Source organism: Artibeus jamaicensis, unplaced genomic scaffold (genome assembly GCF_021234435.1).
Source record: "Artibeus jamaicensis isolate MK-2021 breed Jamaican fruit bat unplaced genomic scaffold, CSHL_Jam_final contig_354, whole genome shotgun sequence".
Lineage (NCBI taxonomy): Eukaryota > Metazoa > Chordata > Mammalia > Chiroptera > Phyllostomidae > Artibeus > Artibeus jamaicensis.
Genome location: NW_026521803.1, coordinates 4,542,871 through 5,119,586, shown reverse-complemented (window position 1 = coordinate 5,119,586; position 576,716 = coordinate 4,542,871). Strand labels below are relative to the sequence as shown.

At 37.0% G+C, this 576,716-nt stretch overlaps 2 protein-coding genes, 1 non-coding gene and 4 pseudogenes across 10 annotated transcripts; 3 read left to right on the top strand and 4 right to left on the bottom strand.

Moving 5' to 3' along the window:
- Nucleotides 1–157,476: 157,476 nt before the first annotated feature.
- LOC128627284 (U6 spliceosomal RNA) lies at nucleotides 157,477–157,583 on the bottom strand. The gene has a single exon (XR_008391445.1). It is a non-coding gene; the product is annotated as a U6 spliceosomal RNA (small nuclear RNA).
- A 728-nt stretch (nucleotides 157,584–158,311) lies between these two features.
- LOC119035905 (peptidyl-prolyl cis-trans isomerase FKBP1A-like) lies at nucleotides 158,312–158,615 on the top strand (annotated as a pseudogene).
- An 80,829-nt stretch (nucleotides 158,616–239,444) lies between these two features.
- Nucleotides 239,445–494,543, bottom strand: METTL4 (methyltransferase 4, N6-adenosine). 6 transcript variants are annotated; one of them, XM_053664381.1, is made up of 10 exons: nucleotides 494,268–494,530; nucleotides 492,227–492,626; nucleotides 490,677–490,739; nucleotides 464,755–465,124; nucleotides 463,932–464,001; nucleotides 460,407–460,517; nucleotides 453,518–453,692; nucleotides 450,758–450,864; nucleotides 448,932–449,011; nucleotides 239,445–240,142 (listed from the first exon to the last, which is right to left on the bottom strand). In XM_053664381.1, the coding sequence occupies exons 2-10, from the start codon at nucleotides 492,617–492,619 to the stop codon at nucleotides 240,126–240,128; spliced, it is 1,386 nt and encodes a 461-aa protein (XP_053520356.1). In that variant the 5' UTR covers nucleotides 492,620–492,626; nucleotides 494,268–494,530; the 3' UTR covers nucleotides 239,445–240,125. The 6 variants fall into 6 exon arrangements, with proteins under 6 accessions (XP_053520356.1, XP_053520354.1, XP_053520352.1 ...); XM_053664379.1 differs by lacking the exon at nucleotides 239,445–240,142 and adding an exon at nucleotides 408,310–408,387 and having other exon boundaries at nucleotides 494,268–494,531; XM_053664377.1 differs by lacking the exon at nucleotides 239,445–240,142 and adding an exon at nucleotides 437,278–437,517 and having other exon boundaries at nucleotides 494,496–494,543.
- Nucleotides 270,578–271,012, top strand: LOC119035921 (ubiquitin-conjugating enzyme E2 L3-like; annotated as a pseudogene).
- Nucleotides 308,600–308,862, bottom strand: LOC119035922 (dynein light chain 1, cytoplasmic-like; annotated as a pseudogene).
- A 60-nt stretch (nucleotides 494,544–494,603) lies between the features above and the next one.
- NDC80 (NDC80 kinetochore complex component) lies at nucleotides 494,604–540,033 on the top strand. Of its 3 annotated transcripts, none has more exons than XM_037168138.2 (17): nucleotides 494,604–494,709; nucleotides 495,395–495,504; nucleotides 497,211–497,288; nucleotides 500,019–500,142; nucleotides 500,242–500,414; nucleotides 501,092–501,194; nucleotides 503,491–503,580; nucleotides 505,795–505,888; nucleotides 507,010–507,116; nucleotides 507,849–507,993; nucleotides 510,669–510,874; nucleotides 515,371–515,523; nucleotides 517,947–518,036; nucleotides 528,494–528,586; nucleotides 529,793–529,923; nucleotides 536,002–536,104; nucleotides 538,459–540,032. In XM_037168138.2, exons 2-17 carry the CDS (start codon nucleotides 495,404–495,406, stop codon nucleotides 538,594–538,596), a joined length of 1,929 nt encoding a protein of 642 aa, XP_037024033.2. In that variant the 5' UTR covers nucleotides 494,604–494,709; nucleotides 495,395–495,403; the 3' UTR covers nucleotides 538,597–540,032. The 3 variants fall into 3 exon arrangements, with proteins under 3 accessions (XP_037024033.2, XP_037024032.2, XP_053520109.1); XM_037168137.2 differs by having other exon boundaries at nucleotides 494,614–494,709; nucleotides 495,325–495,504; nucleotides 538,459–540,033; XM_053664134.1 differs by lacking the exon at nucleotides 494,604–494,709 and adding an exon at nucleotides 494,742–494,853 and having other exon boundaries at nucleotides 538,459–540,033.
- Nucleotides 540,034–556,900: 16,867 nt separating this feature from the next.
- LOC119065942 (actin-3-like) lies at nucleotides 556,901–559,144 on the bottom strand (annotated as a pseudogene).
- Nucleotides 559,145–576,716: the final 17,572 nt, after the last annotated feature.

The following is a 576,716-nucleotide window of genomic DNA, read 5'->3' as shown; positions in this document are numbered from 1 at the left end:
GAAGACAGTGTATGGAATCAATCAATGCTGATTAAATTACACTTAATGTCTGCTGAAGATTCAGAAATGTAACAATTTGAGGGAAATTTTGTTATCTTCATTCTCATCTCAATCTGAAGGCAGGATACCATCCCCACATTATACTATCTGTCAGATATTCAGGATTAGTCAGCACAAGAGGATAGATAAAGCTTCCTTTTGTGGGAGGTATTTATGTATTTGTCAGATTGTCATGAATTAGAGGTAGTTTAAGTAGGCATTTCCCCAAAGCAAAGGAATGAACCACAATATCTTAGAGGGTGGCTTATAACCATATGCTTTTTCATCTATTCAAGTTCATCTATTCAATACTATTTATAATTAGTTGGAGAGCAAAAGAATTGTAGAGGATCCTAAAAATTATGTAAATCAGTATTTACATTATGTACTTCTTTGTAATAAACCGTCCCAAAATTTAGTGGCTTACAACAATGTTGTATTCTTTTTTGTGATTCTGAGCTTACTTAGGTAGTTTTCCTGCTCTCTGTAATATGACAGAAATCACTCATGCGGCTACATTCAACTGGGAGTTTAGCCTCCTTCCAGTAATCTCTCTCATAGTTGAGTAGTCTAGCCCAAGCTTCTTTATAACACAACACCTTACATCCAAGAGGGAGTGTTCCGCTCCAGTGTACAAGCACTTAACAAGCCTTTGCGTGGACCATACTTGCCAATGGACCATTGGCCAAAGCAAATCACATGGCCAAGCTCAGCGTGAATAAGTGACAGAATTTCATAGGGCATAAAAACTGGGAGGTGTGATCACTGGGGAGTACCATGCAGCACTGTACCCCATCCAGTTCCCCATCCAAGGGAAAGTGACCCTCCAGTACATACTTTGATTACCCTCGAATATTGTAATCAGATGAAATTTATTACCTAGCAAGACACACTACTTCAATTTGAGACAATATTTATTAGAAAGTGCTTCCTCTGCCTCTAATTTTCACTCATTAATTCTCTTCCTGCTCTCCTGAGAAATATAAGGAAACAACTGGCTTTCTTTCTCTTTTAAAATCTAACATCTAAAAAAGTAAAGAGGATATTATGTTCTTCCATAATCTTCCAAGTTCCTGGGTCTTCGGCTTTCTAAGCATAGCATCCTCAGTGTCTTTTTACCAGCCTGGTCACACTAGTAATGGAAATGAACAATCAGGTCTGTTTAGAACAAGCTGAACTATTATCTTAAATTTCTCACAACAGAAATGCTGACCCATTCATAACAGTTATACCAATTTTTAAAAAACCTAATAGGAGGCTTTTAAGACAATTATAAAAGGCAAATTGAAACACAGAAAATAAAGAAAAAGAGAGGGAGCTCAAAATGAAAGTTTGGCTCTGACAGGCGCACTTTCACACAGAATGATGGCATTGAGAACAAAACTAGCTTTGAACCACTCACTTCCTTTACATCATGTGGAAGTCATTCCGATAAATGCACAGGACATTAAAACACTTTTAGTGGTCCGGTTGGTTTGATACCATTTTAAAGCAAACCACAAATGCAAGCCCAGAGAATTGGAACTTTCCAATGATGGACCTAGAGGACTCCACACTGAATGAAATGGTCCAAGTATGATTCTGATCCAATCAGAGATTCCTTCATGAATACTCTAGAATAACTGGCATTTCAACTTTTCACAATTAACTTTGAAGGACAGAGCAAACTACAACCACTCCTGTATAACAGAATATGTCAGGATATCTTCAAACTCAAATTTGGGCATTGCCTCTGAAGAATTTTCTGAATATGAGTAATCACTCAATTGAACTGATTTGCTTGAGCAATCAAATCAGATATATAGGTAACCTTACATTGGAACCAACTAAATAGGAACACAAATGAGATGCAGAACCTCTAATCCAACCTGCAGCCAAAACTATAGGCCCTGTGAAGTTAAGTGTTGTAGTCCGCTCTGCCTAGTTTTAGGAATTGTATCTGTACCCCTTGTGGCTAAGGGCTAGAGATGACCTTTGGAATGCCAGCCACAGGAGACAAAGCCTGTCTCTGGTAGCAAACGCTGCCTCAGTTCCTCTCCCTGCCCCCAGAGCTTGGTCGGAAGTCAGTGAGGGGTAAGACCCCTCACAGCGGGGGGCAACCTAAGCCAGACTCGATCACCTGGGAGGCCTTCATGGAAGGACTCGGAGGCTGCAACAAAGAGCAATAGACTCTTGCCCCCCGCCCCAGCTTTGACATAGCCAGAGTCCCCATGTTCTCTGGGAGAAGCGCTTCCTGGCTTTAATCCCCTTAAGCTTGAATATCCGATGGGGAGAGGTACAGCTCCTTGCCTGGCTAGAGCGTGCCCTGGGGGAAAATCTGGCACCACAAAGACTTGCTGATAAACCTGTGAAATCTGCTCTGCTAAGAGTGCTTTCATTCATATGATAAAGGGTCTGAAAGGAAATGAGTATGTCTCCCAAAGTTTCTGCAACTCTCTTCCTGACAGACACTGACTCAGACTGAAACCCTCAGACCTCTTTGAAATCTTATCTACTGTTTGATCCTCGCCGCCCTGTATTCCTGTGTATTACAACCCAATAAAAGGCTATGGAAGAGGGTGCTCGGGGCCTTTTTCTCCTCGGAGAAACTGGCCAATGCTGGCCTCTTTCTCCCCAGAGAAACTGGCCACAGCCCACGCCTCCATCCCCAAACAGATCTCATCGCTTCTCAGCCATATTTATTCACTCATGCATGTCCGTGGCACTGGGGGGACCTCGCAAAAGTAGTCACCCCCACAGTTAAGTCCCTGCTGAGGTTTTGGGAAACATGGGCAATGGGCTGACACCAATATCTAAGGACTGGCAATTTGGTAACTTTCCTTAGCCTCAAATCTTGTTCAAATTTCTATCAATTCAGAAAAATCTCTCCTCTCTCCAACTGTGATATTGTCATAAAGTGAGCTCCACAAAAATAGACTATGAGACAGAGATGAGCATACAAGAAATTTATTAAGAAAATTCTAAGCCCTGGCTGGTGTAGCTCAGTGGATTGATCTCGGGCCTGTGAACCAAAAGATCATGGTTCGATTCTCCGTCAGGGCAAATGCCTGGGTTGCAGGCCACTTCCCAGCAGGGATCAGTTCCCAGCAGGGGGTGCACCAGAAGCAACCATACATTGATATTTCTCTTCTTCTCTCCTTTCCTTCCCTTCTAAAGATAAATAAATAAAAATTTAAAAAATTCTTTAAAAAGAAAATTCTTAGGATTAATTATTGTATTGTAAGGAAAGCGGAGAGAACAAATCAGGATTGAGCAAAATCAGTTGCTTCAAAAAAGCTGAAGTCAACTCAACTGATCCTGCAGAAAACTCTGAAGCTGGGATGTCCATAGGAGTCGGGCTTCTCTAGGAAGGAACATGGCCTTGCAGATCTTCTCTGCAAAAACACTTTCCAAAGAGGGATGAGAGCTGAGGGTCATTGCTGGTACCACCTCCAGCAGCTGGGGAATAAGACCTTCATTACTAAGGGAAAATTTGGGCAGCAAATATCCAGAGCCCACTCTTAATACTTAATATAATATTCTTTCCATGGACACATGAGGTGATGTATAGCTGCCCAAGACCAAGTACAAACTCACACATTTGACTTGTGTTCTGTTTAGCCACATTTGAAGACCAAGGTCTGACTGAGAATTCAGGATCTTGAATTTCAAACCAACTAGATTTTTTCCTATCAAAAATTCGTGCCGGATACATTAAACCCATAAGATGCTCCTCTTTTTGAATTCCTAATGTTATTGTCTTTAGCACATATATGTAACAGAAATGCCATTGTCATAATCCAGTTGCATCTGCTGAACAGGTATACACAAAAAAGTTAATAAATTCAAAGAATAGTTTATTGATTTTGCAACTGCCTGGCTTCTTATTATGATTTCATTAAATATCAATATAAAAACAGAATATCAAGGCAACATATAGTTCCTCCATTATATCTTTATCACACATAAACAAATAAACAAACAAAATTTTCTTGTCACTTAGTCTGCCAAATCAACCAAACCTAGGGTGTTCCAGGAAGACTATGTCTTACTCTCAGTTTATTAAAGATAACCCAAATTAGATCTACTAAATAAAAAAAATTAGAAATAGCACATGCATATACACCTTACTCATTAGCAATACAGTAGCTTCTCTGCTTATAACTAACATTATCTACAATTTGTAATTCATTACTTCAAATTCCCTTGACACCCTCTTCTTAAATTAACATATCAGAGCACCAAGTTGAAGTCTACAAGTTTTTGAAATTCAAAACCTGAAGTCTGTGATTTATATGATTTAATTTCCCCAAATGCATTCCATTTTAATCTCATTGAGTTCAATTCAATAAACCCTTATTACAAATATACTATGACTAAGAGAGATTCAAAAGTTAACTTCATAATCTACCTCAGCTATATGTAAGTATGTGTGTATTCAGAATTATATAAATTAATCACAATAGGTTGATGCACATAAAGTGAATATTTTTTATCTATAGAAAGACACCAACATAATTATGGTCATGAGGATATAAAGTACAGCATAAGAAATATAGTCAACAATATTATAATAACTCTATATGGCATTATATGAAACATACTAGACTTATGGTATTATACTGGACAACAGGATGATCACTTTATAACATATATAAGTGTCTAATTACTATGTTTATGCCTGAAACTAATATAATACTGTATGTCAACTTACTTAAAAAGTTGACAAGTTTTAAAAAACCAATCACATTTGGTTCAATTTAACAGCATAGAAGACAATGTAATTATTTTTTTATAAAAACTTACAAAGTATTATGGGAATCTAGAATTAAAAGTGTTTATTCTAATTAGGGAAAAGAGAAGATTTCTTGAAAGATCAGAAACTCCAATACCTGATAGGTCAGTTTTTCAGGTGACGACAGTTGGTTGGAGACAGCACTAGGAGCTGGGCTGCGGAAACACTGAGAGATAGTAATATTCAGTGCTTAGCCTGGTGGGTTTGAAAAACACTGGCCTCTTATTTTATCTGAAAGTTCTAAATGCTCTATCTCTGGAGGTTTTATTCAATGAAAAGTGTCTGGGTTTTGTTTGCTTTATTTTGGTTTTGATTTTTGATGGGAAAGAATGAAGCCTCCTAGGATCAAGTCTGTGTGTGTGTATTATATATTATAATATACATTATATTATTTATATTACATTACATTATATTATATTATATTATATTATATTATATTATATTATATTATATTATTATGTTATATTATATATAATTGCTATTACAGAGAGAAGATTTTCAGACCTTTGAACCACTGTGGAAATAAAATGTTGCAGCAGCCATCCAGGGAGGCTGAGATTTTTCCTGTGAGCTACCTGGAAAATGTTGAGTTGCTATTTCAGGAACATAGATGATGAATCTCCTGAAAGTATACTTTCATTTAGTCAACAAAAATGTCCACCCACCTATTCTACCCACACTAATCAATGGGAATGAAATTTTGGCCTACACAGACTGAAAATAATGAGCCAAAGCAAAGAAAGATACTGAAGAAGGATTATGTGTAAACTCAATTTCATTTCTTTATGCAAAAACATTTGTATAAGCATTTTCACACAAAATCAAGATTATTGGGTATGTCCCATCCTTCCTATTATATAAAACTGAACTTACTCTTTACTACCTGGCTACTTAAGGAGTGTTGGTTAGAGCTCTCTGTTCATTATTTTAGGATTTATGTTCAGTCCCTCTCTTAAGGGAGTGCTACTCCAGGGCTCACAGAATATATCTGTGGGAATAATGAAGTAATGCAGAGATATATACATTGTTTTTAGGGAAAAAAAGAAAAGTATGTTTATAAAGTTGTTTATATCTACCCCACTCCATAACCCAAACTAATGGTGGGTCAGTATAATGTACAGCATAAAAGGCGGCAATGCAGTTTTTACTTGAATCTATACTGTCCAGTACAGCAGTCGCTGGCCACATGTCACTATTAGGCACCTGAAATGTGGCTAATCTGAGTTGAAATATACTATAAGTGTAAATTCCACACTGGATTTTGAAGGTTTAATAAGAAAAATAGAATGTAAAATATCTCATTAACAATTTTTAAATTGATGACATGCAGCAATGATAATATTTGAAACCTAATGGGTTAAATAAAATGTTACCAAAATTAATTTTACTATCTCCTTTCACTTTGTTTAATGTGACAATTAGAATAGTTAAAATTGCATATGCAGTTCACATTTTATTTCTATCTGACAGCACTGGTCACCTAGGAGCACAACTTAACTTCTCTAAGACTCAGTTTCCACTTTTGCAAAAAGAAGAAAATAACTATCACCTCACCTCATTGATTTGTTGTCAATACAAATGAACTAATGCATAGGAAAGTATTTTGTAAACTATCACTGTACAAATATAAATGACTAATGAAAAGAAAAATTCCTTATGAAAAAGCCTACATAATAAGTCAAGATGGTAAGTATAACTTTCAGCTGTTCTGGCACAGGGTTTTATTGTGCCAAAGAAAACTAAGAAATGTGCAATTACCCTCCAAACCTTGTAATACTTTCAGTTCACATAAATTTGAAATAACAGACAGGCCAAATCATCCGACAGGCTCCATGATGGATAAAGCCCTCCAAGAGCAAGATAATACTCTATAAGCTTTCTTAAGGGACAAAAGTGAGCAATCACCCTACTCTCAGAGGTCAGCCTGGCTGGGAATCCAAAAGGCTGTGGTGTTAGCATCCACCTAGAGAGTGGACTTAACCAATGCAGCATCAGCAGTAAACAGCCAGCCATCTGGACCCAGGTTTTGTGATCACCAGTGAATGTCAAAACAAGGCAATTTTTAAACCTACCATAAAAATGTAAATACTGACTTAAATTAGAAAAAAACTAATATTCCTAGTGTAGGAATTGCCTCCTATTTTCAACAGTTTTTTTAAAACTGTATTTGACTTTCCTGGAAGTTTGAGGTCAGGGTACAAATACAGGAAATCTCAAGGACCATGAGGCTGCAATGAATAAAGAAAGAAAGAATAAATTCCAGCAACACTTAAAGCAAGGTGCCTTGAAATTCTCTCACAGTGTTAAGCCAATGGGCTGAGTTTCGGGGAGCAAGTTTAAAGTTTCTAAACACAGCCAAGCTCAGAAGCAGGAGACAGGGAGTCACCAACTTTGTCTACCCACCATCCCCATACTCTGACACATTATCTCACCTTTGTCAATGTACATTCTGATAATATGGAAAGAGTAGTAGTAGTAATTCTCCAAACATGCAAAGCCTCAAAAGCCGTATGGGCACTATTCCTCTGCAGAAAAGTGCTCTCACTGTCTCTGTTGCTGTTTCCCTGGCAACCTCCCTCTCTTTCCTCAAGAACCAGCTAGTGTCACATCCTCTGGGAATTTTTCCCTGACACATTCTACAACACTCAGGTCTGTGTTATAAAACTAATCTTCTAGAATGTAAACTAGTTATGGCCACTATGGAAAATAGTGTAGAGGGTCTTTAAGAAGTAAAAAATTGAACTACCATGTGACCCAGCAATCCCACTTCTGGGTATACATCCAAAGGAAACAAAATCATTATTGCCAAGAGACATGTGCACCCCCATGTTCACTGCAGCTTTATTCACAACTGCCAAGGCATGAAAACAACACAAGTGTCTATCAACAGATGAATGGACAGAGAAAACACACAATGGAGTACTGTTCATCCTTTAAAAAGAAGGAAATCCTGCTATTTGTGACAACATGGATGAACCTAGAGGGTGTTATGCTGAGTGAAATAAGGCAGACAGAGAGAAACAAGTACCACATGGTTTCACTTACATGGGGAATAAAGAAAATCAAAAACAAACAGAAGTCAAATTCACAGAAACAAAATAGAAAAGTGCTTACCAGAGTTTGGGGGTAGGGTTAGAGACATGAGAGTTTGCTAAAAGGGTACAAACTTTCTGTTATAAAATGATTAAGGCCCTGGCAGGTGTGACTCAGTGGATTGAATACCAGCCTGTGAACCAAAGGGTCACTGGTTTGATTGCCAGTCTAGGGCACATGCAGGCCCAGGGGGGCAGGGGGCATGTGAGAGGCAACCACACACTGATGTTTCTCTCCCTCCCTTCTACCCTCCCTTACCCTCTCTAAAAATAAATACATAAAATCATTTACAAAAAAAGATGATTAAAGTCTGCAAATGTATATCATGGTGATTACAATTGGTAACACTGTATGATATACTTGAAATTTACTAAGAGAGTTAGAACCTAAATGTTCTCACAAAAAGAAAAAACAGGTAAAAATGTGAGGTGATAAATATGTTAATTAATTGAATGGTGGGAATCCTTTCATAAGGTATCCATAAGTCAAGTCATCATATTGTACACTTTAAATCTCTTACAATTTCATTTGTCAATTATACCTCAATCAGTTTGAAAATGGAGAAGAAAAAAAGCAACCTAAGCTCCCTATATTAATTGCTTGTTTCTGTATGTGGATTTTTGCTTGAGATCTTTTAACCACATCTTTTTATCTACTCTAATGTGTTGGAGGGAACCTTTGTTTCTTGTTCCTTATGTGTGCAGGAGGCCTCCACTAGAGTGAGAGTCAGCTTTTCTGCACCACTTCTCACTGGACTCTTCCCAACTGGTAGGCAAGTTAGAATAAACCAGTCAGGGTGAGCTCTGCTCCTATCTCATTCCCTTTTCTTCAGGATCTGCATATGAGATGGGGTCATGTGTATGGCCCTCACTCTACTATACAGTAGCAGAAATCTGGGTACATCGCTATGGTTTCCTAGGATTTCCTGTTGCATGGGGATGGGGGGATTAGCAACTGATTTAGCTGATCTCAACCACAATCTTCAAATAACCATAGTTATTATGAACTAGTATTTTATATCCAGCTATCAGACCCTCATGTCTGTATCATTCATATAACATAGGAACTATTGGATTCCTTGTAGGAACTATAAAGGACAATAGCAGCAGTAGCTTAATTTGAATATTCACATGTAGAAGAACATAGGTATAGACTAAAAAGTACATAATTGAGAAGGAAGGCAAAGGCAGAGATACTTAATGTGATAGAAGTAAATGAGAAATTAGTAATTTTTACCCTGCCACAGAGTTAATAAAGCTTATTTGGTATATTTTTGACATTTCTATCATAATCCTGACCATTTAATTTTTCCTCCTACCAGAAACACTTGGACATAAAGTTAGGACGTACGGAGGGCCACCATCTTCCATAGTGCACCTTTTCCTCCAGGTGCTAACCTCGGGTCAGGAATGTGCACGTCTGTTATCACTCATTCCCATCATCTATTTATTTTAAAAAACTGATGTTTTTCCCCAATTTTCTCTTCTTTTCCCCATTCCACACATAATTTCTAACTGTCAGGTTCCCCATGAAAGAAATTTCACATACAGAGTTCTGTTATTCTTAAACTTAAAATGGACAATGCTCAGTTATTTAATCTCTCCCATACTAAATGTACCTAAACATTTTAGGTTCCCTGTGGGGAAATCACAGTTCCCTTTCCTCAAACCAAGATTTGAGTTGGTAGCCTGTACCTTGCAAAGCAGTCACCCACATTAAAATTTCTGCCCGCTGCTACCTGTAAGATGCCTCCTTAGACTGTAAACACCTGTATTCTTACCCTCCCACCTCATATTCCCTAGGAAACCTGTAAAGAAAAAGTATAACAGATGAACTAAAATAAAGACTTGCTTCCAAATGTATATTATATCTTCCCATATATCTAAGAAAACTGTAATAAATTTTTCATATTCAATGAGCTAAAACTGGCATTTTAACCAAATAATTTCCCATCTACTTTCTAAAAAGGAGGAAAAAATGCCAAAATTTCAAGTCCTACATTAAAGATTTTAACTATTTTGAAAGATCAATCAATGTATGCAATATGTCTACATTAACATAAATTTATTAAAACTACTAAAAAAGAGATAGTAGAAACTACTTCACCTAAGGATTGCTTTCCTCAATTTGCCACGTTTAGAATGACTTCTGCTATCCTGATCAGTTTCCTACTGCCATTTGCCAATGCACACTACAATCACAAATTTTAAGGACACTTCTCTATAAATGAGCAATAATATCTGTGCTTGGTGTAGCAAACTACTGTTGCAATTTCAGTCTAGTTTCTTATCACAAGTGCCATTAAGATTCCATTAGATCAACTGACAGCTACTGATTGAAATTTCTTACCACATACTGAAAATCGAAAACCATAACCAACTTTACCAAATAAATCCCCTAAAGACCTAAAAACTTAAAGATCAAGTTATTTTTTCCTCTAATTTGGCCTCCTAAAAATAAATGCCCCCCATCTGCCATTTACTTACCCTCTGGAGAGCAGCTGATTCTAGTTGGAGGGTGTCACTTAGCCACCTTTGGGGAGCTGGAACCTCTGACAGTGGCACTGTTTCTTTGTAACAAGAATTCAGACTGCCTTTCCCCTCAGAAAAAGGTCACAGTGTATCATTAGAAGCTTGAATGAAAACAAATGGTAGCATGGATATTTTTATGGTAACATTAGGGGTTTCGGGAACAAATAACATTGACATTTAAAGTATTCACTCTTAAAATAGAGGGCACTGTGGTGTGTCATTAGCACCTTTCTCATTATTGGGTTTTCATCTGTACAGAACCTCTGGGTTATCAGGGGCAACGAAGGAAGGTCATTCTGTCCAACTAGCACCTGGTGCCTGGACAATATTCTCTCCTCTGTGCTACAGTCTGATCCATACTCTAACAAGTGAATTTTATAGTCAGTGAAGAGCCGAGTGTTTACAATTTATGTTGAATCTTCAATTATACGTTGATTTTATCACTTTATTTGAACCCTAGAAAACAGTATTTTTAAAATGTCATAATATTTTCTTTCAATTCTTTCAAATCCTTCCTCCATTGAATACTAATTTCTAGTTATTTTAAGTGTGTTTAACCTGATATTTTGAAATGTAATTAAATTAAATAAACATATTTTACTTCCTTGTTTACTAGAAAACTGATTTAAATATGCACTATTCAGATCTTTCATTAACATATTTTTAAGAACAAATATGTTTTTATCGTACCCACAAAAAATACTGCAATGATATTTATATAAAATGTTAGTGATGTTTCATGGCAAATAATTATCGTGAAGTTCACTGCGATGATGATTGCAGATTCAGTGCATATAAAGTGTTACCCTGAGTTCACCTTTCTTTCTCCTTCTCTTATCTCTGATCATGCATCTGCCTCTCTTCATGGTTCTCCATTTACCACCAGATATAAACAATTGATCAGTGTCGAGTGAATTTAAACAGAAACTTTTTGCCAGGGGGAGCAATGTTAATAATCATAGTTTTAGCAAGGTTGTCCTGCACACAAAATTCACCTTATTAACTGGAACCTGACACACACTGACCATTTACGTATAAGTGCTAGCCCATCATCACCAGCATCCTCAGAAGCTAAAAACTAAGTCTTTCAATGATTTGAAAAGTATTTGTTTTTTATCATTTTAATTAAATTTATTAGGGTAACATTGGTTAATAAAATTATATAGGCTTCAAGTATACAATTCTGTGATACATCATCTCTATATTGTACTGTCAAATTTTCGGTCATACGTTTGACCTCATTTATCCTTTACCACCTCCCCCTCTCCACCTCCCTTCCCCTCTGGTGACCATCACACTGTTGTCTGTGTCTATGAGTTTTTGTTTATTTCTTTGTCTTGTTTTTCCATTTGTCACTTTCAGTTTGATATCCCACATATGAGTGAAATCATATGGTTTTTCACTTTTTCCATCTGACTTATTTCATATACTAAAACGAATATTTGTTTCGATCCTACTTAGTTCCAGGTGATGTGCTGGGCACTTACAAAGGTAAATTAAACATAGTATCCAACATCACAGACCTCATTCAAATGGAGGAAAACTGACACTCATAGTAAGGAAAAGGCGAGGTGCATGCTGGCACACTAGTGCATCGGTGACTTGGGCATGGAGCAGTTGCACCCCACCCCCCCAACTGGGACAGCAAGAAGAAGCTGACTCTACTGTGCTGAGTTTGAGAGGATAGAAACTTAAGTCAGCAAAAATGAAGAAGAGGAGTTTTCATCTCCTCCCGTAACTGTGGATATCTTTTAGAGCTGGAAATAATGTTCACTATCACCTGATTCAACCAATCTTTTCATTTTGCAGATGATAAATTCAGAGTTTTTATTCATTTTTCCAGTTATGTTTATGTTTATTAGAGACTCTTAGAAGGCAAAGATTATGTTGATTTTTACAAACCAAGACATTAAGTCATGTGTATAGGAAATAATTTACCAAAAGCCTCCATGAAAATATTGGATAAATGTGAATACATATTCAAGTCAGGTGTCCCTTATCCAACTCTTATGGTAGAACAAAAGATATAACTTCTATGTAAAAGCTAAAAAGAAAGAAAGAAACACTGAGTTGAAAACATGAAGCCCTGACAATGATGGCTCTATAACTTTTAAGGGCTCTTAACATTTGAAAAGACAATGACACAAGACATCCTAAAATTCTAGGACCATATTGTAAAAATTGTGCCAGTTCACAATACCGTGTACTAAAATGTCACTGACTTAAATATAGTAAAAATTCTAGAGTCAATCCAAAATCGTTTGTATTAAATGTCCCCTTTCATTAGGTTTTTAGTGCCTAAAATTTTAATTCCATGCTTCTTCTTTGTTCAGATTTATCTGTACAAGTTTTTAAAATGCCCTCTTGCCTGAGTTCTAAGGTTTGGAAGATTCCCACCAAATATATCCTGTAATAAAAAAGCACTCTGAACATACTTATAGCTGTAGAACTTAAAAGCACTAAACCTATAATACTAACAATATTTCAAATTTGAAGTCAAAACATTTCACATTTAGAATGAAGTAAAAGCAACCAAAATATGAAGAAAATGGTTAAATATTATTACGATGAGTTTCTAAATTATAGGTCTGAATTTTTTTCTAAATTTGTAGGAAAGTCATATTTAAGACCATGTTAAGACAGATTCTCACCATGAAACCCTAATTTTATATATTATTTCCTCACTATATTTAAACCACTCCCTCCTTTTCATTTATTCACTAAAGAATATTTAAGTTTTCATGTTCAATAGTAAAGCAAAACAAAATTCAACAGGACTGTTTTGTTGTTTATATATTAGATTGCTTGGTGAATAGGAAGTTTTGGGTTTGTTTGTTCCTATACAGAAATTTTTTCTCTCCTATATTGTAATAGAGGACTCAAGATATTTTATTTTAAAAAGCTATCATTTGGCCCTGGCTGGTGTAGCTCAGTGGATTGAGCACAGGCCTGTAAAGTAAAGGGTTGCCGGCCTGATTCCTAGTCAGGGCACATGCCTGGGTTGCAGGCCAGGTCCCCAGTAAGGGACAAATGAGAGGCAACCACACATTGATGTTTCTCTCCCACTATTTCTCCTTTTCTTCCCCTCTCTCTAAAAAAAATAAACAAATAAAATATTAAAAAGCTATCATTTGGTGAGAGGTTTAATATATCTTTAAATTCCAGCACTTGATTAATGTCCATTTCTTTCATACATATTCTCAACAATTTCAGTTTGCACTGCAGTGATCGATTTTGATTTAAAGTACTAGACTTTTCTCTATTTCTTCACTTATTGCATAAGACCTCATTTTCCTTGGAAAATCTTTGAAATTGTGTCCCACAAAAAAAACAATACTTATAAACTCTAATAAATTTCCTACAAATATATTGAGTCACTGGTATAATAAGTATAATATATTATAACTAATATTATAATGCTGTATATTGATTGGATTTATTTTATTTAGTTCCATTTATATAATTTCCACCATTCATCAATGTGAAAATGAATGTCTGTTTTCAACTTTGCTTTTAATTCTTTCTGTTTCAAAATTTCTACTGTCTCCCCCTGGCTGGTGTAGCTCAATTGTTGGAGCATAGTCCTATAAACCAAAAGGTCATGGGTTAAATTCCCAGTCAGAGCACATATCTAGATTGGATTCTGTCCTGGTTGGGGCACATGTGAGAGGCAAGCAATCGATGTTTCTCTCTTACATTGATATTTCTCTCCCTATCTCCCTCCCTTCCCCTCTCCCTAAAATAAGTATGTTCTTGGGTGAGGATAAAAAAAAATTCTCCTCTCTCCACTATTTCTCAGTTTTCCAAGTAGGTATCTATTTTAAAAAAAACACATTTGCACACCCATTTCACTATTTGTATTTACAAACATTTATCTCCAATATATTTCAAGACAATTCAAGCTCCATTGTCCTTCAAGAATATACAACATACTTGAAAATTGCAGGGCATACTTTAATGAGATAGTCATTTGATTTAAAAATTAGTAAATGTTTACATTGATTTTCATATAAAATTTGTGTCTTCTTCTTCTTCTTCTTTGTATTTTTGACACAATATATTTCCTGACTTGAAACACTGAGATACTCACAAATATTTGCTAAATGAATGAATCACTGAGTCTTGCACCACTATCTTCCCATTCTCATCGCAGGTAACAGGATTCAGGACAAGCTACCCCAAAATATGGCAGTTTGGCATATTGAATATTTCAAGCTGAGATAGAACCTGAGAAGTGCAGGAAGGGTTTCCTGACCTTCTCCTGAAGCAGGTCATAGGACCTTCAAGTAAGAGGTGCCCTTATTATGCCCAGAGGACAGAAGTATCCTTACCTCCAAAGACAAATGCATACCAAGAGAATGTGAATGCACAGGCTTTGCTCTTTCCCCCAGCTTACTGCATTTAGCTTATACCCTTCTTTGTCCTCTCACATTTTCCCATGACTCTTCATTAAACCTAGCACAAAAAGACTCAGGTTTAACCTTTTTTTTTAGTTCTTTATTTTCTTATGAAGTCTTCCAGGTTACATGAAACATACAATAAACAAATCTGTATGCTTTCCTCTTGTTTATTAGGAGTCTCAGCTGAGAACATAGAATGTAAAAAAAAAGTATTCTTCTACCCTCTCTACAGGCAGTTCTCTAACTTCCCTTCTTCCTCCTTACTGCTCCTGAAAATCAATCCTTATTCCATCTATTACCTCATCACTTTCCCTTTACAATACATCATCTTTTCTGACCTGGACTTATTCAATCCTCTCTTAATTTCCTCCACTATTTCCCTTCTTCTGCAAAGTACCTAAATCAATGCTGTAAACATAAGAGGCACTGAAGTACAAATTCTAACAAGCAAATTGTCATCAAAACTTCTAAGGCTGACCTATTCTGCAGCATACCTCAATTAATCATCTCTGCTGTCATAGATGCAAGTCTTCTAACCACCAAGAACTTTCTCATTGAATATCTATTTTCTTTCTTCTCTCTTCCTCTGTCCCTTTTCCCAGGGTTTTCCAGAGACTAAGTAAAGCAGCCAAGTCTTACTGTGGCTAGAAATAGCACTGATGCAGTTTTAAACTTGATGGCTCCATTTTCTTTGTGTCTTAAAAAAGTTTAACAGTCACTACATGTACTAAATTACTTTATTTACTCAATCTCTATCCCTTTATATCCCTATCATGGTTCACTGTGAGGTGAACTATAGCAGATACTTCAATGCCCCAATGAAGCTGGGGTCCGCCATGTGACTTACTTTTACAACAGAATGGTAGTGACTCAATTCCCAGCTATAAGTATTGCATACAAGAATATTGCATATTATTTTCTTTATTGTTGACACCATTACAGATGTTCCCCATTTACCTTCCTTTCACCCCTCTACACCAAGCCCCCAAACCCTCTCAGTATTGCATGTTTCTCTTTGTCCCTTTGAGTTTATGACATCCTCCATGAGAAGAAAGGCTCAAGTAGCCACTGAACTTAGAACAAAAGGACTTTGGAGCAGACCTAAACTCAGCCCACAGCTTGAGACAGACCCATACTAGCTGATCAGCAGAACAATAAGCAAGGAAGAAATCATTGTTATTTCAAACCAATGAGATAAAGATGTGTTTGTTACATTGCATTACTGCTATAGGAATCTGATTGATATACCACAATTAATGGATGCTCTTTAGATGTCTGATTTATAAATCATTGGGCTTTAAAGTCAGTGAAATACAGTATAAGGAAGGACAAAATCCTGTTTATAACATACATGTTCAATTATGTTCAATCTAGATCTATCTCAAAAAGGAGTGGTGCATATTTTACAATTCATGGGGTTTACAATGATGTGGATTGGTTGGTTATTGTTACTGCTACTTACTAGGGTTGGATTGATCATTCTCTTCAATTAAATGAGGTGGCTGAGGTCCTGTCTGCCATCTTTTTCTTTCTGAATACATTTAGTCTAACCATTATGATACCCTTTTCTATGAGGGTGTTCAGCTCAAACGCACCCATAAACTTCAGCTACATTATATCTTCACTGTTCAAGTCAGGCTTTTTTAAGATTTGTGAAGAGCCATGAAGAATACAATTAGCATTCAAAATATATGATGTATAGTGATAAACTAAATACACAAAAATATCCACATTTTCAAGCAAAGAAGGTAAAAAATCAACTCAAAGCACTTTGAGGTTAAAAAAAGTTTAAGGTTCTAACCCTAACATGATTAAAACTGTTTTTTTTTCTTTCTTATTTTTATTCCAAGACCAAATATAGTTTCAGATTCTACATTAATTTAGGACTCAGGTAGCTTGGGGATTGAAGAGCAGATGGGAAACTCAGAGCCCAAAGTTGGAAACTTTATTCGGCCTCTGATTTATTGTATGATACTTAAAATACTGCTCTTTTATCTCTACAGCAAATTGATTTTGCAAAACAATTCAGTCAGCAATGTTTAAGCTATTTTGAAGACAAACCTGTTCACGGTTTCTTAGATATCTTAGAAGTACTTTTAAAAAGCTCTCAAAATATTGAAATAAACTGCCTTTACTTCAGCTTAATTTATGATGCAAACACAAAAACAAAATTTCAGTGGTTGGCTTTAGGTGATATAGTAAGTCATAGTAGGAACAACCCAAACTTCAGAAACAGTCATGGATTTCTCTCCTACTTCAAGGCTGAAAGACATTTGGCAAGCTACAGAACCTTTTCAAGCCTCGGTTTCTTCAAGCAGGGAGCACAATAACAGAAGTACCTGAGGGCTTTTGTAAAGATGGAAGTATAGAAAGTACATGAACAGCATATAAAAGCAGTAGCAGCACAATTTACAATAGCCAAGTGCTGGAAGCAACCTAAGTGCCCATCAGTAAATGAATGGATCAAAAAAACATGGTACATTTACACAATGGAATTCTATGCAGCAGAAAGAAAGAAGGAGCTTCTACCCTTAGCAACAGCATGGATGGAACTGGAAAGCATTATGCTGAGTGAGATAAGCCAGGCAGTGAAAGACAAATGCCATATGATCTCACCTTTAACAGGAACCTAGTCAACAAAACAAATAAGCAAGCAAAATATAACCAAAGACACTGAGATTGAGAACAGGCAGACAGTGACCAGAAGAGGGAGGGGGCAGAATTTCAGGGGAAAAGGGTGAAGGGTTTGCAGGAACAATTATAACGGACACATGGATAATTAACAACGAGGAGTGGAAACAGGAGAGGGAGGTGGGGAGCATCGGGGTGTTGGGCTGGGGTGGGGGGAAAAGGCAGAAAACTGTACTTGAACAACTTTAAAAAATATGAGAAAAATAAATAAAAATTAACTAATCAAAAACTATTATAAATAAATAAATAAACAAATAAATAAATAAAGGCACCAGGTCTGGCATAGAGTCCAACATTTATTAATAGTGGAGTAAAATCAGAACAAAAATGAGGCGTCCAAAATTTGAAGCTTAAGTGTTATAAAAAATGGAGCAGCCCTGGCTGGTTTAGCTCAGTGGACTGAGCACAGGCCTGCAAACCAAAGCATCGCTGGTTTGATTCCCAGTCAGGGCACATGCCTGGGTTGCAGGCCATATTCCCAGGATGGGGTGTGCTAGAGGCAACCATACGTTGATGTTTCACTCCCTCTCTTTCTCCCTCCCTTCCCCATCTCTCTAAAATAAATAAATAAAATATTTTAAAAAAAGAAATGGAGCTACTTAAAGATGTAAATAAATAGGATTTGCATGGCTTTTGGGACTGGTTGCTCTCATACAGTTCTTATTATTGTTACCATTGGGGAAGAGGAGAGAAGACAGACAGGAGGGCCTTGTTTGAAACACCTTCTTAAGGAATCGAGGAGAACAAAATAAATAAAGCAAACAGGGTCTCCAATTCCAAATGTTCCACAAATATTAGGGCCATCACAAAGTTACCAGGATCATTGGCCTATGCAAACAACCAACTCCTTTTTTAACCACAAGCTTGCTCCAAGTTCAGTTCCACTTGATTCTCGTTGCCACACTGAAAAAATAACAATTTTTCTCATAATACCAATTATTATAACCATTGATTGTGAACATCTACTCTGTACCAGTTACTGAGCTGCCTATCTAACATATGTTTTGATCTCCCACCCATGCAGAAGGGATGATAGAATTTTTATATTCAAGGTGGAAAAATGGGCCCTCAGAAGTTTTCCTGAGTGTTACATAGCAAATAAGAAACTGAACAGGATTAAACCCCAAGTGTATCTGATTCTCAAGTTCAGGTTTGTTCCAACAGGTAGAGTCACAGCATGCTAGAATTTGGGGGTGGAAGAAAGCTGAGATCTCATCTAAATCAAGCTTGCTTTTTATGGATGAGGAAACTGAATTTCTGAACAAATATCCAAGTGACTCATTCAAGTTCACAAAATATGAAGGGACAAAGCCAAGAGTCAAGGTCAGAATTATTTTCACATTATCCTTCAGCATCCTTCAGTAAAATTATACTATAAAGGAACACATTAGCAAGCCAAACCATGCTATATTTCCATGACACCCAGGTATCAGTCTCTTCTCTCTCTTTCCTTCTCTCTCACCCTTTCTCTTTCTCTTTCTTTCCCTGTCTCACTCACACACATACATACACACTGAACTAAATTCTGTTACTTCAATGGAAGCAAGGTGGAAGTAAAGAAGGAAGTAAGTTCAGTGTTACTCAACTGAAGTAACAGAGTTTCCATATTATATATCACTGAAAAACTTGTACATAAAGTCAAAACTTGGCTATAGAATTTCTGATATGGTACTGCTAAGAATATCTTTTGAAACCTGCATTTCCTTATTCTCTGGACTGCGACAAAATTTCAAGCCATCACCATAGTATAAACTCCCACTTGGCAGACAGGAGAACTAGCTTAATGAGGTACAAAGAGCCAGTCTACACTTCTCATCTTGAATACATTGTTATTATAAGGAAGCAGAGATCCACATGGGTGGCAGGCACACTGTTGAAGGGAAAAACACTAGCTTTCACCAGTTTTTCTTTATCACACAGGAAGTCAGCTCCAATGGGCTTCACCCAGTGTAATGATCCAGCCGGCTGTTCCTATTCACATTCAGTCTTGCACTCTGAAGCATGTTTTCTGACGTCATGCTGACTGCTTCAGTTTGCCAACATAACTATGAGGTTGTGCTGTAAAGCAACGGGCCAATATGGAAGGTATTTTTTCTTGGTTATTGTACTGTTCTGAATGCATCATTTTGCAAAGTAACAGCCAAGGTCAAAAGCATTGCCTCCATTCCATTTCTTTTTGTTCCATTTTAGTTGTTAGTTGCTATGGGTTAAATGTTTGAGCCTCTCCCCAACCCCAAATTCATATATTGGAGCCATAATACCTAATGGGATGGTATTTGGAGGTGGGGCCTTTGGAAAGTGATCACAGTTAGATTTGGTCATGAAGGTGGGGCCCTCATGACCAGATTACTGTCCTTTCAAAAAGAGGAACAAGACACAGAACTCACTCTCTCTCTCTCCAGGAGCACCCACTGAGGACAGGCCATGTAAGGACACAGAGAAGGCGGCCAACTGCAACAAGAAGAGAGCTCTCACCAGTCCCTGCCAGTACCTTGATCTTGGATTTTCAGCCTTTGAAACTGTGAGAAATAAATGTCTATTGTGTAAGCCAGCCAGTCTGAGGTGTTTTGTTATAGGAGCCTGAGCAGACTAAGATACTAGTCAAATTTGCAAAAGAAAAACTAAAGAAGATTCTAAATTCTACATTGTCACGGAGTATAATTTGTATAGATTAGAAAATAATTTTCAAGCATAAATAGTTTCATGAAATATTTTAACCTTTCTGGGATACGCATGCCCCTATTCGGTGAATAGAGAAAGTTGTGGGATCCAGAAGATCTCTTTGCCCTGGCTTTTGCAATGGTTAAATGATGCAGAGTGAACAGAGGGTGAGGTATAGATTTTGACACAGTTTCAAGGAAACTAAATTAACTAGGTTCTTTAAATGAAAGCTACAAAGATAGGACAGCAAGCCTTCTGATTTTCTGAATGATGTATTAAAAGGCATTTTTACCCAAAAGGATGAGCACATAGCCATGAATTCTAGACTCTAAGACCCAGATGCTGAGTGAACTGAAACAAAGGAAACATGAAACGAGTGGATCTGAGAGTAGGTTTTGATGCACCTTTAAATGAATTTACACTGAATAAATACATCAAGTATCTAAGAACTCACATTTAAGCTATTAGATACATTGTAAAGTGCAAAGCATCAAGAAAAGCAGTGATATTCCCTGACATTTGAAGAGGCTGACTGTTAAAAAAAAGTTTCAAATTTCTTTGGATGACTGAAGAGGAGAATTCTGAGCTATTGGTTGAGCATCACAAGAACTTTCTTGCTTTCAGATCTCTGAAGTTCAAAGACATAACCTGTGCCTGGGTTACAGTGGCTGAGATAGTTGCCACAGTAGAATTAACTGAGAAGTAAGTATGTGAAGTAAGGGACAAAGACAGAGTCAACTGGTACCCACAAGCCCCGAAATACATACAAAAGACAATGTTAAATGCAGGGCCTGTAATATAACTGTGGATATTTGGAAAGAGTTGTTTGTTGCTTAAAGGAAGATATTCACTAGTCCAAAAACAGCTCTGAATAAGAATCAAAATAATTTACAGATTCTATATTGGAAATTGGTAGCTCAGACTACAAAAAGCTGAATGGACTTTCACCTATGATGTGAGAGAGATTTACAAAGCTCCCTAAAAAGGTCTGGTTTATAAGGATATGTATCCCTAAAGAAACACGCAATATCAAATAACATTATTTTAACATTTTAAGAAGAAGATTTAGCATCCAGTAAATATGCAGTCATGAGCTAGAGACTCTGAGATCCCTTGTAATGTGCATCTTACAAAAGTTTTTCTTAAGAGTTCCTTTGCTCTTTCAGTACACCCTCACTTTATGAAGTGCTCCTTATATGTTCCTGGTCTATTTTTATTATCGTTTCCAAAGGGTTAAACTAGACTATGAACTCCTTGAGTGAAGAAAAAGTGTCTTAGACATCTTTCTTTCCCCAGTGCTAAGTAATGCTCCTGACATATAATATATGGTCAATTAACATTTGCTAAGCTTTAAAAATGTCTACTACAGAGTAAGATCTGTGAAAAACAACAGATTCTTTGATTTTTTTCTCAACCTAGCAAATGGAGTGAATAGTCCCATAAATGGGGACAAAATTTCTTTCTAAATACCTATAATTTCTTCCTGAGAATGGTTGAATGCTACAACATGTCTCTGTGTTATTGACTTCAAGTGACTAATAGAAGCAATTGTACATGAGGTCATCTGTGTAGAGTGATCTAGAAACACAATTCCAATCCCACTCTGTCCGCGTGGTGCTGAGTGCCTGAATAGAGCTAGCACAATGAGTCAGAGGTACCATCAAAACAAATCCCTGCAATAAAAGTAATTTACCAGAGCCTCTATCCAATCACAGCTCATAGATACCCAAGTTGGCTTCCTACATCCTCAGGAAAGTATTCTTTCAATTGTCAATGTTTGCAGTACAGTGAAAAATGAAACACAATCAAAATAATGGAAACAGGTGTAAAGATTATATTTCTGATCTATGAATTGGCAACACTTTCTCTTATTTCTTCTGAGCCTCAGGGCTGGATATAATAACTTACTAATATCCCTTTAGTGCTGGAAATGTAGCAAGTGTTCCAATATATACCCTTTTATTTGACCTTGATAAATAAAAGTCTTGGGAGGTTAGTAGGCAGCATTATTTCCATTTTCAAATGAAGGGTGGATATCAGGGGAAGGAGAGGAATTAGCCCAACTGCAGAGTATGAGTGCAGAGCCAGTGTCCCTTCCACTCCCCCACTGTTGTCACTGTGGCTCATCTGCAGGGACTTCATCTGCTTCAGCCAAGCTGCCTGGCCAAGCCATTTGTTATTAAGGGGATGAAGCTGGCACCCGTGTATGGTCTCTGGAGTGGGAAAACACAATTAGTAGGAAATGTATTAAAGAGTTAAGAAAACCACAGCTAAATAAAAATAAAATAACTCTATGAAAGAACAGCAAATTTTTCACTAGCAGTCACCAAATCAACATCGACAAAAATGTACAATACTCAGGTCCTCAGCCACCACCATAACCAGGTCAGAGACAGAAAAGGACATCTTCCAAGGACACCTTTTCTCCTTTTTGAAAGCTATCCCATGTCCTCTTTAACCTAGCCATCCCCAAGACAATCGATTCCAGGTCCTCTTAGACATGCTCCATCTTCCCCATGTTATCCACCCCTCAGACAGATAGCCCAGTCTACAAATTCTCCAAATACACAACCCACTTGAAGAAATGAAGTCTCTGAGACTTTGTCTAAGAAAGTGGGTCCAAGATGGAAATACGGCTACCATTCATTATCATGACTGAGGTGAGCGTCCTTTCAACTTCCTAGTGACTAACAGGAGTGCATTCAATACATTTATTTCACTCAAGAGAAGGAGGCTGTGTTTAGCAAACACAGTCTTAAGGACTAGGTTTATTTTATTTCTAACAGTTAGCTGAACTTTGGATAATTAAAAGATAGTATAGATAGGAGTGACCCACCAACAGAATCTTTCTCATAAGCTGACAGGTATAACTGCTAATAATGCAACATTTCATATCTCTGGTTTCACTGGAGTCAAAAAAGGTAGCATTAAGTAAATGTGTGACTTTTTCTTTCCTATCACATGATATGTGCACAGGATTTTTAAAATCAAGTAAGAAAGGATTATAGCAAAGTTACTTTTGCACCACCTCCATGCTGCCTTTTAGTTTTTCTCTTCAAACACAATGTCTTTTAACTATTTATGAATGTAAAAAAAACACTGTGTAAGACACGCCCCCTCTGTTTCTTCCAAGTTTACTTTTTTCTTTCAGAATTTTCTGACTTTGGTGTCTGTTCTCACACTGTGTCCAGACCTCCTCCTCCTCAGAGTTAGCTATAGTTTTCCTTTTCTCTCTATCTCAACTGTGGCCCAAAGTGCCTCCTGTCTTTCTCCTCACCTCAGTCATGACAGGTCAGTATTACCTAATAGATCTTTGGTAAAAGTGAAGAGAAATTAAAGAAGCAAGCAAGGAATAACCTAACAGCACAAAAGAGACAAGTTCACTGTGTGTAGATGTCTGAAACTAAGAATCTCAGTAACAACAGAGGACAAACTTACAATGCTTTAAAACCTTTCAAGTCTGACATAAATATCTTCCGCCCAAGACTGGGGTACAACCTGGTAGGCAACTTGATTACATTCCTTCCTTTTCAGTTTCCAATCTGTAGTGATGGAAATCACTAAAGAGCCACTTCACTAAACATCTGTTTCTTTCAGTATCCAACACACTTACTCCCTGGTTCAAATTGCTTATCCAAACTAAGTTGTTTTGACTAATTTTTTTTTTTATTTCAGGCTGAAAGAGCTGCCTGCTTCACAACCCTTTTCAGAATAGTCTTCGTCGATCTTGAATGCAATCGATGATTGAATTATGCATGGCCCAAAGTTACTAGTTTTTTCACTCCTCAAAATTCTCAGTTAGATGGCTTACTTCCTCCCTGAAGAAGCAGCCTAGCAAAATAGTATCATTCTCCAAGGTCAGCATATAAGAATAAAATGACAAGAAAACACATAGAATCCTCTCACATCTCTACAAAGCAACAGTAACGATGATGATGGCGATGGTAGTGGTTGTGCTGGGGTGGTGGTGTTACTCCTATAATCCTAAAAACAAAAAGCACTGAAGGAAATTAGACATGCCTTCAAGATTTCATCATCATACTGGTTATTACACTTGTTCTTTTCATAACTCCCCTTTAGCAAGTCACTGCATGAGGTTATAGTCGCTCCATGAGGTACAGATGGAGCCACTGCAAATGCCACGAGGAGGAAAACACAGCTATTCCCCTTGTGGTGAGAAATCTCCTCCTTGGGCACCTACCTGGGTTTCAACTCAGTCAACTTTTTTGATGGTAAATCAATGTACTGCATTGTTATCCCCAGACTTTTGAGAGATATTCCCATGAGAACTGATTTTTACGAAAGAAGTTCCTTCTGAAGCATCCTCTAGGATCAGGAGAGTTCCCTGCTGCAGGGATACAGTTTGCAAACACCAAAAAGAAAGAAAACAACTTGAAGATTTGCTTCAGGAAACATAATTTGAACTATGGTTTTTCCACTTCTCAAAATGTTTTTTACTTTTTCTTTCCAGTTCTGTGACTGTAATTTACCTCTTTCTATGATGTTTCTGTATTGCCTTAGGATGAAGATTTAAATCTTTCTCACAGTCATTTTTCACACATGGGCAGCTTAAACTAACAGAGAAGACAGATAACTTTAGAAACTGACTGTTAGTAAACGTTGAGTAATTAGAACTACCAGAGAGTATTTAGTTTATTCATCTTACAATGAAATATTGCTATGTGTATATTATGAGCTATTTTTCCAGATATTATTTATTTAAAGAAATAGTTATTGAACATTCAATAGCTCTAATTAAACATTCATATATAAAGTATGTAAATCAAATATCCTGGAATTAACTTTCACAAAGTAATTGGAAAAAAAACTCATCTTTCTGAGAATTTATATTCACTGCAGTATAATTTATAAAACTGAAATATAGAAAATATCTAAATATTCAACAATAAAGAAATGGCTAAATAACTACCGGTCTTTCCATTGGAAGTGGAAGAAAATTCTTTTGGTATAATGATTAGTGAAAAAGTAGACTATATAATTACATCTATGCTTAGATAGCAACTTTATGTATATGAGTATAGATTTGAAGGAAATATGAAAAATAAAATATTTAAATTGTGAGCATAATGGAACTGTAAAGAGAGTGCTATTTCCATTATTGTTATCATTTTAATTTTACATTTAAAAAGTAATTAAAAAGAAATAATATAACATATTCATTGACTATCTATTTGTGCAAGAAAAAATAAGGCATTAGACCTGCCCTCAGGAAATTTATGGATACAAGAAGGATTTAAAAATAGAATGCAAAAGCTACAATACATAAGATAACATGTCATAAAACAAACTCAAATGAAGTGCTATGGAGGAAAACAAAAGAGTGTCTCCTTATCTGTTGAGCAGGAAAAACGTACAATTTCTCAATTTATAATATTAGAAGGTACAGATATTCTAGTAGAGTCATCAATTGCTTCTACATAAATGAGAAAAGAATGATTGCTTCACTTTATTTTTATTTTATTTTTAAGGATTTTTAATTTATTTTTAGAGAGAGGGGAAAGGAGAGAAAGAGAGGGAAAGAAACATCAGTGTGTGGTTGCTTCTAGCATGTTCCCCACCAGAGACCTGGCTGGCAATCCAAGCATGTGCCCTGACTAGGAATCAGACCAGCAACCTTTTGATTCACAGGCCAGCACTCAGTCTACTGAGCCACACCAACCAGGGCAGAAAACTTTTTTTAAATGGCTACCACAATAGTAATAGTACAGGCATTATTTAATCTTAGGTGTGATAAACCAGCTGTAAGTCTGAAACATGAGTTGTTCTTTTGAGATTTCTCTGAATCCTCAGAAGCAGCCTACATAAAACCTAAAAATAGAAAATACAAAGTCCATTCTATTGAGAATGTCCTCAGGATTGATTTCAGCCAATTCAGATTTTAGGTATTCTTAATGACCAAAGAATCATTATTAAATACCTAAAAGACAAGATGAAGATTTCATTCATTGCTTTATAGTGCATCTGTACTGTGCCTTCTGCAGCTGTTACTCTGTAAGGAAAAAATTGAGTATGATGAAAACGAAAGAAGGAAAAGCAGCCAGAGAAAGAGGGAAAGTGCAGAAAAATAAAAAAGAAAAGGGAAAGGAGAGGGGAAAGGGGGAAATAAAACAGGAACAAAGAAAATAAAAGATTGTTTTGGTGGAATATAAATTTTCCTAGAACTTTAGTTTTTCAGAGCTTGCATTTCTGCTTTCACCTAGTCAAAGAGCCTCGCAGTCTGAGCACCGAACTCCCCAGCAGAGCGCCAGCAGGAACTGTCCTGCCTCTGCGTCCGCCCAGCCCCAAGGCCACGCGCACAGGAATGGTGCTGATCACTCATGGTAAATCAGAACTGAGTGCCTAGGTAGATTTCTGTTGGGCTTCTTCTTATATTTTATTTATAAAATATCTTAAATGTTTGGTTTGTCATTATTGGAGTATTTTGGTGTGTTTCAAATAGTCATGACCGTTTTTTGAAAACAGTAATAAGATACTACACGAGGCAGAGAACATTTGAAGAAAGGAGAGAAGAAGTGGAGGAAGGAGTTCTGAACTGCAGGCGGACGGAGTGAAGGTGAAGGAATCGGCTGTCACAGGCAACATCCATGTCTTACTTATGAAAAGTATTAAGTATAAGCTGAAATGAGACAAAAAAAATGAAAAGTGTTTGGGAAAATAAGTAAGTTGAAGAAAGATAAGGGAAGTAATATTAAGTAACACGGATATTAGAATAATGTTTTTAATCTAAGAATCCTCAGGCCGACTGCCTCACTCCATCTATCTAAGAACAGAGATGGACCACGCGCTGCCCCGGCCCGGGTGCCGTCCCACACTGTGCAGCTGCGGGACCCTGGCCCTGGCAGTGAAGAACTGTGGAGCATCTAATCAGAGCTTCCCTAACCTTACTGTGCTACAAATCACTAGGGATATTTTTTAGATGCAGATCCTGGTTCTGAAGGTCTGAAATGGAGCCTGAGGTTCTGCATTTCTAACTAGTTGTGGCTGCTGGTCCATGGTCCACACTTTAAGTAGCAAAATCTAGGACATGTTTCTCAAGAGTGTGGTCCAAGGACTTAAGAGTTAGAATTATTGTGGTGCTTGTTAAAAATCCATATTCCTGAGCTCCACCACAATCCCAGAGAAAAGTTGAGACAATTAAAAATTATACTCCAAACTTTAAGTATCATGTATTATATTAATAGTATATAAAACACATAACCTGAAACTTAAGTCTATGTTTATTTCTTTTTTAGTCTGTTACTTATTTCTTTTTTGTATCATTTTTCTTTGAATCATCACTTTGAGAAGTTTAAAGCTAAAAAAATAATGATAATGTAAAAATACATTGTCCCCTTGTTGACTGATGACAAGTCCTTACGACGCTTCCCCAAGTCCTGCCTGGTACTCACACGGTTTCAGTTTTTCAGAGACAAGTCATCATGTCTTCTGTTTTAGAACGAATGACCCCAGGGATGGAGACAAACAGGGAAATTCCATGTTCTGAGACATCCCATCCCAAATTCCCCACGCCAGATTTTATTTCCCTGAATCATGAATATGCATCTTACTTATCTTGCTATCTTGGAATGTTATAAATTTTGTTGCCTCCTAAAACCAGAGTGCTCCTTTCAATGCTTAATGCTCCTTACTTCTACCAATATTTTAATTATTGTTATTGATATTATTTTTACCTAACATCAAATCCTTGCTATATGCCAAGCAAAGAGCTGAAAATGTATATGCAGTGTCTTAATTCTTGCCCTATAATGGAAAGAAAAAGAAAACTTAATCTATTCCTGTTATATGGATGAAGAAATGTTAAGGTTCACATAGTTAGTTGGATAAGATCAGATTTGAAGTCAGATTTGTTCAACCCAAAAGCATCAATTAATCACTGTGGTTATACCTGCCATCCTTACTTACCCCAACACTGAATTAAACTACTCAAATATTTATTTTTTAAATCTTTTATATTTAAAATAATTACTTGCTTTCAGAAGCCTACCACCCTAGTCTCAGCAGTACTCTAAATGTTATCTATTATTTCTACCTATATCAGTTACTCTGTTACATTTCAATGAAAACGTTTCTAAAAACAAGAGCCCTCATCTTTTTTCACACTGATGCAGATCTGAGAAGGGCATGTTCATACTAATTTGTTCAAACTGGGATGCAATAGCCACTCTAATGCATGTTAGTCTTTAAGTATTTCCAAAGATATGAAAAAAGGTGATACAATTTTGTCAAAATCTCAAGGAGAAAAAAATAAAGACACAGCGAATGGGTGTGAATGTATATATGTAATGTTCAGCCTTAATCTGTCACCTGATAAAGTTGGTCTTGAATAGTCCTCTATATGGACTCACATACTGAATGGATGGTTGGAATGTCTTGGTGGTTGTTAATAGTACTCACCCAGCAAATTTTTTCAGACTGTCAGCTCTGATTACAGGATGAAAAGTACACAGCTTCTTTGACCAAATTGCATCTTGGCAGATATAGTTGTGATCCACTTTCCAATAACTATTTCAAACACATTAAAATGAAGAAAAAAGCAAGAGGGCAATGTTTAGCTGAGATTGTGGACACAAAATCATTTCTTCTTCTTAGATATACTGACTCTGTGTTTACAAAGACAAATATACAGTAATAAGACTCATGCTCTGAACAAAAGATGTTTCTGAAATAAATGATATTTTCTTCGTGACTCACATGGAATCATAGTTTATCTGTATTTTCTTATTTTCAGTTGAAAATGTCACCAGTAGCTGGCAAAGGGTTTGTCAAGCTTTTAGTTTCTCTTGGGTGGTAAACCAGATTTATCAATTCCTGTGTTATATAATTTACCTTTGAAATATTTTTCATCTTTAAAAGTATATTCTGCATAGCTACCTCAAAAAAATGTCTTTCTCACTCTTTCAAGAACAGATAAAAAGCCTGTGGTTAGCTCACTAATGAAACGGCATTCTTTTAAAAACTATTATTTGCCTTCTGTCTTAAAATTTGAAAAAGAAAACTTAGAAATTAAAGGTTTATAGTTGGTATTTGATGTTCATAATAGCAATAAAAAAGACAAAAAAATCCACACACAATTTGATCACTAGTTTGTACTTAAATTTATTTTTATTATTTTCACCTGAATCAAATAAATTCATGGCTTTGTATTTATTCATTAATACAAGACATACACTTTTCTATATTTTCATTTAAATTGCAATGAATTACTATTTGGGGTCCATAAATATCGTAGTTATAAAACAAAATGAAATCTGATGCTTAAAAAGTACTCAAAGACACTATCTTAGGCCACAGTATCCCCCAAACAGTATGTAGTGAGTGAGAGAGAATAAAAAGTGCCTTTTGGCAACTTTTAAAATTCTCTTGCACATGAAAACCTAACTGTGATATTCTTCAATATGAAAACAATTACTTTATTTTTAAGTTTAAAGAAAACTAGAAGTTACAAAAAAGCATAAACAATTTTTTTCAAATATTTTATTTATTTATTTTTAGAATCAGGGGAAGGCAGGGAGAAAGCGAGGGAAACATCAGTGTGAGAGAGAAACATCAATTGGTTGCCTCTCCCACATGTCCCAATAGGGGACTGGGCCACAGCCCAGGCGTGTGCCCCGACTGGGAATCAAACCAGCGACTTGTCATTTTGTGGAATGATGCCCAACCAACTGAGCCACGTCAGTCAGGGTTTATCCATATGTGTTTTATGTGGACTTTGCTATCTATAAAGCTTCGTGCAGACATTTTTCCCTATTTTTTCCAATCCTTTACTTTTCATTTCTGTTTCTGGCTTTACTGTATAAAACTACTCAGTACAATATAGAAAAGATAGATGGAAACAGGAAAACTTTTAAACAATTTTTATTGTTGACACTATTACAGATGTCTCCATTTCCCCACCTTTGCCCACCTCTACCCAGCTCCTCTCCCTTCCTTCTGGCCATCACCACAGTTGTCTGTGTCTATGGGTTACGCATACAAGTTCTGTGGTTAGTCCCTTCACCTTCTTTCATCCAATCTTCCTCTCCCCTCTCTCTCTTCTGACACCTGTCAGTCTGTTCCATGTGACCATGCCTTAGTTTCTATTTTGTTTCTCAGTTTATTTTGTTCATTAGATTCCACCTATAAGTAAAAGATATGGTATTTGTCTTTCTCTGTCTTACTTATTTCACTAAGCATGATAATTCCCAGGCCCATGGATGCTGTTTCAAAAGGTAAGATTCCTTATTTTTTATGGTCGTGTAGTATTCCATGTGTAAATATACCACAGCTTTTTGTATCCACTGATGGGCACTTGGACTGTTTTCAGATCTTGGTTATTGTAAATAACATTGCTGTGAACACAGATGTGCATATATTCTTTCAAATTGGTGTTTGGAGATTCTTAGGATATATTTCCAGAAGTGGGATAGCTGGGTCAAAAGGTAGTTCCATTTTTAATTTTTTGAGGAAACTTTATACTGTTTTCCACCATGGCTGCACCAGTCTTGGATGCATACATTTTAAGATAATAAAAATTGATAAAAAACAACCTAAAAAGCAATAACTTCTTAGGCAGATTCCTAGGACAGTTTATATTAGAGATACAAAAATTTACAATGACAGGGTTGTTAGAATTTAGTCCAATGTTCTTTTACTATATCTCTATGACATAAAATTTTTGGGTAATAGATGCCAAATTCAACCAAAATAGATTAATGTTTAGCCACCCAATGTCTAATATCTGAATGGTTCCAAACCCATCTTATTAATATTTGTTTCATTCATTACATGAGCCCAATACATTGTTCCACTTTACTATTAATATTTCCTAAATAATTTTTAGTAAATGTCATTTCAAATAAAAAGAGTAGTCATGTCTACCTTACTGACATGAGGATGCTATCAAGGGCAACTGGGAGGTGATATACTGTTAAAAAAGAAAAAAAATCTAGGTGTAGGCAGTAGATTGAGTTAGGAAATCAAACCAGAAGACCAGGGCTCAGCAAAGTTAAATTCTAAGTTTGAGGTCTCATCCTTTGAAATACAGAGCACTCCTCTTTTTCTTGCACAAGTTCTAAAGTTATTGAAAGGTAAACAGAATGTAAATCAAAATATCACTCTTGCTACTGACACAAATATTTGGAAACTATTTCTTAGCACTAAGGACAAAAAGGACTTGGCGACACTCTGTGAAAGTCTAAAAGTTTGGGGGAACAGACCATGAAAGCCTAGTCTCAGGTAGAAAGAGAAGAAAACAGAATTCCCTGTAACACGTTAGCTTGGCCCAATCGGTAAACATCAGTGATGATCAATTACTTGTAGGGAACATCCCTTCTATGGGGTACAACAAAAAGTCAGGGGAAGGAACTACTTTAGAGAAGCCCCTCCACATAGACATCCAAAAAGTTGAGAAGCACTATTTACTCCTAATGATCCATTTGAGTTTAAATATCAAGTCTATGTATTATCCTCTCCAACAGGAGATCAAAAATTCATCATGGCAGTTCTGGACCAATTTCATGAGTCCTCTACCTAGGGTTGCTTTGTGAATTCTCCTAATCATGCTGGTAAATATCAGTAAATTTGCTTCTGGAATGAACTAAAAACTGGTCATCAATTAAATTAACCATAAGGTCATACAATGTCTATATTTTTCATTTCAAGTTGTGTCTGGCCATATTCAACATAGGTCATCAAACATTTCAAAAAGAGATTGAATAACAACATCAAGCTATGCCATTTAAAAAATGCCAGCATAGGAGCTATAAATTTGAATACAAATTTCCTAAAGAGACATTAATGCTCCAGATTAAATTCTGTTACAAGTTAAAGTCCAGAGGAATTAAAGTCCAAAGTATTCAATTCAAAATTAAATTGCCTTCCTGCTATGAGTTTAATGTCCAAAGTCATTAGAGTACAAAATAAAATTTTCTTGTCCCTGTAAGTAAAAGTTCAAAGAAATTTAACCCAAAGTTCTCAAGTCAAAGTCTTATGATCATTATTTTAAAAATTTCAGTCTTCTTGGTCATGGGTAGAGGTGTCTTATTCTGAACCTAGCATGCTTGGGTTTCTTTAGCAGCTGAAGAATGTTATTATCTTCCCAAGAATTTGTTTGGTTCTTCAGGACCTCAAAATTAAAATTAGTTTCTCATGCATCCCATTTTTTAAAAAATCAAAAATATGGTAGACATACAAGACTATATGTTCCATACCTAATGTCCACCAAATTTAAGAATACAACTGTGTTTGCCCCATAGAGCAGTTTAAAAGGCAGAATTATGTTCCAGAACCCTATCTTTGATATTGCAAAACCCACTACAGACACTCATGGTACCTGAGGACAGGAAGGTAAACATAGAACATTTTCTCATTTTGGCCATGCCTGGATGCCAGACTTTTATAAAATCCACAAGTCGAGAACATACTCACTTAGAAAATAGTGCCACCAGGACGTTATGATGGCACTGTGCTGTCTTTATTTGGGAGGAACATGCACCTATGAGCGCCAGTTCCTCTCAGGCCATTGCACTGAGGTACCACTGTCTTTTTTTTTTTGCAAATAATACAAATCTGAAATATTAGCAGCTCAACTCACCAAATCATATTTTTGATGCATCTTTCCATTTGCCATCTTTGAAACCTTTTAATATACAGTTCCCCTTTGATTCTGGTGTTTCCAGTAGCTGAGTGTTGTATTTAGGAGGGACTCTGTCAAGGACACAAACTTCAATCTCTTTTGAAAGGTTATTTTCAGTTCCGCAACACTCTGGCTACTTCCATAGTTTCTCATGGTAGAAATGCTCAGGCCTACAAAATCTGGTCTACTGTTATGCCCCTACTGTGTCACCAGTACCTATACACACAGTAAGTGCTCAATTCTATCGTACCAATGAACTAGGAATAAATTCAAATAGCCACATGTGAAAGAGAAAAGGCATCCATTATGGTGCCATAAGTTAAAACAAAAACACACACCTACGTGGCAAACCAGACAAGTATATGCAAAAAAAAATAGCCTAAACTGACTCATTTAGAATCCAGGTAGATTATAAAAATCTAGAGAAACACAAATAGCATAAAACAAGTGAGATACATAAAGCCAATAAAATCAGGAAATAGTTATTTAGATGACTGAAAGGGAAGAACAAATACATAATCATGAAAATATGCAGTTCCTTAACTGTGCCTTGTATTTTTACCTCAAGGATTTGCCTATTCTATTCCTTTTATCTGTACCATTACCTCCTGTTCCAACCTTACTTTTGCCTGAATTACTCCGTTACTAAACATGTCTCCTCCAGGAAGCCTATTATCCCCCAAGACAAATCATGTGCCTATTCCTGCCATACCAACTCTCACATTGTGAGTTCTCCACTTATGAGCACACCTCCACCTGTTGGATTATAAGCTACCTAAGAGAAAGATGATCTTGTTTAATAGATACATTCTCTGGTAGCGTGGTGTGAGAATAGGTACTGAGTAAATATTTGTTGAATGAGTAAGATAGGCAAGATCTGAAGAGTAAAACAAACAAATAAAAAATAGAAGAGCTTTAAGGAAACATAACAAAAAGTATTTCAATGGGTGACTATGTTCTATTTCACACACCTCTGCAGGAACAAGTCCCACCATGGTTATTATGGAAGTACAGAGCAGTGGCACTCAAACTTGGCTGCACTTTGGGATTATTACCTGGAGAGCTTTAAAAAATACTGATGCTGAGGTTCTACTTTAAGAGATTCTAATTTAACTGGTCTTGGGAGTAACCTAAGAATAGGTGATTTTAAAAGTTGTCCATTTTAATTCAAACGTGCACTTAAGGTTTAAAGCAGGTTACTGTGAACACCTGGCAAAGGTGTTTCCAACTGTGAGGGGAAAAAGAAGTGGCTTCTAACAAGCAAATCTCTTCTATAATGTTCCACTCGATCGTCAGTCTTTTTGTGGAATTCAATGTTACCTAAAAGGCCTTTAAGAAATACACCAAATATTATATCGAGTCTAGTGGGCTAAATCCTACAGTGAGGGCAAATCAGACATAGACAGAGCCTTAAAAATAATACTAACAACAACAAAAATCTAGCACCACACTTTCTACTCACTAGATGATAACGACATTCCTCACAGGAGAAAGATAACACGTATCATACACAATGTATCACATGCAAGGTCCAACATTCAACAGAAAGTACCAGGTGCACCAGGAAACAAGATCCAAAGAAAAATTAAGCAATAAGCAATAAAACAGATTCAATGCTGACATAATTACTGAAATGGTCAGAGGCAAAATTTTATAAATCTGTAATTTAAATTTTAAGATAACAAATAACAAGATGGAGACTTGTTCTAGATAACAAGAAAATAATCCAGTGAGTTCTAGACTTGAAAAAAATCAACTAATCACAACTAATAAACTTAAAACTCCATGGATATGATCATCACCAGATAAGAGGTATAAAAGAAAAATTATTGAAACTTGAAGATAGTTCAGTCTAAACTGTAATAAGCAAAAATAAAGAGAACAAAGGCAATGAAAGACACAGGAAAAGAGCATAAATGACATATGGGGCATGGTAAAAAATTCCAATATGTCTACACATACACATGCACATACCCAAAGGCCTATCAGTGGAAGAAAATAAGGCAGAAATGATATTTCAAACAATAATAACCACGAATTGTCCAAGGAAAGATTTTGATAGGGTTAGAGCTGTAGGATTTCAAAGAAGGTTGAAGACAGTCAGAAAGGTACATCTCAGGGTAAATGGCACATCTCTGGGAATAGAGGAAAAATAAAATTTTCTGGAAGCTCTTAGGAGCTGATACTGAGATTGCAAGATCAAATCTATCAGGAGTCCCCCAAACAGAGCCATGGTAAAATATTTACACATGTGGCCTTAATATCATATATGTAAGTCTTGGTATTTGGGTGTCTTTTTGTGCACTATTGGCTTAGAGTGGACAGCTCACTTTCAGTCATTATGCCAAGCTTGTGAGCAAAGATTTCCCATCCCCATAAGATTCTATCCCAACATCTGAGACATGTGCTATGCAGATTCAACTCCCTTCCTATCTTGCTTTTAAATTTCACTATGTCCTTTACTTTTATTTTAATGGTCATAAAACACATTTTTAAATATTTTACCCAGTATTTTTATGTTTTTAGTGTGAGCAGTTAGAGTCAAGTGACATCAGTCTGCTATATTGATTAAAATTCTAATTAATATCTCAGCCATCTGATTTATATAGCAATGATGTACTGTTTAATGACAGGGATATGTTCTGAGAAATGCATTGTCAGGCAATTTTTTAGTTGTGCAAACAGTGTATTTATACAAACTTAGATGGCACAGCCTACTGTACACCGAGGCTATATGGTATAGCCTATTGCTCCTGGGCTATTGCTCCTGTACAACATGTTACTGTGTAAAACAGCACAAGATTACATCAGATACAAGCAACAGTGGTGCACTCAAGAAGCATAGCAAACACAAGATATATGAGGCTGCTGCTGGCATAATACAGCATACTGTTCTATAGCAAACTATTTTTATAACTAAAAAGAGTACACACTAGAATACCAATAAAAACTATAGTATAGTAAATACATCAACCAGTTAAGTGATTCATTGTCATTATCAAATATTATTATAGGCCTACCTGGGAGATACTGAGGGCTTGGATCCAGACCACCACCATATAGTATCTCAGTAAAGCAAGTCACACAACTTTTTTGTTTCCCATGCAGTGCTTACAAGTCATGCTTATACTACAGTGTAGGTCTATTATGAATTATGTCTAAAATAATGTACATGCCTCAATTAATAAATATTTATAAAAAATGCAAACTATCATCTGAGCCTTCAGTCATAATTTTCTCGCTGGTGGAGGGATTTTCCTCAATGTCAGTTGCTGCCGACGGAGCAGGGTGGTTATTGCTGAAAATTAGGGTGGCTGTGGCAAGTCCTTAAAATAACAATGAAGTCTGCCACGTCGATTGACTCTTCCTTTCACAAATGATTTCTCTGTAGTATGTAGTATTGTTTCATAGCATTTTACCCACAGTAGAACTTCTTTTGAAATCAGTCCTCTCAAAACCTGCTGCCTTGTCAGCTGAGATTATGTAATGGTCTAAATCCTTGTTTTCAATTCAACAATCTTCACAGTATCTTCACCAGGGGTAGATGTGTGACTCCTCCTTTTTCTTCAACACTTGCAGGCCATTGCAGGGTTATTAATAGGCCTAATTTCAATGTTGTTGTGTCTCAGGATATAAGGAGCCCCAAGGGAAGGGAGAGAGGAGGAACAGCCCGGCTCACTGGGGGAGCAGTCAGAACACATACATTTATCTATTAATCTCACCATGACCTAATATAGGCACAGTTCATGGTTCCCCCAAATCATTACAATGATAATATCAAAGATCACTGGTCACGGATCACCACAATAAATACAATAGTAATAACTTTAAAAGTTTGAGATATTATGAGAATTACCCAAATGTGACACAGAGACAACAAAGGAATAAATGCTGTTGGAAAAAGGCATCAATAGACTTGTTCAACACAGGGTTGCCACAAACCTTCAGTTTGTAAAAACACACAATAAAATGAATCTCAATAAAATGAGGCATGCCTGTACTGTACACAGTTGTATGTGCTATACTTTTATAAAGCTGGCAGCATAGTAGGTGTGTTTACACCTGCCAGCAATAAATATGGGTAATGCATTGTGCTGACATTATGAAGACCATAATGTCATTAGGCAATAGCAATTCTTCGGCTCAATATAATCTTATGGGACCACCATGTCTATGCTATTCATCACTGACTGCAATGTTGGTAAGCAGAGCATGACCATATTGTTCTAAATGACTGGAAACAATAAAGGGTTGTGAAATAAGATAGGAACATTACCAATGAGGCAGACATCATTTTGTGGCAGAAGAAAGAGAAGTAGGAAACCTGAAAAAATGATACAGTAATGTAGTATTTCTTTTCCCAAGATGGAACATTTAGATAAGGGGTAAATCTTTGTGAAGAATTTATGTGGATGTAACAAGATAAGGCTGGGTTTCGTTCCACTTCATTTCAGGAGGGACTGCAAACCTTTCACATCTTCGCCCCTCCACCCTGAAACTGTAAGTTGTGCTGATTCTGAATTTGGCAGGCCCCTATAAGGGGAATATCCTATTTGGAAAGATGGAATCCGGCTTTTTATTCTTCTATTCCATCCCTTCCAGACTAGGAGGGATGCCTAGTAGCTAATGCATTTTAAAGGGTTTGTCACTTCTCAGCCCATCGCTGACAGGTACATTTTGTGATTAAAATACTTAGTTATTAGCTGCTGTCCTCTTTCCATTATTACCAGTACCCATTGCCTCTTCTCCAGTCTTAAGTGGAAAATGTTGCTTTTTGCTCGCCAGGTGCTATGATATATATCACGCCATTCTTTTGTGAGAGGTTTTTACTTTCAAAGGCTGAATATTAGCTACAATGTTTTCTACAAGCTAGGTCTTATTTCCAGGAAGAGGAGTAGAATTAATTGTTCTAAGAGCATTTTAAATGCAACCTCTAATTCTAGATGAAGCAAAAGTGTGAAAATGTTACATTCATTGATTAAAGTCTCAGGTCCTCACAGAAGTGGAGCTACCGACTTCTGATCTTTCTATACTACAAAGCTAATTTCAGGGGCTCTAAAACATTACGTTTAACTTTGTAAGACATTCTTTTCTTTACTGGTATCTTTATTTTATTTTTATTTTTGAATGATATTTTTAAAACTTTATAAGCTCTTATAAAATAGTAAAAGTATATAATAGCATGAAGATTGAATATACATATAGCCTTGGTGCAAATAATTTATTATAATGGACATCAATAATATTAGATCAATGCTAATTATTCCTGCCAAGTTCCCTGAAACTGAAATAACATCAGAACAGCATGCACACTGAATTTATAAGAGCAGCATTCTGCTGTGTTTGCATTGGAGTGAATACACAGTGACATTTTTGCAATTAGCACTACTTTTGTACAAAAAATATATTGGAAGTGTCTTGGTGTCTCATCTTACTAAGTGCTGTTCAGGATCATCCATTGGATGTTTCATTAAATGTTTACTAACTTTGGTCATGTTGAAATGGTCTCTCATCTCCATGTTCTCCTTTCATTTCCCACCAAGAACCACCTAGTTCAGGAGAATACTGTTGTTTCCTCCTGCCAGCATTTTCCAGACTTCTAAATTATGAACACTTTCACATTTTTAAGTAATTTTTGTCTAGCCCTACAGGAATTTTAAGTTATCACCTGTGGATGAAAAGAAGGTTCTACAGAAAGTAAACTCACTTAGTGATTTAATCACAAATTCCTAACTAGGCAGTCATGGTGGGTAGTCATACTCCAGGCATACAACATTTTTACTAGAGGGTTGTTCTTTGTGTTAAGCAAGCCCTGTACATGATTTCTGTGCATGTAGGTTCACACATCTTTGGAATAAGCATAATCACCTCAAAAGAGCACATAATCTTGCTAACTACCCTGTAAACCAGTTTTGACCTTGCTTTCTCCCACCCTCATGGAATCTTCCGTAGATTCCTTCCTTAATTTCAAATAAATAAAAGAAACTGAAAAATTGTCATTCTCTGATGCATTAAAATCTTGCCTTCTGGCAATTGTCTTCTCTACAGGTTTGGATGTTTCTTACATCAGGACACTGTTGTTTGGCATATAAGCAATTTTAAGTAAAGATGCATATTTTTATTTTAAATGAATATATTATAAATTTTGTTCTTAAAATTTCAAAATATAAAGACAAACCTTTATCTCTTACCAGTGAACAAATGACACATGTCACTCAATTTATTTTAATTATTTAAGAGAGAGCATTATTCAGCCCCCAAATTTTTAAATGACATAATAATGCTCAACTGCTCTATTGCCCATGTACATAGTAGACTAAGACCGGTGGAAAGGCTAGACGCAGCTACCACACGTACTAATCGAGCATGGTGTCCATGGCAAAGGGTATTGAAAGGGGTGCCAGGGCCTTCAATACACAGAGCAGAGTAATCAACGACATTCTCTAGGGCAGGTCCCACCAGACGCCCAAGCTTGCTAATAATATTTGACTGACAGTCATATCAGAGCTTCTGAAAGATCACTGTCCTCCTCCAGGAAGTTCAAAGCTGGAGGCACAGTACTGCTCAGGTAGGCTAACTGCCTGTTAACTGACCCACAGCTACCCCAGCTCCCTCAGGATCATCATCGTACTACACATGACCACGGAGTCCAGAACATAAAGTACACTTGAACATAAACATAGGCAATGGTAAGCTGTCCCAAGGGTATTTCTAACCATAGTTCAGGGGAACTAGATCAAAAGTGAGTTCCTTATTCATTTAGTCCAAGAGCATATATTAAAATGTGCATTCATTGAAATTTGACCATGTGTTTCAATATTAAAAAATAAATTGCCTTTATAATATTAAACTAGATTATTTAACATTTTGAGTATTGACTATAAATAACAAAATGAAAGATGAAATTCACAGGATGCAATGTCAAGTAGCACACTGAGGCTCCAATAGGCTTTATTCCCAATCAATGAAATTATAAGAGGAGTATGGTCATTACTGTACTTTTTTTGGAAAGATTTTGCTATGCCATATAAGAATTTTTATTAGATGGTTGCCAAACTACAACGTGGTCACAGCTTATTTTAAATTAAATTTGTAGGTTTATTGAAATTTTACACACTTCATTATATTCTCAAATATCAATGTTCACATTTCTAATGCTCTGTCACTGTGAACAGTGGGTCTGTTATGTGTATAGATTAAACAACATATGATTAAATATATACCAATTTAAAATTAAATTACTAATTCCCACCCAATTTATAATTTCTACATATGTATATAGGATACATACTAGGAGGCTTTCAAACTGATGTACTTCAAAAGAGAAAACTTCAAATAACTAGTTTATTCAGTGGGATTGAAAACACATTATGTTAAGATCTTTTAGGATGAGCTTTTGGCTATTCTCTAGCCAGTAGTGATAAACACTAACTCAAACTATCCCAACAGGATGCTAACCAATCAACTCTCCTTATAATCCCTTCCCCACATAGCACATTAAGCCAGCAACTCTAACCAGGTCATTCCCTTTCCAAAAAATGTCAGTACTTCCCCTTTATCCTGCCAACTCCCCTCATTCTTCTAATCCCTTCATGTAGAAACTAGGCCCTATCTAGTTAATGGGTGTTTTCTTACAGACGTAGTTTAAAATGCACAGTTCTTTGATTCTTTGTTTTTTTTACTCCACAAGAATTCTGTCCTAAACATCCCTTGCTTCTGCTCTTTTGCTAGATTCCCTATTTGGAATCTCTTTCCCTGATCATCTTTGCTTTTGAACACCATGTGCTATGTCACAGAAGCAAGAAATAAAAGGTGCACATGGGGGACTGCCAAGGAGCTCTAGGTACAGGCCAAGTGGGTGCTGTTGAGAAGATTATAGTGATGTCAGAATTGCAGACAGAGGTCAGAACATGAGGAGGCTTAACATCATTCTAAGAACTTTCATTAGAAAACTGAGAGCCATGAAAAGAATTTTAAACAGAGGAATGATCTGATTAGAATGTGTTTTTTTTTAAGTCATTTTGGCCACATTTGGAAAATAATATTACTGTTTGGAAGATCACTTAGGGAGATAAGTTACAATAAAGCAGAATATAAATAACAAATGTCTGAACCAAAGAGTGGTAGTATGGATGGAGGGAAGAGTGGAATCCAAAGGTACCTGGAGGGCAGGATCACTGACAACCAATGGAGTTCTGATAGCAAGATCACATTTGAGTGCACTGAATAGAATACATGCATATTTAAAGATATATGAGGGGTAGGAAGTGTAATAAGGGAAATCAAGGAAGACAGAAAAAATACAAAGTCAAGGAACATGTATAAAGGACCCATGGACAAGAACAATGGGAAGGGGGAGGACTGAATGTTGAAGAGGGGAGTGGGCAGGGCAGGAGAAAGTAATGGGAAGAAAAATGGGGACAATGGCAACTGAACAACAATAAAAAAATTAAAAAATAAAAAAGCATTGTATGAAAGGTAAAATAAAATGAAATAAGACATTTGCATACTGATGACAATGATAATAAATGTGAAACGTGATTAACACTTACCTCTTTAATTTCTGAAATCAAAAGAGAAATAAAAACTAAAATAAAAGGGCAAGTTGTTTTGCAGCTGTTGAGTAAACATCAAGCCAGGTGCTCCTGAGAAGTAAGAATTGTTCCTACAAAACATGTTAGAAACACTTTGAAAAAGCAAAACATATCAAACTTTCTCATGAAGTTATTTACGGGAACCCAGATATTGTTACCAAACAAGAGGTTCAGGGCAGGGGGTGCAATATTTGGCCCACCTAGGGATGCCCAAAACTGCTACACAACAGGGGCCCCTCCCAAGGATGGAATACTAATATCTACTGGGCTCTTCTGTCCGCCGCCAATTGGAAAGACATCTCTCAATGCCAGAGATTTGTGAAAAGGAAACAAAATGTTTATTTAATGCTATTCAGGCCTAATGCCTCCACTAAAACATCAAAGTCCTTTAGGGTGTACACCACCTACACCCACACAGCGCTCCCTTCTCCCACTGTCCCAACTCTGGGTACCGTAAATCAGGAAAAGAGCACATGTCTGTGTTTCAGGCCGCTGGCACCGTCAGCCGTGTTACTGTACAGGATCTCGAGTTAATGCAAAGTACTGTGGTACCCTCTCACGGTCCACTGGCAAGAGTCCTTTGTACCCAGTTCTAGTCAAAGTCTCTCCTGCTTTTCAGGCCATTTGGCCAAAGGGGTACCCCAAAGCCGCATGGGCCTCTTCTACCAAAGCTGCAGGGGTTTGCGCTCCACCAAAAGCATGTGGCTTTCTTCTTCACCTGGCTGCAGGGATCTCCATTCTGGCAAAGCTGCGTGGTCTTCCCTTTCAACTGGGAAAGAGGGGGTCCGCACTCTGCCAAAACCACATGGCTCCCTCTTTCACCTCACCAAGAGGGGGTCCTCACTCTGCTGAAACCACGTGGCTCTCCCCTACATGACTGCAGGGGTCCTCACTGTGCCCCAAACCACGTGGCTCTCTCCTCTCCTGGGCAGTTCTCCCCTCATGTCCCGGAGCCAATCTTTTCCAAGCTCTCACACAGGCCCTCTCACTCAGGGGTGCAGCCCTTAGTTCCATCCTGGGTAGAAGCCACTCCTTTCTCCCTGGCTCAAAGCATGGCCACAGCTATTTAACATATCTATGAAACCAGTTAATGGGTATAGATATGTTAAATAATCATTCCAGAGGTTAGCTGCAAAACTGTTGCTATTCAAAACAGCTCTCAATGGCCCTGCTCCATTCGTCCCCTCCCCCTGGGGGGGAGAGTGGGGGTGAGGATATCCCATATGTCTCTCCAATATTCCTATACACTTTGAATTCTGGACACCATTCCAAATCTTTTTTTTTGGGGCCCCCCTGGCTGCACCCTGTATCTATATCACTGTAAAGATATTTACACCTCAGCACATTTTTGCTTGTATCCTTCAGTACTAAGAACAGTGTCTAGTACATAGTAGGTATTCCATAAAGAGTTGTAGAATGAATGCATAAAATAAAGAAAGAGTAAATGAAGAAATTAACAATTTAAACTAGCCTTTGGCTAAGTAGTACCTTTCATTCACTAACAGAAAATATAGACATGAGCTCCAGTTTTGATTACTTGCTGAGACCCATGAGAGAATACCAGCTATCTGCAATGGCAAAGCGAGAACATCGAATAATTCTTTAAATTTAAAATATATTTACTTGTCATGCTTTTGATACAGGGTGCAGCCAGGGGGCCCCCCCAAAAAAGATTTGGAATAGTGTCCAGAATTCAAAGTGTATAGGAATATTGGAGAGACTTATAAGATGTCCTCACACCTCCCCCCAGGGGGAAGAAACGAATGGAGCCAGGCCATTGAGAGCTGTTTTGCATAGCAACAGTTTTGGAGCTAACCTTTAGAATGGTTATTGAACATATGTATAACCTTTAACTGGTTTCATAGATATGTTAAATAGCAGTGGCCAAGTTTGGAGCCAGGGAGAAAGGAGTAGCTAGGACTGAGGATGGAAACCAGGGGCTGCGCCCCTGAGTCAGAAGGGTTTGAACTCAGAATGTAACTAGCGTCTGCGCTCGCTCGGAGTGAAGGCCTGTGAGAGCTTGGAAAAGACTGGCTCCAGGACATGAGGGGAGAACTGCCCAGGTGAGGAGAGGGCCACGCAGCTTTGCCAGAATGGAGATCCCTGCAGCCAGGTGAAGAAGAAAGCCACATGGTTTTGGTGGAATGCAAACCCCTGCAGCTTTGGTAGAAGAGGCCCATGCGGCTTTGGGGTACCCCTTTGGCCACGGGGCCTGGAAAGCAGGAGAGACTTTGACTGGAACTGGGTACAAAGGACTCTTGCCAGTGGACCATGAGAAGGTGCCACATGACTTTGGATTAACTCGAGATCCTGCACGGCGACACAGCTGACGGTGCCAGCGGCCTGAAACACAGACTTGTGCTCTTTTCCTGATTTACAGTATCCGGAGTTGGGACAGTGGGAGAAGGGAGCGCTGTGTGGGTATAGGTGGTGTATACCCTAAAGGACTTTGCTATTTTAGTGGAGGCGTTAGGCCTGAATAGCATTAAATAAACATTTTGTTTCCTTTTCACAAATCTCTGGCATTGAGAGATGTCTTTCCAATTGGCGGCGGACAGAAGAGCCCAGTAGATATTAGTATTCTGTTTTGGGGAAGGGGCCCCTGTTGTATAGCAGTTTTGGGCATCCCTAGGTGGGCCAAATATTGTATTGCCCCTCCCTCAGACCTCTTGTTGTTCGGTAACACTTTCACAGATTTTCTGTTCCCTAAAGGTCTTCATTTGGAGATTTTCATAAAGAAAAGTGAAGAAATGGATGTACTAGAATAATGAGTGGCACAGACGCATTCTGACATTTGTCAGGTTGTAGCAGGAGCTTGAGGAAAGTATACGAGAGGGTGATCAATCTATAAATTACACTGAAATCAAGTTGGAAAGAGCCTTGGAGGACAAGAACATGCTAGTGGGAAGAGGGAGAGGATGCTGAAGATATTTAATAGAAAATTTACACCAATTATAGCTACACTTTAGAAAGGTGATTCTGGGAGCCAAATAAAAATATCTAAGAATCACAGGGAAGAAAAATTTGTTAGGAAATTACTGATATAGTTCATATCTAAAGCAAGTAGGGCCTGAAAGAAGGTACTGGCCAAAACAAAGATAGAGAAATAAGTTTTATTGTTCTTCTGGATGCTGGAGTCATTCATTCTGAATGAGTCCTGAATGTTCTCCTGAATGAATGCTGGAGTCATTCATTCACTGCGATGCTAATTTAGGAGACAGCAGAGGTTAAGAGAGCTGGATGATGAACAGTCTCATTACTAAATGTCTGAGTCATCTGTTTGAAAGATGTCTAGCAAACAGCTAGAAATGACAGCAAGAGTCCTAAAGAGAATTTGACCAGGAGGTGAAGGTTGAAGGGTTGTGGATGTGGATAAGATGGTCAAAGAAGGTGGCACACAAAGCAAGAAAAATTAAATTAAGGAGAGAATGAAGAAATTGTACATTGAGAAGAGGAAGAACAGAAAAATATATTATTGTTGTCAAAGTAATAGTAATAATGATACGGAAGCCAGAGGTAACTGGTGCTTCAAGATAGAATGCCACATAGCATTTTAATTTGAAATAAGTCAGAAATAAAGATTGTATCCTTCATGTGGGAGTATACTTAATTTTAGCAAATAATTCTCAAAGTGAATTCTAAGAATCACAGTATAAATCTGACCCTTTGAACTTCATTTTCCACATGAGCTTGCTCACTCTGAAGCCAACTATAATTAAATGTACTTATATGGTTTTAAAAATCTAACAATGATGACAGCACAAAGAAAAGAACTGATATAAATTCATATGAAAACTAATTGTTACCATGTGTATTGTCTAGATGCACTTCAGTATTCTTAACTGACCTATGACTCTCGTAGTAATTATCTGCAAATCTTCAAAACTGGCAAAAAATTAATCAAATCAAATAAAAAGGCATCTTTTGTGTCAGAAATAAAATAGGGTCCAATGCCTATAACAAAACAACAGGAATTATGATGAGTTATCATGGAAAAAAGCATATGGGAAGGGACTAGAACTCCTCCTTGCCAAGTTAATATAATTTTCCCATTCTCACCATTAGAAATATATCCTATTTAAATTCCTTTTATTAAAAAAGTGATCTCATCTCTTTAAATTCTTGACTACTTAGAATCCTTGGTCCTAAACACAATAGGAAGGAAGGGAATTTTTAAATGATCCATATGATCTTTTCAGACAATTTTTGATGCTAAAGCAGTGATTTTCCACATGGTCCCAGGTTTCCATGGACAGGCCTTAGGAGCCACCACAGAAGGTAAAGGAAGACCCACTAGGTTCTCTCAGGACTTCTAGCTCCACTGTCCAAGGGAATACGGTTCATCACTACCCAATTATTTATATCACCGCATGAATAGGAGTTTTCTAAAAAGTCCGTAAGTATCCACTTGAGGAGCCCAGATATGGAGGATGCCAAAATGCAGATGAAGAGGGAAGAGGTCTTGGCTCTTTCATACGCCTCAAAATCTGGTCCACCTAGGATCTGGCCCTGCAGAAGACTTTTAACTCTAGGGTTGCCAGATTAGCAAATAAAAGTATAGAATGCTCAGTTAAATAAATATTTTTATTGTTATAGTTTGCTCCATTTTCCCCTCACCATTCCCCACCCCACCCCAACCACCCAACAAATAAATTGTTAATGAAACTATATTTAATACAGTATACCCAATGTAATATTTGGCCCATATGGATACTAAGAGACCCTTTTTATTATTTATCTAGCATTCATATTTATCTTGGCATCCTGTACCTTATCTGGCAACCCTACTCATGTAAGACTTGAGCATGTGGATCTGCCATGGAGGTAATTACACAATCCATGAATATCAAAATTCACCTTAAATATGTCAGTATTTAACTATCCAGAAAGTTCTATCTGGGGGCAAAGCCAACAGATCAGCCTGGATGACAATTCAAAAGCTCAGCACAGGAAAAGCCATGCCCCCATCCTAGTTACTGACTGAAATTTTACTGATCTGCCTAGCATTGCCTTTTTCCAGGTCCCTCAGTTCTTAGGGATATCAGTATCCAACTTGGCCAGATACAGAGTCTCAGATGGACTCCTAAGTGCTTTTACTAGTTATTGCTTAGATATAAATAGGACTCCTCAAAATCACGAACCAGAGTTTCTAATCTGTAAAGCTGGGGCCAGTTGAGAAACCCAAAATTTATTACTACTCCAATCCTGATATTGATCCTATCTATATTCAGGTAACTGTTAAAAACCTGAAAAGAAGCTCTACATGATCCGCCTCGAGGCTGATCGCTCTCTAACGTTGTACCCTTCTCAAGTACTACCTTCTCAGTGAAGACTCCCTGCCCACACTATTTAAAATTGCAAACATATCGCTCCCATTATGTTCTATCCCCTTCTCTATTTTTCTCTATAGAACTTATCACCATGTAAAATGCCAAACATCTCACAAATGTGTCTTGTTTAATTTCTGCCTCTCCTTACTACAAGGGAAGCTCCACAGAAGCAGTCTAATTTCACCTATTTTGTTCAGTAACTAAAGCAGTACCTGGTAGAGGATAGAGCACTCAAAAATACGTTTTCAGAATGTCATACCCATCTTCTAGTAGTTGAATTACTAGAAGTTGTTACTATCTTACTATTCTGTGTTAGGTCTGTGGCTTCATTTTTGGCCCAATACCTCTATAAACTCAACACTTGGGTCCTAACTTCCTTCCTTGGCCAAAGACTTCACAAAAATGTGCACCCTGCCCTAGCCCACAAAACCACACAGACAGCTTGCTGATACTTGCCACCAATGTTTCTTGACCTGAACTTCCTGACTACTTGAACCACCTTCTATCGTCAAAGTCAAATTCACTTGCTCATTTTTTTCCTTCTCTTGTACCCACTATAAAAATCAAGCTTGTCATTAAGGGCTTATCTTATGGAAAAGATCTTCAATCCTACATGGTATAATATTGATAACATGTCTAACTTCTATTCTCTCAGGGTTCTTCTCTGTGTTATACAGATCAGCAGGTTCTCTGTCCTTCTATGTCAGGGACTAGTGACGGGCAAATGTCTAGAATGTCACATGACTCGCTTTCATACTAGAAAAAATAAATTGGCTTTAAACATAGACATTTTCACAGAACAATATATTGCACTTACATTTTTAAGGATTGTTGATGTCTGAACAGCCTATAGACAATTACCATTAGATGGTATGATTGTGTGATTCATTATAAGAAATGTATGTTTGGTCTTTGTTCTTGTTTCAAGCACAGAGTTTTTAAATCCTCAAATTTCCTAAGTGTTGAGAGTGATAAAGGTGTAATTTTATTATGTCATTGAGGTAATTTTTGAAATTCCCCTAAGTTACCTAAAGATAGGAGCTTGTTTTCAGGGAAACTAACCCTGTGATCAGGGGGTTAGAACTTTCAGCCCTATCCTTCGACCTCTGGGGAAAGGAGAGGAGTTGGAGGCCAAATCAAAGACCGGTGATTTAACCCATCACACCTATGTAATGAAGCCTCCATAGAAAACCAAAAGGATGAGTTTCAGAGAGCTTTGGGACAGGTGAACATGTGGAGATTCAGGGAGAGTGAAGCACTCCAAGCATTAAGATCTTTGCCTTTTCGCCATACCTGGCCCTATGCATTTCTTCTGTCTGGATGTTCCTGAGTTATATCCTTTTATAAATTGATGATCTAATAAGTAAAATGTTTGTGTGAGTTTTGAGCCATTCTAGCAAATTAATTGAATCCGAGGAGGTGGTGGTTAGAACCTGTCATTTATAACAAGTCAGTCAGAAGTATAGGTGACAGCCTAGTCTTGCAACTGGCATTTGAAATGTGTATGTATGTTGGAGGGTGATACTGAGCCCTTAACCTGTGGGATCTGATGCTATCCACGAGTAGATATGATGCTGATGGCACCTCAGGAGGCCGAAAGAGGTCCCAACCTGACACTGGGGTCCAGTTCCTTGTCACTACACAACACAAGAAAGAATAAGAGAGCAAGATGGAAAGATTTAGCAATGCACAGTAAATTTATTAAAGCAAAAGAACGTGCTCAAGAATTGAAAGCAGAACCTTGAAGAACAAGACACCCTGGTGGGGTCTGGGTGGAAGGTTTTTATTAAACATAGGCAAAGGGGAAGAGAAAGAGTGGTCTTCTGACACTCGTGGGGTGACTGCCAACCCAGCTGGTCTTTGTCCCTCCTCTCCGGATAGTGATTTCTTTCATGGTCCTACAACTGTCATGGCATTTCAGAGAGGGTGGAATCATCCTAAAACTGCAGTGCAAATTTATTGTGAAGATATGATAATGGCCTTGTTGGTCAGTATGGTTGGCAAATCTGGTTGAGAGCAGGTATTGTCTCAACTACTGGAATTTGGAGAAGGGGAATCAGGGAACAGGTGGTCAATAAAAGTCACATCTGTGATATTCTAGTCAGGATGGAAAAGGGGAGGGGTAGAGCTTGAGACCTTTGTTCCCTAGTCTAATGCTTGTACCTCAGATAGTGTCAGAAGTGAGTTGAATTATAGGACACCCAGCTAGTGTCCAGAAAATTGGTGTATGTGTGGTGAAACACCCCCACACTCCCCACATTGAAAATTGGGGTCAGAATCTCCCTAAAGATGGATAAAAGTAAAATGATCATCGTATCATATCTGACTTTCTCATCCTTTTGGATCTTTTATTTCTCAAGACCATTTTATTGAGAATTTCATATTGAATAATAGGATCTCTCTTATTCTGTATCTATATATTTGTATGCATACTACTTGTGTAGTATTAGGCAAAAAAATCTTATTATGAGTTTTCATGAGGTCCTTCAGTATTAGAAAGATCTTTGACTATGAGAGACTAAAAGAAACATATTGGGTCATTTTGTAAATTGAAATGTATTAAAATTAAATCAAATATATTCTAGAAAATCTATATTGAGACATGCTGGACATTTAGTAAAAAACATGTGCTTAATTCCAAAAGTTGTAATATACAAATGTCCATACAGTTTTTCCTGAATTATTAGTAATTTTGGAACTCAGTCCACTCAGTTTCAACAATCAATCTCAAAATCCCTAACGGCATAAATTTCAGAGAAACTAGAGTGTGCGATTCATGAAAACAAACTTTTGTCATGCTTTGTTTACTTCAATATTAGCAGTGTCTATAAGAAAGTAGTCACTCAAAAAAAAAGACAAATACTTGTGGAACAGAAAAATATTGCTTTTGGTAGATGGACATATTTTTGTTACAGGTGATTTTAGGTTTCCAAAGCTACAAACTTTAGAAACTCCTTTGAACACTCCTAGAAAATATTTGAGTGTGACTTTTGTTGCACAACATAACCTTTGCCTCAATGCAAAGATTGCCTCAAACCTAAGTGCATTACTTAGGTTTCCATAATTGCCAAGGCAACTTTCATAACTACAAAATAAATTTTGACAAATGGAGAATGACTGGGAAACCACACTTCTAAAGGTGCTTTATTACTTCTATCAAACTCTCTACACAAAATTAAGTTAGACAAATGAAAGGAAATGTAAGGATATGTTTCCCATATTAAAATGAAAACAATGAATAACTAAGAGATAACTTCTCCTCTTCCTAGATTTACCTAAAACATTAACAGTGTAACTTGATATTTAAAAAGCATTCACTTTAAATATATATTTTATTCCAGTTAGATAACAGAAAAATAAATACAACACTAGGAAATGTCTACGATTAAATAGTATGTAATTGTAAGTGTAATATTAGAACTGTCCAAGGATGCTTAGAACTATAGCTTGAATTCAGCATAGTTGAATTTACTGCCGATTCCCAAGTGGGTTCAACTACTGGAAGTATGTAACATTCACTACAGAAAAACTATCCTTCAGTCTTAATCTTTAGCATTACATTGTAGCAAGTCTCCAACACATAAAATTGGGGGAAAAAACATTTAAGAAGCATTCTATAAATAAAGATGAATTTCACTATCTATTATGGTTTCTGGTCACCTTTTCAGTTTGCTAAGAAAAGGAATAATGATTTTAGTAGTTTAGGAGCCAGAATTGTGCCAGCACCTGCATTTGAATACCAACTCTCTTTGTATGTAAAGTTTCTATGTGAAATGAAGCTGAGGTTCAAAATCAGGGAACATAAAAACTCATTGCTTATTTTATTTTATACCTGGAGATTTGTGCTACAAAGGAAACTACTAAAATCCCATCTATTACAATATTGAAAGGTTTCTGCTGCTCAGTTACATCAAAATCTAGTCATTTAGATGATTGCCTTATTAGCAGACTAGTGAACATTATTCTCTGATGATACATTGAATGCTTCGAACTTTTCTGTTTATAGTTTATATACTTGAGTTTAAAATAGCAGAGATTTTAATAGCTGTAGTTATAAACATAATACTATGAAAAATATGGAGTTCAGGCCTGGCTGGTGTGGCTCAGTGGACTGAACACTGCACTCGACTGCAAAGCAAAGGGTCACCTGCTCAATTCCCAGTCAGGGCACATGCCTGGGTTGCAGGCCAGGTCTCCTGTAGGAGGTGAGCAAGAGGCAAACACACACTGATGTTTCTTTCCCCTCTGCCTCTCTCAAAATAAGTAAATAAAATATTTTAAAAGTATGGAGTTTGTTTTATGGTTTTAGATCTTCCATGTTTTATAAAGAATTTTCATGGTCTTCTGGCAGAATTTGATTAATAGTTTGACCGCTAGGCATATTCTACCCTCCCAGAGAACTCAAATGATAAAGTCTAATAAACTTGGAAAGTCAACAATTGCCTTTATATCAATCATTCTAAAACCATGCCATCTAATATGGCATCCACTGGCTGCAGTAGCTATTTAAATTTAAATTAAAGTAAATAAATTATAAATTTAGATCATGGTGGTGGTTCCAGGTGATAAAGAATAAGCACACTTCACCCTTTATTTCACACTGAATATAAACTTATAAAACTCAAAAAGCATTTGAAGGCTGGAAAAAGTAAGTAGTAGCAGGAACATCAAGGAAGGACACCAGAATCTGAAATCATAAAATTGCTGGTAAATTTACCATTCTTCTCCTCCACTAGCCTATGACTTGAATTCAAGGGAGCCCAAAATCCAGAAGTAAGCCCTGTGGCATAGACTGGGCTTCAAGAGTAGCATTCTAAACCTGGCTCAAGACTAAGAAAGGGAACTCTCAATGCTCAGGGTGAGGCGAAGTTTACTTTCCCCTTTCTGCCATGTGTCCCAGCCACAAGGGACTCCATGGCAGAATTGATGGTGATAGCTATTAGACCCTGTAAAGGCAAAAATTCTGATGGAAGGGAACTTACTTCCCTGTTTTACAAAGTTATAGTTGAAAGAAGGTAAGACAAAAAACCCTGTCACTCATTTCTCTTCCATCTCTCTTATTGGACCAGAATGTAAGCCCAGCTCACAAAAGTGCCAAGATAGAGAGGGGACACTAAAGCCCCAAGTTTCTAGACAGAAGACCAAAAGGGGACACAGGAGATTTTTTTTAAAGCACCTAGGAAATGATGAAGAAGGAGGAGCTGGGGGAAGCAACCCCACAAAGTTGTTTATGAACTCCTGGCTCTGTGTGATTCTGATTCTAATTAGCATCCCAAAGACTTTGAGAACTAAAGTAACTACAGACTACTGTCTAGGTCCAGCAGTCTGGACCTAGCAAGGTACACACTAGGACATATCCAAAATCACCACAAAGACTTTGCAAACTAAACTGATATTTAAACCACAGCCCATACAAGGTAACAAGGAATTGAATCTAACTAGAACAATTGCCTGTTAAACCAAAAGTAGCTACATTCTCCATAGAATTTAACCAAGACTCAGAGTCTCTCATAATGTAATATTCAAAATATCCATTATATAATGCAAAGTTACTTGACATAGATGAACCAAGAGAATCTGAGCTCCCATGAGAAATGAAATCAATACACATTAATGCTAAGATTACACAGTTGTTAGATTACATGACTAAAATAAAGTAGCAAATGTGAACATACCTGCAACAAATAGTAAAATTTAAAAACAACTTGAATATAAGATACAAAGAAGAGCAAATTTAAAAACAAAAATAATTAATATAAAATTACACTGGATGGATTCAATAGCAGATGGAGATGATAGAGCAAAAAAAATCAACTTAACGTAATGGAAATCATCCATTTTAACTATGAAAAAAAGAAATAAAATGAACAGAGCCTCAAGAACTAGTGGGCCAGTAGCAAAAAGTCTTGTGTCATGCCATTAGATGGCTAGAGAAAGGAGAGAATATGTGGTGATGAAAAAATATTTGAGGAGATAAGAACTGAAAAATTTCCAAATTGGTCTAAAGACATATATCTACAGATACAAGAGCAAACCACAATCAGGATAAGAAAAAAATTCATGCCCACACACAGCAAAATAAAACTTGTAAAAACTAAAGACAAAACAAAAATAAAATTTTCAAAAGCAGCCAAAGGGGGAAAAAAACACATTAACTTTATAGAACATTGATTCAAATGCCTGGATATTTCTCATCAAAAATCAAAGAGGCCGGAAAGAAGCAGCACAATATTTTTATATCACTGAATGTCTGTAAAGACTGGTTTCTATGTTTAGTAAAAATATTCTTCAGGAATGAAAGTGAAATAAAAACATTCTTAGATGAGGAAATACTAAGACCTGGTATTAATACTAATACTAATACTTAGCTTGCAGGCCTTTAAAATAAATGCTAAAGGAAGCTCTCAGAGGGAAAATGATACTAATAGAATGTTATCTGAAACAAAAACAACAAAAAGAATAGTGAGGAAATATAATGGATACCTTGATAAACATAACATGATTCCCATTGAATTTTTTAACAGTGTTTTACAATTGAAAACAAAAATTGTAACATTGATGTATGGAGTTTACAGTATAGATATAACACATAAGTCAATTATAGCATAAGGTGGTAGGCAAAGGAAACTAAAAGGTGGTAAGCTTTTTACATTTCAGTTGAAGTGACAAAATACTGTGACAATTGAATTATACTGTGAAAAGTTAATCATGTATTTTGGAATCCCTAGAACTACCACTAAAAAATATATACAAAAAGACATAGTAAAAATTCACGATAGATCAATTAAAACAGAATACTAAATATATACACAGCCAAGGTCTGTCCAGAAGGCATCTAGCCATGTAACATGAAAAGTAGAGATATTCAAGATTGAGGATACAAGAAACATTGAACTTAGGACAATGATGCCTCAGCCTCCTTCAAAGTAGGCACCTTAGGACCTCACATAGTTCTCTCAATTGCCATCAGCAGCCCCATTGTATTTTCCTGAATTTGATCAATAGCCTGAAATCTCTTCCCTTTCAAAGGTGATTTTAGTTTTGGGAAAAGCCAGAAGCCACAGGATGCCAAATCTGGACTCTAGGGGCCTGAATCACCTGGGTGGTTTGATGTTTCACAAAAAACTCTGCACAAGATATGATGTAGAGTGGGTGGGGCACTGTCATGATGAAACTGCCAATCACCAGATGCCCATAGGTGCTACCTTCTGAATGATCCAATAGATTCTGCAGAGGAATGTTCAAGCTTGATGCAAAATCTGGTGCAGATTCGTTGCAATATTCACTCAGTCATTTTGAATTTGACAGCCACACAGTACACATGCTCACTCAACAGTGTCTACTGCCCCCACTGACTAGTACAGTGAAGTCATCATTGTTCACACATGACATTCCAGTCCATTCTCCTTGGCTGCCAGTTTACATCAATGTTGCACAAACCATTCCCATTATATTAATAATGGCTGGACACTTTCCAGACAGACCTTTGATTATATGGTTTATATATATACTTTTGTGTATGTTTTATATGCATTATATGTATGTTTTATACATGTATATGATTTTTTGCTTAATCCCTTCACCTTCTTTCATCTAGCCCCCCCCCCAAACTTTCCCTTCTGACAGCTGTCAGTCTGTTCCTTGTATCCATGCCTCTGTTTCTATTTTGGTTGTCAGTTTATTTTGTTCACCAGATTTTATATGCAAATGAGATCATATGGTATTTGTCTTTTCTCTGACTGGCTTATTTCACATAGCATAATAATCTCCAGGTCCATAATTACTGTCTCAAAAGGTAAGTTTTCTATTTTTTATGGCTGAGTAGTATTCCATTGTGTAAATGTACCATAACTTTTCTTTTCACTCATCTACCAATTGACTTTTGGGCTGTTTCCAGATCTTAGAAATAAGACTACAATGAACATAAGAGTGCATGTGTTCTTTCAAATGGGATATATTTTCAGAAGCATGATCCTTGGGTCAAAAGGCAGTTCAGTTTTTAATTTTTTTAGGAAACTTCATACTGTTTTTTACAGTGACTGTACCAATCTGCATTTCCACCTACAATGCCCAAGAGTCCCCTTTTGTCCACATCCTCTCTAGCAATTACTGATTGTTGATTTATTGATGTCCATTCTCATAGACATGAATGATATATCATTGTGGTTTTAATGTGCATCTCTCTGATGATTAGTGACACTGAGCATTTTTTTCATGTCTATAGACTATCGGTATGTCCTCTTAGGAAGAGTATCTATTAATCTGTATTATTTAATGTTCTTATTTCCTTGTTGATTTTTTTGAGGGGTACTCTGGAAGGTCTATCTGTTGATGTCAGTGAGGTGTTAAAATCCCCTAATATGACTGTATTAGAGTACATTTTTTATCCCTTCACTTCCAGTGTGTGTATATCTTTCATTATGAGGTGGAACTCTTGTAGACAGCATACATATGAATCACATTTTCTTATCCATCTACTTTATATATATTGACTGGAGTATTTAATCTATTTACATTTATGATAGGTACTTGTTTACTGCCATTTTATTATTTATAACTATGTTCCTCTTTCTTTATTTTTCTTCTACTTAAAGCAGACCCTTTAGGATTTCTTACAATACTGATTTGGTGGTAATGAACTTTTTTAGCATTTTGTGTGTGTGTGTGTGTGTCTGGGAAACACTTTATTTTGCCTTCAACTTTAAAAGATAGCTCTACTGAATAAAGAAGTCTTGGTTTTATTTCCTTGCATTTCATCTCTTTGAATATTTCATGGTAATTCCTTCTGGCCCAAAATGTTTCCATTGAGAAGTTAGTTGACAGACTTATAAGGGCTCCTTTATAGGTAACTAACTGCTTTTCTCTTGCTGCTTTTAAGATTCTCTGTCTTTAACTTCTGTCATTTTAATTATTATGTGTCTTGGTGCGGGTCTCTTAAGTTTATCTTTATTGGGACTCTCTGTGCTTCCTGAAATTTTATGATGTTTTCCTATACCAAGTTAGGGAAGTTTTCAGCCATTATTTCTTCAAACATATTCTATATTCCTTGCTCCTTCTCTTCTCCTTCTGGTACCCCTATGATAAGGATGTTTTTTAACTTGATGTTGTCCCAGAGATCCTTTAGACTTTCCTCTTTGTTTTAACTTCCCTTTTCATTTTTATGTTCTCTTTGGGTACTTACTGTTATCTTGTCTTCTAAATTTTTTATTCAATCTTTTGTCTCATCTAACTTCCCATGAATTCCTTCTAATGTATTCTTCATTTCACATACTGGTTCTGACTGGTTCTCTTTTTTATGGTTTCTATTCCTTTTTAACATTTACTACCTCTTTGTTTAAGTTGTCAGTGAAATCATCCATTCTTCCCCTAATGTCCTTGAGCATCTTTATTATTATTGTTTTAAATTCTGAATCTCATATTTTGGTTGCTTCCATTTCATTTAATTCTTCTTCTCAGGATTTCTCTCTCTTTTTTTATTAGAGGCATATTTCTTTGTCTCCCCATTTTTCTCTCTGTAGTAGGTAGATCTGCTATGACTCCCAAATTTGTTATGATGGCTTTATGATATAGATGTCTTGTTGATCTTAGTGGTACAATATTACAGATCAACTGAGCTCAGTGCTCCAAGAGTGTTTCTTGTGGATTACATGCACTGTCCTGTTGTAGTTGTGTCTTGAATTCTGTTGGCCCTTTTGTGGATGGATTTAACCCTTCAGGCAGGCTGCCTATAAAGATAAACCTTGATCATCATGTATAAGTTGCTATGCATGGACTGTCACCAAGATAGAGTTTTTCCCTTCAGGTCTGGTGCCTGCTGGAAAAACCTATTGGGTGTGCCATTTCTGTGGCTAGTTAGAACTAGCTCTGGTGTGGTCTGAAGCTCACCATTAGTTATGCTGGATCTAGTTCCTTCTGGGTGGGGTCCAGGTACAGGTGGATGTCAGACATTGTGTGTAACTACCTATCTGAAACTACCAAGCTATTCACTGTTTGTGGCTGCATCTACTGGGCCTAGATGGGTGTGTGAAGGGCCAATCTGTGTACATTGTTTGGCTTCCTCCTGCTTAGAGCTGGGGGAAGAAGTATAAAAGGTCCAAGGTTCTCTGAGGTTTGCCTCTACCAGTAAGCTACTCTGCCTCCCCCAGAGGTTGTCTGGTCTTCTCCAGAGCCTTCTAAAGAAAGACTGTAGAGTGAGCCTAGGCTGTCCATGATGCAAAGATGCTTTCACAAGTAACAAGCTCAGGAGCGTGAGGTGACTGGGGTAGGGAATATGGGGCTAATGGGTAACCCCTACTTTGCAGCCATTCAGTCAAGCACTCAGTGAGAGGAAAGTGGCTCCTATTCCAGAGCCAAATAACTCAGTCTCTGTCAGAATCTCCAACTCTAGTTTTCCCAGGATGAGCGCACCATAGGTTCAGGTTAGGTACAACCAGCCGGGCCCTCTGTGGAAGCAAGCTCAACAGGGAAGAGCCTCTGAGGCTTAAAAGTACAGATCAAAAGAGTATCCCATTGGGAATGGTGCCAGCTGAGTCTGCAGGACGGGCCCAAGCACTTCATCCTGGTCCCAGACAATAGCTCCCAAGGGAGACACACTCTGAATGTCCCAGCTCCAAGCAGCATGTATTTCCCCCTGAGGAACTGAGCTCAATCAAGTGAGTCCACCAGGACTTGGGAGGACCCATCCAAACAGTCTCCCATGGGGGTATTGCCAGCAAGTCTGTAGGAATTGGGTGAGTACTTCTCTTTTCTGGAATAATGTGAGCTGAGCTCACAGGGAAGATAGGTATAGATTCTTACTATGTAGCCACACAACCTAGCATCTGCCCATCTGATTCCCAGACAAAAGCCTCCCTGAAAGATGCTCTGAACATCCCAGCTCTATGCAATACTGTGATCCCCCTGCACAACTGAACTCAGCAGGGTGGGCCCACAGAGTGGCAGGGCAAGCCAGTGATTAAACAGGTAGAGAAGGGCACACCAGCTTGAACTTGAGGTGGAAAAGAATGCTCCCCTTTCCAAAGCTACACAGTTCAATCACTGTCTGAGACTCTGACAAGAGTTTCTCCAAAATGAGCACCCCCCACAGGGTGCAAGGGGCAGACTCCTCTGCAGGACCCATGCACAGCAGACTGGTGTTGCCAGTAGCTAAAGGACTGGGTACTGCACTCCCCAGGTTGGTGCTGTAACAATAGAAGCACTCCATCCTGGGAAGCCTACATCAGAGTCTCTAACAGACTCCCTTTTCTCCCAGGCAGACTGAATCCCCACTGATTTTTACCACTGGATGCTATGCAGGTCTCCCTTTCCATTTCTGTTGTTTTGCATTGGGGAACCCTCAGTGGAGTTGATATCCCTAATGCCTAGGACAAGGAAGTTTTGAAGCTGAGACATGGCTTAGATGAATAGCCATCTGGCTTTTCATCTGCCACACATGGCTGCAGGGAGCAGCTCTTTCTGTATCTCCATTTTTCTTACTACTCTCTATGTGGCTTCTTCTATAAATCCTTGGTTATCATATTTCAGTTCGGCTAGGCTTCTGGTGATTATTTATGTTGATTGCGCCATAGTTTAGCTGTAAATTCCCTATGATGTCAAAAGCAGGAGAGTGTAGCTTATACCTACCATGCAGCCACTTAAAATCTCCAGAAAGATTGATTTCATGATATATGTTTAGGGTACTGAATGAAATTAACTTGTATTGATATTTTTCATGTCATAAACATTTCCCAGCATTTTGGCTGAAATTTTAAATAGAATGTTAGCCAAAGTTCCCTTATTTAACTGGAATTATTCATGTTGGCTTTTAGAACCAACAGCAACAGTGTACATATTCTTCTCTATTGCATATGAAACATTTTCCAGAATAGATAACATCTTAGCCCATAAAATAAGATTTAATAAACTTAAAAGATTAAAATCATATTAAGCATCATTTCTAACCACAATGCTACAAAATTATAAACAATTGCAGAGCACTAAAAATTTATAAATATATGGGACTAAACAACATGCTGGTGAACAACCAATGGATTAAAGAAAAAATAAAAAGATAAATAAAAAATATTTTGAAATAAACAAAATGAAAATATGACATGCCCAGATTTATGAGATACAGCTAAATCTAAGAGGGAATTTCATAGCAATAAATGACTATATTAAGAAACAAGAAAGACCTTAAATAAATAAGCTAACTTTACACCTCAAGGAACTAAAAAAAGAACAGAATAAGCTCAAATCTAGTAGAAAGAAAAATATAATAAAGAGCAGAAAGGAAATAATGAAATAGAGACTAAAAAGGCAATAAAAGAGATCGAGGAAACAAAGTATTGGTTCTTGGGAAAAAAGTAAACAAAACTTTAGCTAGGCTTATCAAGGAAAAAAGTGACAGGACTCAAAAAAAATAAAATTATAAAGGAAAGGGGAAACATTTCAACTGATAGCACAAATTAAAAGGATTATAAGACACTACTCTGAACATTTGCATGCCAACAAACCGGATTACCTAGAAGAAAAAAAATAAATTCTTAGTAACCTACAATTTATCAAGAGTGAACCATGCAGAAATAGAAAATCTGAACAGACCAATTATTGGTAAAAACAAAACAAGAGACCAGGACTAGACAGCTTCACTGGTGAATTTTACCAAACATTCGAAAAAGAATTAATATCAATTCTTCTTAAATTCTTTCAAAAAATAGAAGAGCTGAGAACACTTTCAAACTCTACAAGTCCAGTATTACCCTGATACCAATATCAGACAAGGATACCAAAGAAAAACAAAAATAAAGGTCAATATCCCTGATAAACATAGACATAAAATTTCTTAATAAAATATTAGCAAACCAATTCAATGGTACATTGAAAGGGTCATCCACCATGATCAAGTGGGATTTATTCCAGAGAAGCAAGTATGGTTTCATATCTACAAATCAATGTGAAAAATGAAAGATAAAAATTATATAATCAGTTTAATAGATGCAGAAAAGAGCATTTGACAAAATTCCACATTCATTTAAAATAAAATCTGTCAACAAATGGGTACAGAGGAAACATAACAGCCATATTTGACAAGCCAACAGCTAATATTTTTCTTCTAAGATCAAGAAACTGATAAGGATGCCACTCATCACTTTAATTCAATATAGTAGTGAAAGTCCTAGTCAGAGTAATTAAGCAAGAAAAAGAAATAAAAGGCATCCAAACTGAAAGGAAGAAGTAAAACTGTTTACTATTTGTAGATGACATAATATATACAGAGGAAAACCAAAAAACTTCACCAAAAAATCTGGTAGAATTAATAAATAAAATCAGTAAAGCTGCAGGATAGAAAATGAATACAGGAAAATCCTAAAATAATTCTAAAAATTAGTTGTATTTCTATACACTAAGAACAAATTTTCACAAACAGGAAATAAGAAAACAATCCCATTTGCATTTGCATTTAAAACAATAACATTCCTAGGAATAAGTTTAATCAAGAAGGTAGAAATCTGTAATATTAAAACTATATGACATTGAGAAATAAGCATATTCTCAGATAAGGATTCAGAAAAATCTATTAGTCCAACTCTAAAATAATGTCTGAGACAACTGAGAAGATTTAAGTATGTGTTGGGTAGAATTAGAAGAGTTTAGGAATCACTGTCCATTTCATTGTTTGTCATAAGGCATGGCAGTCATATAAGGAAAAAAAACTAGCAGTGTATATGCATACTGAAGCTTTTGTGGAAGAAATGACATGTCTGGGACTTGCTTTTAAATACTAAAAACAGTGAATAAATAGGTGAAATAAGAGTGGCAAAATGTTCATAATGGATGCATGAGAACTTGTTACATTCTCTCTACTTTTGTGCTTGTTTGAAAATTCCCATAATAAAAAATGTTCTTTAAAATGTATAGTCTTTTTAGAAAAATTAATATATTCAAAAAGAAATAATATTTTCACTGTGTCATATAACTGTGAAGACCATTCCACATTAAGAAATCTTGATTTAGGGAAAGGAAGAAACATTTTAGTGTAATTTCAAGAAAGAATGCTGATAGCAGGAAAAGGAAAAGTTGCCTGGAGGTTAGAGAAGTGTTAGCCCTCCACAACCACAAAAGCAGGATCCAGGTATGTACAGAAATAGAGAAATGGAGAGCAAAGAGAATTATCCTGTGACCTTTGCAGAAATAAATGGTTTAAATCTGCAAAGGTCACAGATTTTTAAAGGGTTTAAAGGAATGAATGACACAGGATATAAAGTGTGAAGAGCTTACAATTAAAAAGAGAAAGGAAAGAAGTCATATGGCCAGGCTATGAGAGGAAATTATAATTAGCCAACTGTATTTTTCCAACAGGCATAGCATCAAGAACCTCCCAGCTCAAACACAGGTTGGTTATAAAAGTATAATTACAAATGCTATTTCTGAATGGTCCTACGGTGTGTGTGTGTGTAGTATAGCCACTTAACAATTCTAAAACATTGTGCTTATAAAGAAATTATATTATGAATCATTGTAAAGGTAAGTGCTATTATAAAATCAATGTTTACTACATATTTTAACATGTAGTCGCATATTTATTTTCATGATATGATTTATTTAAGGTCACCATGTAGCAGTGCAGGAACTTTAAAGATTAGCATGGAAATGCTTAATTTTCTGAGCCCTCAACTGGACTACAAAACTCACCTGCAGGAGGAAGTGCATCTGTCTTATCCTCCTTGTATGCCAAGCTAGAAGCACAGTACCTGGCCTCTAGACACTCGATAAATATTTGTTGAATTGAAAATAAATGAAGCTCCATTTCCAGAAATATTGGGCAAGTAATATAAACTGACCCCTCTACTAAAGACAACTAGAAAACCTGAACACTTTCAAAAAGTATCTCCTTAGAGGCATTTGACAGGAACAAACTTTTGAAGGACAAGGATCTCTGGGAGGGCATGCTTAGGAAAAAGCTAGGAAGAAACAGTGAAGTGATTGCTATGATAGGGCACAGATTACACTTAGGGAAGAAGGACTTAGTGATTTGGAAGAACCACGGGGGAACTTTCATGATACAGATAATGCTCTTTTTTATTACCCTGGGTGTTAAACCATTATACTGCCTTTTTACTGTGTTTATTTGCATGCTTGTTATATATCAAAACAAAAAAATCTTTCTCTTAAAGTATTAACAAATCATTTGAAGTTAGACGTACTTCACAAAGTATACAGGAATTGGAGTAAAAGACAGCATTTTATTTCAGTAAATGGCTTTCTCCTTTCCATTTCAAAGAGAAAATTAGTGGACACCTAATGAGTATTAGTTCTGGTCAATGTGAGCCATCATATAAGGCATTGCGAGAAGGGAATATACGGACGAAGAGACACCTGAAGGCCTATTTTTTTTTTTTGCCTCATGCCTAAGATGCTGAACCCAGCAATTCCACTGCTAGGATTATACCCCAAGAATCCTAAAACATCAATTTCAAAGAACCTATGCACCACAATGTTCATAGCAGCACAATTTACAATAGCCAAGAGTTGGAAGCAACCTAGGTGCCCATCAGTAAATGAATGGATCCAAAAATTGTGGTACATATACACCATGGAATTTTATGCAGCAGAGAGAAAGAAGGAGCTACTACCTTTTGCAACAACATGGATGGAACTGGAAAGCATTATGCTGAGTGAAATAGGCCAGGCATTGAAGGACAAATACCATATGATCTCACCTTTGACAGGAAGCTAAAGAATAAAACAAACAAGCAAACAGAATAAAAACAAAGACGCTGAAATAGAGAACAAGTGGGCAGCGACCAGAGGGGGAGAGGGAAGGGAACTTAAGGGGAAAAAGGGGGAGGGATTTTGAGGAACAAGTATGAATGACACAGAGATGAGGACTGGGGGGGGGGGAATGGGAGGGAGGGGGGAGACCGGGCGGGGGGGGAAGAGAAAAAAAAATGTACTTGAAAAGTAACCAAATAAAATTTAAAAAAAAAAAAAGAAGGGAGACAAAGACAAGCACGTGTGCAGAGAGCTGTGTGTTTCTAATAAGTAAGTCATGCCTAAAAATCCATTAGCTGTTCTTAAGACAGATCTTTAGAAAGACTTCATTTATCTGTTTTACTTCATTAAGAAAGAGGCTTGGGAAAGCTTACTGGAGAGTTTTATAAACTTATCTTTTGACAAGCAGCTGTTTTACTGGACTGTGGAAAAACTGACAGAAGTTTGATTTTTCATTTTGATCCCCTTTTAGCTTTGTTCATAAGCAAGCTGCCATTTCAGAGCCGGTAAAGTCATCATCAGCGTCTCTCTGCAGCCCCTCTCTAAGCACAGTAGGGCATTTTTCACTTAACCTTACTTGGCATGCAGTTTAATCTGGAAGTGATAAAAATATGCTAAAATTGTGGCGGTAGTTACAGAACTCAGAGTATATACTAAAAACTATTAAATTGTACAATTTAAATATTTAAGTTGTTTGGTGTGGGAATGTATTTCAATAAAACTCAGGAAAAAATATAAATATATGTTCCACGGCAGCAACAATAAAAAACGTACTTTCCCCCATGTAAGTATCTAGACCCACTATGAAACCAAAAGGAATGCATTGCCCCCATCAGGTCAAATTACCCTGCAAAATAAAATTCTTTGGAAGAAGGAAAATAAACTGAGTGCAGCAAGTATGCCTAGAAAAGTAGATATACTCCAAACCTCTGCATCCCATTTAAGGTATTTCCATTAAATGGAACTCACCATTTAATGAAACCTGGCTTTAAAGAAGCTTATTTTAAATGAATCACTCTTTAAATAAACAGTTTTTTAAATATTCAATTGTCAGCAATGATTCTCTAATTCTAACACCATGAAACTGGTTGGTCCTAGATCCTTTCTTCCAGCCAAGGAACGTAACCTGAGGTGGGGGATGGGGAAAAGGGGAGGCACTATCTGTTCTCATTCCATGCCTACAGATTCAATTATTTAAAGGTTATTAAAATAAATTCAGAATCATTAATAGCTTCCATATACAGACCTATCTTATTACATGATGTTAATAATGCTCCTCTGCTATTTTAAAACGAGCTATGTGCTTTATTACTTCTATTCCTTAAACTGTCTTTGAGAAAATCTGGATTTTATTAAGTCATTGCAAGTGAAGTAACATTGTGATGAAGCTGATGATAAAACATACTCCTTAGGAATACGTGAGATGCTTCTGTAGAGAAAGCTAATGACAGTAAATGCTATTTTAATACTCAAAAATGCCTCTTTATGTGTGGAAACATGCCAGGCACTGTGGGAATTCACACATGATATGAGCTAAACTGGCCATGCCTTGTGTGGTATGATTTTAAAGAGATTTTTGTCCAAAAAAAGTTCCCCATTTGCCTGATTAGATATAAGAAATTTCCACATCAATTTCTTTTCAGTTTAAGATATTAAGTCTACGACCCAAGCTAGGAGTGCCAACTTACTAAACTTACTAAATGATCCAGTGTTAGGTAGTCTCTGAAGAGCAAATGTGTAAGATATGTAAGTTCTAATGGGAGAAACGATAACAGAAAGGGGGAGAGAGAGGAGCAGTGTGATATGCAGCACCGCAGCCGTGTGTGCTTTTGCTGGGAGGGTGGTACCTGGAGAGCTTAAAACTATTCTTCATATTGCAACTCAAATGTCAAATCTTTGTTGAAACTTTTCTTTTTGTTAAAGAGAACTTATTTACAATATATTTTTAAATATTTTTCTTCAGGTAAAGTATGCATAACGAAAGTACATAATTTTAAAGTGAGGACATATAGCTAACCTCCTCAAACCTTCCACCTCCACAAATAAAATGTTAAAGTAGTAAATGGCCATTATTCCCAATAAATGACAAATGAAAAACAATTATCTTTTAATGACATCATTTACTGCAGTGTTGGTAAGATTTTGCTGTCCTATGTAAGAACATTGGTCAGATGCAGACTTGTGAAATCACATGTTTGTGAAAAATATCTTGCAGTGAATGTGAATATTATTATCCATCTTTTATAAAATTTATATTTCTTTTTTCTTTATTTAAATCATTACTTTTCGATTATAGCCAATATGCAATATTTTATTAGTTTCAGGTGTACACTCAAGTGATTAGACATTCTATAAGTCACTTAATATCCTGATAAATTGCATACCAATCTGACAATACAAGGTCTGTCCAAAAAAAGTCCAGCCATTGTTAATATAATGAGAATGGTTTGCATGACATCAATGTAACTTGGCAACCAAGGAAAGTGGACTGGAATGCACGTACATGAACAATTATGACTTCACTGTATCAGTTGGAGGAGGGGGGAAGGCAGTAGATGCCTTTGAGTGAGCATGTGAACTGTGTGACTATCAAATTCAAAATGACTGAATGAGTAAAGCAACAAATCGGCATCAAATTTTACGTTAAGCTTGAAAATTCCTCCATGGGAACTATTTGGATGATTCAGAAAGCCATACCTATGGCCTACCAGTGATAGGCAGCTTCATCAGACAGCATGCCCACTCATGCTTCTGCCTCATGCAGTTTTTTGGCAAAACATCAAATCACCCAGGTGACTCAACACCACTACCGTTCAGATGTTCCACCCAGTGACTTCTGATTTTTCCCACAACTAAAATCACCTTTGAGATGGAAGAGATTTTAGATCATAAATGAGATTCAGGAAAATAAGTGGGGCAGCTAATGGCAATTGGGAAGAACTGTGTGAGGTACCAAGGTACCTGCTTTGAAGGGGACTAAGGCATCATTGTCCCATGTACAATGTTTTTTGTATCCTGTATCTTCCTCAGTAAATGTCTCTATTTTTCATATTACATGGCTAGATACCTTCTGGACTGACCTTGTATATAGTTATTAAAATATTGTTGACTATGTTCCTCTATACTATGCTTTACATCCCTGTAACTAGTGTATAACAATCAGTTTGTACCTCTTAATCCCTTCACCTTTTTCACCCATCTCCTCCATTCCCCTCCCATCTGGCAACCATCAAAATATTCTCTGTTTGTTCATTTATTTTGTTTTTTAGATTCAGTCATTGATACATATTTATGTCCATATTATTGTTCGTATTTTTGTTGTTTTTCTTTTTCTGTTTCTTCTCCTTTTTCTCTTTCTTATTCTTATTCTTATTCTTATTCTTCAAGAACTCCCCTTAGCATTTATTGTAATATGAGTTTGGTGGTGGTAATAAATTCCTTTAGCTTTTTCTTCTTTGGGAAGCTCTTTATCTGTCTTTTAATCCTAAATGATAACCTTGCTTAATAGAGTAATCTTGGTTGAAGGTTTATCATTTTCAACACCTTAAATATTTATTTCCAATCCCTGCTGGCCTGCAAAGTTTCTGGTGGAAAAAAAAAAAAAAGACCAGCTTGACAGTCTTATAAGAGCTCCTTGTAGGTAACTAACTGTTTTTGTCTTGCTGCTTTCAGGATTCCCTCTGTCTTTAACTTTTGGCATTTTAAATATAATATGTCTTTAAATATAGTCTGGGCCTCTTGGTTTCATCTTTTTGGAAATGGTCTGTGCTTTCTGGATTTCTACATCTATTTCCTTCACCCAGTTAGGAAAATCTTCTGTCATTATTTTTTCAAGTAAATTTTCAATTTCTTGATCTTTCTTTCTTCTGGCACCACCATGATATGAATGTTGGTATGCTTGAAGCTGTCCCAGAGAATCCTTAGACTATATACACATTTTAATCTTTTGTCTTTTTGCTTTTTGATTGGTTAGTTTTACTTCCTTATATCGCAAATTTCTGATTTCTCAGCCTCATCTACTCTACTATCGATTCCTTGTAAATTCTTCTTCATTTCAGTTAGTGTATCCTTCATTTCTTACTGCTTCTTTTTTATGGTTTCCCCGTCCCTTGTTATGCTGATGAAGTTCTCACTAAGTTCATTGAGTATCCTCATAACCACTGTTTTGAACTCTGTATCTAGTATACAGATCGCTTTTCTCCATTTTGTTTAGCTCTTTTTCTGGAGTTTTGTTCTGTTCTTTCATGAGAAGACATATTTCTTTGTCTACTCATTTGGTAGCCTCCCTGTGTTTGTTTCTATGAAATAAGTAGAGCTGCTATGTCTCTCATGCTTCATAGAGTGGCCATTTGTGGTAGGTGTTCGGTAGAGTCAGGTGGCATAGCCTCCCTCATCGTGCAAGCTGGGTATTCATGTGCCCCTGTGTGGGCTGTGTATACCCTTCTCTTGTAGTTGAGCCTTGACTGCTTTGAAACATGAATGGGAAGGACTCACCCCATGACAATTAGCTGTAAGGACTGGCTGCCACCATTGTAGAGGATCAGCTGTGTAGGGGCCTTCCCCACAGGGAAAGACTTCCTTTAGCAGGGCTCTGGTACCTGCCATGTCTTCTCTTTGCACTGCTTGTGGAGGTGGTTGAATATGCTGGCTCTGGGGTTCTCTGGGAGATACAAGACAAGGTCAGCCACCACCTGTGTTCTGTCCAGAGCCAGCCAGCATGAGCTATAAAGTGATCTGTAAATGGCTGTTACTTTAGCTGGGCTTGGAAATGCTCCAGTGAATCCCTGTTGAGAATCAAGACCAGCATTTAATATTATTCAGCTTAGGACCACTTAGCTCAATGTACTGGGTGCTGAGGCCAGATGCTATTTGTTTAATTGATTTTAAGAAAGTTTGAAGCATGATCGAAAACAGGCAATTCTTATGGAAAAGCTCCTGGAAACAGTTTGTCTGGACCCACATGCTAGATGGCGTAGGGTCTCAGAGAATCACCGAGGTGAGGCAAAAGTGTGACCCAGGTTGATGGACACTCATATATGGTGGCCACCTGCCAGTGCTGTGGGGGAGGTCTCAGAAAAGGAATAATGGCCTCTGCCAACACTTGTGTGTGGCAGAAAACTGCTCCCTGCCAAGTTCTTGCCCTGAATTGCCAGACAATTCAGTTTCCCTCATATGTCCCTGGTGCCTTCTGAGCTGCTGTCCCAGTACTGATGTTCTGAGAGAATGAGTTGAGTAAGGGCACAGGCCCTTAAGTAGAAACTGCCTGGGACTCTAGAGACCTCTGTCTCCCCCATCCTCAATCCCCACTGGTTTTTACAGCCAGAAATTATGGGGACCTCTCTTCCTGGTACTGGAACCCTGGGCCGAAGGGCTTGGTGTGGGGCTAAGACCCCTCACTCCTCAGGGAAGATCGCTGCAGCTGAGAAACCCCTCCCAATCATTACCCGCTGCATGTTCATGTGGAACCAGTCCATTGAAGTCTCTGCCCCTCCTACCAGTCTAGATGTGGCTTCTTCTTTAAATCCCTATAGGACATCCATTCAGCTGGGTTTCAGGCATTTATAAATGATGATTATTCTGTAGTTTAGTTGTAATTTTGATGTGGCCGTGGGAGGATGCATGTACCACATTTACCCTATGCCGCCATCTTGACCAGAAATCCTAAATCGCTATATTTCAAAGTCAACATTATGTTTCCTGGTTTAAACTAATGGACAAGTATGGTTACAAATTAAGCAACATAAGATTAAGGATGACACAAAATGATAAATCTGAGTAACTGAGTTATAAGTATGTTCCTCTGATCTCTAATGTCCTCACATGTTCAGTGGCTAGAAACTACGAGGTTTTCAAACTGACCCATAAAAAAGTAAAAAATTTAAACAATTAGCTTCTTTACTGATATATTTAAGTAGACTTCAATATCCCCTTTAGAATGACTCCCTCATAATTATCAGCCATTGTGAGGAAATACTGACTTGAACTACTACAACAGGCTGCAATATTATGCTCGCCCTGCTTCCATTTCTCTTCTATGAAATCCACTCTGCACGATACAACTAGCCATGCTAAGATTCTTAAAGCTCAGCTCTGCCCATATCACCCCTTTTACCAAAAATATTTAATAACTTTTTTATTCTCCCAAACTTTTCCTCCACATTTCACTTTTGTAAGGCCTACACAACCATCTAGGTGAACTACTTGTTTTGTCTTACAGAGAAATCTTTTAAGAGTATAATTGCCTACAGACAAAAGTCTTGATTGATTGGTAAAATTATAAATTATGTCCTCTTATTGTATCTTCAATTTATTAAAACAAAAGGGATAGAATTAAAAGGAAAAACAGACAAATTTGCAATCATTGTAGGGTATTTTAACTCACCACTAACAGGAACCAATAGAAAAAGCAGACAAGACTTAGTAAGTATATCAAGGATTTTAATATGATTTAAAAAGCAAGTTTACCAACATTGGCATACACAGAGTATTGTTTCCGACCAATGTCGAATATACAGTCTTTGCAAGTACACACGGTATTTGCCAAAATTGACCATATTCTGTTCCTAAAGTAATTGCAAAAAATTTCAGATATTTGTAATCACATAAATTGTTTTCACTGATCAAAATAGATTTAAACAAAAATCACCAACAAATATTAGCCAGAAAATTTCTAAACATTTGGAAATTAAGCACTTCTGAATAACCCATGTGTCAAAGATGAAATTGCTATAAATTCTAATATTGTGGAATTAATGATATTGAAAATACTATATATCAATATAAAATTTTGAGAAATTCTGCCAAAGCTTGCATAATAGTAAATTTATAACCCTTACCACATATATAAGAAAAAAAGATGAAGAATTAATTATCTAATATCTATCTCAAAAAAATGGATAAATGGCAACAAGTGTATGCCTAAAGAAAATTGAAGGAAAGAAATAAACAAAAGCAGTAAGCAACTAAATAAGAAGGAAACAGAAAGCAGAGAATATTAACTAAGTAAACACTTGATTTTTTGAAGAGTAAATAAAATTTATATGTTCCTAACAACATTAGTTAAATGTGAAAACTAGAAAACATAAATAACCAATAACAGAGAACCTAAATACACTGAAAAGATATGGGAAAAGTTATGCCAATATTTTGCTGTGGTCTGAATATTTTTGCCCCCCTTGAAATTTATATGTTAAATTCCAGCCTCCAAAGATGAGGGCATTAGGAGGTGGGAACTTTGGGAGACCGAGTCCTCATGAAAGGGATTGTGCCTCGCAAAAGAGATCCCACAGAAACCCATCCCCTTCTCTGCCATATGAGGATAAAAAAAGTCTTCAGCACAGCAGATGGCCATCACCCAACCATGCTGGCACCCTGATCTAAGACTTCCAGCCTCTAGATCTGTGGGAAATAAATTTGTATATAAGCTACCCAGTCTGTGGTATTTTTTATAGTAGTCTATAAACAAACTAAGATAATATGAACTAAGATAATATGTAAAATTGTAGATATAATAGACAAATTTCCAGAAACATACAACTTGCTGTAATGATACAAGTCAAGGCAGAAAATGTGAATAATTTTATACCTAATAAAGAAATTATATCTGTGATTAAAACCTTCCCATAATGAAAAATCCAGGCTCAGTTAGCTTTGCCAGAAAATTCTTTCATACATTTAAGGCATAAAAAATATAAATTTCACATAAAGTCTACCAGAAAAAATTTAAAAAATAAAACATTTTCACTTATGAGGTCAACATAAACTTGATATAAAATCTGTCAAGAAAATTTAGAGGCCAATCTGTCTTATGAAAAAAATCTCAATCTTAAAGAAAATACTGGCAAATAAAATTCAATGATCACAACCAAGTTGGATTTTTTGTTAATTATACTTTTAAATAATGATGATAAATCATATGAAGGTTCATCAATAATTAAAGAAAACATCAGATAAAAATTAACATCTAATGATAGTTTTAAAAGAAAAAATGCTGACCAAATAAAGAATTGGAGTGAACTTCTTAAACTGGATGAACTTTAAGTACAAAAAAAGGACAAATATTATACTTAGTGTTAAACCATTGAAAGCTTTTTGCTGATATCAGAAACAATTCGAGTAAGTATAGGTATCATGACTTACATTTATTATTTTGGAAATGCCTGCCAGTGCAAAAAGACAAAAATTAATTTGTTATTATTCATGAGTAATATTACTGTGTATGTTGAAAGCTAAAATAATCCACAAGCTATTATACCATTATAAGATATTATTATATTAGAACTAAAAAGGAAGTTTACCAAAATTCCTTGCTCAAAGTATATACCAAACTAAACTGTATTTCTGTATATCTGCAATGAACAATCAGAAAATGAAATTTTTTTAAAATGCCCTTTTATAGCTTCAAAAATTTCACATACCTAAGAATAATTCAAGTATAAGACATGCAAAATTTCTACATAGAAACTTTAACTGCTATTGAGAGAAACAGAATGCACTATGATTATGGATTAGAAGATAATATTATAAAGATGTCATTTTTTTCCTGCCAAATTGATCCATACATTCAATTCAATACATTCAATTCAATACCAATTTTTGTAGAAATCGACAAGTTGATTCTAAACTTATATGAAAACATAAAATCTCCCAAATACTCACCACAATCTTGAAGAATAAGAATATATCTTGAGCACTTATACTATCAGACATCAAAAGCTACAGTAAATAAGACAATATGGTATTGGCATAAAACCTGGTAAATAAACCAATGGAATAAGGAAGGCTCCATATACAGACCTAGAAATGCTCAGTGATTTCTGACAAAAATGCCAGGGCAGTGTATTGAGCAAAATATGACTAATAAATGATATTGGTTTAATCAGACAAACATACATTAAAAATAATATATGTTGACCCCTACCTCCACCATACATAAAAATCAATATCAGAAGGATTGCATATATAAATTTTATAGGTTTAAATATAAAGGTGGCTATAACTGCCACAGTAAAATGCCTTCACAACCTTGGAGCGGGCAAAGAATTTTTAATCAGGATGTAAATAAGACTGAGACATTGTACTTTATAAATTTGAAATTCCTGGTTATAAAAAAGGCATCTTTAAGAAACTGAAAAGGCAAGCCATAGAGTAAGAGAAGTTATTTTCAATACCTACAGTAGACAAAAGTTCTATATATAAAATATACAGAGAATTTTCACAAATCAATAAGAAAAAGGCAGAACACCCAAAGTATATCTAATGGCCACTAAGCATATAAAAAGATGCACAATATCATTTGTTTTCAGGTGAATGCAAATTCAAACCATAGTTAGATGCCAATCCCTACTCATCAGAATAACTAAAATGAAAAAATAGGCAATAATAAATGTTGGTGAGGATGTGGATTAGATGCATCATACTAATATGACTGGGGAAGTTGGTATGAAAACACTGGAAATTTTTGACAATTATCAAACTATGATCCTGCAGTTTTTTCCTCTGATTGTACAACAGAAATATGTGTGATTTTCACCAAAAGAATGTACAAGAATGTTCATTGTAGCACTATTCATAAAAACCTCAAACTGAAAACAATTCCAAAGTCTATCAACAGTAGAATGGATACCATACAGCAAAGAAAGGGAAACCACTACTACCACACAAACAATATGGATAGATTTCATAGTTGTTGAATGAAAGAAGCAGACACACAAAAAAGCACATGTTGTATTGTTTCACTTGTATAAAGTTCAAAAAGAGTTGAATCTCTACCATAATAAAAGTCAATACAATGGTTCACTTTGTGGAGAGGCCAGGGAGTGGTCATGAGGAAGAACAATAAAGGCTTCTGCTGTGCTGGTAATATTCTATTTCCTGACCTGGATGTGGTTATGCAGTATGAAATCACTCTGTGAAAATTTATTCAGTTTTTTCTTATCATTGGTACTTTTCTACATATATGCTATGCTCTAAGTGTAAATAAAAGGCAAACGTGAAGATATGCTGTGAGCCAACACTAAGATAAATATAAATAGATAATAGCTGGTAGATAGATGGACAGTAGATGTATATCCAGATACTCAAATTACCTATATATTATGCTTAGTTTTTTGCTAAACAGAAAAAGAAACATTGTTGGTTAAAGTATTTACATTGTGCATATGATAAAAGTTTACCAAATATTTAGAAGTACAACTGTTGTTGGAATTAAAAGCAGATGGGAATATCTTCTAGGGAACCTCATAAACAGTACAATGAGAAAGGGAATTAGCAGCATCTCCAACAATTATTTTTTGTCTCATTTTGTTAGACTATGTTTCTGTCAGTTGTCAGTAGAGGTAAATGGAATTACATGAAAATACAGATGAAAACCAATTTTGTGAGAATCATAGGCAAGTTAGTTTCTTCCTCCTTCATGCTTTCCTGTACTTGTTGTATATATCTATTATAGCATTTATTTACCTTATTCAATCTGCATCTTCCTTAACAATCAAGCATCTTGCATATAGCAATAATTAGTAAGTTTTATGACAATAAGTAAATAAATGAATGAGGCACTTGGCACCCAAAAGAAGGTGAAGAATAAATGGCATTAACAAAAACTGTGTCTGCTTCACAGTTTGGCAGTAGGCAAAAATCTCTGACATGTAGTTTTCAATCTAAAAGAGATATTATTGATAAAGACAAATATAAATGACCTACAGTGACAATGTACTAGCATAGAGATTAAATGTTATATATTAATCCTGTGAAGAAGTAATATAACTTTGCAACACTTTCCTATATGTTCATCTTTTTTTAAATTCATATTCTACCATGAAATTGCTATTTAACAAGTCAGTATAAAATGCAAGATGCTATTACATGCTGTGCCAAAGTTAGAAGCAATTAAGGGAGAAACCAAGAGTCTGAAATGCTATTACTTGATTTACCTTCAGATTTTGTTCTGTATTGCATTTCATTTTGTGCTAGAGGTTTCATTTCAATTCTTTACCCTTTTCCAAATTTTAGCCAAGTCATTGGCTCAGTTAGTTGGCAGATGACAGAGCTCTCTTGTAATTGAAATTGCATTTGTCACTTTGGTATCAATGTCACCTGTCTCTTAGGACGGTGTGGTCTTGTCTCTAAGTGAAACTATCTGTCTTGTATTTCCTTTCTGAGTGAGATTTATGAGAGACTGTGTTTGAATTGCTCATCTCTAATTCTGTCATCATTCTGACACTAAAATGTTTCTGAATTTTCTCTTTATTGCAAAAGAAGTGTTCTTTCCTTTTTGTTCTTCAACTAGCCACTTCTGCCTGTTGCTTATGAAATAGGCAGCACAAGATGAGGCAGAGGGCAGTACTGAAGCATCCAGGCCTTCCTGGGGCAAGCCTCTTCACAACTGTAGTCAGGTATATCGAGAACACTTTCTTCTTAGCTGATTCATAAGCTTTCTCTCTCTTCTTAGTTTTCAAAGTTTATTTAGGCATCTGACTAAAGTCTGAACACTGTTAAGAATAGTGTATCTGGTTTACTATCTTGCAAATAGTAATTAGTAATCAAATATTTGGCTAGTTCATTGTATAGAGAGGAATGGTTCAAATACATAAGTTTCATGAGACAGGCTCAATACAGTTGTGACTACGAACGTATAGTTAACAAATAAGAAATGTCATACATTCTTATTTCCTTTTTCCTCATTTCCAACCCCAGGAATTGTCCTTTGAGGATAGAAAGAACTACCTTAGAAGTAATAACTAAAAACAAGTATTCCTAAATTATAAAAAAAAGGAAAAACATACACCTTCCTACTGTCTTATTACACCATTTCCTAATATCTAAAACACTACTTGCTTTCCAGGCTTTCCAATAGAATGGCTTATTAGAAGATAACTCAGTATGTGGAGAGAAAAACATATTCACAAAAAATTCATAATTGAAAAACCATTACATCCTACACCAAGATCTAGATATCAGGAAACCCAGGTCATGATCTTAGTAATGCTAACTATACTCAATGAGGCCTGCACTAATCTGAATCCAGATAAGATGAATTATATGATTCCTAAGATTTTTTTATTGAGTTCTGAAATGTAGTTATTCACTAAACTGTGTGAGTTACCTAACCATAAAGAACTAACACAAGTTGCCATATCAGAGACTAACTTTCTCCTTGACATTTCCACACAGAGGCCTCATAGGCATATCAAAATTAACATAACCAAAATAGAATTCCTGATTCTTACCATGTTCTCAAAACCCTACTCCTCCCCCATCTTAATGCACCATCCGCATCTATCCAACCGTTCAAGCCAGAAACCTAGGAATTATCTTGCTTCCTTTGTTTTCCTCATCTACTACATCTAATCCACATCAAATTTAATGTTGAGCAATATTAACAGTCCCATTTGTCTGCATATATAAGCCACTTTCTCTAACCCAGGTGTTGTCAGTAATAAATCTGATGCTTTGATCTACAAGTACTTGATTCCTGTATCTTGGTCCAAACTTGGGTTGGGAAGATGGGGGCTAAGGAAGCTATTGATTTATTCCCCACCACCACCACCCATATTAACAGTCCCATTTGTCTGCATATATAAGCCACTTTCTCTAACCCAGGTGTTGTCAGTAATAAATCTGATGCTTTGATCTACAAGTACTCGATTCCTGTATCTTGGTCCAAACGTGGGTTGGGAAGATGGGGGCTATAGAAGCTATTGATTTATTCCCCACCACCACCACCATTCCAAATCCCAAGTATCACCACCAGCCTATTTTCCTGCCTTGTGTTTCTTCAATCTCCATGGCAGGAGCTATCTAATTCAACCCATGGCCTGGAACTGGTCCAGATTTGGAAGGACATTTACCTGCAAAGAAGGGAAAATATAAAGCACTGTGACATAAACTATCATTAATTGTCTACGATCTGATCAAACATTGTAGTTCCAAAGTCCTATCTCTTCTTACACAGTCCCTCAAATAAACCCTTGCCCTGAACCTGTTTGGGTCAGAGGACAACAAAGGGTTCATAGACGGAACTTGGAAAGCTAAAACATTGTACAACTTATGTTTGTGTGATACATACAGATGGCCTAGCCCTTTTGAATGTTTTAACTTATTTTTGTGACAATTCAATGCTGTTCATCTCCAGGTGATGATTAAAATATCTTCTTTGTTCAAATGTATTAAGGATCCAAGGATTTGTTATTTGACAAGCTTTATCTAAAACAGGAAATCCAGGTCATAATACATATTACATTATACTTGATGAGCCAATACTTGGAAAAAGTTCTGAGATTTTATCTCTATAAATCGTAGGGAATAAAGATTTCTATTTCCTATGAATATGTTCAGTGAGCTCAAATAATTTTGGGGCAGCTGCTACAACAAGAAACTGTACAATTCAAATCTGGGACACTGTTGTGGAAATCCCTCCCTGCATAATAAAGAAGGAAATCATAGAGAAAAAACAAAACTCAATGCATTATTCATATTTCTCATTCTGGATCATATACAACCATCATAAAAGCCAAAGATGCTTTCATTTTATGTTGAAAGTAATTTAGACAGTATGTGCCTATTTATAAAACACCATATTAGCTCTCAGATGTAGTATATGGAGTTCCATAGTTTAATCTTTGGTCAAGATGCTTTAAAATATTTATTGTGCTAAACTTTGAAAGACACAGATAATAAAATCACTATCATAATCCTCACATGAAATAACAACTTGGACTACTTCCCTTAAAGCTGATCACCCCTTTGGTTCATTAACTTTGGTTCCAAATAGAACTCCCCAAAAGAAATAAGGCATCTTGAATTCACTCACCAAAGTACAGCTCTTCAAAGAACCAAAAGGACAAAATACACAATATCCATATGAAAATATTTTTAATCCCCAAATAAAAGTTCTATTTCTTAAAAAGGAGTGGGAATCAGAGATTCTGAGATGTGTTTATGCTGACAAGCATCCTAGAACTTGAGATTGTTATGTAAAACCATAGAGTGAACTGAAAATAAGAAAGTGAGATCACAAAAGGATTTATCTTGAGGAAAACTTAAATATAAAGACATTTTAAAGAAAGAGAAAACTGATCCTTGCATTACAAAAATTTGAATGAGATATACTATCAACGACAGCTTATAAAACCACTTACCCTTGTATCCCTGTTTAGATTTCTCCATCAATATTCTTCAAGTGTATGTGCAAATATCTGGATTTTACCTCCCCTGGAGAGTCACTTTAGAAAGAAAATACACAGATGGAGTGACCTAGAGTCCATGCTATTATTTCGGAATAGATATCACTTCTACATGTATGTTTTTCTTGAAGGGGGAAGGCATGTTAAAGAGAACAAAAACACATTGGCTTCTTTTTATTGTATATATTATTTCCCAGGAGCTGCAAAATCACTCTATTTATCTACAAAACAGTTAGAAAAGAAGTTCCAACTATGAATTTTCCACTGCAGCTAAAGTAGACAGATTTACCTATGGCAACGAAAGGACAGAGAAACCCTTTCCCCTTTGTTTTATTTAAATTCTGAGCCTAATTACCTTTTAAAAAGAAAACAAAATAAAAAGTAGAAATAAGACAGCTGATGTATTTTCCACATCCATCAGTGCATACACCCCGTTTCCAGACAAACAAAATCCAGTATATTATACCAATAATCCTCCAAATGTCTCTCAATTTCAAAGCTTTTCTGATCTTTCAATGGAATTGATTTTCAAAATAACCACACTCCAGTTGATGCTTAGTAGCACTGGATGCATTACATTGCCTATAGTTCATCCACCCTGATCCTTTAAAGATACTTGAAAAAATAAAAATATGCTCTTTGTCAATACCATAAGTTGCTGCTGCTGCAAAAAGTCTGTAAACAGAAAGAAAAATAAACAGGAGCTATTTGATTTTTATCAGAACCTAATAATACATACACACCAGTCTTTTCGCTTAAGCCCCGGAAACAAAGACAAACACTGTGGTGGAAAGAAAAGGAATGCATGCAATCACACCGATGCCCTCATCTGGACATACACTCTACCTAGTGTTCCTGCCAAAACACATCTGACCAGTGGCTCATACTCCAGGCTTCCTGTGTGGATTTTCCCATCCCTTCCTCTCCTTTCCCCAGTGTTACTTGAGGAGAGGTTCTGCCAGCTCACCATTAGAATTGAATTTACCTTCCTAGAAAACTCATTTTCAGCTAATTTATTATCATCATGCCCTAATTTTAGCCCTCTTCCTCTATAGTTGATTTCTGTTTCTAAAACAAAAATGTTTCTGGAGCTTTGAGAAAAGCATTTGAGGAATAAAATCTGTTCTTCTGTTTAAAGAGCAATCATGTTCTGTGATTCCATTAAACTGCACATAAGAAAAAGAAAAAAGGGAGAGAAAGCCAGGCCTGAATTAGTAGTGGTTTTAATAATCTAGAAGTTTATTTCTTTTTCTGGATTAGTACGGTGCTTGATTGAGACAGTCAAAAATCCACATTGCTTCTATATCTCCATGCCATTATCTCCAAATGTGACGTTGCCTTAACAGCTAAATGTGAAAAACATCACACATGTTTTTCAAATCAATACAAGAAAGAAAATGAAAGACACTCTTCTACCTCCTTTAATCAAAAGAGACTCTCTTGTGTGCAAAGGAGATTAGAAAATTTTTAATAGCAATGTGCCAGCTAAAAACCAGGGCTTATTTTCCTAAAAGGGAATAAAAGATATTGGGATTGATGTAGCACTTCCTGCTATACACTACACTCTTCTTTCATTATTTAGTATAATTGAGCATCATGTATGCAATCATCATGGATCATCATAGATGGCATGCACTTTTTTCCTCTGTGCTAAGTGTTTCAAATCCTCCCAACAAAACCATAAAGCTGCTACTATTGTAAATCTTATTTTACAACTTTTAAGAAAAATAGGCTCAGAAAAGTAAAGAAAGTTTCCCAGTGTCACATCGCTTATTAATGGCAATGTAGGATTTAAAGCGAGGTCTGTGATTCCAGGGCCTAAGCCCTTAACATGCAATGCCACTAGTTCACAAAAAGGTACCTTCCACTAATCACAATCAAGCTCAGATCAAGTGAGATGGATTCAGTAACCAATCTCCTACAGTACATCCACTGTATTGATAAATAAATATTAACCTATCATAGTAACCGTGATGCTTTTAAATTATGACCAGATAACCACATTACACGCACAACAGTGAGGACTGAAAACACAGTCATAATGAAATAAAACTTACGATAAAGTTAACATTTCAAATGGCCATGATTGTGTCACACAAAAATGATTTTATGTATTTGTCTAATCTTAAATACTAAGTCATTTACATAATTTGTAAAAATAGCTTTAAGATTTATCAAGGTCTCAACATTCCTAAGTTTTTATATAGTCACAACATCAAAATAAACCAGTCTATGATGTTTTTCATTGAGGTAAAATTGACATATATTAGTTCCATGTATTATTCTTTCTTTTTGTTAAATCTATATATTAAGCATGGTAGACACAATAAAAATAGTTGCATTAAGTTCCTTTGGTGGATGCCCTCTAGTATATTTAACATTTAGCTTATTTCTAATGTTTCCCTATTCTAAATTGCTTTATAAAAACTAAGCATGAATGAGAAAATAATGCCAAACCAATTTCTGACAGCATTTTACCTTTCTTTAAGTTGTTTAATTTCTATAATCATTCTTGATTACCAGCAGCTTTCCTGATGCCATGTAGCCATTTCAATAATCCAATTCACTAACATTTAGGGAAACATGGGCCAGTTACTAGTTATACACACAGATGAAGAGAACACAGACTCTGTAGTCAAAGAGCTCAGAGTTAAATGGTGTGTATAGACCTGTGCAATGTAAACTGTTGGTTGAAATATGTACAGAGTATACAAAAGAAGGCATTTGATCCAGTCTGGTCATCCAGAAAAACTGCCTGTAAAAGATCTTCATCACATACACATACTCATGTACATGAAAAAACAAATATCTGGAACTCAGCTCCCCAGTAATATGCCTGTGGTAGCTCTATTGTTTCAAATCAAGGCTTCTTGTGCTCTTCCATGTCCCCATCATATTCCCTACTCCAGTCTCACAGCCTAAGAGTAGGGACATGGAATTAGAGAACATCTTGCACTGAATACCAAAAAGTCACAGAAATTCTGGGCCACAAGTCTATTGTTGGTCAATAGGAGGAAAAACAGCATACTTCTACCATACCCTGGCATATTGGATAGAAATCAATACCCTCAGAAAGGGATTCTGGTGTCTCGTATCCTATTCTAGAATGGAGACGAAGGATGTGGAACCAAGGAAAAGAAGTCTGATCTAGGTCAACCACGGTAAAATAAGCATTTCTCAACCTGCATCAGTGAGAATCAAGTAATCAAATCCAACCAGAATGACTTCACGGGTTTAACTGTTGGGAAGGACCACCAACAAATGAAAGAGATCAATATACCATATTTTTTTTACCATAAGATGCACCTAGGTTTTATAGAAAAAAATTTAAAGCAAAAAATGTGGTAAAATATTCAATAATTCAATGTTATTTCCCATGCTATAAAATCTAAGACAAATTCAGTTCAAACTTAGGCTATTCCAAATACTTTCTGGGAGCAATTCAAGTATTCTTGGAAACTCCAGAGATTTATTAGCTATGAATGCACAGGAAGCTCAGTAGAAACACCCATAATCAGAATTTTTGTGCCCCAAACTTTGGTTTGGGACAATAACCAAATGCTATGTCTTTTTCTAAAACACAATATTTTGTATATAGAGCAACTTTTCAAACCATCTTCTCTCAGATAACCCTCACAACTCCTTGATGTAAGTAAGTGGAGAACCTCCATATTTGACCAAACTCATAACAATCTGTATTACTTAGGATAGGCTATAGTAATAAATGCTCCCAAAATCTCAATGGTTTAACCCAACAAAAGTTTATTAGTTCTCACATATTCAAAATCTCTGGCATGACTGAACAAGTTAACAAGTGTAATAGATTAAAAATCACCACAAAACTTTCAAAGTTCCCCCCACTAGGAAGTAAAATTTATTTTCCCATCCTTGAATCTTAAATTTAGGATGTCCTTGTGATTTGCTTGAACCAGTAGAAGGCTATGGAAGTAAATCTGCATACGCCCTACACCGGGCATCTAGAAGCCATATGGCTCCTGTTCTGTCCTCTTTGCTGCCACATGTTAACAAACCACATTATCCCCCTTGAGAAGGAGAGATGACAGAGGCCACAGGCATTCTAGCTAAGGCCAGAGTAGAGGGTATAGTCCCCAATGTGCTGACATAGACTAGAAGAACCACCCAGCCAGCATATAGTTATGAAAAGTAATAAATACTTTGTTTTAAGCCACTAAAATGTGGGTCATTTTGTTACTCAGCAACAGCCAGCTGTAGCTTCACTCCAAAGACAAGCTCAGAAATCCAGGCTAACTCAGTCTTTGGGCTCCTCCACATCTACACAAGTTTTTGTGGTCACCATAGCAGAGGACAGAACCACTAGGAAGTCATGCCTTAGCAATTCAATACTTCTCCCCAGAAAGGATACATGTCACCTATTCTCACAGCCCATTAGCCTTACCAGGACACTTGACTGCCTAACTGTAAGACATGTAAGGTGTGTGGGGGTGGCAAGGGAGGAGGTAGAAGGAGGATAAGTGATAATGGAAAAGTAAATAAACAAACAAATAAATAATAAAGAGTCACGATAAGAAATTGTCATCTTTCCGTAGGTCCAGAAAAAGAAGAGAACCAAATATGAATAAAGATGTAGAATATTTACTATACCAGCAGTCCTTTAAAATGGAATATTACTTTAGTATTTAACTGTCTCTCAGAATAGATAGGTTGGGATTATCACTTCTTTAGTATTAATCTTATTGTTATAATTTCTTTAATTGGCTTATAAATTAAGCTAACAATATCCATCATATTATACCAGGCTGAACTCAGTACTTAATTTAGATTATCCCGGAAGCTTTCTAGTAGTAGCTAACCAAACCATTTATGAGCCTGTGTTAACTTCCTTAGGCAATCCCTTTTAGTAAATCACTGCCTTATAAACAATGGTATAAGGTTTCAGGCCACCAGGATTCAATTTCTAAATTCCCAATACATACTTGGTGTATGTACAAATCCAGAAATTCTTACCTTCTTATCCTCCTCCAATGGAGAAAAGTATGAATAAATATTTTTCTTTTAAATGCTTTATAACAGAATACATTTCATCTGATTACAATCTAGTGGGACAAACAATAATTGCAAGAATTTACTCCACCCTCACAAAATCTAATGTCAGGGGTCTAAATTGAGTCTAAATCATTCAAGTAAGCCTTAACAACTTGTCTAGAACAATAAGGAAAAATAGATATGACCTTGAGTAGCACAAAGGATATTTTCTTTCTCTTCAAATGCCTTCATTAACTATGTTTATAGCTTAAACTTGGGGAAGTCAAGGCTGGCCCAGAAGTCTTGAATGGAACCTGTAAGGAAGGTCATCATCTTCCTTTAAGAGAACACAATCAAAAAGATCTATAGCAGATCAGTCTCAATGAAAAATATCTGACACAATATTCATTTCCAGTTGCTGTTGTTACCAATTCAGGGTATTAAAACAACATGAATGTATTGTGTTACTATTTGGAAGGTGGGAAGTCAGAAATGGGTGTTACTGGACTAAAATTAAGGTGCTGGCAGGATTGAGCTCCTTGCTGGAGTCTCCAGGAAAGAATCTGTTTTCTTGGCTCTTCCATTTTTGAGAGGTTGCTTACATTCCTTTGCCTGTGGCTTCTTCATCCATTTTTAAAACCAGAAATTGCCAGTTGAATCCTTCTCACAATGCATCACTATGGCATTGGTCTTCGTGCCTTCATGTTCCATATTTAAGGACTCACCATTACACTGGGTTTAGCTGGATAATCTATAATAATCTCACCATCTTAAAATCCTTAATTTAATCACATCTGCATTATACCTTTGCCATGTGTATCTCTTAGTCCATTCAGGCTGGCATAAGAAGAATATCATAGACTCTGTGGCCTAAGCAACAAACACTGATTTATTATTCTGTAGGCTGAAAAGTCCAAGATTGAGGTGCCAACAGATCTGGTCTCTGGCGATAGCCTGCTTCCTCATTCACAGACAACCATACTCTTGTTGTGTGCTTCCTCACATGACAGAAAAACAAGAGAACTCTGAGGTCTCTTCTGCAAGAGCACCAATCCTATTCATGAGAGCTCTACCCTCACAACCTAGAGGCTTCTTAAAATCCCCACTTCCTAACATAATAATTTGGAAGTTAGGATTTTAATGTGTGAGTTTTGAGGGGGAACAGTCAGTCTACAGAACAAGAATTAGGATGTCAGCATCTTTGGGAGACTATTATTCTGTCTACCGTAGGCACTACTCCCAGCAACTCAGGGTGGCTTACATAACTGAGGTTCTCTTCCACTGCAAATAGGAAAAATGAAAGCTTTGTCAGAGGCTTATGGTCAGCCAACAAGCAGATTGCCACGGCGGTGCCCACAGCCATCAAGGTCAACCCAGTGCTCAGCCCCTTCAGTCACCGTATCTTTGTCACTCAGTGGGTCTGAATGGTCATCCTTCCATCAGTAACGTGCTCCTACTCTGCTACACAAGGAAAATAGCAAGAACCTGCCAGCCATCTTGGCCTGAATCAGTCGTTATAGAGAGTAATTTAAACTGTACTTCGATGAAGCAATCTGCAGGAGGGAAACTACAACAATGCTAAAAAGTAAAAATAAAGTTATGTCTCTGATTTCAAGTTTATTACATTTTCCATTCTTGCTACTGCACTTTGTAAAAGAGATTTTTAATCAACCTGAGTCTATTGGCTTCCTTGCAAACCAAACAAAACTGTTTTCCCTTGTAAAATCAAATCTAATAAAATTTCTTCATGAATCTGCTCTATGGGGAAAAAGAAATCCAGAGCCTTAAGAGAGTAAATGAATGTAACAGTCTAAGTAGAAGCTCACAGTAGAAAATTATGTATTATCTTTTGAGCACTAATCAATCAAGATGCAGTGTAGTAGTAACCTAGGGAGATTTCCAGCAATGGGGCAGTAGATGACAAAAAAGCAAAGAAAATGTGTTAGGGGTCTTAGAAAGGAAATAGATTAGAGTTACAACCATAATGACCCAATGTAAATGGCCAATACTAAGGGTCATATTTCATTCATTTCATCCAGTTAATGTGTTACTTACTATGTTCCAGCCTTGATACTAGCCGTAGTGGATATGATGGCATTCATCACTGGTTTTATGGAGCTCACAATTTACTTATAGAGAGAAGCGCACATCAAATAATTGAAGTAATGTATATTATAAATGTGATTAAGATTGACGAAAGAGCCCTGGCTGGTGTATCTCAGCAGATTGAGTGCCAGCCTGTGAACCAAAGGATCGCTGGTTAGATTCCTAGTCAGAGCACATACCTCGGTTTCAGGCCAGGCCCCCAGTTGGGGGTGTACAAGAGGTAACTACACATTGATGTTTCTCTCCCTTCTTTCTCCCTACCTTTTCCTCTCTCTAAAAATGAATTAAAAATCTTTTTTAAAAAAGATCTACAAAGGAAAGGTGCAGGCTACTGTGATACTATAAGAAAGGAGAACAAGTTTCATCTGGGACATAGAATATCCAGGCAAGAGAAATTTGAGCTTAGCTCCAAAAGAAGAGTTGACGTTAATGGGAAAGGTGGCCTGGCTGAACAAGCATCATAGCAGAGGAATCAGGGTGTGCAAAGGCTTTTCATCTAAAGACATATGTTGACACAGGTCTGTTGACAGTGGGATGAGACAGAATGGAAAAACTTGCAATTTAGAAAGAGATACATACATAGGACTAAAGCAAGACCTGGGGAAGTGGGCCCAAATGCAGGAAACAGCAGATTGTCCTCTGTGGCAGACTCTGGCTGGCAGAGTCTGCCTGTTGTGCCTGTCGACAAGCATAAATGCACAGGCGACAGCAATCCTGTGGAGCAAAAGGGAACAGCACAGCTACTCTCTCAAGGGGACAGCGCCTCAACCCTTGCCTAGACAGGTTTTTATTGTTTTCCTCCAGTCTTACATCAGAGAAAGATTTATTATCTATTACATAAAATATTATTGTCTACATTTTAAGTATAATCAAGGAAATGAAAATAACATGCGGAGGGGAATGGCAGCAAGCTGATTAGCTCTGTCCTTGGGAAAACCCATGCAGGCTTTGGATATTACCTTGAAGATAGACAATACATATTTGTTGTTTTAGACCAGGGTGATGGAGTTTTAGCAAGAGCAAGCCATAACAGTCTGTATGCATTTTCTAGGCCTGATTCCCACAGGAAAACTCGGTTTGAAGGTCTGGCTCCTGCCCACCACTTCACTTCTGTAGGTTTTCCATACAGAGCTGAGTCACATTTGCCAGACTAAAACAAATTGGTCCCCTACGGTCCTCTCTGATGACCAGAATATGATAATCAGGAAGTAGAAACAAGGTTACAAGTAGGTGGAGCTCAAAACCAGGGGTTAGAAGGTATTCAACACTCAGAGAGGCAGCAGCATCAGGAAAATATCAGATATTTTCAGGAACCTCCACTGCCAGGCTTCAAGAAAAACTTCATGCTTACTCCTTGAGTACATACTTGTTAAGCCATATCACCTCTGGATGTTCCAAGAGACGAAAACAATGCTGGCTGACTATAGCCATAGGGAGAGTAGGACAGGAGAGGAGCATTAGGGTGCAGGTGAGTCTTCGGGAAATGAAGCATGGTGACTGTTGCCCTAGAAATCATCATCAGATTATCACTGTTTTAGTCTGCTCAGGCTCTCATAACAAAATATAAGAGACTGGGTGGCTTAAACAACAGAAATTTATTTTTTCACAGTTCTGGAGCCTTGAAGTCTGAGATCAAGTAGTTGGCAATTTGACCTCTTCTGAGGCCTCTCTCCTTGGCTTCCAGATGACACCTCACATGGTCTTTCTTCTGTGCTCAATAATATCTTGTGTCTCTCTGTGCATCCTAATCTCTCTTTATAAGGACACTATTTGGAATGGATCAGGGATCACCCTAATGGCATCATTTTAACCACCTCTTCAAAGGCCCTATCTCCAAATGGTCACATTCTGAGGTGAAAGTTTTGGGGCTTCAACATGTGAATTTGAGTGAGCACAATTCAGCCCATAATAGTCATCATCAAAAGGCAATGTGCTTGAGCTTTTATATGGTATGGAATTCTTCAAATATGTGAAGTACATAGCACAAAGTAAATTCTCATTAAGATGTAGGTACTAAGTGTTTTCGAACCACCTACTTTATTACTCAAACGAAAACGATGTGCCCAAATCAGAGCTTAGGTAATCTGATTCCCACTTCATTCTTCCAACAAATGACATGCACACACACTCGGTGAAGAAAAATGACTAGCACACTGCAATATTGCTAGTAGACAACTGCAAAAGATGAACCAGAAAGGCACGTTTGCTCTAAAGTACAATAAACCAGTCCATTCCTCCTTTATGGCTTCTGAGTTTTCCAGGTAGTTTTTAAGAGCCTGTGCCACTATAAGATGTTTTAAACATATTTCTCTATTTTTAATACTTTAATAGTTTTGTTCTTTACACTAAGATCTTAAAAGATGTGTGAGGAGTTTTAGGCAGGGAAGTGACATAAACACATAGGTATAGTGGAGCACCTTCCTGGCAAGGCAGAAGTAAAAGAAGATTGACTGGAAAGTTGCAGCAGTGTTCTGGGCACAAAAGTGTGATGGTACCAACTACCCTGGGGGCAGTCAAATGGAGAGAAATAATTATAGTTCAGAGTCAATAACAATTAGAATCACTTGTACTTAGTGATTGACAGGTAAAAGCATGAATGAGAGAAAAGTAAGATTTAATGATGACGCCTAGGTTGGTTTTTTCTTTGTTTGTTGTGTTTAAGCAACAAAAGGCCATTATCATTAACTAAAAAAAATACAGGGTAGAAGTGATTCAGGGAGATTATATTATGGTTCAGGTTTAGACAAATTTTGAAAAAAAAAGGAAAATAAAAGAGCACATTAGCCAGTTAGTTATGGAGTTTTAGAGTTAATATTAAGAGTAGGAGAGAGGGAGAGAGAGATTAAATGATCCTGGAAGAGAATGTAGGGTGAAAAACAAAATCTCCTAGGACAGAACCCTAAAGAATCCCAACATAGGTGGTAAAAGGAAGCAATAGAAGTGGCAATGTCCCTTGGGGAGTGTGCATCAAAGAAAACAAGGGGCCACAAAAATAATGTGAAAGTCAGCAGTGTAATAATGGCATGTGATTCTAAACATAAGACTTTACAATCGTGACTTAAATATAAGTCACAAATGTAAAGGTCTTATGTTTAGCTAGGATTGAGGTAGGAGGTGGTGGTGGGTGGCGTGAGGGAAAGCAGTGACAGGAAAATGGAGACAACTGTACTTGAACTACCATAAAAATATAAATAAATCTTTTAAAGAAAGATCTTTGCATTCAACCTGCCATTATTTGAGTCAAGTTTTTAAAGTCAATACTGCCTCCATCACTGACAGTTTGTTAATCTCATTTAAGTCTACTAAGCTATCAGAGTTATGAATCAGGAAAATAATCCTTCTAATCAAGTATAATGCAAAACACAAAATTCTATCAATTTTCTGAAAATATTTTAATACCAAAAATTCTGTCAGTTTGGATGTCAGGCTAAGAAAAATAGAAAGTTCAGAATACTGCTTTTCTGTACAGACTATAATAGTTGTAATAACTGGGTAATATCATTCTTATTTTTTATTTGCTTTTTAGCCTTGATGTCTTTTTGGCACACATCCCAAATTAAACATTTTAGGTATTATTCAGTAATTTGATTTAATATAAATCATATATAAATTGGGTTAAATATATCTAAAAATGTTGAAGAACTGATTTGTTCATCTGAAAATTCAGCTATTGAAAAAAAGTTTTGAAGCAACTGGCATTATTTTTCTCATTAGAAAAAATGTCAATCCAGCATTATAGCCCCCGTACCCATTTCTAAGACATTGTTCTTAGACAATTTTCTGTTTTAATTTACCTATATTCGTAGGTAATTTTTTGTTTTAATTATGTCTCTGTACAATGTGATTATACATCTCGGAAATTGCAAGAGCATTTGAAAAATTGTAAAAGAATATATCATAAGATCTCTGGTGAATTTGTTTTGGCCCAGGAAGTTTGGTAGATCTCTAAAATCTTTCAGAATGCTCTGGATTTACCCAAGTCTCATTGTTTTACAGGTCTTTTCATGTTTTCTCACCCCTAAGTTTAGTCAACATTAGAAATCTGCTCTTCTTTCATCTGTGTTTGCCATTTTATCTATTACTTTTTCTTTCAGAGAAAACTGGTTTAAAATCCTTTTCTATTCCCCTCCCTGTCTGAAGTTTGACAAGAAACAATAACTATGCTGTCTTTTGCTAGAGGGTTCAATATAAAACAAATAAAAGGTAGACATCATATTACTTTTATAAAATGCTAGCAATAAAAGTTTTTCTTATACTTAATATGGAATAAAAGGAATGATGATTTTGACACATCTCTATATAGAAGGAAAAAAAGCTTCCTTGTACATAAAATATATATTTGAATGTTTTTATTATCCAATTTTATATATTTAAGATACTAATAAGTATTTGTGGAAGAATGATTTCTGTTTTATTACCCGTGTTTAATTTGCTTTTTTTTTTTACATACTTGGGAATTTATGAACTTGCTGAGGGATAGAGTTTGCAGAGATTCTAAAACAGGAGGTCATACACAGGTTCGTCTCATTTTCATTCATCTTCTCAATATTGGAGTTCCCTGTTACACTACTCTTCATTTTCCATTCTACATGCTATCATCTGGCACCATAGTTTCAATAAAACCTATAAATATCAGGTCTTTGGCAAGATTGAATCTAAAAATTCCCATTTCAAACCTCTAGAAACACTAAGTGAAATGTACAAAAATTATTTTAAATGTATGAACCAAGGTTCTAATAGATAAAGAGAGAAAAGAAGAGGAAGTGGAACAGCAGAGGTAAGCAAGTTAATGCTGCAGCTGCCTTGAAGAAAAAATTTTGTAATCTCCAGTAGGACACCTAAAAGAAGCCTGAAACATACAAATAAAAACATTGTGGAATAATAATAAGATATTAACACATCCACAATCATATAGGGAATTATTAATACATTTCTCTATGCATCTCTAATGCAGCCAATAGAGTAAGCAGACAAAAATTAGTACAGATATAAAAATATAAGTACATGATTAACAAGCTTTATATGTATATAATTCTATGCCTATTAGAAAATACATATTTTAATTATTTTTATAAAAATTGACAGACTACTAACTTTACGTGGACACAATGCAATAAAAATGGAGTGCAACAAAAAACAGGGAGAAATCCTCACATGCTGAAAATGCAGTCCCACTGAAAAATAAACTTTAAAAATCATAATGGAGTGTAAAATATATAGAACTGAAAGCAGTATATATTAACAATAGTGGTACAGATTGACATTTCTTGATGTGCAGCAGATGAGAATTATTGAAACCTTCCTGCTACATAACACTTTTACATGTTCAGAAGAAAATACTGAAAATAAAAGAATGCTTTAAATGGATGAGACAGCAAAAAATAAAAAAAAAAATATAGATATAGTGTGTGTAGGTGTGTCCAGGTACAACACCGGGACATCAGTCCGGGGAACTAAATAAACACTGAAACACCAAAATCCGCCCATCTATCCTAAGAGTACACAGGATTATGTCCGAATGTTCCCCAATGATCTACAGTTAACACGTGGGAGGCCCCAGACAGCCACAGCTGATAGAAACCACACCAGATAAAACTGGGATTCAGATGGACTATTTTCTCAGAGAAAACATAAGAAGGAAAATTGATAAAGTCCAGAGGAAGACAAAAAGGAAAATTCACTACGTAGGCCCAACTCTCCATGGAGGCTTAAATAAACAAGCAAATAAAAAATATTAGAGGCTCCCCTTAGAGTCTGTGGCAAATGACAGGCTCACACACAAATGCTCTAGGCCTACATTTTTGGTATCCAGTGAGTCTAAAATTCACAAGCTAAATAATTGTCATGAAAGTATTGAAGACTATGAATATTCATTCCACAAAGTGTCCATATAACCACATCGTACAAATGCTGACATGTAGTAGTACTCATTCCTGTTCTTTCTAAGTATTTTCTTATTTCCACCCAAATTTTTATAAGCATTTCTTAATCTTCAAACAGAGTTTTTTTACTACATTTTATTTCAAATTCAATTGCACTGTCATCATAAATGTATAGTAGCAGTTCTTTAAAATTATGATCTAAAACAAGGTCAGTTTTCATAAACGAGTTCTGCTGTGTATCCTCCAATTATTTGTACAGCATGTTATTATACATCATGACCAACAGGGTTTATCATGGAATGCAGTATTGGTTCATTATCACATAATTGTTCCAGTTAGCACAAAATTAGTCCAAAGAATAGAAGTAAAATAATCTCTTCAGGAAGTCGTAAGAAACATTTCATAAACTTAACACCCACTTATGATTTTAAAAATATAACTCAGAAAAATTAAATGAAAAAAATTTCTGTAATTTGGGAAAGATCATGTTATAGAAACCTACTGCAAACATATTTAATAGAGGAACATTTCATGAATTTCTCTTATTTTTAGCCATAATGCCTGCTATCACCTAAAATATACCTCTCCCATCTTCCCCATTCAGTTAATAACTACTATTCACCCAATTCCTCAAGCTAAAACTGTAACCATGCAAAAACCTACTTTTCTAAATCTGGCTTTTCATTTTGTTTTTGTTTTTTTCCCTTTGACTCAAAATGGCCTCACTTCCTGCACTGACTCACTCACCCCACTCTTCCTCACTTAATCACTAAGCCCTTAGGACAGCTTCCAGTAGCCTTACAAACAAGGTCCTGGGTCTGTTGATTATCGAAACTGAGTTTTCAATCAAACTAAACAAAATATCATGGCCTCAGCTGTGTTTCAGCTCCAGACCCAGGGAAGCTGATGATCCCATAGAACGAATCCTCGTGAAATTGGACTGAACAACTCCATGACTGACAACAGGGACAGATGCAGCGATCAAGTTACCCCCCTACCCTAGTACCTACCAATCAGTAGAGACTATGACCCTAACCCTATTAGTCACTATGATAAATGATTTTTGTCCTATAAAATCCACCCCCAGGAAGCCTGGTTTTTGAGCATGAGCTACTGCGATTCCGAGCATTGGCGCCACGTCCTTAATAAATCCTACCTTGTTGGCTGCAAACTCCTGTTCTTGTCTTTTTGGGCTTTGATGTGCCCAGGCAAATGGACTCCTTCTGTCCAGTAACAATTTTGGCTCCCAACATGGGCCTCCCTTTTGCCTGTGGATTCAGAGACCCCCAGCTTAGGGCTTGTCACCAGGCCCCCACCTTGTAGCTGAACAAACCTGTTGTCTTGGAGGCCGAGGCTGGACGGCAGCCCCTGAGGGGGCGCTCTTAACCTGCCACATTTTTGTTTTCAGCATTAAAAAAAGGAATTGAAAAGGCCTAACTTCAGAATTTGCTGTCGTTTTAGAAATTGAAAACACCTTTTGGTTAGGTTTCACAGGTGATGAGCCCTGCTAACCCACTCTCTTCTAGAGCTCAGGGAAACCCTATGGGAACAGGGAGGAAAATGGTTCCTGAGAAATCTTAGTTCGTCTGGCCTTCTCCCAGACTCGGAGAAACTCAGCAGGAAAGGGGAAGGAATCTCATTTGTCAACTCTCCTTGAGGCTATGTTTGTTACCCATTAAGTCTGTGTTGCATCTTAGGGGAAGGGGGACAATTCTGCTCACATTTGAGCTGGGCTTGGAGGAGTAGGCAGTGGAAGCTCACCCCAGCCTAGGCCTAACTCAAGGCAGCTGCTCACCTCATCTCCACTGCACTGGGTGGTCTGAAGCATATCAGGGAATGGAAGGGATTTGAGCCACCCAGTCTCCTCTATTATCTTACCTGATGTGTCTGACTCATTGCCAGCCACACTTTACAAAAAGATAGGGTTATTGAATTGTTAGATCTTACAACTCTTCCCAGGTAATTTGGTTATACAAACTGTCTAATCCTACGTATCTACTACATGAGTAATTCCATTTCTGTGCCCCAATGCAGCCCTTTGGGCTCTATCTTACAGAACTGGAGTATATTTAGCTAGGAACCTATGAAAGAAAAACTGGGCTAAATAAAGCAGACATTAACAAGGTTAAAACAAATGCTTTAGTACAGCACTACAAAAGGCCATACTAAAGGGTGTCGTACAGCACTCTAAAATCAAATCAGCAATTTGGGATTCAAGCCCAGCTGTCTTTATCATTCTCAATTTTAAGACTGAAAAACACAAAAAATGGGAGGCTGGGTTGTTTTTTGAAAGCACAAACCACTTCTATGGCCCTAAGACATCCTTACCAAGGACAAATACAGATCTTAAGTGCTTTCTCCATAAATATTAGTAAAATAAACAACAACAAAACCTTAGCCATCTATGTAGATCAATTTAAATTATTTCAGCTGTTCCTATCTAAATGAGTTTTGCTTTATGGTGCCTGTTTCATAGCTAAAAAAAATCTCTGTGTCTGTCTGTCTGTATGTTCATGTGCATTGTGGTATTTTCTACCACCAAATAGCACTGTTAATTTTTTAAAAAGCTATTTTAAATTGGCTTATACAAACAAGAGGTTATATGGGATTTCTCAAAAATGTAACAGAAACTAACCCAAGTGCTTTTCAGAATGAAATGGTACGGGAAAGTATTTGATATTAAAGCTGTTTTTAGTTTGGTTTTAATTGATTATATATGCATGCCTTTAAAATAACCAGCATTAAATAATACTTTTATTCTGCCTTGGTTTATTAATTAAGTTTTTCGGTTTGGTTAAACATGCTACCTTTATAATCATCAGCATTAAATAACACTTTTACTCTACCTTGGTTTAATTAATCAAATAATTTTATGTTATCTCTGTTGCAAAAATGTCAGCAAGAAAAAAATTTAATGTAATAAAATCTTTATAAGCAATCTAAACTTAATTGTTAGGAGCAAATAAAAGTAAATACAATAAAAATTTTCTATTAGGTAAACTCTTTAGTAACAATCATATTGTACTTAAGTGCTTTTATAAATTTCTTTTGTAACTTGAAACTTTAAAGTTTTTAAATAGTGGATAGTCATTAAATGTTTAGACCATTATTGAACATAGGTTTATCTACTGTCTATTTATTATAGATAACTAAAAGTATTTGGGCCTATTAGTAAGCCCGTCTTATGCCACATTAAAAATATGCTATGAGAAAATATACTTTTCAAAATTATTAAATGTGCTCATAAATGTATTAATCTAAAGATACTAAGTGCTTACTTTTCAATTGTCACTAGAAATTGAGGTTCCTAAGAGTTAAGATTTCTAATTAAGATGGAAAGAAACAATATGTTTTAGCCATAAAAATATCTATAAAATATAGAGATACATTTCTAAGGAATTGGAAGAATGAGATTTGTCATAAAATAACATTGGTTGTTTCAGAATGAATAAGAAGGGACATACTAAGAGGGCTAAGGAAGCTGTAGAAGGTCTATAACGAAGAATCTTAGGGGGACTTTATATATAGTAAAACTGAACAAGATTGTAATTTACTTAAGTACATAAATTTAAATATCAAAATAGGCTAGGAAAAATAAGAGTTTGGTTCTTTTTCACTCTTTGAAAATTTTTTAAATTTATTCTACTCCAGATAAGATATTAGAATAGAAAATTTTCTGTCCAAAAACAAAGATTCAGTTTTATTAAAATAGTTTTCTATTGTCTTGATGAGGTACTTGATTAGTTAGGAAAATACTTTTCTTAATCCTAAGAACTAAAGTTTTTCTAACCTGCATTTTTATTTGATACCTCTTTATTGTCAGTTTGAACAAATAATGTATTTTGCTTCATAATGATATGTAATCTTTTGGGTCAGGTATGTTTGACAAACTCCCAGGTTCAAATTTTAGCAGAAGACCTTTTTCTTGACCCAGAAATGGCTTTGGTTAGTTTCAATGGGCCCCTAGAACACCTCAAAAGATTTTTTCCTCCTTGCAAGGGAGAGGTTTGGAATTGATTTGGTCCATTAGATATGTCTGAATTGAACGGGAAGCTTTGTCAACTAAGGAAACAGTTATGTTTTACTTGTATGTATATATTCTTATTATTAAATTGATATCATATATTATAGATTATAATAAAATCTCCAGGAGTCTACAAATGCCTAATACAATATTCATCTGTAATTCTTGCTATCTTAAAATGTTATGTTAGAAAAAAGCAAAGTTCTTTGTCAATTGAATTGTAGTCAGATCTATAACCATGACATTTTAACTTTTTTCATGTACAGTTACTGTTTTACTCTCAGGGGAACGGGTGAGAAAGAATCCTGAGCAGCATGGGCAGAAATCAAGTCTAATGCTCTTGGGAATCTAATGTCTTTGCAAGTCTAATGCTTTTGCAAGTCTAATGCTTTTGCAAGTATGTTTCATCTACACGAAGGTCCATAAAAGGACTTCAACTTATTCTAAAAGAGAATTTCCTAAAAATTAAATTTAAGACCATACCTTTAAACTGGATGAAGATTTATGAAGCTCTAAGGAATAACTGGATAATGAACTGCTGGCAAATGACCAAGATAGACAAGAATTACTTGTGTAATTCTTGGGACCAAATGAACTGAAGATAATAACTTTTATATATTTTTGTTAAATATATTGCTAACTTTTAACCTTTTTGTTATCCAGATATAAGGATTTGTTTTCTCTTAAACTACTTGTGACTTGGAGCAATTTGGTAAATTATAACTTTGTGAGCAATATTAAAACATTTATATTTTTCTTCCTACCTGATCTCTCTACAAGTTTGAAGACCTTGACTGAGAACTATTATTTTTCATGGCAACATGGTTGTTTGCATAGATTTGCATAGGTTATTTTTATAACAGGACAATATTGAACATTGGCTTATTACCAAGAGTTTGACTGGAATGTCATGTTTCAGGGAGACATGCATAAATTCTGGATGTCACCAGAAAGCTTAAAGGAATTAAAATTGACTTTGAAAGCAAATAAAAGCCCCTTGGAGAAATGGCCTGGGATTGTACATGGTTTATAACAGTCTTTCCAGGTAGGGAACAATGGTTGCTTCCCTGGATATGGCAAAGGGGAACCTGAGAAATTCACCCCAATCAATATGAATTACAAGCAAATACTGACGTAAGTGTAAGTCTTCTCTTCTTAGCCCTGAAAGGTTAACTAAAGTTCAATCTGGAGATTTCCTATAAAAATCCAGCAAAGCAGATTTAAAAGAGCCTATGTGATCAATTACTTTTCTTATGGCACTTATGCAAATAAGAGGCCAAATTTACTGAAATTAATTTATATAATAAATTCACCTTAATGTGTCTATCTTTGATAAAATGAAGGTAATTTTAGACAGGAAAACTATTTCAATAGAAAAAATAATGCCCAATTGTAGATGTTATATTCTAGATCAATTAATTGTCCTTAAAATCTTATATTTCACCTGTGGACTAAATTGGATCCTGAATTTTTGTAATGAAAGTGTTTGGCTGCAACCCTCTGAACTAGTGTTTTATTTTTCTCCCATCCTTTGCCTTGGAGTTATTGAGAACTAAAACTGATTTTTTATGAACCTTGTGATTGTAGACTCAGCTTGATGACGTAAGTGAAACTTCAGAGAAGTCATCACACTAGTGTGTGCCTAGGTGGCTCTGGAATCTGTGTAAACCAGATTGAGCTGGTGTCAGGATGTTTGTTAGGGACGGCTGGACTGTGTACCAGGGAAACTGTCAGATTGTCAGTCCCTGCTTCTATTCCAGAAAATAACGAGTCTCCGAGCTTTCCATCTAGAGGTATTCTCCACTAGCAGTCTTAAAGACCCAGGGACTAACATGGTTTGCTCAGATTATTACTTAGGGTACAGGTAACCTGGCCTACTGCTTCTTCTACCACAGCTACTGTTCCTCCTTATAAATTGAACACAGAATGCCCCCTTTAGAGGCTCAGGGACCATCACAGAGGAGGTGGGTGTGTAAGATTGTAAGAGCCGGATAAAAGGATCACAATGGACAGACAAATCTGACTCCATCTTACAAGCTAATTCTCCCTCTTGATTGAACCTGAATTGAATTGCCTATACTCCTCAAGACTAAGGAATTATCAAAAAAAAAAAAAATAGGAATTATAACCATGCAGAAACCTTGCTTTCTTTAATCTCAGGTTTTGATTCTTTTTCACTTCTACTCAGACTGGCCTCCCCTAGTACCCTGACTAATTGACCTCCCTCTCCCTTGCTTAATAATGAGGTTCTGGTTGGCATCCAGTAGTCTTAGACACAAGGTCCTGGGTCTATTGACTATCGAGACTGAGTTTTCAATCCAACTAAACAGCATAGTTTAGCCTTAATTGTGTTTTAACTCCAGACCCAGGAAAGCAGAATAATCACACAGAACAAATCCTTACAAAATTATTCAGAACAACTCCATGGCTGACATCAAGAGCAGATGCAAATACTATATGAGCTCACCTATAAGTGGAACCTATTAACAAACCAAACAAATGAGAAAAAATATAACCAGAGACATTGAAATTGACAACAAACTGGCAGTAACCAGAGGGGAGAGGAGAGGGAAATAACATGAGAAAGCAGGAAAAGTGTCGTAAATGAACGTGTATAAAGGGCCCATAGACAAAGCCAACGGGGTGTAGGATTGAGGGTGGGAAGTGAGGGAGAGTAGGGAGGGGAGGAAGTGGTGGTGAGAAAATGGAGACAACTGCATTCACACATCAATTTAAAACTTTTTTTAAAAAGACCAGATGTAATCATCAATTACATCCTACTCTAGCACTAACCAATCAGTAGAGACCACAACCCTAACTCTATTAATCACCATGATTAATGATTTTTCTCTATGGAATCCACCCCCTGGAAGCCATCGGGAAGCCAAGTCTTTGAGCATGAGCTTTCTATGACTACGGGCATGGTGCCTTGTCCTTAATAAAGCCTGACCTTCTTGGCTGCAAACTCCTATTTGTGTCTTACTGGGTTTTGGTGCTTGAAGGAAAACTAACCCCTTAAGTCTGATAACAAAACTCTAGAAATATTTTTTATTTTTATTTCAATTATGCTTTGCATAAAATATTATGTTAGTTTCAGGTGATAATATAATGATTACTTATAAACACTAGTAGACTTATTCAGCAAGTCTAGTAGTGTTATTACAATATTATTGACTATGTTCTCCATGCTATACCTTACATCCTCTTGAATATTTTTATAACTGGTAATTTGTACTTCTTAATCCCTTTCATCTTTATCACACATTCCCCTCAAATTCCCTCTCATCGGTCCACCACCAATTTGTTCTCTGTATCTGAGTATGTTTCTGTTTTGTTTATTCATTTAGTATGTTCTTTAGGTTCCACATGTAAGTGAAATCATATGGTATTTGTCTTTCACTGTCTATGTGTTCATTTCTATTTTTCTTCATACCCAGTATCTAATCCATCAGTGGGTCTCATTCTCTTTCTCTCCAAAATACACCCTGAATCTGTCAACTCTATCCACCTTCACACCTGCTGCCCAAGATGAGCCTTCTCCATCCTTCATGGGAACTCCTTACACCTAATCTGTTCTCCCTACAACCCATTTGCCTCATAGATCCAGGGAAATTTGCATTGTTTTCTCTAGCTTTATAGAGGTATAAATGACAAATAAAATTGTAAGATATTTAAAGTATACATCATGATGTTTTAACATACATATACATTGTGAAAGAATTTCTCCCATCTAATTAACTTATCCATCACCTCAGATATTTATTTTATTTATTTTATTATTTTCCTGTGTGAGAACTTTTAAATTCTACTATCTTAGCAGATTTCAAGTACGTAATATAGTGGTATCAACCTTAGCTACACATTAGATTCTAAGATCTTATTCAGATTACAGCTGAAAACTTGTATCCTTTTGCCAAACTTATTTACCCCTACCCCCAACACCTGGCAACTACTTGTGTACTCTCTGTTTCTATGAGTATGACTTTGTTTTTAAGATTCCACATATAACTGATACCATGTATTGTAGTATTGTAGTATGTTGCATAATACCCTCAAGGTCCATTTCATCCAAGTTGTCACAAATGTCAGAATTTTCTTCTTTCTCGTGGCTGACTAATATTCCATTATAGATCACAGCTTTATCCATTTATCTATTGATGGACACTTAGGATGATCCACATCTTGGCTATCGCAAATAGTGCTGTAGTGAACCTGGGAGCACAGATATCAAGATTCTGTTTTTATTTCATTTGGATAAATATCCAGGAGTGAAATTGCTGAATCATGTGGTAGTTGTATTTTTAATTTTTTGAGGAACTGCTGTTACTGTTCTCCATAGCGGCTGCACCAAACCCCGTTCCACCACCAGCAGTGCACAAGGGCTCACTTTTCTTCACATCTTTACCAACACTTGTTTTCTCTTACTGTTTTTGATGATAGCCATTTTAACAGATGTAAGGCGATATCTTACTGTGCTTTTGACTTGCATTTTCCTGATGAATAATGATGTTAAGCAGAGTAATTTGCTTGAAATATAAACCAGACCATGATGCATCTCCACTCAAAGTTCTTCAATGGCTTCCATATTACTTTTAATAAAATCAGAACAACTGATTATTGCCTACAAAGTTCTGCATAATCTGGCCTTGGCCTGATTCTCAGACTCTCTCTGACATAATCTTCCAGATTATTAAGCATCAGTCATACTGGTCTTCTATTATTTTCTTGGCTTTTCTAAGCTTGCTCCTCCTTGAAGACTTGAACATATTTTTGCTCTCTCTGCCCAGAATGCTTCTCTGATCACTCTGAAAAATACGCTTCTGTCCAATCACTGCATCATTACCTTCTTTTACTTCCCTCATAGCATTAATCGTTATTCAAAATCACATAACTTATCAAATCATCTGCTTGTCTGCCCCCCACTTCTCCCACTAGCAAGAAGGCATTTTGGGAACAGGACGTTGATCTGTCTTGTTCATTGCTGAAGCCCTTGCACTTTAAACATTGCCTGTAACACAAGGAAACTCAGTAAATATCTTCGAATAAGTAAATGAATCTCCCACAATGCTATTCAGGCACAATCTGCTAACCACAAAGTATTTGTTACTAGTCTGTTTTATGAGATAAAAACAAAAATCAAGGGTATTTAGAAACATTGATAGCAATCTAGCATGTTCGTGATCATTATTCTAGTACTTTGTTTTTATTGTTTTATGAAATCATTAATTTGCACCAAATATCACAGGTAGTTTGAGAGTACTAATCTAAACAAGCACTAGGTTAGAAAATCATTTTCTCTGTCTGTTTTTACATTGCTGCGTTTATTTAATACTCAATAAAATGTTGAGTGCATAATGCATGGCAAGCTCTGAGTTAGGTGCTGGGGATCAGAGAAAAACAAGACATGTGCCCTCTCCTAAAAAATCTCATAGTCTCTTGAGAAAAAGAGACCCATTACTGTTACAAAGCAGTAGGGCAGAATTTTTTACCAAGGCCCATGCATGACTGAGAGAGGAAAGAGTGCTTCTTACTCCTTGAGAGGATTAGGAGGGACCTCCAGGAGAGATGACACTTGAAGAAGAAAGCAGCCACCAGATGAATAAGGGAAAAAGGATTCTGAGCTGTGTAATAGTAAATGAAACTCCATAAAAACACGGTGCACTCGAAAAGTGCAAATAGCTACAAAGGACTAGAATCACTGATGTATGAAAGTGAGGTGGGAAATAAGGCTAGAAAATTCCTATTTGTTTGTTTCATTGTGCAAATATTTGTTGCCCTATCAGGTCTTCTCAATGGGAGGATTATAATTCCACATTGACCAATTCAGTTTTGGCCTTTGAAATGACAGGAAATAACATGAGCCACTTCTGAGCAGATGCTTTAAAAGCTTTTATGGATTCACCCCAACCTCATTCCCTCTGCCAAGACCCTGCTGTGTCCCAGAGTGGCACTGTCTGTCATCCAGGTCCTGGAATAGGGACTTGGGCAGCAAAGCTGTGGCCAATCCTCAATAAACATAAAATGAAAGTGGAAAATAAACCTTGAGTGTTGTAAGCCACTGACATTTATCACCACAGGGCAAGTTATCCTCAGATGATTGGCCCCAGACCCTAGTGCATAGGTCATCCTGGCAGATGGAGGTAAAATCGCAGAACAGGAATGGGATATTCATGCAAACACATTAACCCCCAAGTACTAGTTGCTGACCACCCCCCACCCCACATCCCCCCAGTTCCTCAACTGACAACCCTATTTTGAGAAGATAATTGGGAAAGCATTATACTCTAGGTTTTTATACAGTACCCTGCTGGTCATGTGAAGTCAAACTAGTAGAATGCCATGCATGGCCTATGGCATTCTGAATGAACCTCGAAACACACCATTCAGGGATAATGTTATAACTGAAAAAATGAAAGGCACCATATTGTAAAAAGGCAAAGACACCCTGTTTGTAGTTCCAAAGCTTTCATCTGATAAAATTCAAGCCAATATGCTGGCTTAAAATTCAAGCCAAAATCAATGAAGCAAAAGTCTGTTCTGAAAGATAAGTGGTGTACCAAAAGGCAGTCTCAGTATACCCAAATCTTAGAATTTCTAAATGGCATGCAAAATTTCATGCAATTTCTCTACATCTCTGGAAATGTGGTTAGTTTTTGGTTTCCTCATTGACCATTTACATTGCCATTTTCCATATTGAATCTATGGTGGAAAAAACCCACACTTCAATTTGCAAATTCAAAATTCATGGTTTTGTGATTTATTGAGCACCATCCCTGTCCTCTAGTGGGCAGCCACCCCGTGATGCTGCTCCCACATCTTAATCCCAATGCTGGTGTCAAATCTACCTCTGCCCATTGTTCTTCTCTATATTGGAGGGATGCTGGTACTGCCAGAAGAGCAAGGATGCTCCCAAACCTTCAGTCCTTCAGAATGAAAGGAAATATTTGAGGTATCAGTACCCAGACCCACAGGTGGCACCAGTTACCATATCTTGCTGAATACAAAACCTTTGGATCTCAGTGTCCCTGCAGATAGCTCTGAAAGGAACAGTGATGTGCATGGAAAAGAAAACCTGGCCGAGTGAACAGCAGTGGCTCAGAGACTCTCCAGACCCTGTAAGAATCCCTGGGAATGGCCTGCCTGCAGTTTGTTCTGATGTCACATATATACTGCAAGAAAATGTTTATGATTACTCCAATGATGAGATTCTCTTCGATGCAAAATTAATTTTTATAACTTAATATTGTATGCCATGTTATGCTACATCAATTTTATTATAACAAATATACATAAATAACACAGCTGTATAATATATACAGCTACATTACTTGTATATCTATATAAGTATACTTTTATAGATTCTTTCAGAGAATAATGAGAATAACAATTTTAAACAGGACCCTAATGCTGTTTTATAAAACTATGATTGGTAGTATTAGCACTGTAATAAAACCCATTCGCAGCTCTCCATTCTGCTAAAACTTTGACTTTTCCAGCAATTTAATTGTTATTCAGGGGTTGCAGCATCTTAATACCTAAAGATTGAATGTTTCTAGGCTTTCCTATTTCTTTTATTCTTTCCCTGAACTAACTCCTGCATTTGTTATTGTCAGAAGGTAAACTATCTTTCTCCGAGCCAATAAATAACAAGAAACTTCTCACAAGTTTAAAGTTGAAGGCAGAAAGATAACATCATAAATATATGGAGAGGAAATCAATTAATATAAGGTAATGAGTCAGACCAGGTTGCACCAACATTTCATGTTTATCAATTTCTCTATTAAATTAATTGTTATATAAACTGTTATTTGTAAACAGGAGACAAGGCCATTATCTTTAACAGGATCAAGAATCACAATTATGCCTAGAATCTTGAACCATGTAACTGGAAATACTTAGAACCAAGGCCCAGACACCTGTAATACACAAAAAATTAAGTTCTTAGGAATTATTTCACTAGCATCAGTAGTGTTCACTGCCCAGTGGGAGAGTAAGTTTGTTGATAACAATGACCATCCCTGTTCCAGGGAAACATGTTTGCATCAATAAATATGCATTTCTATCCATTTTAGGATTTTGAAATTAATTAGTTTTTTACCATCACTTTCAAATATTTTTAAAAATTTCTAAGTTAAAATTCATAATACAGTAGCCAGGGAAAATAATTTTTTCCTCTCTCCTTTTAGTTTTTTTTATAAAAAGAGAGGGGAAAGATGTGAGGGTGATCTGCCTGTGACATCTGTCACCCCATGGATCACCAGGGTTGATCCAGCTGATCTGGCTGGCGAGGCGGGTGTCCCCTTCCTCCCTCACTGATCCATGTGTGTCCTTCCCAAAGCTGCATGCTCGGTGGAAGAGGATGACCACACACAAAAAAAAAAAAGAGAGGAAGAGGCAGAAGAAAACATAAGAAAAAAGAACACAGGGGACAGGGAAGTGGGGAAAGGAGAAGGGGGAGAGATGAGAGGGGAGAAGAAAGAGGGGCAAAGAGGGGAAGAAGGGAGAAGAGAGAGAGAGAAGGGAGGGGAGAGGAGGAAAGTTATATAGACATTTTCATTGATAAGGTCCATACTCATGTCTCTCTGTATATATCTAAATAGCTCAAGTGACACTATGGTGTCATTGCACATTCACTGAGTTTAGGGCAGCTATCTGGTGGGAAGGGAACATAGGGGACTTGTCTTAAAGCTGTGTTTACATTGTAAACACACTCTTTCTCCTTAGATCTTATGAACACTTGGGGCAGCTGGGACCACTGTGGGACTTTAACACCCATCCCCCACCTAGCCTTGACACTACTATGCCTGCATTCAGATACCCTGCATGCCTGCCACAGGCCGCACACTATCCTGGTGTCTGAGACTAGAACAGTGAACAAGGACATCATTCCTCCTCCAACCACCTTGCCAGGAATGTGGAAAAATTAGCAAATGCAGTCATACCTTGGTACTCATCAGCCTCAGAACTCCTCAAACCCTGTACTCATTGCATTATGACAAGAAAAAATGTTTCAGCACTTGGTACTTTCTCAGAACTCATTGTATTTGCTGGAATTTATATGAGTCACAATGCTGCCCTGCAAGAGAAAATACTTCATTATTCAGTAGTCAGTGGTTTCAGCACTCATCACAAGTTCCAGAATGAATTAACGGTGAGTACCAAGGTACCACTATAATTATAATAAACTGTGACGATGGCTTGCAACAACAGTAGACCAATAGAAAAGGAACCTAAACTAACCTTGGCAGTACACAGGACCTAGGAAGTTATATCTAAACTGAGATCTGAAGAAGTGACAGTTAATCTGTGATAGAGGGGAATATTTTAAAAAGTGTCATCCCAAGGCTAACAGGACAAAGCCAGGAGGAAAAGCCAGAAGATGGCATGACAAGTTTGTAGCAATCATGGCAATTCGATCCTCAAGTACCACACCAAAGAAGCCTCCTCTATTATAAAGGGAGACCGTGTTTGGTGACAATGCCTTGATAATATCTAGAACTAGGACACCCATTTCTCTGCCTAAGAGGAGATCCAGTTCTTATCTTTGAACCTGAAAAATATCACAGGGTTAGATAAAGGCAGTTCCTGAAGGTCTCTGTGGTAGCATCACAGAAAGACCAGGACTTGAGAGTCACAATCCAAATCGCGGTAGCCAAGTGACCCTGAGCAAGTTACTCAACCATTCTGGGCTTCAGCTCCCTCAACAGCAAATATCACCTCCCAGAGTTATATTAAGGATTAAATAAAATTGTGCACATAAAACAAATGCCCTCCTCTCAGTAGGTGCTGAACAATTGTTTGTGCCTTCCCCATCTCATCTCTTCCATCTTCAGTGCCAGTGACCTCTGAGAGCAAATGCTTAGCTTCTCACCCACTTCACACACACACACACACACACACACACACACACACACACAGAGACATACAGATGTGCATGTACACACACACTAACACTCATACTCATCCCCAGCTCAGGTTCTATCCAAGAAGAATTCCTCAGTAGTCCTCCATAGCACCACTCTCAGTCATTTCTGCTGAGGTCACAAGTCAGGGATGTGAGAAGCCCTTAGCTGTTTCTGTACCACATTTTCCTGTTGAGAGTCCTGATGAAGGAAGGGGTAGATGCAGGGTTTGGCACAGATGGTGCCAGAGGATGCAATCTGTCCTGTCCACACTGCAGCTACCTCTCTGATCTTCACCAAAACAGAAAAAGTCAAAACAACATGCTCCCACTTTCTATTTTGTTTTGTGGTTTTTAAATGAAAGACATTTATAAAGTTCCCCTAGCTAAAAATATGTAAGCAAACTTATCAAGCTTACAAATCTGAAAGAACATTTCTGCAGTTTTGTTCTAAAACTCTGAGCTTTTCAAACACATGAAATCTATTGGTCCCAGGGGTGGTTTCACTAACCCACCCTCAACATAAATTATATATGCTCTGCTGCTTCAAAATCTCTTTAGATTTAGCACAACACGTCTTTCCTTTAAAAATGCAACAGCTCAAAACAGAGTTGGAAATATTATCTGAGGCTATATAAGACAAAAGAGATGCTGCTAAAGAAATAAAAATGCATTCAACCAAAAGAGGGAATATAAACCTGCAGGGAATGAGCTAGGACAACCCTAGGAATTTCATCAGGAAACCATATAATAAGCAAGATAAGTTAATAATGAATGAAAAAAATAGATCCAACTTGGATACTCTAAACCCTACAAAAGAAAAGCCCTCCTCCTATCTGCTCTGACTTTGGCTCTATTTCTCATGTAAAAAAAAAAAAAAAAATGAAGGCTATTGTATATCCCAGGCTGACCCTAGAAAATTCATGATCTTCAGAAATTTGACTCTGTGAAAAGTTAAGAGGCATGATTCAGTATATAGCAGTTAGATTTTTTAAAATTTATTTAACTATTGTTCAAGTACAGTTTGTTTTTACTCCCATCCCAGCCCACCCCCCCCACTGCTCCCCACCTCCCTCCCATTTCCACCCCCCTTAGTTGTTGTCCATGTGTCCTTTATGTTAGATTTTAATAAATTAACAGTTTATCAAGCTGTTAACAGTTTAACAGTTAATTAAAATTAACAGTACACTTCAGTTTACAGCTCGGGTTTTCTTGCAGCAGGATGACACGCCAGGGACAGAGCAGAACAGAGCATGCTCTCAGCCAGACACAGCTGAGTTGACCACCTGCTCTTGATGCCTAAGCCTGCAATTATTGCAGTTGCTGCTGCTGAAGGCCCTACACACTCTGGCAACTGATCACCGACCTATGTTTGAGGAAGTTTTGACAGAACATCATTTTTCCAGTCATGGGTGTATAACATCCATGGTAATAAGTCCTAAGCAAATCCATACTTGGAAAAGCCTGTCAACCATCCTTCAAAGTACATAAAGCATTTACAATTATCCTTATTTTCAGATGAAAGAAATTGGACCTCAGAGGTTAAAATTTTTGCTTAAGGCCACACTTGTTAATCTAGTTAGTGACAGAATTAGAACCTGAACCATAATCTTTGACCTCAAACGTTTGGACCTGTCCTTATACTTGGCAACCTCCCTTACACTGTACATTTTTCCTTCATTCACACCTGACTAAGCAATTAGACATAGCTTGAATAAAAATGTATATCAAATTAATTAAGCCTCTGTTCACTAAAATCCAGAGTGTGGGCACTGTTACCATTTATATCTTATTAGTATAAATCATCTCAGCCTACAGTACTTAACAATATATTATGTGAGTATAATATATTAATATGCTCCTTTTGTGAATTGGACAATTGAGACTCTGAGAGTCTATCTTATCCGAGTCACGCAGCTAGTATGTGGCAGGTACAGCACTAAAGCCAGACTTTCTAAATGAAACAGGAGCTTGTCTTCCTGCCGTTCTTCCTTTTTCGAGTGCCCCTTCTGCATTCTGTGTCACAGCACGAAGTTTGTAAAATAATTCCTCTATTTACAATGGCCACCTCATAATGCTCAAATTATATTCAGATGCTGGCCAGGTGACTCAGTTGGTGGGAGCATCGTCCTGTACACAAAAGTTTGCAGGTTTAATTCCCCATCAAGGCACATACCTAGGTTTCAGGCTTGATACCTTGTCGGGGCTTGTATAGGAGGCAAACATTTGATGTTTCTCTCATATGTCAATGTTTCTCTCTCTCTCCCTCTCCTGCCCCTTCCTCTCTCTCTCAAATCAATAAAAACATATCCTTGGATAAAGATTAAAAAAATTAGATCCTGAACGAAGGAAGGTACTTGCGCTCCCCCTCTAATCAACACAAAGTGTGTAGAATCATCTGGCTGTCATAAGCTTGACTCAGGATCAGGATGTTCTGTGACAAATGAACCACCTATTGCTTGCTGAAACTCTCTTGCCTGCCCTGAATTTGTGATCTGTCTGTTCTGAAAGATGATACTTGTCATCTCTTTTATCTCTGCCCTGCAGATTGGCAGTAGCCCTCACTCGTACTTCCTCCCAAGTATGTGCCTTTCCAGCTCGGATTCCTAACTTGCTTCTCAAGTTTAAGTGCCCACATCAATAGTTCATTCTCTAAGTCTCAGCACCTCTACCAGGTCTGCAGAGACACTTGCACCCAGCTCTTAGCAACTCCTGCTCTTTCTTCTGTGACAGAAGACCAAAAAGAAAGAACCAAGTCAGCAGACATCTTGGTTCAGGCAGCTGAAACTTCTTCAGGCTTCTTCCCCATTTAAACAGAGTTAATTTTCCATTTGACTCTTAGGAAACTGAAACAACCTTCCTTCAATATCTGAAGTTGTTACGTATGCCATCAAACAACAAAACATTTACCAACAGAAGGTCAGCGAAATTGCCTTAATAAATTTTTGGCGATATAAAACTTTTGCAAACTGCATGAGTAACAGTATTTTTCCCTGGATTGCTAATATATTCATTAGGATACAGACCAGAACATTTCAGTCAACATTTCCACAAGATTTGGAATAGCATTTTGATGTGACCATTCTGTGATACTTCCCATTCATTCTTTTCTCACATTTATCTCGAACACATATGAGGGACAACTGTCGGCCGGCTTTCTTTCTTTCTTTCTGGGGGGTAGGATGGGGCCTCTGGTTCAGTTTCTATGACAATGACCCATTAAACTACTTTTACCTTCCAAACAAATATTCACTTTTAAATGATTGCATGTCTTTTCTCTATTTACCAATGTCCAAAAGAGCCTTTTTAAAAATCTTCTACATTCTTCCCTGTATCTGTCTGCGGGCGCTGTGGTATCCTATTAGTCCAGATTATTCCTAAATAGCTATCAAATCTCATGCCTAAACACTGTGATTCTATACTGCCCCATGAAATCTTTGGTTTTAAAATCTCAGGTTAGAAAAAAAACTAGACAAAACATGCTACTACAATACCTGCACAAATTCATGGGAAAAGTTAAGGGCAGAGAAAAAAGTAAAAAAATTACTTTCACTTGTTCATTTTTTTTTTAGTTTTTTCTTCTAAATTATCGTGATTTCTTCCTTCAATAAAAAAAGACTAATTAGAGGCTTCCAAGATGGTGACAGAGTAGGACAGAGCTGATTCCATTTCCCCATACACATGGGAGAAAATCCTGGCCGATCTTCGGAGGAACAGCGCAAACAGCCAAGTTCCCCAGCATATACAAAAATAATAGACCAGAAATCATAACAGACATGGAGGAGCCAGAGGGTAAGGACACAGCTGCAGTACAGTGGAGTCTCAGGGACCAGAGCAGAGACAGGAGCAGCAGGGCCCTCAGCCCTCGCACAGTGCTCAGTGCCTGGCTCCGGAGCTCCCTCCCCTGCCAAGCAAGGTTGGGTGCAGGGAAAGGATTGTTTGCTAGAGTTCACAGAGAAGGTACTAAGGGCAAAGGGCCAAGATGGACCTCGGACTCTTTGGTCGCCAGCTCAGGAGAATTGAGAGGCCCAGTGTGGGGCTCTGACTCTGATAGTCACAGGTCCGGCTGGGGAATTAAGCTGTGCTGAGAGGCAGGCTTTCTAAAGAAGAAAGTTTTTGTAAAGTAAACTGAAGGATTCCTCTGCTATTGGACTGCTCCCCACCCAGCCTGGCAGCAAACCTGAGGTTGGGCAGAGGGCCTGGAGTTCCCCTCCAGAACTGGGATGGGTCTGCACTCAAACCCGCGGGACCCAGGCAGCCTGCTCACCCCACAAACCAGCCCACAGTGATAACTCCAGGGGAAAGAGTGCTATGAGGAACACCTAGATCCGCTTCGTGGGGCGCTGAGGAGAGGCGCCAGGTTGGCTCTTGGGAGAGTGCCCAGAGAAAGACCACACCAATTGCCCCTCAGCCTGGTGCAGCCAAAAAACTCATTTGGCCAGGTTGAAACCAACAAACCATACACCAAAATAAATTTAAGGTGGATAAACGACTTAAATATAAGCTGTGACACCATTAAAGTCCTAGAGGAGAACATAGGCAGGAAAATCTCAGATATTTCAGACAGTAACATTTTTACTGATATGTCCCCTAGAGCAAGGAATATAAAGGAAAGAATAAACAAATGGGATCTCATCAAAATAAAAAGCTTCTGCCTGGCTAAAGAAAACAGCATTAAATTAAAAAGACAACCACCTGTATGGGAAAACATATTTGCCAATGATACTTCAGACAAGGGTTTAATCTCCAAAATATACAAAGAACTGACAGAACTCTACTCTAAGACAACCAACCCAATTAAAAAATGGGAAAAAGACTTGAACAGACATTTCTCCAAGGAGGACATACAGAATATCCAGAGACACATGAAGAGATGCCCAATATTGCTAGCTATCAGAGAGATGCAAATTAAAACCACAATGAGATACCACTTTACACTGGTCAGGATGGCTATCATAAACAAAGCAACAAACAACAAATGTTGGAGTGGTTGTGGGGAAAAGGGGTTCTTAGTTCACTGTTGGTGGGATTGCAGACTGGTACAACCATGCTGGAAAGCAGTATGGAATTTTCTTAGAAAAATAAAAATGGACCTGCCTTTTGACCCAGCAATTCCACTGCTAGGATTATATCCTGAGAACCCCCAAACATCAATTCCAAAGAAACTATGCACCACAATGTTCATAGCAGCACAATTTACAATAGCCAAGAGTTGGAAGCAACCTAGGTGCCCGTCAGTAAATGAATGGATCAAAAAATTGTGGTACATATACACAATGGAATTCTATGCAGCAGAGAGAAAGAAGGAGCTACTACCCTTTGCAACAACATGGATGGAACTGGAAAGCATTATGCTGAGTGAAATAGGCCAGGTGTGGAAAGACAAATACCATATGATCTCACCTTTAACAGGAAGCTAAACAACAAAACAAACAAGCAAGCAGAAAAAAAAGAAAAAGAAAAACAAAGACACTGAAATAGAGAACAAGGGGACAGTGACCAGAGGGGAGAGGGAAGGGAATTTAAGGGCAAAAAAGGGGAGGGCTTTGGAGGAACAAATAGGAAGGACAGAGGGACAAGAACTAAGGGGGGTGGAAATGGGAGGGAGGTGGGGAGCATGGGGTGGGGGGGTTGGGATGGGAGAAATAGACAAAAAAACTGTGCTTGAAAAATAACTAAATAAAATTAAGAAATATATATATATGAAACATTAAAAAAAGAAAGCAACAAGAGATGTTTTTTCTTGTTTTTTTACTTTTAATTTTATTTTTACTTTTTAAGTAATCATTATCTTTTTAATTTTACTATTGTTTCATTTTTCAATACTTTTTTCCTCTTTTCTTCTTTTCTGTTTTATTTCTTCTTCCTTTCTTTCCAAACTTATTCCTTTTTCCACCCTTCTCCTCCCTTTTTTTCCTTTTACCCAGAAGTGAAACAAACAACTTGAAACTACCAAGTTGTTTCTGAAAAGACCAGAGTTGGACACCAAGAGGGGGCATCCCAACAGTAGAGACAGAGAGACAAATTTCACTTTGCTATAGCAGAGAAGCCACAAGTTGCTTCATTTTGTATTATTATTTTTTTCATTATTCTCGCTTCCTTTATATTTTAATAGTATCTCTGTATTCCTCCTCTTTCTGTATAGGCTTCTTTACCTTGACTAGTTATATTGTGTCATTTGACAGGATTCCCCTGTTCTCTCCTCCACAGTGTATTGCCAGTTTTCTATACTTCATGCCACTTGATTTTGTTTAGCACACTACCCAAAGTCCTATACCCCCTATTCATGTTATCCAGATCACACAGAGTCTGTCATATGATTGTTGCTCTAATATTAATATAAATAATAGCTGTTCTATACAATCATAAATACTTCACAACACATCTCCTGGATCTTAGTCCACTTCACAGTTTCCTGAATTCGATTACTGGAGTAATTAACTCCATTTCTTCACACACTACACCTATTTACTATTCTTTTCTCTCACCTTACCTCAAAATCTGATCATCTGCAACCTCACTTATGTCTAGTTCCAATTCACAAGTCTTCCCTCCCCAACAAGAGACTTATCTTTTGTCCATCCTCTCTTAAAAGTGGCAAGTTGGGTTGAAGATTACCATTAACACTATATATAACCTAAAGATCTTCTATCTCTTCTCTACCGCTGTGACTATAAATATCATAAAATACTCTCCCACTGTTATAAGCCATTTTTCCTCCCTCTCCAACTGATCACACACACACAAAAAAAGGAGTAGGTGAAAGTGAAGAACACCAGGATACCCAAAGACTGCACCACTGAATTTCACAGGCATTCCACCACAGAAGTTCACACCATAAACCCAGGGAGTCAGAACAGATCAATTTAAGAAGCTGAGGCTAACAAGAGGAGTCTCACAAATTACTGGAAGACAAAGAAACAATCCCCAAATGAAAGAAAAGGAGAAAGCCTCAGAAAGAATATTAGATAAAATAGAGGCAAGTCAACTATCAGATATTGAATTCAAAGCATTGGTTATAAGGAAATTCAAAGAGCTCACAATGAGCTACCAGAAACTAAAGAGGAGCTACAATGGACTCATGGAAAACTATATCAACATGAAATAGGAAATAGAAACTATCAGCAAAGGCCAAGAAAAAATGAAGAATACAATTTCTGAACTGAAGAACACAGTAGAAGGTATCAAAAGCAGGATCAATAAAGTAGAAGATCAGATCAGTGAACTGGAGGACAAAGTAGAAAAAAACTCCCAGAAAGAGCAAGAAAATTCAAAGAGGCTCAGAAATAATGAAGAGGGATTAAGAGAAATGCAAGACAATATGAAATGTAATAATATCTGAATAATAGGGACACCAGAAGGAGAAGAAGAAGAACAAGGTATAGAAAACCTAGTTGAAAAGTAAGGAGGGAAAACTTCCCTAATTTGATGAGAGAAAAAGTCACACAAATCCAGGAATCACAGACAGTCCCAATCAAGAGAAACCCAAAGAGCCCCACTTCAAGACATATCATCATTAAAAGGGCAAAATTCCAAGACAAAGTGAGAATCTTAAAGGCAGCAAGGGAGAAACAGGAAGTAACATACAAGGGAGCCCCAATAGGGGCAGCTACTGACTTCTCAATGGAAACACTCCAAGCAAGAAGAGAATGGCAAGAAATATTCCAAGTGATGAGAACCAGAGGCCTACAAGCAAGGCTATGTTACCCAGAAAGGCTCTCAACCAAGATAGAAGGCCAAATAAAGAGCTTCCAAGAAAAATAAGTCTAAAAGAATACGCCTCCACCAAACCAGCTTTGCAAGAGATGCTGAAAGGACCGCTTTAAGGAAAGGAAGGAAAAGAGAGAGACAGAGAGGGACATAGGTACAAAAATGGCAATGAATAAGTACCTATCAATAATAACCTTAAATGTAAATTAATTAAATGATCCAATTAAAAGACATAGAATAGCTGAATGGATAAGAAAGTATGACCCACACATACACTGTCTACCAGAGACCCACCTCAGGACAAAAGACCTACACAAACTAAAAGTGAAGGGATGGAAACAGTTTTTCCAAAAAAACAAACAAGGAAAAAAAGCTGGGGTAGCAATACTCATATCAGACAAAGTAGACTTCAAAAAAAGGACCATTAAGAGAGACCCAGAAGGTCACTTCATAATACTCAAGGGAAGAATCCACCAAGAAGACATTAACATCGTAAATATATATGCACCCAACATAGGAACACCCAAATATATCAAGAAAATCTTACAGGACTTCAAGAAAGATATTGACAGCAACACAATTATAGTAGGGGATTTTAACACCCCACTATCAAAAATGGACAGATCTTCCAAACAAAATATCAACAAAGATATTGTGGCATTGAACAACATCCTAGATGAAATAAATTTAACTGATATATAGAGAGCCCACATCCCTAAGAAGCTAAATACACATTCTTTTCAAATGTACATGGAATATTTTCCAAATAGACCACATAATAGGAAACAAAATGAGCCTCAACAAATTCAAGAAAATTGAAATCATACCAAGCATTTTCTCTGACCACAAGGGACTTAAACTGGAAACAAACCCCAAAGGAAAAAACCCAACACTCGAAATCATGGAGATTCAATGGCATGCTACTAACAATGAATGGGTCAAGAATGAAATTAGGGAAGAAATCAAAAAGTTTCTGGAAATAAATGAACTCATGAAAACCCAAAACTTATGGGACACAAAGAAGGCAGTCCTGAGAGGGAAGTTCATAGCAATACAGGCTTACCTATAAAAAATATAAACATTTCAAACAAACAACCTTACCCTACACCTACAAGAACTCAAGGAACAACAACAAACACAGCCCAGAGCAAGTAGAATAAAGGAAATAACCAAGATCAGAGGAGAATTAAATGACATAGAGACTAAAAGCACAATTCTAAGAAACAATGAATTCAGGAGATGTTTTTTGAAAAGAGAAACAAAATAGAGAAGACTTTAAGTAGGCTCATCAGGAAAAGGAGAGAACTCAAATAAACACAATCAGAAATGAAAAAGGAGAGATTACAACTGACACCACAGATATAGAAGAGATTGTAAGAAATTCCTATGAAGAACTGTATGCCAAGAAATTTGAAAACCTAGGTGAAATACACAAATTTTTAGAAAAATATAAACTTCCAAAACTCAATGAAGAATAAGCAGAAAGCCTGAATAGACCAATAACAGCAGATGAAATTGAAGCAGTAATCAAAAAACTCCCAACACACAAAAGCCCTGGACCAGATGGGTTCACAGGAGAATTCTACAAAGCATTTAAGGAACAGCTAACCCCTATTCTCCACAGACTATTCCAAAAATTCCAAAATGATGGAAGACTCCCAAACTCTTTTTATAAAGCCAGCATCATCCTAATCCCAAAACCAGATAAAGACATAACAAAGAAAGAAAACTATAGGCCAATATTGCTGATGAACATAAATACTAAAATCCTCAACCAAATATTGGCAAATTGCATCCAACAATACATTAAAAAGATCATACACAATGACCAAGTGGGATTCATCCCAGGGATGCAAGGGTGGTTCAACATTCACAAATCCGTAAATGTAATACATCACATAAACAAAAGCAAAGACAAAAATTACATGATCATATCAATAGATGGAGAAAAAGCTTTTGATAAGGTACAAAACACATTTATGAGAAAAGAAACACTCAGCAAAGTGGGAATAAAGGGAGCATTCCTCAATATAATAAAGGCCATATATGAGAGACCTACAGCCAACATCATACTCAATGGGCAAAAACTAAAAGCTTTTCCACTAATATCAGGAACAATACAAAGTTGTCCACTTTCCCACTTCAATTCAATACAGTATTGGAAGTTTTAGCCACAGCGATCAGGCAAGAAAAGGAAATAAAAGGCATCCAAATAGGAAAGGAGGAAACAAAACTGTCACTGTTTGCAGATGACATGATAGTATACATGGAAAATTCTGTAGGCTCTACCCAAAGACTGCTAAACCTAATAAATGAATTTGGCAAAACAGCAGGATACAAAGTCAATATCCAGAAATCAAAGGCATTTTTGTATATTAACAATGAAACAGCAGAAGCAGAAATCAAGAAAAAATCCCATTTGATATAGCAAAAAGAAAAATAAAATATCTGGGAATGAACCTAACCAAGGAGGTAAACGACCTGTATGCAGAAAACTACACAGCTCTGAAGAAATAAATCAAGGAAGACACAAACAAATGGAAACATATACCTTGTTCATGGATTAGAAGAATTAACATCATCAAAATGTCCATACTACCCGAAGCAATATACAGATTCAATGCAATACCTATTAAAGTACCAATGGCATATTTTACAGAGATAGAACAAACACTTCAAAAATTTATATGGAACCATAAATGACCCCAAATAGCAGCTGCTATTTTGAGAAAGAAGAACAAAGTAGGAGGGATCACAATGCCTGATATCAAACTGTATTACAAGGACACTGTAATCAAAACAGCCTGGTACTGGCATAAAAACAGGCACATAGACCAATGGAACAGAATGGAGAGCCCAGAAATAAACCCAACTCTCTACAGTCAATTAATATTCGACAAAGGGGGCAATAACATAAAATGGAATAAAGATAGCCTCTTCAACAAATGGTGTTGGGAGAACTGGATAGCTATGTGCAAAAAAGTGAAATTTGAGCACCAACTTATACCATACACCAAAAGAAAATTTAAGGTGAATAAAAGACTTAAATATAAGCTGTGACACCATTAAAGTCCTAGAGGAGAAGAACATAGGCAGGAAAATCTCAGATATTTCAGACAGCAACATTTTTACAGATATGTCCCCTAAAGCAAGGGACATAAAGGAAAGAATAAACAAATGGGATCTCATCAAAATAAAAAGCTTCTGCCTGGCTAAAGAAAACAGCATTAAAATAAAAGAGAACCAACTGTATGGGAAAACATATTTGCCAATGATACCTCAGACAAGGGTTTAATCTCCAAAATATACAAAGAACTTACATGACTCCACTCTAAGAAGACAACCAACCCAATTAAAAAATGGGAAAAAGACTTGAACAGACATTTCTCCAAGGAGGACATACAGAATATCCAGAGACACATGAAGAGATGCCCAATATTGCTAGCTATCAGAGAGATGCAAATTAAAACCACAATGAGATACCACTTTACACTGGTCAGGATGGCTATCATAAACAAAGCAACAAACAAATGTTGGAGAGGTTGTGGGGAAAAGGGGTTCTTAGTTCACTGTTGGTGGGATTGCAGACTGGTACAACCATTATGGAAAACAGTATGGAATTTTCTCAAAAAACTAAAAATGGATATGCCTTTCGACCCAGCAATTCTACTGCTAGGATTATATCCTAAGATCCCTGAAACACCAATCCAAAAGAACCTATGCACCTCAATGTTTATAGCAGCACAATTTACAATAGCCAAGTGCAGGAAACAACCTAGGTGCCACACACTAAATGAATGGATCCAAAAAGTATGGATCCATTCCATACATATATACAATGGAATTCTATGCAGCAGAAAGAAAGAAGGAGCTACTACCCTTTGCAATAGCATGGATGGAACTGGAAAGCATTATGCTGAGTGAAATAAGCCAGGTGGTGAAAGACAAATACCATATGATCTCATTTTTAACAGGAAGCTAAACAACAAAACAAACAAGCAAGCAAAATATAACCAAAGACACTGAAATACAGAACAGGAAGAGAGGGAGAGGAGAGGGGAGGGAATTTCGGGGAAAAGGGGGAACGATTCACAGGAACAAGTATAAAGGACACATGGACAAAAACTAACAGGGTTGGAAATGGGAGGGAGGTGGGGAGCACTGGGGGGGGCTGGGATGGGAGTAAAAGGCAGAAAACTATTTGAACAACAATTAAATTTTTTTAATGTTTTTTAAAAAATAACCCTTAAGAAAAGACTTATTAAAGTGCAATCTTCCAAAAGTTCCCACAACATTTTTTCACAAATATTGGGTAAAAAGATACGTTTTGTTTCAACTTACTTGCAAATAAGATTTCAAGAATTTCTTTGTACTTTATAGTCCCTTGCACTGCATACCGCCTCCTGAGAAACTGAATTCAAAAGCCCCCAAAGGGTTTCATTAGGAAAGTGACAAGGTGAAACTCAGAAATGTTACAGACATCAAGGACCTAAGCATTTTCAGTTCTTCCCAAGTGTAATATTTTTAAAAACCTCTTAATGGGAAAAATAATTTTGAAAAATGTAGATTGAAAAATATATCATTTTTCATTAATTTTAAAAATGGGTTTTTTTAAGTATAATCCAGTTTGGTAGAAATACGATGAATGTTATTCATATCCTCACACATTACTGGTAACAGGCTAAAAAATTTCTAAGCACTTACCATATTCTAACCCACTTCATCCTCAGAAACTTATAAATCATACAGATGGGGAAGCTGAAATAGGTTAATTAACTTGCTTAAGTTCACACAGCTAGAAAACTGGTGAAATAGTATTTAAATCTAGCCTGTCTGCTTCCAAGATCTGGGCTCTTTAATGATGATGATGATGCTAACTTCTTCTAGGAAAGTTGTTTGACAAAACAAGTCAAGAGGAATAAAAATATCCATGCATTTTGAACTGAGAGTTTCACTTTTAGGAAAAGCTAATGAGACAAGAATACAAAATTGTTAACATCTATATTCATGAATTATGAATATATTTGATGTATGATGTATGTGTTATGTATATAATGTGTATTAAGTATGATGAAGATGTTTATCTCAGTATCATACATAACAGTAAAAAATAGAAACAATCTAAACATTTAGCAATAGGATAACAAATTGTGATATTTTTACTTTGACAATATTAAGTAGCCTTTGAAAATTATATTTTTGGATGCAGATAGCAACATGAAAAAAGTTCAGAAAACAGTATAGAATTCTATTTTTATACTGATAAGAATAAATTATGTGAAAGTTTTGCTGGATAGAGCAATCTTGGTTGTAGGTCTTTAGATTTCATGATTTGGAATACCTCTTTCCAGCCCCTTCTTGCCTGTAAGGTCTCTTTTGAGAAATCCGCTGACAGTCTGATGGGGACTCCTTTGTAGGTGACTGTCCCCTTAGCTCTTGCTGCTTCTAGGATTCTCTCCTTCATTTTAATCTTGGCTAATATAATTACGATGTGCCTTGGTGTGTTCCTTCTTGGGTCCAACTTCTTTGGTACTCTCTGAGCTTCCTGGATTTCCTGGAAGTCTATTTCCTTTGGACAGATAAGGTGCTTCTCAGATAAGATCAAATTCAAGGAGTTCATCATCACCAAGCCCTTATTATATGAAACGTTAAAGGGACTTATCTAAGAAAAAGAAGGTAAAGAAACATGAACAGTGAAAGGACAACAAACTCACAGTTATTAACAACCACACCTAAAATGAAAGCAAACTAAAAGGACAGCTAGATCAGGAGTGGAAACATAGAAATGAAGATCTCAAGGAGGGTTAGCAACAGGGGAGTGGGAGGAGTAGAAAGGGGGAGAAGGTACAGAAAATAAGTAGCATAGACAGTAGATAGAAAATAGATGGGGGGGCAAGAATAGCATGGGAAATATAGAATCTAAAGGACTTGAGACACATGGTCATAAACTAAAGGGGGGGTGATGGTGGGGATGGGGGGTAGGGTGGAGGGGAATAAAGGGGGAATAGAACAACTGTAACAGCATAATCAATAAAAAAAACTATAAAAAAAAGAATAAATTATGTTCATGAAAAATGACTTGAAACATTTTTTACTGACATAATGTGTGTTAAATGAAAATCTATTCTTTGCTTCGAGTTCTTGTATGGATAACTATAGCTCACTTCACAGCAAACTGCATTTCTGAAAACATTATAAAACACATATATGTACATTAAATTTTTCATATGTGTTAAAATGGAGTGAGAAGTGGATTCAATATTAAAACAGAGACAGATGATCTAAGAAAATTTTTGGCCCAAGTGTATTTTTTTTATTCTCCTAAGAATTTGGCATTTTTGATGAGAGTATAACTATCAACTTTTTAGAGGGTATTTGAAATGGTTCATCATGAGTTCATAAAAATTTAAACCCTTAAATCAAGCAAATCCCCATTCTAGTAATTCATATTTTAAAAAGCTTAGAAAATAATTCTATGGCTTCTGGCCAAAATAGCGAAGTAGGTAAATGGTGTCCTCACCTCCTCCCACAACCACATCAAAATTACAACTAAACTACAGAACAACCATCATTGAGAAATGCCTGAAGTTTAGCTGAACAGAAGTCCTATAACTAAAGAGATACAGAAGAAGAGACATGGAGATTGGTAGAAGTGGAGGTGAGGAACAGGCTAGTCACACAGCGATGTGTGGTGAGAAATTTCAGTTGCGGAGGTCACTCCTGATGATCAAAGGGTCGCACTAAAATCTTCAGCCCAGTGTTCCAGTGCCAGGAAGGGAATTCCCCATTATCTGGCTATTAAAAAAAAAAAAAAAAACCAGCATGGATTTTAGCTGAGTGAAATGGTGGCTGAAAAGTCCCCAGCATTTCTCCTAAAGATCCCACATGTGAACTTACTCACTATCAGGTTCATTTGCTCCATGCTCTATCTCTGGGGCTCAAAAAACACCAGGAACATATGAGGAGGAACTGAATTGTTTGGCCTCAGGGTGATAGCTGGAGGCTCAAATTTCTTCCAGACAGAGAAGGAGAAGATAGAGAACAAGGAATTGAAAACCTATTTGAAGAAAAATAATGACAGAGGCCATTGTTCCTTTGTTGAGCTATCCCCCCAGCCTGCACACACAGGTGGCGCCACATCTGAGTCTTCATCAACCTAGCTAACACCATTCAGCCCACCCTGGTGATTCCCTGAGACTCCACCCCACCCAAATTTGAGTCCACACAAGCTGCTGCCAGTGTTTTTTCCATACAAACAGTTTAACTTGACTCATGCTGGGAATTTTCCTGAAATCTCTCAAAGGTTGACAAACCCCAAACAAGCAGTACCATGCCTTATGGTGCTCTGTACCTCTTGCTAACCAGCCCCAAGCCCAGTACTAGCAGCAATTAGCTTCAGTTCACTGCTTAGCTGCTCCCAGGCACCTCAAAGCCCAGCACGAGTGGCCATCATTTTCATATCACTTGGTAGCTCATAACAAGTAGCCTTAGATAGGGCACAGTCAGCAGCTGACCTTGGCCTGCACCAGAGCCCCTCTCAAGAGGCCCCGGAACCAGCATACTCAGTGACAAGATTCAATACACACAAGATCACCATCCAACTATGAAGGACAAAGCCAAAATGTAGATTCAGAATCCACCAGAGCCCTGCTAAGATGAATCCTTCTTCCTAAGGTTACCTACTGCACAGCAGGTCCTCTGCTGTCCCATGATCAGTTCTCACAGCTAATTAGCCTGAGGGTCAATACCTCCCACTGACTGCTCTGGTTGAGCAGTCAAGGCTCAACCAGAATAAAACTGCAAAAAAAAATTCCACACCAGGGACACACATGGAGCACCCTGCTCATATGACCATGGAGACTGTGCCACTGGGCCCAAAGAGCACCTATTACATAAATCCATTCTACTAATACCAGACAGCAGCTCTTCCTAACACATAGAAACAAACACAGAGGGGTAGCAAAAATGAGGAGACAATGAAATGTGCCCCAAATAAAAAAACAGAACTCCAAAAAAAGAACTAAACAAAGAAAAGACAAGCAATCTACCAGATGAAAACTTTGAAACACTGGTTATAAATATTCTCAATGAACTTAGGGAAAGAATAGATGATCTCAGTGAGAATTTAGGACATATAAGAATGAAATTATAAAACATAATAAAGACTCTGTCAGAAATTAAGAATTCAATAACTGAAATGAAGAAAACATTACAGGAAACCAACAGTAGATTAGATTAAAAAAGAGAATTGAATGAGTCATCAGAGACAAAGTATCAGAAAACACCCAATCAAAATGGCAAAAAGAAAAAAGTAAGGATAGTACTCTAAGGAGCACATGGGACAATACATAGCATACAAACAATTGTATCCTAGGGGTACCAAAAGGAGAAGAGAGAGAGTAAGAATCAAAAACTTATTTAAGAAATAATATTGGAAAACTTCACTAACCTGGTGAAGAAATAGACATACCAGTTCAGTAAGCACAGATAGTCCCAAAGAAGTTGAACTCAACAAGGCCCATATTAACAAACATCAAAATTAAAATACCAAAGTTTAAAGACAAAGAAAGAATCTTAAAGGCAGCAAAAGAAAATCAGTTAGTTACCTTACAATGGACCTCCCACATGACTGTCAGCTGATTTCTCAACAGAAACTTTGCAGGCCAGAGAGATTGACTGGAAATAGTCAAAGTAATAAAGAGCAAGGGCATACAACCAAGATTACTCTACCAAGCAAAGCTATCATTTAGAATCGAAAGACAGATAAAAAGCTTTCTAGAAAAATAAAATAAAAATAACTAGAGGGGTTCATCATCACCAAACAAGTATAATGTGAAATGTTAGACTTCTTTAAGGAAAGAAAAATATTAAATATGAATAATGAAATGGCAATAACTACACACCTATCAATGATTACTTTAGATGTAAGTGGGTGGAATGTTCTAATCAAAAGATATAGGGTTGCTGAATAGATAAGAAAATCAGACCCATCCATATGTTGCTTATAAGAGACCCACTTCAAATTGAAAGACACAAACCTACAGACAAACTGAAAGTAAAGGGATGGAAAAAGATGCTTCATGCAAATGGAAATTTTTTAAAAGATGGGGTAGCTATACTTATAATTACATTAAACAAAATAGATTTTAAAACAAAAGGTAAAATAAAAAACAAAGAAGGAACCTAAAATTCCACTTCTGGGTATTTAACCAAATAACCCAAAACACTATTTTGAAAGATATATGTATCCATATGTTCACTGCAGCATTATTTACAATAGTCGAGATATGAAAAAAACATAAATGGCCATCAATATACAAATGGATAGAGAAGAATGATACATATATACAATAAAATATTACTCAGCCATAAAAAAGAATGAAATTTTACCTTTGGCAATAACATTGATGGACCAGAAGGAAATTATGCTAAATAAAATGTTACACAGATAAATACCAATACCATATGATTTCACCTATATACAGAATCTAAAAAACAAAATAAACAAGCAAGCAGAACAGAAACAGACTAATAGATATAGGAAACATTTTGATGGCTGAATATGGGAGTGGGTGAAAAAGGTGAAGGGATTTAGAAGTACAAATGAGTAGTTACAGAATAGTCATGGGAGTGTAAGGTACAGCATAGGGAGTATAGTCAATAGCATTGTAATGGCTATGTATGATGTCTGACAGGCACTAGGTTTATCAGGGAAATTACTTCATAGTTAATACATGTAAAATCGCCATATTGAACACTTAACACTAATATAACAAATGTAATTGAAAAAATTAAAAAATTATTTTAAAAGAAACTTCACATGTAAAATCTGATTTTATTCATCATAGATTACATGGTTCAAGAAAATATTATTCGATGTTGTAGAAACATGTGATATAAAATGTATTTCAATATACAAGAGGTACAAAAATTGTCATTATATATAAAAATTAATATGTATAAGAAAATAAATAGAAAGGAATTTCTAAGGAAATAATTAGGCAAGAACCCAAAGATAGAACATTTATTGTAGTGTTGCTAAATAATATATGTAATTTGTGAGTTCAATGGTTAGTTGTGTCTTGGAGGAGAGTTCAATAAAGAGGATTGATTGGTGCAATAACTTCCAAAGAAGAAAGAGAGACTCACTCAAAGTCACAGGGCAGCATATAATTTCCTGACTCTGCCCTAGCAATTTTTCCACCAATGCAAATTTTACAGTAAAGATATAAAAGCATATTTATCAAATACTTTATTGGCATGCAATGAGAAGAATTACAAAGCATGAGATAGAATAGAGCTTTTAAATGGCTTAGATGAGCTGACATAATGAAAATAAACTAGATAAAAGATATTTAATAGGGATTAATATATAGTCCTAGATATAGGTTTTATAAATAGATTTTAGGATGTTCACAGAAGTTTTATTCATAGTAGCCCCAAACCAGAAACAACTGAAATTTCCATGAACAAGTGTATAGATAGACAAATGGTCATATATTCATACAAATGGAATACTATCCAACATTAGAAAGAAATATACCCCTAAAACATGCAACAACAAATTAATCTCGAGAAGATTATACTGCACCAAAAAAGCTAGGAGTAAATTGTGCATTATAGATAATTCCATTTATGTAAAATTCTAAGAAAGACAAATATCTATAGTAACAGAAAGGAAGGAAGTGTTTGCCTCAGTCCAGAGCTGGTAGAAGGACTGGCTGCGAAATGACACAAAGTTATTCTGCATGATGATTGAAATACTCTATATATTGACTAAAATGGTGGTTTCCATGTGTATGCATTAATCAAATTTTGTGGAACTTTATACTTAAATGAGTATATTTTACTGAATGTAAATTAAAATCCAATAAAGTTGATTAAAAATACAAAAAAGAATGTAATTGTATAAAATGAAAAGCATAAACATTTAAAGTACATAGGAGAGAGATGTAGCCCTGACTCAAAAACTTCCCTGAGGAAGTCAAGTTTATGTTGAGACTTGAGTCAGCCAGATAATATTCAGTGGAAGAAAGTTCAAATCAACAGTACCCAGTATGAAGACAGTATGGCAGATTCAAAGTTTATGGCATTGAAAAATACTCAGTTTATTTACAGTAAGATAAGCATAAAAAAAATCTTTGAGTCTAGCAAAGTGGTCAAGGGCAGATCCTAGAGCACCTTAAGAATCATTTAAACAATTTTGCTTATTGATCCTAAGTCAAGTAGAAACCCACCGAAGAGATTCAAGGTAGGTTTGTATTTTTAAAAGGTTGTCCTCACAACCTAGAGGGCATTATGCTAAGTGAAATAATTGAATCAGAGAAAGACAAATACTATATGACTTCACTTATATGCAAAATTTAAAGAACAAGATCAATGAACAGACAAAACAGAAACAGACTCATAGATACAGAGAAAAGACTGATGGTTGCCAGAAGGGACAGAAGGTTGAGGAATTGGGTGAAAAGATTGAGAAGTACAGATTAGTAGTTATAAAATAATCATGGGGATGTAAGTACAGCATAGGGAATATAGTCAATAATATTGTAACAACTATGCACGGTGCCAGAGGCTACTGGTAATATACAGGGTAGCACTTTGTAAAGTATGTGATTGTCTAAACACTATGCTGTACATCTGAAACTAATACAAAATAATACTGAATGTAAGCTGTATTTGAAGAAAAATGTTTAATTATTAGCAAAAAAAAAGGTCTATGCAGCAGTAAAGGCAAGGGAAAGAGGAGAAAATAAGGGAAAAGATGTGAAGGAGAGCAAGAGGAGAAGCATGGGTCCACCTAGAAGGCTTCTTACCATAGACTTCCAACAAGGGATGGTGACTGAGAGAAGAATAATGGTAATAAGGCTAAAACCAAGAGGGGACTGATGCAGGCATCACAAAGTGAAGGCTGTGTGTCTCTTTAATAATTTTCTCCTCAAGCTTAGCATAGTACCTGACTATGAATGAATACGTATAAAATAAAGAAACGTTAAATTCTATTGTATGAGAAAGCAAGAAATTAGAGTTTTCTTGGACACCTTGTTGGGCAATGTTTCAGGGTCTGGGGACAGTGACAATAACAGAGGTATGAATGGGGGCTTAAAGAGAAAGCTTATCAATGGGAAATTTCCTATGGTAGGCAATATTTAATTTTACATGTTTAATGTGCTGTAAAATCTGCTACACATAATCATGGTCTTGTAGAGTAGTGTCATGTAGAAAGAGAGAGAAGGAGGTGAATTAAGTAAGGGATGTGGAAAGCAGCATAGAAGATGAGAAAAAGGATCAGAAACCAACAACACAATTAAATTGATTTAGGAGAGATATAGGCACCATCTTCACCTACCAACCCATCAAAAATAAATCTTAGGGAGAGTCTGAATTCTGCATAGTAACTCACATGGGCACTTAGACATATTCCATTATATCGCAAAGCTAAGACAGGAAACATTGACTAAGGAATGATTTAGGTAGAAGTGGCAATAATTTCAGGTTAGAGCTGTTAAGGTTTCTGTTATATATCCAGATGTGCAAAATTTTACATATACAACAAAATTTGGAAAAATTAGATTGCTTAATAATAATACATGAGATACTTAAGAAAATCATAATAACTTGATAGAATAGGGGTCCGGAAAAAATATTTATGAAGAAATTGTAGTAACATGAGATATTCTTATATGAAAGTAAATGAAAAAAGGTTATAAAGTATTTATATCATTTTATCTATGGTGGCACTGAAAACAGGATTCTGAAGGACCATGTATAGTCCCTTGTATATTTTACTTGGTCAGTGTCTTAGGTTGAATTCAAATGTCTTAGATAGAGTATGCAGTCAAAATCATGTTTTAATCCACCCCACTCACTATTGTTGTAAGTCTATTGCACTGAGTTTGCAAACTGTGAAAAGTTTCTTCTAAACTTGTTAGTACCAGTCCAGGAGTATCATGGTTATCACAGGGAACCATAGAAAATTTTCACTTTCTGTGTGTTTTATTTATGTAGTTAATTGTTCTAATAACTATACATTATTAATTTTGTTTTCAAAAAACCCAAATATTTTAAAAGAAAAATTATCAGAAGAAAATGTGCCAAAATGTTAAATTGTACAGGTTTAGTTGTATTTATATTTTCCTTATGATTATCAACATTTTATAGTTTATCCCTAATGAGCACAAATCACTTTTATAATCACATAAAAATATGCTATAAAGCATGAAACAAATATTTTTAAATATTAAGAAAATATATGATTCTCTAAGAAAATAATGCCAAAATTTCATCATAAAATGTAAATAAAAGAATTAGGATATATTTATGCTGGTAACAGAAGCATATCCTAGTCTATTGAAAAAACACCAGTTAAATCTAAGAATCTCCCTATCTCCTCTCAATTACCTGAAGCCCACTCATACTTCAAGACAATTAGAATATTTCCTCTTCAAGAAGACCTCTCAGGGTAAGCCTCACTCCACATACCTCTTTTTTTCATCATACATTTGGCAACTTACAATATTTATCCAATTTTTGTAACACTATTTTTTAATTTTATATCTCCTCAGGAAAACATAGCACTATGGAATGTTTATTACATCTTATGAAGAACTTCAACCTTAAGTCTCAGCATTAAGAGTTTCTGGTTTGGGTTCCATAAGTCTTATATAAAATCTTATAAAACATTTCTTGTATTTTATTACTACATACTGTCAAATTACTTTTAGTAAATTAATATCTTGTTTCTCTAACTACATCAAAAGTCTATGAGGATAGCAAATGTGTTCTACTTTCTCTTAGTACTTTAGTATCCAACAGAATGAATTGCACGTAGTAGGCCCTCAGTTGATATTTGTAATCTGATTTGTTAGCTAACAATTCAATTACTTTATGTTAAACTAGTGGTGTATTACAATATACAATCCCTTTAATTTGTTTAGGCACTCATTTTTTTGGGCAGACTTTTCCAGCCATTTTGATAATAATTGTGAATTAAAGAAGAGATGAAGAAGTCTAATAGTACATTTCAAACTGTAACATTTCAATTACTGTATGTGAGTAAACATTTCCTGAAACTCAGTCAGCAAAAACCTAAAAACTATAAACATATTTTCTGAAAAAAAGGAATTAATGAAGGATTAAAATTTGTATAAAGCGAGTCTTTGGTTTATACATGTAAACCCATTTTGGGGGCATACTATTGGAATAATATTTATTTTTAAGTATATTTTCTTGACTATGCTATTACAGTTATCCTACTTTTTCTTCCCATCTTCACTCTGTACTTCCCACCCACCAGCATTCCCCCACTTAAGTTCATGTCCATGGGTCATACATATAAGTTCTTTGGCTTCTTCATTTCCCATACTATTCTTAACCTTCCCCTATTTTCTACCTACCATTTATGCTTCTTATTCTATGTACCTCTTCCCCCATTCTTACCCCCTTACACACACTACCCATCGATAACCCTTCATCAGTGATCTCCATTTCTGTAATTTTCTTCCTACTCTACTTATTGGCTTAATTTGCTTTTGTTTTTGTTTTGTTTTGTTCTGTTTTTACATTCAGTTGTTGAGAGTTGTGAGTCTGTTGTCATTTTACTGTTCATAATTTTGGTCTTCTTTTTCTTAGTAAGTCCCTTTCACATTTCATAAAATCAGGGCTTGGATCAGGACTCCTTTCACTTGACCTTTTCTGGGAAGTAATTTCTCTGCCCTTTCATTCTAAATGATAGCTTTGCTGGGTAGAGTATTCTTAGATGTAGGTCCCTGCCTTTCATGACTTCAAATACTTCTCTCCATTCCCTCCTTGCCTGTATGGTTTCTTTTGAGAAATCAGCTGATAGTCTCATGGGAATTCCTTTGTAGGTAACTGTCTCCTTTCCTCTTGCTGCTTTTAAGATTCTCTCCCTCTCTTTAATCTTGGCTAATGTATTTATGATGAGTCTTGGTGTGTGCTCCCTTGGGTCCAACTTCTTTGGGACTCTCTGAGCTTCCTGGATTTCCTAAAGTCTGTTTCCTTCACTAGATTGAGGAAGTTCTTCCTTCATTATTTTTTCAAATAAGTTCTCCATTTATTGCTCTCCTCTTCTCCTGGCATCCCTATGTTTTAGATGTTGGAATGTTTAAAGTTGTCCTGGAGGTTGCTAAGCCTCTCCTTATTTTTTTAATTCTTACTTTTTCATTTTGTTTGGTTGAAGGTTTATCTCTTCCTTCTGGTCCAACTTGTTGATTTGAGTCTCAGTTTCCTTCCCTCCACTGTTGGTTTCCTGTACATTTCCCTTTATTTCATGTTGCATAGCCTTCACTTTTTCCTCTATTTTGTGACCATACTCAACCATTTCTGTGACCATCCTGGTTACCAGTGTTTTGAACTCTGTATCTGATAGGTTGGCTATCTCTTCCTCACTTAGTTCTATTTTTGGAGTTTTGATCTGTTCTTTCATTTGGGCCACATTTCTTTGTCTTGGCATGCCTGTATGAGTTAAGGGGTGGAGCCTTAGGTATTCACCAAGACAGGGAAACCTACAGGGCTGGGTTGTGGCACTGTATATATGGAAAGGATTCAGACAGGGAACAATGCTGCTTGCTTGTCTATCTGGTGGCTTCATTTGCTTCTTCATTACCCACAAGCAATTTGTACCTTCTGGTGCTGATTCCTGGGTGGGTGTATTTGTGTACATTTTAGGACCCTGTGGGTCTCTCCAACAAACTCCTGTAAGGCTGGGAGTTTTTTGTGATGCCACAACCCCCACAGATTTTTAAAGGCAGAGGTGTTTAGGCTTTCCTTTTCTGGGCTGGAATCCTGGGTTTCATGGTCAGTCTCACAGCATTTGTTCCTTCCTGTTTATCTGCAGACAAATATGGGACTGCCTAGTCTTCCAGTCACCACCTTGACTGCCTAGTACCACCAACTGCAGCCATGCAGCGTATCCTTTCCACCCTCAGCTGCCTGCCCCATCCCCTCCTACCCATCTGGATGAGAGTTTCTTATTTAACTCCTGGGTTGTCAGACTTTCATACAGTTCAATTTTCTGGCAGTTCTGATTGTTTTTGTTTTTAAATTTGTTATTGTCCTTCTTTTGTTTGCACAAGGAGGCAAACTGTATCTACCTATGCCTTCATCTTGGCCAGAATTTTCATTTCATGACTTATGAATTTTATAATAAAGAATCACTTCTTATTGGTTTTCTGTATGATGATTGTTTTATATGATGATGTAAATCTCTAATAATCTAATTGTCTGAACACTGGAGTCTTTATTGTTTCATGCAGTTTTAAAGACCTACCTCACAAGTTGTGAAGTGAAAATTTCAGTCAGCCAGGAGTCCATTAGATATTTATTAACTTTTCTTTGAGAAATAATTACATTGGTAGCTGTTGCAGCTACAAAATCTGTTTTGTATCCCAGTGAGTATTGATATATAATCCTCATAATGGTATCTTTTCCTAAATATGTATATTTAAGATACAAAAAATTATGTCTCAAATTAGGATATTTAGGGGCTTTTCTATTCAATAAGCCCTAGGTTCTCTATGGAAATGCCAATTAAATTCTGAGCTCAGACGCAGACTATAGGCAGTTGACAGAAAGTTAACTTCTTAATGTTTCTGTTAGAAAATAATGAGCTAATTGACCACTATGTGCAGAAAATGGAACTAAGTGTTTTAAAAGATGATTAAGAAACAGAGCACCACAACACAGAGAGTTGTTTCCGTCTATAATATCCTCTAAGATAAACAACACTTGAATAAAAATATGATTTCTTCAAAGCATTTTGTTTCAGTAGAACCCTATGAATTAAATCCAAGTGCTCTATTAAGAAATGATTGTATCTCTAAGAATGAAGCGTGAATTTCTTTCCACTTTGGAGCTGGGTAAATCTGGGTTTGAATGTCAGATCTTAAATGTTCAAAGAAAATTTAATCTGTGGTATGAGTAAAAGTAGCCACAGATGAATTTTCTCTTCAGTTTGAATGGGAACATGGGAAACAGTAGGTGGACGGACATCTGCCAAGTCCATGGCTTGTGAGTTAAAGGAGCTGGTACTTAGAATAGGACAGGGCAGGAGAGAAGGTCAGGAGCTTCTCCCCAGATAGAACAGAGCAGACACTGGGTGAATGAACACCAGCAATTTGGCCAGCAGTGGAGGCTCAGATGTTATCCAGAGCTCCAAGACCAGTGGTTTGGACTTTTCAGTCAGGAGCAGGGCAAAGGGAGTGAAAAAGTGAGTCTTTTCCTAAACAAAGTATTTGTCCCTAAATTGAATCCTTCTAGCAAAAATGTTAATCCAAAGGAGCAATGTAAATGACACTGTGGAAACACATGGAGAGAATGAGAAGGAAAAAAAAAAGACAACAGTGAGATTTCAGTGGCCCAGCAGCATTTGTTCCTCTCCAGGATTATTTCCCTGAACATTCATGTGCTACCAACTCCAGCCCAAGTGCCACACTAGGTACCATGGATATATGTGAGAGTGGGTGACATGGTTCTGCCCTCTCAGGAGCTGTCTTGCTGCTTCGGTTTGGCCTTAGATCAATGAATATTGCAAGGGACAGGGATACTCTAACTGGTCATAGCTGGTCATGTATCCTTCCTGTGGTTGGAATGAGAGATAAGAGTGGTAATTATTATGCATAAAGGCAAAGTTGCTTGTTTTAAGTTACCAAAAGAAGCATATTGCATGGGTGGAAGGTGATTTGTCAAAAGAATACATGTTGAGAAGACAAAGAATATGTTCACTATATTCTCAGCAATTCTGCTATATGTTTAACTCTATAAGATACAGTTTTGCCCTCAGTAAGCTCTCATCTTAAAAGGAAGACAAAATACTTATTAAAAAAATTAAATCAAAGACCAAAAATCTCTTTAATAACTACAAGTACAAGCCACACTTTCATTGTTAAGAACACAGGATAATAAAGAGTTCATTGTAGCATTTAAACTCTTCTGGCAAATGCTTTTTCAGTTTTTAATTGTTCCAGAATTATCATCTTTATGTCAAATAGAGCTGACTCTTTTTAATTGTATGTGGGAACACACATTTCTTACATCAATGTCTGCTTACAAGGAAATTATGGAAGAGAAGAGGAAAGGGCTTATGTAAACAGGGCCTAGAGGTGAGGTAAGAAAAGGGGAGAAATGAAAAAGTAGAATCATGTAAGGAAGATAAAGATACCTAAGAACTAGAGAAGCCCATATTATAACCCACAAAAATAGACATTTAAGAGCCAGTTAATGGGACATATTTTAGGTAAAGTGAGCTTTAAGTACCTATTGTTTGGTAAGGAGGTATTTGTTGTTCTAAGAATAGTTTGCGGTAAGCCATTAAAATAGAACAAAACTATACATATACACATGAAACTTTTAACTAACTCTTATTTTTTATATTTTAATGTTTATTTTTAGAGAGAGAAGAAAGGAGAAAGGGAGAGAGAGAGAGAAATATCCATGTCAGAGAGAAATATTGATTGTACTCTCACTAGGAATCAAGCCTCCAACCTTTCAGTATATGTGATGATGCCCTGACCAACCAAGCCACACCAGTCAGGGCTTAACCAACTTTTTTTTAACTTTCTTTTTTATTATTGTTCAAATACAGTTGTCTCCATTTTCCCCCACCACCACTTCCCCTGATCCCGGCCATCTCCACTTCCCACCCTTGATCCTACCCCACTTTGGTTTTGTCCTGTGCCCTTTATACATGTTCCTGAAAACCCTTCCCCCTTTACCCTCATTCTATTCTCCCACCTCCCCTCTAATTACTGTCAGTTTGTTCTTAATTTCAATGTCTCTGGTTATATTTTTCTTGTTGTTGATTAGAAGATGTTTTCATGCACTGAATCATTAAGCGGTCTGAAATTTTAAGCTATTTTAATATGGTAGACTAGCTAAAAACTAGCATCAGTTTGCTAAAAATAAAAGAGCTGTCTTTTTTATTGATTATGCCATTACAGTTGTTCTATTCCCCCCTTCATTTCCCTCTACCCTAACCCCCGTCCCCACCATTATCTCCCCTTTAGTTTATGACCATGTGTCTCAAATTCTTTAGATTCTATATTTCCCATACTATTCTTGCCCCCCCCATCTATTTTCTATCTACCATCTATGCTACTTATTTTCTGTACCTTCTCCCCCCTTCTCTTCCTCCCACTCCCCTGTTGCTAACCCTCCTTGAGATCTTCATTTCTATGTTTCCACTCCTGATCTAGCTGTCCTTTTAGTTTGCTTTTGTTTTAGGTGTGGTTGTTAATAACTGTGAGTTTGCTGTCCTTACACTGTTCATGTTTTTTTAACTTCTTTTTCTTATGGGTGAAACATATTCAAAAGTCACTTTGTAACTCCAGAAGGAACCAATAGGATTTTTCTTCAGTTGCAGCACCCTCATTCTAGACCCCTTCTTGCCTTCATATTCCCAGTGAAAATACAGCAAACACCTACTGATTGGGCCAATTTTCAAAGAATATTAAGTTACAGTTTTATAAAACCTTCTCAGAAAAAATAAAGGAGAGTCTATTCATTGAACTCGACTGTATCCAGGGTTATTGGGTTAACATTTACATCCATTCAAGGTTATTGACTAAACATTTACATCCATTCTCATTAACATCTAGAATGGGAAAAACATTAAAGCGTCCATCAAACTTCTTTCCTGAAACTATTGAAAGGGAACTATGGACACTTACTCTATATTCTAACCTAACATCTGTGGATCCTAAGGCAAGGCTACAAATTGAGACCTATTTCCATATTTCTGAATGTCTCAGAGTTATAATTATAACTATCATGTTTAAATAAAGTACTTTTGATCAACCTACCCTTAAAAACAAACTTGCATAACAAAATGGCAGGCTATGTTGGAATTCATAATTCTTAGTCCCGTGGTAGAACATAGTGTTTTCAGAAGAGCAGAGCTTTATCTGCTACCCTATTCCTCCCTCCTCCAATTTCACCAAGTACTGTGAGCTTCTCCTTAACATACATATGCTAGGCCTCAAATTCAAGCTCTGTCTATATGCTACAGGACTTTCCTCTGGCCTACAGTGTGCACATCAGAGCTATGCTCTAATCTTGGGAGTTCAGTGGAGATAGGAAGCCTACAGAGGTCCTGGAAACAATTTCAGATCCATTAGATTAGGGAAGTTAGAGTTCTGGTTATCTATTGCATGATTTGGCTTAGGAGATAGGAGAGGCTACAGGTTTTCGGACCCCACAACTCCTTCCCTTTAGAAAGAAAGATATCAGAGAGAGGCCCTCGGAACCACGTGGATCAGAATAGGCCTCTCATCCTCAGTTTTACATTTCCTTATTTTAAAATGAATGTTTTCCTCTTCTAAATACCATAAGATATGTAAAGATGCCCTAAGTTTTAACACCAACAGATCATTCTAAACATTCCCCTACTACATTTTAAAAAATAAGATTATAAGAAAGATAAGAGGTATAAATTATTGTTTTACCTCAAAACTCTTATTGGTATTTTCTTAAATTATTCTAAGGAGTTTTTTGGAAAAATGTCTAAGATTTAATCTTCCAGTAAAAAGCAGCAGTATCCATTAATATTAATTACCAAGAATCTGAAATCCTTAAATTAGCAAATTTACATAGTCAACCCTGTAAGATCCAACATTTAATTAATTTTCATTTACAAATAAGCAAGTAAGACTCTCATGCCCAACAAAAAATAGGGTAGCAAGGGTCAGATTTACTTACTTGAAACAAGAAAACTTTTTTTAAAATGGAGTTCCTGTCAAGTTGGCAGATAGGTAAACACGATACTCATGTCTTCCCACAACCACATCAAAATTACAACTAAATTACAGAAAAACCATCACTGAGAACCACCTGAAATCTAGCTGAACAGAAGTATTACAACTAAGGATATAAAGAAGCCACATCCAGACTGACTGGGAGGTATATCTCAGCAGCAGAGGTCCTCTCTGGAGGAGCAAGGAGTCCCAGCCCCATACCATGGCCCTGAGTCCAAGGTTCCAGTGTCAGGAAGAGAAGACCTCATAACTTTGGATGTGAAAACCAGTGGAATTGTGGCTGAATGACACAGAGGGTTCCTGGAGTCCCAGGCATTCCTCTTGAAAAATCCACATGAACTAACTAGAACTATTCACTCTGAGTTCCAGCACTTGGACATTAGCTCAAAAGGTGCCATGGACATATGGGGAAGAGCTAAATTGTCTAGCTTCAGGGAAAAGACTGAAGGGCCAGCTTTTTCCCACAGGAACACTGGTAGAGGCCATTGTTTTTTGCTGAGCCTTCCCACAGGAGAGATGGCAGGCAAGGCATCATATCTGATTCTCCATCAACCTGTCTAACAGTGATCTCCTCCTGTTCTGGTGATTCCCTGCCACCCTGTCCCACAAAAATATCAGGTCCATCTCAAGTGATTTCCAAGTACTTCCCCATACAAAGATCCTGTCTTGGATCATGCTGCAGATTTTCCTAAAAACTCTCAAAGATTTGCAAACCCCAGAGAGGCAGCATCTGGCCTCAGCATGCCTTATATCTCTTGCAAAGTGGTCCTAAGCCTGGCACTAGTAGCAGCCAGTCTCAATTTGCATGTTCGACTCTCCTTGGAACCTTCCAGCACAGCACAAGTAGCAGCCATCTACAGATGACTCTGTAGCTTGTGTGGCCCTAGGGAGAACACAGATAGTAGCTGGTCTTGGCCTGCACCTACAAAAAGTCCTCAGAGTCAGGGCACTTGGTGACCAGCTTCAGATCATCCTGCAGCATGACATAATTACTTCCACCAGAAACACACTCAAGGAGCAAACTCATTGAGCATCAGAGCCCTGCTGAAGTGAGTCCTGTTCTGTGGGTTAGCCCTGATACAGCAGCTCCTCCACTATAATCCAAGCTAGTCCAATTGCCTGGACTAGCCAATTTCTGGAATAGATAATATCTCTCCAATTGATGTGCCAACAGCAATCAAGGCTCAACTACAACAGAAGGGTACACACAGCCCACATGGTAAGCACACCTGGAATGTCTAGATAAGGAGACCAGGAAAGCTATGCCATGGGGTCATACAGGACATCTACTATATAAGGTCACTTTATCAAGACTGGGAGGTGTAGCAGCTCAAACAGAGGGAGGAAGACAAAATGAAGAGACAAAAAAACATGTCCCAAATGAAAGAACAGAACAAAACTCCAGAAAAAGAACTATACAAAATGAATACAAGTGACCTACCAGATGCAGAGTTCAAAATATTGGATATAAGGATGGTCAACAATCTTAGTGAGAAGTTCAACAAAGAGAAAGCAAACATAAAAATGGAGCTAGAGAACATAAAAAATAACTAGTCAGAAATGAAGAATACACTAACTGAAATGAAGAATATATTATAAGAAATTAACAGTAAAATAGATGAAGCATAGGATCAAATTAGTGATTTGAAAGATAAAAAAGGAGATAATAAGAGACTACCAGTTGAGATGGAGGACACGCCTCACTTCCTCATGCAAACACAGAAGGAATTACAACTAGATCTCAAAATAAATATCACCTAGAACGTCAGAAAATCAAACTGTATGAAAGTCTGACAACCAAGGATTTAAAGAAGCCACATTCATCCAGACTGGTAGGAGGCTGGCGTGGTGGAGACAGGAAGAGAGGCACAGAGATGCAACACTGCATGGACAGGTGGTGGTGGCAGTGGAAGAGATGGTCCCACATTCATGTATGGATAAAAACAGGACAGATTCCTTGGAAGTGACTGATCCCAGCCCCAGCTCAAACCACACAGCCCAGGGTTCCAGCACTGGGAAGATAAACCCCCATAACTTCTGGCTATAAAAACCAGTGGGGGTTAAGGCAGCACAAGAAACTGCTGGATTTTCAGACACCATTTAAAGGGCCCACACACATGTAGAATGTACACAACCCCACCCACTCTGAGATTTATCAACAGTACCATAGCTGGAAGGGTACCAGTCATATATGGGAAGTGGGTGAAGTGAATGGAAACACAGTAAGTACCAGGCAAACCTGCAGACACTAGGGAAAGGCAATGTCTCCCCTCAGAGCACTCTTTTCACACAGAACCACAAAGCAGTGAAGCAGGTTGCTCTGCACTGGTGATTACATAAGGTTCTACCCACACAATTTACAGAGGTCTTTTCTACAATAGCCCATTTTTCTAAGATAGTCAGTCAAAGCAGTTCTACCTCATACACAGAAATAAACACAAGGATGCAGTCAAATTTAAGAGACAAAGAAACATGGCCCAAATGAAAGAACAGAACAAAACTCCAGAAAAAGAACTAAACAAAATGGAGATAACCAACCTATCAAGTGCAGAGTTCAACACAATGGTGATCAGGATGCTCAAAGAACTCACTAAGTATGGCAATAACATAAAGAAAGAATTGAAGGTTACACCAAGTGAAATAAAGAAAAACCTACAGGGAACCATCAGTGGAGGGGAGAAAACAAGAATTCAAATTTGGAACATAAGGAAGTAATAAGCATTAACCAGAAGAGCAGGGAGAAAAAAAACACAAAAAAAATGAGTATAGTATAAGGACCCTTTGTAACATCTTCAAATGTACCAAATTCAAATAATAGGAATGCCAGAGGAAGAAAAAAGCAAGAAATCAAAAACTTATTTGAAAAAATAATGTTAACAAACTCCCAGCCAAGATGGAGGCATGGGCAGATACACTTTGTATCCTCACAGAAACAAAAGAAGGAAAACAACAAGTTTAAAAAAAAAAAAAAAAAAACAAGAACTGCCAGAAAATTGAATTGTATGGAAGTTTGAAGACCAAGGAGTTAAAGAAGAAATATTCACCCACACAGATAGGAGGGACACAGACAGTCAGCCCAGGTGGAGATGACCCACTGCAAGGCTGTGGCTGGTGGTGGTAGGCTGGTGAGGTGGCAACCGGCAGAATGGGCAGTCCCATATTTGTGTGTGGATAAACAGGGAAGAACAACTACTGAGCGAAAATGACTACACAACCCAGAATTCCAGCACAGGAAAGGAAAGCCTAAACACCTCTGGCTTTAAAAACATGTGGGGTTGCATCAGTGGGAGAAACTCCTGGCCTTACAGGAAAGTTCATTGCAGAGACCCACAGGGTCCTAAAATGTACACAAATACACCCACCCAGGAATCAGCACCAGAAGGTACAAATTGCTTGTGGGTAATGAAGAAGTGAATGAAGCCACCAGATAGACAAGCAAGCAGCACTGTTCCCTGTCTGAATCCTTTCCATATATACAGTGCCACAATCCAGCCATGTAGGTTTCCTTGCCTTGGTGAATACCTAAGGCTCCACCCCTTAACTCATACAGGCATGCGAAGACAAAGAAATGTGGCCCAAATGAAAGAACAGATCAAAACTCCAAAAATAGAACTAAGTGAGGAAGAGATAGCCAACCTATCAGATACAGAGTTCAAAACACTGGTAACCAGGATGGTCACAGAAATGGTTGAGTGTGGCCACAAAATAAAGGAAAAAGTGAAGGCTATGCAACATGAAATAAAGGGAAATGTACAGGAAACCAACAGTGGAGGGAAGGAAACTGGGACTCAAATCAACAATTTGGACCAGAAGGAAGAGATAAACCTTCAACCAAACAAAATGAAAAAGTAAGAATTAAAAAAAATAAGGAGAGGCTTAGCAACCTCCAGGACAACTTTAAACATTCCAACATCCAAAACATAGGGATGCCAGGAGAAGAGGAGAGCAAGAAATGGAGAACTTATTTGAAAAAATAATGAAGGAAGAACTTCCTCAATCTAGTGAAGGAAATAGACTTTAGGAAATCCAGGAAGCTCAGAGAGTCCCAAAGAAGTTGGACCCAAGGAAGCACACACCAAGACTCATCATAAATACATTAGCCAAGATTAAAGAGAGGGAGAGAATCTTAAAAGCAGCAAGAGGAAAGGAGACAGTTACCTACAAAGGAATTCCCATGAGACTATCAGCTGATTTCTCAAAAGAAACCATACAGGCAAGGAGGGAATGGAGAGAAGTATTTGAAGTCATGAAAGGCAGGGACCTACATCTAAGAATACTCTACCCAGCAAAGCTATCATTTAGAATGAAAGGGCAGAGAAATTGCTTCCCAGGAAAGGTCAAGTGAAAGGAGTTCTTATCCAAGCCCTGATTTTATGAAATGTTAAAGGGACTTATCTAAGAAAAAGAAGATCAAAATTATGAACAGTAAAATGACGACAGACTCACAACTCTCAACAACTGAATGTAAAAAATAAGCAAAAACAAAAACAAAAGCAAATTAAGCCAATAAGTAGAGCAGGAAGAGAATCACAGAACTGGAGATCATATGGAGGGTTATCAGTAAGGGCTGGGGGCAGAGGATGGTGGAAAAGGTACAGGAAATAAGAAGAGTAATTAGCATGTACAAAATAGGCATGGGGAGGTTAAGAATAGAGTGGGAAATAAAGAAGCCAAAGATCTTATATGTATGACCCATGGACATGAACTAAGGGGTGGGGAATACTGATAGGAGGCGGGGTTCAGGGTGGAGGGGAATAAAGGGAAGAAAAAGTGGGACAACTGTAATTGTATAATCAATAAAGTACACTTAAAAATAATGAAAGAAAACTTGCCTAATTTGGTGAAGGAAATAGACATACAATATCAGGAAGCCTAGAGAGTCCCAAACAAGTTGGACACAAAGAGGACCACACCAAGACACATCATAATTAAATGCCAAAGGTTAAATATAAAGAGAGAATCTTAACAGCAGCAAAAGTAAAGCAGAGTTACTTACCTTTTGTATCAAAAGGATATATACATCCATATGTTCACTGCAGCATTATCCACAATAGCTAAGATATGCAAGCAAACTAAGTGTACATAAAGAGATGAATGGATAAAGAAGTATAGTGAACATATAGGATGAAATATGACTCACCTATACAAAGAATGAAATCTTGTATCTGTGACAACATTCATGGACATATTCTGCTGAGTGAAATAAGTCAGACAAGAAAAGACAAATGCCAGATGACTTCACTTATATGTGGAATCTATAAAACAAAATACATGAACAAGCAGAACACAAATAGACTCATACATACAGAGAATGTTTTGATGGCTGCCAGATGGGAGGGGAGATGGAGGAATGGGAGAAAAGGGTAAAAGGATTTAGAAGTTGGAATTGGTAGTTACAGAATAGTCATGGGGATATTAAGATACAGCCTAATAATGTAGGCAATAATATTGTAATGGCTATGTGTGGTGTTAGATGGATACTGGATTTATCAGGTGATTATTTCACAGTTGTATAGATGTCTAATCACTATGCTGTATACCTCAATCTAAGATAATATTGTATGGTAATTGTAATTAAAATATTTTAAAATATATTTTAAATAAATTTTTAAATGTCAGTCAATGAAAGACAGAAGACAGAGATCTCTAAGGTGAGAAAGAAATAAAGTGACCCTTACATCTACTTCAGCTAAATACCTTGAAAGATCTTCTAGGCCACAATCCAGCAAAGGAGAACCCAGGTGGAGTTTGACAGATTCCTTAAGTAGAGGAAACAAAGTTGATATTACAGAAAGATCTGGGCTACTAGAGTTTGTAGAACACAGTACTAGAGAGCTGAGAACCACAAAAATAAAGAATTCCAGAAATCTACAGAAAATTTCTCTTAAGAACTCATCTAAGTGTTAATCAGTGCATGCATGTTCAGAAACTACGTAGGGTGAAGAAAAACAAACAACCCAGAGGAATAAAAGAAACAGGGCCCAGTACTCACACAGTGCCCACAATAGTGCCTTTTGCCATCAGTCAGACTGGCAAACTTCATGATTCATGAGGTATTTCATAAAGTGCTCAGAAAATTATTGTCTCACCATTAGAAAATAATTATCCTTAAACTAAGTACTAACATGGGTCTATAATATAACTCTCAAAATCAAGACCTGAAAGGATCGAACTGCTTCCAAGTAAATTAATCCCATCCAAAAATTAAGCTCAATAGAATTTATAAGTAAAAATACCCAGGCCTTAACAAAAGAAAAATTATAATGTCTGGCAACCCATGGACAACATTGTGGTGATTGCAAGTGGTAGGCGGGTAGGTGGGTGGAGATGGACGACAGCATAAAGGGGATAAGTGGTAATAAAAATATATAATATAAAATATAAAGAAGAATTTTTAAAAAGAAACAGGAAAATACATCCCATTACATGGGATAAAATTTGTATGTAGAAACTGACCCAGAACAGACACAGATGTTAGAATTAGCAAAGAAGGACATTACAACAATTACTATAACTGTGTTCAGTATGTCCACAAAGTTAAATAGAGAAATAGAGGATATAAAAAACAGCAAAATCAACTTCTAGGGATAAACATTGGAATTAACAGTAGATTAACATATCACAAAAGACTTACTGAAATTGAAGACATAGCAATACAAGTTATCCAAAATCAAACACACACACAAAAAAATAAAGGGAACATCACTAAACTATGTGATAATTTTAAGGATCCTCATACATGTAGTTGGAGTTTTGAAAAAAAAGGAGAAGGAGAAACAGAAAAAAAGTTTGAAAAATAATGTCAAAACAATTTTTGACTCCTCATGTAAGGAGTTTTGAAGTCACCGCTCTGCCCTGACAACAAATACAAAGTTGTATAGACTGAAAAGTCAATGACTTTTCTTGGATCTATGAAGGAAAGGAGGATACAGTGCCAAACACTTTCCTCAAAATTGGGGAAACCAGCAAATACAAGGGACTGCATGTTATGGCAGAAATTCACAGTTGGAAACCACCACAGGAACTAGTGCCCGGGTAGAAAAACCTGAACTGTAAGTGATGAATTTCTGGAGACTGAGTGTGGACAACTCTGAGAATTAAAAAATCCAGGACCCAGTCTTGGGGGGTAGAGGGTTGGCAAAAAATACTGTAATGTTTATCTCCAGGCACATAACCAGATTCTCATAGTTAATACAGAAGAAAAAAAACCTTATGATTACATCAGGGGGTAGGGGTAAGAAACCTTTTTGAAATATGACAGTGAGTTCTTTTCCTCAATAAGACCTGTCCCCAAAACAAATTAAAATCAATAAACCTAGTTAATCAGAGCCTAACCTGAACCAGGGGAATAGAAATATCCAGCTGTAGCCAACTTTAACCATCCTACGTACAGGGGGAGAAAAAAAACATTGAAAAACCCAAGTGAAGTTTACAATCCAGAGACATAAACTCATGAAAAGACTAAATTGTAACTGCGGCACTACAGAGTGCTTTCTCTTCCCCACCCCTCACCACCACATTTGAAGGCCTATTACAGAAATTCTTTATATTTGATACATTATTTCAGCCTATAAAGAAAAAATTGCAAAGCATACCAAAAGGACAAAAAAAAAACCCTACAATTTGAATGAACATGACAGAAATGTTGGATTATCAAACCAATAATTTAGAACTGTGAATACTGTGCTGAGGGCTCTACTGGCTAAAGTAGACAATATGCAAGCACAGATGGGCAATGTAAGCAGACACATGGAAAGCCTAAGAAATGCTGAGATCGAAAGTATTCAAAGAATACTGCAGATCGAAAACACTGTAGCAATAATGAAGAATGTCTTTAATGGAATTATTGGTAGACTGGCTGAGGAAAGAATCTAGAAGGTATATCGAGAGTATCCTCAAAAACTAAAAAGCAAAGAGAACAAAGAATGAAAACATAAAATAAAAACAGCCAAAGACTGCAAGATAACTACGAAAGGTATAACTTATGCATAGTGAAAATAGTAGAAAGAGAAGAAAGATAAGCATGGAAGAAATATTTTAAACATTAATGAATTTCCCAAAATTAATGTCAAACATCAAACCACAGATGCAGAAAGCTCTGAAACGCCGACAGGAGACATACCTAAAAAACTACACCTGGACATATCATTTCCAAACTACAGAAAATCAAAGATAAAAGATAAAATTCTAATAGAAGCCAGAGGAATAAAAGTATGATTTTTATATGGGAAGAAATGAAGATAAGAATTATAGTTCTGAACTGACTTCAGAAACAATGCCAGTGAGAAGAGAATACACTGAAATATGTAAAGTACTGAGAACAAAACACATACCACCAAGAATATTTTACCCTATAAAACGATCCCTCAAAGGTAAAGGAGAAACAAAAGCTTTCTGAGAAAAAAAATAAAATTTAGAGAATTTGTTTTCAAATACCAGCCTTGCAAGGAATGTTAAAAGAAGTCCTTTAGAGAGACAAAATATAATAGATTAGAAATTCAAATCTACATAAAGGAAGAACAATGAAGAAGGAATAAGTGAAGACAAAATAAATGTTCTATTTTTTCTTAATTTATCTAACAGATAATAGTTTCCTCAAAAAATAATTATAACAACATATTTGATTATGCATGCTTATATACAAATAACCCTATTTAAAAAATGGGTCAAATACCAAAGCAAATCCCTCATTAAAGATAAACAGATGGGAAATAAGGATACAAAAAGAAGCCCTTCAACATATGTCATCAGAGATATGCGAATTAAAATAACAATGAACTACTACTTCATCATTATTCGAATGGCAAACATCTGGAAGACTGGCAGCACAGATGCTGGTGAGATGTGAAACAATAGGAATTCTCATACATTGCTGGTGGGATGATACACAGCCACCTTGGAAGACAGTTTAGCAGTTTCTTACATAACTGAATGTACTCTTACCATATAATCCAACAATAACATCCTTGATACAATATTTACCCATAGGAGTCAAAATCTTATGTCCACACAAAATCTGCACACAAATATTTATAGCAGCTTTATTCATAATTGCCAAAACCTGTAAGCAACTAAAATATGCTTCTGTGGGCAGATAAATATGTCAATAATTGTAGTACATCCAGGCCATGAAATACTATTCAGGGTAAAAGAGCTTCAACCTATGAGTAGACATGGAGAAATCTTACATGTACACCACTTAAGAGAAAGAAATCAATCTGAAAAGGCTACAAACCATACGATTCCAACTATCTAACCTTCTGGTAAAGGTAAAACTATGGAGACAGGGAACACTGTACATCAGTGGTTATCAGGGTTTGGGTAGGGAAAAGGATGGATAGGTAAGGTGCAGAACACTTTTAGGGCATTAAAATACTCTGTATGATACCATAATGGTGAATGAATACTTGTCATTATACATTGCCTAAAGCCATAGAATGTACAATACCAAGACTGAGCCATAAACTATGAACTTCAGTTATTATGGTGCGTCAATCAATGGAGGTTCATCAATGGTAACAAAGTGATTCATCACTCCACTGTACTGAAAATGTTAATCATGGGGGAATCACTGAAGGACAGCAAGTGCAGGAGAAATGTGTACCTTCCCCTCAATTTCACTATGAATCTGCAACTCATTTTTTTTTTAAATCCCTGAATTTTTTAAATGGTCAAAATTCTTCTAAATTTGAGGAAAACTCTAAAGCAACAAAGTTATAGCTAATCAATCAGTGAAAGAAGAAAAATGAATCATAAAAGTAATTAATCTAAAACAAAGCAAAAACTAGGAAAAGAAGAACAAAAATTAAAGTTTGGACAAACCGAAAATAGCAAGATAAATTTAAACCTAATGATATAACGTTTTATATAAATGGCCTAAACAGCCCAACTAAAAGACAGAATTTATCAGATTAGATTTTTTTAAAGCAGCACCTATTTTCTGTTTATAAAAATCACATTCAAATATATAAATATAAACAAGATAAAAGTGAAAGGATGGAAAATGATATATATTATGTTAACTTTAATGAAAATAAAGCTGAGTGGCTATATTGGTATCACAGATAAGCAGATAAGTGAACAGGTAAGAACAGATTAGAAACAAAAAGATACTAGTTTGCAGAAATCAATTTTGATGGCACATATCTTTTAACACAGCAAGTATATAATCCAAAATGTCTACATTTATGTGCTTGTATACTTGGTTTGAAATATTTCCTAGTCCATCCCATCTTTTCTGCATGAACAGATATGATGAAGGCCTGTTCACTGCTGTGCATGGAAGGTCTTCTCGGCACCTTCATGTGGAAAGTTTCAACCCTGAATCTCCACCTTGGATCTATTCCTGAGGGACTGCAAGATTCCCAGCTACAAGGCTCTTCAAAAGCTGTCTTGCTGCTATTTCCTGTTGAAAATGGAACAGGAAAGGAAGCAAGGTCAGAAGCAGAATGAGATTGAAGTCACTTCTTTGGTGACTGACTCATTTATCAGCTAGAGACTCTAACCAGCATTGAATCAATTTGGATTGTTTGTTCAAAAGCAAAGCAAAGTCAATTCTAGCTAAAGTAAACAAAATGAGCAAATTTGTTGGAAGGATAAAATGTAGTTTTACAGAATCTGAAAAGAATTCTGAAAACCAGTCCTCAGTGTAGAGGACAAAACAATGCCCCCTCAAAATGTCCATATTCTATTCTCTAAAACCTGTGAATATGTCTCCTTTTGTGGTATAGGAGTATTAAAGTTGCAAGTGGAATGAAAATTGCTCATTAGCTGACCTTAACATAAGGAGATGATGCCAGATTATTCAGGTGAGCCCAAGGTAGTCATAAGAGTCCTTAGAAGTGGTAAAGGGAGGCAGGCAGTCAAACAGAGTCAGATATATAATAGTGGAAACAGTCAGGGAGATGCAATGTGAGGACATGCCTTTTATTTTCAAGATGGAGGAAGGGGGCCATGAGTCAAGAAATGCTGGCTTGTAGAAGCTGGAAAAAGCAAGAAAGCAAATTCTTATCTACAGTCTCCAGAAAGGAGTACAGCCCTGTGATTATCTTAATTTTATCCCAATGAAACCTGTGTCAAATGTCTGACCTCCAAACCATGTAAGACAATAAATTTGTTTTGTTTTAAAACACTAAGTTTGGGTAATTCATTATAATAGCAATCAAAAACTAACAGTCAGGATGAATCCCTCCAGTTAAATCCTCTGGGTTACTCAGTACAAAGTCTCAACTCCAGGGACATTATCTGAGTGTCATGGACATTCAGTAGCTTGAGTGTGTGAGTCATCTTAATTGACAGGCTGATACAATAATATACAATAAACAAGTGACTCCTCAAAGCAAAAGCAGAATTAGAGTATACTAGTAGAAGGAGAAATGGATGTGTACAGGCAAAAACAACAGGCTTTTCTACAGTGGACAGACTTCCATCTTACCTAACACCTACCCTAGCAGCCAACATGGAAATAACTGAAGTTTCTCCTGACTCCCCTAATAATTTTTCTCAGCAGGAACAAATAAAACTACAGTTATCATTAAAATATCAAATCTGAATGGCTTATAAAGAACTTAGGTCAATGTAATTATCAAACATTTATTGAGTGCTTACTGTGTCAGTCTAAGTACTGGAGATGAAATGGACAGCAAGAAGCCTTAGTCTCTTCTCTGGAGAAGAGACAAAGTAAGCTTTGAGTGTGCAGTTAAATTTGTATGTGTGATTCCACTTCTAGGAGTATATCCTAAGAACCCTGAAACACCAATCCAAAAGAACCTATGCACACCAATGTTCATAGCAGCACAATTTACAATAGCCAAGAGCTGGAAGCAACCTAGGTGCCCAGCAGTAAATGAATGGATCCAAAAACTATGGTACATTTACACAATGGAATTCTATGCAGCAGAAAGAAAGAAGGAGCTACTACCCTTTGCAACATCATGGATGGAACTGGAAAGCATTATTCTGAGTGAAATAAGCCAGGCGGTGAAAGACAAATACCATATGTCTTCCCAAAGACATATGTCTTAACCAAAGACACTTAAATACAGAACAGGCAGACAGGGACCAGAGGGGAGAGGGGAGGAAATTTCATGGGAAAAGGGGAAGGATTCACAAGAACAAGTATAAAGGACACATGGACAAAAACTAACAGGGGTCGAAATGGGAGGGAGGTGGGGAGCAATGGGGGGGGTGGGCTGGGATGGGAGTAAAAGACAGAAAACTGTACTTGAACAATAATTAAATTTTTAAAAAATTTAAAAAGAAAAAATAAATAAATTTGTGTGTGTGAGTGTGTCAAGTACTATGAAAGGAGAAGTATAGATTTTGGGAGATATTGCAAGGAATTTTAATAATTAGTCACTATGCTTTATACTCACTTAAATAAGCATTTGATTCTTCCTTTTGATTGCATGCTTCTTAAAATCAGAAAACAGCCTCACCCTGCCTAGTATGGCTCAGTGGACTGAATACCAATCTGGGAACCAGAGGGTCACCAGTTCAATTCCCAGTCAGGGCACAGGCCCAAGTTGTGGGCCAGGTCCCCAGTAGGGGGCACAGGAGAGGCAACCACACATTTATGTTTCTCTCTCTCTCTTTCTCATTCCTTTCCCCTCTCTAAAAATAAATAAATAAATCTTAAAAAAAAAACAAAGAAGGCAGCTTCTTCTACTTTGTATCCACCATGATGTACTTTGCACAGTAGATACTCAGTAGATGTTTAAAAATTGGATTGAATTTCCAACTAGTGCCTCTGGGGATAAAGCAGGGAAATATTATAAAGAGAAAAATTATTTATGATACTAAATATTCAGATATAACACTCTTTTTAATGGGCTCCCACCCTTTGGATGTACCAAGTGCCCTCACATATATTATTCCCCCGCCTGCGACAATTCATTTCATAAAAACATAAACATTTCATTCCATTTGGCAGCCCACTGCCTAACTACTCCTCAGGAATGGCCCAAGAGAAGCGGAACCTGCAGCTCCCAGCAAAATGCTCCTCTAGGTACTTCAGCAAACAGATCTCCAGTCAACTTTAAAAGGAACATGAAAAAACAATTAGATTTGGAGAGCTTGTCCCAGGGCTTATCAAGCAATTAGAAAAGCATTTTAGACCCATACAGAAAAATATATGAAACAAGTTTTAAGATGCACTTCTCAAGTCCAGCTAGCTAGTTTGCAGTAATTTCCTCCTAGTATTTTAGTCTGGGTTTCTGATTGGTTAGATTTAACTAGAAGGGACAAACTAAAAAAGTAACAAAGGTGCACAATTTCCTCTGGGAACCCTGTCTATATTACTGTTTAATAATTCAATTTGTAGATTGTTAAAAGATTTAAATCCCAGTAAGTGCAGAAGCTTCTGAAATTTTTCCACTAGGCATTTTAACCCAAAGAATCAAATGAGAAGCTTGTGAGACAAATGGCAGTAACTTTGTGAGTTTGTCTGGCTTTTCAGCAAAGCTGTTAGGAGAACAGGCATTCCCACAGTGTGCAGAGATCAAATATTAATAATAAGGCCCATGTTCCTCTGATGAGAAAATGGATAGAAAGCCTACAAATCTTTCTAGCCCTTGTTCATTTCTATTTTTGGACAAGCTGACTGGAAAGTAGTCTTCTCAGAGCAGCTATACTGACAAAATTTTAAAGTAGTTGCCTTCATTTATTTACTAATTTTGCCATGGGAATTTCCTGTGAGCATGTATAATAATAACTTGATAAGCACATTATTCTCTACATTTTATTTCAATTTCTTCTAAATAAATTCCACAGAGGAGTCTTTTTCCTGTTATCCACTCTCCTTAAACTATAAAAGGGTAAAACATTCACGAATTTCTGGTGGACTTCTTGTTTTATTTTTTGCAAGACAAAGGCTCTTTGTTCTGACAGAAGTGATTTAGAAATTGTTGGCACAATTGCAAATAAGATTCAGACCAAATGGCTGTAAACTAAATAGCCAGATGATAGAATGTGTTATTAAGTATTTATGAAGTAATCTAGGAGAATATGCAGCTGGTCCCCAGTTCCTTAATAGATGTAAGAGTTCCCAGTATATTTCACTGATTGATTGCATGAATATCCTTATTACAGTGGTATATTAGAAAACAAGTCTTTAATCATCTGATGCCTTTCCTCAGTAAGACTATCTTTCTGGAATAAAAGGGGCATTTGTTTTCATACCAACAGCAGAAACAGCATTTACTCAAGAGATATTCTAGATACAAATATATTCAAATATAGGTCATATTCTAGGATTACTTCACTGGAGTTGTCTCATTAAGTTCTTTGTTTGAAATGAATAATGTCAATAAGTTACTATATGTAAGTTAAACATCCAGTTAGCCCTTAATAGGTGTGGAATATATCTTTGTGTTTTTCCCAAAAAATATCAGTTTGTTTTCCCTGACATACTGTATAAGCTCAAAGGAATGAATAGAAGTACATAATGCTCTTAGATAAATTTGATTTGAAGTGCAGAATATGTCCAAAACGTGTAAGTCCAAAACTAAACAGTCTTGGAAAGTTTCAGTGACTATGAATAAAATTTCTAAATTGGAAATGTCATTTCAACCTTTTCTGCTACCCCTCTGCGGTGACTCATAATTGACTGCCTTTGTTGCCTTAATTTCCTTTAGTACAGTGTGACCATTTCCTAAGATTATTGGGTACTGTGTAATCTTCTTCAGTTACATTCAGCAGTGTCACATGAGGATTATCTGATATTCAAAGAAGCATATTCATAATATAAGTAACTTTGCACAGCTGACCTTCAAAACCACTGATTGCATTTATAAGACACCAAAACTTCCAGTAGCAATGTTATTCTCGAAGCCACTTCAGGGTGCATTTCAGTGGTCATTTTCCACTGAGCTCTCTGTTATAATCTACACAGTAATGTCATGGTGGGCAATCAGCAACCAAATTTAAATATAGGTAAGAAATTCAGGACTTTGAATGATACCATAAAAACAATCAAGTTGAATCATTTTATTAAGCAAAGCCACAAAAGAAGAAAAATAACTTTCCAAAACCACACAGCTACTTTGTGGCAGACCTGAGAATAGTATAGGAGTTTCCTATTTCCAAGGTCAGTGTCAGATGGGCCATAGTTCATGGTTTTGGCCAACTCAAAGAAGAAATTGTACTGGAACCATTTTGCTACCATGACTACAGAATCAGCCTGAATATATAGCAAAAACAAACAGAGATTTCTAAGTCACACAGACACAAGAGTGGAAAATACTCAGCATTTATTTCTTATCAGTCAATATTTTTATTATATACATATTGTAAATATTCCATTAGGAACTTTCTATACATCAACTGTTGCAAACAAACAAAGATTAAAGGGCTGATATTTAAGTCTATTGTTATGTAGCTCTGAATAAGGAATTAGGATAATTCAGTTGAATACTATAATATCTTTGAAAAGTCTGAGCCTTATTATAATACCTAGAGATAAGAGGTCAGAGTGTCATACATCTATGGAGGAAATAAAAAGTTATACAGAAATAAGATACATTCATCTCTCCTTCCTCAAAACCAAACCAATCAACAAAAAACTTCTTCAGGTAAATTTTAGAGTATTTTTAAAATCTACAGTGTGAGAACAGGAGACTAAATAAGTTCAAATAATTTATTTAAATAAAATCTATGTAGCAACAAATTATCAGCAATATCTATAGAATCATTGGTATATCCAAGTACTCTAAGTTCAGGTGAAGTACCACTTTATGACAGCTTCATCTCCTTTTTAATTATCTAGCCCTCTACCTTAAAGAATAATGCCAACTTTCAATTACTATTTGAAATTAACTTCTCTTTTTCCTATTAGTTAGAAATGACTTTACTTTTAGCTTATTGCAAACATAAACACCAGCCAGAGCTCGCATCACCATCTCCCCAACCATGCAACTTTAAGTACATTTGTTTCCATCTGAAAACATGCCTGCTGATTCCCAAGGCTAAATCCCACTGTCCTATAGCCTGGCTCTCCCTGCCTTATTCCATTTCTATCTTCGGTTCATTTATTTAATAAATATTTCTGTTCAGTCAACTTATGGGTCCATTTCTCTCAGTCCTTAGCCCATAAATGTTTTGGTTACTGTTAAAATGAACAAAAACATTATTTGATCCTAATGCCTTTTTTAGGTTCTTTTCCTGCATTTTTCAGGCAAGCTGAATTTACTCATTAAAAAGTATACTATAACAGAATGCTTAGTGTGATGGAAGAAACACCCAAAATATATTTTAAAGGTAAATACAAAACAGTATAGGCAAAATAATTGCAATTTTGTGAAAAAATGTACATTCGCACAGGGAAGAGTATAAAAAACTACACATGCAAAAAGACAGAGAGGATAAAAATACAGAAATAGGAAGACAGCAACAACAACATTTCTCTGCTAGTAAAATTATGTGATTTTTATTTTCTTCATGCTGTTCTATACTTTCAAACTTTTCTTTTAACTTATTTTAATTATTAAAAATTTTTAGCAGTTTTAGGTTCACAGCAAAATTGAACAGAAAGTGCAAAGAATTCCATTATATACCTTGTCTTTGCACACAGGGCCATTACCATAATCAGCATCCCACACCAGAAGATTGTATGTTTATTACAATCGCTGAATCTACATTAACACATCACTATCATTCAAAGTTTCTAGTTTACATTACCATCAGTCTTCATGTTGTACATTCTGTGGGTTTAGACAAATTATACTGTTATTATACTATCATATAGAGTACTTACACTAGCCTAAAAATCCTCTGTGCTCTGCTTTTTCATCACCATTTACACCCTTAATCTGATCCTTTTTTAAAATTCTTGTTCAAGTACAGTTGTTCTCCATTTTCCTCCTACCACTTTCCCCTCCCCCACCCAACCCCCAACTCCCACCCTCGATCCTACCCCCTTTGGCTTTGTTCATGGGTCCTTTGTACATGTTTCTTGACAGCCCTTCCCTTTCTTCCCCCAGTATTCCTTCCCCCCTTTCCTCTGGTTACTGTCAGTTTTTAACCAGATCTTTTGTTTGCTCACATAGTTTTGTCTTTTCCAAAATGTCATATAGTTGGAATCACAGAGTAGATAGCCTTTCAGATTGGCTTGCTTCACTGTGTCATTTAAAGTTCCACTGTGTTATTCAATGTCTTGATAGCTCATTTCATTTTTAGCTCTGAATAATATTTCATTATTTAGATGTACCACAGTTCACTTATCCATGTACTTCCTGAAAGACATCTTGATTGCTTCCAAGTTGTGGCAATTATAAATAAAGCTTCTATAAACATCTGTGTGTAGATTTTGTGTAGACATAAGATTTTGATTTCTGTGGGTAAAAAACAAGGAGTGTGATTGCTGGATAGTGTGGAAAGAGTATATCTAGATTTGTAAGAAACTGAAACTATCAAACTGTTTTCCAAAGTAGCTGTATTGCATTGCCACCAGCAATGCATGAGAGGTGCTGTTCCACATCTTACCAGCATTTGGTGTGTTGCAGATTTGGGCCATTTTAATAGATACAGAGGAGCATTTCATTAGTGTTTTTTTTTTTTTATTGTTGTTCAAGTATACCCTTTTCCCCCCACCCTAGCCATCCCCACCTCCCTCCCCTGATCCCACCCCCCTTGGTTTTATCTATGTGCCCTTCATAGTTGTTCCCATGAACCTTTCACCCTTTCCCCCCATTGTCCCCTCCCACCTCCCCTCTTTGCATGTCCTTAATGACATAACATGAAGAGCTTCTTTTTTACATGTTTATTTGCCATGTGTACATCCTCTCTGGTGAGGGGATTATTTAGCTTTATGGCTCATTTTTTAAATACAACTGTTTGTTTTCTTATTGTCAAGTTTGAACTTTTTTTGTATACTTTGAATAACAGTTCTTCATCAGATGTGTCTTTTGTCTTCCAGTCTGTGACTTATTTCTTCTTTTTTTTTTACCGTGGTTCAAGCACAAGTGTCTCCATTTTCCCACCACCACTCCCCCACCCCACCCACCCCCATATCCCACCCTTGATTTTACCCCCCTTTGGCTCTGTCCATGTGTCCTTTATACATGTTCCTTGACTATACTTCCCCTATTTTCCCCTATTATCTCCCCCACCTCTGGTTACTGTCAGTTTGTTCTTTATTTCAGTATCTCTCATTATATTTTGCTTGCTTATTTGTTTCTTGATTAGGTTCCACTTATAGGTGAGATCACACAGTATTTGTCTTTCACCACCTGGCTTATTTTTTTGACATTCACTTTGCAAAGCCTAAGTTTTTTATCTTACTATGGTTCAGCTTGTCCATTACTTCTTTCAAAAATTATGCCTTTGGTATCGTATCTACAATGTCACCATCCTGCCCAAGATCATCTAGATTTTGTCCCATGTTATCTTCTAGAAGTTCATAGTTTTGCATTTTACATTCAAGTATGTTATCTACTTGGAATTAATTTTTGATGGATGTAAGGTCTATCTGGATTCATTCTTCCTGTTTTTGTTTATTTGCATTTGGCTGTGCAGTTGTTCCAACATCATTTGTTGAAAAAACTATCTTCTCCATTACATTGTCTTCACTTTTTTTGTTAAAGTTCAGTAGACTATATTTGTGTGGGTCTATTTTGGGGCTCTCTATTCTTTCCTTGATCTCTTTATCTCTTCTTCCACCACACTGTCTTGATTATCATAGCTTTATAGTAAATCTTGAAGTCAGGTAGTATCAGTCCTCCAACTTTGTTCTCCTATTTAAGTATTCAACTGGCTATTCTGTGTCTTTTGCCTCTCCATAGAAATTTGAGAATTGGGTTTTTTATTTTAATCCATATAATAAAGACTTAGGATGGAATTGTGCTTAAACTATAAATTGAGTTGAGAAGAACTGACATCTTGATAATATTGAGCATTCTTATCCATAAACTGGAACATCTCCATTATTTAGTTCTTTGATTTTTTTATGATCTCCTTTGATTCATAAAAATTTTGTAGTATTAAAAACAAACTGATAGTAACCAGTGGGGAGGTGGGAAGGGCTAGTGGGAGTAAAGGGGGAAGTGTTGTCAAGAAATACGTATAAAGGACACACAGACACGTGGCTTGTTAAGCAATGCCAGAGCGGGGTAGGATCAATGATGGGAGGTGAGGATGTCTGGGCTGGGGGGAGTGGTGGGAGGAAAATGGAGACAACTGTACTTGAACAACAATAAAAAAATTTAAAGAATTTTGTAGTATTTGTCCTACAGATGTTGTGCATATTTTATTATTTATACCTATTTCCTCTTAGTGATGTTAATATAAAAGGGATTATGTTTTCTATTTCAAATTCTACATGTTTATTGATGATATAAAGAAATTGACTTCTATATATTAATTTTCTATTTGACCACCTTCATATAATTCTTTATTAGTACCAAAGATTTGTTGTGGTGATGGTGGTTGATGATTATTTTTTATTTGCTACATAGACAATCATGTTATCTGTGAACATGACAGCTTTTTTTCTTCCTTCAGAATCTGTATATCTTTTTTAAATCTTATTTAATTGCATTAGCTAGAAGAGCAGGAATGTTGTTGAAAGGAGTGATGAGACAGGAAATCCTTGCCTTGCTCCTGTTCTTAGTTGGAAGGTTTTATGTTTATCATCATTAAGTATGATGTTTGCTGTAGGATTTTTGTAGATATTCTTTATCAAGTTCAGGAAGTTCCCATCTATTACTAGTTTACTGAAAGTTCTTATCATAAATAAGTATTGGTTTTTATCAGAAATTTTTTTACCTATTGATATGACAATATGATGATTTTTTCTCCCTTGATGTGGTAAACCACATTAATTTATTTTAAGATGTTTAACTGGTCTAGCATACCTGTGATAAGTCCCACTTGCTGTGGTGTCTAATTCCTTTTATACATTTTTAGATTCAATTTACTAATATTGTATTGAGGATTTTTTGCATTTATGTTTATAAAAATATTGGTCTGAAGTTTTCTTTTCTTGTAGTGTGTTTGCCCACTTTTTGTATTATGGTAACACTGGCCTCGGAATTAATTAGGAAGTAATCCTTTTGCTTTTGTCTTCTGAAGGAGATTGTACAGAATTTGTCTTTAAATATTTAATAGAATTCACCAGTGAACCATTCCAGGCCTAGTGATTTCTATTTTGAGTGAATATTAATCATTTATTCATTTTTTAAGATTATAGGCCTAGTCATATTGTTTATGTCTTCATGTGAGAGTTTTGGCGGATGTGTCTTTGAAGAAATTGCTCCATTTTATCTAGTTTATAATTTTTTTCATTTTTAATACAGTTTTATTCATTCACTGATCTAATATTTACAGGGAGTCAAGGGGCCAGGCTGTGCTGAGTGCAGAGGCAATTGCCATGCCTACCAGCTGTCCCCTTCCCCTCTCCACTCTCCCAGGTCACTATGTACGGATAAGGGCCCTCCTGGGATCTTCCTAAAAGCCATCTGTCAGAGGCCATGGGGTTATATTTGGGGCCCAAGCTATAGAGGCAGTGCTGGGCCCATTACCACTTGGCATAAGGTCCTCTGGAAACATGTGAGTTCCAACTGGTTGTCTAGGTCTGGCTGTGCCCCATCCTGAGTGCCTTGCAGAGGCTGAGAAAGCTGGAACAGTAGGGAAAATTAAGTGGTGCTAGTTTCCAGCTAGCAGCCCTGTCTCTGCTACTCTAAGGGAGGGGAGACATGTTAATACTGAGGGGCTGGGTAGAGAAAACTTCCCCCAGGTTCCAGAGACAGAGCCCAGGAACCCAAGGCAGGCCCATTGCCAGGGCCACAACCCTGAGGGAAGCCCAGAAACTTTCCATGGAGAGCAAACTTGACAAGCCTGACCAAGCCAGGAAAGGAATTTACAAACCACCAAACAGCTCAAACACTCTGTGCAGGCCGGAGGACCCCAGCAGGCTGCTGTCCCCAGACCCAGCCCAGTCCTGAGTTTGGAGCTCTCCCAGGAAGAACAGTGAACAAACCTGGCTTCCTCACAACAAAAAACAATAGTCAGGAATCTGTCTGTTTCAACAGAGTGGTAGCAAGATGAGCCAGAGCCCAGAAAAACAGACATGTCTGTAGGTAAAATGTATATTCTGCTGCTCGGACAGAAAGGCCAGGTGCTGTGACTCCACATTCCTACTGGGGAGAAAGCCATGGCAGCTCTCTGTGCCTCAGCTCCAGCTGCTGCTTCCTAAGCACTATGAGCTTGACCTGCCCTACCAGGCCTGAGGCACAATGCAGGGAATGTAGGCCTAGCTCCCATTTTCAAGGTCTCGGCTCTCTGGCTGGAATTTAGTAATGCTGGGAAGAGGGGAGTGGAGCAGGGAAGGGACTTTGGTGAGAGCCATGAGGCAAGAGTGCTGCAATGCTGGGGTCAGTAGTCTTCGTTGCCACCTGGCCTTGTAGGGCCCTGAGTGTTTCTGCAGGTCAGGCTTTCGCTGCTTGTGGAGCCAGCAGATACTATCCCATTGACACCAGCACACAGAGATGTTTTGCTCTATCAGACTGGCCTGCATGCCTCCCTGGGCCAGCATGGAGGTGAGTGTGCAGATGAAATTATAGTTGTGGGTCCTTCTCTGGTCATCAGTCTTGAAATTCTTCCTCTTCTTTATTTCTTCCTCGAGGCAATGAGTTCTGGAGTGATTTCCCTTCTTTCATTTATCACAGTAAATTATCTTTTCTCTTTTTTAGTTAGCCTGACTAGAGGCCTTTCAACTTTATTGATCTTTTCAAATAACCACTTCTTGATTTTGTAGATTTTCTCTGTTGAGTTCTGGTTTTCAATTTCATTGATTTGTGCTCTAATTTTTATTATTTATTTCCTTATTATTATTTGAGACTTAACTTTCTCTTCTTTTACTATTTTCCTAAGGTGAAAGCTTAAATTATTAATTTTAGATTTTAATATTTTTATAATATACATTCAATGCTATAAATTTTTCTGTCAGTACTTTTGGCTTCATCACACAAATTTTTAAAAATTGTATTTTAACTTTCATTTAATTGAAAATACTTTTTAATATTTTTTAGGTTTCTTTAACTCATGTGTTATTTAGAAGTGTGTTGCTTAATATCCATGTCGTTTAGGATTTTCCAATTATCTTTCTGTTATTGGGTTCTATTCCACTGTGCTCCAAGAATAGATATTGTAGGATTTCATGGCTCAAATGTGGCCTGTTGGTCTATGTTTCATGTAAGCTTGAGAAGACTGTATAATCTGCTGCTCTTTTCTGAAGTAGTCCATCAATATCAATTGTATCTAGTGGATCAATGGTACTGTTGAGTTCATCTATGTCCTTAACTATCTTTTCCTGGTTAAATTTGTTCATTTGAGAGTAGAGTGTTAGTCTTCAACTATTTTCAACTAAAATTGTTGATTCACTTACTTCTTACAGTTCTACCAGCTTTTGTTTTACATATTTCGATACTTTGTTATTAGGTGTATACATATTAAGGATTGTTCAGTCTTTTGGGGTATTGACTTCTCTATCATTGCATAATGTCTCTCTTCATCCCTAATAACTCTTCTTGCTCTGATGTCTGTTCTGTTTGAAATTAATATAGCTACTCTTACTTTCTTTTGATTATGTCATATTATATCTTTCTTCTTTTCTAGACTTTTAATTTATGTATGTCTTTATATTTAAAATGACTTTCTTGTAGACAACATATAGTTGGTCTTGCTTTTTGAATCACTCTTACAACCTGTCTTTTAATTGAAGTTTAGACCATTGACATTCAAAGTGATCATTGATATCTTTGGATTAATATCTATCATATTTATTACTATGTTCTATTTGTTGTCCTTATTCTTTATTCCTATTTTGTCTTCCATACTTTCTTTGCCTTTGTGTTTTTATTGTTTTCTATATTTTCAAATTTTTCCCAAAAATAAACAATACTTTTTAAATTTTAAAATCTCAAAAAGACTTATTATTTGATATGTGAATAAAAATATCTTGATTTATTAGTCTGTATCTTATCTTCAGGCACAACATATGTTGATGAAAAGCTTGAAAACATTTTTTCCACTTCTTGTGTTATGCAATTTCAGGTCTATTCCTGCTTCTTTGTTCACCTCTCCCTCTCTTTTCACCAAATGGAGACATTTTTAAAAATCAGTCTTCAATTCTCATGCCTGTGTAACTCTTCACTATCACACGGAGAACTCCAAAATTCTCTCTTTATAACTCTAGCAATCACCTCTATGCAGGTCAATTCTAATATTCATTTACAGCCCTGTAGACAAGATACTTCTCTTGAATACCACATCTGTACCTCAAAGACAACATCTTGAAGTCATGCTGACTTCTTACTACCTTAAGCCAGTTCTACCCTTAACTTCACTACTTGTGTTAATTCATTTCCCCATCAAAGTATATCATTGAAGCTTCTGCTTTTTCCCTATATATTTAGCCAAGTGTTACATATTTCCCACTTATATTTTAAGTAATCTCATATGACTGTCTCTTTCTTTCCATTACCATTGCCTCCATCTCAATTTAGTCCTTTATCACTTTGTGCCTAGACTCTGAAATAGCCTTTTTATTATTCTCACCACTATAATTGCTTCTCACTGTCTCTCAAATGTAAGTTACTTTCTTGCTGCTCAACATCACATGAAAATAGGCTAAGAATGCAAAATCTTGGGTTCTGCCCCAAAATGTGGTATCAGACTCTGCATTTTAACAAGCCTACAAAATCACACATTGACTGATGTTTATAAAGTGTTTGGCTTCTTCGTAACACAATGCCTCCTTACTTATAGAATCTTCCCTTCTCTGGTCAAACTCCTGAAATTCAGTTGTCTTCCTCCATGAGGCTGCCCCATACTGCTCCAGTTCACCAAGCTCACTCTTTCACAGAATGCCTATTGTTTCCACTCATTCTGGTACTTAATATTCTATTTATTTCTTCTAGGAACATGTTGGCCTTCCCCAAGCAGATTGTAAATGCCTGAGCAAAGGCTTTATTTGCTTTCCTCTATACATCTAAATAGATGATAAGGGTTTGTAGATCAAATAAATTGGTTCAGTACTTTCTAGGCTGAAAATTATTAAGTATTTACACATTTTAGAAACATTTTATCTGATTTCATACCATATGCTACTCACTTTTTAAAGTTTATTCTATGCCTCAGAAGAATTCAAATATATATTTTCCTTAAATAAATTGATCAAAACATTTCTACTTATACTATATTTTCCTAAAATAATAGCTAAGACTCATTGATTTAGCTCTATGATCCAAATACTTGTCAGCTCAGTGCATTTAAACCTTAATATTCATCAAACAAATGCATTCTATTGCTTTCCAGATATATTTTACAGATGGAGAAAACTGAGGCACAGAAAAGTTAATGGTTTTGCCTAGAGTAACACAGTGGTAAGTGGTGGAACCAGGCTGGGAACTCATAATGATTCTTACCTATTGGGTGTACAGCCTACTTCATTTGCCTGCATAATTAACATGTACTATTGATTCCCATTAATCAGAATTACATGAAAAAGTTAAGAGATATGAAGATTAATTATAAGATACCTGTAAAACATTTGACTACTTGAGAAAGCAATTAAATAGATATGGAAAAAACTCTACATTTAGACTGTTGGATAATTCTTCTTCATCACCATTAATCCACATATGTGAATCTGTAACAGTAGCATCTCTAGTGGCTTTTAATGCAAAGCTAGAATAGCTAAATGGTAATCATTTAAGTACAACCTTAAGAATTTGCTGTTATTTGGATATATGTCAAGTTCATTGCCTTCCAATAACTAATCTTTTCCTGAAAAGTCTATATAAGAATAATGATGTGTTGACTAAAGGTAATACTGTATGACAATGTTGTGCCTACTAGAAAGTCTAAAGTAATTCAAATTTTTGACAAAAAAAATTAAACTTAGTATGCAAAAGGTACATAGGTCAAGGAATAATCCAACCAATATCTTGTTGACATCTAAAGCATTACAAAAACAGAAATATAAACTGACAATTACATTGAATTGTATTTCAGAAAAATGTAAATAATAAGCATCTTCATGAATGTATTTCAATAATGTGCATTTTTTTCTAACAGACCACTCCACAGCAGGGTATGGTAGAGAAAAACAAGGGTTTGAGAGCTAGGCAGTCCGAAGGCTGAATCCCAAATGACTGCTAACCTTAGACAAGCTAATAAACTTCTTAGAACTCTTATTTTCTATGTTGGAAAGTAAGAATAAAATGTCGCTGTTACTATGCTTTCTCAGAATAAATATAATGTATTTAAATTTCCTTAAGGTGTTTAAATATTACAGGCAATATTACCACCTCAGGCAGAGTAGTTAGTTACCAGTGCTATTGTAAGGGTTACAAATAGGGAAATAAATGCACATGTTTTTCTTTTTATTCTTTTTTTTTAGGAAAAAATATGGAACACTTCATGAACGTATGTGCTACCCTTGCACACAGGGCCATGGTAATATTCTCTCTATTGTTCTAATTTTAGTATATGTTCTGCTGGAGCAAAACAAATATAAATGCACTTTTAAAATGTAACTTTAGCAAATTAGCAAAATAGGAAGCCCCAGATTTTCTCCACCCACAGAGACACCAACTTAATGATATATTGTCTAAAAACCCTTTAAGAGAATTCCAGAAACTGGTTAAAAAAATCACAGTAATCCAAAAAAGTGCAAAGCCAAAACCAGCCACATTGAAATAGATAAGAAAAGTTTCACCCATGAGAGCTCCTCCCCCAAGGCAGCACAGAAACAGCTTAAAGAAATGTAGACCTGAGAATTATGAGACAAAAAATCAAAATAATCATCTTAAAGAAGTCCAATGAATGCAAGAGAATATGGACAACTAAGCAAAACTAGGAAAATGGTGCATGAACAAAATGAAAATATAAACAAAGAGATAGATACTCTTAAAAAACAGAAATTTAGGAATAGAATTATACAATAACTGAAATAAAATATTCACTAGGAGAGTTCAACAGTAGACTTGATCAAATAGAAGAAAGAATCAGCAAAAAATGACTTGAAGATAAGTCATTTCAAATTATTAAGTCAGTGAAACAAAAAGAAAAAGTTGAATAAAAGTGTAAAAAAATCTAAGGAAGATATAGGAGCAGAGAGTATTTTTAAGAAATAATTACCAGGGATGAAGCAAAGCCTCAGAACCACCACCTGGCCTGGTCTTGGTCCATGACACCTATTGTGACACCCATCCACCCTGTGTCCACCATTGTAGCCATGGGAGTGTATGTGGCAACCATCTACCCAGAAATAGTTGTACTTTCCTGATACCTGGGCAGACCTGCATGGTAAACTACATGGGGATGCTTGAAGATAGGAAAAAAAATGGTTTCTCCTAAGACAGACACAAACCATTTAAGTTTATACTAAGCTGGGAAGAAGGGGTTGCCCAGACGAGTGTGGGTCAGAGATCCAAACTGACTATCTCCTCATACTGTGCCTATGGTATAACTGGGCACCCAGGCATCACTCCACCAAATGCCACTCTTGTTTTAACATGATGCTTCTAAAACTGGAATAACAGAGATGGCCCACTTCCTGAGCTCCTGTTCCTGGACGTTCCATAGTGGGATCCATTACCCACAATGAGCACACACAAATCTGTTTAGAGCTCTTCATGATGTTCTACTACACTCTGTATAAACATCTGCCCTGACTGTTTGCATCCTGCCAACCAGCTTTGCTCTTCCTCTTTCTCTTTGTATATATGTTGACCTAAACTACATTCCATGAACCTCAAGTAATTCTTTTTGTTTTCATTTTGGTGGCAAAGATTCAGTCACAGTCTTTTATATCTAGGTTTCCAATTAAATAATAGTCAAGTAGTAACAACACACCTTGAGATTGGGAATTGGTGTGTAGGGAGAGGGAAATGTAAGAATATTAATTCCATCTTATTTTTCGATGAAATTTTTATCTATTATATATTAAACATTAAACAAGGGGACAGTGACCAGAGGGGAGAGGGAAGGGAAGTTAGGGGGAAAAAGGGGGAGGGATTTGGAGGAACAAATAGGAAGGACACAGGGACAAGAACTAAGGGGGGTGGAAATGGGAGGGAGGTGGGGAGCAAGGGGCGGGGGAGGCTGGGATTGGAGAAATGGACAAAAAAAACTGTACTTGAAAAATAAATAAAATTAATTTTAAAAAATTTTAATTAAAAAAAATTTATTGTTGTTCAAGTAGAGTTGTCTTCATTTTCCCCCTACCACTCCCATCACCTCACCATTTCACCCTTGATTCTACCCCTTTTTGTCTTTGTCCATGGGTCTTTTTTACATGTTCATTGACAACCTTTCCCCTTATCCCCTTGTCATTCCCTCCCACCTCTCCTCTGGTTACTATTTGTTTTTTCTTTATTTCAATGTCTCTGGTTATATTTTGCTTGCTTGTTTGTTTTGTTGATTAGGTTCCACTTATAGGTGAGATCATATGGTATTTGTCTTTCACCACCTGACTTATTTCAATTAGCATAATGCTTTCCAGTCCATCCATGACGTTGTGAAAGGTAGGAGCTCCTTCTTTCTTTCTGCTGCATAGAATTCCATTGTGTAAATATAGCCTGTTTTCGATCCACTCAATTACGGATGTGCACTTAGGTTGCTTCCGGCACTTAGCTATTGTGAATTGTGCTGCTATGAACATGGGGGTGCACAAGTTCTTTTGAATCAATGTCTCAGGATTCTTAGTGTATGATCCCAGCAGTGGAATTGCTGGTTCAAAAGGCACATCCATTTTTAGTTTTCTAAGGAAATTCCATACTGTTTTCCACAATGGCTGCACCATTCTGCATTCCCACCAACAGTGTACTAGAGTTCCCTTTTCTCCAGAGTTTCGCCAGCACTTCTTATTTGTTCATTTGTTTATGATGGCCATTCTGACAGGTGTGAAGTGGTATCTCATTGTGGTTTCAATTTGCATCTCTCTGATGGCTAGTGATGCTAATCACCTCTTTATACATCTCTGGGCCCTCTCTATGTCTTCCTTGGAGAAGTGTCTGTTCAGGTCCTTTGTTCACTTTTTCATTGGGTTGTTTGTCTTCCTGAAGTGGAGTCATGTGAGTTCTTTATATATTTTGGAGATCAGATAGCCTTGCCCATGATAGCATTGGCAAATATATTTTCCCGGATGGTTGGTTCCCTTTTCATTTTGCTGATGTTTTCTTTAGCCATGAAGAAGCTTTTTATTTTGACTAAGTCCCATTTGTTAATTTTTTCTTTATAGCCCTTGCTCTAGGGGCTATATCAGTGAAAATATTGTTGCATGGAATATCTGAGATTTCCATGCCTATGTTACCCTCAGGGACTTTTATGGTATCATGACTTACATTTAAGTCTCTTATTCAACTTGAGTTTATTTTTGTTTATGGTGTAAGTTGGTGGTCAAGTTTCATTTTTTTGCATGTAGCTTTCTAGCTCTCTCAACACCATTTGTTGAGGAGGCTATTTTTGCTCCACTTTATGCTTCTTCCCCCTTTGTCAAATATTAACTGCCTATAGAGACTTGGGTTCATTTCTGGGCTCTCTATTCTGTTCCATTGATCTAAGTGTCTGTTCTTATGCTGGTACTAAACTACTTTGATTACTGGGGCCTTGTAATATATTTTATGTCAGGTATTATGATTCCTCCTACTTTGTTTTTTCTCAAAATTGTTGCAGCTATTTGGGGTCCTTTATGATTCCATATAAATTTTTGAAATGTTTCCTCTATATTTTTTAAATATATCAATGGTATTTTAATAGGGATTGCATTGAATCTATAAATTGGCTTTGCATAGTATAGATGCAGTGATCAAACAAGAAAATAAATAAAAGTGGGCAGTGACCAGAGGGGAGAGGGAAGGGAACTTAAGGGGAAAAAGGGGGAGGGATTTTGAGGAACAAGTATGAAAGACACAGAGATAAGGACTGGGGGGGGGGGAATGGGAGGGAGGGGGGAGACCGGGCGGGGGGGGGGGGTGGGATGGGAGAAATAGATAAAAAAAAAATGTACTTGAAAAGTAACTAAATAAAATTTATATTTAAAAAAAAAGGCATCTAAATTGGAAAGAAGGAAGTAAAAATGTCACTATTTGCAGATGACTTGAGAGTATACATTGAAAATCCTATAGACTCCACCAAAAAACTACTCAACCTAATAAGTAAATTTGGCAAAAAAAAAAAAAAACAACCAGGATACAAAGTCAACATTCAGAAATTAAAGGCATTTTGTATACCAACAACAAAATATCAGAAACAGATATCAGGGAAAAAAATCTCATTTGCTATAGCAACAAGAATAATAAAGTAGCTAGGAATAAACCTAACCAAGGGGGTAAAAGACCTACCTATACTCAAAAAACTATACAACACTGAAGAAAGAAATTAAGGAAGACATAAATAAATGGAAGCATATACCATGTTATATAAAACATTAAACATTCTATATTAAACATTCTTGCTTGTGTGCTACAAAGCCATAGCATATTTGAAGCACTGTTCAGGGCCTAATCATCTCCAAGTTGAAAAATGTCATTGGGTTAAATTAAGAGTCCTACCTAAAACCAAAGTGGTGGAGGGGAGAACCCTTGACTCCACCACCCCATTCCACTCTCCCCTGAAACCCTCTACCTTTTAAAAGCAAATCTTTTTCACTGTATGTTGGACAGGTATCTGTCCCAGGCTAGCAGAGAGCTTTGAAGCCTTCTTTGTAGCCTCGATTCCCCTCCCCTCAACCTATGCTTTTATTCCTAATAGATACTTGGGACTTTTATAATCTCATTGCTATCCAGGCTTCAATTCCTAAATTTTAATAACTTTATTTAAAAGTTTACATTGAAGGTTCTGTTTGTAAACACTAAAAGCCCAATGAAAACCCAGCCATCATGACAAATCCCTAAGTGCTGTCTTAACAAAATGATGCTGGTCATCACAGCTTCAGCCTCTCTTGTTTTTTGATGTTCAGCTTCCCCTGTTGATCTCAAAGTTTCCTGGCTTTTCTTTCCCTCAATCTCTCCTTTGCTGTCCTGTGTAGTGATTTGGTGAGAGAAATTATTACTGCCTAATCCTCAACCATCACCCTAGCATTACATATAAATTTCAAGTTTTATTATTGCAATAAAAGTGCTTTAATCTGGCTTTTCAAAAGTAGGGGGAAATAAGTAATTACCACTACTTCCAAAATTTTAGGAAAGGAACAGGCAATCAGATTCAATACATTCAGAAGATTCCAACTAGGGCAGACCCAAAGAAACTCACATTGAGACAATTATAATCAAACTCTCAAAAGTCAAAGATACAGAGAAAAATGATGAAAGAAGCAAAAGAAAAGCAACTCATCATGTACAAGGGCACTCCTGTATGAGTATCAGTAGGTTTCTCAGCAGAAATATAAGCGTGTAGGAGTGTAATGACATATTCAAAGTACTGAAAATATCTAATGTCAACCAAGAATACTGTATCTAACTAAACTATCCTTCAAGAAATAAAGGAGAAATAAAGATTTTCCAAGATAAGCAAATGTTAACAGATTTCACCACCACTATACATGCCTTAAAAGAATACTAAAGTGACTCTTCAAAATTATAATGGAAGGATGCTGGATGACAATGTGAAAATATAAATTGTTCTGATAAAGGTAAGTATATAGACAAATACAAAATTCTGTAATACTGTAATAATAGTGTATATATCAATTTTAACTGTGATATAATATAAAACTTAAAAGTATGATAATGGACACAAATTTATTTTGCGACACCGATAACATAAAGACATAGAGATGTAAAGGAGTAGGATTTTTCTATGTGATTCAAGTTAAATTGTTATCAGTTTAAAATAGATTGTTACAACTGTAAGATGTTTTAATAATCCCATGGTAGCCATATAGAAAACACCTGTAAAGGATACAAAAAAAGAATATAAAGATTCAAGGTATGTCACCACAGAAAAAGTCAATCAAAGAAGGCAGTAGGAGAGGAAAGGGGTACGAAATAATTACAAGCTATACAGAAAACATTTTAATAGCAATAGTAAGTCCTTCCCTATCTATAATCACTGTAAAGGTAGATGGATTGAACTCCCCAATAAAAAGACATAGAGTGGCTTAATGAATTTAAATTAAACAAAATCAATCCATGTGCAGTCTATAGAAGTCTCACTTTATGTGTAACACATAGTCTGAAAGTGACAGGATAAAAAAATGTTGCATGTAAATGGCATAGTAATTATGCCATGTGGTGGACATACTTAGATTACACAAAATAAACATCAAGTCAAAAACTGTAATGAGAAGACCATTATTATATAAGGTCAAAAGTATTGATTCAACAGGAAGACATAACAATTAGAAATATATATGCATCTGACAGCCAAGCACCCAAATATACGAAGCAAAAATTGACAGAATTGAGGGAAAAGTGGACAGTAACACAATAATAATGAGATTTCATATCCCACTTTCAATAATGGATAGAACAATGAGACAGAATAAAAATAGGGTGGGTACATGAACAATACTATAGCAAGTAAAACTCGCAAATATATACAGATTGTTCCATCCAACAGAAGCAGAATACATATTGTTTTCCAGTGTACATAAAACTTTCTCCAGTATAGGTTATCAGTTAGGCCACAAAAGAAGTTTGAACAAATTTTACTCCCATCCCAGCCCACCCCCCAGTGCTCCCCACCTCCCTCCCATTTCCACCCCCCTTAGTTGTTGTCCATGTGTCCTTTATACTAGTAAAAGACAGAAAACTGTACTTGAACAACAATTAAATAAAAATAAAAAGAAGAAGTTTTAACAAATTAAAGATGATTAAAGTCATACCAAGAATCAAAACAATATGATCCTGGCATAAAGAGAGACATATAGACTGATGGAACAAATTACAGAGGAAATAAATACGTGTGTATACTGTCAAATGGTCATCAATAAATGTGTCAAGGCTATACAATGAGCAAATTGTAGTCTTTTCAACAAATAGTGCTGGAAAAAGAGATATCCACATGAAAAGAAATGAAGTCAGGCTCTTACCTTAAACCATGTACAAAAAATTAACTCAAAATGCCTTAAAGGATTCAATACAAGCACTAAAAATATACAACTCCTAGAAGAAGACAGGGAAAATCTTTACAACATTGGATTTAGCAATGATTTCTTGAACATGATGTCTAAAGCATAGGCAACAAAAGCAAAAATAGAGAAATGGCACCACATTAAACTTAAAAACCTCTGTGAAGAAGAGAAACAATCAAGAGTGAAAGGCAACCTACAAATATGAGAAAATATTGTATCATATATCTAATAGTGGAGTAATATTTACAATACACAAAGAACACCTACAAGTCAACAACAACAAAAATAACAAGATTAAAAAGTAGGACATGAACTTGAAACATTTATTTCTCCAAGGAAGTTACACAAATCATTGATGAGCATGTGAAAAAAAGTTCAACATCACTAAAAATCAAGGAAGTGAAAATCAAAACCGCGATGAGATATCACCTCACATTTATTAAGGTGGCCACTATTTTAAAAAAACTGGAAAATAGCAGATGATGGAAAGAATGTGGAGAAATTAAAGCTTTTATGCACTATTGGTGGAAATGTAAAATGGTTCCAACACTATGGAAAACAATATGGTAGTTCCTAAAAAAAATTAAAAATAGAATTACTGTATAATCCAAAAACCCCACTTCTAAGTATATACCCAAAAGTATTGAAAGGAGGAACTCTAATAGGTATTTGCACATGGTTTCATTACAGTGTTATTCACAAGGGTTAAGATACAGTAGCAGCACGAATATCTATCAGTGGATGAATGGGTAAAGTACAGGTGACATATACATACCATTGAATATTACTCCAAGTAGATCAACTACAATGTGGATGAATGTTGAGAACATTATGCTAAGTGAAATAAGCCAATCACAAAAAAATGTATACTGTATAAATTCACTTATATGAGGTATCTTTTATACTCAAACTCTTAGAAACAGAAAGTATAAAAGCAATTGTCAGAGCCTAAGAGTAGGGGTAAAAAGAGACTTTTATTCATTAAGTATAGTTTCAGTTTAGTAAGATAAAATAGTTCCAGAGATACGTTACACAACAATGTGCATATACTTTATACTACTAAACTATTTAAAAATGACTAAGATGGTAATTTTTTGTGTAGTGTTTTTCTACCATAATAAAAATGTATGTATGGCATGTTTTAATAAACCAAGTCTTCCATTATTTCAAAAACAAAGACCTATCTCTGCCTCTTCAGGGTAATCTCGTGGCATTTAAAAGCTCAGCCTTTTAATTCCTGCTCCTTCCTGCTGAGAGCTCCGAGCTGTTCTCTACACACTCCACCATATCTACTGTGCAGCCTCATTGTGTTCTGTTACTAGGGTGAAATAGCAACTTCTCTATGCATTCTACCTTTCAAGTGTGTAAAGTTCTTCACGTTTTTCTGTGGTGAAAAACGTGGGGGTATGTGGGGGTGGGGGAGTCAGCATGATTATATTTTAATTTAGAAAATGTTACATCTGGATATAAAATGAAAATAAATATTAAATTAATGGCAATGAAAAAAAAGATAATTAACAGGCCGAAAAGTTCTTAAATAGACTTACTGCAACCAGACACTCTCAACTACTATAGTTAAAATGAACCAATCTTAATAGTTTATCATACCAACGCAGAGAAGGGACTTAGTGTTTTATTCTACAAGCTGTTCTCACTCCCCAATCTTTTTCTAGGAAAATTATTATCATGGTACCAAGATGAAATTTTTAACATCTTTCTTGAGTGCCCCATATTTTGTCTTTAAGAACTAAATTTAATTTAAATAGGTTCCTTTTTAAAATTCCATCCAATTTTATGTTTGCAGGATAACAATAGTGAACTAAAAAGACTATTATATCAAAAATGTGTTAAATAACTGTTTAAATAATTCTTCAGGTTTTCCCTGATGCATGGATGATTATGTACATTCTGAAGTATGTTTTATCCTGAATAAAGTAGAACATGAAAAACAACTTGGTGATAAAAAATGGTTAGGATATCAGCTGTGTCGTATCCTGGTCATTGTGAGTATGGAGAGCTGAGTTGTTGCATTAACACTTTCCTAGAGTTTTATGTTTACGATGAGTTGTTCTGTGTCTGTAGAATTTAGACTGTTGGTGAACATAAAGGACATTAAGAAGAGCCGAGAAGAGAAGTGGGATGGCTAGCAACATTACAGGAATTGCCTGTGGCATCCATCTTTCTTCCCTCATTGGTAGGTAGGTGTACAGGAAGGATTTCATTTCTATTTGTCATATTAACAATTTAATATTAAAAGAACCTTGTAGTTATTTCTGGTAAGTGGGAGTGTTTTCTACTTGCTAGTCTCATTCCTCAGGCTGTGGGGCTTACAGTCAAAACTTAAACTTACTTTTACTATTATATATTATGAAAAAGATAAAAACATAATGTGAAAGTAATAGCCATACTTTTATGTAGATCTTTGTTCCAGAAGTCTGAACAGGTTCTGTGGTATCTGGCAGAGCTAAAGGTTATTATCTCCACTAACTCCTTCCCTGAGTCAAGTGCTACTGATTTCCAAATTACAGCTATTTTCACAGTGTCACTGCTGAGCCTTCCAACAGAGAATCATCTCATAAATAGTAATTTTGTTTACTGTTGATTGTCAAACCAATTTAAGGTAGCTAGAGTAGCTTAATGGGTATATTTGAAGAATTCAGAGAAACTCATACCTTCCCTACAAAACAATGTAGAACATTAACTGCACCAAAGAAAAACTACCAAAAACACATGAGCTAGAACACAATTACCAAATAACAGACTTTTATTTCATGCCTGTGACAAGTATTTCCTGAATGCCCTCTATGTCCCTGGTACCATGGAGGTATTAGAACTATAAGCATAAAAGACACAATCTGTACCCTCAGGTAGCAAAGTGTCCAGTGGAGAAGTTAGGAAGTTGTCTGCTATTTGTTGTAAGTGTGGGAAGCATCATAGCAGACTGCTATGTAGGGGTGAGGAGTGGGGGGCAGGGACTTTACTCTTTCTGATAGCATTAGGAATAACTTCTAAATACACAGTGCTTTTGTATGAATTTTGAGGACCCATAGTTACCTTTTTTCTTTTCTATTCAGTGGAAATGGTAATGAACTGAGCTACCAGCCACTTACATAGATCATCTCATTTATTTCATGAGGTGACTACTGTTCTGTCCCTCTTTTTGACAAAGGAAAAAATTGAGACTTGGAAAAGTAAAGTAACTTGCTCAGAGTCACAAAGCCAATAATACATAGAGAGCTCAGATGAAATTTCAGACAAGCCTGTCCTCTCACCTTGCTTTCTCACTACCTGCACACAACTGTTTATTACAATTGGTAAGATGAAAAGGATGAAGCAGGCAGAAGAAGCAGTTGGTAGAGAGTTCTGAGTGCCTAAAACTGACAGTGTACCTAGCAGAGTTCTGGCAGTGGAAGCCAGCCCACACATGGGCCTGCTTCTGAGGGGCATATATGCCCTGTCCAGGAGCCAGCCAAGCCTTTATCTTAATATGCTCTATAAAAGTTGTTCCTTCTTTTTCCTAACATGTCACCTTTTAGAATCTAAGGATGGAGTCACCTGACCCCTATCTGGAAGCTAGTACCAACAGTCACAGACAGATAGATATTTGGTAGGTAAAATGGATAAAGGGGGATCTAGAGGCCCCAATTCTGAGGTGCATCACATGCTCCCTGGTCACCCCTGACCCTAATATGGCCTCTTAATCTATTCCCAAAATTTAAGCCTCACCATGTACCCCATTTCTGGAAGCAGATTCTAATATATTCTCTGTTCCAGCAACCTGGATGCAGAAATGTGTCCATGACTCTGCTCCCCCAGCGCAGTAAGCCCTCTGCCACATGCTAGTGGATTTCATGCCCCAGATCTACCAGGGTACTCTGTTCTGCCAAAATGAACTGCTTCATACCCATCCAATTTGAATTTAGAGTCATTTAGCTTAAGCAACAGTAATCCACTTTTAATTATGATACAGACAGGAAAACCAACATTGGAGAGTGAACATGATGAGCTGACATCTAATTGACAATGATAATATAAACATGATTTAAAAAGGTAATAATCGAGGCCCTGGCTGGTGTAGCTCAGTGGATTGATCCCAGGCCTGCGAACCAGAGTATCACAGTTCGATTCCTAGTCAGGGCACATGCCTGGGTTGCAGGCCAGTTCCCAGCAGGGGATGCACGAGAGGCAACCATACATTGATATTTCTCTCCCTCTCTCCTTCCCTTCCCCTCTAAAGATAAATAAATAAAATCTTTTTAAAAAAGGTAATAATCACCCTGACTGGTGTAGCTCAGTGGATTGAGCTCGGGCCTGTGAACCAAAGGATTGAGGTTCAATTCCCAGTAAGGGCACATTCCTGGGTTGCAGGCCAAGTCCCAGCAGGGGACCCACAAGAGGCAAACATACATTGATATTTCTCTCCCTTTCTCTTTACTTTCCCCACTAAAGACAAATAAATAAAATCTTTTTTAAAAAGCTAAAAATCATGGAACTAAATTATTCATCTATATTAAGTTCGAGAACCGATAATGCTAATTTATCATGAGGGAAGTCAGAATAATAGTTACCTCTTGGGAGAGAGCCTTATTAATTAGAAAGGGGTAAGAATGAACTTATGGAATAATAGAAATGCTATTTATGTCATCTTGATCTGCTTGGTGGTCATACTTAAGATTTGAGCATTTTACTGCACATAAATTACACCTCAAATTTTGAAATGCAAAAATAAAAGACAGTAGACAAAGTTCAAGAACTGATTCATCTTATTTGTTCTTGGTTTTCAAATATGTTTCTTTTTAGCCATGCAAGATAGGCAAATGTCTGTAATGAAATGGTTTTAGTGTTTTGCAAAAGCAGATATTTCACCTCTTACCATCAAATCCTACTAATTTTACTTAGTGAAAAACAGAATTATTTAATGTGGATCAGAGAAAGACAAAATATTTTCTTCTGTGTCCTAAAACATGAAGCATGCCTAGTAAAAATGGGCAACTGTAAGGACTAATTAAATTCACCCACATTTTAGTTCCAGCCAAGATGAAGCATAGGTAGATACACATTGCTTCCTCACATGACCAAAACAAGGACAAAAACAAATTAAAAAATAAAAATCAACCAGCACTGACACAAAATTGAACTGTATGGAAGTCCAACAACCAAAGAGTTCAAGAAGAAACATTCATTCAGACCCACTGGAGGGGCAGAGAGGACACATGGCATGATGGTGGCTGGAGGACTGAGGTGGGTAAGGCAGTGGCTGGAGAACCAGGCAGTCCCACATTTGTGTGCAGATAAACCAGGAAGAATAACTGGGGAACAAGACAGACCATGCAACCCAGGATTTCAGTACAGAGAAATAAGCCTTAAAACCTCTGTCTGAAAACACCTGTGGGGGTTGAGGCAGTAAGAGAAACTCCCAGCCCCATAGGAGAGTTTATTAGAGAGTCCCACAGAGTCCTACCATGCACACAAACCCACCTACATGGGAATCAGCACTAGAAGAGCCCAATTTGCTTGTGGGAAATGGAGGAAGTGACTAAAAGCCAGGCAAGAGCTGAAGAAGTGGCATTGTTCCCTTTCAGACACCTCCCCAAAGTACAGCACCACGATGCAGTGATGTGGGTTGCCCTTCCCTGGTGAACACCTAAGACTCTGACCCTTACAATCTAACAGGTGTGCTAAGACAAATTTTATATCCCAAATGAAAAGAACAGATCAAAGCTCAAAAGATAGAACTAAGTGATGAAGAGATAACCAACCTACCAGATGCAGAGTTCAAAACACTGGTAATCAGGATGCTCACAGGAATGGTTGAGTATCACAAAATAGAGGGAAAAGTAAAGTCTATGAAAAATGAAATAAAGGAAAACGTACAGGGAACCAACAGTGAAGGAAACCAGAACTCAAATCAATGGTTTGGAGCAGTCAAAAGAAATAAATATTCAACTAGAACAGAATGAAGAAACAAGAATTAAAAAAAAAATCAGGAGAGGCTTAGGAACCTCTGGGACAACTTTAAATGTTCCAACATCCAAATCATAGGGACGCCAGAAGGAGAAGAGAAAGAGCAAGAAATTGAAAACATAACAAAGAAGAACTTCTTTAATCTGGTAAAGGAAGTAGACTTCCAGGAAATCCAGGAAGCTCAGAGAGTCCCAAAGAAATTGGACCCAAGGAAGTACACACCAAGGCACATCATAATTACATTAGCCAATATTAAAGAGAAGGAAAGAATCTGAAAAAATAGCAAGAGAAAAACAGAGAGTTACCTATAAAGGAGATCTATAAGACTATCAGTTTATTTCTCAAAAGAAACTTTACAGGCAAAAAGTGGCTAGCAAGAAGTATTCAGTCATGAAAGGCAAGGACCTACATCTAAGAACACTCTATCTAGCAAAGCTATTATTTAGAATGGAAGGGCAGATAAAGTGCTTCCCAGATAAAGTCAAGTTAAAGGAGTTCATCATCACCAAGTCCTTATTATATGAAATGTTAAAGGGACTTATCTAAGAAAAAGAAGATGATCAAAACTATGAACAGTATAATGGCAACAATCTCACAACTATCAATAACTGAACCTAAAAACAACAATAATAAAAAAAACAAACTAAGCAAACATCTAGAACAAGAACAGAATCAGAGAAATGGAGATCATATGGAAGGTTATCAACAGGGGAGTGGGAGGGAGAGACAGGGGAAAAGGTACAGAGAATAAGCAGCATAAATGGTAGGTACGAAATAGGCAGAGGTTAAGAATAGTATAGGAAAGAGAGGCCAAAGAACTTATGTGTATGACCCATGGACATGAACTAAAGGGTGGGGGGTTGGAATGCTTTTTGGAGGGTGGATGCAGGGTAGAGGGGAATAAAAAGGGAAAATCAGACAACTGTAATAGCATAACAAATAAAATATGTTAAAAAATAAAATAAGAAAATTAAAAATAAATTCACCTATAATTTTGTAATTAAAATGATTGCATTTACCTGGGTACATTAAGGTAATTTTTGTGATTTGTTATTTATTTACTTATTTTAATTGTAATTGACATACATATTATATTAGTTTCAGGTATACAATAAAGTGATTTAACATTTATGTACCTTATGAAGTGATCACTACACTGTCTAGTAACCACTAGACACTGTACAAAGTGTCTGCCACTGTACAAAGTTATTATCATATTACCAATTACATGCCCCATGCTGTACATTACATCCCTGTGACCATTTTTCTAAATAGAAGTTTGTACTTCTTAATCCTTTTTAACTTCTATGCCCATTCCCCCATCTTCACCCTTCTGGCAACCATCAGTTTGCCTTCTGTACCTGTGAGTCTGTTGTTTTGTTGTTGTTGCTGTTAACTTGTTTTGTTTTTTTAGGTTCTACGCATAAGTCATAAGTAAGATCATAAAATATTTGTTTTTCTCTTTCTGACTTACTTCCCTTAACATAATAGCCCCTACTATAGCCATCCATGTTGTCACAAGTGGCAAGATTTCTGTCTTTTTTATGGCTGAATAATATTCATATATAAGACACTTAAGTAGCTTCCATATCTTGGCAACCATATATACAGTAGTAATATTGCAGTGAACATGAGTGCATAAATCTTTTCAAATTACTAATTTGCTGTGGAGGCAACTTTGCCTGCAAAGTCCCCCCATCCACCACAGATGAAAGTGAAACTACCATACATGATCTGCTTGGGGAGGAGAGGTGGCTGATACCTCAAAGGAGAAGAGCCAAGAGCCCCTTCCTCAAGGGGTTTTTATTGGGTTCGTTTGCACAAGAATACAGGTAAGGATCAAACAATAGATAGCATTCAAAGAACTATGAGGGTTTATTCTCAGTCAGAGTCAGATAGCTAAAGAGCCATAAAACTTTGAGAAACAAAGTTCTTGCTTATCATTTCAATGAGAGCATTCTAAACAAACCAGGTTTCACAGGACTTTACATATTCTTTCTTAGGCCTGATCACCCCAGATCCCGCTCTAGCTGGCAAGGGGCTGCACTGCCTTTCCCATCATAGGTTTTCAGGCTTAAGTGGATTAGAGCCAGGAAGTGCTTCTCCCAGACAGAAATGGGGACTCTGGCTATGTCAGAATAGCTGGGGGGTGAGGGTCCATCACTCCCTCTTTGTTGCAGCCCCCAGAGTCCTTCCTTGATGGCTTCCCAAGTGATTGTGTCTGGCCTAGGTTGCCCCTCCTCTGAGGTGTTGTACTTGTCATAGACTAACCAACAAAGCACTGGGGGCAGAGGACAAGCTTTGTCTCCTTAGTGGCTCGCATTCTGGAGGTCGCTCACTCAGCCTTAGCTGTGGGGGGCAGTTACAACTCCTGAAACCAGGCAGAGTGGTTCTCAACAATTTGCTTTTGTTTTCTTTGAATAAATACCCAGTAATGGAAATGCTTGTCTGCATGGGAATTCTATGTTTAATTTTTTGAGGAATCTTCCTACTGTTTTCCATAGTGGCTGCACCAATTTACAATCCCACTAACAGTGCACAAGGGCTTTCTCACCAACACCTGTTCTTTGTTGTCTTTTTGGTAATAGCCATTCTAATAGATGAGAGATAATATCTCATTGTGGTTTTGATTTGCATTTCCTGGGTAGTTAGTGATATTGAGCATCTTATTCATGTGTCTCTTAGCCATCTATATAGAACCGTCCAGAGCATAGCCAGCCATGTAATATGAAAAATAGAAACATCTATCAAAAAAGATGCAAGATTCAAGAAACACTGTACATAGAACAATGATGTCTCAGCCCCCCTCAAATAGACACCTTGGGACCTCACACAGCTTTCCCAGCATCTCTTCCACTGTTCAAAGCCCTCTGTAAAATCCTTTGGTTGGAATTACCAGCAGCTGCCTCATTGTATTTTTCCTCATTTCATCAACATTCTGGAGTTTCTTCCCTTTCAAAGGTGATTTTAGTTTTGTGAAAAGCCAGAAGTCACTGGCTGCCAAATATGGGCTAGAGGGAGTCTGAGTCACCTGGTTGCTAGACTTGGTTGATTACAGGCTGTACAAGTTCAATATTCTCAGGTGTTCTGCTTGTTGTAGGCCTTCCAGAATGTGGATCACTTTTAACAGATTCTTGATCATCTTTGAAAGCAGTAGGGCCACATTTTGATTTGTGCTGTACTCACTGTATCGTATGCAAAAGCCTTCTCAACCATCCAAAGTTTCCACAGAGGAATGTTCAAGCTTAATGCAAAACTCTGATGCAGATTCATTGCTCTACTCAGTAATTTTGAATGTGACGGCCACACAGTACACATGTTCACTCAGTGGTGCTACTGCCCCCACTGACTAGTATTGTGAAGTTGTCATCGTTCACACATGTGCATTCTAGTCCATTGTCCTTGGCTGCCAGTTTACATCAATGTTGTGCAAACCATTCTTGTTATATTAATAATGGCTGGACTTTTTCTGGACACACCTACATATCTTCTTTGGAAAAATATATATTCAGGTTCTCTGCCTATTTTTTAATCAGATTGATTTGTTTGGTTGGTTTTTTTAATATTGAGTTGTATGGCTTCCTTATGTACTTTAAACATTAACCTCTTATTGGGTATATATTTGCAAATGATACATTTTGCTATGCAAAAGGTTTTTAGTTTAATATAGTCCCATTTTTAAAGTTTTTGCCGTTGTTTCCCTTCCCTGAGGAGATATCTAAGAAATTGTTGCTAAGGCAGATGTCAAAGAGTTTACTGTCCATGTTTAGTTAGAGGTGTTTCATTGTTTCAAGTCTTACATTTAAATCTTTGATTCATTTTGAGTTTATTTTTCTGCATAACATAAGAAAGTGGTCTAGTTTCTTTTGCATGTATCTTTTCAGTTTTCCCATGTGAATAGACTTTTTCTCAATGTATATTGAGATTGCTTCCTTTGACATAAATTAAGTACCCATATAAACATGGTTTTATTTCTGAGCTCATTATTCTGTTCCATTGGTCTGTGTCTGTTTTGTGCCAGTACCATACTGTTTTGATTACCATACAAGGAGGTTTATTTTTTCTTGGCTATCTGTAGCTAAGCATTGTTTGATAAAACAGTGTTTTTGAAATAAAGTTACAATATTATTATGGCCTCCTTATGTTTTTTTAATTTTTCTCTTCATTATGCTTTTGTCCTCTACCTCAGGCTTTAAACACTGTTCACTCCTTATATTGAGAATTAAATATTGCATCTTAACCTCTAAAATGCAAATTATTTTAGAAATTTCTGGCCCTGGCTGGCATAGCTCAGTGGATTGAGCACAGGCCCAGGAACCAGAGGATGGGGGTTTGACTCCCAGTCAGGGCACATGCCTGGGTTATAGGCCAGTTCCCTGCAGGCCAGTTCCCAGCAGGGGACGCATGAAAGGCAACCACACATTGATATTTCTCTCCCTCTCTCCTTCCCCTCTAAAGATAAATAAATAAAATCTTTAAAAAAAACAACGTGAATGGGTGAATATTTTTAAAAAAAGAATTTCTGTCAGTAAAAGCAATTACCAGTTCATTAATTCTATTAACTATCATGCAACTACCATATAGAATCACTCTTTAGGGCATACGATTAATGAATTAAATATCTTTGTGGGTACCATTTCAAAATGACTTAGGGATGAGATCATATTAAGCTGAAGTGGTGACAACGTATTATTTAATATCATCCAAACTGAATTCTGATTGCCTGCATAAACAACTCATCAATCTTATATTTTCTAGGGGCATAGAAGATAGAATTCCCTATCACCTGACACAAAATAACTATGAAAAAGTCTTCTGTAAATTTTTGGTTTTCAAGTATACTAAGCAATTGAAAATTGAAATAGAGTTTTCAGTTATTCTCAAAATTGAATTTTGTCACAAGATGACAAGTTGTATTTAGAGTACAAAGAGCTATTGGCTGAGGTTGGTGACAGCTGTTCCAACAATTATGGAGATAATGTTTTAGGGTGTTTGCTCCCTCTTCCCAGCTTTCTCACAAAACTAAGTAAGTTTCAGTCTTAAATTAATATTTTGGCATTGCATATATTTTGTTGAATTATTAAACAAATTTAATCACAGAAATTCTATTTCAGCATGTTTTATATATTTGGGGTATAAATAACATGTAAAATAAGCTGTAGACTAAGTCTAGTTATAGAGTTAGAATAGCGTGTTGTCTTCAATAAAAAACTCCTCTACAAATCTGCCATGTTTTAATACAAATCATTTTGACCTTATAACAACCCAGTATTTGTGATCTCCCTATTCCAGTGAAACACTTGTTAGACTATTGTAATTATTTGTTAACTTGCCTCCACAATTGAATAATTGACTCCTCAAAGTAAGGAATATGTCTTTTATATGTTTGTATCCCTAAGGTCTGGCATATAAAGGATTCCCAACACATATTTGATGGAATAAATAAATTATTTTTACCTCCTCTATTGCAATACCTGATTCTCTTTAATAAATACTCACTTCACTCCTCGCCTTTCCCACAATGTCTCTAACTCTGGCTTTTTTGCAAATATATTTCATAACATTCTTGGGCCCTAGAATCTATTTTTAATTGATTTGGCTTTTAACTGCATACTAGTCTCATTAAATCTCTCATTTTACTAACCTGTATAATATCATGGCATCCTTCTAAAGAGCCCTTGATATTGAAATCATTAAATCAAATTGTTTCCACAAAATCTTAGAGGCTGAGAGCTAGAAGGACCTTAGCCATCATCTAGGCCCACCCCCTCATTTTCCAGGAAAAGAAACAGAACCACAGAAAGTAAGTCACTTGCCTGAAGTCATATATTACTTTTCTCTCAGGTCTGCTTTTTTTAGTTGATATTATAATTCAATACTAATATCAAAGAATTCATCTCATTTGAGAAAGAAGAAATTAGGGCTAGACCGAATTAAAAAATCTGGAAACAGTGGTTCCCTCATAAACAATAAAAATGGGCAGCAGCCCTCCTTATGTTAAATGGCAGACAAGTACATGATGTAGGGTAGTGATGTAAGTTGCATGCCTGAGATTCTGAAATACTCCCATTGAAATTAATCCATTAGTGCTCAAAAATGTTGAGTATAGTAAAACTTGTGTTTTTCCTTCATTCTTTTCCAAATTTTCTGTAATCAATAGTTATCATTTTTATGGCCAGATAAAATGAAAGTTATTCTATTTTTCATGAACAAGCCTTTTTACTTTTATTTCAGAATTCCCTATTAAATACTAATATGCCCTTAATAGGATAAACCTCTTGGGGTTTACAGAGCACACCAGCCAGATCATCTAGAAAGTATTCTGAGAAAACAGGATACTGGAGTGGCTTGGGGGAGTGAGAATGGCAGCACAGTGAAGAGGCAGACAGCCTTGCTCAGCTTAGAATCTGGCCTCAAGCAAGAGATGGCAAACAAGGCCCATGGGCCAAATCCAGCAACCACCAGCCATGCTTGCAAATGAATTTACTATAATACAGTTACATTCACTTGTTTACATATTGTCTGTGGTTGCCTTCTTACAATCAAGTAGAGTTGAGTAGTTGGGACAAAGATCATATGGCCTGCCCTTTACAGAAGGGCCCGTGAAATCACCATCTAGATGGCTTGACCCCTCTGTCAAGGCCATCACACCTGTGGGTTTCAAACAGGATAACATGCTTCCACCTAGTGCACCTCTGTGCTGCACACAGCACGCTGACAGAGGACTTCCTTTATACGTCTGCTCTAAATTTTCAGTACCTTCCTTTGTTTTGTATTGAGAGTCTGAAACAGTAATGCAAAGGCTTATGAAGCTAAATAAAATAATACTTGACCTGTCTACATCACAATAATACTTAGAAAAGCAAAACAAAAAAATCCTTTACTCCTTAGAAACTTCATAATTTATGTATTTATCTATAGCCTTACCAATTCATTCTAGAACATTTGAAACACAGTGAAAAATAATTAAGCAATTCTTCTCCTTCATAGTTTCATGGTACTCCATTAGGTGCCATAATTTATATGACTAATCCCTTGTTGATGGATAGCTGGGTTATTTCCAGTCTTTTGCTCACATAAATGATGCTGCTATGAAAAACCTTACACATATGTCATTTTACCTTTTTTCTAGTCTATGTTTGGGTAGATAACCAGAAATGGGATCTGGCTTAAAGGATAAATGCATATATAATTTTGCTAGATATTGATAGATTATGCTTCAAAAATGTGTACTTTTTTCACTCCCCCAGGAATATATGAGAGAAACTGTTTCCCTACAACCTCATTATAAGTGTCTCTTGTCAAGCTTTGGGAATTTTTTTTTACCAATCTGATATGTGAAAAATAAAACTACACTAAGATAGACTTAAAATTTATCTCTGAATAAATTCAGTGGGAATGATAGGAATATAATATCCAAGAAAAGCAAGCAGAATGAGAGTAAAATTCTAGAGAGCACCACATTTATACCTAGCAGGAGGAAGAAGAGCAAAGTCAGAAAACTGACATGGGGTCCATGCTGGGCCAGAAATAAAGAGAAGGCAAAGGTAGCCTGAAACTTGAACATGAAGGGGAATAAAACAATAATTCAGAAATCTAAAAATGTCTATATGTTGGTATATCACATTAATTATAGAGAGTGAGAAAGATGGAAGAATTAGAGGGTGTGATTGTAAAATGAGTATTTTAATTGTTATTCTATTACAGTTGTTCCAATTTCCCCCCCTTATCTAAAGTTTGGGAGGTAAAGTGGTTCTAGTTGATGACAAAATCCAGAGCCCGGGCTAAGAAGTCAGTTGCAGAAATGGATTTGAGATGAAAATCACTGAGGCAGCTGAGGGCAAAGCCATGAGTTTAGGAGTAGAAAGCTCCTCCACATGAATGTTAAAATCACCCAAGGCAGACAAAGGCATAGAAAGGAGCACTTAACAGGTAAACAAGCCAACCTGATTGAGATAGAAAATACAAGAGCCTCTTCCTCCAGGTCCTCATCTGTTAAATGCCTCCTCTTTGATGATCTGGCTTCGTTACCCAGTGCTGATCAGTGGACTCTGAGTTCCTGCATCTTAGATCTACAGGCATGCTCTCATCTGTTACCCTAGAACAGAAACCCAGTTTCTTCCCCCAAGTCAGAACTTTTCCAGTTACATCTCAGTATCTCAAGCCTAAAGGGGATATATTGGATCATATAAATGGTATGGCTGACTATTTCAGTACTTCTTATGTCAGACAAAGTGTGGCTGTCCAACTGTGAGGAATGTGGTTAGTTAAAAAGCTCTACTTATTACCCTGTTTGGTTAACCTTGACTTCTGAGCCAGAGCTAGGTTCTTCCCTAGGTGCCCATAGCCAGTGACTGAGCAAGATGTTTTTACAGAAACCTTAGGATTTCCATGCAACAGGACCATTTTCTAGTGAGCAGTTTTTGCTGTAGAGTACCCCGCAGGCTGGCAGAGGTTTTCTCAGGTCTGCATTGTGGTCCAGTAGCTCTTCTGACACAATCCTCTTTCTTCCCTGTTCTTTTCACTAGTGTTACTCCTCAATAAACGTTTTCTACTCCTAACTCAGTCTCAGCATCTGTGATCTAGAAACCCCACCCAACAAATCTTGATGCTGGAGCTCCAACACTGTGATGGGATCTGATTCTACTCTTTCCATCTCTTGGCTCCAAATTCCTCTGTATTGATGTCACCCTCAGAATCTGTGTGGGAGCAAAATGGCTATAGCTCTTCTTCACATATTCTCCTGTTTAAGGCCTATAAAAAAGAGACCCCCCCATTCCTAAGCCTCATTAAAAAGCCTCATTGTTTGGATCCTAGTTTCATCTCTAAATCATGACCAAGGGGATAGCATGTGCTCAATGATTTAGGCCAATAAGGGCTAACCCTTGGAACTAATTGCAGAATCAGCCCACCCAAACCACATGAGCTGAGAATGGGACTCCTCCAAACAAAAATTGGTACTGTTCAAGTTCTGTTTCTTCTATCAGTGTATCCCTCCTACCCTGACTCCCCTGTGACTGGGACCTTATCATAACAACATTCCTACCAGACTGTGGGTTTTTGGCCCAGAACCTCAGATAAGAGACTAAGGACTTGGCTTCTGCAAGGAAAGATCTCTGTTACCAACTGCCTGCCTCCACCAGGGACCCATTCACACTCTCCAGCATGGAATTCTACCAAGTACTTGGGAAACTCTTAGCTAAGTCATTATCAACCTCTTGCAGTCAATGTATTTGTCTCAGTTCACTCAAATTCTTTATAGAACAAATCAGTGTAAGTTTTGTGGTTTGTGAGGCAGCTCTGAGGCAGAAATGGTCAGCTCTAAGGCAGAAAATCATTGTATTCCTCACACAATTGCAATGTGAGTCTCTGCCGGTGTCTGCCTCCTTTCTGATGAATATAAGTAGGAAAGTTATATTAGACCTGTCCTCAGAACCTCCCCTCCCTGTCTCTCAGTAATGCAGAAATAAGTTGTATTATTTATCACTTCCCTGATATTAAAAGCAATTAATTAAATATACTAATTCAACTAGGCTGACTTGAACTTTAGGGTTTCTACCTTTTCAAAGAAACACTGACATGAACCAAAATGAAAAAACACTAAGCTTTGAGGCCACTTTCCCCCCATGTTGGGAAATATGTACTCTTATTGTTTCAGCAGTAATCAAGTTCTACTAGCACACTGAAGTCCAAGAAACTAATGATATACCCCCAGAAACTAATTAAGTACAATTTAGTCATTATAGCTTCATATAGCCTATATTGTCAATCCCACTGTCAGACATTATTGATAATGAATTAGTAGATCCTATCCATTTCACAATTAAACTTTATTATCAATGACAAAAAAAAAGCTCAACTCGAAATGTAAACCACACGACTCAACACTGCCTTCACCCTGGGGCTGGTGTGGAAAGGGAGAAAGACAGTGAGTAACAAAAGAAGAAATTGAGTGGTAGTCTTTCTTTATCACCTTATTAGTAGGTGAAAATGTGCCCTTTAATGATATTTGCTGGAGGGCAAAAGGTATAATACACTTACTTAGAATACTTTTGTAGTAAAAATTTCTCTCTATTGCCTTTCTACATTGTACGTGCTTTCTGACCAGCTTGTTTTCCTGTTAGTTAACAAAATGAGAGCAATAAGCAGGTAATGGTTATATTTGCATTATTCCCCATCCAGATGAAGAAAGGTGACAGGTACATTACATAATGTGAAAATATACATTTTAAATTTAAAAAAAACATTATTTCAATATGACTAATTTTTTGTGTAATTTTTTTATTTTTATTGTTGATACTTTTACAGATGTCCCCATTTGCCCCCCTTTGCCTACCTCTGCCCAGCCCTCACCCTCCCTTCCCTCTGACCATCACCACATGATCATCTGTCTATGAGTCATACATGTATGTTCATTGGCATGTCTCTCCAACCTTCTTTCATCCAGCCCCTCATCCCCTCTGGCAGCTGTGTCCATGTGTCCATGCTTCTGTTTCTATGTGGGTCATCAGAACTGGAGAGCATTATGCTAAGTGAAATAAGCAGTTAGAGAAAGACATATGCCATATGATCAAATGCCATATGATCTCACTTACATGTGAAATTTAATGAACAGAATAAACCGATTTTATTTTTTGACTTTTGACTTTGAAATCAACTTACGAACTAATATTTTAAAGCAGATTTTCCAAATGCAAAAGGCAGATTATTTCATTCAAAAATAGGCAACCCAAGAAATTATAACAATATAATTTTTCGTGAATGTGACTCAATGAAGTTTTTAACAGGACTAACATAATTCTTAAACTTTAGCTAGTTCCCTCATTTAGTCTCCTTGTTTGTCTCTTATTGTCTCATATAATAACTCTCTCAAAAGGGTATGTTTCAGACTAAATAGTTGCTCTGCTATTTCATACTCCTTAGACATTTCTGCTATTGTTTGGTGAAATCACCCTTTACTCCAGGGGAACTATGCTTTTGTTACGGAGACCAAAGCTGTCCACAAATGCCAAGTGATGGCAGACCCCATCTGCTGCTGACATTTCCAAACTCTGTCGTCATGGCATTACTTCAGTCTCTCTGAACTGAATTCATCTCCGATTCCCTCTATTTGTCATCCCTCCTCTCACCTCCCCTTCTCCCAAAGGGTTACTTTTCTTCATCAAGAGTCTTATTATCATCTACAACTCTCTTGTGACCTGAGCCACAATATACAATATTTATCATTTATTAATTGAAACATCTCCAAAGACTGCATGGATCCCAGGATGGAATCTAGGCCTTACATCTGTACAGTAGTTTAGCAAGTCCCATCCCCTTCTCTTCCTCTCATTGGTATGTGCAGCCACCAACCGTGCCACTCTGCCAAGTGACACACTGACTTTGCTGATCATTTGAGAGTTTAGTGCCAAGCCAGGAAAATCTAGTCGAAGCTTTCAGAAGGTCTGAGAATCCGTGTAGGATTCTGGAGGAGCGAGGTTATTTGTTATATGACCTCACCTGTCTTTAGGGTGATTGACAGTGTAGAAAATTGAGCTGCCTCCAGAAACTGATTCATAATCTACCCCAGGTCTCTGTGCAGTCAGATGAAGTTTCAGCACACAATAATTCTCAAATACTTTGTAGGTGGTTATTTATAACACTTTTCTTCCAAGGATCTCCAGGAATACTTCAGAGAATCTGAAATATAGCCTAACATTAGAATTCAAGTCAGATATTACCTCTTCATTTATAGAAGAACATAAAACACTGGGGGAGATTTAAGCTGATGTCAAAGCCATGATTCATATGATTAGTGATGGCAAATTTATCATACTGTGGTTGGCAGTTAGGTAGACTTGAGCAGAGCAAGAAGCATAAGGCTGTGAGGTACAGGAGGTCTCCAGGATGGAAAGCCCCTGGTGCCTGGCAATGGGCAAAACTAGAAAAGCAAGGACCTCATCCTTAAAGTGACCTTTCTTTACCTGACATATCACTAGTTCTGTGGTTTTATACCCCCCTCACAGGAGGAACAAGGGGCCAGAAAATAGCCTCATACGACTCCCATACAAGCCCTTGCATGACCACTCCCTTCAGCACTGGGCCCTCAGGACAATGAAGTTCCGACCTGCATCAAATAATCTTAGGAACAAAGCCTCAGGTCCGTTGACTATGAAGACAGAATTTTAGTCAAACTAGAGATGGCATTTAGGCCTCAGTGGTGTTTCAGCTCCAGGTCCAGAAAAGCAGCAAAATCAGACATAGCAACACAGTGGCTGACATTAGAACCAGATGCAATGACTAATGATACCCTATCTTAGTGCTGACCAATCAGTGAAGAACACAACCCAGAGAAGACAAAATGGGAAAGCCGATAAATATTCTCCTGAGACCTCCTATAAAAGTCCTCAGGATGGAGGATGCAGAGCAGCCCTTCCTATGGAGCACACCTGTGTCTTTCCTTACCCCCTTCTCCCACCCCTTCCCTCCAGCCACCTCCCCAAGGCACATTTGCCTCTCTCTTTCTCCAATGGTCCAGAGATCCTTCTTTTGCCTCTGTAATTTGTTTCCTTAGCCTATTTCTTCTACAGCTCACTCCTTCTATTTTTGTAACTTTCTAAATAAATTTTTGCTTATAGTTAAGAGTCTCAGCCCTGAATTCTTATCCAGAACTCAAGCACCAAGGTTCCTGAACCAAGATGCAATTGCTGGTAACATTCAGGTGCCGTGCCACTGCCAGCAATACCAGAAACCACAAATATAAAATCCCCTACCATGCTATTATTAGACAATGTCTAAGTGCAGATAAAAAAGTAAACCGTAACAAGTAAGACTTTTGTTTGCCAGTCCTAGTTCCTAAAATTCAATTAAGTAAGGAAGGAAATTATAAAAAGTTAGGACTCATCTAACAATGAATAATTTTGGAATTCTTAAAAATGTATCTGCTTGTCAAAAGTTAAATGATTTTGTGATCTATTCTGAAACTCTTTCTATCGGTATTTTATCTTTTAATTGTTGGTTCTACATGAAAACAATAATGAGTATGTCGTACCAGATTCCTAAGAACTTAAAAGTAACAGAAATAAAATTGCAGTAAAGTTAGTAAAATATATACACAATTAGATGAGAATGAACTTCAAGACTCTCACCCCCTCTGAGAGTAATCCAAACATTATATAAATGGATGAACAGAGATTTGCAAGCACATTAACGCTCAGTCCAAATGGACTGGATGAAATATCAGCATAAGAGAACTACAGTGTGATTGTAAGTTAGTGCACAGTAACAATCCATATGACTGCAATTTATCTGGAGGAAGACTAAGCATAAAATTGCAATGGAAAGCTTAGAACATAGAAAGTGGAAGAAAATGAGAACTTGTTTATCCAACACTACCATGAGAGAAGAAACAATGAATCCTGCAAAAACAAATTACTCCAAAGAGATAAAATAGGATAAAGACTGTCAGCCTTGGACTTCAATTGCCTGGGTTTGAGTTCAGCCTCTGAAATTTGCCAGCCCTGTAACCTTTGGAGAGTTAAGCTCTGGCTCCTCTGTACTCTCTTATTGACTTTGTGGGAGAGGACACCTGCTAGAAGGTTACATCATAGGGTTGCTGGGAGTACTTATGAATCAATATAAGTAAAGCACTTATAATGTGCCTGACAAAGATATTGATAAATATAACTTTACATTATTATAACCCTAATGTGGCTCAAGGATGATTCAATAGTCCCTATTATCAACTGGCTGAAATCTTCAAAATTACCCACCTCCCTTTGCTTTAATTCCATGCTTACCAAACAACCTTCAAATTCTTAATTTGGCCTCACACATAAGCCCATGCAACAGAGAGGGTGCACTGGATGAGGTTGTGAATATTCCTCTTCAACTTCCCCTAGTCTGTTTAGATTTGATACATTGTCAGTCTTCTCTGGGGATTGATTAGCATCAGGGCAGCCCCTCCCAGTCTGCTCACCCCCAGGACTCTGACAAAGCCAGGTAAACATCAGCATTGTGCTAATGTGTGTGTTTGCAGGGGGTGTGTCTCTTAGAGTTTTACACATTTGCATCCTCTCTTGAAGACATTCAAATTTGCCAAACTTCCCCTTTCTTACCTGTAACATCAATTAAAATATCTATTCTCTAAATGAATAAACCACTTTATTCATTACTGTGAGTTTATTTAATTATAATTTAAGTCTGATGAGCTTGAATCCTAAGATTCAGCTTAATTGAAATCCAAATAGATACTTTATATCTTTTTCTTAAACACAAAATACAACTGATCCATGGTTAGCATAGGTAGCTAGTTATTAATAAAGGAAGGAAAGAAAGGGAATCAGACACTACTAAGCATTGTCAACTGGGTAGAATAAGCTTGTTTCACTGGGAAATTAAAGCTTCACACACTCCCCAGAGAGTCTCAGCATTGCCCTTCCAAGGGGATTAACCCTCCCTTCCCTGCTTCAGTACCAGATTGTTGAGAAGAGCAAGGGGAGGTAAGAAGTCAAAATGGCAGGGCAGGGGGGAGGTCCTAACCTGGGAAAGGGTTCAATTGCCTAAGGGGTGAACCATCAGAAGCCCATGGAAACTTGGAAAGTTAATTAGTTATTCTGAAAAAGCACCTGGTCTGTCCCAAGCCTGAGAAAATATAACCTAGCTTAATAAAGAAGCTCTCTCTCTCTCTCTCTCTCTCTCTCTCTAGTACACTCACCCCATTTGCTTGCATATTCTCTCTGTCAATAACCATGTGGGTCTAGCAGCCATGTGGACTCTAAACACAGGCTCCTGGGTGTAGCAGGACAGCCAGGAACAGTGCTAAGCTAGCTCAGTGAGTACTGAGACCGCTTAGCAGCTGCCTGTGGGCTCCAAAGGACTAAGCTTTAATACAAAACAGAAATTCTGACCACCCTTTGTTTTGACCTTGCTGAAGACACAGTTGAACCTGTTTCATAGCAGGAGATGGGATGGGGCAGCCTTCTCTTTTCACCCGAATAAATCTTGCCGCACCACAATCTCTCACACACAGGCCTGTGAAATGCTTTTCTCAGGATCCCATGAAAGAACTTCACTTCTACTGGCAACAGCTCCACCATCATGTTAAAAAGAGGCACTTACAGCTGATTTTACCAACTAATATAAAACCTTCAAAATTATTTGAGGTTAGGCAAATTGAAGTAGAGAAAGCCAGTGCAGATGCTGTGGAAAAATCTATAATTTTAAAGGTAATGGATTCTTAAGAAGTTATCCTCGACAATCCCTGTTGCTATTATATATTTAAGTATTTTCCCAATGGTATTCCTTAGAGAGTCTAACAAATATAAGCAAAATGATATTTCCTTTATCAAACAATAAATCTTTCTAAAATTTATTAAATAAACATTCTTCTTCAGCTTATATAAAGAAAAGAAAGTCTGCTGAACATAATCTAATTGTTCTTGATGGACCAAGAACTGTGTCATGAACATCAATTATTGTGCCATGCTGTGCACTCTGGGGTTATGATGTATGGACTTGATTATCTTTCTCTGAATCTTCCCCAACAGCTGAGCTGTTTTATTTTTTCTTTCTCTTTCCCACTTCATGTCTGCTATTTACTGTCTTATTTTTGTCTTCTATCCATTTTAGGTTTAATATATTTTAGCTTTATATAGGGAAAGGAATATAGTAAGGAGTTAAGCCTTAAACTCTTTTTTTCCAACTTACCTCAGAACCAAACTGTTCAGAAAAGTACAGACAAATTAATTATTAAATATCACTTTTAATATTGATATCAGTTATATTCATGAATGTGACTTAGGTTCTGACAAACCATGAAATTCTTGAAACTAAGCCCCAGAATATGACAGACTTACCACCAACACTGAGCTGTGTTCTAAGTGTTGGCCCTAGGAAAGGTATAGCAAAGAGGGGCAGACCCAAATTCTGCCTCCCGTAAGCAGCTAGTTTCCAAAAAAAAAGAAATTTTAAAAGCTGAAATACTACTCCTGAATTAAACAGTAACTTCTAAAGGAATAAGGAGTATAGAGAGGCCAGGAATATAACACTAATGGATATCTTCATATATGAATCAATTACCAATGGAAAAGGAAATTCCACCCCAAAAGAGCCAAACAGATAAAGATTGGAATCTCAACTTCACTTCAACTACATGAAAATGATCTTAGGTAAATTACCAAACTTCAGTAATCCTCAATTTCTTTGTCTTTTAATAAAAATAAATAAATACTGTGCCTACTTCAATGAGTTATTTCAAGGATTAAATTAAATAACATATGGCAGAACAAAGGCTCACCATAATTGTGGCTGCCTTCTCTTCTACCTCCTGTCCTGCTCTACTTCTCCTGGCCTGTTTCTTGGCTTCAATACTGAGGAAACATGCCATGAGTAACCTTTGCAAATTAATGAGAGTACATTTTTCTGTTAGTCAATGACATATTAATTACTTAGGTCATCCAAACTTTGGCTCTTCCTGGCTATGTTTTTCATGCCTTGCACTTATAGGCTTTGTAGCCCTCCATTATTAGGACACTGTTTGGGTATTTATTGGTAATGGGTAGCTGTTGGGAAAATTTCTATTCCATTTCTTTTTACATGAAACAGCAAACATTAAGTCCCTGAGTTCACAAAATTAGAAAACATGATCCCTACCTTTTCAGGAGTTTTAAAGACAGCTATCATAATTGTTTTAACTCCAAAATGTTTGTGGTGGGCCCTGCAGTTAGGAGAGTCAAACTAACTGAATAAAAGCAACAACAGAAGGTTGTTGTTATGCATCTAAAATAGGAGGGAGTGAACAGGAGTCTAAATCTACTATTGATATTCACAGAGTGGTGGGAAGGGATTATGAAGCGATTAAGTACAAAAAAAATGGAAGCCCATATTCACAGGGCAGAAATGGAGATGGAACTAATACCAATATTTTAGAATGACTGAGTTTCTTTACATCAGCTGGATCATTATATCTAGTAACTTAAAAAAATGTTCATAGAACCTTGAAACTGTACATTATTTTCTCCATCCCCCTCCCAGGAAGAGGCCAACATAATCAAGATGACAAGGGCAGACAGGTTCCCTAGTCTGGGGACCAAGATTCAGAGCCAAGTTCCGGGTGTCAGGTAGCCATTAACAGGTGGGATTTGGGACGAAGTCACCTGAACACCCCAGCCACACTGAGAGTGAGTTAGGTTGAGGACTACAGTCCAGTTCCAGAGTGATCCCAAGAACAGAAGCAACCAGCCACCTGAAAGTTACTTAGCTGACTATTTCCCAGTTTAGAAAGATATGCTATTCATATATCCATAACTCACTCATGAATGCATGCATTCATCTGTTCACACTAAAGCTCTACAAAGCACACACTTAAAAGCTTGACATTTAGACAAGTCTGAGTCCAAATAAGAGTACTCCACTTGTATATTCATTTAATGCACAACATGTTTTCAGTTTGACTTCTTGTCCTGAAAACCTTTTCTCTCAGATTCCTTCGCAACTAAGGTTCAGGATATGTGCTAGGTTCTAAAAATATAAAGCACTCATGGGATATTGAGAAAACAGAACTTTCCAGAAGCCTCTTCCACAGCTCCTGTTGTTTCTGCTGACATGTAGGAATATAGAGGTCGTACAGCTTTGATTCTCCTAAAAAACAGCATTAGCAAAGGTCAAGAGTGTCTGGTAACTAGCTTAGTGAGGTTGACAGGCAGGAAGTAGTTTATTCATTTTGCTAGTACAGGTGTTGCAGTCTCAGCTTGGTTCAGTGACCACTTATTCTGAGGTCAGCATCTAAACCCCAGATCACAGCTTAAGAGTGCAGTCTTGGAGCACCAAGTGACAGGACGCTTCATGATTACCACTTGCCCAAATGTAGCACAGGTAAAAGTTCCCTTAGCCAGATGGTTCTGTGGTGGTGATCTGGGAGTCATTCCAGGATGCCCAGGTTAGGCGCTGTTCCTTTAGCTCTTTCCATAATTTTATGAACACCTAAATTCCTTAATGAAATTCCCTTTTATTTAATATAGCCAGAGTGATTTCTATTCTTGCAACTAAAACTTTATTAGCGTTTTCTCTCACTTAAATCTAGTTTCTTAATGTAAAAATAAATAAAATGCCTCTTGTCTTGCAGATCAATTGTGATAGTTAGTGGGGATTCATTTTAGGCTGTGAGTAGAGAGTCAGTGAAAGTAAAGGAGGAAGGCAGAATGGAGGCCTTCTCATGAGTCATCATCATAAGCAGTTCTGGCTTTAGCAAAATGTTGTGTATACATCCCAAATTGCAATTCGCCAGTTCTCCTCTCTCCTGAAAATCTACTACTTTCTTCAAGACTAAGCACTCTCCTTGTCAGCTGAACCAAACTAAGAGATCACCTCTTCCCCAGGCAGCTGGTACTATGAGAGATTTCACCCCTCCGAAAACTGTGCAGTCTGCACCTCTCCCTCCACAACCCCAATCACCAAAATGCCAGGGCATAACACAAAACACACAATAGTCTTACAAGAGTTACCAACATACAGTAACAGAAGGATCATTTCCCTACCAAGTGTGTTACTCAAGAATTGAGCTGAGCCTAACTACACTAGGTATTGAATAAATATTTTTTAATAAATGACAAAACACATAAATAGCACAGACACGATATAACTTAGCACAGTACAGCTCACCCTGTTTGACCTGGAAAGTTCCTTTAAAGTGATCTACTCCACTATGTGTATGAGCACATTTTTTCTCTTGTCTGCTTGTCTTCTAAATTCCACATGAAGTAAAATATGGCATTTGTCTTTCTCTGTCTGACTTAATTCACTCAGCACAATACCCTCTAGGTCCATCCATGTTATCACGAATGATAAGATTTCATACTTTTTATGGCTGATTAATATTCTATCATGTAAATGTACCACATCTTCTTCATCCAATCATCTATTGATGGACACTTGGGCTGCTTCTAGATCTTGGCTACTGTAAATAATGCTCCAATGAACATAGGGGTGCATATATCTTTTTGAATTTGTGTTTTGGATTTCTTCAGATATATACCCCAAAGTGTAATTGTGGGGTCATAAGGTAATTCCATTTTTAAATTTTTGAGGAACCTTCATATTGTTTTCCATAGTGGCTGTACTGATTTGCAATCTACCAATATTGCATGAAGGTTCTCTATTTTTCATATCATCGCCAACCCTTGCTGTTTGTTGCTTTATTAATGGCAGCCATTCTGGCAGTTGTGAAACAATATCTTATGGTTTTAATTTGCATTTCTCTTTTGATCAATAATGTTTAGCATCTTTTATATGTCTACTTGCAACCTCTTTGGTATGTCCTCTTTGAAGAAATTTCTATTCAGCTCCTCTGACCATTTTTAATTGGATTGTTTTTCACGTGTGTAGGTGTGTGTTGAATTGTATGAGTTCTTTGTATTTGGTGGATATTAACCCCTTACCAAATGTATCATTGGCAAATATCTTTTCTCATTCAGTAAGAAGGCTGTTCTTTTGTTTTATTGTTGGTTTCCCTTGCTGTGCAATAACTTTTAGTTTGATGTAGTCCCATTTGTTTATTTTTTTCTTTACCTAGCTTGCACTGATGTATCAGGGAAAAATATTACTAAGAACAATAGAAGCATGTTTACTGCTCATATTTTCTTCTAAAAGTTTTACAGTTTCATGTCTTATGTTTTAGTCTTTAATCCATTTTGAACTTATTCTTTTATATGGTATAAGAAGGCAGTATAAATTCCTTTTTTTCATGTGTCTGCCCAATTTTCCTCACACCATTTATTAGAGACTGTGTTTATCCCATCGTATGTTATTGCCTCCATTAACATATATTTATTGACCATATAGGCGTGGATTTATTTCTGGGTAAAAAAAGAAGAGATTAAGAAATACTAATTGGTAGTTACAAAATAGACATGGGAATGTAAAGTACAGCATAGGGTATATAGTCAATGATATATTAATATTAGGGTGCCAGGTAGATACTAGAATCATTGGGGAGAAAGCTTTGTAAATTATATAAATGTATGACCCCCTATGCTGTATACCTGAAACTAATATAAAATAATACTGAATGTCAACTGTAATTGAAAAAAAGTTAAGCATTTTATGTTTAAAAAATTAAAAAAAATATCTAGTTCAACTGCTTCACTGTATAAGGTAAAATCTACAAGTCTAGATACTTTCCCAGAAACACAGTTCAAAGCATTTTCTCTTTTCTATCCAAGTCTTCCTTCTTCAATCAGCTCTGCCCTTCTAGAATGAATAATTTCCTCTAGGGGCCAGGGAAATAGATGGAGTAAATTCCACTGAATCCCTCTGTAAATGGTGTGTAGTTTATCTGGTTGTCAGGCCTTTTCTTTAAAGGTCACTGTTCTGTGGTACTTTCTGATGTTCTTGTTAGAAATAAACTGAGTTGTTAGGGAAGTGAAAAAGGTGATTTTTGCATGGATAATTTTTCTCTGGAGTAATTCTCAGTTTTTGATATCTTATATGTGTGTATACAGATTGATAGCAAAACTTAAAAATACAAAAAGTGCGACAAAATAAATACAGTCTGACACCTTGTAACTATGTTTTATTTATAAACACTTTAATGTATAGAATGTGTGGGTCCTGTGGATAACTTTGTAGTTTCTTATCTAACAAAGGTCACTTCCAATGTTGTATTTAACCTACATACCAAGACTCTTATCTTTGCTTTGATTTTTCTTGTATTCCTCATAGAAAGCAAGAGACCATCTCACCCAGAAAGGATCTGAACAAAAGATGGCTGACCCAAGAGAACAAGCCCCAGTCCTCAAAGAATGGATAGATAACAATAATAACTAAAGTCTATTGAGCACTAAATGCCAAACAACTGTCCTCAGTGCTTTAATGTGTTCATTTACTTACCCTCACAGGAGCCTCTAAGCTAGGTATTACTTCAGTGGCTACAGAGTGAGCCCTACTAAAGAGAAAGCACAGGGCATTGGAAAACACACCACTGTAGACAGAGACAAAGGACAAGCTCTATATGAGATAGTCAGAAGGTGGCAGTATACTGTCCCCCTATAGGGGACAGGGAAGGTAGAAGCAAGGCAGAAAAGAGGGAAATGCATTTCCTACATGTTCTAGTCCCCCTTGATACCCAGCAAGAACAGGGTAGAGTATCCAACACAGAGGAATGCCAATAAAATTGAGTTGAATATGAATAAATACAATACATTTTTATATATAAAATGTAAAACTCTACATCTAAATGTTTTTCATCACTCAATTCTTTTAACTATATAGATTTACTTAATGACAGTAAGTGTATCATTATCTGATATAGACTATAATCATATTATCTCTTTCCTACTCTTCCCTTCACCTTAAAAAATGTTATCACTAAAATAGAATTAGGACAGCAAACTATGTAGAAGTATAAATCTGACAAAGTGGTCCTAAATGGCATGACCAAGAGTCAGGTACCACCAGTGAATAGCCTAACTCCCTTTAATATATTCCCATGACTATTATTTTTAGAAAAGAAATATAAATTTTTTCATTTATATCTCTACCAGTGAGACAATAGTAACTGTTCAGATTTCAGCTTGAGAAAAGCTATTAAAAGATTCAAGTATTGATTAACCCTTTCATTGAATATCAGCAAACAAAATTAAACATAGTTAGTGTTTTTTCCATTTCCACACCCTTCGCAATTCCAGACTGCCGTCATGAAGAACTATACCTACCAATATACAGCATGGATATATACTTACAGGTTTTGAGAATATTGGAGAGTGGGGAGCTATATCTTCTCAAGCAGTTCAAACTGCAGACATTTGACTATTTCCTCACCTCACCTCTTAGAGAAGATAAAGTGCTAAATATCCTTACAGATTTGTTTAGTATTCACACAAGGACTGAATGTAACTATTTTTTCCAGATGAAATTTTTTAGGCTTGATGCCAAACAGAGCTAAGGGAAGCTGAGACTGACACACTGTGTGTGAGAGAAACAACAGACACGTGGCCCCAGGTTACCTTCAGGTTTGCAGATAAAAACTGAAATGTACAAAACCCCTTGCTGCCTGCCATTTAGGTTGTGTCTAGACGGAAAAAACATGCCTGAAGAACAGTCAATCCAATGTTTAACATTTTGAGCACAGAATTGAATAAACTGCAATCAGATGAATACATCATGTTTAAACCAATCCTAAAATGAACCTCCCCTTCAAAAAAAAAGAGAAAGAAAGAGAGGGAATCATTCTGAAAAAGGTCAATTCTATTGCACTGTCAAGGCCTGAAATATTTGTCTCAAAATCTCTGTTCCAAAGGATCATTTTCGGTCGTGGGCAATAGGAAAACCTCCCTCTTTCTGTTGCTCCCCCATGAGCCAGAACCATTATACTGTGGCAGCATATACCCCACAGCAGCAAAAGGTTGCCCAGGATTCTAGAGAGCTTTCCAAACCATGTAGCACATGGCCATGTAGCTCTTTGGCCATGTAGCACATTATGAAAGCTACTTAATTGATTCAGTTGCTTAATCACATGGAAAAGCACATTTTTCTTTAGTCTTGTATCTACTCCCTTAACATCAGGTGGATTTCTTTAAGTGCTCTCTACAGCCATACCCTGATTGAGTAATTCCTGTGAGTTGTATTAACAATGTCCCCTTCTGGCCATGTGATACCCTGCCCTGATCCTTAGAGCTATTCTTGCTTCAAGAAAGTTTCCATTGTTATTGTTAATTTCTTTATTGCTTCTAAAATCAATTTTCTTCATAGTTTCAGGTTTATTCAAACTTCTCTGCCCTAAAGGTGATCTGAATCTGCACTCATCAGTTTCGCTACTAGGGTTTAATTCTAAGGAATTAATCATAGAGGAGCCCACAGACTTAGCTAAAAATAGATTTGCTGCAGAGTTATTGAAAGAATGAAAATAACTTAAAAGGTCAGGTGTAGAGTTCATTAAATAAACTATGGTATATCCACATTCCAGAATCTATACAACCTTTAAGAATACTGTAATAGGGAGAATATGCAAAAATGTGAATTTTATTCACAGTAGACTCCTAAGTAAAGTAAAGCTGGTAACAAAATAGTAAGTATGATATTTTGTTCTTTTTTTAAATCATATATATATACATATATATGTGTGTGTGTGTGATCACTTCATGTATAACTTATTTTACATACATATTATATACAAGGAGGGACCAAAAAAGGAAATGGAATTATCTTTTAGCGGGAAGGCCCCTTGTAGTACAGGCTTCCCCTCGTAGGTTAGTGTTCCAGGAACCCTCTGTATCAGGGTGCCACCTGACATTGTTGTGAAAGGCTGCATTCAGCTTCAGTGAATTTTTTTTTGAAGACTGAACAGGTTTTTCTATTTCATGAAGGGTGATTTACAAGCTTACCTGCCCACACCATGCTGAGTGTTCAGCAGTTGTTCACCAAAAATGATATGACCCCCATGTCCCACCCTCCCTATTCACCTGATCTCAACCCAAGTGACTTTTTTTGTTGTTGTTGCCTTGGATAAAAAGAGTCCCCAAAGGGGAAACTTTTGCTGATGAGGAAGAGGTGAAACAGTAATCACAAAAGAACTAAAAGGCATCAGAATCAATGAGTTCAAAAGACTGCTTTGTTTTGAGCAGTGGGAAAAATCACCTCAACAGGAGTATTGTGTCAAATGGAGAGTATGTTGAATGTGGCTGATGTTTAAACATGTAAAAATAAATACACATTTTTTATAAATAAATTGCAAGTTATTTGGGGTCCCCCCTTGTGAATTGTTTCTTGTATAAAGTATAGAATAGCACTTACATCTGGCTTTATAACATTTTAATGACAGAGATCATGAGTGCTTTTAAATCTATAATATGAAGTATTATATTATTATATAATGATTAGCAACTTACTAAAAAGATGACATAATACCTGTTTCAGTAAAAATAAGAAGGCTAATTGCATATTTCTCATCAGCCATTAAAATGAGCAGAAATTTCCCAGCTCTAATAGTGTCCTATTGGGTTAATATAAATAAGCTCCGTATGACTAAATGATCCTCTAATACAATATACATAGAAAGACTATTTATTACATTTCTCATTGCAATAAAAATATTGTGGATCATTCATCGTCCTTTTTTAAAACTATTTCTGAAAACATTTTCCCCTCATTTTTCTCTTCCATCCCTTGTGTTGTTCAATGGCAGGCCAGGAAATTTAATGTCTTCTCTATTCAGCAAGAAATGGTAGAAATGGGAACTAACTTAAGCCTCTGACACTTATTGTCATGTTCTCTTTAGCCCTTCTAACTCCCAAGACACTCCCTTTATAAATTTAGCAGAGTGTGCCAGAAGCATAGAGTTCAACATAGCATGTCATTAAAATAAGCATGTATACATGCAGTATGTTAACAAGATATATAGTTCCTCGGCTCTGAGGCAGCCTTTGCTTTGTGAATTGTATTCTTTGGAGATACCAACAGCTCCAATAACTATGTACACAGTCAATAATTACTTTCATCTTTCTCCTTTTATTTACTCTTTAACAGATTCATTAAGATGAAGAATGACAGCATTGCTTTCCTAAGCCATTTTGATTACTTTCCTAATTCATTTATCATGACCTTTGGAACTATTAGTTTGGTTTTTGCCTTCCAGTCATTCAGAATCTTGTTTTATTAGAACTAGGTTCTGCATCCTCACTGGTTCTTTTCAAATGGGCCTCTTGGCCGAAACATTATTTAATAGAAGAAATATATGGTAGAAAATTCTTTTATAAAGACACACAAGTGTGTAATATACATGGTCACTGAGAGTCACTATATATGTGTAAAATTGGTATTGGATCACTCATAAACTTTTTTAATAGCTATTCATTTTATAGCCTTGAATCCTTCCATAAAAGGGAAGAAAAAAAGGTGAGTAGTGGCTATGTGAGGAGCACATATCACAAAGCACACTTCGCACAAGGCGCCATTACATATGCTGTCATTCAGTCCTCACAGCAACCCTACAAAACTAGATAATACTCCACTTATTTTAGTATAAAGAAGTTGTGGCTCAAAAAGAGTAAGTGACTCGCTCAAAGTCACGAGGCAAGGTAACACAAAAACAGAGTAATACTGGGTTTGAACTAGCTATGCCATGTGGTTGATGCCTTGTTCTGTCCCCTTCTCAGACCTAAACTTAAAGGTCAGCTGTGTGCTACACATGTAAGTTGTATGAAATAAAAGCAAACATCCACATCACTTATACTCCCTTCCTTTAGCTCTTCCTTGGAGGAGACCTGCAAGGTTTCTCTTATTCATTTACACAGAATATCAATCTTTGAGAAGCTAAGTGTGCAGAACAGTTACTCTATTTTGTAGCTGCCTTAAAGCAGAACTCTAATTATCAAAACATAGGCTGTCCATGCTCTGAAAAAGATACTTTCAAGAGAATGAGAAGATAAGACACAGACTGGGAGACAGTATTTGCAAAAGACATATATGATAAAGGACTGTCGTCCAAAATATGCAAACAATTCTTATAATATGCAAACAACTCTTAAAATAAAAAACCCTAAAATTATAAGAATAAAATATCTGAACAGATATCTTGTCAAAGAAGATATATTTATACATAGATGATCCAAATTTACAATGGTTTGACTTATGAGTTTTCAACTTTACAATGACATGAAAGCAATAGGTATTCAATGGAAAGCAGCTAGACTAAGCCATGATGTTTGTACAAAATGCATCTTTGATTTACAGCATTTTCAACTTACAGTTGGTTTATCAAATAAATATCAAAGTAAATGAATAAATAAAACAAAAACAGAAACACACCCATAAATACAGAGAGCAAGCTGATGGCTAGTAAAGAGGAAATGGGTAACAGAATGGGAAAATTAATTTAAAATAAATAAACAAATATAGCCCCACATATGAAAAATAATACGTAATAAACTCTTTTGTCTATATATCCAATTAGCCTCGTTGCAAAAATAATTAAGTTAAAAAGTGATTACTAATAATCACTAAAAATTATTACTTAGTTTGTATCTTAATATTTAACACATTTACAGAGCATTGGCAAAATGGAACTCACCTAGCATGCTGATTTCTGATCCATTACTTTCTGAGATAAAGCATATTAATAGCTTAAAGGCCACATTGGTTGAGCAAGACATCTATAATTTCTCATTCTCCCAAGGAAAACAATATTTATTCTTTTAAATTTTTATTTTATTTTTCCAGAAGTCTAAACATTATCATATTATTGCTTTTTCTCTCTAGAAAGTAAAAATGGTATCAGTATATTTTCCATTTTTAATGAGAAGGAATATCTATGTACATTTTCCCAGTAATGTGTGAGTTATTTATTGATATGAAGAGAATAAATGCATTTAAATTATTCTTTTTTATTTTACATGAAAATTTGATATTTATTTGGGAAAATGGAGGAAATCTGGTATATCAAAAATTCTCCATTCTTACAATGTTCACTGCAGCAAAGTTTATAATAGCCAACTGCTGGAAGCAACCTAAGTAAACAAGTAGATTGAAAAACTATGGTACATTTACACGATGGAATTCTATGCAGCAGAAGGAAAGAAGGAGCTCCTACCCTTTGCAACAGCATGAATGGAACTGGAGAGCATTATGCTAAGTGAAATAAGCCAGACAGTGAAAGACAAATACCATATGATCTCACCTATAAGTGGAACCTACTCAACAAAACAAACAAGCAAGCAAAATACAACCAGAGACATTGAAATAAAGAACTGACAGTAACCAGAGAGGATGGGGGAGAGGGATAATGGGAGGAAATAGGGGAAGGACCACCAAGGAACATGTATAATGAATACATAGACAAAGCCAAAGGGGGTAGGTTCAAGGGTGGGAGGTGGGGATGGGGGGGCCCAGTGAGGTGAAAATAGAGACAACTGTACTTGAACAACAATTATTTTAATTCTCCACTTTTAGTTCATATTTCTCCATTTGTTCTCTCATTTTCATTTCCTTTGTTTTGCTCTCCTAGCAGCATATATAAATATATGATTTACATGTCATTCCATGTCATTACATTACATGTCATATAATTTACTGTAACCCTGGGAAAGATTAGTATGAGTAGAGATTTCATTTTGCTCACCTCACTAAAAAAAAAGTCATAACTCAGAAATTTCTTACAGCTTTACTGGTAATCTTAATTCTCTGATAGGGCTATTCAGATTTATTTCCAAATTGGGGCAAATTACTTGATTAAAATTTATAATAAAGAATATAAGAAATATGTATAATGACTCTAATCTTAAATAACACAGAAACATAAAAGAAAACAGCCTTTAGTGTATTATCTTTTGCTCGAGGAGGTTAAGATTCATTTGCAACCCTTTGGTTCCTTGGTTGGTACTGATTTCACAACAGCCATAGGAGGCAAGTAAGATAATTTATTAGTGTGATCATTTATCCTGTGTTTTTAAAGCATTGGTTTCTGTTTCCAAGATGTCCAGTATTTGTTCTAATAGACCTTATCAGGCAACAAAGGGACAATGTCTACCAAATGAATTGAGCAAGCAGGGAATAACCAAGCCAGGCAAAGATTAACAATTTAGAAATAACTATAAGTTATTTACAACAAAGCACTGCATTTAAACTAAAATACACATATTTAATGCATTTATTTTGAATCATGAAATTAAAAAATTCTATTTAAGATATTTTAGCTGATAAGTGTGAAGTGCCAAGCCATTGGTGACTAAACCTTAACTATTTATTCAGCACAAAGTTGAAACCAGATAGAATCCCTGACTTCAAGAGGTACGCAGATGGGTAAGATAATTATTTCAGTCCTTGCCAGGGTAACAAAAGGTATGTACATCAGACTGAGAGCCCCATGATTTCTTTCAAGGGAGTTGAGATTGACCTGGGATTTGACAGTGGAGTACACATTAGTTTAAAAAACAGTTGGTGGGAAGACATTCCAAAGAGAGGGAAGAGCATATGGGAATTCATGAGAGCATGACAGAGCATGACCTAATCTCAGCAATGGTAGTGGTTCCATGTAACTAAAGATGAGGCAAGAGTGAGAACTAGGAGTCAGATAATAAAGACACATGCATGCTGTACCAAATAGACAGTTTAATAAGGATGCAGTCAACCATTTCAAAACATAGTCAGGCGTCGTAGTCAGGCTTATATTTTAGCAGTGTGTAGGTTAGGTTTGAGTAATGAAAAAGGGGAGGGCACCAGAGAATTAAAAGAGACATTAGAAAGCTGTTGCAAAAATCTAGCTCAGAAGTAAATAAAGCCTAAACTAAATAGTGACAGAGAATACAGATAGTGAGATTCAAGAGATGTCAAGGAGGGAGAATCAGTACAGTCCCACTGGACGTGGCAGAGAATGACAGGAGGCAATCAATCTAGGATAATTATCAGATTTCTGGATTAGGTAGTTGAAGGGATGATAATGGATTATAATGGTCACCAGGATAGGGAATATATGAGGAAGATAAGCTTAGGGTTAGCAGGTGATCTTCAATTTTACATACCCTGAACTTGAGATTCCAGAGAGTTATCTAACATTAGATATTACACAGGCAGTTTAAGATAAAGATATCACTCCCATGAGACTACCCAGCTGTGACAGATCTTGCAGTTGTCTGAAAGTGGAAAACAATCTCTTAATTTGCTTCTGTGAACCCACAGCCTAGAAGTGCATGGCAAAAAGTGACTTTCAGCAAAAAAAAAAATGGAGTCATTCATATATTTGTGATTCTCGATATTATATATAGCTGGAAAAGAATTGGTTTTCAGTCAAAATCTATGCCAACTGAGACAGTTGATAAAGATACCTACACTTTTATATACTTAATTTTTTCATTGTAAGTAGGAATATAATACCTACTTCACCAGATTGTAGTACTACTCTATAGAAAGCATATATAAAAACACTGTAAATTTATAAAATACTATAAAATGTAAGGTGATAATGTAATATTTTTTATTAAAAGGGAAATTTAAAATGTCACCATTAGCTCTTTATTGTTAAGCCCCACCAAACAGCAATTCTAATTTAGATTATTAAAAAGATCAGGGACCAAAAATCTGGACCACAATGTGAACTAGAAAGAGTTCCATTTGCTATTAAATACTTCCCAAATTTATTATCAACAGACTCTCCATTTCTAATACTTCTTTGTTATCAGGCTATTCACCAAACAACTCGAATTTATCACAACGAACATGAATGTATGGGCCTCATCCTAAATTGGTCTTCTCCCTCACTCCCACCCTTACTTTCTCAGCCACCAAGTCGGTTCCCCACCAACTCCCACTGTCTCCTTTCCTCCACACCCTCCACTACTGCAGCTGCCTATTCCTTGCTTCTAAAAGATCTCACAGCCTCAATTCCTTACCCCTCAAACTACCCGCATGGCCACCAGAGTTAGTTTTCTCAGACATATTTCTAATCATTTTACACCTCTTCTTAAAATCTTTGAAAGACTTCCACTGCTTATGAGACTATGTTTAAAAGCTTAGTATATTATTAGGTCCTTATCTGCCCCATCCTTTTCATCTCTGCTACCTCTTACCTCTTGTGACCCTACTCATCCTATGCTGCCATCACCATAAGACAATTTGCCATTACTCAGACATGAAGTAATAATGTTCATATCTTCATTGCTTTTCTGTTTCTTCTACTTGGACTTAGAAGTTCTTCTCTTGAAATTTTAAAGCCCAAATCAAATATTATTGCTCCATGAAATCTCCTCTGTCTCCTGTAGTTTGTACTGCTGTGTCCACCTTCTGCATTGCTATGATACTTTATCTATATGTTATAGCATTTGTTGTAGAGAGCTTATCGAACCAAAATTATATGCCTGTTCTCTTAATGGATCTATAAACTTCTTTGCAGAAATTGTATCTATACTAGTCAACTTTCTAGACAAAAACCTAACTCAAACTAACTTTTGGCCAAAATGGACTTTATCAACACACATAACTCCAATGCCCAAGGACAAGTAAGTAGATCCAGGGGCTCAAATGATATTGACTAGGGTATTGATCTTTCTTCCAACTTGACCCAATGTTTACCTTTGTGTATTAGTCATGTTCTCTTTCAACTATACAGGTGCTTCCTCTTTATAGCTGGAAAGGATGGCCAACAATAGCTCAGACTTCTACCAGCCACAGTAAAAAATACCTGTGGAAAGACAACTTCTCCTTTTCCATGTCTGTCCAAAGAAATTCTATGATGTGGTAAAATTTAGGACATGTTCTCAGTACTGGACCAGTCACTGTGTCCATTGTAATGGAGCACTGTGCTCACATTTCCTTTCATGTGCTTCCCACTGATATGCACACCCACAAATTCTTTGATACTACCCTCTCATGAGAAAGAATTTAATTCCCCTCCCCTTGTGTGAGGGCTGGACTTAGTAACTCACTTCTAATGAATAATACATGGCAGCAGTGATGGAGTGTCATTTCTAATATTTGGTTATAAAAAGGCTGTGGCTTCTGTCTTAGGTACACTCTTTCCCTCTCTCAGATCATACTCTGTCATGTTATAAGAACACTCAGGTATAGAGTTGCCAGATAAAACGTAGATTTCCAAGTTAAATTTGTACTTCAATAAACAACAAAAATTATACATATGTAATTTTATATATATACAATTTATATGTATAGTTATATATATTTATGTACACATAAATATATATGTACATATAAATATATACACATATATCCCAAATATATAAAAATTAAAAGGTCTACATGGGGAAAAGTTGGCAAAAAAGGAAAAAAAACCTTAATGCTGTTGTTTCCCACAATGAGTCTGTGCAATCTGAGAAATTTCTTTTTCCTTTGCTTATCTATCTCTATCTTGTCCTATCTAAGAGCTACAAAACTATCTTACAATGATCTCCTTGGGCCTTAAAAAATGTCATATTGTCAAAATTCACAATTAATTTTCCCTGAAGAGGAATTACTGAGAAGAGCAAGTAAAAAAAAGAAATGTCAGTATTTGTATGTAGGAGAGTGCATTTCCCTGAGCAACATTACATTTAAAAAAAAGGAAAGGAACATTACACATTCTCTTTGCATGATTAGAAAGCTTGTTACTGTAAGTGGTGTTAATTTAATGAATCCACCCTGTGTACATTCATTCATAATAGTATACAGGCAAACTTGGAAAAGGTTTCTTTCTTATTGGGTCCTCATTGTTATAAATTGTAAGATAATCAATGAAAATTCAAGTCCAATTGTCAGGCTGGGCTGGGTTTAGTGGAATGAGTGGAATTGGTCTAGTTTTTAATTACATCTAAGGGACAGTATTTTTGGCTTCTGATTCCTCCAGCAGAAAGAGATAATATTCCTAAGCCAAAAATCACATGATGCATTATTTAATAATTAATTGAAATACCAGTTGGGATGGGGGTAAAAGGCAGAAAACTCTACTTGAGCAAGAATTAAAATAAAAAGAGAAAGAAATACCAGTCAAAAGAAATTATCTAGATGAACCATCTCTTTCCCTATCACTTCCAGACACTCTCATATACACACATACTGACACACTGAGATTCTATCAATTGTTAAATCTCAGGCCCTAAAAGAGTACAAAAAGTGGGAAATGGGTAGTATGTGAATACTTAAGTAGCCTGCACATGGAGACACAAATATTCACAATGGGTACAGTAAGGTAAATGACAATTTATACTAACAGAAGTTTATATTTATTTGTTGGTATCAGAAATGCTTTCGTGGCAACTATATCACATGAGAAAAAAATTTTAAATATCAGTAGATAATGGCAGAGAATGTTCTAAACACAGGGGAAAGCATGTACAAAGACAATGAAAGAAAGCTTGGTTTATTCAAAAAAAAAGTATAGGGAATCTATTTTGGCTGGGACATAAAAAATGGGTCAGGACTCAATTGGATGAGAAAGGTAAATCATTTGAGCCCTTCAGTGGTAAACATGAATTCCCAGTGAGGTGTTTGTATTTAAGCCTGTCAATCATGAAGCTACTGACTGTATTTAAGTGAGGCAGTGATGTGAAATGTGCTTCAGAAACTTAGCTTTTAATTACAAGAAAAACTATCTAAACATTAAGCCACTGTTTTATTTCCCTGGTAAGAATGCAGCAGTTATTTCAGTATCAGGGTTTTATCAGGGTTTTTTATTTATTTATTTTCTAACTTTAATTTTTATTTTTATTATTTTTTATTGTTTGTGATTTTACAATTGTCCCAATTTTTCTCCCTTTGCCCACTTAGCCTCAGCCCCCCTTCTTACAGCCAGTCCCTACACCATTGTTCATGACCATGTGTTACACACATACGTTCTTTGTCAAATCCCTCCACCTTCTTTCAACAAGTCCCAACCTCTCCCCTCCACTGTTACAGCTATCATTTTTTCCCGGTTTCTGTGTTTCTGATTCTATTTTGCTCATTAGCTTATTTTGTTCCTTAGATTCCAGTAATAAGTGAGATCATATGGTATTTGTCTTTCATTGCCTGGCTTGTTTACTTAGCATAAGTCTCCAGATCCATCCATGCTCACGCAAAAAGTAAGAATATCTTCTTTATTACTGCTGCTTGGTATTCCATTGTATAGATGCACCACAGCATTTTTATCCACCCGTGTACTGATGGGCACCTGGGCCATTTCCAAATCGTGACTACTGTAAATAATGTTGCTATGAACATAGGGGTACATATATTCCTTTGAATTGGTGTTTCAGGTTCTTTGGATATATTTCCAGAAGTTGAATTGCTGGGTCAAAAGGCAGTTTCATTTTTAATTTTGTGAGGAAACTCCATACTGTTTTCCAGAGTGATTGTGCCAGTCTGCATTCCCACCAACAGTGCATTAGGGTTCACTTTTCTCCACATCCTCACCAGCACTTGCTATGTGTTGCTTTATTAATAATAGCCATTTGGCAGGAGTGAGGTGGTATCTTATTGTGGTTTGAATTTGCATGTCTCTGATTGCTAGTGATGGTGAATATTTTTTCACATGTCTACGGTCCCTCGGGATGTCCTCCTTGGAGAAGTGTCTATGCAGATACTTGCCTACTTTTTAACTGGATTGTTTGTCTTCCTGATGTTGAGTCATATGAATTCCTTATATAATTTGGAGCTTAAACCCTTGTTTGACATATCATTGGCAAATATGTTCTCCCACACAGTGGTTCCTTTTTTCATTTTGCTGAAGGTTTCTTTAGCCATGCAGAAGATTTGTAATGATGTAATCCCATTTGTTTATTTTTTTTCCTTCGTTTCTTTTGCCCTAGGAGACATATTGGCAACAATATTGCTATGTGAGATATCTAAAATTTTACCAGATATATTTTCCCCTAGAGTTTTTATGGTATCACAACTTCTATTTAAGTCTTTTATCCATTTTGAGTTTATGCTAGTGTATGATGTAAGTTGGTGTTTAGTATCACTTTTCTGCAAGCACTGGTCCAGTTCTCCAAACACCATTTATTGAAGAGATCATCTCTACTTCATTGTGTATTTTTTGCTTTCTCTCTCAAATATTAATAGACCATAAAGGCATGGGCTTATTTCTTGGCTCTCTATTCTGTTTTATTGATTTATGTGTCTGTTCTTATGCCAGTATAAGACTGTTAGGGTTATAGTGGCCTTGTAGTATAGTTTAATAACAAGTATTGTGATCTCTCCAACTAGGTTCTCCCATATGAAGACTGCTGAAGCTATTCAGGGTTTTTATCAGTTCCACATAAATTTTTGGAATATTTGTTCTAAATCTATGAAATATGCCATTGGTATTTTAATAGGAATTGTGTTGAATCTGTAGATTGCTCAAAAGCAATGGACATTTTAATAGCATTGACATTTTAATGATGTTAATTCTTCCAATCCATGAACACAGTATATTCTTCCATTTATTTGTATCTTCCTCAATTTCTTTCTTTAGTCTCCTATAGTTTTCCAAATATAGGTCTTTTACCTACCTGGTTAAATTTATTGCTAGGTACTCACTTTTTTGTTGCAGTAGTAAGTGGGATTGTTTTCTTAGTTTCTCTTTCTGATAGTTCATTATTGATGTATAGAAGTTTTGATTTTGTATCCTGCTACTTTGTCAAATTCATTTATTAGGTCTTGAAGTTTTTTGGTAGAGCCAATAGGGTTTTCTACATATAATATCATGTCATCTGTGAATAATGACAGTCTTTCTTCTTATTTTCCAGTTTGGATGCCTTTTATTTCCCATTCTTGTCTGATTATAGCTGTAGCTAGAATTTTCAGTACTGTGTTGAATAAGAGTGGTGAAAGCAGACATCCCTATCTTATTCCTGATATCAGAGGAAATGCTTTCAGTTTTTCCCCTTAGAGTATGATGTTGGCTGTAGGTTTTTCATATATGGCCTTTATTATGTTGAGGTATGATCCTTCTATTCCTACTTTGTTGAATGTTTATCATAAGTGGGTGCTGGATTTTGTCACATGCTTTTTTTGCATCTATTGGTATGATTGTGTGATCTTTGTCCCTCATTTTGCTTATGTGATATATCACATTTATTGACTTGTGAATATTGTACCAATCTTGAATTCCTGGAATAAATCTCAAATTGCTTATGGTGTATGATCTTTTTAGTGTATTGTTTGATCTGGTTAGCTAGTATTCAGGATTTTAGCATCAATAATCATCAGGTATGCTGGCCTATAGTTTTCTTCCTTTATTGTGTCTTTACCTGGTTTTGGAATTAGGATAATAATGGCCTCTTAAAGAGAGCTTGGAGGCCCTCCTCCTCCTTGAATATTTTGGAATGGACTGAGAAGGAGACGTGTTAGTTCTTCTTTGAAAGATGGGTAAAATTTGCCTGTGAGGCCATTTGATCGAGGACTTGTACTTGCTGCAAGTACAATTCTTGCAGCAAGAATTCTTTGTATTTCTGTATTAATTCTTTGTATTTCTGTGGTATCTGTTATTATTTCTTCTTTTTCATTTCTGATTTTATTAATTTTCAACCTCTCTTTTCTTGATGAGCCTGGTTAAAGGTTCATTCATTTTGATTATCTTATCAAAATACCAAATCCTGGATTCACTGATCACTTGAGTTTATTTTTTCATCTCTATGTCATTTAAATCTGTTCTGATCTTGATTGTATCCTTCCTTTTATTTCCTGTGGGCTTTGTTTGTTGTTATTTTCTATTTATTTTAAGTACTGTCAGTTTATTTGAAGTATGTCTGTAATGAACTTCCTTCTCAAGACTGCTTTTGCTGTGTTTGCGGTTATTGTGTGTTTATTTTCATTTGTTTCCAGGTACTTTTTTATTTCTACCTTGCTTTCATCAATGGGTCATTGAATATTTAATATGCTATTTAGTCTTCATGTATTTAAATGATTTTGTATTTTTTTACTAAGGTTGATTTCTAGTTTCATGCCATTGTGATCCAAGAAAATGCTTGATATAATTTCACTTTTCTTAAATTTGTTAAGACTTCTTTTGTGTCCTAGCATGTGGTCTACCTCTGAGAATGAATCATGCACACTTGAAAAGAATGTATATTCCAATGCTTTGGAATGAAATGTTCTGTAAATATCAATTAAATCCATTCACTCTAGTGTGTCATTTAAGGTCACTGTTTCCTTTTTGATTTTTTTGTCTGGAAAAATCTGTCCAATGGTGATAGTGGGATTTTAGAATAGCCTACAATGACTGTATTGCTCTCAATCTCTTCCTTAAATTCCACAAGATTTTCTTTATATCTTCAGGTTCTCTTATATTGGATATATATATATATATATATATATATATATATATATATATATATGTGTGTGTGTGTGTGTGTGTGTGTGTGTGTGTGTGTGTGTGTGTGTGTGTATAAGGGTTATATCCTCTTATTGGATTGATCCCTTTAGTATTATGTAGCAATCTTGTTTTATGGTCTTTGTTTTGAAGTCTATTTTGTCAGACATAAGTGTCACTACCCCTTTTTTTTTTATTTCAGTTTTCATGGAATATGTTTTTCCATCCCTTCACTTTCAGCCTGTGTAAATCTTTTGTTCTGAGGTGGGTCTCCTGTAGATAGCATATATGGGTGATGTTTTTTATCCATTCAACTACCCTATATCTTTTGATTGGATCATTTAATCCATTTACGTTTAAGCTTATTAATAATAGGTACTTGTTCATTGCCATTTTATTCTTTTATACATATATTCCTCTCTCTACATACATTCCTCCTTCTTCTTAGAGTGATCCCTTTAACATCTCTTACAGTGATGATCTGGTGTTAATTAACTCCTTTAGCATTCTTTTTTGTCTAGGAAGCTCTTTATTTCACCTTCATTTTTAAATGATAGTCTTGCTGGAAAGAACAGTCCTGGTTGCAGATCCTTGTTGTCATCACTTTAAATACTTCATGCCAATCTCTTCTGGCCTGAAGTGTTTCTGTTGAGTAATCCAGTGACAATCTTATTGGAGAGTCCTTGTAGGTAACCATCAGTTTCTCTCTTGCTGCCTTTAAGTTTATCTCTTTGTCTTTAAACTTCACCATTTTAATTATAATGTGTCTTGGCATGGTTTTCTTGGGGTTCTTTTAGATTAGGTCTCTCTGTGCTACCTGCACATGTATGACTTTTTTTTTCATGAGGCTAGGGAAGTTTTCTATCATTATTTATTCACACAGGTTTTTTATCCCTTGCTCAATTTTTCTCTTTCTGGTGTCCCTATGATGTAAATATTGTTACATATCATGTTTTCCCAAAGTTCTCTTAAACCAGGAGTGTCCAACCTATTGTCCATGAGCCATATGCAGCCCAGGATGGCTGTGAATGTAGCCTAACACAAAATCATAAATTTACTTAAAACATTATGAGATTTTTTTTGTGTGTGATTACATGGCACAGTGTATTTAATATGTGGTCCAAGACAACTCTTCTTCTAGTGTGGCACAGAGACACCAAAATTTGGACACCCCTGACCATCCTTATTCTTTTTAAGTCTTTTCATTGCTCTGTTTGGTTGTGTGTTTTTTTTTCTACCTTGTCTCCCAAATCACTGATTTGGTCATCTGCTTCATATAGCCTGCTTTTAATTCCTTCTAGTATATTAATTTCAGGTATTGTATGCATCATTTCCAACTGGTTCTTATTCAAAGTTCCTATGTCCTTTATAATGCTGATGTAGTTCCTACAAAGTTTCCTATAGTTTTCACTAAATTCCTTGAGCAAGCTTATAACTGTTACTTTGAACTCCATGTCTGACAAATTGCTAGTCTGAATTTCCATTTTTCTTTTCCTATGAATCCCTCCTTTTCTTTTTGGGGCATTATTTCTTTATATCCCCATTTTAGCTGACTCTTTCATTTTTATGTATTAAATATATCTGGTTTGACTCTCTCTTCTTGGAGTGGCCTCCAAGAAGTGGCAGGAGTCTTATAGGATTCAGTGATGTAGTCTTCTTAATCCCCTGAGCTAAATGCTCTAGGAATGTTCCTAGTGTGGTTTATGTGTGCTTTCCTGTTATACATGGATCTTGATTGTTGTTGGCCTGTTCTCCCCTCCTGCTGGATAACTGAGTGTTCAACCCACACCATGTGTTGTTGTACACTGCTGTACCAGTACTGACATAACAAAGCAAATCAACACAGAAAACAAAACCCACAAGCAAAAAAAAAACAAAAAAACAACCCTGCAAAATTAATAATAAAAGAGCAGAAATTATAAATTTGGAAAGAGAAATAGAATAAGAAAAACAACACTACTATAAAACCAAAGGAAAGAGATATGATTATGAAAAATAGAGGGAGCAGAAACAATAAGAGTAAGAAATAGAAACAGAGAATTTGTTCTTCGTTCTTACAACAAAAGAACAAAGAAAGAGAAAAATAAAAATTTTAAAAATAAGAAAAGGAAATAAGAAGGCAAAATGGAGTATAAAAAGGAAAGAGTAAAATAAGAGATTTGAAAGAAAAATAGAGAAAGGAGAGCTTTCAAGATGGCGATGGAGTAGGACGGAGCAGATACCAGTTTCTAGTACAAAAGGGAGAGAAACCTGTCCGATCGGAGGAGGAGAAGCCAGCAAGCCAGCAGTTGCCAAGCATACATGAAAATAAGGGACCAGAAACCTCGATGGTCACGGAGGAACCAGACGTAATCTGTTATTTCTCTTAAATTTTATTACTGTTTCATCTTTCGACACTTTTCTCCTCTTTTATCGAATTTTCTGTTTTATTCCTTCTTCTTTTCTTTCTAAACTTATTGCTTTTTCTTCCATTCCCCTACCCTTTTTTTTTCTCTTCCTTCCTTTCATTTCTTTCCTTGTCTTTTCTTTCTTTTGCCCACAAGAGTCCCAATCAACTTGAAAATATGAAAAGACCAGAGCTGGACCCATAGAAGAGGCCTCCCAATAGTAGAGTCAGAGAGACAAATTGCACTTTGCTGTAGGAGAGAAGCCAAAAGTTGCTGCATATTTGAGTAGGTGGAAGCAGAGAATGACAGGATAACCAAAAGAGACTGCAACACTGAAATTCACAGGCATTCCACCACAGAAGTTCACACCATAAACCCAGGGTGTCAAAATAGATTAATCTAAGAAGCTGAGGCTAACAAGAAGAGTCTCACAAACAATGGGAAGACAAAGAAACAATCCCCAAATGAAAGGAAAGGAGGAATCCTCAGAAAGAATGTTAGATGAAATAGAGGCAAGTCAACAATCAGATACTGAATTTAAAGCACTGGTTATCAGGAAGTTCAAAGAGCTCACAATCAGCTACCAGAAACTACAGGGGAGCTATAACAGTCTCACCACAAACTATATCAACATGAAAAAGGAAATGGAAACTATTAGCAAGGGCCAAGAGGAAACGAAGAATACAATTTCTGAATTGAAAAACACAGTAAAAAGCATTAAAAATAGGGTAGATGAAACAGAAGATCGGATTAGTGAGTTGGAGGACAAAGTAGAAAGCATCTCACAGAAAGAGCAAGAAAATGAAAAGAGGCTCAGAAAGAATGAAGAGGGATTAAGAGAAATGCAAGACAATATGAAATGTAATTATATCGGAATAATAGGAATACCAGAAGGAGAAGAAAAAGGGATAGAAAACCTAGTTGAAAGAGTAATGAAAGAAAATTTCCCTAATTTGATCAAAGACAAAATCACACAAATCCAGGAGTGACACAGAGTCCCAAACAAGAGGAACCCAAGGAGGCCCACTTCAAGACACATCATCATTAAAATGGCAAAATTCCAAGACAAACAGAGAATCTTAAAGGCAGCAAGGGATAAAAAAGAAGTAACATACAAGGGAGCCCCAAGAAGGTTAGCTACTGACTTCTCAATGGAAACACTCCAAGCAAGAAGAGAATGGCAAGAAATATTCCAAGTAATGAGAAACAGAGGCCTACAACCAAGGCTACTTTACCCAGCAAGGCTCTCAATCAAGATAGAAGGCCAAATAAAGAGCTTCCAAGACAAAAGAAATCTAAAAGAATATGCTGCCACCAAACCAGGTCTACAAGAAATACTAAAAGGACTGCTTTAAGGAAAGGAAGGAAAAGAGACAGACAGAGAGGAACACAGGTACAAAAATGGCAATGAATAAGTACCTATCAATAATAACCTTAAACGTAAATAGATTAAATGCTCCAATCAAAAGACACAGAATAGCTGCAAGGATAAGAAAGCATGACCCACACAAATGCTGCCTACAAGAGACCCACCTCAGGACAAAAGACCATCACAGACTAAATGTGAAAGGCTGGAAACAAGTTTTCCAAGCAAAAGGACAAGAAAAAAAAAGCTGGGATAGCAATTCTCATATCGGACAAAATAGACTTCAAAAAAAGGGCCATAAAGAGAGACCCAGAAGGTCACTTCATTATACTCAAGGGAAGAATCCACCAAGAAGACATTAACATTGTAAACATATATGCACCAAACATAGGGGCACCCAAATATATCAAGAAAATCTTAGAGGACTACAAAAAAGATATTGACAGCAACACAATTATAGTAATATAATTATAATTTAATATAGTTATAATATAGTTATAATATAATATAGTTATAATATATAAGTTATATATTATATATGATTTATATATAATTATATATAAGTTATAACTAACTGTATAATTAGTTATAACTAATTATAATATAGTTATAATTTAACACCCCACTATCAAAAATGGACAGATCTTCCAAACAAAATATCAACAAAGACTTTGCGGCATTAAACAACATCCTTGATGAAATGGACCTAACTGATATATACAGAGCTCTTCACCCCAAAGAAGCTAAATACACATTCTTTTCAAATGCACATGGAACATTTTCAAAGATAGACCACATGATAGGACACAAAACAAGCCTCAACAAATTCAAGAAAATTGAAATTATACCAAGCATTTTCTCTGACCACAAGGGACTGAAACTGGAAACCAACCTCAAAGGAAAAAATCCAAAACACCCAAAATCATGGAGACTGAATGGTATGCTATTAAACAACCAATGGGTCAAGAATGAAATTAGGGAAGAAATCAAAAAGTTTCTGGAAACAAATGAAAATGATCTCACAACAACCCAAAACTTATGGGACACAGCCAAGGCAGTCCTGAGAAAGAAGTTTATAGCAATACAGGCCTACCTAAAGAAGATAGAAACATTTCAAACAAACAACCTTTCTCTATGCCTGCAAAACTCGAGGAACAACAACAAAAACAGCCCAAAGCAAGTAGAAGGAAGGAAATAACCAAGATCAGAGCAGAACTATATGACATAGAGACTAAAAGCACAGTTCTAAGGATCAGTGAATCCAGGAGTTGGTTCTTTGAAAAGATAAACAAAATAGACAAGCATTTAAGTAGGCTCATCAAGAAAATAAGTGAACGGACACAAATAAACACAATCAGAAATGAAAGAGGAGAGATTACAACTGATACCACAGAAATAGAAGGGATTGTAAGAAATTACTATGAAGAACTGTATGCCAAGAAATTTGAGAACCTAGGGGAAATGGACACATTTCTAGAAAAATATAATCTCCCATAACTCAATGAAAAAGAAGTAGAAAACCTGAATAGACCAATAACAGCAAAAGAAATTGAAGCAGTAATCAAAAAACTCACATCACACAAAAGCCCTGGACCACACGGTTTCACAGGAGAATTCTACAAAGCATTTAAGGAAGAGCTAACTCCCATTCTTCACAGACTATTCCAAAAAACCCAAAAGGATAGAAAACTCCCAAACTCCTTTTATGAAGCCAGCATCATCCTAATTCCAAAACCAGATAGAGACACAACAAAGAAAGAAAACTTCAGGCCAATATCACTGATGAGCATAGATGCTAAAATCTTCAACAAAATATTGGCAAATCACATCTGACAATATATCCAAAAGATTATACACCATGACCAAGTGGGATTCATCCAGGGATGCAAGGATGGTTCGACATTCGCAAAACAGTAAATGTAATTCATCACATAAACAAAAGCAAAGACAAAAACCACATGATATATCAATAGACATGGAAAAAGCTTTTGATAAGGTACAATACCCATTTATGAGTAAAACACTCAGCAAAAGTGGGAATGGAGGGACCATTCCTCAATAAAGACCATATATGAGAGACCTACAGCCAATATCATACTCAATGGGCAAAAACTAAAAGCTTTTCCACTAAGATCAGGAACAAGACAAGGATGTCCACTTTCACCACTTCTATTCAATATAGTTTTGGAAATTTTGGCCACAGCGATGAGGCAGGAAAAGGAAATAAAAGGCATCCAAATAGGAAAAAGAGTAAACAAAACTGTCACTGTTTGCAGATGACATGATAGTGTACATGGAAAATCCTATAGACTCTACCCAAAACTGCTCGAACTAATTAATGAATTTGGCAAAACAGCAGGATACAAAGTCAATATCCAGAAATCAAAGGCATTTTTGTATATTAACAATGAATCAGCAGAAGCAGAAATCAAGAAAAAAATCCCATTCAATATAGCAAAAAGAAAAATAAAATATCTGGGAATACACATAACCAAGGAGGTAAAAGACCTGTATACAGAAAACTACACAGCACTGAAGAAGGAAATCAGGGAAGACACAAACAAATGGAAATATATACTGTGTTCATGGATTGGAAGAATTAACATCATCAAAATGTCCATACTACCCAAAGCAATATACAGATTCAATGCAATACCTAGTAAAGTACCAATGTCGTATTTCACAGACATAGAACAAACACTTCAAAAATTTATATGGAACCATAAATGAGCCCGAATAGCAGCTGCACTTTTGAGAAAGAAGAACAAAGTAGGAGGGATCACAATACCTGATATCAAACTGTGTTACAAGGCCATTGTAATCAAAACAGCCTGTACTGGCATAAAAACAGGCACATAGACCAATGGAACAGAACAGAGAGCCCAGAAATCAACCCAACTCTCTACAGTCAATTAATATTTGACAAAGGGGGCAGTAACATAAAATGGGGTAAAGATAGCCTCTTCAACAAATGGTGTTGGGAGAACTGGACAGCTACGTGCAAAAAAATGAAACTTGAGCACCAACTTACACCATACACCAAAGTAAATTCAAGGTGGATAAAAGACTTAAATATAAGCCGTGACACCATTAAAGTCCTAGAGGAGAACATTGGCAAGAAAATCTCAGATATTTCAGGCAGCAACATTTTTACTGATATGTCCCCTAGAGCAAGGAATATAAAGGAAAGAATAAACAAATGGGATCTCATCAAAATAAAAAGCTTCTGCGTGGCTAGGGAAAACAGTATTAAATTAGCAAGACAACCAACTGTACGGGAAAATATATTTGCCAATGATACCTCAGACAAAGGTTTAATCTCCAAAATATACAAAGAACTTACACAACTCCACTCTAAGAAGACATCTAACCCAACTAAAAAATGGGCAAAGGACTTGAACAGACACTTCTCCAAGGAGGACATACAGAATATCCAGAGACACATGATGAGATGCTCAATGTCGCTAGCTATCAGAGAGATGCAAATTAAAACCACAATGAGATACCACTTTACTCTGGTCAGGATGGCTATCATAAACAAAGCAACAAACAACAAATGTTGGAGAGGTTGTGGGGAAAAGGGGTTCTTAGTTCACTGTTGGTGGCATTGCAGACTGGTACAACCATGCTGGAAAACAGTATGGAATTTTCTTAGAAAAATAAAAATCGACCTGCCTTTTGACCCAGCAATTCCACTGCTAGGATTATATCCTAAGAATCCTAAAACATCAATTTCAAAGAACCTATGCACCACAATGTTCATAGCAGCACAATTTACAATAGCCAAGAGCTGGAAGCAACCTAGGTGCCCATCAGTAAATGAATGGATCAAAAAATTGTGGTACATATACGCAATGGAATTCTATGCAGCAGAGAGAAAGAAGGAGCTACTACCCTTTGTAACAACATGGATGGAACTGGAAAGCATTATGCTGAGTGAAATAGGCCAGGCGTTGAAAGAAAAATACCATATGATCTCACCTTTAACAGGAAGCTAAACAACAAAACAAACAAGCAAACAATAAAAACAAAGACACTGAAATAGAGAACAAGTGGGCAGTGACAAGAGGCGAGAGGGAAGGGAATTTAAGGGGAGAAAAGGGGAGGGTTTTTGAGGAACAAGTATGAAAGACACAGGCATGAGGACTAGGGGGGGAGGAAATGGGAGGGAGGTGGGGAGTACAGGGTGGGGGGGCTGGGATGGACAAAAAAATGAGAAAAAACTCGAAAAATAACTAAATAAAATTTTAAAAAATGCAAAAAAAATAGGGAAAGAATAAGAAGAAATTAAAGAAAAAGAAAAATTATATAAAGCTATGTGAAAAAATAACGAAAACAAATGAAGTGGAATTCATGTCAGCAGAGTTTACTGCTTGGCTGCTGGATTCTCCTTCTGGATATGACTCTGATGTTGTTTGAAGCTGGTGTAAGCCAACATCAGGTGATGTCCAGTCTAGCACTAGGCAGCCTTTGTAAGCTACAAGTGACCCGAAGTTTGTGGCTATCTCCTTCAGTCTTGGCCATGTCCAGGATAGGCCCCACTGCTCTGTAAGTCTGGGTTTTAATTAGCACAGGATTCAGGCATGGGTCAACGAATGAACAAGGCACTGCCAGAACCACCTCCACTTGCCTCTGACAGTGGTCCTACCTTTAGTCTTAGTCTAGCTACTGACCCATCCATTTTGAGAGGGCTTCTCGTGGAATTGGGAGGATGGAACCCTTGTATCTCCTGTGGGAGGTGCCATTCAGATTCCATGGACGATGGTGGGTGTGTTCCACCATGTCCGCGCCACATATGAGTCTCCCCCAGGTTATTTCTCTGAACTCAGCAGGGCAAAGCCCCTAGCAAGAGAGCAAGTGAGGCCTTGAGAGTCCATAGTTTGCATCTGCCAGAAATCCAACACAGTGTTTCTAGGCTCTCCAATGAGGGAGAAGCACCCTTCCCTGGGAAAGTGTGTGGATTGGCCAAGCCTGAAAGCCAGTCTGTAACACCCCTGAGTCCACGCATGTTGCTGTCTCCTCAGCAGGGGATAAAATGCAGGTTGGGCAAAGTAAGACAGATTTAAAAACAATTTTTAAATAAAAAATATAACTATAACTATAAATATAAATAAATAAAAATATAAAAAAAAACACAGAGTGGGGCAACAGGATTCCAAAGGTTGGGGCAATCAAAAGAAAGGGGGAAAAAGGTGGCTCGGTCTCGGTGGGACTCTTGTCATTCTCTAGTGTGCAAAAACACCCACAGCCTTTCACTGCCGGATGCTGTGTGGGAGGGTGATCCCAACACTGGTGCTCCATAAGTGGAGCCCAGTCTGACATCGGGCTTCACTCCTCTCTGGGAGAAGCTCCCATAGCCCGGTGGCAACCTCAGCCCACTGCCCATGAAAGTGGTGCCAGCACCTTTCACGTCACTATGCTTTCTATTGGTCTCAAGGTGGTTTCTGCCTGTCCTTGGTTAAGTACCTTCTCTTCAGGTAGTCCAGTTGTTTATTTCAGGTGGATGTTCTCCTCTTCATTATTATTTTCAATTTGTTTTTCAAAGGCAATGCAAGATAAATTCTCCTACTCTGCTGCCATCTTGCTACTCCCCCAGAGAATCAGTTTTAAGAGAACATTTTCACACATTCTCCCATTTTGTCTTCATGGAAACTTAGTAGCACATATTATCCTGGCTCTACCACTTCTAAATGTATAACTTTGGGTATGACACTTAAGTCCAATGTTCCCATCTATAACATAGTAATAATAATAGAGCCTATTTTATGTGTTTTGAAGTTTAAATGTCAAAATGCATGTTGAAACACATGGCCCTAATACATAATAAGCTTTCAATAAATATTACCTTTCTAACTATTATTCTATAATAAGGGAAATGAGACTAAGTGAAATTATATGATTTGCCCAAAGTGTCTGAGTTAGGAAGTGGCAGGGTTAAATCTGGCCGTAAACCACTGGCATGGTTTTCCTAAGATACAAAGCAAATTATGCTACCAGTGAAAGATTAGGTTAAGTTAGACATGCAGAAATGGAGATTTAATTAAATAAATGGTGGTACATCCCTATCCTGTGGAATTCTGCAAACCACTTATGTGATGTTAATTTTTTTCTTACATAAGTATTCAAAATATACTATTACATTTTCTAGAAGTTAAAAGTCTACACTAAGATATTTTTATTAGGATGAGATAGAGGGCAAGGGAGGAACTGAAAAGATATCTAACCAAGGCTGTCTGTGAGCTATGAGAGTAAGAATGACTCTCTCTTATCACCATGTTCACTTATCTGTAATTGTCGTATCTCCATATTGACATTTTGTTTTGAATTTCCACATTTCGCCCTCTCAAAGAAATGTATTCTGCATAGCACACTCATCGTGGTGTCTGACACATACACCCTCCCTTTCTAAGGTGACAGATTCAACCAAAACATGATCCTGTGGGGAGCAGCCCTTGGCAGAACACTCAACCAGCCTTTTAGTTGATTGTGTTATTCTCAATTATTTACTTAAAGGGGCTAATTTTAATCATGGAAAAGTTTATTACTCTTTGGATGTTTGTTGTGAATGATGTGCAATAGAAGAAAAAATAATTTCACATTCTTACTTATTCTCTTTGTCATAATCATGGGTCTAACATTCTTCCCCTAGCCTAAAAGAAACTGAGCTTTGTCTAATAACTGTTTTTAATTATAGTAAAAACGTATAAAATTTACCATCTTAACTATTTCGAGTATTAAGTGGCATTAAGTATTTTCACATTGGTGTGCAACTATCACTACCATCTGTCTCCAGAAATCTATCTCAAAAGACTGAAACTCTATACCAATTACATAGCAACCCCAATTTGCCCCTCCCTTCAGCCCCTGGCAACCACCATCCTACCTTCTGTCTCTATGAATTTGACAACTCTGGAAACCTCATATAAGTGAAATCATTACTGAATTTTTTCTTTTGTGACTGGCTAATTTCACTTAGTACATTGCCTTCAAGTTTTATTCATGTGTGACATGTGTTAGAATTTCCTTTTTTTGTTAAGGTTGAATGCTGTTCTGTTATTTGCATATTATCACTATTGGTGATCCACAGTTTGTTCTGCTTTCTTGAGATTGTTTTAGCTATTCAAAGTCCCTTGTGATTCCATGTGAACTTTATGATGAGTTTTTCTATTTCTACAAAAAAAAAATCACTAGGATTTTGATAAGGATTGCATTGAATCTGTAGATTACTTCAAGTAGTATTGACAACTTAACAATATTAAATCTTTCAATCCATAAATACAGGATGTCTTTCTCTTATTTTGTGTCTTCTTCAATCTCTCTAATGACCTCATTTATTTTTCCAGCTCAGTGTCTTATAACACCAGTTACTAGTTATGCAATTTTCCTCTGTAGTGTTTTCAGGCCCTCTTGACCATTACTTAGTTTGATCCTGTTTGATATATACAATTTTAGTAATTTGGATCTTTAATGTATCATATAACAAGTAATATGTTGTGGGAGAACCTGGAAAGTATAGAATAATTTAACTGCCTAAATTGGTGAAATAATGCTTGTGTGAACAAACCAAACATATTTTGTGGCCAGCGCAGTAAATCTAAGACCTCTGAAAAGGCAAATATCAGAGTTGTCCCATGCTATCTTCTTTGACAATGGCTGTAACTGCTTATTACGGAATGTAAGTTGTTATGGAGATGACAGAGGAGACAACTAGGAAGACATGAAATACGAGAGCCATAACTAAGATAACATAACATTTTTCACAAGTCTACTTAAGCTTACGTTTGGATATAACCTGTTTCCATAACATCTCTAACCTTCTAAAATTTTTTAGTAAAATGCTCTGAGATGTCACATGCCTTAATGTTCTCTTTCCTATGTCCCCTAAAGAGTCATGAACATGGGAATAAGCATCTAGCAACTGACTTTGTAAGTATTGGAAACTGAGAGCAGTACGTAATAGCCCATGAATGCATGAGACTGTCTGGTGCCCTGTGAGATATCCTAGTGGTGAAAGGTCTGTTCACTCTAAAAAGGACAATCTGAATTGATCTGATTCTTGATCTTCAGAATTGCAATTTGAAATGACATAAATACTCAAGCAATTAGATACAGTAACTAAAATGGAAAAGCTATGTTCAAAGGGGGCTTTGAGCAAATAAGAATTAAAACTAAGTTCAGTTATATAGTAGCAGAAACTAATAATTAATACAGCTGTCAGGTAGAGAATAAATACAGAATAGAGAGAGTAAGGAAGCCAATTAACAGAAGGAAAAGAAACAAGAAAACACAAGAGAATGCAGAGACCATGACAGTAGCTGGGACCATTAATGTTAGTGTCTAAATGATCATCCTACATTTTTCTGCTGCTTGCTTCTGTAAAACCCCCAGAATCCAAGTCCAATCTGCATCTGACCCTGCTGCATCATGGTACTTTCTTTGCATAGAAGGCTAACTATATAGCTAAGAATCCCATTTTTTCTCATTCCAGGATGACCTCTTTGAACTTGAGATAGCTTGAATTGTTTTCTAATTCTTGTAACCAAAATATCTTAAATTCAATACCCACATTTAAAAAGTGAGAAAAAAACAAATTATTTATTAATAATTACTTTAAATAATTACAGTAAAGTCAAAAAGATAGAAGACAGAAACACTTGTGGTTTAGAATTCCTTTCCCCTTTCTCTTCTCTCTGGCTACCTGGGTGGTTGCCTCCTCCTCCGTGAGGTTTGCTCCAACCTCTGTGTTATGACTGGCAGCCCTGTGGTGCCTTCACAGAGCTCTAGCCTGTGCTCCAGACCCTCTAGCAAACTGCCTCTTGGACAACTCCACTTCGATGTCCACCTTGCCCAAATTTCCAAAACTCAGTTTTCCCTTCAGTATTTTTCATGTCAGGGTATGCAGCACCATCCATCTAGTTTCCCAAGTTTGAAGGATAAGTATTGGGTGATGAAAAGAAAGTTGGTATTAGCCTTGATACCAAGGCTAGCAGTCTTCTTTATCTCCTATGTCCAAAAAAATCCTAAAGTCCTAATGGTTCTATTTTACTGGTATCTTAAGAATAGGTCCAATTTGTTCATCTTAAACACCATTCCATCATTCTCTCCTACTAGAATACTGCAACCTCTAATTTGTCCCTCTGCTTCCAGACTAATCCAGATCCTACCCATTCCCCATGCTATTACCAAAGGGATCACTCAAAAGCAGACCCAGTCATCTCACTCAGCATATTAAAATGGCTCTGGAGAGTCACCTGAGAGGAGTTAAACCTCCTCATAGCATCCACCATGGTCTGCCTGCCTGTCTCTCTAGATCCCTCTCTCACAACTCCCACCACTTCCGTCATCCCACAGCCTCAGTGATCCACCCATACTCAAATACTTACATTTCCTAGAGTGGATCATGTTCTCTCTCAGCTCGTGCTCTTTGGACATGTAATTTTTCTGTCTGACAACACCCATCTCTGTCTCCCTTTCCAAACAGATACAACCTACTTATCTTCAGGGCTCAAAACTGTCTAGACTGGGGACCCATCCTGTGAGCTCCAGTACTGCTTTGTCAGCTTATTTGCCATCCTACAGTGAACTGCATTAATTGGCCATGTTATCCCCAAACTTAGCCCAGTGCCTGGCACATAGTGGGAACTCAACACACATTTGTTAAATGAATTAAATATATCATTTACTATAAGTCAGGCTTTCAGATGTAGTTTTAAAAGAAAATACAGTTATAGCATCTTATCAAAGAATGGAAATGTAGGAATGGCACAATTGTGGGATGAAGTAGAACTGAAAATTAAATCGTTAAACAAGGCAGAGAATCACTTTGTTTGATTAAAAGATGCCCTGCTATTCTCCCTCCATCCAGTCTAGATTAATTTTCTCCTGAAATCCCCTACCTCTCTTGTAGCCCTAACTGTATTGTCATTATTTCTCTGGGTGTATTTACCCCACTACTCTATGAGTTCTTCAAGAGGAGTGACCACATCTTATTTATCCTTTTATCTCCAGCTCTTGGTAAAATGAATGAACGAGATGAAGTCACAGATCTTTTATACAAAATAACATGACATCAAAATATATAAAGTAAAAACTATTATAAATTAAAGCAGAAATGACAGTTATACAATCATGAGCTATTTTAGCCCAGCACTATCAATCTAGGACAAATCAATTCAATAAAAAAAATAACAGCATAAAAGAATTGAACTGTATAACAAGGTTACATTAATATATGCTGAACTTTGTAACCCCAGAAATGGAAAAAGCTCCTATAAATCAAACCTTTACAAAAATGAATCACAAAGAAAACTTTAAATTATCTCACAAAGCACAAATGATGTAATTTCTTGAAAGAAATCCACAAACAAAAAGGAAAAAAAAAGGAAAAGACAGAAGCAAACATTTTAAAATATCCAACCACTTGGGATACAAATCATATATTCCTAAATGATTAAAATGTTTTGCTAGAAAGAACATTTAAATTTAAAGACAAAGGGAGTCAAATAAAAGCAGGCAAGTAAATATCAGTGAAATTTTAAAGCTAAATAAAAAACACAGTAAACAAAATTACAAGGTAGGCAAAAATCTCTTCAAAGATATTTGCCAGGCCCTGGCTGGTGTAGCTCAGCGATGGAGGGCTGGCCTGAGAACCAAAGGGTTGCTACTTTGATTCCCAGTCAGGACACATGCCTGGGTTGCAGGCCAGGTCCCCAGCAGGGGGGGTGTGGGAGAGGCAACCACACATTGATGTTTCTCTCCCCCTCCTTCTCCCACCCTTCCCCTCTGCCTAAAGATTAATTAAGTAATTTAAAATATTTGCCAGGAACATGAAAATTAATATATTTAAAAACAAAGAGCCAGAGGAGAAGATGGTGGCGATGTAGGTGAACTGAACCCACTTACCCATGTATCCAACTAGGACACTTCGCCAATCTTCCCAAAACCAAAGTGAACAGTTAATACAGTCTCAGCTGCTATGAAGTTTGGAAGCCAAAGTGTGTAGAGCACACTTCAAAACAGTCAGTAAGAAGGTTTTCTAGGCCATCGGGAAGGTTCCTGGACTTGGTAGTGGAGACTGTGGCTGCTTGAGGTACATTGAAGGAGAGCTGGGTCAGTGATAGCATCCTAGCAGCTCCCTCCCATCCCAGGATGGGGAAGCCCCAGGGCTGCACCAGGAGCTACCTCTGAGGGGGTGGAGGGTGGGGAAGGCAGCAAGTGACACACAGCCCATGGAGTATGCAGGCTAAGGCAGCTGTCACCAGCCAGGACAGTCCAAGAGAATTGGGGGGATCCTGGTGACACCTGGAGCTGGGAGAGGAGGTGGGCCATGACTGGCCATGATCCAGATAGACTCTGGACTTGGTAGAGGGTTGGACTGTGTGGAATGCCAGTCAGTGGCTCGGAGTGGGACAGAGGCACCTGGGAGACTTTTTTAAGGAGGTGAACTGAGGTACACAGTGCAGGGACCTCCCACATGCACCAGCCAGGCCAACAAAGGAGGAGCGAGGGTATGATTTGCTATCATTTAGTGCACCTCATGGACTGATTAAAGGGGTGAAAAGCTAAGTAGCTTATCTGGGCCAGCGCAAATGTGCAGAGTGAAGAGTGCAAGCTGCATAGTGCTCAGAGGACCTGGACTGGAAACTGGGCACCTGTGATTATTGTAGCCCACACCGACACTCCAACCTTGGTGAACCACAGGAAAGGAAAAAGGTGCCCAGCCCTCCCCTGCCTGCAGGAACCAGGGAGATCTGCAAAACCAGCTGGGAAGGGTTTTTTTTTTTTTCTTTTTTCAAGAGTAAGACAGTAAGACTTAGGGTTAAGAGAAAACCAGAGACAGATCCGGAAAGAATTCAGAAGGTGACCACCAACAGATGAGACACATTTCATTTGGCTCTTCAGCACTTGCGTGTTATTTTTTTAATTTTTCTTTCTTCTTTCTGTTTATTCAGATTTTCATGTGGTTGTGTGATTTTATGGTTTGTTTTGTTATTTTTTTATTATCCCTTTTATATAGCATTTTAATTTTTCTTTCACTTCATTCATATTCTAAATAACACACTACTCTTAGTTTTTACTTTTTTATTCTTGTTAATCAGATTACATATTTCTTATCATACTGTTGTTATTTCAAATGCTACACAGCACCCTTCCCTGATATTAATCCACTTCACCATCTTCCTGAGCTTTATTACTGTTGTTGTCAACTTTATTTTCTCTCACACTACACCAAGCTTCTATCCCTTACTCTCACTATTTCTCCTCCATCTAATCTCACATAAGCACCTTTTTCCTTAAGTTAGCTCACATTCTTTTTCCCCACTAATAAGGGTCATTTCTTTTCCACCTTTTATGAACAGTGGCTAGTTGGGTGAAGTACCACAGTTATTGCTGTTCTCTGAAGGAATTCCCATTTGTTCACTATTTGTTTGTACTTTAAATCCCATAGAATACTCTCCCACTGACTTACTCCATTTCACCTTTGCCCTGCTCCTGATCAGTTGAGGAAGGAATTTTGTTTCAGTGGCTTCTCTCTCCTTGTTTTGTACCCCTCTCTCAACCTGGGCTTTACTCCTTACTCTCAGTTTGCTTCTCCCATCCTCTTAAAATCATTTTTCTTTACCATAGACATCTCATATTCACTTTTCTACAATATTGTTATTCCCATTCCACTTTTAATAACCTTTATCCAGGTTACTATTGACCCTGCTGTGGTTCTTCAGCAATTTTGGTCCCATTTGTCAAGTACCTTTTCAACTTTACTTCAAATCTCATACTATACTCTTCCCTATTCTTACCCCATTGTTCCCATTGCCCTTTCAACCTTTCAAGATGAAGAAAAGGAGAGAGAGGAACATAGGTACAAAGGTGGAAAATGAGTCAGTACCTATCATTAATGACCTAAAATGTTAATGGATTAAATACTCCAATCAAAAGGCATAGGGAAGCTTATCAAATTAGCAAAATGTTTTAATTTTACTGCTTTATATTTATCGTTTTGCTTCTTAAATACTTATTTTCAGTGCTGATAAGGTAGACCAATCTCTTTAAACCTATGACAATTTGTTCAAAAATTATGGAAAACCATTTTGTTCCATTATTATGGAAAATCTTTAATGGTGGTCTTATAACGACTAACATTATTTGAAGCAATATTTCCTTTCCAGAGATCCAGCTAGAGGAAATAATCCTAATTGCTTCCTTGGATTTATGTATAAAAATATTTCATAGCATTATTTATGACAAAGAAGAATAAGAATTTCTTAACGTCTAGGAATAGGAAAATCGTAAACTATAATGAATATATATAATGTAATATTATGAAATCATCACAATTATGTTTATAAAGTTGTTTTTAATCCTCTTCTGAGGATACATTTATTGTTTTGAGAGAGAGAGAGAAACATTGATGTGAGAGAGAAACTTCTATCTGTTGCTTCAACTGGGGACAGAACCTATGACCTAGGTATGTCCCCTGACTGGGAATCAAATGCATGACATTTTAGTACCTGGGATGATGCTCCAATCAACTGAACCATACCAGCCAGGCCTATAAAGTTTTCAATGACATGAAAATATTTATGATCATTTTAATTAGGATACTATATAACAAATCACCCCAAAACTTAACGATTTAAAGTAGTGTTTATATTTCTCACAGCTGGAAAGGCCATCTTCACATTCCTAGCCCTTGGTTCTTCCCCAGATGAGCCTCATCATAGGGCTCCTTAGACTTCCACAAAGAACTGGGATTAGAATCCAAAAATAAATGTCCTGAGCAGCAAAAGTGGAAGCTATGGATCCCTTAAGGCCTAGCTTCAGAAGTTAGACAACATTACTTCTGCTGCATCTCATTCGTCAAAACAAGTCCCCAGCCAGTCCACCATTCAAGGGAAGGGAAAACAAATTGCCTCTCTCAGCAGGAGGAGGAGTAGCAAAGAGTGTGTGACCATTTTATTTCAGTCCACCACAGTAACATGACATTTTGTGAATAAAAAAATTTAAAATGTATATATGCCAATATAAACTCAAATATGATATGTAATACTCTTACACATTTATATATGTTCTATGAATAAAAAGGCACATTATACATAGATATATATTTTACTTATGAATTAAAAAACTAGAGGGTAAAATACCACAAAGATAATCTCTAGCTAGTGGAAAGAATTATAATTATAATTTTCTTTTTACATTCTGTTTTTTTGCAAAGGTAATGGAATATATTATTTTTTTCAACTGGAATGAAAACATAATTTAAAAGATTTTTCTATTCCCACAAAGCTTCAGTTAAAGCAATTTCTTACCAAAAAAACTAGAAAACACTAGAGGAAATTGAATCAGAAATGGAGGAAAACCAACATCAAATTGAAAAACCAAAAAAAAGACACTTGTGGAACTGCACAATTCTTTTTTTGACTGTACAAACCATTGAGACATTTGAATCATCAAACATTTCATAACAGGTTTATGACCATACTGAACAAATGTGTAACTGATTTTTTCTTTCATTATATTCACATTACATAGTGACTATTTTGCTGCCCACAAAAAGAAAAAACAAAACAAACTTTTCTTCTTTTTATGTATTAATCTAAGCCAAGGTAAAATAGATGCAGCAGAAGCCTTGAGACAGAGACGAGTAAAACTGAAAATGTTTTAGTGGATATATTAGAACAAAACCTAAATACAAATAGACATGCTCAAAAATAAAATTTCACCATTGTTTTTCTTGATTTTATAATTTTATAAATTTCAAACAGGGAATGGTGTTTTCTTCTTGCAAAGTCACTGAACTATTTCAATACAGCATTATAAATTAGTGTTGCATAATTCTGATGGCAACTTTTTAAAATATATTTTATTGATTATGTCATTACAGTTCTATTCCCCCCTTCATTCCCCTCCACCCTGCACACCCCTCCCCCACCATTCCCCCTCTTTAGTTTATGACCATGTGTCTCAAGTTCTTTAGATTCTATATTTCCCATACTATTCTTACCCTCCCCCTATCTATTTTCTGTCTACTGTCTATGCTACTTATTTTTTGTACCTTATCCCCCCTTCTCCTTCTCCCACTCCCCTGTTGCTAACCCTCCATGTGATCTTCATTTCTATGGTTCTGCTCCTGATCTAGCTGTCCTCTTAGTTTGCTTTTGTTTTAGGTGTGGTTGTTAATAACTGTGAGTTTGCTGTCCTTTCACTGTTCATCTTTTTTATCTTCTTTTTCTTAGGTAAGTCCCTTTAACATTTCATATAATAAGGGCTTGCTGATGATGAACTTCTTGAATTTGATCTTATCTGAGAAGCACTTTATCTGCCCTTCCATTCTAAATGAAAGTTTTGCTGGATAGACAATCTTGGATGTAGGTCTTTGGATTTCATGACTTGGAATACTTCTTTCCCGCCCCTTCTTGCCTGTAAGCTGTCTTTTGAGAAATCAGCTGACAGTCTGATGGGAACTCCTTTGTAGGTGACTGTCCCTTTCTCTCTTGCTGCTTCTAGAATTCTCTCTTTCATTTTAATCTTGGCTAATATAATTATGATGTGCCTTGATATGTTTCTTCTTGGGTCCACCTTCTTTGGGACTCTCTGAGCTTCCTGGATTTCCTGGAAGTCTATTTCCTTTGCCAGATTGAGGAAATCCTCCTTTATTATTTGTTCAAATAAGTTTTCCACTCATGGCTGTTCCTCTTCCCCTTCTGGTACCCCTATAATTCAGATGTTGGAACATTTAAAGATGTCCTGGAGGTTCCTAAGCCTCTCCTCATTTTTTCTGAATTCTTGTTTCTTCATCCTTTCCTCTTTGGTACTTTTTTTCCTCTTTCTGGTCCACTCCTTTGATTTGAGTCCCAGGTTCCTTTCCATTACTATTGGTTTCCTGTGCATTTCCCTTCATTTCAATTAGTTTAGCCTTCATTTGTTCCTCTAATTTGTGACTAAAATCAACCAGTTGTGTGAGCATCCTGATCACCAGTGTTTTGAACTGTGCATCTGAAAGTTTTGCTATTTCTTCATCGCTTAGATTTATTGGCTCTAGGGCTCTGAGTTGTTCTTGAGCCATGTTTTGATCTGTTCGTGCCTGTTATGTGCGAGGAGGTGTTCACCAGGGCGGGGGCACCCAGGTCACTGGTTTGTGACGTTGTATGTGGGGGCGTGGTCAGAGAGGGACAATGGTGGCCCCCTCTGCCACTTTCTGCCACTGGGGCCTTCACGGTCTGTCTCACTGCTTCGCTCCTTCACCAGTTTATCTGTGCTGGACTGTGTGACTTTGGTCAGCCCTCAGTGAGTCCACCACCTTTTGCCCTCAGTGGGTCCACCTGCTACTCCACACCTGGGATCTGCCTATGGCTGCCAGTGTGCCTGGGTTGCACACCCCGGTTGGTCCTGTGGATCTTTCCTGCCCGACCCCGCTCTGCTGCTGGATCTGCCCCTCTTACCGGTTTGGCTGAAGGGTTCATTGTTGTCAGACTTCCGTGTAATTCAATTTTCTGTGGCTTGGCTGCATTTTTGTTGCTAAAACTTTGTTGTTTTTAAACTTGGTTGTGTGAGAAGGTGCAGTGCTTCCACCTATGCCTCCATCTTGGCGGAAGTCCACTAGATTTTTTATTTATTCATTTCTGGTGGTCTGCTCGGAGGCGGCAGCGGGCTAAGGTCCCCTTCCCAACCCAGGTCTGGGAAGCACCCAGGGGCTCCCCAGGGTCAACCCCGCCCAAGGAGCCCCAGGACAGTGGTGAGGGCCATCCTCGGTCCTTTCCTGAGGTTGGTCGCTGAAGTGATGACAACTTTTGATGATATAGAAACACTATAAGGAGGGGCAAAAATAGGTACCCCTCTTACACAATCTTTTAGATAGGCATTATTTTCAAGAACCAAAGATGTCATGCCATTTGATAGCTCAGCTAGTCTTTCCAGGTTGTCAGCAGAGCCCAGTTTTCTTCTTTGCATACTGACAACTGGATGCTCTGGAAATGTTTCTGGCTTACACCAAAATTCATATATTTGAGAAAAGAATGTCTCTCCCTCCAGAAAGTAACAAAAGAACCCATGGTCTCACACAATTTAAAAGATGAAAAAAAAATACTAAGAAAGAAATAGCCCCCCCAAAAAATATGTGTGTTTGTGCTGTTTATACCCCTGTATCTACAGAACTCCAAAATATCACCCCATCCCACTCAATTCAAGAATGATTTTTACTTTTGCTGATGTACATATACTAGATGAGGCCTCTTTCCTCACAACCTTAGGTTTCTGACCCCAAGAACTGAATGACCCCCAGGCCTATCTTATAGATGAAGTCTTAGCTGTCTTTCTCAAAACATGACTATATGCCATGGTGATCCCTCTGGGCACACCAGTAATGATATATACTGTGTAGAAAATAAGTGTGACATGTGACATTACTTTAAAATCAGGAAACAGAAAGCTCTTTCTCAGAGTCATCCTTTCAGCAGAAAACAATCCTATCAAAGCTTTGATAATACATATTTTAGCTTCAGTTAAGCTGTCTCAAACTCTCACATGATTTCTGTAGACTAAGGAATTTCTGCCTCTTTTAACACTAATGAGATCTCAAGAGATTATTCTAAAACATTTCCAATACTTCCGTACTGTTTCATCACTGGTACATACACAGTTCTTTTACCTTCATTAAGCTTCAAAGATTTTTTTAAGTAATTATTTTAGTCATCCATGGATGCTGAATGACTTTTACTAATAGATAAAACAACAGTTGAATTTGTTTTTGTTGTCTGTTTGCTCATCTGAGAGACTTATTTTGGACCTTTTCAGATTTCATGACTTAATGTCTGGTCAATCTCATTCAAGTTTAAATTTTTATTGACTTGCTACATTTGGTAGGAAGAATTCAGTGCGTGTTGGATGTCATTTTGATTAATGTTTAGGTCCTACTATAGCTAAAAGTAGAACTGAAAATTAAACTTTACGATGGTATCAACAATAAAAATATTATTTTTAAATACATACCTCAAACATATTGCAGGTTTGGTTCCAGACCAACTACTGCAATAAAGTAAATATCAAAATAGAGCAAGTCATGTGAAAGTTTAGGTTTCCTGGTGCATATAAAAGTTATGTTTACATTATATTGTAGTCTCTTAAGTGTGCCATGAATGGCATTATGTCTAAAAACCAATGTACATACTGTGCTTTGCTGTGTATAATGTGCACCCATGTTTCTGGCCCAAACTTTCAGAAAAAAAGTTTTTCATTTTAATTTTCTAATTCCATTTTCCACTTATTTATATTTAGAAACAAAACTGATTATCGTATTCCAGGAAATTATTTTGTATATGGGTATCATTATTGCTTTCTAGAGTTATGCTTTTAACATATAAGCATAAATAAAAGAATTAAAACACTTATATAGATATGGAATTAGTACTACCCATGTATAATGAGCATCCTTTTTATTCCCCTCAAAAATTTGGGCAAAAATGCATGCATTATACAAGGCAAAATACAGGTACTTTCATTTCAAATACACTTTCTTGCGAAAAACAGTGCTAACCATCATCCTGGTCAGTATGGCTGTTGGTTGGAGCACCATCTTATGAATCGAAAAGTTTCAGGTTTGATTCCCAGTCAGGACACATACCCAGGTTGTGGGTTTGATCCCTGGTCAGGGCACGTGCAGGAGGCAGCCACCAATGTTTCCCTCTCACATGAATGTCTCTCCCTCTCTCTCTCACTCTTCCTCTCTCTTTAAAAAGCAATGAGAAAATGTCCTCAGATGAGGATAAAAAATGCTAACTATCATCTGAGTCATCAGCAAGTTATAATCTTTTTGCTGGTGAAGGATCTTGCCTAGATGTTGATAACCGCTGACAGATCAGGGTGGTGGTTGCTGAAGGCTGGGATGGCTGTGGCAATTTCTTAAACTAAGATGGCAGCAACAAAGTTTGTCCTACTGATTGATTCTTCCTTACACTTGAACACTGAGCAGATATTGTAGGGTTATTAACCAGCCTAATGTCAACATTACTGTGTCTCAGGGCATGGGGAGACCTGGGAGAAGGAGAGAGAGAAAAAGGGAGGGAGGGAGGGAGGGATGGAGGGAGGGAGGGAGAGAGAGAGAGAGATGAGGAAGTGGTGACTGGTCAGTGGAGCAGTCAGAATACGTACAGCTATAGAAAACTATCTATTATTTGCCATCTTATATGGCACAGTTTGTGGTACCCCAAAACAATGATAATAATAACATCAATGATCAATGATCACAGATCACCTTAACAAATAAAATAGTAATAACAAATGTTGAAATATAACAAGAAATACCAAAATGTGCCCCTAGACACAAAGTGAGAAAATGCCATGGGAAAAATAGCACTGATAGACTTCCTGGATGCGGGGTTGTCACAAACCTTCAATTTATAAAAATGCAAAAAGTGAAGGGCAATAAGACAAGGTATTGGAAGTATTCCTCTAGGTTCTACATGGCTCAAAGAGTTTTCTCACAGTCCTATTCCATATTCCTGACCTGATTCACATTTTTCCATATACCTTACATTATTAAATATAGTCAGAGAGTAAAGGAGAATGGAAACCTATTGAAGCAACAGCATAATAACAAAGCAAAATACAATAGCTTTGTAATATGAGGAACCTGAGTCTGTTGGAACATAAGCCTGAGTATCAAACAGAAACACCTGGAAATATAGCCTCATGATGTAACAGAACAGGGCCAAAAGGGGTACGATATACTATTACTGAAAGGACCCCCACTAGGTTTGCTATGCCTGCCACCAGAGGAAAGACCTCTCTCAATGCCAGAGAGTTGTGAAAAGGAAAAGAAATGTTTATTTAAAGCTATATAGACTTAAAGTAGTGACCCAATGTCTTCATTAAAATATTAAAGTCTTTTAGGATACACACAGATGCACACAGTTCTTCCTTCTCCCTCTGCCCTAGTCTGGGGTACTGTACCTCAGGAAAAGTAGAAGTCCATGAGTCAGGCTCCCGGCATCATCAGCTGTGTCATCGCCACAGTCTCCTTAATCCAAAACCATGTGGCACCTTCTCATGGCCCACCGGCAACAGTCCTTTCACCCCTTCTCTTCTAGGCAAAGTCTCTCCTGCTTCCTAAGCCATGTGGCAAAAGGAAGCACCCCAAAACCATAAGGTCCTCACTCTCCCCAAAGCTGCAGGGGTCCCCACTCCACCAAAGCCACGTGGTTCTCTCCCCAATGGCTGCCGAGTCTAGGTTTAAATCCATGTGCCAATTTCCTCTGCAGCCCCATTTCCAACTCCTCCTACAATCAATTACACCTGCCAGCATTCCTGTATCCTTCCAGCTTACTGGGCTGCCATAGTGAGTCTGGGCAAGCACAGCCCCATGGCATGGAGCCAGTAATCTCCAAGCTCTCACACAGGTGCCATAACCAGGAAGAGTTGCCTCCCAGTTACACCTTGGGTGGAAGTCACTTCTATTCCCCTGGCTCAAAGCATGGCCACAGCTATTTAACATATCCATGAAACCAGTTAAAGGTTGTAGATATAATTACCATGCCAGAGGTTAGCTGCAAAGCTGTTGCTATGAGAAACAGCTCCCAATGGCCCTGTTCCACGTGTCCCATCCCACAACTCAAACCTATACCGAGAAGGGGTGAGGACATCCTATATATTTTTCTAATATTTCCTGGACACCTTGAGTCCTGGGCCCTATTCCAAATCCCTATTTGGGGCCCCCCTCTTGGCTGCACCCTGTTACAATGAGACTCAGCTAAATACTAGATCTTTCTTAATCTTGCACTCCTCCCTCCCTCCTTTTCTCCTCTCAAAAATGGACAATCTTCCTTGTACTAATTTTCAAATTTAGCTAACCAAAAACTTCAACTAATAAACTTACCCCCTTCCCAAACCAAAGGAATAATGTAGTTCCTGTCTTTCACACTTTAAGTGGGAGCTTTCTTTTATGTAAGTATCTTACTATCCAGAGCTTTCCTTGCAGGAAAGACTGTATCATTTTCCATTATTGCAGATACTAAATCAAGACCATGCTTAAAATGAGCTCATTTAGTGTTACAGGTAGTGAGAGGAATAAAAATATTCCCTATTCCTATAATAATCACATTGTCTACCATACAATTTTATATTTCTTTTGTATGCATTGTATTTTTTATACAATCATTTTATTTCCACAGAAGGCATATTACCTTACCTTTGAATAGCAAAATATAAAGTTATATTTTCAAGGTAGCATTTCTAGTTGTTCTTCCTTAGTAAAGTATAAAGTTCTGCTTCTATATTTGACTTAGCATCATACTAACTTTAAGAATATGTACCTATCTCTCTTACCTTGAAGTGTTAAGAGTTTTACAAGATGAGAAGTGGAAATAGGCATTTTAAAGCCACCTTTGTGATTTCCCCTAATATCTTTTTTTTTTATTTATTTATGTTTAGAGAAAGGGAAAGGGAGGGAAAAGAGAGGGAGAGAAATATCAATGAGTGGTCACCTCTCACGTGGCCCCCAATGGGGACCTGGCCCCCAACCCAGACACATGGTGCCATGACTGGGAATTGAACTGGTGCCCCTTTGGTCCACAGCATGCTCCCAATTCACTGAGCTACACCAGCTAGGGCACTTTCTCTTAGGTTCTTATGTAAGCTATAGCAAAGTTCAAATTGTGAGCCAAAAGTACTCTCTAAAAGGCAAAAGAAATGTTTGCTAAACTCGCTAAAGAAATAATCCTTTCTAGAGAAACTCATAGTAGCTTGTAAACCACTCAGAGTTTTGTCTTTTAATCTCCCATCTTCCTTCTGAGGTAGAGGGTACACGAGGGGAATCCAGAAAAAAAATTATTTTTCAAAATGGTGTATTTATTCTTCAATGTTTAAACTTCAGTCACCTTCAAAGTATTCTTTGATGCAATACACCTACTGAGACTTTTTCCACTGCTCAAAACAGTTTTTGAACTCGATTTTGCCTTTTAGTGCTTCTGCCATTTTTTATTGTTTTTCTATAGTTATCCCAATTTTCCCCTGTTGCTCTCCTTTGCACCCCCCATGCTCCAGCAGTCAATCTCCACTCTTTTGTCCATGTCCATTGGTTTTGTTTCACCTCTTCCACATCAGCAAATCATTCCCCTTTAAGGACTTTTTTTTTTGTCTAGGAGGAAAAAGGTTGCTCCAGGCAAGATCGGGCGAATAGGGAGGGTGAAGGCTGGGGGTCATACCATTTTTGGTCAAAAACTGCTGAAACTCAGTGTGGTATGGGCAGGTGCTGAAATGGGCAAATGCATTTAAAAAGACTTCAAAAAATTCACTGCAACCAAATGCAGCCTCTCACAACAGCAGCAGGTACACTGATACAGGTGAGTTCCTAGAACACTTACCTAGCTGGGGAACCCTGTACTACTAGGGGCCCCTCCAGGAGATAACTTGATTTTTTTTGGGGGGGGGGGTTCCCCTTGTATTTACACTAGGAAGAATTTTATTCCAGTTGTCAAAATTAAATATCTCTCTTTCTGTTTCAGTGCTTCTCTTTTGAAAAGGGTTGGTTGTTTTTAATCCCACCATGACCCAAAATAAGAGTTCTTCCCATTATTCCCATGGTGAAATGTTTTATGACATACACTTCATCAAAATGAGATAAAACATTCAGTTATAAGATCTCTAATTATCTAAAAAAGAAAACAAAACAAAATAAATTAAAAAACAAACACTCCTGAAGTAATTGAGCCTTGAAATAAACAAGTTTAGCGAAGATTACTGTTGTTTGGTTTCGTCTTTTTTGTTACATTCAATTTTAGCTCTACTTCATTTTGGAATGCAATGGTGTAATTGTTTCAGAGAGACATCATGAATTATAAAAAAGCATCTGCCCATACTTTTATTTTTAATGTTTTATAATATTTTATAATTTAAAATTATTTTAATATTAAGCAACTTGACTCTTCAAGCTATCCTTTCTAAGCAATGGAGGAATTATTATATGTTTTTATAAATGACAAAAGTCAAAGTTCAGAGGAGGTTAAGCACAACACAAGTCACATTTACTAGTAACTGGCAGTGCTGAGCCTGGAAACCTAAGCTATGCCCCACCCAGGGTTCCTTCTACTATGTTAATGATGCACTGTTAACACCATTGATTTTCAAGAAGCACTTCATGTGCCTCATTTCTTCTTCTCTGGTAATTTAATTAGCATTTAAGTACTCTATTTGTGTACCAGTTTAGCAACAAAACTTGTGACTCTATTTCTTTAATCTTCAACCTACCTACTTACACGTGGATTTAGATGTATTTGTGAGTCTTTGGTTTATCCACATAAGAAAAAACCTGCCAAGCAGGGACAGTGTCATCGGCATTAGTGCTCTACAACTATTTGGGGGAAAGAATGAAGGTTTTTTATTATTATTTCTAATCTGTCTCTACACATAGCTGGTACACAGTTCACGCACATAAGTTTGCTAGTACACAAATTGGTCTATACTGATTAGATAGGACAAGCCCACTAATACAAGGTTGAATGGCAAGTTTGAATGCCATGGCAACGTCAAGTTGCTGCAAAATTTTCTAAGTGCTCATTCTTTATTTCTGTACTTATCTTGCCACAGGCCAGATACAACCCCCCAACCCCGAGAGCCTGCTCAATTGCTGCTAACAGAGTAACTTCAGAAGGAAACTCCCAGGCTCCCCAGCTACATTCTTCATCAATTACCAAGCCTTCCAGTTCATTTCCTTGCTATCACTGTCTAGTTCCTTTCATATACAGCACATATCAAAGTTGGGCATTTCTGATATAGCCTTTTTTATAATCAAAACACAGATCTCATTTAAAAGAGATATAGTATTTGCCCCAAATTAGCAGCTACATAACATCAATATGCTACATGTATCTTCAGAAAAGATTCAATTTATATCATCAGTAACAAGTAAACAACTTAAATCACATACAGTTTTTAATTCAGAAGTCAAAAAATATATAATAAAGACAATTGTGAAATCTATGGCCCTAAATTTTTCTCCTTTAAAAAAACATTACAAAGAAAATGACATAAATGATTAAGAAAGAGAATTTAAAATAATCAATGAAATAGTATAAGTAATGTAAATAACTTTTAAAGTAACAATCTTTTTGCCACTGACTTGCTAAAGATGAAGAAGATGCTGGAAAAAGGTGCTTTTGCCATCCTAATACCTTCCTCATGGTCCAAGGAGTCTACTGAAGTGTCTAGGTGGTGAACTGGGGTGGTAGTGGCAGAAACACTATTACTCTCTCAACATACGCCTTCTTAGGAGTAAATTTTCCAAAATTCACTTGCATTTTAGGCTTAGATCAGCTTTCTCTGTTTCATGAAGTTTAAGGAATCAGAAAAGGGTTCTGAGATCCTGCATTCCAACCAGTATGCACCTGATGGAAATTATAAGTTCGTGTATCATTACAAGTTGCAAAAAAAAAAAAGAAGCTTCCCAATATCCTCTTATTCTAATAAAAAGGAAAAACAATCAACACAGCAAAAGAATTAAGGAGAATAACTTGTAGGAGATGTCATAACAGACAAGTTCACTATTTGTTTCATCAGAGTATATTCTCTAATATTATCCTCCAAGATGAGACGTGTACAAGGATAAAAATCAGGGAATTATTTAGGCTTGCAGATCCTCTCCCATTTTGTTCTTCCAGATGTGACAAAACAAAGGTGCTTCAGATTTGGAGAATATTTTCCTTCATTTCTATTTCATTCCCTTATTTCCTGAGTATCACTGACTCATTTATTGGACTTTGTTACTTGTCATGATTACTCTCTTTTTCAGTCTCCTTACTGCGGACCCTTGGCCTGAACTTACATCCAGCTCCACTGGATCTTCATAATATCACAGATAAATCCTGTAGGCTTCAGATATAGACTTCAAAGTATAGACTTTTAAGCTTGAGTCCCCCATTTTTACTGTGCTATATATAACAGGCCCTTTAGTGCCCATCTCTGCTTTTGTTATATTTATACAGATGCTTCAACACTCTTTGCTATACTAAAAACATAGAAATCAGAACCAAAGACAACTCGGGTAATCTGTGAATCTATGCCTTGCCTTCAGAAAAGTAAACATCTACCATCAATCATTGGTCCAATGTTCACTTCTAAAGGAGAGTTAGAGACAAAGCAATTACGCCTTTTATTAATACTAATAAGGAGAGACACTTATCTAAATATACGTATATTTCTCCTTACTACACTTGTAGTTCTCTAACAAAATGCTTACTGAAGTTCTCTTAAAAAGTATATTTGTGGGCCTTTTTTCCATTTACAATCTCAGACATTTGTTCTTTTCCCTCTAGACTAAATTCCTGTTTTCTTTTGTATGCCTTAGCTTCAAAACATCGTGTTAGCAGGTATGCACTCTCCTGTTAATTTTAAGTCCCTCTTATAATATGAAGAAACATAAGATTGGTTTTTTTTCCGTTCAAAAAATTGTCTTAATCCCTTTCTTAATAGTCCTCGCTACTTCCCAGAGGAAAACTGGAATTCGACAACAGGGATCTAATTAGACCCATATGTTGCTTTAAACCAAATGTATTCGGAGTGATATTTTTATGTGCATTTGTAAGTAGGCTGTCTCTGAATAATGCCAACAAAACCAAGTCCTTGGGCCACATGTCCCGGGCTGCACCTGCTCCATGGCACACGACTGCACCTGCCCATCCATATACCTCCTCAGAAGAAAGGACAGCATTTCCTCCCCATTGCCATGGAAAGGGGAGTGGTTACGAGGTGTAACAGGTGAAAACTTAAAAGGTTATTTGTTGGTACTATGGCAAAGTGGCTGCTAGAAATGCCTGAACCCTGCTGTGTCATTCACCATTCCTCCCTGTGGAATTCTCAAGAGAGACATATGCAAGGTACACTAGTAAAGAAACCAAACTACCGCCTTAATTATTATTGGAGACAGAGCAAGAATCTCTGGTAAGTGGTTGCAGCACATACCATACATGAGTAGGAGCATCTATTTCCCTTCAGTTTAAATCAGAATTTGTGGCTCTTTCACCTTGTAGCCTGCAGGAAATCAAGGCAGTGACCAAAACTCTCTGCTATGTGTGGAAATAGAAGGGAAGAAGCAGGCTCTGGCAGCCTAGCAACTCTGCCTCCTAGAGTAAAAGAAAAGAGAGAGTGTGTGGCACATTGTCTGTTAATGCCCGGTTACCCTGCCCACCTGCAAACATAGCCAGATTAATCCCACTGAACTGTCACCAATCAAATTGGCCTTCTTTTCTTTTGAAGAAGAAGTAGTGTAAGAGAGAAAGGAAAACACTAGTGAAAGCCTGGTTAGAGCATTTCTTTTCATGCAGGCCTGTGTAGAGATTGAATGGTGTCCCCCCAAAACATTCCTGCTTTACCCAGAACCTCAGAATGTAAACTTTTGTGGATTAAGGGTCTTTGCAGATGTAATTAAGTTAAGGGTCTTGAAATGAGATCCCCCTGGATTTAGGGCAGGCCCTAAATCCAATGACTGATATCCTTATAAGAGAAAGAAGAGATTTGAGACATACAGACACAGGGGAGAAACACAGAGAAGAAGGTACTGTGAAGACAGAGGCAAAGATCAGAGTGATAGGTCCATAAACCTAGGAATGCCAAGGATCGCCAGTAATCACCAAATCACCAGAAACTAGGAGAAAGGGGTAAAATGGACTCTCCTCCAGAGTTTCTAGAAGAAACCAATTGTACAGACAACTGATTTTGGGCTTCTGGCCTACTAAACTGTCAGAAAATATGTTTCTGTTGTTTTAAGCCACCCAGATTGTGGGTAATTTGTTATAGCAGCTCAAGAAAACTAATACGCTATTAACGCTCTTCTATTACACAATCATAGAAACTGTGTCCAATTTGTCACAAGGTAAATTAGGCAAGAGAACATGAATCAATGGTGTAAATCATTCATCACAACCAAGAAGTTATACTTGGAATTTGTATTCCATTGGTAGAGAAGCAATAAAATTTTTGTTGGATGTAAAGAACAGCAATATAGTATAATGGCTTACTATACAAACCTGGATTTGAATACTAGCTGCCCCATTTACTTGCTATGTATATCTTAAGAAACTAAGCCTCAGTTCATGACATCAGGAAATTATCAATACATCAGGAAACAAAATAAACATAATAAAATCCACTCCAACATTTCCACAGAGGAATATCATAATCACAAGTAAGGATAAGGTATAAATGGAGTCTGAACAGGGCCACTAGAAGAAGAGAAATGACTCTTATTAGCAAATATGCTCTTGGCAAATTACGAAATGATGAGACTTACCCAGTCAGGTACAAAGGACTACTTTCTGTATGTGGACAGATTTTTCTGCAGACTTTTTAGGCACCTTTTTATTCAATGCAAGGGGGGTATTGTGTCCGAATGCACAAAATTTTACTACTAAAGTTTTAGAGGTCTAACATAGTTTTTCTTAATAATAAATGTTTAAGAAATTAATTCAGTTGATGGAATAGCCTTGACAATATCTTAAAAGCATAAAAAAGGTCTCTAAGTTAGAATTTTCAAGTATTTCCCTTGAACTTGTTTGTTTAGTCACCCTTAAATATGGTTTTGTTTTCTATTGTTAAGATTTTATCCCCTAATAATTTTCTTTAATTAAACACTTTTTAATATTTCTTAAATTCTGTACCTTCTTTTTAATGGTTGTTCAGTTACGGTTGTCCCCATTCCCCCCCCCCCCATTCTTTTCCCCTGCCCTGTCCAAACCCCATTCCCAGAGACAATCCCTACCCCGTTGTCCTTGTCCATGGGTCCTTTGTACACATTCGCCTTTTTTCCCACTCTCCTTCTCCCCGCTACCCTCTGGTCACCGTCAGATTGTTCTTTATTTCCTTGTCTCTGGTTATATTTTGCTCATTTGTTTGTTTTGTTGATTAGGTTCCACTTATAAGTGAAATCTTAGGGTATTGTCTTTCACTGCCTGCTTTATTTAACTCAGTATAATGCTCTCCAGTTCTAGCCACACTGTTGTGAAGGGTAGGAGCTCCTTCTTTCTTTCTGCTGCATAGTGTTTCATCCTGTAAATGTACCATAATTTTTTGATCCCTTCATTTATTGATAGGCACTTAGGCTGTTTCCAGCTCTTGGCTACTGTAAATTGTGCTGCTGTGAACATGGGGGTGCACAAGTTCTTTTCAACTCATGTTTCAGGGTTCTTAGGGTATAATCCCAGCAGTGGAATTGCTGGTTCAAAAGGCAGTTCCATTTTTAATTATCTGACGAAATTCCATACTGTTTCCACAGTGGCTGTACCAGTCTCCATTCCCACCAACAACCCATTAGTGTTCCCTTTTCTCCACAACCTTGTCAGCACTTGTTGCATGTTGACTTGTTTATGATGACCACTCTGACTGGTGTGAAGTGGTATCTCACTGTGGTTTAATTTTACATTTCTCTGGTGGCTAGTGATGCTGAGCATCTTTTCATATACCTGTGGGCCCTCTGTATGTCCTCCTTTGTGAAGTGTCTGTTCAGGTTCTTTGGCCATTTTTTAATTGGACTATTTCTCTTCCTAGAGTGCAGTCATGATTTCTTCATATATTTTGGAGATCAAACCCTTGTCTGAGGTATCATTGGCAAATATTTTTCCCATATGGTTGGTTCCCTTTCTATTACCCAAAGCAATTTATAGATTCAATGCAGTCTATACCAATATGTCATTAAAATACCAATGACATATTTCACAGATATAGAACAAATATTTCAAAAATGTTTATGGAACCATAAATGACCCTGAATAGCCTCAGCAATTTTGAGAGAAAAATAACAAAGTAGAAGGGATCATAATACCTCATATAAAACTGTATTACAAGGCCATTCTAATCAAAACAGTCTGGTACTAGCAATAGGAACAAACATATAGACCAGTGGAACATAATAGAGAGCCCAGAAATAAAACCAAGTCTTTATGGTCAATTAATATTGGACAAAGTGAGCAGGAACATAAAATGGAGTAAAAACAGCCTCTTCAATAAATGGTGCTGGGAGATCTGGACAGCTACGTGCAAAAAAATGAAACTAGCATACCAACTGATATGATACACAAAATAAACTCAAGTTGCATAAAAGACTTAAATATAAGTCATGACATCATAAAAGTCCTAGGGGAGAACATAGGCAGGAAAATTTCAGACATTCCACGCAGCAATATTTTCACTAACATGACCCCTAGAGCAAGGGACATAAAGAAAAGAATAAACAAATGGGGCTACATCAAATGTAAAAGCTTCTTCACAGTTAAACACTTTTTTTAAAATTGGCAGATAGTATAAAATTTATGCAAAAATGCAAAATACTAGGATAGTGAAACAACTATGAAAAGGAATAATAAAGTTGGAGGACCTACAATTCCTAAATTAAAAACTTAATATAAAGTTCCATTCATCAAAACAGTGTGTTATAAATATCAAATAAACAATCAAAACTGAACAGATTATTGCGGAAGCAGAAATAAACTTACACACATCTGACTACAGTAGTTAGCTCAGGCTGGAATAATAAGATACCACATACTGGGTGGTTTAAACAACAATCCTTTATTTTCACACAGTTCTGGAGGCTGGAAACCTAATTAATTTTTTAAATATATTTTATTGATTATGTCATTACAGTTGTCCCATTCCCCCCTTCATTTCCCTCCACCCTGAACACCCCCTCCCCCACCATTCCCCCTCTTTAGTTTATGACCATGTGTCTCAAGTTCTTTAGATTCTATATTTCCCATACTATTCTTACCCTCCCCCTATCTATTTTCTACCTACTGTCTATGCTACTTATTTTTTGTACCTTATCCCCCCTTCTCCTTCTCCCACTCCCCCTGTTGCTAACCCTCCATGTGATCTTCATTTCTATGGTTCTGCTCCTGATCTAGCTGTCCTCTTAGTTTGCTTTTGTTTTAGGTGTGGTTCTTAATAACTGTGAGTTTGCTGTCCTTTCACTGTTCATCTTTTTGATCTTCTTTTTCTTAGGTAAGTCCCTTTAACATTTCATATAATAAGGGCTTGCTGATGATGAACTTCTTGAATTTGTTCTTATCTGAGAAGCACTTTATCTGTCCTTCCATTCTAAATGAAAGCTTTGCTGGATAGAGCAATCTTGGATGTAGGTCTTTGGATTTCATGACTTGGAATATTTCTTTCCAGCCCCTTCTTACCTGTAAGTTGTCTTTTGAGAAATCAGCTGACAGTCTGATGGGAACTCCTTTGTAGGTGACTGTCCCCTTATCTCTTGCTGCTTGTAGGATTCTCTCCTTCATTTTAATCTTGGCTAATGTAATAATGATGTGCCTTGGTGTGTTCCTCCTTGAGTCCAACTTCTTTGGGACTCTCTGAGCGAATTATAGGGGTACCAGAAGGGGAAGAGGAACAGCCACAAGTGAAAAACTTATTTGAACAAATAATAAAGGAGAACTTCTCCAATATGGCAAAGGAAGGAAACCTAATTAATTTTAAGTAGCCAGCAGAGCTGGTTTACATGAGGACTTTATTCCGGCTGGTAGATGTCTTCATGTGATGTCCTCACATGGTCTTTTCCTCTGCAGGGGGGAGAGAGAGAGAGAGAGCACAAGCATGAGCTTGAACTCAAGTATTTCTTCCTCTTCTTAAAAGGTCCAGTCAGATTAAGGCACCACTTTTATGACCTCATTTAGTCTCTCAATTACCTCCTTAAAATCTCTATCTCCAAATACAGTGATGTGTAACACTGGGAGTTAGGGCTTCAAATAACATGAATTCATGGGGATATAATTCATTCCATAACAGTAAACAATTCACATTTTACAAAGTTGTTAAGGAAAGTCAGTGGATAAAAGAGAGACTTTTCAATTAGATATGCAAAGCCAAAGGGGGGAAAGTAAACTTGAATCCACAGATTATAACCATATATAAAAATTAATTCAAAAATTAATTGCAGACCTAAATAGAAAACCTAAAACTACAGAACTTCCAAAAACACTGTTTATAAAATGAAAAGAAGAGCAATAGACTTAGAAAAATATTTTCAAATCACATATCTGATAAAAAGACTTATATGCAGAATATATACAGAACTCTCAAAGCTCAATAAGAAAACCCAGTTTTTTTAATAGTTAAGTGATTTGACAGACACATCAACAAAGATAATATGTGGTTGTCAAATAAGCATAAGATGATGGCTAATACCATTAGTCATTAGGGAAAAGCAAATTAAGACCATTTTAAGAAAACGATGCACCTATTAAAATAGCTCTTTTTTATTTTTCAATTACAGTTTACATTCAATATCACTTTATATTAGTTTTATGTGTACAGCATAGTTAGTGTTTAGACAATCATATATTTTTCAAAGTGATCCACCTGATATGGCAAGCACCCACCCACCTGGTACCATACATAGTTATTACAATAATATCAACTATATTACCCATGCTGTACTTTACAGCCCCATGACTATTTTGTAACTACCAATTTGTGCTTCTTTTTTTTTTAGGTTTGTCTCAAAATTACCTTTATTTTTTTAAATTTTATTTAGTTATTTTTCAAGTACAGTTTTTTGTCTATTCAATTTGTGCTTCTTAATCCCTTCTCCTCTTTCACCCAGTCCCCAATTCCCCTCCCCTATGGCAATCATTACTCTGTTCTCTGCATTAATGGGTCTGTTTCTCTTTTGTTTGAAAGTTTATTTTGTTCTTTAGGTTCCACATATAAGTGAAATCATATGATATTTGTCTTTATTTTATGACTTATTTAACTTAGCATGATACTCTCTAGGTCTTCTCATGTTGCCACAAATGATAAGATTTCATTTTTTTCATGACCAAATTTCATATATATGTACCTTATTTTTCAGACCATAAGACACATCTAGGTTTTAGAGGAGGAAAATAGGCAAAAAAAATTTTGAAGCAAAAACTGTGGTAAAATATTTAATAACATAAATAACATAATATTTCACCAATGTAGGTGTGAATAGAACTGAATAACAGCATTAACAACCATTATTCCTCCCAAATTTGGGGGGTGTGTCTTATAGTCTGAAAATGTGGTAACTACTTTATTAGCCACTTGTCTACTGATAAGCACATGAGTTGCTTCCATATCTTGACTATTGTAAATAGTGCTGCAATGAACATAGCAGCATTATTTAAAGGACATAGGGGTGTATATGTCCTTTAAAATTGTTTTGGGGGTGCAGCGGTTGAGGCAGCAGTGGGAGAAACTCCCAGTCTCAGAGGAAAGTTCATTGGAGAGACCCAAGGGTCCTAGAATGTACACAAGCCCACCCACGTGGAAATCAGCACCCAAAGGGTCCTATTTACTTGGGGGAAGCAGGGGAGGTGACTGAAATCTGGCAGAGAGTAGAGCAAGAACCATTGCTCCCTCTCAGACCCCGCCCCCACATACACCATCAGAACCCAGCAACTGGGTTGCCCTCTCTGGGTGAACACTTAAGACTCTGCCCCTCACTACATAACAGGTACATCAAGACAAAAAAAATGGCCCGAACAAAAGAACAGATCAATGCTCAAGAAAAAAATACAACTAAGTGATGATGCGATGGCCAACCCATCAGATGCACGGTTCAAAACACTGGTAATTAGGATGCTGAAAGAATTGGTTAAATTTGGTTGCAAATTAGATAAAAAAATAAAGGCTACACTAAGCGAAATAAAGAAAAATGTACAGGGAACCAGTAGTGATGGGAAGGAAACTGAGACTCAAATCAACGGTGTGAACCAGAAGGAAGAAAGAAACAACCAAACAGAAAAGAATGAAGAAACAAGAATTCAAAAAAATGAGGAGAGGCTTAGGAACCTCCAAGACATTTTTAAACATTCCAACATCCAAATTATAGGGCTACCAGAAGAAGAGGAAGAGCAACAAGTGGAAAAGTTATTGGAACAAATAATAAAGGAGAACTTCCCCAGTCTGGCAAATAAAATATACTTCCAGGAAGTCCAGAATGCTCAGAGAGTCCCAAAGAAGTTGGACCCAAGGAGGAACACACCAAGGCACATCATAATTACATTACCCAAGATGAAAGATAAGGAGAAAATCTTAAAAGCAGCAAGACAAAAGGAGAGAATTACCTACAAAGAAGTTCCCATCAGACTATCAGCTGATTTCTCAAAAGAGACGTTGCAGGCAAGGGGATGGAAAGAAGTATTCCAAGTCATTAAAGGCAAGGACCTACACCCAAGATTGCTGTATCCAACAAAACTTTCATTTAGAATGAAGGGCTTCCCAGATAAGGTCAAGTTCAAGGAGGTCACCATCACCAAGCCCTTATTTTATGAAATATTAAAGGGACTTATCTAAGAAAGGGAAGATAAAAAACATGTACGGTAAAATGGCAGCAAACTTACAATTATTCACAGCCACACCTAAGACAAAAACAAACATAAACTAAGCAAACAACTAGAATAGAAACAGAATCACAGAAATAGAGATCCCATGAAGGGTTAGCAACAGGGGAGAAGGAGGAGGGGGGGGAAGGTACAGAGAATAAGTAGCATAGATGGTAGGTAGAAAATACACAGGGGGAGGGTAAGAATAGTATGGGAAATGTAGAAGCTAAAGAACTTGTAAGTATGACACATGAACATGAACTAAAGGTGGGGAATGTGGGTGGGAGGGGGTGTTCAGGGTGGATGGGTGGGAAGGGGGAAAGTAGGACAACTGTATTAGCATAATCAATAAAATATATTAATTAAAAAATAAAAAATAAAATTGGGGTTTTTTTGTATAGATAACAGAAGTGGAATTGCTGAGTCAAAAGGTAGTTTCATTTTGTTTTTGAAGAACCTTTATACTGTTTTCTATAGTGGCTGCACCATACAATGACTAAAATTTAAAAATTGACTTATACCAGTTGTTGGAAATGGAACATACCTCTGTCTTATTATGTCTACCTAGTATCCGGTACAGTATGGCACCTAAATGCATATATACATATATACATACATATATAACAACTCCACTTAAATTGAACTGGTTAAGAAGAGAAAGTTACAACAAAGTAGGAATTGTCCTCAATGTCAAATACTACATGGATGTAAAGTAGAATAAAGAGAAGCTCAAATGCTCTAATTTGCTCAGTTTTTCTTTTGAGCATCATGTGTAGGGGTTTGAGAGGGGGATATCTTATTTAAGAAACTAAGCTTAACCCGCTGTCACAAAAGTTTCCTCCTGTATTTTCACAGAGGAGCACATAACCCAAGCTTCATGAATATAAATCGGATTTGGTCCCTCTTCTGGGGTTGAGGCATTTTTTTATTGAGATTGACAAGTTGGTAAAATAAAAGCCTACATCTAATATTGGCAATCTTTAGTATTGTGTGGAGAATTCCTGCCTGAGAATAAAAACAACGTATAAAAAGCAGACCCAAGAGAGGGAAAGAGAAAGAAATTCCTGACCTGTCTGAAATCAACATTAAGCCCTACACAGTTTCAGTTGCATCACCCAATACATTGGCTTTACTTATAGAAATTTAAGTTTGTTTCTATTATCAGTAATGAAAGAGTCCTGAGGAATAAAGTGACTTTTTCTGTAGTAACTTTAATATAAACAAAATAAAATTCCTAATACCTACCTTTAAGATGGCTGTTAGGAAAGATGATAGTACATGTCAATTGCTTAGCACCATTCCTAACAAATATTAATCACTCAAGAAATATAAGTATTATGTGGCCAGTAGCCAGATGGCAGCAGGTTGGAGAGCAAATAGGAGATGAGAATAAAAATAGGTATAGGCAAGGTTCTGATCAAAAGGTTCTGATAGGCAAGGTTTGCTATCAAAAGAAATAAAAATGAGGATAAGGCTGACAGAAGGAAAATTGGAATAAGAAAGTTTTAAGTGAAAATTCTCTGCTTGTGATATTCCATTGATGACAAAAATTGGTTTATCATGTTCAGTCAATATCATACTAAATTTAATTTTGGTTGTTTTTCTAACACCTTCAGAGTCTTAATTATTATCATTCTGAGGCTTGCCAGTCTTACAAAATTTTATTACTTATTTTAAGAGAATATATTAGAAAAGTGCAATAAAGTATATGAATTAGTTCTCTGGATGGAAGGCTTTAATGAGATTTTCTTTAAAATTAATGAAATGTTTTCTAGATGCTGTTGCTATTGATCCACTTTTCTCCAATACTTGTTAAGATAAAATTATATTAAGATGTCATATATTATTCCTTGATACCCAAAGTGATCATATTAGAATTATATCGAGTTACTCTATTTTAATTAATCCAAAGTCAAAATTAGGGCTTAGATTAATAAACATTAGATATGATGAAAAACATGGTTCTAAGTTATAAGAATGGTATCATCTTGAATCTTACTTCATTTATATACAGTGTTAATTATCAATTAATGAATCACAGGCTATTTTCTTATTTATCCTAAAGAGGCATTATTTGCATATTACATTGAATGCACATACATACAATGTCTCATTTCAAAATACTAACTCACTAACAGTATAGCTTGTGACACTATATTAGAACCTTAAAAAATGTTGATTTGAACCAAACTAATGTTATATGCTTCTCCAATTACCAATAAGGAAATGTCCTATCTATAATTTTTCAGTGGGTCTTGTTGGGGAAAGTGAGGAGTGTCAAAGTATGAACCAATTAAGCATATCTATGATAACTAAATTTTCATTTTTATACCACCAAGCATTATAGCAACATAACTAAAAAATATAGCCATCCACTTCTGAGCACAGTAACAGATAATTTATTCTACTTTCTATAAATCTCTAATAAAATTCTCTGAATTATATTAAAGATAACTAATATTTGTATCTTTCATTGCTTATGAAATCCTTTTACATAAATACTTCATTTGATCTCACTTGACTCTATATGGTAAATAAGACCTTCCAAAGGTATAGAAAGCTAGAGTTCAGAGACACGTACTGACATGTGAAGAATTACTAAAAAATGAAACAGAATTCAAACTCATCACTCAGCTTAAAAGTTCATTGTTTCCAGAATATCGCAAACATGTTTACATATATATCATTTCTTCTAGCAAGAAAGCAAATGAAGTTTCCTTATACAAAAGTCAAAATAATAAAAATGAGAATACCACAAATTTCTCAGGTCAGATAAAATTTTATATTGCTCTTCTGCCTCTCACACTCAAAGCTGTGCTTTTACAAGGACATTAGTCTGATCCCATGGCTGCAGACATCTTCCACAGCATATTGATAGACATGTCTCTTTTTGACCTCAAGTGTCTGGGAACATAGAATGTGACAGCTTACCTTCTGCTAAGCACCTGAAACCCACTGGGCTCCAACATTTGCTGCAACCAGCAGTTTCCTCTACTTGAATTACTCTCTTAATGACCAACAAATTTACCAGACAACAGGAGCTTCCTTTTCTATGAAATCTGAGTGTTTCATCAAAGAAACACTATCTCTTCTTTTATGTATCTTCCTATAAATTCATATTCTTAATACATCCTTTAAAAATACATATTCTTAATACAATCCTTTAAAAATTCTCAAAAATGCTATTTATTTAAAAAACTTTTATATGCATGTAAATTCTTCTGTTGTTACATGTGTGCATATACCATCTCAACTGGATTATACAAATGTTGAACTCCTGAGATTGAGACAGGAATGGTTTTTCTTCTTCTCTACCTATGGTATATTCCTGGGTATTCAGCAAGCACTTAAGGATCTTGGTTAATTGCACTAGTCATATTGTAGACTGAGTTAATAGAAGTGGATCTCCACTCAAGCAATGTAAAATTTAAAACACATTGCACTTGTTTAAAGAAATATTTTTTAATTACTACAGATGTTTTTAAGTTTTTTTAAGTATTAGTATTTTTCTGATTTCTCTTTCTGATATTTTGTTGTTGCTGTACAAAGATGCCTTCGATTTCTGAATATTGACCTTGTATCCCACTATTTTGCCAAATTCACTTATTAGGTCTACTCTTTTGCTGGAGTCTCTAGGGTTTTCTATGTACATTATATCATGTGCAAACAATGACAGTTTTAATTCCTTCTTTCCAATTTGGATGTATTTTATTTCTTTTACATGTCACATGTCAGATCACTGTGGCTACAACTTCCAATACTATGTTGAATGGAAGTAGTGAAAGCAGACATCCTTGTCTTGTTCCTGATCTTAGTAGGAAAGCTCTTAGTTTTTGCCCATTTAGTATGATGTTGGCTATAGGTCTCTCATATATGGCCTTTATCATATTGAGGTATTCTCCCTCTACTCCCACTTTGCTAGGTGTTTTTTATCATAAATGGGTGCTTTACCTTATCAAATGCTTTTTCTGCATCTATTGATATGATCATGTGATCTTTGTCTTTCCTTTTGACATCAGTAAAATGAAAAAAGAACCTACTATATGGGAAATATATATTTGCAAATGATATCCCAGACAAGTGTTTAATCGCCAAACTATATAAAGAATTCCCATGACTCCACTCCAGAAAGACAAACAACCCAATTAAAAAATGTGGGAGGGAGGTGGGGAGACGGGGCGGAGGAGGGGTTGGGATGGGAGAAATTGACAAAAGAAAACTGTACTTGAAAAATAACTAAATAAAAAAAAAATAATAATCAAAAAAATGGGCAAAAGACCTGAACAGATGCTTCTCCAAGGACATACAGAGAGCCCATAGGCATATGAAAAGATGCTCAGCATCACTAGCCACCAGAGAAATGCAAAATAAAACCACAGTGAGATACCACTTCACACCAATCAGAGTGGCCATCAAAACCAAATCAACATGCAACAAGTGCTGACAAGGTTGTGGAGAAAAGGGAACTCTAGTGCACTGTTGGAAGAAATGCAGACTGGTGCAGCCACTGTGGAAAACAGTATGAAATTTCCTCAGAAAACTAAAAATGGAATTGCCTTTTGAACCAGAAATTCCACTACTGGGCTTATACCCTAAGAGCCCTGAAACACCAATTCAAAAGAAATTGTGCACCCCCATATTCACAGCAGCACAATTTCCAATAGCCAAGTGTTGGAAGCAACCTAAGCGGCCATTAGTAAATGAGTGGATCAAAAAATAATGGCACATTACACAAAAGAATACTACACAGCAGAAAGAAAGAAAGAGCTCCTACCCTTCGCAACAGCATGCATGGAACTAGAGAGCATTATGCTCAGTGAAATAAGCCAGGCAGTGAAAGACAAATACCATATGATCTCACATATAAGTGGAACACAATCAACAAAATAAGCAAGCAAAATATAACCAGAGACACTGAAATAAAGAACAAACTGACAGAAACCAGAGGGGAGGGGGAGAGGGATAATGAGGGACCTTAGAGGAAGGGTCATTAAAAAGCATGTATGAAGGACACATGGACAAAATCAAAGAGGATAGGACTGAGGGTAGGAGGTAGGGATGGGTGAGGTTCGGGTGGAGTGGTTAGGGGAAAATGGAAACAACTGTACTTGAACAATAATGAAAAAAAAACATTTTTATTAAGTTCCATTAAATGTTTGAATATCTATTGTTAGAGTGTAAATAATTTTATACATAACCATGTACATCTAGGTAATGAGTATTTGTACAAGGGTCCAGGATAAGTTACATATTAAAGATAGGAGTTTGAGAAAAATGGGGTAGAAGTGAGCAAAGTGGGGTGAAAGGGGGACATCTGTAATAGTGTCAACAATAAAAATTGAGTTTAAAAAAGAGAAATAAATAAATAAGTACATAAATGAGGATTTTTAGGAAGTTAAATTCACATACAATCCATCACATTTTACCATATTAATAATTCATAATATTTAGGCATTTGTTAATATGTTTTCATGTATATACAAACAGAATCATACTTATTGAATCATACTAAAGTATTTTTCACTTTAGGTCTTTGTTATGTAGATCTGTACCATTATTTTTAATAGTAGTTGATGATATAGCTGCATTATACTTTAATTACAATTCTGTATTAACTGTTTAAAAAGTAAGTGAAGATAATGAAGGACATTCTAGCCTCTTTGAATGAGTTGTATGGATAAGCTTAGAAACTCAACCAGGATTGAACCTTGTCCATAATTATTTTGCCTTAGGTTTGACTTTACAAAATTGGCCTTTTTGGTGGTCAAATATTTAAAATTTCAGATATTATCTCCTAATAAACATAACCATAAGCTCATCAGTTATTCAATAAGCATGCTGAGCATCTACCAATGAATAGTGAATATTGATAGAAGAATTCAATAATTTAATTGATAAGGCCATATTAGAAGGTTATACCAACATTAAAGAGAGTTGAGCAGTAAGTTCTTATAAAAACAATCTTTCTAAAGTAAATATTGAAAAATAATATAATGTCTTCCCCCATCAATTTATTTGTAAATTATATACTTCTCTAAAGGTAAAAAAATTACTGCCCAGAGCTGATACATTTCTTACATAAAAATTAGACACATAGTAATATGAGGCAGTAAGTAATGTTTAGGTTCAAAGAATAGTGGTTATTAGACTGTCCTTTGGAAAACATTGAGTTCTCAATTATATATCACTAGGAATTACTCAAAATATTACTTTTTTATTAATTCTATAAGGACAAGAAATAAAATTTTGCTTTTTATTTTTCAATCTCTACCTTTTTCCACAGGGGTGTGTGTTCATGTGTGTGTGAATGCTCTAAGTATCTGGTCTAACACACACACACAAACACACACTTTTAAGACACCACAGGACAATTTTGTCCCTAGTATAATTGCACTCATTGTGCTGCATTTCTATAACTCAGTAAATAAGATGCATATCTTATTTACCTATTTCTAAATAACTGGGCAGGTTATTTTTGTTACCTATTTTGTTACATGGTTCATTGTCTCAAGCTTGCCTTTAATCATGGAGCCTAGTTTGGAAAAATGTTCAAATTTTGACCCACTAGCAAGTAGGCTTAGATTTAATGTGTTTAAATTGCATATTGTATTAAAATGCATATTATTGATATTTTTTATTTAGGATATATGAAAATGACTACCAGCACTTCCTCAGCAGCTTTTCACACTGCCTTATATTTTAGTTTATTTAATTTTAAAATTTATAAGCTAGATTTGGATTTTTTTTCTAATAGACTATTAGGAATAATTAAGAGAAAGAATTTGCTACCTCTGTCTGTACCATACATGGAGATTCTGATCTATGTTTCTTTAAAAATATTTTAAGAACTTATTAATTTTATCAGACTTCATTTTAAGCATAAGAGCACCATTATGGTTTTTGTATGAAAAAATTTATGCTGTCAAGTTTGTGCTAACCAAGTGACAGTTCTAGAATTATTCCCTAATGGCAATATGTTACTAGTTGCAAAAGAAAAATTCATTAAAATATTACTAAGTATTGAAAAAACAAAGCATAAAGAATTTCTAGCTATAATGGTATGAAGGCAATGAATCCTCTCCAAAAAATAAAGTTATAAAAATATAACTAAGCAAATACAATTGTCAAGGCTCTGAAAATTAATCAAAACTATACAACAAATTGAGAAGATTTTATCCGTGAGAAAAAAATTCCCCAAACTTTGGTTAATAGCAGCAAGAATCAGTGGCATTTTTCCTGGGACTGCTTTCATTCATCTCCCTCAGCCCTCACCCACCACAGTGGCAAAAGCAGTGGCTTCACCAGTGTGGTGCTGGTCTCAGAAACAAGAGCCTTACTGCAAGAGAGGACATAACATCAATTTGGGGAAGAAAAAGATACCTGTGATTTTTCTCAACTAAATGTGGCAAAGATGGAGGAAAACCTGTAACTTTGCCAACCTGACAATGCAGTCCTGGTTTGGAAAAGTGGTGGGTCAGTCAGAGATTGAACAAGGGGAACCTAAAACTGAGAAAACCAGGAAAAAAAGGTAATAAAAGTCTTTCACATAGCTTGCTGCTGGGGAGCTACCACCTGCATGAAAAAGAGTCAAGCAATGTTGGCAGAGATTGACTGCAAAGGGATACAAAGGAACTTTTGGGGACAACAGTCATGTCCTAAAACTAGCTTTGAATTTCATTTGAACATTTGCAGTGATTGAATTTTGTTGTATATGTTGCCAATGGAAATCAGACTCCCACAGGATCATGAGAAAAGCATTTTATGAACCCACACACAAGAGATTGTGGTGCAGCAAGGTTTATTTTAGTAAAATCTGTCCCTGGATTTCTAATGTCCCATCTCCATCCATCCCACCATGGGGAAAGTTCACCCATGAAGGCCAAAACAAATGCCAGTGTCTAGAGTTTCTGTTTTATATTAAGGCTTAGTCCTTTGGAGCCGTGTAGTCTGCTGTAGGCTCACACACAGATGCTGGACCCACATGGTTGCATGCGTTTCTGGATGACAGAAAGAACTCATGACAAACAGGATGTATGCAAGTGGCTGAGTGAGCATGAGAGCTAGACAGAGAGCTTCTTTCATCCCCTGTAGTTGCACCCAGAAGATTTTTTCAAAATAACCAATTAACTTCCCAAGCTTTCACAGTATTCTGATAGCCCACCCCCTAGTTAGACTGACAGGCTTCTAGGGTCAAGAACCTCCCCATGACTGCCCCCCAACAGTCCAGTACTGGAGAGGGAAAGGGAGGAGTGTTAATCCCTTTAGCAGAGAAATCCTGTAATCTATTAGGGCTTGTAAAACTGTAGCTTCCTGGCTAAGCAAACAGAATCATGAGCCCCATGTGATTAAACTCAATGTCTAATTCCCTTTGCTCTGTTATTATTAATAACTGGATAATTATAACTGTAACAGTATAGAAATGAAACTTGAAGGAATATAAGCACTCCTATGTTCACTGCAGCATTATTTATATACAATAACAAAGATTCGGAAGCAGCCCAAATGTTCATCAGTAGATGGGTAGATAAATTGATGTTATATTTACACCATGCAATACTACTCAGCTGTGAAAAAGAAAAAATTTCACTCTTTGCAAAAGCATGGATGGACCTGGAGAACATTACACTAAGTGAAATAAGCCAGTCAAAGAAAGACAAATACCATATGATTGCACTCATATGTGGAATCTAATGAACAAACTAAATTAACAAGCAAAACAGGGATAGACTCATAGGGGGACAGCAGGCTGACAGCTCTGAGGGTGAGTGATTAGTGGGTGGAGAGATCAAGCAAAAAAGAAAAAGGACTCATGGACATGGACCCAGTGTGGTGATTGTGGGGGTGGTGGGGAGGGTGGAGGTGGAAGAGGGTACAAGGAAGACATAGTAATGGGGAAAATGCAATAAATAGTAAATTATAGCTATTTAAAAATAATTTGCTTACTGGAAAAAATCTTCCATCAGTAGAATCAAAAAGAAAAACTGTTTCTACATATTTGCTTAATACTATCACAAAATAACATTCAATACTCACGGAAGATCATCTAACCATTTATGCACTTCACCAGTTATTCTAGGTAGGATGTTGGCTATTATATAACTATACTCATTTTTCCTTTTGTACAAACTAAAATAATTGTTGTAGTCAACTATTAAAATGATAAATCATTTTCTTTTACTGAAATGGACTGCCCATTTTATAATCTTTCTATACACTGTAATAAATTGCAATAAGATAATAACAAGTTGTTGAGTTTAATACATGATCAAAACAATTGAAAACTAAGGAATAGCTACGGAAATTATAAATGTAATGCTGCCTCTGTATGACTAATCTTTCACCTTTTATTGAAGGTAGTCAAAATCAAATCAACCTGACAATTCTTGATTCTTGTCCTTGCCAAATGTACAGAAGTACCATTTCCTGGCAACTAGAAAATTCAAATCCTTGACTCTCATTAAAATGGCCTAGTATGTACTAGGCATCTAAGAACTCTTTTATGCTTTAAATTTATGTCTTTCCTAGAACATAACAAAGGAAAGATTGCTGTAGCTCAGGAATAAGACTGCACAGAGATGTCACTTTAAGTACAAAACATGGAATGCAGCTTCCCAAGCATGTTCAAATTCTGCGACTCAAACCCTAATTACAGCCAGATGAACACATCCATAAGTGCATAGGAAAGGAGAAACTTCAGAGGCATTCATAATGTGTTTTTTTGTTTAGTTTTCTAAGGCAAGAAAATCCAGATAGGTCAATAAATAATCTTTTTTCTGGGTACTTATAAATTAATTTAGAGCTATATGCATAGTATGTTCTAGTAAGGCTCTCAGTTACTTTACACCCTCAACAGTCTGAAATGTCTGTAGTCTGTGCTTCATTCACATTGCTACAAAAGGAATTATTTCTCAGAATAAAAATATAAAAGGGAAAGAGAGGTACCACTAAAATCTGGCTTTCACTGGGTCCTTCGGATGAAATAATTTATCATTGACTACAATATCAAAATGATTGAGAAAGCTCTTAAACTTCACAGTAAATACCTAAATCCTAGAAGACAGCTGATGTAATGCATCTTGTCCTGGAATTTAATCTAAAGATCAAAAATGAAAGGTATATGAGGATCATAAACAAGTTTCCCTAGCCATCATCATTATATTGCCATACCCCCCTAAAATATTTTGGGAAAATGGCACTAAAACTTACCCTACAGTTTAGCACCAGAGCAAAGCAGAATATCATCCCAATGACACCAGGAGAAAAGTGCCCCCACTAGCCGCTGCCACTTCTATTGCCTATTCTATCTGATCTTAACAGCTTATCACTCTCAGCCCAAGTAGCAGTGTTAGAGACATTTTAGGGTGCTGCAATTTGGGATTTGCTACAAGAACATAACCGGGCCAACCAGAACTGACACACTCGTTCACTGAAGAAAGTGTATATGGATTCTCTCTTTACTAGCAAACCTATTCTGAGGGGCCTACACACAGTAAACTGAGCAGCTACCAAGTCTGTCATTTCATCCAGATAAAGCCTGGTGATCAAAGCAGCAGCAAATGTCACAATTAAATCACCCTCATTCTAACACCAGCATTATTATCCCCAACTCAGACAGTGAAAGGTTAGATTACTTCTTAAATACTCCCAAAAGCTCAATGGAAGATTTAAGATTTTCATACAGCTTTCCTAACTTCTCAAAGAGTAGCCTAATTCTATGCTAGCTGTTTGTATGCCTTTATAATAATGCACAATTCAAAATATAATTCACATTGTTCTGCTATCCTCCTCCTGAAGCCTCAAGCCTCTCTTGTGTCAGTGAAAGCCCTTTTGGAAAGTTTTTATCATTAATTTGTTTTCAATCTTATTTGAAAAGAAACTCCCAATGAAGTGGGAGTATATTTTCTGGGTTTTGTGAGCTCTGCTTTGGACTACATAAAACAAATATAATTGATCATTCTTACACATGCTTTCTTCAATTTAATATAGAATTTATTGTAATCCAAAGTTCTAAGCATGGAGTCAGAAACTAAAAAAATAAAAGAATGCAACAACCAAGAATTATTTCCTCATTTGTGCTCATATAGAGAAATCTGTTCAATATGGAATAGGCATTTCTTCATGTTTTTCTTGCCACTGGAGATTTTAAGAGCATTGTACATTAGTAATAAAATTTCTATTTTCAATTTACTCCACAATTAAAACTCTATTTTTTTCAAACCTACCTAAACCTAGCAAGTGAAAGACTTTATACACTGGAGCTGAATAAAACCCATCTCACTGAAGGTCACATTTAGAACTGTGAATCTCCAATTTTTGAATGTTTCTTTCACTCTGAAAATACCATGACCAGATAGAAGAATCTTGACATTATCTTTTGAATGATAATTATTATTCTACTTGGCAAATTACGTAAATTTCTGTGGAACGGCAACCAAGGTCAACAGCTTCTTTGCACAATTCAAGAATAAAAATTAAACCCTAACATTTCAGCCTTTTAGAAGAAAAAGAAAATTCAAAAGACTTCCTGAAATACGTTTTTTGGTTTAGAAAACTTTACATTTATAAAATGTAAAAACTCAGTAATTTTTAAATATCCAGTTCTTTCTTAAAGAAAATTCTTACATTTCTTGGAGAATGTTATATTATATTAAAACGTTACTTTCTGTTTTTTCAGAAACTCTAGGAAAACCTTCATAATTCCAATTGGAAACTATTCTTCATTCCACTACCATTCAATTTCTAAAAAGTGTGGAATCCAAAGAACAATATAAACAAACAAACAAAACAGACTTATAGACACAGAAAACAGACTGATGGTTGCCAGAGGTGGGGGACAGGATTGGGGGCTGTGTGAAAAAAGTGAAAGGATTGAACAGTACAGATTGATAGTTATAAAACGGTCATGGGGGTGTACAACATAGGAAATATAGTCAATAATATTGTAATAACTATGATGTTGCCGATTGGGTGCTGGAAATATTGGGGAACACTTTGTAAAGCATATGATTGTCCTACCACTATTCTTTATACCTGAAATTAATACAAAGTAATATTGAATGTAAACTGTAATTTTAAATTATTTTTAATTAAAAAAAGAAATGATGACTTATACAACTGTCTACTTTTGTTTATATAAATCAACAATTATCCCAAGTGAGTTCTTGCACTTATAAAGGTAATAAAATCAATCCCCCTGCATTTGTGGATTCAACTAACTGTGGATTAAATTATCTAAAAAATGTTACATTGTTGCTGTTGCTGATGTTTACTATGTAGTTTGGCCTACCATGGTTTTTTCTGTACTACATATCTGCAGATGTTTTATTCTTGTCATTACTCCCTAAACAATAAAGTAGAACTATTTACATAGTATTTACATTATATTTCATATTATAAATAATCTACAGATAATTTAAAGTATATGGGAGGATGTACATAGGTTATATGCAAATACTCATCATTTTGTATAAGGGATTCGAGCATCCACGGATTTAGTTAGGTATCTGAGTAGGGTCTTGGAACTAATTGCCCACAGATACTGCAGGATGACTGCATTCAATTTTACACATTGTTCTTTCTTTGTCTTTTCTTTTTTATTTTTTTATTGTTGTTCAATTACAGTTCTCATTTCCCCTCACTACTCTCCCCTGCCATACCCACCCTCCACATTCTACTTCCAATCCATGCTCCCACCATTGTCTTTTTACTTATTTTTTTTATTGTTGTTCAAGTACAGTGGTCTCCATTTTTGCCTCACCAAGGCCCCTTACCCCACCCATTCTTACCTTCCATCCTCAAACCTACCCCCTTTGGCTTTGTCCATGTGTCCTTTACACCTGTTTCTTGATAGACCTTCCCCTATTTTCTCCTATTATCCCTTTCCCTATTCCCCTCTGGTTACTGTCAATTTGTTCTTTATTTCAATGTCTCTGGTTATATTTTGCTTGCATCTTTGTTTTGTTGATTAGGTTCCACTTACAGGTAAGTTCATATGGTATTTGTCTTTCAGTGCCTCATTTATTTCATTTAGCATAATGCTCTCTAGTTCCATCCATGATGTTGTGAAGGGTAGGAGTTCCTTTTTTTCTTTCTGCTGCATAGTATTCCATTGTGTAAATGTACCACAGTTTTTTTAGCCACTCATTTACTGATTAGGTTGCTTCCAGTACTTGGCTATTGTAAATTGTGCTGCTATGAACACTGGGGTACATGGGTTCTGATGTTAATATTTATATCTATTTCATTTACATTACATTGTACCCTTCCCCTACAGTTTAGGAATCTATAGTTATTGTTATTAGAAGAAGTTGGGTTTTTTTTTTAATGACCTCATGTTATAGCCTGCAATAAATACATTTATTTCTCAGGTTCCTTTATGGCCTTCCCAAGCAACAATAACCTTGTTTAAAAGTAAATGAACCTTTTAAATTAATCTTATTTGTGATAATGAGTTAATACTCTGTTTGAATTTCACGAATGATCTTGTATGTTACATATCTTGCATTTTGCAATAAAGACTCAAGATCAGCCTATGTTTTTCTATACTAGATTAAACTTGAATTAGAAAATTCACTAGAACCCTAGCTATTGGACATTAACTGTAACAATGTAGGGAGTGCCCATGTAGTCAGGCTTTTCTTACTCAATCTTGCCATATTTCCACATACATGTCTGTTTATAGTTTTGCCTCATGATTAATTATAGCAGTCCCACAAGAATGGCAGTTTGCATGAGGTCATAAAGAACTAGAGAGGTCTGAAGGAAACATAATATGAATCATACCTACAAAGGCTCTCAGATGATATCAAATATTGTCAAGTGATATTACCGCATTAATACCAAAAAATCAGTAAAACCATTAATACATAGCAAAAATCTAAATCTAAGGTTTACTGCATGTGTGTAAATGATTGTATGCATTTGGTGTGTGTGCGTTTATACTTTGTGTCCTATGCGTATGTGCGATAGCTTTGTGTGATATCTTTGAATGTGTACATGGTGTCTGCATATGTGTGTGATGTCTGTATCTGTGCATGGTATTTGTGTGCATGGTATCTGTGTGATATGTGTGGTGACTGTGTGAGTGTGCATTACATGTATATGCATGGTGTCAGTGTCTGTATGCATGTGCGATGTGTGTGTACAGGAGAGACATGCAGGAGGACAAAGAAACAGAAATGAGAGAGAAAAGGAAAGAAGATGGATGGTAGGAAGCCAAAGATCATTTTCCTTCATTCAGAGCTGATCTCTCCCATGATATCAGCAAGCGTTCAGGCTATAGGTAAAGAAAAATAGACAATTCACAAACAGTACATGTCACCTAAGCAAGTGTTCTGATAATAAAGCAAGTTCTGGAACCCCAATCCAGAGCAGTCTTCATATCTTCACTAAGGCCGCATGGTCACAGGTTCTAATGAGTGGTTTAATATTTTAAACTTAATTTTATAGTGACATGTATATGAGAAGGTATAGATAACACAAGGGTTGGGTCTTTAAAACCATTAAATTCGACTGAGTATAAACAAAAAGAAACGCTGTCAGTATCTGCTGTAGTTCTCTGACTGAAAAAAAAAAAGCAAAATCAATGAAATACATATCACAAGATGAGAAGCAGGATTTTTACTGAATTACCTTTATGAACTTTTAAATTAATATTTTATGTGACAAGGAGTGTCCTCTCCTCTCCACTACTCAAAAGATCAGCTGTCAGCTGGAAATACAGCCTGAAGGAACAGAAATTTTCCCTGGCCATTATCTATCAAAGTTTTCTCTTACAGCAGTAGCTATAAACTGGCAGATGTGGAGCAAAATAAATTCAATTCGTATTTTTTCCTTCTAACCTGCATAGCCCTCTAGGAAAAATAGCCTTTGTGTCAGTAAATCCAAGCTGAAAAATGTCTGTTGTTTCAACAGCCTCCTTAACACATCTAAGCAGAGAAAAATAATAATAATTTCACAACATTTAGCCTTGCATTGTCCCAGGGACCTACCCTGAAGGGCCTTCAGAGGGAACCATGAGAATGAGTCCATCTCTAGGCTGAAGTCATGTGACTTTCAAAGTTTCCATCCTAAGGATCACACTCCTGCACTCTGTTCACATTGTAAGCCAGGCTGCAGGGTGGGTTTGCCACTCTTTTCAAATCTATAGGCTCAAGACTTCTTTCCCCAAATCTCTAACTGCTTCACCAAAGATTACTTAGGTCCACTCAATATTTTCTTATGAAGACAAAATATAAAGAAACACAAAGGGAAACATTAAATAATTCAAAATTCATTTTGCTTCCTCAACCTTCAAGGTATCACAAAAAATGTGGTTGACTTGGGGAAATAATTTTTAGAAAATGTTATTGGAAATAAATGTACTGATGTTTCCCTAGAACTTCTTTGTCTTTCATAATGGAAACTTTGTATCTGTTGAATAGTAACTTTCCCTTTCCTCTCCCATTTAACCCATCAACCACCATTCTAGTCTAAGTTTTTATGAGTTTGACTAATTCAGATACCTCATATAACTGGAATCAGGCAGTATTTTTCCTTCTGTGACTTATTTCACTTAATATCATGTCCTCCAGGTTCACCCATGTCATCATATATGGCAGGACTTCCTTTTAATGCTAAATAATACTACATTTATATACCATGTCTTCTTTATCCTTTCATCCTCTGATAGACATTTACATTTTTCCTATATCTCGGCTATTGTGAATAGTGCTGCAATGAATATGGGATTGCATATATTTCTTCAAGATACTGGTTTCAATGTTTTTTGATATTTGCCCAGAAGTGACACTGATGAATTATATGATAATTCCTTTTTTTTTTAAGGAATTTCCACACTTTCCCACAGGGACCACACCGATTTACATTCCCACCAACATTGTACAAGGGTTCAAATTTCTTCACATCCTTGCCAACAGTAACCATCTTTTCTTTCCTTATAATAGCCTTCCTATCCATTGTGAGGTGATATCTGATCATGGTTTTGAATTGCATTTTCTGGATGACTAGTGACATTGGGTATCCTTTTAGATACTGTTGGACATTTGTACGTCTTCTCTGAAGAAATGTCTATTTAAGCCATTTGCCCATTTTTAACTGGGTTATTTATTGGGTTTTTTAAATTGAATTTTAGGACATATTTTGGCATATAGACTAACCCCTTATCATATGTATGATTTCCAAATATTTTATCCCATTCTGCAGGTTGCCTTTTCACTCTGTGATTATTCCCTTTGCTGTGCAGAAGGGTTTGGGTTTTTGTTTGTTTGTTTGTTTGTTTGTTTAATGTGACCCCATTTTTCTGTTTTTGCTTTTGTTGCTTACACTTTTGGTGTCACGGGGTTCTTACTTTAGGCTGGATTTCCTTAAGCCATGTTACTGCTTCAAAGGCCTTCTTCATTAAAGCTCTTGCTGTATATTGCCCAGTTGCATACGTTTCTCATTTATACTAACAGAGGCAATGACAAGTCCTCCCAATAGTACCAATTACTATATTTTTAATGTAACAAGAATATAATAGCTTTTCATTCTTATTTCACTTTACATATGATGACTGCTGGAGATCATAAACATTTTCTCTCCAGTGGTACTTTCTTATCCAGTCTCATCCTTGAAAATTGTTTTTCTTAGACAATTTAACATATTTGTTTTTTATTGACATTTATTATTTTTTACATAACAAAGATATTAGCTCTTCATCATATATACATGCATATGTTCCTTGTTCTATACAGTTTTTTATTTGCCTCTTATTTCAGAGTTTTAATTTTTGTTAAATAAAAGATGTTCTCTTTTTGATAAAATTCATTACATTTTCTGTGTGATCTCTTTTATTAATTTAAGCTAAGAGGGACTTCTGGCCAAGATGGAGGCACAGGTAGACACACTGTGCCTCCTTGCACAATAAAAATAAGGACAACAATTTAGAAACAAAAAACAACCAGTACTGACAGAAAATTGAACTGTGTGGAAGTCTGACAACCAAGGAGTTAAAGTAGACACATTCATCCAGACTGGTGTGAGGGGCGGAGTAAGGCTGCCAGGCAAGAGAGGGGTCACAGCAATACAGTGGCTGGTGGACCCCAGGTGCTTAAGGCAGCAGCTGGCAGACCCAGCAAGGTGGTGGATTGTTGAGGGGTGTTGCACACAAGGCTGCTGGTGGACCAGGTGGTCCCACATTCACACACAGATAAACCAGGTGAAACCGGGGAATGAGACAGACCACCCAACTCAGGGTGCCAGAGTGGGGAAATAAAGCCTCAAAACACTGATTGAAAACACCTCTGGGGGGTGAGGCCCAGGGAGAGACTCCAAGCCTCACAGGAGAGTTCCTTGGAGAGACCCACAGGGTCTTAGAACACACACAAACCCACCCACATGGGAACCAGCACCAGAAGGGCCCAGTTTGCTTGGGGGAAGTGGGAGAAAGTGACTGAAATCTGGCAGAGAGTAGAGCAAGCACCACTATTTTCTCTCGGACCTCTCCCTAACCTATAGTGTCACAACACAGGTACTGGATTGCCCCGCCCTGGTGAACACTTAAGGCTCTGCCTCTCATACTTAACAGGCTCACTGAGACAAAAAAAAAAAAAGGCCCAAAGGAAAGAACAGATCAAAGATCCAGAAATAATACAACTAAGCAAGGAAGAGATAGCCAACCTATTAGATGCACAGTTCAAAACACTGATTGTGGCAGACCCTGGCCAGCAGAGTCTACCTGTTGTGGCTGACAGCAAGAATGAATGCATAGGCGACAACAATCCTGTGGAGAAAAAGAGAACAGGCATGACTACTCTCTCGGGGAGAGTGCCTGTGGATGCCTCGGCCACTCTCTAAAGAGGGGAGCGCCTCGACCCTTGCCTAGACAGGCTTTTATTGTTTTCCTGGGGTCTTACATCAGAGAAAGGTTTATTATCTATTACATAAAATATTATTGTCTACATTTTAGGTACAATCAAGAAAGTGAGAATAACATGCAGAGGGGAATAGCGATAAGCCGATTAGCTCTGTCCTTGGGAAAACCCATACGAGCTTTGGATTACCTTGAAGATAGACAATACACATTTGTTGTTTTAGACCAGGGTGATGGAGTTTTAGCAAGAGCAAGCCATAACAGTCTGTATGAATTTTCTAGGCCTGATTCCCATGGGAAAACCTGGTTTGAAGGTCTGGCTCCTGTCCACCACTTTGCTTCTGTAGGTTTTCCATACAGAGCTCAGTCACATTTGCCAGAACAAAACAAATCGATCCCCTACAACTGATAATCAGGATGCTCACAGAATTGGCAGAATTTGGTCACAAATTAGATAAAAAATGAAGGCTACACTAAGTGAAATAAAGGAAAATGTACAGGGAACCAATGGTGATGGGAAGAAAACTAGGGCTCAAATCAATGCAGTGGACTAGAAGAAAAAAGAAACATCCAATCAGAAAAGAATGAAGAAACAATTCATAAAAATAAGCAGAAGCTTAGGAACCTCCAGGACATCTTTAAATGTTCCAACATCCAAATTATAGGGGTACCAGAAGGGGAAGAGGAACAGCCATGAGTGAAAAACTTATTTGAACAAATAATAAAGAAGAACTTCCTCAATCTGGCAAAGGAAATAGACTTTTGGGAAGTCCAGGAAGCTCAGAGAGTCCCAAAGAAGTTGGACCCAAGGAGGAACACACCAAGGCACATCATAATTTCATTAGCCAAGACTAAAATGAAGGAGAGAATCCTAGAAGCAGCAAGAGCTAAGGGGACAGTCACCTACAAAGGAGTTCCCATCAGACTGTCAGCTGATTTCCCAAAAGAAACTTTACAGGCAAGAAGGGGTTGGAAAGAAGTATTCCAAAATCTAAAAATTTACATCCAAGATTGCTCTATCCAGCAAAGCTTTCATTTAGAATGGAAGGGCAGTAAAGTGCTTCCCAGATAAGGTCAAGTTCAAGGAGGTCATCATCACCAAGCCCTTGTTATATGAAATGTTAAAGGGACTTATCTAAGAAAAAAAGATAAAAAGCATGTACAGTAAAATGACAGCAAACTCACAATTACTAAAAACCACTCCTAAAACAAAACAAAGACAAAATAAGCAAACAACTAGAACAGGAACAGAACCACAGAAATGGAGATTACATGGAGGGTTAGCAACATGGGAGTGGGAGGAGGAGAGAGGGGGAAAAGGTACCAAGAATAAGTAGCATAGATAGTAGGTAGAAAATAGACAGGGGGAGAGTAAGAATAATCTGGGAAATGTTGAAGCTAAAGAATTTATATGCATGACACATGGACATGAACTGAAGTAAGGGAATGTGGGTGGGAGGAGGGTACAGGGTGGAGGGGAATGAAGGGGGAAAATGGGACAACTGTAATAGCATAATCAGTAAAATATATATATTTTAAATATACACATTCCAAAAAAATTTAAACTAAGAAAGTATTTATATATACAGATATCAGTTATTTTTGTATGTATTCTAATTTTTATAGCTTTGATAGTTTTAATCTAACTCTTCATGACATCTAAATTACTTTTGAAATAGTAAGAATCTAAACTAAATTTATAAACATTTTAGCCAATTTTCTTAGTTATTAAAACCTCATAAATCCTATATTTATTTATGATGCCAACTTAATTACCTTTTAAATTTGGATATAAGAGATTGCTTTTGGCCTAACCTTTTCTTTTTTTTTAAATATATTTTCTTGATTAAGCCATTACAGTTGTTCTATTTCCCTCCTTAATTCCCCTCCACCCTGCACACCCCCTTCCCCACTATTCCCCCCCTTTAGTTTATGACCACGTGTCTCAAGTTCTTTAGATTCTATATTTCCCCTACTATTCTTGCCCTCCCCCCTAACTATTTTCTACCTACTGTCTATGCTACTTATTTTCTGTACCTTCTCCCCCCTTCTCCTTCTCCCACTCCCTTGTTGCTAATCCTCCAGGTGATCTTCATTTCTATGGTTCTGCTCCTGATCTAGCTGTCCTCTTAATTTGCTTTTGTTTTAGTTGTGGTTGTTAATAACTGTGAGTTTGCTGTCCTTTCACTGTTCATCTTTTTTATCTTCTTTTTCTTAGATAAGTCCCTTTAACGTTTCATATAATAAGGGCTTGGTGATGATGAACTCCTTGAACTTGACCTTATCTGAGAAGCACTTTACTGCCCTCCCATTCTAAATGAAAGCTTTGCTGGATAGAGCAATCTTGAATGTAGGTTTTTAGATTTTGGAATACTTCTTTCCAACCCCTTCTTGCCTGTAAAGTTTCTTTTGAGAAATCAGCTGACAGTCTGATGGGAACTCCTTTGTAGGTTACTGTCCCCTTATCTCTTGCTGCTTCTAGGATTCTCTGTGCCTCTGTCCCCTGTGCCTCTTCCCACCTCTGGGGCCTGTGAGGTCCATCTCACTCCCTCACTCCTTCACCGGTTTATCTGCGCGTGAATGTGTGACCACAATCAGCCCTCAGTGGGTCTGCCCGCTTCTCCACACCTGGGATCCGCCCACTGCTGCTGGCGCACCTGGGTCATGCACCCAGGTCGGTCTGGTGGATCTTTGCTGCCCGACCCCGCTCTGCTGCTGGCTCTGCTCCTCTTACTGGTTTGGCTGAAGGGTTCGTTGTTGTCAGACTTCCGTATAGTTCAATTTTCTGTGGTTTGGCTGCGTTTTTGTTGCTAAAACTTTGTTGTTTTTAAACTTGGTTGTGCGAGAAGGTACAGTGCTTCCACCTACGCCTCCATCTTGGTGGAAGTCCTCTCTGGCCTAACCTTTCCCATTGGCTCTACTTTTGTACCAGAAACACACTTTTAGTTACTATTATTTAATAATATATCCTATGATAATTATACTTAATTCTTCTTTTTAAAACTTCTCTGCATATCTTACCAGTTTATTCTTTCATATAAAATTCAGAAAAATTATGTCCTTATAAAAAATAAATTTTAGTGTATTTAAGAAATTGTATGAAATCCATACATAAAATTAGGAAAAATTAATATTATAATGTTCATTCTTTCTACAGATGTCAACTCTTCCCAGATTTATGTAGACATTTCATTAAATTTCAATCAAATACATCTAAAAATTTATATACTTTCTTCTATGCTTCTATATATTTTTTTCTAAGGTTGTTTTTCATTATAAAAATCATTTTATTAACATACTTTTATAATTACTTTTTGTAAGCATAAGGAAAAAAGCTTTCTTTTTATGTGTTTATTGATAACCAGCCTTTCTAAATGCTAGTTAATTATAATCATTATTTATTTTGTACTAGGGCTTAATAACTACATAAGCAGTTTGTACATAAACAATGATAACAGTTGCACCATAAATTTCCAGTGGCATTATTTGATTCATTTTTTAATCCCGGTTTTCACCAATACATTGAGAGCAGAAACTTGTGATTACATCAGTTGTATAAGGGATTTCCTAATATTGCTAATTTAAAAAAATAATTTGATGAAAAACCTAACAGTTATAACAGCCAGTATGAGGTTCAAACTAGAACGATTTAATCAGGAGACAGGGTTTCAAAAATCTTCGCTTTGAGGGAGTGAGAAGGGCTGAGAAAGTAGTCAAATAAATTATTACTTGAGCAGCACGTGTAAATAACTATTGTTGCAAAATAATTACCATACATAAAAGAATCAAAACACCTAAAACTTTATCACTAAATTAACCAAAGGATACCTTTTCTTATACCCTATTTGAACATGTAAATATTCCCAGGAAAAGTAACACATATAATTAAAGTCTGTGTGTGAGTTATAAGAGCTGTCTTTCTTTTCATGAGAAAAATTAAACACGTGAGAGGCATTAGATCCCTGAAGCAAATGGAGTTTAAAAGAGCATGAATAACACCACAACCTGCCAGACTTCAGTTGAGACAATTTTTCCCTTGGGCTGTCATTTTACTCTTTTTTTTCCTAACCCATAACTTCCCCCTCCTCTCCCTTTCCACCATCATAATCCTCCCCACAAAACACCTATCTATAGTTTCATTTCTTCTAGGAACAGAAGGTATAGCTTCAAGATGCCACCTAATATCCAGGCCTCAATTTTCTATAAATTAAATATTTGGACAAAATGATCACTTTGAAGCTTTATAATTTATAAGTGTTGAGGTTTAACTGAAGGTTTTAAGAGGTAAAGGTGAAATGTTCTACCAACTGTATTTATTTTACTGAAAGGCATGATGAAATTTTAATATAAACTTTCTTTTTTAGGACAAAGAAAAACAAAAGTGTTTCACTGTCTAATCCAAAGCAAAAATGAAATGTCCTGAAACCTAACTTTTAACTATGATATATTGATTTTTATTTTCAGACCATCAGACTTGAGAACCTAAATAAAATATACATTGATCTGTTTTTTCAAGGTGGTTATACGTGGCAGATTGAACACACATATTTATCTCTTCTCCCTTGTAAATCCCCATTAACAAAACTGTAAAGAGGAGTTTAGAAAAAGAAAGAAAGAAAGAAAGGATAGCATAAACACAAGCACAAGGAGATCTGAAAAAATGATGGTAGCAGTTAAGGGATGGAGGAATGAATAAGGAAAGCACAAAGGACTTTCAGGGCAGTGAAACTACCTTGTATAATACTGTAATGGTGGACACTTGTCATTGTACATCTGTCCAAACCACAGAATGTACAATACCTAGAATGAATGCTAATGTAAACTATGAACATTGGGTGACAATGTGTCAAAGAGGTTCATAAGTCCTAATCAATACAGTATTCCAGTAAAGGACATTCATAATGGGGTAGGATGTGTATACATGGAACAATGGGATATATGAAACATCTCTGTACTTTCTACCTCCTTTTTCTGTGAACATAAACTGCTCTAAATTTAAAGTCTATTCATTAAATGGCAGCAACATTCAGGAAGATGGAAAGTAGAAGGGATAAATGGACATTTACTTTGCAAATTGGAATTCCGAAAAGCAGAATAATAAGTTGTCAATGGGAAAAACTAAGCAAAAAGCTAAATTACAAATCAAAATCTTCAAAGGTCCAGAAATAAGTAGCTCTGAAAAATTTTGGTGTTGAAAGTGAAGGTATAGCTAAAACTACGAACACTCAAAGTTTGACTGAGAAGGCTCAAATGAGCCGCCCGACTTCACTCAGCTGAGAGGCTGCCACCACTTCACCCATGGCATGGGAAAATAAAGATCCTCTGACTGGCACACCAAGTACAGCTGAAGTGAGGGGTACTCATACCGAAGGAGGATTAAAGGGCTACAATACCGAAGAAGACTAAATGTTGAAACCCTTACATTATTTCCTGACTTGGCTCACAGAACACTGGCAGGAGACTAGAAGACCTGTATCTGGAGAATGTGACCAACCTACATAAAATAAAGATATTAATAATTGAGTAATTCATCAATAGAACAACCAAATAAGCTCAGCCTATTATGGAGTCCATGATCAACATGCCTACACATGCAATTATAGTGGACCACATTTAAATATTAATTCACAGCCAAGAACCAATAGAAATGGGAAATAAGATTCTTGTACAGATTTTAAAAGTTGAAGGATATAAATCCAATTCAGGGTTAAAAAAATTTTTAAATTTCATCATCAATTTTAAAAGAAATGAGATTTTTACATGAATGAAGCATGAACATAATATTGCAGAGAAGAAACTTTCAGAAAACAAAACAAAGGAGCTTTGAGAATTTTTAAATTATAGTAGGAATGAAAACTCAATAGAATGACTCACTGATAAAGATGAGAAAGACAAAGATAATTTTCAGTAAATAAAACAAAAAGACAAAGACATAAAAAAATAAAAATGAAAAGATAAGAATATTAAAAGCTAAGTCCAAGAGGTCCAACAGACCTCTTTCCAAAAAGAATGAACAGAGAAAGCAGGAAATTTTCCAAAATTGAAGGATATGTTTTCACATTGAAAGAATGCATGAGAACCCAGAACGGTGGATAAAAAATAAACCTACTCTAAAGCACATCATCAGAAAATATCAGAATTCTGAGACAGATACTGCTCTTAAACTTCCAGAAGTTAATGAAAATCAGTTTACACATAAGGATCAAGAATCAAATTGGATCCCACTTCTCAATAGCAACACTGGAAGCTTGGTCAACAATGCCTTCAAAATTGTAAGATAAAATTATTTACAACCTAGAATTCTATATCTAATTAATATATCAATGAAGGATGACTTGAGAATAAAGGTGTTTTCAAACAGTTCAAAAATATGTCTACCAATTATTTCTATTCAAGAAGCCACTGGATGAGTAAACCACGAAAAATGAAGATATGGGGTGTTATGAAAGGGATCCAATCAACAAGGACTTGAAAAAAATTTCCAAAATCACAGACAGGAGAGAATTAAAGTATTAGCTTTGCAGAAGACATACAGAGCAACTAGTCTAGATAAGAGCATGTCAAAAGCTTCATTTGGGGATGATTTGGGAAATATAATGGAGTAGGAAACACCAAGAATCTAACACCACACCCAGATAAAAATCACACTGGCAGAATCAAATGATGTAACTATTTTGAAATTCTAGAGTATATTGAAGACTTGTCACTTTAGGAGGAAGACTTGGATAGTAAGTTGAAACTGATTTCAGTCCATTTCAATTTCATCTCTTTTACGGCAGCCATCTGCCCCCATCCTCCTTCCCATAGGAGGCAGCTGGGCACCTGCTCCTGCACCGCCCTGCACACAGCTTGTGGGAGACGGGGTGAGCAATAAGAACCCTTTTCTCCAAATATGGGGGCATATATTCATTATTATTGGTTCCAGAGAAATAAAAAGAATTGTAAGGTATACTATGAGCAAATGCACATCAAAAATAGGATAAACTACATGAAATAAAAAAATCCCTAGAAAAATAAAATCTACCAAGACTAAATCACAAAGACATTAAAAAGCAAATAGACCTATAACTATTAGGAACCTGAATCAATAATCAAACATCTCCTGACAAAGAGGAGGATTCAAGATGTCGGTGGAGTAGATGGAAGGTACACTCACCTCCTCCCAGGACCAAACTGCAATTACAGCTAAAATATAGAACAGTCAACCTGAATACAATCGATGGCTAACTGAAAAAAAAAGTCTTATAAAGCAAGGATTTGCAGAAGCTACATTGAGACTGGTAGGAAGAATGGAGAGGTGAAAAGGGATGGCCCTGCTTTTACCGCAGCAACTAAGAATCCATAAGGATATCTCAGCTGCAGAGATTCACACTGAGGAGCTTGAAGTCTCAACCCTATGCAAGTCTCTTAAGACAAGAGCACCAGAGATGGGAAAAGGTGTCCACAAAACATCTGACTGAAAATCAATGGGGAGCCGGTCCACCAGGGAAAGGCCAGAGTCTGCTTGAGATACAGGTGCCCTCTTAAAGGGCCAGGACACAAAATCTCATTCTCTGCCACTCATCCTGGGCTCTAGCAGAGGAAGGGTGGAACAGAGTAGAGTTGTATGAGAAGACATGGAGGTTTGTGCTTTGGGGAGAGAGCTGAAGGAAAACATACCAGGATACCTGTGCTGAGTCACTCTCTCAAATGACAGATGTCATATTTCTTAAAAGGTGCACTCCCCTCCACTTGGTATCAGTTGCAGGACTGTAATGGGCCCACCTTCTGGACTCCTCGTCCCTAACCTATAGAGTTTACACCCTACTGAAGAGTCAGCTGCCTGGGCTGGAATGTAGAGGTCTCAGAAAACTTAGTGGGTATCAGTGACTGAGTTTTCTGGCTTTGGTGCAAAAGCTATCACCCCCACTTTCTTGTGGCACTAACACCCTCATGGGAGATCTGCTAGCACCACTCTCCAAGCTCTCAAGGATCCAACACTCCTGACTGCTAGAGACTCTGCCCTGCCAAGGTCTGCACAGAATCCTGGACAGACTGAGTTGTATGGCTCTGGGGCCAGGGCCCCTCCCCTCATCTCCCACAGACTGACCAGCCCTTTCTCCTCACAGGAGATCCACAGGCACATCCTTTCCACTTCTGGCATCCCTGCCCTACTGAGATCAAGTTCCTGGCAGAATCTGGGACAGACTGAGTTGCGTGGCTCTAAAACAAGGTTCATTTTTTTCTTGCACACTTCACCAGTGCAGAACCCTCCCTTCACAGGGCCAAATCTTGGTCTGTTTGGGTCTGATAAACTCTGATGGCCTCAGCCTGACAAATCCTAGAGACCCCACCCAACCACAAAATATGCGAGCATCCAGTGAGTGGCAGGTAGATTTGATATACCCTGGGACACTTGCTGAGTGGCCTCAAACCCAACACTGGCACTGAGTTTGAACTGGGATCAATCTGGTGAACACCTCTCTCCCTACCTTGTGATTTACTGAGAATCTACTTCATGCAATTCACATATCACCAGAGGCTCTTTCAGTGACTGCACCTAACAGGCATCCCACAGGCAAAGGTAGGCAGAGGCAGAATCAGGGTGCCTTGGGCCTTTTCTGAACTACCCCTGGGCTCAGTATGATGGAATCCAAGCTTGGTTCACAGTGTGGTTCTTCCCAAGCATACCCTGGCCCAGCAGAGGAGCCACAAACTGTGAATTGCTTTGTAGCTCCAGACAGGTTGTCCAGGGCCAGTCACAGGTAGTATCTGACATTGACTGCACCACAGTGCCTCCCAAAAGGCCGCTGAACAACACTCAGTGACCAGCTTCTGACAACATCAGAGCAGGATCCACTTAGCTTCACAAGAAGCATATCCAAAGGCAGATCTAGGCAGACATCAGACCCTATTTAGGCAAGTTTTTGCTGTACATGGTCAGCACCCACACAGCAGCTCATACACTTTAGCCAGTTTCAGTCCTCACAGTCATCTAGCCTGTGGTTTGAACATACTCGTGAACAGACCAATAAAATCAAGATACAATTTCAAAAGGAAGGCTTACATAACCCAAACACAAGACATTTCTGGAGACAAGGCTTTGATGACCAAGGAGACTACACCACTGGGTCCCACAAGACACCTACTACACAAGGCTACACTACCAAGACTGGGAGTCATAGCAGCCTAATACATAGAAACAAACACAAAGAGTAGGCCAAAACAAGGAGACAAAGACACATGCTCCAAATGAAAGAAGAGGAGAACTCTCCACAAAAAGAGCTAAATAAAATAGATAAGCAATTTTATCAGGTATAGAGTTCAAAAATGGTTATAAGGATGCTCGAGGAACTTAGAACTAAAACAGCATGAAAAAGGACATAGAAACCATTTAAAAATAAGAAGAAATGAAGAACACACTACAAGGAATAAACACTAAGTTGGATGAAGCAAAAAAATCAAATTGATGATTTGGAAGACAAGGTAGAAAAATCACCTAATCAGAGCAGAAAATAATAAGTTTTTTAACTAAAATAGTTTAAAGGACCTTTGGGATAGCACGAAGAGTAACGACATTTGCACCATGGAAGTGCCAGAAAGCAAAGGCAAAGAAATCAAGCACATATCTAAAGAAATAGTGACCAAAAACTTCCCTAACCTGGTGAAGAAAAAAGACACACACAAGTCTAGGAAGTGCAGAGAGTTGCAAACAAGATTAAACCAACGAGGCCCACACCAAGTAACATTATAATTAAAATGGTAATCGGAGGGGCCACAATGAACACTGGCAAAGCAGCAGCACAGGAGCTAAGATGGAGGCCCACAGAAAGCTTATAAAGGACCTTGAAGAAATCCACAAATGTGGAATGAAACGCTTCTATACCATCCAGGTTAAGGAAGCTGATTTATTGACTTCGCCAGGGCTTATTGATCCTGACAACACTTCATATGATAAGAGGACCTTCAGAACTGAAATCAACTTTCCAACCATATACCCATTCAAGCCACCAGAGATCACATTTAAAAATGGGGAGGTCTGTCTGCCAGTAATTGGTGCTGAAAACTGAAAGTCAGCAACCAAAATCAACCAACTATTCATCCCTTAATAGGACTGGTGAATGATCCCCAACCCAAGCACCAACTTTGGGGTGACCTAACTAAAAAATACTCTAAGGACCATTAAAAAATTCTGTAAAAATGATGAAGAGTTTAAAAAGAAATATGGGAAAAAGCAACGTGTGGACTAAAATCTGCCACCATTTATTCCAGCAGTGTGAACAGTGCATTCGGAAGCCTCCGCAAGGCAAGACCCTGGAAAACTGAGATGTGCCACTGCCTGGCATTCACTTATAGCTGTTACTAACCTTCTAGTTTCCTTAATTAAAAGTGGTCTAGGTAACCTATAAAGAAATAATTAAAACTTTAAGCCTTCCAGTCAAGATGATGGCATAGACAGACATAGCTCATCTCTTTGCACAAGGACATCAAAATGAAAACTAAAATACGGAACAATCTTCAGTCAGAACCATCAGAAATGAAGTTGAGTGGAAGTCTGACAGCTATGGAAAAAAACCGCATCCATCAAGACTGGTAGGAGGAGCACAGATGCAGAACGTGCTGGTCTCTCACCCACAGGTGGTGGATAAAAATTTTTCAGGGATATCTCAGGAGTGAGGAGTCCCAGCCCCACACCAGAGCCCCCAAACCAGGATTCTAATGCCAGAAAGGTAAGTCCCCACAACCTCTGGCTGCAAAAATCAGCATGGATTGAGTTACTGGAAGAAAATTCTGGAGCCCCAAGCAGTTCTTTAAAAACCCACAAATGGACTCATCTATTCAAACTCACTACCTCTGAGCTCTAGCACAAGGATGGCAGCTTGTAGGGTACCAGTGGAATACTGGGAGAGGCTGAAATGTTTTGTATTGGGATAAGCATAAGTCACTGTCCCTTTTCTGAGCCCCCCCCACCCCCACCCCACACCCTCACCCTAACCCTCACCCCCACCCCGCACAGCCATGAACTGAAAGGCTGGTGCCATATTTGAGACTCCATCAACCTAGCTAACACTGTTAGATATCCACCTTAGATATCCCCAGAGACTCCACCCCACCCAATTTACCGACCCACCCAAACTTCTTTTCTGTTTGAATAACTGGTCTAGGCTTGTGCTTCACAGCCCCTTAAATGCTACCAAACAAGCAACAGCTGGCCTCATTGAGCTCCAGGCTGGGCACTGGCAGTAGCAAGATTAGTTTCACAGCTTGGCTTCACCTGGAAATCTCTAAGCCCAGCACAAGTAGCAGCATTTTAAGATTGCTTTACAGCTCAGGAAGGGTAACCCCAGGCAAAACACAGGTGGTAGCTGACCTTGGCCTGTGCCACCTACAAAACCCCAGGGCCAGCACACCCAGTGGATAGCTACAGACCATTTTGGAGAACCACCACCCTGGCCCTGCACAGCTGATCCTCCACAGAGGGCAGAGGTTAATGGTAAGTGGTTACAGCCACTTCTTGCCGCTGACTGGCCTGGATAAACCCCTCCCATTGATGGGCTAACAGCAACCAAGGCTCAACTACATGAGGTGCGTGTACTCTCAGCCCACTCAGAGGGCACACCTAGAATACCCAGTTTGGGTAATAGGGGAGGCTATGCCACTGGACCCTACAGGACACCTACTACATTAGGCCACACTACCAAGACATGGAGTCAAAGCAACTCTACCTAATACACAGAAATAAACACAGGGATCTGCCAAAATGAGGAGGCAAAGAAACATGGCCCAAATGAAAGACCAGATCAAATCTCCAGAAAAAGGGTTAAACAAAATGGAGATAAGCAAACTATCAGATGCAGAGTTCAAAACACTGGTTATAAGGATGCTCAAGGAACTTAGTGAGGACCTCAAAAGCATAAAAAGGATCCATTCAGAAATGAGGGTTTACTAATTGGAATAAAGAACAATTTACAGGGAAAACAACAGTAGAGTAGATGAAGCCAAAAATCAAATTAATGATTTGGAACATGAGGAAGCAAAAAACAACCAATCAGAACAAGAAGAAAAAAAAGAATCCAAAAACATGAGGGTAGTATAAACAGCCTGTGGGACAACTTCAAAAGGTCCAACATTTGCATAATAGGGATGCCAGAAAGAAAAGAGAAAGGGCAAGGAATTGGAATTCTATTTGAAAAAACAATGGAAGAAAACTTCTCTAATTTTGTGAAGGAAAGAGATATGCAAATCTGAGAAGCACAGAGTCCCTGTCAAATTGGACCCAAAGGGGACCACACCAAGATACAACATAATTAAAATGCCAAGGGTTAAAGATAAAAAGAGAATCTTAAAAGCAGCAAGAGAAAAGGAGACACTTACATACAAAGGGGTTTCCATCAGACTGTCAACTAATTTCTCAAAAGAGACTTTGTAGGCATGAAAAGTCTGTCAAGAGATATTCAAAGTGATGAAAATCAAGTACCTACAACTAAGATTACTCTATCCAGCAAAGCTATCATATAGAATGGAAGGGCAGATAAAGTGCTTTCCAGACAAGGTAAAGCCAAAGGAATTCATCACCATCACCAAGTCATTATTGCATGAAATGTTAAAAGGACGTATTTAAATAAAAGAAGAAGATCAAAACTATCAACATGAAAATGACAACAAACTCACAACTATCAACAACTGAATCTAAAAGTTAAAAACAAAAACAAACTAAGCAAATAATTAGAACAGGAACAGAATCATAGATATAGTGATCATTTGGAGGGTTATCAGCTGGGAGGGGGAAGGGAGAGAAAGGAGGAAATGGTTCAAGGATCCAGAAGCATAAATGGCAGTAACAAAATAGATGGGGATGTTAAGAATAGTATAGGAAAGGGAGAAGCCAAAGAAGTTACACACATGACCTATTTACATGAACTAAGAGGGCGGGAAGGAGGGAAGGAGAAGAAGAGGAGGGCACGGGGTGGAGGGAGGCAAAGGGAAAAAAAATGGAACAACTGTAACAGCATAATCAATAAAATGTACTTAAAAAAATTAAGATGTTCTAGTTCAGTTTCTTTGTTTTTAGAACCACAGCTTCAATCTACTCTAAAATAACGGTTTCTTTTCTTGTGCAAATTTATTCAAAGTTTTCAATTTACATTTAGACCTTAAGGTTTAAAGTAAAAGGTTGTGGTTCCCTTTCTTCCCCTGCCCTTGCCACTTCCTCTACTTTCTTGAATTCAGTTTCTCTCTCATTCATTCACTTCCCCAGGCCCAGCCCCTCCACAGAAGAGAAGAGACAGCTCTGTCCATTCTCATGGCTTCTTTTATCCCATGTTGCACTGCCCGATGTGGGAATTCATTCAAGTCTCCTGTTTTGAATTTATAATATTCTTTTAAAATTTTTTGAAAACAAATACTACCACCACCATTATCATCATCATTACCACCACTATCACTCCTCCCCAGCTACCTGCCCCCCGCAAAAAAAAAAAAAGCTGTGAAAAGAGAGGCTCAGCTCTTATGTAAAAATCCAGTCAATGTTACCACAATAACACTGACTTAATGGCAACCCTGATATTTGTGTGTGTGTGACTGAACTCCACCCTGACCCAGCCTGCTAGGGGAAACCCTGCAATATCAGGTCTGTGGCCATGCAAGGGAGGGCCTGCCAGCTAGAGGACACTGTGCATTTGGGTAAGGGATTTCTCTCACGAGAGAGGATCCCGTGCTCAAAGTTTGGCTCTCCACCCTGCAGCCATTTTAGAAGATGTGCTGGTCATCACAGACAATGCTAAAGCCATAATGTCTATTTGAAAGTCCATGCTCACCTGTCAGCCATCTCCATCCTACTGTGCCACACAGCTCACTCTCCAACTCCTCAGTGCCCATCCCCACCTCAGCCCTCCCTCTGCATTTTTTTAAATTTTGTGGGACTGGAATTGGCAGTGATACAGGGTGCAGCCAAGAAGGGGGGCAAAAAAGATTTGGAATGGTGTCCAGAATTCAAAGTGTATAGGAATATCAGAGAGACATATAAGATGCCCTCCCCCCCCCCAGGGGGAAGGGAAAAATAGAGCCAGGGCCATTGAGAGCTGTTTTGCATAGCAACAGTTTTGCAGCTAACCTCTGGAATGATTATTTAACATATCTATAACCTTTAACTGGTTTCATTGATATGTTAAATAGCAGCAGCCAAGTTTTGAGCCAGGGAGAAGGGAGTGTCTTCTACCCAGGATGTAGGGGCTGTGCCCCTGAGTGAGAGTGCCTGGGTTAGAGCTTGGAAAAGATGGGCTCCAGGACATGAGGCGATAACTGCCCAGGTGAAAGGGAAAACCATGCACCTTTGCCAGAATGGAGATCCCTGCAGCCAGGTGAAGAAGAAAACCACATGCTTTTGGTGGAGTGCGAACCCCTGCAGCTTTGGTAGAAGAGGCCCACGCAGCTTTGGGGTGCCCCCTTTGGCTATGAGGCCTGGAAAGCAAGAGAGACTTTGACTGGGTTACAAAGAACTCTTGCCAGTGGACCGTGAGAGGGTGCCACATGACTGTATTAACGAGAGATCCTGCCTGCACAGTGACACAGCTGACGATACCAGCAGCCTGAAAAACAGATGTGTGCTCTTTTCCTGATTTACGGTACCCAGAGTTGGGACAGTGGGAGAAGGGAGAGCTGTGTGTGTGTGTAGGTGTACACCCTAAAGGACTTTGATATTTTAGTGGAGGCATTAAGCCTAAATAGCATTAAATAAACATTTCATTTCCTTTTCACAAATCTCTGGCATTGAGAGATGTCTTTCCAATTGGCGGCGGACAGAAGAGCCCAGTAGATATTAGTGTTCTGTCCTTGGGAGTGTTATAGGAAAATGAAGCAACCAGACACTGAGGGATTCTGGAGTACGAGGTTTATTATTTAACGTGCACGGGCCCAGAGGAGTCAGTCTCCAAATTCTGAGCCCCAAACAAAGGATTCTTGGGGGGTTATATAGCTTAGGGGTCTTCCTGTCTATGTGACAAACGTGGGATACAGAAGCAGAATCTGATAATTGTTCTATCAGCGGGGGTGCTACTTCCAGTCCTACTGACTATCCAGCCACCCGCCCTCCCAGACGGCCCCATCATTCTCCCTAGAGCGCCTGGGGCCTGGGCAAATAAAGGTTAAACAGAGGTTTTTCAAAGTTTCCCATATCAGGAGGGGCCCCTGTTCTGTAGTTTTGGGCATCCCTAGGTGGGCCAAATATTTCCCCCCTAGACCTCCTGTTCAGTAACAGCAGGACTCAACTATTGCCAGCATCACATGATGATATTAATAGATGCAGAAAGAGCATTTGATAAAATCCAGCACCATTTATGACAAAAACTCACAGGAAAGTGAGCACAGAGGGAACATACCTAAAACACAATAAAAACCATACATGACAAACCCATAGCCAATATCATACCAAATAAGCAAAATTAAAGGCATTTTCCTTAAGATCAGGGACAAGACAGGGATGTCCTCTTTTAGCACTCATTCAACAAAGTACTGGAAATCCAAGCCACAGCAATCAGACAACAAAAAATAAAGGCAACCAAGTTGGAAAGGAAGCAGTAAAACTGTCATTATTTGCTGATAATATGATACTGTATATAGAGAACCATAAAGATTCCCCCCAAAACTAATAGAACTAATAAATAAATTAAGTAAAGTAGTATATAAAATAGACATTCAAAAATCAATTGCATTTTTATATACCAATAATGAACTATGAGAAAGGGTAACTAAGAAAACAATCCCATTTACAATTGCATCAAAAATAAATACCTAGGACTAAATTTAGGTGTTAAAAAAATGTACATGGAAAATTATAAGACATTGAAGAAAGAAATCAAGACCATATCTAAAGAAATAATGACCAAAAACTTCCCTAACCTGGTGAAGAAAAAGAATATTTAAAAAGAATATTGAAAGGATATTGAAAAAGAATATTGAAAAAGAAACACATAAATGGTGACATATACCATGCTCGTAGGTAGGAAAAATTAACATTATTATATTGTCCCTACCTCCCAAAACAATCTATAGATTCAGTGCAACTCTTATCAAAGTACCAATGACATTTTTCACAGAACTATGACAAATAATAAAAATATTTAGGTGGAACCACAAAAGACCTCAAATAAACATAGAAATCTTGAGAAAAATAACAAAGTTGGTGGTGTCACACTACTTAATATCAAACTATACTACAAGGTCACAGAAATCTAAATAGCATAGGACTGGCACAAAAACAGACATAGATCAATGGAACAGAATAGAGAGCCCACATAGGAACCCATGCCTACATGCTCAGTTAATATATAACAAAGTAGGCAAGAACATACAATGGAATAAAGACGGTCTATTCAAAAAATAGTATTGGGAAAATTAGACAGATGACATGCAAAAAAATGAAAGTAGGCCACCTTGTTACACCATACACAAGAATAAACTCAAAATGGGTATTTTAAAAGTGTGTAGCAGCTGAGTGCCAGGGTCAGTTATGCACCCTGTAGTTGGACATCTGTGAGGTGCATTCCCATGGTCACCATAGTCTTAAAGGCAGTACTGGGGAAGGGCAAGTGGACACAGCAAATCTTTATTTTGTAAGTGTTATACCCAGCTAGGAAAATTACAGCTAGGGCATTACCCAACCCTAAATCTGCAGTTCCTGGAACAGGGTAATGAACAAACATCCGGGAACAATTGGGTTTAAAATTCTAGCCAAATAAGGTAACTAACCCCGCCCGCCAGAAAGTGCCCGTCAGCAGCACCACCCACCAATCAGGGACCCTCGCCGTTTTTAAATAAGCCAATAGCTAACCGCCACCTCTGCTTCTGTATGCCTTTGCTTGCTTGCTAGAAAATATAAATACCCAGTAGTCTGTAAGCCAGGCGCGACTTCCATTTTGTAGCTCTGAGTAGCTACGTGACTCTGGTCACAGTTGGGGAAGTTCGCCCCTGCGCAGGAAAATCTTTGGCCATTAAAATTTTTATCAATTCGGTTCCAGAATCCGAGAGTGTGTATTTACCCGCCGATCGTCTACAACATAAGGACTACCCAGGCTGCAACATGGAAAATGAACTGGAGGAGGAAACGCTAGCAGCAAGTACACCATGTAGTAGGCCAAAGACAAAAACCAGATTACAGATTCAGTATATGCAAAGACATAAGTACTTTAAATACTTAAATGAGTATTTTAAATACTACATAGTATGTTTTAGTACCCCTGTTTAAAAGTCTTTCACAGTCAAGACTTTCATGTTACCTTAAAACACAATATCGTAGAAGGGCATTTAACTCCTAAACCCATTAAGAAATTTTCTTATTAGTTTTATAATAATGTTTATTTCCCAGTGGGTTCAATGATCATACATGTTCAATTATCAGAAAAGGGTAATAACAGTAATCAAGAGAAACATCTAATCTACCTCACAAAGGCCAAACTGGCTTCCAGTCTATTCCACTTTCTCTCTCTTTCTCTCTCTCTCTCTCTCTCTCTCTCTCTTTCTCTGTCTCTCAGATTGGGAATTGTGCTGTTTTATAGAGCTTATTTGCTTATTTGTGTTTGCTTATTTGTTTCCATTTCAGGGCTTCAGGACGAGCTTGCTGGTAAAGTTCTTAGACATGCATGAGGCCATGGGACTGAGCTTGTCTGACAATCTGTTGATTCAGTTCTTCAGCTGTGACACATCATATCTATAATAACCACTGCTTTGTGTTCTGTAACACAAAACATCAGGATAATATTCATTTCCTTTTTGTTTATTTTCTGAGAATCACTTATAGAAAAATAGGAAGATATTTTATTATTTTGATACTTTTTCCTGACAGCTGTAAAAAAAAAAAACCCGTTAGTATTCTGCCCTGTAAACTTCCTATAATATCATATTTCCATTTACCTTAAATTGCAATTTCACAGACTTGATTTACAGTTATCTGCTCTATTCTAAAGTACTCTAAATATCCAAGATACTCTGAGTTCTTTTTCACAAGAGAAATAAATATAATTGACACATAATAAATTTACTTTCCTGAAAAATTGCTACTTTGTTCACTATATTTTCCATAATTTCTTCTCTATTTTTTCATTTCTACATATGATTTCATTGAGATAAATATTTGATTATAATACCATCAAGAATAAAGTAGATTCTGCTATTTGACATGAACAAGATAGACCTGCCACTTTATCTGATACTGTTCAATGCACTATTCACACACCAGATTCAGCTTTTCACACTTGAATTCTGTAATTAATCTACTGTCTCCAATAGTCTCTCAAAAGTATGTTTTCCTGATTTGTATTAGCATCCCTAAAAAAATCCATCCACCCTTTCTTCACTGAAGATTACTAGTGAGGGTCCTTTATACTCTCAATATTTTAGTAAGTAGACTCTATTCCTTCCTAATTAACTTGCTGACCCCAGGGTCCTATGCCTCACCTATTCAATTTAAAACAAAGAAGTACTCAGCCTCTATTCATGCTTGAAAATATCAGAACATCATTTCCGACTGACCTTCAACTTTATTCCAGCATTACCTTTCAGAAATAGGAAGAAAGTAATTGGAAAACAAATATTTCTTATTACTGAATAGCAGATCTCTTCTATGTTCTCACAAGGCAAAGGAAAAGTCTGTAATGCAAAGAACCACTTGTAAGTGGCTAAAACTGATACAGGGTGCAGCCAGGGGGGCCCCCCAAAAAAAGATTTGGAATGGTGTCCAGAATTAAAAGTGTATAGGAATATTAGAGAGACATATATGATGTCCTCACCGCCCCCGCCCCCGGGGGAAGGGACAATGGAGCCAGGCCATTGAGAACTGTTTTGCATAGCAATAGTTTTGCAGCTAACCTCTAGAATGATTATTTAACATATCTATAACCTTTAACTGGTTTCATAGATATGTTAAATAGCAGTGACCAAGTTTGGAGCCAGGGAGAAGGTTGTGGCTGCGAGTCAAGATGGTAACTAGGAGCTGCACTCCTGAGGGAGAAAGGAGTACGGGGACTCAAGATGGAACTAGCGGGCCGCGCTCCTGAGTGAGAAGGCCTGTGTGAAAGCTTGGAAAAGATGGGCTCCAGGACATGAGGGGAGAACTGCCCAGGTGAAAAGGAAAGACCATGCAGCTTTGCCAGAATGGAGATCCCTGCAGCCAGGTGAAGAAGAAAGCCACATGCTTTTGGTGGAGTGCAAACCCCTGCAGCTTTGGTAGAAGAGGCCCACGCGGCTTTGGGGTGCTCCCTTTGGCCACATGGCCTGGAAAGCAAGAGAGACTTTGACTGGAACTGGGTACAAAGGACTCTTGCCAGTGGACCATGAGAGGGTACCACAGTACTTTGGATTAACTCGAGATCCTGCACAGTGACACAGCTGACGGTGCCAGTGACCTGCAACACAGATGTGTGCTCTTTTCCTGATTTACGGTACCCGGAGTTGGGACAGTGGGAGAAGGGAGCGCTGTGTGGGTGTAGGTGTACAACCTAAAGGACTTTGATATTTTAGTGGAGGCATTAGGCCTGAATAGCATTAAATAAACACTTTGTTTCCTTTTCACAAATCTCTGGCATTGAGAGATGTCTTTCCAATTGGCGGCGGACAGAAGAGCCCAGTAGATATTAGTATTTTGTTTTTGGGAGGGGCCCCTGTTGTATAGCAGTTTTGGGCATCCCTAGGTGGGCCAAATATTGTATTGCCCCTCCCTCGGACCTCTTGTTTGGTAACAAAACCAGAACATTCATTATTTCTTTTGAGAAAAATCACATTAGTAATGAAAAATGTTGCTCACATTTGCCACAAAGGCATTTAAAATATTCTCTCAGTTGATACCCTGGTTCCCATATTATGATCCAAAAACTGAAGCAATTCTTACTAGTATCTGTTCACTCAAATGTTGAGCAGTATAGACAATTACAGTGGAATAAACTACAAGAAATTTTCAAAATTTCCAAACTTTCTGCCATCATAAGCATTTAAATTTTTGCTCATGCGTAATGTGGGCAGTTAGCCCAGTTGTTTTCCTTTTTTACTATGCTGCCCAATTCCTTCTGAAAGCCTTCTCTTGACTAATCCTTATCTCCTCCCTCCTGTGTATCCTTTGTGCATTGACTAAATCAGAACAGCACAGCATATATCCTAATAGCTCTTTGGAGTTTTTTGCTATTATTTTTTATCTCCTAACCAAGATACAAGCTTCTGGAGGTTCTGCACCTATAGAAAAGTTAAAGAGCTCCAGTGTGTTAGAAATCTTTTAGTTGGAAGTAAGGGGGAAGATATCTTAAATTGGAGCATATCAAAATGTTTTTACTATTCATGTAAAAGTTCACACTAAGTAGTGACTTTGAGAATGATTTTATTCAGAACTCAGATGAGATCAACTGCTTTCTTTGCTTCCTCTGAGCTGACTCCATTCTTGGGCTTCCTTCAGGGTTGCTGCAATTTCAGGTTCCCATAACCATCACACACAAACAAAAGTCTGTATTCAGTCTTCTTGGTTGAAACCAGATTGGTGGCATTGACCAACTTAGCTTAGGTAAGGACTCCAATTCTGGAGCCCAGGGGTGAAGGCAGCTTCAACCCAAAGCTTGCAGGCCAAGAGGAAAGGTACAGTAGACTCCAGACAAAATTGTGCTAATGGGGTACATAGACAAGGTAGGACAAAACCAATCTACAGCCACCTGTGGCAGTACTGCACCCACTTTTGATTATCAGGTGATTTATTGTCTTTCCTAGTGATAAGTTTAGTCAGAATAGTAATCTTCTTTGAGAGTCTGTGTTATACTGCCCTGATGTCCCTCAATGGCAAACATATTCTACAAAACTGTCAAATGAAATTCTTATTTGTTCTTCATGAGACAATTTCCAAATATGTACAATATAAAAATGAATGATATACTAGTAGTGTATTTAGACTTTCTGTGTTTGTTACTATGTTTTTCTAAAGCTCTCAAAAATTATATAATCTTTTCATTATCAGTTTTTTTGATACATGAGCAACCAAAACACAATAGATAACTACCTCCCATTACCTTAAAGAGCAATTCTTTGTATTAGTTGTCTCCAATTCTTATTGGGAGTTCTAAAATATTTCCTTGAGTTAACAGTTCTTGACTCATGATTTTAGTTATTTTTACCTTTTTTAACACAGCACTAAAAGCTCCATGTGCAGGGAGAAATATGGTAAAAGTCCGTAGTTAATGCCTTCTCTGTTCCTAGATGCCTTCCTCAAGAGGTTCATTCCTTTTGGCACTTTCAAGACCGGTAACTGTTCCCAGCGTCACTGCCTTTTTCTCTTTTGTAAACACTTGAGAAACATGTAAAATGTCATTTTATCATTTCTTCCTCCTCTTGCTTCCCTTGTAATATCTTGATAGAAAAAGTCATTTTTCAGAAATGTATTTGGAATTATCCATTAAAACTCTAGCTTTGCATACTGTGAAATATTTTTAAGCAACACCAGAAGGTTTTTTTAGTTTAGATTTTTGTTTGTATCAGCTTCTTGTCAGTTTCTTCTCACATTGAATGACTTTCATACAGTTGACTTGTTTCTTGAATTAATTGGGGTTACAGTGGTCAATAAAATTATATATGTTTCAGGTGTACAATTTTATAATACATCATCTGTATATTGTATTCTATGCATCCTTAATCAAGTTTCCTTCCATCGCCATTTATCCTCTCTTTACCATCTCCCACTCCCTCCACCTCCCTTTCCCCCTGGTAATCACCATCCCATTGTCTGTATACGAGGGGTTTTTTAGGCTTAATTCCTTCATCTTTTTTACCCAGCCTCCCTATCCTCTCCCCTATGACAGCTGTCAGACTGTTCTCTGTATTTATAAGTCTGTTTCTATTTTGTTTGCTAGTTTATTTTGTTCTTTAGATTCCACATATGAGTGAAATCATGATATTTGTCTTTCTCCGACTGGCTTATTTCACTTGGCATAATACTCTCCAGATCCATCCATGCTGTCCCAAAAGGTAAGATTTCCTTCTTTATATGGCCAAGTAGTATTCCATTGTGTAAATGTACCATGGTTTTTTATTCACTCACCTCTTTTATCCATGGGCAAATGGGCTGTTTCCAAATTGTGACTATTGTAAATAACACTGCTACAAACACATGGGTATGTATATTCTTTTAATTAGTGTTTTAGGATTCTAGGGTATATTTGCAGAAGTGAGATCCTGGGTTGAAAGGTAGTTCCATTTTTAATTATTTTATGTAACTTCATACTGCTTTCCACAGTGGCCCCAACTATCTGCATTCCTACCAACAGTGCAACAGGGTTCTCTTTTTACCACATCCATCGCAGCACTTGTTTTTTGCATGACTTATTGATGACAGCCATTCTGACATGTGTGAGGTTTTGATTTGCATTTCTCTGATGATTAGTGATGGTGAGCATCTTTTCATATGTCTATTAGCTATCTGTATGTCCTTTTTGGAGAACCGTCTATCCAGGCCCTTTGCCTATTTTTTAATTGGATTGTTTGTTTTGGTGTTGAGTTCTACAGTGTAAGTTCTTTATAAATGTAGGGTATTAACCCCTCATCAGATGTATCATTGGTAAATATATTCTTCTATTCAGCGGGTTGTCTTTTTATTTTGTTGATGGTTTATATGCTCTGCAAAAACTTTTTAGACCCATTTATTTATTTTTTCTTTTGCTTCCTTTACCCAAGGAGTTACATCAAAAAATATATCACTTGTGAAATGTCTGATTTTACTGCTTGTATTTTCTGCTAGGATTATTATGATTTTGAGTCTAGAATTTAAGTCTTTAATCCATTGTGTAAGAAGATGGTCTAGTTTCTATTTTCGCATGTATATATTCAATTTTCCCAACACCATTTATTGAATAGACTATCTTTACACCATTGTATGTTCTTACCTCCTTTGTCAAATATTAATTGACCATAACAGCATGAGTTTTGGAAGGGGGGCTCTCTATTCTGTTCCATTGATCTATATGTCTGGTTTTATACCATGCTATTTGGATAACTATGACTTTGTAGTATTGTTTGATATGAGGTAGCGTGATGCCACCAATTTCATTCTTCTTTCTCAAGATTGCTATGGCTATTTGGTGTCTTTTGTGTTTCCATTAATTTTTGGAATATTTGTTCCAATTCTGTGAAATATGCCATTGGTAACTTGAGAGGAACTGTATTGAATCTTTAGATGCTTTGGGTAGTATGGACATTTTAATTACATTAATTCTTCCTATCTGTGAACATGATATATGCTTCCACTTATTTGTATCTTCTGCAATTCCTTTCTTCAATGTCTTATAATTTCCCAACTATATCCTTAGTTAAGTTTATTCTTAGGTTTTTTGTTATTGTTGTTGTTCCCATTGTAAATGGGATTTTCTTAGTTTCACTTTCTGATAGTTCATTATTAATCTATAGAAATGAAACTGATTTCTGAATATTTATTTTGGCCCCAGCTGGTGTAGCTCAGTGGATTGAGCACGGGCCTGTGAACCACACAATCACAATTCTATTCCCAGCCAGGGCACATACCTGGGTTGCAGGCTAGTTCCCAGCAGGACACTCACCAGAGGCAACCATACATTGATATTTCTCTCCTTCTCTCCTTCTCTCCTTCCCTTCCTCTCTAAATATAAATAAATGAAATATTTAAAAATATATTTATTTTGTATCCTACTAATTTACTAAGTTAAATTACAGTTCTAGTAGTTTTATGGTAGAATCTTTAAAGTTCTCTGTATACAGTATTATATCATCTACAAATGATGACAGTTTTACTTCTTCCTTTCCAATTTGGATGCTTTTTATTTTTTCTTCTTGTTCGATTGCTGTGGCTAGGACTTCCAATAGTATGTTGAATAACAGTGATGAAAGCAAACATCCCCATCTTTGTCCCAATCTTAAAGAAAATGCCTTTAGTTGTTGCCCATTTAGTCTGATATTGACTATGGGTTTTTGATATATGACCCTTATTAAGTTGAAGTATGTTCCCCCTCTTCCCACTTTGCTGAGAGTTTTTATCATAAATGGGTGCTAGGTTTCATCAAATGCTTTCTCTGCATCCACTAATATGATTATGTGGTTTTTATCCTTTATTTTGTTTATGTAGTGTACCAAACTTGCATCCCTAGAATAATCTCATTTGTTCATGATTTAATTTTTTTAAGGTATTGCTGGATCTAGTTTACTAATTTTTTGTGAAGAATTTTTGCATTCATTTTCATCAGGGATATTGGCCTATAATTTTCTTTGTAGTGTCTTTATCAGGTTTTGGAATTAAGATTAATGTCCTCATAAAATAAACTTGAGAAAGTTCCCTACTCTTGAATTTTTTGGAATAGTTTCAGAAGAACAGGTATTAGCTCTTCTTTGAATATTTAGTAAAATTCACCTGTGAAGCTATTCAGTCTAGGATGCTTTTTGTTGGGAGTTTTTTTTTATTACTGCTTCAATTTCACTAATTATAATTATTCTACTCAGATTCTCTGGTTCTTACCGATTCATTTCTGAAAGATTGTATGTAAAACCACCATCTTTAAATTATTTTTTTATATTTATCCACACATCAAAATGCAAGGTGAAAGAAAAGTCATAAAATATTCTGAAACTTATTAGTGTTTTCCATTTACATATACAAATACTGTGAGTCTCAAAATAGTAGTTTAAAGTACTGGATGTTTTTGTCTATTGATTTTAATGAAATTTACCTTAGGTTGTCTGTATTGCAAATAAGAGAGAAAGAAGTAGATGAAAAAAAATCACAAGCAAGCCGTTTATTCAAGCTCTTGGGGAAAAAAACTAATAAGCCACCTCCACAGTGAATTTCTAGTGAATCATTAACCAGGGATTTGTTGCCTTGGTTACTGAGCCAGGTAGAGATTCCAGGAAAAAAAAACAATGTGACCTATGAGCTCAGAAAACTGAAAAAGTGAAATTTCTGCATGATGATATTTGCAGTTTCTGAAGGAGGAAGAAATGAAAAGAGTAAAAAAAATATGTTAAAAGAAAAAATAATACCTCGATTTTTGACTCAATGTCAAGAAATCTAAATACACACAGAAACACACACTTAATAATAGCGCCTCATTGTTTATTTGTTTGTGAGACTCTACAAAATATAGACCATTTCCAATATATAAGACATCTCCCATCCTAGAAAACAAAGCACTTTGCTCATCAGTAGTGACTAAACATTCCATTGGTAGAGAATACTTTGACAGCAATACATTTATAAAACAGGTGTTCAAAAAGTAAAATAATTGAGTAGATTTTCCAAGCAAAATATATTTTTAGTTTTTTCATTGAGTTATTGGTCTATGGTTCTTTACATTTTATTGTATCAAAATAAAAATCACATGAATATGGATACCAAACCTAGAACTAAAGTTAAAAACAAGAGGCAGAATTTTAAGGTCTGACTTCAATTATCACCCTCATTTATTATTAAGCTTAGGATGACACTGAAGACTTTGATGGTTTAGTAACATCTTGTGATGACGGAGACTACAGTATCTATGATGGTTCATTTTGTTCTGTTTCTCTGGAGAACCCTGAATATCACTGTATCCAAACCATACTTCTCACTCTTCTGGATCAATCCTCCAAGCCAGTCTGGTTTATTTTAAAACCAAGACTCAATGACAGAGAGTAAAAGGCTGGCAAATTGATAGCTGTCTCTTAGATGAGAATGGGGAATTTAATAAGAAACAATAAGAACTTAGATTTTGCCAAGAGTTAATGATAAAAAGACACCCTGACATAGTCAATAGGGCAGGGACTCTGACATCAGTAGGCCTGGGTTTATACTCTAACTCCACTGCTTACTCACTGAGTGGACCTCAAAGTAAAACTGACTGAGCCTTGGTTCCTCAGGTGCGTGATGGAAATGATATACCTACAGATATTGTCATCTAAATTCAGTGAGATAATACATGCAAAGCTTCTAGCTCAATAAAATTGGTATCTTTCATTCTTCCTATTTACCATCCGGACCTCTCTAATGTCAGATTTCCTGAAATGCTTAAACTTGGGATTCTGAAATTTAAAACACTTTCATGCACATTCTAGATACTTTGAAATAAATTTGGAAATAAAGGGTAAAGTTAATGTTCAGATTAGAGGTGTAAATTCCTATAACATGCATACTGTTTAATCTGTGCCCAGACTTGAATGCAGTCGCATGGGGCTCACACCAGGTCTTACACCCAAAAATAAAGCGTTCATGATCAAGGTATATTCTTGATCATAAATTACCCTGGGTTTGCAATCTTCCCACCATCCTCATATCTGTAATGGCAGAATTTTTTTCACTATTGTTAATCCAATTTGGAAAATAAGGTACTCTGATCAAGCTTCAAGTTGGAGACTCAGTTAAATAAGATGGATGTTTGGCATCTGTGGTTTATTGAAAATTCAACAGAAGGTGCTGATATTTGCTTTATTCTGATGTGGCTTTATTTAGGCTTATTTAGGCTTTTTAAAAACATAATGGGCTTTCTGCCTTTATTTTCTGTCAAAGCTCTTAGATGCTTATTACTTGTTATTTATTTATCCTTTACCTTTAAGAGACAGCCACATCATATTTAAATATATTGCACAGATTTTGAATTTTTTAGGGTTTATTTTTGTCAAAATGGCAAAAATATCACAGGAGCTTTGAATTAAAAGCTTAATAAAACTTCATTTTTCTTTCTTTCTCCATGATTCAAATAGCACATTATATTCCCTATATAAAAGAGATGTTATTATTCAATAAGATTAAAGACATTTTTATTCTCTGATTTCCTATATTTTCATGTAGGTTTGTTATATGAACACAGATTTGGGTCTATTTTATGTCAGGCACTGAGGCAGATACAGCAAAAAGTATGGCATGATTCCTGCTTTCAAGGGGTTTACAGTCTCCAAGAAGGGACAAGCATATAAAGAAATCATTATTATATTGTCTTGCCAAAGTTCCCTGGAAAAACAGCCTGCGACAAGATGAAGCTCTGAAGACTTTTTTGGGACATAAAGTCCCCAGGGAACAAGAGTAAGGAACACCATAAGGAGAGCTGGAAAGATGGGAAACAGTGCAAAGTAATGTGCTCCTGCACTGGCAACTCCCTTACAATAAACCCTGAAAAGACCAAGCTGGCCACTGATAGTGCATTTGTTCAGCTACTCAGCTGTCTGAATGGAGACACTCTGCTTAGAGGAAGAAGTCCATGGGAAGCACAGAGATGATGTAATAAAAGATAACAGCTAAGCATTAAGCCTAAACTGGTATGCTGTCTTTCTCTAACAAGAACAATTCCAGCCTCCCTGGAAGCAGTCGGCTTAACAAAGGATAGAGTTCAGAGAAGAAACCAATAAACCCATTTAATGCGACCCTAAAACATGTCAAAAACTTTATAGAGTCAGTTTCCAATGGCAGAAGTTAATAGTTGCCGTTTCATCTTCTATGACAGACAATGCTCTCTCTTCATTGTGTCGCGCCCTTGTGCCCTTGTGATTTTTTATCCTTTCTCAGATAAATTCCTCAGAAGAGAAGATAGGCAAAATTAAATCTAGGAGGATAACTTGTCTAAGATTGTTGGTTTATGGTTCTATGAGTTAATGTAAGCTGTAGGTTTTAGAATTCAGCCTCCACATAGCTGCTGATGAGAATTCAGTTAATGAGTCTATCCAGTCAGTCATTTTCTTATTAAATGGGCATAAAACATTAGTATTTAGCAAAAAAAGCAGATATCAATGCCAGTTTTATTAGTTGAGTACACATGATTTCATTCTGAACACCTCATTATGTCTTCTTCATGAAAGTAGATGTCTTATTAGATTTTTTAAGATCTCAATTTTAATTATTTCAATAATTCATACTATACTTATTAGATAGACATCCATGTACTTTGTTTTTTTTCTAGACAGTATATGGTGTTTCAAATATTTTGAACAGCTCCCTCTGTAGAGCTCACTATTTGGTTAAGGATACCATCTAGAATCAGAATCTCGAGCATGGATGGGAGTTACTTCTGAAGATTTGTTAAAGCCAACACATACACCTGAAACAGTTAATAATTATAACTATAGGAATTACAGTCAAACAAAATGAACAACTGTTATATAGTTAAAGAAGAGGGAAAATATATTTAAGATCTTGAGGAAGGTTGGTAGAGGAGGGGGTAAATGAGCTGCAACCTGAAGAATTCTCAGGCCTTAAATAATATAAAACAGGAAGGGAAAGAACAGCCCAGTTATAGATAGGAAAAGAGCATGAGGAAGGAACACAGGAAGAAATGAGCACAGCAAGTTCTCAGGACAGTGTGGGGGCTGCGGGGAGGAAACTCAGTACGGCAGAGGGTACTCTTTTGGAAGGAACAGGAAATAAAACTGGTAGGATATCAGAGAAAGAGACTTGAAATTCTGATATGCCATGACATAGATTTTTAAATACACATGATATCCTATAGTCTAATTCTCCATCTAACTTTTTTCAACCTTGCTAACCTTCCAAAGTCCAAAGTAGAATTACTAATGGTCTAGTGAGTGGCTAGACCGGAACTAAGTGCCTAAAAACAGGAAAAGCCTATATAAGTCCAATGAGACAGTATGAATCACGCTGCATCATGTACAATATGCTCTCCAGTATATTTTAAGTATCTAAAAAGGGATGATTTATATATTCAGAAAACAGAATTTTAACCAGAGGTCATCAAACACACGCACACGCACATGCACACACACCCCTTGGGAAAAAAGACAAATGCACAATACCATTTCCTAACATGCGAAATGTTCCTTCTCCCATGCCATGTGGAAGATCCTATCTATAAGCTTTTCTTCATATTTCTATGGTTTTTATTAAGTATCCAAATAAATTCTTTGTAATTATAATCTGAACTTTTATTATTACTTCTGTTCAGATATTATTTGGTCTGGAATTTGATGACACACTGAAGCTACATTCTGCCCACATTTGAATAGATATGTTGATGGTTGTGCTTCGGCCAAGCCAGCTATTGTCCTGGTAATACACTGGTAAGTGTGTGCTGGTGGCAAAGCCAGAATTGCCCCTTGTGGTAGATGAATCCCTGTGTGCTGACGGCTGCTCCTCAGCCTCCTGCTGTCAAAGTCAAGGAGCCCATTAGCTCCCAGCTCTCCAGCCTGTCCTGTGAACTTTATGCACAATTCCTTAAAGAACTGAGGGACATTGAGGCAACAAGAACCTGAGGAGGTATATAAGAAAAATTTATTCACCTGACTCCTAATTTCTTGATTTCTTTGCACTGCTTTTATGCCAATTTGATAATAAACCCATGTGAATAAAAATTTAATTAGACAAGTTATCATTCTTGTTAGATTTCAAAACTGCACTATAATATGTGTTCTGTCATAACAAATTCTGTTAGGTTTCTTAAGATTGCTATTTTTGAATGACAATATTATTTCAATTAAGTAATAGTTAATATTTATTTCAGTTGCTATATACCAAACATTGAGCTAGACAAGCTGAGTAAAATAAAGAGCCTCTGACTTCAAGAAACTTGGAGTCTACTGAAGGATACAGATAGATAAATAAATAGAATGTGTTATAATAATCTTCATTGAGTCTCATGGGTACTCAGAGGGGTACCTCACCCAAACTGTTGAGACCAGAAGGGCTGAAAGAGGTGGGGAAGAACAGGGCAGAGGCCTTATCTTAAAGGGCTTGCTGAAAGAGGTGACACTTGAGCTCGGTTTTAATAGGACTAGTCAGAAGAAAATAAGATGAAGCTATTCCAGAGGGAAGAGCATAAAACCAAGGAAAGGAGAAAGAAACAGTGTGATGTGTGCAAAGACCCAGGAGCAGTGTGCTGCCACTGAAGACAAAATTGAAGCCTGGACAGCAGAAGAGGAGGTTGCATATGCTCTAGAATGGACTTCTAGCTTCATCCCATAGGTGACAAGGAAGCACTGAAGGTTTTATGCCAATGAATAACATAGTCAGATTTGTGTTACCCACGAGACTGAGTCACCTGGGTAGAAGAACTAACTTAGTGTCAGTTTTAGTTAGGTCTTGATAAAGAGCAAAGATTTTATGGATAGACTCTCTTGCACGTGAACTTGTGTGTTACCATGGTCTCCTGTCTGAAAGAGTTCACTTTCTTTCCTGTGTGTGTGTGCTAAAGACACATATTAAGCTATACCTTATCGCTTCTGAGAAACCACTTTTATAATAACAGAAAACTTTTTATAAAAGTGTTCACAAATACTTTTGTAACATGTTTATAATTATTCTGGAGCATATAATTTCAGATGCAAAATATGGAAAGAAGGAATCTAACCAGTATCTCTCAAAGAATGGTAAACTATAAATGTTACTAAAACACATAGTGGCTCTGCTAATACAGCATTCTTAAATGTCAGAATCTTGACAATTTTCAAGAATATTCAGGTTTCACCCAGTCCAAGTATCTAAATATAACAATCCCTAGAAGAGTTCTTTGAGCTGAGGACCATGACTAGGCCAGAAGTACTCATGGGGAATGACTCAAACCATACTCATAGACAAAAGAATACATACAAATATAAATAATAAGCAATGAGGTTCTGAAATTGATTTTCAGTCCCTCTGAATATGCTGAAAAGCACACATAGCTAGTATGACTAAGAGCACGACCTCAGTGGGTTCAGCTGGGACCATCTTCCTGTTTGGCCCCAGATCTGGTGAATATCTCTGCTATGCTGCCCTAGGACTGATGCTACTTCCTTTCAGTATGATCGGCCTTGGTTTATGAAATTACTCAAAGTTATTTTTTACCTATTGATTTTTCCTGAAGCTTTGTTTCATTCTAATATGTTTTGTAAAATGTTTGCAGCCTGTTTCACTTGTTAACTTTCAAAATGGCATTTATCTGCTACTGGTCTTGGCAGCTCTAACATGAACTTTGTGTGCAGAAGCCTCACTCTGACAGCTGCACTGTCTCTCAGGTGCTGGGGCCAAGAGGAAAGTTTAATCTGTTCCCTTGTCAGGAAGATTCCCTGGGGTATTGTGCCCTTGGCACTTCCTATGTTAAGGTGCCAGACACTACTGCATACATTATGTTTTCTATACTCAGATTTCTCAGCTTTCTCCTCACTGTGATATATTTGATGTTGTTAACAAAAACTGTGGTATTTTAAAGGTATTACTAAGGAATCTAGCTTTTAGAAACCACTCTCCAGCTTTTCCAGCAAGAGACATGGTTCAACCTTGTAGTTTCGCCATACTTGATCTTGGAACCCTATATGGTTTTCCTCAGTCTCTAAGCCCCATCTCACCAGAAGCCATCTAACCAGGGTGGGCTTATTAATTGGTCTCAGAAAGATATCTGAACTTTAATTCAATTGTATTCTAAATACTGAGCCTGTAAAACTAAGTCTTTGTGATTTATTTATGTTTTCTATGCCATGATAAACTCCCCAGTTCCCCAGAGTGGATTTTGGATTCTTGTCTTTAAAAATTCTGTATTGGTTAATATCTGTAGTTGTACCTGCCATTGCTTACTTCTACTATCAACTTAAGAGGTTTGAGGGTTGATTAATAATGAGGCAAATTTTGCTCCATGTATTTGCTTCTTTTGACTAGAAATTCAGAATTTTATTGCTACAGGGTAAAATGCCTGGATAGGAGCACTATTGTTGCATGATTTAAGTGTAGAGATGGGAAGGGGTATTTCTCTTAAAATCCCAGAGTCAAGAAGCTTTGTTATCTCAATTCCATATGACACTGAAAATCTCCGAGCCTCTAACAAAATTCTGTGGCATCCCTGGTACTCTGTGAGTTGCAGAAACATCTATATACATGTTTTTATACAACTTAACACTCCAGACAGAGATTTTGGCAAGAATGCTACCAGTTCAGAACTTAACGTGTTATGGTAGCACTCTATTAACAAAAAAAACACTTCTTGTAATGTGATTTTAATCTTGTCTTGTTACAAACTTTCTTTTTTATTTTTATTTTTAAATTGTTCTATTGTTGTTCAAGTACAGTTGTCTGCATTTACCCTCCCACTACTTCCCCCACAACCCCAGCCTTTGTGACAATTAATAACACTCAGATTCTCTGCTTCCAGTGTCTGTAAATGGAGATGTTAATAAGCCTGACTCATCTTCTGCCTGGTGATCTGCTGGCAATAAGTGCATGTGGAATGCTTAAGAAAAATATAAATCGATATTATGGCATCAGCATTACTTCAAGTAATTCAAAATAAGTTGTCAACTTGGTGAGGGTATGGTGTGTTAGGCCAGTATGTGTGAGGCTAGATGAGAGCTGAGGACCCACACTGGAATTACCTCCCTTCTACCCCTGTCTGGCTTTTGGTCCTTCCTTAAAGAAAGAGACTACTGGGGCTAACCTCAAAATGCACCCTTACTATCACTGAAAGTTCTAAGTTGGCCTGAAACACAACATAAGTGTTTAGTTGTTATAAACATCTTCCCTGTTAGACCAGAGACGAAAGAGATTATAGCAACCATCTACCTCAACTAGCCACCTCATTTTGCAGATGAGGATATCTAGGCTTAAGAAGTAAAGCAACGGGCCCAAACCTATGTGGCTGCTTAGTAGCGCAGCTAGAAGTAGGATCCAAGTACCTGGATTCCCAACCCAGCACTTTCGCCACTGTACCTCATTGTCTATCTCTATCATTTTAAAATAGGTAACAAAAGACAATTCAGTCATTCATTCATTTAACAAATATTCATTGGGTGTTTCACTGGGCCAGGCGTATTAAAGGCACTGGAGATATAATAATTAAAATAGACAAAATTTTCTGCCTTCATGGAGTTTATCTTCTACAGCAAAAGACAGTAAAACAGTTCCTAAGGAAAAATAAATAAAGCAGGGAAAGAAAGTATGGGGGGAGGAAATAAAATTTGTAAATGAGGTAACCAGGGAAGGTAACTTTTAAGCAAAAACCTGAAGGAAGTGAGAAAATTAGCCACACAAATATGAGGGAATGAGAATTCCAGAGAGAGAGAAGAGCAACAGTAAAAGTCCTAAGGTAGTAGTAGCTCCTGGTGTGTGCAAGGAACAGCAAGGAGACCAGGTATCAGCAAATGGTGAGGGAGATGATGAAACCCAAGAGGTTCTACTGGAGGAAAATTTATGGAAAGCTTTGTAGTCATGGTAAGGACAGCAACTGACTCAGATAGGAGGCCTGGAGAACTAATATGACCAGATTTTCATTTTAACAGAATTAATGTAGTAATGGGCTTAGGACGAGAACAAGAACAGGAACAGAAAGTATTTTTGTAACCATCCAGGAAAGAAATGGTGGTAGTTTGGGCCTGGTGATAGAGGCAGGGGTGGGAGAGTGGACAGAATTTGCTGATGAACCAGATGTGATAAATTAAAAAATGAGGTTTTACTCTGTGAACAACTGGAACAACAGAGTTGCCATTAGTTGAGACAAAAAAAAATTACCAGAGACACTGGTTTGGAAAGGAGGGAGTGAATATCAGGAGCTCTCTTCCTGACATAAGTTTGAGGAGCTCATTCAATATCTGTGTGGAGGTATCAACCAGCTGATTGGGTATATAGGTTAAAATCCAGAGAAGAGAGTAGAGTTGAAGATACAAATTAAGGAGTTAGGCAGACAGAAGGTATTTAAAGCCATGAAATTGGATCAGACCAGCTAGATACTGTAAGGATTTATAGGGAAAAGTCTTAATTACTAGACCCGGGGTTCTCCAACATCTGCATGTCATGATAATGTGATAGAGAAGAATATGAGGAAGCTCATAACCCAACAAAATGCTTATGAACCATTCTCTCTGAATTCCTATCTCCCTTCTGTATATCCTTTTGTGTCTAAATTCTTCTTTTCCCCTTTTATTAGCTTAATGTTACTTAAAATTCTATTACCCAATTTGATTATTTATCTTATTCATCAATATTTACTTCAAAGAACTTATATTTTCCAAAACACAAATCCCCTCCCACTCTGGGGGAAAAAAGATTTGCTGACATTAATTACACTCAAAATAATATGCCACAGACATCATTTTTAAAGTATATAGCTAGCTTTCCTGGGTGGCTGTTTGAAAAAGGAAATGAACATTTGTATATATAGCTTATGTATGTGTGTATAAGCAGCTAATATTTATTAAGTGCTTTCTACCTGCTAAGCATTCTGTTAAGCATGTTATGCATATACATTATCACAATATCCTCACAATAAACCAATGGGTTAAGTGTATTATTATTTACATTTCAGAGTTAGGGGAAAGGAGGCCTTCAGGTGTTCAACAACTTGCCAAACTAACCGGAACTGAACCTAGACAGTCCGACTCCAGAGCCCCTACTCTTTACATTTTTGCTTAGAGTTTGCTGTCCAGGAAATGGCTTGAATCCATACAGCTGTTTTATTTTGGCTGCATGTTTTTAAAAAATATATACTTTGAATGCCTTTAGAAGGTGTGATCATTACAACACAGCCCGTACCAGCTTCATCCTTCCCTCTTTACCATGTAATTTTCTTGCTGCACCAAGTGCATCTGAGTTGTTGAAATTTGCTCTACTATACTTCTTCCTTGACTCCTTAACAGGCTCAGCATAAATCTAGGGTCCAAAACACATATTCTATTTCTACACATGCACACATACCACCACCACCATAACCGTGAACACCACCACCTCTGCCATCAGGAAAAATAAAACAAAATAAATCTGTGCTTGCCTTCCACCACTTTTCCCAGTGGTGGTCATTCGTATTGTCTAAAATTCTCTCCCAGATTTACCTCCCAAACCTAATTCAAGTTCAACTTCTACAATGTAGGGGCAATTTGTTTTTTTGCCTAGAAGCATATAGGCCTATACCCTGAGCATGTTCTGTAATAGGAGGGACCCACCCTTCAAGAAATGCATCACCTCATCATTTGTTTGATGTTGTCCTATCTCTTATCTCTGAGCAGCTCCTATGACACCACTACATGTTCTTAGTGCAAGTGAATTTAAATCATCTTGATTTTGAAACGGCAAAGCATCTGCTGACAAGCGTTGCCTTATGAACTCATTATTAATTGCACATCCATTATACATTCAACACATAAGAATATTTTCTTAAATTACCTGTGCCAGGAAGCTAACATATTCCTCTGACTTTCTGGCTTTTGATTAGTAGGAAGGGTTCTATGGTTGTGTCTGTGTTTAGGATTTGTAGGGCAAAATCTGACTTCTGTATGTAACCACTTGTTTGTTTATTTAAAGAAAGTAGGAAAACACTTTAACAAAAGCTAGATAAAATCCTGTTTGCTCTTTAGAAAATGGTAAAAATAGTGTTATTTATTTGTGAACCTGAACTCTTGGGAACATTATTGTAGAAAGGTATTAAAACCAGTTTTTTCAGAAGCTACTCTTTGTGTTGCAAGTTCCAACAGAGAAGAAATAAAGACAGATGCTGAGCATTAAATTGGGCCAGCTGCGTTACCCACCAAACGCCCTGATGTTTGCACCTGGAACAGTGAAAGAGCACAGTTATTAACCTCCTATGAGTTATTTTTTTTAGTAGAGGAACGGTTGAATTTCTCTTCCTTTTATACATTTCTATACTAGAGATAATTTTAGCCTTAATCCAAAGAGTCCCCTTCTATATGTTTAATAATTCAATTCACTAGTGAAGAATACTAGTACTCCTTCTTATTTAGAACATATTAAATACTTTAAACATATAACAAATAACCAATACACTTTGCCAAGTTTACATATGCATTAATAAATATAATTCACAAAGTAATTCTAGTAACAAATAGCTATTCCTGTTATCGCCATTTCATACATTCATACAGGAGGAAACTCAGAGAATCAAGTGATCTTCCCAAGATCACATAGCTGAAAGTGATAATGGAGCAGGGACTCAACTCATGACTTATTATTCCAAGTCCCACATTCTTTCAATGAGTTAGCTGTCTCTTTCCTCTCCACCCCTTTGGCTGCTCTCCTAGTGGTGATAGATTCATTACTCTCTCGTTGTGCATTGTCTCATCACTCATGGTCAACAATCTGCATTAGAAATGGGTTAGGAGAATAGAAAATGCTCTACTTGTCATCATCTGACAACTGTCCCTTAGTCGGTATAGAGATATAAAAAGCTCCAGCAGTTTGTTTCTAAACTGATAGACCAGTTTCCCCCTGGAAAAATTGCTCTGCAGAGTGTTGCACATAGAGGTTTTATGCTCACATTTCTTTTCCTTTCAGGATCTTCAGTGTAATAATCACCATGACTATCCTAGAAAAGGACAGAATATAAAGTGCTTTTCCAGTGCATTTCACCTCAGGACCCATTTAATAGAGTTCCGGGTAGATTTGTGTACTGTGGATGCTTTGGGGGAGCCACTGTTTTTGTGAGTCTTTGAAACTTTCTACATTCTGGAAAATTCATCCTAGGAACTATCTCTCACAGCTTGAGAACACATGATTTGGGAGTCGGTAGTAAACTTAGAGTTCCCTCCCAAAATTTGGTATAGAACAAAAATATAGATTCAGAAACAGCTTGAACAGATTTATGAATGGTATATTTATATCTGATCAAGAGAAAATAGCAACAGTACAACCTCACATCCCAGGCAGATGTCACAGAGGTCACTTGGCCCATTTCCAACCTGCCCCTCTCTAAGGTTGTGTGGCCAAAGCCTGACCCAGGATGACAGCTCTTGTGTTATTAACTCAAATTTACTTCAGGGTGGCACCCAGCACTGTATTCATGCTTGCTAGCGATAATGAGATGAACTCAGGATTAAAATTAATTGTTGATAATTTTAGACTTATCTACATTTAGAATATCTCTCCAAAACTCAATATATTCATTTGAACTAATACTTATTTCACTTCAGTGATGAGCAAAATTAGAAAGTAATATAAGAAATATTTTATAAAATTTTATTCTTATCCCGGAATAAATTCCATAGACAATCTATAACATATAAATATAACCCTTATAATCTTTATGTATGTATAATATGTATAAGATTACACATATACATATATACTCTTTAAAATATATACTATACTAATGGTACTATAAAAAAGGAATAATTTATAATGAAATGACATGAATTTCAACATATAAATGCTCAGGCATTGCAGTATTTCAGGATACAAAGAACTCCTGACTCACATCCACTAAATAAAGATAGTAGTTTCATCTTTATTGTGACAACTCAAAATACATCCTCTCCTTTCAAAAATTCCTTTGAAGCCTCCATTTCTCAGCTGTTTAGAAGCAGCATGTTAAAGAAATTTGAGAAGGAAGCACTATGTTTCTATCACTTCCTTAAAAGATTACTTCAGCTTTTGTGTGGAGAATGAACCAGAGGGACAAGACTGGAAACAACTAGACAAACTCAGAGGCCATGTAATGATTTGAGCAAAATATACTACTTTCATGCTACTGGCAACCAAATCTCTGGTCAGTTTGCTCTGTATATCCAGATGCCTAGTGAATATCTCTATTTGAGTATGCTGATACCATGTGAAATATTTCAATTCTCAAATTAAATTTTAGAATCTTCCTCATTCTCATACAATAAACTAGCTTCTCTAATTTTATCACTGTATCAATATTACATATCTTTTCTGCATCATCTCTTAAAGTTTTGCCTTGTTTTACATCCAATCCCAGCCTTGTTCTTCCATCTGGACTTTAGCTGAACCTCTACTTTGCATTTCCAGTTGCAGTCCACTCTATGAACAGCTTCTGGAACAATTTCTCTCAAATGCCAACGTCTGTACTCACTCACACCTAATAAAGACTATCTTACTCTGGCATTGCAAGACTGATCATAGCCTTCACATGGCATGTTGTGGCCATGGAACACACAATGGAGCAAACTCAGTCATAGTGTCCAAACCACATAAGCGTAACCATAAGCTATATCTTCCTCATTCCTTCACTCCATTTCCTACTATCTTTTGCAATTTCTTACAGAGTCTTACTACTGAGACTTAACCATCTACCACCATGCCCAACACTCTTTTTTTTTTAAAGATTTTATTTATTTATCTTTAGAGGGGAAGGGAAGGAGAGAAGGAGAGAGAAATATCAATGTATGGTTGCCCCTTGTGAGTCCCCTGATGGGAACTGGCCTGCAACCCAGGCATGTGCCCTGACTGGGAATCAAACCGTGGCTGCTTGGTTCCCCAGGCCCACGCTCAATCCACTGAGCTACACCAGCCAGGGCCCCAACACTCTTTAAAAGCAAGAACATTTGGTTCTCTCCTCTTCAATTATACATTCATATGCACACATGCACACAAATAGCTGATGAACAAACAGTAGGTTCGCTGCATTTGATAAATTCATTTTAAATATTAAAAGAAAGTTCTAAATAATGATATAAGAGAGTACAAAATGAAAACTTTAGGTCTTTTCTCTAGCTTTAAATTTTCCATGACCTTCCAAATTACGTGATCATTCTACTCTGGCACATAGGTTAACATTTTTTATAAAGGAGCAGTAGAGTACATCCATGAAGCATTGATTCTAAAGCCATAGTTTGGGTTCAATAATTAGAAACAACATTTACTATCTATATGAATTAGGCAAATTAGTCAAACTATGTGTCTCAGTTTCCTAACCTGTGAAATTATTAGTAATAGTAACTACTTTAAGATTGTTCTGAGGATTTAATGAGTTGTTTCATATAAAACACTTTGAATGGTAGTTGACACATAGTAAGAATTTCTCAAGCATTTCCTGTTGTTAATGCAGTAAAGTTTACCCTTAAAATTCTTATTAATAGCCCTGTTTGTTGTATAACTCAGTGGATTGAGCGCGGGCCTGTGAACCACACAATCGCGGTTCAATTTTCAGTCAGGGCACATGCTTGGGTTGCAGGCCAGTTCCCAGCAGGGGACTCATGAGAGGCAACCATACATTGATGTTTCTCTCCTTCTCTCCTTCCCTTTCTCTATAAAAATAAATAAATAAAATCTTTTAAAAATTCTTATAAATATATGTATAAGGATATAAAATTATTTTATTAAATTAAGAACCCCTTTTGCAATAAAGATACAAAGCTTAGCAGTTACTTATAACACTTATGATACCACTAGAAAATAATTTGAAAAATTAGGAATAGTTCATAAGGTCTATAATAAAGAGAAGGTACAATAGGTTCACTACTTCTTATAGAATATTTGTGGTACTTTTTAAAATAAAGATGTTTATTTATTTATTTTTAGAAAGGGGGAAGGGAGAAAGAAAAATAGGGAGAAAAGCATGGATGTGTGAGAGAAACATTGATTGGTTACCTCTTGCACATGCCCCAATCTGGAGCTGGGCCACAACTCAGGGAAATGCCCTGATCAATAATCAAACCAGCAACCTTCACTTTGTGGGATGACATTCAACCCACTGAGCCACACTGGCCAGGACAAATATTTGTGACACTTTTAAATGGTTATGAAATAAGCCAAATTAAATCTTTTTTAAAACCTGAGTTCTTAACAGTATGCTACCTAGAAAGCCCTATTTTCTTTTATTGATGGAAATTTGGGGCCACCCTAGGAACTTTAATTTTCATTGAAATCACCAAGAAATTGCAGTACTAAGTTTCGTTTTCTTTTAGATCAAAAATTAAGATAGAGAGAAAACAGATTCTTACCATTGTTCTGCTATTAAAAGCATATTTTAGTAAATGATTTTAATAAAACATGCAGTTATTTTTTTCTAAAAGCATTTTGGTCAAAACCCTAGAATAATAAATACACACAGGATTCCAGACATAGGTTCTTTATACAGTAACATATCAGTATTTCAATTTATATATAACAAAACCAAACTTCATGTGGATTGATACTTTCCTTCATTCTTTAAGACTACATGAACAATAAAATGACAACAAACTCACAACTATCAACCACCAAACCTAAAAACAAAAACAAACTAAGCAAACAACTAGAACAGGAACAGAATCACAGAAATGGAGATCACATGGAGGTTATCATCGGGGAGGGGGAGGAGGAAAGGGAGCAGGGGAAAAGTACAGGGAATAAGTAGTGTAAATGGTAGATACAGAATAGACAGAGGGAAATTAAGAAGAGTACAGGAAATGTAGAAATCAAAGAACTTATACGTATGACCCATGGACATGAACTAAAGGAGGTGGCGCAGGTGGGAGTGTACAGGGCAGAGGGAAATAAAGGGAGAGAAATGGGAAAACTGTAATAGCATAATCAATACCATATATTTTTTAAAGGCTTCATCATAATTAGAAAAAAGGAACAAAGGGAAAAGACATTACCAAATGTTTCCCAGATTCCTTTCAATGAAGTGGAAGACAATGAAAAGCCATCATATAACATCCTGTCGAAGAATATCTTGTAGCATAATTCCCAAATTATAGCAGAGGGAAGATTGAATTCACATTTTCTTTTTTTTTTTTTTAATTTTTTAAAAGATTTTATTTATCTATCTTTAGAGGGGAAGGGAAGGAGAGAGGGAGAGAAACATCAATGTATGGTTGCCTTTCGTGTGTCCCCTGCTGGGAACTGGCCTGCAGGGAACCTGCCTGCAACCCTGGTATGTGCCCTGACTGGGAATCGAACCGCGATTGTCTGGTTCACAGGCCCGCGCTCAATCCACTGAGCTACACCAGCCAGGGCCTGAATTCACATTTTCAACAGCCAGGCCACAAAAAAAAACAAACCTGAACAAGTGTGCTACTTGTTCAATCATTTGTCTTAACCTCTCCACTCAGGTGTCTAGTCTACTGAACAACAGTGCCTCACTGTTTCCTTCCCCCAGCCTCCAGTGAGGTCTGGGACACTTTCTAGAGATAATGGCCACTTTGAAGAACCCAAGGAAAGGTAGGATACTGGCCCTAGTTCCATCTCAAAAGTATCCCAGTGGAGGTAAGATTGTTTCATCAGTCACACTGCTTCTTGGCTCCTTTCCCCAATCTCCAGGGTGGATGCTGATCACCTGGTTTTAGGTGATACAGACATCAGCAGTGAGAGATTCATGCTCTACAAAGTCAGGATGGTAAAGTTCTCCTTGTAAACTCACTGGTTTCCAAGAATAGTGTGGCAAATTTCCCCCAAAACAAAGCTACCCTCAGGGCAGACTCACTTACACATCCAATCTGGCTTGACCTCTGACAGGGAATTTTCTCTATCTATGTATTTTTATAGCAAGTGCTTTCAAGTTGCACATATTGGCCCTTATTAAAACCTGCCTTGTGGGCTTGAGTCTTCGGCATGACCATCTCTTATTTGAACCAGCTGGCCCTCTGGAAGAGGAATGAACTGAAAAAGTGAGCCTGGCTGTTCTAGATAGAGGCATTATAAATATATATGCGCTTATATAAATATATATAAAATCTCTAAACTGAAGTTTGCTATAATTTTCATGTTTAAGGGGCCACAATGACTGCCATGAGTCTTGCTTTTCTGTACTATCAGGCAAGCTCACATCATCAAGGTACATCAATTTCTATGCACCTTACTTCATCCTTTCTAAGTGCAACGGGGTTTGAAAAGAGATTGGCGGGGGTACCCATAGTTTTACTGGGCATCTTCCTTCTATGCTGAAAATTCTGTCCTAACTTGACTCCCACAAGGTCCAACCCTCCTTCCTAAATGAGGTGCCTGATGAAGTCTCTGCTCTCTGCTTCTTGACCTCTTTCCCCAGTCTCCAAGGTAGATGCTGACCATGTGGTTTTCACATATTATTGGCCCCAGAAGAGCCCTCCCCTGGGAGGATCCACAGCAATCTTCCAAAATCACTGACTACCTTTGAGAGCACTTGCAGAATTTTCTCATCACTTACAATTAGGAGCTCAGTGCCTTCTGGGGGTGATGCAGTTAGAAGCGTGGGCCTCATATCTAATGCTTACATCAGTAAACAGAAGTGGATTTCTGGCCAGGATGGAGGCATAGGTAGACACACTGTGCCTCCTTGTACAACCAAAATAAGGACAACAATTTAGAAACAAAATAACAACCAGAACTTATGAAAAATTGACCTGTATGAAGGTTGGACAACCAAGACCTTAAAACAGACGCATTCATCCAGACCAGTAGGTGGGGCGGAGTTGGGGGGCTGAGCGAAGAGGGGGTCATGGCACAAAAAGTGGTGGCACCAGGTGAGCAAGGAACCCTGGGCACACAGGATGGCAGCCAGTGGACTCTGGGCTGGGGGAGGGAGGGAGCAATGGGCAGACCCAGCAAGGCAGTGATTGTGAAGCGAGGCACTGCGCACAAGATGGCTGACCAGGCAGTCCCGCATTCATGTGCAGATAAACCAGGCAAAATTGGGGAGCAAGACAGACCTTGTAACCCAGGGTCTCAGCACACAGAAATAAAGCCTCAAAACACTGATTGAAAACACCTGTGGGGGTTGAGGTGCAGAAAGAGACTCCCAACCTCACAGGAGAGTCCATTGGAGAGACCCACAGGGTCCTACAATGCACACAAACCCACCCACCTGGAATCAGCACCAGAAAGGTCCAGTTTGCTTGGGGTAAGCACGGAAGAGACTGAAATCCAACAGAGAGCATAGCAAGGACCATTGTTCCCTCTCAGACCCTGCCCCCACATACAGCATCACAACCCAGCAACTGGGTTGCCCCTTCCTGGTGAACACCTAAGGCTCTGCCCCTCATAAGTAACAGGCTCAGCAAGACCAAAAAATAAATGGCCCCAACAGAAGAACAAATCAAAGCTCCATAACAAATACAACTAAGCGAGAAACAGATAGCCAACCTATCAGATGCACAGTTCAAAACACTGGTAATCAGAATACTCACAGAATTGGTTGAATTTGGTCACAAATTAGATGAAAAAAATGAAGGCTACACTAAGTGAAATAAAGGAGAATGCACAGGGAACCAATAGTGATGGGAAGGAAACTGGGACTCAAATAAATGGAGTGGACCAGCGGAAGAAAGAAACAACCAAACAGAAAAGAATGAAGAAACAAGAATTCAAAAAATGAGGAGAGGCTTAGGAATGTTCTTTAAATGTTCCAACATCCAAATTATAGGGGTACCAGAAGGGGAAGAGGAATGGCAACAAGTGGAAAACTTACCTGAAAAAATAATAAAGAAGAACTTCCCCAATCTGGCAAAGGAAATAGACTTCCAGGAAGTCCAGGAAGTTCAGAGAGTCTCAAAGAAGTTGGACCCAAGGAGTAACATACCAAGGCACATCATAATTACATTAGCCAAGATTAAAATGAAGGAGAGAATCTTACAAGCAGCAAGAGATAAGGGCACAGTCACCTACAAAGGAGTTCCCATCAGACTGTCAGCTGATTTCTCAAAAGAGACCTTGCAGGCAAGAAGGGGCTGGAAAGAAGTATTCCAAGTCATGAAAGGCAAGGACATTCAAGATTGCTCTATCCAGCAAAGTTTTCACATTTAGACTGGAAGAGCAGATAAAGCATTTCCCAGATAAGGTCAAGTTAAAGGAGTTCATCATCACCAAGCCCTTATTCTATGAAATGTTAATGGGACTTATCTAAGAAAAAGAAGATAAAATACATGTATAGTAAAATGACAGCAAACTCACAATTATTAATAACTATACCTAAAACAAAAACAAAAACAAATGAAGCAAACAACTATAACAGGAACAGAACCACAGAAATGGAGATCATATGGAGGGTTAGCAACAGGGGAGTGGGAGGAGGAGAAAGGAAGAAAATGTACAGAGAATAAGTAGCATAGACGGTAGGTAGAAAATAGGGGGATGGCAAGAATAGTATGGGAAATGTAGAAGCTAAAGAACTTAAGACACATGGACATGAAAGAAAGTGGGGGAATATGGGTGGGAGAAGGTGTGCAGGGTGGAGGAGAATAAAGGGGGAATGGGACAACTGTAATAGCATAATCAATAAAATATTTTTTAAATTAGAGACTTAGAATTAAAGTGACTTAGAAGACGAAAATAAAAGTTTGAGAGTCCAGTGCCCTAAAAAAAAGTAAACAGAAGTGGACAGGGCTTTGGCTTCTCCTCAGCTCTTCCGTCCTCTTCCTTCTGTTCTTGATCCTAACCTCTCCCTGGTACAAATCTATGACTCATGCTAGGAAAAGAAAAGGCATTTCCTTTTCTTCCACCACTTCCAACTGACCCCTGTGCCTGGTCCTGACATGGAGAACCAGATGGAAGAGGTGGAAGCTAGGAGCAGGAACAGGAGACCGAGTAGAGCACCTGTTGGAATTGGAGTTGCCAGACCTCTTTGGAACCTCCTCACTGCTCCTAGAATCTTCTGACACTTCCCTATGAAGAAGCCCATTATTGCAGCCTGTAGTTCAGCCTTATTACAATCTATGTGCCTGACAACTCAACACTCCACAAGGTTAATGTTCCCCCCATAGCTCTCAACTAGACAAACAACCTCTAACACCCCTCTCAAGGTAATATAGACCATGTTCCAAAGAGAGGTTCCTGGTCTATGCCTGCTGGTTCCTGAGCTGGCAGAGTAACCCAAACAAGTCCCCAACTCCCACCACAAAGTTGGCCAAGTTTCATAGGGAAAACTTTCTAAATAATGGCTGCTTATGAAATTCCAAGAGGAAGCATTGGCCAACACCACTCACGATCATCCTGGATTTCCCCAGGGGCTGCTTTTCCTGCCTCCTTGCCTTCCAGAATATGTTTGAATGCTACTTTCTCTCCTCCCCTTTTCAGAACTTCTATCTTGAGTTGGTGATGTTTGGTGGAGTCTGTTCCTTCCTGGAGATGCCTTGAGTCAGGCAATTTTGAGGTCTTAAAGGAAAGGTGAATAAGTTGAAATGACAATTATGACTCTCCAGAGTCTGGTGATATGATGTGGCAAATGTAGAACTGACTTCAATTCAATAAACCCTCACCGAGCACCTAGTGATGCTGAGATTTGCTGTAAACTGAGCAACGAATGGAGGAAGCAATGAGAACACTGGGATGATCAACATGGGTCCTCATCTGGTGGACGTGCCTGCTGAAATGGGTATTGGAAAGCATGTACTCAAACATGATGAATGTAAGGCAGAAAGTGATGAGAAATGGCGTGAAAAAATGGGACTTTAGTAAAAGGCATATGCAGTTTGTGCTAAGGAGAGGATTCTAGAAGAGATTGCACTTGAGCAAAGTTCAGGAAGTATCTTTTTAAACTAGAAAGAGAATCTAACTTAAAAGGGTGAAAGGATAAGAGCCCAGAAAGGAGATCTAATATGCTCTTATTTAAAATACCAACCCTCTCTGTTACTTCTCTTTATGGCCAATGTCTTTCAACTGTCCCGACCCTTTAGAAATATCCCTGGCCAGACACAATCATTGAAACTGTTTCCATAGATGCAGAGCAGGATAACAGCTGGGTTGGGGGGCAGTAGTTCAGGGGATGGAGGGACTGAAAAAAAAAAGAAAGAAAAAGAAACTTCCTCATTATCACGGGTCGAGAATTTGGCAAGATTTGAAGGGCTTTTGTTTTTATTATTGAATATTTTTGTTTCCCCAAAAGACACATGATTTTGATCCTCCTCCCAAAAAGAAACTGTCTTGTATTAATGCCTACCTGTTCAGTGTCTTGTCAGAGAAATTGTAAACTTCTTTCATGTCAGGGAATATTCTTATAAATTTCTTTGGAACCCAACATATGCATGCATTAAATCAATATTGAATGAGCAAATAAAATCATGGGGGGTTTAAATAGCACAGAACCATTCTCTCCATCTCTGAATAATAATAAAAACATCTTTATATGTTGATCTCTAATAAATAAAACCACTCTGAATGGTTTTAATTAATCTATTCAGTATTTAGCGCCTTCCCTTCAAGGGGAGGGATGCAACGGAAGGTTCAGGTAGAGTCCAGGTCATGGAGACACTCGTAAACCATACTAAAAAGCAGAGTCTTATCTTTTACAGGTCATAAAATCACTAAAGTATTTTGGGCATGACATAAAGTGGTCAGTTTTCTTTGATAGATAGAACACTTTGATGACAATGTGAAAGATGGATTTGAAGGGCAGAACTGGAAACAGGATTAAATGCAAGACACCAAGAGAGAAATGATGAGGACTTCAACTAGAACAACAGTCTAAAGGATATAAAAAATGGGAGCAGGTATAAGATACAAAATAGGTCCAATTTGGTGACTGATTGTTAGGGGTCAAAATTCAAGAATAGCCCTCAGGTTTCTAACTTAGATAATTAGGTGGTAATGAAAAATATGATTGGCTTCCCTTCTGATAAGAATCCTAGACTTTTCTAATGTTTCTTCCATAATACACATCACACTTGAAATGTCATATTTGTCTTATCTGCTAGCCCATAAGCTGCAGGACATGGTGGACCACACTGTGTATTCACCTCTATCACCTGCTACAGGCTCCAGCAGATGCCAGATACTTCATAAACACTCCTTGAATTAAAATTGGTGTATTGATTTGATGTGATTCCTGTATATCTAGAAAGAAGATAGTCTGGGGGAGTCCTCTTTATCCTTTCCTATCTTTGAGCCTACTCAAGTCAGCTTCAGGAGTATAAAAACACACTGTTTTCACTATTATTCCTTCAGAAATAAAATCCCACAGTCTCTAATACAACGTTTCCATGGTTAAGCAGAACTCACTGTCAAAAAAAGTCTTCCTAAAATATGGTGCATAATCATTGTATCTCCATTTAAATCATAATTACATTTCATGAAATAAATATGTTAGCTTTTTTTAAAGCTATCTCTTCACGGGGATCAAGAAAGATTTGAAAGGAGACATACCTCCATGAAGAAATAAAATGAAAGCCTGAATTCAAGTACCAAGCTGTTGGCTCCATATTCAAAAGTTTGTTTTCCTTAAGAATGAATTCATGAGAGACAGTTGCATCATCTTTGAAATCTTAAAAATTTTCATTTAATATTCTTTTGTGTGAGGTTAAGCATTAAACACTGATCCAATATAAATCTATCAACATTATGTGCTTAGTATACAGATCCTTAATAACTCTGCTTTCTAATGGACTAATAGAATTTTTACCGGTCACAGCCCTAACAGGAAATAGGTGGAGCACTTGAAATACGCTAATTTGAGAAGAATTTACAAAAGGATTAAGTATAAGTCAATGCTATTGGGCAGCCACTGTACATGGGAGAGTCCCCCAGGGCTGGTAGCCTGACTAATCATCCCTATGTCAGAATGAATCAGGGAGGCAATGGTTACTGAAATCTGGAGGGAGAAGGTTAAATAGAGAAGAAACCCTTGAAAGGACCAGAGACTTCCGTTGAGAGGCATTGAGTCAAACTGACAGGAAGGAACCCATGGAAATGAATAGCGGTCAACACTCTCCTTCCTCTCTTTGATCTTTTACCAGAGCTCACCACTGGCCAAACCCACCTGAAGACAAAAGGAACAGGAGTCCTACAGGTCAGCCTTCTAGAGCAGAGAACGGGTGGAGAAAGACAAAAAATTGGGTCTTGAAGGGAGAATAGAAAATATTAGCTCAGTTTCACATGTAAGAGTTTTCTACCTAAAACAAAACTACCTTTGTCCATTGTTTAGTGTCCAAGATGTTTCCATCATCTCACCATCACAGAGGAGAAATTTTTCCTGGGTTTACATTTATTGACTTTTTAAGTTCTCCAACAAATTTATTTTTGAGAGATAAGAATAGACTTTGAGGAGGAAAAACATGGACCCAAGAGGTATGGAATAAAAAATAAACACAAATGTAAGCTGTTTTTCTAATTGTTCTATAACCACAACAAATGAGCACAAAGAATGCCCTGTACCAAACAACACAATAAAGGAAGGCTCGAGATCAAGGTGTTCCTTTAGGCAAGACTGAAGATTTGGAATTTAGGCCGCAATCTTTATTTTTGGATGGGTCACTGGCTGTGTGGTACACAGTCCATGCCTTCAACCAGATTTGAACAGAGGGATAGCCACTTGGCCAAGGTACATGTAGATGAAGTGTTTGGTTTCATGTGTCACATAACTACGGAAGTTCCTTCCAATGATGCAGTGTCCAGTGGGGTTGTACTTCTTGTCAAATTTTTTCTTGATATGGGCCATAATATCCTTCTCCATTTTATATATCTCCATTGCCTGAGTAGCACATCCCACAGAGTCCTGTTCCTTGACATATTGGCATTTTTGATCACTGCCTTTCAGTTGCACATTGTTACAGTGGAGCAGGGGCTGGCCAGTGGCGACAGTCTCCTGCAGAAGCACTGGAAAGGACCTCGTGCAGCGGGAGAAGCCATTGCTACCAAAGCTGTGCACATCTCCTAGGTTTACATTTAAATTTCTAAGTATACAGCTACCAACAAACCCCATATTCCTCTAGCATAGCAGCAAAAAGTCTGAAAGATGAGTACAATTCTAGAGTACCGGGGAAACAAGTACAGAGAAAGTACAAAGTGAAACACCCAGTAGAACTATAAATTAACATTTTAGAATTATATCAGAAAAATTATTTAGAATTCTTTCGAGTCTTTAGAATTTACAGATGTCTTCATGATTTGTGATTGTTTCCTGTACACAAATGCGCACATTAGACCTTTGGCAATAAAGTTATCTTTTTATCTCTTTTTGGAGATATGAAATCTGCTCATACATGGAATTGAACTATAGCAGTCCCCTTCATCTAAGTGCTTAGATATTTCTTCAAAAAGCGCTGTTTCAACATGAAAAATATCATTTTTATTATTGATATCTACTGTTTGCCAATAGTATGAAATGTTTTCTTATCTTATATGTCTATTTATCCAAATATGTCCAAAGGTGTTAGATTTTCATTCAGCATTTTCTTGAACTACTTGGTATTAGAACAGAGCATGGCACTAAGTGTGTAAATGTAGTATAATGATAGTTGTTGTTCTTACCTGTTCCTCTTTTGAAGTGATAGTGTATTTTTTCAAAGCATGGATTCAGAAATGCATTCAAGTACGAGGTTAGGATGAAAATTCTGTCTTATAATATGTATGTACTTTCATGAATATAAAATGTTAAAAAGAAAAAAAAAAAAACAACAGTGCACTCTCCTGGTAAATAACTTGAAGGCCGGGGGAAAACACTAAAAGTTAATGGGCCACAAAGATCGTGGGTATGACCAAGTTGGCAAAAAAACTAAAATCAACCCCCAAATACAGTGCTTTTATTTATTGTTATATATTGGGGTATGTTAACTACCTTCTTACCAAAAGAAATGAAATGCCTTATTGTCATTTTCTCCTCATTTTTCCTATCTTTCCTTAGATTAGAAGCTGACAGCTTAGATCACATTTTGTAAGAGTAATGAGGAGCCCGACCATACGTTATTTAAAAACCTGGATTTCATTAACCACAGGTGAAGTCGGCTGAAGTGAAAGAGAATTTATATTGCTGGGCTGGCAGCAGGACGAGATGACAGCCGCTGCCTCCCACTGTGAACAAGATCTACGGGAAAGCTGAGCCTCTTTCTTCCACCAGGGCACTCATTTTACACAGTACCAGCTGACAGAATTTTCAAGAGCATAACTTCAGCCTATAAAACAGAAAGATCCCGGTAACTGGTTTAGAGTATAGCTAGCCAAAAGATAGAACATGTAGAAAATACAGGTTGATGGCATAACTTCCCTCAAGTACTAGACAAGTAATAAATGCAGAAAAAAATTGTTTCCTTGAACCCGATTTTGCTAATTCTATTCAAAATGAGAGCTGTATTGGTTAAACTTTCATTTGAAATACAAGTTTAAAATGCTTATTTCATTCATTATTTCATGAGATTTCATACTCAACCTATCTTTTCACTCATGGCTTTCATCAGAAGAGTGCTATTGTAAAATTTGACAATTCCGCCCCTAACCAATAACTATCTTAATTGGTCCTCCACTTCACCAATTTGAACAGCACCTTGACTGTATGTATTGTCAAAGTAGAATTGCTGGGCTGTACAGTAGTACTATTTCTAACTTTTTGAGGAATCTCTGAACTTTTCCATAGTGGTTGCACAAATGTAGAATGTCACCAACAATACACAAGGATTCCCTTTCCAGCACTTGTTGTTTGTTGTTCTTTTCATAATAGTCATGCTGCCTGGTGTCAAGTAGTAATTCATTGTGGTTTTGATTTCCATTTCTCACATGATTGTTATGTTGAGCATCTTTTCATGGGTCTGTTAACCATTTGTATGTCTTCTTTAAAGCAATCTCCATATTCAGTTCCTCTGCCCATTTTGTAATTGGGTTGTTTCTTTTTTCATTTTGAGTTGTACATGTTCTTATTTTAATTTAATCTTTATTGTATTTTTCCCATTACCATTTAGTCCCCTTACGCCCACTGCCCTACAATCACCACACAGTTGTCCATGTCCATAAGCCCTTTTGTTTCCTGCTCAATCACTCCACCCCTTAACCTCCATCCTCCCCAGCTGTCATCCTGTTCTCCATCCATGAGTCTGTCCCCATATTCCTTGTTAGTTCAGTTTGTTCATTAGTGTCCACATATGAGTGAAATCATATGGTATTTCTCTTTCTCTGACTGGCTTATTTAACTTAGCATAATGTCCACCAGGTTCACCCATACTGTCGCAAATTTTCTTCTTTTTATGGCCAAGTAGTATTCCATTGTATAAATGTCCCATAGTTGATTTACCACTCATTTCCTGATAGACACTTGGGCTGCTTCTATATCTTGGCAATTGTAAATAATGCTGCAATGAACACAGGAGTGCTATGTTCTTTCAAATTAGTGTTTTGGGCTCCTTTGAATATATTTCCAGAAGTAGAATCACTAGGTCGAAAGGCAGATCCATTATTAATTTTATGAGGTGTCTTTGTACTGCTTTCACAGTATCTGCACCAATCTGCATTCCCACCAACAGTGCAAAAGAGTTCCCTTTTCTTCACATCTTTGCCGGCACTTGTTTATTGATTTATTGATGAGAGTGATTGTGACAGATGTCAGGTGATACCTCACTGGGGCTTTAATTTGCATTTCTCTGATGATTAGTGATGTTGAGCATCTTTTCATATGTCTATTTGTCATCTGCATGTCTTCTTTGGAGAAGTGTCTATTCAGGTCCTTTGCCCATTTTTTAAATTGGGCCGCTTGTTTTTTTGTGTGTGTGTGTGTTGAGTTCTATAAGTTCTTTATAAATTTTTTATATTAACCCCTTATCAGATGTATCAGTGAATATGTCCTCCCATTCTGTGGGTTGTTATTTTATTTTGATGATGCTTTTCCTTTCCTGTGCAAGAACTTTTCACTTTGAAATAGTCCCATTTATTTATTTTTTTTCTTTTGTTTCCCTTGCTTGGTGAGGTATATTTGATAAAATATTGTTATGAGCAATGTCTGAGATTTTGCTACCTGTTTTCTTCCACAATTTGTATGGTTTCAAGTCTAACATTTAAGTCTTTGATACATTTTGAATTTATTCTTCTGTGTGGTATAAGGTGATCAAATTTAATTTTTCTGCACATACCTGTCCAATTTTGCCAACGCCATTTATTTAATAAACTCTCTTTACCCTATTGTATGTGCTTGCTTCCTCTGTCGAATAGTAATTGACTATAAAGATGTGGGTTTATTTCTGGACTCTATTCTGTTCCATTAATCTATGGGTCCATTTTAATGCCAGCACCATGCTGTTTTGATTACTATGGCTTATGGTGTAGCTTGATAATAGGAAGTGTGATTCCTCCAAACTTTGTTTTTCTTTCTCAGGATCACTGTTGTTATGTAAAATACATGATTGGAATCTTCATTGGAATTACACTGAATCTACAGATAGCTTTGGGTAGTATGGACATCTTAATCATGTTAATTATTCCTATCAATAAACATGGTATGTACTTGCACTTACTTGTATCTTCTTCAATTTCTTTCTTCAGTATTTTATAATTTTCCATGCATGGATCTTTTACATCCTTGATTAGGTTTATTCCTAGTTATTTTATTCTTTTTGTAGCAATTGTAAATGGGATTGCTTTCGTAATTTCCCTTTCTGTTAGTTCATTATTGGCATATACAAATGCAACTGATTTCTGAATATTAAATTTGTATCCTGCTACATTGCAGAATACATTTATCAGTCCTAGTAGTTTCTTGGTGGAATCTTTGGGGTTTCCTATGTACAGTATCATGTCAGTTTTACTTCTTCCTTTCCAATTTGGGTGCCTTTTATTTCTTCTTCCTGTCTGATTGCTGTGCCTAAGACTTCCAGTACTATGTTGAATAAGAGGTGAAGGCTGATATTCCTGTCTCATTCCCAATCTTAAGGGGGACGCTTATAGTTTTTGCCCATTGAGTGTGATGCTGACAGCAAATTTGGCATATATGGCCTTACTTATGTTTACATAAATTCCTTCTAATTCCACTTTGCTGGAAGTGTTTATCACTAATGGGTACTGGATTTTTAGCAAATGCTTCTTTTGCATCGATTGATATGATCATGTGGTTTTTATCCTTCCTTTTGTTTAGGTGTGAATCACATTTATTGATTTACAAATGTACCAACCTTACATTCCCAGAATAAATCCCGCTTGATCATGATAGATGGTCTTTTTGATGCATTGCTGTATTCAATTTCCTAATATTTTGATGAGCATATTAGTATATGTTCATCAGGGATATTGGCCTATAATTTTCTTTTTTATAGTGTTTTTATCTGGTTTTAGAATTAGGATGATGCTGGCTTTGTAAAATGAGTTTGGGAGCCTTCCATCCTCTTGAATTTTATGAAATAGTTTGATAAAGAGAGGTGTTAGTTTGTCTCAGAATGTTTGGTAAAACTCACCTGTGAGGTCATCTGGTCCAGGGCTTTTGTTTGTTGGGAGATTTTTTGATTACTGCTTCAGTTTCACTGGGTGTAATCTGTCTATGCAGATTCTCTGATACTTTCTGATTTAGTTTTGGAAGATGGTGTGTTTCCAGGAATTTATCCATTTTGTGCAGGTTGTCCAGTTTGTTGGTATATAGTTGTTCATAATATTTTCTTACAGTCCTTTGTATTTCTTTGGTGTCAATTGTTATTTCTCCTCTTTCATTTCTGATATTATGTACTTGGGTCCTCTTTTTTTTCTTGATGAGTCTGGTTAAAAGTTTTTCAATCTTGTTTATCTTTTCAAATAAGCAGCTCTTGGGTTCATTGATCTTTTGTATCTTTTTTTTAGATTCTATTTTGTTAATTTCTGCTCTGATCTTTATTATTTATTTCCTTATACTTGCTTTGGGCTTGTTTGCTGGTCTTTTACAAGTTCTTTTAACTATAAAGTTATATTGTTTTTTGAGCTTTTTCTTCTTTTTTTGAGATAGGCCTGTAGTGCTATGAATTTCCCTTAAAGGATTGCTTTCCCAGTGTCCCACAGATTTTGAACTGTTGTATTTTCATTTTCATTTGATCCAAGGTATATTTTGATTTCTTACTTGATCTCATTGTTGACCCATTTATTGTTTAATAGCATGTAATTTAGCCTCCATGTATTTATGTGTTTTTTAGTATTTTTCTTCTGATTGATTTCTAGTTTTATAGCACTGTGGTTAGAGAAGATGGTTGGTATGTTTTCAATCTTCCTAAATTTATTGAGACTTGTTTTGTGTCCTAAGATGTTGTCTTTCCTAGAAAATATTCCATATGCACTTCAAAAGTATGTATATTCAGCTGCTTTGGGATGAAATGCTCTGAAAATATCAATAAAATCCATTTGACCTAGTATGTCATTTAAGGTCGCTGTCTCCTTGTTGCTTATCTGTCTGGAAGATCTATCCAATGAAGTCATTGGGGTGTTAAAATACCTGACTATGGAGGTATTTCTGTCAATCTCTCCCTTTATGTCCATCAATATTTGCTTTACATATTTAGGTGTCCTATGTTGAGTACATAAATGTTTACTAGGACTGTATCCTCTTGTTGGATTTTTCCCTTTATCATTATGTAGTGTCCTTCTTTGTCTCTTACTATCACCTTAGTTTAAAGTCTATTTTGTCAGAAATTAGTACTGCTACCCCAGTTTTCTTTCCTTTTTATTTGTATGAAATATCATTTTTACTTCCCTTTATTTTAGTCTTTATATCTTTTGATCTGAGATGTGCCTCTTGAAGACAGCATATATATGGGTCTTGTTTTCTCATCTATTCATCTACTCTATGTCTTTCTGTTGGAGCATTTAAGCCATTTATAATGAAGGCATTATTGAGAGATACATATTTAGTTCCATTTTATTGTTAAACTATTTTCTTCTGTCTTCTTCTTCTTCTCCTTCTTCAACAAGCCATTTAATGTTTGTTGCAGTACTGGTTTGGTATTAACAAACTCCTTTAACTTTTTATTGTCTGGGAAGCTCTTTGTTTCCCCTTCAATTTTAAATGATAGCCTTGATGGTTAAAGTAGCCTTGGTTGTAGGTCCTTACTTTTATTGCCTCAAATATTTCATACCACTCCCTCTAGCCTAAAATATTTCTGTTGAGAAGTCAGATGACAGTCTAATTAGTTCTCACTTATATGTAAATACCTGCTTTTCTCTTATGGCTTTTAGGATTCTTTCCTTGTTTTCAAGCCTTGTCATTTCAATTGTGTGTCTCAATGTGGGCCTCCTTGAGTTCAATTCATTTGGGATTTTCTGAGCTTCCTGAACTTTTTTTCCTTCACTAGATTAGAGAAGTTTTTTGTAATTATTTCTTCAAATAAGTTCTCGATCCCTTGCTTGCTCTCTTCTCCTTCTGGTATTCTTCTGATGCAGATGTTGTTATGCTTCATGTTGCCCAATATGTTTTTTAAGTTTTCCTTGTTTTATTTATTTATTTATTTTTTTGATGCTCTGCCTGGGTGTTTCTTTCTACCTTGTCTGCCAAGTCTCTGATTCGATCTTTTGCTTCATCTAAACTACTCTTTTGTCTTCTAGTGTATTATTTACCTCAGATATTGTATTCTTTATTTCTGACTGATCCTTTTTATGGTTTCTATGTCTTTTTTTAACGCTGCTGAATATCCTTATAATCATTATTCTATGATAAATTGCTTGCCTTCATTTCATCTAGTTCTTCTGGAGAATTGTCTTGTTCTTTCATTTGGGGTCTGTTTCCTTGTCTTCCCATTTTGGAGAGTCTTTGTATTTGTTTCTATGTATTAAGTAGACCAGCAAAGACTCAAGTAGGCCTTTCTCAGACATTTCTTGTCTGACAATTGCCCTGATCAATCTGTTTGGAGCTATTAGCAATCCACAGCATGTGGCTCCCTCTGTTGGTTCTGTTTGCTGAAACAGCCAGGCAGTGCAATAAAGCTGGCTTTTATCAGCACTAGGCCTTGGAGAGGATCAGCTGAAGTCTCACAGAGCTCCCAGATATCTGCCTAGTTGTTAAATTAATCAATAATACAGCCTAAAGCTGTAATCAGCTGCCCAGTTTACCTGCCCACAGGGTGGGGCAGAGTAATTTCTAAGGGTGGGGCTATTACTTCCCCTCAGGCTGATGCCATTCAGAGAGGAGTGCTCTGGCTTAAAAAGGTGGCTTCTGCAGTGTGAGGAATGACTCAGCACAGAGATCCTGGCAGCTGTGCTTTGGGTTCTCTCCCCAGAGCCACCAACCTTACACTCTCCTCATGCCTTTCTAGTCACCTCTGTCAAAGCCCAGGGTAAATGGCTGCAAACAAAATTTTGTGTGGTGGCCCTTTAAGAGGCTCTCTGCATCTCCAGCTGTTTCTCCCCTGGCATACAGAAATCCTGTTGCTTTTCACAGGTGGATGTTATCTGGGTTCCTTTCCAGCTCTGGTGCTGTATGCTGGGGAGCCCAGCTTGTTGTTTAAACACCATACTTCTAAAGGAAATCCCCCTGACACTGAAATGTCCCCCTGGAACTTCAGCTATCACCCATAGGAGCCCAGTCAGCACTCTTGTACTTCCTCCACACTCCCTACCAGCCTCATCGTGTGAAGTAGTTCCTTCTGTTTGTCCATAGTTATAAAGCTAGTGTTCAGTAGGTTATTCGGGGTGATTTCTCTACAATTTAGTTGTAATTCCAGGTTGGACCTAGAAAGAGGTTAGTGTAGATTCTACATACTCCTCCACCATGTTCCTGATGAGCAGTTCTTGATCATGAATTCTTTATATCTATATATATTCTAGACCTGTCCAGAAAATGTCCATCCATTGTTAATATAATGAGAAGGGTTTGCGTGACATCAACATAACCTAGCAGCCAAGGAGAGTGGAATGGAATGTGCATGCATGAACTATGATGACTTCACTGTACTAGTCAGTGGGGACAGTAGATGCTGTTGAGTGAGCTTGTATTGTGTGTGGCTGTCACATTCAAAATGACTGAATAGAGCAATGAACCTGCATGAAATTTTGTTATGCTTCAACATTCCTCTGCAAAAACCATTTTGATGATTCAGAAGGCCATAGCTATAGGTGATTGGCAGCTTCCTCATAAAAATATGCCACTTCTGCATTATTTCTCATGCAGAGTTTTTTTTTTTTCAAAACATGAAATCACCCAGGTGACTCAGGCCCCTAACCACCCAGATTTGGTGCCCTATGACTTCTGGCTTTTCCCAAAACTAAAATCATGTTTGAAAGGAAAGAGATTTCAGACTGTCAATGAGATTCAGGAAAATACAATGGGACAGCTAATGGCAATTAGGAGGACTATGTAAGGTCCCAAGGTGCCTACTTTGAGGAGCACTGAACCATCATTGTCTTATGTTTTTATTTTTCATATTGCATGACTGGGTATTTTGTGGACAATCCTCAGTATTGCATTTTGGAAAGAGACAGGAATGAAAGACATTTAGAGAATACAATTTAATCTCAGGTAACTAGTATAAGACAGGAAGCAAACAGTAATGAAAGAAAGCCCTGGAAGTACACAAATTGAAAGTGAAACTCCTTTAGTTTTCTTTCAGTATGATGATGTGAATAGTAATTTCCTTTTTATTTTTTACACACAATTAAATATATACAACTCATGCGGAAGTCAGAAGAATGAATTAGAGCTATATACTCACATATGCCCTAATATCTATTATTAAGTGTGAAAAGAAAACTAAAAAGTAATATGTAATCACGAACATTTTTCTAAAAAAGCACTTTTAACACAACCAATGTATCTCTATGTGTTACAATAAATGCATACAGAAGAATGCATATCAAACTGTAAAAATGATGTCCTTTCAGAAAGAATTGTGATTGGTGTGGGAAAAAAGGAACTTTGGTGTTTATTCTAGGTATTTTGTGTTGAAATTTTCAATAAGAATGCATTTATATATTACTTGCTTATTTACATAGACAGTACAAATATATAATGTTGAACATATATGCACAAACTCAGCTTTAGTGGATAGAGCTACAGACTAGAAAACATCAAGGTGAGATTCCAGGGCAGTCTTAGCATTGTTTGGAATCCAGTCCAAATTCCATCCTTATTAGACATGTAACATTAAACAGGTCATCATTCTGAACTGGTGACTTCAATATCCTCATCAGTACAATAAAAGCATCAAATTCAGTAATATTATAAGCTCCTTTTTGCCTGAGTGTTTATAAATTTACAATAAAAGGAAGATTCTAAGTCAGTAAAACTATGTCAGTTTCTGTTCACTTGGTGAGTTCTCTCCCTGATCAAAGCTCAGAATCACTTATATAGTTCAAAATGTTCCAATTTTATATACATATTCACATCACACACTTATACAGACATATATATTCTTCATGACGGGCTCAATACCAAGGTCACCTTCTGCATCCACAATATCCTTGACTGTAGTATTTAAAAAATAAAGTCTTAAATGTGAAGAAGTGATGATTAATGTTTATCTTTATTCACCTCTATTCACCTAACCGGTCTGACAACCTTATCTATCCCTTAATTTCACTGATGCTGAAAACTCATTGCAGGTGATCATATGAGAATTCTAATAAAATAATTCAGAACTGTTTTTGTTTTCCCAATATTGTTACTCAATGTATGAAGAAGGAATGTCTACCAATATATCCCAGACAGGCTCTTTATCAGAACCATAGAGATGAAATGGACAAACGTTAAGGACATACACAGATCTCAAGTCAGCTATTAAAGTCTAATAGAGCTTTTTACTCTCTCCTACAAAAGAGAACCCACTTCATCCTCCCCCTACTAGGGAAAAGTGAACAGAGTCTACCATCTGCCAAACCCATCCTCCATTAGTAAGCAACACCCCTCTGTGTTTCTTTCTCACTCCTCTTTTGTTTTTTTATATAGCTGGTATATAGCACTTAATGTGACAGATCCTAAGTTTTTATTAAAACCATTTAGAATTTCTAGCATCCTGAGCATCCTGCCATCTCCTTGTTTCTAACCTTTACTCATTACTTTACCCATAGGCTAGAATCCCACAAATTACATCTGGATGAGACAAAATTAAATCAATTTCCCCATTTGTATAGATCAATATTTTTGAAGCTAGAAATAATGCTTTGTTTTGGTTTATTTAGAAATCTAACATTCAAATGTTAAGAATCATTCAAGCTTAATGTCAAATAGGCATGATTCTTAATTTTCATACAAATAATAATTTATAATTTCCTTTGGGTATATGTCTAATGTGCCAGCACATCTGCAGCATGTATTCTGTTCAGAGCTTCTCGAAGTGATAATGGATCAGGGAGTAATGAGAATGGATAAAGAAGTAGTTTGGGAGAAATAGACAGAAAACTGTACTTGAAAAATAACTAAATAAAATTAAAATAAAAAAAAAGAGTAGTTTGGGGGAAATGGCAATATAGCTTAATTAAACATAAAATAAGGAAGAAATTTTAAAACAAATTCTAATATTTAGGAATGGAGCATTATACTGGGAGAATGCTGTATGTATCATCCATCTTGATTTTAGATATCTTCTCCATTAAAATGCGAGCTCTTTGGTTCATATAGCTGAAACACTGAGATTTGGGCTGCATGAGAGTAGAACTGCATGGATTCGTGACTGACTGATCTGTACAAAGTACCCATAATGTTAACCAATAGCTAAATATCCACCTGTGCCATGCCACAGGGTTTCGACCCTGCTCCTGCTTATTCAACACTTTGTGATTTTTTATCCAAATGAAGACACACAAAGTATCTTTATCAGATTTTCATAGAAAGCCAAATAAAGCATTTGTATGATAACTGATAGGCATCATACTCAAAAGTATTTTGGTAGTTTGAAACAACATCAAAAAATTAGATAAGAATAAATGCAAAATTCTGCATTTAAATTTTGGGGTGTTTTTAATTGCACAAATATACCATGAGATCTGCTTTAATTACATTTCTTATGAAAATCATCAGCTAATTTGTTTAAGGATCATACCAGTGTAAATTAGCCTAAGGAGGAAAATGAAAACTTGAGCTTCATTTGTCAAAAAAGTGGTTCAGATCAAGAATTTGAGGACATTGTGTGCTCATGGTGTTGTACTTTGGGTTCCATTTGTATAATTAACATAATTCACTAAGAGAAATATTGACCACCAAAAATACATCCAAAAGCAATATAAAATAAAATTTAAAATTCAAATTGAAGCAAGAGCACTAGGCCTTCGTTTCAAAACATTTCTAAGGCTCTTTATTATTTACTCTGCCATACACAGTTTTTTCCCTGGTGCTGCTTAGACCAACCGAAACAGCAGTCTAGTTCTCATCCATTTTCTATCTATTCTGAAAACAAAAAGAAAAAAAAGGGGTGGGGAAGAGAAGTAGCACTGACATTTCCTCTTTTTTAACTTACCAAATAATATTAAATGTCAGAGGTATCCACAGAAATTAGAAATGAAAACCATTTTTAAAGCTGCTCTCCCTGGAATAGCTATTTAGAGGATTTTTACCTCCTACATTAGATAGGGTGAGCCACCTGTGCTGTCTTCCCCTCACTCACTATGAAGAGAATATATACTCCTCATTTGTCTTTGTGGTTTAGGGCCCCTGCCAAAATGGATGGGTTTTATGTGGTATGACAGATTTTCTTTTGTTTTTGACACATAATGTCAGTCCTCAACATGTGGGTAATATTTTTATTTAATGAGCATTATACAGATTTCATGCATTTTCTGAATACAAATGCCTTTATGCTTTATAATTTTAGTAAAAAAAACAGTCCATACTTATAAACTATATTTGCACAGCATTCTCAAAGAGGAAGCAAAGTATTTTAAAAAGGAATTAGGTTTATTTAAAAATATCAACTAAATGAACAGGAATGACAATGACAGATTTTTCTATTCAATTAACGAAAATTTTTTTAAATAAAAAGACTAGTGAGTTCCAAAACTAGTGAGTTCCAAATCAGTGAAAGAGTTCAAGCAGAAATTGGGTAATCTTTCACTGCTATTGTAAGAAGAAATATAGTTTATGGGCTTCAAGGTTGACTGGAGGATCTCCAAGGAATTTCCAACATCTAAGTGCCTGTGATCCATGTTCATGATAAAGCACAAGAACTGTTCAAATGTGAAAATTATCAAAGGGAAAATACAAAGATTCTGCTGCATAGATATACAACAGCTTTTGCTAAAACATGATTTCACTGATGAGTTAAATGATAGTAATATTATATAGTGAGTAAGTGTCAGTACATGTTCTATAATTTTAAAGATTGGAGTTGTATGAGCATGGGCCTTGAGAAAAGATGACGAGTTTGTGAAACATAATTTTTTTCAAGTACAACAATTTCAAATTTGTTGTATCAGATACAAAAAAAGAAATAACACAAAAGGGGATTTTAAAATTATGTTTAATGATCATGCTCAGAAAATAATAGCAAATAAAACATTACCTAAATGAAAGCACATGAATACATACCATTCTTCCTTAAAAACTAAATGGGCAGTTCTGGCCAAGATAGAGGCATAGGCAGAAACACTTTTCTTCCTCACACAACCAAACGAAAGATAACAACCAATTCAAAAACAAAGAACAAACAGAACTGCCAGAAAATAATTTGCATGGAAGTCCAACAACAAAGAAGTTAAAGAAACATTCATCCAGACTGTAGGAGGGGCCAAGAGGGCAGCCAGGGCAGGGAGGTTGCATGGCAAGGCGGTGGCTGATGGACCCCACTGGCTACCCCACATTCCTATGCAGACAAGCAGGGAGGAACAAAAGGGGAGAGAGACAGACTGCAAAACCCAGGATTTCAGTGCAGGAAATTGAAGACTCAAAACCACTGGCTATAAAGAATCCGTGGGGGTTGTAGTGTTGGGAGAAACTCTCAGCCTCACAGGAGAGTTCGAAATCCACTTGTGGGAAGTGAGAACAGAAAGGGGGAGGAGAGTGGAGCAAGTAGCATTGTTCCCTCTCTGACCTTCCCCCACAGACAGTGACACATCCCAACAAAGAAGGTTGCCGCACCCTGCTGAATACCTAAGGTTCCACCCCTTAACATAACAGGTGCACTGAGACAAAAAATATGGCCAAATGAAAGAACAGATCAAAACTTCAGAAAAAGAACTAAGCAATGAGGACATAGCCAACCTATCATAAGCGGGGTTCAAAACATTGGTAATCAGGACCCTCATAGAATTGATTGAGCTTGGTCACAATAGTGAAGAAAAAATGAAGGCTACACGAAGTGAAACAAAGCAAAATATACAAGGTACCAACAGAGAAGGGAAGGAAACCAGGACTCAAATCAATGATTTGGAACAAAAGGAAGAAATAAGCATCTAACCAGAACAGAATGAAAAAATAAGAATGCAAAAAAATGAAGAGAGGCTTAGGAACCCCTGGGACTTTAACCATTCCAATATTTGAATCATGGCCAGAAGAAGAAGAGGAGGAGCAAGAAATTGAAAACTTATTTGAAAAAATAATGGAGAACTTCCCATGTGGCAAAGGAAATAGAGTTTTCAGGAAGACCAGGAAGCCCAGAGTCCCAAAGAAATGGACCCAAAGAGGAACACACCAAGACAAATTATAATTACATTACCCAAGATTAAAGAGAAGGAATCTTAAAAGCAGCAACAGAAGGGAGAGAGTTACCTACAAAGGAGTTCCCATAAGGCTATCAGCTGATTTCTCAAAACAACGCTTGCAGTCAAGAAGGGGCAGGAAAAAAGTATTTGAAGTCATGAAAAGCAAGGACCTACATCCTAGATTACTCTATCCAGCAAAACTATCATATAGAATGGGAGGGCTGGAAAAGTGCTTCTCAGATAAGGTCAAGTTAAAGGAGTTCATTATCACCAAGCCCTTATTATATAAAATGTTAAGGGGACTTATCTCAGAAAAAGATCAAAAACTGTGAACAGTAAAATGACAACAACTCACAACTATGAACAACTGAACCCAAAAAACAAAAACAAACTCAGCAAACAACTAGAACAGGAGCAGAATCACAGAAATGGAGATCACATGGAGGGTTATCAGTTGGGAGGGGAGGGGGAAATGCAGGCGGAAAAGTACACAGGGAATAAGAAGCATAATCGGTAGGCACAAAATAGACAGGGGGGAGGTTAAGAATAGTATAGGAAATGGAGAAGCCAAAGAACTTATATGTACAACCATGGACATGAACTAAGGGGGGAGGAAATGCTGGAGGGGGATAAATGACAGTAAAATGCTGTCATTTTACTGTACAGAAGGAGAGGGGACATCCTTATCACCAAAAACAGGGAATTTATGGCCAAGAAGGCTGTATAAACAAATCTTGTTAAACTAAGCCTTCTTTTCCTGGTTACTTCTTCATCATTTATTACCCATAGCCCAAACCTCTCTTTTTTGTCAATTCTTCACAGATTTATTGTTTCTTTTTCTAAAAGATATAAAAGTTTCCTGTTATGATCAATTTCTTTAGGTCCGTACTTTGTTAAGAAGGCTTCATGTATATGTAAAAATTCAATAAAATGCCCATGCTTTTCTTCTATTAATTTGTGTCATGTCACTTTAATCCTTAAGCCCAGCCAGAGACCCAAAGAAGTGGAAGAGAATTTTTTCTCCCCCACGTGAGTAACTGTATGTAAATATGAATTCATTGTTCTTTTTTCCCTAGGTTCTTGAATGTTGGTTTTATAAATAAATAATTGCTCAGAATTTTATGATTTTTAATTATGAGGCTTCCATATAAAAGTTTAAAAAGAATGCCAACCTTGATTAATTGCAAAATAAATAACTCATTAATAAAAAATACTCTTCTTAGTTATCTCCTACAACAACCTACTAGGATTTTCTTAGGCAGGACTTCTAGTTATGGTAGAATATTAATATATTACCAATGTGAGATAATCATAACAAATGCTATTCACAGTATATGAGCCTTTTGTTCATAATTTAAAATGGAATTCTTTGTTAAAGAAAAAAACTTGCATCTGGGTTACTTTCAAAATGTAAGAATGTGTTCATATAAACAAAAGGAAACAGAAGTGACAAGTGTCCAGAAGACCTGAACCAAAGCTGTCACTGGGGTCTTCTTAAGGAGGAGACAAATCCAATAAGTCTGGGACTTAATCACTGGCTAGGCAACTAGGACTGAAGAGAAGAGAGATAAATGGTGACTACAAATTTACAATCCTGGGAGTAAAAAGGATGACTTAGATCAGAATAAAATAGGGGCAACAGTGTGTATAGAAAACCTGATTCAAATTATGTTTTGTTTCTAAGGGGCCACTACACATTGAGGACAGCTATCCTACAGATGGCAAGTAGACTCCTCAGAAGAGGAGGTGGGGTGAGGTTTAGAGGGGTACATTCACACACCACTGTCGTAACAGTCCCCCAGCTCCCAAACCCAGGCATTATGAACCTACGACTATTACAGAGCCCACGAAAACTACAAAAAGATTAATTGGTTTAAGGGCAGGAAACCCTGAAAGAAACCCAAAGAAAGTAATTTCTTCTCAAGAAATATCTACAATGCAAGAGAAAAAATAAAACGCTCCAGTGGAGCAAAATAGATACACCATGACCTTATGTGATTCAGGGCCACTGGTGCTGAAAAGAAAGGCAACACTTAATTACACACTCCCTTTCATTTTCTAAGCACTTTACAAGCACTGTATGAACCAATTAATGATAGAAACCTGATATTTCTTAGAAAAGACTGCTGTTGCTACTTTTTTTACCTTTAGATGATCTTTTAAAAAAATCTTGGAATGTAACATACACAAAATGGGTGATATTTAAACTTTTCAAACTAATGATTATGGCAAGCGGTTCATTTTCCTAGTGCTTTAGAGTTGAATTACAAGAAAAAAAGAATGTAGGTAAGCTATGTAAGAAAAGAGAAACAACTTTACTGGCTCATAAAAGCGTATCTGGTGGGCACAGGTGAGCCCTGATAACAACTTTATAAGCAAGAGTCTGTATTAGAGTGTAATTGACTTAGTTCTTTTGATTTTGAAAAAATGCTTTTTTTTTATACCACTAACTGGGTTCCTTATACTACTTATATCATTAACTGGGTTCCTTCTGCTTAAATGGCTAAGGTTTGTAAATCAATTATAAATAATAATAATAATTTCTTTGAAAGCCTAAATATTAAATAAAATAATATAAAAATGGCTAGCCAATGGTATAGCATAAAATATATAGAATTTGGAGTCAAAAAGACCTGGTTATGAACCCTGATTATAGAATATAGTGAGTAGGAGCCAGGTATTATGCCTTCCTGATGCCTCATAGTATACTTTTACACAAACAATGTTAAGTATATACTAATATTAAAGTTTTTGTTGACTGACACTGACTTATTTATTAGCCAGTAAAGTAAAATACACACGTGTGCACATACACTCTATTTACCTCCCTCCAGCTGTACAGTAAAGTGTCAGTCACTCAAAGGTTCCAGCAGGGCCTTTGAGCTATTCCTGGTTAAGGCTACCCTGTAAGTGACTGGAGTCAGAAAGAAGTTTACACCCTCATTTCTGAAGACACGTATTCTTAGCTCAGCAGCTCCAAAAGGACCTACGGGCAGTATAAGGCCTGTTATTTAACTTGTGACCTGATTTTTAAGAATACAAATATAGTGAGCTCTAAATATCTAATGATTCTCAGTCTATATATTGTTACAACTTAGATATCTAAGGAACTCCTTCCTGACCTCTGTTGTGTACCCTACAATAATTTACACCAAACATCATAAATTGCAAAAGCAGTTTAATTATAGTAAATTATGATTCTAGTAAATATTTTCTTAGAATTGTTTTTTTTTTCATCATTTCCAGTGATCCTTTAATTAAAACGAGACCTCAGTAATATTCTACTCAGAAAGGGGGCAGGAAGAGGTAGAAGAAGGTAAAGGAAGAACAAATATTGACAGAAGGAAACTTGAATTCGGGTGGTGAATGCACAATGCAATATACAGATGATGTATTAAAAAGTTATACACCTGAAACTCACATAATTTTATTAACCAATGTGACCTCAATAAATTCAATTAAAAATAAATGACAGATAAATAGATAGATGACAGACAGATAAAACAAGAACTGAACAAACATGCACAAATTCTAATTTGCTCTATCCATACAAATTTTAAATCCCTCTTGCATATCTTTAACTTTGTTATTTATATGTATTTATGATGTCATATAAGCTATATGTATATATGCCTAATGAAGAGCAAGGGCAAAATTTATCAAGATTTCTCTTCAGAAAATTCCTCTCATAATAAACACAAATTGTTAGCATCTATCACCATATGATGTAATCATGCAAAATCCTTTTTTAGCCCCATCCCCATAAGGTACCTCTCTATTATATTATAATGATAAATGGCCATATGTTTTGAATGACACTTAAACCATTACAGAACTGTAGGGAGAATGTTAGCGTACTGCCAATGTTTTCAGATAGGTAGCTACCGCTAAAAGTCAGCCCCACATTCTTAAATCAACTGATTTCTTTCACAATATTTACTTCTGGAAAAACAATTTACAACTGAACACAACTATATAATAAGGTCAACACAAACATATATCAGATATAAATATGCCATTGTGTGTTTGAGGATATAATAGTTAATTATGCAACTTGGAGATTTGTTTTAGTTGAAACCAATCTGTGTCAGTTGAGAACAGTCTAAACCAGTCACATTATTCCATCCTGCAATGCAGCTAGCTCCCAACTATCCCTGATAACTAGATACGAGTAACTAGGATTCATAGATAAAATCCAAAGCTATGTTGGCCAATAGTTAAATCTCAACCATCCATTATTACTTGAAGGAAGCATTGCCTTTGACATAAATACAAATACTGAGTAATTTCTCTGTTTAACCTCCCATTTATTTCCTTTCACTCAGGTTATCTGTTAAATTGCATTTCACCCTTTTTTGTGTAATATTTTGTTCAATTTACTTTCAGCTTAAATTTGTTTAGTGGAACATAGTGCCATTATGCCTCTCTGAATTTTTCCATTACTTAACTTAAAATTTTTTGTTAAAACAAAACATTTTTATTAAATTTTGAGACTATTCTGTATTCTATGCATCTTTGTCACCAGATCATTGTTTTCACTTTTGTAACTTAAGTGTGAAATTCACAAACACTCACAACATTTTTCATCTTCACGAAAGTTCTCTTTTACCAAAACATGACAATTCTTATACCTTTTCTGAAGTGCTTGATATTGTCAAATATAATAACTATAATATTTTTTAGCATGTAATCTGTGCCAGCCATCATGCTCAGTGCTTGCCTCCATTACTCATTTAGCCTCGAGCAAGTCCTATTACTATCCCCATTTTACATATCAGGCAACTGACAGCCAAATAGGCTCAGTAATTTTCCCAACTTCAGCTAGATATTAAGAGATGGAACAGAGAGGCACACTGAGGCAATTGATTCCATAATCTATACTATTAACACTACCTTCCCACATTAGCTTTCTGTAGCTGCTCACATTTCAGTCTATGTCTATACCCTTACCTAATATATGTCTAAGATAGACTTAAAAGCATTATATTAATAAAGCTCCCTGGCTGGTGTGGCTCAGTGGATTGGGTGCTGGCCTGCGAAACAAAGGGTCAACAGTTCAATTCCCAGGCACATGCCTGGGTTGCAGGCCAGGTCAGGTCCCCAGTAGGGGGTGTGTGAGAGGCAACCACACATTGATACTTCACTCCCTCTCTTTCTCCTTCCCTTCCCCTCTCTCTAAAAATAAGTAAATAAAATCTTTTTAATAAATAAAGCATATATCAGCTTCTCAAATCAAGCTGTACTGCAAAATAGCCTAACCAATACTAGGCATGACAAAACAAACAAAAACGTAATGACTAACCCTGTAGGACAGTCACCAGGACTCAAGTTCTTTCACCTTTCTTCTCTGGTATATTCATATCGCCTCCTCTCAGGGTCCCAAGAGGCTGCAAGTCTAAGCATCACAGACAACCAACAACATCCAGTGAAGAAGAGGGGCATTTCATACTGAGTACCTCTTTTTGTTTGTTTTCTTTTTGAGTGAAAGAAATCTGTTCCAAAAGTGCCTCTGCAGATTGACCCTTGAGTGCCATTGTCCAAGATGAGGTCATTTGCCAACATCCAAATCAAATAGTAAGGAAAATAAGCCCACCTGACTGACTCTTTCTTGATTGATAGATAGATGAGGGGTAGATAGATAGATAGATAGATGATATACATAGATACATACATACATACACATATGTAAAAATAATAAGTACAAATTATATTCTATCATCACAAAATGTAGTCATATGAAAGGTTTTTCTAATGAAAGTTTCAGGAAAGTCCTCTTCCAGAAGGACTTATTGTCATCCACTGTGAAAAATCAATTGTTGTCATCCACCATTAAAAATCAATATTATTCCTGAATTTTGAAATGAGCAGATGTTAAGAATTAAAGTAACTATTCAGGTCCTCTTCCCTGAAGAGGGAAGTTATTTTTTAACTAGGTTGTTTGTTTGTTTGGTGTTGAGTTTGAGTTCTTTATACATTTTGGATATTAAACCTGTGTCAGAGTTGTTATTTGCAAAAATCATCTTCCGTTTGATTGGCTGCCTCTTTGTTTTGTTACTGACTTCTTTTGCTGTGCAGAAACTTTTCTGTTTAATATAGTATCATTCATTTATTTTTGCCTTTCTTCTTTTGCCTTTGGGGTCAAATTCATAAAATGTTTCCTCTGGAGGGGCTCTGCCCACAGGGCCGCCCGCCCAGCCACCATGGAATGAGAATAAGTCTACCAAGACATGATTTGTTTGGAGAGGAAAGGTGACCAATCTCTCAAAGGAGAAGGGCCAAGAGCCTTTTCCTTGATGGGCTTTTATTGGGTTTATTTTGCACAGGAATACAGGTAAAACTCATTAATTATTGTCAGGCAGTAAGGATCAAACAATAGATGACATACAAAGAACTATGAGGGCTTATTCTGAATGAGGGTCTGTTAGCTAAAGAGGGTCTGTTTGCTAAAGAGGGTCTGTTTGTTTTGGGAAACAAACTCATATCCTGCTCAAACCCTTATCATTTAATTAAGAGCATTCTTAGCAAAGCAGTTTTCACAGGATTTTATATATTCTTTCTTAGGCCTGATTACCATGGGGAACCTGCCCTCTCCAGCACAGGGCTGCACTACCCTCTGTCATTGTTTCAGGCTTAAGTTAGGCAGGGAAAGTAAGGCAGCCAAGAGATTCAGAGACTTCTCAAAGACAGAATGAGGACTCAGGCTATGTCAAAGCCAAGGGGTGAGGTCCATTACCCTCTTTTGCTATAGCCCCCCAAGTCCTTCCCTGGGAGGCCCCTATGTTAGGTTGTCCCTCCCTTGAGGAATCTTACCCATCACTGGCTAACTAATCATACATTGGGGGCCAGGCAGGGTGAAGTAAAAGGGGCAGAGGCTGCACCCTGGCCAGGGAGGTAAGCTTCGTCTCTTTAGGGGCTTATGGTCCAAAATTCCCTCACTCAGCCTTAGTCATGGGGGGGGGGGGGCGGGTTACAGCTTCTGACACCAGGCAGGGCAGTTCCCAACAGTTCTCTATGACCAACGTTCATAAGTTTAATACTTATGTTTTCTTCCATGTAATTTATTGTTTCCGATCTTATATTTAGGTCTTTGATACACTTTGAATTAACTTTTGTACATGAGGACAACTGTAATCTAGTTTCATTTTTGCACACAGCTTTCCAAATTTCCCAGATCCATTTATTGAAGAGACATTCCTTTTTCCATCGTGTGTTTCTGGCTCCTTTGTCAAAAATGATCTGCCCATATACATGTGGTTTTATATCTGGCTCTCAATTCTGTTCCATTGATCTGAATGTCTGTTGTTTTTTTTTTTTGTCAATACCATGTCAGAGTACCTGAACAAACACTTCTCCCCGAAAGACATACAAACAGCCAACAGATATGTGAAAAGATTTTCAACCTCACTAGCTATTAAGGGAATGCAAATCAAACTAAAATGAGATACTAGCTCACTCCTGTTAGAATGGCTATAATTAACAAGACAAGTAATAACAAGTGTTAGAGAGGTTGTAGAGAAAAGGGAACTCTCATTCACTGCTGGTGGGAATGTAGACTGGTACAGCCACTATGGAAGACGATCTGGTGATTCCTCAAAAAATTAAGAACAGAGTTACTATATAATCCAGCAATCCTTTTCCTGAGTGTCTCCCTGAAAAACTTGAAAACACGTACTCACAAAGATTTATGCACCCTGATGTTGCTTCATTGCAGCGTTATTCACAGTGGCCAAGATGTGAAGATTACCAAAGTGTCCTTCAATAAAGGACTGGATAAAGAAGATGTGTGCATATACACAGTGGAATACTTCTCAGGCCTAAGAAAGATGTCATTTGCAACAACATGGATGGATGAACCTTGAGAATATTATGCTAAGCAAAATAAGTCAGACAAAAAGTTAAGAGCCATATAATATCACACATATACGGGATAAAGAACTGAAACTCATGGACATGGACCGAAATGTGGTGGTTGCCAGAGGGAAGGGGTGGAGGGGTAGAGGGTGGAAGGAGCCTAATGTGTGGTGACAGAAGATTTGTTTGACTTTAGGTAGTGGTCACACAGTGCAATATATAGATCTACTATTGTAGAAATGTACACTGGAAACCTATATGAACCTATTAACCAATGTCATCCCAATAAATTTAATAAATCTTTAAAAAAGAATTACAGTGAAAACTTGGGTCCTGACCTGACAGTTAAGACTAGTTTGAGAAATAAAACAGAGACAGTATTTCGTTAATATTATGTCTAAGAATGTCAATGAATTCCACTAGAATTTCAAGGCCTGTTGTTTCTCATTTTTCATTAAGACCCTGCCTCTTCCTCTCATTCTCCAAAAAGCTTTCCACTGGTACTGGGGCCTTATCAAGAAATAAGAAAAGGCAAATCTAGTAACTGTGGGAGTGTTGAGACAATTGCAAAATGGCATTGGACAGAAGCAGAGAGCAAAGAGCAGGAAGAGGCAGAGAAATTGAGAAGGGTCAGGCAAAAAGAAAGAGGTCTGGAGGTTAAGGAAGGAAAGAATGCTGTCAAGGAGTCTCTAGTTCCTGCCTCTGAACACCAGTATCTGAAAACCTGAGGGCTCATTTTATAAACCACAACCATCACACTTTCCACAGGAAGCATACCGGGTGCTTATACATGATACCAAACTCCTTCTCATTTCTCCTCTTTTCCCTTAGCATCCTCTCACGTACTCCCTACATCAGATCCTGTCTTTGGGATCATCCAATCTCAGTACTGCTCTTTTAAACATCTGACAACCTAAAGAAATATTTTCTAATGAAATTTATAGGTCAAATGCTCACTAGGAGACATGGCAGGCTGAAGCATCCAAGTGTAAAAGCAACTATTGACAGTCACCCCAAATTTGCTTTTCATCCCCAAATCAAATACATTTAAGCTGCATAGTCCTTAAAATGACAAAATGTACATATTTGTATATCTATAGGTGATTTTCATAAGCAGCATTCTGTTTTCATTCTTCTCCAGCAGCTAGGATGCAGAATACAGATCGATCAGGCAAATTCATTTCTCTACCTCAGAAAGAGAAAAATGAGAAAGCTATAGTTGGGGTTTCATGGCACTACTGAGCTGCCGGAAGGATCTTCTTTTACCCAATGCTGACAGGATCTCCAAAAGCTAGAGAGTGTGTAGAACCAAGGCTCGAACAGCCATTAGAGAATAAAGACTGAATTGGTGATTAAATGGAGAAGCACATATGAAGAGTCTGCATTTAGATGCAGAAAATGAGAAAGCAAGGAAGCCCAGAGTGCTGCAGTGGATGTGTAGCTGGGTGCACAGGCAGAATGGGACAAGCACCTATGGCCTGAGCTGAGCCAGGCCCTGTAAGAACTGGGAATGTCAGGATCCTTGCAACTTTCTGGAGCTGGCTATCCCATACCCTACAGCATACTCACTTGCAGAATTGCTCCTTTCATTGTTTTCTTCCCATAGTTATGCAGAAATACTCCCTCACCTATTCTACTCACAATTTTCATAAGACCTCACTGAGACTTTCAAACAGAGATCACTACTTACACCCTCTCTGCTGTCTCCTTTCTGGTTCTATTTTATTGTTAAAGGACTTATTTCTCTTTTTCTCCTTATAGCTACATTTTTTGTATGTGAAAGAGGGTATACTCTTATAACCAGAATAAAGGTACCAATAGGGTTTTGTCTCCTTTAGACTTACCACATCCCTCTCAACACGCCCCAGAGTTCTAACATCAGTGGACTCTCCACTTCTTTAAACCATTTTTTGTGTGTTTGTTGCAGAAAAATTAGGTCCAGAGACACAGCTAATGAAAAGCTACTCAGAACCTCAAGTTACTTGTGAGCTATTAACTCAGTAGTTGGACATTAAGCATGGTAATTCACATGCAATATCATGTTCTTCATAGTTTCCCAGCAGCCGTATGCCTCTCTGTGTCTAAGAATTCTCAGAATAGAAACTTCAACATGCTCACCCTTTTCCATCCTTTAAATTTCCTTTCTGGTGCCCACTTTGGAGCAAGAAACAAATGAAGTCTTCAGAAAAGTCATAAGCTATTCAAGAAGCATAAGGCATTTTCCTTTCTGGAAACTTATGAGTTAAATTTTCTCCAACTCCCTTTTTCCAAACATTTATATGTTGAAGTCCTAATCTTTATACCTCAGAATATGACTGTATTTATGAAGATAGTCAAGTTAAAATGAGGTTATGAAGCCCTAATCCAATATAACATGTCCTTTTAAAAATGTTCATAGAAGGAAAGAGTGTGAAGAGGCACAAGGAGAAAACAGTCATCTATATGCCAAGGACAGAGCCTGGAATGGATTTTCCCTCACAGTTTTCACAAGCAACTTGCTGACACTTTAATTTTTTACTTCCAGCCACCAAATAATAAAATTCCTATTGTTTAAGTACCCAGGCTGTGGTATTCTGTTATCACAGCCCCACATACTAATACAGAGACATATGAGATCACATCCAGAACAGAAGATGAAGAGGTAGGGTTCCAGGGGCAGGTGGACTGTCTGGAACATTCCATCTCTGGTGAAAGATAAAAGTGAGGTCATGTGTACAAAGCACACAGTATAGTGCCTGATATAGGTCAAAGTACATGGGCTTTCTCCAGAGTTAGAGGATACAAAACACTCCATTCTTACAACTCTGCAAGGTAGCAGGCTCATCTACCCAGAATATCCAGGCTTCATTTCACAGACCAGCAAAGGTCACCATAAGCTTCTCCTACAGGGTGAGGAGACACCCAAGACATTCCGTTCACGCCATCAGATATCATGAAACATCACAGTAAGTAAATTTCTTGCTTCAAAGAGTATGGGTTTATAGATATCATGTAAATAGAGATCATCTGGGGGAATGACTCTGAAAGTTTATTATCATATATTGAGCACACGCACATACTCCACCAAAACATCACTTTCAGCTCCCAATAGTTATCAAAAAGATTGCTCAAAGAGTGTTACTTCCCTACTTGATAGGAACCCAGCACTTCCTGCAAGAAAGCATGGTGTTAATCTGCATGTGCTTGTGTTTCACAAACAACAATCCCAGAGGTCCAAAGAAGCCAAATGGCTTAGCATATGTCTGTTTTGAAAGCTCAAGTACATTAGTTTCTCATTTTTGTAGCCTGAGAAATACATCTTCTTGAAAAAATATTTATTACACACATTTTCAAACACACTCAATAGTAGAGAGAAAGGTATAGTAACCCCCCTACACTTGTGTATTCTTCACCAACCTCCATTTTATTTTCAGGAAATTATTTCATTTCATCTATACCTCCCTCCATTCCCACCCACAGATTATTTTAAAGCAAATCCACAGCATACATTCACAAATACTTCAGTACACATCTCTATAAGATAGGACACAATCAAATACCACACTTAAAATGTAATGGCTTTTCTTTTTTAAGTATATTTATTGATTATGCTAATACAGTTGTTCTGATTTCCCCCCCTTTGCACCCCTCTGTCTGATACCCCACTTCTCTCCAGCAATCCCCCCTACTTAGTTTATGTCCATGGGTTGTGCATATAAGTTTTTTGGCTTCTCCATTTCCTGTACTTTTCTTAACATTCCCCTGTCTGTTTTGTACCTATCAATTATGCTTCTTAATCCCTGCACCTTTTCTCCCATGCTCCTCCTCCCCCTCCACACTGATAGTCTTCTAGAGGATTGTCATATCTATAATTCTGTTCCTGTTTTGGTTGTTTGCTTAGTTTGTTTTTTTAATTCAGTTTTTGACAGTTGTGATTTTTTTGCCATCTTAATGTTTATAGTTTTGAAATTTTTATTCTTAATAAGTCCCTTTTTACATTTCATGTAATAATGGCTTGGTGATGATGAACTCCCTCAGCTTTACTTTGTCTGGGAAGCACTTTATCTGCCCTTCTATTCTAAATAATAGTTTTGCTGGATAGAGTAATCTAGGTTGTAGGTCCTTGCTTTTCATCACTTTGAATACTTCTTGCCAACCCTTCCTGCCTGCAAAGTTTCTTTTGAGAAATCAGCTGACAGTTTTATGGGAACTCCTTTTTAGATAACTATCTCCTAGTCTGCTACTGTTAAGTTACTCTCCTTATCTTTAACCTTTGGCATTTTAATTATTATGTATCTTGGTGTGTTCCTCTTTGGATCCAAATTGTTTGGTACTTTCTGTGTTTTCTGGACTTAGATATATATCTGTTTCTTTCACCAAATTAGGCAAGTTTTCTTTATTTTTTTCAAGTAAGTTTTCAATTCCTTGTTCTTCCTTTTCTCCTTCTGGTATCCCTATGATTTGAATGTTGGTACATTTAGAAATGTCCCAGAGATTCCTAAGCCCATCTTCATTTTTTAAATCTTCTTTTCTTCTTGCTGTTCTGGTTGAATGCTTATTTCTTCCTTATGTTCCAAACTGTTTATTTGCATCCTGGCTTCCTCCCCTCCACTGGTGGCTCCCTGTAGATTTTTCTTTATTTCACTTAGGGTAGCCTTCATTTCTTCCTTTTTGTTGTTGCCATACTCATTGAGTTCTTTGAGCATCCTAACTACCAGTGTTTTGAACTCTGCATCTGATAGGTCAGTTATCTCCATTTCATTTAGTTCTTTTTCTGGGGTTTTGTTCTGTTCTTTCATTTGGGCCATATTTCTTTATCTCCTCAATTTGACAGCCTGTGTTTGTTTTTGTGTATTAAATAGAGCTGCTGTGAATCCCTATCTTAGTAGCATGGCCTATTTTAGAAAAGGCACCTATAAATCATGTGGGGTGGAGCCTTAGGTAATCACCAGGCAGTGCAACCCACTTTACCACTTTACAGCTGTGTATGGGAGAAAGACTTGGAGAAGGAACAGTACCACTGCCAGGCTTCTGAAGGTTTTCCTGGTACTCACTGTGTTTCTATTCAATTCATCCACTCCTGATAAGTGACCAGCACCCTTCCAGCTATTTCCCTGGTGGTGAATCTCAGAGTGGGTAGGTTTGTGTACATCCTAAGTCCAGGTAGGCCCTTTAAGCTGAGTCTCCTGAAAATCTAGCAGTTTCTTCTACCTCCCCAATCCCCACTGGTTTTTACAACTAGAAGTTATGGGGGTTTATCTTCCCAGCACTGGAACCCTGGCTGTGCAGTCTGCCCTGGAGCTTGGATCCCTTGCTCCCCAGGCATCCCACCTGATTTTCATCTACCACATGTGAATGTGGGATCAAGCATCCACCACCGCCACCTCTCCACACCTCACCGCATCTTTGTGCCTCTCCACCCATCTCTGTAACTCTGACCCTCCAACCCACTTACTGTTCATCATGATTCTTTCCCTTTATTCACCTATTTCACAATGAGTGTGGCTTATTCAAAATTTTGGTTGTTGGACTTCCATACAGTTTTATTTTTTCTGACATTTCTGGGTGTTATTTATTTTGAGATCTAGTTATAATTCTTTCCATAGTTGCTTGAGTAGGTGAACTATATTTACCTATACTTCCATCTTGACCAGAAGCCCCAATAACAACCTTTTTTTTTTTTAAATATTTTATTTATTTATCTTTAGAGGGAAAGGGAAGGAGAGAGGGAGAGAAAATTATGGTTGCTATTGGGCCCATGCTCAATCCACTGAGCTACACCAGCCAGGGCTACAACCTTTTTTTAAGTGAAAAGGGGATAGATTTATTGAACATCTGCTGTGCAATGAGTACTGTGGTAGGAACTCAATCAGCAACCTTCTGAAGGGAATGTTACTGTACCCACTGAACTGAGGGGAACTCTGAGGCTCAGCATGCTTAAGTACCTTGCCCAAAGTCACACAGCTAATGTGGAGGAGGCAGGCAGAACCCAAGCCCAACCTTGGTCCATACTCCGCAAGGGAAGGAGAGCTGCTGCAATTTCTCAGGGTTGTTCCTATTTTGGATTCACTGACCTTCTCCTCTTGCATCATTTTTTAAGCCTAATAACAACTTTTTAATATCGACAAAGTTCCCCAATTATTTTTATAAATTTTATAGTTTGTTCCAAACCATTAAATTTGGTTGAAATCTCTAAGTGTCTTTCTCCTCCTCGTTTTTATTGTGCAATTTAATTGTGGCAGAAATTGTATCATTTGTCCTGCAGAATTACTGATTGCATTAAAGGATTACTGACCGCATCCCCAGGGAATAAATAGTTCAATGTGTTCCTGTGAACTGGTAGTTAAATACAGAGGCTGTCATATTCAAACTCAATGTTTTAAAATCACATTTTATATGTGGTGCTAGAGACAGTGTCTGCTTGTCTCTTTTTCTGTGATAATGACCTAAGCCAGTGAGCTGATATATTGTCAGTCTGATCTATCCATTATAGAGAGTCTGTCTTAGTTTTGCTTCCTCCAAGTAGAGTCTGGAGCTATAACCTAGATGCAGGAGGCTTATTTTGGAAGTAATCTCAGAAAGTAACAGTGAGGGAGCAGGGGGCCAGTGACACAGGAAAGGAAGAAAAAGCAAAGAAAATGTACATTAGCACTTTTACTGAGACCTCCTGACAAGCATACAGACAAATGATCCATGTCTAAAATAGGAGGCCAGAGCATTTGTTCTTCAGCTTCCATCTCTTGGCTGAATATTGCTCCTAGGCACATTAACTCTTCCATGCAGGACTCTGAATGCTGGAGCCCAGGGAACTCAAAAGATAACAGTGAAGTCTCTGGAGCAAGGGGCAAAAAGACTCCATCTGCATAGGATGCTGGCAGTGAGAGAAGAATCTCAGCACAAGAGATATGTTCACCACAGCTGAAGCTAAAAATTGGAGGTGGTCCAAGAGATACTATCCACAGTCTCCATCAGCCTTTCTCAGGTGCTTATGATTTTAGCAATCAATAATAGTCACTGCTCAGGTCTGTCCTATACTTAAATTAGAAGTGCAAAATGAAAATAATCTAATTTTTTATTCCTTTTTAATTTGTTGGCTTATATTGCATAAGAAAGAATTTTCCCATATAAAATACTTGGTTACCCTAAAATAATGTTTATTCAGGAAACATAGTTTGTTCAAGAGTTTGATTCTTTCCCTTTATTTGCCTGTTTCAGAATAATAACATGATGAACAATAAGTGATTTTAAATTATTTTCCTTATGTACTCATGGATTTGTAAACATATTTTATATGTTAAAACCCATTGTAGTCATTATTCTTTTCGATACTCAAATCATCCCATCATCGGTTCTTTGGGAGCCCTTCAAATGAGCTCTTGAGTCCTTTTGACATGACCTTTGCTCGCTTCTTTGCTTTTTGATACAAGATAATTCTAAGTGATCTTGTATATTTTTTCCCTAAGACCTGATATTAGTGATTTAGCCAATGAATCTTTGTTCCTTTTAGGAGACATGGTGTTCATAGTCCACAATCAAGGCCTCAAAAGTAATCTTAGCTACTGGGTTGATCATTGTTTCTAGCATTTTGTGAGTAGAAGTAAAAGTGTATCATGAAATCACACTAAATTTCCAATTCAAATTTAGAAATTTAGGAGGTTTACCTAATTCTTGGATTTTATATTTGTATCTCTTTTCCCTTATGCTGAAGAAAAACAAGGTTCTTCATGACATGATCAAAATTAATCATTTTAGCCAACTATATATGTAACGTATTTTCAAAATAAGAATACCAGTGGTCTGAATCTTGAAAAACATTTAAGATTTCTTTTTGTCTTTCAGATATGTCCCACCTGGGACATACAGTGCCAAAGTGACCAAATTCATACTCAGTTTGTTTCATTTTTCTCTCAGTTTCTTAGAATTGTTCTTCAATGTTGATTTAACAAAATCTCATAATTAAGAAAAATTTACATATGTAATTCCAAAGTCAAAACCAAATCCAAGTGTATTCAGAGAATTTAAGCTTCCATATCTGTTCCCTCCATCCCCCAATAAAGAAGCACTTCTTTAAAATCAATTTGAGTTTTTTCTTTCATTCATTTTTAAATATAAGCAAATATATTCCACATTATATTGTTTGTAGTTATAAACTATAATTTAATATGTCAACTTGGTTGAGCCACAGTGCCCAGATATTTGAGCAAGCACTTTCTGGATGTTTCTGTGAGAGTGTTTTTGGACGAGACTTAACATTTAAATTGGTAGACTTTGAGCAAAGCAGATTTCTTTCCATAACGTGGGTGGGCTTCATCTAATCAGCTGAGTGCCTGAACAGAACAAAAGTTTGATCCTTCCCAAGCAAGAAGGAATTCTGCCAGAAAACTGAGACTGGAGCCCCAGCATTGACTTTTTCTGGGTCTCCAGCCTGCTGGCCTACCCTGCAGATTTTGGACTTGCAGTGTCCATGACTGCTTTAGTAAATTCCTTAAAATAAATCTCTTTCCACATATCCTATTAGTTCTATATCTTTGGAAACTTTAATACAGTAGTATGTATTATTATGTATTATACATTATATATTAAATATTTCATAGTATATTATATATAATATGTGAATATTATACATGTTATACTCTTATTCCCCATCATTTCTTAAATAAAAGGTAGCATACTATGTACAGTGTTCTCTACCTTAGTGTATTCTAGAGATCTTTCCGTAGCAGTGTATACAGATCTTATTCATTTCTGTCTACATCTACATAGTAGTTTATTATGTAACTACACTCATATTTACTCATCAGTCCTCTACTAATAAGCAATTCAGTTGTTTCCATTTTTTACTACAGATGGTGCCACAATAAACTACCTTGTACATCAGACATTTTATGTTCTTGCCACAGAGTCTTAATAAATACCTAGAAGTAGAATTTCTAGGTCAAAAATCAAGTGCATATTTAATTTTCCTTTACATTACCATATATTTGCCACCCCCAAATGAGTTAAACAACTTTGCATTCTATGAGCAATCCATGAGAGTAATTTTAATTATAATGATATTTATAAGGGCAGTAGTTTATAATGATAGGTATAAAGGCAGTTACTTTTGATAGGTTAGGTAAGGTATTATCATAATTTTGAATTATATCCCTCAGTGTCAGCAAGGTTGAGTATCTGTTTATATGTTGTAGAGTAGTTTTACTCCTTTTTCTGCTAACTGCATGTTCAAATCCTGTGCCAATTTTTCTATAGAGTTTCAAGATTTTTCTTCTCTATTCATAAAAGCTCTTACATATTGGACATTATTAAGCTTTTGTGACATGTTTCTATTTTTCCCAGTTTATCTTATTTTATACAAATGTTTTTGTTTCTTTTTAAATCCTCACTATTGATTTTAGAGAGAGGAGAAGGGAAGGAGAGGGAGAGAGAGAAACAACAATCAGTTGCCAGTCCACACATCCCAACTGGGGATCAAACCTGCACCTTAGGTACATGCCCTGAACAGGCATCGAACCCACAACATTTCAGTTTATGAGATGGTGCTGCAACTAACTGAGCCACACTGGCCAAGGCACATACAAATGAGTTTAATTTTTGTCATTTTTTACCCATTGTATCTACACCACATAAATATCATTGTTTGTCCCAACCACAGAGAAAATCAAACATTTATATTATAACATTTATGGCACTGTGTTATGTGGTTCCATTTTTTCTGTCTCCCAGTCTAATTTCTGCTTGATCCTTCATGTTAGCTTTGCAATTTATCCTATATCCAAGCGGCTAAAGCCAAATTGAAGATCACTATTATAAAATAGAGCTCCCTATCCTCATGTATCTCATAGGAAAGATAGTGCCTTTTCTACCAGGATACAGCAGTTTCATCAACTTAGATGCCAGAACCTTCGGTTATTGGCTATAATAAGTAAAAGGCAGTTTTTTCTCTTTTTTTCTGAAATATTTTAAAAATGTACTATAAAGAAATGATTTACTTGGGAACTTGATCCTGAATGATGTATAGTCAGGATGTCAAGACGGTGGGAAAGACTAGTACTTGAAAAGAATGCCTACAACAGCTGCAACTCTGACAAAGGCTCTCTCTGATTCATAAAAAAATGTCTCTGAAAGCGGGGTGTGGGACAGGGAGACATCATTCCTGTGTAGGTTCTTGGGGGCCAGAGTCTTCCTGCAACCCATCAAGTTCCAAGGTCTTTCACCTATCAGGAGGCATAGACACCGTGGAGAAAGCTCTGGTACATTCTCCAACTATAACAGCAGCCAGTAGAAATGTTAAAGGGACTTATCTAAGAAAAAGAAGATAAAAAAGATGAACAGTGAAAGGACAGCAAACTCACAGTTATTAACAACCACATCTAAAACAAAAGCAAGATAAAAGGACAGCTAGATCAGGAGCAGAACCATAGAAATGAAGATCTCATGGAGGGTTAGCAACAGGGGAGTGGGAGGAGAAGGGGGGAGAAGGTACAGAAAATAGGTAGCATATACAGTAGGTAGAAAATAGATAGGGGAGGGCAAGAATAGTATGGGAAATATAGAATCCAAAGAACTTGAGACACATGCTCATAAACTAAAGGGGGGGGATGGTAGGGGTGGGGCGGTGCAGGGTGGAGGGGAATGAAGGGGGGAACAGAACAACTGTAATGGCACAATCAATAAAATAAAAATTTAAAAAAAAATAAAAAAGATTTTAAAAAAAGAAAATTAAAATCAGTAAAATAAATAGTGGGAAAAAGTTATGAGCAGGACTCCTTAATTAAGCAAATGAATGGATACAAATCATAACTTCTACAACTGACTATTTGTAAAATTTGTTTTTAGTGAGAATATCACCTTAGATCCTTCACTAGGAAGGAAAAAAATCCTTTCAATGTAAATACTCTCGGAGAAGTGATCCTGTGTGTTACTGACTGATAGAGTCCTCAAGGATATCATCATTTTCTAAGAGCAACTTTTGACTGTAGGAGGGAGTGGGGTAAAGGGAGGGCAGCTGGTGACTGAGGTGAAAAGGAAATAAGAAAGGAAGCTATGAGGGGGCAATCAGACAAAAAGAGAGCCTGGAGGCACTAAAAATCAATGTCTTAGCTTCAAAGCTTTGCCTAGAGCAAGCTCTGGGTGGATGGTTTCTTGGCCTGCCTAAAACATGAAAAAGAAGTTCCCCTGAAAGCTTCATTAACTTGGTAAGCTGGTGATTACAGCAACCTTTAATAGAAGAAGAATGACTTCCCTTTCACTGAAACCTTAAGGGAAAACATTCAAATCAACTTTAGAAATGATTGGAGGGAGAAGAAATGGGAATGAGCAGGAGAGAGGCAGAGAGGGAGAAGGGAAGAGAAGAAAGAAAAAGAATGAGGGACGTAAATGGAGGGTAAGAATGACACAAATCACTGAAGAAGAGCATCAGACACTACAGTCATGTCTTGGGTTAAGAGGGAGAGCTAACTCTGAGATACCCCTTTACAAATCAGGTTAAATTTCAATGGTTAGTTATTATACACTGCTTGAAGTCCATCTACAACATCCAAGGACAACAGCTGTACTGGATTGGTTTCATTCTTTTTTGGCTGCTAGACAGCTCAATACCCTTTTCATACCCTGGGTCTCCCCGACCTTGTAAATCTTGAGTAAAGGCTGCGGCACCTCCTATTATAAAACCTGAAAACACCTGCAATTTTTTTTCCTAACATCCTTGGCAGGTATGGATATGCTTACCTAGACGAGCACTTTTTAGACTTTAGTATGCATAGTATACTATGTTTGAGGACTTCCCAAAACAAGACAACTTGTTAAAATACCCCCAGAGATTCTGACTAAGTAGAATAGTACAGGCACACAATTTGCAATTCCAGCAAGCTCTCAATTAACACTGATGCTGCTAGTATTTGGACTACACTTTCTAGTAAAGTGACAGCTGCCACTAATCTGATTAACCTGTCTCAGGCTTTGAACTGGGCATTATTAATGCGGAGTAGAGACTGAAAAAAATTCTCTCTAGTGACAGAGGGGGTTTGTGGCAGATCCAAGTTCATAAAGCTACATGGACGGCAATGGTACTGGTGACATTAACCTTTCTGAGTCATCGATGTTGGACATGCCAGTGCATGTGGGTGGGGAATGAAAGAATGAGGGAGGGAGGAGGCAAAGTTGTCTTTGCTGAGCTGTTCTGTGGAATAGATCCTAAATCAGTTTACCCAGTCATGCTAGTGGTTTTGTGATTTACCAAATCATTTTTATGCTAAAATCTGCTTTTTGGGCTCTGTTATTTGGAAATAAAGGCTTTAACCAAAATAAAAACTATTAAAATAAGGACAAGACCCCTGACATCTACTGTTCATAGTACTTAGCATATCACCAAGCACTCAATAATTTGAACTGCCTCTATTATCATTTGCTATTATTATTGCCTAGAAAATAAAGAGATCTCAACAATAAGTCATCTCATGTACTTCTTTAATTGCACAAGTTCCTTCAAAAACAAACATGAGTGAGAAAAAGATTAAAATTTTATAGTCCCTCTTCACTAACATTCATCAATTTTCTTCTGTGTCAGCACCTCTGGCTTTGAAAAAGTAGAGAGAAAAAAAGAATAGGAAGGAAATAGAACAGTCAAGAGTATTAGAGTCAATACTAATGATTTGGGATGTAACTTGAAGGCTATTACTGGTATATAGAGGAGGAGAAAATGTTGACTTTTGGCAAAATGTTTTGGCATAGTCATATGCCAAAAACAAATATTTCAAAAGGAATACCCTAATCAACATCTGTAAAAATGCTGATTAGCTCATTTGGCAGTTGTTCTGGTAGGTTTATATGGTAGAAAGAGTACTGGATTTAACAGGTCAAATACAGACTGGCTTTCTAGAGTGGTTCTACAGGTAATCCTCTCAGTGAATTAAATAACCTTAATCATTCTTATTGACTTTCTATTCTTATCTCATAAGGTACAGATCTTAACCTACTCTATCTTCCTTTCAGACTGTTGTCAAGATCAACATGTAATCAAGTTATGCAGCTGATTATAAACAATCCCTAGGTTATAGTGTCATTAACTTAAAGAGTACTAATAATTATAAAAGCAACTATAGGAATTGTAGGCATTTATTGAGTGCTAAATACACAGTAAAAAAGCACAGATACCTCATTTAATTTTCACCAAAAAAAAAAACCTAGTAGATGAAAGACCTGTACACTGAAAACTATAAGAAATTTGTGAAATAAAGAAGACATAAGTAGTGAAAAGACATGCCTCAATACTGAATTGGAAAAGTTAATATTGGTAAAGTATCCTTATTACCCAAAGCAATCTACAGATTCAATGTAATCCCTATCAGAATTCCAATGGCATTTTTCACAGAAATACAACAAACAACCCTAAAATTTGACCCTGAATAGTCAAAGATATATTGAGAAAGTAGCTGGAGGCATTGCAGGCCTTGATTTCAAACTATACTACAAAGCTATCATAATCAAAACAGTATGGTAGGCATATAAAGTAGACACATAGATCAATGGAACAGAATAGAGAGCCCAGAGATAAACCTGCACATATATGGTCAATTAATTTACAACAAAAGAGTCAAGATATACAATGGGAAAGAGCAGACTACTTAATAAATAGCGTTGGGAAAACCAGACAGCCACATACAAAAGAATAAGATTGGACCAATATCTTACACCATATACAAAATTAACTCAAAATGAATTAAGAACTTGAATGTAAAATCTGAAACCACAAAACTAGAAGAAAAACACAGGTGGTAAGTTCCTTAGCATTGTTCTTGGAGATGATTTTTTAGATTTAACACCAAAAAAAGGCAACAAAAACTAAAATAAACAAGTGGGACTACATCAAACTAAAATGCTTCTGGAACTAGTGTAAAGGACACAGGGACAACAACTAAGAGGGTGGAAATGGGAGGGAGGTGGGGGCACGGGGGGTGGGCTAGGATGGGAGTAAAAGACAGAATACTGTAGTTGAAAAATAATTAAATAAAAAAAGAAAAAATATAAAGATAATAATAAACAAAAAAAGAAAAAGAATTAAATAAAAAAAAATTGACACCTGATTTTGGAGACTATACAAAGAAATGTAAAATATTTCTTAAATATTTTTATATTGCATACATGTCAAAATGATATTTTAGATATATTGAATTAAATAAAATATATTATTAACATTTGTAAAAATAAATAAATAAAATAAAATGCTTCTGAATAGCAAGGAAAACAGTCAACATATTAAAAATCTATCAAATGGGAGAAAATATTTGCCAATTATATATCTGATAAGAGGTTAATATCCAAAATATTAAAAAAATAAATCATACAACTCAAAAGGAAAAAACCCAACAACAACAAAGAAACAATCTGACTAAAAGATGAGCAGAGGATCTGAACAGGTATTTTTCCAAAGACATACAGATGGCCAACATTTACATGAAAAGATGCTTGGCATTACTAAGTCATCGCAAAAACTAAAACCATATAAAATGTCACCTCACATCTGGTAGAATGCTTATTATGAAAAAGACAAGACATAACAAAGGGCGAGGATGTGGAGAAAAGGGTACCCTTGTGCGCATGTTGGCAGAAATGCACCAATATTGGTGCACCACTATGGAAGACAGTGTGCAGGGTCCTCAAAAAATTAAATGTCAACTACCAAATGTCCAACAATTCCATTTCTGGGTATTTATTCAAACAAGAAAAATCTACTTGAAAATATACATTGTGCACCCCAGGTTTTTTGCAGTATTATTTATGAAAGCATGACATGGAAACAATTTAAATGTCCATCAACAGATAAATGGATAAATAAAATGTGATATAAATATGAGATATTTATGTATACATATAAATATATGAAATGTTATTCAGCCATTAAAAAAAGGAAATATGGACATTTGGACAATATGGGTGAATATTAAGGTTACTATGCTAAGTGAAACAAACCAATAAACCAGACATAGAAAGGCAAATACCAAATTTTCTCACTTGTTAATGGAATAAAAAGTAAAAGCTCATAGATACAGAAAACAAAATGCTTATTGCCAAAGGCAGGGTTTGGGGGATAGGCGAAATGGATAAAGGTGGTCAAAAGTTACAAACTTCCCATATAAAATAAATAAGTCATGGGGGTGTGATGTGTGATGTACATAGTTAATAATATTTTATTGCTTATTTAAAAGTTTCTAAGAAAATAGATCTTAAAAATCTCATCACAAAAAAATGTATAACTATGTGTAATAATGGATGTTGACTAGACTTATTGTGGTGGTAATTATACAATATATACAAATACCAAATCAACATGTTATACACATAAAGTTAACATAATGCTATATACCAATATCTGTTTTAATTAGTTAAATAAATTATTTGAAAATAAATGTTTTTAAATTTTTTTAACTATTATTTTCCCAATTTATATGAATTGACACTTAGAGTAAGTACATTAATTTCTCTAAGGTCATGCAGTAGTGCCTGAAACCAGAGCACTCCTTTTTATCCACTATATTAGAGAGAAATGTCTAAAAGCATATAGAACAAAAGAAATAGTGGGAGAAGACAATTAGTTTCACTGGGGCCATTGTCATGGCATGAATTGTGTCCCCCTACAAAAAAAAAATATTATGTTGAAATTGCAAATCCCAGCAGTGCAAAATGTAACCTTTTTGAAACAGGGCTTTTGCAGATTTAACTGGATTAAGATGAAGTGTTAAGGCTGGACTTTCATGCAATATGACTGATGTCCTTATAAAATGGGAAATTTGAATACATATAATGATATGAAGACATACAGGAAGAACATGTGACAATGGAGACAGAGATTGAAATGATACAGCTGCAAGCGAAGGAATGTCAAGATTTCTCAGTCACCATGAATGCTATAAAGAAGGAAGAAACAAAAAAAGACTACCCAGAGTCTCAAAAGGAGTATGACTCTGCTGACACCTTGTTATTAAACTTCTAGCCTCCAGGACTATAAGACAATAAATTTCGATTGTTTAAGCCGCCCAGTGGGTGGTACTTAGTTACAGCAGCCTTAGGAAACTAATACAAACATATTAAGTTTAAAGGACTTATTAGACATCCTAAGTGGAGAACTTTAACGGATAGTTAAATATTCCTCTAAAACTCAGGGGAAAGTTAAGCACTAGATGTGATTTAGGTGTCCCATATAGCAGAAAAGATAAATTTTTTTTAAAAGTTTTAAAAATGCACATTGATTTTAACAATTAGGAGAATATATGCGATTTTAAAGGAACACTATCAGTGGGAACTGATACTATCAGTGGGAACACTGCAAGTGGGTTGAGTTACAAATGGAGGTACCCTTTTAGTAATAATGAGTATAAACAGTTCTGTTATTAAGTTTCGGTGAGAGGAGAGAAAGAAAAGCTATTAAGTTATGTACAGTTCACACATTCTGCAAAATTATGTAGATTCAGCCCTGACTGGTATGACTCAGTGTGTTGGGCATCATCCCACAAACCAAAATGTCGCTGGTTTCATTCCTGAACAGGGCACATGCCTGGGTTGTGGGCCAGGTCCCTGGCTAGGGGTGTGCGAGAGGCAACCAATAGATGTTTCTCTCGCACATCAAGGTTTCTCTCCTTCTCTTTCTCCCTCCCTTCCCCCTCTCTAAAAATAAATAAATATTTTTAAAACTAAAAATATACATAGAGACTGCTCAGAGCACTGTTAAAACCCACACACAGTAAGTCCTTGTATTAATTTTCTATTGCTGCATGTTTAGTTACAACTTAGCACCTTATAACAACACATATCTCACAGATTCCATGTGTCATGAGACTAGTCACTGCTTAACTGGGTCCTCTGCTTGGTCTCACAAAGCTGCCGTCAAGGTATCAGCTGGAGTTGCAGTCTCTTCTAAAGCGCAGAATCCTCTTTCCTACTTGTGGTAGAAATCATCTTTTGGCAGCTATGAAACTCATGGTGGCTTACTCTGAAGCTTCTTGGTTTTTTTTTAAGATTTTATTTATTAATCTTTAGAGGGGAAGGGAAGGAGAGAAGGAGAGAAACATCAATGTATGGCTGCCTTTCGTGCGTCCCCTGCTGGGAACTGGCCTGCAGGGAACCGGCCTGCAACCCCAGTATGTGCCCTGACTGGGAATCAAACTGCGATTGTCTGGTTCACAGGCCCGTGCTCAATCCACTGAGCTACACCAGCCAGGGCTAACTTCTTGTTTGTTTTTTTTAAGGGCTTCCTGATGATGTCAAGCATAGCCAGAATAATTTGCCTTTTGATTCACTCAAAATTAAATTATTAAGAACTTTAAATTATATCTACAAAATTCATTTTGCTCTATAAGCTAACACAACTAAAGGCATGATATCTCATATTCATGTGTCCTGACTATACTCAAGGGAAGGGGATAAGAACATCTTGAACTTCTGGTCAAGATAGCTCACCTCTTCACACAAACACATCAAAATTAAATCTAAAATATAGAATAACCACCACTCAGATCCAACAGAAATCGAATTAAATGGAAGTCTGGCAACTATGGAATTGAAGAAATCACATCCATCCAGACTGGTAGGAGGGATGCAGATGCAGAACGAGCTGGTCTCTCACTCACACGTAGAGGATAAAATTTGGGAGGGATTCTCAGGGAGAAGGATCCCAGCCCCACACCTGACACCCCAGTCCAGGATTCTAATGCCAAGAAGAAAAGTCACCACAGCCTCTGACTGCAAAAACCAGAGGGGATTAAGTTGGTGAAAGCAACTGCAGAAGCCCAATCAGTTCCTCTTAAAGAACCCATACTTGGACTCACCTACTCAGACTCATCCTTCTGAGCACCAGCACTGGTGTAGAAGCTTGAAAGGCACCAGGGACATAAAGGGGGGGAACTGAAGTGTCTGGCATCAAGGTGAGCAGAGGCCATTGTCTCTTCTCTAAAATAATCTTACAGAGCCAGCAAGCTGGTGCCATTTGAGACTCCACCAACCTGGCTAAAACTTTTGACCCAGCTTAGTGATCCCCAGAGACCCTGCATCACACAATGTACAGGCTCACCCAAGATGCTCATCCATATAAATGGCTGGTCTTGGCTCATGCTTCACAACTTCCTAAATCCTATCGAACAAGCAATCGCTGGCCTCAGTGAACACCATGCATAGCAATGATTCACACTTTGGCTTCTCCTGGGAATCTCCAAGCCTAGCACAAGTAGCAGCCTCCTCAGACTGCACTATTCCTCAGGAAGCAGGCCCTGTCCCCAGGCAAAACACAGGTGGGGGCTGACCTTGGCCTATACCACCTAGGAAACCCCAGGGCCAGCACACCCAGTAGACAGCTACAGACCACTTTGGAGAACCACCAACCTGCCCCTACACAACTAATCCTCCACGGAGAGCAGTGGTAAGTGGTCACAGCAGGCAGGGCTTTGTAGCTGACTGGCCTGGATAAATCCCTCCTATTGATCTGCCAACAGCATCCAAGGCTCAACTACAAGAGAAGGGTGTACTCAGCCCACACAAAGGGTGCACTTCAAGTACCCAGCATGGGCGATAGGGGAGGCTGTGTCACTGGACCCTATAGGACAACTACTATGTTAGGCCACACTATCAAGACACAGAGTCGAAGCAGCTCTACCTAATACATAGAAACAAATACAGGAAGGCTGCCAAAATGATGATACAAAGAAATATGCCCCAAATGAAAGAGCAGATAAAAACTCCAGAAAGAGTTAAATGAAAAGGAGATAAGCAATCTACCAGATGTAGAGTTCAAAACAATGGTTATAAGAATTTTCGAGGAACTTTTAGTGAGGACCTCAGCAGCATAAAAAGGACCCAGTTGAAAACAAAGGATACACTAACTGAAATAAAGAACAATTTACAGGGAAACAACAATAGAGTGGATGAACCCAAGAACCAAATCAATTATTTGGAATGTAAGAAAACAAAAAATAACCTATCAGAACAACAAGAAGAAAAAAGAATCCAAAAATATGAGGATTGTATAAAACAGCCTTTGGTACAACTTTAACAGGTCTAACATTTGCCTCATAGAGGTGCCAGAAGGAGAAGATAAAGAGCAAGAAATTGCAAATCTACCTGAAAAATAGTGAAAGAAAACTTCCCTAATTTGTGGAAGAAAATAGACATGCAAGTCCAGGAACCACCGAGTCCCAATTATGATGGATGTGAAGAAGCCCAGTCCAAGACACATCATTATTAAAAAGCCAAAGGTTAAAGAGAAAAAGAGACTCTTAAAAGCAAAAGAAAAGAAGTTAGTTACTGGAAGGTTGCCAGATGGGAGTGGGGGTGAAGGGCGGGGGGAGAATGGGTGAAGAGGTGAGGGGGTTAAAAAGTACAAATAGGCAGTTACAAAATAGCCATGTACAGTACAGTATAGTATAGAAGTGGATATACAGTACAGTATAGAAGTGGAGTAGCCAAAGAACTTACACACATATATTTCTTATCTTTGCTACTCTATAGGTAAGGTATCCCCGCCTCCCCATCTTCATTCAAGATTTTCTTTGTTTTTGACATTTTTTAAAAATCATTTTTATTATTATTCTATTAGAGTTGTACTCATTTTCCCCTCTTTGCCCTGCAGTTTGAATATGGTATCCTAAGGTGTAAATGTTTCAGTGTTTATCCTGCTTAATGTTCTATGAACTTCCAGTATCTGTTATTAATTTTAGAAAATTTTCAAACATTATTACTTCAGATATTTCTTCTGTTCCTTCCTCTTTTTCTTCTCCTTATGCTATTCCCATCACACATATGTTATATGTTTCACAACTGTCCCATAGTTCTTGGATACTCTGTTCCACTTTTCATTCTTTTCTTTTTGATTTTTAATTTGGAATGTTTCTATTAACATATGTTCAACCTTAATGAGTTTTTCCCTGCAATATTCAGTCTACTGATGAGCCCCTCAAAGACATTCTTCATTTCTGTTATGGCGTTTTTTTATTTCTGACATTTCTTTTTATTTCTTATTAAGTTTCCATCTCTTTGCTTACATTATGAGTATGCATCTTGCATATTGTCCATTTTCTTGTGTTAGAGCTCTTAGCATACTAATCATAGTTATTTTAAATTCCCAGTCTGATAATTCCAAATTCTCTGCCATATCTGAGCGTGGTTCTAAAGTGTTCCTTGTCTCTTTAAACAAACTGGATATTAACAAACTAATTTTAAAGTTTATATGGAAAGTTAAAAGACCCAGAATAGGCAGCACAAGACAGAAGAACAAAAATGTTGAAGGACTGACACTACCCAACTTCAAGACTCAGTATAAGTTGCAGTGATCAAAACAGTGTGGTACTGGAAAAAATAAGGCTAAAAGATCAATGAAACAAAATATAGAGCTTAGATATGGACCATACAAAAACAATCAACTGATCTTTGACAAAGGAGCAATGGTAATTCAATAAAGAAAGAATTATCTGTTCAACAAATGATGTTGAAACAACTGAACATCCACATGCAAAAAAAAATAATAACCTAAACATGGGTCTTACACTTTCACAAAAATTAACTGAAAATGGATGACAGGCATAATGTAAAGGGGAGCAGTAAGGTAACCCTGACTTCGCTGATCAATTTTTGATACAAAACAGCAAAATCAATAATAGAAAAAAAAATAAATAGAATTTTGAAAATTTTTAAACTTCTGCTTTGCAAAACCCACTATTAGGGGAATAAAAGGCAAATCACAGACTAGAAAAAATCCTTGCAAAACACATTTAATAAATACTTGTACCCAAAGTACACAAAGATCTCATAAAACTCAACTATAAGAAAACAACTTTGCCCAATGTTAAAAATGGCAAAAGATCTGAACAAATGTCTTACCAAAGAAGATATATAGATGACAAATAATCAAATAAAAAATGCTCAATATCATGTAATTATGCAACTGCAAATTACAACAGGAATGAGATACCTCTATATATCTGTGGAAGGACTAAAACCCAAACATTGACACTGCCAAATGTTCATGAGGATGGGGAACAACAAGAACCCTCATTCACTGCCGATGGGAATGCAAAATTGTACAGGCACTTTGGAAGACAGCTTGGCAGTTTCTTATATAACTAAACATATTTTTACCATATTATCCAACAACTGAACTAATTAGTATTTCCTCAATTGAGTTGAAAACTTATATTCACACAACAACCTGCACACAGATGTTTATAGCAGCTCCATGTATAATTTCCAAAACTTGGAAGCCACATAGATGTACTTAAATAGGTAAATGAAAACAGTGGTAAAGCCATACAGTACAATTTTATTCAGCAATACAAAGAAATTTGCTATCAAACCAGAAATAGACATGGAGATATTGTGACTGCATATAGGTAAGTTAAATCCACCAATCTGAAAAGGCAATATACTGATGATTCCAAATATATGCAGTTTGGAAAAGGCAAAACTAGAGAGATAGTAAAATAAATCTGTGGGTGCTAGCTGTTCAGGGCAGGGGAGGAAAGTGGCAGGGAGGAGAGAGGAACAGCAGGAAGGAGGGAAAGCAGGATGAATAGAGGGAGCACAGGTGATTTTTAGAACAGTACAACTATGCAGTAAGATGCTATAATGATGGCTATATGACATTTTGCATTTGTGAAAACCACAAAATATACAAACAAAGCATAAACTCTTATGTAAACTGTGGGCTTTAGTTAATAATAATCCATCCATATTGGTTCAGTAATTCTAACGGGTGTACTGCAATAACACAAGAAGTTAATAACAGGGAAACTGTGTGCAGCAGAAGAGTATATGGAAATTACTTTCTGCACCATTTCTCTGTGAACCTAAGTGTGACCAAAATAGGCTATTAAATATTTTGAAATCTATGAACATAGTTCTGCTGTAGTGTTGAAAGTCTCAGAGCAAAAGTAGAGTATAGTTTATCAAACAAAGTGGCATCTACATATAATTTTCAAGATTTTTTTTGTAAATAGCCTGAGGCTGCTTAGTCAGGTTCCAAGCATATCAGCCAACTTTGGTCAATAGTTTGTGATTCATCCTGGCCAGTTTTCTAAAAAAGAGAAATATATTCTCCATCAGTTACTTCACTGAATGACTCCCTTTTTTTTAATTATTATTTTACAATTACATTTAACATGTAATATTATATTAGTTTTAGATGTACAACCCAGTGATTAGACATTATATAACTTACTATGTGAGCATTGTAATAAATCTCACACCCACTTGACACCATATATAGTTATTAAAATATTACTAACTATATTCCCTATGCTATACTTTATATCCCCATGACTGTTATGTAACTATCAATTTGTACTTCTTTTGTTGTTGTTCCTTCACCCTTCCCCTACCCTTTCCCCCCATTCAATTTGTACTTCTTAATCCCTTCACCTTTTTCACCCATACTCCCAACCCCCCTTCTATCTGGCAACTGTATTCATGAGTCTGTTTTTGTTCTGTTTGTTCATTTATTATGTTTTTCTAGGTTCAACTGTTGATAGATATGTATTTATTGCCATTTTATTATTCATATTTTATATTTTTTCTTCTTTTTAAGAAAACCGTTTAACATTTCATGTAGTACTGGTTTGGTGGTGACAAACTTCTTTAGCTTTTGCTTGTCTGGGAAGCTTTTCGTATGTCTTTCAAGTCTAAATGATAACTTCTCTGGATAGAGTAATCTTAGTTGTAGGTATTCCCTTTTCATCCTTTTGAACATTCCTTGTCAATTCCTTCTGCCTGCAAATTTCCCGTTGATAAAGCAGCTGATAGTCTTAGGAGAGCTTCCTTATAGGTAACTTACTGCTGTTCTCATGCTGTTAAGACTCTCTCTTTGTCTTTAAATTTTCGCATTTTAATTCTTTGTCTTGCAGCGGCCCTCTTTGGGTTCATCTCGTTTGGGACTCCCTGTGCTTCCTGGACTATTTCCTTCACTTTCTGACACCTCCATGGTGTAAATGTTGGTTCACTTGTAGTTCACCCAAAGGCTCCTTACAGTATCCTCATTTATTTTACTCTTTTTTTCTTTTTTGCTGTTCTGATTAGAAGTTTTATGCTTCTTTATTTTCTAAATCTCTGATTTGACTCTCTGCTTCATCTACTCCAGTATTGATTCCCTACAATGTATTCTTCATTTGTCAATGCTTCTTTTTTATGTTTTCTAGTTCTATTTTTTGCTTTCTATCTCTTTGTTAAAGTTCTAAGTTGACTTATTCTTCCCCTAAGTTGATTCTTTGTAAATTATTCTTCATTTCAGTTAGTGTATCTTTCATTTCTGACTGGATCTTTTTTATGCTGTTGAGGCCCTCACTAAGTTCATTGAGCATCCTTATAACCAGTGTTTTGAACTCTGCTTTTAGTAGATTGCTTTTCTCCATTTTTTTTTCAGTTCTTTTTGTGGAATGTTGTTCTGTTCTTTCATTTGGGGCATGTTTCTTTGTCTCCTCATTATGGTCTCCTTCCTGTGATTGTTTCTAAGTATTAGATAGAGTTGTTATGTCTCCTGGGCTTGATAGCATAGTTTTTGTAATAGGTATCCTGTAGAGTCTAGTGACATAGCTTCACTGTTCACTTGAGTATACCTCCTGGTGTGCCTCCCTCCATGTGGACCGTGTGCACTCTTCTATTGTAGTTGAGTCTAAATTGCTGTTGGCATGTCAACGGGAGGAATATACCCACAGATTGGTTGGCTCTGAGAACTGGCTACAAGCACCATTGATGATCACTTTCCAGGGGCCTATACCATGGATCATTGGGGCTCTGGTGCCTACTAAGTCTGCCCCTTCAGTGTGTCACTTGTGGAAGTGGTTTGGTGGTGCTTCAATGTAGTCTAAAACTATCTATCAAGTGTGCAGGCTCAAGGCCTTCTAGGAGGTGCAGGCCAAGGTCAGTCTCCACCTGTGTTTTGCCAGGGTCACTTGACATGAGCTACAAAGTGATCTGCATGCAGCTGCTCTCTGTGCTGGTCTTGGAGAAACCCAGAAGAGACCAAGCTCTGAACCAAGGCCAGCTGCCACTAGTTCCTGGCCTGGAGCCACTTAGCAAGAGGTAGTGGCCATGCCAAGGCCAGATGCTGGTTGTTTGAGGGATTTCAGGAAAGTCTGAAGCATGAGCCAAGACAGGACATTTGTATAGAAAAGCCACTAGAAACAGCTTGGGTAGGCCCAAATTTTGGGTGGGGTGGGATCTCAGGGAATCTCCAGGGCAGGCTAAACAGTGATAGCCAGGTTTATGGAGACTCAGATCTGACTCCCACCTCTGGCTCTCTGGGTAAAGGTCTCAGAAAAGGAACAATGGCCTCTGCCAGCACTTCTGTCTGGGAGAAAGCTGCCCCTCCAAATCATATCCTAATGCCAGACAACTTAGTTCCTCCCTGTGTGTCCCTGGTGCCTTTTGAGCTGCTACCCCAGCACTAGAGCTCAGAGCAAGTAAGTCCAAGTAATTCAGTCTGCAAGCCCTTTAAGAGGAATGACTGAGACTCTAGGAGCCCTCCATTTGTCTCAGTCACAATCCCCCCAGGTTTTTTAAAGCCAGAAGTTACAAGATGTCTCTTCCTGGCACTAGAATCCTGAGCTGGGATCCTGGTGTATGACTGTGACTTCTGAAGCAGAGATATCTGTCCTGATTTTTATATGCCACACGTGGGTGTGGGACAAGCCCTTTCTGTGTCTTCACCCCCCCTACCGGTCTTCATGTGGCTTCTTTATATCTTCAGTTATAGGACTTCTGTTCTGCTGGATTTCAGGAAGTGCTAAATGATGGTTGTTCTGTAGTTTAGTTGTAATTCTGATGCAATTATAGGAAGGTGTGAGTACCACATTTACCTACACTGCCATTTTGACTGGTTGAATTATTTCATGTTTCATTCTCCAGAGCCTTCTATGTAAGATATTTTAAAGCCCTTTCATATCTGACATTATTATTATTATTATTATTATTATTATTATTATTATTTTAGATCACTCCCCTACAGAGAACTATCTGTGTGGAATGGCAAATGTAGCCCAGCCCTATTGGAAAATTGATAGGCATGTGTCAGCACACAGGATGCCAAAGCCACAGACCAGTTCTCCAATGTGAAATTAGGCCTGAATTATACCTAGGCTGCTTTAAGGCTTGCTCTTGCTAAAACTCCCTCACCCTGAGTTGAAACAGCAAATGCTTACTGCATATCTTTAAAGTAACTTTCTGAAGGCTGTGCTAATTCTCCCAAGGACTGAAGTGTAACCAGACCAATTACTATCAGTCCCTTACATTTGCAACATTTTTCCCTTATTAATCTATAGGAAGTATTCAGTAATATCCTCTCCTTTGCTATCTGTAAAAAGTAATTACCTGAAGCAAACCTGAGCATAGTAAATGAGAACCTTCTTTCATGTATGCTATTAGAAAGCCAATAAAAGCTTGTAAAGGCAAGAGTCAAGGCACTCTCCCCTTGAAAGAATGGCCATTCCATCCCTTTTTCTCCATAGGATTTCAGTAGTCCATATGAATTTGTCTCATCTTATCCACAACACTGCAGACACTGCTGGCCAGAGTCTGCTTTACTCTCCTACTTTCCTTCAACAATATCAAGCTTATGTTCTCTTAGCCCCTAGATTTTCTTTTTCATCTGTTTTTCATAGAGATTCTCAGAATTTTATGCCTCATTTTCTTCCTTGCTATCTTTCTGTTCTAGTTTTCATAAATTACTATTTTTTACATCCTTTCTTAAATTCTTCCTTTACTTCAAGATCTGTCTAAAGAGTCAGTTTACAACCAACTCTCAGAGAACCAACTTGACCTAACGTATGACCAAGAAATATTTTTTAAAATACTAAAAATTAAGTAACAGTGAGACTGTCATTCTTAACTAAAGATGCATAGAGTGAGTAAACTCTAAAGTGTATATTAAACTGACTTCTGTGTCACAATCTAATCCTATTCAACTGGATGATATTATAATCTTAAACAAGGGAAATAGTGGCATGTAATTGCTCTCCCATCACTCAAGAGAGAGGACAGAGATGAATATCAAGAAATGCTTGAATAGCCCTGGCTGGTGTGGCTCAGTGGATTGAGTGCCAGCCTGCAAACTAAAGAGATGCTGGTTCGATTCCCATTGTAGGGCACATGCCTGGGTTGTGGGCCATGTCCCCAGTAGGGGGCGCATGAGATGCAACCACGCATTGATGTTTCTCCCCCGCTCTTTTTCCCTTCCTTCCCCTTGCTAAAGATAAATAGATTTCTTTATAAATTTCTTTATAGAAAAGAAATGCTTAAATAATATTTATAATCAGCACAAGTATTCAGAAACCAAAACTAAACATTCTTGTCTACATAGAAGACAAGATGCTACATAGAAGATATTACATAATTTAAATGTAAACTAAATTGATATGCAGTTTTAAAAGATAACTAAGAATGTGTGTTTGGGGTAGATTAATTTGGACATTATTTATTTATTTTTATTACTACCACTACTTATCTACTATTACAAACAGAGGCAGGAGATCATTACTATTTAGAAATAATGCAGTAATAGTCTGGGGGGGGGGCATAAATGTAATTCTTCTGGAAAGCATTAATATCTAAAACTGGCATCCATGTTGTAACTCATGAATATAGAAAGTTCAGGCCACCAGGAGATATCACCTCATACCTGCTAGAATAGATAATATTGTAAAAAAAAGACAAGAAACATCATGTATTGGTGAGGTTATAGAGAAAAGGGGACCCTCGTATACTATTGGTGGGAATGCAAACTGGTGTAGCCAGTTCCAAAAAGAAATTAAACATAGAATTTTCAAGTGATCCAGCAATACCCCTAATGGGTATATAACCAAAAAAAAAAAAGAAGAAAATCAGATCTCTAAGAGATATCTGCACCACCATGTTCATTGCAGCATTATTCACAATAGCCAAGATATAAAAACAACATAGGTGTCCACAGACAAGTGAATAGGTAAAGAAAATTTGAGATAGATAGATGATAGATAGATAGATAGATGATAGATAGATAGATAGATGATAGATAGATAGATAGATAGATAGATAGATAGATAGATAGATAGATACTCAGTCATGTAAAAGAAGAAAACCCTGCCATTTGTGACAACATGGATGGACTTTGAGAGTATTAGGCTAAGTGAAATAAGTAAGACAGAAAGACAAAAACTGTATGATCTCACTTATATATGAACACTTAAAAAACTGTATTCATAGATACAGAGAACAGATTCCTGATTGCCAAAGTGGGGGTAAGGACTGGGCAAAATGGATTGAAGGTGATCAAAATGTGCAAGCTTTCATTTATAAAATGAGTAAGTTCTGGGGATGTAATGTATAGCATGATGACTGTAATTAAAAACACTGTATTGTATATTTGAAAATTGATAGGAGAATGAATCTTAAAAGTTTCTATTACGAGAAAAAAAATTTTAATGTGTGGTAACAGATGTTAACTCAATTTATTGTGCTAATTGTTTCACAATGTGTACGTATGTCAAATCAGTATGTTGTACAACTAACCTAACAAAATGTCAATTATGTCACAATTTTTTAAATAAATAAAAATAGCAAAATAATAACACTAAAACATTTTATTAGGGAAGAGAGGAAGAAAAAGGGACAGAAATCAGGAATAATACTTGGGCCAAGGAAAGATGTCCAGAGGTTCTGGGACCAACTGATAACATTCTTATCACAAGGATTACCACCGGCTTCACTGGACACTGAAATGAAACACACGTAGAGGAACTGCACTTTGGTCAATTTAAAGTTAAGGTTTGGTATGGATGTAGCCCAAATCTTGCAATATGTTAACACCTTTTTAAAAGAACGGATACAGTTATAAACTTCCTCGTTGAGGCAGCAGCAACAAAACAAAATCTTTTGTCTGCCAACTAAATTAACAGGGGGACTGGTTTGAGCCTTACTAACACTGTGGTATCCCCAATATGAACTATCAAACACTCTCTGTGGGATAATGCAGTATAAAATAATGCAGCACTTTGATAGAACTTGAATTTTTTTATCTTTATTTTTAGAGACAGGGGAAGGGAGAAAGAAAGAAAGGGAGAGAAACAGCAATGTGTGGTTGCCTCTCGGATTTCCCACCACTGGGGACCTGGCCTGCAACACAGGCATGTGCCCTGATGGGGAATTGAACTACCGGCCCTTTGGTTCACAGACTGGTGTTCAATGAACTGAGCCACGCCAATCAGGGCCAGAATTTGAAATTTTTTTAAAGTTCTGCTATATTGAGTATTGCTTCCATAAAAATACCAAAAACATCATTGAGTTTTTATTGCTATTATGTGGTTAATATTATTCCTTTACATATCCATTTTCTGGTCAAATCTGACCATTGACTTAATGACTCATTCAGTGACTTTCATGACACCTTTGTACTCATAAGACTAGGTCCAGATATTTTACAAAGGTCTTTCAACATCTGGCCTTTCTTTACCTTTCTAGCCAAACTGAACAGACCTGTTCTCTAAATACTACAGCCCTTTCATGCCCCCATGCTAATACATCCCCTTCCCTTTGTGGGGAAGTTTCTTTCACTTCTGCCCACCTTATGACCCATCCCTCAAGACTGGAATCAAATGTCACCCATTCCCTCTACTTCCGCAGGAAGACTGCATCATTTCTTCCTTCATGCTTCCATATTACAGGGTACTCATGAGCTATTGTAGCATAGTTAACACATGACTATCTTTCTTGGGAGACCATGAATTGTGACGGCATGAACAATGCCTTTCATCTGTGTTTCCCAAGCATCCGGCCCAAATAGTAGATTATATAAATAATTTTTAAATAAAGAAACAAAGTCAAATTTTATTTCATTTTAGTAAGAATTTTTTCAAAAGATGTTATTCTAGTTTCTACCATCCTTTAGGAAAACAGATTTTTTTGCCAAATCAGAACAATTGAATACAAGAAATAAGTTCAGCAAAACTTTAACTTTCACTTTGTTTCTGACACTACATAAATTTACCCTAGATTCTGAGAAAACACACAAGTACAAAAAAGAAAACAAAAATAAATAATAACCCCATACCCCAAATGATAACCATTCTGCATTTTAGTGTACTTCCTTCTAGTATATTTTAATTTATTTATATGATAGAAATTATATTGTTCAAGTATTTTATAAGTGTCAATGTTTTAAATAAGATTTTTTCGTATCATTAATAAAATTTTCAAGACAATTTATTAGATTCATACTCTGTGCTCTTTCCTATGTTTTACTATTTTGAATAACATTAGGGTAAATACTTTTATACACAAATTTTGGTGAGCATTTATCATTGCCTTAGAATGGAACTATGTCCTTAGAATTTAAATTATTGGTTATGAACATATTCAGGCTCTTAAATTATTAATTTGATTTACAAAACCTTTGCCCCATTTTACAATTCCAATACCAGCAGAGGAATCTGTTTATCCCACCATCTCCTCACCACATGCAATATTATCTCAGTTGCTTTTAATCTGTGCTAATTTGTTGGATGAAAATAATTAAAAATTATTATTTTAATCTGCATTTTATTGATGACTAATAGGAATGGATAAATTTCATTTCTATTAGCTATTCGTATTTCATGTGTGCATATTTTCCATTCACTTCCTTCACTCTAATCTCAACTGGGTCTCAATGTTTTGCTTGAAGTGCATATGCTTTTTACAAATTGAGGATATTAATCTTTTATCATTTAAATATTGTTCTCAATATGCAATCCACTTTTTCATTTTTTGTACATTTTGATACCCTAAATGGGAAAAAACCTTATTTGGGGAGAGGTCACAAACTCCCCGTGCCCCCCACCTCCCTTCCTTTTCCACAACTAAGGGGGGTGGAAAGGGAAGGGAGGTGGGGGGGCACGGGGGGGTGGGCTGGGAAGGGAGTAAAAGAAAGAATACTGTAGTTAAAAAATAATTTAAAAAATAAAAAAATGTTTTAAAAAACATGGCTCAAGAACAACTCAGAGCCCCAGAGCTGATAAATCTAAGTGAACAAGAAATAGCCAAACTTTCAGATGCACAGTTCAAAACACTGGTGATCAGGATGCTCACAGAACTGGTTGATTTTAGTCACAAATTAGAGGAACATCTGAAGGCTAAACTAATTGAAATAAATGGAAATGCACAGGAAACCAATAGTAATGGAAAGGAAACTGGGACTCAAATCAGAGGAGAGGACCAGAAGGAAGAAAAAAATGACCAAACAAAAAAATATGAAGAAAGAAGAATTCAGAAGAATGAGGAGAGGCTTAGGAACCTTCAGGACGTCTTTAAATATTCCAACATCCAAATTATAGGGGTACTAGAAGAGGAAGAGAAACAGCCACGGGTGAAAAACTTATTTGAACAAATAATAAAGGAGAACTTCCCCATTCTGGCAAAGGAAATAGACTTCCAGGAAATCCAGGAAGCTCAGAGAGTCCCAAAGAAGTTGGACCCAAGAAGGAACATACCAAGGCACATCATCCTTACATTAGGCAAGATTAAAATGAAGGAGAGAATCCTAGAAGCAGCAAGAGATAAGGGGACAGTCACCTACAAAGGAGTTCCCATCAGAATGTCAGCTGATTTCTCAAAAGAGACTTTACAGGCAAGAAGGGGCTGGAAAGAAGTATTCCAAGTCATGAAAACCAAAGACCTACAACCAAGATTGATCTATCCAGCAAAGCTTTCATTTAGAATGGAAGGGCAGATAAAGTGCTCAAGTTCAAGGAGTTCATCATCACCAAGCCCTTACTGTATGAAATGTTAAAGGGACTTATCTAAGAAAAAGAAGATAAAAAAATGTGAACAGTGAAAGGACAGCAAACTCACAGTTATTAACAACCACACCTAAAACAAAAGCAAACTAAGAGGACAGCTAGATCAGGAGCAGAACCATAGAAATGAAGATCACATGGAGGGTTAGCAACAGGGGAGTGGGAGAAGGAGAAGAGGGGAGAAGGTACAGAATATAAGTAGCATAGACAGTAGGTAAAAAATAGATGGGGGAAGGCAAGAATAGTATGGGAAATATAGAATCTAAAGAACTTGAGACACGTGGTCATAAACTAAAGGGGGGGAATGGTGGGGGAGGGGTGTGCAGGGTGGAGGGGAATGAAGGGGGGAATAGAAGAACTGTAATGGCAGAATCAATAAAATATATGTTAAAAAAAGAAAAATGAACATATGCCCACACACATTTGCAAACAATTTTAAAGGGTTTATAGACCTGTTGAATTTTATCTATAGACTCTTTAAATTACATTACTCATTCGTTACTCTTTCATATGGGTCTTAACTACCAACCCAACAGGGTGATATAAACTCACTGCAACTTCTTACCAATTTTGATGTGTGAAAATTTTAAGTACATTGCGCTGGGGAAAGGCAATGTGCAAAGATAGGGAGAAACTATTTTAAGAGTCAAAAAAACCTAAGTTCTCAACCTAATTCTGTCACTAGCTAAATGAGTTGAAAAAGCTACTTAATTTTTGCCTCCAGATCTTTGTCTATAAACCATGCACATATATGTGAGTTCACTTGTGTGTGTGCATGTATGTGAGGTGTAATGGGAAAACTAACATTCTCTAAAGTGCTCTCTATTTCTAAAAAGTACCTATATTATATAGCAAAGTGGTGTTCTGTTATACAACAGTTTTATTTTGGATCTTTAAAGACCATCCTGGAGATAAGAAATGTAAGCGCCAAACAACACAGCTGTGACTATTCAGAACTCCTCAGTTACAAGTAGTTATACTATCATTTCATGGTGCCATTAAAAATGCATTGTCACCATAGTAACTGCAACATTATAAGACACCAATTTTTTCCTTGAAATACTCATGCTGAGCAGCATACATTGATTTATTGATAAAAGGTTGCTTCCACCTTTTATTTTCTTAACTGAAAATGCATAGCTTTCCCTTGTTTCTTAGTTTATTTTAACCATTAAAAAACTATGCTTTTAAAGAAGCCAAAGTGGAGTAGGACTGAGGGTAGGATGTGGGGATGGGGGGGGATGAACAACCATACCTAAATAACAATAAAAATAAATAAATGTAAAAAATTAAATAAAATCAATTAGGAAAAATAAATAAACCAAGAAAAATAAGTAAATAAAAACAGAAGTAAAAAAAAGAATCTGCTTTTTAAAAACTTTCTGATACTTGGAAATATAAAGTACCAGTTGTCAATATTGTCACTGTCCCATAGATTGTGAAACAAAAAGTGTTCCCATTCTAGACAAAATTCTAATTGTAATTCTCCGCCCACCACCTTTTCATCTTTTTTGTCCTGATTTTTTTCTCTCTGTTTCCCTTTCCTTTTTGGTTCTGTTTTTATTTTGTCTTGTTTTTGGTTTTTTTTTACCCACCACTCCTGACACTGTCATTTGTACATCCTGTATCTTATTTCTCCTTAGAGGGTCACTAAGAACCAAAACATGAGTTGATTTGAGAAATGAACTTACAAAGTTATCTGCATTTCAACAGGGAAATCTTGAAGGCTACAAATCTCTGAAGACTCAAAGAAATAAAGTTTTATTCATGAAATAGACAACATGGTCAGTAATTTGGGATACATGAGCCCAGTTTCATGCCTTCTCAGCTAACCCTGGACAAGCTACATTCTACTCCATTTACTTTTGAGATCTCTTTTTTTTTTTTTTTTTACATTACAATGTGTTTGTTGAGTCTTATCTAGTACTTTCCTGGGCACCAAGGTTATACCAGCCAAAGAAATATCCAAGTACATAGCACATTTTCTATATAGTTCAAGGGGAGACAGAAAACCAGAAGATACACAAAGATAAATTCAGCCCTGAAGGTCTAAAAGAACTTTCCAAGTAAAGGGACCCACTGGGGGTGCCACATCTTGAGATCAGGAAGAATTCTACATGTTTTTGCAATAGTAAAAGGCTGGTGTATCTACAGCAGAGTATATGAAGTGAAGATTGGTTCAAGATGAGGTCAGAAAAAAGTATGGGCCAGTTCCTACAGGATCTTGAAGATGAAAATAAGGAATCTGGATTTTACTCTAAATCTAATGGAAAAGCCAATGGAAGGCTTCAAAGAGGAGAGTGAAATGACCTGACTTATTTTTTTAATGGTCATTACTTGCTTCTATATTGAGAATATACTGACAGGGGTATCCAATCTTTTGGTATCTCTCGGCCACGTTGGAAGAAAAAGAGTTGTCTTGGTCCACACATTAAATACACAAACACTAAATGAAAGCTGATGAACAAAAAAAAAAGGTTTTAAGTAAATATTATGATTTTGTGTTGGGCTGCATTCATTGCCACCCTGGGCTTCTATGTGGCCCATGGACCACAGGTTGGATACCCCAGTCAGATAGAAAGGAAGAAAATAGATAAATTTAAGGAAACTGTAATTGCCAAAGTTGTAATGGCCAAAGTCAAGTATAATAGCAGTCATAATTGCCAGCAAAGGCAATGGCATGAGTGTCAAAAGCTTCTTCTTCTTTTTTTTATGACAGCCTTTGAGTAGGTTGTTAAAAAGTTTTATTCACTTTCACATCTCCTCAAATATCTTCATGACTGCCATTATCTAACCTGGATTCTGGTGGACAGGTAAAAAGAACAGAATCTATTACAGGCCTTCTGTGTCCAACTCACATTTGGTCAAATTCTAAAGTGAAGCACAAATCACAATCTCTCAGAACTTTTAATAAACTATAGTAAGCAATGATTATGACTTACACAAAACAAAACAGACTTAGAACCAAGACAGAAACCCAACATTCCTACCTTCCAAAGTATAGTTCTGTCCACTAGGCCAAACTTCCAGTGATTCTAGATGTTCTACTTTATCCCTATTCCAAAAATCCTTATCTGTGCAGCAGCCATCCAAAAAGAATACAATAAATGAATGAGATGGTTAGTTAACCTTAAGGTGAAAAAGTTTAGCAGAAGTGGGTCATTATTTTTTTTATAAAACTTAATCTATTCCTGAGTAGTGTCTATATTATGATACCTTTATGTGTAATCATAGAACAACAGATTGTTAGAGTTGCAAAGAAATCTTAGAGTTTATTCTAGTATAACCACTGACTGTAGAAGTTGTAAAAATAAAATAATTTTGCCAAGATCATAATGCATATTAGAATCGGGAGCTAAATGTTAACACAGTTGGTACCTAACCTCATATGGTGGTATTCAGTCCATTTACTTACCCCTTTTCCAAAAGTCTAGCCTATCTCCCACCCTCACTTTCCTGCTTTATCAGCTGTATTCAGTGGGCATCATTGTAACCACTCTCTTGCACATATGTCAGTCATCTTGACTTTGACTCACTTTGTCATATTCTAAGCCTCAATCATAATTAAATCCAACTTTCCACCTGATGCAGATCCTGGCCTGCGGGATCCACATATGTTGTGGCTGCTAGTGAACAAATACACACAGACAACACAAGTTCTGTGCAGAAAAAGGGACGACATGGCCACTTTGTGAGAGAGTGAGAGGGCCCCAGCCCCTGCCTGGACAAACTTTTATTGCTTCTCTGGGTATATTACATGGAGAATAGTCCTCATTTACTATTCACAGGTTCACTGCAGGTAAATTACCTTTTACAGATAACAAAGGAAAGAATGTTGCTAATTACTTCAAAGAGAAGGATGTTACAGAGCAGGGAGAAAAGTGGTTAAATCAGTTACACTCCATACTTGGGAGGTTTAGCACAGACTTTAGGGAGTACTTCCTCCCTCAATTCCGCATGAGGAAGTTTTAGCAAAAGCAAGTCTCATAACAGTCTAGGAACAATGCAGGCCTGATTCCCCATGGGAAAAACCTCTCCATAGGCGTGGTTCTGTGTGCCAACTCACACTCCCCACTGGTTTTCCACATGCATACTGAGCTGCATTTCCACACCATGTGAAACGGTTCCCTGCATCTACCTACTCCAGACCTAAAGTTAAGCATCTGAATACGTCTGGATAAAAACACGCCATTGACAGGTCTCAATTAAGTGTAGATATACTAACCTCAAGGGGCCTCTTGTCCTTCCCTGTTATCCTACAGAATTTCCATAGTTAATTTCTCTCCTACTCTTCAAAACCCACTCTTTTAGCTTTAAACTTTACAACTCCTTACCATCTTTATATCTTCACTTAAGAAAATTAAGTAATCAGAAGAGAATTTTGAAGTGCTCTTCACAAAAACTGCCTGCTTATCTTCAGGTGTACCCATATATCCTGTCATCCTTTATGTTATAGAGGAAGAACTCTCCCATGTATCTACTTCCTTCCTTTATTGATTAGATTCCACCACTTCTTTCCTACTACAGAACATTGTTCTTGCACTTACTCCACTCTGCCTTGATTCATCCATTTTTCCTTTCTACAAGAAATACTTTTGCATTTGCTCATAATTCCACTATTTAGGCTGGGCTCCGGTGGGCAGTTCCTCTGACATGTTCACTTATGAGATGACTCATATGGCTGCAATTATCTGGTAGGTCAACTAGAGCTAGAGGTCTAGCATGATCTCATTCCTCTGTCTAGTGATTATCTAGGGCTGTGGGCTGTCTCAGTTCTATTCCACATGACCTTTCCAAGATGATAGAGCACTCCAAGAGAAAATGAGCAGAAACCACAAGATCTTAAGACCTTGCTGAGAACTCATTCATCACTTCCACTGCATAATACTGTCCCCAGTCCTTGTCAGTGACAGGAAATAAGACACTCAGAAGCTCCAGGCCCTGATTCCCACAGCTTTTCCACCTCACTGAGACCATAGGGGATTTTATCACTAGCCCACACAGATAAGATGTTCACCCCTCGACCAATCAGTGCAGCCAAAAAGGTGGCAGCTTCCATTGTATGATGGTGGAGGTGCTGGTCTAGAAAACAAGAAGCAGTTTTCACACATACACACACTGAAAAGTAAATGTTCACTCAACATGTTACTTGGAAAACACTAAAGGGTCTAGGTCTTCATGTCAATGGGTTCAGGAGTAAAAAATAGTCAACAAACATTCAGTGCTACAAAGTCAAAGATTGAATTACTGTTTTTTAATTTTATTATTTTAAAGATTTTATTTGTTTATTTCTAGAGAGAGGGGAAGAGAGGGAGAAAAGGAGGAAGAGAAACATCAATGTGTGTTTGCCTCCCACATGCCCCCTATTGGGAACCTGGCCTGCAACCCAGGTGTGTGCCCTGACTGGGAATAGAACCAGTGACCCTTTGGTTCACAGACCAGAACTCAATTCACTGAGCCACACCAGCCAGGCCTAGATTGAATTACTTTTAATGCAAGAAACAATTTAAACCATATACTACTAATTTTCTCTTTAGTTATCAAGTAAAATATACCTTTTCTGCTTTCTACTTCTTCACTAAGGGATCCTAAGCAGGTTATAATAAAATAAAGTTTCACATAAAGGTCTATTTAACAGTAAATTGAGAAATATTTTGTCGCATTATTTTTTTCTGGTCCAATTTAGTCATAATATATGAGTACATATATGTTTCTGTTATATTATTAATATATACAAATGTTCACATGGTATTTGTCTTTCAATGCCTGGCCTATTTCACTCAGCATAATGCTTTCCAGTTCCATCCATGTTGTTGCAAAGGGTAGTAGCTCCTTCTTTCTCTCTGCTGCATAGAATTCCATTGTGTATATGTACCACAATTTTTGGTCCATTCATTTACTGACGGGCACCTAGGTTGCTTCCAACTCTTGGCTATTGTAAATTGTGCTGCTATGAACATTGTGGTGCATAGGTTCTTTGAAATTGATGTTTTAGGATTCTTGGGATATAATCCTAGCAGTGGAATTGCTGGGTCAAAAGGCAGGTCGATTTTTATTTTTCTGAGAAAATTCCATACAGTTTTCCATAATGGTTGTACCAGTCTGCAATCCCACCAACAGTGAACTAAGGACCCCTTTTCCCCACACCCTCTCCAACATTTGTTGTTTGTTGCTTTGTTTATGATAGCCATCCTGACTGGTGTAAAGTGGTATCTCATTGTGGTTTAATTTGCATCTCTCTAATAGCTAACGATATTGAGCATCTCTTCAACAAAACAAACAAACAAACAGAATAAAAACAAAGACACTGAAATAGAGAACAAGTGGGCAGCGACCAGAGGGGAGAGGGAAGGGAATTTAAGGGGAAAAATGGGGAGGGATTTTGAGGAACAAGTATGAAAGACACAGGGATGAGGACTGGGGGGGAGGGGGGGATGAGAGGGAGGTGGGGAGACGGGGCGGGGGGGCTGGGATGGGAGAAATAGACAAAAAACTGTACTTGAAAAATAACTAAATAAAATTTAAAAAATAAACAAATATATGATTAAATACAATCTCAAAAAAACCAAAAACAAATGTTCAATGAAATGTTTAATAACATTCATGAAACACAAAAGGGCAAGAACTTTGTATCTTTTATGCAATTAAATTGTAAACTGAAATATGACTATTTTGCCTATTAGCAAATTTCTGTCTCATATAATGTGAAATCAAACCTTTTAGGCTTTATATAAGTTACTGACTCCATGTTTTTCTTTTTATTTTGATCTTGAAATAGGAACCAGTGATAGTTTGGGTTCACTAAATATGTAAAGTAAACCAAACCAATCACTATTCATCTTTAAATGGTGAGATTTACATATAACAATAACTGTCATATAAAACAGGTAACCTTTCAACTTCTAGCTATACATGCTATATATCCTCAAGTATTTACTTCTGCCAATAAGCAACTTCACCACCACAAATATTTTCCATGAAGAGAAAAAAGAGTTAGCTATGACTTCTGGGTACTTGATGATAAGAAAGATCTCACTGCTTAGAATAGGAGGCACCATGGCCACTGTTGGGTTTTTCATTGCTGGTAAATTACCAGGAAGGACAGAGACCATGAAGATACCTTCTTTTATACCCTTCCTATCAAAAATGCCTCTTTTCCATGCCTTGTTATACATCTGTCCAGGAGGATAACACAGAAGATCAAAGAGGAAAGAAGCATAATGTAGGGAAACAGAGAGATAGTTTTAGATATTCTTTGAGCTGGAGTAACTGTAACATAACAGACCCAAGTGGGGTGTACAATATACTATTGCCAAAAGGATGCCCCACTAGGTTTGCTATGCCCGCCACCAAAGGAAAGACGTCTCTCAATGCCAGAGATTTGTGAAAAGGAAAGGAAATATTTATTTAAAGCTATACAGACTTAGAGTAATGAGTTAATGTCTTCATTAAAATATTAAAGTCCTTTAGGATACCCACAGATGCACACAGTTCTTCCTTCTCCCTCTACCCTAATCTGGGATACCATTTCTCAGGGAAAGAAGTAGAAGTCTGTGATTCAGGCTCCTGGCACCATCAGCTGTGTAACTGCCACAATCTCTAGTTATTCTGAAGCCATGTGGCATCTTCTAATTGCCCACCAGCAAGTGTCATTGCACCCCTTTTCTTCTAGGCAAAGTCTCTCCTGCTTCCTAAGCCATGTGGCAAAAGGGAGCACCCCAAAGCTACATGGTCCTCACTCTCGTCAAAGCTTCAGGGTCCCCTCTCTGCCAAACCTGTGTAGTTCTCTTCTCTCATGGCTGCCACTCCTGGGTTTAAATCCCCTAGTCAACCTTCCTTCACAGCCCCATTTCCAACTCCTCCTACAATCAGTTACACCTGCCAATATTCCTGTATTCTTCTAGCTTTACTGGGCTGCCATAATGAGTCTGGGCAAGCGTGGCCCCATGACATGGAGCTAATCTTCTCCAAGTTCTCACACAGGTATTATAACCAGGGGGAGCTGCCTCCCAGTTACATATTGGGTGGAAGTCACTTCCATCCCCCTGGCTCAAAGCATGGCCACAGCTATTTAACATATCTATGAAACCACTTAAAGGTTATAGATGTGTTAAATGACCATGCCAGAGGTTAGCTGCAAAGATATGACTGTACAAAAGAGCTCTGCATGGTCCTGCTCCTTGTGTCCCTTCCCACAATTCAAACCTGTGGTGGGGAGGGGTGAGGACATCCTATATATTTTTCTAATATTTCCTGGACACCTTGAGTTCTGGACCCCATTCCAAATCCCTATTTGGGGCCCCCCTCTTGGCTGTACCCTGTTACATAATCACACCAAGGCTCATCTTTTCTTATCCCTTTCAAGGAGATGATTGCTTGAGATAACCCTGCCACTCTTTTCCTATGAGGCATTCAAATGGTAGTTGGTCCAGAGCAAATTTCAAACAAAAAGTGTAGAGGTCTATCAGCAGCTGAAGGGCTTTGTATTCTCGTCACTTGTACTGTACTTATTACTGAAATATTCATATTGCTGATTCAAGCAAAACTATGTGGCACACAAGATAGAAATAGGCCTAAGCAGAGACCTCTCTGAAGAGGGCTGCATACCTGTTCTAACCATCTGGAGAACCACAAATGTCAGCCGGAGGAGTTGGTCTGATTTGAATATCTCTCCTGAGGATTAGAAGGCTTTGGAGTCTTTGATTGTTGGTTGGTTAATTGATAAGTTGGTATGCTCAGCATTTAAAACTATGAGTAAAAACCATGCTGAAAGTGACTGAACACCTAATGGAGTGTATTACAAAAAATATAGGAATTTATTGAGACACAGACACAGCATACACAGACACCATGCCACTAGTATGAGTCTGCTCACCACTGTCCACCACAAGTACCTCTTTACTGAGGTACTGGGGGAAGTGTTAGCCAGGGGCAGCTGAGGGAATAATGCCTATTCCGGCTTTGCACAAATCCTTTTTTCTTTCCTTATCCAATGTGTATAAGTTACTAATCCTCTTTTACAGGCATACAGAACCACATTCTATCTACATTGTTCACTTCCTTTCATCAAAGTTACTGAATTTTCTTGCTCTGAAATTTCCCAAAGTTCAGATTCATAATTTTTCAACTATTACGGCCTTTATTCAACTGCCCATAACAACAGGCATCCCCCTCATTCCCACACTGCACTCACTGCAGGTGATCTGAAGGACCACTACTCCTTCCACACTTGACAAGAATTAATTTCTGGGCTAAGCGCAACCACAAGGACATTTCTCATTACTCAAAATCACTTTAAGATTTCTTCTTCTGTCAAACATACCCACCCTTCACATTTTTTGTTGAGCAATCTCAGGCCAACTATTAAGGGCATCAAAAAAGTACAGTATAGGAAGTAGGGTAGCCAAAGAACTTATACACATGACCTGTGGACATGAATAATGGTGTAGGGACTGCCTGCAGAAGTGCAGGAATGCCGGGTGGAGGGATAAAGGGGGAAAGACGTAATAGCATACTTAATAAAATATAATTTAAAAAGAAAAAGGCACAATGCAAAATTTATAAATTAGGGAAATCTTATGTATTTTTCAAATCTGTTCACTGTAGCATTCACTTAAGGAATTTATTATTCTAACCTCTTTGAATGTTTTAATTATTTAATTTACATGCCTTATTTTAGAATCCCACTATTATTAAACAAAATTAGTTTGCTACTCTTTCTAAAAATACAATTTAATTAATTTACAAATATGCATTGCTTATAAGGTTCTAGTACAAAGAGCAACACCCTCAGTGAGAGTTGCACTAGAAAAATGTGTGCTCACAACAAACAAAACAAGAATTCTTGTCCATCTCACCTTGACTCTATCTACTGCCTCACAACAACCACTTAAAACTTTGTGGCTTCAAGGAACAATGATTTACTCTCTCTCATAATTTTGTGGGTTGTCTGCATGGTCTTTTTTCTAACCTAAGTTGCTCTTGCAGCTGTAGTCAGATGGCAACGGGAGCACCTGCCAGATCCCAGATGATCTCACTCACAAGTGTAGAGCCTTAGTGAAGGACAACTTCCATGTCACCAGGTTCTCTACAACCTTCGCATGTTCTGTTTGCTCTTCCAGCCTTTCCCTCCTTCCTCTCTACTTCCTTTCATACAGGCACCATTCTGTAAAATCCCTAGATAATTAATTCTATTTTTGTGTCTGCTTCTGGGAGGACCTGGATTAACAGACTAATTCACAATAAATTATAAATTAGGAAGTGATTAAATAATGAGTTTTCTTGGCGGATTTTCTCCTTTTTTTAGTTTGAAATATTTTAAACTTAAGAAAAGTACAAAGAATAACATAATAAACACTTATGTACCCAACACCTATAATGAACTAAATTTAGCACATTTTATATGATTTCACTTAGATACTATTGTTCAGGAACATGCCTACTGAGTTAGACAAAGCATGAATGGATTAGTGTTCTAATTCTCAAAAACATACTGCTTTGTTCTTTCCCGCAAAATACATAGGCTCTACAACAAATCAGGAAAATTATTTGTCTGGTTTCCCAGTGTTTTGAATAACAAAAATGCTAGAGGATTACAAGAAACAATCCATAGTACTGTTCATTTGTTTTTTTTTTTTTTATTTTGGGACCATTTATTTGTGAGCTTCCTTTTAAAGATCCCATTAAATAGCTCTGTAAAATTTAGCCTAGTAGTTCAGCAGCATTCTTACTTATCAGGTAGGAAAATGTAAGCTTCAGTATACCTACTCATGGTGTCTTGTACTGACTCACTGAGTGGGGTCAGTCTTCTACTGACTCATGAGTGCCACTACAACCATTACTTTTAAGTATAGTTAAACCAAAAAAGCTTTAAAGACCTAGATTTCCAAATAAAAAAGAGCATCCTCAAAAGAAAATATGTTTGAAAGAAATGCTTCTACTGTGAGTTTTTTAATAGCAAAGGAAAATAACTTCTTTCTCTAAATAAAAAATTACATTCTCAGAAAGCTTTGGGATTCTTCCTTTCAAAAAGAAATGTGTTCCACTATATGTATAATTGAGGCATAATTTTTATTTCTAGCTCTGTATCAGTTATAAAAAGATACATTTACTTCTCTCTGAGTCTTTTTTTCCCTTCATTCACTCACTTATATACACAGCTTCTTACTAAGAAACACCCAGGCATCTAGACGTAATCAGTTATCCAATTATGTTGACTGTGTAACACTAAAATTCCAGAAATCAAAATTTAATTCACATCTGTTTGGAATAATAATAAAGGTGAATATCACTTTTTAATTCCATACCTCTCAAGATTTTTCTAAACACTGTTCAAGGTAGAGTTTTAGGCAGCTTTTCTTGAACATAATTTCCCCTGCTTTCTCACTAGGACATGCCTGTAAATGCGAAACAAAATATTTATAAGTTGAAGAGCATGGATTTTTGTTCATTAATATGTCTGTCATAAGCTTGGGTCATTCAACACAGACACAACTCTGCTTCCAACTCTTCTGTACTGTGTTAAAGGCTAGATTTTGTGTTTTCTTCTGGGAAATTTTACTATTCTGCTGAGTTTCCTCCATCTATGGCTATAGGATTGGATATATGCAAGAAACACCAAGAAGATGACCAAAACTCAGAGATGCAGCCAGGAATCTCTGTGAGACTGCCCCTCCTGACAAAATATTTCCTCCAAAGTGCTGAAAATTTGTGTTTAGCCATTTTGAGAGCAATACCCTCAAAGGTTACTACCTTAGCCCACCAGGGCTACTATAACAGAATACCATACAGCAGGTGGTTTATGAACAACAGAAATTTATTTCTCAGTTCTGGAGGCTGGAAGTCTGATATCAAGGCACCAACATAGTCACATTTTGATGAAGGCCCCTTCCTGATTCATAGTCAGTACCTTCCTGCTGTGTCTTTACATAGTAGAGAGGGAGCTGAATTTCTTAAGAAAGTCTTCCAAGGCTTCAGATGAAAGCAGATACTTGTCTGAGAAACATGGACTGAAAGGTCTTTGGCTCTTTCCATCAGGTTTGTTCCTCACGCAGAGGCAGGACTTACTGATCCCCTGACAATGTGCAGCTACATGCAGTGTACCAGCTTCATGCAAAATAATCCAATGGCTAAAGAGAGCTACATAATTTGGACAGCATAGTGTAAAATGAAAACAAAAGGCCCCTTGTTCAGAATGTATTAAGAATTTCAAGATAACAACATTAGTGAATTAAACCAAACACAGAGCCCTGTGTAGTTGCGCATGTAGCATGCCCATGGAGTCGGTCCTGCAGCGTCTCCTCTCCACTGTATCAGTCAGCAATCCCTCTCTGCCCCAAGGCTCTTACTCTGTGGCACTCATATATGGGCAATCTGGAAGACTGAGTGAGTTACAACTCATGCGGCAACCCTGGAGCAGTGGAGGATGGGAGCCAGTGAATAAATGTCACCCTCCTCTGTCACCCAGGTGGACAATTCAAATGTGTATTCTACATGGCTCCTCAGGGAGTCCAGTAGGATCCAGATTTAGGTATCTACCATGGTAAATGGGCTGATAATGACCCCATGAATCAGTTTTCCTCCTTCCCTCCATCCACACACAAGTGTGTCTCAGACTCTGCTCTCAGGCTTAAACAAAGGCACACTTTTGGTAAAGCTCTTTGTAAAGACTTGGTCCATCAAAGCTCTCTCTCTCTCTCTCTCCCTTTCTGAGTTTCCTGAGTCAGTGACCAGAAAATAGAAATGAGAATCAAATTCTCACCACTGTCCAGAAGAAAAGAAAAATAGGACATTATGTTCATTCCAACCTTCTATCTTCTCAGTTCACTCCTCTCCCCAACCATCTACCCATATACTTGTATTTCTTTAAAACACATCTGTTTCTTCTTTGGTACAAAATTCTGGAAATTCTAGTTATTGAAGTCCTGTTTTTCCTGACATTCATTTGTCCCTTACCCTGTAATAATCTCACCAAAAGAGGAAACATGGCCATGACTCAGGTTCTAAATGGGGAAAGAGAGCCACATGCATTATTTTACCAATAATACAATAAACTGATTTAAAGGAAGTAAAGCACTCTCAAGACAACACTAAAAAGAATAAAGGACAATTGGATTCTTTGCTAGGTAAAAACTACATTCTGATAACTATAAAAAATTATATATTTTACTTGCTTTATATTATATGTTACAGTATTACACTTAGCTCTCCCAAAACAGTATCCTTTCTTTCATATCTGTCATTCATCAGCAATTATTCAACAGCCTCTCAAAGGAGCCATGTTAGAGCAGGAAAAGTGTACAAAACAGTAAAATAACCTTGGCTGACCTTCCAGTCTGAGTTCTGCCACCACTAGGAGTCTACCCCTAGGCAAATTTTAGTAAAAGCTCAATAATTCAATAGGGTCTATACTGATACTATACCAGTGCTGATGCTATACCAGCATCAGTTTTGGATTTTTCTATACTACTGAGTTCATATCACTAATAGCAGTGGTATGAGATACCAAAATATATCTCAGTTTTTATCATTTAATATGAAATTCTTTAATCCTTATTTTCCAAATTACTGATATGATTCTGAGCTTCATCTCCTCTATTTCCAATTCCCTATAAATCAGGAGTGTCAAACTCATTTTCAACAGAGGCTACATCAGCCTCTCGGTTGCCCTTACAAAGGGCCGAATGTAATTTTAGGACTGTAAAAATGTAACTACTCCTTAACAGTAAGTGAGAGCTTGGTGCTGCTGCTGGGTAGAAACAAGGTGCTGGGCCAGATAAAACAAGGTGCAGAGCCAGATCCAGCCCTTAGTCCTTGTGTTTGCCACCCGTGCTGTAAATTATTCTTCATTTAAGTTAATGTATCCTTCACTTCTGACTGGTTATTTTTTAGTTTCTATGTCCTTTTTTAAGCTGTTGAAGTTCTCACAAAGTTCCTTAAGCATCTTTATAAACATTGATTTGAACACTGTTTCTGGTAGTTTCCTTGCCCCCATTTCATTTAGTTTTTTTTCTGAAGATTTCTCCTACTCTTCCATTTGGGACCTCTTTCTTGTCCCTGTTTCTTTTTCAGATATCCCTCCACTGGGATACCTGAAAAAAGAACAGTGGATAAAAATATTCAGATACCTGAAAACTATTTGAATATTTTTATCCACTACACATGGGTGTGAGACCAACCCATTCTAAGTTAACCTCTCCTACCAGTCTATATGTGACATCTTCTTTAAATTACTAGTTGTAGGACTTCTATTCAGCTAGATTTCTGGTGGTTCTGAATGACAGTCATTCTGTAGTTTCATTTTCATTTTATGTGGTTGTGGAGTATTCAATTACCACATTTACCTACAACGCCATCTTGACCAGAAGTTCCATCAACATGACCTTTATGGAAATTGAATATATGCGTGCAGAGCCCCTACAACCACATGCCAAGCAAATAGGTGCCTGTCATTTTCCAATTCAGGACTTCTGAAGACAGGTGGTTCTCACTTTTTAACACATTTCCCTTAAGGAATGCTAACAACTCTCCTGCCCACTCATCTCACCCATGTACATCTGTCTCATCCAATAGAGAAATATGCTGATCTATGTCTGTGCATATATAAAATTTAGTAGTGTATACACAACCTGGTGTTTGGCATACACAACTATGTATATATTTTATATAATACATATGTTATATATATAATAATATATATCACACATTTATATTATGGTACACATATATATACATATATATATTAACCTTAAGATAATAATTTACCTTAAGGTCTACTTATGATGAAAAGTAAGGGCCAAAGATACAGTTGTTGCAAAAATATGCAACACTTTATGCTGTAAGGTTAACCAAAAAACTCACAATATTCTAACATTAATTTATAATTATAAAGTAAAAAAGCAATAACTAAAAACAATATCATACTCAAGAAAACAGGGATGATACTGAGATAACTGCTTCTCCTACATATTATGGGGATTGCAACTATCTATGTGGGAACAAGTGCGACAGGGGTTCTGTAAACTTGCCAAGAACTACATAGTAGCCAGACTCTTTATTCACAAATATACTACATTACAGTTCCTTAGTTAATAATTAATTTTCCTTTATGTCAGCCAAATTTTACTCAACTTTAATAATTCATTTAATAGGTTATTGGTAACTCATATCCAAGAAATTAAAGTCTGCAAAACATGTCACTTGCCTCTATTTTCCTCATTTGTAAAATAATAACAATATTCTTCACTACCTCAGAATTATTTTGAGGATCAAATAATTTTTTTAAAAGGTTGCAACTATATTTTGTAAACTATGACGGTGCTGATATATTTTTCAAATGTAAATTATTATTATTATTAAATCCTCAGATGTCCCTGGCTGCAATATCTATCTATGTACAGCCTCGAGTTGCTACAGACAAATAACTATTGAGTGGATAAAGGTCTCAAAGGATCCCTTGGAAAACTGAGGAATTTTGACAAATGTTAATGTTTACTTGAACAATTGAAATTAAAGTTACTTATAAAATATTAATTAGAAAATTCCATATGAAAGGTGAACTGATTTGTATAATATGCATACATTTGATCAATATACATGAATTTTCTGACATGCGTGGTTTGCTGGTTTACTCAGTCTCTAGTTCCTAATAAACAACTGTTGAGGAAGCAAAAGAGCCACATTTTCATATTCTCCACTTGGGAAATATGCCCCGTAAATATTTAATAACACATTCTGTTTTTTTTTAATTATTATATTAGTATACACACATTTACCTTCAGGATCTGTTTTAATTACAAATATTTCATGCATAAAACATGAGGCATCATTTCAATGTGTTCATTATCTTTTCCCCCATTCTTCAATTCGCAAGGCAAATTTAACTGTGGTATATTCATCAACACTTCTTTAGTCCTAAGATTTTTGCAAATATTAGTTCAGCTGAAATTTATAGAAAATCATCCTCTGGCAGGTTACCCCTGATTTGGTTCCAGTAGAGAGGACAGTACAAATCAATATCCTGGAAATCACCTAAGCTCGAAAGCCACATTAAATCTATGCACCATCCCACAGTGCTCTGATTATGGAAACAGATTCACATATTTTGGTGATAATATTAGCAGTCACAATTCTTTCTCGAATGAAACCCCAAGCAGTCATGCAGATTAGCACTTGTTTAACATTTTAAAACTTTGTTTTTAATCAGGCTTCAGAGGAAATGATTGCAGCTTCCCTGCTCAATTATTCTCCCTACTTCACTAGGGTACCATGAAGCTTAATTAGACTTATGTTGAGGCTATTTGCTCCTCTGAAGTTTAAGTTTCCATGAATGTTGAATCATTAAATAATTGCAGCAGAAACATTTCGAAAATCCTCTCCCCAAATCAAAAGAGATTTGAGAAATCCCAAGCTATCTGAGGCTGGAGGAATTGAAATGTAATTAGTTGGCAGATAGTCTAATATTTATTTGAGATGATGGGCCAGAAGTTGATTCTGAGATGAGGAGCCAAAATAAAAAGCCACAGAGAGTGAAGATAAAGAGGCAATTTGTCTTTTAAAAGAAGCTAGAAACTTTAGGAGGAAAAAAAAAGTAAGAAGTTATTAGATTTGAGTGGTGGTGTTACACACCAAGGGCATCCTGGGTGATTTTTTTTTATAATAATGGTTAGGTGCCCTGAGGAGAGAGGGTCTAATTGAATTGGCATTCAAGCAGCTGAAATGAAAGCAATTTTGACCAGCCACCAAAAATGATTTTGAGACCCAGACAAAAAAGTAAAAAACCTTTCTTTCCCAATGAGGGAAGATGACAGCAGAAAGAAATAGCTGTCCTTATGCTAGAGCAATGGCTTTGTATCCTTTTTTCCAGAACACATATGACAAATGATGTTTCCATTTAAGACACATCCTGACAAGCGCAAAGAAATTAGTAGGCTCAACATGTGCAATTTTTACCACATTTCATCTTTCTGCCATCAACTTTAGAACTGTAATGTGTAATTATATCTCTTTATGGGATATAAAGAGATATAACTCTAATGCTTAGGAAAAGTTAATTATTCATTAGTTGGAATATACCTCACAAATGACTTAGACACCTCGAGTTGTTACCATATGCAAGCAAAGTTAGGACAAATTAGGAAGAGCAACTGGAAGTTCCTAGAGAGGGCCAAAATATCTGCCTACTTGTCAATAAGCTTATGAGTGGACACAGGTTAAATGAATTCGATATTCCCCAAAGACTCTGGATTTGAGCCCTATCACTCACTACCAGTTTTCCATACTAGGAGTCCAGATGTCTGTACTGAATTCAGAATCAACAAAATCCAATTCAAATTTTTAAAATTACAATCTGTGCATTTTAAATTTGGGGAAACTTTCACAAATCAGCTCAACCCCATGCACACACCAAATATATAAAATTTTCTAAATAATGCTCTATGAAGGATAGATTGTGGAAAAAAGAACTTTATTTTTATTTGAGTCTAGTCAAAAATGTCTTTCTACTTTCACATCTTTTAGGAAGCTTATTTTGTACATATCTCCCTTATCTGAGATGCAATACTTATTGTAGTCACTATTCAAACTGGCATTAAATAACATACTTTCTGCAAGTTTATTTAATTTTTCTTCCTTGTCTTCTCTCTCCAGTTAGATGCAAAATCCAAATGATCAAGATCATACCCCTCTTGGCCCTTTGGGCAGTGCCAGACACCAAGAAGCCATCCTGTTAAATTCTTACATGATTAACTAATCGAACAAATGTAATAAATTCCCACATTTCTAGAATATTATTTTCTTGCCATCTATTATTTTCTGTGGATTTCTTTAAATGTTATTACAATTAAGGTAAAACAAAACAAATGTGCGTGTAAGTGTAACACCTAAAGGAAACTGGCAGATGTTATAAATTGGGAATTAAGAAAAATATGTCTGTCCAAATCAGATATATTATCAAAAACCAAACATCTCTTAATCTGGGGCAGCAACTGCTTTTAGCTTGGCAATGTTGATGAACTCTTAGGACAAATAAACCAAATACAACTCTGAATATAAAGAATCTTTTTGTTCTACATATATTAAACCCATAATCATATAATTTGTGTTTAGTACATCATTCTAATGATTTTCTTTTGAATCAACTTTACTATTGAAGGTTATCTTCTTACTTCTAGTGTTACTTCCTTAATGGAAGCTCTTAAGAGAAAATATAAATCTAAGCAAGAAAACTTAGAGTAACTTTATAGAGATTTGCTTTTACAGCTACATTATTAAATTCAAAATTAAAGGCGAGCAGTGCCTAACCATATGTCCCTGGCTACTTTTGCAGAAATCCCAACCTGGAAATCAGTACAAAAGCCACCACTTGATTTCTAATGTTATGCTCACTACAGAGAAAATTACCATGAGGAAAAGTGATCAAAAGAAAGCTATCTGTACATAAACGGAATTCCTCAAGAAATAGAGAAAAATATTAGATTAAATCAATGTTTCTCTACCCACCACTAAAAGTTGAAACCTGAGAATTTTTTGAAAAACATTAGTGCTTGGGTGCCAGCCCCAGAGATTCCGATTTACTTTATTTGGAAGAATCTCAGGCATCAGCAATTTTTAAAGTTCTTCAGCTGATTGCAATATACAACCAGAGTTGAGAACAATTAGGTTAAGTGATACAAGATTACAAATAAGCATTCTTTAAAAATTCTTAAGTTTTTCCCTCTGTCTACTCCTAGCACTAATTCAGGCAAAGTTTAAACTACTCTGTAAGTTCAGCCTACATTATGTAGACTTAAACAAAAGCAACACATATATATACACAAGCCTATAGATTTGCCAAACCATCTGTTGAAATTACACTAAATGTATCCAGAGCCAAAATTATAAATATTAATAAATATTTAATTTTATAAATAATGTTAATTTTTAACTCTATTGCATCTCTATGAACTCTTTTGGGCTAAAGTGATGAAAGCTGAGTCAATCTAATTTAACTATTATAAAAGAAAAGGGGGAACTGGAAAGACTGTAAGAAATCTAACATTAAGTCACTGGGTTCTGGACACATTCAGTGTCACTAAGACTTGCCTTCTCACTGGCCCCATTCTCCTTCCCATTCTTAGCTCTGCTTCTCTCTAGAGAAGTTAAGCTTCTCTAGAGAGTGTTGGTCCCAGTAGGAGCCCCAGGTTCACATCTTTGCAGCATCTATCTGAGAGGCAAAAGATGGTCTTTCCTGACCCTCCTGCAGAAAAGTCCCAGACAATGACTCTAATTGGCCTGAATTGAATCACAGCTAAAGGTGGGTAATGGTGGGGATGGGGGGTAGGGTGGAGGGGAATGAAGGGGGGAATAGAACAACTGTAATGGCATAATCAATTTAAAAAATTAAAAATAAATAAAAATTAAAAATCTCAAAATATTATCTATCTACAAAAATATCACTTGGCAATCACACTGAGTTTTTAAAAATATTTTAGTTTTTTATCTTTAGAGGGGAAGGAAAGGAGAGAGGGAGAGAAATATCAATATATGGCTGCCTCTTGTGCATCCCCTGCTGGGAACTGGCCTGCAACCCAGGCATGTGCCCTGACTAGGAATCGAACCACGATTGTCTGGTTCGCAGGCCCGTGCTCAATCCACTGAGCTACACCAGCAAGGGCAACACACTGAGTTTTAAAACATTAATAAAAATTACTATGGGAAAGAAGTTGAGAGAGTAGACCATTCTGAAGTACTCTATGTTTGCCTGAGGCAAAATATACCTTACAGCAGATACAGTGGTTGAATTACAGAAATAGTCAAAGGTTATATCAGAAATAGACTTTCATCTTAAAGGGATTAATTTAACTTTTATTCTGAGAGCTAAGAGGGTCACAGAAGGATTTCAACAGAGGAATGAGATAATCTGAATTGTTTTAGAAAGATTGCTTTGGCATGTGGGAATAGATTGAAGAGAATGCATTTTTAAAATAGAAACCAGAGAGAAGATGGCAGCTGAGTAGGTGGAAGCTGAGTGCACTTGCCCTTGCCCCCAGCTTAGATTCTTGGCTGATCTTCTGACAAATAACCTAAACAATCAATGAAATCTTAACTGATATGAAATTTTGAAACCAAGGAATACAGAAATTTTGAAACCAAGGAAATCTTCTCAATGGGCAGTAAGGAGACTTTATAAGTTAAAGGGGAAATACCCTACATGTGGTACCTGCAGCAGTAGAGAGACTAGTCAGAAATTGCAGCTTTATGGCTCCCTCCCACCCCAAAGCAGGGGGCCCCAGTCCCATTCAGGGAATCCCCAGACCCTGGCCAGAAGGGACTTGGGAGGATATACAGAGTTAGGGAGACCCAGGCTACACACACAGCAAGCAGCACATCCATAGCTGCTGCACCAAACACCTGCCTGGAGAGTGGCAGAAAGAGAGAGACAGAGAGATAGAGAGAGAGAGAGAGAGAGAGAGACTCCACCTCCCAAAAGGGGCCACAGCTGGGTTGGATGGAGGCAGCCTATGGCCATCCGTGACTATGAGAGACTTTTGGCTTTTGGAGGAGGTGTTGTGCGCAGAGAACAAACAGTGATTGGTACTGCAGTGGGGATGCCACAAAGACACTTTTTAAAAAGGGGAGCTGAAGCATACCGGGCAGGGACCCTGTGCACAGCTCCCCGGCCAGCAAAGAGACAAGACTGAAAGGGCAGTTTGCTCCCACTGAACACAACTGGGCAGGGACATCAGAAAGTTGCACAGCAAATGGATTTCTGGTCTCCAGCCCAATGCAGCCAGCAAGCCAGGGGCTATGTAAAACAGAGTTCAAGAGTGTGTCTTCTTTGAGGATAATGGGATAGGAATTAGACAGGCAAAAGTTGAGTGCCTTAGATTATTTACAGCCATGAAGAACTCCCTCCCCCCAGCAGAGTTCAGAACTCTGGGAAGGAAAGGATATACCCAGTCCCTACCTCCTGCAATATTGTAAGAACCACATCCAACAGGGAAGCTCTGCAAAAACAGTCAAGCCAAGCTCAAAAACCCCCTTCATGGTGCATATCCACAAGAGAAAGACAGAAAGAGAACCTTCAAAAGGACCCATTTTGAACTTCTCTCAGGGAGACAAAATACACTAGTTCATAGGGACCTATTCCACTGAGACCAGCAAGGCAGGAAGATCAGAAATTGATGCAGCAAGGAGTAATCAGAGTCCTGCCCAGCCATGGCTCTCACACAAAGCTGCCAGTATCACCAAGCAGGAAAGAGCTGACCTTCTTAACCAGATTGGCCCCTCCCTTGAAATGGACAGCTAGTTCCTGATGAGAAACTATGCCTTATTGAAAATAAGCTGAGACAGACCAAGACAGGTAGTACACAGGCAGAGGGACAAACCCACAATTTCTCAGAAAACTGAACAATGTCTCCCAGAGGAGACCCAGGGATGCCACCCTCCTGATTGCAACAGAAGCCCACTCCAAAATCAGGTAAATGTGGTACATGCAGTGCTGCCATAAGTTGGATGACCCACCCTGGACCTCGAGCTGATAAAAAGCCAAAGATGGATCCAGAAGGAGAAGACAGGAGAAAAACACCAAACTCTGCTGAAATGAATTCTACCTCATTCTTCTTCAGTATTTGTTATCTTTTCTCTTGCATAGCCTTTTAACATATTTTCTTTTTCTTCAGTTGTATTACAACAAATTCACTATTTCTTATCTTTTTATTTACATTTTTATATTTTTTAATTTTAGTTTTATTTCAAATCTCACATTGTATCATTCTCTTGTCTTACTCCATTTTGCCTTCTTCCTGCCATTTCTTATTTTCATTTTAAATGTTTCTCCCTTTCTACAACCTGTTCCTATTCCTTACTCTTACTATTTCTCCTCCCTCTGTCCTCTCAAAGTCATTTTTCTCTCTTTTAGTCAGCTCACATTCTTTTTCCCATTCTTATAATATCCTTATTTTCTTCCCACTTTTATTAGTCATTCCTTATTTGGTGTGGATATTGTGATTATTGCTGTTTTTCTTCAATTTTATTCCTATTTGTTCACTATTATTTTATTTCAAATCTCATAGTTTACTCTCTGCATGTCTTACTCCATTTTTCCTTCCTCCTGCACTTGTTTATTTCAGTTTGAATTTTTTCCCTTTCTTAGTTTGAATTCTATTCCTTACTCTTATTATTTCTCCTCCCTCTATTTTCTCAAAATCATTTTTCTGTACTATAGACATCTCACATTCTCTTTTCTCTTTCTTATAATACTCTTATTCCCTTTCCACCTTTATTAATCTTTGCTCATATGTTGTTATTATCGACCATGTTTTGGTTTTTTCTTCAATTTTGTTCCTATTTGTTCATTATTTTTAAAATTTTATTTCAAACTCATATTATGTGCTTCCTTTTTCTTACTCCATTTTGCCATCTTCCTTTCCTTTTTAACTTACATTTTACATTTTATTTTCTTACTTCCTTTGCCTTGTTTCTGTTTCCTACTCTTATTATTTCTCCTTCCTCTTCCCTCCCCCAAATCCTTTTTCTTCCCTTTAGTCATCTCCTATTGTTTTTTCTATATTATAATATTTGTAACCTTTTTCCATACTTATTAATCTTTTTTTATTTGATGTTAACATTGCTGATGTGATAGGGGGTATCTTTGCTGGTGTGGGTTTGATTGGTTTTGCTTTGTACTGCCAGCAACTGCCATATGAGATGGGGTAGGGATTGTGAATCTCAGTCAGCCACCAACCAATAAGCCATCAATAATCCAAGCCCGACTGCAACAAAAAAGCCCACATGAACTGAATCAAGGGCATACCTAAAGCATCTAGCTCAGGAGATCAAACAGACTGCACAGCTGAGTCCCACAGAACTACTACAGAAATCCACCCCATGAAGACTGGGAGTCAAATCAGAGCAATGTAATATGCAGAAACAAACAAATAAAAAGTGACCTAAAATACGGAGACAAAAAAAACAGTCCCAGCTGAAAGGAAAAGAGGAATCCCCAGGAAGAGCATTAAATGAAATAAAGACAAGTAATCTATCAGACATAAAGTTTACAATAATGGTTATAAGGATGTTCAAGAAACTCAGTAAGAACTACAAGGAACTTTATGGGAGATACAAGGAACTTAGTGTGATCTACATCAGCATGTAAAAGGACATAGAAACTATGAATAAGACTCAGGGGGGAATGAAAACCACAGCATCTGAAATGAAGGATACACTAGAAGAAATTAAAAACAGGCTAGATAAAGCAGAGTACCAAATCAGTGAGCTGGAAGACAAGGTAGAAAAATCATACAGTCAGAGCAACAAAACAAAAAAGACTAAAAAAGAACAAGGATAGTTTATATGAGCTCCAGGACAACATGAAATGTAACAACATTTACAACACAGGGATATCAGAAGAAGAAGAAAAAGAGCAAGAAATAGAAAATTTGTTTGAAAACAAGGACAGAAAATTTCCCTATCTGGAAACAAATGAAGGAAAAAGGCACACAAATTCAAGAAGCACAGAGAGTTCCAATCAAGATGAACCCAAAGACAACCGCTCTGAGACATATCACAATCAAAATTTAAAGACAAATAGAGACTCTTTTATAAGCAGCAAGAAAGAAACAGCTAGTAACATACAAGGGAGCTCCAATAAGGCTATGAGCTGATTTCTCAACAGAAACACTAGAAGGTGGGAGGGAATGGCAAGAAACATTCCAATTAATGAAAAGCAAAGAGTGAAACCAAGATGGCTCTGTACAGCAAGGCTCTTGTTAAAAATGGAAGGTGAAATAAAGAGCTTCCCAGATTTAAAAAAAAAAAAGCTTAATGAGTATGTCTTCACCAAACCAGCATTGTGAAGGATTCTAAAGGGACTGGTTTAAGAAGAAAAAGAAATAAAAAGAAAGAGGGACAAAAACACAAAGGGGAAAAATAGCAATGAACAAGTACCTGTCAATAATAACCTTAAATGTAAATGGATTAAATCTAATCAAAAGGCATAGGGTAGCTGAGTGGATAAGAAAACACAATCTGTATATATGGTGTCTATAGGAGACTTACCTCAAAATTAAACATCCATACAGGCTGAAAATGTAGGGATGGAAAAAAATTCCAAGCAAATGTACATTTTAAAAAGCTGGGGTGACAATAATTGTATCAGACAAAATAGATTTCAAAACTAAGGCCATAACAAGAAACAAAGGTATTAATATCTACATAATACTTAAAGGAGTGGTCCAAAAAGAGGATATAACCCTAGTAAATACATATGCACCCAACATAGAAGCACCTAAATATGCAAGGAAAATCTTGGAGAACCTAAGAAGATCAACAGCAATATAGTCATTGTAAGAAAGTTTAACACTGCACTGTCAACAATGGATAAATTTTCCAAACAAAGAAATCAACAAGGATATTGTGGCACTGAACTACACTCCAGATCAAATAGACTTGATATTTACAGAATATTTCACCCCCCAAAACCAAGTATACATTCTTTTCAAATGCACATTTGGAAATGTATCATTTTCAAAGATAGACCATGTGGTAGGACACAAAATATGCCTTAAAAATTTCGAAAAAATTAAAATCATATCAAGCATTTTCTCAGACCACAAGGGCATGAAACTAGAAACTAACCTCAGGGAAAAACTCAAAAACGTTCAAACTCGTGGAGACTGAATAACATGTTTTAAATAATGAACAGTTGATAATGAGATCAAGAAGAAATAAAAAAAATGCCTGGAAACAAATGAAAATGAACACACACAACCCAAACCTATGGGACACAGCTAATTCAGTCCTGAGAAGGAAATTCATAGCAATATAGGCAGGCCTACCTAAAGAAGATAGAAAAATGTCAAAAAAAAAAAAAAAACCCTAACCCTAGACCTAAAAGAACTAGAGGAACAACAAACAAAGCTCAGAGCAAGTAGAAGAACAGAATAATCAAGATTGGAGCAGAACTAAATGCCATAGAGACTAAAAAAATTTTTTTCAAAAAATCAATGAATCCAGGAGCTTGTTCTTTGAAAAGATAAATAAAATTGACAAACCTTTTGCCAGGCTCATTGAAATAAAAAGAGAAGACCCAAATAAATAAAATCGGCAATGAAAGAGAAATAATAGCCAATACCACAGAAATTCAAAGGACTGTAAGAAATTACTATGAACAACTGTATGCCAAGAAATTGGACAATCTGGGTGAAATAGATAAATTTCTGGAAACATACAATCTCCCAAAACCCAATCAATAAGAAGCAGAAAGCCTGAACAGTCTGATAACAACCAGTAGTAATCACTAGTGGTAATTTTGAAGAAGTAATCAAAAAAACTCATGGTACACAAAAGCCCTGGAGCAGATGGCTTCACAGGAAAATTTCACAAAACATTCAAAGAACTAACACCTGTCCTTCTCATACTATTCCAAAATATATAAGAAGAGGGAAGACTCCCAAACTGTTTTTACAAGGAAATTATTATCTTAATTCTAAAACCAGGTAAAGGCACAATAAAGAAAGAAAATTACAAGCCTATATCTCTGATAAACATAGATGCTAAAATCCTCAACAAAATATTGCCATCAAGATCCAGCAAAACATTAAACAGATCATACACCACAACCAAGTGGGATTTATCCCAGGAAGGCTAGGATAGTATAACATTCACATATCAATAAACATAATACATCACATAAACAAAGTGAAAAGACAAAAACCATATGATCATATCAATAGATACTTTAAAAAGCATTTGATAAAATCCAGCACCCATTTATGACAAAAACACTCAGAAAAGTGGGAATAGAGGGATCATATCTCAACCAAATAAATGCCATCTATGAGAAACCTACTGCAAACATCATACTCAATGGGCAAAAACTAAAAGCGTTTCCATTAAGATCAGGAATAAGACAAGGATGTCTGCTTTCACCACTTCTATTCAACATAGTATTGGAAGTCCTAGACACAGCAATCAGACAACAAAAAGAAATAATTAGGCAACCAAATTGAAAATGATGAAACAAAACTGTTATTTGCAGACAACATGATAGTATATATAAAAAACCCTATAGTCTCCACCAAAAAACTACTTGACCTAATAAGTGAATTTGATAAAGTAGTAGAATACAAAGTCAATATTCAGAAGCCTATGGCATTCTTGTATACCAGAAATGAATTATCAAAAAGAGAAATTAAGAAAAATCCCATTTATATAGCAAAAGGAAAATAAAGTACCTAGGAATATCTTCATCCCAGGATGTGGAAGACCTATACTGAGAAAACTACACTGCAACACTGAAGAAATTGAGGGAAATACAAATAAATGGAAGCTTATAGCATGTTCATGGGTTGGAAGAATTAACATCATTAAAATGTACATATTACCTAAAGCAATCTATAGATTCAATGCAATTCCTATTAAAATACCAATGTTATATTTCACAGATCTAGAACAAATATCCCAACAATTTATATGGAATCAAATGACCACAAATAGCCTCAGCAATCCTGAAAAAGAAGAACAAAGTAGGAGGGATCACAATACCTAATATTAAACTATACTACAAGGTCACTGTAATCAAGACAGTTTGGTACTGGCATAAGAACAGACACATAGATCAATGAAACAGAATAAAGAGCCCAGAAATAAACCTATGTCTCTATGGTCAGTTAGTATTTGACTGTGGGGGCATAAGTATAAATAGAGCAAAAACAACCTCTTCAGTAAATGCTGTTGGGAGAACTGGACTGGTACATTCAAAAAAATTAAAATAGACCACTAACTTATCCTATGCACCAGAATAAAATCAAAATAGATACAGGACTCAAAAGTCCTAGTGAAAAACATAGGCAGGAAAATTTCAGGCATCCCACATAGCAATATTTTTGCCACTATGTCTCTTAGGACGAGGAAAATAAAGGAAAAAATCAACAAGTAGAACTACATCAAATTTAAAAGTTTCTACACAACTAAAGAAACCATCATTAAAATGAAAAGGAAGCCCTGGCTGATGTAGCTCAGTGATTGAGTGCCAGCATGCAAATCAAAGGGTTGCCAGTTTAATTCCAAGCCTAGGGCACATGCCTGGGTTGCAGGCCAGGTCCCCAGGAGGGGGTGTGCAAGAGGCAACCATACATTGATGTTTCTCTCCCTCTCTTTCTCCCTCCCTTCCCATCTCTAAAAAATTAATAAACAAAATCTTTTTTAAAAATGAAAATGGAACTGACCATATGGGAGAAGATATTTGCCAATGATACCTCAGGCAAGGGTTTGATCTACAAAATATATAAAGAACTCACATGACTCCACAGCAGGAAGACAAGCAATTCAATTAATAAATGGGCAAAGGACTTGAATAGACACTTCTCCATGGAGGATATACAGATGGACCACAGATATATGAAAAGATGCTCAGCATCATTAGCCATCAGAGAGATGCAAATTAAAACCAGAATGAGATATCATCTCATACCTGACAAAATGGCTATCATCAATAAATCAACAAACAAGTGATAGCAAGGATATGGAGAAAAGGGAACCCTAGTTGGTGGAAAAGCAGATTGGTACAGCCACTGTAAAAAAACAGTACAGAATTTCCTCAAACAGTTAAAAATGAAACTGCCTTATGACCCAGTGTTCCATTGCTGGGAATATACCCTAAGAACCATGAAACACCAATTTGAAAGAACCTATGCATCCCAATGTTCATAGCAATGCTATTTACAATGGCCAAGTGCTAGAAACAGCCCCAGTGCCCATCAGTAGATGAGTGGATTAAAAGAAAATGTGGTACATTTATTCAATGGAACACTATGCAGCAAAAAGAAGCCCTACCTTTTGCAACAGCATGGATAATGGTGGAGACTAATCATGCTAAGTGAAATAAGCCAATTGGCAAAAGACAAATAGCATATGACCTCACTTATAACCAGAATCTAATGAACAAAATAAACTAATGAGAAAACTAGGACCAGAGACCCATGTCTCTGATCCTGAAACAGACTGATAGCTAGCTGTAGGAGGAAAGGAGGGAGGGAGATAATGGAAGAAGAAAGGAGGGGATTATCCAAAGAACATTCACGAATTACTCATGAACATGGACAATATAGATGGGATTGACTGGGGGAGAAAGGGGTGGGCTAGGTGGAGGGGGACAAAAGGAAAAAAATTGGGACAATTATAATAGAATAAACAATAAAATAAAATAGAAAGAAATTAGAGGGATATTGAAGTTATCCACATTTTTTAAAAATCTAAATTTGTACTAAGGCAAATATGAGACAATTAGAAACATGAAATGGACTGAAGAGATTTTAAGAAGGTGGCACCTACTCAAAGGTGGTAACTGGACTGTGTATAAAGTGCTCAAAATAGGAGAAGGTTCAGGATGACTCATTGATTTCTGGCTTGGGAAACTTGGAGAAAAGTGGTGCTATTAACTAAGAGAATTCAGGAACAGAGGCGGATTGGAAGGAATTGATTATAAATTCAGTCTAACATATTAAATAAGAATCATCTGTAGGATAAAAATAAAGGTTAATTCATACTGTGAATTCAGCTGTAAGACCAACTTTAATCTCAAAGTCACAATGTTAGATGATTAGTGCATAACTATATTAAGATCACTTCTCAGGACAAACGTAGATCTACGAGCAGTGAGCAGAACAGTAAGCCATATGACATTTTTAATAAATGGGGAGGAGAGGCAAGTTAGTAAATAACCCCAACTACAATGGAGTAGATGGTATTCTAGCCATTTGGCCAGAACCCCAAAGGAGGACCAGCATAGAAGAAGAACAAAGGTTTTAAAGTACTACTAAGAATAAAATGAACGCTGACCTCACCCCTTCCCAAATCTGTGGTTCATCACACCAAAGAGGAGCACAGTCACTTGGCCAGGATACTAAGGGGGTGAGGATTTTGAATGAAAGCCAGATGCTCCAGTGAATATTTCTTTCCCTTTGGCTCTCCAAAATCCAAACCCTAAGTGGAGTTTGGGAGGAAGAAAGAAAAGGAGCCAAAGAAGCAGCAGACGCTCCTTCTACAGCCCCTGTAAAGAGGGCCCTCAACTGCAGCCATAGGTTCAGCCAACTCCATGTCCTACACTCAGCCTTGAGGCAGTCACAAAAAGGTACAACCAACTTGAGAAATTCTTCAAGGCACAGGCTGCAGTTTACATAATAAGTAGGACATGAGGCACATTGTAAACATCAAGTATTTCAATATATGATATCCTCTCGCATCACTAGGATAGGACCATACTCTAATTATTCCCTGCATGCCTAAGAGTACCATTTTTGTCATGTGAATGTATTCTTTTGTCTACTCTAATTTGACAATTTGGGCTAAGGTATATGGTGGGGGGAGAGAGGTATGACAATTTAATAACAGCTTCTGGTATAATTATACACAGAAAACACCTTGGTATTTTTCATTATAAAATAATAATAATTTTAATATATATTTCATTATTAAACTAGAGTGCCTGGATGGCTGAGAATGCAGTGGCAGAAGTAACAGAGGTTGTGACCCACTAGCCATTCTTAAACTGACTCAGTGCCAGACTTGGGCTCTTATTCCAGCTGTGACTGCCCAGCATTCCTCGTCCCTGCTAATTTTCTGAGCCTGGTTCTCAAGACCTTCCCATTTTTGGATATCTTTGCAATAAATTTATTTTCTGTTTAAATTAACCAAGGTCATTTAGCACCTTTAGGAGTGAATTGGATGGAAATGCAAATACAAACTACAATGAAATACCATCTCACACCTGTTGGAATGGCTAATATCAACAAGACAAGTATAACAAGTGTTGGAGAGGTTGTGGAGAAAAAGGAACCCTCATTCACTGCTTGTGGGAATGTAAACTGGTGCAGCCACTGTGGGAAACAGTATGGTGGTTCCTCAAAAAATTAAGAATAGCACCTTCGGCCAAGATGGAGATATAGGTAGAAACGCTGTGCCTCCTCACACAACCAAATTTAAAAACAAATACTTAGAAACAAAAACGCAACAAAACCGACAGAAAACTAAACTGTACCAAAGTCCGACAACAATGAACCATTCATCCAGACTAGTAAGGGGCAGAGTTGGTGGCTGTTGGAGAGGGGTCCCGGCAGGAGGAGGTGGGGACTGGCGACATGGGCGAGCACAGATGGAAACCCAGTAAGGCTCCCAAGGTGCCTGGCTGGCTGACTGAGGACACACATTTGTGGAGAAACAGGGCAGGTTTAAAAACCATCAGTGAGACAGACTGCACATCTATTTTCTACCTACCATCTATGCTATTTATTCTCTGCATCTTCTCCCCACTCCATGCTTTTCTTTCTCCCACTCCCCTGTTGTTAACCCTCCGTGTGATCTCCATTTCTATGGTTCCGCTCCTGATCTAGTTGTCTGTCCACTTAGTTTGCTTTTGTTTTAGGTGTGGTTGTTAATAACTGTGAGTTTGCTGTTATTTTACTGTACTTGTTTTTTATCTTTTTCTTAGATAAGTCCCTTTAACATTTCATATAATAAGGGCTTGGTGATGATGAACTCCTTAAATTTGATCTTATCTGAGAAGCATTTTATCTGCCCTTCCATTCTAAATGAAAGCTTTGCTGGACAGAGCAATCTTGGATGCAGGTCCTTCCCTTTCATGACTTGGAATACTTCTTTCCAGCCCTTTCTTGCCTGTAAGGTCTCTTTTGAGAAATCAGCTGACAGTCTGATGGGAACTCCTTTGTAGTTCTCCTTTTCTCTTGCTGCTTCTAGGATTCTCTCCTTCATTTTAATCTTGGGTAATACAATTATGATGTGCCTTGGTGTGTTCCTTTTTCGGTCCAACTTCTTTGGAACTTTCTGAGCTTCCTGGACTTTCTGGAAGTCTATTTCCTTTGCCAGACTGGGGAAGTTCTCCTTTATTATTTGTTCAAATAAGTTTTCCACTTGTTGCTGTTGCTCTTCCCCTTCTGGTACCCCAACAGTTCGGGTGTTGGAATGTTTATAGATGTCCTGGAGGTTCCTAAGCCTCTCCTCATTTTTTTGAATTCTTGTTTCTTCATTCTATTCTGACTGGATGTTTCTTTCTTCCTTCTGGTCCACTCCACTGATTTGAGTCCCAGTTTTCTTCCCATCACTATTGGTTCCCTATGCATTTTCCTTTGTTTCACTTAGTATAGCCTTCATTTTTTCATCTAATTTGCAATCAAATTCAACCAATTCTGTGAGCATTCTGATCACCAGGGCTTTGAACTGTGCATCTGATAGGCTGGCTATCTCTTGGTCGGTTGGAAGTATTGGCTCTAGGGCATCGAGCTGTTCTTCTGCTTGGGCCATTTTTTTTTGGTCTGTTTGCACCTGTTATGTAGTGAGGGGCAGAGTCTTAGGTGTTCACCAGGGCGAGGCAACCCAGGTGCTGGGTTGTGACCCTGCATGTGGGGGAGGGGTCAGAGAGAGAACAATGGTGCTTGCTCCACTCTCTCTCTCAAATTCCGGTTTCTTCTGCCACTTTCCACAAGCAAATTGGGCTTTTCTGGTGCTGGTTCCCAGGCGGGTGGACTTGTGTACATTCTAGGACCCTGTGGGTCTCTCCAGTGAATTCTCCTGTGTGTCTAAAAGGCTCTCCTGGCACTCAGCCCCTGCAAGTTTTTCCAATCAGTGCTGTTAGGCTTTATTTCCCATCGCTGAGGCCCTGGGTTGGGTGGTCTGTCTCGCTGCCCATTTTCATCTGGTTTATCTGCATGAAAATGTGTGACCAAAGTCAGCCAGTGTCCTTATGTGCCTCACTGGGTCTGCACATTGCCACCAGATGCCTAGGGTCTGCCAGCCGCTGTCTGTGCACCTGGGTCAGCCAGCCACCACTTTTTTCTGCCATGACCCCCCTCCACTGGCTGCCAGCTCCGCCCCTCTTACTGGTCGGGATAAATGGTTGTTGGACTTTTGTACAGTTCAATTTTCTGTCAGTTCTGATCGTTTTTTTTTTCTAAATTTTTCTCGTCCTTAATTTTGGTTGTGAGAGGAGGCACAGTGTGTCTACCTATGCTTTCATCTTGGCCAAAAGTCCAAGAATATGTATTTTTAATGCTAGATTGGTAAAGGGCGCCATATACATGATGACAGAGATGATTTGACTTTGGGTAGTGGGTGCACAATGCAACATACCAATCATGTATCATGGAAATATATACTTAAAATTCATATGATCTTATTAACCAATGTCACCCAAATAAATTTAAATAAACTAAATACATACATACAAAAATACATACATAAAAAAGTCTACAACAACAACAAAATTTTAAGCTTTAGCAAGTTACAGCTGCTAGTGGACTGAGTTGCCAGGTAAGGGTGAGGCTCATATCAAGATGACAGTAACCAGCATTCTGTGACCTATTAAAGAAGCAGAGCAAGATGACAGCAAGTGATGCTGCCTGTTCTCATACTCAAAATCATGTGACTCCTGCTCTAGTTTTATCTTTACACAAAACTTTTTAGTCAATTTGCTTCTATTCTATAGTCCGTAAATCTGTCAATAAGACATTATTAGACCAGGAGGCCAAGGACTATGTCTGTCTTGTTCCACATTATTATCTCCAGCAAGTAGCACATAAGTAGGCATATAGTAGATATTTGTTAAACTGATGAATAAATTAGATTTTTGACCCAGTGCCAAGCATTCTATCATTACATCACCCACTTACCAACATATAGTGCAAATTCAACAGAAAAATTCTACAATATTCTCATGTCATTTTCAGACTCTTTTTCTTGATTATATACAAAACTATTATATCATAGATTAAGGACTTAGACCAAACTCTAAGAAATGAAATTACAAGTAAGATATTAAGAATATTATAAAAATAAATATATCAGTACATGAAATCTCTTAAGTTTCACTGATGTGGGGACAAGCTCCAGATATCCATTTCACTATGGGCACTACATTTCTATCAGTTGAATGCACTTTGCTATATTTGGGCAGAAGGTGTTAGCTGGGAGGTTTGGGGGGTGTTACATGACTATCAGAACAACAGCAGTTGTGTAATTTTAAACAGAAGTCTTGACATGTATAGAAGAAACATTTCTAAAATATTAATTTCCACAGAAACTTTAGCAATAAATTGTGCAATAGAAATAAGTAACATTCTAATTTGAGTATACTTTTGCATAATAAAATTCTTATAAATACATGTCTTTTAGCAAATGCTTGTGAATACCTTAAAGAAATGGGGCACAGATTTGTAGCCCTTAAACATTTCAGAATATAATTACTTCTAAGTACAAAAAAAATGTACTTTTACTCTCCTAGTATTATAAGTTCTACTACTTTAGCAACCTTACAGCATTTGGAAACTACACATTTACAAGTCTGCTAAAGATCAGCTTGTGGAGTCATCTGCCCATCTTTAACTGTCTTCCTGTCTTTTGTTTCACTGAAATGCCTTTTTCACAGAAAAATCATGAATATCATTGCAAATTTATATCTTCCTTAATATTTCTGTGGTTCCATATCCCCTATTAATCCTCTCCTTTGGGAAACTCTTTCTTCCATTTGAGGAGAAAGAAGTGGGTTTGAGACATGACTCAGCCTGTAGGTAAGACAACAGACAAGTCACTTAATTTTTCTGAGTTGTATAGGTAAAAGAGGAACAATGACATCTACCCTATAGAGCTGTTGTGAGAAAAAATAAGACACTGTTCGTAGCAGTCCTTTGCTTTATAGATACATTAACTAACATACATCTGGCAACTAAAATTTCAGCTCAGTCTGTCAAAGATCTCTCTTCCTTATGTCTGTCTTCAACTTTTATGAAAACATCTCCCGCCCAGCATTAAAAATACACATTGAGTTCCTTCTTTTGTGAAGCACTGTGCTAGCAGCCAAAGATCCAAAAAGAAATAGTCAAAGAGGAAAGAGAAAATCATATGGGCTCAGCTGTCCCTTTATATTTAACAGAATAGAACAACCTTGGACATGTCGTATACAAGTATAATCAAAAGGCTTGACATCTTTTAAGCTAAACTCTTTCTCATTTTTCTCTATTTGTGTTCTTTGACTTGCTGAATTTCAAGAATGCCAAGAGAGAAACATTTATTTTATTCAATTAAAAGCTTTCATAGCACTGAACTTGATATAAGAGATTGTGCCCTCAGAGATAATCAACCATTCTTCCCATCAACATGTTTAAAATCATAGTGTAATATAATATTGAACATATAGTAGTTCTTAATCTTAATAAATGAAAAGGTTGACAGAATCTCTCAAGTCCTTGCTACCTCCATGGACATGGACTGCCTAACTTTATCAGAGATCCGTAAGAGCATGTCCCTGGTCCTAAGCCTCTAAGACTTCACCTATTTCAGGTGAGCTTGGAAAGACGATGTAAAATGCATGTGTAACCACTTTGCCAAAATTAGAGTCAGACTCTCCATGTGTCCTCTGTACCTTAGTCTAGTGCCTGCTAGGCTTCCCCAGGGTAGAGGGGAAATAGCCCCACAACTTTCTTACCAGCCATCCTTTGAAAAAAGGGAGGGCAATGGAAAGGAAGGGAAGGAAAATGAAGATGAAAGAAAGAGATCCAAAGTAGTTGACCATTCCCAATAGAAATCTTGTGAAAAAAGAGCACTTTCCACTTCTTTATACTTCCCTCACAAGCTTTCCTCTTTATGCCAAGTTCTAGTTGTGTGCATCTGAGGACTCCATTACGGACCAGTTACTTTTCCCTAGAAGGAAGGGACAGTCAAGCACGAGTTCCCTGAGCACACACAGAGTCCAGAGCAAGCCACTAAAATACCAATCTGGCATCTTCAATCATGTATTTTTTTATGAAACTCAGTCTAGAAATAATGCTAAAACCATTTACAAAGGGGAAATGTAAATGGCTATTTTTTTAAATTTGCGTGCAAAAATTATTTGGTGTTGCTCATATATGCTATATCCACTAAGCTTTTGTTTTAGTTTCATTTTTAGTGAGCTGAGAGAACACAAACATCTCCTATTGAATGCCTTTAGTATCTCTCAAACACAATTGTAATGAATTGAGTTACAGGTGAAGACTGGCTTTTGGAGATTAATTGCTACAAAGATGGTATCAAAGAAAAAAAACTCTATATGCTGTCCTACTGAAACCATACTTTATCAGCGCTGGAAGGAAGTCTAAATTTCATGAACCCCAGTGCTTTTTGGATTGCACTGTGTACTGTAGTGGAGGAGTTTGGGGATTACTGAGAGATAAAGGGATTGTAATGAATAGGACTGTATTGTCCCATTCCATCCCACCTTGAACTTTCAGCTCTGTCCCACCAATGAGGTTTCTGCACTTTTTTTTAAAAGAAAGGAATCCCACTGTTAAATATAAATGTGAAAACTAATGAACTCCTCATTTTACAGGCAAGAAAAGGTCCAAATAATTTGTCCAAGCTGCTTAATGGCATACCAAAAGAATGTGAGTCTTCCCATTCCATGATACGATGCTGCCTCCTTTCCAAAAACAATTAACAGAACCCACTACATAGGGACAGAGAGAACCTGTGTACACTTACAATATCTTATTCTGTCTCAAAATTTTTGATTATCCTATTCTTCCAAAATGCTACTTGTAAATAAAAAATCAAATTGAGTCTGTCTAATAATGTAGCCACTAGCAATATGATTTAAATTTTAATTAATTAAAGTGAAATAAAGTAAAACATCCAGTTCCTCAGTCACACTAGCCATATTTCAAGCATTCAAAAGACACATGTGGCTACTATTTGGACAGACAGATATAAACCAGTTCCATTCCTGAAGAAAGTCCAATTGCAAAGTGATGGTGTAGACAGTATCCCAGCACTGTATGAACAAAACACCATTTGAGTCATGTGTCACAAATGCCACCAAGAGACACTATCCCCTCAATTTAGTATTATATTCTCTTTTAAAAAATATGGAAAGATATATACTTTACTCCACACTTTCTCCTATTTAGCTGAAAGTAAAAATATATGTCATGTAAAAACTTTGGAATTTATCCTGTCACACTACTCAGCAGAGTCAATTATATTCAGGCAGAAAGTTTACATAAGGGAAAATTTTTTTCAAGTGTAATTATGAATATTTTCCTTTACATACTTTTTATATGAAGCAAATAAAGACAGCATTGCCAAGGTTTTTTAAATAAGGTTGGGTGGGATATCTAGCAACACTATACTCACACTCGCTATTCTCCACAAGAATCAATCCAAGTAAGTAGAGTGAGGCTTTGGTAATTGAAGAAGAATTTACTAGAGTAAGATATATTTGGTAATTACATACTTTTCTGACAATACTCTAAAGCAGGGGTGTCAAACTCATTTTCACCGGGGACCACATCAGCCACACGGTTGCCATTAAAGGGCCGAATGTAATTTTAGGACTGTATAAATGTAATTACTGCTTAACAGTTAAGTGAGAGCTCGGCGCTGCCACTAAGTAGGAACAGGTGCCTGGCCAGATAAAACAAGGTGGAGGGCTGGATTTGGCCCAGGGGCCTCGTGTTTGCCACCTGTACTCTAAAGAGCCATAAAGCATTTGAGAAAATAATATAACCATTAAAAAGATTCCAGTTTAATGCAAGGACTGATCCCAAAATGAGTCAAACAAAATTGCTTTAGATGTTCTTTGGGAGCATAGTAAAAGATAAATTAGTTATTTTAGAGTCAAAAGCATCTTAAAATGGAATTAAATGAAACAGAAGTACTCTACGATAAAAAAATGATATCAGAGACAGAAAGAAGGGAATATGGAAATTTTATAGCAAGGCCTTGTTTCCTGGCATTAATAAAATTTTACTTAAAGGTGAATATAAAGTTTAACACCTTTATTATTCTTGCTGGAACTCTAAAATTATGGTTATTTTTTTTATTTAATAAGACTGGTAAATATCTGATACTTAAGAGTTACATTATCAGATACTTTAAATGCCCACTTTTGGTAATGTCCTTATTAAAGTATGTAGGGCAGTTTCCCATGTATTTATTTGGTGGCTTTAGGATTGCTTTATTGAGACTAATACCACTGATTTACTCACTTAGCAAACCTTGCACACTATGTGCCAGGTACTGTAGTAAGTGCTAGAATACAAAGATAAAACTGTTAAGATTCGTGCCCTCAAGAAGTTCAGTCTATTGGAGGAGACAAATTTACAAACAGACAGCACAGTAGTAATAGTAGTAGTAGTAGTAGTATAATAGCAGTTATTGAGCAATTATTTTATATCAACTTACACTATCATAAATGTTATGATAAAACTATATAAAGAGTATACAAGAGGAAATCCCTAATCCAGACTAAGATAAGGGAGGTTCTCCGGAGAGGGTGAAGCACAAGTTCGTCTTAAAGAACAAACCTGAGTTAGCCACAGAGACGGGGAATGAATGGCCTTCTGACAGAGTGAAAAGGCAAGAGAACTTAGCAGGCTCAAGTGCAAAGGAAAGGTCTTGGAAAGAGACAAAGCAGAGTCTCACCACTTGGAGAAGACAGGTGGCTAGAAGAAAGCTAACCGTGGTGTGAGAGGCACGGCCAGAGTCTAATGACTTCCATCTGGACTCCGTTTCAGCTTTTTGTCTAACCTAACTTTTCACACAGTTTTATTCTTTCAATTCTGCCCATTTTTCATTTTAAAATTATAAATATAATTGTAGAAATTTTCAACTTACCCTAATTCTTTTGCTTTTCCCTTTGTTATTTTTAGCTTCTTTTGCATTGCTTTTATTTACTTTCTATTATCTTAACTCGTATTTCTTTAGAATGCAATATTAGCATATCCTCATGAGTAAATCATTTTTCATTGACTTATCTATACTGTAAGGAATATGAATAACATAATCTGGAGAACATCCATGTGAGACTCCTGGTGGTTTGGAGGCTTTTTCCTTCCTGCCCCAATCATCCTTCTACTCATATATCCAATTCCTTCAACAACTGGATCTGTCCTCCCAGAAACCCATCCCACAGCTCAGGTCAAGATGACTCTGCATGCAGCCCTGGTTGTTATGGCTCAATTGGTTGAGGTGTCATCCCATAAAACAAAAGGTCACGGGTTCGATTCCCAGTTAGGACACAAGCCTACCTCGAAGGTTTGGTCACCTGTCAGGGTGTGTCCAGCAGGCAACCAATCCATGTTTCTCATGCATTGATCTCTCTCTCTCTCTCTCTCTCTCTCTCTCTCTCTCTCTCAAATCAATGAATATATCCTTGGGTAAGGATTTTTTAAAGGAAGAATAAAAAAAGATGACTCTGCAAAGCACCTTAAGAAGTTAATTTCCCTGAGAAAGCTAAATACAGTTGCAAATCACACTGTTGATTTCTCATAAATATTTCCTGTCAATATTTCAAACTGTCACACTGATCACTTACTAATTTATGATTTCCAAAACAAATAAACAACAGGTTTGGGGCAAACCACAATAATCACATGTCATGAGCCAAGAGAAGATCTCTATGGGGGGACTACTTATAGCTTCTATCCCAGTTTTTACCAGGATGTCATGTTCTTCTTGAAGAAAAACCCTTGAGGTCAGGCTCTTTCCAACTCCTCCATCTTGGAGGGATAAAAAGCAATCCAGAAGAAGGGCTATGCCATAACTAACATGATTTAGAAGAGCAGTTGTGTTTTACCCTATTGCATGGTTCTTAACCAAAGGCACAAAATCCTGTGCTTGGAAGCTTGGCCACCCAGAAAGGATGTCTCTGGAGATAACAGTAGCTCCTCTCATTTTCCTGCCCAGGTTTCAGCTTAACTGGGTCCTGTTATTGGAGTGCTGACATAGGAGGCTGCATTCCTTTGATATCCTGTTAGTTAAGGGCAATTTAAATGCTGCCTTAGCTACCTCCAAGTTGAAAAAAAGTTTTCTCTTTCTCCACATGCTAGGAAACTGAAGGTAACTTTAAATCAGAATTAACTGCAAAGGATAATCAAAAACATAAATCTTTTCTCCCTAATATCAAGGACTTCCAGGTAGCTAAAATAATCCTAGCTACATTACTAGGGTCTCACAATAATCAAAGATAAGAAATACAAAAAAATAAAATACAACTAATAGCTATATTAGCTATATACAACTAATAGCTAAAAGCATTTCCTTATGAATTTCTCCTTTAAACCCCCCAATAATATTATAAAGTTGGTCTTGCCTCCAACTGAGGTATTCCTACAGGTACCAATAAGATTTGTAGATCAATCTGCTGACTCCAAAATTCTATGCCTTTTTGAGTGTTGCCACATGAGGGCCTACTCTCTCTGAAGAATTAAGAATTGGGTGAAGCAATTTGCTACCCAGAAGCAAATTCATTTTAGTTTTGAGGTCTAGGCTGAGTTTTCAGCAGCTACAAGACTAGATGGCTGACCTCCTGATAAGAAGGAGTTCTTATCAGAAGTTTCATGGGCCAATAAGAAAAGGAGAAAGGAGACAAAATTAACTCAGAGATGGGTATGAGACAAACTGTTCATAAACAACACCCAAGCCATTGTTATTGTACTCTAATCATAAGTCCAGTATACAGAAGGATGATTGATATTTGTTTCATATCTTTCTCTTACTAGCTTATTCTTTAGGTCCTGCCACAGCCATTCAACTTATGTGCATTGCCCAGACACAACCAACCTGCCCTGCATCAACCCACCCACGATGGCATCCCACGATAGTTCCTGGAATCCATAAATTCAAAATACGACATCTTTCCCTATGTCTCTCCACGGACTCGCTGATGAATTCTACTAAACATTTAAAAAAGAATTAGTGCCAATCTTTATCGAACTCTCCCCAAAAAATAGAAAAGGAAAGAATACTTCAAAACTCATTTTACAAATCCAACATTATCATAATACCACAGTCAGACAAGGGAAATACAAGAAAAAAAACATTACAGGCTAATATTCTTGATAACATAGGTATAAAAATCCTCAACAAGATATTAGCAAACTATATTCAACAGTACATTAAAAGGGTTATACCACATAATCAGGTGGGATTTATTCCAGGAATGCAGTGATAGTTCGACACTCAATTCACACAATATGGTACAACACATTAACAAAATAAGGTTTAGATTTTAAAAAATTTATGATCATCTTGATTAATGCAGAAAAATAATAAGAACTCTCAAGAAACTGTGCACAGAGAACATACCTCTACATAATAAAGACCAGATACAGCAAACCCACAGCTAACATTATACTCAATGGTAAAAAGCTGAAAGATTTTCCTCTAAGATCAGGAACAAGAAAAGAATGTTCACTCTCACTACTTTTATCCAATGTAGTACTGATAGCAATTGGCAAGAAAAAGAAATGAAAGGCATCCAAACCAGAAAGAAAAATGTAAAATTGTATCTGTAGGTGACATGATACCTAAAGAGTTCACAAAAAAACCTGTTAGAACTAATAAACAAATTCAGTAAGTTTGCAGGATACAAGATCAACATACAAAAAAATCACTAACAACAAACTATTTGAAAGAAAATTAAGTAAACAATACAATTTAAAATAGCATCAAAAAGGACAAAGTACTTAAGGAAAAAATTTAACTGAGGTAAAAGATCTGTATGCTGAAAACTGTAAAACACTGAATAAAGAAAGTGAAGAAAACACAAATAAATAGAAAGAAATTCCATAATCATGGATCAAAAGAATTAACATGCTTAAAATGTTCATACCCTCAAAGCAATCTACAGATTCAATGAAATCTTTATCAAAATACCAATGGTATTTTTATCATAAATACAATGAACAATCCTAAAATATGTATGGAATCATAAAAGATCCCAAATAGCCACAGCAATCTTGAGAAAGAACAAAGTTGGCAGCATCACACATCTTGATTTCAAACTCTACTACAAAACTAGAGTAATAAAAATGTATGGTACCAACACAAAAACAGACACATAGACCAATGGAAGAGAATAGAGAGCCTGAAAGACACCCACACATATATGAGCAATTAATTTAAAACAAAGTGGCCAACAATATACAATGGAGAAAGGTAGTTCTTTTCAACTAATGATGTTGGAAAACTGGATAGTCATAGGCAAAGAAATGAAACTGGAGCTATATCTTTCACTACACTCAAAAATAAACTAAAAATGGATTAATAACTTCAATGTAAGATCTGAAACCATAAAACTCCTAGAAGAAAATGTAAGCAGCAAAGTCCTTAACATCAGTCTTGGTAATAAGTTTTTTTCGGATTTGACACCAAGAGAACAACAAAATAAAAAATAAACATGTATGAACGAATCTAGAACTTCCAGCTAAAATAGAGGCGTAGGTAGGTCAACTTGCTGTGCCTACCACAGCAGGTTGACCACACTGTGGTCACTGACCACACTGTGCCTCCTTGCACAACCAAAAGAAGGACAACAAGAATTTTAAAACAAACAACAATAAAAAAACCCAGAACTGATAGAAAGTCGAACTGTATGGAAGTCTGACAACCAAGAAATTAGAGAAGACACATTCATCCAAACCGGTAGGAGGAGTAGAGATGGCAGCTGGGCAGACTCTGACAGATTGTGGAGTGGGGAGCACAAGGCTGCAGCTGGCCATTAAGGCAGTGGCGGGTGGACCCAGCAAGGCAGTGGATTGCGGACTGGGAAGTCACACATCTGCACAGAAAAACCAGGAGGAACAATCAGGGAGTGAGACAAATCGTGCAACCCAAGGCCCCAGCTCGGGGAAACAAAGCCTCAAACCACTGATTGAAAACACCTGTGGGGGTTGAGGCAGCTGGAGAAACCCCAAGCCTCACAGGAGAGTTCATTGGAGAGACCCACAGAGTCATAGATAATACACAAACCCACCCACACAGGAATCAGCACCAGGAGAGCCCAATTTGCTTGGGGAAAATGAGGGGAAGTGACTAAAATCTGGCAAAGACCGGAGCAAGTGCCATTGTTCTGACCCCTCTCTGACCCCTACCCCACATACAGCATCACAATGCAGGAAGTGGGTTGCCCCACCTTGGTGAACATCTAAGGCGCCACCACTCACTATGTAACGGGAGCATCAAGACAAAAAATGGCCCAAACAAAGAAACAGATCAAACCTCCAGGAAAAATACCACTAAGTGATGAAGAGATAGCCAACCTATCAGATACACAGTTCAAAACACTGCTTATAAGAATGCTCACAGAATTGGTTGAATTTGGTTGAAAATTAAATGAAAAAAATGAAGGCTACACTAAGTGACATAAAGGGAAATGTACAGATACCCAATAGTTATGGGAAGGAAACTGGGACTCAAATCAATGGAGTGGACCAGAAGGAAGAAAGAAACATCCAGTCAGAAAAGAATGAAGAAACAAGAATTCAAAAAAATGAGGAGAGGCTTAGGAACCTCCAGGATATCATTAAGTGTTCCAACATCCAAATTATAGTGGTACCAGAAGAAAAAGAGGAAGAACAAGTGGAAAAGTTATTGGAACAAATAATGAAGGAGAACTTTCCCATTCTGGCAAAGAAAATAGACTTCTAGGAAGTCCAGGAAGCTCAGAGTCCCAAAAAAGTTGGACTCAAGGAGGAACATACCAAGGCACATCATAATTGCATTAGCCAAGATTAAAATGAAGGAGAGAATCCTAGAAGCTGCAAGAGAAAAGGAGACAATTACCTACAAAGGCGTTCCCATAAGACTTTCAGCTGATTTCTCAAAAGAACCTTTGCAAGCAAGAAGGGGCTGGAAAGAAGTATTCCAAGTCATGAAAGACAAGGATCTACATCCAAGGTTGCTCTATCCAGCAAAGCTTTCATTTAGAATGGAAGGGCAGAGAAAGTGCTTCCCAGGTAAGGTCAAATTAAAGGAGTTCATTCATCGTCACCAAGCCCTTATTATATGAAATGTTAAAGGAATTTACCTAAGAAAAAGAAGATAAAAAATATGAACAGTAAAATGACAGATAAACAGCAAACTCACAGATATTAACAGCCACATCTAAAACAAAAACAAAAGCAAACTAAGCAAACAACTAGAATAGGAACAGAACCACACAAATGGAGATCACATGGAAGGTTAGCAACAGGGAAGTGGGAGGAGAGAGGAGGAAAATGTACAGAGAATAAGTAGCATAGATGGTAGGTAGAAAATAGAAAGGGGAAGGGTAAGAATAGTTTGGGAAATGTAGAAGCTAAAGAACTTATATGTATGACCCATGGACATGAACTAAAGGGAGCAATCTGGGTAGGAGAGGGTGTGCAGGGCAGAGGGGAGTGAAGAAGGAAAATGGAACAACTGTAATAACATAATCAATAAAATATATTTAAAAAATAAAAAATAAACATGTGGGACTACGTCAAACTGCAGAGCAAAGGAAACCATCAACAAAATAAAATGTGGGAAAAATATTTACAAACAGCATATCTGATCAGGGATTGATATATAAAGTACATAAAGAACTCATAATTCAATTAAAATCCAATTAAAAGTGGGCAAATGACCTGAATAGACATCTCTCCAAAGAGTACCTACAACTAGCCAATAGGTATATGAAAAGGGGCTAAACATCACTAATCATCAGAGAAATTCAAATTAAAACCACTATGAACATCACCTCACACCTGTTAGGATGTCTGTTATCAAAAAGACAAGAAATAATTACTAGCAAGGATGTGGATAAAAAGAACCCCTGTACACTTTTGGTGGGAATATAAACTGGTACAGACACTATGTATAGTAAAACCATAAGGCAGTTCCTCAAGAAATTAAATGTAGAATTGCGATGTGATCTAGCAATACCACATATCCAAAGAAGATGAAATCACTGTCTCAAAAACTATCTGTACTCCCATGTTTTTAAGGCTAAATAATGTACTATTATTTATATAAATACATTTATAAAGTATATTTATTATATAATTACATAAGGGAACATTACTCAGCCTTTAAAAAAGAAGAAAATTCTACCATTTATGGTTGCATGGATGAACCTGGAGGACATTATGCTCAGTGAAATAAGCCAAGCAGAGAAAGACAAATGCTACATGGTATCACTTATAGGTGGAATCTCTAAAAAAATAATTAATTTTTAAAAAAGTACAATAGTGATTGCCAGGGGCTGCAAGTGGGGAAAGTAAGGAGAGGCTGGTAAAAGGGTATAAACTTTAAATTATAAAATGAATAAGGTCTAAGAATCTAATGTATAACATGGTGACTACAGTTGATAATACTGTATCGTATAAATGAAATTTGCTAGAGAGCAAAACTTAAGTGTTCTCACCAAAAATAAACAAATATGTTTGATGATGGATGTGTTAAGTAACCTGGTGGTGGGGATCCTTTCACAGTGTAAACATATATCGATCATCATGTTGTAAACTTTAAATAGATATAATTTTACTACTCAATTATACCTCCATAGAGCTGAAAATATAAAGTAGTATAACATAATTTGAAGGTAGACAATAAGCAGCTAAAGTAAGATGTTTCAAACCTTAGATGACTACCAAAAAGGAAAAGAAACGTGGCTTATGAACCATAGTTAACACAAAATGAAAATATTTTTAAAAATTAATCCAAGAGAAGTTGAGTCTTAGGATAGAGGGGGAAAAAAGAATTGATGAATCAAATAGGAAAAAATCTAACAAAATATAAATATAATCCCAATCATATCAATAATTATATTAAATATGAATGGTCTAAAACTTCTAATTAAGAGATTTTCAGAATAATTTTTAAAGCAAGACCCAATAATGCTTTTTCTACAAGAAATCCACTTGAAATATAAAGACATAGATAAGCTAAAAATAAAATAATGGGAAGAATATCTCATGTAAAGAATCATTGTAAAAAAGTTGGAATGTCTAATAAATATCCATCATACACAGTAGACATAAAAATGAGAAAATTTAGCAGGCATATTTACTAATGATAACTAAGTATAACAATCTGAAATGTTTATACATCCAAATATAGAGCTGCAAAATTCATGAAGCAGAATATGACAGAAATGAAAGAAGAAAGAGACAAATCAAAAAGCATACTGGAAATATCAGTAATTGATAGAACAAGTAGACAGAAAGTCAGTAAGAATATAGAACTTGAACAATACCATAAACTAATTTTACCTATTTGATTTCTATAGAACATTCCAAAAAACAATAGATGAAAAGACATCTTTTCTAAATATACAGTAAATATTTTCCAAAATAAACCATATCCTGGGTGATAAAACATGTCACAATGAATTTAAAAGGTGATTTAAATTTATAATTACAATTGAGCCAAAATATCAGCATGGCCTTGGCAAGTAATTTTATTTATTATTACTTCTATAAAACTAAGAATTCCAAAACATCAGAAAGAATATATGCATCTCTGTATTCATAACAGCATTATTTACAATAGCCAAGATCTGAAAGCAATCAAAGTGCCCATTAGTAAAAGAGTGGATAAAAAAGGCTGTGACACATTTACACAATGGAATACTACACAGCTGAAAAAAGAAGGAACTCTTACCCTTTGAGACAGCATGGATGGACCTGGAGAGTATTATGCTAAGTGAAATAAGCCACTCAAGGAAAGACAAATACCATATGATATAACTTATATGTGTAATCTAATGAGCAAAATAAACTAACAAAATAGAGCCAGAGGCATGGGTAGGAACAGATTGACAGATCTCAGAAGGGAGGGGGTTGTGGTGACTGGATAAAAAAAGGTGAAGAAATTAGCCAAAAAACCATATATACATAGCCCATGGACACGGTCAATAAATAGTGAGGTGAGGGCCAGAGGAGGAGTCAGGGTTGGGTGGGAGTTGGCACAAGGGAGGGGGAAATGAGGGATATCTGTAATAGTGTCAACAATAAAAATTAAAAATAATTAAATTAAAACCCCAAAATAACAGTATAGCCTTACAAATTTTATAAGGATTATATTAATTCTTAAGTGAAAACTCTTGGAAGTGGTGAGCAGGCTAGTTAGAGAGGGGCGATGGGGGAATATTGACACAACTGTAATAGCATAAACAATAAAATATTTTTAAAAATAAGAGCCTGACACATGGAAGATGGCATCACTGCTTATGTCATTGTCATTATTCTTAACCTGGACTAAAGACCTCCCAAAGTAGGTCAAAACTGCTTACCTTCAGCCCTCCCCAATGTGGCTCAGTTGGCTCGGGTGCAGTCCCATAAACCAAAAGTTTGCCTGTTTGGTTCCTGGTCAGGACACATGACTAGCTTGTGGGTTCGATCCTGGTTGGGGTACATAGGAGAAGCAACCAACCGACATTTCTCTCCCTCTCTCTTTCCCTCCCTTCCCCTCTCTCTAAAATCAAGGAGCATGCCATCAGATGAAGTTTTCTTTTTAAAAAAACTGCTTACCTTTGCATATATATGTATATAACATCTTCATTGGTAACCTGATCTCAACCAAGAAAAAACTAAAACACAAGAATCTTCATGCATCTACCATTGATGCTTTGGCCAAGTAATTCTAGTTCTTATACCAGTGTAAGTAACATAAACATATTTTAAATAATATAAAAATATCTGTTTACAAGTAATTGCAAATGAAGTAAAAGCAAAGCAAATCCACTCAAGTGAATCAGGGAATCTCATTTCCAGCACTGAAGGTCCCTATGGTCACATGTCAGCTCTAATTTTGCAACTAAAATGTTTTTCCTCAATTTAGAATATATTGTCTTTAATGTTTCAACCAATCTAAAGCTCTCAAAAAAAGAAAAAACTATCTAGAGTATATGGCAAATGAGAAGAAATGATAAGCAACTACAAAATGCAATAGCTAAAATACTCACAGAAAATAAGAAAATGAATAAAGGTTGAAAATTACTTACAAATGTCATATTCTACAGAGGCATATTCTACAAATGTCTTGACTAATCAGAGTTGCCATTTTATTCTTTTTTATTTTTAAAGATTTCATTTATTTATTTTTGGAGAGAGGGAAAGGGAAGGAGAAAGAGAGGGAGAGAAACACCAATGTGTGGTTTCATGACCCCCACCGGGGTCCTAACCTACAACCCAGGCATGTGCCCCGACTGGGAATAGAACCAGTGACCCTTTAGTTTGCAGGACAGCACTCAATACACTGAGCCCTTACTTATAGCACATGGCACAATGCACAGTAGGGATGGTTGTGGATAGTGGATATTAAAGGGTTTAGACTCTTACCTACTTGGCTCTGAATTCTAGTTTTGCCTCTTACTAGTTGTATGACCTTGGTAAGTACTTAACATCCTTGACTCTCTCCCTTTCATCATCTGCAAAAATGCAATGATAATAGTTACTTACTTTATTGTACTTTTTCCATTACCATATACCCTCCCTATATCTCTGCCACCTCCACCCACCCCCCATGCTTCACAATAACCACACTTGTCCATGGCCACTTTTAAACTAGCTTTAAAAAAACATACACACACGAAATGTCCTCATGATGGGAAAACAGTTGAATGGTACAAAATTAAGCAGGACAAAATGGAATGCCTATTTCTATGTTGAAATAGGTTACTTCTGTGTTACACTAAGATAATCACAGTTCAGTTATGTTTTAAACAAAGTCCTGAAAATGCTCCCTGGTTTCTTCTTGCTACATATAGTAAAATGCAAGAGTAGATAATTTGAGGAAGGACTGTTAACAGATCAGAACTTGCTGATTTGGGAAATGCTTAGCCTATCCAGATGGCAAAAGATGGTAAAATAAGATATTGCTTCTGAAATCCTGGCATAAAAAAAGGGGGCAGGGGGTGCAGGTACCTCCGAGTAAAAGATGGCAGTGTGGGAAGATCCTGAACTCACCTCCTCCTATGAGCACATACAATTTACAACTGACAGAGCAATTCTCCCTGAAGAACTGAAAGCTGACCAGACAGCTTTTACACAATGAATGACAGGGACCATATAAAACAGGTAGAAGAGACATCACACAGTAGGTACTAGGAGAATCCCATTCTAAACACAGTTACCTGACATAGGGAGGGATCACTTAAGGGCCCAAGGGCACACTCGCCCACCCTGGAGCAAAAAAAAAAAAAAGGGGGGGGGGGGGTTTAAAGGGCATCTGAACTGTACAGGAAGAAAATCCATTTACTAACCCTAGAGCATTTGCCAAATGGGAGGGAAGCTATGGAAACTCTCTCCAGTGTCAGAAGCACTGGAAAGCACCGTTGCCCTCCCTTCCATCTTGATCACATGGACTGAAGCACAATTCAGACACCCTAGCCCAGCAGCCAAGGCTGTCCCAGGGTACCCCAAGCCTCAAGCCCACACTAGCTCCATGGCTTATCCTCAGGACTCCCCATAGCCCTTGCCCACTTCAACCACAACTCTGGGCTTCAGTGCACCTTACCCTTGGTCTCCCTACAGCCATCTAGAGCTTCCAACCAGCCTGCTAAGGTGACCCTTCTCTGTTTGCTCTTGGGAGTCCCTGAGGTTTCACCCGCCCATTATAGCTGCTGGCCTGGAATGCTTGTGCCTGAGATTCCATAATCTGAGCCCACTCCAACTCCAGTTCCAATGGCCTGCCAAGGCAGCTCCAGCACAGATTGCCACCAGGTCTTCCCTTAGCCTATACCCACTACAACAGCTTCAGCCTGCCTGCAAAGGTGGCCTTAGTGCAACTTGATCCCAGGACTTCCTGTGGCCTAAGTAGGCTATAGCTCCAGCCACAGCCAGCCCTCCGAAGAGGCCCTTATATAGTTTGGCCCAGGATCCCCCTGTAGCCCATACCTGCTTCAGCTATACTACTAAAGACACCCAGGGCATGCAATTTACAAAGCAGAAGCTCCTACACAAGGTTACTTCTTCAAGAAAAACAGAAGTTATTTTTTTTTGCCTAAGTCATAGAAACAAACACAAAGAGATAGCCAAAATGATAAGACATAGAAATATGTTCCAAAAAACAGCACACAATTCCACAAAAACAACTAAATGAAAGAGACAAGCAATCCACCCAATAAAGTGTTCAAAACAAACTTCTGGTCAACATGGTGGCATAGGCAGACATGGCTTGATATTTGCACAACCACATGAAATTACAACTAAAATATAAAACAACCATCACTCAGGAACATCGGAAATGAAGCTGAACGGAAGTCTGACAACTGAAACTGAAAAAAATCACATCCGTCCAGACTGGTAGGAGGGGCAAAGATATTGAATGGGTTGGTCCCACACCCATGTGGATAAAAATTCAGGAAGGACATCTCAGGCTCAAAGAGTCCCAGACTCACACCAGGTCTTCTAGCTTAGGATTCCAGTGCCAGGAAGATAAGTCCCCAAAACCTCTAGCTACAAAAAGCAGCAGGGATTGAGTTGGTGGAATAAACTTCAGGAGCCCCAAGTAGTTCCTCTTAAAGAAACCACACACGCACTCACCTATACAGACTCACTCTCTCTGAGCTCAAGTACTGGCGTAGCAGCTTGAAAAGTACCAGTAGTATACAAGGAGAAGATGAGGTGTCTGGCATCAAGGCAAGCAGAGACAATTGTCCCTTTGCTTAATCCCTCCCCCAAAAGAGCCTGTAGGTTGGTGCCATATCTGAGACTCCAACAAAGTGGCTAGCATTGTTTGACCCTCCTTCAAGATCCCGATGCTCTGCCCAACACAGTTTAAGGGACCAACCAAGCTGCTTATCCTTAAGAATGCCAGTGTTGGCTTCTAAATCCTATCAAACAACAGCCAGCTTCAGTGAGCCCTAGGGGCAGCCAGATTAGAGTCACAGCTTGATTTCAGTTGGGAACCTCCAAGCCCAACACAAGTAGAACCTGTCTCAGATGGCATTACAGTTCAGACAGGGTGCCCGGGGCAAAACACAGATGGGGGCTGAACTTGACCTGCACCACTCAGGAAACCCCAGGGCCAGCACACCCAGCACAGCTACAGACCACATTGGAGAACCACCACTCTGCCCCTGCACAGCTGGTCCTCCACAGACAGTGGAGATTGGTGGTCTATAGTCACAGCCAGTCTGTGCATCTGACTGGCCTGAGTACATCCCTCCTGTTGATCTGCCAACAGCAACCAAGCCTCAACTACAAGAGGAGAGTATACTCAGTCCACATGAAGGGCACACCCCAAGTACCCAGCTTGGATGATAGAGGAGGCTGTGCCACTGGACCCTGCAGGGCACCTTCTACATTAGGCCACAATACCAGGACACAAAGTCGAAGCAACTCTACCTAATACATAGAAATAAAAAACAAAGAGGCTGTCAAAATAATAAGACAAAGACACATGGCCCAAATGAAAGAGCAGATAAAAACTCCAGAAAAAGAGCTAAATGAAATGGAGATAAGCAATCTATCAGATGCAGAGTTCAAAACACTGATTATAAGGATGCTCAAGGAACTTAATGAGGACCTCAGCACATGAAAAAACCCAGTCAGAAATGAATGATACACTAATTGAAATATAGAGCAATTTATAGAGAAACGAAAGTAGAATGGACGAAGCGGAGAATCAAATCAATGATTTGGAACACAAGGAAGCAAAAAAACAACAAGAAGAGAAAAGGTATCCATAAAAATGAGGATAGTATAAACGGCCTCTGGGACAACTTCAAGAGGTCCAAAATTTGGCTCATAGGGGTGCCAGAAGGAGAAAAGAAAAAGCAAGAAATGGGAAATCTATCTGAAAAATAGCGAAAACTTCCTTACTTTGGTGACAGAAAATAGACATGTAAGTCCAGGAAGCACAGAGAGTCCCAATTATGGTGGATGCAAAAAGGCCCACTCCAAGACACACCATTATTAAAAGGCCTACGGTTAAAGATAAAGAGAGACTCTTAAAAGCAGCAAGAGAAAAGAAGTTAGGTACCAGATGGTTGCCAGATGGGAGGAGGGAGAGAGAGAATGGGTGAAGGGGTAAAGGGATTAATAAGTACAAATAGGTAATTACAGAATACCCATAGGGATGTAAAGTGCAGTATAGGTAATGAAGTAGTCAAAGAACTTATACACAGGACCCAGGGACAGGAACAATGGTGGAGGGATTGCCTGAGGAAGTAAGAGATGCTGGGTGGAGGGAGACAAAGGGGAGAAAATTAGAACAACTGTAGTAGCATAATCAATAAAATATATATTTTTAAAAACAATGTTCATAAGGATTTTCAACAAACTCAGGAGAAGAACAGATTAAACCAGTGAGAAATTCAACGAAGAGGTAGAAAATATTTGTTAAGCAATCAGAACTAAAGAATACAATAACTAAAATGTAAATACACTAGAGAGAATCATTAATTAATTATATGATGTAGAAGAGTGATTTAGTGAACTGGGAGACAAGTAGTAGAAATCATAGTACTAGAATGGCAAAAATAAAAAAGAATCCAAAAAATGAAAATAATTTATAAGGCCTCTGGGACAACATTAAACAGAGCAACATTCAAGTCATAGGGGTCCCAGAAGGAAAAGGGAGACAGAAAACCTATGTGAAGAAATAATGGCTGAAAACTTCCTGAACTTGTTAAAGGAAACAGACATCTAAGTCTAGGAAGCACAAAGAACCCCAAACAAAAAAATCCAATGGTCCACACCAAAACACATTGTAACTAAAATGCCAAAAGTTAAAGAGAAAATCTTAAAAGTAGCACAACAGGAGCATTTGAGATTATGCTCCCCAGCATAAGTCATCGGTTTGGCTCAAATAAGCATATAAAAATTCTAAAAAAACAAAACAAAAAATTAAATAAAGAAGCACTATAAAGACATCTAGTTATGTACAATGGATACCCCCATACAATTATAAGCTAGTTTTCAGCAGAAACTTGGCAGGCCAGAGGGAATGGCATGATACATTCAAAATTTAAAAAGTAAAACCCTAAAACCAAGAATATTCTGCTCATCAAGATTATTGTTCAGAAATGAAGAAGTAAAAAATTTCACAGACAAGCAAAAGCTAAAGGAGTTCATCAACACTAAATTAGCATTACAAAAAAATGTTACAGACCACGTTAAGTGGAAAAGACAAGGCCATAACTAAAAATAAAAGATATATTTAAAAAAGAAAATCTCACCTTGGCTCAGTGGCTCATCCCATAAACTGAAAGGTTGTGGGTATAATTTCTGGTAAGGGCACATATCTGGGTTTCAGGTTTGATCCCCTGTCAGGGCACATGCAGGAAGAAACTGATCAGTTTCTCCCTCAAAGTGATCTCTCTCTCTCTCTCCCTCCCTCCCTCCCTTGCCCTTCCTGTCTCAATAAAAAACATATCCTCAGGTAAGGTTTAAACATCAAAAAAAAAGATTTTTAAAGGTAAAATCTCACCAATAAAGGCAAATATTTAGTAAATGTAGATCAATTATAAAGTTAGTATGAAAGTTAAAGAAAAAAGCAGTAAGAGCATGTATAACTACAGTAATAAATTCAGGAATACACACAAAAAAGATATAAAATATGATGTCAAAAAACAAACTTGGTGGGGGAGTAAAAATATGTAGTGCTTTTAGAATGGATTCTAACTTAAGTGACCGTCATCAATTTAAACGTTATATGCTCCAAATATAGCCTGTTTTATGTGAATGTTATGGTAACCACAAACCAAAACCTATAATAGATACAAAAATAGCAAAGAGAAAGGAACCCAAACAAATCACTAAAATACAAAAAAGCCATCAATGTTCAAGAAAAGAAAGTAAGAGAAGAAATAATCAGCAGATGCTGGGAAGATGGCAATGGAGTAGGACGGAGCAAATTCTAGCTCCTGTACTCGTGGGTGAAAATCCTGGCTGATCTATAGAGAAACAGCACAATAAACCATTGGTTACCCAGCATTTACGAAATTAAAAGACCAGAGATTGTGACGGACGCTGAAACACCAGACAGCAGCAGAGTCAGCTACAGGAGCTGGGACACACGCAGCCCCTGTGCCGCCACCATAGCAACAGGCCTGGGAGCTGGGGAGTCAGCTACTGGAGCCGGGACACTCAGCAGTGGTATGTGACTAGTGCTATGACGAGCGTGAGAGTAGGTGGAGGAAAACATCAAGATACTTGAAGGAGTCTGCACCACTGAACTTCACAAGTATCACACCATAAACCCAGGGTGTCAGAACAGATCAATTTTAGAAGCTGAGACTAACAAGAGTCTCAAACAATAGGAAGATAAAGACACAATCCCCAAATGAAAGAAAAAGCAGAAACTTCAGAACGAATGTTAGATGAAATACAGGCTAATCAACTATCAGATAGTGAATTCAAAGCACTGGTTATTACGAAGTTCAAAGAGTTCACAACGAGCTATCAGAAACTACAGGGGAACTACAATGATCTCTCTGCAAACTACATCAACATGAAAAAGGAAATAGAAAATATCAGCAAGGGACAAGAGGAAATGAAGAACACAATTTTCGAATTGAAGAACACAGTAGAAAGTTTCAAAAGTAGGATACATGAGACAGAGGATCAGATTAGCAAGTTGGAGGACAAAGTAGAAAGCATCTCACAGAAAGAGCAAGAAAATGAAAAGAGGCTCAGAAAGAATGAAGAGGGATTAAGAGAAATGCAAGACAATATGAAACATAATAATATCCGAATAATAGAAATACCAGAAGGAGAAGAAGAAGAACAAGGAATAGAAAATGTATTTGAAACAGTAATGAGAGAAAATTACCCTAATTTGATCAGAGAAAAAGTCACACAAATCCAGAAATCACACAGAGTCCCAAACAAGAGGAACCCCAAAAGGACCACTTCGAGACACATCATCATCATCAAAATGGCAAAATTCCAAGACAAACAGAGAATATTAAAGGCAGCAAGGGAGAAAAAAGAAGTAACATACAAGGGAGCCCCAATAAGGTTAGCTACTGACTTCTCAATAAAAACACTCCAAGCAAGAAGAGAATGGCAAGAAATATTCCAAGTAATGAGAACCAGAGGCCTACAACCAAGGCTACTTTATCCAGCAAGGCTCTCAATCAAGATAGAAGGCCAAATAAAGAGCTTCCAAGACAAAAGAAGTCTAAAAGAATATGCCTCCACCACACCAGCTCTACAAGAAATACTAAAAGGACTGCTTTAAGGAAAGGAAGGAAAAGAGACAGACAGAGAGGAACACAGGTACAAAAATGGCAATGAATAAGTACCTATCAATAATAACCTTAAACGTAAATGGATTAAATGCTCCAATCAAAAGATACAGAATAGCTCAATGGATAAGAAAGCATGACCCATACATATGCTGCCTACAAGAGACCCACCTCAGGACAAAAGACCATCACAGACTAAATGTGAAAGGCTGGAAACAAGTTTTCCAAGCAAACGGACAAGAAAAAAAAAGCTGGGATAGCAATTCTCATATCGGACAAAATAGACTTCAAAAAAAGGGCCATAGAGACCCATAAGGTTACTTCATTATACTCAAGGGAAGAATCCACCAAGAAGACATTAACATCGTAAATATATATGCACCCAACATAGGGGCACCCAAATATATTAAGAAAATCTTAGAGGACTTCAAGAAAGATATTGACAGCAACACAATTATAGTAGTGGATTTTAACACCCCACTGTCAAAAATGGACAGATATTCCAAACAAAATATCAACAAAGATATTGTGGCATTAAACAACACCCTAGAAGAAATGGACTTAACTGATATATATAGAGCCCTTCATCCCAAAGAAGCTAAATACACATTCTTTTCAAATGCACATGGAACATTCTCAAAGATAGACCACATGATAGGACACAAAACGAGCCTCAAAAAATTCAAGAAAATTGAAATCATACCAAGCATTTTCTCTGACCACAAGGTACTGAAATTGGAAACCAACCCCAAAGAAAAAAACCCAAAGCACCCCAAATCATGGAGACTGAATGGTATGCTATTAAACAACCAATGGGTCAAGAATGAAATTATGGAAGAAATCAAAAAGTTTCTGGAAACGAATGAAAATGATCTCACAACAACCCAAAACTTATGGGACACAGCCAAGGCAGTCCTGAGAGGGAAGTTTATAGCAATACAGGCCTACCTAAAGAAGATAGAAACATTTCAAACAAACAACCTTTCTCTCCGCCTGCAAGAACTTGAGGAACAACAACAAAAACAGCCCAGAGCAAGTAGAAGGAAGGAAATAACCAACATTAGAGCAGAATTAAATGACATAGAAACTAAAAGCTCAATTCTAAGGATTAATGAATCCAGGAGTTGGTTCTTTGAGAAGATAAACAAAGTAGACAAGCCTTTAAGTAGGTTCACCAAGAACAGAAGAGAGAAGACACAAATAAACACAATCAGAAATGAAAGAGGAGAGATTACAACTGATACCACAGAAATAGAATGGATTGTAATAAATTACAATGAAGAACTGTATGCCAAGAAATTTGAAAACCTAGGGGAAATGGACACATTTCTAGAAAAATACAATCTTTCAAAACTCAATGAAAAAGAAGCAGAAAATCTAAACACACCAATAACAGCAAAAGAAATTGAGGCAGTAATCAAAAAACTCCCATCACACAAAAGCCCTGGACCAGATGATTTCACAGGAGAATTCTACAAAGCATTTAAGGAAGGGCTAACCCCTATTCTCCACAGACTATTCCAAAAAATCCAGAAGGATGGAAAACTTCCAAATTCTTTTTATGAAGCCAGCATCATGTTAATTCCAAAACCAGATAGAGACACAACAAAGAAAGAAAACTTCAGGCCAATATCACTGATGATCATAGATGCTAAAATCCTCAACAAAATATTGGCAAATCACATCCAACAATATATCAGACACCATGACCAAGTGGTATTCATCCCAGGGATGCAAGGATGGTTCAACATTCACAAATCAATAAATGTAATACATCACATAAACAAAAGCAAAGACAAAAACCACATGATCATATCAATAGACGTGGAAAAAGCTTTTGATAAGGTACAACACCCATTTATGATAAAGACACTCAGCAAAGTGGGAATAGAGGGAGCATTCCTCAATAGAATAAAGGCCATATATGAGAGACCTACAGCCAACATCATACTCAATGGGCAAAAACTAAAAGCTTTTCCACTAAGATCAGGAACAAGACAAGGATGTCCACTTTCACCACTTCTATTCAATATAGTATTGGAAGTTTTAGCCACAGCGATCAGACATGAAAAGGAAATAAAAGGCATCCAAATAGGAAAGGAGGAAGCAAAACTGTCACTGTTTGCAGATAACATGATAGTGCACATGGAAAATCCTATAGACTCTACCCAAAAACTGCTTGAACTAATTAATGAATTTGGCAAAACAGCAGGTTACAAAGTCAATATCTGGAAATCAAAGGCATTTTTGTATACCAACAATGAATCAGCAGAAGCAGAAATCAAGGAAAAAAATCCCATTCTATATAGCAAAAACAAAAATAAAATATCTGGGAATAAACCTAACTAAGGAAGTAAAAAACCTGTATGCAGAAAACTACACAGCACTAAAGAAAGAAATCAAGGAAGACACAAACAAATGGAAACATACACCTTGTTCATGAATTGGAAGAATTAACATCATCAAAATGTCCATACTACCCAAAGCAATATATAGATTCAATGCAATACCTATTAAAGTACCAATGGCATATTTCACAGACATAGAACAAACACTTCAAAAATTTATATGGAACCATAAACCACCCCAAATAGCAACTTCACTTTTGAGAAAGAAGAACAAAGTAGGAGGGATCACAATACCTGATATCAAACTGTATTACAAGGCCACTGTAATCAAAACAGCCTGGTGCTGGCATAAAAACAGGCACAGAGACCAATGGATTAGAACAGAGAGCCCAGAAATGAACCCAACTCTCTACAGTCAATTAATATTTGACAAAGGGGGCAGTAACACAAAATGGAGTAAAGATAGCCTCTTCAACAAATGGTGTTGGGAGAACTGGACAGCTATGTGCAAAAAAATGAAACTGGAGCACCAACTTACACCATATACCAAAATAAATTCAAGGTGGATAAAAGACTTAAATATAAGCCGTGACACCATTAAAGTCCTAGAGGAGAACATCGGCAAGAAAATCTCAGATATTTCAGGCAGCAACATTTTTACTGATATGTCCCCTAGAGCAAGGAATATAAAGGAAAGAATAAACAAATGGGATCTCATCAAAATAAAAAGCTTGTGCATGGCTAAAGAAAACAGTATTAAATTAAAAATACAGCCAACTGTATGGGAAAACATATTTGCCAATGATACCTCAGACTAAGGTTTAATCTCCAAAATATACAAAGAACTTACACGACTCCACTCTAAGAAGACACCCAACCCAATTAAAAAACGGGAAAAGGACTTGAACAGACACTTCTCCAAGGAGGACATACAGAACATCCAGAGACATATGAAGAGATGCTCAATATCGTTAGCTATCAGAGAGATGCAAATTAAAACCACAATGAGATACCACTTTACACTGGTCAGGATGGCTATCATAAACAAAGCGACCAACAACAAATGTTGGAGAGGTTGTGGGGAAAAGGGGACCTTAGTTCACTGCTGGTGGGATTGCAGGCTGGTACAACCATTATGAAAAACAGTATGGAATTTTCTCAGAAAAATAAAAATCAACCTGCCTTTTGCCCCAGCAATTCCACTGCTAGGATTATATTCTAAGAATCCTAAAACACCAATCTCAAAGAACCTATGCACCACAATGTTCATAGCAGCACAATTTACAATAGCCAAGAGTTGGAAGCAACCTAGGTGCCCGTCAATAAATGAATGGATCAAAAAAATTGTGGTACATATACACAATGGAATTCTATGCAGCAGAGAGAAAGAAGGAGCTACTACCCTTTGCAACAACATGGATGGAACTGGAAAGCATTATGCTGAGTGAAATAGGCCAGGTGTTGAAAGACAAATACCATATGATCTCACCTTTAACAGGATGCTAAACAACAAAACAAGCAAGCAGAAAAAAAACAGACACTGAAATAGAGAACAAGGGGACAGTGACCAGAGGGAAGGGAATTTAAGGGGAAAAAGGGGGAGGGCTTTGGAGGAACAAACAGGAAGGACAGATGGACGAGAACTAAGGGGGGTGGAAATGGGAGGGAGGTGGGGAGCATGGGGTGGGGGAGGCTGGGATGGGAGAAATAGACAAGAAACTGTACTTGAAAAATAACTAAATAAAATTTTTAAAAAATCAGAAAATAATTAATGAAATGCCAATAAGTATACTCCTATCCATAATAACTTTAATGTAAATGGATTAAATGTTATAATCAAAAGACAAAGGGTGGCTGAATGGATAAAGAAAAATATCTACCTTGCATATGCTGCCTGTAAAAGATTCACTTCAGATAAAAAGGCACACACACATACTGATTGAATCAGTAATTTAAAAAAAACTCCCAAAGAACAAAAATCCAGAACCAGACAGCTTCACAGGTGAATCCTACCAAACATTCAAAGAATTCCTATCCTTCTCAAATAGTTCCAAAAATTTGAAGAAGTTTCCAAACTCACTCTACAAGACCACCGTTGTCCTATGTGATATACCATATAAACCAAATGGAGAACTGCCATATCATTAAGTAAATACAGAAAAAGTATTTGACAAAATTTAAAATCAATTTACAATAAAAACTCTCAACCAAATTTAGTGTAGAAAGAAGACACCTAACAGACATGACAAGCCTACAGTTAACATCATATTCAACAGTGAAGAGCTAAAAGCTTTTTTCTACAATCAGGGATGAGGACACCCATTCTCTTATTCAACATAGTACTAGAAGTCCTAGCCACCACAATCAGAAAATAAATAGAATTAAAAGGTATTCACATTGAAAAGGAAGGAGTAAAGTTCTCATTCTTTATTATTTTAAAAGCAGACTTTCTAGATGGCAGTACTGGGGAAATCAAAGGGTGAAAAGGACTCAACTGTGCTATTGTGATACTGAAGCTGAAGGAAGCCATGTGCAAAGGCAGGCAGAGCAGCTGACTCTTAGCTGACACCAAGCAAAGGAACAGAACTGAATTCTGCTAGCAAACCTAAAATACCATATTTTTCAGATTATAAGATGCACACCCCAAATTTGGGAGGAATAATGGTTGTTAATGCTGCTGTTGAGTTCTGTTTACATTTACATTGGTAAAAATATTATATTATGTTATTAAATATTTTACCACATTTTTTTGCTTCAAAATTTTTTTTCCTATTTTCCTCTAAAACGTAGGGGCATCTTATAGTCTGAAAAATACGGTACTTCAAAAATGCCCTCCTCCCTAGAGCCTCCAGAGCTCAGCCTAACCAACATCTTGTTTCTGACTTTGTGAGATCCTAAGCAGTAAGCCCAGCTGAGACTGCCCAGATTTCTGACCTATAAAACTTTAAGCTAAGAATGAGTTTTGCTTTATAACCATTATGAGCCCTGGCTGGTGTGGCTCAGTGGACTAAGCGCCAGCCTGCTAACCAAAGGGTTGCCAGTTGGATTCCCAGTCAGGGCACATGCCTGAGTTGCAAGCCAGGTCCTCAGTGAGGAACATGCAAGAGGCAACCACACATTGATGTTTCTCTCCTCTCTTTCTCTCTCCCTTTCCCTCTCTCTAAAGATAAATAAAATCTTAAAAAAAACTAAAACCATTATGATTGTGAGAATTTGTTATGACAACAATGGAAAACTAATACATGAGTAGAAAAGATGACATATGTCTATAAAATTGAATACTACTCATCAATAAAAGAAGACGACTGAAATGCACACACACGAAAATGGAAGAATCTCAAAATAATTATACTGAGTGAAGGGAGATAGGTAAAAAAAATAAATGAAAGTATATATGCTGTGTGATTTCATCCATGTGCAGTTCTATAAAATGCACATAACTCTACAGCACAGAAGGTAGGATCAGTGACTGGTTAGGGCTAGAATGAGGAGGGATGATTAGAAAAAACAGATTCTAAATGGCCATGAGAAAATCTTGGGATATAATGATTGTTTATTATCTCATTTGATGGGGCTGCATCACATGTGTGTACACATATGGCAAGCCTGTCAAACTGTGTATTATAAAAATGTGCAATTTATTTACATCATTTATACCTCAATACTGCTAGAAAAAATAAAAATGCACCTCCAGACAACTGAAGAAAAAATGGTCAAAATTTTTTTCATTCAAAAGGTGAAGAACACAGAGAAGCAGGTAAAAATATCCTGTTAACTTAGCCTCTAGTTCTGCTAAATTGATAATATAAATTATGTGTACTAATATCTTCTCTAGTTCTAAAAAATGATTTTTAAAAGCTTACAATCTAAGATGAACAAGATGCTTCCTTTGTAACTCCTTAATTAATATATTTTAGCTTCTTACTGTCTAATAACATCATTACAAGCCACTACCTAGTGTTAGGAAATAAACCAATATTTAATTAGGTCATGGTTCCTGCCATCCATTTCTCATATTGCTTAGTGATCCCTAAGTAAGATGCTTTTCTAAACTTAAGCATCACTTTCTGTCAAGCTTGGTGTTTGACTACATATTATGGTTTGTTAAGCTCTAATGATTTCTTGCAAGAGTCTTGTCTGCTCACTGAATTCAAAGATACTTGAAGGCCAAGAGTCAGGTCATTTATTCATTAAGTATTGGCAGTTTTGGGTGTAAGGACATAAATAAAAATTTGTTGTATCTCCCACAATCTACAGAGAAAGAAGATATAAGGTCTGTTATTAAGAGAAAAGAAGAACCAGCTATAGAATAAACCAGTCTGCTTACATAACAAATGTAAGGAAAAACCTATGTGGATAACCCATATATGTGAAAAGTGGCTATAAAAGCAAGAATAAGAATTTTCTTTAAAAAAAGTGGTTCATGAAATAAGAAGTGCTGACGGGAAAAACTATAAATAAAAATAAATGAGCATACAATATTAAATACCTTCCAGGTACCAGGCATTAATGCTGGGTACCTGCATATATGATATTTCATTTCATTCTCATCATCAATAAAGTCCCAACATTAGTCTTCTTATTCCTGAGAATACAGTATAACATAGTTTAAATAATTATTCAAAATCATTGTAGCCCTGGCTGGGTGACTCAGGTGATTGGAGCGTCATCCCATGCACCAACAATGCCATGGGTTGGATCACCAATCAGTGCACGTGCCTAGTTATGGGTTTTGTCCCCAAACCCACTGAGTGGGATCAGGGTGCATCCAGGAGGAAACTAATCAATATTTCTCCATGATACTGATGTCTCTCTCTCTCTCTCTCTCTCTCCCCCAGCCACTTCCTCTCTCTAACATCAATAAAATCTTATTTCCTACCAGTGCCTTTCACACCATCTGAAGAAACAGGCCCTATTTACTTGGTCTGTACCTTATCAACTGGAAAATCTCTTGGGTGACTGTCTCAGTACCAGGCTACTGGAACAATTTACCATAGTGTCAGTGGCTCAAACAACAAACATTTATTTTTCACAGTTCCTGAGGTTGGAAGTCCAAAATCAGGATGCCAGGATGGTAATTGAACTTATTTCCGGTTACGTTGTCTCATTGCCATTTCTTGGTGCTTATGTGGGGAGAATGAGATCCCATGATTTTTCTTTCTATAAAAGCATTAATCCCATCATGAGGACCCATCCTGATGAGCTAATCTAACCCTAATTACCTCCCACCTCTAAATACCACCCCTCACATCAGGTGTTAGAGTTTCAGCATATGAATTTAGAGGCACACAAATATTTAGTCCATAGATGTTGCATATAAAAATCAAGTTCCTAATATCTCCAGCAAAGAGTAACAGATCTTTTTTGAACAAAAATTAATGTGAAATGGGCCTAAATTCTCCGCATAACAATGTTTCAGTCAGCAATGGATCATATATACAATGGTCATCCCATAGATCATAATGGGCCTGAAAAGTTCTCATCCCCTGGTGATTCTGTAGCCATCATGACATCATAGCACCACGCAGTACCCACCCATCTGTGGTGATGCTTGTGTAAACAAAGCTGCAGCACCACCAGTCACATAAAAGTATAGTACACATTATTATGTATATTACATAATGCTTAATAATCACAATAAACAACTATGTTACTGGTTTATATATTTATTGTAGTATATTTTTTATTATTGTACTATACTTTTATCATTATTTTACAGTGTGTTCTTTCTATTTATAAAAACATTTTGCTATAAAACAGTATGCTTTGTTATACCAGCAGCAGCCACATACATTTTGTGATTACTGTGTCCCTTGATTGAATCATTTTTTGTTGTGCTTGATTTAATCCCATGTTGTTTTGCTCATCTTGGTCCCTAAACATATGTAATCCACTCTAACATTGCCAGTAAGAGGCCAAATCAAGTGACTGACCTAGAAACAAAATTAAACATGATTAAGGACTGCAAGGGTGGAAAATCAGTGATGGTTATTGCTTGTCAGTCAGGCACGTCCCATTCCAGCATAGCTATAATCTTCATGAATATGAGCCAAAGTGATTAAAGTTGTTAAAGGATGTGCTTCATTAAAGGCAATTGCACTAAAAAAATTGGAGAAGAGCTTATATCAGACATTGAGAAACTTCTAATGACCTGGATTAAGGATCAGACACAAAAGTGTATCCCTCTCGGCAACATGATGATCACAGCCAACACAAAAATTTGTTTGCAAATTTGAAAGAAAGGGCTGAAACTGCCTGCAATGTTGAGTTTACTGCTAGCTCTGGGTGAATTAAATAATTCAAGAATTATTACTCATTACATAATATGAAAGTGAGTGGTGAGTGCTGATGTGAAGTCTGGTAAAGAATTTTTGGGAGTCGAGATAAGAAGATTATGGAGAAAAATTACTTAACAGAGCAAATATTCAATATAGATTAAAATTCCCTATTCTGGAAACAAGATGCCTAAAAGGACTCTCATACATAAGAAGTCACTGTCAGGTCTCAAGGCTCTTAAGTACAAGGTAACTATTTTGAACTACCTTGCTTGAGGCCAATGTTGCAATCTACACATTGAAACTCTTTGTGATCTGGCACAGTGAAAACCCCAGGGCCTTCAATCATACCAATAAGTGCACATGGCCAGTATACTACAAGAGCAATAAGAAGTCAAAGATAACCCAGCTACTCTTCCAAGCATCCTCCCGAATTGCTATGAGAGCAAGATGGAAAAATACTACTTGGAGAATAACATTTTGTTTCATCATTTTGCTTATTATTAACACCCCTAGGTATCTTCCTTTTATTGGTGATCTTCACTGCAATATCAAAGTGGTGCTTTTCCCTCCAAACACCATCTCTTTGATCCAACCAATGAATCAAGAAGTTATAGCATTATTTAAGGCCTACTACCTAAGGAGGACCTTTGACCAAGCTATTAGGGCAACTGAGGAAGACACTGATGCATTCCTGCAATGATTACATCTATGACTGCATTAAGAATCTTGCTTGAGCTGATGTTACCAATGAGTGCATGAATGGTAACTGGAAGACACTCAATAGGTTTGTGCATGACTTTAAAGGATTTGCCAATGATGAAAAGATTGCAAAAATCAACAAGGCTGTGGTTGAAATGGCAAATGACTTTAACCCGGGTGTATATCAGGGTGACATTAAGGAGCACTTGGTTCCCGAGATGGTTCCTGAGAAATTAATAGGGAGTTACTGGAACTGGAATAGGAATGTATAGTTAAAGAATAGACAAGAGAGAGCTGTAGGAGAAGAAAAAGAGAACACCTTCCTCAGAAAAAAATCACTGAAGGATTTAGCAATGTTTTGCAGACCTCAATAAGCTCCTTTAAAAATATTAAAAAGATAAACTCTAACAGTAACAGGTTTTCATTTTCAGGGAGGAATGTGTGTGGTGCATTCTCTGCGTACAAGCACATCTATGATGAAAACCAGAAATAAACCAAGCAAACCACCATGGACATATTCCTGAAAAGAGTGACAGTTCCTCAAGAATGCCCTCATGAAGCATTCTGGAAAAAGATATTGTTATCATAGGAGATGACAGCCTCCTGCGTGTTATTGCCCATGAAGACCTTCCAGTGAGAAGAGGTAGAGGACAGTGATGTTGATGATCCTGACCCTGGATATATTGAAGGTAATGTGTGTGTTTATGTCCTAGTTTTAAGAAAAATAAAAATAAAATAAAAAGTAAAAATAAAAACATTTTCACAATAGAAAAAACTCATAGAATAAGGATATAAAGAAAATATTTTTGTACAATGTGTGTTTTAGGCTAAGTTTTATTATGAGTCAACAAATTAACAAACACTTAAAGGTTTATAAAGTATAAAAGTCACAGTAAGCTGAGGTTATTTTTGATGAAAAAAATTTATGAATTTAGTGTAACCTAAGTATGCAGCATTTATAAAGTCTATAGCAGTGCACAGTAATATCCTAGGCCTTCTTCTTCACTCACCACTCACTGACTCTCCCAGAAAACTTCTAGTCCTACAAGCTTCATTCACAGAAATAGTCTAAATAGATATATCATTTTAAGCTCTTATACCACATTTTTAATGTATCTTTTCTATATTTAGATATATTTGTTACCAAACAGCCATGTGAGGGTTTGCTGCCCACTGCCCATAAATCCCAAAGGCAGAAGTTTGGTAAAAATGGAAAGAAGTCTTTTATTTAAAAGCTACACAATTTTGGAAGAATAACAGACTTCTGCCTCAAAGTCCATTCCCTTTAAAATACCCAAAAATCAATAACCCCTCCACCCTTTGCCAGATTAGCTCAAGGCTGCACCTGGAATTCCTTCTCCCATTAAAAAATACCATCCTTTGGGATACACATGTCACTGTTGCATGATCATCCAGGCAACTTAGCTGGTTTCCTGTCACAGGCCAGCTCCTTTTGAAGTCTGTGATTGCTGGGAAATAAGATTTGCAGTTTCCTGAGTGGTGTCAGCCCTTAACCATGTGGCAGTGAAATGACTGAGGCTTTTTGCACGGGTAGCCCAGGATGCCCACTGTTATTGCATGGCCTCTGGGTAAATCCAAATTAAACCAAAATCTATGGCTGAGAGAACAGGGATATCTATCACTGAGATACAGTGATAAACTTTTGAAACTCATAGTTATTGGCTTGGTTTTCCATATTCTTAAGTAGAATTCAGCATGGACTTTGGAGTCAAGGAGCCATTCATTATATTTCTAGTTTTAATACCTAATATATATTTTTTGGAGAAAATAGTCTCCTTAGACTCAGTTTTCTTGACTATGAAATGGAAATAATATTTCTCGGGTCTGTGTAAGGATTAAATGCAATAAAATATGTTAAAAAGTGTGACAAAGAATAATACATACTATTGAACAATTTATTTAGCTCTATCCCTTTTCCTGGGTATTTCCAAGAGTCCTAAAAGAACTTAAGCCAGTAAAAAGAATATAATTGAAACATATCCACAAGTTTTAAAATTAAAATAAAAAGCTGTTAATAAAAATATCCTATATTATTAAGTAAAGTGAAAAATAAAGTTCATTAGGGCAGTTGGCTATAATTCAGTGGTAATGAAGTCAAAGTTCAATGCTCTGAGCCTAGCGTTTTTGTTCTCACAAGGTATACTACCGTTTTATTTTACACATCCTTCTTTGTTCAAAAAAGATCCTGATTAGACCTGGCTGGTGTAGCTCAGTGGACTGAGAGCTGGCCTGTGAACCAGAGGGTCACCAGTTCCATTCCCAGTCAGGTCACATGTCTGGGTTGTGGGCCAGGCACCCAGTAGGGGGCATGCAAGAGGCAACCACACATTGATGTTTCTCCCCCTCTCTTTCTCCTTTCCCTGCTTTCTAAAGATAAATAAAGTCTTTTTTAAAAGAGCCGAATTAAACAGGTGTTATAAACAAGGCCCAAAGGATGTACAACTTAAGAGCAAAGTTAAGACTGCAACTTCTCTCTCTTGAATAGCAAACTCAATGAATAAATTTCTCTTATACTCTCTTAACTACCTTATGCAAAAAAAAGTCTAAAATTTTTGTAAAGATAAAATGTTTCCACAAACTACATAAATTTACAAATACTGTAAGAAGCTGAAAAGAATATCAAAGGAGATTGGAAAGTTTGCTTCATGTTTAATACTTTTTTCCTTTTAAATAACAAGTGTGAACACCTTCACAAATACACAGTTAAGTCTCTGATGTTCACACACTTAAATAATTAACACACTTTAAAAATAACATTTTTCCTTGGCAAAATATGTAAAGTAATTAGCAACCCTGACAGGCAATCATTTTAATCTAATATTTTACTTACAGAATAAATATTTGTAGAAGATCTATAAATAGTATACTACTTCAAAATGCTAAGTGGAAAGTGCCAGACCCACAGATTACATCATCTGTGATTCAATTTATATAAAATTCTAATAAAGCAAAAGTAATGACAGAAAACAAATAATTTTTTATACAGGGCCAGGACAGGGAAAAGAGAGTTGACTGCAAAAAGACACATAACTTTGTAGAAGAAAGAAATGTCCTATATCATAATTATAGCGGTGGACAGATGACTATGTATATATTTTTCAAAACTCACTAAACTTCCACATTGTAAATTGAAATTTTAATTTTAATATTACATCTCAAAAATATTTTAAAGGTTAAAAATAATAGATCAGCATACTTTTCAAAGAATCATTTCAGTAAAAAACAATTTACTTAGTAAACAAATACTTGTAGAAAATCTATAAAATACTTTCTCACAATCATAAACAGTGTTTACTTTCTGATATTTTTTTAAATTTTTATTGAATTGGGGTAACATTGGTTAATAAAATTGTATAGGTTTCAAGTGTACAATTCTATATCATCTACATATTGTATTGTGTGTTCACCATTCGAAGTCAAGTCCCATTTTCTCACCATTTATGTTCTACATCCCCCCACTCACCTTTCCTCTGGTAATCACCATACTGGTGTATGTGTGTGTCTATGAGTTTTTTTCTTAATCCCTTCAAATTTTTCACCTTGTTACCCCCCCCAAATCTGCTACCTCACAACAGCCATCAGTCTGCTGTCTGTATCAATGAGTCCATCTCTGTTTACTTTGCCTGATTATTTTGTTCATCATATTCCACATATAAGTGGAATATGAATGCCATAAGAATTTTATGGTATTTTTCTTTCTTTTACAGTCTTATTTCACTTAGCATAATATTCTCCAGGTATATCCATGCCGTTCCAAAAGGTAAGATTTCCTCTTTATGACTGACTAGTATTCCACTGTGTAAATGTACCAGACCTTTTTATCCACATCAGTATCAGTAGATATTGATGGGCACTTGGGCTACCTCCTAATCTTGGCTAATGTAAATAACACTGCAATGAACAAACGGAGATATATATATATATATATATATATATATATATATATATATATATATATATATATATAATATTTCAAATTAGTTAGTGTTTTGGGTTTCTTCAAATATACTCCCAAAAATGGCATTGCTGGGTCATAAGACAGTTCCATTTTTAATTTCTTTGGCACCAATCTTCTTTACCATAAACAGTTCAGGAGGGTTCCCTTTTCTCCACATCTTCACCAACACTTGTTTATTGATTTATCGATGACAGCCATTCTGACCAGTATGAGATGGTATCTCATTGTGGTTTTAATTTGCATTTCTTTGATGATTAGTGGTGTTGAGCATCTTTTCATATGTCTATTGGTCACCTGTATGTTCTCTATGGAAAAGTCTCACTCATGTCCTTTGCCCATTCTTAAATTTGTTTGTTTGGTTTTTTGGTGTTGAGTTTTATGAGTTCTTTATAAATTTTGGATATTATTCCCTTTTCAGATGTACCAATGGTAAATATGTTCTCCCATTCAGTGGGTTATCTTTTCATCTTGTTGATGGTTCACTTGCTATGCAAGAATATTTTAGTTTTATATAGTCCCATTTGTTTATTTTTTCTTTTCTTTCCCTTGCCTTAGGAGATATATCTGAAAAAACATTGCTAAAAGCAATGTCCGAGATGTTGCTGCCTGTTTTCCTCTAGTATTTTTATAATTTTAAGTTTTACATTTAAGTATTTAGCCCAGAGTTTATTCTTGTGTATGATGTAAGAGGTTGTCTAGTTTCTTTTTTTTTTTTTGCATGTTTCTGTCCAAGTTTCTTAACACCATTTATTAGATACTTTCCTTAACCCATTGTATATCTTTGCCTCATTTGTCAAACATTAATTGACCATAAAAGCATGAATTTATTTCTGTTTTCTCTACTCTGTTCCATTGATCTATGTCTGTTTTTATACCACTATCAGGCTATTTTGATTAATATGACCTTGTAACATGGTATGACTTCAGGTAGCATGATTCCTCCAGCTGCGTCCTTCTTTCTCAACATTGCTGTGGCTATTCTGGGACTTTTGTGGTTCCATATAAATTTCTAGGATATTTATTCTAGTTCTGTGAAATATGCCATCAGTCTCTTGATAGAAATTGTATTAAATTTACAGATTGCTTTGGAGTGCATGGACATTTTTTAAAATATTTTATTTATTTTTCTAGAGGGGAACGGAGGGAGGAAGAGAAGGAAACATCACTGTGTGATTGCCTCTCATGCACCCTCAACTGGAGACCTGGCCCCCAACCCAGGTATGTGCCCTGACTAGGAATCAAACAGGTGATCCTTTGGCTCATAGGCCAGTGCCCAATGCCTGAGCCACACCAGCCAGGGAACATGGACATTTTAATGATGTTAATACTCCTATCCATGAACAAAGTATATATCTCCACTTATTCGTATTTTCTTCAGTTTCTTTCTTCAGTGTCTTTTAATTTTCTGAGTACACACATTTTACATCTGGGTTAAATTTATTCCTAGGTACTTTTTTTTAAAAGAAATTGTGAATGAGCTTATTTTCTTAGTTTCCCTTTCTAACAGCTCATTATTAGCGTATAAAAAATGCAACTGATTTCTGCATATTTATTTTATATCCAGCAACTTCAGTGAGTTCATTTACCAGTTTTAGTAGCTTTTTAGAGAAATGTCTATATACAATATCATGCCATCTGAAAATAATGAGTTTTACTTCTGCCTTTTTAGTTCAGATACCTTTTATTTCTTCTTCTCTGACTTCCAGTACTATGTTGAATAAGAGTTGTAAAAGTAGACATCCCTTTCTTGTTCCTGGCCTTAAGGAAAAGGTGTTTAGTTTTTGCTGTCTGCATATAATGGTGGTTGTAGGTTTGTCATATATGGCCTTTATTAATTGAGGTATGTTCCCTCTATTCCCACTTTGATGAGACTTATTATCATAGGTGAATGCTGGATTTTATCAGATGTTTTTTCTGCATCTATTGATATGATCATTTGATTTTTATTCTTCATTTTATGTGGGATATGACGTTTATTGATTTTCAGATATCGTATCAATTTTGCATCCTCAGAATAAATCCCACTTGATCATGGTATATGATTTTTTTAATGAATTGCTGGATCTGGTTTGGTAATATTTTGTTGAGGAATTAGCATCTATATTCATCAAATATATTGGCATATAATATTCTTTTGTCTTGTCTTTACCTGATTTTGGGCTTAGAATAATGCTGGCCTTGTTAAATGAGCTTGGGAAAGGTCACTCCTCTTGAAGCTTTGGGAATAGTTTGAGGATAGGTGTTAGTTCTTTGAATTTTTGGTTCAATTCACCTGTATAGCCATCAAGTCCAGGACTTTTATGTGATGAGATTTTCTTGATTACTGTTTCAATTTCATTAGTTTTAATGGGTCTATTCAGATTTTCTGATTCTTCCTGACTCAGTTTTGGAAGATTATGTTTCTAGAAATTTATCCATTTCATCCATATTGCCCATTTTTTTGTTCATAATATTTAGCTACACTCGTTTGTATTTCTATGGTTTCAGTTATTTCTCTAGTTAAATTTCTGACTTTATTTATTTGGGTCCACTTTTTTCCTTGATGAATCTGGGTAAAGGTTTTTCAGTCTTGTTTATCTTTTCCAAACAACAATTCTTGGTGTCATTGACCTTTTGTACTGTTTTTTAGATTCTATTTCATTGACTCTTCTGATATTATTTCCTTTCTTCTACTCAGTTTGGGCTTTGATTTTCTTTTTCAATTTCCTCTAAGTGTAAAGTTAGATTGTTTATGTGAGATTTTTCTTGTTTCTTCATGTGGGTATGTAATGCTATAAATTTCTCTCTAAGGACTGCTTTTTGTTGTCCCATAGATTATGCTATGTTCTCATGTTCATTTGTTTCAAGGTATCTTTTGAATTCTTATTGTTAGAATCTTATTGTTAACCCATTTGTTGCTTAGTACAGCAATTTTACTAAAATTCCATGGCACAAAAAAATATATATTTGTTGCTAATCTGGCCCCCTAAACCAGGTATAATTTTGAATCATTCACACCAAACAGCTATTATTGGGTTGGCTGTTGTCATTTATTTTTTTAGACAATCTAAGGAAAAAGAGGTCACCTTTTTTGATGCACCTGACTAAATAGTCAGGTATTGCATGTTTTTTAAATTCTTGCTGCACACAGGTTAAAAATTGCTGGTTTAGTAACTTGTTATTTAGCCTCCATGACCTTGTGTGTTCTCAGTTTTTTTTCTTGTGATTCATTTCTAGTTTTATACCATTATGTTCAGAGAAGATGCTTGATATGATTTCAATCTGAAATTTATTAAGACTTGTTTTGTGTCCTAACATGCGGTCTATCCTATAAAATGTTCTATGTACACATAAAAACAATGTATAATCTGCTGCTTTGGGGTGAAATGATATGAAGAGATCATTAATTCCATCAGACCTAATGTGTCATTTAAGGTCACTGTTTCCTTGTTGATTTTCTGACTGAAATATCTTTCCATTGATGTCAATGGGGTGTTAAAATCCCCCACTATGACTGTATTACCGTCCAACTCTCACTTTATGTTCATCAAGGTTTGTTTTATATACTTAGGTGCTCCAGTGTGGGTGCATAAGTGTTTACAAGGGTTAGAGGCTCTTGTTGGATTGATCCCTTAATCATTATGTAGTGTCCTTCTTTGTCTCTTATTATAGATTTTGTTTTAAAGCCCATTTTGTTTGATATAAAGATTACTACCCCAGCTTTTTGTTCATTTATATTTGCATGAAATACCTTTTTCCATGCCTTTACTTTTAGTCTGTGTGTACCTTTCATTCTGAGGTGGGTGGGTATCTTGTAGACAGCACATATATGGGTCTTGATTTAACTATTCAGCTACCCTATGTCTTTTGATTGGAGCATTTAAGCAATTTATATTTAAAATGATTATAGATAGGTTTCTATTTGTTGCAATTTTATTCTTTGTAACTACATTCCTCTATTGTTTTTTTTCTTTTTCTTCTTCAAAAATAGCCTGTAGCACATCTCATAATATTAGTTTAACAGTAATGAATTCCATTAGCTTATTCTTGTTGGTAAGCTCTTCATTTCCCCCTCGATTTTCAATTATACACTTGCTAGGTAAAGTAGTCTTTGTCTATAGGTCCTTGCTTTTCATCACTTTAATTTCTCATGCCAATCCCTTCTGGCCTGAAATTCTCCTTATGGAAGATAGCTTGTAGATCACTGACTGTCCTTCTGTTACTGCTTTTAAGATTCTCTCTTTATCTTTAACCATTGCCATTTTAATTATGATGTGTCTTGGTGTGGGCCCCTTTGGGTTCACATTCTTAGGGACTCTGCACTTTCTGGAATTGCATGTGTTTTTCCTTCACTATGTTAGAAATGTTTTCGTTCATCATTTCTTTTTTTATTTTTTTATTTTTTAAATATATTTTATTGATTATGCTATTACAGTTGACCCATTTTTTCTCCCCTTTATTGCCCTCCACCCTGCATGCCTTCCACCCCACCAGCACTTTCCCCACTCAGTTCATGATGATGTGTCACACATATAAGTTCTTTGGCTTCTACATTTCTTATACTATTCTTAAGTTCCCTGTTTTGTACCTACCACTAATGCTTCTTATTCCCTGCACCTTTCCCTGCAATCCCTCCTCCCTGCTGATAACCTTCCATATGATCTCTATTTCTGTGATTCTGTTCCTGTTCTATTGTTTGCTTAGTTTGTTTTTTGTTATTGTTTTTTCAGGTTCAGGTGAGTTTGTTGTCATTTTACTGTTCATATTTTTTATATACTTCTTTTTCTTAGATAACTCCCTTTAACATTTCATATAATAAGGGCTGGGTGATAATGAACCCCTGTAACTTGACCTTTTCTGGGAAGCACTTTATCTCCCCTTTCATTAAAAGATAGCTTTGCTGAATAGAGTAATCTTGGATGTAAGTCCTTGTTTTTCATGACTTGGGATACTTCTTTTTAGCCCCTTCTTGCCTGCAAAATTTTTTTGAGAAATCAGCTGAAAGTCTTATGGGAACTCTTTTGTAGGTGACTGTCCCTTATCTCTTGCTGCTTCTAGGATTCTCTCCTTTATTTTAATCTTGAGTAATATAATTATGATGTGCCTTGGTGTGTTCCTCTTTGGGTCCAACTTCTTTGGGACTCTCCAAGCTTCCTGGACTTCCTTGAAGTCTATTCCCTTTGCCAAATTGGGGAAGTTCTTCTTCATTATGTTTTCAAATAGGTTTTCAATTTCTTGCTCTTCCTCTTCTCCTTCTGGCAACTCTATGATTCAGATGTTGAAACATTTCAGTTGTCCCAGAGGTTCCCAAGCCTCTCCTGACTTTTTTGAATTCTTGTTTCTTCATTCTGTTCTGATTAAAGGTTTACTTCTTCCTTCTGCTCCAAACTATTTATTTGAGTCCCAGTTTCTTTCCCTTCACTGTTGATTCCCTGTACATTTTCTTTTATTTCACTTTGTGTAGCCTTCACTTCTTCCTCTATTTTGCAACCATACTCAACCATTTCTGTGAGCATCCTGATTACCAGTGTTTTGAACTCTGCATCTGACAGGTTGGCTATCTCTTCATCACTTAGTTGTATTTTTTCTGGAGCTCTGATCTGTTCTTTCATTTAGGCCATTTTTTGTCTTGCTGCACCTGTTACGTAGTAAGGTATTCATCAGGGCAGGGCAACCCACTTTGCTGCATGGGTGGGCTTGTGTACATTCTAGAACCCTGTGGATCTCTCCAATGAACTCTCCTGTGAGGCTGGGAGTTTCTCCTGCCATTGCAACTCCCACAGGTTTTTTTCAGTCAGACGTTTTGAGGCTTTCTTTTCCCATGCTGGAGCCCCGGGTTATGCAGTCTTTGTCTCTTCCCAGTTTGTCCTCCTGGTTTATCCATACACAAATGTGGGACCACCCACTCTGCCAGCTGCTGCCTTGCCACGGGTCCTCTCTACTCTGGCTGCCTATCTCCACCCCTCTTACCAGTCTGGATAAATGTTTCTTTATTCCTTGGTTATCAGACTTCCAAACAGTTTGGTGTTCTGGCAGTTCTGGTTGTTTTTTCTTTTTAAATTTGTTCTTGTCCTTCTTTTGGTTGTGCAAGGAACCACAGTGTATCTACCTATACCTCCACCTTGGCTGGAAGTGCTCATTATTTCTTTAAATAGGTTCTCAATCCCTTGCTGTCTTCTCCCTCTGGTACCTGTATGACACAAATGTCATTACACTTCATTTTGTCCCTAAGATTCCTTAAACTATCATCGTTTTTAAAATTACTTTTTTCTTTTTGCTGTGATGGGTTGTATTCTGCTACCTTGTTTACAAACTGCTGATTGGAATATCTGGTTCATCCAACCTACTGTTTATTCCTTCTAGTGTAGTCCTCATTTCGGAGATTGTATTCTTCATTTCTGAGTGGTTTTTCTTCATGGTTTCTATGACCTTTTTCATGCCGTTGAAGTTCTCACTGACTTCCCTGAAGTTCTCACTAAGTTCCTTGAGCATCTTTATAACCATTTTTTTTAACTCTGTACCTGGTAATTTGCTTGCCTCTATTTCATTTAGCTTTTTATTTCTGGAGATTTCTCCTGTACTTTCATTTGGGGCATGTTTCTTTGTCTCCCCATTTTGGCTGCCTTTTTGTGTTTCTATGAACTAGGTAAATCTGTTATGTCTCCCTGTCTTGATAGGGTGGCCTTATGTAGTAGATTTCCTGAGACCCGGTGGCAGTCTATTTGATCACTCCAGCAATGTCTCTTTTGTGGGTTATGCAAGTCCTCCTTCTGTAATTGAGTCTATTGGCCCACTTGTGGGTGGGTTCAACCCTTAGGCTGGCTAAGGATCAACCCCAGCCACAGTGTATGAGATACTGTGTAGGTGCTGTCCACCCAAAGTGATATTAGCCTCCGAAATGTCTGTTGCCTGCTGCGATATCCATTTGGAGATGCTGCTTGTGAAACTGACTGGATTCTGGTCTGTTGAATGAAGCTGGCTATTCAGTATGTTGGTTTTGTGGCCTCTTGAAAGGGACTCTAGTATGAGTCAATGTTAGACACTGCCTGGGACTGGCCCTGGGCAGCCTATTTGGAGCTACAAAGCAATCTACAGTTTGTAGCTGACTCTTCTGAGCCTGGATGTGCAGGGGAAGAATCAAGCTGCCACACAACTCAGTCACTAACATTCCCTGAGTCTGCCTGGACCTCTACACCCCAGTCCAGGCAGCTGATTCATTAGTAGAGTGTGAGTTCTGCCTGGTGGAGTGACAAGGAATCCACAGGGTGGGACTATTGAATTCCCTCGAACTGATGCTATACGGAGAAAGTGCTCCACCCAAGAGAGGCATCAGTAGTGTAGGAGAGAACTCAGCACAGGGATCCTGAAAACTGTCCCCTGAGCTGTCTCCCCAGAGCCACAAACCCATCTCTCCTCATACAATTCAAGTCTGTGCTGCCCTCACTCCATTGCAGCCAGGGTGAGTGGCTGAGGAGATTTTGTGTGTTGGCCCTTTAAGAGTGTGCCTGCTTCTCTAGCAGACTCCCATTTCTCTTTGGTGGACAGAATCCCTGCTGATTCTCACAGACAAATGTTATGTGGATGCCTCTTCCTGGCTCCTCAGGGGGAATGTTTACCCCTGTGATGTCCCTCTGGACACTCAGCCACCTGCCAGCCCATTTTGCGTTTCCACCCTTCCTACCAGTCTCAATGTGACTTCTTCCATAAATTTTTTATTATAAGACTTTTGTTCGGCTAATCTGCAGTTGGTTATTCAAGCTGATTTTTCTACATTTCAGTGGTAATTTCCAGTTTGGTCCTAGAAGGAGGTGAGTATAGCTTATACCTACTCCAGCACCATCTTGGATCCACCTCTGACTTTTTATAAGAAATATTTTTTAAATGTTTTCTAGAGCCCTGGTGTGGCTCAGTAGATTGGGTATTTTCCCACAAACTGAAAGGTCACCAATTAGATTCATGGTCAGGACATGTGCCTGGGTTGCAGGCAAGGTCCCCAGTTGGTGGTGTGCAGGAAACAATCAATCAATTTTTCTCACACATCAATGTTTCTCTCTCTCTCTCTAAAAATAAGTAAAAATAAAATATTTTTTAAATGTTTCCCAGAAAAACAAGCAAATGAACAAGTAATTGAAAAGTGAATTTGAACACAATTTAAAATCCTCCTAAAATATTTCCTAAACTCAGTACAAACTTGACAGGTCTTTGAATGCTTTTCCCACAATAGTGGTACAACAGAAGCTGTACATTCAAGTTGCACAGGGGCCATGTAGACAATATAAGTAAGTGATGTGGAGCAATAGGTACTGTTATAAACTGGAGAATACACGGCCCCTCCCAAATGAGCTGCCACCACTAAGTCCCACAGATTGATGCTAGGAAGAATACATGCCAAAGGGTAGCCAGAGAATCTCAGTTTAAAGAAGAGCAGAAATCTAGCCTTTGAGATGAACTTTCCAGATACTTTTAGAATGACGATTCAAATATTATAACATTGACTGGGCCAAACATAACACATCCATAGGCAGAATTATGACCTCTGGTCCATGGTGCAGGCTTTGTGACTTTTTTCAATAACAAAGTCCTGCCATCTTTCTAAAGGCTTACACCTTTATTTGTAATGAACCTAGCATAACATACTAGTGCAAGTGAAATAAAATTCATCTCAAATTTACATGAAGGCTAGACACTTCTGGCCATTTTGCTGAACAACCAAGTCCTGTTTACATTTCTAAGCTACTTGTTGGTAATAAAAGGAAAAATCAGTTATAATGAAGGGAGAGAGATAAATAAAAACTACAAAAAAAATTGCAACTTTATTGATTTTTTATTGTTGTTCCGTTACAGTTATCCCACCTTATTCCCACTGCTCACCCCTACCCTGCCCCCCTCAACTCCCACAGTCAGTCTGCCCCCATTGTCCATGCCCATCACAGTCAGCTTCTAGACTCCAGGGCAATAAAATAGTCCACATGCTGAAATTTGAGAACTTCATTGCCCCAACTAGTCCAACCCGGCTGTAAATTTCGAGCGAACAATTCTAAACATTCCCCATCTGGCTTGATATAGTCTTTTAAAACCTCTGTCCAAAAAAAAGAAAAAAAAACAAAAATTATTAAGAAAGGAATCAATATCCTTTCAGCAGTTAAGAGTAGAAAAGTCAAAATATTTCCTTAAATAAAAAAGGACAGCAAATTAATTTCAAGGTTTCTGTCACAGGCTTTACTATTTTTAGGTAGAAAGTCATTTGAAATAAGTACCCTCGAGATTGGGAGCAACATCCTGAGAACTTTCAGTAGGGCCTGATTTATCGGTTTTCATTTGTAGATGAGAAATGAGGATTTTAACACCCACACAGATGACTTTTCAGTTTTCCAATACTGCTGCCGTATCTCTTGAGTACAAACTTAATTTATTTTTTAATAAATGTAATCCATGCATGAAAAAAGTCTACAGGAACAATACACAGACAACCCACTTAAAAAAAACTAAGATAAAATGTCTCTGCAAACATATACTTGAGTGAAAACACAGTAAATGAAGAGTTTGACATAGATATAAATATTCAGAACATATAACTAACAAATATATATATATGCCCTTGGCTATAAATTGGTAGTACTAAGAACATTTCTTCACTTCCAAATTATAGATGCTTATTTTCCTAAAACTTTACCATATTAATTCTGCAATTAAGTATTCCTTATTCAATATATTAATATTGAAAACTGTATTTCGTTGGAACAAATAGCTATCTCATATATATTGGCTAAAAAGCTATGGTCAGCACCAACAGAAAGAAAAGAATACCACAGAAGCTTTTTTTTTAAGTATATGTTAATCTGGATTACAAATATTTAAGTCAATCTAACTTTGATCATGTTGCTAAATTAGCTATATTAACCAATTACAGAAACTGGGTACGAAAATAATAATTTAGGGTTGAAAAGTCACTAAACAGGTAAACTACAGGGGTGGGAAAGGTAGGTTTACTGTTGAGAGTAGACTACAAGAATGTGTAAATAATGTAAATAATAGTAACCCGTATGTCTATTTCCCACATGAACTGTAAACCTACTTTTGCCCACCTTTGTATAATCTTAATTGTTACACAAAATTGAGCTTAGTGGAAAGCTATCAGATTCCTTTTAAGAATAAGAAGGGTTCTTTAGGAATACCTGATGTGGGTAAAGTGTAAAAGACAATATATGCCAATGTTTGTGTTTTATAATGATCTTCAATTGCTCTCACAGCAAAATATTTACTTTTCTGAAAGTACTGGTCCTGTTCATCAAAAAATCAAAGAATTAGGATTACATCCTAAGAACCCTAAAACACCAATCTCAAAGGACCTATGCACCACAATGTTTATAGCAGCACAATTTACAATAGCCAAGAGTTGGAAGCAACCTAGGTGCCTGTCAGTAAATGAATGGATCAAAAAATTATGGTACATATACACAATGGAATTCTATGCAGCAGAGAGAAGGAAGGAGCTACTACCCTTTGCAACAGCATGGATGGAACTGGAAAGCATTATGCTGAGTGAAATAGGTCAGGTGTTGAAAGACAAATACCATATGATCTCACCTTTAACAGGAAGCTAAACAACAAAACAGACAAGCAAGCAAAATAAAAACAAAGACACTGAAATAGAAAACAGGGCGACAGTGACCAGAGGGGAGAGGGGAGGGAATTTAAGGGGAGAAAGGGGAGGGATTTAGAGGAACAAATATAAAGGACACAGGGACAATAACTGAGAGGGGTGGAAATGGGAGGGAGGTGGGGAGCACGGGGAGAGATGGGCTGGGATGGGAGAAATAGACAGAAAACTGTACTTGAAAAATAGTTAAATAAAATTTTTTAAAAAAGAAATCATCAAAGAATTGAAAGTATTGTCTATAAGTGAACTGAATTCAAATTTGGGCTTTGCTAGCTTCTAGATGCTGGTGATGCAAAGAATTCTAGTCTTTTCCTAAGTATATAACTGAATGTTACTGAACTTAGATTTCCCCATAGTCTTTGAGGATAATAACCCTATGTCATTTTTCCATTTCTTCCCCCATGAATTCAATGTCCTACCATCCTCAATTTACTTTTAATGTTGGTTAAGGTTATAATGAACCAAAGTTCTCTGTGTTTGCTTATTTGTTCAATTTTTCAGTACAAAGATGTTAGCAACTCAATTTTGGTACTTTATACCAGAGTCTAAACTACTGGAGTTTAAACTACATTTTTGACAGGAGTCAGCCTGTCAAAAATGTTTATCATTCCAAGCATCCACTATAATCAGTGCTATGGGATTTGACAAGAAAAACAGACATCCATGTTTTCTCAGAGTTCACAATCTAATAGAAAAAATGACCAGATACCATATAACCTAAACCCACTTTTCATCTCCTACTTTCTCAATGTAACACATTCCCATATGATTTTTCCCCTTCTAGTTGATAAAAACAGAAAATCAAGAAATAATGTCTTATATAATGTTATGTTAAATGTTTATTTAATGTCAAAACAGAGCAAAATAAAGGCAAATTAATAAAAAAGTTTTATTCATAATAATTTTTTTAATTTGTTAAATATATTTTATTAATTATGCCATTACAGTTGTTCTACTTCCCCCCTTCATTCCCCTCCACCCTGCGCACCTCCTCCCCCACCACTCCCCCCTTTAGTTTAAGACCACGTGCCTCAAGTTCTTTAGATTCTATATTTCCCATACTATTCTTGCCCTCCCCCCTATCTATTTTCTATCTACTGTCTATGCTACTTATTTTCTGTACCTTCTCCTCCCTTCTCCTCCTCACACCCCCCTATTGCTAACCCTCCATGTGATCTTCATTTCTATGGTTCACTCCTGATCTAGCTGTCCTCTTAGTTTGCTTTTGTTTTAGGTGTGGTTCTTAATAACTGTGAGTTTGCTGTCCTTTCACTGTTCATATTTTTGATCTTCTTTTTCTTAGGTAAGTCCCTTTAACATTTCATATCATAAGAGCTTGGTGATGATGAACTCCTTGAATTTGATCTTATCTGAGAAGCACTTTATCTGCCCTTCCATTCTAAATGAAAGCTTTGCTGGATAGATCAGTCTTGGATGTAGGTCTTTGGATTTCATGACTTGGAATACTTCTTTCCAGCCCCTTCTTGCCTGTAAGATGTCTTTTGAGATATCAGCTGACAGTCTGATGGGAACTCCTTTATAGGTGACCGTCCCCTTCTCTCTTGTTGCTTCTAGAATTCTCTCCTTCATTTTAATCTTGGCTGATGTAATGATGATGTGCCTTGGTGTGTTCCTTCTTGGGTCCAACTTCTTTGGGACTCTCTGAGCTTCCTGGATTTCCTGGAAGTCTATTCCCTTTGCCAGATTGGGGAAGTTCTCCTTTATTATTTGTTCAAATAAGGTTTCCACTCGTGGCTGTTCCTCTTCCCCTTCTGGTACCCCTATAATTCGGATTTTGGAATGTTTAAAGATGTCCTGAAGGTTCCTAAGCCTCTCCTCATTTTTTTGAATTCTTGTTTCTTCATCCTTTTCTGTTTGGTCATTTTTTTTCCTCCTTCTGGTCCACTCCTTTGATTTGAGTCCCAGTTTCCTTTCCATCACTATTGGTTTCCTGTGTATTTCCCTTCATTTCAATTAGTTTAGCTTACATATGTTCCTCTAATTTGTGACTGTAATCAACCAGTTGTGTGAGCATCCTGATCACCAGTGTTTTGAACTGTGCATCTGAAAGTTTGGCTGTTTCTTCATTGCTTAGATTTATTGGATCTGGGGCTCTGAGTTGCTCTTGAGCCATGTTTTTGTTTGTGCCTGTTACGTATGAGGAGCAGAGCCTTAGTTGTTCACCAGGGTGGGGCCACCCAGGTCGCTGTTTTGTGACGCTATATGTGGGAGTGGGGTCAGAGAGGGACAATGGTGGTTCTCTCTGCCGCTTTGCGCCACTGGGGCCTGCATGGTCCATCTCACCACCACTAGCTCCTTCACCGGTTTATCTGTGCGCGAATGTGTGATCATGGTCCACCCTCAGTGGGTCCAATGCCTTGTGCCCTCAGTGGGTCTGCCCTCTTCTCCACACCTGGGATCTACCCATGGCTGCTGACGCACCTGGATCACGGGCCTGGGTCGGTCTGGTGGATCTTTCCTGCCCGACCCTGTTCTGCTGCTGGCTCTGCCCCTCCTACCAGTTTGGCTGAAGGGTTTGTTGTTGTCAGACTTCCATGTGGTTCAATTTTCTATGGTTTGGCTGCGTTTTTGTTGCTAAAACTTTGTTGTTTTTAAACTTGGTTGTGTGAGAAAGCGCAGTGCTTCCACCTACGCCTCCATCTTGGCGGAAGTCTCTATTCATAGTAATTTTAAATATCAATTTTAAAGTAAATGCAAGATCTTAAAAGTTTCATCATAAGAAAATAGTTTGTAACTCTGTGTGGTGATGGATATTCACTAGGCTTACTGTTAGTGATCATTTTGCAACAGATGCTCAACTTACAATGGTTATGTCTGATAACCCATCACAAATTGAAAATATCAAAAATACATTTAATAAACCTAACTAGTGAATATTACAGTTGAGCCTAGCCTACCTTAAACACGTTCAAATACTCACATTAGCCTACAGTTGGGTAAAATTATCTAATACAATACATGCATAGTAGGTTTACACTGACTGTTTACCTGGTGATTGGGTGGCTGAGTGGGAGTGGTGGTTTACTACTGCAGCCCAGCATTATGAGAGTATGGTGCTGCATATCATTAGCCCACGAAAAGATCAAAATTTGAAATTCAAATTATGGTTTCTACTGAATGTGTATATCTTTGGCACCATTGTAAAGTAAAAAAAGTAGAACTGTTATAAGTTGGGGACCATCTGTATATACACATATTGAATTATTACGCCGTACAGCTAAAACTAATATATCGATTCTATTTTAATTTTTTAAAATACAAAAATATAAATTTAAATGTGTATAACATGTACAATTCATACTTAGATAATTAGGCAACATCTGGCACTAGTAAATATACTTCTAACCAACAGAGGAAATAATCCATGCATAGCCAATTGTTCCCCTCTTGCTCTGGGTACAAGGAGCAGAGCTGGGAAGGAAGTTGCTCAAACAGTATAGAATCTCAGCAAAGTATGTTCCAGTCCTCAAAGGAAAACTGTTACTGAGTAAAGTAGTAAAAGAGGAGTGGAAATTCCTCAAAGGAAATATAAAAAATAAAGTTTGATTCAAATACTTTGATTTCATAATTTTTCTATTAAATATTTAAATAAGCATATACATTTATAATGTTAGGTTGTAAGCCATCGCTATTGATAACTTATCTTTCAAGCTAAGAAGGAAACTTCAAAACTTAAAAATAGAGTAGATGTATTATTTGAAATGAGATATCTTTTTTTAGATTTTGCAGCAGAAATAACAAGCTATAAGTTTTTTAAAAACTCTGGTGTTTCCAGAAGCAAAAGAGAATATTTTGTTTTCTGAATTTGCAGTTTAAGAACATTTACATGTAAAAGTTCTAAGCACTGTATACAGAACACATATCATCCCAATTCCTAGAGTTATGCACTCAGAGTAAAATACATGGCAGAAATTTGAAAGTTGTTTTCTGGTAGCTTTAATTTGTACGACTCTATACCTAAAATACATGCACTTACAATTTAATAACATGGCCTCAAAAATAAATGATTATAAATATTTCTTGTTTACCATTACTTACCTAAAGCATAAGGATTCCATACATGGAGTAAGGTGATTTTTTTTCCAAAAGAGTCTAACTTTTGTTTTTAAATGGTTCTAAGTCTTAAAAATGTGATTGTGGTGCTATCTACTGGGAATGTGGTAGAACTGCATTTCACAGTATAAGCCATAATACTAATTTTATTAGTACTAATAAAAGACTGTTTCCAATAGTTTAAAACTCTAACTCTTAAAACTAATCTCTAAACATAATTTTATTTTTTGGAAGTAATTTATAAATAATTTAATTATCATTTAAAAATAAAAGGTTATGGGTCTTGGCTTTTGGATTTTTGAAATTTACTTCAAAAAAAAAAAGCCCTAAGGCAAACACTAAATTAAGCTTTGGTACTCACTGACTGATAAAGAAAATTTAAATGAGAAGAATCCAATGTAGATTTCCTCCATCAATCATAATTCGTGTCAAATAATTTTTTCTCAAAGAACAATACAATCTCACTTTTCATTTAAGTTACATATTTAATGCATTAAAGAATCAATGGCAGTACAAAGTTTAAAGGTGATTATTCACTGGGAATCCTTGTAAAAATTAATCATCCAGTAGACATCCGAATATTTCTCAAATGAAGTAACACTATAATGTTCCTTCTCTATAACCAATGTAAGATAAATGAATGCTTCAGTGCTATCAATAAAAATTCTTTAGAGAATTTTATTCACTTTCTCAATATTGTAGGTTATAAACTATACCATTTTATGCAAAATAGCATGATAGGATGGCAGCCTGTAGTTTTCCTGAGTGACAGCTTGAAAAGTTTGAGGTTTTTTAAAGCAGGGATTACCAAATTAATGAAATATATATTACTGGAGAAATTATTTGAATAGTAAACTTTGCATATCAAATTCAGTACCTCTCAAGGACTTAGATTCTATTTTTTAACTCTCACTCAAAATTTAGTATTCATGAGCTTCTACTATCTGCTACAGAGTTTTAAATATAACCAATCCTCACAAATCTGAAAGATTAGATATCATTATCCCTATTTAAATGAGGGCTTTCAGGTGGAAAAAGATGACAGCATCTCAAGGAACAGAGCCAGGATTCAAACTCATGCCATTCAATCTCCAAAGCTAAAACTTTCCACTATTCCTTGCTACTTAGTTTCATTGAATAATGAACATTATACTAACAAGCGAGCAAAACAGAACCAGAGACATGGAAATAAAGAACAAATTGCCAGTGACCAGAAGGGAGGGGGAGGGGATAATGAGGGAAAGAAGGGGAATGGTCAAGTCGAGGAATTTGTATAAAGGGCCCGTGGACAAAGACACCGAAGGGGTAGGAGGGGCAGGGACGAAGGATGGAATGTGGAAGATGGAGGGTCGGTAGGGCAGGGGAGAGTAATGGAAGAAAAATGGGGACAACTGTAATTGAACAACGATTTTTTAAAAGACTTTAAAAAATAAATATATAAATATTCAGAAACTTTTTTTTAAAAAAAGACTAGTAAGAATTGCAAGCTGCAACAATTACATTTCCAATGGTTCAGAAAAGCAACACCATCTCAACGTAAAATCCCTAGAGCCTCTAGCAAATAATGAAGGAATTCTAACCTTATCTCCAAGTGTTCTGAGCTTCTGGTTTTAGAACAAGCAAAGGACAGAGCCCTAGTAGTAAAACAAAGCTCCTAGTTGAACTACATTCCTCAGAGGCCCCATCAGTATTTATTCTGTCCAGGCCAGGGATGGAGTAGCAACCAATAGCACAGAGAACCTAAAAAAATGGTTTAAGAGGAAAGGCTGAGGTAATATAAAACTAATCTGTCTCTTGCCTTAATAGCATTTAGATGGAACAGACCAGAGGACTCCCCTTCTTCTAGTCCCATGACCACCTTCCAACCTCCTTTCCAGTCTCAGCCTCCAGGACCAGCAAATATCATTTTTCATGGTTAGCTCCTACGGCCCACCAAGCACGAGCGCTCAGATTCATCAGAATTACTGCACCCAGGTATAGGCCTCCATCAGCTGCCTGGTCAACCTGCATCTGTCAGTCTCCTACACCTGCCTCTCTTGCTTCCATTCCCACCACAATATGGCTCTGGAGGATGTGAGGCCACTTATTCCACAAGTTGGCTATGTATCTCTTAAAGATGCAAAACCAGTAGTCTGGCAGAGCCCTATTCCAGGACATGCAGAAGCTGTCCCCAAAAAAGTGCATACCATGGAAGGCGCCATGGCCCTTGAGAAGAACCCGAACCAGCCCCTTTTTAGATCTGCATGCCCTGGGTTCTGCTGGCAAAGACCCCCTTCTCTGTGCCATCTTGGAGAGCTACTTTCTAGATGAGGAAGTAAAACTCATCAAGAAGATAGGAACGGACGCCTCTACAGGCTGGCTAGCACCCAGGCTGGGCTGAGCAAGTATCTTTTTTTTAGTTTAAGACTTTATTTATTTATTTTCAGAGAGAGGGGAAGATAGGGAGAGAGGAAGACAGAAACATCTATGTGTGAAAGAAACATTGATTGGTTGCCTCTTGTATGCCCCCAACTGGGTACCTGGACCACAACCCAAGCATGTGCATTGACTGGAATTGTACTGAAGCAGGAGACAGCATAGGAAGAACTCTGAGACTGCAATACTATTACTGGCCAGCATTTATCACTCTGGTTGCCAGGAAACGCCTTTTACCAATTAGGTAGAATAAACAGTAAACCAGTAAACCGAGGCAGGGAGGAAGAAGGAGACAAGTCACACATGCTAACTCAGCAGTCCTGAGCTTGATCCAATAATATTGCCAGGTGTTCTAACATCACAAGAAACACTATGTTAGCAAGAAAGAAGAGAAGTCCTTGAAATTCTATGTAACATTTCCACTATCTGGGAAAGAAAGCCTTGAAACTGTGCTTTCATCCCGAGGCCTGAATGTGGGAGAGAGTCCCCAGTGCCCCAAAGAGCCAGCCCATAAAACAACTTTAGTTAATTGTCTACCTCTGGTCATTATCTGTTTTACGAGGGAGTCCCTGATGTTTACAGAAAGAGCCCATAAATAACTTTGGAAAGTACCCCAATTTTAATTAACTGCCTCCTGTCACGTATTGTTTTACAACAAGATGAACAAATGGGGTATAGAGCAAGATAAGGATTCCGGCTAACAGGCCCCCACACATACCTAAGTTTGGGTAGTCACATTCCCCCGGGAAAGCTGGCACTGCATTTACCCGTTAATCAATATGTAACTTTTTCCCTTCTATCCCACCAACTATGTAAGTCCTAAGAACAAAGGACTTGCTCTCTCTCGCTCAGGGGCTCAGGGTTTCTCTTAGCTCTCGGGCCACAGGGCGTCTGGCCACACAACCTCAGGCTGCCCAGGGGCTTGCCACCCTGGTCTTCAGCTGCTCTTGCTTTTGTCTCCCTGCTTTGCCCTGAAACTTTGCCTTTCACCCCCTACTCCACCCAGTCCTATTCTCTTCCATGAGAACGAGCCACTAATAAACTGATTACATACCACTAGATTTGCTGATACGTAATTCTTTACATGCGTCAGCAAGAAGAACCAAGTCTCTCGTGTTCAACAGAACCAGTGATGTTTTGGTTTACAGCCCCACGTTCAATCCACTGAGCCACTGGGTCAGGGCATGAACATCTCTTCAAAAGGCTTACCCTGGACTTCCGCCAAGATGGAGGCATAGGTGGAAGCACTGCGCCTTCTCACTCAACCAAGTTTAAAAACAACAAAGTTTTAGCAACAAAACGCAGCCAAACCACAGAAAATTGAACTACGTGGTAGTCTGACAACTTAACACTTCAGCCAAACCAGTAAGAGGGGCAGAGCCAGCAGCAGAGCGAGGTCGGGCAGGAAAGACTGACCAGACTGACCCAGGACCGCGACCCAGGTGCGCCAGCAGCTGTGGGCGGATCCCAGGTGTGGAGCACTGAGGGCTGATCGTGATCACACATTCGTGCACAGATAAACCGGTGAAGGAGAGATCAGTGAGATGAACCACAGGCCCCAGCGGCAGGAAGAGGCACAGGGGACCACCATTGTCCCTCTCTGACCCCGCCCCCACATACAGAGTCACAAACCAGCAACCTGGGTGGCACCACCCTGGTGAACACCTAAGGCTCTGCTCCATATGTAACAGGCACAAACAGATAAAAACATGGCTCAAGAGCAACTCAGAGCCCCAGAGCCAATAAATCTAAGCAATGAAGAAATAGCCAAACTTTCAGATGCACAGTTCAAAACACTGGTGATCAGGATGCTCACACAACTGATTGATTACAGTCACAAATTAGAGGAACATATGAAGGCTAAACTAATTGAAATGAAGGGAAATACACAGGAAACCAATAGTGATGGAAAGGAAACTGGGACTCAAATCAAAGGAGTGGACCAGAAGGAGGAAAAAAATGACCAAACAGAAAAGGATGAAGAAACAAGAATTCAAAAAAATGAGGAGAGGCTTAGGAACCTTCAGGACATCTTTAAACATTCCAAAATCCAAATTATAGGGGTACCAGAAGGGGAAGAGGAACAGCCACGAGTGGAAACCTTATTTGAACAAATAATAAAGGAGAACTTCCCCAATCTGGCAAAGGGAATAGACTTCCAGGAAATCCAGGAAGCTCAGAGAGTCCCAAAGAAGTTGGACCCAAGAAGGAACACACCAAGGCACATCATCATTACATCAGCCAAGATTAAAATGAAGGAGAGAATCCTAGAAGCAGCAAGAGCTAAGGGGACGGTCACCTACAAAGGAGTTCCCATCAGACTGTCAGCTGATTTCTCAAAAGAGACCTTACAGGCAAGAAGGGGCTGGAAAGAAGTATTCCAAGTCATGAAATCCAAAGACCTACATCCAAGACTGATCTATCCAGCAAAGCTTTCATTTAGAATGGAAGGGCAGATAAAGTGCTTCTCAGATAAGATCAAATTCAAGGAGTTCATCATCACCAAGCTCTTATGATATGAAATGTTAAAGGGACTTACCTAAGGAAAAGAAGATCAAAAAGATGAACAGTGAAAGGACAGCAAACTCACAGTTATTAAGAACCACACCTAAAACAAAAGCAAACTAAGAGGACAGCTAGATCAGGAGTGAACCATAGAAATGAAGATCACATGGAGGGTTAGCAATAGGGGAGTGTGAGGAGGAGAAGGGGGAACAAGGTACAGAAAAAAAGTAGCATAGACGGTAGGTGGAAAATAGATAGGGGGGAGGGCAAGAATAGTATGGGAAATATAGAATCTAAAGAACTTGAGACACATGGTCATAAACTAAAGGGGGGAATGGTGGGGAAGGGGGTGTGCAGGGTGGAGGGGAATGAAGGGGGGAATTGAACTGTAATGGCATAATTAATAAAATAAATTTAAAAATAAATAAATATGTGTCTAACCAAAATTTTTTAAAAAAGGCTCACCCTGGAGCACAAGGAGCCTTCTGAGCCTGGTAACGTTTAAGGGCCCATGTGCAACACCCCGGTGTCAGGGCTTCTGTCTGAGCCTCTTCCTGCAGCCACTAGGCAGCTTTTTAACCACCATGATAGAACCCTCTCCCAAGCCATGGACCAAATGACAATGATAAATCTTTTTGCAGAAAAACACACACATACACATACACAAAAACAAACAAAAAAGAAACCCTAACCTATTCATAAATTGTTATAAAATTTTAGAATATTAATTAAAATAACATATCTGATTTAATTCCCAAATCTCAAGACTATTCAAATACTAAATTCAATCCTTTCTTCAATTTGACGGAGTTATAACAATTCTATTTATAAAAACATACCAGCAAGAGGTGGCTTATGTGAATGAAGAGTACAGGGCACACTGACAATTAACTTGTGATCTGGAATGGGAAGCACATTCCTAATTGAAACAGAACAACAAAGTAAATTATATTTTAAAGAACATTTTTATATATAAGCTATAGTTTCCTTAACTTTTTTCACTTTTCAAATAGTATCTGAATTTAAAATAATTTAATAAAATAATGGATATCAACAATTTAAGTATGGAGACATTTCCAAAAATTTCCTTTTCAATAATAATGACAATTACACACTAGATAAAACAAAAAATATTATAAAATCTCATGTGCCATATTGTAAGAGGGTGCAGCCAGGGGGTCCCCAAAAGAGGGATTTATAATGGGGTCCAGAACTCAGGGTGTCCAGGAAATACTAAAAATATGGGATGTCCTCCCCCCAAGTATGAGCTAGGGGATGGGATACATGGAGCAGGGTCACTGAGTTGTTTTGCATAGCAAGTGTTGCAAATAACCTCTAGAATGGTCATTTAACATACCTATAACTGTAAACTGGTTTCATGGACATGTTAAATAGCTGTGGCCAGGTTTTGAGCCAGGAACTCGGGAGTAACTTCCACCCAAGATGTAACTGGAGGCAACTCCCCCCTAGTTACAGAGCCTGTGTGAGAGCTTGGAGATGACTGGCTCCACGTCATGGGGCCACAGCTGCCCAGACTCACTATGGCAGTCCAGAAAAGCTGGAAAATACAGGTGTGCTGGCAAGTGTAGCTGACTGTGGGAAGAGTCAGAAATGGGGCTGCAGAGGAAGACTAGCGCTGGGATTTACACCCAGGTGCGGCAGCCTTGACAAGAACCGCCACGTGGCTTTAGCTGAGAACTGCCACACAGCTTTGGCAAAGAATCACCACTCAGCTTTAGGAGAGGATCACCACTCAGCTTTGGCAGAGGACAATCATGCAGCTTTCGGTCTCCCTTTGCCACACAGCTTAGGAAGCTGGAAAGCAAGCTGTAGCAGCGGTGCAGAGCTCTCTCTCCCTTAGCAGTCGGAAGAATGCAGGAGAGACGCTGCAGGAAGGAAAGGGGTGAAAGAACTCTTGCTGGTGGGCCATGAGAAGGTGCCATGTGGTTTTGGAATAAGAACTGGAGGTCCTGACAACACTGCTGATGGTACCAGGACCCGAAGGAGGCCTGCCAGCTAAGCACGATTACTGGGAAGAACCAGGGGCTGCCTGAGCCATGAACTTCTATTTCTTTTCCTGAGATACAGTACCCCAGACCTGGCAAAGGGGAGAAGGAAGGACTGTGTTTGTGGGTGTTTTAAGGGACTTTGGGATTTTGATGAAGACATTAAGTCATTACTCTTCAGTCTGTATAATGAACCTAGTATAAAGGAACCCCAGGAGAAGGGGGGGTCCATTCAGTGACATTGTGGGGCCCCCTTCCCTGGCAGCCAATCAGGAAAACTCATGGGAGACCACATTGTACACGACCTTTAAAGTCATACGACTACTTGTACAGGTGCAGTAAAAGCCCGCCAAAACTAGCTAGGAAGGATCCGCCCTGTAAGAACAGAGTCCCTCCAGCCCAGGATGTCAGTCTCCGCTTGGAGGTGGCCTGCTCCCAATGTTCTCTGCTATAAACTCTGGGTGTTCGGGTCAATCCTTTGTCCCAGTCACCAAGAACCTGGTTACCTGTGACAATACCACTCATACTTTTCTGGTGTGGGTCACTTTTAGATTTTCAAAAATGTAAAATTAAGGAAAATCAATGATCATTTTGTTAATAATTTTGGAAACCCTAAAAATTAATACATTTATATCATTTTAAAAAATCACCTTTCCTACCTTAATGGTAAAGCAGTTTTTTCTTGAAATCTCCCCAGTATAAGACATTCATAAGGTTTTTTGTGTGGAGAATCTAATGGGAATACAAACTCTCCTGAATTGGTTATCTGATAAGAAGGAATAAAAAAAAATCTGTAAATATCCCAGAAAGGGTTTTTTCCCCCTATATTTTCCCCAAAGAAAAATAAATTATTAAATCTCCAGGTTACTGCTGTCCAATAAAAATATAATGTGAGCCACAAATTCAAGCCACATATGTAATTTAAATTTTCTAGTAGCAACATTTTAAAAAGTAAAAATTGCAGTGAAATTGATTTTAATTATATCTTTAATTTAACATATCTGAAGTATTACCATTCAAAAAGTTATTGAGATGTTATATTCTTTCATAATAAACCTTTGAAATCTAATATTTTACACTTAATACCTCATCTCAGTTTGGAGCCACACAGTAACTACCATATTGGACAGAGCTACTGTAAGGAACTAAATATATTTCAAATATCACTTTGTCATTTTGCACAGAAAAATCTCTATTTTTCATTAACATTTATTCCTGGAAATACCATCATTAACTCATTTATTCATTCATTCTAATAATATTTAATGATTACTGGCAATGTGACTAAGTAGATTGTAATATTTTCCTTTATAGGAAAGAGAGTCATTAAATACAGTCAGAACTAAAATTAATAATGAGAGAAACTCAGGGATTGATGAGATAGATAATAGTCCAATCCTTTGGCGTTATAAATTCAGATATCAATTTTATCATTTCACCCTGGAGTGATCAGACTCTCAAAGACTCAAGCTAATCAAATTCAAAACATGGTTTATACTAAGACTATGAATTCATTAATTAACTATGAAGATATATATATTTTTGTCATCAGAATACCCATATAGGGGGGAAACAGAATTATCTTCTGGAGGGTGGGCCCATTGTAGTACAAAGTGAACGTTTTTTTTTTAGGAACCCATCTGTGTCAGTGTGCCAGCTGGTATTATTGCAAGAGGCCACATTCAGATGCAGTGAATTTTTTTGAAGACTTTCGACACATTTGCCTATTTCATGATGGGCAATTTACAAGCACACCTGCCCACACCACACTGAGTGTTCAGCAGTTTTTGACCAAAAATGGCATGACTCCCATGCCCCACCCTCCCTAGTCACCTGATCTCACCCCAAGAGACTTTTTTGTTTCCCCATATAAAAAAGCCTTCAAAAGGAAACATTTTTCCAATGTGGAAAATGTAAAACAAAAAACAGCAGAAGCACTAAAAGTCTTCAAAATTGACAAGTTCAAAAACTATTTTGAGTAGTGGAGGGAAAAGTCTTGATAGGTGTGTTGTATCAGATGGAGAGTACTTTGAAGGTGACTGAGATTTAAACATGTAAGATAAATATACAACTTTTTATAAATAAATTCCATATTTTTGGGGTCCCCCCTCACATCTTTTATCTACGCAGCCTTTAACCCCATATGTAAAAGCACTGGACATTCTCAGTCTTTGGATTTTTTTTAATACTCAATGCAAATTACTTATTCTGTTTTACTATATGTATAATTAATAGTGTTTCATATAATATATTGTATTTTTGCTTTTAACTCTGGTGTCACCAAACCATCTCTCACAACTGTTTCTTACCACAACTGAATAGTATTCGTTTTTACGTATTAACATTTTACTGGTTTTAATTTTAGAAGGTTAACTTTTCCTGGCTTTGGCTCTGACTATTTAAAGAACTGTCATAATGGACAGGGTGGAATGGGGTTTTATTTTCTTGTTAAGGTCCTCTTACCCAATCTACCAAAGCTAAACCCAAATATGTCATGACAGTAAAGATGTAACTATAAATTACAACTGTTTGTTTTCCAAGTCCCATTTAATAGGTGCAAAAAATAATGTACACAGCTTTTATAAGACATTCTAGTAGATCACAAAGTAAAAACAAAGCACATAAAAACAGAACTCTCCTATATCTAAAATGATACACCAACTATATAAATATTAAATTTCCAATTAATAATAATTGGCTTATCTTTTTAAAATTTGGAGCGCTTTTGTGGAATTCTTAGATCTAAGTAAAAAATGTATCTTTAAAAGGATGTCCAATGAACTCTGAACTGATAACAAGTTTTCTTAATTTTTTTGGTATGCTTATAGCAAGCACAGATAGAAGACCATTCAACCAATTTGAGAGTTGCAAACATTTTTTTCAAAAACAAGCAGGTCATAAGGCCGTTAAAGGACCTAAGTTAAGATTTAAAGGGTGAAAAGTTCTTGGTTCTAGCAGTATCCTTCCCACCTCTTCCACACTGGTTTACTTTGCTATTCTCCCTCCAATCTCCAGCTGAAGAGTATTAGGGAAAAAAGTCAAAAAGGGTGACTAAAATTGTGGATGTATAAAGAGGAACAAGATGAAGGGTAAGGTTACCTCTGTGTTTCGAGATGGTCAGATTCCATGAAGTTGTTTTTTGTTTTTTTAAGTACAGACATCAGAGCTTTTTAAAATGTCATCCTGATGTCTTTCTTGAGTGATTTACTAGGGCTAGCGGATTGGGACTCTGTTCCAAAAAATACAGAGAACAATCAAAGCCTTATGAATAAAAAAATTAAAGTATTTAGCAGCAAAGTAAAAGTATTCCATGTTGAAGGAGTAGAGCAGTGACATGTTAAGAGTTGAATATTAATGCTACCTTAATGTGACTTAATAAGTCACACTATATCAACAACAAAGTTAATTTCTGAACTTACTTTTAACCAGTGCCATTCAGCAACTGTCTCCACTGACCAGGAAGGATAAAGTTCTTCCTTTACAAAACGTAGGTGTGTCTGTCTGTTAGTCACCCAAGTAATAACAAGACAGTTTGGAGCAGCCAGTTTAGGGATAGGTATCTGCTTTATTTGCAGTGGTGATAAATAACTATACCTAAAAATAAACACAAAAAATATTAGCAAAATTTGCTGCAAAAAAGAAAAATAAGCAGGAAGATGATCTGTATAATACTGACTCCACAAACACAAAGCCCACGTAGGTATTTATTTGTATTACTAAATATGAGGTCACAGTGACATCCAGTGGACAAATTAGTCCATGCAGGTCAGAAATAACTTCATTTGTTGTTTTTATTGTTTAAAACTGTCAGGCTATTATTTCTTTATCATTCCTAAGTACATTACATTTCAGTAATTTTACTAATATTTACAATATGCTTTTTACCATTACTGTTTGGTTTTCATAATCTATACATTACACAGGGACCCCAGCACAGTGAGTCCTGACACTACTGTCTCAATAGTCTACCATATTTTCAACCCTCAGTCTATCAATCTGCTTCTTTCTTTCTTCGTAGTCAATTACACTGTGCTCTCTGAAACCCTCATGCTTTCATTACCATAAACAATAAGATAAAAATAATTTAAAATTACAGTCTTGCACCTCCTACACATTAATAGTATGAAGTCGAATTTCTATCACTAGAATACTACTTGCTCTACAATATTCAATCACCCTTTGGGCCATACTCAATGGCCCTTTCACCAACACTCAATATACACAACAGGGAGAAGAGAGGTCAGCATTCTCCTAGCTCCCCTACTGCTGCTTCCAGGATATAACTCATACACCTTTGCATAAAATCCCCTTCAATTTGAGAGGTATGCTATCCAGCTTTGCCAGACTCTAATGTTTCTTTTTTTTAAAAGATTTTATTTATTTATTTCTAGAGAGAGGAAAAGAGAGGGACAGAAACATCAAAGTACAAGAGATACATCAACTTGTTGCCCCTAGCAAACCCTTAACCGGGGACCTGGCCTGCAACCCAGGCATATGCCCTGACTGGGAATAGAACCAGTGACCTTTTGGCTTGCAGGCCAGCACTCAGTCCACTGAGCCACACCAGCCAGGGCTCCAGTGTTTCTTACAGAACCAATTTCATCTTCCCTCTCCATATGTAATGACTTAAGCACTGAGACTCTCTATCTCACCAATATAAATCTTGCCATTATCCCAGGCAATTTCAAAGCAAAAATCTGTATAGTGTACAGACTTCAACTATTCTTCCCTTAAATAAATACAACTGCATTCACCCCACTTCATAAATCCATTCCGATCGCCATAACCTAGACCTTGCCATCACTCATACTTGTTCCATCTCTGAAACCACAAACACGGATCTCTAGCCATAACGCCCTATCCTTCCCCTATTCCTTGACCTTATCAAACCGTCTAGTCAATGTGCCATTCCTCCACTCTACTGAGTCTATCAGTTTCTTCCTTCCCCACAGACTGTCACTTAATTTCCTTGTCACTAGCACCTACTCCCATCCCACCCCACATCTCCTGCAAAACTCCAAACTTAAATTCAATTAAACTTCAACACAATTCAAATTCTTTATATGGAGGAGACCAGGCTGAGAAAAATAGAGAACTAAAGAATTTACTAATTTAAATCCATTCGCAGGCTCTCAAAACTACTTAATTCTTTTACTTATTCTTGGTAAATTACTACAAATTTTCATTTCTTTCCAAGTCCCTTGCCCAAATTCACTCTTGACAGAAAGGCCACCAGACTCCTCCAACTACATAACCTTCTCCCTGGCTCTACTCCTTCACTTACCTATTTCTACACATCTCCTCTGAAGAGAAATGGCATGGCTTCGCCTATTTAAAGCTTCTATCTCCAGGTGTGTTCTCCTAGTCCCATCTTATAGTATCTTGTAATACTAATTACTCCTTCATTCTGTTCTTCGACCTCTCTAGTTCCTTGCCATAAGCCTATAAAGATGTTTAAACTTTTCAATTGTAAAAAAAGAAAGAGGCGAGAAGGAAGAGAAGAGAAAAAAGAAGAGAATTTCCCTCAACTTGGGCTCCTTCTGTCTTTAGCTAAAGTAAGGATTGGTATGCATTTAGTCTTTCTGCTGTCTCTCCTTTATTGCTCAGTTGGCTACAATGAGGCTTCTACTATTATAGCTGCTCTGAAAAAAGTAAGTAACATCCAAATGGCCAAATGCAATAAACATTGGGATCCAGTTCTAACACATGGCAACTGTAGGATGTCGGGAAGTGATCAATGAATATTTCAAGTACCCAAGATTCCTGCTATCCAGATCAGTGGTCTTCCACTAGATTAGCACTTTTTTATAATCAAAATGATTATTTTAAAAGATAAGTTTGCCACAGTATGAAGAACGCAGGTCAAAAACTTGAACTTTGATGATCCCCATAACTGCAGATTTTTTAATTGCCTTAATTTTATTTAATTAGGTTGATTATTGAAGGAAAAGGAGGAAATAGTCATTCTTCATTTTCTAGCTGTAATCTCCTGGAAATCACTGAGCAAATTCCATCTTTGTGTTGCAATACAAAGTATGGAGACTTCTGGTGAAGATGGAGGCATAACACAGCTCACCTCCTTGCACAACCACATCAAAATTACAACTAAAATAGAGAACCATCACTCAGAACCATCAGAAATCTAGTAGAATGTAAGTTTGACAACTACAGAATTAAAGAACCACAGCCAACCTAGTAGGAGAGGTGGAAATACAGAACAGGCTGGTCCCACGATGACGTGTGGTGGATAAAAAAATCTAAAGGGATATCTTGGGAGTGAGGAATAACAGCCCGAAGCCAGGCCACCCAGCCAGGGTTCCAGTGCTAGGAAGGTAAGTCCCCTTTACTTCTGGTTGCAAAAACCAGCAGGGATTGAGTTGAAGAAAGAAACTTCTGGAGTTCCAAGCAATTCCTCTTAAAGACCCCACACATGGACTTATTCAGACTCACTCCACTGAGCTCTAGCACTGGGGTAGCAGCCTAAAAAGCACCAGGGGCATACAGGGAGAAACTGAAGTGTCTGGCATCAAGGCAAGAGCTGGCTGACAGCTTTCTCCCAGAGAGAAAGGAAGGCAGAGGCCACTGTCCCTTTTCTGAACCCTCCCCAAACACAGTCACAGAGCCAGCTGGTTGGTACTATACCTGAGACCCCATCAACACAGCTAACATTCTTTGCCCTGCCCTGGAGATCCCTAGAGACTCACTTTCATGCAACTTACAGGCCCACCCAAGCTTCTTTTCAATATGAACAAGTGGTCTTGGCTCATGCTTCACAACTTCCTAAATCCTAAATCAAACAAGCAACAGCCAGCCTCTGTGAGTCCCCAGCCTCCACACCTCCTGCTAAAGAGCCCCAGGCCCATTACTAGCAGCAGTCAGCCTAGTTTCACAGCTTGGCTTCACTTGGGAATCTCCAAGCCCAGCACAAATATCAGTCATCTCAAACTGCTTTATAATTCAGGCAGAGTGGCCCTGGGCAAAACACAGTTGGGGGCTGACCTTGGCCCATACCACCCAGGAAACCCCTAAGCCAATGTACCCAGTGGACAGCTACAGACCACAGTGGAGTACCACCACCCTGCCGCTGCACAGCTTATCCTCCACAGAAGGAGGGTAGTGGTCAGTGGTTACAACCAATCCTTGCAGCTGACTGGCCTGGGTAAATCCTTCCCATTGATCTGCCAACAGCAATTAAGGCTCAACTATAACAGGAGGGTGTCTCAGCCCACACAAAAGGCACAGTCCAAGTACCCAGCTTGGGTGACTGGACCCTATAGGACACCCACTATATTAGACCATGCTACCAAGACAGTGAGTCAGTGAAGCTCTACCTAATACATAGAAACAAATACACGGAGACTGCCAAAATGAGGAGACAAAGACACATGGTCCAAATGAAAGAACAGATCAAAACTGTAGAAAAAAGAGCTAAAAGAAATGGAGATAAGCAATCTATCAGATGCAGAGTTTAAAACAATGGTTATAAGGATGCTCAAGGAATTTTGTGAGGACCTCCACAGCATAAAAAAGACCCAATCAGAAACAAAGGATATGCTAATTGAAATAAAGAACAATTCACAGGGAAACAACAGTAGAGCAGATGAACCCAAGAATCAAATCAATAATTTGGAACATAAGGAAGCAAAAACCAACCACATAGAACAAAAAGAAGAAAAAAGAATTTAAAAAATGAAGACAGTATAAACAATCTTTGGGACAACTTTAAGAGGTTTAACATTTGCCTATAGGGTTACCAGAAGGAGAAGAAAATGCAAGCAATTGGAAAACTATTTGAAAAAATAAATAATGAAAGAAAAATTCCCTAAATCAGTGAAGGAAGTAGACATGCAAGTCCAGGAAGCACAGAGAGTCTCAAACAAGATGGATACAAAGAGGTCCACTACAAGACACACCATAATTAAAATGCCAAAGATTAAAGATAAAGAGAGAATCTTAAAAGCAGCAAAAGTAGAGAATTATCTACAAAGTGGTTTCTGTAAGACTGTCAGCTGACTTCTCAAAAGAAACTTTGCAGGCTACAAGGGACTGGCAAGAAATACTCAAAGGCATGAAAAGTAGGTACCTACAGCCAAGATTTCTCTACCCAACAAAGTTATCATTTAGAATCAAAGGGCAGAGAAAGAGCTTCCCAAACAAGAAAAAAATTAAAGGAGTTCATCATCACCAAACCATTATTACATAAAATGTTGAAGGGACTTATTTAAGAAAAAGAAGATCATAACTATAAACAAAACAACAATATGGCAATAAATACTTATCTATTAATAACCGAATCTAAAAAATAAACTAAGCAAACAAGACAGACAGAATCATAGATACAGAAAGCATTTTGATGGCTGACGGATGGGAGGTGGGTTGATGAAATGGGTGAAGAGGTGAGGAATTAAGAAGTACAAACAGGTTGTTACAGAATAGCCATGAGATATAAAGTACAGAATAGTAAATGGAGTAGCCACAGAACCTATAAGCATGAACACTGGTGTGGGGATTACTGGAGGGTGAGGGGGGTGTTTGGTGGAAGGCAGCAAAGGGGGAAAAATTGGGATAACTGTAACAGCATAATCAATAAAATATAATTTAAAAAAAGAAAGTATGCAACATCAACTATGTTATATTCTTCCCAAAAGGTTCAATAGGATTCTAATAACAAAGAAATAATAAAAAATTCCAAATTGTGGGATATCTACAAACAAGGGGCACAGACACTTAAAAAAAAGGTCAGTGTATCAATCTTACAATTTGTGACAGCATGAATGGACCCAGATAAAAGGTACTATGCTCAGTGAAACAAGTCAGTCAAAGAAAGACAATTACTTTATGATTTCACTTATATGTGGAATCTAAAGAACAATATAAATGAACAAACAAACAGAAAAAGACTCATAGATACAGAGAACAGACTAATGGTTGCCAGAGTGGAGGGAGTTTGGGGGACTGGATGAAAAAGGTGAAGGCATTGAGAATTACAGATTGGTGGTTACAAAATAGTTATGGTGATATAAAGCACAGCATTGGGAATATAGTCAATAACACTGTAAAACTATGTACAGTGCCAGGTGCATACTGAAAATATCAGGGGGAACACTTTGTAGGATATGTGATTATCTAGCCACTATGCTATATATGTGAGAATTTATTTCTGTTCTCTATTATATGTCATTGTTCCACCTGTTTATCCTGACATAGGAATGCAATCTTAGTTGTAGCTTTTTTCATTGGTCTTCATATGGGTAGTGTAAGTCTTTCAACTTTGACATATGCCTTCAAAATTTCATTGGCTACAAAAATAAACTCAAACTCAAAATGGGTTAATGACTTAAATGTAAGGCCTGAAATCATGAAAGTCCTAGAGTAAAACATAGAAAGTAAATGATTTGACATCAGTCTAAGTAATATCTTTTTTAATACATCCCCTTGAGCAAGAGAAACAAAAGCAAAAGATAAACAAATGGGACTTTATCAAACTAAAAAGCTTCTGCACAGTGAAAGAAACTTTCAACAAAACAAAAATAAACCTACTGAAAGAGACATTATATTCACAAATGATATATCTGATCTGGGTCAATATCTAAAATGTATAAGAAATTCACGCAATTCAACAATAAAAAATAAACGATCTGATAGAAAAATGGGTAAAGGGCATGAAAAAACATTTCTCCAAAGAAGACATACAGATTACCAACAGACATATGAAAAGATGTTCAACATTACTATCAAAGAAATGCAAATCAAAACCACAATGAGATCACACCTCACACCTGTCAGTATGGCTTTCATCAAAAAGTCAACAAATAAATGTTGGTGAGGATGTGGAGAAAAGGGAACCCTTTGGGTGAGACTGTAAACTGGTATAGCTCCTATGGAGAACAGTAAAGAGATTCCCTAAGAAAACTAAAAACAAATATACCATACAACCCAGCAATTCCACTTTGGGATATTTATCCAAAGAAAATGAGAACACTAATTTGAACAGATATATGCACCCCTATGTTCACTGCAGCATTATTTACAGTAGCCAAGACATGGAAGCAACATAGGTGTCCATCGATAGATGAGTGAATAAAGATGTGATACACATACAATGGAATATTACACAGCAATAAAAAAGAATGAAATATTGCCATTTGCAATATGAGTGGATCTAGAGGGTACTTTGCTAAGTGAATTAAGTCAGGCTGAGAAAGACAATACCATATTGTTTCCTTTATATGTAGAATCTAAAAAAAATTAATTAAAAAAAAGACAAAATGAGTCATAGAAACAGAGACCAAAGAAAGAGATGGTTACCTGAAGAGAGGAGATGAGAGGATGAGTGAAAAGGAACAGGGAATACAGTCAATATATTGTGAAAAGTTTGCATGGTGACAGGTGATTATTAGAATTATCAGCGTGACCACACTGTAAGGTAAAAAATGTCAAATCAGGGAGAGGGAAGGGAACTTGAGGGGAAAAAGGGGGAGGGATTTTGAGGAACAAGTATGAAAGACAGATGGGGGGGGGACGGGGGGGGGGGGAGGGAAATGTATTGAAAAGTAACTAAATAAAAAAAAAAAAAAAAAAAAATAAGTCAAATCACTATGCTGTACACCTGAAACTAATATAACCAATATAAGGTTATATATCGAATATACTTAAAGTTTTTTAATTGGCTATTTTTGGCCCTTTGCATTGTTACCATTTAAATTACAGAATCAAGTTAGTCTATTTTCACCAGAAATAAAATCTCTTCTGAGATTATGTTTGAGATTGTACAAAACCTAGACAATTCAGGGAAAGACATTTTTTTAAATATATTCAGTCTTTCAGTTTATATATGTGGCATGTTCTTTTATTAAGATTCTCCTTAAGATTCTTCTATGGAAATATACTCAATAATATTGTAGTAACTCGGTATGATGCAAAATGGTACCAGCCTTATTGGGGTGACCATGACATAAGGTATATCAATGTCTAATCACCATGTTCCACACCTGAAAGTATTATAATATTGTATGGCAAATAAAATTTAAAATAAAATTTTTAAAACTCATTAATTTTTCTCAAAAATATTTTATTTTTAAAAATATTTATTTATTTTTAGAGAGAGAGGAAGGGAAGGAGAAAGAGTGGGAGAGAAACATCAATGTGCGGTTGCCTCTCATGCATCCCCCACTGGGGACCTGGCCCGCAACTCAAGCATGTGCCCTGATTGGGAATCGAACCTGCAACCCTTTGCTTCACAGGCTTGCGCTCAATTCACTGAGCTATACCAGCCAGGGCTCAAAAATATTTTATAATTTTCAGAGTATATATAGGTCACATATTTTTGGTCAGATTCTGTCTTAGTAATACATTTGTCAAAGCTATAATGAACAGATCACAATATTTTTAAAACAAGAGTCAATGTCCTAAAGATAAAAAATGACTGGAAGACTGTTCTACATTAAAAATTTTTTTTAATTAAAAAAAATGTTTTTTAAGGATCAAGTGCAATGAGCATTCCTTGATTAGCTCTTGTACCTAAATAGCAAAAAAATTATATAGCCATAAGGAAAAGTTGGAAAATAACTAGATAAATCTATCTTTATAATAAATATTAACTTTCTTGGGACAATAACAGTATTGAAGTTATGTTGGAGAATGTCCTTGTTTTTCACAAGATGAATGCTAAAAAATTTGTGTTGAAATGATAGTATCTGCAACATCAGATAAAAAAGCAGAAATGTGGACAGAGACATAATACACACAAATGTAGTAAAATATTAATAACTGGTAAATCTAGGGGGGAAGCAATTTGATATTCATGTACTATTCTTTCAACTTTTCTAAAAGTTTGGAATGTTTTTAAATCAAAAGTTAATGGAAAGAAACAATACAGTAAATTGTCACAATAAAGATGTCACAAATATACATCTGCAAGATAAATGGGAAAGAAAACCAAAACTTTCAAAATGTGCTCTGTAAAACTATCATAAAATGCTTTATTTTAAAAAATATTTATCTATCTATCTATCTATCTATTTATTTATTTATTTATTTTAGAGAGACGGGAAGGGAGGGAGAAAGAAAATGAAAGAAATATTGATGTGAGAGAGAAATATCAATCAGTTGCCTCTCACACATCCCCACCCGGGACATACCTGGAACCCACACTTATTATGCCAAGGCCAAGAATAAAATGGTGACCTTTAATTTTACGGGATTACACCCAGACAATTGAGCCACACCAGCTCAGGCAATCATAAAATGTTTTAAATGAAGGAGTCTATTACTCAGAATTATAAAAAATCTGTTCCCCAAAAATGCTTTAACAAGATCAAATATTTGTTCACTTTTTTAAAACTTTACTGAATACCCTGCCCAGGGTGCTGAGTTGGTTGGAGCATCATCCCATACACCAAAATGTTATAAGTTCAATTCCAGGTCAGAGCACATACCTGGGTTAGGGATTCAATCACCAGTCAGGGTGTGTAAGGGAAGCAACCAATCGTTTCTCTCTCACGTTGATGTTTCTCTCTCTCCTTTCCTCTATCTCTAAAATCAATTAACAGGCCCTGGCGGGTTTGGCTCAGTGGATTTAGCATTGTTGGCCTGAAAACCAAAATGTTCCCAGTCAGGACACATTCCTTGTGTTGCAAACCGGGTACGCAGTTGAGGGTGCGCAAGAGACAACTGACTGATGTTTCTCTCCCTCTCTTTCTTACTCCCTTTCCCTCTCCCCAAAAATAAATAAATAAAATCTTTAAAAAGAATAAAATAAATCAACAGCCCTAGCTTGTGTGGCTCAGTTGGAGCATCATCTGGTAAACCAAAAGGTCACAGTTTCATTTCCAGTCAGGGCACATGCCTAGGTTGCATGTTCTGTCTGGTCGGGCAGGGTAGGAGAGGCAACAAGATCAATATTTCTCTTTCACATCGATGTTTCTCCCCCTCCCTTCCCCTCTCTCTAAAAATCAATAAGTATGTCTTTGGGTAAGGATAAAAAACATAAAATAAAATAAGTGAAATAAAATCAATGAACATATCCTCAGGTGAGGATTAAAAAAAAGACAACTTCTATGGAGTATTAAAGAATAAGATCTAAAACAAAAAATCCATTTTCATTAAAATAAAAGAAGCAAAAGTATATAACTTTTTAAAAAGCTATATACTTTTAAAAATAATTCTTGAAGAAAACTGGAACACATTGCCAAAGAATATTACAAAACTAGACTCTCTGATTCTTTTGCATTTAACACAATTGTAATATGAAAAGCAAGGGAGAAAAAAACCACCTATTCAACAAATGATGACCATTCCACCCATCCGTACCCACGCTACACAAGGACAGTCCTAACAGGTATGACACAGATTACCTCCAGCAGTCAGGGCAATGGTCAGACTATTAAGGAAATCTATCAATGTATTTTGGTACAAAGTATTGCTAAACTTTAGAAGGTGAGGTCAACGAAGGCAAAAATGCTGCTCTGTGCTGTTACAGAAATGTCCCTGAACTGGTTCAGTCAGTAACCTCAGTCATTCCTTACACCTGTATACAGGGGTGGGCAAAAGTAGGTTTATAGTTATAATACAAATAAATAACACAATAATTAATAAATAATAATACAAGAATAAACTCTCAACTATACTCACAACTAAAAACCTACTTTTGCCAATCTCTGTATAGCTAATTCAAGAAATTATCTACTTCAGGAAATTAAAATTTTTAAGTGGAAGTGCTTTAGTTTGAGACAAACTCTGTCATAAACTAATGCTTTAGCATATGTAAATAAAATGTACAAAAAACAATAGCTTTTAGAAAACATATCTAATAAAAAACTTGTTCATACCCACCTATTACTTCTTTTAACTGACTTGTTCTGCCACGGTGGATCTATCACAATGGCATCATATGTCTTCCCACCTAAGAACAAAAACACACTCTCAGAAACTACCTTCTGTATGTGATCACTTTAAAAACTAAACATGTTCTTCAAAACTACAGTGCATTCACTACATAAACAAATATAATGCAGTGCAACAAAGAATCTGTGGCATTTATTCAAACAGAATAACTTATCTAAATATATTAAGAGATTCCCCCTTTAATTTAGTACTGCTGGGATTTTAACATGATTTCACCTACCACTATTTTTACATAAACTACTAAAAATAACTATAACTCACTTATAAGGAAGAGAAGCAGAGAGAGAAAAACATTGATTTGTTGCTCCACTTAGTTACACATTCATCGGCTGCTTCTTGTATGTGCCATGACTGGGGATCAAACCCACAACCTTGGCATATCAGGACAATGCTCTAACCACCTGAACTACCCAGCCTGGGCCTGGATACTAATTATTTCAAATGCCCTGTATGTCTTCACAGTAATGTCAGTGTGGTCCTTTCAAACCTCATGGGTTTTTCGCTACACTTTTTAAACTTTTTATATGAAATAAAGTTTCAGCCTTATAACTTCTCTTTCCCCCTTCCTCTCTCTCACTAAATATTAATAAATATCTCAAGTGAGGATTAAAAAACCTAACGTCTAAATTTCAAAATTGAATTTAAAAGCAAAATTGCACTGAGAAAATTCAGTGTTTATCCTATTCAAAGTCTTGATTTCTGAGGCCAGAGAAAAATTCTTTTTCTAATAATAAAGATAATAATTACTCACAATTCAGAAGTGGGTTCATACAAGAAATGTCAGACAAAAGAAAACAGCTTTTTGGTGGCACAAGGTATTTCTGTCCCATTAAAGTAATGATTTTTGTAAAGCTGGAGTTGTTTTCAACAAGCCGTAAAAATAAATCCTGCTCTGTAACAGACATATCATTTTCCTTCAATTGTAATGTCAGAAGTTCCGTTTCATTCAGAGTAGGCAAATGCTTTGCCATTTCACATAATTCTGACAAATTGCAGGTATCCAGTGGTAAAGCAACAGGCTCACTACACTTCTCCGATTTTTCAGAAAGCGGATGAAGGAAGCCATTTTTTAAACTTTCTTGGATTATCTGTCGAGATCCATCTAATATCAGCCCTCTGATCTGTAAGAGAATATTTTTTAAGCACATTACAAGGTCACTGACATTAAAGCAATTTTCTAAATAATGTAATTCCTATTATGCTTTGAATATGTGAACTTTATGGATCACGATCAACATTCTAAGTGCTTACAGGAAGATAATATTATACTATAATGTGTGAAGATAAGAATGTGTGATTATACCTTTCAAATCCAGTTTTCTAATTGAGAATAATACAAACCTCATAAGTTCACTAAAAATTAAATAATGAAACACTCTATCCAAGATGGCAGTACAGTAGGTGGAAGCTACACTCACCTCCTCTCAGGATAAAGCTGGAATTACAATTAAATTATAGAACAATCATCCTGAGTAACTAAGTGAAGACTAGCTGAAGAGAAGTCTTATCATCAAGGATTTATAGAAGAAGCCATGAAAGGCACGGACCTACATCCAAGATTACTCTACCCCAAAAAAGCTATCATTTAGCATGGAAGTGCTTCCCAGAAAAGGTCAAGTTAAAGGACTTCATCACCAAGCCCTTATTATATGAAATGTTAAAGGGACTAATCTAAGAAAAAGATCAAAACTATGAACAGTAAAATGTCGATAAACTCACAACTATTAGCAAACCTAAAAAATAAAACATTTATTGAACTTAAAAAATAACAATAACAAAAATTAAGCAAACTACAACAGGTACAGAATCACAGAAATGAAGACCACAGGGAGGGTTGGCAGTGGGGAGGGGGAAGGAGGGCAATGGGGGAAAAGGTGTAGGAAATAAGAAGCATAAATGGTAGGTACAAAACAGACAGGGAGAGGTTAAGAATAGTATGGGAAATGGGGAAGCCAAAGAACTTATATGTACGACCCATGGATATGAGCTGAGTAGAGGAAGTGCTGGTGGGGGGGGGGGTGCAGTGTAGAGGGGAATAAAGGGGAGGAAAAAAATGGGTCAACTGTGATAACATAGTTAATAAGATACTTAAAAAATAAAAACTTAAAGTAAAAAAAAAAAAAGAAGCCACGTTGAGACTGATAGGAAGGGTGAAGAGACATGAATAGGGCCGACCCCACTCCTACAGGGGGCAGCTGTGGCTCCAGAGGGATAGCTCAGTTGCAGGGGATTCCCCCTGAGAGGCACAGGATCTAAACCCCAAACCAGGCCCTCCAGCCCAGAGAACCAGAGCTGGGAAGAGGCACCCATCTAAAATCTGCCTGTGAAAAGCAGGGGAGTTTCTTTCTGCCAGAGATAGGCAGGAGTCTGCTAGAGACAAAGGCACCCTCTCTAGGGCCACACAGACAATTTCATTCAAAGCCACTCAGCCTGGGCTTCAGCAGAAACAGGGCAGAGCAAACGAGAGTCCGGGCTTTGTGGCTCTGGGGAGGAAGCTAAAAGGACAGCTGGCAGGATCCCAGAGCTGAGTCACGCATCCATTCAGGAAACACCATCTTTCTTGGTAGGAGCACTCTCCTCTGTGAGGCATCAGCACAGGGAAAAGTAATAACCCCACACTCTGGACTCCCTCTCAACCCACTCAGTGAAGCTTATACTCTACTGAGGTCTATACACAGAGGTTCTTAAAGTCACTGAGCCAGGTAGCTGGCAAGTGGAGGCAGACGGTAGTGAATCTCATCAGGGAGCCTTGGGAATTTTGTTGACCTTCCCCCAAACCTGGTGCTGGTAACAACAGCCAACTTTCATGCACAGCTCGTCCTTCTCATGCACACCCTGGCCCAGCAGAGGCAGGCACAAACTGTGGATCACTTATAGCTCCAAACAGACTGCCAAGGGTCAGTCACAAACAGGGTATGACCTTGGGGTGCACCAGCGTCCCTCTGGAGAGGCCCAGAACCAAAACACCCAGTGGCCTGCTTTAGACAATAGCAGAACAGGATCCAATAAGCTTCACAAGCAGCATACCCAATGGGAGATCTCAGCAGGCACCAAACCACGCTAAAAGGAACTCTGCTTCACATCATCAGCACCTCCATGGCAGCTCACATACCATGGTCAAGGTTCAGCACCCTACTCAGCCAGCCTGAGGGTCAATCCAAGAACGAATAGACCAATAGCAATCAAGACTCAATTATAACAGGGGAGTCCACCAAACACACACAAAAAACATTCCTGGAGCACCCAATTCAGATGATCAAAGAAACTGCTCCAAGGCCACCCTACAAAGACTTAAAAGACCTATCTATTAAATAGAAACATATACAAAAAGGCATCCAATGGGGAGATAAAGAAACAGAAAGTTTATCTGATAAAGATAAACTTTATCAGAGAGAAAGGTTAATGTTATGGTACAAGGATGCTCAACAACATGAAAACAACATAGCAATCACAAAAAAGGATCAATCGTAAATGAAGAATACAATACTTAAAATGAAGAATACACTGGAAAAAATAAAGTTGAATAAAGCAAAGGATCAAATCACTGTTTTGGAAGGCAAGGTAGAAAAAAAGCACCCAATCAGAGCAGCAAAAAGAAAAAAATAAATAAGTATGGTAAGTGACCTTTGGAACACATGATACATAACAACACCCACATAATCGCACTACCAGAAGAGGAAAAGAGAGCAAGAGATTAAAAGCTATTTAAAGAAATAATGAATGAAAATATCCATAACCCAGCGAAGGAAAAAAAACACACAATCCAGAAAGTGCAGTGTCCCAAACAAGATGGACCCAAAAAGGCTCACACCAATTCACATTATTTTTCAAATGCCAAAGGTTAAAAACAAAGAGAATCTTAAAAGCTACATGAGCCCTGACTGTTGTGGCTCAGTGGACTGAATGCCGGCCTGTGAACGACAGAGTCACTGGGTCAATTCCCAGTCAGGGCACATGCCTGGGTTGTGGGCCAGGTCCCCATTAGGAAGCACGTGAGAGGCAACCAATGCACATCAATGTGTGCATTGATGTTCCTCTCCCTCTTTCCTCCTCCCTTCCCTTCTCTCTAAATGTAAATAAATAAAAGCTGTTTAAAAAAGAAAGCTGCATGAAAAAGACAGCTAGTTACTTACAAGGGAGCCCCCAAAACACTGTCAGCTGATTTCTCAAAAGAAACATTTCAGATCAGATGGAAGTGGCATAAAATATTCAAAATGATGAAAAGCAAAGACCTAAAACCAAGAAAACTTTACCCAGAAAGCTATCATTTAAAATTTCAAAAGAAATAAAGAGATTTGAACACATGAAAAAGCTAAATGAATTTGGTACCACCAAACCAGTATTACAAAACATGTTAAAGATCCCACAAAGAAGAAGAGGAAGGAGGAGGACAATGGGGAGAGGAAAAGGAGAAGAAGGAGGAGAAAAGAAACCGAGGAACATAGTTAAAAGAATACAATGGCAATAAATGGGTCCCTATCAATAATCATTTTAAGGCAAATGGCTAAATGTTCCTATCAAAAGACAGCGGGGTAGATAAGAAAACAAGACCCACATATATGCTTTCTACAAGAGACACACCTCAGAATGAAAGATACCCACAGACTAAGAAGTAAAGGTATGAAGAAAGATATAATTCAAATGGAAATGAAAAAAAGCTGGGACAGCAATATTTATATCTAACAAAACAAACATTAAAACAAAAGGCTATATATGGTAAGACACAAAGGACACTACATAATAAAGAGGGGGACAATCCTATAAGAGTAACCCTTGTAAACATTTATGCACCCAAAAGAGGAGCACCTAAATATGTAAAGAAAATTTTGAATGACGTAGAGACTGACAGTAATATAGTCATAGTAGGGAATTTTAACACCCTATTGACATCAATGGCTAGATTTCCCAGCAGAAAATCAACAAGAAAATGGTAACCTTAAGGGACAAATTAGACAAGATGGATTTAATTGGTATCTTCAAAGCATTTCACCCCAGAGCAGCAAAATATACATTCTTTCCATGTGCGCTTGAAACTTTCTCTAGAATAAACCACATGGTATGATACAAAACAAGTCTCAATAAATTTAAGAAGATTAAAATCATAACAAGCATCTTCTCTGAACATAGTGGTATGAAACTAGAAATCAATTACAATAAAAAACAAAAAACTAAGAAACAGCCCTGGCTGCTGTATCTCAGCATATTAAGCACAGGCCTGTGAACCAAAGGGTCGCTGGTTCAATTCCCAATCAGGGCACATGCCTGGGTTGCAGGTCAGGTCCTCAGCGGGAGGTACATGAGAGACAACCACACATTGATGTTTCTCTCTTTCTCCTTCCCTTCCTCTCCTCTAAATATAAATAAATAAAATCTTAAAAAAAAACAACAAAAAAGACTTGAGGGCTAAATAACATGTTACTAAACAATAAATAGGTTAATAATGAGATTAAAGAAGAAATCAAAAGATACCTTAAAACAAGTGAAAATCAGAACACAAAAACCTAAAATGTGTGAGACACAGTAAAAGCAGTCTTAACAGGGAAATTCATAGCATTACAGGCTTATCTCAAAAAACAAAACAAATCTCAAATATGTAATTTAACGTTATACTTAAGGGTAACTGAAAAAACCAACAAAGCCCAAAGTGAGCAGAAGGAAGCAAATAATACAGATCAGAGCATAAATAAACAAAAGAGTCTAAAAAATACAAAAGATCAATAGAATAAAAAGCTGGTTCTCTGAAAACATAAATAAGATTGACAAGTCTGTAACCAGACTCACTAAGAAAAAAAAAAGGAGAGGACCCAAATAAAATCAGAAATGAAAGAGTAATAACTGGCACCAAAGAAATAGAAAGGATTGTAAGAAAATATTAAGAACTATATGCCAACAAATTAGATAATCAGGACAAAATGGATAAATTCCAAAAAACATACAATTTTCCAAAACTGAATCAAGAAGAATCAGATAATCTGAATAGAATGATTACAACTACAGAGACTGAAAAATAATCAAGAAAGTCTCAACAAACAGAAGGCCTGGTCTATAAAATTTGGCAGACATTTTTTTTTTTTATTTTAAAAATTATTTATTTATTTATTTATTTATTTATTTATTTATTTATCTTTAGAGGAGAAGGAGAGAGGGAGAGAAACATCAATGTATGGTTGCCTCTAATGCGTCCCCTGCTGGGAGCTGGCCTGAAGGGAACTTGCTTGCAACCCAGGCATGTGCCCTGACTGGGAATTGAACTGCGATCCTCTGGTTCGCAGGCCAGTGCTCAATCCACTGAGCTACACCAGCCAGGGCCAAATTTGGCAGACATTAAAAGAGGAATTAACACCTATCCTTCTCAAACTATTCCAAAAAATTCAAAAGGAGAGGAGGTTTCCAGGTTCATTTTATAAGGCCAGCATTATCTTAATGCCAAAACCAAATAAGGACACTCACAAAGAAAAAAAATTATAGGTCTATGTCCCTGGTAAACACAGATGCTAAAATCCTCAACAAAATACTGGCAAACCAAATCCAGTAACAGGTGTATGAAAAGATCATACACCATGATCACATGGAATTTTTCCTGAGGATGCAAGGTTGGAACAATATCCCCATATCAATAACCATGATACATCACATAACATGAAGTATTAAAACTATATAATCATATCAATAGATACAGAAAGAGCACCTGATAAAATCCAGCACCCACTCATGGCTAAAAAAATTCTCGGGAAATAGAGGAAATCAACATGAGGAAGGCCATGTATAACATACTCACAGTCAATATACTCAATGGATAAAAACTATAAGCATTTCCTTTAAGATCAGGAACAAGACAGGAATGTCCACTTTTACCACTCTTGTTCAATAATTTTTGGAAGTCCTAGCCACAGCAATCAAACAAGAAAAAACAAAAGGCATCCAAATTGGAAAACAGTAGGTAAAAATGTCATTAATTGCAGATGACATTATACTGTTGATTGAGAACACTAAAGATTCCATCAAAAAACTTCTAGAACTAATAAAGTAGCAGCATACAAAGTAAATATCCAGAAATCAGTTACATTATACATCAATAGTGAACTATCAGAAAAGGAAACTAAGAAAAAAATAGTCTCAACTGCTTATACACCTAACAACAAATTTAACCAAGGATGTAGAAGACTTATACTCAGAAAATTAGAAGACACTAAAGAAAGAAACTGAAGAAGATATATCATGTTCATGGATAGGAAAACTTAATATCATTAAAATATACACGCTACCCAAAGCAATCTACAGAGTCAATGCAATTACTATCAAAATACCAACAGAGTACTTCAGAGAAGTAGAACAAATATTCCAAAAATTTATATGGACTTACAAAAGACTGCAAATAGCAACAGCAATCTTGAGAATGAAGAACAAAGTTAGAGGAATCACATACTACCTGATACCAAACTATACTGCAAAGCCATAGCAATTAAAACAGCGTAGTACAGGCATAAAAACAGGCACACAGATTAATAAAATAGTGAGCCCAGAAATAAAGTCACGCCTTTATAGTCAGTTATTATTTGACACAGGAGGCAAAAACATACAATGGGGTAAAAACAGTCTATTCAATTGGATGAATACATGCAAAAAATACAACTAGACCACCATCTTATACCATACACATGAGTAAATTCAAAACTAAGAGAGACCCAAGATGGTGGAAGAGTAAGTGGAAGCTATACTACTTCCTTCCAACACCAATCTGGAATTACAACATTGTAGAGAAATCATCCAGAATAAACACCAAAACACTAGCTGGAGAGAAGCCTTATAACCAAGGACAGACAGAAGAAACCCCTTCACACAATGTGACTGGTAGGGAGTGCAGAGGAGGTGAGACAGGGCTGGCTGAGCTCCCACAGGGAGCCTGGGCTTCAGCAGGCAGCAGCTGAAGTTCCAGAGGAATATTTCAGCAGCTGGGCAGTTGCCCTAAGTGCAGTATCTAAACCCCAAGTTGGGCTCCCCAGCCTACAGCACTAGACCTAGAAAGGAACCCAGATAACATCCAGCTGTGAAAACCAGCAGGGTTTGTCTGCCAGGGAAAGATGGGCAGAGATGCAGAAAGCCTCTTACACAGCCAATGTACAAAATTTTACTCCCAGACACTTATTCTGGGCTCTGACAGAGGGAGAGCAGAGAGAACTAGAGACACTTGAAAGTCTGGGGCAGATGGCTCTGGGGAGAGAACTGAGGGGACAGCCACCAGGATCCCTGTGCTGAGTCACTCCCCACACTGCAGAAGCCATCTTTCTCTGGCAGGGCACTCCTTTACAAGTGGCATCAGCCTAAGGGAAAGCAATAGCCCACCCACAGGAATTACTTTGCCCCACTCTGTGAAGCTAAAGTCAAGCTGCTGGTTACAGCTTAAATAGTTGTACAACTAAGGGGGAAAATATAACGAATCAGACAAAATGGGAAGACAAAGAATCGGACCCCAAATGAAAGAACAAGAGAATTTTCCAAAAGAAGAAGTAGATGAACTGGAAACAAGTGATTAATCAGATAGAGAATTTAGAGTAATGATTATAAGCATACTCAAAAGCATGAACAAAGACATAGAAACCATAAAAAAGGACCAGTGAGAAATAAAAAATGTAATATCTGAAATAAATAATACACTGGAAGGAATAAACAGTAGGTCAAATGAAACAGAGAATCAAATCAGTGTTTTGGAAGACAAGGTAGGAAAAAACACCCAGGCAGAACAGCAAAAAGAAAAAATATGTTTAAAAAGTATTTTTAAGCTTTAAAAAGCTTAAAAAAACATTTTAGGCAACATGAAACATAACAACATCCACATCATCTGAATATCAGGAGAAGGGAGCAAGCAAATGATCTAGAACTTATTTGAAGAAATAATGACTGAAAAGTTTCCTAATATGCTGAAGGAAAAAGATACACAAGTCCAACAAGCTCAGAGAGTCCCAAACAAGTTGGACCTAAAGAAGCTTATGCCCAGACACATCATAGTTAAAATGACAAGACTTACAGACAAGGAGAGAACCGTAAAAGCTGCAAGAGAAAAAGCATGTAGTTACCTACAAGGGAGCACCAATTAGACTGGCATCTGATTACTCAACAGAAGCATATCAGTCCAGAGGCAGTGGCGTGAAATACTCAAAGTAATGAAAAACAAGAACCTACAATCATGGCTACTTTACCCAGCAAGGAAGGCTATCATTTAAAATCAAAGGAGATATAAGGAGCTTCCCACATAAGAAAAAGGTGAATGAGTTTGTTAACACCAAACTAGTACTGCAATAAATGTTAAAGGGCTTGCTTTAAAAACAAGAAAAAAAAAGAGAAAGAAAAAAAAACAGGACGAAACAGTCTCACAATACAATGGCATTACTTATGTATCTTTCAATAGTCACCTTAAATGTAAATAGCTTAAATGCTCTGAACCAAAGACACAGGGTAGCTCAATGCATAAGAAAACAAGACCCATATATAGCTGTCTCTAAGAGACCCATCTCAGATTGAAAGATACACACATACTAAGAGTAAAGGCATGGAAAAATGTATTTCATGCAAATGGAAAAGAAAAAAAAGCTGAGGTAGCAGTACATGTATCCAATAAAATAGACTTTAAAACCAAGGCTATACTAAGAGACAAAAAAGGATACTTTTCAATAAAGAGAATAATTCAACAAGAGGATAAAACCCTAGTAAATATACACCTATCCAACACAGGAGAACCTGAAAACGTAGAGCATATCTTTTTTAAAAATATATTTTATTAACTATGCTATTACAGTTGTTCCATTTTCCCCCACTTCATTCCCCTCCACCCTGCACACCCCCTCCCGCCCACATTTCCCCCCTTTAGTTCATGTCCATGTTTCATACTCAAAAATTCTTTGGCATCTACATTTCCCCTACTATTCCCACCCTCCCCCTGTCTATTTTCTACCTACCATCCATGCCACTTATTCTCTGTACCTTTTGCCCCCTCTCTCCTCCTCCCACTCCCCTGTTGCTATCCCTCCATGTGATCTCCATTTCTGTGGTTGTATTCCTGTTCTAGTTGTTTGCTTAGTTTGCTTTTGTTTTTGTTTTAGGTGTGGTTGTTAACAATTATGAGTTTGCTGTTATTTTACTGTACATGTTTTTGTCTTCTTTCTTCGATAAATCTCTTTAACATTTCATATAAGGGCTTGGTGATGATGAACTCCTTTAACTTGACCTTATCTGAGAAGCACTTTATCTGCCCTTCCATTATAAATGAAAGCTTTGCTGGATAGAGCAATCTTGGATGTAGGTCCTTGCCTTTCATGACTTGGAATACTTCTTTCCAGCCCCTTCTTGCCTGCAAGGTCTCTTTTGAGAAATCAGCTGACAGTCTGATGGAAACTCCTTTGTAGGTACCTGTCTCCTTTTCTCTTGCTACTTCTCCTTTCCTCTTGCTACTTTCTCTAGGATTCTCTCCTTATCTTTCATCTTGGGTAATGTAATTATGATGTGCGTTGGTGTGTTCCTTCTTGGATCCAACTTCTTTGGGACTCTCTGAGCTTCCCAGACTTCCTGGAAGTCTATTTCCTTTGCCAGATTGGGGAAGTTCTCCTTTATTATTTGTTCCAATAACTTTTCCACTTGTTGCTCTTCCTCTTCCCCTTCTGGGTACCCCTGTAATTCGGATGTGGGAACGTTTAAAGATGTCCTGGAGGTTCCTAAGCCTCTCCTCATTTTTTTTGAATTGTTTCTTCATTCTTTTCTGATTGGATGTTTCTTTCTTCCTTCTAGTCCACTCCATTGATTTGAGTCCCAGTTTCCTTCCCATTACTATTGGTTCCCTGTACATTGTCCTTTATTTCACTCAGCGTGGCCTTTATTCTTTCATCTAATTCACAACCAAATTCAACCACTACTGTATGCATCCTGATTACCAGTGTTTTAAACTGTGCATCTGATAGGTTGGCTATCTCTTCGTTGCTTAGTTGTATTTTTTCTGGAGCTTTGATCTGTTCTTTCTTTTGGGCTGTTTTTTGTTTGGTTTTTTTTTTTTGTTTTTTGTTTTGTCTTGACGCATCTGTTATGTAGTGAGGAGCAGAGCCTTAGGTGTTCACCCAGACAGGGCAACACAGTTGCTGGACTGTGAAGCAGTATATGGGGCAAGGGTCAGAGAGGGAACAATGCTGTTTGCTCCACTCTCTGCTGGATTTCAGTCACTTCCCCCACTTCTCACAAGCAAATTGGACCCTTCTGGTGCTGATTCCCAGGTGGGTGGGCTTGTGTACATTCTAGGACCCTGTGGGTCTCTCCAACAATCTCTCCTGTGAGGCTGGGAGTTTCTCCCAGCACCTCAATCCCCACAGGTGTTTTCAATGTGTGTTTTGAGGCTTTATTTCCCCACGCCAGGACCCTGAATTGCACGGTCTGTCTGGCTCCCCAGTTTTGTCTGGTTTATCTGCATGTGAATATGGAACCACCTGGTCTGCCAGCTGTCTTGTGTGCCTTGTCCCACCACAATCTGCCACCTTGCTGGGTCTTCCTGCTGTCACTTTGTGTGCCCAGGGTCTGCCAGGCACCGATTTGCCACCAGTCCTCTCCACGCCGGTTGCCCAACTCCACCTCTCCTACCAGACTAGATGAATGTGTCTACTTTAACTCCTTGGTTGTTGGACTTCCATAAAGTTCAATTTTCCATTGGTACTGCCTGTTTTTTGTTTTTAAATTGCTGTTGTCCTTCTTTTGGTTGTGCAAATAGGCACAGTGTCTCTACCTATGCCTCCATCTTGCCCAGAAGTAGTAGAGCATATCTTGATGGACATAAAGGGACAGAGTGACAGAAATACAGGCATAGTTGGGGATTTTAACACCCCGCTGATTTCGATAGATAGATCTTCCAGGAAGAAAATCAATGAGACAGGGGCCTTAAATGATACACTAGATCAAATGGATTTAATCGATATCTTCTGAGCTTTTCACTCCAAAGCAACATAATATACGTATTTTTCGAGTGCAATGGAACATTTTCTAGGATAGGATAGACCACATCTTAGGACACGAAGCATGTCTCAATAAATTTAAGAAGACTGGAATGATGTCAAGCGTATGGTCATAATTCTCTGACCATAATGCTATGAAACTAGAAATCAATCACAAGAACACTGAAAAACATGCACACATGGAAGCTAAATATTGTGTTATTAAACAATGAATGAGTCGACAACAAGATCAAAAAAGAAATCAAAAGACACCTTGAAACAAATGAAAATGAGGACACAACAATCCAAAATCTTTGGGACACTGGGAAAGCAATCCTGAGGGAAATTCATAGCACTCTTTCTCAAAAAACAAGAAAAAGCTAAAAAAAAAAAACCAAAACAGTCTAATTTTATGCTTAAAGGAGTTTGAAGAACAACAAACAAAGCCCAGAGTGAATAGAAGGAAGGAAATAATAAAGAACAGAGTAGAAATAAATGAAATGGAGCCTAAAAAAGGATACAAAAAATCCAAGAGCTAGTTCTTTGAAAAGATAAACGAAATTGATTAAATATATAAGTGTTAGACCTAAAACCATAAAAATCCTAGAAGAAACTATAGACAGTAAAATTTCAGACATGTCATGTGGCAATATTTTTTCTGACATTCTCTTTGGGCAAGGAAAACAGAAGAAAAAAATAAACAAATAGGACTATATCAAATCAAAAAGTTTTTTGCACAACAAAGGCAGTAATCAACAAAATGAAAAGACAACCCATTCAATGGGAGAATATATTCATCAATGAAGTCATAAAACTCGACATCAAAAATACAAAGAATCCAATTAAAATATAGACAATAAACACATACTTCTCCACAGAGGACATACAGATGACCAATCGGTATATGAAAAGATGCTCACTATCACTAGTCATCAGAGAAATGCACATTAAAATTATAATGATATATCACCTCACGCCTGTCAGAATGGCTAGCATCAGTAAATCAACAAACAAGTGCTGGCGAGGACTTGGAAAAACAGGAACCCTCATGTACTTTTGGATGGAATGCAGATTGGTACAGCCTTAGTGGAAAGCAGTATGGAGTTACCTCAAAAAATTAAAATGGAACTGCTTTATGACCCAGAGATGCCACCTCTAGGTATTTCTTTGAAGAAACCTGAAACAGTAGTTCAAGAAGATATATGCACCCCAGTGTTCATTGCAGTATTATTTACAATAGCCAAGATTTAGATGCAGCCCAAGAGCCCATCAGTAGATGAGTGGATAAAAAAGCTGTGGTACATTTACACAATGGAATACTACTCAGCCATACAAACAAGGAAATCTTGCCCTTTGTGACAGCATGGATGGATCTTGAGAGCATTATACTAAGGAAATAAGCCAGTCAGGGAAAGACAAATGCCATCTGATTTCAGTCAAATGTGGAATCAAATGAACAAAATGAACTAACAAGAAAACAATGCAGGCTGACACCTGAGTGTGGTAGCCAGGACTGGGTGGGCATTGTGGAAGGTGTTGAACAAAAATTTTAAAAAGAGACAAAAGTCATGGACATGGAAAACAGTGTGGTGACTATTGAGGTGTGGGGTGGAGGGAGGTAAAAGAGAGTCTAAGTGGGATAAATGGTGGTGGGTGGAGTCTTGACGTGGGGTGGTGAACAAACAATAGAGGGTACAGATGATTTGTTGTAGAATTGTGCACCTGAAACCTGGTGTATAATCAGAATTATGCACCAATAAATTCAATATAAATAAACAAGCAAACAAATAAATGAATGAGTAAATAAAGGTAATTTGTTGTATAAGTCAATTTCTCTTCTTGCTCCTTGCCTGCTCTCTGGTATAGAGGGGGTAGAACAGTGAAGACACTCAAAATCTTATTAATTTTTGATATATTCGGAGAGCAAAAAAATGTAAAAAGGAAAACAATTACTAGTAGATCCTGTAGCACAAAATTATCATGTCATCTTTCAATGAATTTTGAACACTCAAATTCATTTCAAACCATATTATATTTAATTTTTAATTTACCTTTGTTATTCATAAAAATTGTTCTGTATGTGTTTTAATGTGATAGTGGATAAGATCTAATATTCTCTTCATTATGACATATAAAAACTAAAAATGTTTTATTTATGGTATTTTTGAAATTATAAGAATGTTGCTGAGAAAAAATAATTAAAATTAAATATAGCTGAAACATACTTTGGGATGTAATGGATAAATATAGAAGTTAAAATCTATTTGTTGCTAAGTTTTATAGTAATATTGAAAATTTCTTTTTGCATTTTACTTTTGTTCTGGTCTTCTGATTTTTCTAAAATAATCATGTTTCACTTTCTTTTGTAGAAATCATTTGAAAGAGTTTATAATAATATAAAATTTTGAAAATTTTAAAAATAAACTTATTTACTAAGTCTATTCATAAGCAAATAATAAAATGGTATATATAAAAATATGTCTGAATTGGTCATTTTCTATAATAAAATGTAATCTCTAATCTACAAAAGAAATTAAATTTAAATCACAAGGTTTAATATTAAATTTTTCTAGTGACTTAATTTTAAAATAAACATACCTTTGATTTTGTAAAATATAGCTTAAATTATTTAAAAAGAAAACTATCAAATGAACACATAAACAAATTTTGTAATAATACAACTACGATAATTATAAAAATAAAAGCCAATATCTGCTTCTAAACAAGATGGAGTACATTTCATCTGAAGCTACTTCAAAAAATTATTTTTTACCCATTCAGAGTCCAACAGTTTCTTTGAGCCTGAAGAGAGAGAGCTGGGAGTCTGAGAAGGCCAAGCAGGTAGAGTATGCAGAATAGGATACCAGAGAGGAGAGAACTGCAGAGAGAGAGAGGTTTTGAAAGCTGCAAAGGGCCAAGTCTCCATCTGAGTATTAATCAGCATATACATGTGATGAAACTACCCAATGTCAGAAAAGGTCCAGAAACGATCAAAGAAAACAATTCCCAGAGCTCACACAGGGCTGGAAACAGTTAGTGCTCCCAATAACCAAAATGAAAAAAAAACTCATAATTCACAGATATTGCCTCAGTAATGGTTTAAAAAAAACAAACCTCTACAGTTTGCTCTAGTCCCAACTACAAAAATTTAAAGGAAGTCTCAAAAACATCAACCAGTTTCAAAGTAATTTTCAAAGAACTAAGTTCAACACTATTCATAGAAATATGAAAATATCCAGTATCCAACAATCTAAAATTGAACTGTCTCACAAAAAAAAAAATTTATCAGGAATATAAAGAAACCGGAAAATACAACACATTATAAGAAGATGTCACTCAATGGAAACACACAGGTGAACATACTCAATGTCAACACAGATGATACTAAGTAGGAAAAGCTGGGAGTTTACTTGCAGCCCATTTAAACAAAGATTAGGAAAAAAGGATATTAAGGCACTTATAACCATACTCATATGCTCAAACTGTAAAGAAAAAATGGGCATGTAAGAGACATGGGAACTATTTTAAAAAGATCAAATTGAGTGTCTAGAGTAAAAACACAAAGCAGAAATGAAAAACACATTAGACTGAATTAATAGCAGATTACACACTGAAGAAGAGTTGGATGCATTTAAAAACAACACAATAATAGTGTCCAAAAAAAGGGAAGAGAAAAAAATATTTGAGATAGTAATAGCCAAAAATTTCTAAATTTGCTGAAGACTACGAAGTCACAGATCCAAGAAGCTCAACAAAGACAGGAGGAAGTGGAGAAGATGGCAGCAACTACTCTAAGGAATATTATAATCAAACTGCTGGAAATCAATGATAAAGAGAAAATATTAAAAGCAGCCAGGAACTTCAACTACAGCCAACACAGAGTAATAGTGACAGCACCTTTTGAGACACTAAGGCAACAAAAGAACAGTGAAAGAAATCATAGGTAAGCCCTATGACTTGCCCCCACCAATCACCTGGAGAGTTTCCAGGCCACAGGAATTAGGAATCTGGGCAGAGCCTAGAAGAAATCCAGAGGTGTGGAGACTAAGCAGAGAATCTGGAGTGGTCAAGACAGTAAGAGTTCACAGGACAGAATACCATAAATGAAAAAAAAATGCACAGAGAGAAAACTCCATAGATCTGCACACAGTCACACTAGAGGAATTACTCTAATCTAAGTACTGATCAGTGAAAAAGTGCAAGAGAATTATTTGAGGCCAGGAAAAGGACCACCAGAAAAGATGGTGAAAAAATAGTGCCTGGAGCTCCCAAAAGACCAAGAATAGTGCCTGTTTCCACCATGCAGACTGGAAAAACTCATGATTCATCAGGCAATTGGGAGACAATTCACCATGGGCCTCCCAATGTGACCAGAAGCAATTCTGTTCCAGAATAAACTTTCAAGGACATTTGTATGGCACGGAAGATGGACATTATGTCTCCATCCAAGACAGAGGGCAGACATATTTGCTGTCCAGGATAATAAAGGCTCCCTCTGGGGCAAAAGGTTGAACAAATCTGTTTGCAACCCATTTAAAAGATTCGGGTTCCCTAAGCTTGGGTCCTTAAGCTAGGAATCAAATCTGCTGCACTCACAGTATCCAATAAGGCTGCCAGCATCATCACCATGGAACTTGGAGTACAAGGAAAATCTGTGAACATAAAATACATGCTTCCTGATATGCAGAGAGAAAAAAATCGTTATTGTAATAAGATCTTACATCTAAACTTGCTAATTTGTTAGCTTCCAAATAGGTAAAAGCTCAGACCTGTGAGGATTCTTGACAGGGTATTAAGTAGATCACAGATCTTGGATCGGTAAAAGAGAACATTAGCTTTAGACTAAACACAATTCTAAACTCACCTAAAAAAATCTACGCACCAATTGATAAACAAATTAAACCAAAAATCTCTAAAGACGTAAAGGTTCTGAACAGCACTATCAACGAACTTGATCTGACATTCACAGAACACTTCATCCAACAACTATATAATGCATATTCAAAAAGACTAAACAAAATGATATAAAAACAGTACATGGTATACTCACAAAGATAACTCATATGCTGGACCATAAAACAAAACTCAATAAACTTAAAAAAACTGAAATCATCAGAGTATAATAATCTTCTTATATCCAAATAGATTTAAGTCAGAATCATTAATAAGATACCCAGATAAACCTCAAATATCTAGGAATGAAAGAAATAGCACACACTTCTAAATAATTCACATAGGTCAAAATAAAATCACAAGGAAAATTAGAAAGTAAATGAAACTGAAAATATAAAATATGTATCAAAATATGTGGAATGCAACTACAGCAGTGATTCAAGGGAACCTACAACTATAAGGTCTTATATTAGAAGAGAAAAAATCTAAATTCAGTGATCTAAGGTTCCACTTTATGAAGTTAGAAAAAGTAGAACAAAGTAAAGCCAAAGGAAGAATATAAAAAAGAACAGATAATAACAAAACAGAAAACAGACAGTAAAAAAAATTAACTGCATTAAAGGCTGCTTCTTCAAATATAATTGATATCAAATCATGTATCTGATAAGAAATTTATACCCAAAAATATATTTGAAAACTCCTAAAACACAAGCAAAAAATGAACCCAATTCTAAAATGAGCAAAGGACATAAACACACAGTTCTCCAAAATAAATGATCAAGAGCCCAATGAGAGATGCTCAATATCATAAATCATTAGGGAAATGCAAATGAAAACCACAATGAGATACCACTCACAGCCATTAGGGTGGCTATTAAAAATGGCTATCTAAGAAAAAAAGAAAATAACAAGTGTTGACAAGGATGTGGAGAAATCAGAACCCTTGTGCTTTGCTGGTGGGAAAGTGAAATGGCACATGTGAAATAAAAGAATATATATTGGCCTCTGCTCCAGGTTCCTGGCACAGAACTTCTAGTAATAAGAACACTAGGAGCATCTTTTATTATAATATTTGTCTTTGACCCTGTCCCTGACACAGAGCTCCTACAAGTGTGGACTTGTAAATTCCTGAGTGATAAGTGCACTGGGAACATCTTTTGTTCTAATAAGGTGATCCTAAGTGGGATCCTGGATGGGAACTGATCACCAGAAAGAACAAGCCATGATTTAAAGCTTGAAATTTTCAGCACCCCACCCCAGCTTGTCCAGAGAGGGGAAAGGGCTGGAAATAGAGTTTATAATTGATCACGTCTACATGAGGAATCATCCTTAAAATTCCAAAAGTTCTGGGAGCTTCCAAGTTTGTGAGCATACCCAAACAGGAAGGGTGACACACCACAATTCCACAAGGTCAGAAGCTCTTGCACCAAGACACTCCAAACCTTGCCCTATGTCTTTTCACTAGATTGTTCATCTGTATCCTTTACCATATCCTTTATAATAAACTGTTAAACATGAGTATTTCCCTGAGTTACAGAGTTCTGTGACCTGCTCTAGTGAACTAATAGAACCTTAGGAGCAGGTCCATGGGCACCTATGATCTATAGCAGATTGATCAGGAGTACAGATGACAACCTGAGCTTGCGACTGGCACCTTTAGGGCTTGTGGGACTGACTCCTTAATTTATGGAATCTGATGCTATCTATGGATGGACAGTGTCAGAACTGAGTTGTATTCTTGAACATTTAGCTGGTGCCAAAGAGAACTGTTTAATGTAGAAAAAAACATTCACACATTTGGTGACCAGAAATGTTAGAAGTGTTCCATGTGAGTAGTAAAGAAGACTCACAGGGGAAAAAAAACACAGTAGGAAAGACCTGGGTTTCCCTTACAGAGACAGGAAAAAACTGAGTGTTTTCCTTTCTAGTACAACCATCATGGAAGACAATATGGTAGTTACTAAAAAATTAAAAATAGAATTATTATACAATTCAGTAATTCCACTTGAGTATAATCCCAAAATAAAATCAGGAACTCAAACTGGTATTTATATACTTTGTTTATTTCAGCATTAATTCATAACTGAAATATGGAAACAGCCCAAAAACCCAAGAATGGGTGAATAAGCAAATATATGGCATTTAGGGGGAAGAGGAGCTGGGTGTTATTGCTTAATGGGTAAAGTTCCAGCTTGGGATGATAAAATAGCTCTAGAGATGAATTATGGTGATTACTGCATAACAATGTGAATGTACATAGTGCCACTAAATTGAATACCTAAAATTTGTTAAAGTGGTAAATTTTATGCTATATGCACTTTGCCACAAACTGCCAAAAAACAAAAAAAGCTGGTTCTTTGAAAAAAAGTCAACAAAATAACTAGCCCCTAGCTATTAGAAAAAAATCATTACTATTGGGCACAAAAGGGGGTATCATGCTCACCAAAGATTCTATAGACATTAAAAGGATCATAAGAGAATACCCCAACTAACTTCACACCAACAAATTTAACAGTGTGGATGAAAGGACAAATTTCTTGGCAAATGTAACTTGCCAAAATCAACATAAGCGGTAAACAGAAAAACCTGAAAAATCCCTGTAGTCTATAGAACCTAATTTTGTTACTAAACACCTTCCCCAAAATGAAACTCCAGGCCTAGATAATTTCACTGATGAACTATATCAAATATTTAGGAGGAAAAAATGAAAAAAAAAACAATGAATCTACACAAACTTCAACAAAGAATGTATATAGATATTAAATAGCAAATGAAGATTCTCAACATTATTAGTCATTGGGAAAATGCAAAGTAAAACCTTCGATAAGATACTACACACTTACTAATATTCTTAAAGTCCAAACCTGATTTTATCAATGCTAGCAAGGATATGAAGCAAATGGAACTCTCATACATCCCTGATGGGAAATGCACAAACAGTACAACTACTTTGATAAACAATTTGGCATTTTTCTATAGAGCTAACCAAAGATTTACCATCGATCCAGCAATACCTCTCCAACATGAGATTTTAAAACTATTACAAACAACAGTTAAGCAAATCTCTAGAAAACCATGATATTGCAATGAAATTTCTTATCATTATAATCAAAATATATCAGAATCTATGGGATGCTACAGTGCCCAGAGAAAAGTTCATAACACTGAATACTTCTATGAACAAAAAAAGGAAACGACAGAAATGAATGAAGACAACTCGGGTGATGTCGGAGGCACCGTGGTGTGACAGCACCCCTCAGTTTCTCCCCTTGAAGTTTCAACTGTGTGAACAGCAGCTATAACCCACCCAGTTTTTAGGGTGTCCACCTGAAAAACTTGAAAACATTTATTTACAAAGATATATGCACCCCTACATTCACTGCTTCATTCACAATGCCCAAGACAGGAAAACCAACCTAAAGGTCCTTCAATAGGTGACTGGATAAAGAAAATGTGGTACATGTATATAATGGAATACTACTCAACCACAAGAAGATGAAATACTGCCATTTGTGACAACATGGATAGATCTTGACAAAATAAGTCCTACAGGAAAAGTTAAGAACCATATGATCATTCATATGCAGGATATAAAACTAAAAGCAACAAATGAATAAAACAGAAAAAACTAAAACCCACAGACACAACAATATGCTGGTACCGGAGGAAAAGGGGATGGGGGACATTACAGGCAAAAGGGAGTCAAACATATGGTGATGAAAAAAAGATCTGACTTTGGGTGGTGGGCATACAATACAATATGCAGACAATGTATCATACATAGAATTGTACACTGGAAACCTATATAATCTTATTAACCAATGTGACCCCAACAAATTTAATTGTAAAAGACAACTCAGAAAGTCAGAAAAAATAAATACAGATTAAAGCAGAAATGAGTCAGAAAATTTTAAAAATAAATAATTTTCAAAGACAACTAATAAATTAGGTAAACCATTAGCTAATGGTTTACCATTTACTATCTATCACGACAGTAAATATGCGACATAAATATAAAGGCAAAATAATCACAGAAAACAGGATGCATAAATAAATTTTAAAACTGGATCAAACAGAAAATATTTTTTAATATATTTTCTTGATTATGCCATTACAGTTGTCCTATTTCCCCCCTTCATTCCCCTCCACCCTGCACATCCCCCCTTTAGTTTATGCCCCAATGTCTCAAGTCCTTACATTCTATATTTCCCATACTATTCTTGCCCTCCCCCATCTATTTTCCACCTACTGTCTATGCTACTTATTCTCTGTACCTTCTCCCGTCTTCTCCTACTCCCACTCCCCTGTTGCTAACCCTCCATGTGATCTTCATTTCTATGGTTCACTCCTGATCTAGCTGTCCTCTTAGTTTGCTTTTGTTTTAAATGTGGTTGTTAATAACTATGAGTTTGGTGTCCTCTCACTGTTCATCTTTTTCTTAGAAAAGTCCCTTTAATATTTCATATAAGGGCTTGGTGATGATGAACTCCTTGAATTTGATCTTATCTGAAAAGCAATTTCTCTTCCTTTCCATTCTAAATGAAAGCTTTGCTGGATAGAGCAATCTTGGATGTAGGTCTTTGGATGTCATGACTTGGAATACTTCTTTCCAGCCCCTTCTTGCCTGTAAGGTGCCTTTTGAGAAATCAGCTGAAAGTCTGATGGGAACGCCTTTGTAGGTGACTGTCCCCTTATCTCTTGCTGCTTCTAAAATTCTCTCCTTCATTTTAATCTTGGCTAATGTAATTATGATGTGCCTTGGTGTGTTCCTTCTTGGTTCCAACTTCTTTGGGACTCTCTGAGCTTCCTAGATTTCCTGGAAGTCTATTTCCTTTGCCAGATTGGGGAAGTTCTCCTTTATTATTTGTTCAAATAAGTGTTCCACTTGTGGCTGTTCCTCTTCCCCTTCTGGTACCCCTATAATTCAGATGTTGGAACATTTAAAGATGTTCTGGAGGTTCCTAAGCCTCTCCTCATTTTTTTGAATTCTTGTTTCTTCATTCTTTTCTGTTTGGTCATTTTTTTCTTCCTTCTGGTCCACTCCCTTTATTTGAGCCCCAGTTTCCTTTCCATCACTATTGCTTTCCTGTGCATTTTTCTTCATTTCAATAAGTTTAGCCTTCATTTGTTCCTCTAATTTGTGACTAAAATCAACCAGTTCTGTGAGCATCCTGATCACCAGTGTCTTGAACTGTGCATCTGATAGGTTGGGTATTTATTGGTCTTAGAAGTATTGGCGCTGGAGCTTTGAGCTGTTCTTCTTAAGCCATGTTTTGGTCTGTTCATGCTTGTTATGCATGAGGGGCGGAGCCTTAGGTGTTCACCAGAGCGGTGCCACCCAGGTTGCTGGATTGTGATGCTGTATGTGGGGGCGGGGTCAAAGAGAGGCAATAGCGGTCCCCTCTGCTGCTTCCTGCCGCTGGGGCCTGCGGGGTTTGTCTCACTGCTCGCTCCTTTGCCTGGTTTATCTGCGTATAAATGTGTGACTGCAGTCAGACAGCTGCCTTGCACCCTCGCTGGGTCTGCCCGTCCCAACCCCACTCCTGGGATCCGCCAACTGCCACCCACGCAAGCTTGGGTCAGTCTGACCCATCCTGCGCAACCCTGCTCCACCAGTCGCTGGCTCCGCCCCTCTTACCAGTCTGGCTGAAAGGTTTGTTGTCAGACTTCCACATAGTTCAATTTTCTGTGTTTTGGGTGCGTTTTTTTTTTTTTACTAAAATTTTGTTTTCTTTAAACTTGGTTGTGCAAGGAGGCACAGTGTTTCCACCTACGCCTCCGTCTTCGTCGGAAGACTCTATTTTTAAATAATATAATTTTCCAAGATTGACTACAAAAGAAAAATTTTTTAGTCTAAAATTCATTCCAGAGAGGAAAAAGAAAATATCAAAAAAGTATTACCACAAAAAGCAACATACTGAGATGGAAGCAAAGGTAGCTATACCAAACTTTTAAAGAATAGATTACTTCAGAGAAGTGTGAAGGAAAAAAGGAAACATTGCAATTTCCAACACTAATATATGTAATTATCTGTATATAATTACATATAAAAAAAATACAGCAGACCAATCTCACTTATGACTGTCCCAAATAAAATATTAGCAAATAAAATCCAGCAGAATATTAAAAAAATAATATATCATTGTCATGTGGAATACATACCACAAATAAATGCAAAGATGGTTATGTGTGAGAAAAAACAAAAATAAAATATCAGAAGAAATATCATCTATTCAATCTCCATAAATGCTCAGAAAACATTTGATGAAACTCAATTACCATGTTTGATACTAACATTAAATAAAGAAAGATAGATGTAAACTTCCTTGCTCTTTCTAACTCACTTCTAAAACTACCAATAGAATTGTACTTCATGAGGAAGTCATCTCCCCTATGTCAGTAAAAAATAAGGACAGATATTCTCACAAACATTATTTAACATTATATTGTATTTTCCAGCCCATATAATTAGAAAAGAGAAATCAATAAGAGATAAAATAATTAGCAGGGTATAAATAAAACTATTACTACTTGGAGGAGTTATAGTTATTACCTGAAAAACCCATGTGATTCAATAAAACAAAAATTATCTGCAACAGTAAATTTGCAAGACCTTTATAAAGAAAATTTTACAGAATGACAACAGATACCTGAACAACGGAAAGACACATTCATGTTTTAGGACAGGATCATCAACATCTTAAAGATGTCAATATTTCCTTAATCTACTTTATAAATTTAACTTGATGCCATAAAAATTTCAATAGTATTTCTTCTAATAAGACATTAATTTTAATCCTAAAATTCAAATGGGAATATTTATTTTAAGAGCCAGGAAAATTCTGTTAAAGAGAAGCAATGAGAAGATGGGGCAGGGGGACAAGTATTACCAAACACTGAAACATATGTGTTTACAGGAATAACTATAAAGGACACATGGACAAAAACAAGGGGGGTGGAATCAGGGGAGGGAGGTGGGGATGGCTGGGGTGGTAGGGAGAGGTTGGGGGAAAAGGCAGAAAACTGTACTTGAAAAATAATAAAATTTAAAAGTATTTAATAAAAAACATATTCATATTGTAAAATCTCGAAGGAGAGCGGCAAATACATAGGACAAATTAAATAAAACTTAAGGTCCAGAAATAAATTCAAATACGTATGTAAATTTAGCACATTTAGCATCTCAAATCAGCAGAAAAAAATAAATGATGGTGGGACAAATGGGTAATGATCTGGGGAAAAAACACTGGGTCCATAGTCCACACATTATACCAGGAAAAAACCTAAATGAATCAAAGATATAAATGTGAAATAAACCCATAAATGTTCTAGAAGAAAACATGTGGAAATCAATTTAAAACCTTAAGAGAAATACCTTTCTAATATGACTCAAAAATCCAGAAGTCATAAAAGAATAAAATAAATATATTTGTCTAAATAAAATATAATAATTGCCTGTGTGGCAAAAAAAATCATAATTAAAATTTAAATGACAAACTGGGAAATATATTCCCAATTTATATCATATACAAAGCACTAATTTCCCTAACATGTAAAAAGCTTCTATAAATCAGTAAAAAACACAGCAATCCAATTTTTAAGTGTGCAAAAGAAACCAAAAGTTCACATTAAAACAAAAAACAAATGAATTTTAAGCATATGAAAAAATGCTTAACTACACTCATAAAATTAAAACCATACTAAAATACTATTTTTACCTATTGTGTTGGCAAAGATCAAAAACAGTAACTATGATGGTAAGGATGGGGGAAATAGGCAAAATTGTCTATCTCTAATATGCTAATCAGTTTATACAATTTTTGAAGCCCTAGGGCTGACACAGTTGGTATACAGTTGACATTAATGAACATTTTTTAATAACTGTATTAATTTAATATTAACTAATGAGTAAGTGAACAAATGAATAAATGAACTTACATAGGAAGAAACTGAGAGGCACAGATAGAGTCAGTGAAGAAAATAATAAGGCAAGACCTACGCCAGGCTTTTCCATAATATATGTTCCTTAAAGTCACCTGCATATCTAATACCAACCTTCTTAGTCATTAATTCCTGAACATTACATTACAACAGATAGAAATTTTAATTCATTTTAATTGATAATAAAATGGCCAAATTGGGTCATTATTCAAATTCACTACTGAAACTAAAAGAGCTCTATATTATATTTTGTAAGTATTCTATTCTGACTTTTTCAGAGTTTGATTACATTCTATATCATAAATGTTTCATAATTTATAGTTATCATTAATAGTCACAAGTGTTTAACAATAAAAATACACATGAATTTAAGAAATTCTGTTCTCTAGTTCAATTTAACATCTTAAAGTAAAATTATTAATATTTCTTGTATGAACGATATCAGACCCTGGGTTTTTCATAAATTACTCTTTCTTTTATGATATCAGACCTTGAAAATTTGCATATTTCTGCAGTTAAATCTTTCAGGTGACATTTCCAAGCAAAAAGTGTATTCCAAAATTAACAAAACACAGTAGAGTTTTGGTAATAAAAGATTTAACATTTGTGTATTTAGCTATCATCAACACATTTAAAATCCAATGTGTTAATGAAAACCATAATGATCTACCACTCCACATCCATTAGGATGGCTAGTGTTAAAAAGAAAACTGCAAGTGTTGGTGAAGATGTGCAGAAATTGGAACCCTTGTGCATTGCTGGTGGGAATGTAGGATGGTGCAGCTGCTGTGAAAAACAGTTTGGCAGTTCTTCAAATGGTTAAACATAAAATTACTATATGATCCAGCAATTCTACTTCTGGGTATATACTCAAAAGAATTGAAAGCAGGGACTCAAATATACATTGTATACCAATATTCATTCACAGTATTATTCACAATAACTAAAAGGTGGAAACAACCCAAATGAACAAATGAATGGATAAATAAATGTGACATATACACACAATAAAATATTACTCAATCTTAAAAAGGAATGAAATTCTGATACATGCTGTAACATAGATAAGCCTTGTAAGCATTATGCTAAGTGAAATAAATCACATAGATCCAAAAAGATAGATAATGTATGATTGCACTTAATACCTAAAATAGGCAAATTCATAGAGACAAAGAATAGAATAGAGGTTGTCGGGGGCTAGGGAGAGTGGGGAATGGGAAGTTACTATGTGATGGGTAAAGATATCATTTGGAATGATAAAAAAGTTCTGGAGATGGATAGTGGTGATGATGGCACAATAGTGTGAATGTAATTAATGCTAAATTATACACCTCAAAAAGATTAAGGCAGTAAATTTCATTATGCATATTTTACCACAAAAAAAGACCGGGAAAAAAACTCTATTGTCATTCAACATGTCCAAAACTGTACTTACTATCATGTCTCTAAGCCAAATTTCAACACCACTTCCCAAATCAAAGGTAGTCCTTAGAGCGTTAAGCTTGCGTACCCTGTTTTCTCTCATTTCTTTAACTCCTAGATCTCATTTATCTCGAAGTTGCAGAAATACATCCTTCACATTATTCATGCTTTTTTCTGCCACTCAATAAGTTGCTTTAGCTACAGACAATAGGATTTTATAACTTACAAAATAGTTTACCTACATTAAATATATAAAATAGGAATATATGAAGTTTTAATAAAAATTAGTTTAAAATGTTCATTACTATAAAATTAACAATGAACCACTCAGAGTATTACATTCTAATCGGATCGAATGATTGCTTGACATTTAAGAACATCATTATTTATACTATTTATTGACACTACTTCACATTAATCTTATAATGTCAACAATGTACATTTCACACCTTACCTTTTCATGGTATTCCATGGCATCCAATTCACCTTGATTGCAAGTATGACACCTTTTACGCTTCTAAAGAGTAAATTACATCGAGAAAATTATATTGCTATCACAATATTAATATTTTGAATATTTTTCTTTACAACACTTTACGTATCATACTTCTCAGTCTTTAAGAGGTAATAACTGACTACCAAGGTTAAAATCAGTGCAGAGGGTATGGAGAAAGGCTAGAAAAGTTTTCCCAAATAATAATAATTATTATTATTTTTACTACAAATGTAATAGGTGATAAAAGGTCACCTCAGCCTTATCCACTATTACTAAGAAATAGTACCAAATGATAAAATGTAGCACTGACATCCACGGAATACAAAACTGTGAAAGTGTAGAAACAGCCCAGTGTCATCAGTTGATATATATAATTATTCTGCACTTTCTTTTCTGAAGAAAAGAACTATCATCCATGTACTATCACCAAAAACATTTTCCAATGTAGTCTTAGTAGTTGTTTATGACTAATTTGAGGGCGAGGTGCAAATCCGATATATTAACACTATTCTATATCTCGTAACTCCAGAGCAAAAAACACCTAAGACGGTACAATACAGAACAAGGACTCTATTTTTTATTGCTGAAACCTCAGTATTTAACTTGGTGGCAAACTCCTAGCAGACTAACAATAAATGTTTGTTGGCTGAATAAATAAATGGACTTAAGGTTAACCTAATTGTACAATTTGCCACAGCAAATCAGAAATAAGGTTACGTTTGTCAAGATAACATTCATTACATATGCTCATCTCTATTTTTCCATATTAAAATGAGAAATTTACCCAATATTTAAAATACCTAATAAACATTAAAATACCTAATAAAATACTAAAACCTAAAATACCTGAACATTAAAAGATATTGTCCATACTTAGCAAAGTATAAAGTCCTTTGGTACCGTGTGTTATTATTTGCCTGAATTAGTAAGAGTAATGATAAATTAACTACAAACTATATTGCTGAAAGCGCAGAAATATTCTTTTCTGTGCCTGACGTATAGCAGATGATCAATAAACAGTTGTTGAAATAGAAAAAAATATGTACAAAATATCACAAGAATACTAAAATTCTCTTTCAAGTACCTATCACAATATAATAAATTATCTCTATTACTTTCTTTATAGTAAATACTGTTAGTGAAGAATTAAAAATTACTCTGGATAGCCCTGGCTGGTGTAGCTCAGTGGATTGAGCGCGGGCCTGCGAACCAGAGTATCGCAGTTCAATTCCCAGTCAGGGCACATGCCTGGGTTGCAGGCCAGTTCCCAGCAGGGGACACATGAGAAGCAACCATACATTGATATTTCTCTCCCTCTCGCCTTCCCTTCTCCTCTAAAGATAAATAAATAAAATAAAAAATATATATTAAAAAATTACTCTGGATATATTTAAAGCCTTCTTATGCTTTATCCTTAATACTTAGTAAATCACAAGATATTTGAGACACTGGAATAATAAATTTCTTTAGTGTCTTCTGTAGAAATATAAAAATTTAAAACTCTCTACCTTCCTAAGAGTAGAAATGGAGATTTCTTTTTTAATACCACTCATTGTATCTTCCTTTTCATTACTTTGGCATTCCTTGTGAACAGCTGAAATCATATGAGGTTTATTGATATCAAACAGTTCAGGTCGAAAAATGTATTTTTGCATGAACGCTTCACAATTTCCCCTATCCTCTTTCTCTGGCTTAGTGGTAGAGTTGGAAGCAATAAATTTAGCAGATGATCCAAAAGAAGACATAGAATCCACATGAAGAGACTCAAGGTGGACAGAAGTAGTGGGCTCATTTTTGCTGCAACAAGGCTCATGATGCTGGTGAACTTGATAGTTTATCTTGTTAATGAACGAAAGATGATCCAGTAACCATCCTGGTGACAGCTGATGCACCACTGACATTCTCTTTCTTTAAAAAAAAACAAACCGGGAATTAGAGATTAATTTAGATGTAAAACCTAACTTTCCAGATAAAGTTCTTAAATGCCCTGTATTTCATAAAACATATACTTCATACACAAGGGTAGGGTTATGTGCAAATAAACTCGACATGCACACATAAGAGAATTTAATGTTCACGACACACAGCAAGTCTAAGAAAAATTACGTTTTCATATAAACTTTTAATTTCAGTTTAAAATTCAAAACTTTCAGCCAACTTGGCCAAAGATTGTTAAAACCTGATCTAATTTCTAGAATCCTGATTTGATCCTCCTATCTTCCTGGGCCTGGCTTGGTACTTGGATCTACCCACTAAGTGTTCACCTTCCAAGTCAGAAAGTCACTGCATCCTTAGTAAGTAAAAGTGTCCTGTCAAAGCAAATAATACTGTATTGCCTATGTGAATCCACCCTTTTTAATGAGATAAACCCACACAAGGTCACAATTTCCAGAGGAGTTATCAGCATGTCAGCTCTTTTTTTTTCAAACTACGTTTACCATAGTAAATCAACCCATTCTCCAATATCATTGCCCTACTTAACCACTGGTACCAATGAAGTGCAAAAAAGGGTAAAAGCAAAGCAAAATGCAATTTTAACAGCACACCAGAAGCACTAAGCCATAGCAAAACTGCAAGGTTAGAGTCTAGATCGGTACTGGTTCTCAGCAATCCCCCTCCTACAACTAGGTTTTTCAGAACTTCCTAATCTTTTTTCCTTAAGATGGTTTTCAGTTCTGGATATTGCTTACTAAATCTAGTGTAGTGGGGCACTTTGAGAGGGACGGACTAAGAAACACATAAGTGACTAATACATAAGCACAGTTAATACTAGTAGCATTTAGAGTCTAACTCCGTGTTTTAGCATTATGACCATGAGCAAGCCATTTAATCCCACTGAGTCACAATTTCATCATTTTTTATGACATCTCAGAGGGCAGATGAGAATTTAATGAGACGATCGACATACAGTGCTGTGCAGTGCCTTACACAAAGCAGGTGCTCAAATAAATGCTATTGGTGATAATAATTCTGGTATTGGTCCTCCCTTCAGAATCGCCACTTGTGAGGAGGTCCTATAATGGCTAGTGAGAGCTGGAGATTTAGATAGGAAGGCTGATACTCAGATGGGAGGAATGGCGTGCCCAAAATTACAACTCTTGGTTGGCACACTTGGTACAAGATGCAGGTATCCCGACTTTGGCTTTGAGCTCTTCTTCCCCACCACTCTCTAGGTATTATTAGGCAGTGCGTGTCTCTGAGTTCAAACTCAAGGAAACGGGAGTGTCCTATTTTAGCAAAGCTAACTGTGCTCACTGCACCTCTCTCTGCTGCTTCTCTGCTTCACACCAACCCTACCACTACCACTCGGATTCGTCCTAGCTTCTCACAGTACACCACCAGACTAGTGGATCGTGAAATCCTAGAGAGTAAATTCTGAGCCCGAACTTTGGCGTCGGCCACACCAGTGCGATCTTCAGAACCGACTGCGCCCCAACTGACAAGGGATTACAAATGATTGCTGTAACCACTGTTTCCTATCTCACCCGCTTCCCTTGTCAGAAAAGTGCATGTCGCCTTCTCAAACTTGCATCATGAAACGGCACCCACCTAAATAGAGGTCAAGAAAGACACCCCTCAGCCCAAATGAAAAAATTCTCCTTTTCTAGGAGTCGACGGGCGCGGCCATGCTGCTGTTACGGACAAGGCTTTTCCTGAGGACTTGGAGCAATCTGCCCACTCCCCAACAACTTAGAGGGCAAGTGCCTTCAGAGATAAACTCAGCGTTGGAGCCGACCTCACCGCACAATCCTACGGTGCTCGGGGACGGCTACGTACCCGGAAAGACTGCAGGGAGCAAAGTACGCAAATTTCCCGCGACGAGCAGCTGCAGATGAGAAATGCGCACGCGCAAGCGTGCGTGATGACGTCACAGAAGCGGAGATTTTAAAATTCTAACGGCGCTGGCGGGTAGACCTAGGTGTTGGTGTTTTGGCGGTGCCGTCTGTCTACTGGTTGATTGCCCGGATTACGGAAATTCGGCTGGAAGAAGGTAAATAGTTACCGCGGGTTAATACCGTGGCGGGGGTACAGGTTTGGAGAGAGAAAGCGACAAGTGCCCACAACTTAGGGGCGCGCAGGGCCAACGTTTTAAGGTCCGGGCCGAATCTGAGAGCCGCTAGTTTCCCGGAATTCGGTAAATTTCTACAAGGGATAGAGGAAGGATGATGGGAAGAAGAGAGGCTGGAGACCAGAAAGGGGGAAGAATTGATTGGAGCAGGGATAGAAACTGTGTGGTGTTTGAGGTACTAGTGTAACATCCTAGTGGCCGTGCAAGTACATCTCCAAGTCTTAGTCTTAAATCTTAAGAATACATTTCAAGTATTGATTAAGAGTGGGCATATAGGTTACAGTGGGAAAGTAGTTGATGCAGAAGCGTATATTGAAGAAGAAATAGATGCTCAAACCAAGAAGATGACAAGAAAAGTCTGGGATATTCTAAATTAAATTACAGCAGCCAGAGAAAGAGAACAGGTAGCCTGTTGATAGCTATGGACCAGCTAACAAAGAACTGTTCAGATTCATGTATGTTTGTGAGAATTTAGGATTAACTTCCAGGAAAAGGTTATCCTGAAGAAACAATGAATTAGCTGCCTTTCTGTTTGAGGATGAAGATTATAGTTGGTGTTGAGTAGTGCCTCCGGGGAAGATTTTTAACGCTGAATTCGTGAATGCAGGTCATAAGCATGAAGCGCAGTTCAGTGTCCACCGGTGGTGCTGGCCGCCTCTCTATGCAGGAGTTAAGATCCCAAGACTTCAATAAACAAGGCCTCTATACCCCTCAAAAGTAAGTACTTCATGCTTTATTGTCTTGGACAAAGAAATCTTTAAAGGTAGTTAATACAAAGCTAATGAGTGATGTGATGGTGAATCTTGCCTGTTCCCAGTAGTAACCTAATTTGGGTCAATGAACCTAATTAGGTGTTGTGTTTTATCTCATTTCATCCTTAAATTCTCAAAGTCGTGTATTTTGCAAGGCAACTCCTAAAATTAATTCCCTTCAGCACTCTTTATTTTTTCCTCCTTTATTGTGGAGCTGCTTGTTTGAGCCGGCTCTGTGCAATAACCTTCAATTTACTAAGGTATATTCAACTAGCAAAGTTCTCAATCAAGGGTATTTTTTGCCCTAATGATAAGCTGCGGTTTAGTAGCAACCTACAGAACACTTCTCCAAAATATTTTCTCAAGATTCACTGGATAAAGAACTTACTATCATAAACTAGTTTTGCCTTATGAGTCATTTTCTTCCAATTAAGAGAGGGCTTTTGCTAAGCCACTGTAGGGCTGTATCAATCCTTCTCTAATACCAAGTGACTAGAAAAAAGTTCTGAAATAAAATTACAGCTTATAGTGGCCTGAGAGTGAGAGAAGAGACTGTTAGCCTGTTAAGAACTGTGGGCCCACTCTGACAAAATATTATTCACATTTCTGTATATCTGTTGGGATTAGGATTAATTTCCACGTGGCTGTTTTTGTGAATGTCTGAAAGAGAGAATAGCCAGGTGCCCTAGAACCCCAAGAATCTCTGCTTGATATTTACACATAAACTTTTCATTCTGTTGTCCACAGCTAATCCATAGGAGTGGACACTTCTTCCTTGCTAACTCTACACCTATCCCAGAGCTAGCTCCACTTCAGCTTCTCCCCAGTTTTGTCTATAGCTAAGGTAAAATTTTTCAGAACAACTTATAGCTCTGACTCCTCACCCCTACATTTGATGTATAAAGTGGCTTATCTCCGGGACATGAGACATGTCTTTTCATGTTGCCATGCTGCTGGAGGTTCAGACTTCATGCCCTAGGACCTGGTCTTTTTTGCTAACGTTGGCCTAATCTTTTCTTTTAAAAAAGACTTTCAGCCATGAAGTTAACTTTTTTTGTTTAACACAAGGTACAAGTTTTGCTTGCTAACTGTTTTTAAATTACTTAGGTTTACATAGTATGGACCTCTGCTATTTTTAGAAATTTGAAATATTTATAGATGTTTTTCTTTTTTTTTTTATTTAGTTATTTTTCAAGTACAGTATTCTGTTTATTTCTCCCATCCCAGCCCACCCCGCCCCATGCTCCCCACCTCCCTCCCATTTCCACACCCCTTAGTTGTTGTCCCTGTGTCCTTTATACTTGTTCCTCTAAATCCCTCCCATTTTTTCCCTTTAAATTCCCTCCCCTCTCCCCTCTGGTTGCTCTAAGTCAGGAAAATTATTTATGCTGTTGAATGTTACCTATGCTAAAAGATTTGTTTTGAATTGTATTGGAAGCCAAAAAGGCTTACAGTTGTCAATGTTTTAGGCTGTAATTCAGATCATTTATATTAAGTGTAACTGTGTGCTGCTATAGAGTAGGCCTAACCACTATGATTGGTGCTGAAAGTTTTCATGATTTGAATTATTTTTATAGGTAATAGGGAAGATGTTTTGGTGTTTACATATTTCTAAAAGTTTCTTGAACTAATATTTTTCAAAAGTTTGTTTTCCTCCTTTTTTTTTTAAAGCAAAGAGAAACCAGCCTTTGGAAAATTGAACATTAACAAACCCACATCTGAAAGAAAAGTTTCTGTATTTGGTAAAAGGTAATGATCTTTTTTATTACTTCTAATGAAGAGATTCTTAAAGCCATGAGTTGGGCTAAGTGCTGTGTGGATACAAAAAATTAGCATGGCCCCTTTCAAGAGAAAGCTTTAATCTAGCTCTCCTCTGTTTAAATGGTTATATCTGTTTTAGATGATGTTAGAGACCTATCAGCACAATCAGACTATTTCATTGTTACCAGTAAATAGTTAATTAAAAATTCTATACCAATTTTCAAATACTATGGAATCATAGCATTTAACATTAAGAGGAACTGTCATCTAGTTCAATATTTTAGTTCCAGACTTTTTTATACACTAAATATTAAGGACTCCAAAGAGCTTTTATTTTGTGGGCTGTATTTATTACCATATTAGAAATCAAAACTGAGAAAACTTTAAAACATGCATTAACTGAATTTAAAATAACAACACATTACATGTTAACATAAATAACATGCTTTTGATTTAAAATTTTCAAAACAAAATTTTCAATAAGAGTATCATTGTTTTACATTTTGGCAAATCTCATCAATGTCTGACTTAATAGAAGCTAGCTAAATTCTCATATCTGCTTCTGCATTTAATCTCTTACAGTATCATACATCATATAGCCAGCCTCTGGAATACTCTACTGTAAACTTGTGGGGGAAAGGGGCGAATAACATCTTAGTTTTTTTTAATGAAAATAGTTTTAACTTCTCATGTCTCTAGATCACACTTTGAGAACCATTGTCTAGAGTAGATTATTGGTTGTTTGACCTGGAGGTGGAGCAGGACTGACTAATAAGAAGTATAAGAGTTTGGGGATAATAAAAATCTTCAATCTTATTGTGGTAGAGATTACACAAGTGTATACATTGTTAAACCTCATTAAACTGAACATTTTATTCTAAGCAAATTGCACCTCAATAAAGTTGATTTTTTTTTTAAGAAATGTTCAACCCCAAAATTGAGAAAATAAACTTTTTATTTCACCAAAACAAAATCTAACTATGTTTTAGGATAAATAATTTCAATTGTTTTGAAAGTATTTAGAGATGAAATGTTTGTTATGTTAGGAAAAGTCTGCCATGAAACCGAGTTAAACTGTTTTCATTTGGTTAAAAATCTCAAGGCATTTTTGTAATATAACTTTTATCTCAGAGCTGAACTTGACATAGTGATAATTTTAAAATCTAACATTTGTAGAATATTTTTATAAACCAAACATTGTTTGAAATGCTTTATATTAACTCTTTTAACCAGTCCTCAGAACTGCACTGTGAATAGATATTGTTATTGTCTCCATTTTAAAGATAAGGAAATTGAAGCACAGAGAATTTAATTTACCCAAGGTCATACAACTAGTATTACAAACAGAATTTGTCAGACTCTATTACTAGGTCCTATGATCTTAAATTATAAGTTAATGATGCAGTATTTTGATTGGGAAATTCTCTTATAATTCAGAAAAGATATCTATTAGTATAGTTTTATGTAGAGTAACAGCTATATATTAGAGATTAAGTAATAGCAGCATGAAAAAAAGTGGTTCTCAAATTAGCAAATTCTGAAGGGAAAAAATTTGTAAGGACCTAAGCTAAAGAACTTTAGAACCTGGGCAAGAGAACTTGAATACAGCAAACACACTTGCAGGGAAAAATGAAGTTTTGATGAACATAGTTCAGATTTACAGCAAAGTTCATTATGCAGTCACCTTTAGGTATCCTCCAGAGATGTCTCAGGAGCCCCTGCATATACCAAAATCTGCATGTGTTCAAGTCCCTTACACAAAATATCACAGTATTTGCATATAACCCAAGCATATCCTCCTGTATACTTTAAAAATCTCTAGATTATTTATAATACCTAATAAAATATAACAAATGTATAAATACCATATTGTTTAAGGAAGAATAATGAGAAAAAAGTCTGTACATGTTCAGTACAGACACAACCGTCATAAATCTAACTACATAGTACATGTCATCAACAACATAACTTTTTGTATTAATATTGTCTATCCATGGTTGGTTAAATCTGTGGATGTGGAATCCACGGATATGGACTCAGTTTTGTGGCATCTGTCCAATAAAGAAAATTGTTTCAAAGATATTTAATAACCTACAATAGTGAGCTAAATTGAACCACATAGGTAGGAAAAAGAAACCATCATAAAGATTTAAACAAATTGGTTATCGTTTTGGGAGACAGGCTTGGGATGGAGCATATATGCTGTAGCCATTTATGAGTAAAATACAGCAACATATATTTATGGTAGATTAAAAATCAGACACATAATATTGCATGACATTATAGTGTTCATGAATAAAAGCATGCATAACCTATTTAACATCTCAATGGCAGTTTTTCCAGAAGAACCAGTTGCAAATAAAAGGGTTGGGAGTGAAGAAGCTATCACAGAGGGGTAAATAGGATGGTGAAGGGACTTAGGTTATTGAATAGACTTGGAAAACATTTGGTGCAGAAGATCTAGTGGACTCAGAAATGCACATTCTTAGAGAATGGGTCCAATGCAAAGCACCAGAAGTGGGTTTTTTTTAATACTTTACTATTTGTTATTTGCTCTGTTTTTCTGTTTGAAGAGAATTCTGTTTGCTTAAATAAAAATTAAAGAACTGTTGAACATTAATGTTTGATACCTGTGTTAAAATATAAAATCACCTTGAAATAATTTAGATTTGACCACAGAAGGAAATAGTTCTGACTGGTTTTTTTAAATATTTCCAGAACTAGTGGACCTGGATCTCGGAATAGTCAATTTGGTATATTTTCCTGTTCTGAAAAAATCAAGGACCCAAGACCACTTAATGACAAAGCATTCATTCAGCAGTGTATTCGTCTACTCTGTGAGGTATTTTATAATTTTAAATGGCCTAAATTATTAGTGTTTCCTTAAATATTTTCTAATAATTATTATAACATGTTTGATGTTTCATAAAAATTATTGTAGTTTCTTACAGAAAATGGTTATGCATATAGTGTATCCATGAAATCTCTACAAGCTCCTTCTGTTAAAGACTTCCTAAAGATCTTCACTTTTCTCTATGGCTTCCTGTGCCCTTCATATGAATTTCCTGATACAAAGTTTGAAGAAGAGGTTCCAAGAATCTTCAAAGGGCTCGGGTTTGTATGTTATGTTTCTTACTAGCCTAGACAGAATGTTAGAACACAGAAGAATCAAACTTAATAAATTTGTAAAGATTTTGAGTTAAGAGAAATAATATATTTTAAGATGGTCTCTATGGGCAACATATATAGGGTAACTTGAATAACTCTTGGAGGTTTTTACCTAACTATAGGTGATAGGTCAGAAGGCCCTCAACTATGGAAGTGATAAGAAATAGATAGTACCACAGAGTTCATAAAAACAAAAAAGACAGGGTTGAAGACGGTGAAGATATGGTGAAGATGGGTTGAGATAAAGTTAAGAAGCTATGTAAACACAGAGGGAAGAATGGATTTGAGGATGAAGAGTTGTGTACATGTGGTCTTTTCAAGGTACATTTAATCTGAGAGAACAGATGATCTTTTAGGTAAGAAGTCCAGCATATTGGTTGTGAATCAAGTTCTGCAGCTTAGGGGATATATGTACACAGAAACCTTCAGAGAGGAGACTGAAAATACACAGAATCCTTTGAAGATAAGAGACTAAGGACAGAATCTAAACAAAGATCTTCTAAAAACAAGTGGAGACTGTCGATGTATACGTGGAAGTTTCTAAGTATAACTTCTTGCTTAATTTAGAAATTACTTTTACAAAATTAAAATTAAGTTAGCTTATTTTTTCTAATTTTTCATAGGTACCCTTTTGCATTATCCAAAAGCTCCATGTATACAGTGGGGGCCCCTCATACATGGCCTCACATTGTGGCAGCCTTGGTTTGGCTAATAGACTGCATCAAGGTATTTGATTTTTCATTGTTGAATATATACGTAGAAAACATTATTTCCCCTCAAGGTATTTCTGTTTCTCTCCTAATCATGCTTTTGCCAATTATCTCAAAGTTTGCATCAGCTTCATTTTTCAAAGTATATTTGATTTTAAATTCTTCAAATTACTAATATATGGTTCCAGAGGTGAGGATAGGAAGTATCACATTTTCAAGGAGATTTGTTTTCATGAGGTTTTACAGTTCAAAAAAGTGAGTCAGTAGGAGATTATTTTCCCCATAACATTTATTTCTTTTCCTTTTCTAAATTAAAATTCACATCTATTGCAAAATAGATGCATTTGGAAAATGCAGAAAAGCATACGCAGAAAAGTTATGTACCCATTTCCCACAGCTCAGAGACAGCTTAAAACATTTCGCTGAGATACAGTTTTAAAGGTACATTTTTGCTGTGAAAATTACGTATATTTTTAAAACTTTTGATGCATGTTGGTAGATTCCAGAAAACTTGCACTATGTGAAAGCTCCTCAACAATATATGAGCATACTACTTTTCCCATATCATAGGCACTATTGCTTTAAAATCTTAACCCATTTGGAAGGTAAAAAGAGCTATTTTTAATATGTATATTAAAGCAATCGTGTTTTTGTATGGTTTGTCATAACCTATTTGTGCATATTTTTGGCCCATTTGGTATTTTATTATTTGCTTCTGCTATTAGTTTGAACCTTTATATATTGAATTTATGTATTAAACTTATTGATCTTAATTGCCAACTTTCATATTTGCATTTTTTGTTTTTAAACTTGGATATTTCTCACATTATTACTGCCTATTCATGTCTTTTGCCTTGTTTTCTTACTGATTTGTAGACACCATTTTGTATATCATAAATAGTCAAATTGAAGGAATTAGATCTTATGTATATGGTGCAAATATATTTTCCTTCTTTTTCCTCTTGATTTATGTGCTATATTTTGACTGTTCAGAAGCATAAATTTTTATCAGCCTAATACAGTTTATTTGTATAGCTTCTGAGTTTTTTGCCTTATAGTTGTTAAAATCCTTAAAACCAATATTGTCCCATCGTCATTCTCTTGCCCATCATCTAGCTCTTAACTAAATGTAGTCAGGCACTGGGTGGATGGATTTCTGACCCAGTAAACATTCTGCTACGTTCAGCACACCCAATTGTTAAATAGGAGTAGAAATCCAATATCATAGTTCATTAATACAACTCGTTTTAATTGATCTTTATATAGCATTTATGTATTCAATTTGTTTCTCCTCAGTGATACTCATGGACATTGGATAATCACCTTTCTGCTCCCACCATCAGATAACCTCTGTTGTTGCTCTAACACTTTCCTTTTTTGGGGGTTTTTTTTTTGTTTTTTGTGTTTGCCTTAGCAACTTATGTCATTGTTACGTGGTTGGGAGCTAGCATGTTCATAATCAATACAGGAAGTTGTAGAATACCTGTTGTGGCTTCTCTCAGCAAGTGAGCTCTTGAGGTGCCTCCAAGTCTATTATTTAAATCACCTTCCTATCTTGGTTTGCTTGAGGTGGTAAAACTGAACTATAGCAATTTAAGAATCAATGAGAGACTCCCCACTCAGGGATCTTGTTTTGATCCCTATGATAAGAAAGTTTAATAAAATATTTTCAGCAGAAACACCTTCTCTTACTTTCCTAATGCATATAAGTTACATTTTTTAAAAAGTTATAAAAACAGTATTCAAAAGGAAATTTCTATGCATTAAAAACCTTTAGACATTTTTCCTTTAGCTCAGAAATTATAAACATCTGACTGTTTTGTTATAATTTATTATCTGTAATCACGTTGAAGTTTAAACAATTGTATTTTTGAAGAATTTTATATTGTAAAATTCAATCTAAATTTCATATTCATACATACTGAAGGAGTCAGTAGAGAACATTTGAGCACCAAAACTGAGTTCATATCAAAGAGAAATAATTACTGTTGGTTCACCTTTTATGTTTTGGATTCTTAGAATTACATTAAAATGTGTGTATATGCTTTTAATGGGTTGATAGAGTAAAAATCAGCATATTTTTCTCTATAGAATAGAACTAAAAAGAAACCCATCCTTTTTAATCCTAAGGGATTTAGTTACTAAAATATCTAAAGGATTATATTTTAAGGCTCAATATAATAATCTCTGAAAAGACTTTCAAGCAGGCAATAATGTAAATGCATCTTAAAATGACACTAAAAACAGTCAACAAAATGTGAGAGCTATATGTTTTTCTCATAAACTTAATATGTTGCTTATGTACCAATTAGTTACATACTGCCATGAAAGAAAGTTCACCTTTATTTGATGATGGCCAGCCTTGGGGAGAAGAAACTGAAGATGGAATTATGTATAATAAGGTACCTCTCATACCATAAACATTAGCATTCTTGATTTTATTAACTAAACATGTCACTATTGAAATTAATATGTTCTTTTGTAGAGCTTGTCTTTTTGCTTCCTAAAAAACTTCTAAAATTGACTTTTTAAATATTAGTCAATGGATTTAATATTAGAGTGACATTGTAACTTCCTGAAATGAGGCAAAGTAACTTGGAATGTTAACTACATAAATAAAAAATACAAGGCAATTGGAATTAAATCATGACATGTTCTTATTAATGTATACATATAACATTTCTTTTCCTCTCTTTCTTAGAATGAAGATATTAGTAAGGCAGCATTATTTTAATATCATTTTTTGTCAGTACAAAGCATAATAGATTGGGTATTAAAATATTGGGGTTTTGTTTGTTTCTTTTATTTTGGCCTTTTTAGTTAGGCATATTGCCACTTAGAGTTACCACTTCCAGAAGTAAACAGATCATCGAAACTGGTTTCCAAACCACACTTTATTGGAGCCCAAAATTTGTAACTAGCCCAACTCTATTTTCTAAAACATACAAAGTCATGTTTCCGAATGCAGCAAACAGCTCTAACAAATTTATAATGTTGAGATTAAACATTAATGTCCTGTGGCATATGTAAAAAGACCTCTCACCAGGCAGGGACCTAAGAAGAAAACCCATTATCCCATTATCTGCTTTAATTCTTATCTTTATTCTTTGGAGCATTTCTCATAAAAAGAAAGTAGAAATAACTTCAGACTCACCTTTTTTATTATTGCCTGGGAAAATATTCAAAGATGTATCAACTGACAGACATGATATCATTACTTTTTTTGTTGTTGTTAACAAAAACTGCCCCTTTTCTACATCAGCTACTACCTGTTCTCAAGCTGCAATGTGTATACAGGACTGGATTTATTTATACCTCAGATTTTACCCAAATGTAAACACAACACTTAATAAATATTAAATTTTGGCATTTATTTTGAAGGTTAAACCAGTAAAAGTTACTCTTGCCATTCTAGCTATTATTTTGGATGTCAATATGTAGGGAACACTTTGTTAACTATGACGTGCTATTTTTAGAAAGTTATCAAAGTATTTAACTTGGACAGATTCTGAGCCTTTGCTTTGTGGGGTCCAGAAACTCTTTGTTGTTTTTTTAATCTGAAAAATCAAATTTTACTGAACTTAAGAAAACTGATTCATTCTCATTGAATTCACAAGAGACTTATCTGGTGTAAAATGAAAATGTATTCATTTACCATCAGTGATTCATTTGTTTAGCTACAGGAATATGTATGCTGCCTGTTCAGAATACTCCTTTCATATCAACCAAATAATAAGGTTGCTTAGAAAAGCACAGAGTCCGTGCAAAGGGAATTGGTTTGTCTTAAGGGATACTTACTTTATCTAGGCTGTGGAAAAATTCTGATCAGCCATTCTTACCTCGTAACAAAGTATGCATTCTCCATGACCAAAACAACTTATAACTGCAAAATATAGTGTTACTTTCTCCTAGATAAATATTAACAATAATACTATTCTACTGCTTAGAGCTCTACTAATCATGTCATTTTTTAGTCCACAGTTACAGTGAAATTATAGCCTTTATTAATTACAGTATTTTGCATGTATAATATGCACTTTTTGCCCATATTTTTTGAGGGAAAATAAGAAATTTGTCTCGTACATTGGTATGATGATTGCGTGCCATGGGTATAATCCGTCTATAAGTGGGAGCACATTATACACGGCAAAATACAGTAATTTCTGGTTTTCACAAGTAGGCCTTCTGAGTTTAATTGGACTTACATGATTAGTGATTCATCTCATTTTTTAATAAAGTAGGTTATCCCTAAATATAAACAAATTTGTGCATTTCCTGTTAAATTGTAAATTTTGTTATGAATTAATAAGCTCCCTTGTGTGGCCATATCTCATTCTGAAGGTATGGAGTTCTTTTTACTGTTCATTAAATATCACCCGTATCCAAATTTAAGTTTTGTTTTTTCATCCTCAGTATTAGAAGTAGCAAGCTAGATTTGTGCAGCATAATTAATGATATACCCCCATGTTTGTGTCTCACTTATAGGAGTTCATATAGCAACTTAGTATTCTGGACCTTTTTTTTTTTTAATTCAAATTTAAAGTTCCACTTAGAAAGGTGAAACAAATTAAATAGAGAATCATGGCTTTGTTTTTAAATCTGCTTAACCCAATCAGTTGTTTTTGGACTACACCATAAAATGCTATGAGAGTTTCATGACCGGTGCCGACAGCTTTGAGGAGATGAACGCAGAGTTGCAGTCAAAACTGAGTAAGTGTTCTCATTCCTAGTGTTTACTTTGGTCATTTATTTAACTCAGGCCATGGAGTCGTAGCTTGGCTTACCATACCCAGTGTTTATATAAGCTACTCACTTTAAGTTCGTTTGGCTGCTTACTGATTTCTATTTTCATTGATTTTTTTTTTTTTTGATGAAGAGAAGTAAAAATTGAGCAAAAAGAATACTGGGGTTGGAGTCAGACCTGAGACATTGCCCTTTACTGGCTATATGACCTTAACAAGTAATTACCAAAGTTTTGTGAGATTAGATGGCCATACATAAAGTTGAAATATACTACCAGGAGCACAGAAGATAATCAGCAAGTGTTATTCGTCTTGGAGGATAATATTTCCGTGGTACCCTTTTTACTGTTTGAGAATTAAAACACCAATTAGTCAGAAGACCTAAGGTCGCCTTCAAAATTTGTGACAGAAAGTTAACCATTATATTTCCAAAGAAAAATGCCAGAGTGGTAGGTAAAATGGATCTGTTTGTGTATAGCTCCTTCTCCAAAGACAATAAAATCAATCAAACCGAGAATATTGCCTTGCCACTATTAGCAGAAAAGATGAAAGTTCCCTTTATGTTCCCCTGGGATGCACCTTCCAGAAGAGTGACCAGGGTAATTACAGCTTCTCCAAATGAGAAAGGGAGCAAGGTAAATTATGTTTTAAAAAAGGATAATTCATAGTGATCTAATACAAAAAGCATCTGTTGAGTCCTTTGGTATTTCTTTTTAAAATTAGTTAATCATAACTTGTATTCATTTATTCTATACCTATTCTATGCCAGCCACCATTTAGGCACTGAGGTAATGAATGAGTGATAAAAATTCCTGCCCTATGAGCTTATATTCTTATAGAGACAATAATCAAATGAACAGCTATAAGCCAATGGTGCTAAATGCTATGCAGAAAAATAAAGCAAGACCAGGAAGTGGAGAGTGTCGTGGAGAAAGGAGACCCGTTTCCTATTTTAGAGAGGGTGGATGTCCTTCACTGACAGCGTTTTGCCAGAGACCAAGAGGAAGTGAGAGAGCGATGGGAAAAACCTGGGGAACAATGTTCCAGACAGATTTGATATCTTACAAAGTTTTTGGGTTTTGTCTCCAGAGGATTTATTTAATGTAGATGCTTTCAAGCTCGAATCATTAGCAGCAAAAAACAAAGCACTGAATGAACAGATTGCAAGATTGGAACAAGAGAGAGAAAAAGAACCGGTTAGTAAACATGCTTATCTTTAATAAGCTTATACATTTACTTAGCTCTTTTGGATCATTGGGTCTCCTTACTGAATACCAGCTATTAAAGTCTTTTAAGAAATATATTAACAAAATAAATTTTTTAAAAGTAGGATTTTCTTTGTAGGACAGAACTCCCAATGAAAACATGTTTGGTGCCTCTGGGACTTTGTTTTCCCTTGTGGTCTATCAGTATTGGACTAATGATGTTCACAGTATGATGAAAGAGTCTTACCTATTTACATAAGACCGAAAGGATTTTGAAGCAGGTCCCTATGTAATACACCTCTAAGGGAGTATTGTTTACAAGAGCCCTGAGTTTTGCAGTGGAAAAAGATGGTAATAAAAGGGTTTAAATTAAGTATGATATATTCTAGGGACTTTCTAAATGCTAAATGATAGTAATCAGATATCTAATTTTATTTTGTGTATTATTGAAGTACTTGGACTGTTCTGTAAAATGTCAGATTTTAAATGTTTGTGCTTTTTTGCTCTGGCTCTTGACATTTTCTATCCCAAACTGACTTCATAAAAAGTACATCTTCTTAATTATGTAATAACAGCAAAGTCCCCTGACTCCCTCTAAAAATGAAAGAGAAACTCTTATTTACCTTTCTCTAAGATGAATTTAAATAATATTGTTTTACTTTCAAGTAAAATATGGAATTATTATTGATGAGAATACTAATTTAATATTCTTTTCTTTTAAAGAATCGTTTAGAGACATTGAGAAAACTGAAAGCATCCTTACAAGCAGATGTTCAAAAATATCAGGCATACATGAGCAATTTGGAGTCTCATTCAGCAATTCTTGACCAGAAATTGAGTGTTCTCGAGGAAGATATTTCTAGAATAGGTAAGCACAACTAATGCTAAAAGAGGTTATTGAGACTGGGAAGGGGACTTGTGTGGGATTTATCACATGTAGAAAGACACCTTCATCATCCATATCTTTTCTCCTTTAATGGTAAATATCTAATAGGCTACCAAGTTTTAAGCGCTTTCTGTATTAGTTGTTTGAGGCTGCTATAACAAATTACCATGAATTTGGTAGTTGAAAACAACAGAAATTTATTCATTCACAGTTCTAAAGGCTAGAAGTTCAAAATCCAGCAGGACCAACTTGCTCTGAGGACCATGGAGGGTATATCCATTCCTTGCCTCTTTCAGCTTCTGTTGTCTGATAGCATTCCATGCTTGCGGGCGTGTCACTGCAATCTCTGCCTCCATTCTCACATTGCCTTCTCTGTGTCTGCCTCTCATGTCTGTGTTAGTTTCTCTTTGCCTCTATCCTTAAGGACATTTTTATAACATTTAGGGTCCATATAGATAACCCAGGGTTATCTCATCTCAAAATACTAAACTTAATCACATCTGCAAAAACTCCCCTTTTCCAAAGAAGGTAATGTTTACACACTCCAGGGATTAGGGCTTCATATCTTTGGCTGGCCATTGTTCATGCTACTATACCTTCTAACATGTTTTTGGGCACCTGGCTTTTTGAAGCCAGGACGGACCTAACCTAAGAACATATACTGCCTACAAATAAATACATGTTCTATTCCACCTTCCAATTAATAGCTAGATTCTTGAAGTACTGCTAACCTCAGTGTACTGTAATTCTCTTATCCTCCATCACTACCTTCTACTCAGCAGCTTAAGCTGACAGAAAACGCAACAAAAAGATGCAAGTACTACAATCCTTATGAAGCAGGAGCCCAAGTACAGAAAGCTTGTTTATAGCCTGTGTGTTTCTAACCGTGTTTTCATAAACTTTCTAGTGCCAGAAGGGGAGCAAAGGAAGATATCTACAAATCACAGAACCACTGGATGGCAGTTACAAAATAAATAACTATGTGGACCTACTATGCTATTTTCCCAGGGCTTTGCCTGCTTTGATTTTATTCTTTTTTGGATTTTTACAGGCTCTGTCTGTCCCACATAGGAATTGTGTAGATTGTCCTTAGGATATTTGATTTAACTCTTTTTGTTTTCTTTTGTTTTATTGTATTTTTTCCAGTACCATTTAGTCCCCCCTTTATCCCCTTTCTGCCCAATAATCTCTGCACTGTTGTCCATGTCCATGAGTCTTTTTTCCTTTTTGCTCAGTCCCTCCAGCTCCTAACCTCCTCACCTCCCAGCTTAGCTGTCCTTATTTAACTCCTATCCTATAGAATATTGGCCATGTGTCAAAGATAATTATTGAGGGTATTAGCTAAATCATTTTTTCCAAAAAAATCTTTGATTGTATATAATATTAGATTTGCTCTAAACCAATTCTTTGAATAGTTTGTTTATACTTGGTCCCTAGTATTTGTTCTCCATCATGACAAGGAATCATTGACTAATTTCTTGGTATAGCAATGTTTGTCATGCAATTAAATCAATACTTTGTAATATTAATACTTGATCTTGTTTATTGGTATTTGAGATTTTTCCTGCTTTCTATTTTTTTTTGTATTAAGAATTCTTTTCCAACAATTGTAAACTAAATAAAAGAGAAGTAGTTCAGCAATCATTTGCCATCCCAGAGTGATTTAATTTGAGACAATAATTCGATAACTCTTAATCTAAGACTGTTTTATTTTGGGTATTTTAACTTTCTTAATTATTTAAAGCCATTCATGTCCAAAAGTGAATGAGGCATATTTAAAATGTACAGCTATTATATGTTTCAGATTATTCGTGCAGACTCCTGTATAAAATTTTGCCTAAGCCAACCATTAATTTATTATGAGTTCAGGTGCAGTGCTTTCCAATAACAGTGCTACAAATAGATTGTAACAAAGCCAAGATCTGGATCCTGTCAGCCCTCAGGATGATTTCTCTTGGACCCTTGGGTCTTGAGCATCCTCACCCATTTATCCCAGCCTGCTCAAAAATGTTGACATCTTTTTTATAAGCAATAGTCACAGAAGGTTAGAAAACACTATGCTATATAACCCAGAATATTTTAAATTTTATAACTTTTCTTTCTATTTGCATAATGATTTGCTATCCGCCCCGTATTTTCTTGGTACAATATAGTCATTCTTGATTACAAATTTTGGTAAATAGATAAAGTAAGAGCCTAGTCACCATGGTTACTTTATCTGATAAAACCACTGAAATATAATAAAATTAAAAACTGATATATTTTAATACAGATATTTTTATGTGAAAAATTTGTGTTTTCCAGCTTATTGCAGAAAATTGTGTAGGAGTATTAAAAGCATTCAAACTGAACATTGACAGACTATGCTTTTTAAGTGTAGTGCTTCTTAATCGTAATCATTGTGTGGGGGATAATATTTTTTTCCTGTAGCACTTTCTGAAAACCATAGTATGGCAATAGGGAAATACGGTTCATGGAAAACTTTGTCATCTTTCAAGGATGTTATCAACAAAATGGGATCAAACGGAATTATCGAAAAAATCATACACCTATATAACTTGAAAATTTAGATACCTTAATCGAGTGTATTAAATAATAGCATGATTTCTTTCTAGGAATCATAAGAATTTAACAAATTTGTTTTTTTCTCAATGTAGAACTAGAATGTGAAACAATGAAACAGGAGAATGTTCGACTACAGAATATTGTTGACAACCAGAAGTACTCAGTTGCAGATATTGAGAGAATAAATCATGAAAGAAATGAATTGCAGCAGACGATTAATAAGCTAACCAAGGACCTGGAGGATGAACAACAGCAGTTGTGGAACGAGGAGCTAAAATATGCCAGAGGCAAAGAGGCGGTATGTCATATTTCCAAAGTGGCAGCTCACCAGAGCAGACCTGGGTAAAGGTCTGTCCCAGTTAAGAACTGAGAGTAGAATAAATTAGCTAAAGAGGTAAAATTTTTAGCTTTGACATTTTACTGAAACACACTCACTCATCCCTTTATGTCAATTCAGTAACATCCTATTTTTTCGTAGTCAAATTTAACATAGACTTTAATTTCAAACATTATAAGTTCCTTTTATTCTAGGAGATGACGAATCACCTCTTAATTTACCTATTCACTACAGAAGCATTTATTGAACACCTGCTGTGTATAACTCATCATGCTGGGCATGGAGGAAATAAAAACAAAAAGACGTGGATTCTTCCCTCCAGAAATTTCTAGCGTATTGTAGTAGATACATTTCTACCATGAGATTAGGCCTGTAGAAGGATTTACATTCAGTACCGAGGAAGCAAATAGTATACCTAACCTAGATTTAGTGTGTATTGTGTAGAGAGATGGATATGGTGGGGGTGGGGGTTGTTTTTGTTTTTTTTTTAATTCTTTCCCAAGGACATTTCTTCTCTCATTGTTTTCAGAGGGAGAAGAAGGGGAGAGAGAGAAAGAACAAAAAAAAAAAACACCATTTGGCTGCCTCTTGTTGTAGGATCTCCAACTGGGGATCAAGCCCACAACCTAGGTACGTACTGTGACCGGGAATCGAACCCACAGCCTTTTAGTGTGCAGGATGATGCTCCACCCAACTGAGCCACAACAGCCAGAGTGGCTATGTTAGTTTTTAGAAAGTCTTCCTTAAAGGGATAATACCTGAACTTAATTGAGAAATGTAAGGAAGAGTTAGCGTGACAAGGGTAGGAGACAGTCAGCAAAGAGTATATGGGAACACTCAGAAAATAGCATGATGCACTCTGGTATCCTAAGCATTTCATATGGCTTGTGCTTAATAGCAAGGGATGGGGACACAGCAACAAATAAGACTCAAGAGATGAGCGTGGACCTGACAGTAAAGATTCTTTTCATGTTTGGAAGTTTGGACTTTATCCTGAAAAACTCTAAGAAGTCCTTATAATTTTTAAACAGATAGGATCACATTTCAGAAAAATCTCAGTTTTGGTAATGTGAAAAGTGGATTGGAAGGTAGAAAAACGGTCAAATAGTAATCTGTGGCAGAAATGTTGGGAGAAATTAGAAGATGAATTTGGATAATGCTAGTGGAGATTCAAAGTGGGTAGATTCTGACTACTTTAGGAGGTAGATTAAAAGGCCTGATGAGAGACAGGGGAAGCACTGTCAGTGTCTAGCTTGGATGATTGAGCAAGCAGTAGTACCACTCACCCTGGAATAAAAGAGAAGTCACTAGTTAGGAATGGAGAGTGTGTGCTGAATCTGTTGTGCTCGTTGGACATCCAAGTGAAAATATCTGATAGCCTATTGTTATATGAATCTGGACCATCTTGCTGTGTAATGTAGGTTTGATAAAAATCAGTGTCCAGTAATGTGATTGAAGCCACCGGGGGTAGATAAATTTACCAAGGAAGACTACATAGGAAAATAGAACTCTAGGAACATACCTTGGAGTAGGTTAAGGTTCTTTAAGAGAGGCCTAAAAGGAAACTAAGGACTATCCAGAGAGGTCAAAAGAATAGAAGACTTAGCATTGTCAGATGCAATAAGAAGATTCAGAAGTTTCTGTCCGATTCACTAATAGTGGTCATTACTGATTTCCATCAAAAACAAATTATTTGACTTCATTTTAATCTTATAGATAGTACATTTATCATTTTAGCCAACATTGTTGAGAAAGTGGACTTACCATATGAATTTCTAGACAAAATTTATTCTTACTATTGTTGTTGGTGGCCTTATAAATTTCTATACTTCTGCCTTTTTTACATGTAACATTCAGTACACATGAACTTTTCATGATTCAGCATTATAATGGGCATGACACCGATGTATTCTAAAGCAATATAATAAATTAACAGGTTGTTTAGAGGCATCTATCAGTTTCACAGCAATCTTTTCTGCTATATACACTATTTGCATTCCTAAGAAAACTTATATAAAAACTTTTTTTAAGGAAAGGAAAAGAAAGCATGTCTTTTAAAAGCCTCTACTTTTAACAGTTTCAGACTTAAGTTTTAATTTGAAGTTTTTTATACTAGTGTTTTCATGTTTCTGTTCTTTTTTTTTTTTTTTTAAGATTTATTTTTAGAGAGAGGGGAAGGGAGGGAGAGAACCGTTTATGTGCTAGAGAAACATAGATCAGTTGTTTCTCACATGCTCCCAACTAAACATGCCCACAACCCAGACATGTGCCCTGACTGGGAATCAAATTGGCGACCTTTCGGTTTGCAGGAGGATGCCCAACCCACTGAGCCATATCAGTCAGGGCAGTATTTTTAGTTTTCATGTTTGTTTACTGGTAGGTGTAGTTCTAAAATTTAAGTATCACTAATAAAAAATTAGTCTCTATCTTTTGATCCAAAAGTAATGGCGTTTTATTCTATTACTTCCAGTTCTTTCTTTAGTATAATTTTTCTTATATTTATCACCATTGTTAAAATGAGAAAGTAACTCAAATGCAGTTATGTTTGTCTAAGGGGCAATACTGTTTTTTCATCCTGGTCACATTATAAAGTACATTATAGATGTAGTGCAGAAGGTTTCTTAATAGTTATATTATTAAAAATCTGTATTTTTATATTTACATATGTAATTCTTAACATAGACAGTTTAGTATGAGAAATAAGCAATATCTCCTTTTTTAGCCTTAATCTTCTCTACTCCCTCATCCTCCAAACTCTCTAGGTAATCTCTGCCTTCATGTATTAAGGAGAAACATATGCATTTAAAAGAAATAGCCTGTGGTGGTGATCCCTAAAGTTTTTGAACATAGAATTTGGTAAGCCTATGTTTTCACCCTGGATTTGCCACCTCATGCCTGTCACTTTAGTGTGTCATCTAATTTCTCATAGCTTTAGTTTCCTTATTTATAAAATGAAGTTTGGTTAGACTATATTGGTGAATCTGGAATGAGTTATTTCAACAGTTATTAATGAGCATATTTTATCTCATAGTAAAATGAGATACTGTTTATCTTGAGTGCTATGTGGGAAAAGAGAAGTTAGGAATCTCTGGACTAGGTAAACTCTTGAGTTTAATAGCTAAACTAGCTGTGCTGAAAAGAATGCTCCTTTTAATTTGGAGGACCAGGTTGAAAGAAAAAAGTTATCTGGGAAGTAGGTAAGCAATGGCCTGATGAGGAACCAGAGTAGATCCATGGATACTACAAACAAGGCCCTTGGGTAGTTGATAAGAGAGACAGTATAGAATGGTGGCAGAACGCAAAAATTCGATACATGTATTTCATTCATCTTTTTTTTCTGAGCTAATTTTTATTCTGTATGCCATTTCTGACTGGTAGCCTTCTGGGCTCTTTTTTGAGATAACACATTAAGAGTGCATCTAGACTCATCAGGAAACACAGGATCAGTTTTCACTGTCTGAATTGCTTGTGGGGAAGAGAAAGTAGAGACACATGTACCACATATTTGCTCTCCCTGCATTTAGGCATGATACAGTATATGAACTTGTAAAAGCTGTTTTCATTAGCTAAATGCTAGAAAACAACAGAAGCTACCCCTAACACCTACAAATCTTAGTAGTCCCTAGAAAACTATGATATACAAATTGTAGTAGTTGAGATGATTTCCTGATTCATTAAGAAGAAATCTTAAATGTGGGAAATAAGTAGAGTTAATAAATTTTTAGAAATGGCAAATTATTTAAGCACGTTCCTTCCAATGGGTAGTTTTGCCATTACATTTGTTCACTCAAAGCATTCATTTTTATAGATGGGTAACAGCAATGAGAAACCAAGTATGTATTAAATGGAAGAAGCAGGATGAAAACAAATTGCCTAGACTCTGCAGTTTTATTTCTTTAATGAAATATTAACTGTGTACCAAGTACTATTCTAAAGGCTGGGAATTCAGTTGCTTCTGTGGAGCTTATATTCAAGTAGTAGTGACAAACATATATGTCACAGAAATGAAAATCCTTAAAATATTGGCAAGATACTATTTTTGGTTTTCAGTAGTTTGACTATAATGTATGTACCTGTTTGGTTTGCTTCATATTTTTTCTTAATGTTTGTGCTACTTATTGGTTCTGAAGTTATTTTTAAAGGAAAGGTTGTGAATTTTTGTTAATACTTATATGTGACTCTATTTCCAAACTATTTGTCAGATAAATGGAATAACAATAATATATTGCTTACTAATTATAATCTTATGATTATTCTACAATTTTTGAATGAATAAAGTCTTTTATTCATGTTTTAAAACTGCCACTCTTAAGACTAGAAAATACTAAATTATTAACCTGCTAAAAGTACAGATAATATAATTTTGTGTAAAATTACAGAAATGCTGATTGGAAATCTTTTGTAATGGGGCTGTTTGATTTTTTTTAAACATTTCTTTTTGTCTTCTATTCTTATAGATTGAAACACAATTAACAGAATACCACAAGTTGGCTAGAAAATTAAAACTTATACCTAAGGGTGCTGAGAATTCCAAAGGTTATGACTTTGAAATTAAGTTTAATCCTGAAGCTGGTGCCAACTGCCTTGTCAAATACAGAGCTCAAGTTTATGTAAGTAATCATGAGTACTTAAAGGTTTTCAAATTATATGATTGATGTCTGGTTCATAAGACTATAATTAAAAGTTTAAACACTTCAGCATGTCTATTATGCAGAACTAAACATAGAAATAAACCACTGAAAGTTTTCATCTTCTTTCTTCTTGGTAGTAGAAATTTTCTCTCTATTGCTCCTTCCTCTTAGAATTATGTCTCTTCTTCCTCTCTCTTCTTCTCTGCCTATTTTATTTATTTAATTATTGGGGGGAAGGGGATTGTGCTTTATTAGAAGTCTTTATAAGGTGTGGTAACAAAGTCAGTTCGTCACAGAATTGAGAGAAAAGCATCTACAGAGGTGGCACAGCTGCCAAGAACCTTGAAAGACTTAAGGGGGTAGTCTGTGAGAAGGAGTGTCAGGCACAAAGACACGTGTGAAAACATGAAATATAATAGAGCATGAGGTGCTTCAATCAGTGATGAGAAATCTGCACCTAATTAAATATGACCAAGCGTATAATTTGGGGAAGAAAATTTTTTAATTTTTCTATTGCAATTTCTCTCAAATTTCAGTATTTTCATGGCCCTCCAAAAATAGCAGTTTTTAAAATACTTAATTTTTTATACAAAAAGGTCAATTCTAAAGTTATGCATTTTTCTTTTAAGAATTATTTATTTCTTTAATAAATTTTGGACATATGTTCCATCTTAGCTAGGTGCTAGAAATAAAATACCCAGAATGACACAGCCCCTCCCTTCCCAGAGGTTACAGTTTATTGGTTTATCAACCAATTGATTAAATAAATTGATTACTTTAAATAAAGCTAGATTCCCTTTCTATCTAAAAAAATGTATCCAGTAAACATTCAGTCTTTTATTGAATTGTTTCTTAAATAATTGCTAGGTAAATGGGCAGATAGGTAGCCAGCCAGGAGGAGAATGTACTCACTGTTGTTTTGAGTAATTTGACATGACTAGTGTAAGAAAATAATTACCTGAATCAAATCACTGTGGAAAAGATTAGCCATTACATAAAAAATACATATGTTCAGAAAAGAAGATAACATTTTTCATTTATCTCTGGAAATTATATTACATAATAATAGAACAATAAAAGGAGAAAGAGCATGAAGAAGGTACCATGCCAACTGTTATAAGTAGTAGTTGGAAAAAGTTAGAGGACATTACATCTTTCAAACACAGCAGCCCAAATTAAAACTCACTAATTACTTCAGAAGGTCTACTGAAAACATAGTAACTTATGGGGCTTTCTTTTGGAGTGATGAAACTGTTTTTGAACTAGAGGTGATGGTTATACAACATCGTGAATTCCTAAATGCCTCTGGATTGTACACTTTGAAAGTTAATTTTATGTTAAATTTATTTTACCATAATTATTTCAGTTTAATCTTTTTAATGTGTAAGTTTTACCTTAATTTTAAAAAAGTAATAATAATGAGAAACAGTGAACTTTTGTATTAAAACGGACCCAGAAAATAGCATAAAAACATAAGAAATACAAGCAAGTAAGCTTGTAGACTGGTGAATATGTGGAGATACAGGGAAAAATGGCAAAGCTCAGAGAACATGAAAGCTCCATGCCCCTTCCCAAATACTTTGCTGTAAGTTCCTGAGTTATATCCTTATTTAAATAAACTGGTAAACATTTACCTATCCTGGACACCCACCTTGCTTTATTTACACAATAGTCTACCCCAGTGATCGCTACAGTAGTATGTTGAAATGTTCCTTGTTTCTTATGAGTCCTCCGTTGTTTGGCTTATTCAACCAGTCCCTCCCTACTCTAGTCTTTAATTACAATAGAGTTAGAATGACTAGCAACAAAGAAAAGAAATGAAGTACAAGCAGATAATTGTAAGACTAAACAGCTGAAAAAGATTAAGAGAAAAATATACATATATAGCATAAAACATATAAATTGTTTTTGAGACTGCATTAAACTAAGCATATTTATAAAATGTTTAAATAATAACTGGATTTTCACAATAGATAAATCTAGAATTTTGCATGTATTCAAAACCAAAAGCAAGGTACATTATACAGTTATAAAAATTACATTTAAAATAGTTTTATTAATGTTTAAGGACAGTTGTCTCCATTTTCCCTCCCCAGTTCTCCCCCTGCCCCACGCATTCCCACCTCCCACCCTTGATCCTACCCACTTTGGCTTTGTGTCTGTGTCCTTTATACTTGTTCCCTGACAACCCTTGCCCTCTTTTCCCTCATTATCCCTCTCCCCTTCCCCTCTGGTTACCATCAATTCTTTATTTCAATGATGTTCATTTAGATTCAAACTATCACAGATTCACTTTTTTCCTCCAAAAGTGGCTCCTCCTATCACATTATGTAGATGCTTCATGAGAGAAAGTTTGTAATTATGTATGTCATATGTAACCCACATTTCTCTGTATTTTGTAGGTACCACTCAAGGAACTCCTGAACCAAACTGAAGAAGAAAGTAATAAAGCTCTAAATAAAAAAATGGGATTAGATGATACTCTAGAACAAGTAAGTAATAAAACATAGCCATTAAAAGCAAAAATAATACTTTTTAACTTCAAATTACATGTGGTTTGTGGTTTCTAATTTACTAAGGAATTAATTCTTAATAAAATATTTTAAATGAGAGTAGGGAATACCTTGACCCAGAAACATTTGAAGTAACTTAAACATCCTAGACTTCACACATCATTGATAATGAAGGGATATATGTAACTGAGTAAATTTCCCTTTGTTTTTAATGGAGAATTTCCTCCTCTACCATGAGATATTTTAATAATATTTCTTTTTATACTTAAAGAAATTTAAAGTGGCTACCTTAAAATGGCCCAAATAAAAGAACAGGTCAAAACTTCAGAAATAGAACTAAGTGATGGAGATGGCCAACCTATCAGATGCAGAGTTCAAAACACTATAACACTTAAAAGTAGGGGTTAACATTTGGGGTTAGAAGCTAACTAGCTATGATAGGTTAAGAAATTTCTTTTTACCAAATTTTTCATTGTGGACAGAATTCAGGGAGACTTAAATTAAAATATCTGTGATAGTCTGTTTCTAAAAGTAGTTTGCAGAAAGTTTCTGTTTCTGTCAACACCAATATTCCTGAAAAAGAACAGTACTATTGTATATAATAACCTTTAGATTAAGCGTTGTTATAGTTGATTAAGAAAATTTAAGAACTGGATACACCTTGCCTCTTCCCACAACCAAAAGAAGGACAACAACCAATTTAAAAACCAAAAACAACAAGAACTGCCAGAAAATCAAGCTGTATGGAAGTCCAACAACCAAGGAGTTAAAGAAGAAATATTTGTTTATACTGGTAGGAGGGGTGGAAAGGATGCCGCAAGGCAGTGGCTAGAGGACTAGGCGGTCCCACGTGCAAATAAACCAAGAGGAACAACTGGGGCATGGGAACAGATTGCGCAACCCAGGGTTCCAGAAAGCCTCAAAAACCTCTGTAAAAATCTGTGGGGCAGGGTGGGGTGGTTATGGAAACAGGAAAAACTCCCAGCCTCACAGGAAGGTTCATTGGAGGAACCCACAGGGCCCTAGAATATATATACACCCACCCACCCAGGAATCTGCGCCAGAAGGGCCCAGTTTGCTTGTGGGTAGCAGAGGAAATGACTGAAAGCAAGGCAGGAGCTGAGCAAGTGGCATTATTCCCTCTGACCTCTCCCTCACATACAGCTCCATGGCACAGTGAAGTGAGTTGTCCAGCCCTGGCAACATAACAGGTATGCCGAGACAAAGAAATATGGCCCAAATAAAAGAACAGGTCAAAACTTCAGAAATAGAACTAAGTGATGGAGATGGCCAACCTATCAGATGCAGAGTTCAAAACACTATAATCAGAATGCTCACAGAAATGGCTGACGACAGTCACAAACTAGAAGAAAAAGTAAAGACTATGCAAAGTGAAATAAAGAAAAATATACAGGGAAACAACAGTGAAGGGAAGGAAACCAGGACTCAACAATTTGGACCAGAAGGAAGAAATAAACATTCAACCAGATCAGAATGAAGAAACAAGAATTCAAAAAAATGAGAAGAGGCTTAGGAACATCCAGGACAACTTTAAATGTTCCAACATCCAAATCATAGCGATGCCAGGAGGAGAAGAGGAAGAACGAGAAATTGAAAACGTAATGAAGGAGAACTTCCCCAATCTGGCAAAGGAAATAGACTTCCAGGAAGTCCAGGAAGCTAAGAGAGTCCCAAAGAAATTGGACCCGAGGAAGCACGCACCAAGGTACGTCATAATCACATTATACAAGATTAAAGATAAGGAGATAATCTTAAAAGCAGCAAGAGAAAAGGAGACAATTACCTACAAAGGAGTTCCCATGAGACTGTCAGCTGGTTTCTCAAAGGAGAACTTGCAGGCAAGAAGGGGCTGGAAAGAAGTATTCCAAGTCATGAAAGGCAAGGACCTACATGTAAGATTGCTCTATCTAGCAAAGCTATCACTTAGAATGGAAAGACAGATAAAAGTGCTTCCAAGATAAGGTCAAGTTAAAGGAGTTCATCATCACCAAGCTCTTATTATATGAAATGTTAAAGGGACGTACCTAAGAAAAAGATCAAAAATATGAAAAGTAAAATGACAACAAACTCAAAACTATTAACAACCGAACTTAAAAAGACAAAAACAAAAACAAACTAAGCAAAGGTCAACTAGGACAGGAAAAGAATCACAGAAATGGAGATCAAAAGGAGGTTTATCAGTGGAGAGGGAGTAGGAGAAAATGGGGGAAGGTACAGAGAATAAGAAGCATAGGTATAAAACAGACAGGGAGGTTAAGAATAGCATAGGAAGTGGAGAAGCTAAAGAACTTTTATGTACAATGCATGGGCATGAACTAAGGATGGGGAATACTGGTGGGAGGGGAGGTACAAATTCAAAGGGAGTAAAAGGGAGCAAAAAAAATAAGACAACTGTAATAGCGTAATAAAGTATACTTTTAAAAAAAAGAAAAGCCTCTTTAATACAAACTAAAGATATTATTATGACATTCAACAATTAAAGGGAAAACCTACTTAATTCAGCTGTCCAAGTGCTATTGTCTGGCTGACAGATCTCAAGATACAGTTGCCAGCCCCACCCTCCATAGTTTTGCTCTCTACAGTTTTAGTTATCCATAGTCAACTGCAGTCCAGAAATATTACGTAGAAAATTCCAGAAATAGTTCACAAGTTTTAAATTACATGCTGTTCTGAGTTGCTTGATGAATCCTGCCCAAGATGTGAATCATCCCTTTGTACAACCTATTCACACTTTATACACTACCCACCTGTTTAGTCACTTAGTAGTGATCTCAGTTATCAGATTAACTGCTGTAGTATTACAGTGCTTGTGTTCAAATGTATATAGGGTTCGGTACTATCCATGGTATCAGGTGTCCACTGGGGGTCATAGAACTTACCCTCACGTATAAAAGGGAACTACTGTATAAAAGAAATCCTGTCATTTCTCAGAGTAGAAACTTGTTTATTTTTTCTCATCTGGAAATAAAACCTATGGTACTTCACAAATGCAAGTAAACCATGTATTTTTTTAATGTTAACCAATTCTGTTAAGACTGACTTTGTATTAGAAAGAATTCTTCCACTTGAAAAAAAATGAAAAATTTGTAACATATAAGTGAGGAATTTCATGATACACATTGTTATAATGTGGGGTTTCTGTAATATTACAATATGAAAAGAATATAAGGAATTAGGACTCCTTTAACAGATGCTTCGTAGGCATGATGGTTATCTAAGTTGAACTCTTCCTGTAGCCTGCTTCAATGTGTTTTCTGACTTCCATAGTGATGTACACCAAAAAACCAAGAGACTCAACAAAATGTGAAATGCAAGCAATAGAAACCTTGTGACTGAAATATCTTTCAAATTTACTGAAACTTTTTAAAGTCTATAGGAAGGAAAACTGAAGAGGAGAGGGGATTATGAGATGCCTACTATGGGCAGGTTAATGTTCCAAAGATAAAGATAACTGAAATTGATATGAAATGTAAATTCCCATTTGGAGAAAAGACTGATGTGCAGTTATGCTAATCAGATTTATATTTTTACAAAAATCATTTGACCATTGAAAAAAGTGAATTGTAGGTGAAGCAACTAAAATCATTAAGAGGGCCCTGGCTGGTATAGCTCAGTGGATTGAGTGCAAGCCTGTGACAAACAACCGCAGTTCAATTCCCAGTCAGGGCATATGCCTGGGTTGCAGGCCAGTTCCCAGCAGGGAACACATGAGAGGCAACCATACATTGATATTCCTGTCCCTCTCTCCTTCCCTTCCCCTCTAAAGATAAATAAATAAAATCTTTTTATAAATAAATAAAATAAGATCGTTAAGAGGTTAATGTATTATAGTAGGAATGGAAGTGTAAGAAAGGGTACAGGTTTAGGAAATTTTAAGAAGGTAGATCCCAAGCATTTAATGGATGAATATAAAACCTAAGAGTGAAAGAAATATCAACAGTGAGTTAAATTTTCATAGTGTAGGCAGCCTAGAGGAAGAAAAATGAATGTTGGAGTGGCCAAGATGGTGCTAGAGATGTTGAGCTTGCTATTTTGGGTACATAGACATTCAAACGGAAGTTAAAGAAATAGATTGAGAACATAAGAGAGAGGTTGAGTCCAAAATTACAGATATCAGGATCTTTGGCATTTATGTGATAGTTGAATATGGGAGTGATATTCATAGGGTACAGGGAAGTGGCAGAGGATTGAATCTTTGAGAAGGAACAACACTTAAGGGATTGGAAAATGAAGAAGATTCTGGGAAAAATACATCAAGGAAGTAGACAAAATAGTTGGAGAACAATCAAAAGAAAAGAATATGCTATAAAAGCCAAAGTAGGGAAGACTTTTCAAGAAAGGAGTGATCCCGATTAAACTTAATGTACTAATCATTTCACAAAAATGCATATATCAAGTCATTGTGTTGTACACCCTAAATATATACATATATAAAAACTATTTTTTTAGTCTGATAATCTGTTTAACCAAGTTAAAATGGCATAAGGTAAAATACCAATTTGAAATAGTAAAGTTTAAACAAATAAATAAATTAGAATAACAAAACTAATCAGTCCGAAAAGTACTTGAAAATAATTACCAAAGTCATTTAAGAAAAAAGCAGGAAAATGTGAATGAGAAATCTGTATGCTACAAAGGTAGAGGGAGTTTATTTGAGTTATGAAGTAGTAAAGTATTAACACAAATCTTTAATATTTTTCACGTATGAAGTCTTATAATACTCATACCACAGCTTTAAAAACACATTACAAAAGAAAATTAAACCCGTTACACTTATGAATATGAATGTAAAGTTTAAATATTAGCAACTGAAATTTGTTCAGATATTTTTTGAGTGCCTCCATCTGGTGTTGTAATTGATGTTGGTAATACAGTGTCTGCCTTTATGAATTCTATCTCAAGAATGAGAAGGAGGGCCTGAAAACATTAACTTTTGTATCATTTTTGTAGTGTAAATACAGCATTGTGGATTCTCATAAATAAGCACAGGTTTTTCTGAAGGAAGTGGTAGCAGAGCTGAGTTGTGAATAACACTTAGGAATTGGCCAGCGGATTACACAGAAGTGTACACACACATGCACCACTGATAGTTCAGAGATCAAAGAGAATAGCTTGTTAATGAATCACCATGAGTTTATGTAGGATGACGGAGAAGCCTGGAGTAATAAGGACTTAATTACGAAGGGGCTTATTACTTGCTTGCCGGCTGAATTTTTGTTTTATAGGCAGTGGGGACCATGGAAGAGTTTTCTATCAGTGTTGCCGTATTGAGGAGTAGAGACACAATTAAGACACCTCACAGTAATCTAAATGGTAAAGACTGACACTAAGGCTATTATAGTGAAGATAAAAAGAGATTTAAAGATTGAAACAACCTAATTTAGTGGTTTATTTTGATATAAAGTTTAAGGAAGAGAGGAATTTAAAATGTTTAGGTGTCCAGCATTGGTACATGGTGTTGAAAAATTATCCATGACACTTGTCAAAGATGGTAAGGCAGACTTTATTGAAGTGGTACTAGTACAGTAGGGTTTTTGTAGAGGTCAAGAGAGAGTGGACTCAACTTCAAATAACAATAAAGAGCAGTGGGAATTTATAGCCAAGGAGCAAGGTAGAGTTCAGTGCATAGAAAATTACTGAGGGGAAACACAGGATTAAGAGGGATTCTGGCTAAACCAACTTAACAGAGTTCTCACTGAAGGAAAGAACATTAAGGGGAGCTAGAGAATGAGGACTCGATCAGATATTGAAGATGGTGGGATTCTGGTTAAAATAACTAAGTGGGGTTCTTGCTAAAATTAGACAATATAGAGACAAACATAAAGCCCAAAAGTCAGCCTAGTTGAGAAGAAAGTTCAGAGTATAAATAGTTGTGTCAAGGAAAGAATCTTTGTCAGTGGTGATGTTCTAGAACCTTGATAAAGAAAGAATACAATAGGAGGTTATGGAAAAGAGAATTTCAGGATGGGATATGCTGAGTTTTAGATTTCTGGGACACCAAAGTGGAAAATGTCCAATAGGCGGTTGGAGTTTGGAGATGTACCGATACAGACGTTTCTTAGTGTGTAGCTACTTAAGCAGGAGATCTCCCAGTTGTGAGACTGAGAGAGAGCACTCTCCCAAATGAGCAAGTGAAAAATGTAGCCAAGATCAGAATCCTGAGAAAAAAACCCATACCCAAAGCATAAACAGAGAAAGAAACTTATGAGGAAGAATTAGAAGGACCTCCCAAAACTTGAAGAGGAAACCAGGAGTTTACATGGTCTTAAAAACCAAGGAAGGGGATTTCAGAAAGGAGTAATCAGATGTCAAATAAGATTAACTCTGAGAGTTGCTCATAGCTTTAGCCATTAGGATGGTTACTAGTGACATTTGCAAAAGCATAGGAGCCAGAGAGCATATTACTGTGCATCGAATCTTAAATGGCAGAACATGGAATATACTATACTATGAATAGGCTACTCTTCATGGACTACTACAAATTAAACTATAGTAAATGTTTCTGTCTAAGAAAAAGAAATGAAACAATAGAAAGTGGTACATGGGAAAGGTTTCTGTGTTTTGAGGTATTGTTTTCAGGGTTTTATAGGAAAAGAGGTTTCGTTACAAACATAAGAAGGGGGTTCAGGGGCAAGAGGGTAAAGTTTTAAAAATAATAAGAGCAAAAGGGATTGACAAATATGTAGTCCATGAAGAAATGTGAAAGCATAGGATCCAGAGAAGAGCTGGTAAGTTACTTCTCTTCATGGGGATATAGGTGTCCTGTATTCTGAAACTGACAGAAAGGAAGGAGGAAAGGTCTCATACAAGTATCTTGGTTGGTTGGAAGCAAGTGCTAGAATTCCAGTCTGGTGGCTCTATCTTCTTCTTCTTTTTTTTTTTTTTTTTTTTTTTTTTTTTAAGGTTTTATGTATTTATTTTTAGACAGGGGAAGGGAAGGAGAAAGAGGGAGAGAAACATCAATGTGTGGTTGCCTCTCACGTGCCCCATACTGTGGAACCTGGCCTGCAACCCAGGCTTGTGCTCTGACTGGGAATCAAACCAACGACCCTTTGCTTCACAGTCCAGTGCTCAATCCACCGAGCCATACCAGCCAGGGCTTTCTTCCTTTTTTGTTTTTTATATACTTTTATTAATTTAATTTGTTATTTTTATTTTATTGATTATGCCATTACATTTGTTCTATTCCCCCCCTCCGTTCCCCTCTACTCTGCACACCCCTTCCCCACCATTCCCCCCCTTTAGTTCACGAACACATGTCTCAAGTTCTTTAGATTCTATATTTCCCCTACTATTCTTACCCTCCTCCCTATATTTTCTATCTACTTTCTGTGCTACTTATTTTCTGTACCTTCTCCCCCCTTCTCCTCCTCCCACTCCTCTGTTGCTAACACTCCATGTGATCTTCATTTCTATGGTGCACTCCTGATCTAGCTGTCCTCTTCATTTGCTTTTGTTTCAGGTGTGGTTGTTAATAACTGTGAGTTTTCTGTCCTTTCACTGTTCACCTTTTTGATCTTCTTTTTCTTAGGTAAGTCCCTTTAACATTTCATATCATAAAGGCTTGGTGATGATGAACTCCTTGAATTTGATCTTATCTGAGAAGCACTTTATCTGTCCTTCCATTCTGAATGAAAACTTTGCTGGATAGAGCAATCTTGGTTGTAGGTCTTTGGTTTTCATGACTTGGAATACCTCCTTCCAGCCCCTTCTTGCCTGTAAGGTCTCCTTTGAGAAATCTGCTGACAGTCTGATGGGAACTCCTTTGTAGGTGACTGTCCCCTTTTCTCTTGTTGCTTCTAGGATTCTCTCCTTCATTTTAATCTTGGCTAATGTAATGATGATGTGCCTTGGTGTGTTTCTTCTTGGGTCCAACTTCTTTGGGACTCTCTGAGCTTCCTGGACTTCCTGGAAGTCTATTTCCTTTGCCAGATTGGGGAAGTTATCTTTTATTATTTGTTCAAATAAGGTTCCACTGGTGACTGTTCCTCTTCCCCTTCTGGTACCCCTATAATTCGGATGTTGGAGCATTTAAAGATGTCCTGAAGGTTCCTAAGCCTCTCCTCATTTTTTTGAATTCTTGTTCTTCATATTTTTCTGTTTGGTCATTTTTTTTCTTCCTTCTGGTCTGCTCCCTTGATTCGAGTCCCAGTCTCCTTTCCATTACTATTGGTTTCCTGTGCATTACCATTCATTTCAATTAGTTTAGCCTTCATATGTTCCTCTAATTTGTGACTAAAATCAACCAGTTGTGTGAGCATCCTGATCACCAGTGTTTTAAACTGTGCATCTGAAAGTTTGGCTATTTCTTCATCGCTTAGATTTATTGGCTCAGGGCTCTGAGTGGTTCTTGAGCCATGTTTTGATTTTGATCTGTTTGTTCCTGTTACGTATGAGGAGAGGCTCATACGTGAGGAGAGGCTTAAGTTTTCACCAGGGCGGGGTCCCCAGGTCGCTAGTTTGTGATGCTGTATGTGGGGGTGGGGTCAGAGAGGGAGCAATGGTGGTCCCCTCTGCTCACCCAGTCCACCTCACCGCTCACCCCCGCCTGTTTATCTGAGTGCAAACGTGCGAGCCCTCCACCCTGCACCACGGGCCTGCTCCATCTGTCTCAGTGCTCGCCTCTTCACTGGTTTATCTGCACGCAAATGCGTGACCGACCGCAGACAGCTAGCCCGCACCTGGGGTCTGCGCCCTCAGCTGCCCGCTCACTGCTTGGGCCAGGGGATCTTTTTTGCCCGACCCGCTCCACTGCTGGCTTCACTCTTCTCACCAGTTTAGCGGAGTGGTTTGTTGTTTTCGGACTTTGTATTGTTCGATTTTCTGTATGGTTTGGTTGCGTTTATTGTTAAAACTTTGTTGTTTTTAGATTTGGTTGTGTGAGGAAGCAAAGTATTTCCACCTACACCTCCATCTTGGCAGAAGTCCCAGGGCTTTCTGTCTTCTTTTTTTTTAATAAGCAACTTTAGATCTCTTTGTTGAGTAAAAGAAAGAAACAAAGAAGAAAGGAAGACTAGAAGAAGTATGCCAAATATTAGCAATGATTATTTTTTATTGCAAAACTATAATTAATGATTATTATTTTCTTTAATTTTTCCTGTTTACATCAATGGAAATTTGTATTTTCATAAATGGGTAGGGAAATGTTTAATTAATTGATGAAACTTTAGTAAAGCTGACATGGAAAAGCTCCTCGAAGATGAGTGAACATGATTTTGCCTAGTCGTGAGGACCCAGTGGAAGTTCTGGTTTTTTAGGTGCCCATTGATCTTACTGTGGATGAATTGAATGAAACAGCTAGCTTAACTTAGTAATTACTTTAGAAGTAAAATATCTTTAGAGTGAAAGCAAAGTTTATAGCTTCAGTAACTCTAGTCTCTAACATAATTGAAGTGGTGGGTGGTATAGAAATTGTCCTTTGAGTAAGAACATCTAGGTTTATAGTTCTGAGTATATGCTAGTTGCATGATCTTAAGTAAATAGCAGTCTTTCCAGCCCACTCTTTTCACTTGTAAAATAGGAGGTCCCTTACAAGGGCCTTTCAATGACTGAATGAGACATATATGCAAGTTTCTTTAACAAGTGTAGTCCTTTTACCGTCCTTTCTTTTGCTAAGTGACAATACCTTCACTAAATTTTCCCAAAAATATATATAATTTTTAAATTTTTTTGTTTATATGTAGAATCATCCTTTTAAGGAAAGATATTTGTTTATACCTTTTACTAATTTGTTTGCTGCAGGAAATATTTTCCTCTTGATCTAGCTGAAAAATATTTTGTATTACCAATATCATCTGGTATCAGCACTATCAACATGAAATGAGCTTTAGAAACACCTTTTCTTCGGTTTTAGTTTTAACAGATCTTAAAGCATAAGATTAAATTTGGTTACTCTTTGGAAGAATGCATTGACTATAACCAATTAGCAAATGTTATCCAATAAAATTTATATGAATAGAGTTCTTTAATATCCCAGAAACTGAACATAAATGGAAAGCTAGGGGACTAAAGTAGATAATTTTTAAAGAAACTAGAGAGCAAAAATAACTTATATTTATTAATACATTAATATAAAAATAGTATATAATATTTATATAATGTACATGAGAGCTTAAAGGCATTCCCACAGCTACTAGTGGAAAAACATGATGGTATCCTTATTTCACTGAGAATTAAGCCACACTTTAAATTCCTAACTAATGACCTACTCTACCACTCTGCATTTAAACATTAATTACAAGTTTTCTTGAAGTTAACTCCTATTTGGGGAATAATAAATTTCTAAGACAAATAATAAGTGTCCAAAACAACTAGAAGAAATAACATAGTTTAATTAGTTGTTAATATAAAAGTTAAATAATTAAAATTTTTTGATGTATGGTTATGATTTCTCACCCAAAGTTTTGTTTCCCAAGTTAAATACAATGATAACAGAAAGTAGAAGAAGTGTAAGAAGTCTGAAAGAAGAAATTCAAAAGCTGGATGATCTCTACCAACAAAAGGTTAAGGTAAGAACTTTGCCACAATTTATATAGGTTAGTCAAAGCTGTGTCATGAATGATTGACTTGCTAACAGTTCTGACAATAAACTGACAATTTAAGCTATATCCTACAACTTATGTTGCAGTTTTGTCTTCCAAAATTTACTGTGTGGAGCTTTTTTTATTTTTTCTAAATGACTCTCTGGACTCCTGCTGTCTCACCATAGAATATGTTTACTCTCACTAATGTTTTATGCTTGCATATGTGATTTGGTATCCTTATGTTTTAAACATAATTTCTTTTACCTTTTTATGGAGACGTAGTCTTAAGTACATCTAAAGTTTATACCCCAGTAAGACCTTTCGTATGTGATTGCATATAAAGTGTCATTGCAAAATGATTATCCTGGCCAAATTCCAAAGGTCATTTACATGAAATCTGGAATATGGGTAAAATAATAAGATTCATTCCCCACCACTTCTTAACCACTTTCTGGCCAGCATTTACTTAGGGAAGTACTCAGATGACTCTGTTCATTACCACTTACGCAGTTTATGTGAAAATGTTAACCATCAATACCTTTTACTTACTTAGTTACACCAACAAGGTATCAGGAATTGAAACTTTTCTCTTGACCTGTAGAGCGTACACATTTTTTAAGCAGTGTGAAATCTTTAGAAAATACACCACAATAATGTGATCTACATGTGAAATGTGAGGCATTTGGTAGTCATTTTTGTTTTTTCATATGCCTCTATGACAACACTTGAGTTTTTTCCTTAAAGTACTTAAGTGAGAGTAAAAAACTTTTTTATATTTCATCTTGAGAAACATAAGAATTGATGAATTTGGGTTACTTTGCCTGTTCATAATTAATACATGTGTGAAATAATGGTTGTATAAAAGTTACCCACATTTTGACTTATTAAAAAGTATCTTTAATGCTCATGGAAAAAATTTAAATCGGAGTATCATAAAATTTCTTTCAGTACAAAGTTGAAAATACTGAATTTTAAACAGATCTGTTGAGGTCACATTTATGTTTATAGTATAAGATTCCCAAAGGAGTATTTTAATTTAATATGTCTTACATGTAAAGTAGTAAGCATCCTGAGAATACAAATGATGATGCAACCTGATTTTTTTAAATGCTTACATAAATATTTTAGAATCCACCTGAAATATATAGGAAGTGAGTATCAAAATATATAACCATAACTCTATTCTGATAGGAAGCTGAGGAAGAGGACAATAAATGTGCCAATGAGCTGGAGTCCTTGGAGAAACACAAGCACATGCTGGAGAGTGCTGTTAACGAGGGCCTCAGTGAAGCTGTGAATGAATTAGATTCTATTCAGCAGGAGTAAGTTCATCTCACCAAGATTTACAATGTTTATTTTCAGTTTATTTAACATTCTATAGAATGAGATCTATGTTTATTTGCTTTAATACGTATTGTAGCGCTCTTTGGTTGTTGAGGGAGTGGTGAATAGAACTTAAGCAGAATAGCTTGTAACATGAAGATACTTTCCTCAGACAAATACATTCTGCTGTTATACATATATATATACAAAATACATATAATTATACATATATCTACATATGTGTATATGCAGACAAATACATTCTGCCACTGTTATAGCTATTGCCCCTTCATTTTTAGATCTAATTAGTAAATGGTTTTTAATCCCTGAAGACAACATAAAATTTTAAATCAATTCAAATAACTTTGGCTATTAGCAAATTTTAGTAAAGTTTCACTAAGCTTTAATAAACTTCACTAAGCTCATATTTTTAAGATATAGTTCTTAGAAATTAGGTGTATATAAACTACAATTTTACTGTAGATTACAGAGTTAGTCTGCTATAACACAATATGTGCTTTCGTAATATTCACTACACTATTGTAACCAAGTAAATGGGCCTGTCCACGTGGCACCTCGGTGAATGATCCAGCAATTAACTCTGGAAGGAACAGGTTTTTATTTCTAATATTCTGACATTGCGAACACTCAGAGCACTTATGCTTGGAGCCCTTCTTTCCCTCAAGACCCAGCACTTCCATTGTTTCCCAAAAGGCTATAAGCCAAAAGCTCCAAAAATTCCCCATTTTCTTATTTTAAGCTAGCTATGCAGTCTCACAGCAGCTTTTTTCTTCAGGATCTGGGGTGTGTTGTCATTAGCCTCCATGTTATAGTCCAGGAATACATATGCCGTGGTGCACTGGATTATGGTGAAGTCCAGGAAAGGCACACGTTTCAAGAGTCCAGATAGAGTTCAGGTATACAAGGCAGCAGGTCAGTGTTTTGCAAGGCAGGATCCTTGGTGGCTTTGGAGTCTGCTGGAGTGGGCACGATTGACGCAGCATGCCTGCTTTCTCACTAGCCCATGCTGGACCAGCCTCTACAGCCGGCATGGCTACTATCTTATTACTGGCAGCATGGTTTTACTCTAACTATAAGCTTTTTGTTTTTCACGTGGCTCTTCTTTCCCTATTGGCAGTGTGGCTTCTTTACACCCCTTCACCATGGCTTTCCTTGTGGCTACTCACCCTTAGATTTCAATCCTGACCTAGAGCCATCTGCATGACCTTATTTTCTACTTTTTCCACAATGAGCTATATTTGCCAGTTTCCCGATATAGTTTACATTCTTTCCGCTGCCATTCCCAGTCAGGGCAAGAGTGACTTAGTGATCCAGAGGTACTACCCCTCTGGCGATACCACGAGTAAAGATATATCCTGAAAGTTATGCCCACCTTGCCCCGAGGCCGTAGCACAGCTATTATTTTGCCTCTGTTATGAAAAGTATCATCTGCTCCCCCCACCCGCCAACCAGAGCTATAGGGACTTTGAGGGACCATCAATCTACACTGTTTCAACTCCCCCCTTTTTGATTTTGGGGTCTTTATAATCTTATAAAGAACAATGGGTGAAGGTGTTAATTTTTTGGAGCTACCTTCTGCTGGCCATGGCCATTGTTCTACCTACACCTGGGTTCAGTAGTTCCTAACAAAGTGGGGGTGTGGAGCAGAGCAGAGGATGCCTTTGTGCATGAGGGAAGGACCTTGCAGAGTTGAGGTCACTTGGCTTCCTCCCCAGGCAATGGCATGCTTGGTGTCCAAGGGCTGGCACGTTTGGACACATTGGCATTCTTGTTGTATTCTGGGGGCAAGGGGGTTAGAAAGCACAATTAAAACCCTAAAGACTAAATGTCAAAGGCAGGGACCAGTTTTTTTCAGTGTCTCGCATTAGGAAAAGAGTGGCTTTTTTGGAAAAGGAAGCCAGTTTTAAAGTGAAACCCACAGACCACACCAATATTTCACCAACCAACCACTTAGTTCAGTCAAACTGTTGAGTCTTAGGAGGTAGAGCTGCAGGTGGGCTTCTTAAGTGAGGCCTATATTGCAACCTATTACTTAGATAATGAGATCATAGGCTTATTATATGCCTTGTGAAAACAGAAGGAAGAACACACACGTTAATTTATACAGTTCACAAACCTGTTTTTTGAGACTGTCTTTTGGGAAGACATTTAATTGCAAGGCCCTTGATAGCATGCCATTTAACAATGGCAATTTGACAGATCCTTCTTGTATGTAAATTGAGCATTTTTGATGATGTCACAAACCTAGTTTTAACTTTCAAATTAAAAAAAAAACTTTGAAGACAGCTGCACCAGTTTAATGTCCAACACTGAGCATTATGATTTTCTTGAATTACGATTTTTCTTCCTAAGATTACCCTTATTGTCATTAAAGGGACTGCATTAAGTCCAGTTTTAATTTTTCCTGTTCTTTTCCTGTTCGATTGCAAGAGCAGCAATTGATTACATATGATTTTTAAGTCTGCTTTGCTGGAATTTACACAAGGAACCTTTAGATTGACTTTTTAGTCCAGCCTTCAGGGCACAGAAGCTGAGCCGCACATCTGCCATTTGGCCTTGCCTCTACCACCTGCTTTTTTCAAGACCTTAAGTCTTCCATTGTGCCTTACAGTTTCTTCTAGCCATTTGTCAGAAAAGCTATCTTTGACCTTTGTTTCTTTCCTGGAACAGACTGCCAGGAACCACACAACCAGTCAAGGTACCAGGCAGGCTTTTTCTTGTGGACTTTTAGTAGCTTCAAAGTCAATTACAATTCCTTAGGGGGTGGTTTCCCCCCAGAATATATCCTGCAAGTCACACACACTTTGCCTGGAGACTGTAGCACAGCTATTATTTTGCCTTTGTTATGAAAAGTATCTTAAGCTATATTATCTGTTACCCCACCCCTCAACCAAGGGCTGTGGGGGCTTTGGAGGCCTCTCAGTCTACACCCTGTTTCACTACAAAAAAACACCTGCAATAAAAACCACAGGACTTATGGGAAAATTATGATTGGGGCCCAACCTTCCAAAACTTTGTCAGTTATGCATAAACAAAGACTGGAACCTAATGAAAATGTTAGCACAATTGTAAACTTGTTAAATATTTTTTTAAGAAATACCTAAATACCACAATAAGTAGTATACTGTACCTTTAAAAGACCTAAACTTTATATGGGGAAGTGGGCATTCAAAGGGTTGTACCTTGTGACTTAACGAGAAGAGGTAGAAGGAGGATTATCTGAAATTAAATAGAAAATTGTAGCACCTGATATGGATGCATGTGGCTCATCACACATTTAATGAACTGTAGGAGCTAGTGCCCTGTCTGGTGTATGCTTGTATGTTTTGCGTTTTATATATTTCTTTGCATTTGGATTCAGCTGAGTGTAGTGCTCTGCATTCCATTCACATTACGTTTCTCAAGGAGGGAATTGGCATAAGCAAATGCAAAATTTGCGTTATGCTCTAACTGCTACCTAATATATTCAGTTGTGACAAATACATGTTTCCAACAAGCACTATAGCAGACGTAACTGGACACTTACTTTTTTAAAATATATTTTATTGATTATGCCATTACAGTTGTCCTATTTTCCCCCCTTCATTCCCCTCCACCCTGCACACCCCTCCTCCACCATCCCCCCTTTAGTTTATGTCCACATGCCTCAAGTTCTTTAGATTCTATATTCCCCATACTATTTTTGCCCTCCCTACTGTCTATGCTACTTATTCTCTGTACCTTGTCCCCCCTTTTCCTCCTCCCACTCCTCTGTTGCTAACCCTCCATGTGATCTTCATTTCTATGGTTCCACTCCTGATCTAGCTATCCTCTTAGTTTGCTTTTGTTTTAGGTGTGGTTCTCAATAACTGAGTTTGCTGTCCTCTCACTGTTCATCTTTTTTATCTTCTTTTCCTTAGATAAGTCCCTTTAACATTTCATATCATAAGGGCTTGGTGATGATGAACTCCTTGAATTTGACTTTATCTGAGAAGCACTTTATCTGTCCTTCCATTCTAAATGAAAGCTTTGCTGGATAGAGCAATCTTGGATGTAAGTCCTTGCCTTTCATGACTTGGAATACCTCTTTCCAGCCCCTTCTTGCCTGTAAGGTGTCTTTTGAGAAATCAGCTGACAGTCTGATGGGAACTCCTTTGTAGGTGACTGTCCCCTTCTCTGTTGCTGCTTCTAGGATTCTCTCCTTCACTTTAATCTTGGGTAATGTGATTATGATGTGCTTTGGTGTGTTCTTCTTTGGGTCCAACTTCTTTGGGATTCTCTGAGCTTCCTGGATTTCCTGGAAGTCTATTTCCTTTGCCAGATTGGGGAAGTTCTCCTTTATTATTAGTTCAAATAAGTTTTCCACTTGTTGTTCTTGCTCTTCCTCTTCTGGTACCCCTATAATTCGGATGTTGGAACAGCTAAAGATGTCCTGAAGGTTCCTAAGCCTCTCCTCATTTTTTTGAATTCTTGTTTCTTTATCCTTTTCTGTTTGGTCATTTTTTTCTTCCTTCTGGTCTACTCCCTTGATTTGAGTCCCAGTTTCCTTTCCATCACTATTGGTTTCCTGTGCATTTCCCTTCATTTCAATTAGTTTAGCCTTCATATGTTCCTCTAATTTGTGACTAAAATCAACTAGTTCTGTGAGCATCCTGATCACCAACCAGTGTTTTGAACTGTGCATCTGATAGGTTGGCTATTTCTTGGTCACTTAGAGTTATTGGCTCAGGGGTTTTGAGTTCTTCAGCCATAATGTTTTGGTCTGTTTGCACCTGTTACATTTGAGGAGCGGAGCCTTAGGTGTTCACCAGGGCAGTGCCACCCAGGTTGCTGGTTTGTGATGCTGTATGTGGGGGCGGGGTCAAAGGGGGGCAATAGCGGTCCCCTCTGCTGCTTCCCACCGCTGGGACCTGTGCAGTCCATCTCACTGCTCGCTCCTTCACCAGTTTTTCTGTGTGCGAATGTGTGACCAAGGTCTGCCCTCAGTGAGTCCACCTGCTACTCCACACCTGGGATCCACCTACGGCTGCCTGAGCGCCTGGGTCGGTCAGGTGGATCTTTCCTGCCCCACCCTGCTCCTCTGCTGGCTCCGCCCCTCTTACCGGTTTGGCTGAAATGTTCGTTGTTGTCAGACTTCCGTATAGTTCAATTTTCTGTGTTTTGGTTGTGCTTTTGTTACTAAAACTTTGTTGTCTTTAAATTTGGTTGTGCGAGGAGGCACAGTGTTTCCACCTACGCCTCCATCTTGGCCGGAAGTTCCTGGACACTTACTTTTTTAGAAGTTCTTTACTATCAAATTATACACTGTCAAGTTTTCCCTTTTGGTTTCCCTTATTAAAACTTACATAAGAAACATTTTAGGCACAATGCCATAAATATAACTAAAACTAGTGACATTCCTTATAGAATTTTTTTGCTCTCGTGTGTATATAATTCTCTACTGCAACCTGTATAAAGTCAGTATGTTTATTAGTTAATTCACAGGTTCTCTAAGTGTCGCGTGCCCTCCAAATAACTTTTAAAAATCTTACTCTAATGTTGGAAGTGTAACCTTTAAGAAAAACAGATCTTCATTTTCTTATTTGTAGCCTAGAGATAGAAAATTTGGTTGAAGGGGGTTTTTTTTGGCTTGCAGTTTTTGTTTTGAATTTGAATGCTATCAAACAAGACTCCTGCTCTCTCATTCAAGCCCTTTTAATTTCTCACCCCAAAAAAACATTTGTAAAGAGGAATTTTTACTATAAATGCTATTATGCATGATAATCACAGAAAAAGATTAGATCAAGAATTAAGCTTACAGTTTTGGAGACTCAGGTAAGACTACTTGCTTCCAAGTTTTATATGTTGAAGAATGAAGATTTGCTGTTTTGTTGCTTACAAAGGATATTTGAAAACATTTTTATTTCTGTTTAATGATTGAAAGCTGCACCTCTGTGAATTAATCATACATACAACACACAGCACATATTCCCATCACAGCCTGGTTTTGTTGGTATGAAAAGGAGAAGTGAACTAACTAGAAGTGGTATACTAAGTTTTTTCACCAGGCAACTCACACGAGAGTTTTTACCCTACAGATACCAACTAGTTGTACAGACCACAACTGAAGAGAGACGAAAAGTGGGAAACAACTTGCAGTGTCTTTTAGAGATGGTCGCTACCCATGTAGGGTCTGTGGAGGTAAGTGTGTGAAGGTCTTTTCTACATTCTAAGAAAGTTTTTAACGTTTTTATACATTCCTCATCTCTTTTTACAGAAATTAAATGATAAACTTCATTTCTATGGGAATTATTATCTAGTATAAATTTATCAGAAGAATCCTGTCTAGCAGTGGTGAGAGGGGACACTTGCACATCTTATAAAGTAACCTGTTTTGTTCACATAAACAACAGTGATTATTGCATCAGCGGTATAGAATGTGGTACCAAACCTCATTCTACTCACTCTAAACATTTTAGCACACTTAAGATTTCATTCAGATGAAAGAGCATGTTATAACAAATATTTTTCCATTCTATTAATTTCATATAAACACAGAATCAAGTATTTCTGAAACATTATGTTTCAGAATATTAAGAAACATAAGGTGAGGATACCTTATCCTCACCTTTCACATAACTTGAAAGTTTAACAATAAAACTATTTTTCCAACCATCTCTACAGAATACAAAACCTAAGGTAATGCTATACTCCATAATTCCTAGGTAATTAGTCAGGTAATATATTTCCAGTTGGGAATGGTTTAAGAAAAGAAGGTTCATTATGTTACATTAATAGACTTGCACACACTGAGAGCAGAGCTTGTGATATCCTGCCTTTCCTCATCTCTCCTGAATGACCCGGTCTGCTGCTTTCTTACGTGCCAGTGCTCTTCACTGCTCACTAGTTAAAAACTAAGAAAAGCTTCCTAGATACATCAGAAAACCAGGATTCTACCCATTTCTCCTAATTCAGCAACTTAGTGGCTCTATAGCTTTTAATGAATCGTTTTTCAACCACAGACTGGAAAATGATTTGAGTGATTGATTACTTTCTCATTCTCCCATATATGCTGTGTAATAGTTTTTTAAGAGAAATATTTCTTCATAATACACAATTGTTGGCTTAGATTGAGAAAGTCTGCTTGTGTGTATCATTTGACTCCTCTTGGTCTTTACTTTCTTCATCAGTAAAAACAAAAGGATTATACTAAATAATTGCCAACATTCTTTGTATCTCTATTGTAGATAACTATTAGTCTGCCCTTAGTGTTGTTAATCTAGTAGTGATTTATCACTATGGATATATGTGAAAGGTAACCACAACTATTAAAGTTTATTTTATTTGGAAATAAAGTCTTTGTGGATATACTTATTTAAGATGCAGTCATACTAGATTAGGGTAGACCTGAAATCCAGTGACTAGCATCCTATAAAAAGTCCATGTGGAGATAGAGGCAGAAATACAGTGACGTGGCTACAAACTAAAGAGTGCCAAGGATAACTGGAAGAAGCTGGGAGAAGGCAAAGGATTCTTCCCTAGAACTTTCAGAGGGAACATAGCTCTGTCAACACCTTGATTTCAGACTGCTAGCTTCTAGAACTGCGAGAGGATAAACTTTGTTGCTGTAAGCCACCTAATTTTTGTGAAGTAAATTTGTACTTTGCTGTGTTATTAAATTTGAAATAGTAAAACAAATAACCTGGGGTATTAGTTTCCTATTGGTACCATAACAAATTATTACCAGTTGAATAGCTTAAAGCAACACAAATTTATTTCTTCTATTTCTGGTGGTCAGAAGTCTAAAATGGGGCCTCTGGCTACAGTTCTTCCAGGGGCCACCTGCAGTCCTTTGGCTTGTGGCCTCTTCCTCCTAGCATAGCTTTCCTATCCTCTGACTTCTCTTCTGTCTTTAGATCTTCTCTCTAATTGTCACACTGCACGTTCCCTCTTCCAAGGACCCTTGTGATTATGTTGGACCTACCAGTGTAGTGCAGAATAATCTCTTCTTGTGATCCTTAACTTATACCTGCAAAGTTTCTTTTGCCATTTAAGATAACAAATTCTCAAGTCCTGGGGATTAGGACATGGACATCTTTGTAGAGGCTGCTACTCAGCCTACCGTGCCTGGGAACAAAAAAATTCATTAATGGTAAAGTGTATAAGTAAATGGTATATTCCTTCTATAGAATACTGTACTGATAGTATGTATTAACATGAATGAATCTTAAAATACTGGCTGAAAAAAAAAGTCATAGAACATTACCTTTAATATAATTGAACAAATAGGAAGTCGAAACCACGTTCCACTAAACTATATCATTTAGAGTTACATACACTTGTATCTCTGAGTGTGTGTGCGTAGTATGTAAAGAAAAAAGCATTTAGGAAAGTGGTTGCCTCTGGGGAGAAAAGAGGAAATGATTTGGAAAGAGCACAAAGGGTCCTACATGGTGGGTACAAGAACACGCCTTTTAATCCTTTTCTTACAAAGGGTGTACTCTTGTCTGTGAATTTATGGTTTTACATTAACAATTGCGAATTGTTTCCACTAGAAACACCTTGAGGAGCAGATTGCTAAAGTGGATAGAGAGTATGAAGACCATGTGTCTGAAGATCTTTTGGAAAATATTAGAGAGATTGGAGAAAAGTATAAGAAGAAAGCTGCTCTAATTAAGTCTTCTGATGAATGAAGATTAAAAGTTATCCAAGCAAGAACTTTGTAAATAGTATAAATTTTGAAATTCCTTTGTAGGTTTGAAAAATCTCTAACATTCTATACCTCTTCTTACAATGAAATCTCATGAACACATTTTCCCTTGCCTGTGAGATATTTTATAGCTTTTATATGTCTAGTTCATTAACTTAAAGTATATATAACCTAACATTATAAAAAATTGCCTGTTTGTTCTCTTTAGATATAAGGACCACTTGTATTATGTACCCAGAGTTAATAAAATATTATCAATAAAGTGGTTTTTTCTTGATTTTTCTGCCTGTTTTCAGATAGTTAGAAAGGTATTTTGATCTAAACCAAGAGTCAGCAAACTGCCTATGGGCCAAATCTGGTCACCCATTCATTGAAGTATTGTTTATGACTGCTTTCATATTACAATGGCAGGGTTTAGCATGTGCAGCAGAAACTATATGGTCTGCAAAGTCAAAAATGTGTATTATTCTGGCCCTTTATAAAAAAATTACCAGTCCCTGGTATAAATTATGCAGGGTTGGTATTATTCAACTGAAAAACTTTCTTAATGACTTTGCACCTATAGTTTAACCCACTCTTTATTCAGAGCCAAGAAGCTAAAGTTCTTTCTGGGGTTTTGCCATCTTTACTCTGAAATAAGTAGAAGAATATGGAATGTGAGAATCAGAAGAAATAATATAACCTAGTTCAACTTCATTTTAGAGATGAAAGTTCACTCCTAAAGAAGTTCTGGTTTATCTCAGGTCACAGCTCTTAGAGGTCAAAGCCACACTGGAATTTATTGAGTCGGTGTGTAATCCTGAGGACAGCCACAAGAGCCATGAAATCTGAATATGCTGGATGCTGAGAAAGTGTTGCATTCTGAGATTTTAGACAGGTCTAAACTGTTAGGAAGCTCCTTTAACATCTGCCTTCAGTTCAACTGTATTCTTTAAACTTTGTTTCATCTCTGATGCAACTCCAAATAGCAGGAAAAATGAAACACACTATACAAACTTAACTGAAATTCTAGCTAAGCTTTATGGAGGGCAGTCTGAAAGTGCAGTTGGGTTGTAGCTGGAGATATCTAGCAGTTATGGCAAAATGGATAATTACCAGTGTATTCAAGAATTTTGACCACTGATGTCCTACAGAACTTCCTCCAGTGATGGATTTTATCTGCACTATTCAGTATGACACAGTATTTATTGCATACTCAAATATATGACAAAATTAAGACTACTCAAAGGTTTGCCACTCAAAACTGTGGAAACACCTTCAGCAACACCTGGGAGCTTGGTAATACAGACTCTTGGCCCCACCGCAGATTTACTGAGTCAGAATCTGCACTTTTATAGTGTACTGATTTAAACTGCATATTTGAACTTTTCATAGGTTTGATGTATTTATGCACAGTCCCATAAAATCATAGTTGATCTAATGTATTTATCATCACTAAAATTTCTTCATGGCCATTTACATTGCCCCATCTGACACCTATCCCACACCACTGCCAGGCAAGTGTTTGATCTCTTTTCTGTTACTATGGATGGCTTTGCATTTTTCTAGAATTTTATGTAAATAAAATCATATAATATATACACTTGCATGGCTTCTTTATAAATATTTTGAGGTCCACATTGCACTGTATATCAGTAATTCACCCTTATTACTGCTGAGTAGTATTCCATTACAGGAATATATTAAGGTTATCAATTTACTATTGATTGACATTGGGTTGTTTGCAGTTTTGGAGTATTACAAAGTCATTGTGGACATTGATATACAAGCATTTTAGACAAGTCTAAATTGTTAGGAAGCTCCACCACAAGTTTTATTTCTCTTGGGTAAATAGCTGGGAGTGGAATGACTAGTTCATATAGGTTAGGTGCGGATTTAACTTTCATAAAACAAAATGTATTCTAAAGTGTTGGGAACCACCCTGCCTGGTTTCAGGAGTTGTAACCGTCCCCCATGGCTAAGGCTGAGTGAGCAACCTTCGGACCATAAGCCTCTAAGGAGACAAAGCTTATATCCCTGGCAGGAACACTGCTACTACTTCTTCCATATCTGGCCCCCAACACTTGGTCAGTTAGTCAATGATGGGTACTACCCCTCAGAGGGCGGGCAACCTAAACCGGACACAATCACTTGGGAGGCCCTCAAAAAAGGACTGGGGGGGCGCTACATCAAAGAGGGAGTGATGGGCCCTCACCCCTGGGCTTTGACAGCCTGAGTCCTCATTTCTCCTAATTCCTTGGCTATCTGCCTCCTCTACCTGACTTAAGCCTGAAAATAATGGCTGAGGGTGGTACAGCCCTATGCTGGGAATGGCGGGCTCCCTGGGTGACCAGGCCTGAGAAAGGATATGTAAAATCCTGTGAAGCCTGCTTTGATAAGAATGCTCTTAGTTAAATGATAAAGGTCCGAACAGAAAATGAGTTTGTTTCCCAAAGTTTTGTAGCCTTTTAGCAGATAGACCCTGACTCAGAAGAAGCCCTAATAGTACTTTGTATGCTATCCATTGTTTGAGCCTTACTGCCTGACAATGATTAAGAAGCTATACCTGTATTCCTGCCCAAATTAAACCCAATAAAAGCCTGTCTAGGCAAGGGTCAGTGTGCTATCCCCTTGAGAGAGTTGCCAGGCCGCTCCGAGGCGCTCCCCCATTGAGGGAGTAGCCGTGACGTCCCTTTTCCTCCACAGGACTTGGTAGTCTGTGAATTTGTCTTGATTTTCCATCCATAACGCTGCGGGCACTGCAGGCCAGTGCATGTGTCACTAAAGTGGTGGTAACATGTTTCTGCAATGTATGAGAGTTCCATTTGCTCCACATCTTTGCCCACTCTTGGTGTGACCAGTCTTTTTAATTTAAGCTATCCTAAGTGTGCATGGTTCTATCTTACTGTGATACTAATTTGCATTTCCCTAATGACCAGTGTTGTTAAACATCTTCATGTGCTTATTTCTCAGCCATATAAGAGGGGACCCCCCCAAAACTGGAATTTATTTATAAAAAATTATATTTATTCTTACATGTTTAGATTTCAGTCACCTGCAAAGTGCTCTCTATTTGATGCAATACGCCTATCAAAATGTTTTTTTCACTGCTCAAAACAGTTTTTGAACTTGTTGCTTTTGATGCCTTTTAGGGCTTCTTTTGTTTTTTGTTTCACCTCTTCCACATGAGCAAAACATTTCCGTTTAAGGAATTTTTTCATCTGGGCGTGGGGGAAGGCGCTTAGGGCAAGTTCATACCACTTTTGGTAAAAAAAATGCTGAACACTCAGCAAGGTGCGGGCAGGTGCGCTCATAAATTGCCCATCATGAAATGGACAAACGTGTTGGAAGTCTTCAAAAAAATTCACTGAAGCCTAAGGCCACCTTTCACAGCAAAAGCAACTGGTACGCTGCTGCAGATGGATTCCTAGAATTCTAACCTAGCACAGGAAGCCTGTACTACAAGGCTGCCTGAAGGTAATTCTGGGTCCCCCCTCATGTATCTTCTTGGGGACATGTCTCTTCAAATATTCGCCCATATTTTTATTGGATTATTTCTTATTACTGAATGGCAAGAGTTTTTATGTATTCAAGACACAAAGTACTTTGATACACATTTTGTAAATATTATCTCCCAGTCTGTGGCTCACCTTTTAATTTTTTTAACATTTTTTATTGTTGTTCAAGCACAGTTTTCTGCCTTTCCCCCCAACTCCTCCCCACCAGCCTCCCCCATTTCCACCCCACCTTGTTTTTGTCCATGTGTCCTTTATAATTGTTCCTGCAAACCCTTCACCCTTTTCCCCTGTAATCCTCTCCTCTCTCCCCTCTGGTCACTGTTAGCCGCTCTCAGTATCAGTATCCTTAGTTATATTTTGCTTTCTTGTTCATTTTGTTGATAAGGTTCCACTTACAGGTGAGATAATATGGCATTTGTCTTTCATCGCCTGGCTTATTTCACTTAGCATAATGCTTTCCAGTTCCATCCATGCTGTGGCAAATAATGTCTTTTGAAGAACAAGTTTTAAATTTTGATGAAGCCCAATTTATTGTTTTTTATACTTTCTGCATTTTGTGTAGTATTTAAGAAATCTTTGCCAAAAGCACTGATTTTCACCTGCGTTTTACTCTAGAAATGTTATACTTTTGACTACTGAATGAAAATCAGAGTCCAAATCTGCATTTTACAAAGGTCCCCAGGTTGTTACTATGCCCACTAAATTTTGAGATGCATTACTTTAAAATAGTCAATACTAGTTAAATATCTCTGTAATGTAATACTACTTATAAGTGACTTTAGGAATGACAGAAAAATTATACTAAGTTCAAAGTGATAACCTAAGCACAACTTGGAACATGTTCAAGAAACCAGAGTGACTAGTGTGTTTACAGGGCACTTGCCACTTAACATTTTTTACCTCAATCTACAAGTTTTCTTCTGAATTCCTAAAGATATGCTTTATCCTCAGAACTAATACCATTGAGACAGATATTATCCCAGTTAACAATTCTGAAAATCCTAACAGTTAGAAAAGGTTTTAGATAATACAGTTCAACCTCTCAATCAATGAGGAATACCTCTCATGGCATTTAAAATTTTTTTTCATTTATTGATTTGAAAAAAAGAGAAATATGGATTTGTCATTCCACTTATTTATTCATTGGTTGCTTCTTGTATGCACTCTGGCAGGAGACTGAACCTGAAACCATGATATATTGGACAATGCTCTACTCCACTGAGTACCTGGCCAGGGCCTCTCATAACTTTTTTTTTTCTTAAGATTTTATTTATTTATCTTTAGAGGGGAAGGGAAGGAGAGAGGGAGAGAAATATCAATGTATTGTTGCCTCTCATGTGTCCCCTGCTGGGAACTGGCCTGCAACCCAGGCATGTGCCCTGACTGGGAATCAAACCATGATCCTTGGGTTAGCAGGCCCGCACTCAATCCACTGAGCTACGCCAACCAGGGCATCATGAGTTTTTTTGTATGTGGTTAATTAGCCCTTGTCTAAATACTTCCAATGATAGGACTGCTTCCAAGTTATTACTTCAAAGCATTAAATAATTGATAACCCCACTGGCCAGAAAGTTTTACCTTCTTAAAATCTACCTTCGTGTAACTTTGAGTTGTCATAGAATAGTTGGGTTATTATACTTTCCAGTTCCATTTGGGGGCATCAGTTATTTATTATACTTGATCCTGTGTCTGATTAAATCAACCTCTCCCCAGTTGTTTTTATCTCTTATTTTACCTTTCTTTCAATATTACCATTTTAAGTCTTTCCTCTACAGAAATATTTTCTTTCATTTTTAATTTTGAAATAATTTGACTTTTGAAAGTTGTAAAACTAATACAAATTCTCCCTTTCAATTTTCTAATATTTTATTCACCATTCTCTCCCCCCTATCTATTTATTTATAGATCTTGACTTGCTTGTGAGTAAACGACAGACATTGTACCCCTTTATCTCTAAATGTGTTTCCTAAAAACAAAGAAAATCTTCTACGTAACCAAAGAACAATGATCAAAACAGGAAGTTAGTGTCTGTACATTAGTTACTGTCAGTACATTTTTAAACACTTTAGTAATTTATAGATTGTCCCTCAATTTTGGTTTAATGTGTTGATTAGATAGGGTGTGTATTCTCAGAGGACATCACAGAAGTGATGTCAAATTCTTTTTAGCACATTGCATCAAAAGGTACATGATGTTCGTTGGTCCCATTAATGTTAACCACATCACTTCGTTTTGGTGGTATCTACAAGGATACTGATGTCTTCCCTTATAATTAAGTGAGGAGGATAGTGTAAGACTAAATATAGTATTCATGATCAAACTTTCTCCTACTGGTTTTAATGTCTGTGTCTCTTGAATAAATTATTATTATGATGGTTACCAAAAAGTGATTTTTAATGGACATATAGCATTATATTAGTTCCAGGTATATAATGGTTTAATATTTGTATATATTAAAAAATGAATGAGCCCTGGCTGGGTGGCTCTGTTGATTGGAGCATTATCCCATACACCAAAAGGTCATGGGTTCGATTCTCAGTCAGGGCACATACTTAGGTCATGGGTTTGTGAGTTTGATTCCCAGTCTGGAAGGAGGGAGGATATGGGAAGCAACCTACTGATGTCTCTTTCTCTCTCTCTGTCTCTCCCCCTCTCTCTCTAAAATCAATTTAAAATAACATATCCTTGGGTAAGGATTAAAAAAACGTGAATAACCACAATCAGCCTAGTTACCATACATCATCATACATTGTTAGAATTCTTTATCTTGTAATGAAAACATTTAAGATCTACCCACGGCAACTATCAAATATACAATACAGTCTTATGAACTGTATTGTACATTAAGTGATGTGCATTAAGTTTATTTTCAATTACAGTAGACATTCAATATTATACTAATTCATGTCCACAGCATAGTGGTTAGGCATTTACAAAACTTACAGAGTGATCCCTCAATAAATTTAATATTTGCCAGAAACCATACAGCTATTGCAATATGCTTTATTATGTTTCCTACGCTGTAGTTGACATCCCTGTAACTGTTTTGTAACTGCTAATTTATACTTCTTAATCTCTTCACCTTTATCATCCAACCCTTCATGCTTCCCACCTGGCAAGCATTAGTTTGTTTTCTTTATCCATGGTCTATTTCTGTTTTGTTTATTTTGTTTTTTAGATTTCACATATATAAGTGAAAGTATATGGTATTCATCTTTCTCTAACTGACTTATTTCACTTAGCATAATGCATTCTAGGTCCATTTATTTTCTTGCAATTGTAAGATTTATTCTTTATGGCTGAATAATATGCCATTTATAAAATCTATTTAGTCTATTGACCAGTACTAAGGTTGCTTCCATATCCTGGCTATTGAAATAATGCTGCAATGAACATAGAGATACATATATATTTTCAAATTAGTGCTTTGAATTTCTTCAGAGAAATACCCAGATTGGAATTTTCTGGGATTGCTGGGTCATAAGGAAGTTCTATTTTTAATTTGGGGGGGGGGACCTCCATACTGTTTTCAATAGTGGCTGCACCAATCTGCACTCCCACTAACAGTTTGTGAAAGTTTCCTTTTCTCTACATCCTCACCAACACTTGTTTTTTGTTGATTTATTGATGATAGTCATTCTGGCAGGTGTGAAGATGGTATCTCATTGTGGTTTTAATTTGCATTTCCTTGATGATTAGTGATATTGAGCATCTTTTCATATGTCTATTGGCCATCTGTATATCCTCTTTAGAGAAATGTCTGTTCAGGTCCTCTGTGCATTTTTTTAACCAGATTATCCTTTTGGTGTTAAATTGTATGAATTCTTTATAAATTTTTACTTGTAACCTTTTATTGGATGCACTATGAGCAAATATTTTCTGATTCAGTAGGTTATCTTTTTGTGCTGATGGTTTTCTTTGTTGTGCAAAAACTTTTTAGTTTGATGGAGTCCCATTTCTTTACTTTTTTCTTTTGTATCCCTTGCCTGATGAGATTTATCAAAAAAAGTATTACTGAAAGTATTGTCAGAGGGACTGCACCTAAGTTTTCTTCTAAGTGTTTTATGGCTGCAAGTCTTACATTTAAGTCTTAAATTCATTTTGAGTTTATTCTTACATATAGTGTTTTTTTAATGTTCTAATTTCATTTTTTGTATGTATCTGTCCAGTTTTCTCAATACCATTTATCGAAGAGACTATTTTAACCCATTGTATATTCTTGCCTCCTTTTTCCTAGATTAACTGACCATATAGGTGTGGGTTTACTTCTGGGTTCTCTACTCTATTCCATTGTTTTTATGTCACTTAGTACAGGAGAAACCCGTACTACAAGGGGCCCGCTCTGCAGAAGATAATTTCATTATTTTTCGAGACAGGCATTCCCCCTCATATTCCCTGTTAAATATGATGTTAGCTATGAATTCGTTATATATGGCCTTTATTATGTTTAGACATTATTACATTAAGGTATGTTCCCTCTATTACCACGTTGCTGAGAGTTTTTATCATAAATGAATGCTGGATTTTGTCAAGTTCTTCCCTGCATCTATTGCTATGATTATATGATTTTTATCCTTCATTTTGCTTACATGGTGTATCACATTAATTGTTTTGCAGATATTGAACCAACCTGGCATCCCAGGAATGAATCCTACTTCATCATGGTGTACAATCTTTTTAATGTGTTGCTGGATCTGGTTTGCTAATATTTTGTTGAATATTTTATCATCTATGTTCTTCAGAGATATTGGCCTATAATTTTCTTTTGCTGTGAATGTCTTTCTCTGGTTTTAGAATCAAGTTAATGCTGGCCTCATAAAATGTGACTGGGAGTCATCCCTCCTATTACATTTTTGAAATAGTTTGGGAAGGTAGGAATTCATTTTTCTTTGAATTTTTGATAAAATTTTCCTGTGAGGCCATCTGGTTCAGGACTTCTGTTTGTTGGAAGTTTTTAGATTACTGATTTAATTTTGTTAGTAGTTATCAGTCTGTTCACATTTTTTTATTTCTTCTTGATTCAGCATATGTCTCTAGGAAATTGTTTTTTCCAGATTGTCCAATTTGTTGACATATACTTGTTTGTACAATTTTCTTACAATTATTTATATTTTTGTGCTTTCAGTTTTCACTTCTCCTTTTCCATTTCTGTTTATTGGTTTATCACTTTATTTTATGTTTTCAAACAATCAGCTCTGTGCTTTATTGTTCTTTTGTATTTTTAGACTCTATTTCACTTATTTTTTTCTCTGATCTTTATTATTTTTTTTCTTCTACTCACTTTGGTCTTTATTTGTTCTTATTTTTCTAGTTAATTTAATAGGTTTAAGGTTATATTGTTAAACTTTTTTTTCTTGAGAGACCTATATTGCTATGAATTTCCCTCTTCGAACTGCTTTGGCTGTGTGCCATAAATTTTGGGGTCACTGTATTTGCAATATCATTTGTCTCAAGGTATTTTTTGCTTTTTTTTAAAATCCCATTCATTGTTTAATAGCACATTATTTAGCCTTCATGTGTTTATGTGTTATTCCATTTTTTTTGTAATTGATTGCTAGTTTCATAGCATGGTGGTCCAAGAAGATGCTAGTAATATGATTTCAATTTCCATTAAGTGAAATTTTAAATTTCTAATTATAGAAATTCTAAGTGCCAAAAAGCAATTTTTTAAATTTTAATTATATTGTCCATTTTCTCTACACTAATCAGTTGGCATTCTATGGTAAGGAAGAACTTTCCCTTCTCTACAATTCATTTATTTATATTACTGTGAACTCATGGATTATTTTTTATCAATGGGTTGTGATCTGTAATTATAACAGTTTATTTTGATGTGTAAATTGTTGCACATGTGACCAGTGGAACTTCTTCATGTTTGCTCCTGTGCCCCTTTTTTGACATTTATTCATCATTCTTCAAGCATTTTTCTTGCTTTCTTGCAGTAGAAGATGTTCCAGGCTCATTTTGTACTTTCCCTGTCCCACCCCTGCAATCTACCAAATCTGCAAGGATGCCTGGTCCCTTTCAGGGGACAATAATATTTTGAAACCAAGATCTGAGCACTCTGTGGGTCCACTGCTCCTAAAGTGGCAATGCTTTCAGAACTTCTCCAAGGGCAGAGCTAAAAAATATAAGTATTTGTACATATATACACATCTTTATTTATAAATCTATGTCACTATATTGGAAACCATGAGTTCATACAAATATTGCCAGTTCCTATCCAACACTACTCAGGTGCTTAATAATGGGAACTGGAACATGACTATCATTAGCAAGAATTCAATAATTCAGGGACTCATTATTTTTACAACCTCGCTCAAAAATATGTTTATTGATTTGAGACAGAGAGAAAAGGGGAGGTAGAGAGAAACATCAATGTGAGAAACAGCAATAGGTTGCCACCTGTACATGCTCCAACTAGGAATGGAACCCAAAACCTAGGCATGTTCCCTGACCAGAAATCAAACCCACAAGCTTTTGGTGTATGGAATGATGCTCAAAACAAGTGAGCCACCTGGCCAGGACAGAGACTCATTTTTTAGGATAAGCAATGTAACACCATGGAAAGGACCCCAGGCAATAGGAGAAACACTGCTTAATGTGTCTTTGAAGGTTGGATAAGATGATGGTTAACTCTCAACAAAGTGGAAATGCCTGAGTTACCCTGGCAGAAAGTACCAGGAAGGAATGGAATAGTTGAAGGAAGTGAACATGCTGGATCACATAATGAAAAGCCAGAAGAGCCCCTGTGTTCCACAGGAGGACCCTGAGAACATCACATCCATTAAGGACATTGGGACCACTTTGATGAGGGGACAGCCAGTTGTAGCTCTTCTGCAGGCTGAGATGACAGTGGTTAGAGGCAGGCACAGAGCTGAGCTCAGGAACACCTATTGACATGATGGAGGTCTGAAGTAAGAAAGGCCATAAGGCTGCCACAGTGATGGGCAACATCAGAAGAGTAGTCAAGGGGGCTTAATCTGTAGAAGTTGTGGAGGTAGTTGATAGAGATGATGTCCTTAGGACCAAAAAGGAATGATAGAACTATGTTAACTCTCCCTAACTCTGTCACACTATAGTCCAAAAAGTTATGAATACCTTCACATTATGCTCATCCAACAAGGATGGAGGTTTTTAAATCTTTTTTTAAAATTAATAAACTATTTTAGAGCAGTTTTAGGTTAACACAGAAATTGAACTAGGGTGCTTTCAACTCTATAATCAACAAAAAGCATGAATGTTTGAGCAGGGGCCTTAGGGTAGCCAGCCCTATAAAATCCCTTGCTCAGTTCCCAGATCCTAGCCATTTTCACATCTAAAACTTGTTAACTAAACAGCTGGCTGAGTCTAGAAGGAAGAACCCAGCAACTGCTTGGCCAGTACCTACTGTGATAAATCCCCCAGTTCTTCACCAAAGAGACCTACAGCTATTTATTGAGTGATTTTACACTGTGGAAAGGGAACTAAAAAGTTTTAGGACTTTGACTCAGGGCTGAGTTGACATTGACTAAACACATCACCATGGCTCCTTTATTAGCGTGGGGACTATAAAGACTAAGTAATTGATTAAGTCCTAGCTAAGATCCGGCTCATAGCACACCCACTGGGTCTGTAGATCCACACAAAAGACATTTCCTCAACCTCCAAGTACTTGGTTGAAATTGGTATACTTGAGATCCAGAGTATACCCCACATTGGGCACCTAGTATGTAGAATAAGAGCCATTATACTGAGAAAAGCAATATGAAAACTGCTGAAGCTGCTAGGTTGTCTAAGTAAATAAAAATGATGCACCATGAGGATGGCAGAGATTAGTACCACCATTAAAGACCTAAAGGATCCAGCCATGACTGGGTGACTCAGGTGAGGTTAAAAAAAAAAAAAGACCTAAAGGATATCTCCTTTAATTCACTAGTCTGGCTCCTTTAGAAGTGGGATGGGTGCTGGAGTATGACTGGGGACTACTTCAGACACAACCCAGTAGTAGCCCCTATTCCAGATATGATATCATTACCATTGGTTTGGTAACTACATTCTTTACCATGCCAATTTTAGTCATTTACAGCATTGTCATAGGCTATGTTAACTGTCCCACATTTTATCATGATATATCTGGACCACTGGACAACATACTGATCCATTACACCCTGACTGAACAGAATGACTAAGAGGTGGCAAGGATGCTGGTGATGTTGATTATATATATATGCGCTCTAAAAGGGCGGAAAGAGTCCCTAAAATGATTCAGAGACCTACCACCTCAGTGAAGTTTTTTGGGGTCTGGTTGTTAGGGACATGCCAGCATATCACTTCCAATGGAAAAGACAAATTGCTACATGTTGCATTCCCTGCCACATGAAAAAAATATAGTGACTGGTCAACTTTGAGTTGTGGAGATAGCACATCCCACACCCAGGAAGCTTGTTCCAGCCCATACATTAAGTGACTAGCAAGGCTTAGGTGGGGTCAGGAACAGCAAGTCCAGGCCATGGTGCAATCAGCCCTGCTTCTTGAGTCATAGAATCCTGTAGCCCTCATGGTGTTGGAAAATACTATGGAGTTTATGTAAGTTCCAGTGAGAGAATCAAATGGCAGGTGTTTGGAGTTCTAGAGTAAACTCATTCCATCAGTGCAGATAAGTGCACACCCTTTGAGAAACACCTCTTGACATGTTATAGGGCCTTGATAGAAGCCCAACACCTGACCATTAAGTGACTGTGCATCTGGAACTTCCAATCGTGACCCACAAAGTCAGAGAGTCAGACAAACCCAAGAGCAGTCCATCATAAGATGGAAATGGTACATTTAGGATCAATTCAAGCAGGTCTAGAGAGAACAAAGAAGCTGCCCAAGTAGGCAGTTAAGACCTTCATGTCACCTACTACAGTAGTACCAGTGCTCCTGCCCCAGTTTTCAACTATGGACATAAAGGTCCCATATAACCTGCTGAAAAACAAGAAAAATCTCAAGCTTGCTTTAACATGGGAGTCAGCTTGTATGTGAAGTTAAAAGAAAAAAATACTCAGAAGTGCCATGCAGCCACATTCAGAAAACTGAGCCAAAGGAAATTTTTCCTAACAGGCAGAACTGTGAGCAGTGCACCTGGCTGTCCACTTTGTGTAGAAGGAGATGTGGACTGAGTTGAGAATATATACAGATCAAACACAGCGGCAGTGCCCTGGCTGTCTCATCAAGGCCTAGAAGGAAAAAAGAAAAGCCTAGAAGATAGGAAACAAATTTATCGGGGTAGAGCTGTTGGAGGGACATATATGAGCCAGCACCAAGTTTGAAGATGTTGGTATCACATGTTAACACCCACTAGAAAATACCTACTGCAGAATAGGCACTAACAAAATTACTCGGCCAGTTAAAGTTAGACAGAACTGGTATAAAAGGCACCTGAGGGGAATAGCCATGCTTTCAGAGCAGAAGCTCCATGTAGGTTCAGTAGCGAGGACTCCTGCTTACCAAAATTGATTCAGTTGCTGCTACCTGTGAATGTCCACTCCATCAGCAACAGAGACCAACACTGAGCCCCTGTCCTTGAAAGAGTCCAACTGACCACTCGGTGGAAAATTGAATATATGAGGCTCTGTCTACTCCAGAAGGGCTAGTGCTTCATCCTCACAAGGATAGCCACTTATTCTAGGCAAGAGCTTGCCTTTCCTGCCTATACAGCCTCAATCAGCACCACTATCAGGGTCTTATGAAATGCTTGATTCACAGGCATGGAATTCACATATAACATCTGATCAGTGAAAGAAATATTGGAGTGAACCCATGACCATAGGTCCACTGGTCATATTATATACTGGACTATACAGAGGCCTTCTAGAATGCTAGGAAAGGTTTCTAAATGTGCAACTAAAACGCCAACTTATAAAAAACACTCTGAAGGTATAGGGCCCCTCTTTAAGATATAATGTATTATTAAATCAGAGAGCTCTGTGGAACTGTGTTCCTAATAGGAAGGCTACATGGGAGTGGGAATCAAGGGGTAGAAGCAAACATTGCTCCCCTTGTCATCACTCCCAGTGACCCACTGAGGATTTTGTGCTTCCCACCCCCAAGCTCTGCAAAGCTAGTGGTCTATTCCCATAGCGGATACTTTCTTGCCAAAGGACATAGAAATAGTCCTGTTGATTTACTGGTTACAGCTGCCATTGGAACACTTTGGACACTTTGTGTTCAAGTTGTATCAGGAGAGTAAAGGAGCCACCATCATGGGAGGAACAAATGACCTAGCTCAGCAGGAAGAGCCGAAATCCTTATACAAAATGGTAGCAGAACCGGGCGATTCCCTCGGGCATATCCTGGTATCCCTTTGCCCCACTGTAACCATGAAGAGATTGTTCAGTTTTGGAGTGCAGCAACCCCAGACTGAGAAGGGAAAAGGCTATCACATGTTCAGACCCTTTGAATATGAAGGTTTGAGTCACAGCACCAGGTAAGCCCAAGCCATAGTTGAGGATAAGAAAAATTTCAAATGGACAGCGAAGATGGGAGAGGATGAGTACCAATTACGGCCGTGATCAACCACAGCATCAGAGACTGCCATTTTTCCCCACTCACTTCACTTTTGCATTCCCTCAGGAAGAAACGTCCATGAGAACCACAGAGGAGTTGCTCCCCAGGTAAGGTAGATGTGTGTAGTGAGCAGTGAACTGCGGCAGCTATAAAGATATGCCTCACAGAACACCTGCTCCAGGGAGCATACTGAACTTTGGCTCTAGAACACCCGCCAGCTTTTTCAAAGCTCAGACTACCCACCCTACCTTCTCTCCCTCCCCCTTCATTACTTTGGGGCTTGATAGCTCTCCCAGCCTAGCTGGACTGCTTCCCTATATTTTTTCACTCAGCCTTTACCCTTAATGAAATTCCTGCTTGTTTAATCCCATTTCGGCTTCTGCTTCTAAAATAGGATTACCACAATTAACTTATGGAGATTCTTTATGATGTTGAGTCTCCCTGACCGAAAAAAAAGTATGGTATGTTCTATTTGGTAAGTCTTCTGTTGTTTTTTAAAGTTTTTTTCATAAAATTCTTGCCTCTTTTTTTTTTCCTGGATATTTTTATTGTTGTTGCTGTTGTTATTGTAAATGGGTCTTTTCTTCTACTATGCTTTCTCGCTGGTTGTAATTTGTATAAATGATTTCTATATAGTTACATAACTTGTAACTAATTTGTGAATCTTTTATTACTCAGTAGTTTTGCTGTTAATGTCAAGTCTCATGTTTTCCAGTTATATAGTCACAATACCTGTAAATAGTAATAGTTTATTTATACCTTCCCAATTATTATACCTCTAATTTCCCTCTTTTGTCTAACTATATTGACCAGTAAATCAAATACAATATTAAGTATTTGTAAGAGTGGCCATCCTTGTCTTGTTTCTAACTTTAGTAAAGATGCTTGAAGTAGTCTCCATTAATCACAATACCAGCTTTTGTGCTGAGTTACATATGTCATTTTAATAAAGTCATTTTTTCTTAATTTATTGTTTTTATTTCTTAGTGATGGTTGTTAAATTTTTCAAATGACTTTTAAGCATCTATGACAATGAATGTATCATTCTCTCCTAATATTATCATATGATTGTTTTTCTAACATATATACATCCTTGCACTCCTAGAATAAACCTTACTTGATGATGTATTTCTTTTCTTTGTTTTTTCTATATGCTGCTGGATTTTAGGTTATACTTTTGTATTTCTAGTCATAAGTGTGATGGATGTTTTGTTATCAGGTTTTGTAACTGAACAAGTGCTGTTCCAGAGCAGCCAATGAGGTCCTACTGCTCACCACCCATAGGAAAAAAAAACTCTGGAGACAGACTGGTGGAAAGGAAAAGGAACCCTTTATTTAAAGTGTGTCTGTGTGTGTGTGTATAAAATCTTGAAAAAATAGCAAGTTTCTGCCTCAAAGCCCATTTCCTTTAAAATGCCGCAAAGAAAATCACCCTGCCACCCTCTGCCAGCTCAGTTCAAGGTTGCACCAGGAACCTCTCCTCTCACTTAAAGTACCATCCTTTCCACCCTTTGGGGTCTGTACCCCCAGGCATCCTACTCATGGCATGCTGTCCTCTTTCTCCAGGAACTGCCCTCCAGTGGTCTGCTAAGCCCCATTGCACGTGTTAGTGTGGCGGGTCCAAGGCCCAGTTTGGGCTGAAGCAGGTGGACCAGCAGCAATTGTGGGAGCCATTGTTGTCAGCTGGAGGTGCACAGGGTGGCTTCAAGGTGGCAGGCCCCTGATCTGCAGGGGAAGGGCATGGAAGAAAGTGGAGCACGTTGCTGAGAGGCCCTCAGTAGAGGCAGGCTGGTAGCTGCAATTGATGGGTCCCCCCAGGAGCTCACAGACGGTGGACAGGTGACCCCCGCTGATGGGGACCCCACTGGAGAGCACCCGGGAGATGGGGGTGACCGCTGCTGATGGCTTCCCTTGGCTTCCTGCGGGGAGGGGGGACAGGGGCTTGCTGCCTGGCTGCCACACCTCCAGGAACTGCCCCTGCACCCTAGTCCAAGTCCCTTCTCCTCCCCTCTCCTCTTACCAGCCTAGCATCCACAGGGCTCCTGGCCAGGCAGGTCTTGGAGTGCAGTGGTAGGGGCGTGGAGAATACACCGGCAGTATATGGATCTCAGGCCCACATGTACAGAGGCATGAACTGCCAGCTCCGGACCAGCCAGCCAGGGAAGAGGAGGACAAAAGCTTGTGTTTTTCATGTCGTCCCGCGATTAAATACCCCCTCCCAATAATCCCTCGTTACATGGAAGTAGATGGGGGGGGGGGTTATGTCCCTCCCATCCAATCACCTCCCCAGCTCCAAGCCTCAGCCCTTCATGCTTAGTTTCTGCTGAGTCACACACGCATGCCTGGATGATGCACACATGTGCAGACTTTCGTGCTTTTCAACCCCTTCCCCTTATAATTTTAGAGGAAGACATTAGATGGTTCCTTCTTTTTAAATGCTCTCTGGGAATAACGTTAGGATGAGAATTGCATGCTGTTCAAGTTTGGTAGAATTCACCAACTGAATTCTGCTCTCTGTGTGTGTAGCTCTTTGACAACTTTAAATATTTCTTCAACAGAGTCCAGTTAGGTCTTTGTTCTAATCTTTTCTATAGTTCTGGTAAATTATATTATCTCAGATATTTTTCCGTTTAATACAGTTTTTTAACTGATTAGCACAGAACTAAACAAAGCAGTTAACTGCAATTCCCTTTACTTTCTGCATTATGGTTCCTTCCCTTACATTTTATTTTTGCATATTTGCTCTCTCTTTCTATTTTTCCAAAAATCATATAATGGTTTCTCTATTGAATTAATTTTTTAACTTAATACTTCTGTACTTCTGTTTTCTGACTTATTAATTTTTATTTTTTCTTTACTAACACCTTCTGCTTTTCTTCAATTTGTTTTCCCCCTAACTTGCTGAATTCGACTCTTAATTCATTTATGTTAATTCTCTTTTTGATGTAAGTATGTGAGACTATGAATTTTTCTCTGGGTTATACTTTAGTAGTATTCCACAAATTTTTCTGTTTGTTAGTTTTTTCAAGTTTATTTAAGCACTTTATTTTCCTTGGACAATGACATGTTGCTGGCTCCTAATGGCCCTACCCGACAGCAGAAAATTAAAATTTATTGTTACTACTTAAAGAATTGAGAATTGTTTACAAAAACTTGACATAAAGTAAAAGAATGAATAAATTTACAGCTGTAAATGCAAACCATTTTTTCAATTCAAAGCAAGTAGAAACCCACAATTCTGGCAGGAAAACATCCTAAGAAAGGAAACTGAGTTTGAAGTTTTGTACTTTCCAAAACTGTTAGCCTGGCAAGACAGAAAGGACAGCTGATTCAAGCACTCCTGCCAGCCTCCCAAAGAATCCTGGAAGAGTTAGCTCGTACACAGTAATACCCTGTACAGATCAAGCATTTGATGGTCTCACAGATTCTCACTGAGCCAATTTCTCTTCCACAAACGTATTCTCCCATCTCAGCCAGGAAGTGACCTATCTGCATGCACTGAGTTTAAATCAAAGATATATACAGGGTGTTAAATGTATACAAAGATTCTTAATTTCAATGTCTCTTGCTTGTTTGTTTTATTGATTAGGTTCCACTTAAAGAACAAACTGACAGTAACTAGAAGGGATATGGGAGGGGATAATGGGGGGAAAGGGGAAGGGTTTTCAGGAACATCTATAAAGGACACATGGATAAAATGAAGGGGGGTGGGATCAGGGGTGGGAGGTGGGGATGGCTGGGGTAGAGGGAAGTGATGGAGGGAAAATGGAGACAACTGTACTTGAACAACAATAAAAATAAATAAATAAAATCAGAAAAAATGTATGCAAAGGTAACATTTAACTTGAACACAACATCAAAATTAGCTACAAATTCTAGAATCCAGCTTGTATCAGATAAAAGCTTCAAAAACAAGTTTCTTTTTAAATGTTTATTCCAGTTTCATGAGACTAGCATGAAGTAGGACAAATGCACACTTCTGATTTAACTCACGCAGCAAATGGTATGCATCTGTTCACAGTCCACTTAGAAGCATTTGTATCCCTGGGTGGTGTGGCTCAGTGGGTTGAGCACTGACCTGTGAACCAAAAGGTCGCTGGTTTGATGCCCTGTCATGACACATGCCTGGATTGCAGGCCAGGTCCAGGTTGGGGGCATGCCAGAGGCAACTGACTGATGCTTTTCTCGTGTACGGATATGTCTTTCCTTTCCCTTCTCCCTCCCTTCTCCTCTCTCTGAAAATAAATAAATAAAATCTTTTTAAAAAAAGAAGCATTTGCAGTGGACAATGGAGGGGCCCAGCTTGTCATATTCCTGCTTGCTGATCCACATCTCCTGGAGGGTAGACAACAGGCCAGGATGAAGCACCCAATTCACACTGAGCACTTGCATTCAGGAGAGTGATGATCTTGACCTTCATTGTGCTGAAGGTCAGGGCCGTGATTTCCTGCATGCTGTCAAACATGCCAGAGCACCTGTTGGTCCCATCAGACAGTACTGTGTTGGCATACAAGTCCTTCCAGGTGTCAACATCACACTTCATGATAAAGTTAAAGATGGTCTTGTGGATATCACAGGACTCCATACCCAGGAAGGAAGGCTGCATGAGTGCTGTGGACACCAGAATCACTGGTTACTGATGGTGAGCACCTGACAGCTGGGCAACTGATCGCTCTCAAGGAGGAGAACTTGGCGATGGCCTTCTCCTGCTCCATGTCCAAGGCAACATAGCAGAGCTTCTTGTGTCATGCGTGATTTTTCATTTGGCTGTGGTGGTGAAGCTGTAGGCATGCTCTGTGAGGCTCTTCTGAGGTAGTCCATCAGGTCCTGGGCCACCAGGTCTGGATGCAGGATGTAAAGCAGGATAGACCTTGTAGATGGCACCATGTAAGACTCTATCCCTAGGCTTTGTTATAAAACCAGCGATGCAACCAGAGGCAGAAAGATACAGCAAGGCTCAGATCGCCACACACATGGCCCAGGTGTTGAAATTTTCAAATGGGATCTGAGTTCATATTCTCTCTGTTGGCATTGGGGAGCCTCAGTCAGCAGCACCAGGTGCTCCTCAGGGAGGGGCCATATGTAGCTTTTTATAGGTGTGGTGCCAGATCTTCCCAAGGTCCTGCTATTTGATGACTATGCTATGTTGAGGTATTTAGCCAGCTTGATGGCACTTTAGATATGGCACCAGTCTGCCAGCTCTGTAAAGGGAAGGTTCAGCAAAGGAACAATGGCCTCTGCTCACCCCTATGCCAGACACTTGTCTCTCCCTGTATACCACTGGTGTGCTTCAAGATGCCACCCCGGTGCTGGAGCTCCAAGGGAGCCAGTATTGGTAGGTGAGTCCCCATGCGGATTCCCCAAGAGGAACTGCTTAGGGTTCCAGCAGCCTCCTCCACCGACTCAATCCCCACTGCTTTTTGCAGCCAGAAGTTGTGGGGACTTATCTTCCTGGCATTTGAATCCTGGGCTGGGGGGTCTGGTGTGGGTCTGGGTTTCCTTGCTACTGAGATACCCTACTAAATTTTTATCCATATGGGTATGGGACCAGCCCATGCCATGTCCGCACCCATCCTACCAGTCTGTATGGATGTGGTTTCTTCGATTCTGTAGTTGTCAGACTTCCATTCAACTTGATTTCTGACATTCCTGAGTAATGCTTGTTCTATATTTTAGTTGTAGTTTTGATGTGGTCGTACGAAGAGATGAGCCATGTCTGCCTACATCACCATCTTGACTGGAAGCCTCAACTTATTTATTTACTTGTTCTCCCACAGACTGAGAAATAGAAAAGTTAAGTAATTTTACTAAGTTATCAACAGTACATAGTAAAATTCTTTAGAAAATGGCAAAACAAAATTTAGGCAGTGTCACTTCAGAACCTCAACTCTTAACTATTTATACTGTACTGAATTTCATGGGGGTTCATTAGATTTTTCTCTGTGTGGTATCACTTGGTTGTCAAACCATTCAGTAGGAGAAAGAGAGATCTCCCAGGGAACCAACACGAATTTAATAAAAAGTTTGTGAAGACACAAGATTTTATGTAGCAATTTAGGAAGATATCCAGGAAGTTAGGTGATTCTCTCAGGAACTGAGTACTTGTACAAAATGTAAAAAGACCAGAAAAAAAGGAACTGCAAACTGTGTGGAGTGTAGGTCGCTGAAGTTACCAAGGATGTGGTCTACTTAGCAAGGATGCTGAGTGTTGGGGCAAGGAGCATACAGTTACATCTGGGATGATAAATGACTAATACCAAGCAACTAAGTAAGTGGAGATCAGGCTACACCACCAACCTGTAAGATGGTTATGACAATGGAATGGTTTATCCCTGGCAGGCCTTCCAAGCTCTCACTGGGGAGGAAGATATCACTTGCAGGAGACACCACCAGCCAAATAATTGCAGGGGATGCCCCCGAGCTGTTTTGCCTCTGAAGGGAAGTGACAGCTTCATTGTGGTGGAGGGTGGGGCAATTTGTGCCTCTGGCTGGTAGGTCTTTCATCTCGTAAGAAAGGAGAAAGATGTCGGTACTGAAGAAGCTAGTCTGTTCACTACCATAAATGAGTCCATTTTAGGGAAATCTTTGGGTATTATGTTTTAAAAAGGATACAAGCCAGAGTAGTGTTCTGCATAACAAAAAAATTGCTCTCTGTAGGTATCTTTTGGCCTCAGTTGCAGAAAGGGTGTCAGTTCTCTACAGCTTAGAGAATAAGTTAGTTGCCCTGGCCCTTAGGAGGAGATCCTTAGGTACTTCAATCACAAAGATGGAGAATCCAAAACTTTATCAATATGCTGGGAGAGAAATTGAATGGTTGTAAAACTGATTCCCTGGGTATCTGGCAGCTTTGGAGTGGAGAAGATGAGTATGTTGGAGATAAAAGGAATCATAGATTTGCTCTCATACTCTCATACTTCATGTCCTGGAAGAAGCTATGAAGAGGTGAAACAGCTGGTTATTGGAAGCTGTCTCGGGTGAGCAAGGAAAGATGTGGGATTGAATAGGTCAGAAATAAAGCTGCCCATGGAGAGGCGGGAAGGCTGGAGTGGTTGTGATACTTCAAGCAGGAAAACTCTGAGAAGAAGGTGGTGAGCAAGGAGTAGATATTGAGAGCACTGTCAACCAGTGGTTGTTGCTGCCAATTCTGTGCTAACAGAAATCCATACTTTGGTGTGTGGTGGAGAAAATTTATTCATTGCAAAACAGATGAATTGTGATACAATATGGTATGAAAACAGCAAGGCAATGAGGCAGCCCTGGGGGGAGGCAGCCCTGAGGGGAGGCAGCCCTGGGGCCAAGCCCCTCTTAGTTAGACTGCTCTGCGCCTCACTAGCCTATTGTGCTCTGCTTCGTGCCAGTCTGCCTTGCACTAGTCTGCTCTGCACTGGCCTGCTCAGTTCTTTGCCAGCCTGCTCTGACCTGCACTGATCTGCTCCACTCTGCTCCAGCCAGTTCAGTGCCTAACCAAAGAAAAGGCCATCAGGCCATACCTATAGAAAGAAGTTTAGAACTTGCCGTGAAGAATAACTGGTTGTTGGATGTCTCAGAAGGACAAAGCAGCTTTGGGCTTGTGATGGTTAGTTCTAAGAATCAATGACTTGTTAGTCATTTTTGCAACTAAAGTACAGCCTTAATTATGTTTGGTCAGAAACACTGTGCTGTTGCTGTCAAGCTTGACAGCATCCTGTTGAAAACATTGTTTATCACAGTCCAACCACTAGCAGAGCTGCTTTGCACTTTCTCAGGCCGTAATTAGAGTTGAATAGAAGGTCCTAGTTGGGGAAAATAATTTGGTTGGCTACAAAGCCACGGTAAGCCTTACTAGGGTCATTAGGGTCTAGAGGAACATTACAGGAAAATTCAACTAAACGAAATGGAAATGAGGAATATAGCTTGCATGGAAGTGGGACACTGCTCAGCAGTTGAAATGTCTAAGGTAAACCTTTTGTCGATACCCAGAAACTGTCCCCTGCACTTCCGTGGGTGCTCTATCTTGTGAGAAGACTGAGGTGCCTGGGGAGACAACACAAAATTATACTGAATGTAAGATACCACGGCCCTGCTGGTGTGGCTCAGTGGACTGAGTGCTAGCCTGTGAACTGAAAAGGCACCAGTTTAATTTTCAGTCAGGGCACATGCCTGGGTTGTAGGCCAGGTCCCCAGTTGGGGGCATGCAAGAGGCAACCAATCAATGTATCTTTCACATATCGAAGTTTCTCTCCTTCTCTTTCTCCCTCACTTCCCATCTCTCTAAATATAAATAAATAAAATCTTTAAAAAAAAAGATACTATGCACTTCCCCTTCCTGTTGTGGTTGGCTTTGAGCTATACTACCTTGAAGAATTTGGCTTTAAGTTGAAAGCTTTTTTTTTCCTCTTAATACTAGCGAAGTTAGACCCACAATTTAGTTTAAACTTCTCCTGGTTCTGAAAAAGTAACAAGGTTGGACAGACTTAGTTTTGTAGTGTAAAGCAAAAATGTTCTCTAAAATGGAAAGGGTTGAGATACTGTGAATTTAAAAATCTAAAATGTTCATGGGACCTGTAAAGTACCACGTGTGTATGTGTACTTATGACTGTGCTCAACTTCTTTATTTTTTGAGAAACCTTTATTTTTTTTTAATTTAGGTCAGAGGAACCAGAAGAGGGACACACCCAACAGCTATAGAAGCAGGAAACACCTATTCACAATCTGAAGAACAAATACATATATATTGAGACTATTTGTGCATATTTGGGGAATATGGATACTTGGTTCACTTTGTGCAATATATACAGCATGATTTAGGCAGTTCTGTCTATGCAAATTTAATTGTTTCCTTTGGAGAGTACTTCTTTGCTAGATCACATTCCAGAAGTATCAGGAACTATGTCCCATAGGACAGCAAGGAGGGAAATTACAGGAGCAATGTTCCTCTCGAGCTGGAAAAGGGTCAGTGAAGAGGGACTGGCTGGGCTTGGCAAACGTTTACATGAACTATTACCTGAATTGAACTATTATTGGGAGTATATAGAACTAAAAAATACAGACTTTGAGGAAAGTGGAAAATAAAAACTGTCTTTGTTTTTCATAATTTATATGCTTATATAAAAGTAAATGAGCTACTTGCTATAATATCTGCATATCTCTTGTAGTGATGCTGCATTCTAAATTTATGATAGGCCAACTTCCATGTAAGGGGGGGATGAGCAGTATCCAGTTTTCAGGGAAGATCTTAGTTCTCTTTCGAGTAAGTGAAACCTATATAGCAAATGGAAACTTAGTCCATGGGGGAATTTGGATTTCTCTCTGGGCTTTGTTTGGGGACTCTCTTTGAAGTAAGGTAGACATGTTTGCGTGACTACTGATTGTTGGGGGAAGATGATCTCTGCCCAGGTGAGGGCTATCAGCTGCAAATGACCCAGCTGTATTTTTGTAAATCAAACTATATATTCCTTGCTATATTCACATATTTTTGTCCCCCTTGGTCCAATGTTTCTTAAAATATAGTTTTTGGACAGCTTTCATTAGAGTCACCTGGAAATTGCTAAAAATAAAATTTCCTCATCCTGAACTTGACTGATTCAAAATATAGGCATGGAACCTAGAAGTCTCTATTTTAAACACTCCACAGTCTAAACATCCCAGCAGGATCTCAACTGTGCTGCTGGAAATTGAGGAGGGGATCTGATTTCATGAAGGCCACAGTTTTAATGAGAGACGTGGTGGTGGCAACAACAGAAATCCCAGTTGAAAGGCTGGAGCTTCAAAGTCGAGCTATTCTTCAGAGCCTGTGTATAAATTCTTCCTCTATTGCCAACTGTGGGGCCGTTAGTCTGTTATTGTAGGAAATAGTGATTTCCTGTAGGCTTTGACTCTGGAGAAGCCTAGAAATACCTTACCCAATACTAGTCACCAGCTGAAGGCTGAGGCTTCTAAGCTGGGCTGCTATTAAATCCTCAAGAAGGTGATTTTCTTCCAGCCAGGCAATATGTTTGTGTGAGTAGGGTCTCCGTTAGATGTTCAGTTTCATTTTCTCCGAATCCTACAATGACTCCTTATCAACGTTTTACTCGGAGCCCAAGTCAAACGTTAGAAAGTACTGACCCGCCTGCTGTGTGGCCTCACAGTGCCTCTGATGCCCTTTCGTAATCACACAAGACCGATGAGAGCCCCGATAACAGTGAATACTTCCTCCTTCAGTACTTCCTCATTGCCTCACGAGTCTGCCATGCCCAACCCACCACGCGCTTACACACTGTCTCTGCTCTTTTCTGCCACCTTTCCTTCTGCATGCTTCATTCTCTTACTGATCTCCTATAGAAGCAAAACTGACACTTCGTTCTTCTTCAGTTTATTTAAGCGCATCACACACTGTAGCTAAGAACAAAATAACTACCTCACACTTTTAGTAAGGGCACTCTTACTTGAACTATAATAGTGGGCTCATCCAACTGATTCTGCTTCCAGAATAATGAACTCAAAAAAAGTTCCTGTAAACCTGAACTCTGTAAACAGTGATATCCCTGATTTTTCTTTTACTAATGTCTGAAGACATGAATACTCTTTGTAAATTATGATAGTTGTATGGGAAGGTAGGGGGTTTTTTTCCCCGCCATGAACAGACTAATATAAATTTGGTATCCTTAATAATTTTGCCTTTCTTCTCCTTTAAATATTTGTGTTTTGAATGTGGTGAACCAGTCCTCTGGCTTCTTCAGAAAGAAGTCTGATACCCTTGCCCTGATTACGCATAAATGTTGTGTAAACATCATCCTTTCCTAAATGCAACAGTCTCTTGAGCATTTTTTTGGTGCTCCCTTTTAGGACTTTGTAACGTGCCTTCCAGAACTCCTTCCACTGCAGGAAGATCACTCGTGTCTCTCCCACCTCAATAAAAGCCTTTTCACATAACCACTGGCCTAAACACAAAACCTGGGAGTCGTCCTTGACTCCTACCTCTCCTCACTCTCTTCTCTTACCTCCTAAAAGTCTCTCATATCAGTCCCTAACACAACCATAACCTTTTATTCATTCATTCACTCATTTAAGTATGAGAGTTTTTTATAGAATCTGTTGCTTTTTTGAAAATATCTTTATTGAGATATAATTCACCCATTTAATATATATAATTCAATGGTTACGTGTATACTCACAGAGTTCTGCAACATCACCACAATCAAATTTTAGATATTTTTATCACCTCCAAAAGACCCTTTAGCAGTTAAACATAATCTCTTCATTGGGTTTCTGCAACAGCCTCCAAGTAGTTATTAGTTTGAGCACTTGTGATTCATTCTCCAGGTTACAGTCAGAGAGAACTTTCTAAAGTGTAAATCTAAGCGTGCCCCATCCTAGGCTGAAAACCTTCAAAAGCTCTTACTCCTACTGTTGTCCTCATAGAGTACAAAATCTTTAAGGTAACTCCAGGGACTGAGGTGCCTGACTTCTTTCTTAATTCATGGAAAACAGTATTTTAGAATCACCTGGGGATGATGATGGACTTCAGAAAATTGATGAGCCCTGCAAAGTTGAAATGTACTTGGACATTTCTCCCCACGAAGAGATGATGCTCAATTGCATTAGCTTTTCCAAGATCATAATATCTGAAAAAGCAGTTTAATTATATATAGTCTTACCGATTTTATAGTTTTGTATTATTTATATGTTCATTTTATCTGTGGAGTGAGAAACACAATCATATTTTCAGAGTTTAAGGTTTCTGAAGTCCATGCTGGCTCAGAAACTGTAGGGCAGGGGAGGCAGCCTGGGACCAGAAAGTCTTATTTGAGAGAATAAGGTCTAAATTGAGCCCAGTTAAACTAAGGGGTTTCGGGGGGGGGTGGAATTGGTAAAGAAGAAAAGAAGGATCATATGGAAAGAGCAGAGAGAAGTCTACTGGAGAGAGGAATGAAATGCCAATGCCACAGCAAGTCTAGTCTATTTCCTGGGCCACTTGCTCTTGGGAGGATGGGAGGTGGGGAGTGATTTTTCTTGTCCATCTTTGAAAACCCAGCACCTGGCATGCAACATACATATGACTGGTGACAAAGTCTTAATGGGTTAGTAAATATATGAATAAATAATTCTAATGAAGCTCCACAGAGACTTATGTTTCTGTGTCTCTTTTATTCATCTCTGCCTAACTCATCTTGTGCTCAGTGCCTCTTGAATTGCCCTTAGCTGCATAGCTTAGATAAAGATTAGGTTTGGCACTTGAGAGCACAAGTTAATACTCCTAGTTCAGTTTTCTTGTTCCTAGTACCATGTTGCCTCTCTAATGCTGTACAAGTACTATAATATGCTCCTGAATGCTTTTAGTATTTCTCAAAGGCTCACAAACCACAAGTTTCTTTTCTGATAATCAGTTTCATTTCTTTTTAGCCACACCTCTTATTGGTAAGTAGCATGTTTTTCAAGCAGTGAGTTTCAAATATTCAAACCCATCACCCTTGTATTTTAGATAACCATTGATAATTTATCTAATTTGTTAAAAAACAAATTAAAAGTGCATACTTTTTAATCTGCCATTAAAAAGTATGGTACTGTCATGTCTCAATAGTAATAGATTCCATCTGAAGTAGAGCCTGGTATATTTGCCAATATAGCACTTTGCCTCCAACTTCAAATTGATCTAAAGGTCTATTAAAACTGAAACTTTCAAAAAATAACTGACTTTGCTCAAGTTTCAAACACTACTAATATATATTAGAATCTTTTCAGTCCTCACCCAAGGACATTTTTTCATTGCTTTCCAGAGAAAGGGAGAAAGAGAAATATCAATGAAAGAGAAGCATCAATTGGTTGCCTCCCATGCACGCCCAGGTCAGGGATCATACATGCCAGGACTGGGAATCATATGTGCCCTGGACCAGGGATGGAACCCCCAACCTAGGTATGTGTCCTGACCAGGAATTGAACCTGCGATCTTTTGGTTATGGGACAATGCTCTAACCAACTGAGACACACTGGCCAGGGCAAAAATTTACTATGAGTTAGATTTATGGATTTACCAGATTATAGTAAGTTTTTAAAACAGTGACACACTTTAATATTTCAGCACTAAGTTCTACAGTTTTAGAGAATCTAAGGAAATATGATACTTGTGAATAGAGGTTATACAAAGAATCAAATTAATAGAATAATGGCTCAGTTCACAGTACTATATGATCCCTAAATGAACTCATCTATAGTATGTAAGTATTCAGGCTTTAGAACCAAATAAATTTGGATATTAGTCTTAGCTCTGAGTTAATAGCCACATGACCTTGGGCAAGTGACTTATCCTTTACGTCTCAGTTCCTCACTTCTTTTTTTTTAAAATTTTATTTCTTTATCTTTAGTAAGGGAAGGGAAGAAGAGAAGGAGAGAAATATCAATGTATGGTTGCTTCTGGTGCACGCCATGCTGGGAAATGGCCCCTGCTGGGAACTGACCTGCAACCCAGTCATGTGCCCTGACGGGGAATCGAACCGCAATCTTTTGGTTCGCAGGCCCGTGTTCAATCCACTGAGCTACACCAGCCAGGGCCCTCAGTTCCTCACTTCTAATGTAGGAATAATATCCATCTAGCAGAAGTAATTAAAATAAGTTCCTCAATCACCCAATGAATGGCAGTTATTGTTATAATATTTATATTAAGAATATCAATGCTTAGTGTATTGTTTAATGCTTAGTGTATTATTCAGAAATTTTATTTTTTATTTTTATATTTTTCCTCATCTGAGGACATTTTCTTCATTGAATTTTAAAGAGAGAAGGAAGATTGAGCGAGAAGGGAAAGGAGGGAAAAAGAAAGGGAGAGAAACATCAATGTGAGAAAGAAACATGGATTGGTTGCCTTTTTGTATCGTCCAAACACGCCCAACCAGGCCCAGGACAGAACCCACAACCCAGGCATGTGACCTGATGAGGAATTGAACCTGCGACCTTTTAGTTTGCAGGATGACACCCAATCAAGGAACCATAACCCATAGGGCTCATTTGGGGTTTTTAGATACAAGGAAAAGAAACTGTCTCTGGCTCTTTTGAAAGCAGAAATAGTATATCTGACTAGGACACCATGTATGTAACATTTGGATTTTCCAAGAGATTGGCAAACCCCACTTGAAATCTACATAGCCAGCAACATAGCTAAAATTATCAACTGGTCCATGAGAACATTTCTGTCAGCTGCCCCTTGCACAGAGGACACCACTTCACCCTGTGCCGAGGGTGCTTCTGTTGCCTCCACTAGCTAAATGCTCTGGATGCTGCCCCGTTAATGTCTGATTAGTCGCATGTGTGCATCCCAGAGGCCTGGGAGACTGGAGCAAGAAATTCCTGGCATTTGCAGCTACACCTTTATTTGGAGATGTGATCTGTCTGGCACCCAGATTTATATGATGGGGACTCCTCCAAACATAAAAAAAGAATTGAGCATCAAGGTAGTCAAAAATATGCGAATACACACTACACTTTCCAGTGGGCCACAGGTTTTGGAGATTAGCTTGACTCCTCTCTTTTTCACAAACCCCACATCCAATCCATTAACAAAACTGTCAGCTTCACTTTCAAAATATACCCAGAATCTGACTACTTCACTTCAGCTCCACCACTACCAGCCCCAATATCAAGCCCCAGTTAGGGCTCTTGCCTGGATTATTAAATCAGCCTCCTAAACAATCTGATAACTTCTACATTTGGCCCCTTACAGTCTGTCTTCAACAGAACAGTCAAGACTAATTCTCTCTTTTTTTTTAATTTTTATTTAATTATTTTTCAAGTACATTTTTTTGTCTATTTTTCCCATCCCAGCCCCCCCCCCGCCCCTTGCTCCCCACCTCCCTCCCATTTCCACCCCCCCTTAGTTCTCGTCCCTGTGTCCTTCCTATTTGTTCCTCAAAATCCCTCCCCATTTTTCCCCTTAAATTCCCTTCCCTCTCCCCTCTGGTCACTGCCCACTTGTTCTCTATTTCAGTGTCTTTGTTTTATTCTGTTTGCTTGTTTGTTTCATTGTTTAGCTTCCTGTCAAAGGTGAGATCATATGGTATTTGTCCTTCAATGCCTGGCCTATTTCACTCAGCATAATGCTTTCCAGTTCCATCCATGTTGTTGCAAAGGGTAGTAGCTCCTTCTTTCTCTCTGCTGCATAGAATTCCATTGTGTATATGTACCACAAATTTTTGATCCATTCATTTACTGATGGGCACCTAGGTTGCTTCCAACTCTTGGCTATTGTAAATTGTGCTGCTATGAACATTGTGGTGCATAGGTTCTTTGACATTGATGTTTTAGGATTCTTGGGATATAATCCTAGCAGTGGAATTGCTGGGTCAAAAGGCAGGTCGATTTTTATTTTTCTGAGAAAATTCCATACTGTTTTCCATAATGGTTGTACCAGTCTGCAATCCCACCAACAGTGAACTAAGGTAGACTAATTCTCTTAAAAATGCCAGACCATATCACACCTCTTCTCAAAGTCTTCCAATACTTCCCATTTCATTTAGACTGAATGTCAGTACACAGTGACCTATGAGGCCCTTGCTGTTAATTAGTCCTTGTTTTCTGCATTGGTCTCTCTGTTCTCATCCTCTATTTCTATCACATGCTCAACACTCAGGGTCTTTACACTTGTTTTTCCCCCTCCAAGAACATTTGTTTCACAGTTGTTTACAACTTGTTCCTTTACTTTCTTTAGCTTCCTGCTCAGATATTGCACTCGCTACCAGAAAATGTTCTCTGGCTGCTATATAAAATTTCCCTCTGACTCCCATTCTTTTAGATTTTTCTCCACAGCACATTAATCACCACCTGACATTCTGTATATCTAATTGCCAAATTGTTTGTCTCTTCCTCTAAAATGTGAGAAGATAGGGGCTGATTTACATCCTCACTATCTAATTGTCACACAATAATATTTGATGAATGAATGGATGATAACGGATCTTTAATAACTATCACTTTATCATTTAAATAAGGTGTAATCTGTATATAATGGTGTCTGCACAAAATAGTGTCCTTCCTTAATACTGTTGCCACAGTTATATTTTTAGGACACATCTAATTATGCCACTCACACACATAAAATTTTCCTATTGCTCCTGACTGCCACTAGTCATGCTTCTTGATAAAGTAGCATGTAATTCTAGTTCAGAGGGCCAATTCTACTTTTAGGATATCGGAGAAGAAAATTCCCACACATGTGGAAAATTTTGGCACATGTGTGTATATACTCTGTAAAAAAGCCAAGAAAGTAGAGGACTTGAACTTTTCAGTGTTTCATTTATTTACATAGAAAAAATATATTGCCATAGAACTTTAGTAGAACTCAGAAAGAATTATGCAAGGCAGTGTTTCTAGAAATGAAGAGCTCCTAGACTTCTCTGAATATATACACAGACTTCATTTTCAAACTACCATTTCTAGTGTCAAAATGATTTCTATTATATATCCATTATTGTTTTAAGATTCAATGATTTAACAATTATTGGTGATTTTTAAAAAATACCTACATTCATTCAGGTTTCTCCAACTCCATATGACAACCACTGTTTCAAAATAAAGACAAAATAACTAGTCAACATGCAGCTATTATCCTGTGTTTCAGAATAACTGATCAGGATTTTAGCCTCTACTCTAAAACTATTTCTTAAACTTGGAGAGTCACTAAAAATCTTTAGGATTTTTTAAAACTTGTGAACAGTTGACATTAGATATTCTCTACCATTGCTTCAGAAACTACAAATCAGTTTTAACCTCTTTGAGTTCAGGTTTCTTGGTTGTCCATTTCACAATTGTATTAATTTTACCTTGCAGGACACCAGTGCACATGGTAGATGTATAGTAATTATATGCTCAGCTAAATTATTAAATAGCCTCCTATATTTGACACAGGCCTAGCTTCTAATGGTTGAACAGTAAATATTTGTTGAGGGAATTAAAGTACCTGAGAGGAGCCTAGAAGGATGGACTAACCACCTATATTCACTGACCAACATGAAGATCGAGTGTTATATTCTCATTTGAGTTGACTCATGCTAATTAAAATAGTAAATTTCCAAAGTATTTAATTTTTTTCTACTGCAACTAGAAAAGACTTACCCCCAAAATGGTCAAGTTAACAAATAGACATCTTTGAGGTCTTTTTAATTCTTTCTGGGTTAGTGCACAAAATGGTGACCTGGAAGACAGAAAGTGTGCATTTGGGCATCAAATAGTTTTATTGCAAAGAACAGCGTGATAATACATAACCTTCGCCTACAATTTACACAGTGAGACAAAAGTAGGTTTCCAGTTTTTCATATGAAAAATAATAAAATAATTAATACAATGCAAGAATAAACTGTGTTTTGCATACTCACAACTGTAAACCTACTTTTGCCCAACCCCTTATATCCAGTTCCTTACTAAGCTCTGAGTTTTGCTATTATGGAAATGTAGTAAACCACATCTCAAGTGTCTCATAAGTGAGAAAACGCTGAACAAAAAAGAGAAGGAAGTCATTGTTCTTGCAGTGACACTTAACAACCAACTATGTTTAAAAATAAAAACCCAACTACATTACACTCCTGAAGACTATGGTAGAGGTGGTTGCTTCATAGACTATCAGGTTAGATAATTGGAAGATTAAGACAGTACGATATAAGCAGAGAGAAAAAATAATTAACTAATATAACAGATTATAAAACCCATGAACAGAAGCATGCCTCTATGGAAAAAATGTGTGAAAAAGTTACAAAAAAACTTTGCAGGGAAAAAAATGGACTGACTATTCAATAAATGATGCTCAGATAATTAATTATTTAATTTTGAAATTGGATTCTTTTTGAGTACCACACATAAAAATCAGTTCTATACATATAAAGATTTAAACTTTAAAAATGGAAAAAATTAAATTTTAAGAATAAAATTTGAGGGGACTTCTGCCAAGATGGAGGTGTAGGTGGAACCACCTTGCCTCTGTGCACAACCAAATCTAAGAACAACTATTTTTAACAACAATAAACACAACCAAGCCACACAGAAAATCGACAATACAGAGTCCAAAGACAACTAAATGCTCAGCTAAACCGGTAAGAGAAGCGAAGCCAGCAGCGGAGCAGGTTAGCAAGAAAAAATCCCCAAACGAGTGGTGCGCGAACAGGTGGTGCGCTAGCAGCCGAAGGCGCAGATCGTGGGCTAGCTACAGGAGCACATGGGGAAGAGGCGCGTCTGCGTGCAGATAAACCAGTGAGGAGGGGAGCCTTCGCGGGGCAGCAGGCTCGCACAATTCCCACAATTCCGATCGGATAAACAGGCCCAAGGCGAGTGGCATGACTGGACGGACTGGGCTAGTGGAGAGGACCGCCATTGCTCCTTCTCTGACCACGCCCCCATACACAGCATCACAAACCAGCAACCTGGGTCACCCAGTCCTGGTAAACAATTAAGGCTTCGCTCCGCTTACTTAACGGCGCAAATAGACCAAAAATGGCTCTAGAACAACTCAGAGCCCCAGAACCGATCGATCTAAGCGATGAAGAAATAGCCAGTCTTTCAGATGCACAGTTCAAAACACTGGTTATCAGGATCCTTACAGAACTGGTTGATTTTAGTCACAAGTTAGAGAAACATATGGAAGCTAAACTAATTGAAATGAATGGTAATACAAAGGAAACCAATAGTAATGGAAAGGAGATTGGGACTCAAATCAATGGAGTGGACCAGAAGGAAGAAAAAAATGATCAAACAGAAAAAAAGGAAGAAACAAGAATTCAAAAAAAAAATGAGGAGAAGCTTAGGAACCTCCAGGACATCTTTAAACGTTCCAACATCTGAATTATAGGGGTACCAGAAGGGGAAGAGTCACGAGTGGAAACCTTATTTGAACAAATAATAAAAGAGAACTTCCCCATTCTGGCAGAAGAAATAGACTTCCAAGAAATCCAGGAAGCTCAGAGAGTCCCAAAGAAGTTGGACCCAAGAAGAAACACACCAAGGCACATCATCATTACATTAGCCAAGATTAAAATGAAGGAGAGAATCCTAAAAGCAGCAAGAGATAAGGGGACAGTCACCTACAAAGGAGTTCCCATCAGACTGTCAGCTGATTTCTCAAAAGACAGCTTACAGGCAAGAAGGGGCTGGAAAGAGGTATTCCAAGTCATGAAAACCAAAGACCTACAACCAAGATTGCTCTATCCAGCAAAGTTTTCATTTAGAATGGAAGGACAGATAAAGTGCTTCTCAGATAAGACCAAATTCAAGGAGTTCATCATCACCAAGCCCTTATTATATGAAATGTTAAAGGGACTTACCTAAGAAAAAGAAGATAAAAAAGATGAACAGTGAAAGGACAGCAAACTCACAGTTAGTAACAACCACACCTAAAACAAAAGCAAACTAAGAGGACAGCTAGATCAGGAGTGGAACCATAGAAATGAAGATCACATGGAGTGTTAGCAACAGGGGAGTGGGAGGAGGAGAGAGGGGGAGAAGGTACAGAAAATAAGTAGCATAGACAGTAGATAGAAAATAGATAGGGGGAGGGTAAGAATAGTAGGGGAAATACAGAATCTAAAGAATTTGAGACACATGTTCATGAACTAAAGGGGGAAATGGTGGGGGAGGGGTATGCAGGGTGGAGGGGAATGGAGGGGGGGAATAGAACAAATGTAATGGCATAATCAATAAAAAAGTTTAAAAAAAAAGAATAAAATTTGAGCCCTGCCTGGTGTGGCTCAATGGATTGAATGCTGGCCCGCAAACTAAAAGGTTACTGGTTCAATTCCCAGACAGGGCATGTGCCTGGGTTGCAGGCCAGGTCCCCAGTTGGGGTGCTCTAGGGGTAACCACACATTGATATTTCTCTCCCTTTCTTTCTCCTCCCCCCCCACAAATAAATAAATAAAATATTTTTAGAAAAAAATAAAATTTGAGAAAGCTTTAATAATCATGAAAATTTTAGAGACAAACCATAATAGAAATCATTGAATAATTCAATTACATTAATATTAAGTATTACTTTTATTAAAACATTTCAAAAAACAGGAAAAATACAAGTCACAGACTAGAGGACAATGTTAAGATATATAACCAATCAATGTTTAGTAGTCATAACATATAGAGAACTCCTATGAATCAAATAAATAGAAATAGTCAAATAAACCCATCAAAAAATGGGCACAGAGCATGAACAGGGATTTCACCTAAGAGGAAACACAATTAAGAAATAAACATATTGAAAGATGCCTGATCTCATTTATAATAAGGGACATGCACATTAAAATTACAATGAGACACTATTTCACATCCACAAAAGACTGACAAAAAATTTTAAAGGAAACTCCTAAGTGTGCACAAGGAAATGGAACAGCAGTAACTTTTCTATACTGCTTAGAAACAATTTGGCATTATCCATTATGACAATTGAAATATACCTTGTGCAATATGTCCATTGCGTAAGAGCATCAAGATACAAGACAAATATTCAGTGTGGTGTTAGCCAGAGACAAAGGGTGCTGGGCGTAGGTGGAGGCTGGCAAAAAGTGGGGGGAAATGGAGGTGGAAAAAGACTTTGCTTGGGGCTGTAGGTGCACAATGCAGTGTGCAGATGATGTTTTGTTGAGTTGTACACTTGAAACCTGTATGGTTTTATATACTAATGTCACCCCAATAAATTTAATTAAAAAAAAAGTAAAAACATACAAGAAATCCAAATCCTAGAAATAATTAAAATGTCCCTGCATAGGGTAATAGAAAAATTGTGGTGTATTTACATCTAGAAATACTATAAAGCAATAAAAAAGAATGATATAGTTATATGCATTATCACGATTGAATCTCACAAATATTCTTGGCAAAAAATAATTACAGAATACTGCAGAAATGTACATGTGACACTGCAATTTATAATATAAAAATTATGTTTAGTCTTCATTAACTTTTCTTGACAAAAAGTCCCCAAACCTCTGAAATTTCTTAAGTGGTAAGAAGCACCTTTCAACCACATCTGAGTTTATGTTAATGAGGGAATTTTGGGAAAGCTTCCAAGATAGGGGCTGGTTGCCAGGAGAACCAACTAGGCTTAGAGGGTTGGAACTTTCAGTCTGCCCCCACCTTCACCTTGTTGGAAAGAGAGACTGGAGGTTGAATCAGACATCAATAGGCAATGGTTTTATCAATAGAACCTACCTAATGAAGCCTCCATAAAAACTTGAAAGTTCAGGGTTCAGAGAGCTTCTGGGTTGGTAAACATATGGAGGTTCTGAGAAAATGGAGAGCCCAGAGAGAGCATGGAAGAGTCCATGCCCCATCCCCCATACCTTGTGCTATGCATCTCTATCATCTAACTGTTCCTGAGTTATACCCTTTTGCTGAAGGAAAACCACAGGTCTAAAATGGCATCACTCGTGCTGAAAGTCCATGTTACCAAATCTGGATCTAATTAATATCTGTTATAATTGCCATTTCCAAAGTTTCCCAGAAACATAATTGACCAGTCTGGAACTGTCTGATCAACACCAGTGAGGTAATCTGTTGTCTCCTTCACATGCCCTCCATGACAGAAAGATGTCTGGTCCCAAAATAATCGTTTCTCGAACAAAGTGAATGAACAAACAAAATTGAAGCAGACATATAGATACAGAGAACAGACAGATGGTTGCCAGAGAAGAGGGGTGTTGAACAACTGGGTGAAAAAGTTGAGAGACTAAGAAGTACAGATTGGTAGTTACAACATAGTCACAAGGATGTAAAATACAACACAGAGAATAGAGTCAATAATATTGTAATAACCATGTATGGTGTCAGGTGGGTAATAGGAATATCAGGGGGAACACTATTTAAAGTATATGATTGTTTAACCACTATGTTGTACAATTGCAACTAATACATGATAACACTGAATACAAATTGTAACTTAAAAATAAATTTTAGAATATTTAATAAAAATAAACAAATAATTATTTTCTTTTGTTAATAGCTCCCATGCCATACCTTTCTTCCTATAAACCCTTTGATCCAGTTTGTTCAACCCTTTGGAACACCTTTCTAATTGCTACATGGAATACAGCCCGATTCATGGATCACTTAATAAAATTTAGAACTTCAAATTTACTTGGTTAAATTTTGTTTTTTAACACTTTTGTAATAAATTTATAATCTATTAAGTACACTGGTTTCCTGAGTTCTGTAAGCTGCTGTAACAAATTAATTGAATCTGCAGAGTGGATCATGAGAACCTCTGATTTACAGCCATTAGGTTAGAAGCACAGGTAACAACCTGGACTTGCAATTAGAAATCTGAAGTGGGGAAAGGAGACATGATACTTCCTCTAGGTAGAAAGTATGAGAATTGAGTTAAACTGTAAGACCTCCAGCTGGTGTCGCAGAATTGCTTGATGTGTGGAGAACCCGCATATCTGGTGTCAGAAGTGGTGTTGTAGCAGAAGATGGGCAATAGAGGAGACGCACAGTATGAGTATGTTGATTTTTCTTTAAAGTGTATACATTTAAAAACTTTAAAAATGCAAATAATCTATTATAAACAGAAATAAAAATTCTTACACATTTCAGAAGAGAGATTACTTCAGTCATGGAGAGATGACAATTTGGGAGGGGACTTCAAAGTTTTAGGAATGCTCTTTTTCTTAAGTTGGGTGGCAGCTACACATGTGTTTTGTCCCTTAACAGATATTTAGATCACATACCTCCTATATTCTTCTGTATGGATAAAATGTTTTATGATATAAATATAAGAATATAAAAACAAATTGATAAGAAATGTAAAGTCCTTGTAGAAGTACTAGCAATTCAGGAACTCAATTCAAGAACTCAACAACTAAGTATCATTTTCCATATATAAATAAAACATCCAGCTACACAAATTGTTTTTTATTGTTGTTCCCCAAAAAACTAAAATGGAACTGCCTTTTGACCCAGCAATTTTACTGCTGGGATTATACCCTAAGAATCCTGAAACACCGATTCTACTACAGAGATTTTTGAAGGAAAAATAATGTGTTTTATAACTAAAAAGTGAAAACACAATCACGGAGTTCATTAAAATATTTTAAAGTGCTTAATTCAAAATTAGTTCCTTAAATGATATGGAAATCAGCCATCCCCTTCAATCAAGGATTGCTCTGTGACCTGCTTAGCACTGTTTCAAGTCCTAAACCTTAAGAAAGTCTCAAGCTTCCACTTTTGTGCTCTAGGGGAAGCCAAGTACTACATAAATCAGATTACCCTGTGACTGCCTCTCTGTTAGAATCCCAACCTAGCCATGAGGAAAGGCATGGGAAAGAGATCTGAGGGACCTGGCCAACAATCCCTGCACAGTGTCAAGCCAACAATCAGTACCAAATTGCCAGTCACTTGAGTAAAGCATCTTGGAAGTGACCACTCTAAGAACTGCTCAGACTGATACTACATGGAACAGAAAGATCCAGTTCTACTAAGCCCTGCCTAAATTGCAGAATCATGAGCAAAAAGGAAAATGATTATTCTTTTAAGCCACTAGGTTTTGAGGTACCTTGTCATGCACCAATTCATAACTAAAACAAGGTGCAGGGCAGAAAAAATACTTTCTTCCTTGGAACCTTTTTTTGCCCCTAAAAACCTAAGTTTTCAGGAGAATGTGGAGGATTTTTAAGAGGAGATGAGAAAGGGACTGATAGGCTTGATAGAGTGCCTTAAAAAAATGAAGAGAATTTTGTCCAGATTAAAAAGATTCCTTTTAGGTTGATAAGAAGAGGTGGTACTCTCTATTCCCCTAAATAGCTGTATATAGGGGGGACAAAAATGGAATTATCTTCTGGAGGGTGAGTCCCTTATAATACAGGCTTCCCCCACTAGGTGAGTGTCCTAGGAATGCATCTGTATCACTGTATCGGCTGGTGTTGTTTTGAAAGGCTGGGCTTCAGTGAACTTTTTTGAAGACTCTCAACATGTTTGCCCATTTCTTGATAGGTGAGTTATGAGTGCATTTGCCTACACTGCGCTGACTGTTCAGCAGTTTTTGACCAAAAATGGCATGATTTCCCCACCCCACCCTTCCTATTTACCTGATCTCACCCCCAGCAACTCTTATTTTTTGTTTCCTTGAATGAAAAAAGTCCTCAAAGGCATGGCTGAG

Excerpts from the sequence above, each read along its gene's own strand:
- NDC80 (XM_037168137.2), top strand. The coding sequence starts at position 495,389 with ATGCAGGTCATAAGCATGAAGCGCAGTTCAGTGTCCACCGGTGGTGCT. Across the intron at positions 501,195-503,490 it reads GGCTAATAGACTGCATCAAG|TTACATACTGCCATGAAAGA; the intron begins GTATTTGATTTT and ends TGTACCAATTAG. Across the intron at positions 529,924-536,001 it reads TTAGATTCTATTCAGCAGGA|ATACCAACTAGTTGTACAGA; the intron begins GTAAGTTCATCT and ends TTTACCCTACAG.
- METTL4 (XM_053664377.1), bottom strand. The coding sequence starts at position 492,619 with ATGTCAGTGGTGCATCAGCTGTCACCAGGATGGTTACTGGATCATCTT. Across the intron at positions 465,125-490,676 it reads CCATGGAATACCATGAAAAG|ATCAGAGGGCTGATATTAGA; the intron begins GTAAGGTGTGAA and ends ATTCTCTTACAG. Across the intron at positions 450,865-453,517 it reads CTGAATGGCACTGGTTAAAA|ATAACCAATTCAGGAGAGTT; the intron begins GTAAGTTCAGAA and ends CCTTCTTATCAG.